Source organism: Homo sapiens, chromosome 17, assembly GCF_000001405.40.
Source record: "Homo sapiens chromosome 17, GRCh38.p14 Primary Assembly".
In the NCBI taxonomy this organism is placed as follows: domain Eukaryota; kingdom Metazoa; phylum Chordata; class Mammalia; order Primates; family Hominidae; genus Homo; species Homo sapiens.
In genome coordinates, this window is record NC_000017.11 from 64265188 (window position 1) to 64708405 (window position 443218).

General features: G+C 43.6%; 6 protein-coding genes, 2 non-coding genes and 2 pseudogenes across 50 annotated transcripts, besides 24 other annotated features; 3 read left to right on the forward strand and 7 right to left on the reverse strand.

Moving 5' to 3' along the window:
- Window positions 24502-24796: a silencer, noted in NCBI's record as "tiled region #13166; HepG2 Repressive non-DNase unmatched - State 23:Low, and K562 Repressive DNase matched - State 9:DNaseU". NCBI's record gives its function as "represses a minimal TATA promoter and a strong SV40 promoter by Sharpr-MPRA in HepG2 and K562 cells {active_cell/tissue: HepG2 | K562}" and the evidence as "EXISTENCE:reporter gene assay evidence [ECO:0000049][PMID:27701403]".
- RPL31P57 (ribosomal protein L31 pseudogene 57) lies at window positions 43158-43529 on the reverse strand (annotated as a pseudogene).
- PECAM1 (platelet and endothelial cell adhesion molecule 1) lies at window positions 54228-125673 on the reverse strand. 8 transcript variants are annotated; one of them, NM_000442.5, is made up of 16 exons: window positions 125415-125673; window positions 125302-125328; window positions 112637-112930; window positions 109864-110169; window positions 104563-104838; window positions 97962-98210; window positions 94953-95228; window positions 90924-91211; window positions 89746-89853; window positions 88304-88331; window positions 87203-87276; window positions 85193-85246; window positions 83073-83135; window positions 76447-76503; window positions 64513-64535; window positions 54228-58658 (listed from the first exon to the last, which is right to left on the reverse strand). In NM_000442.5, the coding sequence occupies exons 1-16, from the start codon at window positions 125476-125478 to the stop codon at window positions 58629-58631; spliced, it is 2217 nt and encodes a 738-aa protein (NP_000433.4). In that variant the 5' UTR covers window positions 125479-125673; the 3' UTR covers window positions 54228-58628. The 8 variants fall into 8 exon arrangements, with proteins under 8 accessions (NP_000433.4, XP_016880228.1, XP_005276939.1 ...); XM_017024739.2 differs by lacking the exon at window positions 85193-85246; XM_005276882.2 differs by lacking the exon at window positions 83073-83135.
- Window positions 55850-56061: a silencer, noted in NCBI's record as "fragment chr17:62398397-62398608 (GRCh37/hg19 assembly coordinates)". NCBI's record gives its function as "represses an EF-1alpha promoter that drives an FKBP-Casp9 reporter gene in an ReSE screen in K562 erythroleukemia cells {active_cell/tissue: K562}" and the evidence as "EXISTENCE:reporter gene assay evidence [ECO:0000049][PMID:32094911]".
- Window positions 61221-61300: an enhancer, noted in NCBI's record as "active region_12589". NCBI's record gives its function as "activates an Ori minimal core promoter by ATAC-STARR-seq in GM12878 lymphoblastoid cells {active_cell/tissue: GM12878}" and the evidence as "EXISTENCE:reporter gene assay evidence [ECO:0000049][PMID:35858748]".
- Window positions 139481-139590: an enhancer, noted in NCBI's record as "active region_12590". NCBI's record gives its function as "activates an Ori minimal core promoter by ATAC-STARR-seq in GM12878 lymphoblastoid cells {active_cell/tissue: GM12878}" and the evidence as "EXISTENCE:reporter gene assay evidence [ECO:0000049][PMID:35858748]".
- Window positions 139701-139780: an enhancer, noted in NCBI's record as "active region_12591". NCBI's record gives its function as "activates an Ori minimal core promoter by ATAC-STARR-seq in GM12878 lymphoblastoid cells {active_cell/tissue: GM12878}" and the evidence as "EXISTENCE:reporter gene assay evidence [ECO:0000049][PMID:35858748]".
- Window positions 183791-183840: a silencer, noted in NCBI's record as "silent region_8842". NCBI's record gives its function as "represses an Ori minimal core promoter by ATAC-STARR-seq in GM12878 lymphoblastoid cells {active_cell/tissue: GM12878}" and the evidence as "EXISTENCE:reporter gene assay evidence [ECO:0000049][PMID:35858748]".
- On the forward strand, window positions 183928-232169 carry MILR1 (mast cell immunoglobulin like receptor 1). 13 transcript variants are annotated; one of them, XR_002957990.2, is made up of 11 exons: window positions 183928-184036; window positions 184127-184168; window positions 187410-187679; window positions 192213-192497; window positions 195635-195745; window positions 200265-200354; window positions 201255-201311; window positions 201407-201475; window positions 202378-202458; window positions 227098-227160; window positions 231134-232169. XR_002957990.2 is itself a non-coding variant. In XM_024450708.2 (10 exons), exons 1-9 carry the CDS (start codon window positions 183982-183984, stop codon window positions 202428-202430), a joined length of 1032 nt encoding a protein of 343 aa, XP_024306476.2. In that variant the 5' UTR covers window positions 183928-183981; the 3' UTR covers window positions 202431-202458; window positions 231134-232169. The 13 variants fall into 13 exon arrangements, 11 of the variants coding, with proteins under 11 accessions (XP_024306476.2, XP_047291747.1, NP_001356422.1 ...); XR_002957989.2 differs by lacking the exon at window positions 231134-232169 and adding an exon at window positions 229516-229713; XM_024450708.2 differs by lacking the exon at window positions 227098-227160.
- Window positions 192159-192218: an enhancer, noted in NCBI's record as "active region_12592". NCBI's record gives its function as "activates an Ori minimal core promoter by ATAC-STARR-seq in GM12878 lymphoblastoid cells {active_cell/tissue: GM12878}" and the evidence as "EXISTENCE:reporter gene assay evidence [ECO:0000049][PMID:35858748]".
- Window positions 208003-208503: an enhancer, noted in NCBI's record as "H3K4me1 hESC enhancer chr17:62469307-62469807 (GRCh37/hg19 assembly coordinates)". NCBI's record gives its function as "activates a minimal SCP1, AML or CMV promoter by ChIP-STARR-seq in primed H9 embryonic stem cells {active_cell/tissue: H9 hESC(primed)}" and the evidence as "EXISTENCE:reporter gene assay evidence [ECO:0000049][PMID:30033119]".
- POLG2 (DNA polymerase gamma 2, accessory subunit) lies at window positions 212598-231867 on the reverse strand. Of its 6 annotated transcripts, none has more exons than NM_007215.4 (8): window positions 231220-231867; window positions 227708-227834; window positions 227480-227585; window positions 225609-225782; window positions 220541-220681; window positions 217732-217812; window positions 215102-215202; window positions 212598-212801 (listed from the first exon to the last, which is right to left on the reverse strand). In NM_007215.4, the coding sequence occupies exons 1-8, from the start codon at window positions 231779-231781 to the stop codon at window positions 212636-212638; spliced, it is 1458 nt and encodes a 485-aa protein (NP_009146.2). In that variant the 5' UTR covers window positions 231782-231867; the 3' UTR covers window positions 212598-212635. The 6 variants fall into 6 exon arrangements, 5 of the variants coding, with proteins under 5 accessions (NP_009146.2, XP_047291178.1, XP_047291179.1 ...); XR_007065259.1 differs by lacking the exon at window positions 212598-212801 and adding an exon at window positions 216059-216259 and having other exon boundaries at window positions 215099-215202; XM_047435222.1 differs by lacking the exon at window positions 215102-215202 and having other exon boundaries at window positions 212598-212772.
- Window positions 224795-224969: a silencer, noted in NCBI's record as "fragment chr17:62486099-62486273 (GRCh37/hg19 assembly coordinates)". NCBI's record gives its function as "represses an EF-1alpha promoter that drives an FKBP-Casp9 reporter gene in an ReSE screen in HepG2 liver carcinoma cells {active_cell/tissue: HepG2}" and the evidence as "EXISTENCE:reporter gene assay evidence [ECO:0000049][PMID:32094911]".
- ATP5MFP4 (ATP synthase membrane subunit f pseudogene 4) lies at window positions 226331-226739 on the forward strand (annotated as a pseudogene).
- Window positions 231044-231903: an enhancer, noted in NCBI's record as "H3K27ac-H3K4me1 hESC enhancer chr17:62492349-62493208 (GRCh37/hg19 assembly coordinates)". NCBI's record gives its function as "activates a minimal SCP1, AML or CMV promoter by ChIP-STARR-seq in naive H9 embryonic stem cells {active_cell/tissue: H9 hESC(naive)}" and the evidence as "EXISTENCE:reporter gene assay evidence [ECO:0000049][PMID:30033119]".
- Window positions 231555-231624: an enhancer, noted in NCBI's record as "active region_12593". NCBI's record gives its function as "activates an Ori minimal core promoter by ATAC-STARR-seq in GM12878 lymphoblastoid cells {active_cell/tissue: GM12878}" and the evidence as "EXISTENCE:reporter gene assay evidence [ECO:0000049][PMID:35858748]".
- Window positions 232005-232144: an enhancer, noted in NCBI's record as "active region_12594". NCBI's record gives its function as "activates an Ori minimal core promoter by ATAC-STARR-seq in GM12878 lymphoblastoid cells {active_cell/tissue: GM12878}" and the evidence as "EXISTENCE:reporter gene assay evidence [ECO:0000049][PMID:35858748]".
- On the reverse strand, window positions 233067-241679 carry DDX5 (DEAD-box helicase 5). Of its 5 annotated transcripts, none has more exons than NM_001320595.2 (14): window positions 241568-241679; window positions 240889-241075; window positions 239490-239655; window positions 239035-239131; window positions 238796-238929; window positions 238616-238681; window positions 238243-238384; window positions 238001-238161; window positions 237739-237911; window positions 237252-237362; window positions 236975-237036; window positions 236823-236882; window positions 235362-235586; window positions 233067-235139 (listed from the first exon to the last, which is right to left on the reverse strand). In NM_001320595.2, exons 2-14 carry the CDS (start codon window positions 240930-240932, stop codon window positions 234736-234738), a joined length of 1845 nt encoding a protein of 614 aa, NP_001307524.1. In that variant the 5' UTR covers window positions 240933-241075; window positions 241568-241679; the 3' UTR covers window positions 233067-234735. The 5 variants fall into 5 exon arrangements, with proteins under 5 accessions (NP_001307524.1, NP_001307525.1, XP_047291469.1 ...); NM_001320596.3 differs by lacking the exon at window positions 241568-241679 and adding an exon at window positions 241327-241451; XM_047435513.1 differs by lacking the exon at window positions 235362-235586.
- On the reverse strand, window positions 235587-235652 carry MIR3064 (microRNA 3064). Its single transcript, NR_039891.2, has one exon. It is a non-coding gene; the product is annotated as a microRNA 3064 (primary transcript).
- On the reverse strand, window positions 236027-236126 carry MIR5047 (microRNA 5047). Its single transcript, NR_039969.1, has one exon. It is a non-coding gene; the product is annotated as a microRNA 5047 (primary transcript).
- Window positions 240193-240262: a silencer, noted in NCBI's record as "silent region_8843". NCBI's record gives its function as "represses an Ori minimal core promoter by ATAC-STARR-seq in GM12878 lymphoblastoid cells {active_cell/tissue: GM12878}" and the evidence as "EXISTENCE:reporter gene assay evidence [ECO:0000049][PMID:35858748]".
- Window positions 240353-240562: an enhancer, noted in NCBI's record as "active region_12595". NCBI's record gives its function as "activates an Ori minimal core promoter by ATAC-STARR-seq in GM12878 lymphoblastoid cells {active_cell/tissue: GM12878}" and the evidence as "EXISTENCE:reporter gene assay evidence [ECO:0000049][PMID:35858748]".
- Window positions 240623-240752: an enhancer, noted in NCBI's record as "active region_12596". NCBI's record gives its function as "activates an Ori minimal core promoter by ATAC-STARR-seq in GM12878 lymphoblastoid cells {active_cell/tissue: GM12878}" and the evidence as "EXISTENCE:reporter gene assay evidence [ECO:0000049][PMID:35858748]".
- Window positions 241453-241692: an enhancer, noted in NCBI's record as "active region_12597". NCBI's record gives its function as "activates an Ori minimal core promoter by ATAC-STARR-seq in GM12878 lymphoblastoid cells {active_cell/tissue: GM12878}" and the evidence as "EXISTENCE:reporter gene assay evidence [ECO:0000049][PMID:35858748]".
- Window positions 241575-272759, forward strand: CEP95 (centrosomal protein 95). Of its 12 annotated transcripts, none has more exons than NR_133644.2 (20): window positions 241790-241929; window positions 243405-243533; window positions 244986-245093; window positions 249042-249171; window positions 251536-251641; window positions 254134-254249; window positions 256215-256340; window positions 257515-257708; window positions 260583-260695; window positions 260884-261013; window positions 261924-262077; window positions 264101-264240; window positions 265739-265835; window positions 266703-266835; window positions 267652-267821; window positions 267930-268004; window positions 269398-269550; window positions 271415-271561; window positions 271854-271925; window positions 272416-272759. NR_133644.2 is itself a non-coding variant. In NM_138363.3 (20 exons), exons 1-20 carry the CDS (start codon window positions 241911-241913, stop codon window positions 272590-272592), a joined length of 2466 nt encoding a protein of 821 aa, NP_612372.1. In that variant the 5' UTR covers window positions 241790-241910; the 3' UTR covers window positions 272593-272759. The 12 variants fall into 12 exon arrangements, 10 of the variants coding, with proteins under 10 accessions (XP_047292969.1, XP_047292968.1, XP_047292971.1 ...); NM_138363.3 differs by having other exon boundaries at window positions 249061-249171; window positions 265739-265831; XM_047437013.1 differs by having other exon boundaries at window positions 241575-243533; window positions 249061-249171; window positions 265739-265831.
- Window positions 241893-241982: an enhancer, noted in NCBI's record as "active region_12598". NCBI's record gives its function as "activates an Ori minimal core promoter by ATAC-STARR-seq in GM12878 lymphoblastoid cells {active_cell/tissue: GM12878}" and the evidence as "EXISTENCE:reporter gene assay evidence [ECO:0000049][PMID:35858748]".
- Window positions 241964-242580: an enhancer, noted in NCBI's record as "NANOG-H3K27ac-H3K4me1 hESC enhancer chr17:62503269-62503885 (GRCh37/hg19 assembly coordinates)". NCBI's record gives its function as "activates a minimal SCP1, AML or CMV promoter by ChIP-STARR-seq in primed H9 embryonic stem cells {active_cell/tissue: H9 hESC(primed)}" and the evidence as "EXISTENCE:reporter gene assay evidence [ECO:0000049][PMID:30033119]".
- Window positions 242293-242402: an enhancer, noted in NCBI's record as "active region_12599". NCBI's record gives its function as "activates an Ori minimal core promoter by ATAC-STARR-seq in GM12878 lymphoblastoid cells {active_cell/tissue: GM12878}" and the evidence as "EXISTENCE:reporter gene assay evidence [ECO:0000049][PMID:35858748]".
- A 4335-nt stretch (window positions 272760-277094) lies between the features above and the next one.
- Window positions 277095-397120, reverse strand: SMURF2 (SMAD specific E3 ubiquitin protein ligase 2). 4 transcript variants are annotated; one of them, NM_022739.4, is made up of 19 exons: window positions 396642-397120; window positions 341415-341453; window positions 333195-333303; window positions 328253-328386; window positions 325897-325962; window positions 320899-320983; window positions 318274-318357; window positions 315602-315804; window positions 313305-313389; window positions 306611-306769; window positions 297584-297779; window positions 296313-296416; window positions 292421-292535; window positions 290633-290811; window positions 289669-289806; window positions 286397-286517; window positions 282413-282614; window positions 281076-281151; window positions 277095-280760 (listed from the first exon to the last, which is right to left on the reverse strand). In NM_022739.4, the coding sequence occupies exons 1-19, from the start codon at window positions 396691-396693 to the stop codon at window positions 280661-280663; spliced, it is 2247 nt and encodes a 748-aa protein (NP_073576.1). In that variant the 5' UTR covers window positions 396694-397120; the 3' UTR covers window positions 277095-280660. The 4 variants fall into 4 exon arrangements, 3 of the variants coding, with proteins under 3 accessions (NP_073576.1, XP_047292502.1, XP_005257642.1); XM_047436546.1 differs by lacking the exon at window positions 396642-397120 and adding an exon at window positions 348682-351903; XM_005257585.4 differs by lacking the exon at window positions 341415-341453.
- Window positions 337373-337422: a silencer, noted in NCBI's record as "silent region_8844". NCBI's record gives its function as "represses an Ori minimal core promoter by ATAC-STARR-seq in GM12878 lymphoblastoid cells {active_cell/tissue: GM12878}" and the evidence as "EXISTENCE:reporter gene assay evidence [ECO:0000049][PMID:35858748]".
- Window positions 396614-396813: a silencer, noted in NCBI's record as "silent region_8845". NCBI's record gives its function as "represses an Ori minimal core promoter by ATAC-STARR-seq in GM12878 lymphoblastoid cells {active_cell/tissue: GM12878}" and the evidence as "EXISTENCE:reporter gene assay evidence [ECO:0000049][PMID:35858748]".
- Window positions 396864-397263: a silencer, noted in NCBI's record as "silent region_8846". NCBI's record gives its function as "represses an Ori minimal core promoter by ATAC-STARR-seq in GM12878 lymphoblastoid cells {active_cell/tissue: GM12878}" and the evidence as "EXISTENCE:reporter gene assay evidence [ECO:0000049][PMID:35858748]".
- Window positions 397414-397972: an enhancer, noted in NCBI's record as "H3K27ac hESC enhancer chr17:62658719-62659277 (GRCh37/hg19 assembly coordinates)". NCBI's record gives its function as "activates a minimal SCP1, AML or CMV promoter by ChIP-STARR-seq in naive H9 embryonic stem cells {active_cell/tissue: H9 hESC(naive)}" and the evidence as "EXISTENCE:reporter gene assay evidence [ECO:0000049][PMID:30033119]".
- Window positions 441197-442396: an enhancer, noted in NCBI's record as "P300/CBP strongly-dependent group 1 enhancer chr17:62702502-62703701 (GRCh37/hg19 assembly coordinates)". NCBI's record gives its function as "activates an origin of replication core promoter dependent on BRD2, BRD4, P300/CBP, MED14 and CDK7 cofactors, with strong dependence on P300/CBP, by STARR-seq in HCT116 cells {active_cell/tissue: HCT116}" and the evidence as "EXISTENCE:reporter gene assay evidence [ECO:0000049][PMID:35650434]".

Here is a 443218-nt window from a genome sequence, read left to right on the forward strand (position 1 = left end):
TGCTGTGATTTCTGATGGATGTTGTGTTGCCAGGGACAACTCTGCACAAGGATTGATCAGCCTCATGAGAATGCAGTCTCTGGGCTGCAGGCATTACTGCCTGGGATCACCACTTGCTTCTGTTGCCCTTCCCAAAGGAAAAAGAATTCATGTCCCAACAGAAGAGGTTTCCAGTTGTGGTTTTCTGGAAATGTGCAACAAAGGCAGTTACCAATGGAGACACAGCCTGAAGCTCTCCTTGGCCACATCTTCAGCCCCCTGCCTCAGGGAGAGAGAGAGAGAAAGGGTAGGGGCCCTGGAGCTGCCCCTTGCAAAGGTCCTTGGAAGCTGGCAATGTGCCTCTCAGAGTGCCCACCAACCTCCTTTCCCTACCAAGCTCCACGTAAGCATTAAATTAATTAATACACTACCAACCAGATCTCAAACTAGAAGCCAGTAAGATCCAGCATGAACACTTAGAAGGATCCCTTCTTTTTGAAATCTGAGGAATTTGGATGCATTGAAAAATAAATGAACATATCATAACACAATAATGTTTCCTACCTTTTTTTTTTTTTTTTTTTTTGAGATGGAGTCAGCCTCTGTCATGTTGCCCAGGCGGGAGTGCAGTGGCGTGACCTTGGCTCACTGCAACCCCCGCTCAGGAGGAGAGCCCAAGAGTTTGAGACCATGTTGTCCAGGCTGGTCTCAAACTCCTGGTTTCAAGCAATTCTCCTGCCTCAGCCTCCCTGAGTAGCTGGGACTACAGGCACACGCCACCACACCTGGCTAATTTTTTTTATTTTTATTTTTAGTAGATACAAGGTTTCACCATGTTGGCCAGGCTGGTCTTGAACTCTTGAGCTCAGGTGATCTGCCCACCTCAGCCTCGGCCTCCCAAAGTCCTGGGATTACAGGTGTGAGCCACTGCGCCTGGCCTGTTTCCTACCTATTAAGAGGTTACTATGTGCCAGGTACTATGCCAAGTCCCTGGAACATAGCAGTTCACTGAAACCTTACAGTAACTCTTTAGGGTAGATATGACCATTATTTTCTCCTTTTTATGGATGCAGAAACTGAAGTTCACAGATTAGTGATGTGTCCAGGATAGCAGGGCTAGTTGAAGGAAGAGCCAGCATTCATGACCGTAACCACCAGGCTTTTTTGAGATGGGGTCTTGCCATGTTGCCAGGGCTGGTCTCAAACTCCTGGGTGCAAGCGATCCTCTTGCCTCAACCTCTCCCAAACTGCTGAGATTACAGGCGTGAGCCACTGTGCCTGGCTCAAATCATGCTTAAAAGAGTGATTTTAGAGCTTGGCATCTGTGACTCATTGTAGTACCTCTGAAAAAGGTTAGGGATTGTGAGGCTAAATTCAGATATCAAGCAAGATTCCTTACTTTGTCCCCCAGATAGCTACTCTATATGTATAGCATGTACCAAGTGATCTAAATTTTTTCACCTAGAGTAGGATCTTAAGTCACAGAAATGCAAGCCCAAGCTAATACTCTCCCCTCTTTCTCTACCCCCAACCCCTCAACCCTCATGCCAGGCTCTCTTGAAACCCAGGTTTCAACTATCAGGTTAAGCCCACATAGGTTCTGATATACTTGAAAGATTCCCAATTATTGCATTTCAAGATAATCCCTATTTTCTCACCAATTTCTAAACAAACCAAAAAATGCTCTAAGATTTTATTTTTTGTTTTGAAACAGGGTCTTTCTCCGTCACCCAGGCTAGAGTGCACTGGCACACTCATGGCTCACTGCAGCCTTGACCTCCTGGGTTCCAGTGATCCTCCCACCTCAGCCTCCTGAGTAGCTGGGACTACAGGCATGCGCCACCATGCCTGGCTAATTTCTTTCTACTTTTTGTAGAGATGAGGTCTTGCTGTGTTGTCCCAGGCTGGTCATGAACCCTTGGGCTCAAATGATCCTCCTGCCTCGGTATCCCAAAGTGCTGGGATTAGGCATGAGCCAGTATGCCCAGCCTAAGATTTTTAATTCTGTTTTTGACATTGCATTCTTGGAGACAGAAATGGTTAAGAAGTACAGAAAACCAAAAAGTTGATCCACTTGTATATCTAACAAAGATTAGGGATCATCATGCCACAAGCCACACCATTAATGAGCAATCACTGTGCACTCAGTACCAGGTGGCGGGCTGAGTACTGGGGATAGAGATGAAGGCACTTGTAGATGCTAGATCTAGTAGAGAAACTGACACGTTGATAGACCATTATAGGCTTCCTTAGAGGGAAGCCCAGGAGCCGTGGGGACACAGAATAGGCACTTAGAACCCTTGGGGAACCCAATAATGTTTTTAGGGGTGGCCAGATGAAGTTCATTATGAAGAGAAGCCAGAAAGTTTACAAAAACCCAAGTAAGAGTCACCAAACCCAAGGGAGAAGAGATTGAAAGAGAGAGCAGTCAACAGCAACAGATGCCACAGAATGGTCAAATTAGAAGAGGCCTGAAAGTATGCTCTGGGATTTCGAAATTAGAAGATTAGGGTCATTGACACATGCAGCATAGATGTGGCTGGAAATGTAGAGGCTCCCTAGAGCTGGGCTGAGGAGAAGAGCTAAGAAAAAAGAAGAATCGGCCAGGTGCAGTGGCTCACGCCTGTAACCCCAACACTTTGGGAGGCCGAGGTGGGTGGATCACTTGAGGTCAGGAGTTAGAGACCAGCCTGGCCGACATGGTAAAACCCTGTCTCTACTAAAAATACAAAAATTAGCCAGACGTGGTGGTGCATGCCTGTAATCCCAGCTACTCGGGAGGCTGAAGCAGGAGAATCGCTTGAACCCGGGAGATGGAGATTGCAGTGAGCTGAGATCATACCACTGCACTCCAGCCTGGGCAACAGAGTGAGACTCCATCTCAAAAAAAAAAAGAAGAAGAAGAAGAAGAAGAATGAAGAGACTGTGCAGTGGAGGACTGATGGGATAGGGTCCAAGGAGTCCCAAGGGGACAAGAGAGTAGCCCTGGGCCAGGGTAGGAAGCAAAGTCATCTCTCGAGAGTGGGTGGGGAGGGGATGATGAAGGGCTTTGAGGGGAACCATGAGGGTTTGGAAAGCCACCAAGAGGAATGAAAGTGGGAACTGCCCGATGGAGAGGGAGGATTCTGGGAGACCCATGCGTTTGTGGTGGCACCAGGTCTGTGGAGTTGGATGGATGGCTCTCTGGGGCTTGGCCACAGAAGCCAGGTATGGAGAATCCAGGGTTAGGGATGGACAGACAGGAGAAACACTAAACAGTTGGGGACACTGACAACAGGGTGGTTGAAGTGATAGGTCATGGGTTCCATGCGGGATAGGAAATCCAAGGGAGAGGGGATAGACGGGAGGAAATATGTGGTGGCAGGAAAGGTGAGAGGAAGCCGACTTCGTTCATTGGTGAACCATTCCGAGTGATGACAAGGTCAGGTGCAGCCACAGAACTGGAGTTTCTAAAGATGCTCAACTCCTGGGTTTTCTCTTCCCCTGGATCCTTTATGGGAAATAATCAGTCTGAGGACTGGGCAAGCCTCCAACACTTTCTTTTCACTCTGCACCAGCACTGGGACGGCTCTCCAAGATGGGGGGCAGGGGGAGAGCCTCATTCGTGACTGGTTTTCCTTCTAAAATGAAAACCTGTTTATAATCAGGACTCCCACCACCTTCGAGATACAAGCATTTGTGGGAAGGGCTCCTTGAGGGACATCATCAGGGGCTTTAGAGATGCCTCAAGTGGTGGATGCACTCACGAGAATAATTCCCTGCCATAATGGGGCAGCAGACAGTGGTGATGCCCATTATTTACTTTGCCAATTAGCATGTGAGGCCTGAGGTTATTAAATATAAATGGCTCAAGCTCTGTCATTCCAAGGCCCGCTGGGGAATGGTGGCTTCTAACTGATGTGGAGCAGCACCAGGGTGGAATTTCTAAGGAGAAAGACTGACATTCTCCTCCCTTTCTGCCCTGATTCTGCACCTTGCCTCTCAGGGCCTTCCCAACACTCTGCACAGAGAAGGAATATGCCTTTCAGCAGATACTGCCTTGCTCTCTTGATGACCTTGACATTGCCTGCCATCTTTGTTGCCTTCCAACCACAAGGTCCCCTGCTCGTGACTACCATCCTCCTGCCTCCACTCCAGCACGGGAAATCCAATCTTGAGCTTGCCTGGAATCACCCCCGAACACGATTCTAACTCCAGGGACAGAAGGTCAACAGCACAGCCAATGGATGACAGCCCCAGCCCTGCAGCTGGGGCACCTCTCAGCCCCACCAGAACACACCATCCCTTAAATAGCAGAAGTGGAAGGGCTCAACTGGCCATTTAACGACATATACATCCACCCAAACACAGGGGAAGGTTGGGTGTTTCTTGGTTCGTAACCTTGAAAAGGTCATTTATACACCCAGATATAGAGTACCTAGGAATAAGCGGGAGATGCTGGCTCCCTCCCAGGTTGTTCAACAGAATTGTGAGTGGAAATGTTGGAATTGCTAGCTTTCATCATTTCCATATGGTTACTTAGCACCCATTTTCTGATTTAGAAGCAAAGATATTTGGGTGAGAGTTTAGGCAAGGAAAATGTTTGGATCTGTGAGAGTTGCCCAGAAAACAGAGCTTGAGACAAAAGCTTGTGTGTGAATACACTACTGGGGGGTGTGAGCCCAGGGAGCATAATTGAGGCTCCGGGAACTGACGCAGGGAGGGAGGCAGAAGCACTTGAGTGCGTGTCACTGGGGTGGCCACATTCCTGGCTGCTTGATTTGGAGGGAACTGTCTGAGGACTGTAAGAAGTGTCTCAGGACCCGCCCCTGGGGTAAAGGGGAGGGCACTTACCCACTGGCCCCTTCCCCATAGGTAAAAGGCTCTGCACACCTGCCTGAGCCGAGCTTCCAGAATGCACTGGCTTGGCACTGAATGGGTTCCAGTGCTTTCTAAGCTGCAGTGTCAGAAGAGATGCCCTGGGCTGGGTTTGAGAGATGGCAGCTGCAGGCCTGAGGCAAGATACTGTCAGTTTACACCTGCCAGAGCTGCTGGGAACATTCACAGTTCTCACTGCCACAGCAGTGGCTGGAAGGATCTCAGAGGGTGTTTAAGAGGTGTGTGGTACAGACTATTTTCAAAAAGAGGGATAAATTTGGAGCCAAAAAAGATATCTTAAGTTAGGATGGAGGGATATAAGATATCAAATGTCTTTTAATGTTACAGTATTCTTTTAGGGAGGCAGCATTAGGCTAGTGGCTTTGAGGTCTTTTCAACCTGGGCTCAGATTTCGACCTGGGTTCAGGGTCCACTTCTATTGTTTCTGAGTTGTGTGACCTTGGAGAAGCTATTGAACTCCCCTGAGCCCCTCATCTAGAAATTGCCGATGTCCACATCCTACAGTTTTGTAAAGATTGTGTATGTAAATTGCTTAGTATAGCATCTTTACATAATAGTTGCCCAATTAATGGAAGCTGATGTTTTTTACTATAGAGAAAATTACTGATCATGGAATGTAAGGCATGCAGGAAGACAATGGGGTGATGTGCTAAAGCCTCAAAAATCAAAAATAGAAGTGAAAGAAGATATCATATGGTTGCAGGAAACCAAAAAGATTTCTAAATGTTCCGAACAACCAAGCAGCTTCTGTCTACAATGACTACGTATCCTGGCATTTCCAAGACAGCATCCATTTGAAATATTCTCTCTGGTTGTCCCAGTACATAAATTCATATTTGAGAGGCAGTCACCTCGATCTTGAACCAGAAAACAGCATCATAGGTCTACCCCACCCAGGAGGGAAAACATCGGCTCCTAGTTTCCTTTGCTCCACCCACTCCTGGAGTGTCAAAAACATAACCCTTCTTTTCTGAGATTCTTCCTCCAACACCTCGCCTGAAGGGGCAGTTTTGTTTTCAGAAGTGAGTTAACTAACAGTCACAGGCCTTTCAGAAGAACCGGAAACTTGCAGTGCAATGGATACCCCACAGCAGAGGAGGAACCAAAATCCACAGGTGGAGAACCCCCCACCTTTAACCTCTGCCCCATCCCCGCACCCTCTCCTGCTGAGCCTGTGGGATCCACCGCAGCAAGAAATGGTTTGGGTTTTTCTGTTATGAACATGATAGAAGCTCATTTAGAATATTTTTAAAACAAAGAAACATAGAAACATAGAAGAAGGAAGAAAAGACTCATTTTCTTTTATTTTTTTTGAGACAGAGTCTGGTTCTGTCACCCAGGCTGGAGTGCAGTGGCGCGATCTTGGCTCACTGCAACTTCTGCCTCCCAGGCTCAAGCAACTCTCCCGCCTCAGCCTCCCGAGTAGCTGGGATCACACAGACACGCATCACCACGCAAGATTATAGACACATCCCTTCTCTGCTGCTAGTTTTCTGTGTGGTCCTCTAGACTGGGAGCTCTGTGAACAGTGAGCCCCTTCTGACTGGTCCTCTGTTACATCCTGACAGTTGAGCTCTGATAGGTTAAAGATGGCCACTTAGTCGTGACTGTTCCCTCATCCACAGCTATAGCTTATTTCTCCATCCCTTGGAATCTTGGGCTGGCCTTGTGAGGTAGCCAACTTCCAGAATGACCCCCATGATTCTCACTTCCTGGTCATTCATGCTTTTTCATAATCTCTCCTTCCACCATGAGTCAGGGGTCACAATAGATACAGTATGGTGGAAATGGCAATGTATGACTTCTCAGGCTAGCTTATGAAGGGCATTTGGGTTGCTGCCTTGGTCTCCTGGATTACTTGCTTGGGGAATAGTACCCATCAGGTTGTGAAGATACTCAGGCAGCCTGTGGAGAGGCTGATGTGCAGAAAAACTGAGACTACCCACCAACAACAAGCACCAATTTGTCAATTATATGAGTAAGCCACCTTGGAAATGGATCCTCCAGCCCCAGTCAAGCCTTCAGATGAGTGCAACCTTGGCCAACATTTTCACTGCAATCTCACGGACACTCCCAACCTGAACTGCCCAGAAAAACTGCTCCATAATTCCTCACCCACAGAAACTGTGAGAGATAAATGTTTATCATCATTTTAAACCACTACATTTTGGGATTATTATGCAACTATGAATAAAACACCCCATGACTGGCTTTGTCCAATAGAATGCAGCAGCTGTGATATTCTGGAACTTCTAAACTCAGGCCTTAGGAGAACTGAAGCTTTCACTTCTTGACTTTAGGAATCCAGGCACCATGCTGTAAGAAGCCCAGGCCACATGGAGAAACCACAGAAGAGAACTGAGGCACTCCAGGTGAAAGCCCCACTGAACCTCATAGCCAACAGTCAGCATTGATTGCCATATCTGTGCATGGACCATCTTGGAGGTTCCAGCCGTGTCATGTCCTAGACACCTGCAGCCTTAGCTATCACCACAGAGAGCAAAACACACAGTTGAGCTCAGTCAACCCACAGAAATGTGACATAATAAAATGGCAGTTGTTTTCAGCCCCAGTTTTGGGGTGATGTTTTGTACTGCAATATTTAACCATAAGCTGGCTCAGCTTCTGGCATCTAATTGACTCTTGAAAAATACCTGGTGGGCCAAGCACAGTGGCTCACACCTGTAATCCTAGCACTTTGGGAGGCCAAGGTGGGCAGATTGCCTGAGCTCAGGAGTTCGAGACCAGCCTGGGCAGCATGGTGAAACCCCATCTCCACTAAAATATAAAAAATTAGCCAGGTGTGGTGGCATGTGCCTGTAATCCCAGCTACTTGGCAGGCTGAGGCAGGAGAATTGCTTGAATCCGGGAGGGGGAGGGTGCAGTGAGCCGAGATTGTGCCACTGTACACTCCAGCCCGGGCGACAGTGAGACTCCGTCTCCAAAAAAAGAAAAGAAGAGAAAAATATCTGGTGAACACATGGGTGTCCCTTGTTGAGTCTCAGCTTCCTCTTCTGTAACATCGCAGAGGTTAGGCTATTCCATGCCTCACGTTCTACTAGTCTCCACCTCTCTGTGGTGGTGTGTCTCCTAGCCCAGCTGCCTGCTGCAGGGTCACACTTTATTCTTGCAGGAACTCCAGCATCTGTGGCGTCTCTGTCCTCCACCGCATGCTAGTTCCTCCTCCCTTCTTTCTGAGGCACTCACACACCCCAGGTACCCGCTTCCTCCTGAAGCTCTCCTGGCGTTTTGATCATGGGGCTGTGAGGTTTGGCAGGAGGAGAGCAGTACAGGCCCTCTGCCTTTTGGGTTACACCTCCTCAGTTCAGCCAGAGGATGCTAGAAATGTTCCCAAAAGGGCCCTGTGACACACAGGTGACAAGAGGAACAAACGCAGACTGTCTGCCATCTACCCTTCCTCAAGGCCAAGTCCTGGAGTTGTCTTTTTGCTAGAACATGACTGGCCTCTTTCACAGTGTCCAGAGCCCAGGCTACATTTCTTAGAACAGAGATGAGAACCCTGCTTCTGAGAACAAATGCTCAGCCTCGGGCTTATTAGGTTCCCTTATTTGCCACAGAAACACCAGGATCGGCCGGGCCCGGTGGCTCACACCTGTAATCCCAGCATTTTGGGAGGCCAAGGTGGGTGGATCACCTGAGGTGAGGAGTTTGAGACAAGCCTGGGCAACATGGCAAAACCCCGTCTCTACTAAAAATACAAAAATTAGCCGGGCGTGGTGCCGGGCACCTGTAATCCCAGTTACTTGGGAGGCTGAGGCAGGAGAATTACTTGAACCCAGGAGGTGGAGGTTGCAGTGAGCCAAGATCGTGCCACTGCACTCCAGCCTAGGTGAAAGAGTGAGACTCTGTCTCAAAAAAAAAAAAAAAGAAACATCATGATCACTTTTACTAGTGGTGCCTACGGCCATCTGGGGGCAGGGAGTAGATCTCTGTCATTCCCATTAAAACAATAAATAAGTAAAAAGGAAACTGAGGGTCCAGGAGCGGTGGCTCACGACTGTAATCCCAGCACTTTGGGAGGCCGAGGCAGACATATCACGAGGTCTGGAGTTCAAGACCAGCCTGACCAACATGGTGAAACCCATCTCTACTAAAAATACAAAAATTAGCCGGCTGTGGTGGTGCGTGCCTCCAATCCCAGCTACTCCGGAGACTGAAAAAGAAGAATCACTTGAAACTGGGAAGCAGCGGTTGCAGTGAGTTGAGATCATGCCACTGTGTACTCCAGCTTGGGCAACAGAACGAGACTCCATCTCAAAAAAAAAAAAAAAAGAAAGAAAGAAAGGGAAACTGAGGCCTGAAGAAGCCAAGTCTCTGGCCTAAGGTCACAAAACAAACCCAGCTTACTGGCAGAATTGGAATTGCCTTCTTTCTATATCCAATCGCCCACTCCACCCTCCTACACCCACCTGGCCTCCCATGTCACTCAGCCATCACGGTGTGACCCACTTAAATCATTATTCAGAAGACCAGTTGGCCCTTCCTGACTGTAAGTCACCCCCAAAGCATCACTGTCACCATTATAATTAGTAAGGCCTCATTAAACTAAGAAGGTACCTGTCCCAGACTTTAGGAAGCCACCTGGTTTCCGGAGGCTGGGAGGGACTATGACATAATTCATCTATCCAGCAGAAAATACTGATTGAATGCCTGCTGGGTTCTGGGGTGCCCTAAAAGGTGCTAGTGAACAAAACCCAGGCCCTGCTCACGAGGAGCTTGCAGTCTAGTGGGAAATTCGGAAGCCCTGCCTCTGCCTGTGTGCACATTATGATGGTGAATGTCACATACCCTGGCCCAGCCCAAGGGATGTTTTCATATATTGCAGAGCAGAGGAGAAAACAGCAACCTTCCCCTTACACTCCAGACTTGCCCAACTGCCTGCTGGGTCTCGCCTGTTGGATGCTAATAATCATCTCAAATCATCCCACATCAAAATACATCAAACAGAACTAGCTCTTAGGCTCTGCCCACCCTCTCTTCATCAATGGCACCCACCTACCCACTCGTTCAAGTCAAGAACAATGAGTTGTCTCAGTTGCATCCTTGTCCTCAATTTCATCCTCTCCTGGTCACATCCAATCCATGAGCAAGTGCTGGGTTGGGCATGTCCAAACTCTGCCCCAAATCCAACCCCACAGCCATCATCCTTTCTCACCTCATGCCTCTGCTGTTACTCAACGATTCCACTTCAAAACGATCATCACAAATCTCAAATGGGCACTGGGCCCTGGCTGGCAAGCCTATATTACCTGGGTGAGTTCACTCTCCCACTCTCAGACCTCTGTGACCACTCTTTCCACAGAAGGCCTAACCTCTCTAGCTTCCTGAGACTTTACTATTGCAACCATTTCCCCCTTTCTCCTGCATAATCAATTTCTTCTTGTCTACCAGATTATTCCAATTAACGTACAAACATGTTCTCCTATCTCCCTTCTGAAAAATTCCCTTCCTCTTGCCCATCACCCCTCTCACTGCTACTCCATTCCCAGCTGTCCTTTACAGCAAAATTTTTCCAAAGAATTCTCTTCCTCTCCTATCATCCTCTTTCACCTGCTCCAAAGTGGCTTCTGATAAGTGGCTTCTGCCTCTACTGCTCCTCTAAAACTGCTCTTGTCACACCACTGATGATCTCCACTCTGCCAAATCCAGAGGTCACATGTGGGTCTCTGTCTTACTTGGCCCTTATACAGTTCTTTTCAAAACATCCATTAAGACCGGGCACAGTGGCTCACCTCTATAATCCCAGCACTTTGGGAAGCCCAGGCAGGTGGATCACCTGAGGTCAGGAGTTCGAGACCAGCCTGGCCAACATGGTGAAACCTTGTCTCTGCTAAAAATACAAAAATTAGCCGGGCGTGGTGGCGCATACCTGCAATCCCAGCTAATGGAGATGCTGAGGCAGGAGAATCACTTGAACCCCAGAGGTGGAGGTTGCAGTGAGCCGAGATCACGCCACTGCACTCCAACCTGGGCAAGAGTGAAACTCCATCTAAACAAACAAAACAAAACAAAACAAAACAAAAATAGAGATCAAAACATCCGTTGGCCACCTCTTAATCTATCCAAGCCTGATTCACTTAGAATGAGCTCTTCTGTTCTCGCCAGGCCATGGTAGGATGGAGAGATGTCAAGTCTCAGCACTCAAGTCACACATTTGTGGTGGTCCAGCAGATCGGACTTAAGAAAGGACGTCAATCCATCCACTGGTGCTGGAAAATGCGAGGGTGGAATGTTGGCCAGGGCAGGCCGTGAGATGTCCACTAGGATCACCAGACAATGTCCCTGTGAACTTGTTCCCTTTATCTTTTACACAGGGCTGGAAATAGAAAATGTAAAACATTGATACAGTCCAGGCACAGTGGCTCATGCCTGTAATCCCAGCACTTTGGGAGGCCAAGGCAAGAGGATTACTTGAGCCCAGGAGTTTGAGACCAGCCTGGGCAACATAGTAAGACCTCATTTCTACAAAATAAAAAAATAAAATTAGCCAGGCATGGTGGCATGTGCCTGTAATTCTAGCTACTTGGGAGGCTAAAGCAGGGGGATCATTTGACCCTGAAAGTCAAGGTTGCAATGTGCCATGATTGTGCCACTGCACTCCAGCTTGGGTGACAAACAGAGTAAGATCCTGTCAATCAATCAATCTAAATAAAAATAAATAAATAAATAAAACGTTGATACAGGGAGTGACAGGATCACTGGTGTTTCTTTTTCGCTTCTCAATTTCCATGATTGCTGTTCAAATGGTGTTTAGGGGCTGCGTGCGGCGGCTCATGCCTCTAATCCCAGCACTTTGGGAGGCTGAGATGGGCAGATCACTTGAGCTCAGGAGTTCGAGACCAACCTGGGCAACATGGTGAGACCCCCGTCTCTACCAAAAACACAAAAAAATTAGCTGGGGATGGTGGCACATGCCTGTAGTCCCAGCTACTTGGGAGGCTGAGGTAGGAGGATCACCTGAGCCCAGGAGACCGAGGTTGTAGTGAGTCAAGATCGTGCCACTGCATTCCAGCCTGGGTGAAAGCGCGAGATTCCGGAAATTCCGTCTCAAAACAAACAAACAAACAAACAAACAAAAAATGGTGTTTAGGCAACAGAGAAAAGTTGAGTGCCAAAATTTACAATGCCTGATAAGAAGATTTGGTCCTCATCTGCACGGATCCCGCCTATGGGCGGTGAGCAGGAAAGAATCCCCACCACAGGCAGCAATTAATAGAGACCTGCTCACGGCAGCTCTGAAGGATGTGACGGCTGGAGCCTAGCTGGCATCACTCAGGATTCCTGTGCAGCTGGGATTGTGTCTCAGTGACCTTTTCAAGAACTTGGCTATAGAATCCATTTATCTGCTATATACTCTGTTTAACCTTTATGCTGACAAAGAATGCCCCAGGGAACAACTTGAAACCTTGCCTTTCTTTTCTCTCTTTCTGGAGATTAATCCATATTCAATCCCAATCTTTTTTTTTTATCAATACCAATCTCCTTCTCAGACCTCTTCACCTTTACTGGACTCAGAAGCTTCAGTTCTCCTTCCTCTAAAGATGAAATCAAGCCTTGTCGCCCTGACAACACATTTCCTTTGGCCCAGGGTTGTAAATCAAGAATGGCCTAGGTCCCTCCGGTCCTCTCCTGAGGTCCCTTGTGTATCTCCCTTGTGACACATCAAAAGAGCCATACACATACTTATTAGCATCTCTGCTCTTGAATTGTGGACTCCAGGAATGCAGAAATTGGACCTTGTCCCCTCCCTCCTTTCCTAAGACCAGACCCTTTAGAGACCCTCCAGAAACACTTGTTGAAAGAGTGAAATCCACTAGGGGCCCGTGAAGGGCCCTCTCTGGGCCTGTTGAACTCAAGGAAACCTTTCTCAGTTCTTCTCTGTCCTTCTCTCAGCTTTTCTAGACACAACATACTCTATCCAGCTAGCGTTTGGAAAGGTCCTGTCTGACTCCAGCCTCATCTGCCAGAAAGAGAGAGAGAAAAAAGTTACTGCATGCTGAGTTGAGATATTTTTAGGCTAACAGCTGCTGGGATGAACCAGAGAGTTTCTGTTCTTTTTTTTTTTTTTTTTTTTTTTGAGAACAGAATCTGGCTTTGTCTCCCAGGCTGGATTGCAGTGGTGCCATCCCAGCTCACTGCAGCCTCCACCTCCTGGGCTCAAGCGATCCTCCCACCTTAGCCTCCTGAGTTGCTAGGACTACAGGCCCACACCACCACACCCAGTTAATTTTTATATTTTTTGTAGAGATAGGGTCTTGCTATGTTGCCCAGGCTGGTCTCAAACTTCTGGGCTCAAGCGACCCTCCCACCTCAGCCCCCGAAGTGCTGGGATTACATGTGTGAGCCACCTGCCTGGCCCTGAGTTTCTGTTCTTGTTCCGCAAGGTGTGACAGACATCACTTCGTCCTAGGCTGCAGAAGCTTCAAACTGACAAGTCCCATCTAGGGAACAGAGCAGTACCATGAGGAAATTCCTGTTTCTGTGGCTGAGTCTGCACAAAAAAGAGTGAATGGGGTATGCTAAATTTTGCTTTCTCTTAAGGACTTCTGAAGACTGAAAAACCAAGATCTATTAAGAGGGGTGTGGTTTTGAGTCTAGCCCACTGGGAACCAGCATGAGTCCTGTGTGACAGGCCCAAGCCTGGCTGCTGATTCTGGCAGAGTTGGCCAGGTAAGGCATGAGAGTCCTGGGAAAATAATGTGGGAGGGTGGACAGGAAGTGCCTGCCCAGACAGAGTAGGGAGAAGGATGTGAGTAAAACCAAGGATGTGTAAGCACGTGCGTGTGTGTGTGTGTGTGTGTGTGTCTGTGTGTTTACAAACTGACAAGAGGTGTAACTCTCTTTCCTTTTGATGCTGTGACCTCTCCCAAGGGACTTTCTCCAATAACGGTTGGTGAGTTTCCTTACTATAAAGGGGAACACTAGACATTTCCAGAAATTTAACAAAGCCTGCATCAAACTACAGTTGGGAAGTGTGTATGTAAAATTGTCACAAGATTATTGACTATGGCTGGGTGTGGTGGCTCATGCTTGTAATCCCAGCACTTTGGGAGGCCAAGATAGGTGGACTGCTTTGAGCTCAGGAGTTCAAGACCAGCCTGGGCAACATGGTGAAACCCGTCTCTGCAAAAAAAAGTAAAAAAAAAAAAAAAAAAAAAAAAAAAAAAAAAGCTGGGCTTGGTAGCGCACCTATAGTCCCAGCTACTTGGGAGACTAAGGTGAGAAGATCATTTGAACCCAGGGAGGTGGAGGCTGCAGTGAGCCAAGATTGTGTCACTGTACTCTAGCCTGGGTGACAGAGCAAGACTCCATTAAAAAAAAAATCAGAAGTTTAAAAGAATAAGGACCAGACCTTTAAAATTCTGTCCAACTTTATAATCTTATTTAAAAATAAATACAAGTTTTTGGCCGGGTGCAGTGGCTCTCGCCTGTAAGGCATGACTTTGGGAGGCCGAGGTGGGTGGATCACATGAGGTCAGGAGTTCGAGGCCAGCCTGGCCAACATGGTGAAACCCCATCTCTACTGAAAATACAAAAATTAGCCGGGCGTGGTGGCACATGCCTGTAATCCCAGCTTCTTGGGAGGCTGAGGTAGGAGAATCACTTGAACCTGGGAGGCAAAGGTTTCAGTGACCCGAGATTGTACCATTGCACTCCAGCCTGGGCAACAAGAATGAAACACTGTCTCAAAATAATTAATTAATTAATTAATTAAAATAAAATAAATAAACACAAGTTTTTGAAAAACAAAATAGATTGATGTGTTTTGGTTTTAGGGAGACCTTAACTTTTGTTTGATGGGAGAGGAGGTTGAACAAAACTGTTCTAGAAAGCTACTCCTTTATTCTGCGTGTCTCACTAATTAGGCAGAAGAGGAATCACGGGGCTAGCTTGTCCTGTAGACTATCAGATCTTTTGTTTCATAGCTATATTTTAAGCTTTTTTTTTTTCTTTCGGTAGTTTCCTCATCTGGATATTTGAAGCTTTTTAATCATAGAAAATTTCAAACACGGGAAGTTGAGACAGGAGAATCGCTTGAACCCGGGAGGTGGAGGTTGAAGTAACCTGAGATCACTTCACTGCACTCTAGCTTGGGCGACAGAGCAAGACTCTGTCTCAAACAAAAAAAAAAAGACTGGGTGCTCATGCCTGTAATTCCAGCACTTTGGGAGGCCGAGGCGGGCGGATCACCTGAGGTCAGGAGTTCGAGACCAGCCTGGCTAACATGGTGAAACCCCGTCTCTACTAAAAATACAAAAATTAGCTGGGCATGGTGGTATACATCTGTAATCCCAGCTACTCAGGAGGCTGACGCACGAGAATTGCTTGAACCCGGGAAGTGGAAGTTGCAGTGAGCAAAGATCCTGTCACTGCATTCCAGCCTGGGAGACAGAACGAGACTCCATCTCAAAAAAAAAAAAGAAAAAAGAAAAAAGAAAATCTCAGATAGACACAAAAGCAGAGATGATAGCGGCGGAATCAATGCCTGTGATTCCCGTAACCCAATGAGCAACACATGCCTAATCTTTTTTCATCAGCTCCCTAGTCCTGTCTCAATTGCATTTTCAAACAAATTCCAAATATATTATTTCATTTGTAAGTACTTCATTGTGTATCTTTAAAAATATACGACCGCAACAGCATTAGCATGCCTAGAAAAAGTAACAATAATTCTTAATATCATAAAATAGCCAGCCAGAGTTAAGTTTTCCTGATTTTTTTTCTTCATATTTGGCACTGAATATTTATCAAGAGTCTTCAAAATGTTTAGGCTATCAAGTCCACTTCTATAAATATTTCCTGAATGCAGAATAAACTTTCTACATAGAGATATTTTCTGCAGTGCTATTGATAATGAAATGTGGCCAAATTAAATGGGCACACTAGGTAAATTAAGTCGTGGTCATACTCAATGAAATAGCATTGTGGTTAGAGAAAGGCAGGATGTTAGACAGACTCACTCCTCCATTTATTTACTATTAAGTGACCTGCCTTCTTGAAGCATCATTTTACTCACAGATAAAATATGGGTGATAATAATACCCACCTCATGGGTTAGGCCCTCCCATTGTGAGGGCTACACAAAAATGCACCTAACACAGCAAAGTGTTTGCATGGTTCCAAGTGAACCCTCAATATATGGTCACTGTAAAATGTGCAGTAATAAATGTTCATGAAGAACTTGTAGTAACATAAAAAATTATAAAGTCAAGTTTAAAAATGATAAAACAGGCCAGGCCTGATGGCTCACACCTATAATCCTAGCACTTTGGGAGGCTGAGGCTGGAGGATCGCTTGAGCCCAAGAGTTGGAGACCAGCCTGGGCAACATAGAGAGACCCCTACAAAAAAATAAAAACAGGCTGCGTGGGGTGGCTCACACCTGTAATCCCAGCACTTTGGGAGGCCGAGATAGGTGGATCACTTGAGGTCAGGAGTTCGAGACCAGCTTGGCCAACATGGCGAAACCCTGTCTATACTAAAAATGCAAAAATTAACTGGGCATGGTGGCATGCAGCTGTAGTCCCAGCTACTTGGGAGGCTGAGGTATGAGAATCCCTTGAACCTGAGAGGCAGAGGTTGCAGTGAGCCAAGATCGCATCACTGCATTCCAGCTTGGGTGACAGAGCGAGACCATCTCAAAACAAACAAACAAAAAATTAAAAACAAAAAAATTACCTGGGCATGGTGGCACACACCGGTAGTCCCAGCTGCTTGGGAAGCTGAGATGGGAGGATCACTTGAGCACAGGAGGTCGAGGCTGCAGTGAGCTGTGATCATGCCACTGCACTCCAATAAAACAAATACACATATCCTATAACTACAGCCACATAAAGACAGTGTCTAAAGTTAATATGTCAAAATAACAGATTATCATTGCGTAGTGATTCTCTATCGTCCCCCACCCCTGCCCTTATTCTGCTTCTGTAAAAACAATGCAAACTCAATACAGAAAATTTGGAAAGTGCAGAATGGGGGGAAAAAATCCAAGGTTTGATTAATTAATAAAGGGGCAATGTTGAGATTTTCCTCTTAAGTCCACAAGGCTTACCACGCCCCCGTCCATTGGCTACCAAGCCCGTTAGCGCTACCTCGTGGTCAAACTAAGCAACTACTCTTAGACAAAAAAAAAAAAATTTCAAGGAAGAATTAAACAAGCAATGGTATAGCTCCATAAGTAGCAAAAATGTTACGCTGGGACTTTTATCTTGGGGCTTCTATGGGCCCAGTGGGTATCCCAGGGGCCTCATGGAATTGACCTCAGGTGAACAAAAATATGGCTCAAGTATTTTATATGACTGACTAGTCCGCGATACATTCTCCATGAATCTAGCCCACCCTTAGGGCTATCCTGTGTTCAGCCTGAGCCTTTCCGGAAATTTGTCTCCACTGTGTCCAATGTACAGAGAGGAGCAAGCCCACCCACTAGTGCAGAGAAAAGCTGGCCCCTGCCCGCTGGAAGCCCACCTGAGAGAGGGTGGTCCGAGAGGAACCCATACCTGCGTCCTCCACCCACATCGAATCCCCCCGGGGCCAACTGTTCTGGAAGGCCCCTAAACCAGCTGCGGGGCCACTTGGCTCTGAAGTGTTTGGGGCGCTTTGACATAATTTTGTTGTGTCTGCCCAGAAATCCTGACGCAGGCGGTCGGGGGTGGGGGGCCCTGGGGATCTGTAATTGACAAAGGCTCAGTGGGTTTGGGGACCTGGCACTCCCTAGATGACCTTTCCGGAATTGCCAGTCTCTGTCCTCTTCCGGAGGAATCTGGAAAACTTCCTCCAGAGTGTGGCATTGTTTCAAGAGTGACACATGTCATCGAAGCAGGGCTCTGGAGGCAGATGGCGGATTTCCTCCTGGCTCTGCCCCCAAACCTGCTGAGCCACAGCTTCTTCATCTGTGAAAAGAACATGATAATCTTCATACCCAGCTCTCAAGCTTGTTGTGAAGACTATTTAGTGTAATAATTTAATTACACTTATATTTACATTTAATCATAATTATTTAATATAGGTAAAGCCCCAAGCCCTTATTATTATTTTTGAGACAGAGTCTCACTCTGTTGCCCAGGCTGGAGTGCAGTGGTGTGATCTCTGCTCACAGCAACCTCTGCCTCCTGGTTTCAAGCGATTCTCCTGCCTCAGCCTCCCAGGTAGCTGGGACTACAGGCACACGTGCCACCACACCCAGCTGGTTTTTGTATTTTTAGTAGAGATGGGGTTTCACCATGTTAGCCAGGCTGGTCTCGAACTCCTGACCTCAAGTGATCTGTTCGCCTCGGCATCCCAAAGTGCCGGGATTACAGGCGTGAGCCACCGTGCCCAGCCCCCCTTATTATTATTACATACATATGGGTGCCTTTAAATAATGTTTAAAAGGAACAACCCTACTGTGGTTTGAATGTGTGTGTCTCTTCGAAATGTGTGTTGAAATTTCGTTCCCAATGCATGAGGTGGGGCTTTTAGGAGATGACTAGGTCAGAGGGCCTTGCCCTCATGAATGGGATTAGGGTTCTTATAAAAGGGCTGAAGGGAGCCTATTTGTCCTTTTCATCCCTTTCTCCCTTTCCACCATGTGAGGAGACAGCATTTGTCTCTTCTGGAGGACGCAGCAACAAGGCACCATCTTGAAAGCAGAGATGGAGCCCTCACCAGATACTGGATCTGCCAATCCCTTGATCTTGGACTTTCCAGCCTCCAGAACTGTGAGAAATAAATTTCTACTATTTATAAATCACCCAGACTAAGGTATTTTGTTATAGCAGCAGGAACAGACTAAGACAAACGCTTAAAGGAATCTTGAAGAAGAATCTCCGGGTGTAGTTAAAATATACGGTTTGAACCATTCCCCTAAGTAAATTCAGGTGGAATCCCCATGTCATGGATGATGTGTGTCATTTATAGAAGTGATCTCTCTAGGGAAGGATGAGTAGTGGGTGCCTGAGGGGGATTTAGGGACAGCCAAGGCTGGTTGTAATGACTAGGGCAGTGTCTCAATTTGTATGACCAGTACGTGATGACATAGAATAGGGTTTTCCAAAGTGGGCACCGCTGTGGTACTCAGATGCTTCTAGTAGTCCAGAGACCAAAGCTGGTGTATTAGGCCATTCTTGCATTGCTATAAAGAAATACCTGAGACTGAGTAATTTACAAAAGAGGTTTAATTGGGTCATGGTTTTGCAGGCTGTGCAACCATGGTGCCAGCACCTGCTTGGCTTCTGGGGAGGCCTCAGGGTGCTTTTATTCCTGGCTGAAGATGAAGCGGGAGCAGACATGTCACGTGGCCAGAGCAGGAGCAAGAGAGAGAGTGGTGGTTGTGAGGGGTGCCACATACTTAAACAACCAGATCTCCTGAGAACTCATTTACTATCACGAGGACAGCACCAAGCCATGAGGGATCCGCTCCCATGACCCAGACATCTCCCACCAGGCCTCGCCTCCAACACCAGGGTTTACAGTTCAACATGAGATTTGGCCAGGATATATATTAAAATTATATCCGTTGGTCATTAGGTCTACTGGCCACACCATTCCTGCTGATCCTGTCTGTGGTGGGTCAGCTGACTTGAGCCTTCAGTGGTCTGGCCATTCTGTTTCTTGCTGAAACCAATTAAATGCAGGCGAATTTGCCAGACTACAGCCCTGTGAGGGTGGGAACTTTGTCTTTTTCACCACTATATGCCCAGCCCCTAGAATTGTGCCTGGAAAACAGCGTGTGCTCAAAAATGTATGTTGAATGAGTGAATAAATGAATGACTGAATGAAATTGGCCTCCTGAATTATTCACCCAACTCCCGACAGCTTGATTAATGAAGTAAGCTGATAAAGAAGTTTCCAGAGGCTGAGGGCAGTGGCTCATGCCAGTAATCCCAGCACTTTGGGAGGCCGAGGCGGGAGAATCACCTGCGATCAGGAGTTCAACCACCCTGGCCAACATCGTGAAACCCCGTCTCTACTAAAAATACAAAAAGTTAGCCAGGCGTGGTGGTGCGTGTTTATAGTTCCAGCTACTTGGGAGGCTGAAGCAGGAGAATCGCTTGGACTCGTGAGGCGGAGGTTGCAGTGAGCCGAGATTGTGCCATTGCACTCAAGCCTGGGCAACAAGAGCGAAACTCCATCTCAAAACAAACAAACAGAAGTTCCTGGAAAGGTAAGGCCTGAACTAAAGCCCCACCTGGAAAGATGCTTTATTGACTGGCTGATGAATAAGAAAGACCCCTCCCAACCCTGCCCCTTGCTGCATGGAGCAAATTGTCAGGGGCCAGACACCTAGGCTTCATGGTGCTGTGCCAGGAGGTCGTAGAGGGCCAAGCTGCCCCTGCCTAACTCCTCTATCTCTGCTCCCTGATTATCAATACTCCTCTGGCACATCCAACAGGGCTCCTAGGTTGTTAAGTGGACTCAAGGCCCGGGCAGGCTTAGGCTGCAGATTGGCTTCTGTCTGAAGTTCCATCAAAGAGAGAAGAGCAACATCTCAGAAACATGATGAAAGGCTCCTGGGAAGCAGGGTCTGATTTTCAAAAGGTCATCTACAGCCCACATCAAGAGTACCTGCTGTTCTCAAAGGACAGGGCTCTAAACAGAGACTGCAGCTATTTCCTTCTCTGACATTCAACACAGTGACTAGAACCAGGCAAAGGCACCCAGAGGACCATGGCAGCCCATCCTGGAGTTGAGAGGGCTGGATGATGGGGCCCTGAGGGAGAGACAGCACTGTCTTGGGCTGTTATAGTCAGGATCTGCCACATGTCCTAACAGGGCTGGAGGAAGGGTCCTGATATGGTTTGGCTGTGTCCCCACTCAAATCTCATCTTGAATTGTAGCTCCCACAATTCCCATGTGTTGGGAGTGACCCAGTGGGAGGTAATTGAATCATGGGGGCAGGTCTTTCCCATGCTATTCATGTGATAGTGAATAAGTCTCATGAGATCTGATGGTTTTATAAAGGGCAGTCTCCCTGCACAAACTCTCTTCCCTTGTCTGCTGCCACGTGAGACGTGCCTTTCACTTTCTGCCATGATTGTGAGGCCTCCCCAGCCACGTGGAACTGTGAGTCCATTAAATCTCTTTCTTTTGTAAATCGCCTAGTCTTGGGTGTGTCAGGTATGTCTTTTATTTTTATTTATTTATTTTGAGACAGAGTCTCACTCTGTTGCCCGGGCTGGAGTGCAGTGGTGCTATTTTGCCTCACTGCCGCCCCTGCCTCCCTGGTTCAAGCGATTCTCCTGCCTTGGCGTCCCAAGTAGCTGGGATTACAGGCGCTTGCCACCACGCCTGGCTAATTTTTGCATTTTTAGTAGAGACAGGGTTTCGCCATGTTGGCCAGGCTGGTCTCAAACTCCTGACCTCAGGTGATCTGCCTGCCTCAACCTCCCAAGATGCTGGCATAACAGGCGTGAGCCACTGTGACCGGCCTGGGGTATGTGTTTCTCAGCAGTGTGAAAGTGGATTAATACAAGTGCCCTGCCTGTCTTGAGAGACAGTAGAAAGACACTGTCCTGGGAGTCCAAGGCAGGGCCTGTCCCCATAGGGAGCACAGGGTGAGCAGGACAGAACCAATCTTCAGGGGGAACTTTCCAGAGCCGTGGATTGTTGGACTGACCGCTCCCTTGACTGAAGGAAGGTTCGAAGAAGGCCCTCCAGCCCGAGGTGTGTCCTGAATCAGGCCCTGGGGATCATAGCAAGAACCAGCAGGCCCTTTCATCAGAGCCCCACTCTCTGGGCATGTCACAGCTGTGCCTAGGAGGGCTCGCTCTCTCTCCTCCAGTGGGAACACAGCAGGGCCAGTAGGGCCTCCGAACTGGGCCCATCTTCCTCAAGCTGAGTTCGTCAATTTCCCCAGGCCCAGACTGTCCCCCTGAGCCTTTGCCCAGGAGCTGCTTTGCCCACAAAGCCTTCTCACCCTGCCTTCTTGTTGCAGATTAAAGGGCACCTCCACTGTAATTAGATCCTTTTTCAAACAAAAGAACTATACGTAATGTCCTTGAAATAACTGGGGAAATTTGAATATGAACTGGGCATTGGATTATCAAAGAAATATGATGACCTACGTTTGGTGTGATAAAGGTATCCCTATGTAGGAAATTATCTTTGTGTGTTCTTTTTTTTTGAGACGAAGTCTCGCTCTTATCCCCCAGGCTGGAGTGCAATGGCATGATCTTGGCTCACTGCAACCTCCGCCTCCTGGGTTCAAGCGATTCTCCTGCCTCAGCCTCCCAAGTAGCTGGGATTATAGGCATGTGCCACCACGTCTGGCTAATTTTTGTATTTTTAGTGGAGACGGGGTTTCACCATGTTGGCCAGGCTTGCCTCAAACTCCTGACCTCAGGCGATCCACCCGCCTCGGCCTCCCAAAGCGCTGGGATTACAGGCGTGAGCCACCGTGCCCAGCTATCTTTGTTTTTAAAAGGAGGCCGGGCGTGGTGGCTCATGCCTATAATCCCAGCACTTTGGGAGGCCAAGGCGGGCGGATCAAAAAATCAGGGGATTGAGACCATCCTGGCCAACATGGTGAAACCCTGTCTCTACTAAAAATGTAAAAATTAATCGGGCGTGGTGGTGCACTCCTGTAATCCTAGCTTCTTGGGAGGCTGAGGCCAGAGAATCCCTTGAACTCGGGAGGCGGAGGTTGCAGTGAGCCAAGATTGCGCCACTGCATTCCAGCGAGCCAAGATTGCGCCACTGCACTCCAGCCTGGTGACAGAGTGAGACTCTGTCTCAAAAAAAAAAAAAAAAAAAGGAACACTGAGGTATTTGGGGGTGAACCTCTGCAATGTCTGAAGTTTACCTTAAAATCCTTCAGAAGGAAGTTAGAAATAAATCTAGCAAGATGCTAATAACTGTTAAGCCTGGGTGGTGAGCATGTAAGGCTTTCTGTATGTTTGGAAATTTATATAATATAATGTAGGAAGAACCTCCGAGAGGCCTTCCCTGATTCCCTAGAACTGGGTTGGGTGTCCCTCTCATGGGTGACCGTAGTTCCTGTCCTGGCCCGACATCAGTCACCGGGACACTTAGAATTCTGAATTCAACTGCCTGCCTTTTAAAATTAGGTTAAGACCCTTGGGGGTACCCCCAGAGAGTCTGACAGAGAGTAGATGCTAATACAGGAATGCTGGAAAGAAGGAAGGAGGAAGAGGGAGGAGGGAGGGAGGCTGCAGCCCCCAGCTCCCGTCTCAGAACCAGGCACACAGCAAGTCCTCAACTCTTGTTTATTAGGCTGAATTTTCTTTTCTATTTTTTTTGAAACGGAGTCTTGCTCTGTCACCCAGGCTGGAGTGCAGTGGTGCAATCTTGGCTCCCTGCAACTTCCACCTCCAGGGTTCAAGTAATTCTTGTGCCTCAGCCTCCTGTGTAGCTGGGAATACAGGCATCCACCACCACGCCTGGCTAATTTTTATATGTTCTTTTTTTAGTAGAGACAAGGTTTTGCCATGTTGGCCAGGCTGGTCTTGAACTCCTGACCTCAAGTGATCTGCCCGCCTCAGCCTCCCAAAGTGTTGGGATTACAGGCATGAGCCAGCGTGCCTGGTCTAGGCTGAATTTTCTAGGAGGAAGCCGGCTCTCCTGTCTTCCTTTTCCTTGAGGGTTCTATCAGTGTCATAGTCAGAAGACAGGCTGGGTTTTGTGGCCGCCTTCCTTTTCTGTGTCCCAAGCCCACCCTCAGCCAAAGTGCTGTTGGAAATTGAGGCTGAATATTTATGCCCACCACACAGAAATGTGTACATGAATTTTTTTGTTTGTTTGTTTGTTTGTTTTGAGATGGAGTCTTGCTCTATTGCCCAGGCTGGAGTGCAGTGGCGCGATCTTGGCTCGCTGCAACCTCTGCCTCCCGGGTTCAAGTGATTCTTCTGCCTCAGCCTCCCGAATAGCTGGGACTACAGGCGTGCGCCACCACGACTGGCTAATTCATGAATGTTTTTAGCAGCAGTATTCATGATAGCAAAAAAGGTCAAACAACCCAAATGTCCACCAACTGATGAATGGATAAAATGTGGTGTATCCATACAACGAAATATTATCTGGCAATAAAAGGGAACAAAGTTCTGATGGATGCCACAACAGGGATGAACCTCAAAAACATTACGCTAAGTGGAAGAAGCCAGTCACGAAGGGTCACATATTATGATCACATTTATATGGAAGGTCCAGTGTAGGCAAATCCACAGAGGCAGAAGACTGATATGTAGTTTCCTAGGACTATGAGAGTTAGAGGAAGACAGAGTCTCGCTCTGTCACCCAGGCTGGAGTGCAGTGGCGTGATCATGGCTCGCTGTAGCCTTGACCTCCTGGGCTCAAGCAATCCTCACACATTAGCCTCTCGAATAGCTGGGACTGCAGGTGCAAGCTGCTACGCCTGGCTAATTTTTGTATTTTTTATTTTAGTAGAGATGGGTTCTTGCCATGTTGCCCCGGCTGGTCTTGAACTCCTGGGCTCAAGTGATCCTCCCACCTCTGCCCCCAAAGTGCTAGGATTATAGGTGTGAGCTACTGCACCCAGCCAGTAGGAGTTTTTTGGGGGGGATGACAAAAATGTTCTAAAATTGATTGTAGTGTTGGTTGCAGGACTCTGAATATACCAAAAACCTCTGAATCGTCACTTTAAAAGCATGAATTTTATGGTATGTGAATTATATCTCAATCAAGCTGTTATTAAAATATATATATATATATGGCCATTATCCAGCCTGTGCTGCAGGGTGATAAGGCAGAACGAGATGGACGTGGGGTTGGCTGTCTTCCCAATTTAAAATAGAACAATAAAAGATGAGCTGGGGATGTGGGGCGAGTATGTAACAGGGCCTATAAATAAGACCTTGGCTTGTAGCTGTCAGATGCAAGGTGCTGATGAGGGCTGCTTATCTGTGACCTTGCAAGGAGCAAAGTTTGATCTCAATCTATTCACTAAACAGCCAAGTGTGATGCTGTGGAGATGGGGAAGACGAAAACTCCTCCTGTGGTGCCAGAAAGATATAATTAAAAATATAAATCACACTTTCCAGGCTTGGAAGACATTTATCATGTAGCTTTCCAGAGGCATTGCACAGACAAGGCAGTTTGAATAATTCCATGAATTACCTTGGAAAAGAGAAGGAGGGGGCACCTCCAGAGTGGTGGGCATGGTGGAGAGGGGGAAGGAAGGAAGGAAAGAGGACAGATCAGTAGCAACGAGGGGGAAGTGGGTATTGTTGTGGATTCCCAGCCTGGTGGTCCAGGCCAGGACATGTGTGGTGAGCACACACAGCATTAGACATTTTCTTAATCAGTTGTCATAAGAATACGAGCTCCAGGAGGGCAGAGATTTTTGTTTGTTTTGTTCATTGCTGCATCCCCATGGCTGGTGTGCCACAATTTTTTGTGTGTACATGTTGAGTAAATGAATATTTTAAAATTAGAGTTGACTTCCACCTCTGGTGAAGATGGAATAACAGGGACCAGTCTGAAACAAGTAAAAAACTGGACAAAAGATTTCAGTGAACCAAAAAAGGAAAAACAAAAAAAAAAGCTGGACAAAATATAAAACAATGGTTTTCAAGACATTGGATGTCACGCAATGGATCTCAAGGACAACAATCCTTGAGAGAAGAGAAATAGACTGGGTGTGGTGGCTCACGCCTATAATCCCAGCACTTTGGGAGGTCTAGGTGGGAGGATCACTTGAGGCCAAGTGTTCAATATCAGCTTGGCCAACATGGGGAAACCCCGTCTCTACTAAAAATACAAAAATTAGCCAAGCGTGGTGGTGCATGCCTATAATCCTAGCTACTTGGGAGGCTGAGGCAGGAGAATCACTTGAACTCGGGAGGCGGAGGTTGCAGTGAGCCAAGACTGCGCCACTGCACTCCAAGCTGGGCAACAGAGCAAGACTCCATCTCAAAAACAAACAAACAAACAAACAAACAAACAAAGAATATCCTATGGCTAAGGGAGAAGACCCACAGCTGGAATTCAGACTTTGTGGGGCAAAGTGAAATTACGGCCCACTGGATAATGAAGTTCACTGGGTTGTCCCAGGCCACAGCTGGTCCACAGTTGCTGGACAAACAGAAACTCCCGTCTGGGGTGCAAGCAGGTAGAGGTTGGTGGGCACAGAACTATGGCTAAGATTGGCAAGCAAGAAATCTCCCCATCAGGGTACAGATGGACTAAAGCTGGAAAGTGAACCACCATGGGGCCTGTGGGACTCACTGAGAATCTGCCCACGGGGACTGCTGAAACTTGATGGGAAGCTGTCAGTGAGGATAATTCTAAAATTTGGTGAGGGTGAGTACCACTGGATGTCCCTCATGCTCCCCTGGCAACCATGAAATAAGAGCAAGAAATCCGTAGAAGTGCACGAAAACAAGAAAAGAGAAGCAAGCACCTTTTTACCTACAGTGCATCTCCAGCGCCCTCTACTGACAAAGTTTAGTATTGTGCTCATAGCAAAGGAGAAATTCTTACAGGGTCCAGCTCAGTTATCACCGGCAGGCAAGGAAGGGTAGATTTGAAGCTGAGAGAGAATAGATTGATAGCTGGTACAGACACAGTCTGACATTCAATAAAAAATGATCAGGCATGCAAAGAAGACAAAATATGACTCATAATGGGGAGAAAAATCAATCGATAGAAATAACCTTTAAAAGTACACAGATGAGGCTGTGTACAGTGGTCCATGCCTGTAATCCCGACACTTTGGGAGGCTGAGATGGGAGGATGGCTTGAGGCCAGGAGTTTGAGACCAGCCTGGGCAACGACGAGACATCGTCTCTACTAAAAATTTAAAAATTAGCTGGGCATTGTGGTATGCACCTGTAGTTCCAGCTACTTGGGAAGCTGAGGTGAGAGGATCGCTTCAGCTAAGGAGTTCGAGGTTGCAGGGAGCTATGCTGGTGCCACTGTACTCCAGCCTGGGTGATGGAGTGAGACCCTGTCTCTTACAAAAACAAAACACAGATGATAGAATTAGTAGACAAAAACAAAACAGTTATCATAGCAGCTATTACATATCCTATATTCAAGAAGGTAGAGGAAGGATTGAGCATGTTTCATCTAGATATGGAAAATATTTTTTAAAAGATCCAAACTGAACTTCTAAAAATGAAAAATATAATGCCTGTGGAGGGAAAATACACTGGATGGGCTAATTCCAGATTAGATATCACAGAAGAAAATGCCAGTAAACTTGAAGACATAACCTTTAAAATATTCAAAATGAAACAAGAAGGGAAAAAGACGGAAAAAAATGAACTTGGAAATAGTCCCTGGTGGGAGAGGGGGGGGAATAAGCCAAGCATTCTCTTTCTGTTCCCATATTTCTGTAGTGTAGAGATAGGCAAACTTTTACTTAAAGGAAGAGATAGTGGGTATTTTAGGCTTGTGGGCCATATGGTTTCTTTCTTTTTTTTTGAGATGGAGTCTCACTCTTTTCCCCGGGCTGGAGCGCAGTGGCACAATCTTGGCTCACTGCAACCTCCGCTTCCCAGGTACAAGCAATTCTCCTGCCTCAGCCTCTCAAGTAGCTGAGACTACAGGTGCTCACCACCACAGGGTTTCACCATGTTTTCCAGGGTGGTCTCGAACTCCCAGCCTCAAGTGATCTGCCTGCTTTGGCCTCCCAAAGTGCTGGGATTACAGGCGTGAGCCACCGCGCCCGGCCAGGGCCATATGGTTTATATTGCAACTTCTCAACCCAGCCTATTTAACTCTGCTCAAAAGCAATCATAGACAATATATAAGCAAATGGGCATGACTGTCTTCCAGTAAAACTTTATTTATAAAAACAGGCAGCCAACCCATGGTCTATAGTTTGCCAGTTTCTCCCCGAGAGCATCCAGTGGGTACCCTAAGTGCTCATTCAGCACCCCCAAAACCCAGAGGGGCTACCTAAGCCTGGTAGATGAGAGCTCACCCCAGGCCCCAGATCTGTCTTCCTCTTCTTCTCTCCATTTAACTGGCATTCTCCATCCAGATTTCATTCCCCCAGGGCCTTGAAGGTTAGTTAGTAATAAGTGAATCTATTTAGCACTTGCAGTATGCTAAAATATGGTTCCCCCGAAAGATATTCACATTCTAATCCCTGGAAACTGGAATGGCTTTTGTTTTTTTTGAGACAGGGTTTCACTCTGTCATTCAGGTTGGAGTGCAGTGGTACGATTTCAGCTCACTTCAGCCTCCACTTCCCAGGCCCATGTGGTCCTCTCACCTCAGTCTCCCAAGTAGCTGGGACTACAGGTATGCACCATCACCCCTGGCTAACTTTTCGTATTTTTGTAGAGGCGGGGGTTTGCCATGTTGCCTAGGCTGGTCTCGAACTTCTGCGCTCAAGTGATCTACCTGCTTTGGCCTCCCAAAGTGCTGGGATTACAGGCATGAGCTACCGTACTCGCTGACTGTTACTTTATATGGAAAAAGGAGCTGGGTGCAGTGGCTCACATCTGCAATCCCAGTACTTTGGGAGGCTGAGGCAGGTGGATTGCTTAAGGCCAGGAGTTTGATACCAGCCTGGGCAACATAGTGAGACCCTGTTTCCACAGAAATAAAAGATTAGCCAGGCCAACATGGCAAGTCCCTGTCAAGAAAGAAAAGAAAGAATAAAGAAAAAGAGAATGTGAGAGAAAGAGAGAAGAGAAAGAGGAAGAAGAAGAACGAGGAGGAGGAAAGGAAGGAAGGAAGGAGGAAGGGAGGGAGGGAGGGAGGAAGGAAGGAAGGAAGGAAGGAAGGAAGGAGGAAGGAAGGAAGGAAGGAAGGAATCTTTGCAGATGTGATTAAGAATCTTGCATTGGGCACTTTGGGAGGCCGAGGCGGGTGGATCACCTGAGGTCAGGAGTTTGAGACCAGCCTGACCAATATGAAACCCCATCTCTACTAAAAATACAAAAAATTAGCTGAGTGTGGTGGCACGTGCCTGTAATCCCAGCTACTCAGGAGGCTGAGACAGGAGAATCGCTTGAACCTGGGAGGTGGAGGTTCCAGTGAGCTGAGATCGTGTCATTGCACTCCAGCCTGGGCAACAAGAGCGAAACTCCGTCTCAAAAAAAAAAAGAATCTTGCATTGGGGAGATTATGCTAGATTATCCAGGTAGGCTTGCAATGCAATCACAGGTGTTCTTATAAGAGAGAAGCAGAGAGAGGTTTGACACACAGAAGGGGCTATCTGAAGACAGAACAGAGAATGGTTTGAAGATGCTGACCTTGATGCTTGGAGTGAAGGTGCCAGCAGCCACCAGAAGTTGGAAGAGGTAAGGAATCCACTCTCCACTAGAGCCTCTGGAGGGGCACGTCCCTGACTACACCTTGACTTCAGCGCATTGATGCTGATTTTGGACTGCTGGTCTCTAGAACTGAGAGAAAAAAATGTGTATTTCTTTAAGCCATGTATTCTGTGCTAATTTGTTGCAGTAGCGCTAGGAAGCTAATACAGTCGTTGAGTAATTATCTGCAATCATCAATAAAGTCAAATTACCTTCCCCCATCCTGCTTTCAGAGCTAGTTTTTTTTTTTTTTTTTTTTTTTTTTTTTTTTTTTTTAGACAGGGTCTCACTCTGTCCCCAGGCTGGTGTACAGTGGCGCAATCTTGGCTCACTGCAACCTCCAATTCCCAGGTTCAAGCGATTCTTGTGCCTCAGCCTCCCAAGTAGTTGGGACTATGGGTGCATGCCACCATGCCTGGCTAATTTTTTTGTATTTTTTGGTAGAGATGAGGTTTCACCATGTTTGCCAGGCTGATCTTGAACTCCTGACCTCAAGTGATCCACCCACCTCAGCCTCCCAAAGTATAGAGATTACAGACGTGAGCCACTGCACCTGGTCAGAGCTGGGTTAAAGAGGCTTTCTGTACCTCTGCCTTAACACAAAGCAGGCTTCACGGGAATGGGCGGGCAGCCCAGCCAAGGAATCAATGTGTTGATGTGGGAATCAGGAGATGTGGGTTCAAGTCCCGTTCTGCCTTCCTCACTGGGTGATCCTAGGCCTTTGGTTTCCCCAGCTGTGAAACTCCCACATGGGGTAGAAGAGAAGGCTTCCCTCCTGCTGCAAATGCTGTTAAGCTTAAAGGGAATGCTGCGCAAACATGGTCTATCATTACCTTTGGGGATGTGGGGCCCTTAGATTCTACCTGCTGACAGCCTCCCGGCTCTGAGTTTTTGGAGTAACAATAATGATAACAGGAGCGGCTAACCTTTACTGCGTGCCAGGTGCTGTGTTAAGCAGTTGACTTGTGTCCTTCTCCAGAGAAAGCATGGAAATAGGCTAGTGGAGTTGGCACTTAGAATCAGCAAGACCTGAGCTGGAGTCTCAGATCTGCCACAATTAGCTGTATGACCTTGGACAAGTGAGTCAACCTCTCAGAGCATCATAAGCCTCACTTACAAAATGGTGCTGCCTTTGCCTATCTTCCAGGGATGTTGTGAGGATCAGGTTTACCTTGAGCAAAATGCCTGGCACAGTTCTCTTGCTACCATTTGTTATTTGTGACCATTTGTTCTTTGTGACTAGGATTCCTGAACACACGTGTTCACAAAGTGGGTGTGCTGTTGTCTCTCAGTAGAAAACCATCTAAGTGCTACCACATCCATTCAAAAGGTAACAGTATGGGCCCGGTGTGGTGGCTCACGCCTGTAATCCCAGCACCATGAGAGGCTGAGATGGGTGGATCACTTGAGGTTAGGAGTTCAAGACCAGCCTGGCCAACATGGTGAAACCTTGTCTCTACTAAAAATACAAAAATTAGGCCAGGTGCGGAAGCTCACGCCTGTAATCCCAGCAGTTTGGGAGGCTGAGGCGGGAGAATCACTTGAGGTCAGGAGTTTGAGACCAGCCTGGCCAACATGCTGAAACCCCGTCTCTACTAAAAATATAAAGATTAGCCAGGCACGATGGCGGGTGCCTGTAATCCCAGCTACTCGGGAGACTGAGGCACGAGAATCACTTGAACCCAGGAGGTGGAGTTTGCAGTGAGCCGAGATTGCACCACTGCATTCCAGCCTGGGCAACAGAGTGAGACTCTGTCTCAAAAAAAAAAAAAAAAAAAAAAAAAAAAAAGGGCACCGCTACTATCCCAACCCCTGCCCCACTGCTGAGGAACTATAGAATATTTCTTCTAAGACAGCACCTAGACTCCTGCATCCATGGTAATTTTCATGCTGAGTGCTGAGCGACTAATTTTCCCACCTAAAATTGATTCTTCCTTCTTTTGTTATTATAGTCTGGAGAAAGGACATAATAAAAACTCTTTGAGTCTGACAAAGAAAACAACACGAAATGCGATTTAACATTGGAAGTAATCGTTGTGTCGACAATTCTAAAGAAAATAAACAGATCAAGGAGTAGCTTTTAGAGCTAGTCTTAAGTCATGCCAGAAATATCTGAGTTAGAGAGAGAAGGTTACATGCAACAATTTGTTTCTGTCCCTGAAATGCTGCTCAGCCTGGACTTTCTGTGCTGGTTAAAAGCCCTTCCAACTCCCTGACCCACTGGCCCTAGCCCCACAGGTGTCCTCAATATTGATCTCACTCTTGACTCCATCCAGCCACCCAGACCTGTGGATTTCATGCCTCTCACAGCTGTGGGATATTCCCCTCGGCCTCCCTCCTGGGGTGGTTTCATAGCCGGTTCTCTAGTCTCGCTGTGTCCAGGCCCGACTGGGCAGAGCAACCCCCCAAGACAGCTCCCATGAGCTCTTTCTGATCACGATGATGAAAAGATTGTAATGGTGACTGCCAGTTATGTACCCAGAACCTACTGAGTGTCTACCATATTGCTTAGGTTCTTTCATTTAATTTCCAAAAGCCTACAGGGTAGCTTCTGTGGGTCCCACTTTAATGATGAGGCAACTTGCCCAAGGTTGGTCAAGGTGACTGAGCTGGTAAACAGTGAAATGCATTTGAACTCAGGACCATGGGACTCCGAAGTTTGTGTTCTTTTCACTTTACTGGTTTCCTTCACTGGCTTCCCATTGCCCAACAGCTGAGTTTCTGAAACTGTGCCCTGGGGACATCACCGTATAAGATGTTAACAATACATTTTCTTTTGCTTTTTTTTGGAGACAGGGTCTCTGTCACCCAGGCTGGAGTCCAGTGTCATGTCACGATCACAGCTCACTGCAGCCTCAACCTCCTGGACTCAAACAATCCTCCCACCTCAGCCTCCCGAGTCACTGTGACTACAGGAGTGCACCACCACACCCGACTAATTTATTTTTATTTTTTGTAGAGATGGAATTTTGCTTGTTGCCCAGGCTGGTCTCAAACTCTCGGGCTAAAGTGATCCTCCTGCCTGAGTCTCTCAAAGTGCTGGGATTACAGGCATTAGCCACTGTACCTGGCCATAAATTTTCCTTAAACAACAAAGTGTGTGGTGGTGGGCATGGGAGGCCTGTGGTTAAATCCATTTGGGACTAGCTCCCTGTGTTGCCCCCTCTTGGAGAATTCCTGGCATATTAGTATAGTAAAGGCTTTGATGCGTCTGCAATTAAAGAACAAAACCCTTTAACCCAGAGTTTTCCAAGGGCACTTTGCCATGGAAGCCTTTTGCACAGAGCATCTGTCAGTCTGAAGGACTGGTGTTCCTCGGCACACAGTCTAGGAACCGCTGGGCTTCTGGCTCAAGTTGCAGGCCCTTGGCCCAGTTGGTTCACAGGCCCCTGTGCAGCTTCTCTGGTTTCACCTCCTCTTGTGCCCTGGGTCAAACTTCTGTTCTGGCCATAGCTCACTGCTCACAATTCCTCCAGCCAGAGAGGGTGTTCATGCCTCCATGAGGGTCTTCCTCTGCCTGGCATTCTGTTTCCGCCCTCCCTCCTCTATGTGCTTTCAGGAATGTACTAGCTGGAATGTCCCCTGCTCAGAAGCATTTTCCCAAGCCTTTTTTTTTGAGATGGAATCTCGCTCTGTCACCCAGGCTTGAGTGCAGTGGCGTAATCTCGGCTTACTGCAACCTCCGCCTCCCAGATTGAAGTGATTCTCATTCTTCAGCCTCCCAAGTAGCTGGGACTACAGGCTCACTCCACCACACCTGGCTAATTTTGTTTTTTTTGTAATTATAGTAGTGATGGGGTTTCACCATGTTGGCCAGGCTGGTCTTGAACTCCTGGCCTCAAGTGATCCTCCTGCCTTGGCCTCCCAAAGTGCTGGTATTACAGATGTGAGCCACCGTGCCCGGCCTGCATTTTCCCAAGCCTTCTAACCAGAGCTAATCACCTACCCCATGATTGCACCATCCATGTACCTAGCACTTACTTTTAGTACAGCTTGTCTCTCTGTGTATATTGAATAATATTTATTTATTTATTTATTTGTTTTTTTTGTTTTTTTTTTTTTGTTTTTGAGATAGAGTCTTGCTCTGTCGCCCAGGCTGGAGTGCAGTGGCACCATCTCGGCTCACTGCAAGCTCCGCCTCCCAGGTTCACGCCATTCTCCTGCCTCAGCCTCCTGAGTAGCTGGGACTACAGGCGCCCGCCACCACGCCCAGCTAATTTTTTCTATTTTTAGTAGAGACAGGGTTTCACCGTGTTAGCTAGGATGGTCTCAATCTCCTGACCTCGTGATCCACCTGCCTTGGCCTCCCAAAGTGTTGGGATTACAGGCGTGAGCCACCGCACCCGGCTTGAATAATATTTATTTTTATGTGGCCGTCTTCTATTGCAGACCACGAACTTCTTTTTTTTTTTTTTTTTTTTTTTTTTTTTTTTGAGACAGAGTCTCTGTTGCCCAGGGTGGAGTGCAATGGCACGATGTCAGCTCTCAGCTCACTGCAACCTCCAACACCGGGGTTCAAGCAATTCTCCCTGCCTCAGCCTCCCAAGTAGCTGGGATTACAGGCGCACGCCACCATGCCCAGCTAATTTCTTGTATTTTTAATAGAGATGGGGTTTCGCCATGTTGGCCAGGCTGGTCTCGAACTCCTCACCTCAGGTGATCTGCCCACCTCGGCCTCCCAAAGTACTGGGATTACAGGCATGAGCCACCACGCCCGGCTGACCGTGAACTTCTTAAAGGGTAGACTGTCTTCTTTATTTCAGAATCTTCAACACCAAGCACAGGGGCCTGATATGCAACAGATATTTGCCAGCTCAACTTCCTATTGTATTTTAGAGTATTTTCTTAATATATATATGTATATATTTGTCTATAATTCATGACAGGTGCATTGGCTTGTGCCTATAATCCCAGCACTTCGGGAGTCTGAGGCCAGACCATCGCTTGAGGCCAGGAATTTGAGATTAGCCTGGGTAACATAGTGAGACCTCGTCTCTACATTAAAAAAAAATTAAATTAGCCAGGTGTGGTGGTGCATGTCTATAGTCCCAGCTACTCAGGAGGCTGAGACAGGAGGATCACTTGAGCCCAAGAGTTTGAGGCTGCAGTGAGCTATGAGCTCCCAGGCTGGAGTGCTATGCCATTGCACTCCAGCCTGGGTGACAGAGGGAGACCCTGTCTCTAAAAAAGAAAAAATAGAAGTAATTCATGCCCATTGTGGGATGTTAAAAAAATAAGAAGAAAAATCCATAATTCTGGAGGGATCAGGCAAATGATTTTCCACCTGGTGTTAACATAAGAACTGGCCAGGCGCCATGTTACATGCCTGTAATCACAGCACTTTGGGAGGCCGAGCCAGGAGGATCACTTGAAGCCAGGAGTTCAAGACCAGCCTGGGCAACATGGCAAAACCCAGTCTGTACTAAAAAATACAAAAAGTAGCTGGGTGTGGTGGTGCATGCCTGTAATCCCAGCTACTCAGGAGGCTGAGGCATGAGAATCGCTTGAACCCAGGAGGCAGAGGTTGCAGTCAGCTAAGATCATGCCCCTGCACTCCAGCCTGGGTGACAGAATGAGACCTTGTCTCAAAAAAAAAAAAAAAAAGAAAAAGAAAAAAAGAATTACCTGGGTGAGCTTGTTAAAAATAGAAATGCTCACACTGTGCCTGGGCCACCCAGCTGCTGTCTCAGTGTGTGTGTGTGTGTGTGTGTGTGTGTGTGTGTGTGTGTGTGTGTATACATGTGTGCATACGTGTGTCTAATGAAATTCCAGCTGATTCTAAAACTCATCCATCCCTGTACCTAGCACTTACTTTTAGTACAACATCATCCATCATTAAGCGTCTGGTGATTCAAATATTTTTGTACTACAAACAAAGTTGTGATAAATATCTTTGTACGTAACTGTTTGTCTCTGGGTCTATTTATTGCCTTAGAATAGATTCCTAGAAGTGGAGTTACTGAGCCAAAGGGCAGGCAGGTTTTCAAGGCTCCCGGGACAAATCATCAATTACTCTGCAGAAAGACTGCGCCACTTCCCTCTCCCACCGGAGCCTCCGAGGGTGCTTGTCTCATCAAACCCCCACAATTATGGCCACTTTTGACAAGAAAGAATACGGGAATAGTTGCTATTAAATGTGAAAGAAAAATTGCCTAGCTGGGTGGTTTTTAAAGAGAGGCATTTAGCAAGCTTTTGAAGACTAATTACTGTTTAATCATCCTAGGAACACACAGGCTCATTATTTTCTTTTTGCAGAGACTGAGAATTGCAATGCATGGTTGGTAATTTTGCCAATGCTGTAAACACCCATCACTTCATTTTCCTAGAAAAGCTTTGCTCTCTCTATGTGTGAAGGATGAAGCCTGTGTGTTTCGTTCTCCCCAGACACTCAGCTAACGGGCAGGTCCTCTCAGCTGACAGCATCTCACCCGAGATACTAACACCTACAGTGTGGGCAGGGGACTGGCCGCCCACCGCACAGAATGTTGCCCGAAGCTCAATGTTCTTAGCTGTCATATTTCATGTTTTCACCCTTTCCTCCTCCATCCATCTCTGGCAAGCAAGGGCACCCTGGCAGAGTTTCTTGAAGTTTGCCTGGACAGTTCATTCCTGCCTTAGAATGGAAAAGGCCGCCGGGCGCAGTGGCTCACGCCTGTAATCCCAGCACTTTGGGAGGCTGAAGCGGGCGGATCACGAGGTCAGGAGATCGAGACCATCCTGGCTAACATGGTGAAATCCCGTCTCGACTAAAAATACAAAAAATTAGCCGGGCGTGGTGGCGGGCGCCTGTAGTCCCAGCTACTCGGGAGGCTGAGGCAGGAGAATGGCGTGAACCCGGGAGGCAGAGCTTGCAGTGAGCTGAGATCGTGCCACTGCGCTCCAGCCTGGGTGACAGAGCAAGACTCCGTCTAAAAAAAAAAAAAAAAAAAAGGAATGGAAAAGGCCATTATTACCTCCCCTGTGCTCCAGGATCTACAGTGTAGCTGGGAAAGAGAAGTTTCCAGGAGGGAAGACTGCCATGACCAAGTCCAAAGGAGGACAATGTTCATTCAAATGTTCAATATGCTCATCTTCTGACCCACAGCTACCGTTCTGGAAATCGATCCTAGAGAATACTTAGACATGTGCATAATGCTATTTGCAAGGACTTTCCCTACTGTTAGAAAACAAACAAACAAACAAAAACCTATTAACAGGCAACTGGTTAAATAAATGAGGGTCCTTCCATACTGTGGGATACCAGGCAGTTAAAAATAATGAGGCGAAACACCCAAAACGATAAGACAGACCTGTATAGACAATAAATAAATATCTGCTGTTAAATGAGAATAGCAGGCAGAGGAAAAATATCCCTGTACAAAACAATCCTGTTTATGTAAAAGGAAATAATTTATTCAATCAATATTCACTGAGGACCTACCACATGCCAGATACTGTGGATAAAAAGGCATGCCACACAGAGCCCCTGTCCTCATGTAACACACATAGCCAGGGTGGATAAATAAATAGAAAAAAGACTGAGGCTGGGCACAGAGGCTCATGCCTGTAATCCCACGACTTTGGGAGGCCGAGGCGGGTGGATCACCTGAGGTCAAGAGTTCGAGACCAGCCTGGCCAACATGGCGAAACCCCCGTCACTACTAAAAATACAAAAAATTAGCCGGGCGTAGTGGCGGGCGCCTGTAGTCCCAGCTACTTGGGAGGCTGAGGCAGGAGAATGGCGTGAACCCGGGAGGCGGAGCTTGCAGTGAGCCGAGATCCCGCCACTGCACTCCAGCCTGGGCAACAGAGCGAGACTCCGTCTCAAAAAAAAAAAAAAAAAAAAAAAAAAAAATTAGCCGGGCGTGGTGGTGGGCGCCTGTAAATCCAGCTACTCAGGAGGCTGAGGCAGGAGAACAGCTTGAACCCGAGAGGTGGAGACTGCAGTGAGCTGAGACCATGCCGTTGCACTCCAGCCTGGGCAACAATAGTGAAACTCCATCTAAAAAAAAAAAAAGAAAGGAAACACACACACACACCACACACCACACACACACACACACACACACACACACACACACACGGAAACTCACCATTCAACATTCCTTTGATTCCTGAAGAGCTTTGGTATTAAAGAGTTTCCCATGAAAGGTCTGGACAGTCTTAGAGAGGCCATGCTTAGTAGTGATTCTTGGCCCTGGCTAAACATTAGAATCACCTGGGCAGCTTTAAAAACCTCCCAGTGTCCAAATTCACCCCAGACCAATTAAATGAGAATGTTTGAGGATGGGACCCAGGCATCAGCTTTTTAAAGATCTCCAGGTGATTCTAATATGCAGCTAACATTTGTAAACCTCTGCTCTAAGTTGTTGGATAGCAGGGGAAGTGGGCTAGTTGTAAAACCTCTGTCAACCAGCTGTGTGATCATGGGCAAGTTGCTTGACCTCTCTGAACTTTATTTTCCCTGCTCTAAAATGGGATCATACCTTCTTCACATGATAGAATGAGGCTTATTGAGAACATTATCAGAAAGAGCTCAGTCAATTGTAAAGCATGATATAAATATAAGATAATATTTTATTCTCTGACTTGGTTATCAGCTCAGAAGTAATAGGTGGAGCTGGGGGTCAGGCAGAGCAATGTTGAGTTAATGGTTAACAGAGAGAAAATAAAAGAAGCTGATTGGCTGGAATAGGAATGGCAGAGAGAAGATCAAAGGGCCCCCTAAACCATTTGCACTAAGGCAGGATCTACCCCTGTAGGATTCCAGGGTGATGCTAATGCCTGAGATTACATCTTCATCTTATTCCTAAAGCTCTGTTATTTTCTGTCTTTTTTTTTTGAGACAGAGTCTTGCTCTGTCACCCAGGCTGGAGTGCAGTGGTGCAATCTTAGCTTGTTGCAATCTCCACCTCCTGGGTTCAAGCTATTCTTGTGCCTCAGCCTTCTGAGTTGCTGGAATTACAGGCGTGCACCACCATACTCAACTAATTTTTGTAATTTTAGTAGAGACAGGGTTTCACCATGTTGGCCAGGCTGGTCTTGAACTCCTGGCCTCAAGCGATCCACCTGCCTCGGCCTCCCAAAGTGCTGAGCCACTAAGCCGGGCCAAGCTCTGTTATTTTCTCACTGGGTACTGCCAGTTATGAAGAGCCAGAGATGGCAACTGTCTGGGTGAGAGGTCTGACCAGATGGGAAGGAGCTGAAGAGATTCTTCAGGCTCTGCTGGGAAGCTTTCAGCCAGACAGGGTCCCTTCCCTGGAGTCACCCTCACCAGCAACTTAAAGAATGGGAAATTCTCCTGGGCTTGAACACATGGGCCCGTCAGGCCAGGCTGCTGGCCCTGGAGACTTTGTGAGGGGCTAAGCCTGCCCTGGTGAGGAGGCCAAGGGGGCTGTGAGCCTGGGCTTTCCCTGCCCTTCCTTAACAAAGACCATCGCCCTCCCACCCTCTGAGTAAGGAGGTCAACACACAATTGTGCAGCAGCAAGCAGAGTGGAAATGCTTCTGTGGGACTCAGTCTACCTCCAGCTGAGTGCCCTCAACTCTTCTACTCAGACTTTCCCTTTCAACCCACCAACCCTTCATCCTTCCATAGTGTGCTCAGTAATGGATGTTGAGTGGCTGAGAAAGTCCTAACTTGCAATGAGCTCCATTCACTGATAGATCTTGACATTTCATGATGACAGTTTTTTTTTTTTTTGAGACAGGGTCTCACTCTGTTACCCAGGTTGGAGTGCAGTGACACGATCTTGGCTCACTGCAAACTCCATCTCCCAGGCTCAAGTGATCCTCCCATCTCAGCCTCCCAAGTAGCTGGGACCACAGGCACCTACCACCATGCCCAGCTAATTTTTGTATTTTTCGTAGAGACAAAATTTTGCCATGTTGCCCAGGCTGGTCTCAAACTCCTGAGCTCAAGCAATCCACCCACCTCGGCCTCCCAAAGTGCTGGGATTACAGGTGTAAGCCACCTTTTTTTTTTTTTTCTTAAAAAAAAAATCTTTTGCTGGGCACGGTGGCTCACGCCTGTAATCCCAGCACTTTGGGAGGCTGAGGCGGGTGAATCACCTGAAGTCGGGAGTTCGAGACCAGCCTGGTCAACATGGTGAAACCTCGTCTCTACTAAAAATACAAAAATTAGCCAGGCTTGGTGGCTCAAGCCTGTAATCCTAGCTACTCGGGAGGCTGAGGCAGGGGAACCATTTGAACCCAGGAGGCGGAGGTTGCAGTGAGCCGAAATCGTGCCACTGCACTCCAGCCTGTGTGACAGTGCGAGACTCCTTCTCAAAAAAAAAAAAAAAGAAAAAAAATTACCTTTTATTTGAGACAGGGTCTTGAACTCCTGGGCTCAGTGATTGTCCTGCCTCAGCCTCCCAAGCATCTGGGATTATAGGCAAATGCCAGCACACCCGGCCCTTTCTGTTTTTAAACAGGTGTCTGATTTCCCACCTCCATTCCTTCCACAGCCCAGAGAGGTAGGACATCAACTCTTCAGTTTTCTATCTACTCACAGGTTTGATCTTTAACCTCTCAAGAACAATAAGCCAGAGAAACAGAGATAAGCGTTGAGTTGGGATTCAAGTTTACTTCAGCTGTTTCTGCCTGATCCACACATCCTAGGGCTCCTTCTTAAGTAGTTCCTTGCAACTTAAAGTGTATCCAAAAGTGATACTCCCTTCTTTTTTTTTGAGACTGAGTCTTGCTCTGTCGCCCAGGCTGGAGTGCAGTGGTGTGATCTCGGCTCACTGCAACCTCCGCCTCCTGGGTTCAAGCGATTCTCATGCCTCAGCCTCTTGAGTAGCTGGGATTACAGGTGCCCACCACCATACTCTGCTAATTTTTGTATTTTTAGTAGAGATGGGGTTTCACCATGTTGGCCAGGCTGGTCTCCAACTCCTGACCTTAGGTAATCCGCCTGCCTCAGCCTCCCAAAGTGTTGGGATCACAGGTGTGAGCCACTGTGCCCGCCTCCTTTTTTTAATTTTGAAAATTTCAAGCTTTCAGAAAAGTTACAAGAAATAGTACAATGAACACTTGTATATCCTTCACCTAGATTCATTTGTTGCTAGCATTTTGCCCATTTGCTTTATCTCTCCTCCTCTGTGTTTGTACACACACACATACACACACACACGCAAACATTTTTTAAAAATTATTTTAATTTTTGGCTGGGTGTGGTGGCTCATGGCTATAATTCCAACACTTTGGGAGCCCAAGGTAGGCAGATCACTTGAGGCCAGGAGTTCGAGACCAGCCTGGGCAGCCTGGGCGAAACCCTGTCTCTATAAAAAATACAAAAAGTAGCCAGGCATGGTGGTATGTGCCTGTGGACCCGCTACTCAGGAGGCTGAGGTGGGAGTATCACTTGAGCCAGGGAGGTTGAAATTGCAGTGAGCCAAGATCTCACCACTGTGCTCCAGCCTGGGCAACAGAGTGAGATCCTGTCTCAAAAAAATTATTCTGGCCAGCCACGATGGCTCACGCCTATAATCCCAGCACTTTGGGAGGCCGAGGCAGGTGGATCACTTGAGGTCAGGAGTTCAAGACCAGCCTGACCAACACGGTGAAACCCCGTCTCTACTAAAAATACAAATTTAGCCAGGCATGGTGGTGCGCGCCTGTAATCCCAGCTACTCGGGAGGCTGAGGCAGGAGAATTGCTTGAACCCAGGAGGCGGACGTTGCAGTGAGCCGAGAACACACCACTGCACTCCAGCCTGGGCAACAGAGTGAGACTTCCTCTCAAAAAAAAAAATTATTTCAATGTTTGCTAAATATTTTGAAAGTTAGTTGCAGGCATCATATTTCTAATATTACTTCACCATGTATCCCCTAAGAATGAGGACATTCTATATAATTACAGTATATTACCATGCTTGAGAAATTTAACATTAGGCTAAGCACAGTGGCTCATGCCTGTAATCCCAGCACTATGGGAGGCTGAGGCAGGTGGATCACTTGAACCCAGGAGTTTGAGACCAGCCTGGGCAATATGGCGAAATTTTGTCTGTACAAAACTTACAAAAAATTAGCCAGACATGGTGACGCACACCTGTGGTCCCAGCTACTCGGAGGCTGAGGTGGAAAGATTGCTTGAGCCCAGGAGGTTGAGGCTGCGGTGAGCCACCATCATGCCACTGCACTCCAGCCTGGATGACAGAGCAAGACACTGTTTCAAAAAAAAAGAAAGAAAGAAATTTAACATTAATACTATATTGTGATATATATTCCATATTCAATTTTCCCAATTGGCCCAATTATGTACTTGACTAGCTTTTTTTTTTTTTTTTTTTTTGAGATGGAGTCTCGCTCTGTTGCCCAGGCTAGAGTGCAGTGGCACGATCTTGGCTCACTGCAATCTCTGCCTCCTGGGTTCAAGCAATTCTCCTGCCTTAGTCTCCCGAGTAGCTGGGATTACAGGCGCCTGTCACCATGCCTGGCTAATTTTTGTATTTTTAATAGAGACAGGGTTTCACCATGTTGGTCAGACTGGTCTCAAACTCCTGACCTCAGGTGATCCACCCACCTTGGCCTCCCAAAGTGCTGGGATTACAGACATGAGCCACCGTGCCTGCCCTTGAATAGCTTTTTGAACAGATTGCATTTAGCGGTTCAGACCCTTTGGTCTCTTTTAATCTAGAGCAGTTTTTCAGACCATTTTGATCTTTTCTGACATGGATATTTTTGAAAAGTCCAAGCCAATTGTGTTAAAACTATAATTACTTTATGCTATTTGAATTCTACACGTGATCTTGGTCCTAGAGTGTAAATTTTATCTGTGCTGCCACCAGGTGGCGCACTTGGTAGGTCCTGGTCCTCAAAAACCCTTGTGAAAGGGCAACTTAAGGCAAGAAAACTCGTTTTGTCTCAATCAACTAAGGCTGTTATTTGGTAAAGCATATGATGTTGGCAGTGCCCATATATTTATAAAGGCACGTGGTGTCTTTTCCATAATCTGGGGATCTTGCTAATTAGGATTATAGTTTCGTAGACCTGTAATGGGTCCCAAGATTCTTTCTTTTTTTTTTTTTTTGAGACAGGGTCTCACTCTGCCAGCCAGGCTGGAGTGCTGTGGCGTGATCACGGCTGACTGCAGCCTCAAACTCCTGCGCTCAAGCGATCCTCCCACCTCAGCCTCCCAAAGTGCTGGTATTACAGGCATGAGCCGTTGTCCTGGCCAAGGTTCTGCATTTCTAACAATGGCCAAGTGATTGTGATGCTGCTGATTTGAAGAGCACGCTTTGAGTAGCAGGGGTTTAGAACAAGCCTATGAAGAACTATAATCTATTTACAATTAGTGGCTTCTGTTCTTGAGACAAAATCTCACTCTGTTGCCCAGGCTGGAGTGCAGTGGAGCCATCACGGCTCACTGCAGCCTTGACCCCTGAGGCTCAGGTGATCCCCCTGCTTCAGCCTCCTGAGTAGCTGGGATCACAAGCATGCACCACTCCACCTGGCTAATTTAAAACATTTTTTTGGAGACAGGATCTCTGTATGTTCCCCAGGCTGGTCTCGAACTCCTGGGCTCAAGGGATCCTCCCATCTTGCCCTCCCAAAGCGCCTTGACCTCCCAAAGTGCTGGGATTACAGGCATGAGCCATCATGCCTGGCCACTATTATATATATATATATATATATATATATATATATATATATATATATATATATATATATTTAAACAATTTTGGCCCCCACAGTGGCTCATGCCTCTAATCCCAGCGCTTTAGGAGGTCAAGGCGGACAGATCACTTGAGGTCAGGAGTTTGAGGCCAGCCTGGCCAACGTGCTGAAACCCCATCTGTACTAAAGATACCAAAATTAGCTGGGCATGGTGGTGCATGCCTGCAGTCCCAGCTACAAGGGAGGCTGAGGTAGGAGAATTGCTTGAACCCGGGAGGTGGGGGTTGCAGTGAGCCAAAATCACGCCACTGTGGTCCAGCCTGGGTGACAGAGCAAGATTCTATCCCACCCCCCCAAAAAACAAACAAACAAACAAACAAAAAACAATTTTATAACTTTATTTGGTATATTTGATGATTAGCAGTTAGTTCACATTCACACCGACTGTAGATTTTTTTAAAGTGGTAACAGGTACGTAGGCAACCGAAGTATAGAGCTTGTTTGGTAAATCTTTATCTTCATTACATTTTCTGGACAACCGAACATGGATACAGTATGAGACGTTGCTTATTCCTTTGGCCCAGACAGCTTTGTTGAGCCTGGTATCAAAGTGTGCATCTGGAGTTCCCATCTCCTTCAGGGCAAGTTTCCGGAGCTCTTTGAGTGCCTGAGGGGAACGCTTCTTGAAGCCCACTCCATGAATGCACTTATGAATGTTGATGGGGTATTCTCGGGTCACCATCTCGTTGATGGCGGAATGACCCTTCTTCTTCTCATCACCCTTCTTTGCAGGAGCCATTCTGCCGGGCCCAAGTTGGAAAGGAAATTGGCCACTATTCTTACATCATAATCAGTAGTAAAGCTAGTCTCATCTTCCACTACTTCCCCTCTTCCTCCCTCTACTCCAGCCCCTTGGCCTTGCTTCTTTCCCAGAGGGCCTCGACCCTAGCTTTCCCTTCTGCCTCGCATGCCATTCCCCCAGATATCCTTCTGCTTGACTAATTTCCTTGTCTCCTGCAAGTTCTTAGCTCAAACCTTTCTTTTTTGTTTGTGTTTTGTTTTTGAAACAGGGTCTTGCTCTGTCACCCAGGCTGGCATACAATGGCGTGATCATGGCTCACTATAGCCTCAACCTCCTGGGCTCAATTGATCCTCCCAAGTCTCCATAGTAGCTGGGACTACAGGCATGCATCACCATGCCCAGCTAATTTTTGTATTTTTTGTGGAGACGGGGTTTTGCCATGTTGCCCAGGCTGGTTTCAAACTCCTGAGCTGAAGTGATCCACCCACCTTGGCCTGTCAAAGTGAAAATTCACTTTCTTGATGAGGCTCACCCAGACATCCTTATTAAACACTGCTGCCTCCCCCACCCCCTCACACCCTCCCTTAACTTGCTTGATTCTTTGTTTCCTCCAGCCTTCTCCACCTTCTCACATATCATATAATCTACCTCCTGCGTTTATTGTTCATTTCTGTCTCCCCCTGCTAGAATCTAACTTCCATGAGGGAAGGGATCTTTGTCTGTCTATTGTCTTCACTGATATTTTCTGAGCACTTAGAACAGTGTCTGCACATAGTAGGTGCATATGAAATATTTGCTGAATGAATGAAGCTTAAAAGGACCTTCAAGATAACAGAGTCCAATCCCCTCATTTCATTGATGAAGAAAGGAGCCCTAGGTCTCTGGGCAAGACGAAGATTTGCCCAGGGTCACATAGACTGTGGGAATATTCTTCTTATTCTTCTAAATGAATACAATCTAAAAGCCGGACTGGTTTCTATCAGTTAATTTTCTAAGCTCTAATTTTATTTTATTTTTTAATTTGTGTTAGGTATTTTCCCCAAAGGATCTGAAGCAGTGGACAAGATGAGAGGTAATATAGAATGGAACAGTTAGGAGTCCAAATGGAAGAGATATCATCTAAAGGAAGAGGGAGTCAGCCTAACAGGCACTAGATCATAGTTAATTACTCTAATGGGGGCAGAATTTGGCTCTGAGTCCTCTGGCAGCTGAGGTTAAACGGGAAGCACGTGGGACTCCATAACGTTCCTTGTCTGAGCTAAGGAAGACTGAGTGCTCCGCAGGGACTCACATCCAGGAGGAACCTGGTCCTGGAGAACCCTGTGTAATATCCCTTTGGCCTCACATTGGACAATGTTTACCAAAAAAACCCAAAGTCATGGTTGAAGAACATTGTTGTTTTATCTGCAAAGACTAAGGGTATAATATTAAATCACATTATAGGCTGGGCATGGTGGCTCATGCCTGTAATCTCAGCACTTTGGGAGGCCAAGGCAGGTGGATCACTTGAGGCCAGGAATTCGAGACCAGCCTGGCCAACATGGTGAAACCCTGTCTCTGCTAAAATTACAAAAATTAGCCAGGCCTGGTGGCATGAGTCTGTGATCCCAGCTACCTGGGAGGCTGAGGCATGAGAATCGCTTGAACCCAGGAGGTGGACGTTGCAATGAGCCAAGATCACACCACTGAACTCTAGCCTGGGTGACAGAACGAGACCCTGTCTCAAAACAAACAAACAAACAAACAGAAAAACACATTATAGTTCTTATGGTTCAGGTGAATTATATTGTGATGATCCAACTGAAAATGAAGATGAAAACTAAAGAATCTAGAATAAACATGTCTAGGAATATCTTCTGTAATTATCCACCAACGTCTCAAATCTTTGACAAACATTAAACCACAGGCAACTCATGGTTTGGATTTGTTGAATACATCAACAAATGTTTATTGAGTTTCTACTATAAACCTTCTCCTCTTTCCTTTGCTGACTCTCTGCCTGGAACTCCCCAGGCCCAGCTATCTCTAAGGCAGAGGGGAAGAGCACAGAGACCAGAGGGGAAGCCAGCTCTGTTTCTTCAAGTTACATAAAGTCTTTTTTGTGTTTCTGAGATAGAGTCTCGCTCTGTCACCCAGGCTGGAGTGCAGTGGCGTCTCTCGGCTCACTGCAACCTCCGCCTCCCGGGTTCAAGCGATTCTCCCCCCTCAGCCTCCTGAGTAGCTGGGATTTCAGGCATGCACCACCACGCCCGGCTAATTTTTGTATTTTTAGTAGAGATGGGGTTTTGCCATGTTGGCCAAGCTGGTCTCAAACTCCTGACCTCAAGTGATCTGCCCGCCTCAGCCTCCCAAAGTGCTGGGATTACAGGCGTGAGCCACCGTGCCCGGCCAAGTTGCATAAAGTCTTTGCCAGAGTTTATCATTAAACTCTGACTGCACATCCAGCAAATTCACCTTTTCTGGCCACTAGGAAGTTGTCCTCCACTGCAGAGCAGGGACAATTACTGACTTCTGCTGAAGCCTTTTCAAAAACCTAGTTCTTTTACAGAGCCTCAGAACATCCTATGAATATTAACTAATATATTTTAATAAATGTCAATACAATTTTTCTTTTAGACCCCTTGTCTTTTATTATTATTATTATTTCAATTTAAAGATTTTCTAGGGCATGTTTTTCTGTCTGGTACACTTGTTACAAGTAGAGGTCACCGTGGTCATCTTCAACTGTCACTCCCCACCAACCCCTCCACCCCACCTCACCTTGCCAAGTTCTGCCTCTGTCTGTCACATATGTGGCACACACATGAAATATTTTTCTCCACCTGGCATTGGTTCTGCCACTTTGACAACCCTTGGCTGTGAGAGGGCCCAGGGGCTTGACTCTGCAACATATCAAGTGGCCTCAGCTACCAACTGAGAAACTTCCCCCTTGACAGGCATGACTAGAAAACCTGATTTCTCTGGGCAAAGCCTCGCACGCCCCAGGGACCATGTCTGTCTGGTTCTGTGATGTATCCCCTGTATTTAGCCTAGGATCTAGACCCTTCATAGGCACTTAAGAATTTCTTGCAAACAGGCCAGGTGCAGTGGCTCATGTCTGTGATCTCAGCACTTTGGGAGGCTGAAGCAGGCGGATCACTTGAGGTCAGGAGTTCGAGACCAGCCTGGCCAACATGGTGAAATCCTGTCTCTACTAAAAATACAAAAATTAGCTGGGCATGGTGGTGCATACCTGTAATCCCAGGCTGGGTTCTGCCCCAGTCAAATCCCAGGCTTTTGCCTGAATGGCCTGGATTAGTCTGTTTCAACCACATGGATCAGTTGGTTCCATCTTGAAAAAAGAGACTGGACTGGGGCTGCCATGATCCTGCTGTGTGCAAAGCACTGTGGGAAGGGCTGCCATCTTTGAGGCCTGGGTAGGCTTATGGTAGGCTTTGCAGAAGAACTTTTAGTCTGTATCAGTTCTTTGGGGTATCTGCTTGCCTGGCATCTTCCACACAGCCATGGAATTGCAGAGCTTAGCATAAACCAGACGCTTGCTGTTTGTTGAATAAACTCTGATAAGCAAAGGCGGCGTGTTCAACTATGTGGAGTCATGCTGTCTTAATTTTCACTTTTTGATTCAGCTATCACAGCCCATATGCCAACATCTCCACAAAACAGAGAGAAGCACCTGTGTTAGTCTTGGCACAAGATCGCTGTGAGGGCAGGATGGGGGCATCCTTGTTCTCCAGTGCACTGTGCACATGCGTGTGTGCATGTGTCTGACTGCATGGACATGTGTGTTTATGCACATGTCTACCTGTGTATACTCGGGGACTAAGGTCCTCACAGTCACATAACCTTAAGATGGTGATGTGAGGCCAGGTGCGGTGGTTCACGCCTATAATCCCAGCACTTTGGGAGGCCGAGGCGGGTGGATCACGAGGTCAGGAGTTCAAGACCAGCCTGGCTAACATGGTAAAACCCCATCTCTACTAAAAATACAAAAATTAGCTGGGTGTGGTGGTGGGCGCCTATAATCCCAGCTACTCAGGAGGCTGAGGCAGGAGAATCACTTGAACCCGGGGGGTGGAGGTTGCAGTGAGCCAAGATTGTGCCACTGCACTCCAGCCTGGGTGACAGAGTGAGACTCCATCTTAAAAAACAAACAAACAAACAAACAAAAACTATTGCAAAGACCCTCGCAAAAGGACAAAAGTGTCCTTTTAGCACTGTAAATTGGTAAAGAATACGCCCTCATGCCCTTGAGGATCTTTTGCAATGACTACAGGGTCTTCTAGATGTTGGATCCGCTTCCTGAGTAGACCTGTAACACTAGAAAGGGAAGCCTCCTACAAACATCTCACAATCTAGCAACTTTCCCCTTGACAGGCATGACCGGAAAACCTGACTTCTCTGAGCAAAGCCTTGCAAGCTCCAGGGACCATGTCTGTCTGGTTCTCTGATGTATCCCCTGTACATAGCACAGGATCTAGACCCTTAATAGGCACTTAAGAATTTCTTGCAAACAGGCCGGGCGTGGTGGCTCATGTCCGTAATCCCAGCACTCTGAGAGGCCGAAGCAGGCGGATCACAAGGTCAGGAGTTTGAGACCAGCCTGGCCAACATGGTGAAACCCTGTCTCTACTAAAAATACAAAAATTAGCTGGGTATGGTGGTGCATGCCTGTAATCCCAGCTATTCGGGAGCCTGAGGCAGGAGAATCGCTTGAACCTGAGAGGCAGAGGTTGCAGTGAGCTGAGATTGCACTGCTGCACTCCAGCCTGGGCGACAGAGCGAGACTCTGTCAAAAAAAAAAAAAAAATTCTTGCAAATATACTCAATAAGATGAGGCTACTGAGTGGCTGGTTAGGCTCACTCACCAGCTATGCTATCCATTCCTGCTTGCCAGCCTCAAAGAATATGATTAAAAGTTTTATATAGAGGGCATGACTTATCAACTCCAAACTTGGTTTTGCGACAAACATCACATTATGTCACTGTCATTAAATGAAAGAGAATCTGCCTCTGAGCTCCCATTCTGCCAGACTATTGGGAAAGTTAATGTTTGCCTCAATTGGAAAATCCCTCCTTCCCTCTAGGGTGGCACAAGAATCTGGAAGGCTCCTGTGGTTCCTAGAAAACAGAGGAAGGGGAAGGGACTCTGGTTATGGTCACTGTTCAAGCTCCTTGAAGTCCAGGCTTCCAAGGTCCACAGAAGGCAGGTGGTCCACTGGCTCCCGGCCACATGAGGTGCATGGGATCTCTGCCAAGGCTGTAAGACCCAGGGCCTGGGGTCCAGCCTATCTGGGTACCCAGGGCCTGTAGTCTAGCCTTCCTGGGTGCCCCAGGCATCAGCCATTTCCCTGACAGACTCTCCATCACCTGGAGGCAGAGAGTGGATCCCTGCAGCTTTCTCTTTCTAGTTTTGGGGACACTTTATTATCTGCTGCTCCACCTCTGCCCATTCCTGCTCTACAACCTCTCCTGGGGTGAGAAGCACACACAAACTGGGATTTCTAGAGGTCTGTGTGGCAGCAGGGACAGGAAGGATCCCAGGGAGATTAACAGCAAATTAATTCTGCAAATGGCCCTGCCACAGGGGCCCAATGGAAGGACAGCCTGCCTCAAATCTAAATCATTGTGGTCATTCTCTAAATAATCAAAACCTCAAGTGTTTAATCTGCAAATGCCAAGGGTCTATTGAAATGACTGTAGTCAAGAGCTTCCTGATGAAAAGAACTTTTTATTTTTTTATTTTTATTTTTATTTTTTATTTTTTTGAGACGGAGTCTCGCTCTGTTGCCCAGGCTGGAGTGCAGTGGTGCGATCTGGGCTCACTGCAACCTCTTCCTCCTGGGTTGAAGCAATTCTCCTGCCTCAGCCTCCAGAGTAGCTGGGATTACAGGTGCACACCACCATGCCTGGCTAATTTTTGTATTTTTAGTAGAGACAGGGTTTTACCATGTTGGTCAGGCTGGTCTCAAACTCCTGACCTTGTGATCTGCCTGCCTTGGCCTCTCAAAGTGCTAGAATTACAGGCATGAGCCACCGTGCCCAGTCTGTTTTTTATTTTTATTTTTTTGAGACAGAGTCTCACTCTGTTGCCCAGGCTGGAATGCAGTGGTGCCATCTTAACTCACTGCAACCTTCACCTCCTGGGTTCAACCGATTCTCCTGCCTCAGCCCCCCCAAGTAGCTGAGATTACAGGCGTGCGCAACCACACCCCAGCTAATTTTTTTTATTTATTTTATTTTTTATTTTTAGTAAAGACAGGGTTTCACTATGTTGGTCAGGCTGGTCTCGAACTCCTGACTTCAAATGATCTGCCCGCCTTAGCCTCCCAAAGTGCTGGATTATAGGCGTGAGGCGCCGTGCCCAGCCGAAAAGAACTTTTAAAATTTGCTATCTTTTTCATCTTAAACTAACCCTGCCAGAGACACCATCTGCAAACTGAGCTCGTCTTGGCCCAGGGATACACACTTTTAATCAACGGCTGGCGGTGTGATGGGCTTCTAGAGACGGTGTTAGGTTCCGCTTTAGGGTCTGTCGTTGAAAGGCACTGAAATCCACTCTTTTTCCTTTCCTAGAATCCAGTCCCAGACTCTGTAGAAGTCTTGGGAGGAGACTGGGAGATTTCCTCATGCTGCAAATTCTGGCCCAAACAATCCAGTCCCTGAGGAGGGTGTGTTGGTGTACCAGAAACTGATGGAACAGCACCCGGCACCATGCCAGACCCTCCTGTGCCAAGAGGTTCCAGGAAAATGAGCATATCCTAGGATTGGGAGGAAGTAAGGCAGCAACTGGGGACTTTTTCCTAATGAGTCCAATAAATCCTTGGAAAAATAATCCACCGAGGGTCAAATATACATAGAAAACAACTTTGAAGGCTTTTGGAGGCTTTTTTCCCTAAAAAGAGAGAAAAGTAAAAAATATTCCAGGCATTGGCTTTCAAAAACAAACAAACAAACAAAGAACAAAACAAAACAAAAAAACCAAAAAACAAACAAAACCAAGAACAACCCTGGGAATATAAAATTCTTCAAGATATGCAAGAAACATATAAACTTCAGGCCAGGTGCTTTGACATGCGCTTGTAGTCCCAGCTACTCAAGACGATTGTTTGAGCCCAGGAGTTTGAGGCTGTAGTGTGCTATGATCACACATATGAACAGCTACTGCACTCCAGCCTGGGCAACAAAGTAAGACTTCGTCTCTAAAATAAATACAACTAAATTTTAAAAGAGAAGTTTATAAACTTTAGTTATGTATTCTGGCCAATTAATGGGAGGGAGACAAAGAGAAAAACTGAACTAGAGGAGAAAAAGGAAGGGAAAGGAGGAAGCAGAGAAAGAATGAGAGAGGAGAGTGAGGGAGAACTCTGAAGAAGGCCAGAGAAAGAAAACAACAGGCCGGGCGCGGTGGCTCACACCTGTAGTCCCAGCACTTTGTGAGGCTGAGGCGAGAGGATCACCTGAGGTCAGGAGTTCGAGACCAGCCTGGCCAATATGGTGAAACCCCATCTCTACTAAAAACACAAAAATTAGCTGCGCGTGGTGGCACACGCCTGTAATCCCAGCTACTCGGGAGGCTGAGGCACGAGAATCACTTGAACCTGGGAGGCAGAGGTTGCAGTGAGCCGAGATTGCGCCACTGCCCTCCAGCCTGGGAGACAGAGCAAGACTCTGTCTCAAAAAAAATTTTAAAAAAGGCCGGGCATGGTGGCTCATGCCTGTAATCCCAGCACGTTGGGAGGCCGAGGCAGTAGGATTGCTTGAGCTCAGGAGCTTGATACCAGCCTGGGTAACATAGTGAGACCTCATTTCCATATAATAAATAAATAAAATAGAAAAGAAAACAATAATATTTCAGAGATGCCGAGACACAAAGCACAAGAGAACAGAGCACAGTGAGAGAACACTGGCCTGAGAAGGCTCAAAAGATGATGCTGAGAAGATGATGTTATCTGAAGGAAAATCACCATCTTTCTGCCTTCCGATTTACATGAGCATCTTAGAAACCTGGGAAGTCAGAGCTACAAGGACCTGAGCTCGTCTAGTCCAGTCTTTTCTGTACTGGGTTGAATAGTGTCACCCCAAAATCATATCTGCTTGGAACTTCAGAATGTGAGTTTATTTGGAGACAGGGTCTTTGTAGATAATGTTAGTGAAGATGGGGTTGTATTGGATTCGGGTGGGCGCTAAATCCGATAACTAGTGTCCTTTTTTTTTTTGGAGACAGAGTCTCGCTCTATCCCCGAGGCTGGAGTGCAGTGGTGCAATCTTGGCTCACTGCAACCTCCGCCTCCCGGATTCACGCCATTCTCCTGCCTCAGCCTCCTGAGTAGCTGGGATTACAGGTGTGTGCCACCAGGCCTGGCTAATTTTTTGTATTTTTAGTAGAGATGGGATTTCACCATGTTGGCCAGACTGGTCTTGAACTCCTGACCGCAGGTGATCCACTCGCCTCAGCCTCCCAAAGTGCTAGGATTACAGGCATGAGCCACCACACCCAGCTCTAGTGTCCTTCTCAGAAGGCCATGTGAAGGCACAGACACGCATGTGAAAGAATGCCCTGTGATGACAGAGGCAGTGACTGGAGCAGTGCAGCTGCAACCCAGAAAATCTCAAGAATTGCCAGGAACCATCAGAGGCCAGGAGAGGCAGAGAAGGGGTCTTTCCTAGAGCCTTTGGAGGAGCATGGCATTGCTGACACCTTGATTTTGGACTTCAGGTGTCCAGAACTGTGCAAGAATAGATTTCTGCTGTTTTTAGCCAGCTGGTTTGTGGTAATTTATTATGGCATCCCTGGGAAATGATGAATACATTTTCCTTTGCAGGAGAGGAGCCCTAGGATGTGTGACACATCCAAGGTCATGTAATCGACTGGTGGCCAATCCCCTATTCCAATTTAGCTTTTATTTTTCTTTAAGAATTGTATTTGCGGCCAGGCGTGGTGGCTCATGCCTGTAATCCCAGCACTTTGGGAGGCCAGGGTGGGTGGATCACTTGAGGTTAGGAGTTTGACCAGCCTGACCAATATGGTGAAACCCCATCTCCACTAAAAAAATACAAAATTAGCCGGGTGTGGTGGCACATGCCTGTAATCCTAGCTACTTGGGAGGCTGAGGCAGGAGAATTGCTTGAACCTGGGAGGCGGAGGTTGCAGTGAGCCAAGATGGTGCCACTGCACTCCAACCTGGGCAACAAGAGCGAGACTCAAAAACTAAACAAGCAAAAAAGTTAAAAAAAGTTAATTTGCTTTCCAGCATTGTCATCCTTTCTGAATGTGGAAATAAGGTTTCTTTTCTATTGCCAAAGTTCATTCTGAAGAAAGAATTCTTTTCCTATTGAATTATGAAATATATATGAAGGGACAATTTGGGCTTTAGAAATACTTTGGACTCTGAAGTTTTTCAATAGATTTACTGCTGGTTCTTTGATATTCCAAAATATTCTCTTTTTTGTCTTTTTTTTTTTCTTTTTTGTGGAGAATGGGGTCTTGCTATATTGCCCAGGCAGGACTTAAACTCCTGGGCTCAAGCAATCCTTCTGCCTCTGCCTCCCTAAGTGCTGGGATTACAGGCATGAGTCACTGCACCTGGTCTGGTATTCCAAAACATTCTAATAGCTTATTACTTTTGAGAGATGAGGGCTACCCCCTTCAAATGTTGAAATCACCATTTGTTTCCTTATTCTGAGCAATTTTCTGAAGGTAAGCCGAGTCTTGCTGGGGATATTGAATGTAAAACTGTCTTTAAAGTAGATCCTTTGGTAAGAAATGTATTGATCACTATTTTGGGGTTTTAACTGACATCAAATAATATGAAGCATATGTGAGTTTTTAATTATTTAGAAGTTCCTAACCCTTTTTTGGACCCTATCTCCCTTCAAGAAACTGATAAAAGGCCAGGCGTAGTGGCTCACACCTATAATACCAGAATTTGGGAGGCTGAGGCAGGAGTTCTATCACTTGAGCCCAGGAGTTTGTGACCAGCCTGGGCAACATAGTAACACCCTCATCTCTACAAAAAAATTAAAAATTAGCTGGGTGTGGTCGTGGGCACCTGTGGTCCCAGCTTTGGGAAGCTGAGACAGGAGGATTGCTTGAGCCCGGGAGGTCAAGGCTGCAGTGAGCCATGTTCACACCAGTGCACTCCAGCCTGCGTGACAGAGCAAGACTCTTTATCTCAAAACAAACAAAGACATGGATAAAAGCTATGGATTCTCTCCCATAGAAAACTGCACACCCTCATAACCTTTTGCACCTACTCTTTTTTTTTTTTGAGACAGAGTTTCGCTCTTGTTGCCCAGGCTGGAGTGCAATGGCTCGATCTTGGCTCACCACAACCTCTGCCTCCCAGGTTCAAGCAATTCTCCTGCCTCAGCCTCCCGAGTAGCTGAGATTACAGGCATGCACCACTACGCCCGGCTGATTTTGTATTTTTAGTAGAGATGGGGTTTCCCCATATTGAGGCTGGTCTCGAACTCCTGACCTCAGCTGATCCACCCACCTCAGCCTCTCAAAGTGCTGGGGTTACAGGCGTGAGCCACCGCGCCCGGCTGCACCTACTCTTAGAGAATTCTCAGGCCCCACGCCTTACCCCAACTTCTGTTACCAGTGGTGAATCCAATGGGTCTGCAGCAAACTTGATGCTTGCCTTCTCAAAGACAGAACTCAGCTGAGGGGCAGAGGTGGTTTTAAGTGGTTTTAAGGCACAGGGAGAGACCAAGGCAAGTTTTAGAGCAGGAGTGAGAGTTTATTAAAAAGTTTTAGAGCAGGAACAAAAGGAAGTACACTACACTTGGGTCAGGCAGGCAACTTGAGAGATCTAAGTGCCCTGCCTGACCCTTAACTTGGGGTTTTATGTATTTGGCATAGTTCTGGGATTTACGTCTCATCTCCCCTGATTCTTCCCTTGCAGCAGGCTGTCCGCGTATGTGGTGACCTGCCAGCACTTGGAAGGGGTCGCATGCACAGTGTGATTACTGAAGTTGCGCGCATGCTCACTTGAGGCATTTTTCCCCTTACCAGTCGTGCGTTCCCAGAGGAAGGTAGGTCATATACTGGTTAAATTCCGCCATTTTGCCTCTTGGTGCGCATGCTCCAGGCTGCTTGCCCAGCTCCTGAGATCTTATCGGGAAGCGGCTGATCACCAGATCAGGGTGTTTTGTATCTATTGAGAGACTGTCCTTGCTTGGAGCTGGCTGCAACCAATTATTATTTTACAGAGACAGTTTAACAACCACCTGACCATCACCTGATGGTAGCCTGACATTCCTGTGGGGGCCCTCACCTGTCCTGCTCATGTTTGCCTAGCTCCCTACTCTAACATTTCCACTCTGTGGACCCCAGGTTGAGATCTTCTGCAGGGAAGACTGTCCTCAAATAGCCTGCTGGGGAGACATCTCCTTCCCGTTTACCTTTCCATTTGCCCTTGCGGTGTTAGGCAAAGGCTGAAGCTGGCCTCTGTGGCAGAGGGTTTCTTCCCAACACGCCAATGACGCTGGTGGAGAGTCTTAAAAACAGCTGTGCTGGGGAGAGTTCTTGGTGTGTACCTTTCAGAGACCTCCTCCTTAAGACTCTCAAAGACTGAGTCAGGCCAGTGGGAGCCTGGCAGCAATTCTTAGGGGACAGTGACAGCTTTTTGAGGAGGACTAATTGGCTTCTAGGGCTGGAGGCCACTTGGGTCTGACAGACTGCCCTGCTGCCATCCCTCCAGGGCACCCCCCACTCCCTTGCCTCAGGGCCTTCCTGCACTTCTTCCTTTTGTCCTCAATGTTCTTCACCCCACCTTTTCCACTGGTACCCTCTGCCTATGGTCAAGGCTTTGGTGAGACCCACTTTCCTCTTAGACCTTCCTGGATCCCCCAAAGTCTGTGTTGGAAGCCCCTCCCATGTGCCCTTGTTTGAGCTTTTAATTTTCCACCATGACGCTTGTCACACTGCTTTGTAATTGGCTCTCTGTTAGTCTGCATCTCTACTGGGTTGTACCTTCCAGGAGGACAGCTGCCATGTGACTCTTGTAATCTTCCCACCGCCAACACCCAGCACAGCGTCAGGAACACAGAGCATGATGAGCACAAGCTTGTTGAGCAAACAGACAAATAACTGGATGCTTCTGTGCAGAGTTTCTCAACCTGGCCATTATTGGCATTTGGGACTTGATCATGCTTGGTCGTGGGAGACGGTTCTGTGCCTGTAGGATGTTTAGGAGCATGCTTGGTTTCTACCCACCAGATGCCGGGAGCACACCCACCCAGCTGTGACAACCAAAAATGTCTCCAGACACCATTCCAAAACCAGCGGGAGACAAAATCGCCCGACAGTCGTTGCTTTAGTGAGTGAATGTTGACCTAAGCGTCACTTCGCCTGTCTTGAGTCTAGGTCGGGGAGTGGGTTCAGTTAGCCAATCAGAGAACGCTGATGGGGCGACCAGTATATGCTCATGAAATGGGTGGCTGACCTCTTGGGGTCAGAAGAGGGAAAAGTTTTACTGTGTGTTGGCTAAGGACCATTTTAAGTCCTTCAGTGACCGATTACCACATGAGAACACAAGAGGGCGCTCTAACTAATGAGTTCCGCGGCCGAGAAAACTCCTGGAGTGGGTGCTCCTGGGATGCTTCAGGTTTAGACACCGGGGTTACGGCAGCTGCCGAGGAAGGCTAAAGCCAGCGTCCTGGATTCAGACAGACCTTTTAGCCATTAAATCCACTAAGAAAGATCCCTGCGCATGAAGTTTCCTCCTCGGAAATATAGGCAGAAGGGAAAGTAATTTTAAACTCATGTGTGCTCCACAGGCCGGGGGCGGTGGCTCATGCCTGCAATCCCAGCACTTTGCGAGGCCAAGGAGGGAGGATCACTTGAGCCCAGAAGTTCGAGACCAGCCTGGGCACCATGGTGAAACCTCATCTCTGCAAAAAAAAAATTAAAAATTAGCCAGCTATGGCGGCTCACGCCTCTGGTCCCAGCTACCCAGGAAGCTGAGATGGGAGGATCGCTTGAGCCCAGGGGTTCGAGGCTGCGGTGAGCCATTGTTGTGCCACTGCACTCCAGCCTGGGCAACAGAGCAAGCCCCTGTCTCAACAAAACAAAACAAAACAAAAAATTCAGTCGTGCTGCATAAGTAAGGCACCAGGAGTAGGAATAGGGTCTTTGCAGCTCCCGTGGCAATTGCCCTTCTCTGGTGGTGGCAAGGGACTAAGGAACTCCCTGGACACAGGGGATCTGGCTGTCCCCAGATCATCAACAGAGACATGAAGGTCGTTAGAGGTCGTCTGATCCTTTGACCTCAATCTGAGCCCACCACTCAGAAAACCTGGAAATTGTATGACATTTTCGTGATACAACTCGGTGTGTGTGTGTTGGGGAAAGGAACCAACAGCTTTCATCATATTGTCAAAAGAGTCTAGGCTGGGCATGGTGGCTCACGCCTGCAATCCCAACCCAAAGGCCTGTGGAGCACACATGAGGACAAGGCGGGCAGATCACCAAAGGTCAGGCATTCGAGATCAGCCTGGCCAACGTGGTGAAACCCCATCTCTACTAAAAATACAAAAATTAGCCAGGCGTGGTGACATGTGCCTGTAATCCCAGCTACTCGGGAGGCTGAGACAGGAGAACTGCTTGAACCCAGGAGGCGGAGGTTGCAGTGAGCAGAGGTTGCGCCGCTGCAGTCCAGCCCGGGCAACAAGAGCGAATCTCCGTCTCAAAACAACAAAACAAAAACATAGACCTGCTCGGTTCTCTCTGTGACTTCAGAGGCCCAAGGAGTCCTCAGCACTATAGATGCATGTGGCCCCTCAGAAGACAACATTTCACAGATCTGCAAAGAGCAAAGGTCAAATTTATTTAATACAACATCCACGAGGGTCCCTGCAGCTGTGTCACTGAGGCAAACAGGAAAAGTGATTTTGGCTAGGCGTGGTTCTCATCTGTGAAATTCCACAGCGCAATGACAGCAGCCTCTCTCCCACCCACTCAAGACACTGTCAGGAATGTCTTAAGACCTCAGGAGACCACTTCTTTAGCAAGCAATTTTGTTTTTTGTTTTTTTTGAGATGGATTCTCACTCTGTCACTCAGGCTGGAGTGCAGTGGCGCGATCTCCGCTCACTACAACCTCCGTTTCCTGGGTTCAAGCGATAATCTCACCTCAGCCTCTTGAGTAGCTGATACTACAGGCATGCGCCACCACGCCCGGCTAATTCTTGTATTTTTAGTAGAGACAGGGTTTCATCAGGCTGGTCTCAAACTCCTGACCTCAGGTGATCCGCCCACCTCAGCCTCCTGAAGTGCTGGGATTACAGGCGTGAGCCACCTTGCCTGCCCTGGCAAGGAATACATTTTTAAAAATTAGTAAGAAACATACACATTTCAAGTTTTCAATTAAGAATAATATTTGCTGATGGCACCATCTTCCTGTCTTTCAGCCTTCAGCATGGTAGAGGAAAAGAGAAAGAGTGTAGACAAAAACAGTTGAAGAACATCTGTGCTTGTTCCACCTTCATTTTCTGTTTTGTGCGTTGCCTGAATGAACGGTGTCTTCAGGTTGGTATTTCACAGGCGGTGCTCCCAAGTAGTCTGGTTTTCCCATTTGTGGAGGGCGAGGTCATAGAGGGGACAGGGGGAGGCTGTCTGGTCAGCACTGTGTATTTCCAAAGAACAAGGACTAGCCAAAACTACAAGCCTTTGAAGGACCAAAGGAAAAGAGAAAAAACCAGCCTCTAACCAGGCCATGCGCTAGAAATGATTGAGTATAAAAAAGAAAATTGGTTTCTGTGTATGAGGGTGCATGGAAAAGGTCTTTATCTCTGCACAAAACAAAATATTCAAGTTTCAGAATATCCCAATGGCCTTGCCCTGGATCTCCTCTTGTGCTCTTCCAATTTCCAAGGATGTTCCAACTTGGTGGAAGGAGGGTATGTGGGAAATTCAACAGCCCCTCTGTATCTCTTTCTACCCAACATTAACTTAGCAGGATGGATTTAAGAACCGGCAGCTTAGCCTGAGGAATTGCTGTGTTCTGTGGGAGCAGGGCAGGTTCATAAATAAGTGCACAGAGGTCTTGAAATACAGGGATTATCTGTTCTTCTCGGAACATGGATGTCCTTCCAGGGATGTGCATCTGGCCTTGCTGTCTAAGTTCCATCAAGGGAGCCTTCCGTTCTCTGTAGCGACAAGAAACAAGGCAAGTTATGATCACACCTCTCAAGATTGAAGATTGCCCTGGTGGAGAGAAATGCAAAATGACAGCACTTCTCAAAGAAAATGCAAAGCAGGGCTGTCACACACTGGTCCCCCACCCTGCAGGGTTCTCTCTGTGACTTCAGAGGCCCAAGGAGTCCTCAGCACTACAGATACACGTGGCCCCTCAGAAGACAACATTTCACAGATCTGCAAAGAATAAAGGTCAAATTTACTTAATACAACACCCACCAGGGTTCCTGCAGCTGTGTCACTGAGGCAAACAGGGAAAGTAATTTTGGTTAGGTGTGGTTCTCACCTCTGAAATTCCACAGCACAATGACTGCAGCCTCTCTCCCACCCACTCAAGACATTGTCAGGAACGTCTTAAGACCTCAGGAGACCACTTCTTTAGCAAGCAATTTTTTTTAGATGGATTCTCACTCTGTCACTCAGGCTGGAGTGCAGTGGCGCGGTCTCTGCTCACTACACCCTCCCTCTCCTGGCTCCTGCCCGTATGTATTTCTCCTTCTCTCCATGCCTGCTCTGTAGGGACCATAGCCTCTGTCCCTGCATACATGTTGGACATCAATCACATCAGTCCACCAAGTAACTTCATCAAGCACCCATGTACGCCCAGCACAGCGTCCCAAGGGTGCCCCACTTACCCACAGAAGAAGAAAGGCAACTTTGTAAGAGATCTGACTTCTAGCTCCAGTTCTGTCTCTAGCTAACGTGAGATGTACCCGTTTGAGGCCTGTTTTTTAATTTTGAAAATGAAGGACTGAACTTAGATGGTCCAACTGAAATGTTTTAAAATGATATGATTCTACCTTAAAAAGAGAATGAAATTCTGATATATTTTCAACACAGGAAAACCTTGAAAACGTTATGCTAAATGAAATAAGGCAGACATGAAAGGACAAATATATGATTCCACTTATGTGATGTACCTCAAATAGTCAAATTCATAGAGACAGAAAGTAGACAGTGGTTGCTAGGGGTTGCTGGAGGGGCAATGGGGAGTTAGTGTTTAATGGGTACAGTGTTTCAGTGGCTGCTCTGCCTATGGAGTAGCCATTCTTTTGTTTCTTTACTTCTCTAATAAACTTGCTTTCACTTAAAAAGAAAAAGCTCTGGAGATGGATAGTGGTGGTGGTTGCACAGCAATGTGAACGGACCTAATGCAACTGAATTATACACTTTAAAATGGTTAAGTATACACTGGAAAATGGTGAATTTGCCGGGCGGGCGCAGTGGCTCACGCCTGTAATCCCAACACTTTGGGAGGCCGAGGCGGGTGGATCATGAGGTCAGGAGTTCAAGACCAGCCTGGCCAACATAGTGAAACCTTGTCTCTACTGAAAAATACAAAAATTAGCCGGGCGTGGTGGCGTGTGCCTGTAGTCCCAGCCACTCGGGAGGCTGAGGCAGGAGAATGGCGTGAACCCGGGAGGCGGAGCTTGCAGTGAGCCAAGATTGCGCCACTGCACTCCAACCTGGGCGACAGAGCAAGACTCCGTCTCAAAAAAAAAGAAAATGGTAAATTTAATATTATGTATATTTTATGACAATTAAAAAAAAGGATTCCTGGCTGGGCATGGTAGCTCATCCCTGTAATCCCAGCACTTTGGGAGGCCAAGGTGGGTGGATCCCCTGAGTTTAGGAGTTCCAGAACAGCCTGGGCAACATGGCGAAGCCCCATCTCTATCAAAAATGCAAAGAATTAGGCATACATGGTGGTGTGCACCTGTAGTCCCAGCTACTCAGGAGGCTGAGGTGGGAGGATCACTTGAGTCTGGGAGATGGAGGTTGCAGTGAGCTGAAATAGCACCCCTGCACTCCAGCCTGGGTGATAGAGTGAGACTTCATCTCAAAAAACACACAAACAAACAAAAAAAGCAAAAAAACACCCACAAAAGGATTCCTGGATTCCTTCTGCCATCCTGTAGTGCTCTTTAACAGCTTCAAATGGTATTTGTGTCACCTATCCACCTATCAGTGCCTGGACCCTTATCTGACCCACACTGTTCTCTATGCTGGGGATGCAAGAAGCTGTCCCCAAGAATTTTATATTGTATCAATTATTGATAAACAACACCACTATGAAGTAGAAGGTATAAGAGGTCTCAACAAACTGCAGAAGGGGTTCAGAGGCACTGAGAGGGCTCTGGGCTGGGCAGTGGGGGATTCACAGAAGCAACTCTGGAGTCAGCCTAAAGATTGGATTTTGACAAATGGAAGGAGCCCTTGGAGGGAAAAAGAGCAGGGCCTGCTGGGAGATACCAGAGTAGAGGGGGGCCCTGGGCAACAGTGGGCCCTGAAGAGCAGGCAGCACCTAAGTCCACTATTCTGGACCCTCCATGTGCACAGGACACTCTGCTGCAGGTGGAACTCAGCAAGGCAGAAGCTGGAGATGGAGGATGACCCAGGGTCTTGGGACCTCCACAGCCAGCCTGGCTGGCTTCCTGAGGGTGAGCTGGGATAGTGTCTCCATTTTGTTTCAGCCCTGCTGGGTCCAAGGACCCTTGGGGAACAGGATGCAGGGCCGAGGTGCCCCAACTAGAAAGCCAAGGCTCTGGCCCCTCCTCTGCCAGGAGAGCCCCATGCAAGTGGGCCAAGCAAGCCGTGCTGGCCCCAGAGGCTGGAGGCCTGCCAGCGCCGGCAGCCACCCTGCCCTATTTCCTCTGCTCTGCCTGGATGGGGGAGACATGACTCTGGTGTCCAGCCTTTCTGTGGGCCCCAGACCAAGTCCCTCCCCAGACACCTCCGCTCTCTCTCTGTGGGGGCAGCCAATGCCTGGGGCACCATTGCAGAACCAAAGCCACAGACAGGAAGGGCTGGGCCACAATCAACAGGGCCTTAGGGATTTTGAAGTAAAGGTTAACACGCTCACATCCAAGGTCTGGGCTTGCTGTGCTTAAATCAGAAGCCAGCCATCAGCCACCCAAGTGCAGTTGTGAAATCGCCCTGCCTTGTACCCGGAATATGGTGTGGTCTCCCTCAAAGGTCATTTTGATTTCAACACACCCTGGGATCTCTAGTTCCTGCTTCTACAAAGTGCTCCTGTGGGCACTTGCAATAGACCAGGTCTATGCCAGGTGCTCATTCAACCCTTGCAACAACCAAGTGAGGGAGTTTATGATTCCCAGTTTACAGATTAGGAAGTAGAGGTCTTGAGAGGCCAAGAAATTTGCCCATGGTGACATGGCTAAGAAGTGGGAAGTCAAGTGTTAATGTGGGTCTCTGATTCCTAAGTCAAAGCCTGGCCTTGGTTGAATCCTATGCCTTGGGTAAGCAACTGCTACATTCTCCATATGTGGCAGGGTCATTTCATGGCCAAATCAAGTTAAGTCCCCCATCCACACCTACTATTGCCCAAGTGATGAAAAGAGCTTGAGATCAACCAGCTTTTATATGGTGGTTTGCAGCTTGCAGCTTTTATATGGTGGTTGCAGTTGCTCATTTCATCCTTAAAATCCTAATAGGTTGCTCTTATCATCATTGTCATCACCATCTCCACTTTATAGATAAGGAAGCTTGAGCTTGAGGAAGACAGGCTCACCCAAAAGACAGCTGGAAAGCTGGAGCTCCCCTCCCATCCCCTGATCCTAGCACCTGGACAGTTTCCACTGTAGCCCAGCTGCCTCCTGGCCTCCAGGAAGGGGGGAGGCGAGCTATAGCTGCCAATTGCCTTTCTTTCTGTAAGAAGGCAGGGTCCTTTCCAAGATCCCAAGACTCTCACAAGTCCAGATTCACCCCTTTCATTTAAGTACAGGGTGTTCTCTTCCATGCTATCTGTCTGCGTCGGCCACACACACAATTTATAAACAAGGTAAAAATGGCAGAGGAAAAATGAAGTCAGAATGTGCCATTGAAGCAAGTCAAACAATACCAAATTAGTCTTTGGCTACGTGGCTATCTCATTGTTAAGATATTTCCTCCAATGTTTTCAGAGGCAACGGCCATTAAACAACTGGGAATGATCGCCAGGTTTGATTTCAGGAAGGAAATCTCCTCCCATTTCCCCACTGGGCAATTCAATTAATTTTCTCCTGACCCACACCAGCTGATTATTAGGGAAGCTATACCTGCTTCTTTTATAAACAAAACCCATTTGCTTAAAGGTTCAAAATTCCTTTCCCAACGGCTGGAAACCCTGTGCTCCCATCAAATGACTCTATTCTTTTTTCTGGGGGGACAGGACCAGTCATGGGTGAGCTCTCAGAACCATCCTGGGAGCAGACTTTGAGGCCCAAGGGCCAGCTTCTGGGTAAAGTTCTGTCTGGCCTGGAGCTCCAAGCCTTTGTCCAGAGACACCCTTTGGATCCAAGACAAAGTAAATAAGTTGGTCCTACAGGGTGTTTTGGGTGGACCCAGCCATGTTTATCGCTTCAGGAGAACACATCTGTGTCCCGCACTGCCCAGGGAGCAAAGACCTCATTTTCCACTCTCTCAAAGCCATTATTGCTGGGACAGCAACTTCACATCTTGGAGGGAGTCTCTGTCGTGACAGAGGACTGGCCGCAGAGTATAGAGGCCTGGGCTCTGTTCCTCACTCTATTAGCCATCCAGGTGACCCCAGACACGCTATTCTACCAGTGCAGGCCTCAGTTTCCTCATCTGTAAATTGGGCTCCTTGTCCCAGTGACACGATAGTCTCTGATTTCAGGAGTCTGAGTGGGTTTTGGCTAGGAAAAAAAACAACCATTCATTTCATTCCTCTTTTCCTTAAATTCATAGCTTTCTTCCATAAAAAGAATGTCAGTGGCTTCCTGTCTGTCAAAGGCATAATGAGCTCTGTTTTACAAGAGTCCAGACATGGGCAAAACAAAGGAAGCCAGGGGCCCACTGGAAGAGCTACCAGAAATCTTGCTGAAAGTTCTTCCCAGACCTAAAAGAAGTTTATGCGGCAAATGCCTCATTTCTTCAGATATTAGCTGCCCAGTTAACTCCTGCATTGCTGGGTAGCTCACAAAAAGGTTGGGATTGGAAGACACGTCTTTGCAAAAGTTGAACGTGGGCCTCTGTGTCTTTCATAAACCCTCCCATCTGCCAAATAGCAGATTCCTAACTCCATTTCCTACAGAATGAAGCTTCTTAACAAGGCATGTAAATCCTTTGGATTTAAGCCCTGACTTATCTTTCTCCCGTCACTTGTCACTGTCACACTCTTCTTTTCCCATCCCACACTGCTTGAAACTGGTCATCCCTCACCCTTGTGCTCCTGCTGATCTTTCTCCCTCAATGCTGCCATCACTCCATTCATTCTTCATGGCCCATTCCAAATGATTCCTTGGGGAAGAGGCCACTAGCTAGGTCTCTGTTCTGTGTTCCCATAGGCTCTGGCATAGCTCACTTTGCTTTATGATAAGTGATCACATGTCTGATTCCCTCATCAGAAGGTGAACTGAGGTCAAGAAGCTTGGGTGTCTCCTGCAGCTGATGGCCTGGTGTGTAGGGGGTAATTAGAATCGGCTAAATTGCAATGAGCTGTCAGCTGCTCCACTCCTCCAAGCATACACCCTAGATCTGCCTCACTTCCAGAGCCTAGACTTTGGCGTTAAACGAAATGTGTGCTTTGCTTGTTTGGCGCTAAGCACCCCAGAGTCCCAATCCCTTCACGTGTGGGCTGAGATGTAATGATGGAAATTGCAGGAGAGAATATTCGAAATCAGAACTGGCCAAGGCTAGTCAGAGAAGCCCAGGGCTTCTGGTCTGAAACAGACTAGGGAGCGGGGAAGAATTCATGTGAATGCAGGACGTGGGTGAGTCTGGAAATATTTCACTGTTCAGTGGAGTACTTTTAAATATAATGTATATGAAATGTGTACTTACAGAGTATCTGCTTTCCACGGCATCTACAAAACAAAGGATGACATGGCAGTGAGCAACGCAAATAACCCAGTTCAACTGCCCCAACAACATCACAGGGTCAGGAGCAGGTCGAGAAAAGAGGGAGGAGGCGAGAGCCAGGAGACATCAGCCGGCAGGTGCCCTTAGAGGTTTATGGCTCCTTTGTGCAAGACAGCTTCCCCGGGACCCTCTAGCTCCACATGACATGCGCATAAAGTCCCTGGCACTTCATTTAAAATTTTCTTTATTTTTTATTTTTTGAGACAGAGTCTCGCTTTGTCACTCAGGCTGGAGTGTGGTGGCGCCATCTTGGCTCACCGTAACCTCTACCTCCAGGGAATTCTCCTGCCTCAGCTGGCACTATCTCGGCTCACTGCACCCTCCGCCTCCCAGATTCAAGGAATTCTCCTGCCTCAGCCTCCCAAGTTGCTGGGACTACAGGCGCACACCACCATGCCTGGCTAATTTTTTTTGTATTTTTTGTAGAAATGGAGTTTTGCCATGTTGGCCAGGGTGGTCTCGAACTCCTGGCCTCAGGTGATCTGCCAACCCTGGCCTCCCAAAGTGCTGGGATTACAAGTGTGAGTCACCACATCTGGCCTCATTTAACATTTTAAACAGTTTTTTAGAAATGTAGTATCACGGCTGGGTGTGGTGGCTCATGCCTGTAATCCCAACAGTTGGAGAGGCTGAGGCAGGCGGATCACCTGAGGCCAGGAGACCAGCCTGGCCAACATGGTGAAATCCCATCTCTACTAAAAATACAAAATTAGCCAGGCGTGGTGGTGGGCACCTGTAGTCCCAGTTACTCGGGAGGCTGAGGCGGGAGAATCGCTTGAACCTAGGAGGCAGAGGTTGCAGTGAGCTGAGATCGCACCACTGCACTCCAGCCTGGGCGACACAGCAAGACTCCATCTCAAAAAAAAAAAAAAATTAGTAGCACATATTTTTTTAAGAAAAAAATGAAAACTATGGAAAGTAGGAAGTAGCAGATAAAAATGATATCTGGCCTCATTCTCCAAACCCTGTTGATACTTTTTTTTTTCCTAGTCATTTTCCACTACGATTTGGCTTTTTTGGGGGTGGGGAGCAGTTATAATTATACAGTATATGCCATTTTATAACTTAACTTTTTCATATAACATGGCTTTATAAACTTTTTCTGAAAACTTCTTAAGCATAATTGTCCAATTAGCTACTAAATAATTGTTAAATGGATGTACAACTATTGACTTCACCAATTCCTTACTTTAAAAATGTAGGTGCTTTCCAAGTTTTTGCTCTTTTCAATAACACCACCGGTATCCTCTTTGGGAATAAAGCTATTTCTAGATTTCATACTATTTTGTCAATCCCTTCCAGGAGCAGGCTCAACAGAGGAGGAGGCAGAAGCATTGCCAACGCTCTTAGCAGATCTGGGCAACTGTTTCCCCTTCCCCTCAGGAGTCTCCTCTCAACTGTGTGGGAGCCCACACCACCTTCTTTTTTTTTTTTTTTGAGACGGGGTCTAGCTCTGTCACCCAGGCTGGAGTGCAGTGGCTCACTGCAACCTCCATTTCCTGGGTTCAAGCAATTCTCCTGCCTCAGCCTCCCAGGTAGCTGGGATTACAGATGCCCACCACAATAGCCGGGTAATTTTTGTATTTTTAGTAGAGATGGGGTTTCGCCATGTTGGCCAGGCTGGTCTCAAACTCCTGACCTCAGGTGATCCACTCATCTCAGTCTCCCAAAGTGCTGGGATTACAGGCATGAGCCACTGTGCCCAGTCTCACACCACCTTCTTGGCAGGCGCCATGCTGTGTTTGCCTGGCCCTGCCAGTCTGCAGTTGCGCAAATGGTCCCAACCGGATGTCAGCAAGAGGACAGTGAGGCTGAGAAAAGCCAATGAGAGCAGGAAGCTCTGCATAGGTGGTGGGTGATCCCTGCCTGCATTCATTAGAGATGGTGTTTCCTATGAGAGGCAAGTGACGGGTATGGCTTGCCCTTCTGGAAAGGACCAGGACCCCACCCAATGGTCAGTGGCCCACATGCTGGGGCAGATCCCCAAACAGCTGACTGTGGACCCTGACTTGAAGACAGAGAAGTCATGGGGACCTCACCTGCTGCCTGGGGGAGACCCCAAGAGGAGATGTGGGCATTGGGGATGGTTGCTGTTCTCGAAGGTGGTGGAGGGAATGGTGGGAGGGCCATAAGTCCTCAGTCTTATCGAGAAAAGTACGCCAAGGGGCCTCAGTATAGACCCAGCCCCAAGCTCACATACAGTTCCTCCTGGACCTCGGGCAGGCTCAGGGCCTGTCTGTCACAGCGGGGGTCACAATCCTTCTGTTTCTCTAATTTAGAAATATCCTGTTTCCCCAAGTCCACCTCACCCTAACACCCTGTCTTATCACAAGTCCACTGCCCCTCCCCCATAGAGGGAACAGAGCCAGAAGTTCCTCAGGGGCCCTTTTTCTGTCCTGGCTGGGCCAGAGGCTGGTGTCAACAGCCAAATGATGAATCAGCCCAACGCTAATGTTGAGCCATTGTGTCAACTTCCATGCATTGAGTGAGGTTGAGGACAGCACCCCCAATGCAAATCTGACCTGCAAGGACCCAAAGGACCCCGTGATTCCTGGACCCTCCTAGTCCCCTAAGGGCTCTGGAACCTCTTTCCCAACAGCGAAAGAACCTCAAGTAGGCATTTTCTAAAGCAATCTGAAGACAAAATGTGAAAAACTCAAATACGGATGGAACACTTACTCCATGCACACTTGCAGTTCTTGTTTTTTTGGTAACAGAGCAATCATCACCAAAGTTGAATTGGAGGTAGCATCCATTTTTTCATGGGGATACTTTTTCACCATCTTGCACGCTGAAGTAGGAAATGCCTCCCCAGGGGCAGGGTTGGCAGTGCCCTCTGGCCTCACTGGCTCTGGGCCTCACAGGATGGGTGGGGACTGATCCTCAAGTGCTCTTCTCTTCCTCCCATAGGAGACTTGGCACAGAGGCCTCCTTTTCTTTGGTTCTTTCTCAGCCATTTCCTGTCACGGCTACTCTCGGCCCAGCTAGTCTTGGTATACTGGGTGGCAGGGGATGCGGTGAGGACCAGGGTTTCTGCCTCCCTAAGAAACACCCTGGAAGTCTGAATTCCAGGCAAATAGAAAGTAGAAGGTGGACTGGGCGCAGTGGCTCACGCCTGTCATCCCAGAACTTTGGGAGACCAAGGCCGGTGGATCACTTGTGGCCAGGAGTTCGAGACCAGCCTGGCCAACATGGTGAAACTCCGTCTCTACTAAAAATACAAAAATTAGCTGGGCGTGGTGGTGCATGCCTCCAATCCCAGCTACTTGGAAGCCTGAGGCATGAGAATCACTTGGACCCAGGAGGCGATTGTTGCAGTGAACCAAGATCGTGCTATTGCACTCCAGCCTGAGTGACAGAGCAAGACTTAGTCTCAAAAAACAAAAAATAGCAACAAAAAAGTAGAAGATGGACCATTGAGTGAGTAGATTCCGTGATGGGGAGGTGGGCCTCTGGCTCAACAGGTAGGGCTGGTGCCCAGAGCAAGACTCAGCACCCATCCAGAGCCACAGTAATCAGGTGGGATGTGCCTTAAGTCACCTCCCAAGACAGAGGGCAGGCAAAAGCTGGTACTGGAGAGGAAAACCAGCTCTCCTGTTGGAGGAGTTGCAGGAGGTGAATTCCTCTGGCCAGGGTTTCTCCATGGTGGCCCTGTTGAAATTTTGGGCTGGGTGGTGTTTTGTGGTGGGGAGGGGGCTGTCCTGTGCATTGTCGCATGTTTAGCGGTATCCCTGGCCTCTCTCCACGAGACGCAGTAGCATTCTCTTCTCTGTTCACCACGCTATGACAACCAAAAGTGTAGTACTTAGTGCCACTGAGCTGGATACTTAGAGTTAAAATGGTAAATTTTATGTGATATGTGTTTTACCACAATTTTAAGAATAAAATTGTAAAAAGTAAAAAAAAAAGTGGGCTGGGCATTGTAATCCCAGCACTTTGGGAGGCTGAGGCGGGCGGATTGCTTGAGCTCTGGAGTTCAAGACCAGCCTGGCCAATGTGACGAAACCCCATCTCTACTAAAATATAAAAATATTTTGCTGGGTGCGGTGGTGCATGCCTGTAGTCCCAGCTGAGTCAGAGGGGCCTGCCTGGGGAGGTGGAGGTTGCAGTGAGCCAAGATTGCGCCACTGCACTCCAGCCTGGGTGACAGAGAGAGACCCTGTCTCAAAAAAAAAAAAAAAAAAAAAAGGTGGAAAAAAAGCATAGTGTGGAATTCTACCATACATCTCTAGGCCACAGAGAGTCAATAGGGAAACTGAGACACACAGGATCCCTGCCAGTGCTGTGTCCATCCCCTAACGTGGGGAGGCAGCTGAGTGGAAGGCGCCTCATGATACAACAATTAAAAAAAAAAAAAAAAAGCTGTGCTTAGAGCCAAAAGCCAAGACTGGAAAGACCAGGCAGCTCCCCCACTGTCTGCAAGCTTTCCCATCAAACTCAAGTCCCCCGGGCCAGCGCCCAGCTCTCTCTCCTCGGCCCTGGGGCTGCTCCTTGGAGGCAGGCCTGCCCCATGCCCTATTGCTTATCTAGGGGAGGGCTTATTTTGTATTACTCAGGGGGTGAAAGGGGGTTTAAGGGCCAGAACTGTGCCCTTTAAGCCATTTCCCAAAATAGGCAGCCCTGAAATGCTGCATGCTAGAAGATGACGGGGAACATGAAGGGGAAAGGTCAGCAAAGACTCCGCTCTGCACCCAGCTGGCTCACTGATCTCACAGACCTACCCCACACTGGGCCCCAATTTTTTTTTTTGAGATGGAGTCTCACTCTGTCGCCCAGGCTGGAGTGCACTGGTGCGATCTTGGCTCACTGCAAGCTCTGCCTCCCGGGTTCACACCATTCTCCTGCCTCAGCCTCCCATGTAGCTGGACTACAGGCGCCCGCCACCACGTCCAGCTAATTTTTTGTATTTTTAGTAGAGATGGGGTTTCACCGTGTTAGCCAGGATGGTCTCGATCTCCTGACCTCATGATCCGCCCGCCTTAGCCTCCCAAATTGCTGGGATTACAGGCGTGAGCCACTGCGCACGGCCCTGGGCCCCCTGTTTTATTGGGGGTCACTCAATACCACCTTCCCTCTAATAAGCACAGTGTTTCTGGGTTTTACCTGCCCACCAATGCTGAAAGATCCCTCCAGGATTTCTGGAGGGTGAGAAAGACCCTACTCCTTCCAACAAGAAGCAGAGCCTTAGCGTGGCACAATCAGAAAGGAACATGCTGCATCAAGAGTGGTTCTCAAAGCCCGGGCCCCAGCGTGACGGCAGCAGCTGCGTGTGGACACCTGTTAGAAATGCACGTTTTCGGCACCGCTCCAGACCTAGTGAATGGGAAATTCACAGGGAGTGGGGTGCGCCAAACTATTGATGTTTTAATAAAGCCCGAGGACCACTGACCTGCCTCCAGCCCATACCTCATCTCACAGAGAAGGTGACCAAGGTCTTGAGAGGCTCTATGACTTGCCCAGGGTCACCCAGGCCACAGTAGAATATTACTCTTCATGTTTAAAGTAGATAGGATCTACTTAGGAGGCTGAGAGGGGAGGATGCTTGAGGCCGGGGGACAGAGGTTGCAGTGAGCCAAGATCATGCCACTGCACTCCAGCCTGAGTGACAGAGCCAGACCCTGTCTGAAAAAAAAAAAAGTAGACAAAAGTTCTCCAATTATGCCGATAACATGAAGCCTAAACTAAGAAAGATGGAAAACAGAAAAGAATGCAGTCAATTGGTTTGGCAACAAACAATGGACAGCAATTGGTAACAAACCAATTAAGAGAAAAAAAGAGAGGGAACAGGAAGGCTTTGAAGAGCATGGCTTCAGCCAGGCCCCCTGGGTTCAGTCCTTGCTCTGCCACTGGCTGTGGAACAAGGACAAATTAGTTAACCTCTGGGCCCGTTTCCCCATCTGCAGAGCAAGAATAATAATAGAACCCCCATCAACTGTTAGATGATCTTGGGGATTAAGGTAGGGCTCCAAGTGTCTCACACAGAGGGAGTGCTCAATACATATTAGCTTTAACTGTGACAGAGGAGGAAGGGACCCGCCCAACCGCAAGATAATTAGAGTATAGGGAGAAAACAATCAACATGGAACAAAAGAAATCTGCAGTCTACAGAGGTGGAATAATATCCAGAGGAAAGAGCTGCTGAAGAATTTGGCAATGATGAAGAATCTGGGGATGGTTATGATGATGAATAAGAAATGATGATCTGGCCGGGCGTGGTGTCTCACACCTGTTATCCCAGCACTTTGGGAGGCCAAGGCAGGTGGATCACCTGAGGTCTGGAGTTCGAGATCAGCCTGACCAATATGGTGAAACACCGTCTCTACTAAAAATACAAAAAAAATTACCCGGGCGTGGTGGCAGTAGCTGTGGTCCCAGCTACTCAGGAGGCTGAGGCAGAAGAATCACTTGAACCCGGGAGCTGGAGGTTGCAGTGAGCTGCGATCGCGCCACTGCACTCCAGCCTGGGTGACAGAGCGAAGACCCTGTCTCAAAAAAAAAAAAAAAGAAAGAAAGAAAGAAAGAAATGATGATCCTTAACAGCTCTGGGCTCTGGGGAAGACTTGAACAAAGAGAGGCTGAGGATGAGTGTGAGAGAAGCCTAAGCGGGTGGGTTACTGCTGGCTGAAGGATCTGGCTCTTTGGAGAATCATCTAACTCCCCCCAGGCAGAGAGGAGGGAATCTCTCTGATTTTATGTAGGGAGTGAAGGAAAAGAGATTACTTGGAAGATGTTTTCTATTAAGGAAGTCCCAGAGAATTTAGGAGAGAAATTCCTCAAATGGGATGCCTGCTCTTTAGCAACCAGTAAGAGGAAAAGAAAGAAAAGCTGAGCATTCAGGTGGCGCACGCCTGAATCCCAGCACTTTGGGAGGCCAAGGCGGGCAGATCACTTGAGCCCAGGAATTGGGCAATAGCCTGGGCAACATGGCGAATTAGCTGGGCATGGTGGTGCGTGCCTGTAATCCCAGCTTCTCCAGAGGCTGAGGCGGGAGGATCGCTTGAGCCCAGGAGGTGGAGGCTGCTGTTCACTGTGATCGTGCCACTGCACTCCAGCCTGGGTGACACAGTGAGACTCTGTCTTACAAAAAAGAAAGAAAAGAAAAGAAAGAAGGAAGGAAGGAGAGAGAGAGAGAGAGAAAGATAGAAAGAAGGAGGAAAGAGAAAAGGAAAGAAAGGAAAAAGGAAAGAAAGGAAGAAAAAGAAAAAGAGAGAGCGAGAGAGAAAGAAAGAGAGAGAGAGAAAGAGAGAAAGAAAAGAAATCAGCCATGTCCTGCAGGCTCCTCTCCTCAAGGAAGCACTGACAAACAGGAAACCCCTTGGCTTCCAGGACCAGAGGCTTCCAGGTGGGTTGGAGGCACAGCTGCAGGCAGCTGCAGGCCCCGAGGGCTACAGCCTGTGCAAGAACCAGGGCTCTCTCTACCTTCACCCCTGGGCAGGTTAGAGACCTGGCAGGTTCCCTAATGGTCTGCCAGTTTAGAGACAAGGTTGTAGAGCGACAGAGCCCTGATTGACTCCAGGTGGCCCAGGTGGTGCTGTGGGAGGGTCCTGGTCTCGGAGTCAGGGGACTGCTCTAGTAGTACCCTGGGCAAGACACTGAACTCTATAGGGCTCAAGTTCCTCCTGTGTTTTTAAACTGAAATTGATTAAGTGCTCACTCTGTGGCAGGGATAATACAGTGACTGTGGGGATAACCAGCACCATCTCCCATGATTCTATCTCATTTAACCCCATTTGCATTTAACAGTTGAAGAAACTGAGTCTCTGAGGGGTAAGACATCTTGGTCACAGTAACTCAGCTGATTGGGGGCTGCCTCAGAACGGGGACTGGGATGTCTCCCAGGAAAGCCTGTGCTCTACACCGCCTCAAATCCTACAAGAGTGGGTTCTACGATGCCTATAGTTTCTGCCTGAGGGGTCAGGTTCCAACAGCCCGGACTGAGTAATCTAGAACCAACCTGGAGACCCCGAGAGAACCCACTTGAACAGCCAGCTGCCCTAAAGCAGATGAAGGAAATCAGAATATGCCACCACAAAATATGCCCCTTTGGCATAAGGATTGTTTTGAGCTGGTTCAGATGTAGAAGGAAGTCTTCCCAGAGCTTGTTTATCTGACTAAAAGCAGAAACTACTTCTTCCTTTTTTTTTTTTTTTGAGGCAGATTAACAAGAGAAAAACAAAGAGGGTCTCTGTTTTTCTCTTGTTAATCTGTCTTGTGTAATTTGCAGGGCCCCAGTCAGAAAACCTAAGAGAGTAAAGGAAGAAAATTAAGTTTTTTGGAACCCACAGTCTCATTCTGTCACCCAGGCTGGAGGGCAGTGGCACAATCACAGTTCACTGCAGCCTCCACCTCCCAGGCTCAAGCGATCCTCCTGTCTCAGTCTCCTGAGCAGCTGGGACTACAGGCATGCACCACTATGCCCAGCTAATTTTTGTTTTTATATTGGTTTTTTAAATTTTTTAAAATTTTTTTTTTTTTTTTTTTTTTTAGAGATGGGGCCTCACTGTGTTGCCCAAGCTGGTCTCAAATTCCTGGGCTCAAGCGATTCTCTCACCTCAGCCTTCCAAAGTGCTGAGATTACAGGCATGAACCACCATGCCCAGCCCTAAAAGCAGAAACTCCTAAGAAAACACACCTGCTGTAAATGCCCCCATAAAATATTTGTGGCCACTTGATTGACTTTCTCAGTTTGCCACTCTGGGAAGCCAAAAACCATCTTTCCTTTGTCTTGTCATTTGTCTACAAATTTATTGCTCTTTGTTAAGAAGCTTTATATATTTATATTTATTTTTATTTTTTTGAGATGGAGTTTCATTCTTGTTGCCCAGGCTGGAGTGCAATAGCGTGATCTCGGCTCACTGCAACCTCTGCCTCCCGGGTTCAAGCAATTCTCCTGCCTCAACCTCCCGAGGAGCTGGGGTTACAGGTACATGCCACCATGCCTAGATAATTTTTTGTATTTTTAGTAGAGACGGGGTTTCACCATATTGGCCAGGCTGGTCTCCAACTCCTGACCTCAGGTGATCCACCCGCCTCGGCCTCCCAAAGTGCTGGGATTACAGGCGTGAGCCACTGCGATCAGCCTAAGATGCTTTATAGACCCCAAGTGCTAACCACCCCTTTGAGTTACTCATCATTGATGTTTCTCCTGTGTGATTTGCGTTATGTATGTTAATAAACTCTGTTTTCCTCTTGTTAATCTGCTTGTCCAATTCGCAGGGCCCCAGTCAGAGCACTTAGGAGAGTAAAGGAAAAAAAGTTAAGTTTTTCCCTAGAATCCACACTAAGGTGCCCCTCACCACCTATAAAAGGGCCTCCAACCAGTAGCCTCAGATGATCACAGACTTCGCTGGAGGCCTCGAGGCAGAGGTGGTAAGGAGCTGGCCTCCTGCAGCGAGGATCCCTGCAGCTTCCACCTTCTACCACCCGACTTTCCCAAACCGAAGACAGTACACCTCAGTGATCAAGAGCGTGGAGTCCACTCCGGGGAGGAACGATTCTCAGGGGCTGGCTTGCTGCGTGATCTTGGGCAAGCGTCTTAACCTCTCTATGCCTTAGTATCCTCAACTGTAAAATGGGATTTGTGGTGAATCCCATGGACAAATCCCATTGAAAGACACGATGTACTTAGACCACTTAGCACATACAATAAGTGCTCAAATAGGAGATTTTGCTTAACGAAAGCAACTGAAAGTGAACTCTTCAGCAGTGTCCAAGAAAGCGAACACTCTCAGGGACCACCAAGAAAGTAGAAGGGGCATTTTTGTACAACTGCACAATGGGAGCAACCTTGAACCCTACCTCACTTATAACTTTCCCTTACACTAGACAAATAGAGAACGGCTGTTTATTGTCAGATTTGCATTTTGTTAGCTCTGAATATATGGAGATTGTGAAATGAGGTATTTGAGCTAAAAATTCCCCAGAGAATTGGTTTTTCAAAAATTATTCAGGGTCAAGTTCCACAAGGGTTGAGTTTCTATTCTTCTTGTAGATATACCAACTTTTAAAAGTGAATTAAGAAGTGATCGCTATTTCAGATAAAAAGCAGGGTCCTCAGAGAATTGGATGGTTCTTCTAAAACAGTGCTTTTTGCCTGGCACAGTGGCTCACGCTTGTAATCCCAGCACTTTGGGAGGCCGAAGGGGGTGGATTGCTTGAGCTCAGGAATTCAAGACCAGTCTGGGCAACATGGTAAAACCTCATCTCTACCAAAAATACAAAAACTTAGCTGGGCATGGTGGTGTGTGTCTGTGGTTCTAGCTACTTGGGAGGATTGCTTAAGCCTTAGGGGCCGGGGGGTGTTGCACGGAGTTGCAGTCAGCTGAGATGGCACTGCTGTACTCCAGTCTGGGTGACAGAGTGAGACTCTGTTTCAAACAAAAAAACAAAACAAAACACAAACAGTGCTTCTCAAATATTGGCAGCATCAGAAACATCTGAAGCTGGCTAAGTTCAGATTCCAGAGACTAGTTTTGTGGGTCTGGGCTGGGCCCGAGATTGCTGCTGCTGGTTTGCCGACTGTACTCGGAGGAGTCATCCTTTTATATTTATTTATTTATTTTGAATAAATAAATAAAGCACTTACTGAGTGCTTAATGAGCCACCACGCCTAGCCTGAGTAGCCACCCTTTGCAGAAATGTCCTGGACCATTTTAATGATTCCCTTTCCAAGAACCCACTTAAATAGAGGTCTGCTGTACAAAGCGAGATACTCACACAGTCACTATTTCCCCCACAATGTTTACGTCTTTCGGATTGCTGACTTACCTTCAGAATTTAAAAGTTGTCATTGTGTATTTCATTTCACCAGAATTGAATACAGTTATTATACCCCCCCACCGAAAAAAAGGACTTGTTGAGCTCCCCCAGTTCCAGGTCTGCTTAAGCTCTGTGCTCAGCTCTGGGGGAAGCCCTTTCATGAGTAAGCAGTGGGTCGTCACGGGAAGCGAAGTGGGGCCAGCCGAACCAAAGGAAATAGAGCAGATCCGCAAACCCACACCCACTCCCAAAGTCAGTCTACTGTCAGAAAAGCTGAAGCTGCTGGGCGCGGTGGCTCACACTTGTAATCCCAGCACTTTGGGAGGCCGAGGCGCGCGGATTACCTGAGGTTGGGAGTTTGCGACCAGCTTGACCAACAGGGAGAAACCCCGTCTCTACTAAAAATACAAAATTAGCTGGGTGTGGTGGCACATGCCTGTAATTCCAGCTACTCAGGAGGCTGAGGCAGGAGAATCGCTTGAACCGGGAGGCGGAGGTTGCAGTGAGCCGAGATCGCTCCATTGCACCCCAGCCTGGGCATCAAGAGCGAAACTCTGTCTCAAAAAAAAAAAAAAAAAATTAGCTGAGTGTGGTGGCGGGCGCCTGTAATCCCATCTACTTGGGAGGCTGAGGCAGGAGAATCACTTAAATCCGGGAAGTGGAGGTTGCAGTGAGTCGAGATTGCACCACTGCACTCCAGCCTGAGTGACAGAGCGAGACTCCATATCCAAAAAAAAAAAAGAGAAAAAAGAAAACAAGAAGAAAGGCTGAAGCTACTGGGGGTCTCCAAAGCAAAACACTCGACGTCCAAGACCTTGGGGAACCCCAGCCACCAGGGCCTGTGTGGGGAGCAGGTAAGGGTCACCGGCTGGGGTCAGTAAGCATTCAAGAAGCGCTCGTTGACTACATGAATAGTAAATGTGACCCGAGGTGACTTTTTAAGGGTGGTGGGAGAGAGGAAGCCCACAGCGCTGGTGTAAGAGGTGGCACCCCTTTTTTGGCCTTCTTTGCTTCTTCTTTTCTCTGCCCACTCCCAAGGCCCCATCAGTGATTCTAGGGGGCATCCCCCAGGCTGGGGCACTGGAGACCCTCACTCACCAGGGACAGCTTTCCGGACTTCACTGTACACTGTCTCTGTGTCCTTCTTTCCTAGATCTGGAAAAAGGACCAGGCATAAGTTAGTAGCTGCCTCTGGGAACGAGGTCAGTCCACTGCAGTCATAGGAAAAGGTCTGAGGCTCTGCAGGCAAGGCTGTACCCCACCACTGCACCCCACCAGAACCAGGTCCAGAAGCACCCAGAGACCTTGTCATTTCTGATGTTAGAAGATCCTGGCTGGGCAAGGTGGCTCATACCTGTAATCCCAGCACTTTGGGAGGGTGAGGGGGGCAGATCACTTGAGGTCAGGAGGTTGAGACCATTCTGGCCAACATGGCGAAACCCCGTCTCTACTAAAAATTCAAAAAATTAGCCGGGCATGGTGGTGCGTGCCTGTGATCCCAGTTACTCGAGAGCTAAGGGACGAGAATCGCTTGAACCCAGGATGCAGAGGTTGCAGTGAGCCAAGATTGCGCCACTGCACTCCAGCCTGGGCAACACAGTGACACACCACCTCAAAAAAAAAAAAAAGAAGAAGAAGAAGGTCTTGGTCTAACGAGCGTCACTCCCAGTCTGGGAATAGGAGGTCAGCAGGCCATTGTGGAGCAGGGCCACATGCACCAGAGGAACCCTGGACCTGAGGGGCCACGGATGGAGAGGCCCCCAGCAAGGGCCTGCAGCCTCCAGCTTGCTGGCCCCACTCCTCTTCCCCTGCCACCGTGACCCTTGTCCAGACATTCTGCCAGGTCCCTCAACGCAGGGTTGGGCTATGGCCTCCCAATCACCTGAGAGCCCAGACCCCGGGATCCAGAACGAGATCCTGAGGTCTGGGTTAGAGCCTGGGGGTTGTCAGTGACCCTAGGAATAGCTGGGACTGAGAACTCTTACAGGGATAGACAGCTGGGCTGGCTGTTTTCACTGCTGGCTCCTGGGCCTCACTGCAGCTTCTGGTTGGATTGGTCTGGGGGGGTCCCTGGTGCTGGTTTTTTAGGATCTCCTCAGGGGCCCTAATATGCAGACAGGGCTGAGATCCTCTGGGCTAGACCCTCTCAATATGGCAGCATGATGACTGACCCAGGGTGTGGCGTATACCTGGAGGAGACTCAAGGGCGCCCTTCCTGCCATCTGTTTACCTTACACTGGGGTATGGGCACAGGATGTGTATACAAAAATACACACACAGCATATACACACGCACACTCATGCACACAATGTGTATACATGCTATGTATACCCTCATACAGTGTGTAGGATGTGTCTACACACATTGTATACACACTGTATGTACAAACATGCAATCTGGGTGTGCACACACTCATGCACACAGGGTGTGCACACACATACATACCCACCAACCCTGAGGAAACAGGATGGAACCTGGCCACTTCCCAGCTCCTGTCACCTGCACAAAGGCCCAGGAAGCCTCACTGTAGAAAAGAGCCTGATGTCGTGTGGGCCACTGTTCTCCTTTTACAGATGGGGAAAGGAAGCCCCAGATAGGGTAAGGGGCTTCCTGTGCCATGGTCAGTGCATTTCCCTCCTCGGAGTGAATGGCTGGGGTGTGACCCTGGACTCTACCTGCACTGAGATGCCCTTGTCTCACCATGCTCCAGGGACACCCCACTCTCACTTCCTGGCCCCACACACACTCCTCCACAGCCAGCACTGCCCTTTCTCCTTGCCCCATTTCCCCACGACCCTGGTGGAGCTTCACGCATGTACCAACACACCCACACTCACTCTCCCTCTGTGCCCTGGGAAGTTACAGGGCCCCCTGAGCTCCACAGCATGTTGGTGACATTTGTCCACAACACACCGATGTGACTTGTTCCCAAGTCCGTCTCCCTGGCAGACCCCGACCTCCTATGGGGTGACAGCTGGGGTCTTGGACATGTCCCATTCCTAGGCTTGCTCAGCTGCCTGGGGGCACCTGTCCAAGTTTGAAGTGACAGTAATGGTGGTGGCTCCTGTGTCAGGAACCATTTGTGAGGAGAAAGCCTGGGGGTGGGTCAGATCCCTACAGTTGAACTTGGGGCATTTGGGGTGACTAGGGCCTTACACTGACTTCCCCAGGGCACCAAACAGGATTTGGAACTCAGTAGAGTGGCTGAGCTACCAGGGCACCACACTGCTGGGACAGCAGAGATGCCCACACACCCCTCACTCTCTTTCTGTGGCACCAGATGTGGGGGCCTCAAGGAAAGCTGTAGGGATCCCCAACCCTATTGGGGGATCCTCCACATCCCCAAGACACCCTCTGCTTGATGTCAGGCCTGGCCAAATCACTCACTCAGCAGAATCCTAGACACCTAGTGTGAACCCCGCACTGTGGAAGAGGAAAGGTGATCGGGCCTGGTCCCAGCTTTCAGGAGCTCCAGGCTGCGAGGCAGACAGGTGCACAAACAACGCAGACACTGCAACAAATGCTATCAAACACCATATACCAGGCGCATGGTGGGGTGGTCACGGCCAGCTCACCCTCCGACCCAGGCCCACAGTGGGGGCTGGGGCAGGTGAGGAATAAATGGAGGGAGAGGGCTTGGTGTTTGGGCCTGGGGGTTTCTGCTTCTTGGTGGAGCTTCTAGAGTTGCAGCTGCCCCCAAATCTGCCCAGTTAAGTGATGGGTGGGCAGGCAGAGTTGCAGCTCATCACTACCTCTCCTCCCCACCCACTCCACGGCAGCAGCTGCTTGCTAATGAGTAAACCAGGCTGGCAGGCTCTTTGTCTCTGCTGTCAGGGATGTTTCCGGATGGGGCTTTATTTTGGCTTCTGTTTTTCTCTGTGTTAACAGAGAAGGAGATGGCTTCAACGTCATGGGGTTTTCCCAGCAATTAGTCTCAGAGCAAACATGCAGCAAACCAGGATTTACTGAGTTCCTTCCTGCCCCTCCTCCACCCCAAGTGACCACTTGGTCGGCTGCCACTAGGGTCAGAGCTGGATGTGGTTCCCAACCCCTCCTCCATAGGAGGAGGAAGTCTTGAGAGCAGGGAACTGGCTTGGTCAAGACCAGGTCAAATGTACTCACCACTGGCCTTGTACCCACAAAGCCCCTTTTCGTACCTGGTAATACCTGGCTCTCCACCCACAGGAAGGCAGAGAGGGAACACCTGAGGCTCAGGCCTGACTTCCCACACTGCTCCTTAGCTGCCAAGGAGGAGGACGGGTCTAGAAAACTCAAATTGAATTCCCAAAAAGCTCTCCATTGCCCCCAAGTGACCCTCTTTACGGGTCTACCTGGACCTCTGCAGCCCACACAGCTTTTGTGCAAATGGGGAAAGAGGGACCAGTTAGGTGATGGCATCCCTGCAGCTGCACAGCTTGGCAAGGAGGGCACATGCTGACCGCCTCTGCTTCACCCAATCCTGGAGGGTCTCGATACCTCCTTATTTTTAAATTTTTTGTAGAAATAAGTTCTTGCTTTGTTGCCCAGGCTGGTCTTGAATGCCTGGGCTCAAGTGATCCTCTCGCCTCTGCCTCCCAAAGTGCTGGGATTACAATACCTCCTTCTTGTCCCTTCAACCCTTCCCCACCTTTGAGCAAGAAAAAGAAAACCAGGGCCGGGCGCAGTGGCTCATGCTTGTAATCCCAGCACTTTGGGAGGCTGAGGTGGGCAGATCACTGAAGGTTAGGTGATCCCTGAAGGTTAGGAGGGCTTTGCTGCAGTGTGTTCCTGGCTGCCTCTCAGGCTGTCCCTCCACAAGGGAGGGTCTGTATGTGCTTGTGCTGCCTGCGTAGGGCCTTAATCACAATTTGTTATCTCAACGAGTCAATCACTCTACAATGAAATAAAGAGGAAGAGGCCAGGCCTGGTGGTTCACACCTGTAATCCCGGCACTTTGGGTGGTCAAGGCGGGTGGATCACCTGAGGTCAGGAGTTGGAGACCAGCCTGGCCAACATGGTGAAACCCTGTCTCTACTAAAAATACAAAAATTAGCCGGGGATGGTGGTGGGCGCCTGTAACCCCAGCTACTCAGGAGGCTGAGGCAGGAGAATAGCTTGAACCCGGGAAGCAGAGGAAGCAGTGTGCCGAAACTGTGCCATTGCATTCCAGCCTGGGCAACAAGAGCAAGACTGTCATAAAAAAAAAAAAAAAAAAAAAATGAGGAAGAGAGCTTCAGGCCTGCCGCGTTCCCCACCCCTCTCAGGTCCAGTCTAGACTTGGAAGTGAGTTGTGCAGATTGGGCAGTACACAACCCCCGGGGGCCATTCTGTTGGTAGGCTATGGGAATGTGCCCCAGTGGTGCAGCACACAGCCCAGCGGCTCTACGGGGCATCCCTGTAAGGAAAGTTCTGTGCATACAGCTGCTGACACTCAGCCCAGGCTCAAAAAGAGAAGACAAGGAGAAGTCCAAGACTCCTCCCAGATCATGGAGCAAGGGGTGATTTCAGGACCCCATTGCCATGTGGTCTGGCTAGTGGCTGGCACGGCCTGGAAAACTGCACGCATTCAGCCTGCACAGTCAGGAAAACTACCCCAGGCCTGCCTGGCTAGGTGGATGCAGCCTGGGGTTAGCCTCAGAGGAAGGGAGACAGATGGCAATGATCCCAGGGAGCTTCCCAGCTGGGCAGGAAGGTTCTGAGACTGCTTCCTTTGAGCGTGCAGGAGCCACTGTTTCCTTTGAGCATGCAGGAGTGTGCAGTGACCCCCGGGGACTGTGTACTGCCCAATCTGGGTTCGCAAAGGAGGAGGACAGTTAGGAGATGCATTTTTAATTTTTTTTTAGACGGAGTCTTGCTCTGCCACCCAGGCTGGAGAGCAGTGGCTTGATCCTGGCTCACTGCAACCTCTGCCTCCCGGGTTCAAGCGATTCTTCTGCCTCAGCCTCCCCAGTAGATGGATTACAGGCATGCGCCACCACGCCCAGCTAATTTTTGTATTTTTAGTAGAGACAGGGTTTCACCATGTTGGCCAGGCTGGTCTCGAACTCCTGGCCTCAAGTGATCCACCTGCCTTGGCCTCCCAAAGTACTAGGTTTACAAGTGTGAGCCACCGTGCCTGGCCAGGAGATGCATGTTTTTTATGGTGCCCAAAACAAACGAGATTGATGTTCTAGCATTTTCTATGGAGCAGCCCACTCTGCATCCATTTCCCCAGCATAGAACCAGAGACAGGGACTTCCAGGCCAGCCTGCCCTTGAGAGAACCACATACACAAAAACAAAACCCAAGGTGTAAAATCAGTGCCACTGCTCACACGGACAGGGATCTTGTGCTTTCAAAAGCCTTTACCTAAGTGTCCCTCTAAATGGCAAAGCACTCGATATCTTGAAACATGCATTTGATTGACACACATTCAGTCTGCACAAGCAACTTTAGGAACACACTGGGTTTGGCAGGGGGTCTACCTCTGGAAGGGACAAATTGCTCAGTACTTCCTAATTCCCTGGCACTTAGTAAGTGCTCAATAAATCTTACCTATTATTAGTAGTATCATAACTAATAATTATCAAAAATGGCCAGGTGTGGTGGCTTCGCCTGTAATCCCAGCACTTTGGGAGACAAAAGTGGGCAGATTGCTTGAGCCCGGGAATTTGAGACCAGCCAGGGCAACATGGCGAAACCCTGTCTCTATTTTTCTTTAATTAATTTTTAAAATTATTGAGGCCGAGTGTGGTGGCTCACACCTGTAATCCCAGCACTTTGGGAGGCTGAGGGGGGTGGATCTTTTGAAGTCAGAAGTTCGAGTTCACGCTGGCCAACATGGTGAAATCCCATCTCTACTAAAAATACAAAAAAAAAATAAATAAATTAGCCGGCTGTGGCGGTGCATGCCTGTAATCCCAGCTACTCGGGAGGCTGAGGCAGGAGAATCGCTTTAACCCGGAGGCAGAGGTTGCAGTGAGCTGAGATCTCGCAACTGCACTCCAGCCTGGGCACAGAGTGAGACTCCGTCTCAACAAAGAAAAAAAAAATATATATATATATATAAAATAAAAAATATATAAATAATATAAATATAAAAATATTATATATAAAATATATAAAAATAAAAAATAAAAATATATAAAATATTATAAAATATATATTATACACAAAGAAAACATATATATTATATATGTATTTATATTTATATATTATATATATTATATATTTTATATATATATATATATTTTTTGAGATGGAGTCTCACTCTGTCACCCAGGCTGGAATGCAGTGGCGCAATCTCAGCTCACTGCCACCTCTGCCTTCCGGGTTCAAGTGATTCTCCTGCCTCAGCCTCCTGAGTAGCTGGGATTACAGGTGTGCGCCACCAGAGCCGGCTAATTTTTGTATTTTTAGTAGAGATGGGGTTTTATCATGTTGGTCAGGCTGGTCTCGAACTCCTGATCTCAGGTGATCCACCCGCCTTGGCCTCCCAAAGTGCTAGGATTACAGGTGTGAGCCACAGTGCCTGGCCTTTTCTTTTTTTCTTTTAAATTATTGAAATTTTACAGCTCAGAGACAGGGCCAGGGCCAGGGGCCTTTGCTCCTTCCAGTCTTAGCAGGCCGGTAGGTCTGCTAATCACTTCCTTTGGAGCGACTGAGGGTGCACAGACTCTTCTCACTGAACACAGCACCCCCGCCACCACTGGGGTTTAAACCCAAGCCAAAGGCAATGCCTGGGGACTCACTCGAGTGGCACTTACCTTTGTGAGACTCAGCTGAGGACACTTGAACTTCCGTGTACTGCACGTCTGAGTTCAGAGGCTCTGCTCAAAGAAACCACAGCAGCTTGTTGTTTAGGTGGAATCTCTTGTGGGCACCTCAGATCATAGAAGTAGAGACTTTCTTTTCTTTTTTTTTTTTTTTTTTGAGACAGAGTCTCACTCTTTCACCCAGGCTGGAGTGCAGTGGTGTGATCTCAGCTCACTGCAACCTCCACCTCCCGGGTTCAAGTGATTCTCCTGCCTAAGCCTCCTGAGTAGCTGGGATTACAGGTGTGCACCACCATGCCCAGCTAATTTTTGTATTTTTAGTAGAGACGGGGTTAATTTTTGTATTTTTAGTAGAGACAGGGTTTCACCATATTGGCCAGGCTGGTTTTGAACTCCTGACCTCAAGCGATCCGCCCACCTCAGCCTCCCAAAGTGCTGGGATTACAGGCATAAGCCACTGCCCCCGGCTAGATTTTCATTCAGGTTATTAAAGTATTCTGTATTTTGAGGGGGCAGCCAGACACAGGCTTAATTCCATTCGGGATGAGGAAGGGAGTACGAACCCCGCACTGGTCCCAGAGGCAGATACAGGGCCTCGGGGCCCATGGTTTCCTCCCTGACTCCTCTGTTACCAGGATGTGGAGGGACCCTCTGGCCTAGGTCCCTGTTTCTACAGTGGGGGGACTTGGAACAGGTCAGTAGAGACAGAAAACAGCCCAGTATCAGCCCCAGCAGTTCTCCCAATTCAGTCTCACTCAAGATGCTGGAAGCCTTCTCCACAGCCACAGGCAAACAAAGCTACCTCCAAGACTGAGAGGATTTCGGGAAATGGGGAACAGGGGTCACTACCCTAAAAATACTTGGAGAGTGTGAGGCATACACGTGAATGAAATCACTCAGGGTACTAAGGTGAAAGCTAGAAAAGTAGTTTGTCTTCAAGTCAAAAATAACATTACTGTTTTGTTTTTAAAGCCCTAAAGAATAGGGATTCTCATCAGCTACCAAAACAATGATTCTGCAGTCAAAGATACATTTCAGGCTGGGTGTGGTGGCTCATGCCTGTAATCCCAGCACTTCGGGAGGCTGAGGCGGGCAGATCACCTGAGGTCAGGAGTTCGAGATCAGTCTGGCCAACATGGTAAAAATCCACCAATACTAAAAATACAAAAATTAGCTGGGCATGGTGGCACACACCTGTAATCCCAGCTACTTGGGAGGCTGAGGCACGAGAATGGCTTGAACCCGAGAGGCGGAGGCTGCAGTGAGCCAAGATTGTGCCACCGTACTCCAGCTTGGGTGACAGAGTAAGACTCTGTATCAAAAAAAAAAAAAAAAGAGCCAGGCGCAGTGGCTCGCGCCTGTAATTCTAGCATTTTGGGAGGCCAAGGTGGGCAGATAACAAGGTCAGGAGTTTGAGACCAGCCTGGCCAACACAGTGAAACCCTGTCTCTAGTAAAAATACAAAAATTAGCCGGGCGTGGTGGCAGGCGCCTGTAGTCCCAGTTACTTGGGAGGCTGAGGCAGGAGAATTGCTTGAACCCGGGAGGTGGAGGTTGCAGTGAGCCGAGATCGCACCACTGCACTCCAGCCTGGCTGACAGAGCGAGACTCTTGTCTCAAGAAAAAAACAAAAAAAAGAAAGAAAGGAAGAGACCTTAACAGAATCCTTTCTCTTTGTTAGGAGCCTTAGCTCCCATGGCAGCAGCCCAGAGCGAAAGGAATTTTGAAAAATGATTTAGTCCAATCCCTCAGTGCTTCAGGCAGAAGAGAGCAATTTATTGTCCATTGTCTTTAAAAATCACCACCTCAATGCTCAAGAAAAAAGAGGTCCCACTGCCTTACCCAGTAGCTCATTATGAGTCAGGAAGTTGTTTTTTGAGTATAACCCAGTTCTTCCCTACTTTGATTTAGGTGACTTTCCCACTGAGGACACTAGATAGCATCTCTGGTGAAAGCAGCTAGCTACCTTCATTGACACATCGGCTGGGTACAGGGTCATTAAGAGAGGTGGGAAATTATCCACAGTCCTTCAAGTTTTAGTTTTCTTTTCCTATGAGTCTTTTTTTTAATGTAAAAGTTGGTTCTAATAAAAACATGTAATTAGATAATTACCTTTATTATCATTTATTGGTTTCATTGCATGGTTTCTGACATCGTCATTGTGACCTAGTTGAAAAATAACAATTAGGGTGAGTGACAAGGGAAATTCTAGTTTTCTAAAACCTTTTAAAAATTCAGTACCCCTAACAAAGTCAAGCCTGATTTATTCAGTGTAGTGACAACCAGCACTGTCTCTGGGTCCTGGGTCCCCTCGTTGGCCCTCCTGTGGGCTCCATTTGACCTGCTGTGTAGTCTTTTTCTTTTTTTCTTTCTTTCTTTTTTTTTTTTTTTTGAGGCAATGTCTTGCTCTGTCACCCAGGCTGGAGTGCAGTGGTGCGATCCCGGCTCACTGCAGCCTCCTCCTCCCAGATTCCAGCGATTCTCCTAGTCTCGCTTTGTTGCACAGGCTGGTCTCCAACTCCTGGCCTCAAGTGATCCTCCCACCTCAGCCTCCCAAAGAGCTGGGATTATAGGCATGAACTACCATGCCTGGCCTGAATATAGTTTCTTTCTTTCTTTCTTTTTTGAGATGGAGTTTCGCTCTTGTTGCTCAGGCTGGAGTGCAATGTTGAGATCTCAGGTCACTGCAACCTCCACCTCCCAGGTTCAAGGGATTCTCCTGCCTCAGCCTGCTGAGTAGCTGGGATTATAAACATGTACCACCATGCCCAGCTAATTTTTTGTATTTTTAGTAGAAACAGGGTTACACCATGTTGGCCAGGGTGGTTTTGAACTGCTGACCTCAAGTGATCCACCTACCTCGGCCTCCCAAAGTGTTGAGATTACAGGCGTGAGCCACCGCGCCCAGCCTAGAATATAGTTTCTTAAACAATATATTTGCTCGTTTCTATTTACTGACACATTACTTTTATTACTACAAATATTTTATTTTCCTTTTTTAAAGTTTATGATTCAGTACTATATGAATTACTCAATTCTTAAAACATATTTCTCAAGCAAAATATGTCTCTGTAAAAAGTATATCCTAAAAATTTCTTATTTTGTGAGACATTTATAGAATTAGAAAAGAACATGAGCATTCTATGACCAAACCTGCTGATAAAGCAAGAAAAGTGGCTGGGCTCAGGGGCTCACACCTGTAATCCCAGCACTTTGGGAGGCCAAGGCAGAAGGATTTCTTAAGCCCAGGAGTCTGAAACCAGCATTGGTAGAGTGCCATCTCTACAAAAAATAAAAATTAGCTGGGCATGGTGGCACATGCCTGTGATCCCAGCTACTCAGGAGGCTGAGATGGGAGGATCACCTGAGCCTGGGAGGTAGAGGCTGCAGTGAGCTGAGATTGCACCACTGCACTCCAGCCTGGGAAGACCCTGTCTAAAAAAAAAAGAAAGAAAGAAAAGAGGAAGAGTGTTCCAAATTTGGTCTGGGACAGGACTTTTTGTGATGTAATTATAGCCCCCTCTGGGAAGTAAGTAGCATCCCTGCTGAAATGCTTGAGCAATTTTCTTACTAACCTGGGATTAAGAACTCCTAGGACTGGCTACTCATTCAGCTGAGCTGACCCTGAAGCTACTGATGAGCCTTATGAATAGATATTTCTTAGTTGGAACACTTTATTTATGCCTTTACTGAGAGAATATTGAAATTGCATTCCCTTTGTGGCAAATTTGAAGTAAAACTGTCTTGTGCTTGTAATAATTCCATCTGAGAAGATGTTTTACCAATGTTTTCATTCAATACCTGGTCTCTGTCTTGAAAATGGAGAATTATAATATTACGCTGGAGCAATGTTCAAAGTCTTTGAAGGCATTATGATTATTCTCCATATTTCTTCTACGGGGAGTTTGGAAGGTGGCAAAGTTAGAATAAAATATGTTACCTTTCCTTTTACGTTTCCGTATATTACATGGCCCAGTGGCTGATGAGATGAAGTACCCTGTTGAAGCCAGGGTTTCTCTTCCAACTGTAATCCCACCACTTACATATTCTGCTTCTGAGAGGGCTAAGGAAGTATGTAGCAAGTTGGGGGAAATTAGAAATGGCAGGAGAACATGACTTTACCGTAATGACTGTTAGCTTCCATATTGGGATCTGACATTTTCTCGTTGTTGGAGTTCAGAAGTGGTACTGCTGGCCTTAAAATGAAATATAAAAACAGAAAACAATATATAGATATATTTGTTGTTGTTATTGTTCTAACCCCAAACCACCAAAGTAAACAAGGGAAGATCATGAGAAAACCAGGAAGAGTTTTCCAAGGTAAGGAAAACTTTACTCTCTCATTTGGAAAACAAATATTTTTTGGCAGCTCCAAGGATTATGTAAAAAAACTTTTTTTTTTTTTTAGACAGAGTCTCGCTCTGTCACCCAGGCTGGAGTGCAGCAGTGCAATCTCGGATCACTGCAGCCTCCGCCTCCTGGGTTCAAGCGATTCTCGTGCCTCAGCCTCCCGAGTAGCTGGGATTACAGGCATGCACCACCACGCCCGGCTAATTTTTGTGTTTTTAGTAGAGATGGGGTTTCGCTGGCTAGGCTGGTCTTGAACTCCTGACCTCAGGTGATCTGCCTGCCTCAGCCTCCCAAAGTGCTGGGATTACAGGTGCGAGCCACCATGCTTGGCGGTGATAAAACTTTTTCCTATTAAAATAAACATCAGGACCAAAGCACACATGAATACCAGGAGTCCTTCACAGGCTACTACCAAGCCCCTGAAATTCTTATCCCACGCTACTGTTTCTCTCTGGAACAGAGCAATCATTTCTATACTTTTGGATTTGGGATTTCAACAACAGTAAAGGTAGTAAAACCATTTTTTAAAGGCCAACTCTATTTTGTCAAATTTTAAAAAATTTATCTACTACCATTATAATTTCATAAAGAAAGGGAGATTTCACAAATAATCATGTAGGAAGGACATGATCTCAGAATAAAAGCCATTCCTTCCCATGAAAGGACAATTGGCATTCTTCCACGGAGGTACACACACACACACACACACACACACACACACACAACTCACACACACAACTCACACCCAAGGAAGGCCTATATTTTTCTAAGTTTGCCAAGAGCCACTGAAAACTTCCTAATGACCAGAATCTCCCTCCAGACATGTCCACCGTGCTCACAGAGCAGCCGCCCCCTTCTTACAAATACACTCACCTGGACATTTCCACTGGCATCTGCTTGGCTTTAAAACAGAAAACGAAAAACCAAAGTCAGTATACAGTACCCACATCCATACCACTATAATGGCCAAAACGCCAATGGCTTTTGCACTAACCTAATAGATAGAAAACACTTTTCTTTTCTTTTTGTTTTACTCCTAGTAAGCTGTGAAGGAACACTCTTTTCAGCTACGTTTGACTTCCCAGAAGATTGAATACCCAGAAAAAGAGAGAAAAAGAAGCCAAATATATTCACTCTTTTACAAAAGACAGAAAAGAAAGAGGTATTCTCTTGGTCTTATACCAAGATATTTCCCCAGAAACATGATATCTTGACTATTTTAGCCAGAAGTGATTTTTGTTAGTGAAATATGATGGAAAAAGAGACAATGATATGGGAACCAGATTAGCCAGATAAGCAGGCAGCTCTCTTCCTCTCTCTCTCTTTTTTTTTTTTTTTTTGAGACAGAGTCTTGCTCTGTTGCCCAGGCTGGAGTGCAGTGATGTGATCTGGGCTCACTGTAACCTCTGCCTCCCAGGTTCAAGTGATTCTCCTGCCTCAGCCTCCTGAGTAGCTGCAATTACAGGCACCCATCACCACGTCTGGCCAATTTTTTGTATTTTTAGTAGAGATGGGGGTTTCACCATGTTGTCCCGGCTAGTCTTGAACTCCTGACCTCAAGTGATCTGCCTGCCTTGGCCTCCCAAAGTGCTGGAATTACAGGTGTGAGCCACCGTGCCTGACCACTCTCTTTGATTCCAGATAATTACAAAAAGTAAAGGCGAAATCAATCCCTGCGTTTGTAACTCGAAGCTGGCCTAAGATCAACGCCAGGGTGTGCTCTATCTTCCTTGATGGGTGGCAGCTTTCCTGACAAAAACCAGGGCCCCTCCTCACCCCATCTTCCCCTCCCATCCTGGGCAGCAGCACCAGAGGCTCCAAAAGAACCTACCTTATCCCACAAAAAAATTTTTGCAGGATTTACTGATGCTCTGCCCTTTTCCTTGAGTCTTGGACAGCTGACTCTGATTCCTGGTTATCAGCAGGTGGTCCTGGCTGCTCAGCCGGGCTTACTTAGCTAACCCCAAGCATAGGGTAGAAGTCACAGCACAACCACCAGGTTAATTACAAAGCATTCAATGTGTGTGTGCAACATGTGGGTGTTATGCGCATGTTTGTGTGTCTCCAAGACACTTGCACCCCACTCTACACGCATTACAGGACTAGGTGTGGACAAATCTACAGAAATGGCTTCTTCTAACCACACAAAGATGCAATTTCCCCCCAAATTTATCTTTTCTGGTTTGCCCAATGAGGAAAATAATAGCTTTCATTTTTGCCTAGCTGAATCCAGGGGTCAGAAAAGCACCACGCATCCCTGGCTGGTTTCCTGGCAAGGACGACCAGTCAGTATGGAAGGAAAGAACTATGCTCACCCTTGGCTTTCCTCAGAAAATAACATTTGGCCGCAATGATCAAGAGAGCAATGATCACTCCGATGATAACCACTGCAATAAGTCCTTTCTTCCATGGGGCAAGAATGACTGAAAACAAAACAAAACAAAAAATTTTTTTTGTATATAGGCTCTTCCTCTGCCAGGAAGAAATAATATCAGGCTTAAGCAACAAAAGTCAGTCTGATTCTCACAGCTCTTGTAACTGGCAGCTTGCCTTAGCATCCATCTACCTCTGAGGGGTTCTGCACTCAGAGCTGGTGCAGAAATGATTGTTTCTGCTACAAATAGAGGTCAGCTGTGGTCCTCAAGGAGGGAACAAACCAGCTTTGCTGGGGTAGACTCTTTTCTTTTTCTTTCTTTTTTGAAACAGGGTCTCACTCTGTCACCCAGGCTAGAGGCTGATGACAGCTCACTGCAGCCTCAACTTCCTGGGCTTGAGCAATCCTTCCACCTCAGCCTCCCGAGTAGCTGGGACTACAGGAGCACACCACCACACACAGCTATTTTTTGTTGGTTTGATTTTTGAGGCAGAGTCTTGCTCTGTTGCCCAGGCTGGAGTGCAGTGGAGCAAGCTCTGCTCACTGCAACCTCTACCTCCTGGGTTCAAGTGATTCTCATGTCTCAGCCTCCCGAGTAGCTGGGATTACAGGTATGAGCCACTGCGCCCAGCCTATTTTTGTACTTTTTGTAGAGACAGGGTTTCACCATGTTGCCCAGGCTGGTCTCCAACTCCAGGGCTCAAGTGGAGTAGACTCCTTTTTGGCATGTGTTTTCAGCCCTCTTCCTCTCCAGGAAACCGCCCCCACCCACATAAGTGGGTTCCCCAATCATGTCTGTTCTGCGTGACCCAATCCCCTTGGCTACAGGTGGTCTGTGGTTGGATGTTTGACCCAAGATGACTCAATGGTGAGTCTGCCAACAATTTGTAATTGGAACGATGTGACATTCTCCCAATTCCTTATAATAATCGATTTCTCTTTTTTACTTAATTTGAGTGGGTTTCTGTCACTTGCAACCAAGAGCCTGGAGGACATTACTCTCCTAGCCTTCAGTCACATAAGCTAGACTCCCCCCCAACTCCCTCTTACAAGGGGTGTGTTTTCTGGTCTTGCCCTTGGGAGCCCACAGCACAGCTTGCTATGGAGACCCTGACTCACCTCTGACTGTCAGTATTTTGCTTCTGGGGACACTGGAGGCGTGGTTGGCTCTGTTGAAGGCTGTGCAGTAATACTCTCCCTCCTGTTCCTTGCTAGCCTTCTGCTTGGTCCAAAATGCCTGGGTGGCATTTGAGGTCATTTGATAGAAGGGTTTGCCCTCTTTTTCTCTGTAAAACTTATAGGTGATGGGACCAGATCCTTCATTCACAGCACATTGCAGCACAATGTCCTCTCCAGACTCCACCACCTTACTTGACAGGATAGAAATCTGGACCTCATCCACCGGGGCTGAAAAGCAGGAAAAGGATTCACACTGAGCAAAGAAGGGCAGAGGAAGAGGAACATGAGACAGCCACTGCTCAACTTTTTTTTTTTTCCTCTGAGACAGAGTCCCGCTCTTATCACCCAGGCTGGAGTGCAGTGGTATAATCTCAGCTTACTGCAACGTGTGCCTCCTGGGTTCAAGCAAATCTTCCTGCCTCAGCCTCCCGAGTAGCTGGAATGACAGGTGCGCCCACCAGGCCCAGCTAACTTTTTGGATTTTTTTGTTGTTGTTGTTGTTTTAGAGACGGGGTTTTGCCCTGTTGGCCAGGCTGGTCTTGAATTCCTGACCTCAGGTGATTTGCCCACCTCGGCCTTCCAAAATGCTGGGATTACAGGCATAAGCCACCATGCCAGGCCACAGACAATCTTGACCCACTGCCTTCTCTAGCTATCGGCCATTTTTTCTCCTTTTTCCTTTATGCTTTGACTCCCTTATTTCACACTTTCTTGTTACCCCTGAAATCTGACTGCACTCTTTTGTAGTCACAATCTTGTGACACTGCACTCTCTCTCAAGTTTTGAAGAAACTGGGAAGGTCACTTGATTCCCCAACCAACGTCCCTGAGTCCCCTGCTGATTAAATTCAGTGGTGGATGCTCTTCCTCCACGCTCCCAATCTTGGGCTCTCCATACTTCACTGTTGCCCAGGTCTTACTGTGGAACTCAGCTTTTTCTGGGCTTCTGGGCTTCCTCATGACTCTGATTCTCTTCCCTTCTTACCTGGCACCCCTTTCTTATTCACTGGTTATTCTTTGTTTTCCCCGGAAGTATGAACATTTTGCAAAATTCAATCCTCAGTTTTCCATCCCCATTCTCCTCCTGGGTGATTTCACCTACACGCTGAGCTTCTGTCTCTGAGCCACTGACACCTAAACCTATGGCTCCAGTCCAGGTTACTTTCCTGAACTCCAAGTCTCCCTTTTCACCTGGGCATTTCCACCTGGAAGCCCAGCCAGCCTCACTCCCTGCAGGTCCAAGCAGAACTTGGCTACCTCCTGTATCCGCTTTTCCTAGCTCCATCCTCAACTACCAAAATTCGGATCCTAAATTGTCTTCCCAAGTAGACTTTCCTTCTAGTGTGAGAGCAGATGGTCAGCAGATGGTATTGTAACTTATGAGTCACTCTCCTGTGAGTGCAGGCTGTGGTAAGACAATGGAAGAAGCCAAGCTCCGGGCCTGGGACACCAGTGGGCTCAAATCCCAGTCCCACCACCCACCAGCTGTCTGCCCTAAGCCTCAGTTACGTCATGATAAAATAACGACAATGCTGTTACTGGCCTTCTGTGGTTATTGTGAGTTTCCATTGGAGCAATTTACTACAGTACTTCACACAGGGCTGGACACATGGTCAGTAAATGTGAGCTACTGATATCGACCCAGTTTAAACCAACAGCTTCACATGGGCTTCACATTAGCCTCTAACGTACCATGAGGTCTGAAGTCACCATGCCTGCTCCCTGACCCAGCCACCAGGTGGATCGTTCCGAGAACTCATTTGCATCCTGTCCTTCCTTCCATCTTCTGGCTTTTCACTGCATGCAGGACAATTGCCTACTCCTGATACTGGCACCTGACACCTGTCACGCTTAGGCTCAGCCACTTTTTCAGCTCATATCCGGTGATTCTCCATTCCCAAACTCCAGCCTTTGTTTCCAGCCATCTGATTTGGCCACAGTCTTTTTTTTTTTTTTTTTTTTTTTTTGAGATAGAGTCTCACTCTGTCACCCAGGCTGGAGTGCAGTGGCACGATCTTGGCTCACTGCAACCTCTGCCTCCTGGATTCAAGTGATTCTCCCACCTCAGCCACCTGAGTAGCTGGGGCTACAGGCACCCACCACCACGCTGGGCTAATTTTTGTATTTTTAGTAGAGACGGGGTTTTGCCATGTTGGCCAAGCTAGTCTCAAACTCCTGGGCTCAAGTGATCCACCCCATTCGGTCTCCCAAAGTGCTGGGATTATAGGCGTGAGCCACCGCACCTGGCTGCGCACAGTCTTTTGAAGTGCCCCATGGGACCTTTTGGCTCATGTGTTTGCTGGAGATGTTCAGCCATCTTCAGCCTTCTCTGCCCACCCATTCTCAAGCCCTGGCACCTAGCCCAGCTTTTTCACAATGTTTACCCACTTAAGCTAGATGAAGTCTGACATACCCTAAATTACTATCACCATCACTGTAAGGATATAGTTCACGTGACAACCAAACATGACCCCTAACATTTTTTCTATGCTTATTGGTATTATGATTCAGATGTTTCTCCATCATTTAATTAGGAGAGCTTGTGTTTCTTACCACAGCATTGAAACAAAGAATATGTCTTCTTTTTTGTATGCCTCACACCATTAGGTGCTTAGTCTATGTTAATGTTAATTTTTTTTTTTTTTGAGATGGAGTCTTGCTCCGTTGCCCAGGCTGGAGTGTAGCGGAATGATATTGGCTCACTGCAGCCTCTGCCTCCCAGGTTCAAATGATTCTTGTGCCTCAGCCTCCCGAGTAGCTGGCATTAAAGGTGCCCACCACCACACCCAGCTAATTTTTTGTATTTTTATTAGAGACAGGATTTCACCATGTTGGCCAGGCTGGTCTCGAATTCCTGACCTCAGGTGATCCGCCCACCTCAGCTTCCCAAAGCGCTAGGATTACAGGTGTGAGCTACCTCAACCAGCCTATGTTAATGTTAATTGAAAAGGTATGGCTACTATTAGACTATACATGAATAGAAGCAGGAATCCCTCTCTCCTATTCACATCCACCAGCAGCCCATGTAGATAGGCAGTTACTAAACAAGAAGGACAAAGAGGAGGAAGCCTTATTAAACTTTTTACAACAGGATGCAAAATATCTAAGACATGCAAGCAATGGCACTCCTGAGGCCTTCTGAGAGGCATGAGATAGAGGCTTAAGGGAAACTGTCCACCCCCAAGACAATGGTATATTTCTCTTGAGTATGATGAGAATCCCAGGCAAATGTTAGTAACTGCCATGAGACCACAGCCTGTAGCTCTCACTGCTGCAGAATTCACACAAGGCAGGGTTGCCCGGCTAGGAGTCACAACAGCAGAGTCCTGATCTACAATTCTCAGAACAGTGTATCTGAAAAGGAGAAAGTGCTAAGGGAGCCCATATGCACAACTTCAGTGCTTCCTGCAGTCAGGACACTTTCATGCTTATCATATTTTAGCAGTTTGTTGAAAGGTTCTGGAAAGAGATTACATTGTCCTCATCAATAGCCCCCAAATATTTTCCAGCCTCCTTTACTGAACCTTGGCCCTGCTTTGGTGCATATCTAGTATATGGACTTTGCATAAGCACCCACTACTTCTCTCGCTTTTTTTTTTTTTAGATGGAGTTTCGCTCTTGTTGCTCAGGCTGGAGTGCAATGGCGCAACTTGGCTCAGTGCAACCTCTGCTTCCTGGGTTCAAGCAATTCTCCTGCCTCAGCCTCCCGAGTGGCTGGGATTATAGGCGCACGCCACCATGCCCAGCTAATTTTTGTATTTTTAGTAGAGATGGGGTTTCACCATGTTGGCCAGGCTGGTCTTGAACTCCTGGCCTCAATGATTCACCGGCCTTGGCCTCCTAAAGTGCTGGGATTACAGGCATGAGCCACCGCACCTGGCCCCCTACTTCTCTTATTGTTCCCACAGTCCCTGGGCGTGAAAGAATGCCCCAAGCCCACATGATTTCTTCTCACAGCACAGCAACTTACCTATCACCTTCACCCTCAGAACCTCACTTAACATTTTGGCATGGGAATGGCAATTATCTGCAACACACTGGTATTCGACGTCTTCAGTGGGGTTGTCTTTGAATACCGCAGGATCATTTGAGTTCTTGGTACTATTCTCCAAAACTTTACTTGTTTTTAAAAGTTGGTAAGAAATAGGCAAAGTTCCACTGATCGATTCGCAACGGACTTCGATGGTCTGTCCTTTTATGACCTCAAACTGGGCATCATAAGAAATCCTGGGCTGGGAGAGCATTTCTAGAACAGAGGGAGAAACAATCCAAAAGGCACTGAAGGTAAAAGCAAAGCATCCAGCACAAGAGGTTCCTCCTCCAAAGCCTGAGCTTTGCTTTCTATCCCTGCTGTAATTTCAAATGCCTGCCTGCCTTATTTACCTTTATAGGACACCTATGAGACTGACAGGCTGTGTGTGTGTGTGTGTGTGTGTGTGTGTGTGTGTGGTGAGAAGGGAAAGGGAAAGAGAAGTACAATAAGCAAAACAGAGAATGACAGAAATTCAAGGAAAACATTACATCCCCAGAAATACATGTTCATATTTTACCATATCTCACACGCACATGCACACATAATATACTTTTCTTGTGTTGAGCAAAGACACAGAAAACATAGAAAAAGTACAACAAGTAGCCAACAAAATGTGTGTGTGTGTGTGTGTGTGTGTGTGTGTATTTGAGACAGGGTCTCACTCTATTACCCAGGCTGGAGTGCACTGGTGCGATGACAGCTCACTACAACCTCCCAGAATCAAGCAATCCTCCTACCTCAGCCTCCCGAGTAGCTGGGACTATAGGTGCACACCACACCTGGCTAATTCTTTATTTTTTGTAGAGACAGGGTCTCACTATGTGCTCAGGCTGGTCTTGAACTCCTGGACTCAAGTGATCCTCCCACATCAGCTGCCCAAAGTGCTGGGATTATAAGTATGAGCCACCACACCTGGCTGAGCATATATGTGTGTGTGTGTGTGTGTGTGTGTGTGTGTTCTGAGACCGAGTCTTGCTCTGTCACCCAGGCTGGAGTGCAATGGCGCAATCTCAGCTGACCACAACCTCCACCTCCTGGGTCCAAGGGATTCTCCTGCCTCAGCCTCCCGAGTAGCTGGGATTACAGGCATGTGCCACCACACCCGGCTAACTTTTGTATTTTTAGTAGAGAGGGGGTTTCACCATGTTGGCCAGGCTGGCCTCAAACTCCTGACCTCAGGTGATCCACCCACCTTGGCCTGCCAAATTGTTGGGATTACAGGTGTGAGCCACCAGGTCCAGCCAATATATATGTTTTTAAATTATTCTCAGCCAGTCACGGTGGCTCATGCCTGTAATCCCAGCACTTTGGGAGGCCGAGGTGGGCAGATCACCTGAGGTCAGGACTTTAAGACCAGCCTGACCAATGTAGAGAAACCCCGTCTCTACTGAAAATACAAAATTAGCTGGGCAAGGTGGCACATGCCTGTAATCCTAGCTACTCGGGAGGCTGAGGCAGGAGAATCGCTTGAACCCGGGAGGCAGAGGTTGCAGTGAGCCGAGATCATGTCATTGCACTCCAGCCTGGGTAACAAGAGCAAAACTCCATCTCAAAAAAAAAAAAAAAAAAAAAAGATAAAAAAAGTCTTCTTAGTGCTTCAGCCTCTTAACAGATAAGAATTATATTAGGTCATTATTTAGGCATTAGTTTATTTAAACCTTATACAATGAGATTTCCTCCTCCCAAGAACAAAAAATAAAATAAAACGTTATAACACACATTTGTCTCTTGCATTCCTGCCTTTTGAGTTAGGTGGTTAGAGCATTAAAAATAGGCTAAAATCCTGGTTCAGTTGAAGCTATAATAAAATCTTAGCTGGATAAAACACAGCCACAGGTTAAATGAAAGGATCGTGACTGAATAATATAGTGACAGTGACAACTTGACTGGAGTTCTATAATCAACCAGAATCTCGCCACCCAAAGTGTGGTCCAGAGACCAACAGCATCCACATCACCAAAATGCTAGTTAGAGATGCAGAACCTGGCCCCATCTGGGCCTAAAATACTGAATCATAACCTGTATTTTAACCAGGTCTTGCATGCACATTCAGGCCTGAGAAGCCCAGCTCCTGGTGGTCAAATACCTACATTCTGTCCACTGGAAGTCTTACCCTTTTGGGTTAGCCAGGATACAGATTTAAAAAATGGAATTTTGATATTCTTGGCCGGGTGTGGTGGCTCAGGCCTGTAATCCCAGGACTTTGGGAGGCTGAGGCAGGCAGATCACGAGGTCAGGAGATGGAGACCATCCTGGCTAACACGGTGAAACCCCATCTCTACTAAAAATACAAAAAAATATTATCCGGGCGTGGTTGCGGGTGCCTGTAGTCCCAGCTACTTGGGAGGCTGAGGCAGGAGAATGGCGTGAACCCAGGAGGCGGAGCTTGCAGTGAGCCCAGATTGTGCCACTGCACTCCAGCCTGGGTGACAGAGCGAGACTGCATCTCAAAAAAATAAATAAATAAATAAATAAAAGTAATAAAAATAAAAATACAAAAATTAGGCAGACATGGTGGTGGGCACCTGTAATCCCAGCTACTTGGGAGGCTGAGGCAGGAGATCACTTGAACCTAGGAGGCAGAGGTTGCAGTGAGCTATCGTGCCACTGCACTCTAGCCTGGGCGACACGTCTCAAAAAAAAAAAAAAGAAAAGTTTAACATTGACTAAGTAGTGTTTCCTTCCTGAACTTTTGGGTGGGTACTTGCTCCAGGAGGCAGAATCTTGCCAGAATCTTAGCAAGTCAGAGGCCACATCATCATCAGTGAATCAGTGTTCTGAGCAGGAATACCTCCTTGTTTCTTTGGCCTTTGATTTCGCACTTCTCTCCCTCTAGTTCTTACCCTGCCTGAGTCTGCTCAGACCGGAGAGGGCGGCAGCTGCAGATAAATTTCCTTTCTCCCATTCAACCCTGGATGTCCTCTGAGTCAGCAACAATATACTCACCACATACGACTATCTGGACTGTGTTGCTTTTCTTGACCACTTTGTCAATACCTGCAGTGCAGATATACGTCCCACTGTCCGACTTTGAGGCTATCTTGGTGAAATCTTGAGTCTGTGACACAATCGTATCTTCCTTCTGGATGGTGAAGTTGGCTGGAGGTGCTCCTGGGATGGAGCAGGACAGGTTCAGTCTTTCACCTTGGTCCAGATGTGTGAAGGAAGATTCCAGTTCGGGCTTGGAAAATAGTTCTGAAAAACAGTGAGTGGGAATGGAGCGAGATGTGTCTGGCCACCACCCTAAAGACCCTTCCTGGAGAGGCCCTTGGCTCAGGTGCTCTTGGCAGAACCAACTTCCAACTTCCAGCAAAAAGTTTTCCTTTGCTTCTCATGTACCTAACGATCACCCCAGTAAGGAGCTAGGGTTCATTCTTTGCCTAGGATTCCAATGGCAGGTTTTCCTTTCTTGTTAATCCAATTTATTTCAATGACAAGGATTAGAAAAGTTTTGCAACTTGTGGCCAGGTGTGGTGGCTCATGCCTGTAATCCCAGCACTTTGGGAGGCAGAGGTGGGTGGATCACCTGAGGTCAGGAGTTGAGACCAGCCTGGGCAACATGGTGAAACCCCATCTCTACTAAAAATATAAAATTAGCCAGCATGGTGGTGGGCGCCTGTAATCCCAGATACTTGGGAGGCTGAGGCAAGAGAATCCCTTGAACCCAGGAGACAGAGATTGCAGTGAGCCGAGATTGCTCCACTGCACTCCAGCCTGGGCAACAAGAATGAAACTCCTTAAGCTAGCAGAAGGCAAGAAATAACTAAAATCAGAGCAGAACTGAAGGAAATAGAGACACAAAAAACCCTTCAAAAAATTAATGAATCCAGGAGCTGGTTTTTTGAAAGGATCAACAAAATTGATAGACCGCTAGCAAGCCTAATAAAGAAAAAAAGAGAGAAGAATCAAATACACGCAATAAAAAATGATAAAGGGGATATCATCACCGATCCCACAGAAATACAAACTACCATCAGAGAATACTACAAACACCTCTAAGCAAATAAACTAGAAAATCTAGGAGAAATGGATAAATTCCTCAACACACACACTCTCCCAAGACTAAACCAGGAAGAAGTTGAATCTCTGAATAGACCAATAACGGGATCTGAAATTGTGGCAATAATCAATAGCTTACCAACCAAAAAGAGTCCAGGACCAGATGGATTCACAGCCGAATTCTACCAGAGGTACAAGGAGGAACTGGTACCATTCCTTCTGAAACTATTCCAGTCAATAGAAAAAGAGGGAATCCTCCCTCAGGATGATGAGGCCAGCATCATCCTGATACCAAAGCCGGGCAGAGATACAACCAAAAAAGAGAATTTTAGACCAATATCCTTGATGAACATTGATGCAAAAATCCTCAATAAAATACTGGCAAACCAAATCCAGCAGCACATCAAAAAGCTTATCCACCATGATCAAGTGGGCTTCATCCCTGGGATGCAAGGCTGGTTCAATATACACAAATCAATAAATGTAATCCAGCATATAAACAGAACCAAAGACAAAAACCACATGATTATCTCAATAGACGCAGAAAAGGCCTTTGACAAAATTCAACAACCCTTCATGATAAAAACTCTCAATAAATTAGGTATTGATGGGACGTATCTCAAAATAATAAGAGCTATCTATGACAAACCCACAGCCAATATCATACTGAATGGGCAAAAACTGGAAGCATTCCCTTTGAAAACTGGCACAAGACAGGGATGCCTTCTCTCACCACTCCTATTCAACATAGTGTTGGAAGTTCTGGCCAGGGCAATTAGGCAGGAGAAGGAAATAAAGGGTATTCAATTAGGAAAAGAGGAAGTCAAATTGTCCCTGTTTGCAGATGACATGATTGGATATCTAGAAAACCCCATTGTCTCAGCCCAAAATCTCCTTAAGCTGATAAGCAACTTCAGCAAAGTCTCAGGATACAAAATCAATGTACAAAAATCACAAGCATTCTTATACACCAATAACAGACAAACAGAGAGCCAAATCATGAGTGAACTCCCATTCACAATTGCTTCAAAGAGAATAAAACACCTAGGAATCCAACTTACAAGGGACATGAAGGACCTCTTCAAGGAAAACTACAAACCACTGCTCAATGAAATAAAAGAGGATACAAACAAATGGAAGAACATTCCATGGTCATGGGTAGGAAGAATCAATATCGTGAAAATGGCCATACTGCCCAAGGTAATTTATAGATTCAATGCCATCCCCATCAAGCTACCAATGACTTTCTTCACAGAATTGGAAAAAACTACTTTAAAGTTCATATGGAACCAAAAAAGAGCCCGCATCACCAAGTCAATCCTAAGCCAAAAGAACAAAGCTGGAGACATCACGCAACCTGACTTCAAACTATACTACAAGGCTACAGTAACCAAAACAGCATGGTACTGGTACCAAAACAGAGATATAGATCAATGGAACGGAACAGAGCCCTCAGGAATAACGCCGCATATCAACAACTATCTGATCTTTGACAAACCTGAGAAAAACAAGCAATGGGGAAAGGATTCCCTATTTAATAAATGGTGCTGGGAAAACTGGCTAGCCACATGTAGAAAGCTGAAACTGGATCCCTTCCTTACACCTTATACAAAAATTAATTCAAGATGGATTAAAGACTTAAACATTAGACCTAAAACCATAAAAACCCTAGAAGAAAACCTAGGCATTACCATTCAGGACATAGGCATGGGCAAGGACTTCATGTCTAAAACACCAAAAGCAATGGCAACAAAAGCCAAAATTGACAAATGGGCTCTAATTAAACTAAAGAGTTTCTGCACAGCAAAAGAAACTACCATCAGAGTGAACAGGCAACCTACAAAATGGGAGAAAATTTTTGCAACCTACTCATCTGACAAAGGGCTAATATCCAGAATCTACAATGAACTCAAACAAATTTACAAGAAAAAAACAAACAACCCCATCAAAAAGTGGGCGAAGGACATGAACAGACACTTCTCAAAAGAAGACATTTATACAGCCAAAAAACACATGAAAAAATGCTCACCATCACTGGCCATCAGAGAAATGCAAATCAAAACCGCTATGAGATACCATCTCACACCAGTTAGAATGGCGATCATTAAAAAGTCAGGAAACAACAGGTGCTGGAGAGGATGTGGAGAAACAGGAACACTTTTACACTGTTGGTGGGACTGTAAACTAGTTCAACCATTGTGGAAGTCAGTGTGGCGATTCCTCAGGGATCTAGAACTAGAAATACCATTTGACCCAGCCATCCCATTACTGGGTATATACCCAAAGGACTATAAATCATGCTGCTATAAAGACACATGCACACGTATGTTTATTGTGGCACTATTCACAATAGCAAAGACTTGGAACCAATCCAAATGTCCAACAATGATAGACCAGATTAAGAAAATGTGGCACATATACACCATGGAATACTATGCAGCCATAAAAAACGATGAGTTCATGTCCTTTGTAGGGACATGGATGAAATTGGAAATCATCATTCTCAGTAAACTATAGCAAGGACAAAAAACCAAACACCGCATCTTCTCACTCATAGGTGGGAATTGAACAATGAGAACACATGGACACAGGAAGGGGAACATCACACTCTGGGGACTGTAGTGGGGTGGGGGGAGGGGGGAGGGATAGCATTAGGAGATATACCTAATGCTAAATGACGAGTTAATGGGTGCGGTACACCAGCATGGCACATGTATACATATGTAACTAACCTGCACATTGTGCACATGTACCCTAAAACTTAAAGTATAATAATAATAAAAAAAGAGACTGAAACTCCATTTCAAAAAAAAAAAAAAAGCAACAAAAGAAAAGTTTTGCAGCTTGTAATGCAGCAAATAATGATTCATGCATTCACTCATGTATTTGTTCACTCACTCATTTCACCCCACAAGTATTTATTGCAGGTTCTCTCTGTGGCGGGCCCCTTGCTAGGCACTGAGAGATAGCAGTGAATAAGAAACAGTCTCTGACTTCAAAGTGCTTACATTTAGTGGTTGATTCAGATGCATTATTTGTCACAGACCCCATAGGAAAAACACTGAACTGGCAGGGCGTGGTGGCTCACACCTGTAATCCCAGCATTTTGGGAGGCCGAGGTGGACGGATCACAATGTCAGGAGTTCAAGACAAGCCCGGCCAACATGGCGAAACCCCGTCTCTACTAAAAATACAAAAATTATCTAGGTGTGGTGGTGCATGCCTATAATCCCAGCTACTCGGGAGGCTGAGGCAGGAGAATCGCTTGAACCCGGGAGGCGGAGGTTGCAGTGAGCTGAGATAGTGCCACTTCACTGCAGCCTGGGCAACAAGAGCAAAACTCCATCTCAAAAAAAAAAAAAAAAAGAAAAGAAAAAAGACACTGAACCTAGCCTTGGGAATCATGGAAAGGCCTGTTGGAGAAAGTTATCCAGGGAAAGTATCTGAGACAGAATGTCTCAGTCCATCTGGGCTTCTACCACAAAATGCTGTAGACTGGTCTAGTTATGTCTATGAATTCTTCATAGGTAAAACCGGGTCTTAGGTAGCTCTTTATCCCCAGTAAGTTGCCCAGCATACAGAAAATGCTCAATATGTGTTGAACTGGTACTTTTCTTTAATGAGATAATATAAATTGTATCAGTAAAAAAATACCATGAGCCATCAAAATATAAGTCATGATCAATACTTAACTAAATTGCTAGCACACACTATAGACCAGCAGGACCCAATGTATATGCCAATATACCAGTTGGGTAGTTGGTAGCCTACCTATGGTGCTGGAGACTGTTGCTGACACTGCACACTCAATGCTTGACACATAGGAGGCTTTTAGTAAATAACTGAACAAATGAATGAATGAACGTTATGAATGCAGACACATGAGAACCCCTTCACCGTGCAACCAAGAAGTGCTGACTGTCTCTGTCCCCTGAAACATTGTCATCTAACACTCATTCCTTCATCCAACAAATATGTATTGAATTCCTCCTGTGTGCCGGGCACTGTTCTAGGTGTTAAGGATATAGCACTGAACAAAATAATGTTCCTGTTCTCAGCGGCTTGCATTCTAGTGGCTGCATACACATAATAAACAAGAAAGGTAGAGTATATTTTTGGTGCTAAGTACTTTAGAGGGAAATAAAGCCAGGTAAGGAGGGTTAGGAGTCTGAGGGAACTTTCAAGTTCATGGATTTGAAAGCCAAACAGGCCTGAGGGTGACTCTTGTTCTACCCCCTTGGTAACCCTGTAATCCTTCGTTGAGTTACTAACCTCACAGTCTCAGTTTCCACATCCATAAAGTGGACATTCTTATGCCTATCTCCTTGAATTGTTATGAGCATGAAATGAAAATATATATAAACCTGGGCCAGCCCAGTGGCTCATGCCTATAATCCCAGCACTTTAGGAGGCCGAGGCAGGCAGATCACTTGAGGTTAGGAGTTTGAGACCAGCCTGGACAGCATGGTGAAACCCCATCTCTACTAAAAATACAAAAAGTTAGCAGGGCATGGTGGCGCATGCACCTGTAATCCCAGCTACTCGGGAGGCTGAGGCAGGAGAATTACTTGAACCTGGGAGGCAGAGGTTGTAGTGGGCCGAGATCGTGCCACTGCACTCCAGCCTGGGCAACAGAGTGAGACTTTGTCTCAAAAAAGAAAAAAAAAAAAAGAAAAGAAAATGTATATAAACCCATCATGCAATGTTCAACAAAGGGTAATTGTCATTTCTTTTTTTTTTTTTTTTTTTTTTTGAGACAGAGTCTCACTCTGTGGCCCAGGCTGGAGTGCAGTGGCGCAATCTCAGCTCACCGCAGCCTCTGCCTCCCGGGTTCAAGAGATTCTTGTGCCTCAGCCTCCCGAGTAGGTGAGATTACAGGCATGCTGCCATGCCCAGCTAATTTTCGTATTTTTAGTAGAGATGGGGTTTTATCATATTGGCCAGGCTGGTCTCGAACTCCCGGCCTCAAGTGATCTGCCCACCTTGGCCTCCCAAGTCCTGGGATTACAGACGTGAGCCACCATGCCCAGCCATGTTATCATTATTTTTGAGTTTACTAATGCTTTCTCATTTGTGGCCCTGTCATAGGACCCACGTCTGGGATCTAGCATAGTGCTTGTCACAGGGGATGGAGAAATATAACAGAGTAATGAAAACATTAACCAGTGTTCAGAGTCTTACTCTGTACAAATCTCTCAGCTCATGCTTACAGTATAGTTATCTCATTAATCATTATAGCAGTCCTAAAAGGTCATTATCACCATCTCACAGCGCTGCGGCACGTTCAATAACTCACCCAAGGTCACAGAAGCAGTGAGCGGCAGGGTTGAGCTTTGGTGCCGGAGCCTGTACCCTCAACACGCACAGTAGACTGTTAACTCGCTCTGCAGTGGTTTCTTCCCACGAGCACCAAAGCCCCATCTGAGCACATTCATTCAGATAAGCAGGGGCAGGAAATGTATCAGCTCTCTTTGGCCATGCTGGATTGCAGCATGGTGGCCTCTTGAGCCCGCCATATGCCAACACCCTCCCGCAGCAGCAGCCCTACCTGTTATGTTGACCACGATGCTGCTGACCTTGGATATGCGGCTGGACTCCACTTTGCACGTGTAGTTGCCACTGTGCTCCACCATGGCCATGACTGAGTACACAGCCTTGTTGCCATGTCTGTTGTGGGCCACAATCGCCTTGTCCTTCTGAATTATGATTTCTGGAAACTCCTGGGCCAGGTGAGTCACTTGAATGGTGCACTTAATGTGGAGCTGAGCTCCTTCCATGATCATTCCGGTGGGGCTGATGTGGAACTTGGGTGTAGAGAAGGATTCTGCAAGAGAGGAAGACAACCTGGTTGGACTCAGGTGCAAACCTGGGCAAGAGGAGCCTCTTCTGCTCTTTTTGCTGCTTCCCCTTTTCAAACTTCTATTGTTCCTAACTAACTTTAAAAATTCAACCTTTCTTCTCTAGAACTTTTGCCTTGGCTGCTCTCATACTCCCTCCCTTCTCGCTCACTCTTGCATCTTCAGGCTTCTTCACTGCAATTCTCTGGGTTTCTGAAGCTTCCCAAAGGCCAAACACCTTCTCTAGATCTCGCCTTCAGAGGACTTCAGAAATAACCACAGTATTTAGAAATGATCTTCCTCCTGCCCACTACGAGTTTTCTAGGCTATTCTCAGCACTTCATGGAAGCTTGGCATTTCAGCATGAAGATACTATAGCTTTCAAAAGTTCAGCTCTGTGAAACGTGCTGCTTCATGGAAATGAATATTTAAATAATCGCATGCCTCCAAAAAAGTGGCTTCTAGTCTTTTCTATTTCATTTTTTAAAATGCTGGCCATCACTCACTAAACTGATTTCATGACTCATGCAGTTTGAAAAACAATTTTGCCTGAGTGTGGGGCCTTACACCTGTAATCCTAACACTTAGGAAGCCCAGGAGTTCTAGAACAGCCTCTGGGCAACATAGTGAGACCCTATCTCTATTTAAAAAGAAAAATAGTTTTAATCAAGTATAGATCACATACCAACCAGGGCATAGGATCTTCAGGGAAGTAGGGATAGGTCCTAGGCTTTCGTTTCCACTTACAACAAAAAAACAAGCCCAGGGCATAAACTGGAATATATACACAGATTCCAACTGTGTAAAATATAGATTAGGGATATCTTTAAAATGCTAATAGTGAACTTAGAGTACTCTAATGCTTTAATATTCATTAGTGATTTTTAACATTATAAAGTCAATTCATAATTAGAAGTTATCATAAAATAATAGCCTGCCTTCTCAAATAAAAGTAAAAAAGGGGAAGGCATCCTTTACATGCTTTAGGACTCTCAAATTTTAGGTCTTCTGGGGAACCTTAATAATAGCTGAAGGGTGTTTTTCTTTCACCCAAATCACCTCCAGATGCACCAGATATTTAAATGCAGAGGGAAAAAAATGAAACCATAGCACAGGAATAGAAAACATGGGTGTGTTTTTTTCCTTTAATAATCTTGACATGCAGAAGACCTTTAAGTATGAATCACAAAACTGAGGCGCCATAAAGAAACAGAACAGGTAAATTTGACTAAATGAAGATTAAAAACTTCAGCATGGAAAACTTATCATAAAACTCAAAGAAAAATGACAAACTAGAGAAAATATTTGCATAATATCACTGACAAATAGCTAATCAATTTATTAAAGGCTCAGCTAGGGGCGGTGGCTCACGCCTGCAACTCCAGCACTTTGGGAGGCTGAGGCAGGAGAACTGCCTGAGCTAAGGAGTTTAAGACCAGCCTGGGAAACAATGGTGAGACCCTCCATCTCAAAAAACATATTATAAAATATTTTTTAAAATAAAATAAAGGGGTCAGGCACGGTGCTCCACACCTGTAATCCCAGCACTTTGAGAGGCCAAGGTGGGTGGATCACGAGGTCAGGAGTTTAAGACCAGCCTGGCCAAGATGGTGAAACCCCGTCTCTACTAAAAATACAAAAATTAGCTGGGCGTGGTGGCAGCCCCCTGTAATGCCAGCTACTCAGGAGGCTGAGGCAGGAGAATCACTTGAACCTGGTGGGCGGAGGTTGCAGTGAGCCGAGATTGCGCCACTGCACTCCAGCCTGGGCGACAGAGTGAGACTCCATCTCAAAAATAAATAAATAAATAAAATAAAGGGCTTGAACAAATCCAACCAGGAACAATAAAAATGACTTTAGTCAAATTTAACTATCTTGTTTCTTTGTGGCACTGGAGTTTTGTGATTCACAATGAAAATGACAAGGCATATATGAATAGGTGGTTTACGGGAAAAAAATGTAATAGATGAATAAACAAACTCAACCTCACTAAAAACTAAAGAAATACAAATCACCACAACAATGATATATATCACTATACCTCAACTAGATTGTCAAAAATAATAAAACATTGAAATACTCTGTTAGGACCAGGCACAGTGGCTCATGCCTGCAATCCTAGCACTTTGGGAGGCCGAGATGGGAGGATCACTTGAGGCCAGGAGTTCGAGAACAGCCTGGTCAACATAGCAAGACCCTAATCTCTATTTAAAAAAGAAAGAAAGAAAGAAAAAGTTTGTTGGTAAGGATGTGGGAAAACAAACACTAGCATCACTACTGATGAAAATGTTCAACCATCTTGAAGAGCACTTTGGCAATATCTAGCACTTTGGCAACATCGAGCCAGGCACAGTCAGCCAAACCTTTTATAAATTAAAGGAATTAGCTGTTTGTTAAAGGTACTATGCAAATATTTTCTCCAGTTTGTCATTTGTCTTTTTATTTTACGATAAGTTTTTCATACTGAAGTTTTTGTTGTTGTTTTGAGATGGAGTCTCACTCAGTCACCCAGGCTGGAATGCAGTGACACGGTGGCTCACTGCAACCTCCACCTTCCAGGTTCAAGTGATCCTCCTGCCTCAGCCTCCAGAGTAGCTGGGACTACAGGTGCCCACCACCACGCTTGGCTAATTTTTGTATTTTTAGTAGAGATGAGGTTTCACCATGCTGGCCAGGCTGGTCTCAAACTCCTGATTTCAGGTGATCCGCCTGCCTCAGCCTCCCAAAGTGCTGGGATTACAGATGTGAGCCACCATGCCTGGCCTCATGCTGAAGTTTTTAACTGAAAATGCACAGGCCAGGTGTGGCGGCTCATGCCTGTAATCCCAGCACTTTGGGAGGCTGAGGCAGGTGGATCACCTGAGATCGGGAGTCAAGACCAGCCTGACCAACATGGAGAAACCCCATCTCAACTAAAAATACAAAATTAGCCAGGCGTGGTGGCACATGCCTAATCCCAACTACTCGGGAGGCTGAGGCAGGAGAATCGCTTGAACCCGGGAGGCGGAGGTTGCGGTGAGCTGAGATTGCGCCACTGTACTCGAGCCTGGGCAACAAGAGTGAAACTCTGTCTCAAATAAATAAATAAATAAATAAATAAATAAATAAAAAAAAAAGAAAATGCACAAAACATCTGATTCAACAATTTGACTACTAAGAATTAACCACATAAATAATAATAGTAAAATAGTTGCCAAAGTACACAAGTTACAAGTACAAATATCTATACTGCAGGATTGTTGTAATAGCAAACACTGAGAAAAATACCTAAATATCCATCAGCAGAAGATGAGGTAAATCACTCAAGCCCAGGAGTTTGAGGGTTGCAGAGATGGCCCATCCCTACAGTCAAGTTCTGAGTTCTAAAATGAGATAGATCTATATTTCTTCATATGGACAAAAGTCCATAAGATTTTGTCTGGTTTTTAAAAAGCTGTAAAATAGTGTGATAGGTCCCCATCTTTTGTAAAAACAAAAGATGTTTTTTCTGTGTGTGTGTGTGTGTGTGTGTGTGTGGCTGGGTGTGTATATGATATATAAATATATGTAGAAAAAGTCTAGAGGATCATGTGTGGTTTTCTCTAAGTAGAGGCATTATAAATGATTGTCACTTTATATACATACTTTATATCCTGCTCTTTTGTCTGAAAATTCTACCCAGAGCACACATGATTTTATAATCAGATAATAGAACATACAGACACACATACACACAATGGGCAGGATAAAGTGGGATGCCAAAAGAAGGGGACCATTTATGACAAAATGTAAGTTTCCTATTTTGGAAATATTTGCAAATATCTACATGGGTGTGCCTTCCCCTGACTTCTCCCGGCTTGGCAAATGAGACCGGGTCCTGGGAGTGGCTGACTACCTGTCCTAGAGCCCTGTATGTCCTGGACACTCCCCAGCTTCCCTCTGCTGTTGCCTCCTTCTCTCCTGGGAGCATTTCCCAGGCCACCTCATTTGTTTGCTGTTTGTCCAACGCAAATCTACGTTGAACAACAGGAGGCCAAGGCTGAGGACCTGGCCCCTCTTTCCTCCCGATCCCCTCCAAACCCAACTTCCTGGTGTCTGACCCTCGATGGCTTAAAGCAGTGGCTTCCAAACTACAGATCACATAATGCATCAGTGTAGTGTGTCATGGCCAGTGTTTAAAGACTGAAATAGGCTGGGCACGGTGGCTCACGCCTGTAATCCTAGCACTTTAGGAGGCCGAGGTGAGTAGATCATCTGAGGTTAGGAGTTTGAGACCAGCCTGGCCAACATGGTAAAACCCTGTCTATACTAAAAATACAAATTTAGCCAGGCATGGTGGCATGCCCCTGTAATCCCAGCTACCCAGGAGGCTGAGGCAGGAGAATCGCTTGAACCTGGGAGGCGGAGGTTGCAGTGAGCTGAAATCATGCCACTGCACTCCAGCTCAGGCAACAGAGCAAGACCCTGTCTCAAAAACACACACAAGGTTGGGGTGGTGGCTCACGCCTGTAATCCCAGCACTATGGGAGGCCAAGGCGGGTGGATCGCCTGACATCAGGAGTTTGAGACCAGCCTGGCCAACATGACGAAACCCCATCTCTACTAAAGATACAAAAATTAGTCAGGTGTGGTGCTGCATGCCTGTAATCCCAGCTACTCCAGAGGCTGAGGCATAAGAATTGCTTGAACCCGGGAGGCAGAGGCTGCACTGAGCCAAGATTGCACCACTGCACTCCAGCTTGGGCGACAGAGCGAGACTCTGTCTCAAAAAAAAAACCCCAAAAACCAAGCCAAACAAACAAAAAGCATCATATATATTAAGAGTAAAGTGTTGTTGGTGAAACTCTTGTCTGAAAAATTGTATGCAATTTAACTGTATAACAGTCAAAAAAGCTTGAAAAATACTGGCTTAAAATGATTAAGAACAGGTCTTAAGTCCTGAGAACAGCAGCCCCTTCCCAGTTCTGGGTTCTTTCTCCCCATACCAAACCAGAAACCACAAAGAACGATGAGGAAGGGAGCAGGATGCTGACCCGTCACGGTGACCAGTTCACTCTTGGTAGATTCTGAGGTCTGCATATGGATCCCAGAAATGATCCTAGCTTGACATCGGAAGGATAAAACGCGGTCCTGTTCCTCAACGGGGAATTCCAGTATCACAAAATTCTGGTCTCGAGAATTCTTCTCTCTTTTCAGCTTGACCATTTTTTCATTTAGTTCAAGTTTTTCAATTGTGAAGTGTATTGGGGCCTTTTCCTCTGGGACAGAACAGTTGACCCTCACGATCCCACCTTGGATGGCCTCTTTCTTGTCCAGTGTCACCCTGGGACTGGGCACTCCTACGGGGAAAGAGAAAGTCTGTCAGTATCAGCCTGATTGAAGAGAAAGTCTGTCAGTATCAGCCTGATTGAGAGACACAAGCCTCCCTCCGCTGAGTGACTGTAGTTGACCCATGAGAGGGCTCTTTTTTGTTCTCTGAACACCCAGTGCGACCTACCAGGTAATAAATGAACAGGTATGTGCCCAGCACAGTACTAGGCACTTTGAAATATATAAAATCTGGAGGCTGAGGTGGGTGGATCTCTTGAGCCCAGGAGTTGGAGACCAGCCTGGGCAACACGGTGAAATGCTATCTCTACAAAAAAAAAAATTAAAAATTAGCCAGGGGTAGTTAGTGGTGTGCACTGGTAGTCCCAGCTACTTGGGAGGCCGAGGTGGGAGAATCACCTGAGCCGAGGAGGTTGAGGCGGCAGTGAGCAGTGATCCCACCACTGCACTCCAGCCTGGGCAACAGAGACCCTGTCTCAAAAAAGAGAAGAAAAGAAAGGAAAAAATATAAAATATGCTCAATGGGAGCTAAGCTATGAGGAAACAAAGGCATAAGAATGATACAGTGGACTTTGGGGACTCAGGGGAAAGAGTGGGAGGGAGCGAGGGATAAAAGACTACACACTGGGTACAGTGTACACTGCTCGGGTGATGGGTCCACCAAAATCACCACTAAGGCCACGCGAGGTGGCTCACATCTGTAATCTCAACACTTTGGGAGGCTGAGGCAGGTGGATCACCTGAGGTCAGGAGTTTGAGACCAGCCTGGCCAACATGGCGAAACCCCATCTCTATTAAAAATACAAAAAATTAGCCGGGCATGGTGGCAGGCACCTGTAATCCCAGCTACTTGGGAGGCTGAGGCAGGAGAATTGCTTGAACCCCGAAGGCAGAGGTTGCAGTGAGCTGAGATCGTGCCACTGCCCTCCAGCCTGGGCAACAGAGTGAGACTCTGTCTAAAAATAAATAAATAAATAAATAAATAAATAAATAAATTTAAAAAATAAAATATGGTCAAGATGTACTTGGTGTTTTCAATGGTTTATAATCCTATTGGGAAGAGGACACAATCAGATTCCCAACAGATGATGCTTAGAGGGGAAAGGTAGCCAGTATTTGTCAGTGTCACTGTGATTGTTGTTACCCTTTATTGAATGCAGCCACAGGCTAGGACTGACTTTAATTTATTCCATGAACATTGACTGAATGCCTACTATGAGCCACATTCATTGTTCAAGATATAAGAATAAACCAAACACCATCTCTGTCTTTACAATTTCACTATCCAGAAGAGCAGACAGATGTGTAAGAATGGATGGCAATACTGAGTGAAATAGAATATTTGTGGACCGGGCATGGTGGCTCACACCTGTAATCCTGACACTCTGGGAGGCCAAGGTGGGTAAATCACTTGAAGTTAGGAGTTCGAGACCAGGCTGGCCAACATGGTAAAACCCCATCCTTACTAAAAATACAAAAAATTAGCCAGGCACAGTGGCGCGTGCCTGTAATCCCAGTTGCTTGGGAGGCTGAGACAGGAGAATCGCTTGAACCCAGGAGACAGAGGTTGCAGTGAGCCAAGGTCGCGCCATTGCTCTTTAGCCTGGGTGACAGAGGAAGACTCTGTCTCAAAATAAATAAATACATTTCTATTTATTAGGAACTCACTAGGTGCTGGAAATTTTGCTAAGCACTCTACCCACATGACACTTTTAACCCTCTCAATAATTGCCTGAAATGGGTATCGTTGTTATCTTCCTTTTACTGGTGAGGATTTTGAAGTTTAGAGCTGTTAAGGGACTTGCCCAGATTGAAACCCAGGCAGAGTGACTGCAGAACGAGGTGTCTTAACACACCGCTGTGGCCTTTATACACACAAATACCATTGAATGTAGAGAGAGCATCAGAGCTGTACTGACTGGCACCCTGGGGTAGACCCATTTTGTTTTGGAAAGAGAAGACATCATTGAGTTGAGTCTTGAAGAAGAAATTTTAATTTATGAGACGAGATGAAGAAGCATTTTGGGAGGCCAAGGCAGGTGGATCACTTGAGGTCAGGAGTTCGAGACCAGCCTGACCAACACAGTGAAACCCCATCTCTACTAAAAATACAAAATTAGCCAGGTGTGGTGGCACACACCTGTAATCCCAATTACTTGGGAGGCTGAGGCAGGAGAATCGCTTGAACCTGGGAGGCAGAGGTTGCAGTGAGCCGAGATCACACCACTGCACTCCAGACTGGGTGACAGAGTGAGACTCCATCAAAGAAAGAAAGGAAGGAAGGAAGGAAGGAAGGGCCTGGCCTATTGGGAATATGTCTAGTGCTTACGTATTCAGGTAAGGAAAATGCCAGGCAGATGAATGAGAGGGTGATGGGTGGAGAGTTAAGTCCAGTGTCACTATTCATTCACAGCTGTTATTCACGCCACTGTGTGCTATGCTCCATCTGCTTGCCTGTGCTCAGTTCCAAGGACTCACCTTCCACCAACACCTGGTACTCTGCAGTGGTTTTCTCTTTGTTGTTCACAATCACAGTACATTTATATGTCCCTGAGTCATAGATCCGGACTTCAGGAATAAAATAACTCTCTGTGCTCTTCATGGAGGAGATGTTGTAAAACAGCACGTCATCCTTATAGAACAGCATCTGGTGCTGAGGCTTGACGTGAGAGGTGGTGCTGACATCCGCGAAGCACTGCAGGGTCAGGTTCTTCCCATTTTGCACCGTCCAGTCCGGCAGGCTCTTCATGTCAACACTGTTGATTGTGAAAGCTAAATGCAAAGGGAAGGAAGGCAGACATACCTGTTATCTCAGAAACAACATCATCCCGGTGACCTTCACCACATCAGATGTGGTCTTATCCCATCCTATGCAGTATTGAGTCCAGGGGTTCTACGTGCCTACAGGGCCAGGCTGATAGTAACTGTGCACAGTGGCTCAAGCAGGAGGCAGTTGGTACTAAGCTGCAACTTTTCCCACCAAGGCAAAGGAACAGAGTGTGATAAAGATGTAGAGCTAGGTATGGTGGCTCACGCCTATAATCCCAGCACTTTGGGAGACCAAGGTGGGTGGATCACCTGAGGTCAGCAGTTAGAGACTGGCCTGGCCAACATGGTGAAACCCCCTCTCTACTAAAAATACAAAAATTAGCCAGGTTTGGTGGTGCAGGCCTGTAATCCCAGCTACTTGAGAGGCTGAGGCACAAGAATCACTTGAACCTGGGAGGCGGGGGTTGCAGTGAGGTGAGATCTCACCACTGCACTCCAGCCTGGGCGACAGAGTGAGACTGTCTCAAAAGACAAAAAAAAAAAAAGATATAGGCATTCTGTGAGCTGCCACATCTTGGCCCCTGGAGGGAGTACAGGATTCAAGCAGTCAAGTGTTCAAGTCCTGGCTCATCATTTACTGTGTGACCCTGGGCAGCTAGACTCTCTGAGCTCAGTTTCCTTACCTGTAGGATGGAGTAATCATATCTCATTAGGTCTTTGCAGGAAATGTACAGGAGAACAGCCAGAACGTCTCCTGTACAGTGCCCGATATACATTAAGTGCTTAATAAATGACTGCTACCTCCATTCCGAAACCAGATGGTCGTGCCCAGGCCCTCCTTCTCCACCCAGGCCTTACCGAATTAGCACAGTCCCAGCTGGCATTTTCTATCTGATGGGCTCTGAGGTTTCACCAGATGGTGAGGACTTGAAACCAGTTTTTAGCCTGCTACTTGCGTTTTCAGCCTCACCTGCTACCAAGAAGCAAAGACTACAGATTCCCCTCTGCCAACGGCAGGAATCTCTGGTCAAGCCTCAAAACAGCCACAATGCTCAATCAGCTATCCAATCTCTGCTAGGAACTAGGCTGTGGGTCAACTGGCCAATTGTGTCATTTCTGGCAAGTCCCCAGAACAGAATTGGCTTATATCCAGTAACCATAGGCTGTCAATAGAATTCAGCTAACTACAGATCACATATTGAGGCTCATTCACAGTAGCAGGCTGACGGAAGGGTGGATTGCTTAAAATTGGGTGCTCTCTAGCTATTGCTGTGTTTTTGTCAGTTGGTTGGTTGTGGGCAACTGCCCTGAAAATTTTCCAGGCTAGAAGATCCTGAACCATGCCCATGGGTCAGGACTTGTATCCAAACTTCAGAGCAGACCAGGGTGAACTGCTTTTTGGAGATCCTCTTGGCAATGCCTGTAGGTGCTTCTGCAGCCCACTTGTGGTCTTAGTTTTACCCCTTGACATATCTCAAAGCACTCACTAGCTTCCCTGTGGTTGTCTTTTCCAAGCACATGAATCTGGGTTTAATCAGCACCATAAAATATTCACTCTCCAAATTCCTGTCAGAAAACAACTTCAAACATCTCATGTTCTATACATGGCTAAAAAAAATATGGATGAAGCTAGGTGCAGTGGCTCACACCTGTAATCCCAGAATTTTGGGAGGCCGAGGCAGGAGGATCGCTTGAGCCCAGAAGTTCGAGACCAGCCTGGGCAACATGGCAAAACCCTGACTCTACAAAAATACAAAAGAATCAGCTGGGCATGATGGCATGTGTCTGTAGTCCCAGCTACTCAGGAGGCTGAGGTGGGAGGATCACCTGAGCCTGGGAGGTCGAGGCTGAAGTGAGCCATGATCATGCCAGTGCACTCCAGCCTAGGTGACAGAGTGAGATCCTGTCTCAAAAAAAAAAAAAAGAAAGAAAAGAGGCCAGGCGCAGTGGCTCACGGCTGTAATCCCAGCACTTTGAGAGGCCAAGGTGGGTGAATCACCTGAGGTCAGGAGTTTAAGACCAGCCTGACCAACATGGTGAAACCCTGTCTCTACTAAAAATACAAAATTAGCCGGGTGTGGTACATGCCTGTAATCCCAGCTACTTAGTAGGCTGAGGCAGGAGAATCGCTTGAGCCCGGGATGCAGAGGTTGCAGTGAGCTGAGATCGCGCCATTGCACTCCAGCCTGGGCAACAAGAGCGAAACTCCATCTAAAAAAAATTAAATAAGTATAAAAAAGAGAAAAAGTAATTGATCTGTAGGGGATTTGGAAAAAAATGTACTGAAAGTCCATGACCATAAAACCAGGTGTTTTTCCCAAATCCCTACACGTCCCCCCAGAAATTTCTACCATGCCCATTCTCAAGGAAGCTACCTATCCAGCATTTGGACCTGGGATTGAAAGTGACTATGTCTGGTATGCTTTCTTAGCCCCCCATCTATCTCCATGAAGTATGAATAATGCAATCATGGAATTTTTTAAAATTTTTGAGTGAATGGAGCAGTCCAATGTTTAAAACTCTCAAAGACAGATGACATGATATGTAAAAACCTCAAAGAGTCTGCAGACAAATTATTAGAAATAAATGTGAGTTTAGAAAGGTGGCTGGATAAGGCCAGGAATGGCAGCTCACACCTGTAATCCCAGCACTGTGGGAGGCCAGGAGTTCGAGATCAGCCTGGCTAACATGGTGAAACCCCGTCTCTACCAAAAATACAAAAATTAGCCAGGCATTGTGGCATGCACCTGTAATCCCAGCTACTTGGGAGGCTGAGGCAGGGGAATCACTTGAACCTGGGAGGCACAGGTTGCAGTAAGTTGAGATCACAACACTGCACTGGGCGACAGAATAAGACTCTGTCTGCAAAAACACAAACAAACAAACGAAAAAGAAAGGTGGCTGGATATAAGATTAATATTTTACAAGTCAGCATAGTGGTCATCTCTGGAGGGAGGGGCTATGGGGTAGGGAGAAGCACAGATGCAAGCTATTAAATGGTCTTTTGGGATGTTGGTCTGGGATGTTGATGAGATATTGTCCCTAATTTCACAAAGTGTTCCAACAGCACCAGGAAACACTGTGTTTATGCTGAACAACTGATTCATTTCTATCTTGTGGATTCTGAGAATGTTCTAATGGACCTTGTTCCTCTTTTTGCTTTGATTGTTAACACACAGCAAAAATTTCACCTCTGCTTCTAGCAATCTTTGGGATGCGTTTGTGCTAAATGGGCCATAGCTTTATTTCCCTGCCTTTATTTTTCTCTCATCCTGATTTCCTCATTAATTGTATCTCATTGAACAATACATAATTTTTATAAGTGGTCCCAAGTCATTTTTTTGGAATAAGAAAAAAGTTAGTTAGCTAGCTGGCCAGAGATACTGGCAGAACCTGTCCTTTCCCTCTCTTTTAACAAAGTTAGGCCTTTGTTGGGTAATTTAAAATTTAATCTTCAATTTTAAAACGAGTACTACAATTTGCGCCTGCTGCTATATTCTGAGCAATTAATTTAACAACAACAACGACAACAAAAATGGTGTCTGACCAGTCCATGAGATGAAACAAGGTGACGGTTTAAATTCAAGTCATTTCCCACAGCATTACTCTTTGGAACTCCCTTTTTTGTCTTTATATGCAACTTACAAGCTCCTGATTTAAGAAGCCTGCTGGATGAGCTCTCGACACACAACTTTCTTTGGACCAGCCGGGCACGGTGGTTTATGCCTGTAATCCCAGCACTTTGGGAGGCCGAGGCGGGTGGATCACTTGAGGTCAGGAGTTCAAGACCAGCCTGGCCAACATGGTGAAACCTCATCTCTACTAAAAATACAAAATTAGCCGGGTGTGGTGGTGGGCGCCTGTAATCCCAGCTACTTGGGAGACTGAGGCAGGAGAACTGCTTGAACCTGGGAGGCAGAGGTTGCAGTGAGCCAAGGTCATGCCATTGCACTCCAGCCTGGGAAATAAGAGCAAAACTCCATCTCAAAAAAACCTTTTTTTCCTTTGGACCATATTAATTTCTCTGCACTCCTCAATTAATATAGTTCCCTCCCAACCACTCTCTTCCCTCTCAGAGACAGTTAGGTCTCCTTCCATTACCTCTTCAGTACTTCCTCCTTCATTTTAAGCTATGCTGTGTATTCCAGTGACTCAACCAGGAGATACTAAAGAGCAGAAATCAAGTGCACGGAGCCAGACCTGGGCCAAATCTCATCTCTGCTACTAACAAAGCTGTGTGACCTTTGGCAAGTCCCTAAATTTCTCTGAGCCTCAGTTTGCTTATCCATACAATAGGCACAAGGAATGTAAGTATAAATGAGAACCTGAGTTTAATTACTTAAAGTAGAGTTCCTGGCACCTATAAAGTGCTTGAGAAATGTTAGCTAGATTCTTCCAGTTACAGAAATAAAGTCGACTCTTTTTTTATTTTTTAATTTTAATTTTTTAGAGATGGGGTCTTACTATGTTGTCCAGGCTATTCTTAAACGCCTGGCCTCAAGCAATCATCCCGCCTCAGCCTCCCCAAGTGCTGGGATTACAGGCATGAGCTGAAAATCAACTATTCAGAGCTTTAAAGCTGTGTCTCCACTACATGTTTCTAGGGATTTTTTTTTTTTTCAAATAAAAACCATATTTAAGGCTGGGCGTGGTGGCTCATGCCTGTAATCCCAGAACTTTGGGAGGCTGAGCTGGGCAGATCACTTGAGGTCAGGAGTTCGAGACCAGCCTCCTGGCTAACATGGTGAAACCCCATCTCTATTAAAGATACAAAAACTAGCCAGGCGTGGTGGCAGTTGCCTGTAATCCCATCTACTCGGGAGGCTGAGGCAGAAGAATCACTTGAACCTGGGAGGTGGATATTGCAGTGAGCCGAGATTGCACCACTGCACTCCAGCCTGGGCAACAAAGATAGACTCCATCTCAAAAAAAATAAACAAAATAAAAAGCATATTAAACATTTTCAGGTTAATTTAAAGCGACTTCTCCAGCCTCCCAGTTTTGCTCACTCCACTGCGTGCTCTCCACACGAGTCATTCATCTGCTCTCCTGTTTACTGAACGAGCTGCCCATCCCTGGCTGGTTATGCCCTAGACCAGCAGACAGTGCTGGGTACAGAAGGGAGTCAGACATACCAGATTCAAACCCGTGATCCCACAGTGCTTAGCTGGGTGATCTCGGGAGTTATTTAACCTCTCTGGGCCACCACGTCTCTGCCTACGAAGTAGGAACATGAATACCTGCCTTCTCTGGTATCTTTAACCTAAACAGTGACTGCGCCAAAGTGGCTGAGGGCACAGAAGGGGCCGTGTATATATTGCCCAGTGCCTGGCCTCTGGTTGACATTCTCTGCCTTCTTCCTTAGCACCATTCATAGCAAACATTTAAGGGGGTTTTTCTGTGCCAAGCACTGTCCCCCATACTGGGGGTTCAGAGAACAGTGAGGCTGGCAGTGTCTGCCCTTGGAGAGCTCATTCTGCACTCCACAACTCTTCCTACTCTGGGCCTTCCAGCCTCAGCACAACCCTTGCGTGAGCCTCCCACTAACCAGTCCTAGTTCATTTGATTTTTATAAAAGCCCTCCCTTTTTAAAAAACAATTTTAAAGCAAATTTGGCTAATGCACCAAGCAGTGGTTTTTCCAGTAGGGATGGTACCCACTAGCATGGGGCCCGTCCACCATCTTGTTTTTCTAAGCAACTCTAACACACATTATCTGCTCAAATAAACAAACTCGGCAGGGTGTGGCGGCTCACACCTGTAATCCCAGCTCTTTGGGAGGCCTAGGTCGGTGGATCACCTGAGGTCAAGAGTTCGAGACCCGCTGGCCAACATGGTGAAACCTAGCCTTTACTAAAAATACAAAAATTAGCCGGGCATGGTAGCGGGCACTTGTCATCCCAGCTACTCAGGAGGCTGAGGCAGGAGAATCACTTGAATCCAGGAGGTAGAGGTTGCAGTGAGCCAAGATCACATCATTGCACTCCAGCCTGAGCAATAGAGCAAAAACTCCATCTCAGAAAATAAATAAATTAACAATAAACGAACTCAATGGATGCACTGGCAGGAACACCACATTCCCATGGCTAGCTCGAACAGACAAGGGAGAAGAGAGGGCAGGATGGAAAAAAGAAAAGCATTTTATAAACTCTGTTGAGATATGAGTCTCAGCTCTTCATCTTAACACAAATATCATCGACAAAACAACAAAAACAGTGACCTAGTTTTTACCGCCACAACCACCACCACCTCCCTTGCTATAGAAGCCCTTCAAGATGCCCCCCCCAATGGTCCTTGCCCTCTGCTCATCACACTTACACGTGGTCACCTCCCACGTTAACATTAACCAACAAAATACTCCATCAGGTAATAAAAGACAATGCAGCTTTTATCCTGATCACTCTCTCTCCTGTCTGGGATCCCTCATTCTGGGGAATGCCAGCAGTCATAGCATAAGCAGCCCTGTGGAAGGTACCCAGGATGAGGAACTAAGGCCTCCAGCCCATAGCCACAGGAGTGAGCTTGGAAGCAGATTCCCCAGACTCAGTCAAGCCTTCAGATAACCGCAACCCTGACCAACAATTTATCTGCAATCTAATGAGACCCGGTGCCAGCACCACCCAACTCAGCCACTCCTGCATTCCTGACCCTCAGAAACTTCAGGATAATAAATCTGTGTTATCTTAAGCCAGTAAGTTTTAGGTAAATTGTTATGCAGCAATAGGTAACAAATATACCACGCAACCAAACTTCAAAAGTCTCTGCCTGATTCTTGTTTTGATAATATGGAAAACATTATCATCTTTCTAAATAAACCAGCCAAGCACAGCCAAACTGAATTACTGCCTGTAGGTCTCACTATTTACACAGAGTGACTGTTCACAACCTGGGGGACACAGCCCCTGGGAGGTGCATGGGTGGGTGTTAGGAGGCTCATCAACTACCTCCAATTGTGTGCAAATGTGTGCTTTTTCTGGAGAGAAGGCCCACAGATTTCCTTACTGAACCCAAAAAGTTTCAGGACTATTGTGATGAAGGGTGGGGCTGTGGGACAGCCTAAAGAGGTCAGATCTTTTCAACCCGGGGAGATGAAGGTTGACGGAGAAGGATCTAAATTTGGAAAGTCACCACGGAACAGCCAGTGACCACAGTGCCAAACCCCAACATGCTAAAAACAGTGGGACCTTGACCTCAAGGCCACTCATCAGTGGATGGTGGTGCTCCCTGGAAACATGCGGCACCATCAGTCAGCCAGCCCCCTGGCCCTCAACCTGGAAATGACTCAGAGAGAAAGTGGAGGGTGCAGGAGAAGGAGGGGCTGCCCACCCTCGTCAGGAAAATTACTGGGAGCCACGAAGCATAGAGTCCCTGATGAACTTCTGTGCTCATCAGAGAGCATGCTGAGCCATCTTCCTACCCGAATCTCAAGCATCTCCAAGTTCAGTTCAAGTTCCCATCCAATGAGACATGTGTCGAGAACCTGTGCCAGGTGCTGGGCTGACAGAGTAAGTAAGAAATCATCCTTGCTGTCCCAAACAGCAAAGGTTGCTGGGGCCCACATAGCTGGACTCCAGTGATATCAGTAAGCACCAAGAGGAAGGGCTGCCCAGGAGAGGTCAAGGAGTCTGAAGGAAGTGACCACTGAACTGAGCCTGCCAGGCCAAGGACAGGCAGTGGGGTACTCCAGGTAAGAGAACAGCGTGTCCCAGGACACGAGGGTGTGAGAAATCCGTGCCTTCTGGGCATGGCCCATTACAGAAACCAGAGTGTGGGGCTAGAGAGGCCAGGTGGCTGGGTCTGTCGTGCCAGAATGGAGGGCTGGCCTGCTGTGCTGACAAGCTGGGCCCTGTCCTGAGGGTGTCAGGAGGGGTGTGACAGCACCCAAGGCCAGTAAACAGCTTGGAAGTGGTTCAGGTGAAAGCTGATGAGGCCTGAGCTAGGCGGGTGCAGTGGGGATGAGGGAAGGATAGGCTGGGGATCTCCTGAGTGGACTCAACAGGACTTGTTTCTGGGGTGTTGAAAATGTTCTAGAATGAATCCCAGCACTTCGGGAGGCCAAGACAGGTGGATCACTTAAGGTCAGGAGTTTGAGAATAGCCTGGCCAACATGGCAAAACCTTGTCTCTACTAAAAATACAAAAATTAGCCGGGCATGGTGGTTCGTGCCTGTAATTGCAGCTACTCAGGAGGGTGAGGCAGGAGAATTGCTTGAATCTGGGAGGTGAAGGTTGCAGTGAGCTGAGATCCAACCACTGCACTCCAGCCTGGGCAACAAGAGTGAGACTCTGTCAAAAAAAAAAAAAAAAGAAAAAGAAAGAATATGTTCTAGAATTAGACAATGGTGATGGTTGCACAACACCGTGAATGTACTAAATGTCATTAATAATAAATGTTATATTATTTGTATTTTACCACAATTTAAAAAAAGACTTTGTTTGATTGGATATGGGGTTGAAAGAATGGAAGATAAACTTCCTGGATTAGATTCCCAGGAGGATGTGTGTGCCACCAAACTAAAATAGAAAATGCCACACGCAGCTGGGTGTGGTGGCTCATATCTGTTATCCCAGCACTTTCGGAGGCCGAGGCAGGAGGATGGCTTCAGCCCAGGAGTTTGAGACCAGCCTGGGCAACAAAATGAGACCCCAGTCTCTACAAAAACAAACAAACAAACAGAAAAAGATAAGGAAGGAAGACAAAGTGATGGTGGTGCAGCTGCGTGTGAGGGGCCAGTAGGAGGACTGGGAGGAGACATCAAAGGTCAGCCTGTGTTAACTGGAGGCTCAGGGCAGAGGCCAGGGCTGGACTGTGAAGGTGGGAGGAGTGTGAACTTAGGGGAGGAGGGGGGAATGTGGAGGTGTTGAGAGGGGAGCTGGTCTCCAGGGAGGATAAGACCAGGAGCCCGCAGAGACCAGGACAGGGTTCAGACTCCAGGAGAAGACAAAGTAAGTCCAAAGTCAGCCATGGGGGAGAAGGAAGAGGGTTTGTTAGAGAGTGAGGAGACAAAGCAGGGAAGAGGATGGAAAAGGTCAAGGAGCGAGGCTTTGGGGCACGATCAAAAGTCAAAGGCAGGAAAGGGGTACAGGGAGCCGAGGGCTGGAAGTGTCCGTTGCATTTGGCATCAGGTGGTCCTTGGTGACCCCTCAGCAAGAGGAGACCCAACAGCCGGAGAAGTGGGGCCTGAGGCCAGGCTGCTGGGAGGCGAGGCGTGTCTGAGAGGTGAGGTGGGTAGGCACAGATTATAAACTAACTTTCAGAGAGGTTCGACTGAGAAAGGAAACTAGAAAGGCCAGATAGGGGGACACCAGATAAACGGTGGGGGTGGGTGTCTGCTTGTGATTTTTCTTTTTCCTAAAAAAAGAGTTCCCATTCACTGAGAGAACAGAGCCAGAAGCAGAAATAGAGATTCTAGAAGTGGTGGTAGGGGAGAGGGACTTGAATGCACGTAGGCGTGGGGTCCTGGGGGTGAGGAAGGGTCTCAGCCTAAGTGCCTGGCTGGCCCCCATCAGCTGAGGAGCAGGGTGCATGTGTCCTCCGAGGCCGGGAGGGAAACCGAGAGGATGGGTGGAGAGGCTGATAAGCCTGCAGCCAGGCCCAGGCGGGAAGTTGAGGGAGTTCCCTCCAGATGACTGTTTTCTAGGTGAAGATGGAGCAGCCGTCACCTCCTGAGGTGAGGCAGCTGCAGTGAGGTGCGGGCTGGAGGGGAACAAAGAGGCCTGAGATGGAAGGAAGGGAAAGGGCCGAGGCTGTCCCAGGACCCCAGCCGCAGAGCGGGAGACTCAGAGCAAGCCTGCAGGCCACGCACTGCAAATGCTGGCCTAGGGGGCCTAAGGAATGGAGACCTGGTTCCAGCCGCCGCCCTGCCCACCCCCAGTGTTGACCCTGCTTGCTTGGTGCCTTGTGGCCTCTGGGTCTGTTTCCTTGAGTGTAAAACAAGGCAGAGGCCTGAGGAGGCAGTGGGAGAGTCGCTCCCTGTGCCATGTGCTGCAGTTCCAACGTCTTCCCTGAAGGTACAAAGAACATTCATTCTCTAGGAACCCAAAGGAGGGAGCAATTGACTTCCATGTGGTGTGGAGGGGGAGAGGGGAGAGCACCACGGTTTTGGGAAACAGGATGTTGTGGGTAAGAAAAAGAGGGACCCCAAAGCGTGAGTGTCTGCAGGGCAGGGTCTGGCCCAAAGGGTGTGGTCTGGGAGGGTACGAGGGCTGGAGTGGACAAAGGGAGAGTGGGTAGGGCAGGAGTCACAGTCGTAAAGGGGGGCTAGGACCGTGTAGTAAACACCATTGTCATTTATCAATCACCTCGAGGCGGGGGCCAATTAATCACCTCCTTTTATCCAGTCTCAACCTCACACCCACTTCATGCCCACGAAGTTCTCTTATCATCCCCATGTTACAGATTGGGAAAACAAATCAAAGAGCTTAAGTAAAACTGGTCTAAAAGACTTGAGTCAGGCCTATGGCTCCAGACAAATGGTGCAGCTTCAGAGAGTGGAAGTTCCAGTCCCAGTGCCCAGCCAACTGCCTCTCTCGTGGACAAATCGGTTCTTTCTTTCTTTCTTTCTTTTTTTCTGAGACAAAGTCCTGCTCCGTTGCCCAGGCTGGAGTGCAGTGGCGCAATCCTGGCTCACCGAACCTCTGCCTCCTGGGTTCAAGCAATTCTCATGCCCCTGCCTCCCGAGTAGCTGGGATTACAGGCATGTGCCACCATGTCCAGCTAATTTTTTGTATTTTTAGTAGAGACGGGGTTTCACTGTTTTGGCCAGGCTGGTTTTGAACTCCTGGCTTCAAGTGATTCGACCACCTTGGCCTCCCAAAGTGCTGGGATTACAGGTGTGAGCCAACGCGGCTGGTAAAATCGGTTATTTCTGAGGCTTGGTGACACCATCAGTCCAGCAGGATAATTATGAAGATTATGGATATCCTGCCTCCGTGGGTTGCCATGGGGATCAAATGCCCAAGGAAGCACCTACAGTTGAGCAGAGAAGCCTGGCAGAGGGGCTTTGCCAGTGGCCAACTAGCCCTCCCCAGCCTGGGGCCACTGCTCCGAGGCTTGACTCACCAGCTAGCCTTGCCCATGGACTTCACCTCCAAAGAGCTGTGCAATTTGCCTGCAACCCAGTCACCTCCATTCTTTGCTGATTGCAGTGACTTCTGACAAGGAAATAGTGTTCTGTGGGCTCTCCCTCTATTCACAGCCCCGGGACACTACTGAGCCCCCTCATTCATGTGGTCCCAGAAGAAGCAGAACAAAACCCTCTCATCTCAAGACAAAGGTTCAAAATTAGCTGTAAAGTGGAAGATAAACCAGGCTTCAAAGATAGGCAGCACCCCACTTCCCTTTGTACAAGCACAAAATATTACAGATATACTTGTAGCCTCACAGGTGAATGGAAAATGAGCTCCAGTGTGTGATTTTTATCATTTAGGAGTAAAAAAAGTAGCAACAATTTAAACTAGGATCTGTCTTCATATGTCTAACAAATCAATTATATCTCATTTGCAAATAAAAACAGTTGGGGATAGGTTACAATATTCAAATAAGCCATTATGGTAAAACAACAAAAAACTAATTATGGAATTGCTCATTAAAATAAAAAAATCACCTCCCCATCCCAAAAAACAGCAATGCACTGAAATCTAGAAAATGTGAGGCCGGGCGCGGTGGCTCACACCTGTAATCCCAGCACTTTGGGAGGTGGAGGCCAGCGGATCACCTGAGGTCAGGAGTTTGAGACCAGCCTGGCCAACATGGTGAAACCCTGTCTCTACTAAAAATACAAAAATTAGCCGGGCCTGGTGGCATGCGCCTCTAATTCCAGCTACTTAGGAGGCTGAGACAGGAGAATCCCTTGAACCCAGGAGGCGGAGTTTGCAGAGAGCCGGGATTGCACCACTGCACTCCAGCCTGGGTAACAGAGACTCTGTCTCAAAAAAAAAAGGAAAAAAAAAAGAAAATGTGTGCTACTTATAATTGTGTTTTTTGCCATCTTTTAAAAAAGTAATGGCAAAAACCACAATTACTTTGCAACAACCTAATATATTTTTAGACTAGTCAAGAGTAGTCGTGAGAACAGAGAAAAGAACATGGAGTTTGATCTGTAACTGACTAAACAATTCATCAAGATAACCCACTACTTTCAGACCAGCCAAGGAAACGTGTGCTACTTCTAAAACACACTGACCAGAACTTGGCTTAGATCTAAGCCTTTCTAAAAATGCCCACATGGGATAAACTTTAGTTCTCAATTGGATTCTTTTCCTTAATTGTTAGAAGTATCAAACCCCAGCAATTTAATGTGCGTTTTAGGCATCACAGAAGAGAAAGGAGGAAGCCAGGTAGAAACATCTGTTACAGTGGAAACATCAGACTTACAGTTTTCTTGACCCTCAAGGCTTGAACCTGCAAGAAACATAAGAAACATGTTGATTCCAGAAGCTTCGATGCTCATGGAGTTAAAGTGATGTGGAAACAGAGTAAACACTCACAGAGCAGAAGGGTCAGCAGGACTCCAAGCCACATCGTGGCCCCTTGGGCCCACCTCGGCTGCATCCTGAGAGTGAAGACTGCAGGCACAGTTAGTTCTGCCTTCGGGCCATGACTCGCTCAGCAGAAGGCACTGCCCACAAGTCACCGTTGAGAAACCCGCCCTGTGAAAAGCAGAAATTGCTCTGGTCACTTCTCCCGGCGCCTGCAGAGAGACCGGCTGTGGCGCTGGTCAGGTAATGGCAGCCATGGCTGGAAACCGGGAACAATGGGGCCTGGGCTGGCCTGATATCTCCTCAGGAAATGACCGGCCTTCCTGAGGGGCCACCGAACGCGGCCGCTTTGTTTAGTTTCTTTAGGGAAAAAACAAGGCACAAGTGACATTTGCCTTGGCGTTCTTGACCCTCCCTCTGTCTCGCCTGGGTTTGGGGGCCCTTCTCATGGCACTGTGAGGGGATTCCTCCCTGCCTCCAGCCTCCACCCACCACCCAAAGGGCTGCTCTCCCAGGACATCCAGAAAGATCTCTCTGCTTTTCCAGTCCTCCCCTTCCCCCATCAAAGAGGGCTTTTGCCACACAGCATAAGTCTGGGCCCCCTGCCTTTCTTGGGCTGACTTTTCCCCAAAATTGCAGGTTTGTCAAAGAGACCTGCTGCTGGGGCAGGCTGAGCTTGGAATGCAGCGGAACTGAGGCGAGAGAATAGCAGAGGAAGTAGGGGGCAAAGAGCACCCTTGGGCGTAGGCTAGCTTAAGCAATAGCAAAAGCAAAAGATGTAAGATAGAAGAAGAACATACAAAATAAGGGAGTAAGCAGTAAGAATAGAATTAACGGCTGGGCGTGGTGGCTCACGCCTGTAATCCCAGCACTTTGGGAGGCCAAGGCGGGCGGATCATGAGGTTAGGGGTTTGAGACCAGCCTGACCAACATGGTGAAACTCCACCTCTACTAAAAAAAAAAATACAAAAATTAGCCAGGCATGGTGGAGAACCCCTGTAATCCCAGCTACTCAGGAGGCTGAGGCAGGAGAATTGCTTGAACCCAGGAGGCAGAGGTTGCAGTGAGCTGAGATCACACCATTGTACTCCAGCCTGGGCAACAGAGTGAGACTCCATCTCAAAAAAAAAAAAAAAAAGAATAGAATTAACTTCTTCCATGGCGATAAGGAGTGACATGTTAACCAAATATCGTACCCTTTAGAAGATGGCTTCAAATCTAAAAATACACTATTCCTACTCCTTTAAGCCTCAAAATACGTTATTCCTACTCCTTTTAAAAGATACCTTGTAGCTTTAAGATTGACCTTTGGGGCCGGGAGTCGTGGCTCATGCCGGTAATCCCAGCACTTTGAGAGGCTGAGGTAGGAGGATTGCCTGAGGTCAGGAGTTTCAGACCAGCCTGGCCAACATGGTGAAACCCTGTCTCCAATAAAAATACAAAAATTAGCCAGGCACGGTGGCACACGCCTATAATCCCAGCTACCCAAGAGGCTGAGGCAGTAGAATCGCTTGAACCCGGGAGGCGGAGGTTGCAGTGAGCCGAGATCGAACCACTGCACTCCAGCCTGGGGTGACAGAGCAAGACTTTGTCTCAAAAAAAAAAAAAAGATTGGCCTTTAGACTTTTCATTGGGTAATAGATATTTTGATGGTAGAAAATACTAGAATCTGGCAGAGCGCGATGGCTCATGCCTGTAATCCCAGCACTTTGGGAGGCCAAGGCGGGAGGATGACTTGAGGTCAGGAGTTGAAGACCAACCTGGCCAACAGGGAGAAACCCGTCTCTACTAAAAATACAAAAATTAGCCTTAGCCGGGCATGAAGGCCGGCACCTGTAATCCCAGCTACTTAGGAGGCTGAGGCAGAAGAACTCAGAAGGCGGAGGTTGCAGTGAGCCGAGATGGCACCACTGCACTCTAGCCTAGGCGACAGAAGTGAAACTCCATCTCAAAAAAAAAAAAAAGAGAAAGAAACTACTAGAATCTGATCCTTTGCATCAGTTTCTAAAAATCTAACTTGTTACAGTCATAGAGTCAAACGTTATGGGATGCTTTGGAAAAGAAGCAAACCATGTGGATATTAATAACACATCAAAATCTCTCAGACTGTCTTAATATTTTATGGTGTTTCTTTATAGTCTGTAATTTAAAACATCAATCAAATATTGCCACAAAAAGTAATATAATAGATAAGGGAGTAAGCAGTAAGTTGGGACATGGTAAGAGAAGTAAGTTGGAAGGACTTCCAGTAGCTATTTGGTCGCAAAAAATAAAAGTAAAGATGGGCAATTTGGTCAGAAGAGGTAAAGTGGGGGTAAACAAGGTTGAACAACTATCTTACAAGAAATAAAGTAGGGTGAAGGCACTATAAGAGAAAGGCAAGTGACATTAAGCAAGTGAGGAAAAACATGTAAAAGGCCGTGAAATGTAACAAACCGGCACTGATAACCACTCACAGGTCAGCCCACTCACCCCTCTCCGAGAGTGTCGCTGTGCTTAATCATTTGCTGCTTCGCTATTTGTACGTGTGTCATGTCCAATTCTTTGTTCATGGCACCAACAGCCTGGAGCTGCGCGGCACCATCTGGTAACAGAACTAGGAAGCTCTCCTCAGCTTTTGGTGTGGGTGACATACGCAGCCCTATGAGAGGCCCCTCCCCAGCATGCACCCCTAAACAAATGCGTACTCTACTGGGCCACTATGCAGGAGCTTCCTAAGATATACATCATTTCTGCTGGGCGTGGTGGCTCATGCCTGTAATCCTAGCACTTTGGGAGGCCGAGGCGGGCGGATCACCTGAGGTCAGGAGTTCGAGACCAGCCTGACCAACATGGAGAAACTCCGTCCTTACTAAAAATACAAAAATTAATCGGGTGTGGTGGCGCATGCCTGTAATCCCAGGTACTCAGGAGACTGAGGTAGGAGAATCGCTTGAACCTGGGAGGTGGAGGTTGCAGTGAGCTGAGATCACGCCATTGCACTCCAACCTGGGGGACAAGAGTGAAACACTGTCTCAAAAAAAAAAAAGATATACATCATTTCCTTTCACTCCTCTGTTTGAGACCAGAAAAAGTCAATTTACAGCCTGCCATAATACAGCCTTTGCTTACCTTTCAAGCCTAGTCTCTCACCACTTCCTTCCTTGCACCTACATTATGGCTGCTAGAATTTCTAGTTCCTAGCACTCTTCATCTGTCTGTGCCTTTGTCGGGGCTGCTCCCCTACTTGGAATGCCTTCCCCACTTCTTTCCAAGCAAATTCCTACCCATCCTTCCTAACTCAGTTCAGGAATCCATTTCTCCAGAATTTTTCCTCGTCTTCCCCAGACTGAGCTGCCCTTCCTCTGCAACCCCCTTACCTCCCTGGTTTTCCCTCTGTCGGATACTTTTTTTTTTTTTGAGACAGAGTCTTGCTCTGTCGCCCAGGCTAGAGTGCGGTGGCGTGATCTTGGCTCACTGCAACCTCCACCTCACGGGTTCAGGCAATTCTCCTACCTCAGCCTCCCAAGTAGCTAGAATTACAGGCATGCGTCACCATGCCCGGATAATTTTTGTATTTTTAGTAGAGACGGGGTTTCACCATGTTAGCCAGGCTGGTCTTGAACTCCTGACCTCAGGTGATCGCCCACCTTGGCCTCCCAAAGTGCTGGGATTACAGGTGTGAGCCACCGGGCCCAGCTGTCGGACCCTTTTATTTTTTTTTGAGATGGAGTCTCGCTCTGTCGCCCAGGCTGCAGTGCAGTGGCGCAATCCTGGCTCACTGCAAGCTCTGCCTCCCGGGTTCACGCCATTCTCCTGCCTCAGCCTCCCAAGTAGCTGGGACTACAGGCGCCCCCCACCACACCCGGCTAATTTTTTGTATTTTTAGTAGAGACGGGTTTCACCGTGTTAGCCAGGATGGTCTCGACCTCCTGACCTTGTGATCCACCCACCTCAGCCTCCCAAAGTGCTGGGATTACAGGCGTGAGCCACCGCGCCCAGCCAGACACTTTTATTATAGGATGTGTCATAATGGCCTGTCCTCCCCCAAATGGACTGCAATCTCCTTGATGACAGGGAGAGTGTCTGGAACCTAGTAGATGATGAAAAAGCATTAGTGCAATGGATGATTGTCTAGATGGATGAAGACAAACTACTGTATTGTCTGAATCAGATGATCACTGCCTTGAGGGTGCCATATTGTTTCTGAAATGCCACCCTCTAGGACTTCCCCATGGTAAAGCTAAGACAGATACAAACTGGCCACAGTCAAAACCAGATTCCTCTACCTCAGGGCAAGAACCAAGAAGTAATGGCTTCCAGCTAGAAAACAATTCCTCTCTCTGACCTATGGTTCAGTGGAAGTTTTGATAAGAGCCTTGAACAGCAATACACACTTTACCCATTTATTTCTAAAGGAATGTTTTCCATTGCGTTATTTGCTGTTGTTTTGTGCTCGCCATTCCCCACTATAAGCTATCTTCTTTGGCAACCTACTGGAAATTACCCTCACCCATCTACCAAATTTTGATGTGGGAACAGAAAAGGAAACACCATGATTAATAAAATAAATTTTGGCTTCAATGGTAATTTTTAGACACTGCAGAGTAAGCACCTTTTGCAGAGCAACAATTCAAATGATAGTGATAAATGCCAAGACCCCAGACCCCGTGCCCTCAAGTTCCAAAGTAAATTTCTAAAATGTGGCAATTGCTTCATAAATGATTCTAATATTTTCAGGATACCATGATAAAATAAAGCTTTATTTCAAAAATAAATGTTTTTTTTAGAAAATTGAAAAATTGTATCCCATAATTCACACTGTGTACCAGAATACATTCCAAATGGACCAGTGATATGAATGTACAAATAAACCCATAAGAGTCCTAGAAGGGGCCAGGCACAGTGGCTCATGCTTGTAATCCCAGCACTTTGGGAGGCCGAGGTGGGCAGATCATCTGAGGTCAGGGGTTCAAGGCCAGCCTGGCCCACATATAGTGAAACCCTGTCTCTACTAAAAAATACAAAAATTAGCTAGGCGTGGTGGCACATGCCTGTAGTCCCAGCTACTTGGGAAGCTGAGGCAGGAGAATCACTTGAACCTGGGAGGCAGAGGTTGCAATGAGCCAAGATCATGCCACTGCACTTCAGCCTGGGCAACAGAGCAAGACTCTGTCTCGCAAAAAAAAAAAAAAAAAAAAGTTCTAGAAGAAAATACAAAAGAAGAAAAGAAGTCCTTACAACCTTGAATGGCAGAGGCTGGTTTAACTAAAACTTAAAATCCAGAAGCCATAAAATTGATTGATAAATTGTACTTTATGAAAAAAAAGTTCTGTTTTGCCAAAAAAAAAAAAAAAAAAATTAGTCAAGAGAAAAACTACTAACTGGAAAAAATGTTTGCAACTCACATCACGGACAAAGAGCTAACTTCCCTAGTGTGTGAAGAACACTCATAAATTAAGAAGAAAAAGTTCGGGAGTCTGTCTAAGCTACTCTGGCTTGGGAGGCTGCCTGATTAAAAGAAAGAAAATAAAAGAGAAGAAGAAAAAGAAAAGACCAACAATCCAATAGAAAAATGGGCAAAGAATATGAACAGATAGTTTCCATAATGTAAGAAAAAGTATCTGAAATTGGAAATAGGCAAAAATGAGTACTGCATGCCTGTCCAGGGTTTACCTCACACTCTAAGGTTATTAACGTTTGTTTGACTTGCTATTTACAGTAGACTAGAATACTTTACAATCAGTAGGGGAGGGTAAACATTAACTTGTAGAAAGTCAGTAAGGATGCAAAGGATTCTTATTATCTGTGGCAGAGGGGTGGGTGGCAGAAACTGAGCAGTTGGGGACTTTTCTTTGTAAAGCTTTCTGTACTTTTGTTATTTAAATCATGTGACTGTATTACCCTTTCACTTTTTTCTTTTTTTTTTGAGATGGAGTCTTGCGCTGTTGCCCAGGCTGTTGTGCAGTGGCACTATCTCAGCTCACTGCAACCTCCACCTCCAGGGTTCAAGTGATTCTCCTGCCTCAGCCTCCTGAGTAGCTGGGACTACAGGCATGTGCCACCATGCCCAGCTAATTTTCGTATTTTTAGTAGAGATGGGGTTTCACCGTGTTGGCCAGACTGGTCTTGAACTCCTGACCTCGGGTGATCCACCCACCCACCTTGGTCTCCCAAACTGCTGGGATTACAGGCGGGAGCCACCGTGCCCGGCAGTATTACCTTTAAAATTTTAATTAAGAAATTGAATTTCTGTTCAGCTTTATGAAGTATTATATAATTGACATAAAATAAGCTGTGTTTAAAGTATACACTCAGAAAAGTGTTGACATGTGTATACTGATGAAACAACCTCCACAATCAAGGAAGCAGACACATCCACCACCCCCAAAAGGTTCCTATGCCCCTCGTCTCCCTTGCCCTCTGCACCCTCCCCACTGCAAAGATTGATCTGCTTTCTGATTAGTTTCCATGTTCTGGAATTTTGTAAAGATTCATACAGTATGTACCTTTTATTATTATTATCATTATCTTTGGTGTGTCTTTTTTCTTTTTCTTTTTTTTTTTTTTTTGAGACAGAGTCTCTCTCTGTTGCCCAGGCTGGAGCACAGTGGCACAATCTCGGCTCACTGCAACCTCCACCTCCCAGGTTCAAGCAATTCTCTGCCTCAGCCTCTGGAGTAGCTGGGATTACAGGCACCTGCCACCACGCCTGGCTAATTTTTTGTATTTTTAGTAGAGACAGGGTTTCACCGTGTTAGCCAGGATGGTCTCGATCTCCTGACCTCGTGATCCGCCCGCCTCGGCCTCCCAAAGTGCTGGGATTACAGGCGTGAGCCACCGCGCCTGGCCTTTTTTTTTTTTTTTTTTTTTTTTGAGACAGGGTCTTGCTCTGTGGCCCAGGCTGGAGTGCAGTGCCGCAATCTTGGCTTGCTGCAACCTCTGCCTCCTGGGTTCAAGCAACTCTCCTGCCTCAGCCTCCCGAGTAGCTGGGATCACAGGTGTGCACCACCATGCCCAGCTAATTTTTGTATTTTTAGTAGAGATGGGATGTCACCATGTTGGCCAGGCTGGTCTCAAACTCCTGACCATAAGCAATCCGCCCACCTCAACCTCCCAAACTGCTGAGATTACAGGCATGAACCACCGCACCCAGCCAACATCTTTTTTTTGAGACAGGGTCTCACTCTGTCTCCTAGGCTGGAGTGCAGTGGCACAATCATGGCTCACGGCAGCCTCAAACTCCTGAGCTCAAGCAATCCTCCCACCTCAGCCTCCCAAGTAGCTGGGACTACAGGTGTGCACCACCACGCACAGCTAATTTTTTACTTTTTGTAGAGACAGGGTCTTGCCCAGGCTGGAATCCAGCTTCTTGTCTCAGAAGATCCTCCAGCCTCAGCCTCCCAAAGTGCTGGGATTATAGGCATGAGCCACTATGCCTGGCCTGGCCTTTTTCAATATAGTAAATTGAATGGGTTTTTATTCGTTTGTGGGCCTCTCCTTTCTCCTCACTTCTTCCCCTTGACCTTGGTGGATTCCTTGATTGGGTTGAGGCAAAGGTTCCCACACGGCTTTGGCTTCTTGGTAACTGATCAAGAGACTGACTCCTACATAACCAAGGGACCCCAGGAGTTCCCACCAGGCTTAACAAACTCACCCAGGACCCTGTTTCTCCCATGGTGTTGTTCGCTTCTTCTCAGCCAAGCAGAATTGAAGGAGGACAGACACACAGTTATTCCTACCTGCAGTGCTCCTGCCTTCAAATACCGGGGAAGTAACGCAGATCCGAAACATAGCGACTCGTTAACTGCACAGAAAAAGCTGTCTGCTGGAATAAACTTCAGGAAGTGGTTTTTCTGAGCAACTGGAGGTGGAGTGGGGGGAGGAAGGCGGAGGCAGGTGGGCAACAGACATGTCGGAGGGCACAGCAGGCCAACCACCTATTTCATGACAATGGTGATTGGAAATGAGATTCACCGGCCGTTCCATTTCCCCCACCTGTAGCCTCAGATCTCATTAGTCTTGGAGAGTTGATGAGCCAGACTCAACAGCCCCCATCCACTGGGTTTGGGACACACCCCAGCCTGGGAGTGAACGTGCACTAATGCGTAAATCAGAAGCCTGGGTTCCCTGTCTGTTCTCTGCAGCTTAATAGCTTAAATGCTCTGAGGCTCATGTTCCTCACCTATATAATGGGAATAATGTGCCCATCTACCCATTGAATAGGCTTGTTAGGAAGATCAAACAAGAGCTAGCCTTTGAAAGCACATTTAACCAGCAGAGCACAGTAAGAACATAGTAACAACAAAAAAATATAAAAAATAGCTGCATACGGTGGTGCATGCCTGTGGTCCCAACTACTCGTGAAGCTGAGGTGGGAGCAACGCTTAAGCCCAGGAGTTTGAGGCTGCAGTGAGCCACGATCACACCACTGTACTCTAACCTGGGCAACAGGGCAAGACCTTGTCTCAAAAAGTAATAATAATTAATTAAAAAGTTTAAAAAAAACAATAGTTATGATTGAACAATAATAACAACAGTTGTTGATCTGGTTTGGCTGGGCCTGCCACATCTGAATCGCTGCTCTGGAGCTCAGCTGACTTAGTGAACCCAAGGGGCAGCGCTCAGTGCCTTTTCTTCCACACCCACCATATGCTGCCCTCACCACCCCAGTCTGGCCCCTCACAAAGTTGGGCAGCTGGGCAAAAGGGAGGCAGGCAGGGACATTGTGGAGGAGTCTGTGCTATTCCATCCCCTGCAGGAGGCCCCCTCCAGTTACAAGGGACATGGTTGTTTTGTTTTTGGGATTTTTTGGGGTTTTTTTTGAGACAGGTTCTTGTTCTGTTGCACATGCTGGAGTGCAGCGGTGTGATCACAGCTCACTGCAACCTCCGCCTCTCAGGTTCAAGCCATCCTCCCACCTCAGCCTCTCGAGTAGCTGGGACTGTAGGCATGCACCACCACATCCGGCTAATTTTGGTAATTTTTGTAGAGATGGGGTCTCGTCACATTGCCCAGGCTGGTCTTGAACTCCTGAGCTCAAGCGATTTGCACGCCTCGGCCTCCCAAAGTGCTGGGATTATAGGCATGAGCCACCGCACCTGGCTGACATGGTTGTATTATGACTCATAACCATAGGCATTTTTGCCTTTGTAGACCTCTTCCTCCACAAAAAAAAAAAAATTACATTTTGAAACTGTACTGGTATAAATAAGAAGATATTCATATTATATATTTAAAAATTTCTTTTACCTAGACAGTGGTTTTATTCTTCTGATGACTGTATCTTCTAAACCTAATGAAGAAGGGCCTGACAACAGATCAGGCACACAACAGCCCAAGGGGTTAAGGGACCTACTGTCTTCCACCCTGAGTGGCCTGGCCGCTGGCCTGGGAAGAGCACCACCATGTCCCAGGCACTGAAGCCAAAACAGGTGTTTGTGCATTCTGTTCTCAAAACCACAAAAGCACAAGCAACAAAATAACAAAAACAGATAAACTAGACTGTATTAAAATTAAAAATGTTTTTATTGCAAAGGATAGCATTAGGAAAGTGAAAGGTAATTCACAGAATGGGAGAAAATATTTGGAAATAATATATCTGATAAGGGTCTAGGATCTTGAATATATAAAGAACTGTTACAACTCAACAACAAAAACACAACCATTTTAAAGAATTGGCAAAGGGGCAGGGCGTGGTGGCTCACGCCTGTAATCCCAGCACTTGGGGAGCCTGAGGCAGGAGGATCACTCAAGGTCAGGAGTTCCAAGACCAGCCTGGCCAATATGGTGAAACCCCATCTCAGCTAAAAATGCAAAAAATTAGCCGGGCGGTGGCACATGCCTATAATCCCAGATACTCAGGAGCTCAGGAGGCTGAGGCAGGAGAATCGCTTGTTCCCAGGAGGCAGAGGTTGCAGTGAGCTGAGATCATGTCACTGCACTCCAGCCTGGGCAATAGAGTGAATGAGACTCCATCTTAAAAAAAAAAAAAAAAAAAAAGGATTTGAGCAGATTATTTCTCCTAAGAAGATAAAAAAAAAAAATGACCCCAAGCACATGAAAAGATGCTCAACATCATTAGTCATTAGGGAATTGCAAATCGAAACTACAATGAGATACCACTTCATACCCACTAGGATAACTATAACCAAAAAGACAGACAACAAATATTGATGAGGATGTAGAGAAACAGGAATGCCCATATGCTACTATGGCATTGTAAAATGATACAGCCACTTTGAAAACAGTTGGTGGTTCCCCAAAATTAAAAATAGAGTTACCATGTGATCCAGCAGCAATTCAACCCTTGGGGATATAGTCAAGAGAGCTGAAAACACGTCCACACAAAAACATGCACACAAATGTTTATAGGGCTGGGCACGGTGGCTCACGCCTGTAATCCTAGCACTTTGGGAGGCCGAGGCGGGTGGATCATGAGGTGAGGAGATCGAGGTCATCCTGGCTAACACGGTGAAATCCTGTCTCTACTAAAAATACAAAAAAATTAGCCAGGCGTGGTGGTGGGCACCTGTAGTCCCAGCTACTCGGGAGGCTGAGGCAGAAGAATGGTGTGAACCCGGGAGGCAGAGCTTGCAGTAAGCCGAGATCGCGCCACTGCACTCCAGCCTGGGGCAACAGAGCAAGACTCCGTCTCAAAAAAAAAAAAAATCACAAATGTTTATAGAAGCAGTATTCACAATAGCCAAAATATAGAAACAACACAAATGTTCATCAACTGATGAATGAGCAAACAAAATGTGTTATAGCCATATAATGGAATATTATTTGGCAATAAAAAGAATAAAGTACTGGGCAGGGCATGGTGGCTCACACCGGTAATCCCAGCACTTTGGGAGCCCGAGGCTGGAGAATCGCTTAAAGCCAGGAGTTTGAGACTAGCCTGGGCAACATAGCCAGACCCTGGCTCTACCAAAAAAAAAAAATTTTTTTTTTCACCTCCCACCAACTTCTCTCAAAAAATTTTTAAAAATTAGCCTGGTGTGGTGGTGTGCCCCGGTAGTCCCAGCTACTCTGGAGGCTGAGATGGGAGGCTTGTTTGAGCTCAGGACTTTGAGGCTACAGTGAGCTAGGATTGCACCGCTGCACTCTGGCCCAGGTCATAGCATGAGACTCTGTCTCTAAACAACAACAACAAAAGGAACGAAATACTGATACATGCTACACTATAGATGAACTTTAAAAACATGCTAAGTGGAAGAAGCTACACATGAAAGGCCACATATTATATAATTCCATTTCTATGCAATGTCCGGAATACGCAAATCCATGGAGATGGAAAGTAGTTTGGTTGGCTAGGGCTGGGGGATTAGGCAAGATAGCTAAAGAATACAGGTTTCTTTTTGGGATAATGAAAATGTTCTAAAATTGATTGGGGTGATGGTTGCACAACTCTGAATATATGAAACACCATTGAATTGCACGCTTTAAATAGGTAAATGGTATGGCATGTGAACTATATCTCAATGAATCTGTTATTTTAAAAATTTTAGAGGGTATGTTTTCATTTCCTGTGGCTACAGTGACAAATACCCACACACTTCCTGGCTTAAAACAACAGAAACTTATTCTTTCCCCATTCTGGATCTAGAATAAGTATGAATGGACCAAAATCAAGCTGCCAGCAGGGCTACACTCCCTGCAGAGGCTCTGCGGGAGGAGAATCTGTTCCTGGCCTCTTACAGGAGCAGATTGGTGGCTGCTGGCATTCCTTGGTCTGTGGGTGCATCACTCCAGTCTTCAAGGCCAGCATCTTCAAATCTCTGCTCAATCTTCACATCACCTCTCTTCTGTGTGTCTAATCTCCCTTATTTATTATTTATTTATTTATTTGAGATGGGGTCTCACCCTGTTTCCAAGGCTGGAGTGCAGTGGTTCAATCACGACTCACTGCAGCCTTGACCACCAGTGATTCTCTCACCTCAGCCTCCTGAGTAGCTGGGACCACAGGCACACACCACCATGCCTAGATAATTTTTTAATTATTTGTAAAGATGAGGTCTCGCTATGTTTCCCAGGTTGGCCTTGAACTTTTGAGCTCAAGGGATTCTCCTGCCTGGGCCTCTCAAAGTGCTGGGATTATAGGCATAAACCAATGTGCCCCGCCTCCCTCTGCCTCTCTGGTAAAGTCACTTGTGATTGCATTTGGAGCCCATCCAGATAATCTCCCCAACTCAAAACTGTTAACTTAATCACATCTGCAAATCCCATTCTCCCACATGTTACAAACTGAATGTTTGCATCCCCGCGACAATTCACATGTTGGAACCAACTCCCCAGTGTGATAGTACTTGCAGGTGGAGCCTTTGGAGGTGGTTATGTCATGAGGGTGGAGGCCTCATGAATGGGACTGGTGCCCTTATGAAAGGGACCATAAGAAAATCCCTAGGCCCGGTGCGGTGGCTCACGCCTGTAATCCCAGCACTTTGGGTGGCCAAGGTGGGCAGATCGACGTGAGGCCACGAGTTTGAGACCAGCCTGGACAACGTAGCAAAATCCTATCTCTACTAAAAATACAAAAATTAGCTGGCATGGTGGCGCGCCTGTAGCCTCAGTTACTTGGGAGGCTGAGGCACGAGAATCACTTGAACCCAGGAGGCAAAGGTTGTGGTCAGCCGAGACCGCGCCACTGCACTCCAGCCCGGGTGACAGGGCAAGACTCCTTCTCAAAACAGAAAAAAAAAAAAAAAAGGCAAGAAAAGAATTCCCTAGTCCTTTCCATCATGTGAGGACACAGCAGAGAGACAGCCATCTATAAATGAGGAAGTAGGCCTCACCAGACACTGGAGCTGCTGGAGCTTTGATGCTGGACTTCCCAAACTCCAGAACTGTGAGAAATACATTTTTGTTGTTTCTTTTTTTTTTTTTTTTTTGAGATGGAGTCTCATTCTTGTTGCCCAGGCTGGAGTGCAATGGCACAATTTCAGCTCATTGAAACCTCCGCCTCCCGGGTTCAAGCGATTCTCCTGCCTCAGCCAGCTGAGTAACTGGGATTACAGGCATGAGCCACCATGCCTGGCTAATTTTGTGTTTTTAGTAGAGATGGGGTTTCTCTGTGTTGGTCAAGCTGATCTTGAACTCCCAACCTCAGGTGATCCACCTGCCTCAGCCTCCCAAAGTGCTGGGATTACAGGCGTGAGCCACCGCGCCCGGCCCATTTTTGTTGTTTCTAAGGCACCCAGTCCAAACAAACTAAGACACCATATAGGGCAACATTCACAGGTTCCAGGGGTCAGGGCCTGATATCCTTGGGGGTCATCAGCAGCCTACCACAGGGGTATCATGACCCATATTACAGATGGGGAGCTGAGGGCCAGGAGGTGAAACATCAACCAAGTTCCCAGCACCACATCTGCCTGCCTGTGTCTGCCTGGCTTGCTACAAGGCTTCTGTGACTGACCTTTTACAGCACCTTTCTGGGCAGAAGGCTCAGACCCAGTCCCTGACCTGACACACATGAGTCATGAGACCAGAGCCAGCTTCATAGATGTGTGACCCGTGCCGTCACAGGGGCCCTGTGCTCAGAAGCTGCCATGCTTGGTTTGATGCCTTGCTGTCGCCACCTTGAAATTCCTGATAATTTTGAATTTTCATTTGCACTAGACCCACAAATTATGTAACTGGTCCTACATGTGACACTGAGCAAGAAAAGGGAGAGTTGAGATGAGGTGGGTAGAAGCTGCCCTGCCCACGGCCTCACCTCAGACCTGAAAAGTACCTGACACCCCGATCCTGCACAGCCTAAATAATTGCATTGTTTTATATGAAAGAAGAACTAGACTTTTTTCCACTTTCGGTGGAAATTATAGGGAGGTATATTTCAGCCAGAACTGTGCAACACAGCAGGTAAGGAAAGTTTTGCAAATGTTTTAAAAGGCCAGATGAGACTGGGCATGGTGGCTCATGTCTGTAATCCCAGCACTTTGGGAGGCCACAGCAGGCGGATCACCTGAGGCCAGGGGTTTGAGACTAGCCTGGGCAACATGGCGAAACCCTGTCTCTATTAAAAAAATACAAAAAGGTCAGGCGCAGTGGCTCATGCCTGTAATCCCAGCACTTTGGGAGGCTGAAGCAGGTGGATCACTTGAGGTCAGGAGTTTGAGACCAACTTGGCCAACATGGTGAAACCCCGTCTATACTAAAAATACAAAAATTAGCCAGGCGTGGTGGCATGCGCCTGTAGTTTCAGCTACTCAGAGGGCTGAGGCAAGAGAATCGAGTAAACCTGGGAGGCGGAAGTTGCAGCGAGCCGAGATTGCACCACCACACTCCAGCCTGGGCCACAGAGCGAGACTCTGTCAAAAAAAGAAAAAAGAAAAAGCCAGCTGAGAGAGAGGGAGGTGATTCCTAAAGCTGCGGAGTCTCCTCTGGGCCCACCTGAGGCAAACCCAGCCTCCACCAAGAGGCAAGTTTTGTGTCAGTTCCCAAGAACTCCAGAAGCCATGTGGGCCACTCCTTCTTCTTTTAGGGGGAGAATGTAGCTGTCAAATATCTCTTCATCTTATTAATAAAGCTAACAAGGAGCCAAGTATTTGTCAAAACCAATGCCAGGGGTCAGAGCAGTGTCCCGCTGATTGCCACAGCTGAAGACAAAGGAAAAGGAAGGAAGACTGTCATCGTCAATGTGGTTGCCATTGCAAAGGTGGCTAGGTGGCCTCTGTCACTGTGGGCTGGGAATCATAGCTCTAGTCTGATGCTAAAAAGGACCATGCAACTGTTCATGGAGCGCACAAATGACTGCCCAGACAACATAAAAAAACAGCATCTGGCCGGGCACGGTGGCTCACACCTGTAATCCCAACACTTTGGGAGGCTGAGGTGGCCGGATCACTTGAGATCAGGAGTTCGAGACCAGCCTGACCAACATGGTGAAACCCCATGTCTACTAAAAATACAAAAATTAGCCGTGCGTGGTGGCACAAGCCTGTAGTCGCAGCTATTCAAGAGGCTGAATCACTTGAACCCAGGAGGCGGAGGTTGCAGTGAGCCAAGATTGCACCACTGCACTCCAGCCTGGGTGACGGAGGGAGACTCCGTCTCAAAAAAAAAAAGGTGTCTGTGTTCCCACTGTGGAAACCTAAGCAGATTGGCTGGACAAACTTTAGAATGACAGGGACCCCAAAAACAGAAAGAAAAGCAAAATGCAGCCTAGTCTATCCCCAGGGGCGGTGGGGTCGTCTGGGGACAACAGAAGGATGAAGGCCCAGGATGAGGCAGAAAGGAGCTGATCTGGGGGTGAGGGAAACAGGGAGAGACTGACTGGTTGACTTTGGGAGGGGTGTCAGGGACGCTGGGGCCACTACCATGACTCTGAGGGAGACACAAGTTTTTCATGGGTTTTTCTCTGTGCAGAGTGGTGTAAGTCTGCTCTCACATCTCCCTTCCAGCAACCTTCAAGCAACCTCTAGTAGAGATTTGAAGTGGGATTTCTTTCTTTTCTTTTTTCTTTTTTTTTTTTTTTTTGAGATAGGGTCTGGATCTGTCACCCAGGTTGGAGTGCAGTGGCACAATCTTGGCTCACTGCAACCTCCACCTCCTGGGTTTAGGCGATTCTCGTGCCTCAGCCTCCCGAGTAGCTGGGATTACAGGCATACACCACCATGCCCAGCTAATTTTTTGTATTTTTAGTAGAGATGGGGTTTTGCCATGTTGGCCAGGCTGGTCTCGAACTCCTGACCTCAAGTGATCCACCCACCTTGGCCTCCCAAAAAAGTGCTGGGATTACAGGCCTGAGCCACTGCCCCCGGCCTTAGAGTGGGGTTTCTGTTCTCATTTGACTGTGTCATGGTTCTGAGACGAATCCTCAGGTGAGAAAGCAACGGGCCTGGCTTCCTTGGGCTCCTCAGCCATGGCCCTCCCAGAGCCCACCATGCCTGGAGGACCCAGCATGGGCCACAGACATGCACCTTCATTCTCACAAGTTCATCCGAGAGGAGGAGGAAGGAAAAGCCAAGGAAACCCAAAAGGCAGGTTAGAGAAAGAAGTCACTCTGTGTCCGCAAAGAGCTCCCCTCCCCTGGCCCTGTGCCCTTCACTCTCTATAGGTCAAGGTTTTGCTGGACTGTTTCCAGTGTTTGAGCCTGAATCCACCACGCCGGGGCTCCCTGATGCACTAATCCGGTGTTCAAAGAAGGGAAGGGCTGTGTGGCCCTGAACCTGTGCCTACACAGCAGAAAGAATTCCAACCTTTCCTTATCAGACATAAAGTGGATCTACAAAGGGTCACATTAGAGAGTTTTCCTTTTTAAATGGCTCTACAAATGTTCTGAGGTAGGCGGCGGAACTCAACTCCAAAGGTAGGGCTTGGACACTGGACCAAATTGAAGACTAGCTAAACAGGGACTGAGAGAAAGCAGCTTTCCATAAGACACGCCCACCAGTGTGCCGTGTCAGTTTACCGTTACCATGACAACACCGGAAGTTACCACCCCTTTCCATGGCAATGACCTGACAACCCAGAAGTTACCACCCTTTTTCTAGAAATTTCTGTATAGTCTGGCCCTTAATTTGCATATAACTAGATGGGCACACATATGATGCAGAACTGCCCTGAGCTGGTGCTCTGGGCACACTGCCTATAGGGTAGCCCTGCTCCACAAGGAGCAGTCTGTCTGCTGCTGCTGTGCACTGCCGCTTCAATAAAAGTTGCTGTCTAACACCACCGGCTCCCCTAGCTTGCCCTTGAATTCTTTCCTGGGCAAAGCCAAGAACCCTGCCAGGCTAAGCCCCAATTCTGGAGTTCACCTGCCCTGCATCAGTTGCACGTAGCACAGTTTCATTAGTTTGGCCTTGAGGGGCCAAGAGCAATCCTGCTTTGCACCACCCACCATGAAAGGGAGCAGGAGCTGGCGGGGTGCGGTGGCTCACGCCTGTAATCCCAGCACTTTGGGAGGACGAGGCGGGAGGATCACCTGAGGTCAGGAGTTCGAGACCAGCTTGGTCCAACATGATGAAACACCATCTCTACTAAAATTACAAAAATTAGCCAGGCATGGTGGCAGGCACCTGTAATCCCAGCTACTAGGGAGGCTGAGGCAGGAGAATCACTTGAACCCAGGAGGCAGAGGTTGCAGTGAGCCAAGATCACACCACTGCACTCCAGCCTGGGTGACAGAGCGAGACTCCATCTCAAAAAAAAAAAAAGAAAAGAAAAGAAAAAAGAAAGGGAGGATGAGCTGCCCTGGGGGAGGTTTGTGGACTTCTGAACTCATGTGAGCCAAGTCTACCAAGCCTCAGCTCACCAGCCTGTAGATTGCTCCTCATAAGGCCACTGCGGGCCTCAATATCATAAAACTCTATAGGGATATGGGTCACGTTAAGTATTGTCCTTTGACCTCATATCAAATGAACAAGCATCAGGAAAAATTGTGAAAGGGTTTGAAATAGGCCTAAAACATTCCTGGGTGTCTTCAACAAAAAGTAGAGGCAATCTAGCACATTCTTCCAGCTTATCTGACTCTTTGAGGTTTCTGTGCCTTTCATTGTCTTTGAGATATCTTATAATTTTCCAGGTTGTCCAGAGAAATGCAAGTTGTGACCAGTGGGGATGATGCAGTTGATAATTCCCCTAATGATATTGAGCAATTTTGCATCTTTTGTTTTGAGGCGGAGTTTCGCTCTTGTCCAGGCTGGAGTGCAATGGCACAATCTCGGCTCACTGCAACCTCCGCCTCCTGGGTTCAAGTGATTCTCATGCCTCAGCCTCCCGAGTAGCTGGGAGTACAGGCATGCACCACCACGCCCAGCTAATTTTGTATGTTTTGGTAGAGACGGGGTTTCTTCATGTTGGTCAGGCTGGTCTCAAACTCCCGACCTCAGGTGATCCACCCGCCTCAGCCTCCCAAAGTGCTGGGATTATAGCCGTGAGCCACCGCACCCAACCAGTTTTACATCTTTTAAGCCAACTCATTTTAGCATCCCTGATGGTAGATATCTGCATATCTAATGATCAATTGGTCAATCAATCTAATCATATATACATATCCTCTTTGATTCTCCTTTGAGTAAGTTATAGCATTTCACTGGTTCACTCATTAATTGATAAGTTAAATAAAATATTTGACACATGTTCATATTATATTTGCATGAGAGTTATGATTTTACTCCTAAAAATTATAAGACTCCGCTATGGAGCTTTTATTTAAATAATAATAACTAATATTTATTGAGTGCTTACATATTTCTCACGTTTCCTTTAATCCTATGAGTCAGTTACTGTTATTACCCTCTTTTTACAAGAGAGAAACAAGACTCTCAGAGAGGTTAGTACTCTTGTCCACGATCCCACAGCTGAAGTGGTGATGCTGGCTGCCTGCCTTCAGCCCTGAGCCCTAATTCCTCACACAGGGCCTCTGGAAGAAAAACATTTCAGGGCCCGGTGCGGTGGCTCACACCTGTAATCCCAGCACTTTGAGAGGCCAAGGCAGGTGGATCGCCTGAGGTCAGGAGTTTGAGACTAGCCTGGCTAACATGATGAAACCCCATCTCTACTAAAAATACAAAAAATTAGCTGAGCATAGTGGTGCACGCCTGTAATCCCAGCTACTCGGGAGGCTGAAGCAGGAGAATTGCTTGAACCCGGGAGGCAGAGGTGAGCCGAGATCACGCCATCGCACACAAGCCTGGGTGACAGAGTGAGACTCTGTCTCAAAAAAAAAAAAAAACACAAAACAGAAAGAAAAACATTTCAGGACTTCTTGAAATACTCCACAATAGAAAAATCTTTGGTCTAGAACAAAGATGGAAGGGATCAAAGTCTGAAACAGTTGAAATACACTGAATGTAACATATGTATTCACCAAGGTTATGCAAGGATGTAATCCTTCACCTTGTTCTATACCACTGTCTCCATGTTTCCTGTTTCTTTAGAGCTTCATTACCTGATTAAACACAATTGAAATAAATAGATACGTAAAAATCAAAAAGGCAGCCAAGTTGGGGTATGAGAATATGCACAGGAAATGGTGCTTCTAGACAGAAATGAGATTCATGTGATTTAGGACCACGTCAGGAGCCTGTGTAAACATTCCTAATACTCAGAATGTGAGAACACATCTGGGCTTGTGGATGAATACCTCCCAAATGTCAAGGACGTGCTTTAATTAGAGCTTTTTAAAAATGGACCAGTTGCAGCCAGCGCTATGGCTGGTGACTGTAATCCCAGCATTTTGGGAAGCTGAGGCGGGAGGATCACTTGAGCCCAGGAGTTCGAGACCCCCCTGGACAACATAGTGAGACACCCCATCTCTACATGAATTTTGTTTTTTAATTAGCCAGGCATGGGGGTACATGCTTGTGGTCCCAGCTACTCGGGAGGCTGAGGTGGGAGGATTGCTTGAGTCGGGAGGTGGAGGCTACTGTGAGCCATGATTGGGCCATGGCACTCCATCCTGAGCAACAGAGCGAGACCCTGTCTCAAAAACAAAACAAACAAATAAACAAAACCCAGAAAACTTGGTTGTGATGGTGTACTGTAGCTTTGCAAAATGTTACCATTAGGGGAAACTGGCACATATCTCTGTATTATTTACTGCAAATGCATGCAAATGTACTATTATCTCAATAAAAATATTTCTATTTAAAAAATAGGGCTGGATGCCATGGCTCACACCTGTAATCCCAGCACTTTTGGAGGCTGAGGCAGGAGGATCACTTGAGGTCAGGAGTTGGAGACCAGCCTTGCCAACATGGTGAAACCCTGTCTCTACTAAAAACACAAAAATTAGCCAGGTGTGGTGGCACGTGCCGTGGGCCCAGCTACTCAGGAGGCTGAGGCAGGAGAATTCGCTTGAACCCGGGAGGTGGAGGTCGCAGTGAGCCGAGATTGCACCACTGCACTCCAGCCTGGGCAATAGACCGAGATTTAGTCTCAAAAAAAACAAAACAAAACAAAACAGAAAACCTTGAATTTTCACATTGCTCTTTAGAATGTGGAAGGAACCTGGAAATTTTCTCTGAGGGTGAGAGGGAGAAAATATGCTCCCAATAAGGGGAAATTCTAAACGGAAAACAAACAGGAACATTTTGCACCTAGAAAAGATCTTGTATATTCAGGGAGGTAAAGGGGATTTCTGCAAATCATTGTGAGATGCATTGACAAGCCTCAGCTCCTAAATGAAATGTTTTTCTCCCAGGTCGTTTGAAGGCCAGTTTCCCCAGAAAGCTACTCTTAGATGAACCTCTCTTAAGAGAGAGATGGGCAAGTAGGAGGTGCTCTTAGCTCCCTCTCTCCCATCCCCCATAGGATGAGGCTACAGAGGAATCCCTTAGGTCAACTTACAGAGAAGGACCCTGAGGCCCTGAGGTTGGCCATGTCTTGTCTGTGTGGCCAGCAAGGGGACTGCTGGGCCTGGCAGTGTCTCAGGACTTCCTGGCCAGGGAGCTTCCTTTGTTGTCTCTGGAATCCCCCCTTGCCCTGTGTCCTTGAGTCTAGGACCTGGCACAGGTACATGTGATGCCATGCCCAGGGTGCTGTAATCCAGGCACTGGCCTCTAAGGAATGGTTACGGAGGGCCAGACCAAGTCCAGCAGAGCCAGCTCTCACCAGGCCTGTGCAGTGGGTGAGCATATGTGATGGGAGGACATATGCAGTGGGTGGGCATATGTAGTGAGTGGGTATACGTAGTGAGTGGGTATATGTAGTGAGTGGGTATATGTAGTGGATGGGCATATGCAGTGAGTGGGTATATGCGGTGGGTGGGCATATGCAGTGGATGGGTATATGCAGTGGATAGGCATGTGTAATGGGCAAGCATATGCAATGGGTGGGCATATGCAGGGGTTGGGTATATGCAGTGGATAGGCACACGCACTAGGTGGGAATGTCATGGGTGGGCATATGTCATGGGTGGGCACATGAAATGGACAGGCATATGTCATGAGTGGGCATATGCAGTGAGTGGGCACATGCAGTGGATGGGCATGTGCAGTGGGTGGGCATATGCAGTGGGTGGGCATGTGCAGTGGGTGGGCATGTGCAGTGGGTGGGCATATGCTGTGGGTGGGCATACGCAGTGGATGGGCATGTGCAGTGGATGGGCATGTGCAGTGGGTGGGCATACGCAGTGGGTGGGCATACACAGTGGGTGGGCATGTGCAGTGGGTGGGCATGTGCAGGGGGTGGGCATACGCAGTGGGTGGGCATACGCAGTGGGTGGGCATATGCAGTGGGTGGGCATATGCAGTGGGTGGGCATATGTGATGGGTAGGCATATGCAGTGAGTGGGCAAATGCAGTGGGTGGGCATATGTCATGGGTGGGCATATGCAGGGCTGGGCACCTGCAGCAAGTGGGTTGTCGCGGGAGACTTTGCCCACACTAAGAGACTCTGAGTTTCAGTTTTCTGCCGCCTAACATGATATACTTGCGACTGCCTGTAAATCCATTTTTAACCCCCAACTAGGGAAGCTGAAGGAAGAGGAACAGCAGGGCCACCAGCTCAGCCCGGTGGCTGCATTGTTCTCCCCTGACATTGTTCTCAGGCCGGCTCTGCTTACCCAGAAGGCCCCCGTAACCCCTGGGGAATCCGATGAGATTGTTTTTCCCAAGACTGGGCTCTTCAGGTGTGAGCTGCAGTTCTTGGGCCACGTAGGTTACTGTGGCATTTCTGCAGCAGGAAAGAGGAAGGAACTTCTGATCTGTGGGGCAACGGCATCAACAATGTGCACCCCCACCAGCCGGCAGCGCGAAGAGGAAAGGAGCTCAGTTTCCATAGTGATAAATCACGAGGAAGGGAGCCTGGAGGGAGCCGGCAGTAAGACTTCTCCCTTCCCCTGGCTCCCTGCAAACGCATTCCCAATGCCAGAGTCAGTTAGCCGCCTGGCGCCTCTCCAGACTGAGCCCCCAGAACCGCAGGTAGAGGAAGACGGAAGGGGCTCTGCCAGATGGAAAACAAATTCCCAGCTCCTCTTCAATGTGTCAGTAAGGCATGGGTGCCCGAGCGGATGCGTCGGGGCCCAGGGCTGTGCCACACCTGGGTGGCCACCACATGCGAAGCTCTCGATGCATGCCACCTACATTATTCCATTCCATTCTCTTCTATTACGCCCTACACACGACTGTGTTCTATTAAATGAGCCCACAGCACAGGTGCTATTAGCCCTTTTATCACAGAAGAACAAACAGGCCTTGTGAGGGAGAGAGATGCACCAGAGACAATTCACCAAGTTAACAATAGCTCCTGAAGGTCTCAAGGCTCTCTTCTGAGATTCTTTCTCTTGCCAAAATCAGACTATTTTCCCCAAAGAAAACATTTGAGTTTTTTTGAAATGTTCTGGGAAGTCGTTTATCCCAAACGTCATCAGCCACTCTTTATGCAGGCCACGGTCTCTTGCCTGTAACCCTTGCATGTGCTGTTCCTTCTGCTTGAAATGCTGTTCCCTGCTTCCTTGGTCAGCTAACTCCTCAGGGTACTTGTCTCATCCCTCCTTCCCAGTAGCTCAGATGCCTTGCTTTCTGGGCTCCCACAGAACTTACACCATATTATGAAGCAACACAGAGTAATAGTAGGAGAAAAGGCTCTTCTAGGCCCAGACTAGCTGTGTGACCTCAGGGGATTTGCTTAACTTCTCTGAGCCTTGATTTCTTCATAGGCAAGATGGAGAGAATGCGAGCATCTGCCTCACAGTGTGTCTGTGAGGATTGGACATTAACATATGTAAAGCTCTTAGAAAATGCTTGCCTGCGGTTAATGCTCTAGAAACATTAGTCACTAAAGAATTAAGTTCTTAAAGCAAGAGCCATTCTTCATGGATATCTCTAGATCTAGAGGCTTAGGCCCAACTGGGTATGGAGCAAATGTCACTCTGGATTCGTGGGAGACTATTTTCCAGCTACACTTTAGGCAACAGGCACGGTGCTAGGCACCTTGATTCATAAGATTTAATTTAGTTAAGTCATTCCAGGACTGGTCTCAGATAGCCCAGGACCAGCATTTTGTCACTGTAGCCTGCAGCATTCTCGAATGGCCCTCTGATCACCTGATATCCCCTCCAGACTTCCTGCCCTGCCCAGGCCTGAAAAGAGTCCCCACACTCAGTGACAGGTGAAGAGGCCCTCAGCCTTGCCACAACAGGGGTTACCCATGTGGTCTGTAAACACCAAGAGATTTAAATAATGGACATACCTGCATCCCAGGGGCCACTCAGACGGCAAAAGACAAACCCCACCTTGGGCAGCCACTCTCCTCCATGGTTCCACTTGAAAAAATGAAATGAAACTCTTCATGCAAATACTCGGGTGCTAAACAGTTATGTAACAGCCAAGTCTCTCCACTTAAAAATACAGTCTTCTCCAAATCTATAGAGACAGGATGCCGACCAGAGGTTGCCTGGGACTTGGAGAGGGATCGGAGGACGACTGCCATTGGGCAAGAGGGAACTTTTGGGGGTGAAGAAAATGTGCTCAACTGGATCGTGGTGATGCTTGTACAACTCTGTCTTCACAAATTGTAGGGTTCCCGAATTTCGTCAATAAAGATACAGGATGCCCATTTAAATTTCAGATAAGCAATAAATACTATTTTTAATATAAGTATGTCTCAGATGGGACATCCTTGCATATTGCATGGGATATACTTACACTAAGAAAGTATTTGCTGGGCTGGGCGCAGTGGCTCACGCCTGTAATCCCAGCACTTCGGGAGGCTGAGGCAGGTGGATCACCTGAGGTTGGGAGTTCGAGACCAGCCTGTCCAACATGGAGAAACCCTGTCTCTACTAAAAATACAAAATTAGCTGGGTATGGTGGCACATGCCTGCAATCCCAGCTACTCGGGAGGCTGAGGCAGGAGAATCGCTTGAACCCGGGAGGCGGAGGTTGCAGTGGGCCAAGATTGCGCCATTGCACTCCAGCCTGGGCAACAAGGGCGAAACTCCATCTCAAAAAAAGAAAAGAAAAGAAAAGAAAACATTTGCTGTTTACCGGCGCGATCTCGGCTCACTGCAGCCTCCGCCTCCCTGGTTCAAGCGATTCTCCTGCCTCCGTCTCCCAAGTAGTTGGAATTACAGGTGCGCGATCTCAGCTCACTGCAGCTTCCGCCTCCCTGGTTCAAGCGATTGTCCTGCCTCAGTCTCCCAAGTAGTTGGAATTACAGGTACGCAACACAAACCCAGCTAATTTTTGTATGTTTAGTAGGGGCGGGGGTTTCACCACTTTGGCCAGGCTGGTCTCGAACTCCTGACCTCAACTGATCTGCCTGCCTAGGCCTCCCAAAGTGCTGGGATTACAGGTGTGAGCCACTGTGCCCAGCCTGGAATTCACATTTAACTGGATATCCTGTATTTTATGTGCAAGCCTAACTAAGAGACCCTGAATTAATTGTACACTTATAATGGGTGAGTTTTATGGTAGGTAAAGCTGTTAAATTTAGCACAATGCCTAGAATAATATTGTTGCTTAAAAAAACACAGCTTTGGCTGGGCAGGGTGGCTCACACCTGTAATCCCAGCACTTTGGGAGGCCAAGGCAGGTGGATCGCCTAAGGTCAGGAGTTCAAGACCAGCCTGGCCAACATGGTAAAACCCCATCTGTACTAAAAATACAAAAAAAATTAGCCGGGCCTGGTGGCAGGTGCCTGTAATCCCAGCTACTAGGGAGGCTGAGGCAGGAGAATTGCTTGAACCCGGGAGGTAGAGGTTGCAGTGAGCTAACATCACACCACTGCACTCCAGCCTGGGTAGCAAGAGCAAAACTCCATCTCAAAGAAAACAAAAACAAACAAACAAAAAAACCCCCAGCTTTACCTTCCATGCACTTCCTCCCCACTGTCACCTCTAGCAAAATACAACTGCAAAAACCATCCCACCTTCCCAGGAACCCATAGAAGCCACCAAGGTAGGAAATACGTTTTTTTTTTTTTGAGATGGAATTTCGCTCTTGTTGCCCAGGCTGGAGTGCAATGGTGCGATCTCCACTCGCTGCAACCTCCGCCTCCCAGGTTCAAGTGATTCTCCTGCCTCAGCCTCCGCGAGTAGCTGGAATTACAGGCATGGGCCACCATGCCCGGCTCATTTTGTATTTTTAGTAGGGACAGTGTTTCTCCATGTTGGACAGGCTGGTCTTGAACTCCCAACCTCAGATGATCCACCCGCCTTGGCCTCCCAAAGTGCTGGGATTACAGGCGTGAGCCACTGCGCCCGGCCAATAGGAAATACATTCTAAACAGTCACGTTAGCTTTGTCTTCCCGGTGCCCACGGCCTGCGGAGGGCAAGACTCAAGGTCAGAAACATCACAGGACAGGCCGGGCGCAGTGGCTCATGCCTATAACCCCAGCCCTTTGGGAGGCTGAGGCAGGCAGATCACTTGACATCAAGAGTTCAAGACCAGCTTGGCCAACATGGTGAAACCCCATCTCTAACTAGAAATACAAAAATTAGCCAGGCATGGTGGCACACGCCTGTAGTCCCTCCCAGGTACTCGGGAGGCTGAGGCAGGAGAATTGCTTGAACCCAGGAGGCAGAGGTTGCAGTGAGCCAAGATCGTACCCTTGCAGTCCAGTCTGGGTGACAGAGCAAGACTCCATCTCAAAACAAACAAACAACAACAACAAAAAGAAAGAAACACCACAGGACAAACCGGAGAGTTGGGAACAGTCCTCTCCTTGTTGGATGCTCCAAATACTAAAATCAACCACCTACCCCGTTTTGCTGCCCAGAAATTAGAGAAATATACAGACTCTCATTGACTGAATGGCCACTAAATGCTCTGTGCAGGCTGGATGAGGGGCTACAAAAATGAGTACCACACTTCCCTGCCCCTAAGGAGGTGAATTACAAACCCACGACACACTCACCTCCAAACACACAATCATTCAAAGCAAAGAGAGAAAGATGTCTCATTTTTCCCTTCTATGGGAGAGAAACTTTTTTGACCTTGTCCAATAAAACTAACATTCACATATATGTGGTGTTTGCTTTTAGAATTGCATTTTGTAATTAGTAAGAGAACATCACCTTTTTAGAATTATCACAGTTCCACTTGTCCATGGTCAACACAAAGCTACTTGCTAGTAGGTCTGGCTCTCAGCTATCCAGATACGAAATTCTGACCAACTACCAAAATCATAATAACGCATTCTTTAAATTCACCTCATCGGAGATGGAGTCTTGGAGACTTAATTACATGTGCTGTTGGTGTAATTAAACTTTTTTCTTTGTGAATACTGTTGTCCCTCGATATCCATGGGGGATTGTACCAGACCCCCACAGATACCAAAATCTCAGGATGCTCAAGTCTTTTCTGTAAAATGGCATAGTATTAGCATATAACCTAGGTACACCCTTCTGTATATTTAAAATAATCTCTAGATTACTTATGGCCAACTCTAGGTGTACTGCCTATGAGTTAGCTCTGCTCCATAAGGAGAAGTAAAAAAAAAAATCATCTATAGATTACTTATAAAACCACATAAGATGCTGCACATCATTTCGTTTGTGGGGGATTCAACATAGTACTCAGCACGTGGAAAATTCAAGTTTCAACTTTTGAAACTGTGGAATTTTTTTCTGAATATTTTCTATCCACGGTTGGTTGAATCCATGAATCTGGAACCCATGGATATGGACAGCTATATCTGCAAAGGGGCTCTTTTTTTTGAATGAGGAAGACTCAATGACATTCCACTCTATTCCTTCCACTTCCATGGTGCCATTCCGGTACTAGAGGATTTCACAAAAACTGCCCCATACAGTGGAGGCTTCAGCCACTGTAAACTTATAAGCCCAAGAATCCCATTACTTAGCTCATCAATGATATGACCACGGCAATCTGGGCATTTCAAGAAGGAAGGAGATGCATTCTCTCTCTCTCTCTCTTTTTTTTTTGAGACAGACAGAGTCTTGCTCTGTCACCCAGGCTGGAGTGCAGTGGTGTGATCTCAGCTCACTGCAACCTCCACCTCCTGGGTTCAAGCAATTTTCTTCCTCAGCCTGCTGAGTAGCTGGGATTACAGGCACCTGCCACCATGCCCAGCTTACTTTTGTATTTTTAGTAGAGATGGGGTTTTACCATGTTGGCCAGGATGGTCTCGAACTCCTGACCTCAAGTGATCCACCCGCCTTGGCCTCCCAAAGTGCTGGGATTACAGGAATTAGTCACTGCGCCCGGCAGGGATGGAGTTTTATCAATTTAGCAAGGTTGTCCCTTATCTACTGGGGACTTTAATTAATCAAATATACATATAAATACAAATAGAAAAATCATTGACTACTTAGTTAATGCTATTTTGGATAAAATATTCCCAATAATGAGATTTATAAAATACAAATAATGAAGGGGCCAGGAGTGTTGGCTCATGCCTATAATCACAACACTTTGGGAGGCAGAGGCAGGAGGATCACATGAGTCCAGGAGTTTGAGACTGGCCTGGGCAGCATAGTGAGACTCCATCACTAAAACAAACAAACAACAAAACAAAACAAAACAAAACAATTAGCTGGGCTTGGTGGTGCATGCCTGTAGTCCCAGCTATTAGGGAGGCTGAGTTGGGAGGATGAGGCCCTGGAGTTCAAGGCTGTAGTGAGCCATGGTTGTGCCACTGCACTCCAGCCTGGGCAACAGAGCGAGACCCTGCCTCAAAACATAAAATAAATAAATACATAATAAAAATAATGGGGGGTTTTTGATGGTGAAAAGGTAGGACTGCCAGCCTGCTCAGAATTATGGAACATTTTAAAGTAGCCAAAAACATTTTTCTCTGTGATAATCAAGGTATCAGGTATGCATTTCTGCAGGACTAAAAGAAACTCTACATACATTTGATGGTATTTTTCATGTAAGGACTAAATTCTTTTAACGAGCACCTCATTTGGTTTACCCTCTATAGGCTTGAAGCAGGAGGGTATTTCTGAAGGGAACTTCAACTTGTTTCTTGTCTGTTTGTTTTGTTTGTTTGTTTGTTTGAGACAGAGTCTTGCTCTGTAGCCCAGGCTGGAGTGCAGTGGTGTGATCTCGGCTCACTGTACTCACTGTAACCTTCATCTCCCAGGCTCAGGTAATCCTCCCACCTCAGCCTCCTGAGTAGATGAGACTACAGGTGTGCGCCACCACACCTGGCTAATTTTTTGTATTTCTTGCAGAGACGAGGTCTCACTATATTGCTCAGGCTAGTCTTGAATTCCTGGGCTCACGCGATCCTTCCTCACTGGCCTCCCAAAGTGCTGGGATTACAGGAGTGAGCCGCTGTGCCTGGCCTCAGCTTTTTTTTCTTTAATTTCAAGTGACTCAAAAGAAAAACAAGCGAAAATAAAAATAAAGTGTTAAGGCATAAACAATTAATGGGCAGTCTTTCCTCCCTAGCGCTTTTGAAATTACAGACACTTGACAATGACGCCATCTAGTGGAAGATTAGCAGGTCAGACGAAAACCCATCTATTTGTAATTTATCAGCCGCAGCTTCTCCTAAACGCTTTTTTTTTTTTTTTTTGAGACAGAGCAACCTCCACCTCGTGGGTTCAAGTGATTCTCGTGCCTCAGCCTCCCAAGTACCTGGGATTACAGGGGTGCACCACCATGCCTAGCTAACTTTTTGTATTTTTAGTAGAGACGGGGTTTTACCATGTTGCCCAAGCTGGTCTCAAACTCCTGGCCTCAAGTCGATCCACCCGCCTCAGCTTCCCAAGGTGCTGGGATTACAGGCGAGAGCCACTGCACCTGGCCACCCCCAACACCTTTAAAATAGCTTTGGACGCTCCCAGTGCTTATTTCACTTTTACATTGTTATTTCTAATACAGACATACTATTGATATTAAAAAGTACATAAAATATGTAATGCAGAAATAGTACATTGAAAATATATAAAGTAGGCCAGGCATGGTGTCTCATGCCTGGAATCCCAGCACTCTGGGAGGCCAAGGAGGGAGGATCGCTTGAGTTCAGGAGACCAGCCTGGGCAACACGGCAAGACCTCGTCTCCACAAATAAAAAAAATTAGCCAGGTGTGATGATGAAGTATGCCTTTAGTCCCAGCTACTGGGGAGGCTGAGGCAGGAGGATCACCTGAGCCATGGAGGTCGAGGCTACAGTGCTCACCGCAAGTTTTTTGCCCCCAAAAAACTTGCGTTTCAGCCCAAACACCATTCCCATTGAGTAGCAAGCAACTTTGAGCAAATATCTCAGCTTCTCCCTCTGTAAATTCCAACAGTAAGGCTCTTCTAGCACTATGTACAAACAAGTATTTTCAGCCTTCCTACAAAGAGACAGACTACCTTTATAGTTACAGTTTCCTTTTTATTTATTTATTTATTTTTGACAGGGTCTTGTTCTGTTGCCCAGGCTGCAGTGCAGTGGTGTGACCACGCCTCACTACAGCCTTGAGCTCCGGGGCTCAAGCACTCCTCCTGCCTCAGCCTCCCCAGTAGCTGGGACCACAGGCATGCCCCACCATATCTGACTAGTTTTTAAATTATTTGTAGAGATGAGGACTTGCCATGTTGACCAGGCTGGGTTTTTTCATGTGTGAAACAGAACACGTCACAGGGTCATTATGAGAATGGAGTCAGCTGGCCCATCTAATGAACTGACCTTTAACCAGGAGGTACTCAGTAAGTGCTAGATTCTTCTCTTTGGAACTTGAAAGACCAGAGGAGAGCCCAGCAAACTCAGAGAAGCAGGAAAGACCATTCATAGGATGTTGTTCCTGGGTGCTGATGCCCCACAATTGGGGCTAGTCCACTCCTGGGATGGCCAGCAAAACTCACTTATTCAGAGCTGTGGACTGACAGAGCAAGAATCAGGAGAAATAGATGGGTTTCGTCTGACCTGCTAACCTTCCACTAGATGGCGTCATTGTCAAGTGTCTGTAATTTCAAAAGCTCTAGGGAGGAAACTGACTGCCCATTAACTGTTTATGCCTTAACACTTTATTTTTATTTTCGCTTGTTTTTCTTTTGAGTCACTTGAAATTAAATTTAAAAAGTTGAGGCCAGGCGCAGTGGCTCACTCCTGTAATCCCAGCACTTTGGGAGGCTAGTGTGGAAGGATCACGTGAGCCCAGGAATTCAAGACCAGCCTGAGCAATACAGTGACACCTTGACTCTACAATAAATACAAAAAATTAGCCAGGTGTGGTGGTGCGCACCTGTAGGCTCATCTACTCAGGAGGCTGAGGTGGGAGGATCACCTCAGCCTGGGAGATGGAGGTTACAGTGAGCCAAGATCACACCACTGCACTCCAGCCTGGGCTACAGAGCAAGACCCTGTCTCAAACAAACAAGCAAACAAGCAAAACAAACAAACAAGAAACAAGTTCACTCAGGTCAGCTGATGTAGTCTTCCCAGAATCCTCAGCACCCCCTTCCCTGAAGGGGGTCTGGAGGTCCACTGGCATCACTTTGGGACCTAGGGAGTGCAGCATTCTCCCAGGCGGCAGCCCAGGCCATTCCGGATACAAGACAGCAAGACAGAGTCACCAGAGCCCTTACTTGTCCCCTGTCCCTACAAGGAAACCCAAAGCCTTCCTTCCTTCCTTGTGCTCAGCCTGTGGTAAACACCCAGATTTTCTGGAATCGTCTTCTCTCCACTAACAAAATCTTGACAAATCATCTCTTAGGATAGGTCACTTCTGCTGGCAGCTAAGGGCCTACCCAGATCCTTATTGGCTTTGGTTTAAAAGGGTAATTTCAGCTGGGCATGGTGGTGTACCCCTGTAATCCCAGCATTTTGGGAGGCTGATGTGGGAGGATCGCTTGAGCTCAGGAGTTCAAGACCAGCCTGGGAAATATAGCAAGACCTCATCTCTACTAAAATTAAAAAAAAAAAAAAAAATCAGCCGGGCATGGTGGCAAGCACCCGTAATCCCAGCTACTCGGGGAGGTGAGGCGGGAGCTTGATCCTTTAACCCTGTGACCATGTCAGGGTACTTTCTCTTGGCTTCTGCCATCTGAAGGGTGGGAATTTTGGAGGTTCATATCATATTTAGCTCTAAAAATTAACTTGAGCAGCTAAAAGCCTTTGCAAGCTCGAAATTGACTGCTTTAGGCTCCTTCTGGGAAGAGTACTAGAAATTGCCCGGCACCCTAGCTAAGTGGCTAAGGCCTTATCTTTTTTTTCACAGTGGTGGCCTCGGTTCAATTCCCGGCTTAGGGAATAAGTGCTTTCTGGTTTGCTGTCTGTGTGACTTTTGCCAGTTATTAATTATCTTCCCTACCATGAACAACTTCTGACTTCCCATCTTGAATTTTCCTTTCTCTGAGCTACATTTGGCGATTCTAGATCTTGTAACAACTGCTTACCACCTCTTTGAAAATACCACACACACCAGGCACAGTGGCTCATGCCTGTAATCCCAGCACTTTAAAAGGAGGCCGAGGCAGGTGGATCCCTAAGGTCAGAAGTTTGAGACCAGCCTGGCCAACATGACGAAAACCCTGTCTCTACTAAAAATACAAAAATTAGCTGGGCATGGTGGCACGTGCCTGTAATCCCAGCTACTGGGGGGCTGACGTAAGAGGATAGCTTGAGCCTGGGAGACAGAGGTTGCAGTGAGCTGAGATCGTGCGTGCCACTGCACTCTTTGAAAATACCACACATGCCGGACACAGTGGCTCACACCTGTAATCCCAGCACTTTAAAAAGAGGCCGAGGCGGGTGGATCCCCTGAGGTCAGAAGTTTGAGACCAGCCTGGCCAACATGAAGAAACCCCATCTCTACTAAAAATACAAAAATTCGCTGGGCGTGGTTGCGCATGCCTGTAATCCCAGCTACTAGGGGGGCTGACGTAAGAGGATAGCTTGAGCCTAGGAGACAGAGGTTGCAGTGAGCTGAGATTGTGCGTGCCACTGCACTCTCGCCTGGGCAACAGACCAAGACTCCATCTCAAAAAAAAACAAAACAAACAAACAAAAAAAAAAAACAAAAAAATGCACATCCATGGTTAAGTCATAATCCTAGTTAAGTCTTATTCGTTTCACCTGGAAGGTTACCTTTGGTCAAGTCCAAAAGCCAGGAATATCAGCTATTTGTCCTGGCTAGAGTGGTAATAAGAGATTTGGTTAAAAGTCAGGCTCTGCTCTGTTTTGCATTGTGTTACCTGATGTTTTTTACATTTAGGGTATGAGAGATTACATTATGAGAGAGCTTTTAGCCTTAATGTGTAATAACTAGGTAGGAAATATACTTCAAGGGATGGCTAATGGCAGTTATAGGGGAGTACTCAGTTCTTTGCATGTTTGGATCAGAGAAGCATGCTCTTGACCACCTAGAAGGTATGGAAACATACCCACCCACCCCCACTGAGAGATAAGACTCCTATAAGGGATAGCCTGATTCCCTTTATTTGGGGATCCAAGCCTGCTTATTAGTCCCTAGAAACTGCATACTTTCCTGGCCCTGTTCCTTAAAAGGCTCCACTCTAAAGCCAGTAATTAACTGAGGTCTTTTTTTTTTTTTTTTTTTTTTTTTTCTGAGACAGAGTCTTGTTCTGTCGCCCAGGCTGGAGTGCAATGGCATGATCTCGGCTCACTGCAAACTCCACCTCCCGGGTTCAAGCTATTCTCCTGCCTCAGCCTCCCGAGTAGCTGGGATTACAGGTGTGCACCACCATGTCTGGCTAATTTTTGTATTTTTACAAAATTAGGGATGGGGTTTTGCCATGTGGGCCAGGCTGGTCTCGAACTCCTGACCTCAGGTGATCTGCCCACCTCAGCCTCCCAAAGTGCTGGGATTACAGGCGTGAGCCACTGCACCTGGCCTTAACTTACGTCTTTAAAGAACTCTCCATGTGTAAGATTTTCCTGGCCGTCTTGAAACTGCCTTTGCAAAACTATGACTGAGACCGTGAAAAAGATCTAACTTAATTGACTCCATTTGCTTCTAACCTCCAATCTGTCCGTGTCCTTTCCTAGGCAGGCTGAACTAACTTTGGGAGAAACTTGGTTTATAGTTTAAAACAAAGATAAGTCGGGTGCAGTGGTGGCTGGGTGAGGTAGCTTACGCCTGTAATCCCAGCACTTTGGGAGGCTGAGGCTGGTGGATCACCTGAGGTTAGGAGTTCGAGACCAGCCTGACCAATATGGTGAAACCCTGTCTCTACTAAAAATACAAAAATTAGCTGGGTGTGGTGGCGGGCACCTGTAGTCCCAGCTACTCGGGAGGCTGACACAGGACAATTGCTTGAACCTGGGAGGTGGAGGTTGCAGTGAGCTGAGATCCCGCCACTGCACTCCAGCCTGGGCAACAGAGCGAAGACTCCATCTCAAAAACAACAAACAAACAAACAAACAAAGACAATAACAGCCCTTTCCCAAAGCAGACCTCCTTCTTGCCTGGGGACTAGATTGCCTTTTTAGGACTAACATTAGCCACAAGATTAGAAATTATGGTTTAAGAGTCATGCAGCTGGAGGCTGCAAGATTCTGACCCTCCCTAAACTGCTCCTAAGATCAGGGCTTGAGGTATTTTGCAGACCCTGCTCCTGATGGATCAGCTGGCACCACCCAGGTCAATAAACTGACTCATCTGATCTTGTGGCCACCACCCAGGAACTCAGTGCAAGAAGACAACTTCTACTCCCTGTGGATTTCATTCCTGACCAATCAGCACTCCTGGCTTCCTGGCTTCCCCCTACCCACCCTTAAAAACTGTGCTCCCTGAATGCTTGGGGAGACTGATTTGAGTAATAATAAAACTCTGGTCTCCCGCAGAGCCGGCCGTGTGTGAATTACCCTTTCTCTATTGCAATTCTCCTGTCTTAATAAATCGGTCTGTCTAGGCAGTGGGCAAGGTGAACCCACTGAGCCGTTACAGTCTTAACTGCAGTTATTCACACCCTTTTCCTTGGTTTGAGTAAAATATAGATTTGTTATTGGAAAGGGGTCTCAATCTAGACCTCAAGAAAGGGTTCTTGGATCTCACACAAGGGGTAATCCAGGGTGAGTCCACAGAGTAAAGAGAAAGCAAGTTTTTATTAGAAAAGTAAAGAAACAAAACAATGGCTACTCCATAGGCAGTGCAGCCCCAAGGGCTGCTGGTTGGCTATTTTTGGAAATTTCTTAATTATATGCTAAACAAGGGATGGATTACTCATGAGCTTTCTGGGAAAGGGGCAAGGAATTCCTGGAACTGAGGATTTCTCTTCCTTATAGACCCTATAGGTTAACTTCCAGACATTGCCATGGCATTTGTAAACTCTCATGGCACTGGTGGGAGTGTCTTTTAGCATGCTAATGCATTATAATGAGCATATAATGAGCAGTGAGGACAGCCAGAGGTAGCTTTCCTCACCATCTTGGTTTTGGTGGGTTTTGGCAGCTTCTTACTACATCCTTTTTTATCAGCTGGGTCTTTGTGACCTGTATCTTGTGCTGATCTTCTGTCCTGTGACTAAGAATGTCTCTCTGGGAGTGCAGCCCAGCAGGTCTCAGCCTCATTTTACCCAGTCCCTATTCAAGAGGGAGTTGCTCTGGTTCGAATGCCTCTGAAACATTTGCTAAATGCTTTAATATCATAAACTGCTTTAACTTTTTCTTTTTTTTTTTTTTTTTGAGACTGGAGTCTCGCTGTGTCACCCAGGCTGGAGTACAGTGGCTCGATCTCGGCTCACTGCAGCCTCCACTTCCTGGGTTCAAGCAATTCTCCTGCCTCAGCCTCCTGAGTAGCTGGAACTACAGGTATGTGCCACTACGCCTGGCTAATTTTTGTATTTTTTTAGTAGACTCAGGGTTTCACCATGTTGGCCAGGACGTTTCTTTAATTTGATAATTGTTCATCTTAACTGCTTTGGAGCCATTAGATTCTAAGTAAGCCCCATTAGATTCTAGATAATGCCTAACCTCCTAGGAATGCAGCCCAGCAGGTCTCAGCCTCACTTTACCCAACTCCTACTCAAGATGGAGTCATTCTTGTTCCAGTGCCTCTGACACACTCCCCCTCCCTTTTACAGGGAGACTTTTCATCCTAAGTGTTGTAGAGCGATGAGGATCCATCATCTGTAATTTCTTTAGGAGAAATAAGGGTGATGACATTCCTGCCTAACTATTAGTTTCTCTAGTATTCAGGGTAGAGAGAAGCTTAATCAGAGAGCATTGGTATGGTCAAGGCCAATCATAACTCTGAGTTCTGACAAAAGGTGATATTTAGAAGATTAACAGGTGTTCAATTTAAGAAATTATCTAAAGTAAACTAAGTAAGGAGGCTTTCCATGAACTAGACAACTGTTGGAACCAAGGTGATATGGAGTCGCTAGCCAATTCCATCTGTCCCAGAATTAGATATTGATCCAGATTTTTTTTTTTTTAATTGAGATGGAGTCTGGCTCTGTCGCCCAGGCTGGAGTGCAGTGGCGGGATCTCGGCTCACTGCAAGCTCCGCCTTCTGGGTTCCGGCCATTCTCCTGCCTCAGCCTCCTGAGTACCTGGGACTACAGGGGCCCGCCACCACGCCCTGGCTAATTTTTCTATTTTTAGTAAAGACGGGGTTTCACTGTGTTAGCCGGGATGGTCTCGATCTCCTGACCTTGTGATCTGCCCGCCTTGGCCTCCCAAAGTGCTGGGATTACAGGTGTGAGCCACCGCGCCCAGCCAATCCAGATTTTTATATTACTCATTCCTCTCTTTTCCTGAGCAGCTGCCAGAAATCACTGGTTGGTTCCCAGGAATAAGCAGGGTCAGTTTAAATTGCAGAAAAAACTAAAAAGATTTTTTGGCTTTTTATTAGTTCAGTCTATGCAGTTAGTTCCTGTTTTGCTCAATGCTTATAGACTCATTTTCCAAGAGAGTCTTGGAAGTTCTTTCCTCTCCTTTTTAATGGCAAACTTTGCAAAGTTATCAGAAACTTGCATTTAAGAGTCCTTGTCAGAGTTCTATAGCTGATTATAAGCCACCTTTTGAAGAGGATCAAAACAAGACAATTGTCTGTAGATGATGTGAAAGGAAAATAAACCTCGGGACTCTGAAATCACTAAGCAAAATGGAAAAGTCACACTGGGAACTGCGTCAGGCAAACCTGCCTCCCATTCTTAATAAGATAGCTACAAAGATTAAAAAAAAAAAAAGCCATATACCTCCCTTACAATTTGCCCACAAGTAAATTCCTTGTGGGTCTCAAGATCTTTACCTTAGAACATTCTGTTGAATTTCACCCTGGCAATGTAAATTGATAGCTTATTTTCACAGGTGCAGGACAAAGAGTAGAACTCAAAGTCATCCCTCTGCTCACCTGAGACAGATGCATATCTGACTGCTTCCTCTGCCCTACTGTTTACATTAGCATATGTAAAAATGCAGATTCACTGAGCCAGACATGGCATAAGTGGCTATTCATCTACTCCCCTGCCTTATGTAAACTGTGTATTCAGTGAAAGGCTGAGCAAAGACTCAGAAAGATGCAACCATTTGTCTCTTATCTACCCAGACATTTAAAAAATTTTTCCTCTTCCCCCAGTATCCATCCTTCCCCTTTTAAATATTGAAGCCCTCAAAATCTTTGGAGAATGGCACAGTTTCCTAGGCGCATGTCCTTAACCTTGGCAAAATAAACTTTCTAAATTGATTGAGACCTGTCTCAGATACTTTTAGTTAACAATGACAAAAAGTCTTAGGGCAGCCACGGTTAAAGACACAATTGACTAGGAGTTTTGGTTATTTCTGTGGCATACAACAATTTTACATAACAGTTATAATTACTGATAGCACACAATAAGTCATGTCAGAATTACATGAGTTTCCCATAATTTTGGAGCATACATCAATAACACATTCATACAAATAAAATCCAAAGAAAGCCAAACACTGTTTTATATTTGACAGCTTTCTGTATGATTTTAATATACCAAATAAGCCAAATATTTCATTTTGAACTTATGGAACTTAACATCTAAAAGGATTAATCAGGTCAGAAAAAGACATAATTTAGAATTTGATTTTGGAAAGTTTGTCAAATATCAAAGATTTAAAGCACTTGATATTATAAAATAAAATCCCAGGACACCACAAGTCATTTATTTAGTCAAATCGATGACTCAAAGATTTTTAAAAGACAAAAACCTTTACTCATTGATAGCGGGAAGACAGCTTTCCAAACAATGTCTTTTTTTTCTCCCTTCTTTTTCCTGTAGCGTATTTAAAAGCGAAGAAAAATCTTTCATTGTCTTTTAATATTATGTGAAAATGTTGTTCAAGAGAGAAAGCTAAATTTTACTTTTGCATTAATGTACTATTAACGTCAAACCCAATTATTAATAAAACCTTATAGACAAATCTATACAATCTTAATGTTTCACCATGAGGTAAGATTCTCATAAACCTTTTACAAGATTTTTTCTTTTTCTTTTTCTTTTTTTAAAGAAGAGAAGTTCCAAGGAAAACTGTTGTGCTTTTATTTCAATGTTCGATTTATTGAAAAAACTGAATAATACCCCCTTTAACTTTAGCCAGTATGTTCACACATATAATTTCTTTTATGAGATTAACCTTTCACAACCATCCACAACTTGCTGAAACCTCAGCTTTATCCTATCTAAATTTTACAGTCCTTTTTTCTTTTTTCTTTTTTCTTTTCTCTTTTTGAGACAGAATTGCTTCGTTGCCCAGGCTGCAGTACAATGGTGTGATCTCGGCTCACTGCAAATTCTGTATCCTGGATTCAAGAGATTCTCGTGCCTCAGCCTCCTGAGTAGCTGGGATTATAGGCCTGCGCCACCATGCTTGGCTAATTTTTGTATTTTTAGTAGAGATATGGTTTTGCCATGTTGCCCAGGCTGGTCTCGAACTCCTGGACTCAAATGATCAAGTAACCTGCCTCAGCCTCTCAAAGTGTTGGGATTTATAGGTGTGAGCCGCTGTGCCCGGCCAAAACAATCCTTTAACCCTCTAAACTAGGCCAAAAAACCCACATTCCCATGCCATCTTGTAATCTTTTGCCAAAAACATTGTACTTTCCTTACACACCTTGTATGCATATGTCCCAGTGTTAACTCTTAGCAACTTTTATTTTTGGTGAAAAACTTCACAAGTACCGAGTGTGGCACCTAGGACAGCAGGCAGTAGTGCAGATAAGGTGTGACTCTTTCTAGCATAGCCAGGGGGCATGGCTACCCTCATATATCCCCAGGCCTTCCCTAGACTCTAATGGTTCCAAAAGCCACAGAAGCAGTTTATGTAGTTTAGTAAACACAGTATCTGACCTTCCTAACTTAGACCAAATGTTTAAATTTTGAAGACATTTTTATTTTACCAATAATCTTTAAAACTATCTTTATCTCCCAAAGATTAAAGTCATGGGAACTAAAAGGCATTAAAATTTCTACTTTCCTGAGAAATATTTAAGTGCTTATTTTTCTTTAAACCAATTAATTAGAGATCTTTTATATAAACATTATATACACAACACATATAAATATGCACACAGATACACAGATAGAAGAGCTTTTTTTTTTTTTTTTTTTTTTTTTTTTTAAAGACAGAGTCTCACTCCGTCACCTAGGCTGGAGTGGAGTGCCATGATCTTGGCTCACTACAGCCTCAACCTCCCAGGTTCAAGCAATTCTCGTGCTTCAGCTTCCCGAGTAGCTGGGACTACAGGCGCCCGCCACCACGTCCAGCTAATTTTTTTATTTTTAGTAGAGATGGGGTTTTGCCACGTTTCCCAGGCTGGTCTCGAACTCCTGTCCTCAAGTGATCCACCCACCTCGGCCCCCCAAAGTGCTGGGATTACAGGCATGAGCCACTTGGCCCAGTTTTTAAGTTTTTTAACTGGATTGCTAGCTTCGGGTTGGAGCCCTTTGAGGAACAGGGCTAGGAAAGCATGCAGCTTCCAAGAAGATGAGTCTCTGATCCAAACATGGAAAGAACTGAGTATTCCCCATAGCTGCCATTAGCCATCCCTAAAAGTATATTTTCCACCAAGTTATTACATACCGAGACCAAAAGCTCTCCCAGGTGAAACCAATGAGCCTTAACTAAAGTTACGACTTAATCATGGGCATAGGAGGTATTTTCAAAGAGGTGGTGAGCAGTTTTTATAAGATCTGGAATCTCCAAAGGTAGCTCTGAGAAAGGAAAATTCAAGACAGGAAATCTGATGGGCCGGCTTGAATAGTGGGCTTATAGGGGTCCCAAGTCCACATTCTATCCTGTGGTACCCCTCTCTTCATGACAGAACAACACAGAAAGACAAATTCATGACACAAGGTACACCAGATTCACTACAGCCTAAGACTAGCCTCACAAATCATTTTTCCTATTAATCAAAACCTTGCAGAGGAGACAGACACTATTTTTTTTAACCATTTATTCAACCAGTTTGCACACAGAGAGAGGCCAGAAGCTTGACTGGTAAGAAATTTTTTATTTTTATTTTTTTTTAGACAGGGTATCTCTCTGCCACCTAGCCTGGAGTGCAGTGGCAAGATCTCTGCTCACTGCAACCTCCACCTCCCAGGTCCAAGTGATCCTCCCATCTCAGCCCTCCGATTAGCTGGGACTGCAGGCATATACCACCACACCCAACTAATTTTTGTGGGTTTTTTTGGTAGAGATAGGGGTTTCACCATGTTGCCCAGGCTGGTCTCGAACTCCCAACCTCAGGTGATCCTCCCACCTCAGCCTCCCAAAGTGCTTGGATTACAGGCATGAGTCACTGCACCTGGTCTCTGACTGGTAAGAAATTCTTACCCTTTTGCCAGCATGCCAAGTTTCTAGGTTCCCTTTCTCTGTATGACTTTGATGGCCCTGCTTGCTGTGTCATAGCTATGGGGGCCAAGCCATGTGACAAAAGAAAATCATCTTTTTCTGTTTCATGGAACCATAAGCAAAAGCCTCTCAATTTTGCAAGATGCTGCCCAAAAGGCTGCATGGAGAAATCGAATTAATGTTTTTTCATTCTGGCTGGAGCAAAATACATGTGACAAAACAGCCACCCCGCTGGGCACCAAATATCAGCCTGGCAAGGCTCAAAATTGCCCCTGTTGGCCCCTGTCATCTTTGATCTACTCAAAGTGGGGTGGAAGGACCTCCAAACCAGGAGTTTCAATATGTGGTCTCTGGGCAAGATGGAAGAGTGGACAGTCACCCTGAGTGACAGAAAAGATAGAAAAGGGAAAGGAAAGGAAGACAGACAGAGGAAACTGGAGGGAGAAAAGCATTGCCTGTAGCAGAGAAAGGGAGATGAGAAGCACCAGGAGGCCATAGAACCATCCACCATCACAGCAACACTGAAACAAAAGTTCAGGCAACTGCTTGTCAGTAACGAAGGGATCTTTTCCAGGAGTCCTGTCAGCTCTCAATTTTCCCCTTTGATGGAGGAAAAAAACCCGCAGTCATCAGCAAAGAACGCAAGGTGGATTAATCCAAAGAGAATAGCTGTTAGCATCCCATAGTGCCAAATCCATTTTTTTTTTTTTTTTTTGAGACAGTCTCACTCTGTCGCCAAGGCTGGAGTGCAGTAGCACTATCTCGGCTCACTGCAACCTCCACCTCCTGGGTTCAAGTGATTCTCCTACCTCAGCTTTCCCAGTAGCTGGGATTACAGGTGCACACCACCACGCCCAGCTAATTTTTGTATTTTTAGTAGAGACGGGGTTTCATGATGTTGGCCAGGCTGGTATCTAACTCCTGACCTCAAGTGATCTACCTGCCTCAGCCTCCCAAAGTACTGGGATTACAGGCGTGAGCCACCGCGCCCGGCCACTAGATCCATTTTTAACTAAGAGGGGCCTTACTGAGGGGGACCTCTAACCCCCTATGTCTTAGGGGGGAATCTAACCCTTCGAAGTTGGGCTTCTAACCCAAATTTTTGCCCCTTAACCGGGATAAAAGCTACCCACTACTTACCCAAAGTCGGCCAATTAGTGCTGCACAGATGATTTTCCTTTGGGCCAAGGGTCTCTCTGGTAATGTCTTTTCGTGGTTTGCCAGGAAGATGTTCCTGGAAAGGGGTCCCAATACAGACCCCAAGAGAGGGTTCTTGGATCTCACACAAGAAAGAATTCTGGGTGTGTCCACAGAGTACAGTGAAGGCAAGCTTATTAGAGAAGTAAAGAAACAGAAGAATGGTTATTCAAGAGGCATAGCAGCCCAGAGTGCTGCGTTGGCTGTTTTTATGGTTATTTCTTGATCGTATGCTAAACAACGGGTGGATTATTCATGAGTTTTCTGGAAAAGGGGAAGAAATTCTTGAAACTGAGGCAGTCTATATAACTTTCAGACGTTGCCATGGTATTGTAAACTGTCACGGCAGTGGTGGGAGTGTCTTTTAGCATGCTAATCCATTATAATTAGCATATAATGAGCAATGAAGAGATTCCAGAGGTCACTTTACTTGCCATCTTGGTTTTGGCAAGTTTTGATTGGTTTCTTTATTGCATCCTATTTTATCACTTGAGTCTTTGTGACCTATATCTTGTGCGGATCTCCTGTTCTGTGACTAAGAATGCCTAACCTGGGAATGCAGTCCGGAAGGTCTCAGCCTCATTTTACCCAGCTCCTATTCAAAAGAATAGTTGCTCTGGTTCCAGCACCTCTGACACATTTGCTAAATGGTTAAATGTCATAAATTGCCTATTTAATGTGATAATTGTTCAACTTACCTGCTTTGGAGCAAAGGGCTGAGGAAGTGGAGTTAGCTATGCCCCCTAGCTATGCTGAGAAGAGTCAGACCTCATCTGCACTTCTCAGCAGGCGTTCTAGGCGCCACACCTGGTACATAAATAGAACCTCTTACTTGCTAGGTTTTTCACCAAGAATAAAAGTAACTAAGAGGTAATATTATAACATATGTAATTGAGAGTACTGGAGAAACAGTTTCACATGCAAGGTATGTAAGGAAAGTAGCATGTGTTTTTGGTAAAGAAGATATGGGAATGTAGGTTTTTTGGCCTAATTTAGAGATTTAAAGGATTGTTTTAAGTTTGATAGGATAAAGCGAAAGTTTTGAGTAAGTTGTGAAAGATTAATCTTATAAAACAAATTCTATGTGTGAATATATTGGCTAAAGTTAAAGGGATATTATTCCATTTTTCCATAAATTGAACATTGAAATAAAACCACAACAGGGTTTTCTTAGGGCATTGATTTGATCCTTCTTTTTTTGACACAGAGTCTCGCTCTGTTGCCCAGGCTGGAATACAGTGGTACAATCTGGGCTCACTACAACCTCCATCGCCCAGGTTCAAGCGATTCTCATGCCTCAGCCTCCCAAGCAGCTGGGATTACAAGTGTGTACCACCATGTCCGGCTAATTTTTGTATTTTTAGTAGAGACGGGGTTTCACCATGTTGGTCAGGCTGGTCTCAAACTCCTGATCTCAAGTGATCCACCCACCTCAGTCTCCCAAAGTGCTGGGATTACAGGCATGAACCATCGTGTCTGGCTGATTTGATTTTAACAGAAAATTGTAAAGGGTTATAAAAGGTTTACGAGAATCTTACCTTATGGTCAAACTAAATGAAATTAAATAAATTTGTCTATAGCTTTTATTAAGAATTGGGTTTGACATTAATAGTACACTAATGCAAAGGTGAAATTTGGCTTTCTCTCTTGAACAAAATTTTCATGTAATATTAAAAGATAATGAAAGATTTTTCCTTGCCTTTTGAATAAACTACAGGAAAAAGAAGGGAAATTAAAAAGACTTTTTTTTTGGAAACCTACCTCTTCCTCTATCAATGAGTAAAGGTGTTTGTCTTTTTAAAATCTTTGAGTTATCATTTTGGCTAAATAAATGACTTATGTTGACCTAGGATTTTATTTTATAATATCAGTATTTTAAATCTTTGATACTTGACAAACTTTCCAAAATCAAATTCTAAATTATGTCTTTTTTTGACCTGATTAATCCTTTTAGTTATTAAGTCCTATAAAATCCAAAATTAACATATTTGGACCAGGTACAGTGGCTCATGCCTATAATCCCAGCACTTTGGGAGGCCAAGGCCAGTGGATTGCTTCAGGCCAGTAGTTTGAGACGAGCCTGGCCAACATGGCAAAACCCCATCTCTACTAAAAATACAAAATAAATAAAATACAAAATACAAAATAAATAAAAATACACAGCCAGTCATGGTGGTGTGTGCTTATAGTCCCAGATACTCAGGAGGCTGAGGCACAAGAATCACTTGAACATGGGAGGTGAAGATTGCAATGAGCTGGGATTATGTACTGCATTCCAGCCTGGGGCACAGAGTGAGACTGCGTCACTGCACTCCAGCCTGGGGGACAGAGTGAGACTGTCTCAAAAAATCAAAACAAAACATATTTGACCTATGTGGTATATTAAAATCATACTGGAAGCATTGTCAAATATGAAATGGTGTTTGGCTTTCTTTGGGATTTATTTGTATAAGTATGTTATTGATACGTAGTGCAAAATTATGGGAAACTCCTATAGTTCTGATATGAGTTAGTGTAAGTTATCAGTAATAATAATTTTTAGGTAAAATTGTTGTATACCACAGAAGTGACCAAATTTCCTTGTCAATTGTGTCTTTGAATATGGCTCCCTTAAGACCTGTTGTCATTCACAGACAATTACTGTCTTGTTTTGATCCTGTTCAAAAGATGTTTTATAATTAGCTATAGGACTCTGACTCTTAAATCCAAGTCTCTGCTAAGTTTTGAAAGTGTGCCATTAAAGTAGAGGGGAGAAATTTCCAAGACTCTCTTGGAAAACTAATGTGTTCATAAATATCAAGCAAAACAGGAATTAATTGCATACACTAAATTAAAAAAAGACCAAAATAATCTTCTTACAACTTTTTGCTTCAAACATTGCTGATCCTTTCTGTTTTGTTTTTCAGAGTCAAGAAAACTCTTCTTTTGAATTATTTACAGCTTTTAACAATTGAGTAAAGTATACTCCTACGAGCAAAATTTGGAGCATATTTCTTTCTCTCTACCTGATTTTTCCAGAATCTGGAAACTATTTGTGAGTATTCATGAGTGTTTTTTGTTTGTTTGTTTGGTGGGTTTTTGTTTGTTTGTTTGTTTGGCCAGGGCCTTTCTCTCTCATCCAGGCTGAAGTTCAGTGGCATGATCACAATCATCACAGGTCACTACAGCCTCAGCCTCACAGGCTCAAGTGATCCACTCACCTCAGCCTCCCAAGTATCTGGGGCTACAATTGTGTGTCACCACGCCCAGCTAATTTTTTTTTTTTTTTTTGTAGAGATGAGGTCTCACTATGTTGGCCAAGGTGGTCTCAAACTCCGGGGCACTAGTGGTCCTCCCACATCAGCCTCCCAAAGTGCTGGGATTGCAGGTGTGAGCCACCACATCTGGCCTAGTATTCTTAACTTATGGCAATATAGCTATTTGCATAAGTGCAATAAGAATCTGTTTTTCTTTTGTATAAGGTTATTTTATCTGGCGTGCTTTCAAATACAAACAGACTGCTTTAAGGAATCAAAGTTGACATTTCAAGCCAATAAAAGCCCCTTAGGAAAACTGCCATCATACCTTGTCTACACAATCCCTGTACAGGGTTTCTGACCTGTGGCAAGTAAAGAATGTCACTTTCTGACAGGCCCAGAAGCCTCAAGTTATCTTGGGACCTCAAGAAGAGAGAAATTTACCAACTCATATAGGTATTTGCAGGCACAGATTAATCAGTGGCTGGGCTCAAGGCCTTAAAAACTCTAATCTAAGAGTCCTTACAGAACAAAGTTACATCAAAGCCAATTTTATTTTTCTATTATGATTATTATTATTATTGAGATGGAGTTTTGCTCTTGTTGCCCAGGCTTGAGTGCAATGGTGTGATATCTGCTCACTGCAACCTCCGCCTCCTGGGTTCAAGTGACTCTCCTGCCTCAGCTTCCTGAGTAGCTGGGATTACAAGCATGCACCACCACGCCCAGCTAATTTTGTATTTTTAGTAGAGACAGGGTTTCTCCATGTTGGTCAGGCTGGTCTTGAACTCCTGACCTAAGGTGATCTGCCTGCCTCAGCCTCCCAAAGTGCTGGGATTACAGGCATGAGCCACCGTGCCTGGCAATCAAAGCCAAATTTAAAAGAAGCCTATATAGCAAATAATTATTCTTGCTGCACATTATGCCGATAATATGCCAAGTATCATAAGATTAAAGCCTGTTTTGCAAACAAATCAGTCCTATCATGATTTGTTTTAATTTAATAAAAATGGAAGATGAGAGAGAGAAAAAATTGTGTATCAAAAACTATGGTATACCTTGATATGGTTTGGCTGTGTCCCCACCCAAATCTCATCTTGAATTCCCACACATTGTGGGAGGGACCTGGTGAGAGGGAATTGAATCATGGGGGCAGGCCTTTCCCATGCTGTTCTCATGATAGTGAATAAGTCTCATGAAAGCTGATAGTTTTATAAGGGGGAGTTTCCCTGCACAAGCTCTCTCTTTGCCTGCTGCCATTCATGTAAGACGTGACTTGCAGCTCCTTGCCTTCCATCATGATTGTGAGGCCTTTCCAGCCATGTGGAACTGTAAGTCCATTAAAACTCTCTTTCTTTTGTAAATTGTCCAGTCTTGGCTATGTCCTTATCAGCAGTGTGAAAACGGACTAATACATATCTGTTATTAGAGTCTGGTCTCATCCATTGTTTTTGAGTTTTTTCTGCTTTTTAAATTTTATTTTTTGGACAGAATCTCACTTTGTCACCCAGGCTGGAGTGCAGCGACATGATCTCGGCTCACTGCAACCTCCACCTCCTGGGTTCAAGTGATTCTCATGCCTTGACCTCCCGAGTAGCTGGGATTACAGACACCCACCACCACACCCAGGTAATTTTTGTATTTTTAGTACAGATGGGGTTTCGCCATGTTGGCTACTCTGGTCTTGAACTCCTGGCCTCAAGTGATCCACCTTCCTCAGCCTCCCAAAGTGTTAGAATTACAGGCGTGAGCCATCACACCTGAACTTTTCTGCTATTTAGACTGACCCTGATTATTTTTGTGAACCAATGAGTGATCTCTGTCTGCTGCTCAGCAGAAACAGGAGGAATGGGCAATGTAAAAATTTGCATCAGGTTTATAATTCTGGGCATGCATTGGGATTGGCTAGCAACTCCATATCAGCTTGGTTCCAACAATTGCCCAGTTCATGGAAAGCCTTCCTATTTAGTTTACTTGGAATTATTTTATCTATTTTGTTTTACTATTATGGAATATATGGCTGTTGTACTCTTTGTGTAGGAATGCAGGATAAACTTACTCAACATTTTCTTTTTTTTTTTTTTTAAGATGGAGTTTTGCTCTTGTTGCTCAGGCTGGAGTGCAATGGTACAATCTTGGCTCACCACAACCTCCGCCTCCCATGTTCAAGCGATTCTCCTGCCTCAGTCTCTCGAGCAGCTGGGATTACAGACATGAGCCACCACACCTGGCTAATTTTGTATTTTCAGTAGAGACAGGGTTTCTCTATGTTGGTCAGGCTGGTCTTGAACTCCTGACCTCAGGTGATCTGCCTGCCTTGGCCTCCCAAAGCACTGGGATTACAGGCATGAGCCACTGTGCCTGGCCAACATTTTCTTAAATTGAATACTTATTAATCTTCCAGATACCACCTTTTTGTCAGAACTCAGAGTTATGAATGGCCCTCACCATACTAATGCTTTCTGACTGAGCTCCTCTCTACCCTGAATAAAAGAGACCCTAATAATTAGGCAGGAATATCACCACCCCTATTCAGCCCAAAGAAGTTACTGATGATGGATCCTCCTCCCTCTACAACACTTAGTCCTCTTGTAAAAGGGAGGAAGAAATGTGTCAGAGGTGTTGGAACAAGAGTGACTCCATCTTGAACAGGGGCTAGGTAAAATAAGGCTGAGACCTGCTGGGCTGCATTCTCAGGAGGTTGTGGATTCTTAGTCACAGGATGGGATAGGAGGTTGGCACAAGATACAGGTCATAAAGAACCCACTGATAAAACAGCATGCAGTAAAGAAACCAGCCCAAACCCATTAAATCCAAGATGGCAACAAAAGTGACCTCTGGCCATCCTCACTGCTCATTATGCTAATATAATGCATTAGCATGCTAAAAGACACTCCTCCCACCAGCACTATGACAGTATACAAATGCCATGGCAACGTCTAGAAGTTACCCTATGTGGTCTAAAATGGGGAGGAAACATTAGTTTGCTGGGGTCTGGATCAGAACCCCTTTCTGGAAACACTGTAGATAACATCACTATTGTAAAACCTACAATTGGTGTTTTGGAGATCTTTCAGACTGACCCCACCTGGACCCATGACTCATGAGTCAGCTGATCCTGTGGCTCCATGCAGAGGTGGACTCAACTGATGAAGACTGTTTTCCACACCCCTATGATTTCATCCTCAACCAATCAGTAACACCCATTCCCAAGCCCCCTGCTCACCAAATTTTCCACAAAACCCTTAACATCATAGCCTTTAGGGACAACTGCTTTCACAGGCTGGCATTGAGTGCCTGCAGTTTTTCCAGGCACATAGTGCAAGTTGTCAGTGGATCTACCGTTCTGGGATCTGGAGGATGGTAGCCCTCTTCTCACAGCTCAACTAGGCAATGCTCCAGTGGGGACTCTGTGTAGGGAGCTCCAACCCCACATTTCCCCTCTGCATTGCCCTAATAGAGGCCCATGAGGGCTCCACCCCTGCAGCAGACTTCTGCCTGGATATCCAAGCATTTCCATACATCCTCTGAAATCTAGGCGGAGCTCAACTGTTGTCTTCTGTGCACGTACAGGCCCAATACCACATGGAAGCTGCCAAGACTTGGGGCTTGCACCCTCTGAAGCAACAGCCTGGACTGTACCTTGGTCCCTATTAGCCATGGCTGGAGCTGGAGCAGCTGGGACGTGTGGCACCATGTCCTGAGGCTGCACAGAGCAGAAGGGCCCTGGGCCTGGCCTGGAAAATCATTTTTCCCTCCTAGGCCTCCAGGCCTGTGATGAGAGGGGCTGCCATGAAGATTTCTGAAATGCCCTGGAGATATTTGCGCCATTGTCTTGGCTATTAACATTCAGCTTCTCTTTACTTATGCAAATTTATGCAGCCCAGGGGCTTGAATTTCTCCCCAGCAAATGGGTTTTTCTTTTCTACCACATGGTCAGGCTGCAAACTTTCCAAACTTTTTTTTTTTTGAGATGGAGTTTCATTCTGTTGCCCAGGCTGGAGTGCAGTGGTGCAATCTCAGCTCACTGCAACCTCCTCTTTCCAGGTTCAAGCAATTCTCCTGCTTCAGCCTCCTGAGTAACTGGGACTACAGGTGCGCACCACTGCGCCCAGCTAATTTTTGTATTTTTTTTTTTTTCAGAGGCAGGGTTTCACCTTGTTGGCCAGGCTGGTCTCGAACTCCTGACCTCGTGATCTGCCCACTTCAGCCTTCCAAAGTGCTGGGATTACAGGCATGAACCTCTGCACCTGGCCCCAACTTTCCAAACTTTTATACTCTGCTTCCCTTTTAAATATAAATTCCAATTTCAGATTATCCCTTTGTAAATGCATGTGACTGTATGCCATTAGGAGTAGCCAGCCCACCTCTTGAACACTTTGCTGCTTAGCAATTTCTTACGCCAGATACCCTAAATCATATTTGTCAAGGTCAAAATTCCACACATCCTTAGGGCAGGAGTAAAATACCACAAGTCTCTTTGCTAAAGCATAGCGAGAGTGACCTTTACTCCAGTTCCCAATAAGTTCCTTATCTCCATCTGAGACCATCTCAGAGTGGATTTCATTGTCCATATCACTATCAACATTTTGGTCAAAACCATTCAACAAGTCTCTAGGAAGTTCCAAACTTTCCCACATCTTCCTGTCTTCTTCTTGGGTTTGTTTTTGTTTTTTGAGACAGAGTCTCACTCTGTTGCCCAGGCGGGAGTGCAGTGGCATGATCTCAGCATACTGCAACCTCTGCCTCCCAAGTTCAAGCAATTTTTATGCCTCAACCTCCTGAGTAGCTGGGATTACAGGCATGCACCTCCATGGCCAGATATTTTTTTAATTTCTAGTAGAGACATGGTTTCACCATGTTGGCCAGGCTGGTCTTGAACTCCTGAGCTCAAGCAGTTCTCACACCTTGGCCTCCCAAAGTGCTGGGATTGCAGGCATGAGCCACCATGTCCAACCATCTTCTTGTCTTCTTCTGAGCCCTCCAAATTTTTCCAACCTCTGCCCATTACCCAGTTCCAAAGTCACTTCCATATTTTCAGGTATCTTTATAGCAGTACCCTACTCCTGGTACCAATTTTCTGTATTAGCCAGATTTAACACTGCTATAAACACCTACTTGAGGCTGGCCATGGTGGCTCATGCCTGTAATCCCAGCACTGTGGGAGGCTGAGGTGGGCGGATCATGAGGTCAGGAGTTCAAGACCAGCCTGGCCAACATAGTGAAACCCCATCTCTACTAAAAACACAAAAATTAGCTGGGCATAGTGGTGGGTGGCTGTAGTTCCAGCTACTCGGGAGGCTGAGGCAGGAGAATCACTTGAACTCAGAAGATGGAGGTTGCAGTGAGCCAAGATTGCACCCCTGCACTCCAGCTTGGGCAACAGAGTGAGACTTCGTCTCAAAAAAAAAAAAAAAAAACAGAAAGGACTACTTGAGACTGGGTAATTTATGAAGAAAGAGGTTTAATTGAGTCACAGTTTTGCATGGCTGGGGAAGCCTCAGGAAACTTATGATTGTGCCAGAAGACAAAGGGGAAGCAAGCACCTTCTTCACAAGGCGGCAGGAGAGAGAGAGGCAGGGGGAACTGCCACACTGCCACACACTTTTAAACCATTGGATCTCATGAGAACTCACTATCACAAGAAAAGCATGGGGGAACCACCCCCATGATCAAATCACCTCCCACCAGATCCCTCCTTCAACACTTGGGGATTACAATTCGAGATGAGATTTAGGCAGGGACACAGAGCGAAATCATATCATTGGGTATATAAAATTTTCAAACAGCATCATCATTTGAGCTAAAACATTTTTTTTTTTTTTTTTTTTTTTGAGACGGAGTCTTGCTCTGTCGCCCAGGCTGGAGTGCAGTGGCGCAATCTTGGCTCACTGCAACCTCCGCCTCCCAGGTTCACGCCGTTCTCCTGCCTCAGCCTCCCGAGTAGCTGGGACTACAGGCGCCTGCCACCATGCCCAGCTAATTTTTTTGTATTTTTAGTAGAGACAGGGTTTCACCATGTTAGCCAGGATGGTCTCGATCTCCTGACCTTATGACCCGCCTACCTCGGCCTCCCAAAGTGCTGGAATTACAGGCATGAGCCACTGCGCCCAGCAAGCTAGAACATTTTTAAATTTTGTAATTGTTATTGTTCATCAGGAGTTGAGGATTTAACACCATGAATAATACTATTAGTATGAAGAGAAATTCCCTTTTTATGGAGAACATACGTTACCCAGTGGCCATCAATTTGAAAGAACTTATTGGAAAAGTTCAAGGCCCATGTTAAGTCATGCCAGGATTCAAAAGACCACACCATCCACTTCTTTTTCTTTTCTTTTTTTTTTTTGAGACAGAGTTTCACTATTGTCGCCCAGGCTGGTGTGCAGTGGCGCAATCTTAGCTCACTGCAACCTCCGCCTCCCGGGTTCAATTGATTCTCCTGCCTCAGCCTCTAAAGTAGGTGGGATTACAGGCATGTGCCACCACGCCCGGCTAATTTTGTATTTTTAGTAGAGACAGGTTTTCTCCATGTGGGTGAGGCTGGTCTCGACTCCCGACCTCAGGTGATCTGCCTGCCTCGGCCTCCCAGTGTGCTGGGATTACAGATGTGAGCCCGGCCATCCATTTCTAAACATCAACAAAACCTTGGAAAATATGAGAATGGTGTGATTAACAATTTGTATGAAAACTTCTATCTCTTGATAAGTATAAGTAGTTTTGTAATATAGGTCAGTTAGAGACAAAGTGGGGGCAGTGGTGAAATCTATTTTTAAATCTTTTATTTATGTCTTGAGTTATATATTTATGTTCTCCTACTGATTGTTGTTGTTTTTTAATAGAGACAGAGTCTTGTTTTGTTGCCCAGGCTGGTCTAAAAATCCTGGCTTCAAGGAGTCCTCCAGCCTCAGCCTGCCAAAGGGGTGAGATTACAGGCATGAGCCACCTTGCCTGGACAGTAAATATTTTTTATAATACTTCTGCATTTCTCATTAGAAGTTTGTGAGGATTAAATGAGATTATCAGTATGAATCTCTTAGCACAGCAAAAAGGAATATAGCAACTTTATTGTGTGTTACTATATTTACCGTCAGTCTTATCAATATGGTAAATTACTGCAGACCTCAACAACATGGATTTGGCATGATTTTGAGAAATGTGTCAGGTCTATGGGGAAAATGTTTTCTTTTTCAATTTAAGACTTCACCTCTGGTTTATTATGCCACTTTTTTTTTTGTAGTTGTTGTTGTTTTGGTTTTGGTTTTTTAAGACAGTGTCTTGCTCTGTTGCCCAGGCTGGAGTGCAGTGGCACAATCACAGCTCACTGCAGCCCTGATTTGTCAGGCTCAAGCAATCCTCCTGCCATGGTCTCCCAAGTAGCTGGGACTACAGGCACGTGCCACCAAGCCCAGTTAATTGTTTCAATTTTTTCAATTTTTTTCAATTTTTTTTTTTTTTTTGTAGAGATGGGGTCTCACTCTACTACCCAGGCTGATCTCACACTCCTAGGCTCAAACGATACTCCTGCCTCCTACTCAGCCTCCCAAAGTGCTTGGATTACAGGCATGAGCCCCCACGCCCAGCTGATTAATATTATTCCACTTTTGACAAATCCGTCTTCCACGGCCTTGCTAAAGCGCTCCTAGCAATGTTTGCTAACAGCTGTAAGCGGTATTTCCCTTGGTTTCCTCTGCTGTCTTTGGATCAGATCTGCGGTCAGCAAGCTTCCTGCTTGCAGCAGAGAATTCTAGACATGTCAGCTGTTCTGAAAGGTCCCCAGTCCTCCCAGGCACGATGGATCTCAGGGGCCCCATCCCTCCCTCTGCCCAGGCTAGCATGGAGGACACGCTGGTGGGGAAAGTGTCTTAACTGTCATGCTTACAAAACCTCCAATTCCCTTTAGCAGAAATTCTAGCACTGAGAGTTATCCCATCAGAGATTAAACTTGTAGGGTTCTTTCCATCCTCGCTTCTTTGCTGAGAGAAATTGCCACTGATGTCACAGTATGAAAAGCACCATGTCATCTCTTTTAGAAGGGAAGTGCCTGAGAAGTAATTTTTACTGTAAGAGGGAATAAAGGCCTTTTGTGAACTGAGGGTTACAGATGATTTGCTACCAGGCAGTGGTGGACAGGTAGGGAGGAAGTGGGATGAGGGCAGCAGGCCCCTGGTGGTGGCAGGGTGTGGCCCCTGGGGTGGCTGACCACCAGGAGGTGGGCCCTGGCGAGCCTGGAGTGAGTCAACGCTGGGGTGGGGAGGATGTCCTAGGAGAATCTGGACATGGGCAGAGAACTGGCTTTCCTACAGAGATGACACCTGTCTTTGGTTTTTTTTGTTTTTTGTTTGTTTTGTTTTGTTTTGAGACAGGGTCTCACTCTGTCACCCAGGCTGGAATGGAATGGCGTGATCTCAGCTCACTGCAACCTCTGCCTCCCAGGTTCAAGTGATTCTCATGCCTCAGCCTCCCAAGTAGCTGGGATTACAGGCATGCACCACGCCCAGCTAATTTTTTATATTATTTGTAGAGGTGGGGTTTCACCATGTTGGCCAGGCTGATCTCAAACTCCTGACCTCAGATGATTCACACACCTCAGCCTCCCAAAGTACTGGGATTACAGGCTTGAGCCACCTCGCCTGGCCTGACGACACCTGTCTACAGGAATGTGCAGGACCTACCTACAGGGTTAACCCTGTGTGGAGACAAGAATCAGTAACCCAGGTGACCCTGCCTGATCATAGGGCTTCCTTTCACTTGGGAAGCCCCTCCCATCATTTCCCACCTCCCACTTCAGACTGATGAGACTGGAATATGTGGCGTTACTTTGTGTACACTTCAGAGAGCCAGGAGAATTCTGGATCCTGTAGAAGTGAACCAACCACAAGCTACTCCACATTGTTAATTTAGGGATTCTGAGACCTCAAGTCAAGAAAGTTCTGATCGTGGGCACTGGGCAGACAGAGACAGTGGAAAAGAATTGGGAGCCCAGGCTATGACTTCAGACAGATGAGGAAGTTTTGTTTGTTTTATTTTTATTTACTTATTCTTTATTTTTATTTTTTGAGACAGGGTCTCGCTCAGCTGCCCAGGCTGGCATGCAGTGGCAAGTCATAGCTCACTGCACCCTTGACCTCCCAGACTCAAGTGATCCTCCTGCTTCAGTTTCCTGAGTAGCTGGGACTACAGGCGCACACCACCACACCCGGCTAATTTTTATTTTTAGCAGAGACAAGGTCTCAGTATGTTCCCCAGGCGAGTCTTAAACTCCTGAGCTCAAATGATTCTCCCGTCTTGGCCTCCCAAAGTGCTGGGATTACAGGTGTGAGCCGCTGTACCCGACCCACACAGGGTTTGAATCCCAGCCATGCTACTTCCTAGCTGATTTTCCCCAAATGTATAATGGGGACAATAACCCTCTAGAGAATTACAGGAGATCATGAGGAAAAAGCATTTCACACAAGGCCTAGTCAATACACAACAGCTGCCACTATGACTATGAACCGAAATTCATGATAAACTGCTTCTAACAATGCATGCTATACCCAACAAAGAATGTATGCAGGGGACGGGGTGCTAAAGACATTCCTGGGGGCAGGGACAAGCGGAAATGAATTATATTCATGCCTATTGGATATTTTCTTTGGATTTTGTATGCTGTTTCGATTTTTATAATTTTTTTTCTTAAGGAAAAAAACACATATTTTTTTCTTAAGGAAATAGACACTGGCCAGGCGTGGTGGCTCACGCCTGTAATCCTAGCACTTTGGGAGGCCGAGGCAGGGGGATCACCTGAGGTCAGGAGTTCGAAACCAGCCTGGCCAACATGGTGAAACCCCATCTCAATTAAAAATAAGAAATAAGCCAGGCATGGTAGTGCATGCCTGTAATCCCAGTTACTTGGGAGGCTGAGGCAGGAAAATCGCTTGAACTGGGGAGGCGGGGAGGCGGAGGTTGCAGTAGGCCGAGATTACACTATTCCACTCCAGCCTGGGCGACAAAAGTGAAACTCTGTCTCAAAAAAAAAAAAATAGACACTGTTGTTGCAAGCCTATGGGTTGCCTGAGGGCAAGTATGGGCTCCAGGTAGGTCTTTTGAGGAAAGGATCTTGTTTTTATCTTTCATGTAAAAGTTACTTTATCTTTCTCAATACCTCAGTGGTTTTGAACCCAAGCCTCTGGGAAATGTCCCAACCTCCTGTCCTCACTCAGTGCACCATACTACCAGGCTTAGAGGAGGCTCTTTCTCCTTATGGAGGACCAAGGAAAGGTGTTGTCAAGGTCTGCCATTATCCCATCTTTCCTCCTTCTCCATAATAGGAATATTAATGCAGAAAGAAATAATTGAAAGAGGAGCGGCCAGGCGCAGTGGCTCATGCCTGTGATCCCAGCACTTTGGGAGGCCAAGGAGGGCGGATCACCTGAGGAGTTCGAGAACAGCCTGGCCAACATGGTGAAACCCCGTCTCTACTAAAAATACAAAAATTAGCCAGGCGTGGTGGCAGGCACCTGTAGTCCCAGCTACTTGGGAGGCTGAGGCAGGAGAATTGCTTGAACCCAGGAGGCAGAGGTTATAGTGAGCCAAGATCATGCCGTTGCACTCTAGCTTGGGGGACAAGAGCAAGATTTCATCTCGAAAAAAAAGAAAGAGGAGCTAGAATAAGAAAATAAAAGCTGGAGAGAATGTGGAGAAATAGGAACGCTTTTACACTGTTGGTGGGAGTGTAAATTAGTTCAACCATTGTGGAAGTCAGTGTGGTGATTCTTCAAGGATCTAGAACTAGAAATATCATTTGACTCAGCAATCCCATTACTGGGTATATACCCAAAGGATTATAAATCATGTTACTGTAAAGACATATGCACACGTATGTTTATTGTGGCACTATTCACAATAGCAAAGACTTGGAACCCACCCAAATGTCCATCAATGATAGACTGGATTAAGAAAATGTGGCACATATACACCATGGAATACTATGCAGCCATAAAGAAGGATGAGTTCATGTCCTTTGCAGGGACATGGATGAAGCTGGAAACCATCATTCTCAGCAAACTATCACAAGGACAGAAAACCAAACACCACATGTTCTCACTCATAGGTGGGAATTGAACAATGAGATCACTTGGATACAGGGAGGGGAACATCACACACTGGGGCATGTCGGGGGGTTGGGGGTTAGGGAAGGGATAGCATTAGGAGAAATACCTAATGTAAATGATGAGTTTATGGGTGCAGCAAACCAACATGGCACATGTATACCTATGTATCAAACCTGCACATTGTGCACATGTACCCTAGAACTTAAAGTATAATAATAAAAAAAATAAAAATAACATTCTACTCTCCAGATATAGCTATTGTTAACATTTTGAGAAAATATCCTTCCAGATAGTTTTTCTCTTTCTTTCTTTCTTCCTTTCCTTTCTTTTCCTTTTTTAATTTAGAGACAAAGTCTCATTATGAGTCTCCCAAAGTGCTGAGAATACAGGCATGAGCCACTGTGCCCGGCCTCCAGATAGTTTTTCTATGTATACAAATTATGCACTTTCTTATTTAGAAAAATGATTTATGTTATTACAACTGTTAATAATACCTTTTCTCTTTTCTTAAGTATATTGTGATTCTCTTACCACATCATGAAATGTTCTTCTACATCACCATTAAAAATTCTTTTTTTTTTTTTTTTGAGACAGTGTCTTTCAAAAGTGCAGTTCTGAATCAAGGCAGCCTTGAAGTCTTGTTATTATGGCAAGCCCTCCAGTGCCAGGAGAACTGAGGTAGGAGTAAACTCAGATCAGCCTTTGAAATAGAATGTGTGAGGCCAGGTGCAGTGGCTCATGCCTGTAGTCTCAGCACTTTGGGAGACTGAGGTGGGTAGATCACTTGAGATCAGGAATTTGAGACCAGCCTGGTCAACATGGCGAAACCTCATCTCTAGTAAAAATTAAAAAAATTAGCTGGGCGTGGTGGCAAGTGCCTGTAATCCCAGCTACTTGGGAACCTGGGAACTGTGGAGGTTGCAGTGGCCCGAGATGGCGCCACTGCAGCTATTACTCCAGTTTGAAAATACTAGAAGTTGCCAATATATATTTTTTCCATTGCCAGACTTGTCTGCAATTTGTACTGGATCTGATAGAGAAACCATTTCCATGGGTCTATATGAAAATGTGGAGCCGGGGGTAGTGGCTCACGCCTGTAATCCCACAACTTCGGGAGGCCGAGGCAGGCAGATCACCTGAGGTCAGGAGTTCGAGACCAGCCTGGCCAATGGGGTGAAATCCCGTCTCTACTAAAAATACACAATTTAGCCAGGTGTGGTGGCACGTACCTGTAATCCCAGTTACTTGGGAGGGTGAGGCAGGAGAATCCCTTGAACCCAGGAGGTGGAGGTTTCAGTGAGCCGAGATAGCGCCACTGCACTCCAGCCTGGGCAACAGAGCGAGACTCCATCTCAAAAAAAAAAAAAAAAAAAGAGAGAGAAAGAAAATGTGGGTGCGGGGAATGATTCTATGGTTGTCTGTTCTTTTCCAGCTGGCCAGCAGTGGTAGCCAAAAAGTGACAGGATGCTGATGAAAAACATTGCAGACGTGAAGAAAAGAAAAAGTTGATGGAATTTTGCACATGTATCTGACAGTTCACCCATCCAAACTTTTATAAAGTGCTGTAAAGTTGTTGTAGTAAGGGTGGGGCATGGTGGTTCATGCTTGTAATCCTAGCACTTTTGGAGGCCACACGCAGGAGAATCGCTTGAGCCCAGGAGTTCAAAACCAGCCTGGGCAATATAGTGAGACTTCATCTCTATAAAAAAGTTAAAAACCTAGTAGTGTATGGTGGTTTGTGCCTGTGGTCCCAGCTACTAGAGAGGCTGAGGTGGAAAGATAGTTTGATTCTGGTAAGTGGAGATTGCAGTGAGCCAAGATGGTGCCACTGTGCTCTAGCTTGGGAGACAGAGCAAGATTCAGTATCAAACCTCCTAGCTAGAGGATGCTAGCTAGGTGACGCTGAGTCAATAAGGAAGGATTTGGTTACATCTTGGGACCTAAGGTACAGAGATGAATGTCCCAGCTCAAGGCTGCCCCAGCCATTCAACTCCTTGCTTCCTCTCTTGGTGGACCTGTCAATTCTTGCAAGTGTCAACCAGCTGTCTTGCCCACCTAGCCCTATAGTCATACCTTTCTATCCTTTTGGTGATCTCCACTCCATCAAGAAGTGGCTCTGCACATTCTATTTCAACTGACTTTTTTTTTTTTTTTTTGAGACAGAGTTTTGCTCTATCACCCAGGCTGGAGTGCAGTGGTGCAATCTTGGCTCACTGCAACCTCCACCTCCCGGGTTCAAACGATTCTTCTGCCTCAGCCCCTCAAGTAGCTGGAATTATAGGCACGCATCACCACACCCAGTTAAGTTTTTTGTATTTTTACTAGTGATGGGATTTCGCTGTGTTGGCCAGGCTGGTGTCAAACTCCTGACCTCGGGTGATCCGCCTGCCTCAGCCTTCCGAAGTGCTAGGATTACAGGCATGAGCCACCGCACCCAGCCTGCACGTTCTATTTCAAAGGCTGATCTAAGGTAACTCCTACTTCAGATCTCCTGGCACTGGAGGGCTTGCCGTAATATCAAGTCCCCAAGGCTCCCTTGATTCAGAAATCACTGAGGCAGCAGCACCTTGTACAGATATTTCTCAGCCTTCACTGTGCGTAAGAATTGCTCAGGGCCCTTGTTTAAAAAAAAAAAAATCAGCGTCCTGGACTTGAAACCCAGTAAGTCTGGAGTGGGGTCTAGGAATCAACGTTTAACAAAAGCAGGCATTTTTGGCCAGGCACAGTAGCTCACACCTGTAATCCCAGCACTTTGGGAGGCTGAGGCGGGAGGATCACTTGAGCTCAGGAGTTTAACACCAGCCTGGGCAACTAGACCCCTGTCTTTACAAATAAAAATAATTAGCCAGTCCTGATGGTGCACACCTGTGGTCCCAGCTACTCAGGAGCCTGAGGTGGGACGAGCACTTGAGCCCAGGAGTTTGAGGCTGCAATGAGCTATGATCACAGCACTCCACTCCAACCTGGGTGACAGAGTGAGGCCAGTCTCAAAAAAAAAAAGCAGGCATTTTTGATACAATATTTGTATGTATCTGCTTAAGACAGTCGGTTTGCTTCCAAAGACTAAATCAAACTTCCACCAAACTCCTTTTGGCATAGACTGAGTCCAGAGCAAGGAGATCAGATGGGTTTACATAGACAATGTAACAGTCAGATTTACCTCTTCTCTTTCCCAGCCAGCATGGGACGATGTGGGGGTGTGGGGGGGTGGGGGGGGCGGGGGAGTGGCAATCTACCAAATATCTCTCTTCTTACAGGAACTCACAGAGGAAGACAGATTGGTCGAACAAACCAGTATTATGCAAACCTCATCCAAACCCTCTGATTTCCTTAACTTGGCTAAGAAAAAGAGGAAGTTCTCCGAGTTACTCACCACTGTGGTTCTACTATGCCTTCTGACCCCGTCTTGGACTTCAACTGGGAGAATGTGGAGCCATTTGAACAGGCTCCTCTTCTGGAGCATATTTTCTTCTGTCACTTGTAAGCCCCCCTTATCATTCTGAGGCTCGAACCTCCAAGCCAACGTGTCATGTGGAAAGTGAGCTTTATCGTGTTCCTTTTCTGTTTCAGGTAGAAAAGCTGTATTGGATTGTGAGGCAATGAAAACAAATGGTAAGTTTCATTTACTTCTTTCTTATTGAAACCATTTTCACTGAAGTGGTGAGACAGTCTGATTGCAACATAAGCGTCCATTCAAAAGTGTTTCTGAGCTTTTATGAACAACCAAAGAACAGTCTTTTCAATTATCTATCATTTAAAATAAAATGATTTTAGGGAGGGGATTGCAGCATTTTTTTCTGAGACTCAGTGAGAAAAATAATGAAATTTGTTTTCACAATGAAAGTTTTCTAACTTTCCTTGTTATTGTTGTTTTATGGTTGTTGTGTTTTAACTAGAAAGCCAACACACAGGCTGGGTGTGGTGCCTCCGGCCTGTAATCGCAGCACTTTGGAAGGCTAATGGGGTAGGATTGCTTGAGCTCAGGAGTTTGAGACCAGCCTGAACAACATAGTGATACCTCGTTTCTTAAAAAAATAAAACAAAATAAAAAAACCCACAGAATTATTGTGAAATAATTCAAGCAACACTAGAAATATACATTGGGAAGTGGTCTAACCTCTGGTTCTACTAGTTACTAGCCAGCAGCCTGAGCTCATGACATACCCAGTTTGACCTTAATTTCTTTCTTTCTTTCTTTCTTTCTTTTTTTTTTTGAGATGGAGTCTCAGTCTGTCGCCCAGGCTGGAGTCAGTGGTGCAATCTCGGCTCACTGCAACCTCTGCCTCCCAGGTTCAAGTGATTCTCCTGCCTCAGCCTCCCGAGTAGCTGGGACTACAGGCGTGTGCCACCAAGCCTGGCTAATGTTTTGTATTTTTTGTAGAGACGGGGTTTCACATCGTTAGCCAGGATGGTCTCGATCTCCTGACCTCGTGATCCGCCCACCTTGGCCTCCCAAAGTGCTGGGATTACAGGCGTGAGACACTGTAATTTATTTCATCTGTGAAGTGGGCTAATAAAAGCACCTACCTGGTAGGCTAGTGTGCAGATCAAATGAGACAATCCCTGCTCCTCGTCACAGTGCCAGGCATATGGTAAACCATCCGTAAGTGATAGCCAAGGTGGTGGTTGTTACTGTATAAAATGTAAAAGTTCTGTTACAATCCTCCTCCAATTCTTCTCCCCTTCCTATCCAGAAGCAGCCGTTATCAACAGTCACTTTATATTCGTTATCTTTTTTTGTTTGTTTGTTTTTGAGACAGAGTTTCACTCTTGTTGCCCAGGCTGGAGTACAGTGGCACAATCTCGGCTCACTGCAACCTCCGCCTCCTGGGTTCAAGGGATCCTCCTGCCTCAGCCTCCCGAGTAGCTGGGATTACAGGCACGTGCCACCATGCCTGGGTAATTTTTGTATTGTTTTTTGGTAGAGACGGGGTGTCATCATGTTGGCCAGGCTGTTCTTGAACTCTTGACCTCGTGATCCTCCTGCCTCTGCCTCCCAAAGTGCTGGGGTTACAGGCATGAGCTACCACACCAGCCTTAGCTCCTCTTTTTCAACAGCTGCATGGTATTTTAAGACTCAGCCATGATTCGTTTAACCATCCTTATTTATTGCCCTGCTTTTTGGGGGCAATATAAACAATGCTACAATAAACATCCTTGTACACAACGTCCTTTGTGGATGCATGAGAGCTTGAAAGCATCTCTGTAGAATGAAATTCTAGAATTGAAATTGCAAGGTCATAGGGCATACACATTTAAATTGTTACAGACCCTGCTAAGTTGCCCTCCCAACAAGGCTGATCGTATCCTATCAGTCACCAACGGTGGGTGAGTTTCCCCACCCACTCCCCAGTGGTGGATATAATCACTTTTACTTTTAAATTTTATTTAGGGTTTTTTTTTTTCTTTCTTTCTTTGAGACAGAGTCTCTGCTCTGTCGCCCAGGCTGGAGTGCAGTGGTGCGATCTTAGCTTTCCGCAGCCTCGACCTTCCAAGCTCAATTGATCCTCCCACCTCAGCCTCCTGAGTAGTGCCATACAGGTACGCACCATCATGCCCAGCTAATTTTTGTATTTTTAGTAGAGACAGGGTTTCACCATTTGCCCAGGCTGGTCTCGAACTCCTGGACTCAAGAGATCTGCCTGCCTCAGCCTCCCAAATTGCTGGGATTACAGGCATGAGCCACCATGCCTGGCCAATCATTTTTAAACTTTGTACCAATCTGATGAGTGAAAAATGATATCTCAGTGTTGTTTTAATTTGCAGTTGCCTCATTACTTGTGAAGTTGAGCATCTTTTTCATGTTTACTGGCCACAAAAGCTCTAGCATTCCTAGATAAAAAAAACTTAGGGATGGCTATTTGGTTGGAAAGGTAGTTTAGGTCTTGTCTTAAAGTTGAGTTTATATGGCGGGGCACAGTGACTCACACCTGTAATCCCGGCACTTTGGGAGGCTGAAGCAGGCAGTCACTTGAGGTCAGGAGTTCAAGACGAGCCTGGACAACATGGTGAAACCCTGTCTCTACCAAAACTACAAAAATTAGCTGGGCATGGTGGTGTGTGCCTATAGTTCAGCTACTCAGGAGGCTGAGGCAGGAGGATCAGTTGAGCCTGGAAGGTGGAGGCTGTGGTGAGTCAAGATGGTGCCACTGCGCTCCAGCCTGGGCAACAGAGTGAGACTCTGTCTCAAAAAAAAAAAAAAGTTGAGCTTATATAAGACTGAGAAAATGTTAATTGTCCAGATCAAAGAGTGGGAGGAGAGTTTACTGCATTTTTAAAAGCATTTTTGAAGAGTCTAAATCTGTCTTCCACCCAAGCCATCCATTGGTCCCAGCTATGTTTTTTTTTTTTTTTGTTCTGTTTTGTTTTTTAAAAATTAGAGACGAGGTCTCACTTGTTGCCCAGGCTGTTCTCGAACTCCTGACCTCAAGTGACCCTCCCACCACAGCCTCCCAAAGTGCTAGGATTATAGGCGTCAACCACCACACCCAACTTCAAGAACTTTTTATTTATTATTATTTTTATTTTTTGAGGTAGTCTCACTCTGTCACCCAGCCTGGAGTGCAGTGGCATGATCTTGGCTCACTGCAACCTCCGCCTCCCTAGTTCAAGCAATTCTCCTGCCTCAGCCTCCTGAGTAGCTGGGATTACAGGTGCCCACCACCATGCCAGCTAATTTTTGTATTTTTAGTAGAGACAGGGTTTTGCCATGTTGCCCAGACTGGTATCAAACTCATGGCCTCAAGTGATCCACCTGCCTCGGCCGCCCAAAGTGCTGGGATTACAGGCGTGAACCACCTTGCCCGGCCAGGATCTTAAGAAGGACTTTTTCTTGTGTCATTTTGTTTTTCAGAATTCCCTTCTCCATGTTTGGACTCAAAGACTAAGGTGGTTATGAAGGGTCAAAATGTATCTATGTTTTGTTCCCATAAGAACAAATCACTGCAGATCACCTATTCATTGTTTCGACGTAAGACACACCTGGGAACCCAGGATGGAAAAGGTGAACCTGCGATTTTTAACCTAAGCATCACAGAAGCCCATGAATCAGGCCCCTACAAATGCAAAGCCCAAGTTACCAGCTGTTCAAAATACAGTCGTGACTTCAGCTTCACGATTGTCGGTAAGTAGAGTGCCTGTTCCTTGGAGCCCCTATAATTTATAGGGTGCTTTCTGGTTCTATGAGGGGCTCTCCATGATCCTTGTGAACACTTAAGAACCTGGAAAGTATGTTACTGCGAGCTTTATTCTTTTTTTATTTTTTATTTATTTTTAGACCTGGTCAACAGGAAGTATCTTTTAATTTTTTAATTTTTGAGATCTCTATTCTTTTTTTTTTTTTTGAAACAGAGTCTCACTCAGTTGCCCAGGCTGGAGTACAGTGGTGAAATCATGGTCCACTGCAAACTCCACCTCCTGGGTTCAAGGCATTCTCCTGCCTCAGCCTCCCAAGTAGCTGGGATTACAGGCACCCATCACCACGCCTGGCTAATTTTTGTATTTTTACTTGAGACGAGGTTTCACCATGTTGGTCAGGCTGGTCTCGAACTCCTGACCTCAGGTGATCCGCCTGCCTCAGCCTCCCAAAATGCTGGGATTACAGATGTAAGCCACCATGCCCAGTGAGTTCTCTATTCTTAATCATTCCGTTTCACCTTCTCTTTCAAAGACTTTCGACCATGTCAGATAATAGTCTTATATCTTTAGGCAAAAGTCTTATATCTCAACAATAATTGTGGAGGTCTTTTCTAGAAACTTTATTCTGTGATTCCCATTGTGTGGGCAAAAATCGCTTTTTTTTTTTTTTTTTTTTTCTGAAGCCTTGGGCCCCTTGGAGAGGGTCTTCAAAGCCTCACGCCTTTCCCACCGCTTCCTTAGTGTCAGGGGCCCCATCCGCTAGCACTCTTCCTGCCTAGCCACATCTCACTACTTCTGTGTTTTTCTGTCCCATTTTCCTACCCCAAGCCTGTTACTGCCTAGCATTAAGGGCCTCATCCGTGAAGGTGACCTTGATAATGGACTCCTGTGGGAGGAGAGAAGGCTTCTAGGTAACACATGTATGTTATACCTGGAGTCTTCAAAGCGTAGGGACCCTGACTTCCTGATAACTCTTGAGTGGTCCTCTATGTCTATGCTATCCAGTACGGTACTGTTTAAACTTATTTGTTTATTTTGTTTTATTTTATTTCTTTTTTTCTTTTTTTGAGATGGAGTCTCGCCCTGTCACCCAGGCTGGAGTGCAGTGGTGCGATCTCAGCTCACTTCAACCTCCGCCTTTCGAGTTCAAGCAATTCTCCCACCTCAGCCTCCCGAGTAGCTAGGATTACAGGCATGCACCACCATGCCCAGCTAATTTTTGTATTTTTAATAGAGATGGGGTTTCACCATGTTGACCAGGCTGGTCTTAACTCCTGACCTCAGGTGATCCACCCACCTCAGCCTCCCAAAGTGCTGGGATTACAGGCGTGTGCCACTGCTCCTGGCCAACGTTTATTTATTTAATAGCCTATGTCACCCAGGCTGGAGTGCAGAGGCTACTCACAGGCAATCAAAGCCCATTGCAGCCTCAAACTCCTGTTCTTAAGAGATCCTCCCACCTCAGCATCCTGAATAGCTTGGATTACAAGCACGTGCCATAATTAAAATCAAGTCAATTAAAATTAGATGAAATAAAAAATTTCCCTCCACAGTCTCAGTTACATTTCAAGGCTTTGATAGCCACACCTGTAGCTGGTGGCTGCCACATTGGACAACACAGATGTAGACCATTCCCATCATCACAGAAAGTTCTACTGGGTGACATTGCTGTAGCTCAGTGATTCTTAGCTTTTTAGGTTATAACTGTCTTAATAATCCAATGATAGCAATGAATATCTTCTCCAGAGAAATGCTCATAAAACTACGTATACAAATTTCTGCATAAGGTTTTAGAGAATGCTACGGACTCCAGGTTAGAACCAATTATCTTGGCCAGGTGCGCTGTCTCACAGGTGTAATCCCAGCACTTTGTGAGGCTGAGGCGGGAGGATCACCTGAGCCCAGGAGTTTGAGACCAGCCTGGGAACTATGTGGAGACTGTGTGTCTACAAAAAGTTAAAAAATATATATATGTAGCTGAGCGTGGTGGCGTGCCTATAGTGCCAACTACTCAGGAGGCTGAGTTGGGAGGATTGCCTCAGCCCAGGAGTTCAAGGCTGCAGTGAGCTGTGATTGCACCACTGCACTGCAGCCTGGGTGACAGAGAGAGACCCTGTCTCAAGAAAAAAAAAATCCCAATGATCTTTGGACATAAACTGAGTATATTCCTTGTGAAAGGAAAAGGAAGAAGGAGGGGGAAAATCCCTGCAAACATGGTACTGGAATACGATGGATATGTGAGGGCAGGAACACAGCTGATGGTATTCTCTAGTGGTCAGACTCCTGCTGCACTCAGCAATAAGCCCATCAGTTCATATGTTTTTTGTGCACGACCTTCCTGCAATTTGTTAGGGTAATTACACAGTCTGGTAATAAAACTATCTTGGTAGATTATAAAACTGTATCATCTTCAGTTAGGCCAGATCAATAGGCACTACGGAGTACCTACTCCATGCAAGCAATTGTACTACTGGGTTTTTAATGAGGCCTAAAACATAGTGTTGTCTCCAACCCAGTAAGGGTTGAAACTATGAGCCATAAACACAAATTCATTAATCACTGATTCACTCATCAAAAAAAAATTTTTTTTTTGAGATGGATCTTGCTCTGTCACTCAGGCTGGAGTGCAGTGGCACCATCTCGGCTCACTGCAAGCTCTGCCTCCCGGGTTCACACAATTCTCCTGCCTCAGCCTCCCGAGTAGGTGGGACTACAGGCGCCTGCCACCACGCCTGGCTAATTTTTTTTTTTTTGTATTTTTAGTAGAGACGGGGTTTCACCATGTTAGCCAGGATGGTCTCAATCTCCTGACCTCGTGATCTGCCCACCTCGGCCTCCCAAAGTGCTCACTCATCAAATGTTTAAAGAGAACACAGGGCCGGCTGCAGTGGCTCACGCCTGTAATCCCAGCACTTTGGGAGGTTGAGTGGGGGCAGATCACTTGAGGTCAGTAGTTCAAGACCAGTCTGGCCAACATGGTGAAACCCTGTCTGTACTAAAAATACAAAAATTAGCTAGGCATGGTGGTGGGCACCTGTAATCCCCAGCTACTTGGGAGGCTGAGGCAGGAGAATTGCTTGAACCTGGGAGGTAGAGGTTGCAATGAGCTGAGATCGTGGCACTGCACTCCAGGTTGGGTGACAGAGTGAGACTCCGTCTCAAAACAGAAAAGAAAGTAAATAAAAAAAAAATTGTTTTTAAGTGTGGACTCTTGAAGTCAGTCCCAACTCGGCCATTTACTAGCTGTGTGACCTTGGGCAAATTTCTCAATCTCTCTGAAGCACAGTTGGTTCATCTGTGGAATGGGCATGATACTATCCACACTACAAGACTGTCGTGAAGGTCAAATGAGATCATGTGACTGGCACGCCTGGCACATGATAGATACTTAACAGCTTTTCTTCCTTTCCTATAATACTGTCTTATTAATGCATTATATATATATATAATAAAATGTATAGCTGGGTTTTTCTGTTAGGTCATAGAATAGGCTATGATCTAACAGAGTGTAGCAGACCCATTTCCTGTTGAGAATTTCTCTTGAATCTAGTTAGCAGGGTTACTTCCTGCTCTTTGGAGGAAGTGAAAGATAATTGTGCAGCTGAGTTCTATAAATAAAAGTACAGTTGGAGAAAACGATATTTTTGGGGCTGGGCATGGTGGCTCACACCTGAAATCCCGGCACTTTGGGAGGCTGAGGTGGGAAAATCACTTGAAGCCAAGAGTTTGAGACCAGCCCGGGCAACATAGTGAGACTCTGTCTCTACAAAACATTTAAAAATTAGCCAGCAGTGTGCACCTGTAGTCCCAGCTACAGAGGCTGAGGCAGGAGGATCACTTGAGCCTGGGAGTTTGAGGTTACAGTGAGCTATAATTGTGCCACTTCACTCCAGCATGGTTGAAAGAGCAAAACCCTGTCTCTGAATAAATAAATACATTGAAAAGAAAATGATATTTTTGGATTAAAAAAACCCACTGTAAATTTACAAGGATTGAGAATAAAAGCACTTCTTGGGCCGGGTGTGGTGGCTCCTGCCTGTAACCACAGCACTTTGGGAATTCAAGGTGGGAGGATCACTTGAGGCCAGGAGTTCAAGACCAACCTGGCCAACATGGTAAGGCCCTATGTCTATAAAAAATAAACATAAAAAAGCACTTCTCAGCTTCATACTTAGAACTGGATCATTGACAAAATTATATTCATTATTAACAATAAATAGATTGTGAATTCTAGGAAGGGCAAGCTTGCACCCCAATTCCTCAAAGCAGAGAGATGCCCTCCACTCTCTGGCTTTCTCAGCACTCAGCTGAGAACCTCGGCTAACAACACACTGCACGGGGTTGGCCACATGCCCATTGGCCTTTCCCAGTGGGCCGTGAGCTTCTTGACTTCTCAGGAAGGGGGTCGTTCATCTTGGTTCCACAGCCTGGAGTGGAGTAAGGGTTCCACTCATATTTGTGGTCTGAGTGAGCACACCCAGTCTGTTTATCCTTTTCATGTTCACTTTCATTCTTCCAGACCCGGTGACTTCCCCAGTGCTGAACATTATGGTCATTCAAACAGAAACAGACCGACATATAACATTACATTGCCTCTCAGTCAATGGCTCGCTGCCCATCAATTACACTTTCTTTGAAAACCATGTTGCCATATCACCAGCTATTTCCAAGTATGACAGGGAGCCTGCTGAATTTAACTTAACCAAGAAGAATCCTGGAGAAGAGGAAGAGTATAGGTGTGAAGCTAAAAACAGATTGCCTAACTATGCAACATACAGTCACCCTGTCACCATGCCCTCAACAGGTAAGAGCAACCTGAGTTCTTTCAGCCAGGTCTGAACTCACTTCCAGAAACTGCAGCTGCTCCTCTGCCCACCCATTTCCCACCATGGCCACCTGACCTTCCAGGTCCTTCTGAAGGTGCATTTGTCAAGGTAGAAGGATAGAAGGAAAACTAGGTCGTGTGCAGTGGCTCACACCTGTAATCCCAGCACTTTGGAAGGTTGTGGCTGGCAGATCACTTGAAGGGTCTCTTTGGTAGAGTCCATGCAAACTCTCATGGGGTTGCTTTCTGCCATAAAGGAACCACAGAAAGGCCTAGAAACTGGAGCAGGAGGGGGACTTGTGGCAAAACTTTCTGCCCTGCCTTTCCAATTTGCATCTGTCTTAGAACTGCCAGGTCTTTTAGTTTTCTTTGTTTTTTCATCATTTGTATGTCTGCCTTTCTTTCTTTTCCTTCCTTCCTTCCTTCCTTCTTGTATGCCTGCCTTTCTTTCCCTTCCTTCCTTCCTTCCCTCCTTCCTTCCTTCCTTCTTTCCTTCCTTCCTTCCTTCTTTCTTTTCTTTTCTTTTTTTCAGAGTGTCACTCTGTTGCCCAGGCTGGAGTGCAGTGGTGTGATCTCAGCTCATTGCAACCTTTGCCTCCCAGGTTCTAGAGATTCTTGTGCCTCAGCCTCCTGAGTAGCTGGGACTACAGGCACCCGCCACCACGCTTGGCTAATTTTTGTATTTTCAGTAGAGACGGGTTTTCACCATGTTGGCCAGACTGGTCTCGAACTCCTGGCCCCAAGCGATCTGCCCACCTCGGCCTCCCAAAATGCTGGGATAACAGCTGTGAGCCACTGTGCCTGGCCATCTTGTACTGATTTCTAATACCATGCCCTCCTGCTTGGCTGTTTATTGCTCCACTGCTAATGATGATGGGTCCAGACTCCTGCACCACCCTTGGCTCAGGGCAAGAGAGGCCTCTGGCCAAGCCCTGTGTTTAGTGGGCTCTGGTCTGGTACCTCCAGGCTATGCACCTTCCCCTAGGCTGAGGGGTTCAGGGAGCCGTGGGGATGCAGCCACCTGAACCCTATACTCCCACTTTTCTGCTCCACACTCTAGGTACCTGGACCAAAATCCCCTGCCCAATCAGATCAGAAGCCATTTCCAGGGCCTGTACCAGTCTCTCCCCCAGCTCATCCTCCCGAGGGTGGCCCACAGTAAGGGTATGAGCATCCCTGAACCTGAGCCAAGGGAGCTGTTTATGGGGGGTGTGGATGGTGTTTGCACATGTGGGCTGGGGCGTCCACGTGCATGCAAGGCCCCTTAGGGTGCAGGTCAGAGCCCAGGTCGGGAGCGGGGCAGCCCGGGACTTCAGTGGGTTCTGTCCATGCTGCCACGTCCTGATGCCAAACTCTGGAAAGTCTGAGAATTCCAGATTCAAACCTGACCTTCCAGGTCCTTCTGAAGGTGCATTTGTCAAGGTAGGAGGATAGAAGGAAAACTAGGTCGTGTGCAGTGGCTCACACCTGTAATTCCAGCATTTTGGAAGGTTGTGGCTGGCAGATCACTTGAGCCCAGGAGTTTGAGACCAGCCTGGGTAACATGGCAAAACCCCTGTCTCTACAGAAAATAAAAAAATTAGCCGGGTGTGGTGGTGCATGCCTGTGGTCTCAGCTACTCAGAGGATGAGGTAGGAGGATTGCTTGAGCCTGAGAGGTCGAGGCTGCAGTGAGCTGTGATCATCGTGCCCTGCATTCCAGCCTGCGTAACAGAGCGAGACCCTGTCTCAAAGAAAAAAGAAAAAGAAAAAGAAAGAAAAGAAAAACTAGGTTAGCAAAGGCACAAGGCACACTTGGACATTGACCACTTCACCCAGCCAGGTCCTCAGAACAGAGCCCACGCCCTGGTATTCAGTGAGTGTGGTCTAACAAGTGAGGCAGCCTGCTGGAGTCAGGCACTTGGCTATGAGTCACAGCCCTTCCATTCACTGGCTGTGTGACCTTAGGAAAGTCATTTCACCTCCCTGAGCCTTACTCACCTCATCTATAAAATGGGAGTGATGCCAATGGGATAAATAAGGCAACACAGGTGAAGTGCCTAACACAGTGTCTGGCCTGCAGCTAAAACTCAACAACTGGCAGTTGTTTGGATGACACGAAACATGCTGCCAGGGCTCAGGGCCTTGCCCAGTAAACACCCAGGCTTTTCTGGTGCTCATGACCCCAGAAATGTTGCTGGTATTCGTCCTGTTAAATTCTGTGCTGCTTTTCTCTTCTTTGGGTGGCCCCTGTGGAAGATGTGCTTGGTCATGACTTTTTAAACTTTATTATTTTTATTTTATTTTATTTTATTTATTTATTTATTTATTTATTTATTTATTTATTTATTTATTTATTTATTTGAGATGGAGTCTCACTCACCCAGTCTGGAGTGCAATGGCACGATCTCGGCTCATTGCAACCTCCGCCTCCTGGGTTCAAGCGATTCTCATGCCTCAGCCTCCCAAGTAGCTGGAAATACAGGCACGCGCCACCAGGCCCAGCTAATTTTTATATTTTGGGTAGAGACAGGGTTTCACCATGTTGGCCAGGCTGGTCTCAAACTCCTGACCTCAGGTGATCTACCTGCCTTGGCCTCCCAGAGTGCTAGGATTACAGGTGTAAGCCACTGAGCTCAACCTATTTTTGTTTATTTATTAACTTATTTATAGAGACAGGGTCTGGTTCTGTCCCTCAGGCTGGAGTGCAGTGGCACAATCATAGCTCACTGCAGTCTCCACCTCCCGGGCTCAAGCGATCACCCTGCCTCAGCCTCCTGAGTAGCTGGGATCATAGGCACATGCCATCACACCTGGCTAATTTTTATTTATTTATTTATTTTGTAGAAACAGGGCCTCACTATGTTGCCCAGGCCGGTCTCAAACTCCTGGCCTCAGGCAATCCTCCCACCTTGATCTCCGAAAGTGCTGGGATTACAGGTGTGAGCCACCACGCCCAGTCAAGAACTTTATTGACTAATAAGTCCCGTGAGTTTTAGATGTCATGACCATTTGGGAACCTGGGTGCATAGTACATTGGTTAACTTGGGAGACATCACCTTTTCTAAAACACTTACTGGCTTAATGTCATTGGAAAAGAAAATGCTATGGTCACCAATGGATGCGGTCTTCTTCCAGGCGGAGACAGCTGTCCTTTCTGTCTGAAGCTACTACTTCCAGGGTTATTACTGTTGCTGGTGGTGATAATCCTAATTCTGGCTTTTTGGGTACTGCCCAAATACAAAACAAGTAAGTTCTTTTAGTCGCTTTACCACCCGTTTTCCCGTGGGCTTGGGATACAGACAGCAGGACAGAGGGTGAGGAGAAAGAGAAAAGGGGATTGGAAATAGAATAGGGAGAAAATGAAAATAGGAGGAAAACATGAGAAAGGGGGGCGGGAATGGAATAGACTTCCTGAACGGTTCATGCAGAGGGTAATTCTTTCTCCAGGGAAAGCCTTTTCTGTTTGAGGGCAAGCAGAGCTGGCTTCACAGACGTACAGCCTGTGCTGTCACACAGGGCCCTGTGCCAAGAAGAACTCCACATTTGGTATTTGTTTATTTATTTATTTATTTATTTTTGAGACAGAGTTTTGCTCTTGTTCCCCAGGCTGGAGTGCAGTGGTACGATCTCGGCTCACTGCAGCTTCCGCCTCCTGGGTTCAAGCAATTCTCCTGCCTCAGCCTCCCAAGAAGCTGGGATTACAGGTTTCCGCCACCATACCCAGCTAATTTTTTGTATTTTTAGTAGAGACAGGGTTTCACCATGTTGGCCAGGCTGGTCCCGAACTCCCAGCCTCAGGTGATCCACCTGCCTCAGTTTCCCAAAGTGCTGGGATTACAGGTGTGAGCCACTGCTCCCGGCTGCATCTTGAAATTCTTCATAATTTTTTGTACGCTCTTTTAAAAATTGTTAATGGTGGTAAAATATACATAACACTAAATGGGCCACTTTAACCTGCTTAAATGCATAGTTCGGTGGCATTAAGCACGTTCCCATTGTCATGCACCCTTCTCCACCATCCATGTCCAGAACTTTTTCATCTTCCCAAACTGAAACTCTGTCCCCATTACACACTAGCTCCCCATCCCCTCTTCCCCCGGGCTCTGCCAACCACCATTCTGCTTTCTATCTCCATTAGTTTGACTCCTCTAGGCACCTCATGGAAGTGGAAGCATTTATCCTTTCATAACTGGCTTATTTCACTTCGATTAATGTCCTCAAGGTTCATCCATGTTGTCATATGTGTCAGAATTTCCTTCCTTGATAAGACTGAAGAATGTCCCATTGTACATAAATACGCCACACTTTGTTTATCCATTTATCCCCCATGGGTACCCGGGTTGCTTCCACCTTTTGTCTATTGTTTAATAATGCTAGGAACGTGGGTGTGAAATTATTAATGTTTTTAAACAAGAGGCCCTTTTCCTCGTATGACTGCTTGTGAAAGATGTACTCGGTCCTGACTTTAAGAACTTGTGTTCCTTTTTTTCTCTCTCTCTCTCTTCTTTTTTTATTCTATATTAAATGGAGACGGGGCCTCACTATGTTGCCCAGGCTGGTCTCGAACACTTGGGCTCAAACAATCCTCCCACCTCGGCCTCCCACAGTGTTGGGATTATAGGCGTGAGCCACTGTGCCGGGCCAAGAACTTGTGTTCTTAATTAAACACAAGTTTAAGGCCTGTGAACAGTGTTCATTTCGCACTGGGCGCTGCAAGTGGTGCGGCTGCTCCTGACTGCAAGTGCCTCAAGCGAGAGCTTTGCCTTGAGTGACTCTAGATCTGCCACATACGTAGGGGAGGTTCAGTGCATGAGGACAAACAAGCGTCATCCCATTAGCACAAAAGACACCTTCAAAAGGTTTACAATTGTTTGGGGCTGGAAGTATTGAAAATATTAGGTTGGTGCATAAGTAATTGCAATTTTTGCCATACTTTTATGGCAAAACCCACAATTACTTTTTTTTTTTTTTTGAAATGGAGTCTCGCTCTGTTGCCCAGGCTGGAGTGCAGTGGTGCAATCTCGGCTCACAGCAGCCTCTGTCTCCCTGGTTCAAGCGATTCTCCTGCCTCAGCCTCCTGAGTAGCTGGGATTACAGGCACCCACCACCATGTATTTTTAGTAAAGACAGGGTTTCACCATGTTGGTCAGGTTGGTCTTGAACTCCTGACCTCAGGTGATCTGCTCGCCTCAGCCTCCCAAAGTGCTGGGATTACAGATGTGAGCCATTACGCCCGGCCCACAGTTACTTTTGCACCAACCTAATATATACATATTTTTTATTTCTACATTTCTATGCTTTCTAGATTTTCAATGTAGAAGTATAATCTATTCTACTATAAGATTTTTTAAAAAACTTTATTAAACACACCAGACTCAAAAAAACAAAAACAGAAACAAAAAAGCATCATTTCTCTCTTCCCCACCTTAAGTGCTACATCCAGCAGAAAACTTGTCAATGTTATTAGAAGCCTCAGTTACAGCTTTTTTAAAAAAATGTTTTTTAGAGACGGGGTCTCACTGTGTTGCCTAGGCTGGTCTTGAACTCCTGGACTCAGGCGATCCTCCCACCTCAGCCTCCCAAAGTGCTGGGATTACAGGCATGAGCCACTGCACTCAGCCCAGTTACTGCTTTTCATTCCTCACGTCTTATGGCCACCACTGGTTAAGCCTTCAAAGTGGTTTTTTCATTTGGTACACGAGTGCAGAAGGATATGAAGATTTACACAAAAGACAGTTTGGGTCTCAGCACTGGCCCCCATCAGCAAGCTGAGGGCTGTTGGACAAGCCCCTCAGGCTGTTGCTTCTGAGCCTCAGTGTTCTGAGTTGTGGAATGGGCCATGGAGATATTGTCAGAACTGGCAAGAGAACCAATTGAGAACCATCTCCAGAGAGTCACAACTCAGAGAAGTCAGGGACTCAGTTGACATAAAACTTGAACACAGAGGTCACAAGTTATACATCTGATGCATCTTTAAGATTTTATTTTATTTCATTTCTTTTTTTTAGAGATGGGGCTTCACTGTGTTGCCCAGGCTGGAGTGCAGTGGTGCCACCATAGCTCACTGTAACCTCCCACCTTAGCCTCCCTAGTAGCTGGGAATACAGGTATGCACCACAACTCCTGGCTAATTTTTTTTTTTTTTTTTTTTTTTTGAGGCAGAGTCTCGCTCTGTTGCCCAGGCTGGAGTGCAGTGGCACAATCTCCGCTCACTGCAACCTCTGCCTCCCAGGTTCAAGCGTTTCTCCTGCCTCAGCATCCTGAGTAGCTGGGATTACAGGCGCCCACCACCACGCTAGGCTAATTTTTGTATTTTTAGTAGAGATGGGGTTTCACTATGTTGGCCAGGCTGGTCTTGAACTTCTGACCTCGTGATCCGCCCACCGCGGCCTCCCAAAGTGCTGGGGCTGGTGAGCCACCGCGCCTGACATTTTTTTTTTTTTTTTTTTTTTTGAGACAGGATCTCACTTCCATCACCCAAGGCTGGAGTGCGGTGGTGCAATCATGGCTCACTGCAGCCTTGACCTCCCAGGCCTCCTCCTGCCTCAGCTACCTGAGTAGTTGGGACCACAGGCGCGCACCACCATGCCTGGCTAATTTTTTTTTTTTTTGTAGGTTTCACCATGTTTCCCAGGCTAGTCTTGAACTCCTGGACTCAAACCATCCTCCTGCCTCAGCCTCCCAAAGTGCTGGGATTACAGTTTTTTGTTTTTTTTTTAATTACAAAATTCTTTTTAGAGACAAGGTCTCACTATGTTCCCCAGGGTGGTCTTGAATTCCTGGCTTCAAGTGATCCTCCCACCTCAGCTTCCCAAAGCACTGGGATTACAGGCGTGAGCCACTGCACCCTGGCCCACATCTCATATGTCTTAAAAACATGTTTCTCCTTCTTATAAAAAGTCCAGGTTCTTGCAAAAGTGGCATTAATATTTTTGATTACTGGCTGGAGCTACAATAGAATTCAGTGAGGCTGGCCGGGCACAGTGGCTCATGCCTGTAGTCCCAGCACTTTGATCACCTGAAGTCTGGAGTTTGAGACCAGCCTGGCTAACATGGTGAAGCCCCGCCTCTACTAAAAATACAAAAAATTAGCCAGGCATTGTGGCACATGCCTGTAATCCCAGCTATTCAGGAGGCTGAGGCAGGAGAATCGCTTGAAACCAGGATGCGGAGGTTGCGGTGAGCGGAGATTGCACCATGGCACTCCAGCCTGGGCAACAGAGCAAGACTCCGTCTCAAAAAAATACAAAAATTAGCTGGGCATGGTGGTGCACAACTGTAATCCCAGCTACTCGGGAGGCTGAGGCAGGAAAATCGCTTGAAACCAGGATGCGGAGGTTGCGGTGAGCCGAGATCACGATAGTGCCACTGCACTCCAGCCCAGGCGACAGAGCGAGACTCCATCTTAAAAAAAAAGAATTCAATAGGCCATTTACACTCTCTTGAAGATATTACAAAGCTTCCACAGACTATTCTCTTCAGCGAAGGAAAGAAAATAAGTCTGGCTAGTTCAGGCATAATCTGATAGGCAAAGCATGTTCCTCTGAAGGCCAGGAAAATAAATCAGAACAGCCCCTGGCTTGGAGGAGCGGTGTCTAGACTCCCTGTTGAGTCTATAGTTTTCCTTTGTTAGACAACAGTTTGGGCCATTGGAGCAAGTCACTCTCTGTTTCAGAACTTTGAGGGAATTCTGCTCCTTGGCCGAGGAGATGAGAAAAATGTGGCTGAATTGGTTTAATTTGATGATTCCTACCTATTTACGTAGGAAAAGCTATGAGAAATAATGTGCCCAGGGACCGTGGAGACACAGCCATGGAAGTTGGAATCTATGCAAATATCCTTGAAAAACAAGCAAGTAAGAGAACTTTGTTGCGTGTTTTGGGTGGTTTCAGGTTTTTGTCTTTTTATTTTGTTAAGGTTGTACAGACATACGGGAGTGGGGGGTGGAGCAAAAGGGATAGAGTTCAATGTCTATTGATGCCCAGTCCCACTTTCTAGGGGTAATAACCAGTTTTTTAAATCCTTCCACAGATATTCTGTGTGTATAATAAACAAATGGTAGTGATTGTAGCATATTGTAGGTATGACTTTCTACACCATGATTTTGTTTTTTTTTCATGTAACAACGTATCTTGGAGATTTTTCACATCTGTTCAGAATGATCCACACTGTGTTTCACAGTCTTTCACGGTCACCTCTCAAAGCAGGCATTGCATATTGCTTTGCAGTAAACAAGACCCAGCGCCTCGGCTGATGTATTAGTCCATTCTCATGCTACTATAAGGACATACCTGAGATGGGGTAGTTTATAAAGGAAAGAGGTTTAATTGACCCACAGTTCCGCAGGGCTTGGGAGGCCTCGGGAGACTTACAATCATGGTGGAAGGGGAAGCAAACACATCCTTCTTCCCAAGGCGGTAGGAGAGAGAAGAATGAGAGCCAAGGGAAGGGGGAAACCCCTTATAAAACCATCAGATCTTGTGAGAACTAACTCACTGTCACTAGAAGAGTATGACAGAAACCACCCCCATGATTTAATTATCTCCACCTGGTCCCTCCCATGAGATGTGGGGATTATGGGGACTACAATTCAAGATGTGATTTGGGTGAGGACACAGTCAAACCCTATCATCAGCTGACAATGGAACAGTCCCAGCCTACATGGCCACATTCCAGACGCATTGCTGAGCAATTTACCGACCTTTTCTAACACAAACGCCACCAACCCCCAATTTATGTCATTCTCATTTTACAGAGGAGGAATCTGTGCCAGAAGTGGGATCCAGGCCGTGTGTTTCCACAGCCCAAGATGGTGAGCATGTTCTGCAGAGTCTATTCCACTGCCCTCATGCGCTTAGAAATTCACATAATTGGCCCAATAATTCCTATTCCTTATCTTTTGCCCAGAGGCCAAACACTCCCAGGAGCTACAGTATGCCACCCCCGTGTTCCAGGAGGTGGCACCAAGAGAGCAAGGTGAGCCACAGGTTGGGATAAGAGGTACTGGTGAAATGAGACAGGTGGTCCCTCTGATGTCATTATATTCAGGGGCTTCAGGAGCCCGTTAATGGGGTGGATGGGAGCAATGCAGGCACACTGCAAGGAACCAATGGCAACCAGCACCCCAGCTCCTAAAAAAATCTCATCAGGAGATGGAGGGTGAGGAAGAGGGAAAGATGTGGTGGGGGAATGTCATAGAAAAAAAACCCAGAGAGGAGGATACAGGATCACTACTCAAACATTTCCTTCCTTCCTTCCTTCCCTCTCTCCCTCCCTCCCTCTCTCTCTTTCTTTCTTTCTCTTTCTGTCTCTCTTTATTTTTTCTTTTTCTTTCTTTCTCTTTCTTTCTTTCTTTCTTTCTTCTTTCTTTCTTTTCTTTCTCTCTCTCTCTCTTTCTTTTTCTCTTTCTTTTCTTTCTTTCCTGCCTTTCTCCTTTTTTTTGAGACTCTCACTCTGTTGCCCAGGCTAGAGTGCAGTGGCACAATCTCAGCTCACTGCACCCTCTACCTCTTGGGCTGAAGCAGTCGTCCCACCTTAGCCTCCTGAGTAGCTGGGACTACAGGTGTGCACCACCATGTCTGACTAATTTTTTTTTTTTTTTTGGATAGAGACAAGTATCTTGCTATATTGCCCAAGCTGGTCTTGAACTCCTGGGCTCAACCAATCTTCCTGCCTCGGCCTCCCAAAGTGTTGGGATTACAGGCATGAGGCATTATGCCCAGCTAACATTTTCAAGAATAAATTATTTAACACAGTCCAGGAAAAAATTAGTTAATACCTGGTTCTGTCAGGCCACCCAGCTACTAGAAATAGGATTTTTAAAAACAGCCTTGCTGGTCACATATCCTAAGTAAATTATTTTCCCTTTTATATTTCAGAAGCCTGTGATTCTTATAAATCTGGATATGTCTATTCTGAACTCAACTTCTGAAATTTACAGAAACAAACTACATCTCAGGGTAAGATGCTTTTTATGAAGCTGATTTCCATGAACAAAAAGCAAACTTGAGGCTGAGGCAGGTGGATTACTTGAGGTCAGGAGTTCGAGACCAGCCTGGCCAACATGGCAAAAACCCCATCTCTACTAAAAATACAAAAATTAGCCAGGTGTGGTGGTGTGTGTGTGTAGTCCCAGCTACTCGGGAGGCTGAGGCAGGAGAATCACTTGAGCCCGGGAGGCAGAGGTTGCAGTGAGCCAAGATCGTGCCACTGCACTACAGCCTGGGCGACAAGAGCAAGACTTCATCTCAAAAAAAAAAAAAAAAAAAAAAAAGATATTGATATTCATTGATGTTCATGATTTAGCTAGCCCTCCAGATTTAGCTAATGCCAAAGGTGTGCCTTGATGTGCTGCCAGGGAGAGAGCCCACAGAGTTGAGTTGTGGGGGAGGGAGAATGTTTTAGTCCCCTAGGGCTGCTGCCACAAATGACCACAAGTTGGTGGCTTAGAGCAACCATTTCTGTAGAGCCATGCTCCCTCCAAAAGTTGTGGGGAGGACCCTCCTTGCCTCTTCCAGCTTCTGGGGCTCCAGACATTGCTTGTGGTTGCCTCCCTTCAACTTCTGCCTCTGTCTTCACGTGGCCTTTTATATTCTCTCTTGTCTCTCTCTTTTTTTTTTTGAGATGGAGTCTCACTCTGTTGCCCAGGCTGGAGTTCAGTAGCGCGATCTTGGCTCACTTCAATCTCCATCTTCCCAGTTCAAGCGATTCTCATGCCTCGACCTCCCGAGTAGCTGGGATTACAGGTGCCCGCTACCACGCCCAGCTAATTTTTGTATTTTTAGTAGAGATGGGGTTTCACTATGGTGGCCAGGCTGGTCTTGAACTCCTGACCTCAGATGATCTGCCTGCCTCGGCCTCCCAAAGTGCTGGAACTACAAGCCTGAGCCACCGTGCCCGGCCCTGAATCGCTTTAGTAAATAAAGGGTCTCCAAGAATAAATTCATCCGAACATGCATCCTTCTCTGAGCCTTCTGACTCTTCAATATTCTGCTCACACCTGTCTGGCATCTCCATGATCTTTTCCACTGGTCAGCACTGTCCAATAGAAATATAATGTCAGCCACATGGGCACTTGTCACTCTTTCTAGTAGACACAATAAAAAAATGAAAAGATGGCCGGGCACGGTGGCTCACGCCTATAATCCCAGCACTTTGGGAGGCCAAGGTGGGTGGATCACTTCAGGTCAGGAGTTCAAGACCAGCTTGGCCAACATGGTGAAACCCCGTCTGTACTAAAAATACAAAAAAATTAGCTGGGCACAGTGGCGGGCACTTGTAATTCCATCTACTTAGGAGGCTGAGGCATGAGAATCGCTTAAATCTGGTAGGCAGAGGTTGCAGTGAGCCAAGATCGCACCACAGCACTCCAGCCTGGGCAACAGAGTGAGACCCTGTGTTAAGAAAAGAAAAGAGAAAAGAAGAAAAGAAAAGAAAAAGGAAAAGGAAGGAAGGAAGGAAAGAGAGAAAAGAAGAGAAACAGGTGAAATGAATTGGAATAATATATTTTATTTAACCCAGCATATCCAAAATCCTATCATTTTAACAAGTACAACTACCCTATTTCCCTCAGAATGTAGCATTGCCTCTGGTTTGCTGTGGATCCTGTATTGGACCACTCAGCTGTAGAGTCCTGTGGGATCCAAGCTTCAAGGAGACCCATCATGCATGTTTAGGGCCAGTTCCAGGTGTCCTTGACATGACACTAAACCTCCATTTCCTTTGTTTTGGAGACGGAGTCTGGCTCTGTCGCCCAGGTTGGAGTGCCATGGTACGACCTTGGCTCACTGCAACCTCCGCCTCCCGGATTAAAGCGATTCTCCTGCCTCAGCCTCTCAAGTAGCTGGCATTATAGGCGTGTGCCACCATGCCCGGCTAATTTTTGTATTTTGTAGTAGAGACAGGGTTTTGCCATGTTGGCCAGGCTGGTCTTCAACTCCTGACCTCAAGTGATCCGCCCACCTCGGACTCCCAAAGTGCTGGGATTACAGGCGTGAGCCACCTCGCCTGGCCCTCCATTTCCTGATCTAGTCTTATATCCACGCTCACCACCTCAGCACGCTCAGACCCACGCTGCTGTGGGCTCCTCTGGCTCCTGGAAGAGTGCGTCCGCAGATGCTGCAGTCTTTGTGTGGCTCAGCAATTGCCACTCACATCAGGAACTGCCTTTACCCTGTCAGGCTCTACTGAGACCCGACCCTGGTTATTAAGCTATAGGGGAGACAAGGATGGATCTTAAAGAAGACAAGCAAAATGTAGTGAAGCAAATAGAATGGTGGTTCCTGGGGGATGGGGGCAGGGGACAACGAGGAGTGACTGGCTAACAGATACAGCGTTTCAGTTTGGAAAGACAAAAAAGTTCTGGAAAAAAGATGGAAGGTGGTGATGGTTGCACAATAATATGAGTTTTGTTGTTGTTGTTTTTTGAGACAGAGTCTCTCTCTGTTGCCCAGGCTGGAGTGCAGGGGCACGATTTCGGCTCACTGCAACCTCTGCCTCCCGGGTTCAAGCGATTCTTGTGCCTCAGCCTCCCAAGTAGCTGGGATTACAGGCACCCACCACCATGCCCAGCTAATTTTTGTATTTTTAGTAAAGATGAGGTTTCACCATGTTGGCCAGGCTGGTCTCAAACTCCTGACCTCAAATGATTGGCCTGCCTTGGCCTCCCAAAGTGCTGGGATTACAGGCATGAGCTATTGCGCCCGGCAATATGAATGAATGTTTTTAATACCATTGAATTACACACCTAAAATTGGTTAAAATGGTAAAAAATTTTATGTTATGTATAACTTACCACAATAATTTAAAAAATATTGTGAAGCGCCTGCCTCATGTGAGGTCTTCTAATAAGAGGGGCTGTTCTCCTTCTCAAGAGCGCTCGCGGGCATTGGGAGTTTCTTATTCTCAAATGTCCACATCCCAAGGCCTACCCCGTCCCTGTCAGTGTCAGAAGTTAGCAGAGCAGAACTGCTAGATGTGCTCACTCCATCTCCTCCATGGTTGGCCCACCCTTTCGATCAGATCCTGGAATTGGCTTTCAGCACAGCCTTCCAGCTGGCTGTGATAAATGAGAGTGGCTTAAACCCTGTCATCAGGGTTTCACAGCTTGCCCTGAACCGTAGCCTCTCATTTTCTCCTTGCAAATCTTCTAAGGCAGCTAAGAGAAGCCAATTAACTTCACAATCCACATAATTAGCATTGCCCCAAACCTTTCAAGTGCTGGAATGCTGGCGTCCACTAGTGCCTCATTTCTTTCTAAACCTCATTCCACATGGCAGGGGAAGGTCTTAGGAATTGTGGAGCTGTGGCGTTCTAAGGGTTCTCACTGCCTACCTATCACCAGCAAGGGAGTCCTTGTTGCCATCCATCCCTAGGGGGTAATTTTGTTCCCTGAGGCTGCTTTCTAGGGACTTCTGGTCGCTTGTTTTATCCTGGACCAGACCTGAAAGCAGAGCCTGAAATAAGGCCTTCTATGCACATCATTTATGTAGGAGGTGGCCCTAGGAAGCAGGCCCAATGCGCCATGGGAAAAACCAGTACCAGGGTGTTTTGCTGAGTTGAGCACTGTGGTGGGCAGCTGGACATGAGCCCACTGGAATCTTCTGAAGAGCCCAAGAGCCTCTTCTCAGTATTGTCCACTTGAGGATTGATAGTGAGAGGCATTTATCCACTGGTGTCCAACGCTCACTGGTTGAGGATCACCCCAGAAAGCGACACCTCCCCCACTTCTAGACTAGCATGTGGGTATTCCAAGCAGGCTTACCTCAGTGTCTCACCCCAGGCACTGCAAACACCCCAGGACAGAAAGTGAACATGTGTATTGTGCAATTGAAGCAAGACACTATCAGTGCAAAGTGAGTAGACCCTCAGATGCTGCTGGGTCAGAGGGAAGGCCCAGGGATATGACACAGGACACAGAGGTGGCAGATACACCACCTCCCAACATTTCCTCTATCACAGCAACTAGAACAATGGCAACAATAGGGGTGGGTGTGGTGGCTCACGCCTATAATCCCAATACCCTGGGAGGCCAAGGCAGAAGGATTGCTTGAGCCCAGGAGTTCAAGACTAGCCTGGGCAACTTGGCGAAACCCTGTCTCTACAAACATATTTGTATGTGATTGAACAAGTAGAACAATGGAACGGAAAGTCCAGATGTAGTTCTAAATATGTACAGGAACTTAGTATAGGATAAATATGGCATCTTAAATCAATGGGGAAAAGATGGATTATTCAACATATTGTAAAAACTTGAGAATCACATTAAAAAAGTTGGACTCCTACCTCATTCTTTACAACAAAATTAATTCTGATAGATGTAGTCACAGAAGAGCTAGAAGAATATGCAGGGGATTTAAAAATAATCTTGAAGTGGGGAGGACTTTTATAGGTATGACTCACAACCCAGAAAACATAAAGGATTGTTAAATTTAATTAGATAAATCATTTAATTAGATGAAACATTTAAAAATTACATTTAGAAATCATAAACTAAATCCAAAGAATAACTAGGGGCCGGGCGCAGTGGCTCACGTCTGTAATCCCATGGGGCAGGTGGATCACCTGAGGTTGGGAGTTTGAGACCAGCCTGTCCAACACGGTGAAACCCCGTCTCTACTAAAAATACAAAAATTAGTTGGTGTGGTGGCACATACCTGTAGTCCCTGCTACTGGGGAGGCTGAGGCATGAGAATTGCTTGAACCTGGGAGGTGGAGGTTGCAGTGAGCCAAGATCGCGCCACTGCATTCCAGCCTGGGCGACAGAGCAAGACTCCATCTCAAAAAAAAAAAAAAAAAAAAAAAAAAAAAAAAGAATAACTAGGGAGAAAACACCATGATGTGTTGCATAATAACATTTCAGTCATTCATGGACCAAATATAAAATGGGGTCCCAAAAAACTATAATACCGTGTTTTTACTGTACCTTTTCTATGTTTAGACACATTTAGATACACAAATACTTACCATTGTGCTACAATTGCCTAGTGTTCAGTAGCATGCTGTACAGGTTTATCCCTAGGAAGAATAGACTATCCCACACACCCTAGGCGTGTAGCAGGCTATGCCATCTAGGTTTGTGTGAGTACACTCTATGCTGTTCAAACAGTGACCTCCACTGTTAGGTGAAGCATGACTGTATTTTGAGCCCAGGTCTCAGATATTGTATGAAGTTTCATAATATTATGAGCTTTTACAAATCATTAAGAGAAAGACCAATAATCCAGTAGAAAACTGGGAAAAGGTGGCATCTGCAGGGTAACACCAGGGCAGCACAGAAATCTTGCTGGGATGAGGAGCTGCAAACATGTGTGGTCGACTTTTTGGCCTTCTGCCTCTTCTACTCTCAGGGATGGGGGATTACAACTAAAGAAGTTGTCTTTTGGCCGGGCGTGGTGGCTCACGCCTGTAATCCCAGCACTTTGGGAGGCCGAGGCGGGTGGATCACAAGGTCAGGAGATCAAGACCATCCTGGCTAACACGATGAAACCCCGTCTCTACTAAAAAATTCAAAAACATTGGCCGGGCGAGGTGGCGGGCACCTGTAGTCCCAGCTACTCGGGAGGCTGAGGCAGAAGAATTGTGTGAACCCGGGAGGCGGAGCTTGCAGTGAGCCCAGATCGCGCCACTGCACTCCAGCCTGGGCGACAGAGGAAGGCTCCGTCTCAAAAAAAAAAAAAAAAGAAGAAGTTATCTTTTCTCAGTGTTGCTTCTCCCTAAGGATTTAAAGGGGAGACCTGGCCAGAGGAATCATCAACAGTGGATTTGTGATGACTGGAGTTCATTTCCTTCTTTCTCAACTGTCCTGGAAGGAAATGGACTAGTGCCTTACCTCTGACTCTTCCGCAGCACACACCCACCACCAGAGACAGTAACTGAGATCTGCAGTAGCACAGAAACTTACAGGTTAGAAAAATTAGACACCTAAGGATTTCATGACTCCAGACCTGTTTCCTTAGCATAATACCACACCAGTAGGAGAAATACAACTTACGAAATTTCTTTGTAAATAAATTCTATAACATTTTGGGTAAAAATTTATCATAAAAAAATTATTAAAAGCAATTGGGTTGGAAGGAAGTTCTGTCAAAATACAATCCAGGTGTGCAGTTCTCTGATAAATTTAGCAGTGGTTACTACTGAGGCAGTCTCAAAAAAAAGTGTAAAAGGACTTTAAGGGGTGATGAAAATTTTCTACATTGCCTTTGTGGAGATGGTTATACATTTGTCAATACTCATCAATTTGTACATTTAAAAGAGGTAAATTTATTGTATGTAAATTGTATCTTAATAAAACTGATTAAAACAGACATACAAACCCCAGACCCTCTGCAGTCCTGAATTTGAGTGGAAAATATTGGTGTGAACTCATAATTTATTTTTCATTTGTTATTATTATTATTATTTTGGAGATGGAGTCTCACCCTGTTGCCCAGGCTGGAGTGCAGTGGCATGATCTTGGCTCACTGCAATCTCTGCCTCCCAGGTCCAAGCAATTCTCCTGCTTCAAACTCCCAAGTAGCTGGGATTACAGGCGCCTGCCACCATGCCCAGTTAATTTTTGTATTTGTAGAAGAAACGGGGTTTCACCGTGTTGGCCAGGCTGATCTTGAACTCTTGACCTCAAATGATCCACCCACCTCAGTCTCCCAAAGTGCTGGGATTACAGGCGTGAGCCACCGTGCCCGGCCTTATTTTTTATTTTTTTTGAGACAGGGTCTTGCTCTGTTGCCCAGGCAGGAGTACAGTGGTGTGATCCAAGCTCCCTGCGGCTTTGACTCCCCGGGCTCAAGCCGTCCACACCCATCAGCTTCCCAAGTAGCTGGGACTATAGGCCTGAGCCACTATGACTGGCTAATTTTCAAAGCTTTTTTTTTTAGAGATGTGGTCTATGTTGCCTAGGCTGGTCTCGAACTCCAGGACTCAAGTGATCCTCCTGTCTCAGCCTCCCAAAGTATTGGGATTACAGGTATGAGCCACCACATCTGGCCAATTTTTTTTTCAGGGAGGAAATACACACTCTCCTATATTTGCTAGCTCTTAATACTGGAAAGGCCTAGAAACAAAGACTGCCTTCTATCAATGAGCATTCCTAGTATCCAAAGTATGGTGTCCACTTTTTTCCAATAAAAAAAACCCCAGAGCTCCTTGGAATATACAATCTCTACAGTAGTTATTAGAAGGAAATTATCAAAGACTAGTAAGGTGTGTCAAAAAGACTTGAGGCTGGCCAGGCACAGTGGCTCACACTTGTAATTCCAACACTTTGGGAGGCTGAGGTGGGCAGATCACCTGAGGTCAGGAGTTCAAGACCAGCCTGGCCAATATGGTGAAACTTTACTAAAAATACAAAAAATTAACCACGTGTGGTAGCAGGCGCCTGTAATCCCAGCTACTCAGGAGGCTGAGGCAGGGAGGCTTTAACCCGGGAGGCAGAGGTTGCAGTAGGCCAAGATCGCACCACTGCACTCCAGACTGTGTGACAGAGCAAGACTGTCTCAAGAAAAAAAAAAAAAAAGACTTGAGGCCAACTTGAGGTTCCCATTGGCCAAAGATGGGACAATTTGAGCATCAAAAGGAATAATTACTTTAAATAATCCAGCATTTATCCTACCTTTCCCATACCTCTAGGTAAGCAAATACTCGGTGAGAAGCTTTTCTTCATAGAAGTACTCTAGCAAACGGCCGGGTGCGGTGGCTCATGCCTGTAATCCCAGCACTTTGGGAGGCCGAGGCGGGCGGATCACCTGAGGTCGGGAGTTCAAGACCAGCCTGACCAACATGGAGAAACCCCATCTCTACTAAAAATACAAAATTAGCAGGGCATGGTGGCGCATGCCTGTAATCCCAGCTACTTGGAAAGGCTGAAGCAGGAGAATCACTTGAACCTCGGAGGCGGAGGTTGCAGTGAGCTGAGTTTGCGCCACTGTACTCCAGCCTGGGCAACAAGAGTGAAACTCCAACTCAAAAAAAAAAAAAAACAACAAAAAAAGTACTCTAGCCAACAAAGAAGGAAGATAGAATATCACCATTTTGCAAGCTTTAATGAACTCACCACTTGAGGTATTAATCAATGGTTGCTGGCCACCCCAAAAAAGAAACAAACAGACACTACTACCACTTCCTTTTTTTTTTTTTTTTTTTTTTTGAGACAGCGTCTCACTGTGTCACCCAGGCTGGAGTACAATGGCGCGATCTTGGCTCACTGCAACCTCTGCCTCCTGGGTTCAAGCGATTCTCCTGCCTCAGCCTCCCAAGTAGCTGGGATTACAGGCGCCCACCACCACGCCCAGCTAATTTTTTGTATTTTTAGTAGTTTCACCATGTTGGCCAGGCTGGTCTCAAACTCCTGACCGCAGGTAATCCACCTGCCTCAGCCTCCCAAAGGGTTGGGATTACAAGCGTCAGCCACTGGCCAACTCAGTGCTATTCTTATTTCATCTCCCACCACTTAAAAAAGTTTGTTTTAAACAGGAGAATTATAAAGCAAGTCTCAATTACCATAAATGTATGTATCTGTCAGACAAGGATTTTTTTAAAAAGAAAAATATAAACATACTACCATTATCACACCCAACAAAATTGTAAATAATTCCTTGATATCATGTAGTGTTATTTTTTTAATGTGATAATAGTGTGGTTATTAACAAAAGATCCTTAAATATTTCCAGATTAAATGGTAGCTGCTATCTGCCTTGAAATAATATTCAAGGAGGCCAGGTGAGGTGGTTCATGCCTGTAATCCCCATATTTTGGGAGGCTGAGACAGGAGGATCACTTGAGCCTAGGAGTTTGAGACCAGCCTGGGCCACATAGTGAGACCCTGTCTCTTAAATTAATAAATAAATGTAAATAAATAAATTACTGATATAATATGGAAGGGTGGTATTAGTGGATGAGGTGGGACTGGCCAAAGGTTGATTGTTGTTGGTGCTAGATGATCACTACATAGAATTAGTACAATTATATGTCTGCTTTTAAAATTCTCCATAATAAAAAAAAGCATAAAATAACCAAAACAAGGCTAGGTGCAGTGGCTCAAAATTGTTATCCCATCATTTTAGGAGGTCAAGGCAGGAGGACTACTTGAGGCTCGGAGTGAAAGATCAGCTTAGCCAACATAGTGAGACCCTGTCTCTACAAAAAAAATTAAAATTAAAATAAAAAAAAAAAGAGAAAAACCTACCAAGTAAAATCAATTAAGTCAGTCAAACTTTTGAAATATTTTACAGGCACTATCAGTTGGAATTTTTGTCAAGTTGGTAACAATGGGATATTTTACACAATCATATCAACACATAAAAGTTAAAAGATTTCTTATAAACATAGATATTAGACAGGAAACAAACTACAATATATGACATCTAACATATATTTTAGTTGCTTTTCAAAAATCCGTAAATACTCTAAGTTTTAAAAGTTTAGTTTTAGGTTAATTTTTGATATCTGACAGTATAGATGTGGCAGATTCCATAAAGACCTTTTCCTTCCTGGTAACAAAGCCCATTTCTGAGAGAGTAAGATACTATTGCAGCCTCAAGGGATAAATTGCGTTTGATCTAAATCAGATCATTTTCATTCCCTTGGATGGTGATTTGCCTAGAAATTATCATGTGATTTAGTTCTGACCAAAGAGATGTAAAGACATCTCCCGACTGGGATGTCTGGAAAAGTTTTTACTTCCCTAATTTAAAAGGGAAGAGTGTTGGCTGACTAGCTCTTGTCTCTTTAACTTTTCTCCTAACTAGAATGATAATTAGGCTGGAAATACAGCAGCCACCTAAGATCCCGAAGCAACAATGATAAACACCAGCGTACTAAACATGGCAGAACAGAAGGGAAGTGCCTGGGTCCCTAACTATAGAAACAGTAATACTAGCTTTGGACAGTCTACCCGCTAGAGTTCTTGTATGTAAGAAAAACAAACCCCAATTTGCTTAATCCAGTATAGTAGATTTTTGTTTCTTGTAGCTGAACATATTCCTGATACAATGAAAGACATAAAAAATATAAACACTGAATGAAAGCAAGCACCACAAATGTCCACTTTATAAGTGCAAAGGGGCTAGAAATAAATCTAAGTGAACATAAGACAACCAAATTAGGAGAGAAGAATATTTATTATACAAATATAAAAATCTATACATTCTTAGCTGATGATATATACTTAATCAAAAAGTCTTTTAATTTGGATATATGCATCATTTCCTTCATTGTGGTGTCTCTGCTTCTCAGATGTATTAATCCATTCTCCAAAGTAGTTTCAGTAACCAAAACTGTGAAGAGAATACTCATTTCATCATACCTAAGAAAAAAGTAGTTAAACAGACACATGAGCACAAATGTAAATAATAAATTCCTCCACGTTGCCAGCTGTAATTCAGTGTTCATGCACTCTCAAGAGTCACAGACTCAGGGCTTAAGGGTGGACCAAAAAAACCCAACATTTTTAAAGTTTCTGAATTGTATTTAAAGTAATATTTTCAGACAGTTTCTAACTTATTGCTAGAGCTGAAAAGTCATAAAAGAAAATAAAATCTGAGAATAAACACTGGTACCTCAACACATCATTTGGGGTGATATCACAGAAGAACCGCATAATAACCTCAGCCTTTTGGTTCTTGGATGCAATCCAAGAACAATTATTTTAGACTGAAGTCTCTTACAATAAACAATATTATAATAAAGATGCAATTTGGTATAACAAATTATACCAAAATCATGTTTCCTTTATTGAGTAGCTAGCTTATAGCTTCTAGTTCAGCAATAACCAAACAGATAGATGCACGGCTGACCTTCTGTATGCTTACCAAGTCACACTATCTCATTACTGTTTATTTCCTTTGTAGGACTCCATCAGAAACTTTTTATTTCTCTGTTTATTTATTGTCTATTTTGTCCTACTAGAATATAAGCTTAACAAGAATAGTATGGCTGGGCGTGGTGACTCATGCCTGTAATCCCAGCACTTTGGGAGGCTGAGATGGGCGGATCATGAGGTCAGGAGTTCGAGACCAGCCTGGCCAACATAGTGAAACCCCATCTCTACCAAAACTACAAAAAATTAGCTGGGCGTGGTGGCAGGCGCATGTAATCCCAGCTACTCGGGAGGCTGAGGCAGGAGAATCGCTTGAACACGGGAGGCAGAGGTTGCACTAAGCCGAGATCACGCCATTGCACCAGCCCGGGCGACAGTGCGAGACTCTGTCTTAAAAAAAAAGAATGATACATTTTTCTGTGTTGTTCACCACTATAGCAAAGTGAATAAAACATAGTACGTGTTTAATAATAATTTCATAAAAATATCCTGGGACAATAAAACCTTTACCATATAAAGAACAACTGCAACTTGACAATGTCCACATGGCTCAAAGGATAAGAATTGAGAACCTGAGAGGACAAGAAAGTTCAAGTGCTGCCCCTTCATTTTACACATAATAAAACCATTAGATGCTCTAATTATAGAAAACTACTTTTCTTTGGACATCATCTGAAAGGTGTTTTTTTTTTTTTTTTTTGAGAAGGAGTCTCGCTCTGTCACCCAGGATGGAGTGCAGTGGCTTGATCTCAGCTCACTGCAACCTCCGCCTCCTGGGTTCAAGCAATTCTCCTGCCTCAGCCTCCCAAGTAGCTAGGACTACAGGCACAAGCCACCATGGCCAGGTAATTTTTTGTATTTTTAGTAGAGACGGGGTTTTGCTATGTTGGCCAGGCTGGTCTTGAACTCCTGACCTCAGGTGATCTGCCCGCCTCAACCTCCCAAAGTGCTGGGATTACAGGTGTGAGCCACTGCGCCCAGCCTGGAAGGTGTATTTTAACAAATGTTCAGAGAACTGAAGATCAAAACACAATGGTTCACAACTTTTCACCCAAAAGATACATATTCAACACAAAAAGCTTAAAAAAAATAACAAGAATGGATTATTTAAAAACAACAATTAATGAAATAGCATGGGGTGAGACTAGACACAGAGAGCTCAATTAGGAGATGATTTCAATAATCCAGGCAAGAGATATTGGTGACTCTAACTTGGGTAGTGGCAGCGAAGACAGAGATGGATGAGATACATTTAGGAAGCAAGCTGACAGCATTTGATGATAGACTGGATGTAGAGAATGAGGAAGAGGGAGGAGTTAAGGATGATAGCCAGTTTCTCTGTCTTGAGCAATTGGGTGAACAGAGGTGCCAATCCCTTAGAAGACTAGAACAGACCATCCCTCCAGAATAGAATTCCCTTCCACTCAGTCTCAGAATGGACCACAATGCCAGCAAAGAAAGGCATTCCACTCATATTCCTTCAGTCTTGATTCAACACATGCTCTCTACATACATACTTTCATCCATAAGTGGATAAGCTGAGGTATACATACTTCATGACATTAAGTCTTGGAACTACATACAGCATGTGCTCAAACATACTTGCTGAATACTGTTCCCTGCTGAGGCAATTAACTAAATGCACATAGTTCTGTAAAAGGGAAACTGAGGAATAATTTAAAATTATATTTTATATATAAATTTAGAAGAGATTTGTTTCTGTAATTCATAAACATAATCAAAAACTCTTGAATAAATACACTCTTTAATGAAAATACAATTCTTACTTCGAATAAAGTTGTTCCAATGAGGACTGCATAGTTTCCAAATAACCAGGCCACACAGAAATCCCATTTTCTAGTAACTCATTAAATAGCCCTTGACAAACCTAGAAAGAAATAGAAAAACTTCAAATATGAAAGAAATAATGGTAGCTAGAGTGATTATTCTATTTTTGTGAAGCCACAAATCACCCTCTTCAATCTCTAAAATGGGTATGTTTCTTTAATTATGTGATGTTAATGTTTATAACTTCCATATCATATACTTTATAAATCGTATACTTCTTCTGAAAATGAAGTAATTAAGCATAGCAAAGCTGAATACTAAATGCCAATCTTCTGAGAAATTTGTATATCAAATAAGAATTTTTATTACCCTTAGTATCATTCAAAACACAAACAAAACCAAAACAGATTCTGTCAGAAAAAAACCAGGAGATCCAAAGGGCTGTATGAACTCAGAGCCCTCATCTGAGAGGTGAGACCTGAGCCCTAGGTTATACCACCAAGTCAGGAAGAGGCAGAAGAGCCAGGAAAGAAAAAGGATGAGAAAAAGGAGAGTGGTATTCCAGAAGCAAACCCCGGAAAATGTTTCAAGAAGAGACTGATCAACCCATTTCACTGGAATGCTGGAGACAAAAGCTTGACTGGAAATACAGAAGTAACGATGAATAAATGACACAGTAAACTTAACTGTTTTCTTTACAAGCAATAGGGAAGCAAAACAAAGCAAAATTTAAAAACCCCTTAACAGTCTAGCACCAACAGTCCAGAGCAGGGTTCCTCACCCTTGCACTGCTGACCCAGGGTGTTTAGCAGCATTCCTGGCCTCCAGGAGAGGCCTGCAGCACCCTCCCACTCTTAGGACAACCACAAATCTCTCCAGACATTACTAAATGGTGACTGAGCTACAGCATCCTAGGAGCTTCCTAGCTTATAAGGGTATTAGGGAGGCTGCCATACCCTGGGAGAAAATGTGGGACATACGCCATTATCTTCTCCTTCTTTGAGCTCACTATCTCCCATCTTCCCAGACCTCTCCACAAAAGCCAGGGTCAGAAAGCTGGGGGACTCTCAAAGTCTTTAAATCTTTTTAGTGTCCGCATTCAGGTCTGGGCTGGGTCTCAATCACCCAGACAGAAATGACGACTGCTGAAGGAGTCTCTGGAACGAAATGAAAGCCATCCCCCATGGCCTTTCTTAAGAGTATTTAATCATTAGAACAAATTAGAAAAATCAAAATAAAATTATAGATCTAGAATATCTGAATATAGTCAGTTACCAAAAGTGTTAAGTTCAAAGGGGAAAGGCTGCGCACGGTGGCTCACGCCTGTAATCCCAGCACGTTGGGAGGCCGAGGTGGGCGGATCACTTGAGGTCAGGAGTTGGAGACCAGCCTGGCCAACATGGTGAAACCCTGTCTCTACTAAAAATACTAAAAAATTAGCCAGGTGTGGCGGTGTGTACCTGTAATCCCATCTACTAGGGAGGCTGAGGCAGGAGAATTGCTTGAACCTGGGAGGCAGAGGTTGCAGTGAGCCGAGATCGTGCCACTGCACTCCAGCCTGGGTAACAGAGCAAGACTCCGTCTCAAAATAAATAAATAAATAAATAAAAAGTTCAAAGGGGAAAGAAATAATTCACATTCACTAACATGTGTACAAATATTTTAATTACTATGTCTACTCACTAAAAAGTGAAACTATGAATGGGCATGAACAGCAAACCCAATGAACTGTATTCAGCTTCTTTAACACACTTCAAAATTATATATAATCACAGTACTTACCCACAGTTCATTATTTAATTAAAGCTTTTTTTTTTTTTTTTTTTTTTTCTGAAGCAGGGTCTTGCTCTGTCACCCAGGCTGGAGTGCAGTGCTGCGATCTCGGCTCACTGCAACCTCCACCTCCCAGGTTCAAGTGATTCTTGTGCCTTAGCCTCCTGAATAGCTGGAATTACAGGCACATACCATTATGCTCGGCTAATTTTTGTATTTTCAGTAGAGACCAGGTTTTGCCATATTGGCCAGGCAAATTAAAAACTTTTTTTTTTTTTTTTGAGACGGAGTCTCTGTCGCCCAGGCTGGAGTGCAGTGGTGCTATCTCAGCTCACTGCAACCTCTGCCTCCTAGGTTCAAGTGATTCTCCTGCCTTAGCCTCCTGAGTATCTGGGACTACAGGTGCGTGCCACCACGCCCAGCTAATTTTTGTATTTTTAGTAGATGGGGTTTCACCATATTGGCCAGGATGGTCTCGATCTCTTGACCTCGTGATCCACCCGCTTTGGCCTCCCAAAGTGCTGGGATTACAGGCGTGAGCCACCACGCCCGACCTAAAACATTTTAAAAAGCAAATGAATCAAAATAAAATTTTAAATGGCAAGCTATCAAGTTTACTTAGAGTAAGGGTTAGGTTGAGCATCCCTAATCAGAAAATCCGAAATCCAAAATGCTCCAAAACCTGAAACCTTGAGTTCAAAGGAAATGCTCATCAGAACATTTAAGATTTTGGATTTTTGGATTAGAGATGCAAATATACCAAAAAAATCCGAGATCCAAAATGGTCCTGGTCCAAAGCGTTTTTGGATAATACTCAATCTGTAATTAAAATGACATTTAAACTCATTTAACTCACCTGTCTTAGTTCCAATGTGGGGCCTCTTCCTACATCCAAAGCAACCTTAATAGGGGCTAAACAAGGGTGAAGTTTAAGTACCTAAGGCAATTAAATGGGGGAGGGAGAAGACAGGAAAGGGGAAAAAGCATAGTTTGTTTAAATATAACACAAGTTTAAATATAACACAAGTATTAACAAACAGTTTCTTAACAGTTATAATTTTCTGTGTGAAAACAGAAGTTAGCTGAGGTCATAAAAACACCATGTAGTAACATATTCAGCTGCCCCCCAGATTTCTCCACTTAGATGTTTGGCAGAAAGAAATTAATTTGGCCAGGCATGGTGGTACATGCCTATAATTCCAGCACTTTGGGAGGCTGAGGCAGGTGGATTCCTTGAGCTCAGGAGTTTGAGACCAGCCTGGGCAACACGGTGAAAACTTCTCTCTACCAAAAAAATACAAAAAAATTAGCTAGGTATGGCGCATACCTGTAGTCCCAGCTACTCAGGCGGCTGAGGTGGGAAGAATGCTTGACCCGGGAGGTCAAGGCTGCAGTGAGCCAAGATCGTGCCACTGCACTCTAGTCTGGGCGACAGAGTGAGATCCTGTCTCAAAAAAAAAAAAAAACAAATTAACTTGAGACCCTCCCATTTTCTGACAACTCCCTCAGTCAAAATGCTTCTTTCAGCATCACTTTGGACCCTACCAGCCTGGGCCACGTGGCTTACCATTTCAACTTTCTCTCTCTTGTCAAAACCTACTGTTCTTCTCTTTTTATATATATTTTTTTGAATGAAAAAAATTTTTAAATGAAATTTGCTTTTTTTTTTTTTTTAAAGGGTCTGGCTCTGTTGCCCAGGCTAGAATGCTCCACTCACTGCCTCACTGCAACCCCCACCTCTGGGCTCAAGCCATCCTCCCACTTCAGCCTCCTAAGTAGCAGGGACTACAGGTGCACGCCACCACGCCCAGCTAGTTTTAGTATTTTTTTGTAGAGATGAAGTTTTGCCATGTTGCCCAGACAGACTGGTCTCGAACTCCTGACCTGAATGATCCACCCACCTTGGCTTCCCAAAGTGCTGGGATTATAGGCGTGAGCCATTCAGCCCAGCCTTCTCTTCTCATTCATTAGTCCATCCAACAAACATTTTAATGCCTCTGATACCAGGAACAGTTCCAGGTGCTAGGGGTAAAAATCTCCGTCTCTCGTGGCAGGGAGAAACAGACAATAAAAATAAGTAAATAATATATGTGAAGGTGGTAGGTGCTAAAAAAGGAAGAAGATGGAACATGCTGGCAAGAGGCAGGCTGGGGGAGGTTTTCAGCAACTTTAAGGTGGTCAGAAAAGGTTCTCTCCCTATGGTGACACTTGAGCAAACACTCGAAAGAAGGTGGGGGGACGAGACATGGATGATGAAGAAAGAGCACTCTAGGCAATGGGGAATACAAATGACAGGGCTCTGAGCTGGCAGCATCTCCAGCATGTTCTAGAAATAGCAAGGTCAGTGCTGCTGGAGCAGACTGAGTGAGGTGGAGAACAGCAGATCAAAAAGAGGGCTTCGGTTTTTCCTGAGTGAGATGAGAAGCTTTCCTGGAGTGTTCTGAGCAAAGGAGCAACACAACATGCACCTTTTAACAGGGCCACTCTATCAGGGGAGGAGGAGTGGCGGTGGCTTATAGCAGGGTGGTAGCAGTAGACAGGCTAGGAAGTGGTCAGACTCAGGATACGTTTTGAAGTTAGAGTCAAACAGGATTTGCTGATGGTTTGGAAGTGGAGTGTAAGAAAAAGAAAGGATTCCTTTTTTTGTTAGCTACAAACCATTTATAAACCCCATTCCCCAGAATAATTCTATAATCAGACTTCTCTATGGTTATAGCAGGCTAAATGAACACTGTATAATAAATCACTTAACTAAGAAGAGTGGTTTCCTACAAACTCATGGTTCCCAATCCCAGCTGAACACTCAACATTATTTGTTAAAACTTTTGATTTGGGGCAGCTTCCTTTTATGTTCAAAGGGTATATGACTATTCCCCACTCGTGCCATTTAAACCCCCACTCTTCCACATTTAAACTAATAGTGCCTCCTAACTCCCTGAGAAAATAGAGGGCATCAGTAAAATGTCCTTCAAAGACCAAAAAGCCCAGTAGCCTTTTTATATCTCACTATCCTTTTTCTTCTTCCCTGCTGTTTCAAATATCTCCTTTTCAAGATACATTCTTCTACTTGGGCTCTTGATCCCATCCTGACCCCTCCGGTTTCCTTCATCTTGCCCCATTAATCATTTCTTTTCTCTCCTATAACTTCAACTTCTCCTCTCGATTTTCTTTGACCCATAAACATGCTCCAAGTGCATGTTCATGCACTAAAATCAGCCTTTCCAGGCCCACATCTAGCTCCTCTGATCCAGGAACCAGCCATGTGGCACAAGACCAGAAGCCAGACACCTGGGGCAGAGAGGTCAATAGCACAGGTCTCCCTGATCCGGGTCTTTCTTCCTCCTATGTACCAATGCTTCAGCTTCTGATACAAATGGAAGCCCACAGTGGAAAGGTTCAGGGGCTAGGAGTCATAGAGATAGCTGTCTGTTCACAATTAAACAGAAATGCCTTTGGGATTACTTATTAGGGATGCCTTGTTCTATTCTGTGAGAACCTGATTCTTATTCCTGTGGCCAGATTCTAAAAAAACTGAAAAATACTTAGACTACATGCACTAAATTTATTATTTAGAGTTTATGTTAGAAACCGAGCACACTAACATTAAGAACAAACAAACCCATATTTTTAGTTTCCCAAGTCTATCTCTGAAATATCAACAGCACCTTTCTATGAAGATTTTTCTTTCTTGTAAAGGAGTTCTCTGTCAGCTGGAAAGAATCATAGAGGTAGGCCAGCATGCCTCGGTCTAGGTCCCCATTTACAGAGAGAACACAAGGAACCACATTTTTTCGTCCATCTCGGCCCTTCACAGAAAAACAGAAGAAAAATAATCATTTCACAGAACTTTTTTTGTTTGTTTGTTTTTGAGACGGAGTCTCACTCTGTCACCTGGCCAGGCTGGAGTGCAGTGGCATGATCTCAGCTCCCTGCAACCTCTGCCTCCCAGGTTCAAGTGATTCTCCTGCCTCAGCCTCCTGAGTACATATTTTAGACTTACACAATCAGAATACAAAAGTAAAGTTTCATTTTACAAAGCACCCACTCTGTACCAGGCCTGTGGTAGGCACTGGGCCCACGAAGACGATAAAGATGCATTCTCTGCTCTCACTGAGCTCAGTGTTTCATCAGCGAGGCCCAAATGTGAATTTTAAAACTATGGTGCTTGGTTGGGCTCTATCCCAGAGATTCTGAACGAACTCAACTGGAGAGGGACTTAGGCATCAATTTTTTCAATAGCCCTACAGACTATTTCTTTAATGCTTCCGAGCTCAGAGTTAGTATTCAGAAAGGTAACACTTTTTTTTTTTTTAATACAGACAGAGTCTCGCTCTGTCACCCAGGCTGGAGTGCAATGGCATGATCTCACCTCATTGCCAACCTCTGCCACCCGGGTTCAAGTGATTCTCTTGCCTCAGTCTCCTGAGTAGCTAGGACTACAGGCACACACCACCATGTCTGGCTAATTTTTTTCTATTTTTAGTAGGGACGGGGTTTCACCATGTTGGCCAGGTTGTTCTCAAACTCCTCACCTCAGGTGATCAGCCCACCTCAGCCTCCCAAAGTGCTGGGATTACAGGCGTGAGCCACTGCGCCCTACCTCGAAAGGTAACACTTTTAAGTAAAAATTGTTTGCTGATTATTCAAAAGAGGCCTTAGGGAAAAAAATGGTGTGCTTTAGGGAAAGGGGTTTGGAGTATAATTTTCTGAAACGTAAAGTTATTTTCATAAAAAAGAAATCTTTCAAAAACTTACTTTTTGCATTAAAGCCATAATTATGAAAACAAACTACACATAGTACATGATATGAATTAAGTATTGATAAACAGACTTACTTCTTCTCTAAACTGAAGAGGAATCATTTCAAACTTCTTAAAAATTTCAATCCTAGAAATTTCTTAAGTTTTGGATAAAAACAGTTCCACTTTCATCTTTCTTTTTTTGTAAATCATTGTTCACCTGGATATTCATGTAATTTTTAAAAATACTTAAATAACCACCTTTAGCTAGAGTCACAGAACAAAAAAAAAAGAGAGAAAACCCCACAAATTTAAATCCTCAGCTTCTGTTAATTATTCATGATCAACCACAGTCTTCATTAATACATATATGTACTGACATTTTAAACCTATTTGAATTGCATATGATACTTTAAAGATTCACAAGAATTTGCCCTCAAAGGCAGTAAACTTTCTGATACCTGGGACTCTATTCTACCAGTTGTATTTCACACAGTTATCGTCGAACTGATAGTTAATAAGATAAACTGGGCTGGGAGCAGTGGCTCATGCCTGTAATCCCAGCACATCGGGAGGCCATGGTGGACGAATCACTTGAGTTCAGGAGTTCGAGACCAGCCTGGCCAACATGGTAAAACCCCACCTCTACTAAAAAGACAAAAATTAGCTGGGCATGGTGGTGCATGCTTGTAATCCCAGCTACTCAGCAGGCTGAGGCATGAGAATCACTTGAACCCAGGAGGTGGAGGCTGCAGTGAGCAGACATTGTGCCACTATACTCCAGCCTGGGTGACAGAGTGAGACACCATCTCAAAAAAAAAAAAAAAAAAAAAAAGACAAACTCAAGTACTGAAAGATTCTGTGGTGCGCTTTGAATCAAACAAAATCTAAATCTGAATCTTTATGAAGAATGCTTTAGGCTGGGCACAGTGACTCACTCCTGTAATCCTAGCACTTTGGGAGGCCAGGGCAGGAGGATCACTTGAGCCCAGGAGTTTGAGACTAGCCTGGGCAACATGGCAAGATCCCATCCCTATTTAAAACAAACAAAAAAGATTGTTTATTGTTTTCTAATTTTTTGAAAATTGGATATCCAACAATGTCAGGATATCTGGTGGCAACTCTTCCAACAATATCTGATTTCTCACACTATCCAGAATAAATTCTTTTCTATCCTAACTGTTCTTCAGCCTTTATTGGTCTGCTTCACTGTTCTCTAAAAAATATATTTGGACATTAACCATAAAATCAACTAAAAACAGATACAAAATGGCCTAAGAGGCTGGGTGCAGTGGTTTACGCCTATAATCCCAGCACTTTGGGAGGCTAAGGCAGGAGGATTGCTTGAGCCCAGGAGTTCAAGACCAGCCTGAGCAACACAGCGAGACCCCATCTCTATTAAATAATTTTAAAAAAAGAAAGAAATGGCCTCAGAAACATTTCAAGAAAGCATACTAAATGACAGAAATTCTACTTAATATTTTATAACATGTTCAACTAATGATAAATAATTTTGTGAACTCTGGAAACAGAAAAGGAACAATGTCATGGAAGAGAAAAATTTCTGCAATAGGAAAACTCTTCATTAGTGAAAATGATACCAATAAAAGAACAAAATAATCTGGGCATGGTAGTTCACACCTGTAATCTTAGCACTCAGAAAGGCAGAGGCAGGAGAACAGCTTGAGCCCAGGAATTCAAGACCAGACTGGGCAACATAGCGAGACCCCATTCTTCATACAAAAGAAAAAAAAGAACAAAATAAGACACTAATAGCCACAATACAAAAATCATCTTTAAATCCCTAGTCACAAGGTTGAGCTGTTCGTTAACTATGATAATAACCAATAAGTTTCATTTGAGAGCTGAGTACCCCAAAATGAAGTGTGATGGTGGTGGAGTTAAAGGAAAATGTTCACCAGTTAATAAGCCTTCTAGTTTTTCATTAGTTATTCATATTTAAAAATTCCAGCCTGGTCAATATGGTGAAACCCTGTCTCTACTAAAAATACAAAAATTAACCGGGCGTGGTGGCGCACACCTATAGTCCTAGCTACTCAGGAGGCTGAGGCAGAAGAACTGCTTGAACCTGGGAATCGCGACACTGCACTCCAGCCTGGGCAACAGAGTGAGATGCTGTCTCAAAAAATAAAAAAATAAAAATTAATCTACTTTCTACTCATTATATATAAACTCCTATGTTTTTGCTATATATTTTTTCTTTTTCTTTTTTTTTTTTTTTGAGACATGGTCTCATCCTGTTGCACAGGCTGGAGTGCAGCAGCACAGTCTTGGCTCACTGATGATCCTGGAACAATATATTGCTACAAAAGGTAAGGAAGTGCTCGTCAAGACAATGATGGAAATATGTCAAAAGGACACTGGCCAAGTCTAGGACAATTTGACCATCAAAATAAATAATGACAGTAACACACTGTAACCCCCTGAGAAAGTAATCTGTGAAATACCAATTTAAAAAAAAAATGGAGGAGAAGGAAAAGCTCTACAGTATATTGCTGACCAGTAAATCTAGAAGGAATGATGGAATTTGTTTTTTTTTAAAAAAAAAAAAAAGGGAAGGGGAAAAAAACACCATTGGCAAACCTCATCGTAGTAACTGATTTGAGCAAGAATCATCAAGGGATGCTGCAACCAGTAAGGCAAAATTTGGTGACATGGCCAAACATGGTGACTCATTCTTATAATCCAAGCATTTTGGGAGGCTGAGGCAGGGGGATTGTTTCATCCCAGGAGTTCGAGACCAGCCCGGGCAACAAAGCTAGACCCCGTCTCTACAAATATTAAACCATCAGTCGGGCATGGTGATACATGCTTGTAGTCCTAGCTACTTGGGAGGCTGAGGCAGGATTGCTTGAGCTCAAGAGTTTGAGGTTGCAGTGAGCTATCACCATACCACTGTGTTTCAGCCTGAGTGATAGAGTGAGATCCTGTCTCAAATAAAGAAAAAAAAAAATCACCATTTGGCAAACCTCACATTAGTAACTGATCTGGGCAAGAATCATCAATGGATGCTGCAACCAGTAAGGCAAAATTTGGTGACAAAGAAATTGTCTGCATCATCTTAAAGTATCTGCCCACAACACTTATTAATTACTAGTTAATTTTTTTGTTTTTTTTTTTTGAGACAGAGTCTCGTTCTGTCGCCAGGCTGCAGTGCAGTGGCACGATCTTGGCTCATCGCAACCTCCACCTCCCGGGTTCAAGCGATTCTCCTGCCTCAGCCTCCCAAGTAGCTGAGACTATAAGGGCAAGCCACCACATCCAGCTAATTTTTGTATTTTTAGTAGAGATGGGGTTTCACCACATTGGCCAGGATGGTCTCAATCTCTTGACCTCATGATCCTCCCACTTCGGCCTCACAAAGTGCTGGGATTACAGGCGTGAGCCACTGCGCCTGGCCGTTAATTAATAAATACAAACTATTTATTAGCTTTACACTGGAGAAATCTAGTAGAAACCATCTTAACTAAATGATAAAAGTTAACATCACCAGTAACACTCCTCATATGACACACTGAGAAGAGAGCTTCTCAGTACTACCACTTCTGTAGTACTCCCGACAAAAATACATAAATCACGTGGAAACAGCAGACAGATCCCAGCCAAGGCATATTCTACAGATTAACTAGACTGTACTCTTCAAAAATGTCAAGGTCACGCAAGACAAGAGGAATTGTTCATTTGAAGGAGTGTAAAGGCATATGACAACTACATGAAAGACAAGATCTTGGACCTATAAATGCCATTATTGAGATAATCAGTTCAATTTGTAGGGCTCTGTGGCAATAGTGGATTACTGTTAATTTCCTGATTTTGATGACTGGATTGTAGTTATGTAGGTGAGTGTCTCTGCATCTGAAAAATACACAATGAAGTGTTAAGACACCACGTTTGCACCTTATTCTCAAATGGTTCGGAAATGATTATAGAGAATCTGGGTAAAAAATACATAGGAGCTCCAGGTAAAACATACATGTAATTTAGACACATTGCCAGGATACATGTGTAAAAGTTCGTGATCTCCTAGGTTCCACAGGGTTTCTATTAACTCCTTTCCCCAGGGAAAATTGTAGTAAAGTTTGTTTCCTTTCCGGCCTTCTTCATCCTGACAGTCACTGCTGCTGAAGTTAGATGGACTCATGGCAAACTGGAAAAGAAAATTTAAGTTTGTCTTAACATATTTAAATAAACACTAATTTAACTCCCATAATTATCTGTAAGAATTTAAATTGTCCGATACTTTTTATTCAGCAAATGTGCGAAACTAGTCAAGTCCCGAATACAAATTTTAAAGTTTATTCTAATTTACATTTTTTTTTGAGATGTGTCTCATTCTGTTGCCCAGGTTAGAGTGCAGTGGCTAGTCACAGGTACAATCATAGCTCACTGCTGCCTCCTACTGCTGGCCTCAAGCAATCCTCCTGCCTCAGGATTCAGAGTAGCTGGGACCACAGGTTGCTGAAATTTAATTTTTAAAAAGTGAAAATACTGGCCAGGCACAGTGGCTCACGCCTGTTATGCCAGCTCTTTGGGAGGCTGAGGCAGGGGGATCACTTGAGCTTAGGACTTCGAGACCAGCCTGGGTAACAGAGCAAGACTTCATCTCTACAAATAATAAAAGAAGTTGCAGTGAGCTGTGATTGTGCAACGGCAGTCCAGCCCGGGCAAAAGAGTGAGACTATGTCTCTAAAAAAACCAAGATGGAGTCAGTTGTACCAGTGAAGGACAAGAAACTTCTGGAGGTCAAACTAGGGGAGCTGCCAAGCTGGATCTTGATGTGGGACTTCAGCCCTAGTGGCCTTGATGGAGCGTTTCAAAGAGGTTACTACTGGTACTACAACAAGTACATCAACGTGAAGAAGGGGAGCATCTCGGGGTTTACCATGGTGCTGGCAGGGTACATGCTCTTCATCTACTGCCTTTCCTACAAGGAGCTCAAGCACGAGCGGCTATGCAAGTACCACTGAAGAAGACATGCTCTGCACTCCCCCAGCAACCTTCTTGGCTGCAACCCCTCCATAAGCAACACAATCTCGATTGTTGCTGAATCCTTTCATATCCTAATGGGAATTAACCTCCAAATAAAAGATGACTGGTACTTGTGAAAAAAAAAAAACAAAAAAAAAACCAAAAACAGACAACAAAAATAAAATAAAATAAAAAGTGAAAATACTGAGTATATTGCTTAACATATTGTTTTTTAGTAGGAAAGAACTACAGAGAAAAAACTGTTGATGTTATCCAGACTTTTATGGCCAATGAAGAGGGGAAGTTAACCATGACTAAAGTGGGATAAAGAAGAAAGTATCACATAGTCCTCATTCTTACCCTTCTGCGAAGTTCTTGATGACTCGTGATTATTTCATACAGTTTAAATGGGTATTTGGGGATGTTTGAGTCGGGAAATGGTAACATAACACATGGCAAGACAAAAATGCTTACTTCAACTCTTTTTTTTTCAGTGAGTACTAAAACTTGATCATCAATTACAGAGCCATTTTGACTAATATGGAAAGTTCATGGAGGTAGGTAGCAAAAGCTGAAGCTGTGACAATGGTCAAGGGTCAAACTCTACATCAGCCAGGAATGCTAGGTGAGGGCTTTGAATTTTACCTTACACAGAAAGGCTAATTAACAAACACATCTGAGCCCAACAAATGTTTTTACCAAAGTAACTTTGTAATCTAGAACAATGAAAATTGTTACAAAGAGTTTTTGTATTTGTATAATATATTAATAGCTACATACATCAAATATAATTTCTTGTATGTCAGAAGAATTACCACTGACACATTAAGACAATTTATGTATTAACTATTAAATTAAAGGTAATTATTGCAGTACCTTTCTCCACCACTGGAGTCGATGACGTAACCAGAAATCAAGCCACTGGTTTGAAGTTCTCGGAGGAGTAAACCATACTAACGAAGCTTCAGTCTTCTCACCAATACTTTAGATATAAAACGTATCAGGAAGTTAGCTTATCTGAAAATTATATAATTTATCCCAAGTGGAAATGACTGGTTTTTGACTATTTAAATACAAGGCCAAGTTATTTGCCACTTTTTATACCTTTTAACACCATTTCGTATCTGCTTAGTGTCAAAAACAGGATGAAAACACACTCCAATCTGAGCAAGGCCATAAGGTAGCCTCTTGTTTACCAGATCCAGGCAATTAACATAGTGTTCCAAGGCACCTGTCAAAAGATAAATCAATCATTGTATACATCTAGTCCACAAACCCAAATCATTTTTGTCAATAGACACATTAATAGTAGTAATAACGTTAACACAGCATAAAGACAGATGTTGGCTAAGCTTGGTGGCTCACGCCTATAATCCCAGCACTTTGGGAGGTCGAGGTGGGCAGATTGCTTGAGCTCAGGAGTTCTGAGACCAGACTGGGCAACACAGCAAAACCCCATCTCTAAAAATATACAAAAATAAGCCAGGCATGGTGGTGTGTGCCTTGTAGTCCCAGCTACTTGGAAAGCTGGGAGGTGGATCACTTTAGTCTGGGAGGCCAAGGTTGCAGTGAGCTGGGATGGTGCCACTGTGCTCCAGCCTGGGCAACAGAGTGAAACCCTGTCTTAAAAAAAAACAAAAAAAGACAGATCACCACTTAATTCTAGGTAGTTTCACCCTGAGTTTTTAGTTTGAAGATTTTCTTTTTTTTTTGAGATGGAGTCTCGCTCTGTCGCCCAGGCTGGAGTGCAGTGGCAGGGTCTCGGCTCATTGCAACCTCCGCCTCCCGGGTTCATGCCATTCTCCTGCCTCAGCCTCCCGAGTAGCTGGGACTACAGGCGCCCGCCACCACGCCCGGCTAATTTTTTCTGTATTTTTAGTAGAGACGGGGTTTCACCGTGTTAGCCAGGTTGGTCTCGATCTCCTGACCTCATGATCTGCCTGCCTTGGCCTCCCAAAGTGCTGGGATTACAGGCGTGAGCCACCGCGCCCGACAAAGATTTTCAAATCTATAAGAAAGTTGAAAAAATAATAAACATCCATATACAATGAACACTTGTATACCCTTTACCTAGATTCATCAATTATCAACATTTTGCCACATTTTTTTCTTGTTCACTCCCAAATACTGCCGCATACATCTTCTAAAAATAAAAATATTTCCTATATACCATTATAACACCATAAAAAGTTAACCATAATACCACAATATAATCTAACATATGGTGATATTTTAGTTGTTCCAATTTTCACCCCAAATATCTTTTACTGTTCTCTTTCCAGTTAAGATTCATGTACTGCATTCTGAGTAGGTTTCTTTCATCCATTTGAATCTAGAACATTTCCCTTGCCTCCTTTCCCCCTTAATTTTGCTATTAATGACACTGACTTTTGATGTGAGTCCAGGTTAGTCATAGATTGTCTCACATTTGGGATTTGTCTGATTGTTTCCTTATGATTTAATTTCGGCTAATCATTTTTAGCAAAATACTACATAGTAGATGTGTGTATCTTATTGCATCATAACATGAGGAACATGTTATCAAATTATTCCACTACTGAAGACACCAAATTTGATTACTTGGTTAAGGTAGTAAATATCCACTCCCCAATAATATCCTGCTCCCCAACAGTATTTCACCCAGTATTTTAGAATCCATTGATGACTGTTGCTTGAATCAATGATATCGGGGTTTGCAATATCATGAAATGGTGAATTTTCTAATGTATCTTTCCTTCTACATTTATTCCATAGCTTCTGTAAAAACATAAGCTTTCTCTACCTCTTCCCCCCGCCCCCGACCTCTAGGGTCAATTATTTGTTTTTGATTAATACTATTGACTCTTAGATTTTAGTCAATGTGTTATGATCCATTACCATTAATATGTATCTTAATGTTCAATTTGTCCTAGATGTGGCCAGTGACAACCCTCCTCAAGCCAGCATCTGTGACCTTTTTATATGACCCATTAGTCTTCAAGCAATTCTTTGCTTTTTAGCACCATAAAGTGTTTCAAACTCACCTTGTACTTTCCCTAACCCCAGACCCGGAATCAGCCATTTCTCCCAGTACTGGTTCATCTTAGAAACCAAGATCTGGAGGCCGGGCGCAGTGGCTCACGCCTGTAATCCCAGCACTTTGGGAGGCCGAGGCGGGCGGATCACAAGGTCAGGAGATAGAGACCATCCTGGCTAACAAGGTGAAACCCCGTCTCTACTAAAAATACAAAAAATTAGCCAGGCGTGGTGGCAAGTGCCTGTAGTCTAGTCCCAGCTACTCGGGAGGCTGAGGCAGGAGAATGGCGTGAACCTGGGAGATGGAGCTTGCAGTGAGCCGAGATTGTGCCACTGCACTCCAGCCTGGGCGGCAGAGCGAGACTCTGTCTCAAAAAAAAAAAAAAAAGGAACCAGGATCTGGGCACTAGGTGTGCTCATTGCTACTGAGGGTCATTGCTTCTAGGAACTTTAAACGAAGAAAGTTAGGAAATATATTTTTAAAAATCATGAGGCTGGGCACTGTGGCTCACACCTGTAATCCCAGCACTTTGGGGGGCCAAGATGGGCGGATTGCTTAAGCTCAGGAGTTCAAGACCAGCCTGGACAACATGGCAAAACCTCATCTCTACAAAAAACACAAAAATTAGCTGGGTGTGGTGGCATGTGCCTGTAGTCCAGCTACTTGGGAGGCTGAGGTGGGAGGTTCACTTGAGCCCGAGGTCGAGGCTGCAGTGAGCCATGATCACACCACTGCACTCGAGTCTGGGTGACAGAGTGAGACCCATATTCAATTTTAATTTACCAATTCATATTTAATTTACCAATCCATATTTAACATTAGTTTATACGTACCTTCTTTTACATATTATCTCTTCTTTTACAATGAATATCTTGGTTCCTAATAACAACTAACCCAACTATTTGAATTTTTTTTTTTTAAGACGGAGTTTTGCTCTTGTCACCCAAGCTGGAGTGCAGTGGCGTGATCTCGGCTCACTGCAACCTCTGCCTCCTGGGTTCAAGCGATTCTCCTGCCTCAGCCTCCCAAGTAGCTGGGATTACAGGCGCTCGCCGTCACGGCCGGCTAATTTTTGTCTTTTTAGTAGAGACGGGGTTTCACCATGTTGGCCAGGCTAGTCTCGAACTCCTGACCTCAGGTGATCCACCCGCCTCTGCCTTGCAAAATGCTGGGATTACAGGCGTGAGCCACTGCGCCTGGCCTTGATTTATCCTATGATATACATGAAATAGTTTCAGAATTATAATTTCAACATTTTTACTTAGAATAAATCTAAGAAAAGTTCAAAATGTCTGTGTAGTTCCTTATGCACTTAGACTACATTGCACTAAATGACAGCACTGTGTTCAGAAGTTGCCCCGTGAAATTGAGAGCGTTCCCAGGTCCTTCGGACAGATTGTTTAAGGAACAGCAATGATTCCATGGACCAGTTTTCTCCAGGGTAGAGCACTGTTAATATATCCGACTACTTCAAAAAGATGAGAACTAACTAACTTCCTTGCATGGGAATACAGGGCCAGTTGCAATCCCCAAGATCCAGCAAGACTGCCTCGCCTTTCCACCCGACACCTGTTTTGAAGCATGAAATCGTGAAGCATACCGTGAAGAAGGTTCTCCCGTAGTTTCCCAGAAGTTTTTAATACGTTCTCAAGAAATGCTACTAGCTGTTCCTTACTCAGCTCTTTGTCTTGCAAGATTTCGCGTAGAGTTTCTGCAGAAACTAACCTGAAGGCACTGTCCCCGGGTAGCAAAGGGCCTGGTTTGTGGTGGAGGGCGTCCACCGGGAATACCTGCTCCCTGAACACCACCACCGAGGTCCACCATTCTGCGGCCAGGTTCTTCCGCAACTCTACGCCCAAGGGTCCGAAGCCGGGGTGGCACCCACTCAGAAGAGAATCCCGGCTAAGCTGCTGCTTGCTTCCACTTAGGAAATGCCTTCTCTGACAGATCTCTAACAGCGCCTCGCTTCCCTCTCCAGACCCGGGGGCTTCTGGGTGCTCGCCGTTCCCCTCGAGCTCCGCGTGCGACTTCACATGCCCTCCTTTGGGGCTACTCCTTTCCGTCAACAGCTCCGGCTGCCCCGCATCTACTCGACCCCCAAACCCAGACAACAGGCACCTGCAGACCTTATGGCAGGCCCTGACGGCTACACGAGAGCGCATCTCTCTCCGAAGTTAAAGAGCACACTCTCCCATCACTCAACGGATCCCAACAAGCCACCACTACCGTTAACAGAATCCGGAGAGGCCACGGCGCAGGCGCAACGGAGGTGAGCGTGCTTGCGGGCGGCAGGCCCCACCCCGGAAGCGCATGTCTGCGTTCCGGCCGCAGCCGTCCCCCGCCCACCATGGCGGACGCCGGCTCGGATGGTTCTCTGCTAGCTTGCCGTTCGCGTCGCGCCCCTCCCTTCAGATTGACTTTTTTCTTTCCTCGTAAGCACCAGTAAAGGTTATTCCCACCTATTTATAACCGTGGTGTAGCCACTTGAGTCACTTCCTTCTGCCACTGTTTTGCAGTCCAGAAAATTAAAATACTTCAGTATTATCCAAATCACCTTCTATATACACCTCAATCAAGCACTTGGACTAAATTTGGCATTTGGTTTCCCTTTAAACAGTTTTAGTCCTTTACGGTGATTTGTAAGCCCAGGCCTTCTTAACTAGGCAAATGCTGCCGCCAGGTGGCCTAGGCCTAACCCCAGAGCCGTTGTCTTGACGCTTAAGCTTCCGGGGAGGGGGGCGATAGGCTTCGTGACTAGGGTAGTGGTATGGTCACTTTAAATATTGCAGTGGCTTCCAAAGGGCAGTCCCCAGCCAGCAGCATCTGCCTCACCTGGGAATGCACTAGAAATAAACCAAGGGGCCCTGACATGTCTTAAACCCTCCTGGTGTCAGAGAAAACCACGTACGTGCAATTTCTTCCAGGGGCCCCTTCTATGGGTTCATCAAAACAATGAGACTTGTGACTGTTATTATTAAGAGACTCATGATTAAATTGCAGGTTTCTGATTTTGCAGTTTCTATTTAAATAGGTCGAGACCTTAAGACCTACCCAGAAAGTGGAAAAGTGGTATACCCAGACTGAGGAAGTTTGATTCCAAAGTCCATGATTTCTTATACCAGCCTCAGTTACGAAAACCTTTAAAGAGGTTCAGGGAAAAAGGAACAATCTACATTTCACTGTGAGACTACCAAACTACTACCTGATTAAGAGGGGTAACAGCTTAGCAATTGAGTTAATGTAATTCAGGAGTAAAGTTTTATCATTAGTAAAGTGCTGTACCAGGTTCAGGAAATAGTTCTTCTTTACAAGTGTATACAAGGGTTTAAAAAAAGGCCAGCTAGATAGTAATTAACTGCAAAGCTGGGTACTACTGCCAGGTGTTTTCCACATTCAGGAACTCACACCAGGTAAAAGGCCTATACGCAAATAAATAAAAAGAGAGAATGGGGAGAAAAATCACATTTATTAGTTAAGACGACCACAGGCTGGACACAACACACATGCTAAAAAGTGGACTGTCTTTTAAAACTTCCAAGGTAAATAGGTAAATGTTTTCCACAGCCCAACAATCATTTCAGTGTTTACAAATTAAAAGGCCCACGGTTAAGACATTAAACAGTAAAATATGTAATAAATGCTCCAACCTACCCTCTCCCCCGAAAGCTGCTTCTAAGTTTAAAACCATGAATTTGACTAACCATGCCATTGAAAACCATCCAGGTTACTACAGGCTGAATTAGTTTTCAATGTCTAAGTCCTAGAAATATCACTCCCTATCCCAGCCCTAGCAAATTCTAACTTTACATTTGACATAAGGCATTAACATCAATTAAAGCCTCAGTTTAATAATCAGAATTTAAATGAAGTCTCCTGAAGACCTCTCTTCTGGCAAAAAAAAACACGTATCAGACTCTGGGAAAACATTCAGACCCACTTCTAGCTATTACTGAAATAAATGATTAGAAAGTTACGTTGGTGAGCCGAAGTTAAACCTAAAGCTATCCCCTGGATCTTTCTAGCAATAAACCCATGTTGAACCTACCATGAAAACTTTCATTCACTGTGCTTTTGGTTACGTTGCCTCCTGATTAGTCATTAATTTTAATGAGGTTTTTTCCTTGTGTTGAGTATGAATAGACCTTACAGTTTGAGGATCTCTAGAATTCCCTGAATTATTGGAAAGACATTCATGACTCCCAGTGTGACTAGTTAAGAGCCCCAGGGAGCCTGTGAAGACTAGAATCTACAAGTAACCTGCACTAAGAACGAAATTCAGTAAAGGAGACTCAAGCTTAGCTCCTGGCCATCTTAAAGGGCTAATGTATGTCTTTCACAGGTTTGTTCAACATTTCAGTAATTCACAGTATAGCCAAGAGCATGAGTATAAGTCTCTTGAAAAAGCCAGTTATTTGGAGCTTTTTAAATTATAAACTTTGAAAAAGTCACCCACGTTCTCACACTATATAGATGACTTTGTATCTATTTTACTATTTTCTCATTTAACCATACTAGCAAATAAGGAAAAAGGCTATTAAATGACTCCCCTGATGCTGGAAGCTGACAAAGCTTTTATGCAATTTAGCCTGTAACTAAAAATTCACCTGTATCAATTCATTCTGACTCCTGCAATATGAATAGCTCATTATAAAGAAGGGCCTTCTGATTCCCCCTGCCTCCCAAATTAAATAAAAAGGAACAGTCATTTGTTTTCATGGAAAAAAAAAACCAAACAAAAACAAAAAAAAAACCAGACCATCTTAAGCAAAGTTTTACATGACATTATATAAAATAAAGTACAATTTCCACTTAATTCAGTCTTCAAATATTTTTTATTGGAAGGCCATGCATTGCCTTCATTTATTGTATTTCAAATCACTGTACATTTACTTTTGTGAAAACACTGCCTGCATTTTCTAGTACAAAAAAAACCTAAAAATTGTTTCAGGAATGTAGAGAAATATCCAACTTAAATAGCGAAAAAGTGCACCATAATTACTGCTGCACTGCAGTCATTTCTGCAATTCCCATGTTTCTTAAATAACTATCTTGTCAGATAACACACAATATAAAGAGCAATTATGAAAAACAGACATTTACATATACTTCTAAAGTCTTATTGGGAATATCCTGTTGGCATTGGATAACCAATCATAGGTGCAGCTGCAGTAGCAGGATATGCATATGCCTGTTGGTTCATACCATTGTGCATATTTGGAACATTACTTCCGTATTGCTGAGTGCTATCATAACCATTCTGGTAAGTCCCTGTTGGATTACCAGTCCTAAAACTGGTCTGTATACCAGCAGACACAAAATTACTTCCAAAGCTCCCATTGGTGTAATTTGCAGCACTGTAAACACCATTCTGAGTTTTTGCCCCAAAATCTCTTTTAAGCAGGCTAGAGTAACCTCTGTCATAATTTTCCCTGTCTCTAAAGGTATTAAATCCACCCCTTTTGCCCGCAGAGTATCTGTCCCGACGGTCATCCTTCATGCCTCCTCTACCCCTGGAACGACCTGTCAAGAAAACAATTGCAAATTGATCAATTATGTCTATGACACAAATCATTGTGGACAGAAAGAAACAGATCTATTCATGGTAGGCGTGAAATGTTTTTACAATTTTTCAGCTTAAGTTTTCACATTCAAGGTTTTACTCACCCTCCAATACCATTTAAATGGATTTGTAGACAACGATGTGACTCGTAACTACCAACATTTCCTATCAGTCATCCTTACCTGAACCTCTGTCTTCGACCAACTGAAGCAACTTGGGATTAATTGCTTGATTAGCTTCACGAAGCACAGAGATAAGGTCGCTCACTTGCTTTATGTTATTAGGTGTAAAGAAAGTGTATGCTGTGCCTGTTTTGGTACTGCGAGCAGTTCTTCCAATTCGATGAATATAATCCTCTGAGGAGTTAGGGTAGTCATAATTGATGACAAATTTCACATCTTCCACATCTGTAAGGTGTTGCAGTGTGGCAAAATAGCAATGTACGGAGTTTTGCACACCACAACAGCCAGACCAAAAATAAAAAGTTAGACAATTGTATTCCCAAGAAGGTACGGGCTGCAAAAAATACAGTTAAAATGGTTATCCATTTCCTGTAGGAATACCATTGAGGTTGAAAAAAGAAAAAAAAGCACATGTCATCTGTATAATTCATCACCCACCCAGTGACAGACCCTGTCAAAAGGAATGTGTGTTCCCTAAGCACATTCCCAAATCAGCAAGTTCCCTTACAGATCATCAAGTGACATCTGAATGCTTCTGCGCAGTAGGGCCACTTAAAGTTTCACAGCAACCTCTTCATGTGCTCATTTTGAGGACCTTGAAACAAAAAAATGTACAAGGTCCTTTGCATTACACATTCATCAGAAGTTCAAAATTCTGGCCACACTGCTTGTCTTGCCAAGACCTTACAACCGCAGCTGCAAGAAAACATACCTGTCCCCCAAAAGTTGTTTTTATGCACTGTGTCTCGTCTAGGCAAGCGCTTCCAAGAAGCCAGGATTCACTTGAGAATGTGTCTCTCTCTGGCAGGTCTCGACATGACGACTACTGTGTAGGTGAGGGAGGAACTTTCAAAGCACTTTCTTTTCCCACTTACTATGTGTGAGAAGTTGCTCCTGCTCTAGATCTCATGTGCCAGTACTCACCAATTTGTAAAAGGCTTAGTACCTTTTAAAGCTGCTCTCTCCATTTCAAACTTGAACAAAAATTTCATTGAACATTGAAGTTTGGAACTACTTCTTCGACATTTCAGCAAACTCACTGAAACTCAAAGACCCACAGATCACAGTGAACAGTTTGAAACAAGGCTGTACCATGGCAGTCATGCAAAGCATGGGACAGAAGAAATACCACGGCAGTGAACTGTGAGGATAACTTCCATTTTTTCCCTCGGAGAGAACAGTTTACGGGGCAGAGGTGATATGTTCTGCCTTTTGAAGATTACTGGCACACGTTCAGCTTTTTCACCTCTCTAATCGACTGGAAGCAGCCAGCCGATCACTAGTCCTCCATCCCCCTCGAGTCCTCCGATTGTCATGCCTAGGCCTTGCCACAAAGACAGCACCTTTATGTGAAAAAAAACTTAGAAAAAATGCAGGTTAAAGAAAGCAATAAACTTTCTTTAAAAAAGTTAAATGGAGATCTTCTGGGAAACCAAGCCATGAATGCGAGTTTGTACTAACCTAGCCCTCTGGAGGCCACATCTGTAGCAATCAGAATAGGAGCTTTTCCATGTTTGAATTCTACAAAGGAAGGCATATACATGATCAATTATCTGAGCAGAATTCTAGCTAGGTTAAGTAAGGGGGAAAAATACTTCATTTGAAATATTTACCATTTAGAACCCAGTCACGCTCTTGTTGACTCTTGTCACCATGGATACCCATGGCAGGCCACCTAAGTTAAAAGACAAGTTGTGTTATTAAACTCACATTGAAAACCTCAGACTCCAGTGCTTGACCACTTTTGGTCACAGATCTCTTTAATTTCGCCAGAAATGAAAAAGTTAAATTCACTATCAGATATGAAAAAAATCCACTGCTCGTGATCCAAGTTTGCCCTTTCCTAAGCTGTTTTAATCAATCTGCTTCAATGGAGGAGCTCACACATACCCATCTCTCCTCATTTTTCTGGTAAGCTCATCACATCTTCTTTTGGTTTCCACAAAAACAATGGTTTTATTCTCCTTCTCACTCATGATCTCTTCCATTAGACGAATAAGTCTAATAATAGGAGAGAGAAAGGAAAAATCCTGAGTTTTAAAAGACCATTGCTAGGGCCACACATTTATGGTCAGCAAAACATTAAGTTCAATTTACATGGCTGGAAGTCAAAGAGGAAACGCCTGCTAATCCACTTATCGAGCAGTTCGACCCTTGGTCCTTAAGTCAACCAGGGGACACATGAATTCCTTCTATAGGAAAGCTATAAATGGTGACAGCCATTATTTGAAGGATTCAAGAAATTTTCAGGATTAGTAGGCTAACTAAATGAAATCACACCAACTGAAATAACCTAAAACAACTCACCAAACAATGATCCCTCAATTTTACAGCAAAGTTGTTAGGAAGCAAATATAACAGAGTTAATAAAACTTACTTTTCATCCTTTTCTACGTCATGACACACATCCACAATCTGAAGAATGTTGTGGTTTGCACTCAGTTCAAGTGCACCAATGTTTATATGAATATAGTCTTTCAGGAAATCTTCAGCAAGCTGTCTTACTTCTTTTGGCCAAGTCGCACTCCACATTAGAGTTTGCCTATCAGGCTAATGGATTTTGGGGGGAAAAATTAGTATCAGACTCTTAAGAGTGAAAACACAATTCAGTTTGATCACATATTTCAAAGGACACTTACTCTTATTTGATCCACAATCTTCCTTATTTGGGGTTCAAAGCCCATATCAAGCATTCTATCTGCTTCATCAAGGACAAGGTAGGTTGTTCTTCTCAGATTGGTTTTTCCACACTCTAAAAAGTCAATCAGTCTTCCAGGTGTTGCAATACAGATTTCCACACCTTTAATTAAATACGTAAGTGTAACTACAATACCTAGGATATTTAGCACCAATGACAAATAAAACCCTTTTCATTACATACCTCTCTCCAAATCACGTATTTGTGGTCCCTTAGGAGCACCACCGTAGATACAAGTAGACTTCAAGCGACATGCTCTACAATATTCAGCAGCTACTTGCTGCACCTGTTGGGCCAGTTCCCGAGTTGGTGCCAGCACCAAACACTAAGGAAAGAGAAACAGCTTTCAGCACAAACCTGGATACTAGTTTTAAACTGCTAACTTATTATACTAGCAGATCCTTTCTTCATGTGTTGTCCAATACCCAAAACAGCTCCAGCTGAATAGGGTGAGCTAACCTCTATATAAAACCACCACAAATGATTACATCTTTAGCTATGTAGTCTAAAATCTACACATTATGCTTCTAATAAAAAGTTAAAAATATATACTTACAATAGGCCCATCGCCTCTCTCTAGGAATGGCTGATGATTGATGTGGACAATGGCAGGAAGCAAATACTATTTAGGGTGAAAGTGGGGACAAACAGAAATCACATTAAAATACTCGTTTTTAAATTACCATTACATTTTCTTGCATATATCAGATCAACTCAAGAGTTCTCCCAAACTTACAGACAATGTTTTCCCAGATCCAGTCTGTGCCACTCCAACCATATCCAATCCACTTAGAGCAACTGGCCATCCCTGAGCTTGAATAGCAGTGGGTTCAGTGAAATTCTGTCTTGCAATAACATCCATGACATTTGCTATAATTAGTAACAGATATTTAGTAAAAATTAGTGATGCCAAGAAAAAGAGGGGGTAGGTGGAAACAAAAACACGGGTAGGTAGAACTGAAAAGTAGCACTTACCAGGGAAATTGGCTTCATAAAAATTTAGAACTGGCTTCGGGCAGTTGTGACCTCTAACTGTAATTTCCTTGCTTCTTCTGTATGTTTCCACCTCTTGCTGCAAAACAAATTATAACAGTCTTAAAATTCATGACAACCACCCCTAGCTAAATACGTAATTGATAAGCCCCTAACTTCATAATTTAGTAACTAGTTTAAAGTAGCCTTCATTTTAATCTGGACCCACCTATGAACACCCTATTATGAAAAAAAAAATTTATTGTTATACTCAACCTAATTTAAGTAAAAATCCCAAAGCCACCTATATCCAAAAGTGAGTCACACCTTTCCCAATTATGAAGTCAGAACATGTAACTCTACCAAAATTGAGTTATTTGCAAAACACCTGTCAGAATTTCATTTACTAGAATCCACGATCGAGTTACAGCCTGATGAAGCCACATGAATTTACTCACTGCTGTGCGCCTAGCCAAATCAGGGTGCTCTTGATAAAAATTCTTCTCAAATTTAGGCAGCTCATCAAGATTCCACTTCTTTTTAACTAATTTCTCCCCAGGGTTTCCAAACTTCTTTCCAGATAAGGGCCCTGCCCTACTTCCTCCAAATCGAGGTGCACCAAACCTGGAATGAAAAAAAACGTTATTCACATTTTCAAATGGCTATACCCAGGTTTCTGTATAGATTTGTCATCCATTGGCACAAGCTAAAAACCACTGAAAACAGACTTCGAGAGGTAAACCTAGCACTGTCCTTCGTGAAAATCTCTCTCTCTCTCAACAGCCACAGTTAACATTTCCCGTAGTCCCAAGTACACATTACTTAGGTCATGTAAACAGCCTGGGATTTATCATGTCGGAAGCCGGGGATTTATCATGTCGGAAACTTGTCACCCACATGCCAGAATTTGGGATTCTGGCACACACCACTTCTTGTGGTTACTGTAATCTTCCCCACCAGCCTAGCAATTCACTATCAGCAATAACAAGGCTACATGAACCGAAGAGCATCACGACGATGTTACTCATATGGCCGTTTTGGAACCAAACAGCTTTAGTGGTAAGAACCTAAACAGTACAGTCAGCGATAACAGAACAAGGGTTTTCTCAGAAACACTTCTGCTAGCAAACCCAGCTGGGGGAACGCCGCGGTAGAGCTCCGGATCAACGAATCAAAATTATATAACGCAGGAAAAAAGAAAAGGAGGAGCCGGCGACTACCGGGGGAGGAGTCCCGGCCCGGGCGGAGTCGGCCGGGCGGCGTTCCCGCTGGGGCGGCGCTTCCCCCTTTGTCTCGCATTTCTCTCTGCGCCACATTTTCTCGACGCTGCCATTTTGAGCTCCTCCGCCGGGCGGGGTAACAAAGGCGCCGCCGCCATGTCCGAGGCCGGCATTTTGTACTCGCGACTCAGCCACATGGCTGATGCCGGCCGCCCTCCTACCCCAACAGCACCAGGGCTTTGGAAGTGGTCCCCTCGCTCCCACAGAATGCCCGGCCACCCCAAAAACACCTCCCGAAACGCCGCACCTAACAGATGTTCCTTCGTCTGCCTCGAAGCGTCCCGCTTTCATCCGCACAATACGCTCCCTCTCAACTCCCTCAACAGCTACCAAATGGCAGCCGCCCCGACAGCTCCCCAATCCCCACACAAAAAGCAAGCTTGAAGACACTACACCGTCAAATCTCTTCCAATCACTGTGACGTGAATATCAAAATGGCGCAAGCCTTCGGGAAAGGAAGTCCCAAGATAGCCCGGAAAGGCCAAGTCCAAGCCGCAAAGCCCCCGCCGGCCGCCACCCTGACCCGCCCTCCCATCCCCCCACCCGCCAGGCCTGACAGCTCGGCTCCCAAACTCACCCTCGGTCCCGGCCGCGGTCTCGGTCACTCGAATAACCCGACATGGCGTCAATGGTTGCGGTTGGCGGGGAACGAAGTATATAGAAAAGCGTGCGACAAGTCGCTGGAAATGGCCTCGATGACGGCGAAGCCTTGCGGGGGCGGCAGCGGAGGAAGGACACCGATGACACCAGCCGAAGCTGCACTACTAGAGACCGGTAGAAATGAATGAGGTGCCGGCCGCTTTCCGGCAGCCGCTTTTATAGTCTGGACCGCCTCCTACGCCGCAGGGAACGCTGGGAGCCGCTCTATGACCTAATCGCCCCGCCCCTCGCGCATAGGCCGCAACGCCCGCTGGCGTTCCAGGATCGCCGCGCTTTCACCCCTCCCCGCGCCACTCTCTCAGGTCAGGGCCCACCCACCATTGGAATGCCTCATTCTGCACTCTCTTGACCTCACCTTCTTCTGGTCTTTCCACACCTCAAGCAAGCCACCCCGCCCTTTCCCAAGCCCAGCCCCGCCCACCCTCGCCACTCGGAGATGTTTACGTCTCCAAAGAGCCCTCACGTCTGTAACCAAAAGAGGGGGAAGGCGGGGCCTGGCGTTGTCACGTGGCTGTACCACCCCGGACCACCGAGAGAGCGGTCCGCACTACTTTCCCGTTGACGTCGGCGGAGGGATACAAAACGAAATAGCTCACCGGAAGTGCGCTGCTCGCACCCCGGGACCCGCCCGGGCTGCCGGCTGATGTGGACCGTCCGACCCGCGTGTCTGATAATCCTTTGACGGGTTTTGGTCGGCGGAGAATGGTCTCTAAACTTCCCAAACCGCCCCCGTTTCACGTCCTGTGAAAGGAAGTGCTCCTCTGATGACCAATCAGCGGCGAGAAGCTCTTTTAACGTCCGTCCTTCTTTCACGCCTCCTTCCCCGCGCTTTGGTTCGTGCGTCCGCGCCCCAGTGTCGGGTCTGCGTGGATCGGTCCTTCCAGGACACCGTCGCCTTCCCGGCCGCGTCGGAGTCCGGCGGCGACCTGCCTCTGAAACATGGCAGGCTCGGATGCTGGTGAGTGTCTCCCTGGGGTCCCAGTATGTGTGGACTGAAACCGTCCACCTCCAGGGAGGCCTCGGGCTAGCCCGGACTGGGTCTGGGCTGTCGGCGGGGCTCGTGACCTTCAGACGCCGCGTCGCGCTGGCGGGTTCCCTGGATAGGGTCTCTCAGCTTCACCACCTCTTCGCTTCGAGGCCGTGGAACAGCAGTATGCTGTGGGAGAGAGAGAGGCACTGGGGCGAGGCCGGTAGGACACTTGGGTCCTGGCTGTAAAAAGAGCGGTCAGAAGGGTCGTCCCCGGACTTGTCTTTCTGTGGGGCGTCTAGCCGCTGTCCGTGTGCCCTCCGCCCTTGCACTATGGGCCCTGAGGTCGTACCTGCTTTTGTATTGGTCTTTAAAGGAACAGCATTCTTAAGATTTATTATGCCCCTGCAGAATAGTAGAATATGCCCCTGTAGAATAGTTGTGCTTTTTTCTCTTCAGTGCCCTCTAGAGTCATGGGCTTTGTCTAGCACCGCTTTTGAAGAGCGAATTAATTTGGTTGTCTAGGACGCTTTCATCCTTTTCACAAGGACTGCGTACAAACCAGTTGTCATGGTTTGGCCAGCTGTGAGAAATGGGCGTGGGGAGGGGGATTATGTGCATGGAAAATACACTCTCATTCGTTTCCAGAACGTTACGTGTCCAGAACATAGTGGAGATGTTTGTTTCTAATACCGATTGAAAGTGCTTTCCTACCAATTCCCAGGCATTTCAAGGAACAAGTATTTTAAGCTAAGTTACTTTTGGTACAGAAACCGTTAAACTTTGCAAATCCCAGCAATATCTAGGGGAGAGGAGAATGTGGTACGCAGGAAACGTCAACAGTATTGATAATTCTGAGCTTCATGTACTTCCCATATTTTCTTTCATATAGATCGATATAATAAAAAAGAAAAACTAACAAATGCATTACCGTTGATGTTGTTATTATACCAGTTCTTAACAGCCTAAGTTTAATCACCACTTTTTCCGGCACCAGAGAAACCCTGACTTGCACAAGATAATTGGGTAAACACAAGACCAATACTATTGCAAGTGCGAAGCAGCCTCCATTAATGAGTTTCTGGTAACCTCGGATTATCATTAAACTGTTGTTTATGACATAATATTCCTGTTTACTTGTAAATATGTTTTAACTAAAAACACCCATGTAAGGCTTATATAAGTAACTTAAGATTTTAGGCTGCAACAGTATCAATTGAATTTGCAGTATAGTTTTGACTATGTAGAAATTACAGCACTCTGGAAATCATCCCAAGAAATTAAATACATCTTTTTAAAAACCATGCCTAAAGGGTCTTTGAAATTCTCTAACAATCAAATTCCTTATCTTCTGCAAAGTTCAGTGTCTGTTTTTGTTGGGGGGGAGGTTGTTGGATTTTTTAAATGTCTGTGTGATTTTTTTCTGGTGGTTTTTAAGACTGATCTTTCCCCCTTTTTCCCAACAGAGTGGGTAACCATTGCCAATAACCTTCTTTTTAAGTGTCATATACATCTGAGAATACATGAACTTCAAGACTGTGATGCTAATGTTTTTATTGCTCTTTATCAGTCTATTTTGGGAGAAAAGGTACCAGGTAAGAATACTAAAAGCAGGAGTAATTTTGCCTATATCTTAGGCCAAAAGTTTTTAGTCCTTTAGTTAGATTCTTTGATATTTATAAAATTTCATTTTCTCTTTGCTTGTTTCTTTTTTTAATATTGCATATTAAATTCTATATTAATATACAATATTAAAATAAATATTGTATATTAAATTGTATTTAATATCACATATTGTATAATTATAATATTGTATTCCTTAAGGAATACCCTGTGGAACCCACTCATAATAACGGCCTTGAGCAGATCAGTTTGAGGGCTCCTGATAATCACGGCTTAACCTAATCATGGCTACTGCCTTGTGAAAGTTGCATCTTTTCTGTAAATGTACCTTCAAAGGTTGTAAAATTGAGTGGAGCTTGGGAATTTATTGGATTCTGTTACTTAACCAGTGCTAGGGATAAGAATTGATGCTTGTAGATGATGAACCTCATTTACCAAGACAGTTAATAAGCGCATATGTCCTTTCATCTTGCTCACCATCTCACTATGTTCAAGACCAGGGTGGTACCAACTCAGCTTAAGTGATCCTCCCGTCTACCTCCCAAAGTGATAGGATTACAGGCATGAGCCACCACGTCCAGCCTGTGCTGACCTTTTAAATCTTTATACCAATAATTCTAGTTGGCTATTCAAAAGGACATATAAGGGCCAGGCGCGGTGGCTCACACCTCTAATCCCATTACCTTGGGAGGCTCATCACTTGAGGCAGGTGGATCACCTGAGGCCAGGAGTTCAATACCAGCCTGGCCAATATGGCAAAATGCCATCTCTGCTAAAAATACAAAAATTAGCCAGGCATAGTGGTGCACGCCTATAAACCCAGCTACTTGGGAGGCTGAGGCAAGAGAATTGCTTGAGCCGGGAAAGTGGAGGTTGTAGTGAGCCAAGATCACGCCACTGCATTCCAGCCTGGGCGATAGAGCGAGACCCTGTCTCAATAAATAATAAATAAACATACATATGTGTATATATAAGAACGCTCCTTGAATGCCTGCTGTGTTTTTTTTTTCTTCGTAGAAAGTAGCCCATAGTTATGGGTTAAAGTATCATGTCTTGGCTCCCTTATTAGACTATTAGCTGTCTTTGAATTTAGGGACCACTTTATCTTCCTTAACATGGTGCTTCTTGTAAAGCATATTCATGTATATCTATATATCTATATATATATATATGGTGTAATAAATATTCAACCGTATTCAACCAGTCTAATATTGATAAATCGGTTCAATCAATAAATACTCAACCAGTAAAGATTCTGCTGTGTAGAGTTCAGGGTTTATTAACTTTATCTGTACTTTACAGCATGTTCTGTTTGGGCAGAGCCTTTATAGCAGTTGAGCATATTCAGTAGCCTAGTCAGAGACAATGAGATGAAAACTTGGCCTCTCATGGATACAAAATTATGTGATTTTTTCCCCCCCCAGACCTCATAGTTATTCCTAGGAGTCAAGAAGATGATGCACACAATGTACAAGCAGTAATTGATTCACTGGCCTTGGACTACTTGCAGGTCAGCTTGTCTCACATAACAGGTTGGTATATGTATAACTATCACATAATTATGCATTTTAGTAAAAATAATTGTTAGAACTGTAGACATTGTTTACTTAACCAAATGAGTGAGCTTATGGAGTAGACCAAATTGTAAGATTGAGCTAAGACAATCAACTGATAGAGGTCAGGTCCATACATGAGAACTTTTCCAGGAGAGCTGAACATTGATTTTGCAATTGATCTGGGTCTGAAACGTAAATATCCTAGCTGGTAATTTGAGGTGTGTTTTTTGTTTTTATGTTATGTTGTTTTATTTATTTTTATTTTTTGATTCAGAGTCTCTGTTGCCCAGGCTGGAGTGCAGTGGTGCAATCACAGCTCACTGCAGCCTCAACCTCCCAAGCTCAGGTGATCCTCTCACCTCAGCCTCCCGGGTAGCCGGGGCTACAGGTGTGCACCACCATGCCTGGCTAATTTTTTCTATTTTTTGTAAAGACAAGAGTTTCGCCATTTGCCCAGGCTGGTCTGGAACTCCTGGGCTCAGCTGATCCACCTGGCTCCACTCGTGAAATTGCTGGGATTACAGGCCTGGACCACTGTGCCTGGCCTTCGGGGAACCTGCCCCGATAGTCACGTAGGTTCTTTTCTATTTTATCTAAGCATCGGCAGGTTTGAGAAATAAAGGGACAGAGTACAAAAGAGAGAAATTTTAAAGCTGGGCGTCTGGGGGAGACATCACATGTCTGTAGGTTCCGTGATGCCCCACAAGCTGCAAAAACCAGCAAGTTTTTATTAGGGATTTTCAAAAGGGGAGGGAGTATACGAATAGGTTGTGGGTCACAGACATCAAGTACTTCACAAGGTAATAGAATATCACAAGGCAAATGGAGGCAGGGCGAGATCACAGGACCACCTGACTGGGGTGAAATTAAAATTGCTAATGAAGTTTTGGGCACCATTGTCATTGATAACATCTTATCAGGAGACAGGGTTTTGAGAGCAACCTGTCTGACCAAAATTTATTAGGCGGGAATTTCTTCTTCCTAATAAGCCTGGGAGCGATATGGGAGACTGAGGTCTATTTCAGCCCTACAGTCTACAGACCATAAAAGATGGCCACGCCCGGGGGACCGTCTGTAGACCTGCCCCCAGGCGTGTATTCTCTTTCCCAGGGATGTTCCTTGCTGAGAAAAAGAATTCAGCGATATTTCTCCCATTTGCTTTTGAAAGAAAAGAAATATGGCTCTGTTCCGCCCGGCTCACCAACGGACAGAGTTTAAGGTTATCTGTCTTATTCCCTGAACAATTGCTGTTATCCTGTTCTTTTTTTCAAGGTGCCCAGATTTCATATTGTTCAAACACACATGCTCTACAATTTTGTGCAGTTAACGCAATTATCACGTGGTCCTGAGGCTACATACATCCTCCTCGGTTTACAAGATGACAGGATTAAGAGATTAAAGTGAAGACAGGCCTAGGAAATCACAAGGGTATTGATTGGGGAAGTGATAAGTGTCCATGAAATCTTTACAATTCATGTTCAGAGATTGCAGTAAAGACAGGCATAAGAAGTTATAAAAGTATTAATTTGGGGAACTAATAAATGTCCATGAAATCTTCACAATCCACGTTCTTCTGCCATGGCTTCAGCCGGTCCCTCTGTTTGGGGTCCCTGACTTCTCGCAACACCTGGCCGTATTGTTTTATTTTAAAGCATACTAATGCTACTTGTTTGTGATAGCTAAAAATTAGAAACACCTAAATGTCCATTAGTAGGGATTGGTTAGATAAATCATGATAGCTGCATACAGTGGACTGCTCTGTGGCTGTAAAAGATGACTGAATATGCTCTTTGTGCACAATGTTCCGTGTTGGGAACAATCTCTAGCATATGTGATGCGAGAAAAATGTAGTACAATTATAATGGTAATGTGCAGAGTAGTATGCTAGTGTTTGTAAAAACAAAGGTGTGCAGAAGTATTTGCAGTTGTTTGCAATCGGAAGAACTCTCTAGAAGCATATACAAGAAACTCGTAATACTGATTGCTTCCAACAAAGGGAACCTCAGGGTTGCAGGACAAAGGGACAAGAACTTTCAGTGTATACTTTTTGCACTTGCTGAATTTTGAACCATGTTATCTATTCAGAAGTTTTTTTCTGTAATTAAATCTCCAAAATAAAGTATACTATACTGTATTCTAAAACTAAGCATACCAAATATATTTATAAATCACTGTATTATGTGTATTTCATTTATGTTTAGAAATGAATGATTATTCCAGTAAGTTATTTCAAGCTTATGAATAGAGGGAATATTGACAATGTGAAACTATAATCACAAAAAGAGGATTTATACTGTTGATTTATTCTTTGATAGTTGTAAAAGGAGATAAATGTTAATCAGGATAAGTCCTGATTTACATCTCTTAATTTGATACTGACAAGAACAAATTTTTGCGAAGAGAATAAAATACTCTTCTGTCTTAAGTTTTTTAATGCAGTTCTAGGTGAGTGAATGGGTAAATCAGTTCGGAGATAATTTGAGGGCTACTCCCATAGTTTCCCTCTTTTTTTTGCAATTTGTAATTGCTTTATCACCCAAGTAGGACAAGTTCTGGTATTTGTGCTTGTTAAACATACTATAGCAGGGTTATAAACATACATGTTTGTAAAACTCTTTAATGCAGAGCTGTCTTTGACAGATTACACCCACCCTATGAAAAATTGTAAAACAGTTTCTCCTGCAGCATGAAGCACTGCATTCTGGCTGGCAGTCTTAGTTGCTAGGTTGTCAGTATACTCCCCATCCTAGAAACTGAAAAGTTTTGAGGATGCTCTTGGGATATACTTAGGTATTTTTAAGCCGGAAAAACACGTCCAAAACCAAGATTTCTGGTTCATTGTTTTAAACGAAAAAACTCAAACGTTGTCGTTACTAGTAGTAGTATAAAACGTCAAATTTCTGGTTTAGGTTTGTTTTGCATCATGGCTGAGGTTACGAATGGCTAGATTCTCCCAAATGTCAAATTTCTACACTGCTTTTCCCATATTGGTGTGAACTCATGAGAATGCCAGGCATGATCTCCCAAAGGACAATCAGAGTGTCACAAGGGTTAAGTACTATCTATACCTGAGGTTGATTTGGAGTCCATTTCAGGTGACATTAAATATGTCAAGTTTCCATGCTTTTTGCCAACCCATTTCTATTCAACATTTCAACCTAATCATTTATATTAAAAATCTGTTACGGAGTAGGTACTGTGCTAGGGACTGTGCTATGATCTATGAGTGTAAGTTATGAATATGAAGTGGATATGGTAAGAGATGTAGCTGGAGACGCTGAAGATGGAGTGAGATTTAAAAAGGTTTTATATGCAGGGCTTATATTTCAGAAAGGGAGCCAGGGAAAGGATTTTAATCAGAAAAATGGTATGATCTATACAAAATGAGGAGTTAACAAATATGGGGGGTTATGGTGGAGAATTCAGGAATTTCTGATGAAAGTATCCCAACAAGTTTATTGTTTTTTTTTGTTGTTTTGATGTTACTCTGCTGCTATAATCTTCTGAACAAACCACCATTTAGAATAGGATACCACAATCTGAAAGTGTTCTCTCCTGCCACTTTTTCCCACCAATCTGGTAAAGTTCTGTTTAGCTGCAATATATTTTGGTATAAATCTTACTAGACATGTTTTCTTAAGTCCAATTATTTTGCTTCTCCAAAAAAGGAAGGAATATGCCAGTGAATTATTAGACGCCATATTTAAAGCTTCCCCCTTTTTTTCTTCAAATATAATCAGGCAGCAGGAAATTGTTGTTCTTAATATTTATAATTGTTTCACCTGTATTCTTTTTTTTATTTAATCTCCAAGGAGCTGTAAGTTGGTATGTATCGCCTGTATTCTTAAATAGCATTTTCACAATGTTATATCCAAGTTTCAAGATTATGAAGCTTTCAGATTTCATGGTTAAATTTTTTAATAGCTCTATATTCTGTCTCCAGGAGAAAATATAGTGAAAGGAGATAAAGAATCTATTAAGAATCTCCTGGAAATATTTGATGGTTTGTTGGAGTATCTTACAGAACGCATCAGTGAAACATCTCATGAGAAAAGTAAGTTTAAGAATGGAAATTTGGTTTGGTTTACCTTTTATGATGTGTCCCTTTTGCCTTTTATCTTTTTGTGTATTTTTCTTCATAGGAAGCAGATTCACTAATACAGTATACCTGATAACCGTAGTTGTAAATTTCAAATTCTTATTGTTCCAGCTGGTTGGAAACTGTCTTAGACTGTCATCATGTTCTTTATCAACTTGGATGTTGCTCATAAATTACTTCAAAACTAATTTATACTAGAAAGATAAATTTCTGGCTAAATTATTTATTGTCCTATGATTGCATAAAATTTCTTTCTCCAAAATTTCGTGTGTCAGAACTGCTATTTATGGTAAATATTTGGATGTTACTGAGGCATCAACAGGAAGAATTGGTGCATTTGTGTCTTTAGCCTGCACTTACATTTGTGACAGCCTAAATATTTCAGATATTTGTCATTGCAAAAAGTGAAAGAACTTAACTGTCTTAATAATTTGAGATTAAGTAAATAATGCTGTTGGTCACGAATGGAATAATATATTACCTGTTCTTATGTTGAAAAGTTATCAAAAATAAACTTTCAGCAGCAACCACAATTTACATAAATTCGAATACAAATTAAGACAAAAAATTGGGGTAGGCTCATCCTCCATTCTCACTTTGTTTATAGTGAGACCTGTGATAGTCACATTTGAAATTAATCTTAAAGTCTTTAGTTAGAGATAGTTTCCTACCTTTAATCATTGTTACTAAACTGTTTAAAAACTGGGAGGGAAAATTGAAAAGTCTGCCACACTGGACATTTCTTTGTTTCAAAAATTGAGTGTTTTATAGGCGTCTGGGTACTCTGGGAGGATTCCAAGCTGCTTGTCATGTTGATACTCTCAAACCTGTACTTGAGTCAGGGAGACAGCCATAACTACATACAATAAAAGCATAAAGGGGGAATTAGAACTAGGGGAGAGTATTGACAGGTGGGACTCACCTAATTCAAGGCTACCAGTAGGTATTTGTATGCTGTGTACCTTTCTAGTCTTTTTAGTAACAGGGTTAAGAGGTAGAAAACAACCTCTAAGTAAAGAGATTGAGATTAATTTGAAATGTAAAGAGAGCAGCAGTTTTTTACAGTTTAGTGCTTGCTCGCAGGAAGGGGAGGGATGGTAGTGCCTGGCTAATGATATGGCAGTGGGGATGAAGAGAGGAGGAGGCAACTGAGAGATACTTTTATGTGAGTCTGGTGGTGGTGAAAGACTGAAGGATATTCCCAGGGGAGATCGGCAGTATGTGGTGAGCTACTGGGGAAGTTGCTCAGATAGGCTTCCCTATATGACAGTACCTTAGCTGGACAGCATTTTCTTACAGTCTGCTTCTCATCTTTGCAGGTCTAATATATACTTACCTGGCAATATTTCCTAGAGCTGATCAGGTTCTTCAAAATGCCAGTTAACAGTAATGGGAAACAAATCTTTATTATCACTAATCATATCAGCTGTGCAGGGCAGCTTCAACCTGGGACCTGAGCTAGCATTATCATTTACCACTGAAGAAGGAGGGGTTCGAAGGAAGACCATGGGTTCAGTGCTGGGTTCTTCCTCTCACTATATGATGGCAGCTCTCTAAGCCTGTTTTCTCATCTGAAATTCTTTCATGGTTGTTGTGAAAGTTAAGTAAGTAGATGTGTGTAAACAGTTGGGCACACAGCCTAGCTCAGAGTAAATGCATAATAAATGTTAATTGATGTTATTGAAATGTTGCTTGGTGAATATGGAAGTAGAAAAAAATGAAGGTGGGTGTTTGAATGGTGAATCTCTAGACATGGGCATGAGAATATCCAAAGGGGTAAATCTGAATCATGGGAGGTTTCACCTACATGTATTTTGAAATTATTTCCCTAGTGAGTTATAGCTACTGGTGAAAGTATGTATTCTTCAAGTATGGTGGGGTGGAAAAAGACTGATGGTCTTAAGAAAAATTTCATCCAAGCCCTGATACAGCCTGACTCAGCCTAAGGCATGATTATCTTGGAGCTTGCATTATGTTGACACAATCACGTTTTCTGTCACCTTGATATACCTCAGACATCCTTTACAGATGGAGAGGTATAAAAATATTGAATGGACCTGCCACTGACTTAAAAAATAAAACATTGCTCATACAACTGTAGACCCTGTTTTTAAAGCAATATTCTTGTTTCTTTGTTACTCGAATAATACATGCTCATTACAGGTGATTTGGTTCTTTCTGATTGCACTTTCACTAGAACCCTGTTTACCATGGCAAGTTAGGGGTGCCTCACTGTCCTTACCTTTCCCTGCCTCTTACATAGAAAAAGTAGTATTCACTTAGGGGTTTTTTGGTATTGTTTTTATCTGTTCTGAACAGGTGAAACTGAACAGTATTTTAAAGAATCTGATCGAGGAGAACGTTTGGAAGAGCCAGAAAGTACTAAAGAATCTAAATCATCATGGAAAAGAGTTTCTTTTGGGAGGTAGCACTTAGTGTCTCTGAATTTGATGAAAACAAGTTACGCTTTTTGGACTAAGAATTAAAATCACACGTAATATACCAAGATGGCACCAAAAAAAGCTAATGTGAAACTTCTACTAACTTCTCATATTTTAAACTTTCCTGAGGGAGTTTTAAGAACCTTGAGTTACATATAATACCTAAATCTCAGTATCAACTATCTACTCATTTTTATATTTTTCTTTTTTTTTCTTTTTTGAGACGGAGTCTCATTCTGTTGCCCAGGCTGGAGTGTGGTGGCATGATCTCGACTCACTGCAAACTCTGCTTCCCAGGTTCAAGGGATTCTCCTGCCTCAGCCTCCTGAGTAGCTGGGATTACAGGCACGCGCCACCATGCCCGGCTAATTTTTATATTTTTAGTAGAGATGGGGTTTCACCATGTTGGTCAGGCTGGCCTCGAACTCCTGATCTCAGGTGATCCACCTGCCTTGTCCTCCCAAAGTGCTGGGATTACAGGCATGAGCCACCGCGCCTGGTCCCTGTTTTTCTCTTAATCATCAAAGTACGTCATCATCTTTGCAAAAAACTTGCAAAATAGAAAAAGCAGGAAAAAAAATCTATTCCGAACTAAATAACTGCTGTTAACATTTTGTTAAATTTTTTAGTCCTTTTTACTATTTTTTTCTTTTTTGGATTTAGTCATATGTCTATATAATTTCGTTGCCTGCCCCTCACCCCTGCTTTTTTAATAAAGAGACAGGGTCTTGCTCTGACACTCATGGTGGAGTACAGTGGCGTGATCAGAGTTCACTGTAGCCTTGAACTCCTGAGCTTAAGCCCAAGTAGCTGGGACCACAGGTGTGCGCCACCACACCTGGCTAATTTTTTTTTTTTTTTTTTTTTTTAACAGAGATGGCATCTTGCTATATTGACCAGGCTGGTCTTGAATTCCTGGCCTCAAGCGATCCTCCTGCTGCAGCCTCCCAGAGTGCTGGGATTATAGGCATGACCCACCTCACCAGGCTCGTTTCCTGCATTTTTAAACTTAACATTAAGTGTTCTCAAGTTGTTTAATTTTTTTTTTGAGACACAGTCTTGCTGTGTCACACAGGCTGGAGTGTGCAGTGGCACAATCTCAGCTTACTGCAACCTCTGCCTCCCGGTTTCGAGTGATTCTTGTGCCTCAGCCTCCTGAGTAGCTGGGACTACAGGTGCACGCCGCCACGGCTGGCTAATTTTTGTATCTTTAGTAAAGGTGAGTTTTCACCGTGTTGGCAAGGCTGGTCTTGAACTCCTGACCTCAAGTGATCCGCCTGCCTCAGCCTCCCAAAGTGGTGGGATTACAGGCGTGAGCCCCTGCGCCCAGCCTCAAGTTGTTAAATTCTTTATAATAATTTGTAATCACTGTATAACATCATTCATGTGGATGCTTCATAAATTACTAAGCCATTCCTCTAAAGTAGAGAGTTTTTTTAAATATTATCAAAAACGTGATACTTAATGTTTATTCTTTTTTTCCTCATATCTTGAGGCTAGATTCAGAGTAAGACAGTGTAAATGTTTTAAGGCTAATAATAAAAGTTGCCAGACTGTTTTCCAAAAAGGCCATGACTGTACATTTACCAACAGTATAGCAATGCTGGGTTACAGGACCTTCATGAGCCAGTATCATTGATCATTTTCACAGTTTTTAAACTTGTGCTTCTTTCATAGACAAAAATGTATTGTCATGACAGGTTTGATTGCACTTCTTGCTAACTAGAGGTTGAGCATAATGCTATGTCTTCATGGTTCGAAGAGCACAGGCAATGCCTTCTTTTTTAGGTATAGTACATTGTAAAAAATGTGTCTCAGAGGAGACCATCATAAGATGAAATTTTTTTTTTTTTGAGACAGAGTTTTGCTCTTGTTGCCCAGGCTGGAGTGCAGTGGTGCAATCTCGGCTCACTGCAACCTCTGCCTCCCAGGTTCAAGCAGTTCTCCCGCCTCAGCCTCCAAAGTAGCTGGGATTACAGGCGCCTGCCACCACGTCCAGCTAATTTTTTGTATTTTTAGTAGAGATGGGGTTTCACTATGTTGGCCAGGCTGGTCGCAAACCCTGACCTCAGGCAATCCACCTATGTCTGCCTCCCAAAGTGCTAGGATTACAGGTGTGAGCTACCATGCCCGGCCTGATGAACTTCTTTCCATAAGAATTTTAAAGTAACAAAATAAGCGCAAAAGTGAAACAATTGAAGGATATTTAATGCAAAGTTAGCATCCCACCCCCTTCACTCCCACACCCTAGAGTCACCAGTATTTGCTGTTCTCCTATACATTTAATCGTTGACACTTTATATACAGCTATTTCTACCATTCATATATCAGTGAAAACAAAACATAAGCAGCAAGACATGCTAAGCAGCAAAAGGGAGAGTCTTTTCCTTTTTCTGCACCCAGCAGCTCTCCAGGTCCTCAGGGGAAGGGCCCTCTGGTCAGGCTGGGCCCTGAGTGAAGGAGGGAACTTTTCCAGGTGCTCCTTGTCTTCTGAGATGTTGGGCCCCTCTTGGGATGGAGATGAAGCAGAATCCACTGGTGAAATCATTAGACTTGGAGACACAGCACACACCTTTTCTCTAAGAAGTAATGGTGAGTAGTTAAACCTGAAGTATCAGTTATTATTCAACATACAACTATAAAAATGTAAATGGTATGTAGGAGTGTTTAAAATTGAGAAGAATAGAGTGCTAACTGGACATGGGATTTGAAATTCCAGAATATCCCACTACCCATTAAATATGAACACTTATCTGAAGTCGCAGGCATATGGGCAGATAAGTCCAAGGCAAATAAGTGTATGCAAGGTTATTAGGTAATTTGCGGTTCCTTATAACCTGGGAAGAGAATTATGGATGCAGCTTATAGTCTGGTCACGCTTTCAGGGTATTCTTTAATTGTAGTTTCCTGAACTGGTGGTTGACTCACTTTTTTCATTGTTTGAACCAATAAGTTCGTATATGCAGTAGCAATTTTTCTTCTAGGCTTCAGGCCAGATTTCCAACAGCCTATTGCTTGCACATAGTAGACCCGGATATCTTTCAAGCCCCAATTTTGAGCCTCCAACCTTGCCCTCCTCCAATCATCCTACTCCATCCTGTCCACCGTGGCTTCATAAATTACTAAACCAGTATATGGACCACAAGTCTTGGAATGTTCTCCCTTACTTTTGGTTCCTGGCAAACTCACCCTCCAGTAGACCAAAAAGCTATGCTTGCCATTGGGATAGGCACAGAAACGGAAGGACCAGAGTCAAGTGTGGATACTACAAAAATGTTTCTTGAAGTAGGAGAATCAGATGGATTGATTGGGAATGGAAGGGATGGTGATTGCAGAAACGGGTTCTGTGATGTCAAGTGCTATGTAAAAAAGATGTTACTGTAAAATGAATTACTTATTTTAACATTATAAGTAGAGAGGGGAATTGTGTTTAAGAGTAATGCAATTAAGGCAAAGGAAAAAAGATTCAGAGAGATGCCTGGCCAAGGTGTTTGGGTTTGATGTGATAAAAGGGCTTATGGCAGCTTCCTTTCATATTGAGATTTAAAGTGTCAGATAACTGTCATATACATTCACAGGCATCTAATTTAAGCTTCAATATATGGACCATAGTCTTTTTTTTTTTTTTTTTTTGACACTAGGTCTTGCTCTGTCACCCAGGGTGGAGTGCGGTGGCGCAATCTCGGCTCACTGCAACCTCTGCCTCAGCCTCTCAAGCGGCTGGGATTACAAGTATGTGCCACATGCCCAGCTGATTTTTGTATTTTTAGTAGAGATGGGGTTTCGCCATATTGGCTAAGCTGGTCTTGAACTAATAACCTCAAGTGATCTGCCTGCCTTGGCCTCCCAAAGTACTGAGATTACAGGTATGAGCCACTGCGCTTGGCCTGGACCATGAGTCCATGTTTCTGGTACTAGCTAAGACCCTAACTCTGGTGTCTATTCATACCAAGACATGTCCATAAAACAGCCAGCATTTCCGTAACTCTGGCATCTATTTTTCTAAAGCTAAATAATGAAACATTGTATGAAACTTTGCTTTTAAATTGTATAAATGATTCTGGATTACAAAATGGCATCTTACTTTCTGATAGCAATTAAAAATAATTGATATTATGGCCCGTCACAGTGGCTCACGCCTGTAATCCCAGTACTTTGGGAGGCTGAGGTGGGCGGATCACCTGAGGTAGGAGTTCGAGACCAGCCTGGCCAACATAGTGAAACCCTGTCACAATACAAAAAATTAGCCAGGCATGGTGGCGGGTGCCTGTAGTCCCAGCTACTCTGGAGGCTGAGGCAGGAGAATTGCTTGAACCTGGAAGGTGGAGGTTGCAGTGCAGCGAGATCACGCCATTGCACTGCAGCCTGGCGACAAGAGGGAAATGCTGTCTGAAAAAGAAAAATAATAATTGGTATTTTGAGCAGTTGGACCAACATTATTTCGTTCAACATTATTTAATATTTGTTTCCTGAGTACAAAACTCTTGGCTTTTAGTATAATGTTCAGCAAACTATTTTGATAGTTAAAAATTTTACCTTTAATATTTTCTTTCCTAGGTGCTCAATGTCCTAATGAAATGCTGTCTAAAAAAGCCTTAGCCTCACCAAGTTCTAAATCACATGAAGATATGTTGTACCCTCCTAGTGTTTTGTCCAAGAGTAGGACATCCTTTGTTGAAGACAGTGAGTTGTAATGGATGTTAGTTCTTTACTGCTGATGATCATTCTTGGGGCAATTGTTGTTGCCATTAGCCTTTTTACTTTTATTGCTGTATATGAGATCCTTTTTGGTCTTACATGATCTTACTTGTAAATGTTTGCTATTAATTATGGTATCTGAATTCTGCTTAACATGGTCTTTGGTTGCATATTTTTGCATCCACTATTTTATTATCTAAATTCTCACCACTTACCTTTTTTTTTTAATGGGACAGAGTCTCTGACACATTAGTACATCTATTGGTGGTCTTCATATTATTGGTAAATAACAAAGTATAGTAACTGGAAAAACATTCTTTTTTTATTGTTTCGAGACAGAGTCTAGCTCTGTTGCCCAGGCTGGAGTGCAGTGGCATGATCTCGGCTCACTGCAACCTCCGCCTCCTGGGTTCAAGCGATTCTCCTGCCTCAGCCTCCCAAGTAGCTGGGATTATAGGCGCTTGCTACCACGCCCAGCTAACTTATTTTTAGTAGAGATGGGGTTTCACCATGTTGGCCAGGCTGGTCTCGAACTCATGACCTCGTGATCCGCCTGCCTCAGCCTCCCAAATTGCTGAGATTACAAGCGTGAGCTCCCGCACCCGGCCTGGAAAAATCATTCTTGTTTCTTATTATCATCTCTGGAATTTTCATATGGTAGTAATACATAAAAATATTACTGCCTAACTGGTTTTGTAACGTGGACGAACCATAATTCACATAACATAACATTCTTCAAGCCATTTAAGTTGCTTCCAGTTTTTAAAGTAACTTTCAGGGAACAGTTTTATGATAATAACATTAAAATTACATCCGGGGCCAGTCATGGTAGTTCACACTTGTAATCCCAGCACTTTGGGAGGCCGAGGCAGGAGGATCACTTGAGCCCAGGAGTTGGAGACCAGCCTGGGCAACATAGCGAGACCTCATCTCTACTTTTTTTAAAAATTAAAAAAAAAAAATTACATCCTAATTTAATTAGATCCCTGTGTGCTGAGGCTATATCCCTGGTTTAATTATTTTTTTATGTGCTTTGTCTTAAGTTTAAAAAATATTTCTAATGTATGTGAACATGTTTATATAGGTATGTATGTATGTATATAAAATGGTTTATTTCTTAGAATTGCATCGTAATATCCACTTTAATTTGTCTTACTAGCGGAAACCCTTTCTGTGAGTGGGATTCCAAATGCTAGGAAGCTAGGGGAGCCTATCCGAGCAGCTATTCCTTTACATCCACCCTACCACCCTTCAGAGCCTCGAGCACCCTGCCCCATAGGAAAAGAATACTTGCATTCAAGTCACTGCTCCCCAGCCGTAAATTCTACTGGAGAGCATACGGAATTTTCTGGGGTAAGTGGAAAAGCTTACTTTCAGTTGGCTAGAAGTACACTTGTATGTATGTCTGTGTGTGTGTTGGTAATTGATTAGAAGGCCGTGTGTGTGTATGTGTATTGGTGAAGTCTTTATTCTTTGTCAAGGAAGCCCCTATATTTAAAGAAGTCTGCTAGAATTGTCAAGCATATTGCACTAGTCAAAGCATCGTACTCCTTAAAATTTGCCTCTGTATACACCTGCACATTCTTGTTCTAGGAAGATAGGAGAAAAACGAATGCATATAAAGGGAAATAATAAGAGCCAACACATAGTGAATGTTTATGTTGTGCCAGGCGCAGTTCTGGATACTTTAGGGGTATTGAATAATTTACTGCCCATAACAACTCTGGAGTAGCTACTATATTTATTTATTGTTGGGAAGCTGATGTAGAGAGGGCAAGGTTACACAGCAATTACAGAGTCAGGATTTGAACTTGGACATTCTGGCTTCAGAGTCCATATTGTGTCCGTAATTTAATAATTTCAAATTTAGAAAACACAGAGTGGAAAAGAAAATAACCATCCATGCATATTCCCATTATCCACCATGAACCACTGTTAACATATTGATCTATTTGGTTCAATTGCAGTGAGCCAAGATCACGCCACTGCGCTCCAGCCTGGGTGACAGAGTAAGACTTCATCTCAAAAAAAAAAAAGAAAAAACCTTTTTTATATAGTCATCCTGTCCTTATCTTTCTAAAAAGAACAGGACTGGGTTCGGTGGCTCACACCCATAATCCCAGCACTTTGGGAGGCTCATGTGAGTGCCAGAGTTTGAGACCACCCTGGGAAACATAGTGAGACCTTGTCTCTGCTAAAAATAGAAAATTAGCCTGGAGTGGTGGTGCATGCCTGTGATCTTAGCTACTTAGTAGGCTGAGGCAGGAGGATCACTTGAGCCCAGGAGCTTCAGTGAGCTGTGACCACACCACTGCATTCCAGCCTGGGCAGCAGAGCAAGACCCTGTCTCAAAAAGAAAAAAATAAAATAAGAAAAACAACAGGCAGGTATGTACACAGGGTAGATATATAAACAGTGATACATTTTCATTATTTAAACATTCAAGCAATGCATTAAAAGTACAGAGATGAAATAAGCATTATTAACAATAGGTGACCACATTCTCAACATTCTGTGCATCTAAACAGGAGAGGGATTAGATAAAAAGAGGTGTTAAAATGGAGTCATAAGATAATGTTTACTTTTGGGGGAATCATAGTGGGGGTTTTAGAGATATTTCTGAGTTGGTAATACTCTGTTTCTTGACCTGGGTGGCAGTTAAAGGGGAGTGTTTATTTTCAAATAATTCATTGAGCTAGAAATACTTTATTTTAAAAGTTTTATTAAAATATGATTATATTTTAGTTGCTATTTAGTAAAAGGTTGTTTGTTTTATTTTTTTTTGAGACAGAGTGTCGCTGTGTCGCCCAGGCTGGAGTGTAGTGGTGCAGTCTGCACCCACTGCAACCTCCACCTCCCAGGCAAGTGATTCTCCTGCCTCAGCCTCCCAAGTAGCTGGGACTACAGGCACACGTGCCACCACACCTGGCTGATTTTTTTTAAAAATATTTTTAGTAGAGACGGGGTTTTGCCATGTTGGCCAGGCTGGTCTCAAACTCCTGGCCTCACCTGCCTGCCTCTGCTTCCCAGATTGCTGAGATTATAGGCATGAATCACCATACCCAGCCTACTAAAGGGTATTTAATTTTACTTTAATAGAAAAAGATAATGAAGTGAAATTAAAGATATCATTAAACATTAAATAAATGGCCGGGTGCGGTGGCTCACACCTGTAATCCCAGCACTTTGAGAGGCTGAGGTGGGTGGATCACGAGGTCAGGAGTTCAAGACCAGCCTGGCCAAGATGGTGAAACCCTGTCTCTACTGAAAATACAAAAATTAGCCAGGCGCGGTGGCAGGTGCCTGTAATCCCAGCTACTCTGGAGGCTGAGTCAGGAGAATTGCTTGAACCCAGGAGGTGGAGGTTGCAGTGACCCAAGACTGCACCACTGCACTCCAGCCTGGGTGACAGTAAGACCCCATCTCAAAAAACAAAAAAACAAACAAACATTAAATGTTTCTTCATCACAAGAAGTATTTTCTAAAAGATTATCTCTAAGACCAAGAAATAAATTTAGCCGGACACGGTAGCTCATGCCTGTAATCCCAGCACTTTGAGAGGCTGAGGCGGGTGGATCACTCGAGGTCAGGAGTTCGAGACCAGCCTGGCCAACATGCGAAACACCGTCTTTACTAAAAATACACAAAAAAATTAGCCAGGTGTTGTGGCATATACCTGTAATCCCAGCTACTAGGGAGGCTGAGGCAGGAGAATCGCTTGAACCTGGGAGGCGGATCAAGCCATTGCACTCCAGCCTAGGCAACAGAGGAAAACTGTCTCAAAAAAAAAAGGAAATTTAAAATGTTAAGGGTTTATATTCATATTTTGAGAGGTGTTGTCTTTGTTTTAACTGTTTCAATTTTGGACAGCCTTTATTGACATTGATACAAAAGATAGCCACTTGAATACTTTGTACTAGTGATAATTTTTTTGTTGCTCAGGTATAGTGGTAATCCCTGAAATTTCATATTTAGAGAACACCTGGCCTGTGTTTTTATTTGAATGGCATCCTGAGCCACATTTGTTCTCTGAGCACAAGTTTCTAGACATTGCTCCAGTCCTTTGGTGCACTGGGTGTCAATAGGGTCTTTTGACAAATGCACTTCAAAACACGGAGATTGAAGGCACGTAGCTTTGTGCCACAGTTCCTCCCTTCCTCACTCCCAGAAAGTTCATGTTTCTTATTTGTAGCTTTTTCAAATCAACTTTTTTTCTGTTTTTAATAGGATCTAGATGATGGACTTTTCTTAATTTCCAAGTTGCCTAAAGGCAGCAAATGGGAAGTATATCCAGCTCAGGTCCAAGGGCCTAGGACAAGGAAGCCTCCCAAAGGAAAAAGGTAACATTACTGCAGACTTCAGTGTTTACAGTCTGTTTACAAAGGAATTTGAAAATGCAGGGGCATGATCTCCAAATTTAGCTGTGAAGACCAGAATGAAGTATTTGTTAAAGTACGTATTACAGTTATTTTAAACTAAATAATAGACACCTAGCTATTTTACTGTCAAATGGTCACTTTTATTACAGAAATGAAAACAGAGCTACAGCCTCATCCTGCAATTCACCTTTCCCCCAGAGGCCAAGAAAGAGATTAACAGAACAAGAATTACATGATGTATCAGAAAAACTCTCTCAGCGGCTTTCTGAACTAGATTGGGCAAGTCTTGTTTTTTCATCTATATTGAGATTCCCATGGGTTAAGTGAGCATTTAAGTAATCTCTCAATTGAAAGTGAGGTATTAGAAAATTAGTTGTGTCTTATTAATAGTTACTGTGAAAATGTTCCGTAAGTCAAGCAGGTAGAACAGGAAGTGATCTCTCAGCGTTTCATGATCTAACTAAATTTGGTGCAGATTTATCCAAATTTTATTGAATTCTGATGAAAACTAAATCATTTAACATAAACGATTATGTTAAGCCATTTTTCTTTAGATATGTCTTTATAGTTCCCCTTTGCCGCTAAAGACAGATCTGGTATAAAATTGGATGGATCACTGATTCTCACAAAATACAATATTACAGTTTTAAGGTATCATTGAATGAATGTTTTAAATCCCTACGTGACTTTTTCTAAAGTTTATTGAAACTTAGTGATCCATAGCACTGATATACACCTTTTTAAAACTAAACATGTATGCCAGGTGTGGTGGCTCACAACTGTAATTCCAACACTTTGAGAGGCTGAGGCAGGTGGATCACTTAAGCCCAGGAGTTTGAGACCAGCCTGGGCAACATGGCAAAACCCCATCTCTACAAAAAATAAAAGATTAGCCAGGCTTGGTGGCATATGCCTGTAATCCCAGCTACTCAAGTGGTTGAGATGGGAGGATCACTGGAACCCAGTAGGCAGAGGTTACAGTGAGCCCAGCTAGCACCACTGCACTCCAGCCTGGGTGACAGAGTGAGATCCTGTCTCAAAATAAAAGTAAATAATTAAACATGCATAAGCGTCTGAAAACTTGTTATTAGTGACTGTCAAAGGAAGCTTTTTTAAAGGTCTGCCTACTCCTACGAATTTACATTCTGCTGAAATCAGTGAAAGATGTTGAAAAGAATTTTCTCAATAGATGTTAAAAAGTGCTCTGGGTGATCGGATTAAAGAAAAGACTGACCATAAAGAAGAAAATACTGGAAATGAGGAGGTAGAGGATGGAACTGAGGAGACACTGTCTCAGCACAGTGATGGCATCGTGGAGTATGGGCCAAAGAAGTCAAGGCCAGGTACTTACCCCAGAGAGACTGAGAAGGGGGACATCCATGTGAACTACTTAGGCAGTTCCATCTGTTCTTAATAACTTATATTCTAATTTTAAATAGTTGAGAAATATATAAAAGGATCAAAAGTAATATCAAACACCTGGATCTTCCCCATCTAGAAGTAGCAAGTGTTAACAATTATATTTGCTTTAGCCCCTTTGTGTTTAAGAAATAAAACAGTAGAAACCCCCTCTGCTCTCCCCACAGATCTCTTTTCCCCACCCTCAGTGCAACCACTGTCTTAAAGTTGGCATCTTTTCTTCTGATCCTTGTTTTTATACTTTAAGAGCTCATGCATTACTTGTCTAAACATAGTATTGTTTTATGTTGTTTAAAAATTTACATACTGTATATATTATTCTGCAACTTGCGTTTTTTTCTGACATTGTCTTAGAAATCTATTTATGTTGATCCTTACAGATCCAGCTCATTCATTTTAACTGCAGTGTAACTGAGTTCTTACAGTGTGTCACTTTTGTGTGGGTATATGTATAGCAGTATCCATTTCCCCTACTGCTGGACATGACTGAGTTCTTGCAGTGTGCCACTTAATGTGTGTGTGTGTGTGTGTATATATATATATATATATATACACACACACACACACGCGTGTAGCACTATCTATTTCCCCTATTGCTGGACATGTTGTTTCCAGTTTTCATTACTATAAAAATTCTGCAATGAACAGCCTAGAATATGTGTAAGAGTTTCTGTGATATCTCCATCTAGTAGGATTGCTGGATCATAAGGCCTACATTTCTTCACCACTGCCAACTTGCCCACCAAAGTGATTGCACTGCTTTATACTCGTATCAGCAGTTTCTGGTTTGCCGTGTCTTTGCAGATACTTCTACTGTTTGATATGCCATTGTTCAAATCCAATTATCCTGTCTTCCACCAACTAAAATCCTGCATATTTTACATTTAGTTTTATCTACTTTGGTCATCCATTGTTTCTTCAGAAATAGTCTTTTTCTGATCCAACTTCCTTAACTTTTTCAGTTGTTTTTTACTCCTTCAAGAATGCTCTTTCCTTCTCTTGATTATTTCCTCTCTCTTCCCTTTAAAAGGACTCAGCTAATTTCTAGGCACCCTCATCCAGGAACCTCTTCCTTTCCCTTTTTATGTACATACACATGGTATCCTATTGTGAAAACAGGTTATAAATTAAAATATTATTTCAAGTGCGTCTTCAGTTTCTAGAGAAAAATACATCATGAGCAGCTATCATTTAAAATAGATTATGCAAGTCAGTTTTTAAAAATACATCTTAGAATTTGAAATGTGAAAGACTTGAATTAAAAGCATGTGAAAAAAATAATAAGCTCGGAAAATTTATTTATAAAGGTACCAAACTAGCTTCCTTGGTCTTAAGGCTATGTTGAAGTGCTTTTCCCACTGGAGTCACCCTCTTCACAACTAGCAGATCCCCAGACACACCTATAGACAATGGGATAAAAAGGTTTGTAGAAGGAAATGGTTTATTAGATCTCTTTGGCAGTGTGCAATTAGGAGGGCTAGATTGCTAAGTAGGGAAAAATTGAGACCACTTAGACAATGCTTAACACATTAACTTTGCCTATAAGCATATATAATAAGATAGATATGTATGCTTACATCCCACCTTCTCAGGACCCAGATAGGTAAAAGGATAGCAGATGCGTGGCTCAGATAATTTACCTTTTCTCTCTTTGCATCTCCCCCTATCACCAAGAGCACTCTCCATAGTCCTTTGTGCATAGGAGGCATTCCACATGTTGAATATCCAAAGTTGAATGTAGAAGCTAAGTATTTGAGACAGTACACATTTGTATGCATTTGTCTGTTTACTTGGTGTTACCATACCAATTCAAGTTAGTTACAGGAGAGAGTCCCTTTAGCACATTCACTCATCAGTCTCTTTGGATTTAGTGAAAACCAACTTTGGTTTCCAGCATAACATTCTGGCTATCAGGAACTAATGTTATATGTCTTTTCTCTGTTGCAGGACTTTCCATGCGTAGAAAGCCACCCTACAGATCCCATTCGCTCTCTCCATCTCCAGTTAACAAACACAAACAGTTCCACTTGGAGAGAAAAAGGCAGCGCAAGCCAAGAGAAACAGATGTCCGCCAATTCCAAGCACAGGTTCTTCCCCATCTCTTGACTACCATTAAGCAGCAGCCAGTACCATTTCCCCTCAGCCAGATGCTACCATGAACATGCTGTTGATTTAGGCTTAAAATACATTTAATATTCTTGAGCGGAGTGGATGATAGAGAGCTATGTGACATAGCTTATGTCTTTGTTAGCATAAAATTATACTCATGAAACTCTTAAAAAAAATAACCTGGCTGGACATAGCTTGGTGTTCCAGTAGATTAAGAAAGAGGAGATCAGTGTGAGTTGTTATTTTCAGAGTGAGCTTCAGAGATGAAGGGAATTTGAGGTGGATTAAACGTGAAAGGCCACTTGAGTTACAGAGAAGATGAGATCAAGTACCCAAGACAGGAATGAGAGGAGGTGGTTGGGATTCAACAACAGGGAGATTGGTATGATTACCTAGGAAGACTTTCCACTGTGGAATGTGGATTTTGAAATGTAGCATGGATTTAGAACACTTATTTGCAGTAGTAGGTTTTATAATGCGGTAGGATTTATAATGGTGAAAAACTAAAACCAATTCAGACATCTTACACTCATTTGTAACTCAGCATGTAACTTCCACTCAGGAGAGTATCAAAATGATTGCAAAAACTTGAGAACAGAAAAAACGCATGATGTAAAATTTCATTTTATGTCCCAATTATATATGTTAAAGTAATGTAGAGATTTGTGAGGCAGGTGCAGTGGCCCTGCACTTTGGGAGGGTGAGACAGGTGGATCACCTGAGGTCGGGAGTTCGAGACCAGCCTGGCCAACATGTTGAAACCCCATCTCTACTAAAAATACAAAAATTAGCCAGGCATGGCAGTGCACACCTGTAGTCCCAGCTACTCAGGAGGCTGAGGCAGGAGAATCACTTGAACTCGGGAAGTGGAGGTTGCAGTGAGCTGAGTTTGTGCCACTGCCTCCAGCCTGGGCGAGAGTGCGACTGTCTCAAAAAACAAAACAAGAAAACCATACATTTGTGATATAGAGTCTGAAAGGAATTTTTTTAAAAAGTGAATGAGCTTGATATTTTAGGGGTGGCAGGTATCCTAGGTGAATTTTTTTCCTCTTTTGTATTTTTTTTTTTTTTTTCTCAAGGTGGAGATTCACTCTTGCCGCCCAGGCTGGAGTGCAATGGCATAATCTTGGCTTACCTCAACCTCCGTTTCCCGGGTTCAAGCGATTCTCCTGCCTCAGCCTCCCGAATAGCTGGGATTACAGGCATGTGCCACCACGCCCAGCTAATTTTGTATTTTTAGTAGAGATGGGGTTTCTCCATGTTGGTCAGGCTGGTCTTGAACTCCTGACCTCAGGTGATCCACCTGTCTCATCCTCACCGCACGCGGCTAAGAGCTTGGATGCTCGGTTGAGGCACCATTGGAATTGAAACTCAGGATCTCCTGTTTACTAGACAGGTGCTTTAACCAGCTAAGCCATGGTGCTGCCCGTTGTGTATGTTTTTAATAACTGTAATATATGACCTTTTCCCCTTTAGGCGTTTACTGAAGCATTTGAAAGGGAACTAAGAAGACATAAAGTTCAAGAGAATATTGGACCTCTAAGAATACATGAGAAGGAGGAGGAAACAGTGGGTAAAAGTCTCCACTGTAATAAATGCCATTTGATCAGATGAGTGGGAAGTACAAAGATGATCTTTTTAAAAGAAGAAGGGGCCAACAGGGCCTTAATCATGAGCTCTTTAGGAAAAGGCAGGATTTCATGTCATGATACAGGACTTGCTTATTAATAAGGCATTCAGGTTGCTAAAATATGACGAGACATGGTTCCAAAGAAAAGTAGTGTTTTTCCGCTACTTAAAACTTCCCATCAGTTTTTAAGGGTTTATTTGACTTAGCAGTTCACCAGGGGCTTAAAAACTACTCTAGGCTGACAAAATTAAAGAAGAGTAAGAGAAGACAGAACATCCTAGTTGGCTATAGACCTGGTTGTAAGAAACCCAAAACAGAAGTTTTCATTGCCTTTCAAAAGAATGGTTACAGAAACTAAGTGAAATCATGGGGAAAATGCTTATGCTAAAATATTCATGAACAAAACAGGATATAAAGTACAGTATGGTTACAACTAAGCATACTGCATAGTTGCCTGAGAATTTTTTAAATCTACATGGAAAAAGAGAAGTACATTGAAACATTAATGGTTAAAAAAAAGATTAATAGTGGTTGTATTTAGGGTGTGGGACTATGGTGACTGAAACTTGAAAAAGATTCAGTGCTTTTTCAAATTCCAAGGGATGCCAGAGGCCAAAAGGTGCATTTAACTTAGAGTAAATGAATATTAACCAGATTTTACAAATTTGAAGTAAGGTGGTTTGGCTTACTGTTAGCTAAAAAACTAAAAAACTACCGTTAGCTGTTTTTGTCAGTATGTAATATTTAAGATGATGTATGAAAGAACTGTTAGACCTTTTATTTTTATTCTGTTTTATATCTGCTTCTAAGGAAAAAATATACAGAGGAGAAGCTGTTCGTAAAGGAACTCCAGAATGTAGTCAGCCCTGGAAGATTTACTCTAGAAAAACCACAACGCAGAGTCTAAGAGGTGGCCTCCCAAAGCCAAATAAAGCAGTTCCAAGTAAGAACCACAGAATTGTACTTTATGGAAAACTGGCAACCTTTGAAAGCATGTGCAACATTCCAAGGACACAGCACTGAAAGCTAACATCCACCAGTTAGCCGAAGAAAGTTTTTTTTTTTTCCCAATCACTGCCATGTGGCTGGTTTTCCGTAGAGGGCTAAAACTCTTCAATAAGGAAGTACTTCAGGGAGGCCTATATATTGGCACCCAAGGAATGCCAGGACTGCCACCTGCTGCTCCAGCGTTAGCCTCACTCGTGTGCTTACTCACTTTGACTGCCTTTTTGTCTATTTCTGGGAGGTTGGTAGAATGAAAGGGATGCTCCAAGGCAAGCAGATGGCCTGTCCACCTCCTATATATTGACAGTGCCAATGAGTGTAGAGTCTTGTTACAAGAAACAAAGTCATGAGAAATGCCAGGCTTCCTGTTACACCCAAAGACTGCTGGCCCTCCTACTCTATCCTTTAGACCAGAAACTTTTTCTTCTAAGCACTTGCCTACCGGGAAGGTTGAGGAGTCTTGTTTTACCGTACGTAGAGAATCTACCCACAGGCACTGAAGCGGCTGAGCAATTAGGATGGACTTCCCAGGACCAGCATGGCATCAATCCAGAACTATTGAGCTTATTTTTATCCTTACCAGTAGTTGGCTTACTCCAATCAGAGGAGTAATGCAAATTATTATAAGTACATTTAGAATTGTTCTTTTCAGGATCAAAACCACATCACTTACATAAGCTTTGATCTACCAGGGATGTTGGATGACAGTTCTTGTCCACGTCTCAGATTAAGAACATCTTATTTTACCTTGCAGTGAAAGTAAGTGAACACAGTCTCCTGCCCCTTATGCTGGAGCAGTTTCCGTTTCTTTATGTTTCTGGCCCAACACTAAGCAAAATGTGGAAACAGCAAATTGCACAGGTTGAACAGCTTAAGAAAGAAGCATGTAGAGAAAATCGATCAAAGAAGAAACTCCAAGATGAAGTAAGTTACTGTCAGTCTTAAGCATAGGAATTTAAATGAGAAGAGCTTATCCTTAAGAATTTAGTGAACAGCATTATTAACCTACTTAACTTCATGTCCCCCTTCAAGATAGAAGAAGCCCTAAGAAGGCATGACCTCCTTACTACCCTTGTCAAGAAAGAATATGAACATAACAAGAGACTGGTATGTCAAGAGCAAGTTGGGTATTATAATTCTGAATTTGTTATATTCATTCCCTTTATCTGTGCTAGCTGGGCAACAGTTGCACAGACCCTTAACCTCTTAACACCTGCATGTGGAAGTGTTGCCTAGGTCTTTAACCAAAATTGATAGCCCATGCCTGTAATCCCAGCACTTTGGGAGGCTGAGGTGAGAGGATCACTTGAGACCAGCCTCAGCAACATAGTGGGACCCTGTCATTAAAAATATATATATGGGTGTGGAAAAAATGAGCCTGGCATGGTGGCATTTGCCTGTGGTCCCAGCTACTTGGGAGGCTGAAGTGGGAGGATCACTTGAACGTGGGAGGGCGAGGCTGCAGTGAGCTATGATCTTGCCACTGCACTCCAGCCTGGGTGCCAGAGTGAGACCCTGTCTCAACAACAACAAAACACACAAACCCAAAATGGGCAGGAGGAAGAGCTAGGTACTTTATATACACAGTTTCAGTTAGTCTTCATAGTAATGTATTAGAGATGTTTTCTATGAAATGAAAACCCTGAAGCTTTGAGATACTAAGTAACTTGCCCTGGGTCTCACTGATAAGCAAGGGACACAGCTGAGATTTTAATCCAGTTCTGTCTGTGGACTCCATGGACCCATCTAGGTGCCAAGCAGCTGAACTTAGTGCTGTTTGCCCTCTCCCATCCTTCTCAGGTCCCAAGTAGAGAGCTCCAGGATTTATCAGCCTCCGTTATAATTTTGACTAGGAATTGTGCTTAGAGAATTACGAAGGGAGAGGATGGAGGTCAGAAACAATCTGCCAAAGGGAGAGATTTAAAAATCTTTGCCTGAGTGTGGAGTAGAGATAAGCCATGAGAACTGTAATACTGAACAGTTCCAGGAAGACATCTCAGGAACTGCAGATGGTACTTTCCTGTGGAGGGAAAAAACACTAGTATCTGAAACACCTACATAAGAGGCTTTATGTACATGACCCCATTTTATTTTCACTCCTTTGTCAGATACTGTCTAATTTCCTTAGTTTTTGCCTAAATGCTCCTGGCAGCTCAGGCTCTGCTTGAAAGTCTGGGTGTGCCATTTTCCTACTCCTTGTGAGGTGGCATCTGGGCCAGCCTTGTTAGCAGCTTCCTGGTGGCATGGGGAGTGAGCCCTCAGTTCCACAGGAGTGCCCAGGATCACTGCTGCCCTCTGCTGCAGTGGGGTGTTATTGGAGCTGCTCTTCAGATTGAGGTGATAAAGCTGCCAAAGGCTGAAGGGCTTCTGGGGCCACTGGCCCCCCACACGTGACATACTGCCTGAAGACATCGTGATGGGGAGTGAGGCAGATGAGAACGCTGGAATCTGCATTCCTCTTGTCCTTACCCTTCTCTTCCCTCCCCTTTCCCTTTCTTAGCAAGACTTCAAGGACTGCATTCGTAGGCAAAGGTTGACCCAATCAAAGATAAAAGAAAATCGACAGCAAATCGTTCGTGCTCGAAAATATTATGATGATTATAGAGTTCAGTTGTGTGCAAAAATGATGAGAATGAGGACCCGGGAAGAAATGGTAAGTCTGACTTTTCTGTCCAGCCCTGTTAAGAAGGTGAACTTTGTTATCTTTCAGGACCACCTTCTTTGTTCGTGACTCTTGTCCAAATTTGAATCCAAAATCTAAACTGAAGTCCTATAGTGCTGGCCCTGAGTTCTGCTTGGCCACACTTCATTTTCTTACTCCATTGTGCATTCCCGTCCATTCTCAGTCTCCGTGTCCCTCATCTTAATGTGAAGTCTTACTTCCTCCCTGCCTCCTACACATAACAGGTACTTCTCCAGTAAAACTACTTTAGAGGTTTGGGAACATGTGAGAGACAAATTTAGTGTGATAACATGACCTTGCATTCCACATAAAATCAGGACTAGTGTCCAGCTGTGCTGTGAGGGGTTTTCCACAAGGATGACATTTGCTATGTCATCCTAATCAGGCTGTGAAATGATTAACCTTTTGAGATCCCAAGCTAGCAATAAATTTCATCTGTAAAATATTTTAGTAATTATAGTTTACTAAAGACTTGGACATATTTCTAGAGGAAGGCTTTGAGGAGAGCGTAAGTAACTTGTCTGTAGCTCATGAATGCGTCGCCGTCAGAACCAGTTTTTCTATCCAGAATTTACACTGATGAAGGGAGGACAAGTGCGCATATCCAAGCCCTTTGAGCAGTGTGTTTTCCGGTGGCCTCCCCAAATGATCACTCCCCCTCCTCAGTGATGTACATGTGTAGGTGTGGCATGTTTCTGCTCTTGGCGTTCTTACCCTATGTACATGGCTGCTTGACACTGCTTTTCTGAAGGTTGTAAAGAACCTCTGTGATACATGAAAAGATAATGAACACCTTCGTCATTAGGGAAATACGACTCAGAACCACAGTTAGAGGACGAGTGTTGGCAAGGATGTGGAGAACTTGGGGCTGTAAAATGGTGCAGCTGCTTTGGAAAACAATCTAGCAGTTCCTCAGAAGGTTACCAAAAGGTCATATAGAGTTACCCTATGACCCAGCAATTTCACTCCTAGCTATATAATCACACAAAAAACACAAATGTTCATAGCATTACTTATAATAGCCTAAAAGGGGAAACAACCCAAAGTGTCCATCAGTTAATGAATGGATAAAGAGTGTGCATTCATTCATACAGTAGGATGTTACTTGGCAATAAAAAGGAATGAAGTATTCATACATACTGCAGTATAGATGAACCTTGAAAACATGCGGAGTGAAAGAAACCAAATACGAAAGGCCACGAATTACATGATTCCATTTTTAGGAAGTGTCCAGAATATGCAAATCCATGGAGACAGAAAGTACAGACTGGTGACTGCTAAGGATGGGACAGGGGGAATGAGCACTAGTCAGTATACGGTTTCTTTTTGGGGTGGTAAAAATGTTCTGTAGTGGTGATGGTTGCACAACTGAGTATAATAAAACATACTGAATTATTTATTTTAAAAGGGTAAGGCTGGACTCAGTGGCTCACGCCTGTAATCCCAGCACTTTGGGAAGCTGAGGTGCAAGGATTGCTTGGGACCAGCCTGGGCAACATAGTGAGACGTCATCTCTCCAAAAAATTAAAAATTTAGCCAGGCGTGGTGGCACATGCCTATAGTCCCAGCTATTTGGGTAGCCAAGGTGGGAGAATTGCTTGAGCCTGGGAGGTCAAGGCTGCAGTGAGTTGTGACTGCCCCACTACACTCCAGCCTGGGTGACAGAGCAATAACCTGTCTCAGAAAAAGGAGGTACATTTTATGGTATGTCAAAACATCTGAATAAAACTAGTATTTAAAAAAAAAAAACCTTGGGAAATACAATCAGTATATACCTCTAGTTGGCCAAAATGATATTCCTCAATGACTATTTTTACGATTAAATAACTGACAGATATTTAAGAAACTGTTTGAAGAAGGTTTAAACATTCAAAAGCAAAGATTACGAGACCTAAGAAACTATGCCAAAGAAAAGCGAGATGAACAAAGGAGACGCCACCAGGATGAACTGGACTCCATGGAGAACTACTATAAGGACCAGGTGGGCTCCTGGCACTTGCTTACGCTGTTGTGCTTAGTCCTGACCACTTGCCCTTGTGGCAAAACTTGCTTAGTCTGTTGACAATAAACCTTGTGTTAACTGAAGTTTGCACTCTACAGATTAGAGGACCCCATTTCAAGATTGAAATTTAAGATCAAATAATACCTGACCATAGTACAGTATATTTCCCTATTTCCATTAAAATGATTTTAAGCCTGTGAACATTAAGAAATGTTACATTTGGACTACAAACATTAAATATAATATTTGTTTTTTTTCTTCCTATAAACAGTTTTCATTGCTGGCAGAAGCCATATCACAGGAACATCAAGAACTTAAAGCCAGAGAGAAATCTCAGGCCCAGGTAATAATTAAGATAGAAGCCAAGTCATGCACTGCATGGCAATGTTTCTTTCAGCAAGGGACCTCGTACATTGGTGGTTGGAGCAATAGGCTGTATCATATAGCCCCGGTGTGCAGTGGACTGTACTCTCTAGGTTTGTGTAAGTACACTGACATTTTGCACAACAACAAAATCATTTAATGATGCATTTCTTGGAACATATCTCCATCATTAAGTGACACATGACTAATTTACATTTTTAGGAAGTAGAAAACCAAATGTATTATACCTGTAAAGGGAATGGAGAGAAGACTAATAAGGCAATCCATCTATGACCCAAGACATTTTTATCCTATGATTTTAACTTTAGTTAGGTCTCTGTAAGAGCTGCTGTTGCTAGATTATTGAAAATTTTGGAGGAGTTTGATTAGCTGGAAGATGGAGAGGGAACAATAGATGAGGGCCTGGATAAATGCTGTGAACAGCGGGATGACATGCCTTCTTTTTTCAGACATTACATAAGGTGAAGAGGGAGCTGAGATCTAAGATGGAGAAGGAAATTCAGCAGCTGCAGGACATGATAACACAGAATGATGATGATGTTTTCTTCCGGGAACTGGAAGCTGAGCGCTTCAGATCTCGGCTTCAGCTGGCTTCCTTTCAGTACAGTAAAAGTCCCTCCCTATGAGGCCAGACTTGATAATAGTAGGTGAAGGTTCTGGAGGCCTTTACCAGGACAGAGCTAGAATCGAGCCAGTAAACAGTCTAAGCCAGAAAAATAATTTTCAAATGCTTTACCTGTATTTTCATTCCAGTACTTTTTATGATTTTTTAAATAAAAATTGTTTTCTAAAAGCTTATTGCTTTTGAATTTATGACCTGACACCTGAAAAGGGGAAAATAATCATTAGTCGTATTTGTGCTAAAGCAAGTAACAAGCCTTGTGTGAGCAGCCAGCTCCTGAAGTTTGTTGCTTTAAGTCAACAAAAATAATTAATTAAGAATTAGCACTTGAGGACAAAAAAATACTATATTATTTCTGATTCATGAGAGAAGAAAGGTGGGTGGTTATCAGAGGTGGGCCTCGGAGAACCTTGACAATACCATGTATGTGTAGACTTCATAACATGGCTGGACGATGAGAGACTATGCATTACGGCAGTTGGGTGCAGAGGCTCATGCCTATAATCCCAGCACTTTGGGAGGCTGAGGCGGGTGGATCACTTGAGGTCAGGAGTTCGAAACCAGCTTGGCCAAACCTGGTTTCCCTGGTTTAGTACAGAGATGGTGAAACCCTGTCTGTACTAAAAATACAAAAATTAGCTAGGCATGGTGGCACTCAGCTGAGGCATGAGAATCGCTTGAACTTGGGAGGTGGAGGTTGCAGTGAGCTGAGATTGCACCACTGCACTCCAGCCTGGGCAACAAAAGTGAGACTCTTTCTCAAAAAAATAATAAAAAATGCATTATGGTTTCTGTTGGTTGGCAGAAGATAGATAGATAGATAGATAGCAGTGAGAAGAGATAGATAGATAAAGGGTGGAAAGCCAGGCTGTCATTCAAAGACGCATTAGTGACTTGAGGTGGGAAGGAGGCATGATGATGGGTTTCAAGTGGGCAAGAGTGCACCAGCCTCATATCTGGTATGGAGGAATACGAGGAAAAAAAACCCACTTGGGGGCGGCGTCATCAATGAAAAGGGAAGGCTACACTTCTTTTAAGCTAGAGGAAGCTTCAGAGCAGTTGAGGATATGGGGACTTGGAAGCCAGGGAGTGGCAGAGAGAGGCTTCCATTAGAGCATAGAGAGTGCTGTGCGGATGAGTGTATGTATGATGAGAGGCCAGGAGGCCTGAAGCAGTGAAAACTGACCTAGAGAGAAGACATCTGGATCAACTGCTGTGGTTCCAAGTGCTGAGCTCTTGGAATGGAAACTGGCAGAAGGGTGGGCCACCAGGCAGGCGGGAGCTTCCAGCGGGGAAAGGCTTGATGGACTGGGTGTGTCTGGAGCACAGTAAATGACATACAGACCCCTGTGATGTGTTGTGACAATTCAGCAAGCACAGGTGAATGGAAAGGACAGGAAATGCACAAGATGAGGCTAGATACGCAAGAGCTGGAACATAAGTTCTAAAAAATGTTAAGCAGAAGATAAAGTAGATCTAGATAGCCATAAAATACTGAGTAAAAAAGTTTTAGACTACAAAATACGCAGTTTTATAGAAAAAAACATGGTATGAGTGGGTATTATACATATGATGCAATATAAATATGATACAGAAAAGATCCGGAAGCATGGCAGATGTGACTCTTGAGTGGTAGATTATATAATACCATTAGATCTGTTAACACAAGCCTAACGATGCTTTTATTATGATTTTTTTTTAAATGTAAAATATTTTAGGAAGACTGAAGTTGCTAGTTCTGGTGATTGGTGGGAACTGGTGCTCTTTACCAAGCTAAAAAGTAACCAGGAATAAACAACAAGAGAAAGAATTTATGAGAGAATTGGTCAGGGAAGGAATAGGATTGCTCAGCAAAGGTCAGAAAATAGGAGACAACATATTTTTGAAAAATCAAAAGCAAATAAAGATCACTTCACCAGACTAGCTTAGCAAGCAGAGGACAGTGCGATTCAAGTGCTGTGGATTGTGTGCATCAAGCCAGTCAGCGTGGAGCAGCCCAGGAAAGATTCATCACAGTCATGCATTTGGAAAGTCCTGTGGGGGGTGTTACAGAGTGAGGTGCTTGGTATTAGAACTAAATGCCTCATCTATCATAAGGGACTAACCAGACAATATTTAAAATTAATGAAAAGCCCTGCCTGGCCAACATTAGTGAAACCCCATCTCTACTAAAAATATAAAAATTAGCCGGGCATGGTGGCGCATACCCTGTAATCCCAGCTACTTGGGAGGCTGAGGCATGAGAATCGCTTGAACCTGGGAGGTGGAGGTTGCAGTGAGCTGAGATTGTACCACTGCACTCTAGCCTGGGCAATGGAGCAAGACTCCTACCAAAAAAAAAAGCATTAAGAATACTTAAGTGGGGAGGAGAAACATCTTAGGTTCCCTTGCCAATCCCACAGACTGCACCACAGCGTGGTGGTGCTCACCTGTAGTCCCAGCCACTTGGGAGGCTGGCATAGGATCAACGTGAGCCCAGGAGTTTCAGGCTACAGTGCACCATGACTGCGCCTGTGAAATAGCTACTGCACTCCAGCCTGGACAACACAGTGAGACCACAAACACACATTCAAGTCTGGGATTCAGGGCCTTGCTGAGGTGGGTATTTACTCATGTGCTCCCATCATGACTGACTTTGCTGTACATAAATTGAGCTTTGAGCACTTAAGTTTGAACTTGGCCCACAGTGAGACACAGACTAGAAGCATGACTTTGGAAGTTCACTTTCTAACCACCATGCAAAGCTATATGGCTATCAGCTAGTACAGAGCCTGGCATGTAGCAGGAGCATAGTAAATATTTGTTGAATGAGCAGCAGACAAGTCACATTTAGGGCAGATACCTTTTAAGTAAAATTTAAAATCTGGTCTGTCTAGTTTGCTACGAATGTTAACATAGGAATGTAAAGTAACACTTCTCCTGCGTGATTACCTCCTTTATCCTGTTACTAGGCTCTTGTTCTGTTGCATATATCTTATTGTGTGTATATATATATATATATATATATATATATAGTAAGCATTTGGTATATGAAGTACAAATCAATGCAGTGGGTAACATGGTTAACCTTCATTACAATGAAGGGACAAACTTCAGGTTAAACTTCTGATCATTAGTCAAATCAAACTTGGATAATTTGTAGACTATTATAATACTAAAAAACAAAAAATTGTTTTTGAGACAAGGAAGGTCTCAGTCTGTTGCCCAGGTTGGAGTACAGTGGCTCAATCATGGCTCACTGCAGCCTCGGCCTCCCAGGGCTCAAACAATCCCCCCATCTCAGCCCCACCTCCAGTAGCTGGGACTATCAGCCACGTGCCACTGCGCCCAGCTAGTTTTCATATTGTTTGTAGAGATGGGGTTTCGCCATGTTGCCTAGGCTGGTCTCAAGCTAGGCTCAAGAGATTCACCTGCTTTGGCTTCCCAAAGTGCTGGGATTACAAGCGCAAGCCACAGCACCTGGCCTAATTTTTTTTTTTTCTTTTCCTGAGACAGAGTCTTGCTCTGTTGTCCAGGTCGGAATGCAGTGGCGTGATTTTGGCTCACTGCAACCTCTGCCTCCTGGGTTCAACTGATTCTCCTGCCTCAGCCTCCCAAGTAGCTGGGATTACAGGCGTCCACTACCACACCTGGCTAATTTTTGTATTTTTAGTAAAGAGACGGGGTTTCACCATGTTGGCCAGGCTAGTCTTGAACTCCTGACCTCGTGATCCGCCCATCTCAGCCTCCCAGAGTGCTGGGATTACAGGCGCGAGCCACTGCACCCGGCCAAAAATCTTTAATGTACTAAAACTTTATAAATTTTAGATAAAACCAGTAAACACAGCAATGAGGGACAAAGCAAAACAAAAATATTCAAAAGAATATTAAAGCATATAAACAAAAGCATGCTCACCCTTTGAACTTTAATACACTGCTACTACTTACACATTTCCCAGGTGTTCCCTTCTGTTGTACCCTATGCTGTGTAGACTTACACAGACCATATTCATTCCTTTTCTATCCATAGAGTTAGCTGGACTTTAGTCCACTATCATTAATACAGTAGTGAATTATAAACCTTAAAATCCACAGCTTCTAGAAAAAATACAATTGATTTCTCCTTTTCATTTTGAGAATTTTACTGCTCGACATACCAAGGTAGGGCTGGCAAATATGAGCCCCTGTCATAGGCCTGCCCTACAGAGCGGAGATGTATTATAGCAAAGATGGTTGCAGACTGGTGACAGGACCAAGATGCTCTTCCCCACTAGCCCCTGACCCCCCTCAGAAATCCACCTATGCGGTACCCCCAACAGGTACTACCAACTGAGCAGTCACCACGGCCGGAGAAAACGGGCACCTTCCCTGCTCTGCGAGGAGACAGAAAGCTGAGCTCTGCAACATGACAGAGGCATCAACTCAGGATGGCATGTGTTCTTGAACTTTTCATTTTGTGACTCATGTTGTCACCCTCCATAGAGCCAACCATAAATGTTTTCAAAACGATTCATTACAAACTCAATATTCTTTAAAAACGTTGATGCTGTGACAGTGCAAACAGCATTGATTTTATTGCTCGACTTCGGCATGGGCACATACATAGTTAATTTTTAAAAACCATTTATACAGATGTTACTGATAAAGCTCATGTAACAAATGAATGAAAATACAAAGAATATCAAAGCTAAAACACTCTGTAATAAATACAAATACAATGAAAATGATAAAACTTTGTTTTTAAAGTCAGTCTGAGAGAAGAATATTACATAAAGTGAACTAATTACATCTAGAAATAAAACAACTCAGCATTTGGAACAATCATCCTAACATGTTAAATACCACAAATGGCACCCGTTGACTGTACGCTTAGAAAACAAGCAGAAGGAGCCACTCTCCCAAACTAAGGATGGTTGGAACAGCCTCTAACTCCCAACAATCCAATCAGTCCAATGCACTGGAAATTCAAAGCCCAGATTTAGTGTTGTAAAGTAAAGCGAATTACATTGTATTTGAAAGAAGAGAATCTTGTGCTCCGGACTGTAAATACATGAAAGAAAAAAAGGCTTGGTAAAAAACCCATTCGGGGCAACAAACTATGTGCAAAACAAAATGTACACTATACACTATACACTATGCACTATTTAAAAACTACACCAAGATACAAGGCCCTCTGAGGCAAGACTTACCTCTCTGTACTGCCTATGAGCTCTACAAAGGAATCTCTGTTCATAACTAAGCATTCATGATGGAAAGGCAAGAGTATGAAAACAGATATCACATATCTGAAATAACAATACAGCTAGAGGGAAGACAAGAAAAAACCAGTTAAGAGGGACATGGAAATAAATATTCACATTAAACATGAGGTGCAAGTCCATGGTTCAATAATACATTGGGGGTTTTTGCTTAGCACCTATTTGGAAGTAATCGGGTAATGTAACTTTGAAATGGAAATCTAAATCATGTTTTTATATATGTTGGTGATAACATAGACTGTTATGGAGAGTAATTTCTTTTTTTTTTTTTTTTGGGCGGGGACGGAGTCTCACTCTTGTCGCCCAGGCTGGAGTGCAGTGGTGCGATCTCGGCTCACTGCAATCTCTGCCTCCCAGATTCAAGCAATTCTCCTGCCTCAGCCTCCCAAGTAGTTGGATTACAGGAGTGCGCCACCATGCCCGGCTAAATTTTGTATTTTTAGTAGAGACAGGGTTTCACCACGTTGGCCAGGCTGGTCTCGAACTCCTGACCTCAGGTGATCCGCCCACCTCGGCCTCCCAAAGTGCTGGGATTACAGGTGTGAGCCACCATGCCCAGCCAATTTCTTTCTTTTAAAGCTCTATTAAGTCATTAGTATAAAGTTAAAAAGGCACTCAAAAAGCAATGGTATTTGCCTGCTTTATATTGTATATTAAAATAAGTGATAGTAGCATTTCATTATTACTGTATCCCTGTCAGTTATGATTTCTGTATTCATTATGTACTTTTTTACTGAAAGATTTTAAAAGTAGGCACAATTATAAACTGCACTAGTGCTTTAATATAAAAGAGAGATGGGTCTGCAACCAGTAAAGTACTATCATGACAGCTGAACATTACTGATTATCAAATAGCATAGAAACCACTTCCATACATTTCAAGATGCTCTTCAGTACTCAGAATGCAATGTAAAAAAAACAAATTGTTTGAGAGGAAAAAGGTAGGCATAAGCATATTACCACTGCACAGTTACAACTATGACTAGCTTGCTTGTGGCAGTTGAATTTGGCCAAATGAAATACATTAAAATACTTAAAAACTACACAAGTAGTTCTCAACTTTTTTAAAGCAGCAAAATCTCCACTTTTTTTATCCCATCCATTCCTCCCCGCCCCACTGCACCCCATGAAAGCTTACTTGAAATTCCAATATACATAAGAAAAATGGGCTGTTCTGGGTAAAGGGGGTGGGGATATGGAGCCTAAGGCCCCTGCTCAAATACCAACTAGGCCTTCCCCCTCGCTCCCTCTCATTGCCCCTCTTCTCTTAAACCATTACTCCTGAGGCACCCCTGAGGAACCCTTTGGCTCCAAGAACACAGACTGAAACCCACTCCATCACATGAAACAGAACACAGAGGACCTATTTACTTGATAACTTTAAATTTTGCAGCTTAATTATCATGAAAATTTGCTTATTTCACATCAATGTAAAAAAAAACTGATAGTACATATTTTTGATGGTTGAATTTAAAAATCCAACTGTGATTTCAGATTTTTTCAATCCCTCACCCCAGAGTTTTCGTTGCTTCTGGATCATTCAACATGCACGCACCTTGAAAGCTAAATCTGGACGTTTCAAAATCAGATGCAGATCTTCAACACCAAGGGAAGCGGGATTCCCTTACTTCCAAAATGAACTCTTCAAAGTAATTTACGCCATAGAGTTAGAATCACTGTTCATACTACCGCCCCTCAACCCCACTTCATTCTGTTAGGTAAAAGCAGGATTTTCTAAGCTTATTAATAATCTTTAGAGCAAAATTCTTCCTTTTTCATAACTGTAGCTGATTAAAATTATGAGCAGTTAACGCTTTAGGATGGTTTTGTTAATGGAAACTTACACTGTAGTTAAAATACAATATAAATTAGGTGCACTTGTCAGAGACTTTGGTTTATAGGAATAGTCCATATATTAAAGATAAGCTGACCCAGCAAAATAACGAAAATCCCATCCCATCCACATGCTCTGAGAAGCTATAAAAATGCAGTATTTTAAGATTAAAAGTAAATCCAAAATACCTAATCATATTGACTCAAGATAAAAACATTAGGTTTTTTTTTTTTTAAAAGAGTCTCTTAAAAACAGGGAGCCCCTGAACACATCTTATTGTCACAAATAAATGACTAAGTTTAGACTAAATGGTTGCATTAGGAATTTGACAACCAAAATTATATCGCTGTATTCCAGGAAATCCGTTCTTGAAAAATGTAAAAAAGACCCACTTAGACTAGGTTGAAACATATAATGCAAAATATAATGCTCTGCTATAGAAAAACACAAACATGTAAATGGCTTAATTTCTTAAAGATGATTCTTTTAGCCAATTGTTTACAAAGGTAGAATAATTCAAAATAATTTTATTTTTTTTTACAAAGAGCAAGTACAGGAGCTGTTCAAGATCATGTATTCAATCAAAATGAAATGTGACTTGTACCGACTGCTGAAGTTGTCTTGATGTTTGAGAGACTTGAAATCTGTGAAGAAATTTGAATAGATTACCTTTTATAAAAATAGTAGTAGTCTTTAAGTGTAGAATACTGCCTAACTCTGGAAATGTAGGAAAAGTCAGCATTCTTTAGGTTCAAGATATTAAGTTTAAATAGCAGCTGAATGTGGCCTCATGGCAAAGCATAAAGACCTTTTTTTTCCTTGAAAAGGAATTTCAAAATTGTCCTTTCCCCTCACAGTGTCCTAAAATGTAAAAAAAAAAAAAAAAAGGGGGGGGGGGGGAGTGTTTTCCTGTATTTCAGCATATTCTTTGAAACTCTGCTGAAAGGAGGCTGTCAGTCAGGGTTGTATAAATAGAGTCCTGGGTAAATCCTTGAAGCTTGTCATTCCACAGCAAATCCACATGTTTCTTCAATGGCTGTTAGCAGCTTTTCATATAGCTTTTCATAGCTTTCATAGGGTGGAATGTCTATTCGATTGAAGCTGTGAATAAGCAAATCAAATTTTATACAGTTCATTCAAAATAAGTAAACTGGCCTAGCAAGTGTATACCAGTATAGCCACATCACTCTGTGTCACACAGAAAACTAAAAGGTATTTCTCTAAAACAGAGATGACCACTTTTGGGTTTTCCTACCAATTTCCGAATAATCTTAACTTTTAAATCACTTAAGTTGCTTATCATTCCCTTTAAAGGCCCATTTAACACTAGTAAGTACAATAAATAAAAAGTCAAATCTGTTTGGAACTAACACTTATGTACATGGAATGGGGAATACAGCTACAAAAATACCTTACCAAGTGTGGGCTTTCGGCAGGTTGTTAGTGCAGGCATCAATCTGGTGTATGGTAAAGAGTCTCGGGCCTGCAGCACCTGCAAATGAAGGAAATGTGGATGAAATCACTGCAGGTGCGTGCATTAGTCTCCAAAATCTTAAGAATAAAACTGGTAAGTTAACCACAGGATCTGGGGATAGGGGAATGCTAATGAATCCACACATACTACCAAAGGGCAGCAGGAAAAGCATCTGGGTTTTAAGAGCCAGAATTAACCTTGGATAAGGCTTAGATTCCGTAATAGGTTCACATTTCCATTTGAGAAAAAACTCAAGATTGAAATCCCTTTCTCAATTTCTATCTTTTATAGAAAGTCAATATCCCAAAAGCATGAGAAGAAAAGTAATCAGGCAAATCCAAGGTAAAATACATAGGCACACATTCAAAAAGATGACGACCTGATGCAAATTTAGATTTCATGACTCAAACTGGGCTGACAGCAAAAGAGCCGTCTATAGAATCCATTTCAGTTCGCACAGGCACCCCATATAAATACATGTAGCAGAAATACAACTTCACTTTATGCATCTGGGAAGTGTGAGGATGAGGAGCTCTCCTTACAGAGAAGGGCAGCACAGCTGAAAGCACGCTCTCCCCCCAGGGATTTCAGCGCATGCGCTGTGGGCAGCACTGTCGAATTATGTACCAGTGTCGCTTTGTGTGTCCTTATTCATCACCAGCAGCTTTGAAAATGAAGTGCTTAAGAGGTAAAGGAAGCAACTGCCACCCAGTGAAGCACCACAATCATTAGCAATATTACCAGCTCCTCCCAAAATTAACCAGCTTATTCCACAGAAAACCATTCTTAAAAAAGGAATATGGTTGTAAACAAATGGTCTGATGCCATGCAGTAATTAAAATGCTCTGACCGAACAGATGGTTTCCATGACCCATGCTGCTTCTGTCTAATAAGAGAAAGAACGAAAAGTAGAGGGGAGAGGCATCCCAGGCAGGTAAACGTTTCACCAGGTCAAGATGTGAACATGGAAGTGAACGACTTCCCTACAGGAATGTGCAACAGAATTAAAAGTAAGGTGACCAGAAAACAAAGGCAGAGCATCACCACGTACGGTCTCTAGCATGCGGCACTCACTACAATCAGAGAAGCCCGCAGAAAAGGCTCTTGGGAAGGGAACAAAAGAAAGGAGGGAGAAGAAGGTATCACAATGTGAGAGTCACAGATAAGAAGTGAAAAAGAGAATCTCTAAGCACATGGTTTACAAAATATCTCCACAGACCCCACGCTGACAGCCCCGCCCCCACCCGCTGCCCAGCTTGCCTGCACCTCAGGCTGTTACCTTGCAATGCTTTGAAGCCCTGCAGAGGCACTCGAGAGGATCCTGTCACAAACTGAAGCAATCTTGCTCGTCGCTCTTCATCAAAAAACTCCACAGCTTTCCAGAACCATTTGACAATGTTGCTGTCTGGTGTACAGTGTTTTAACCGGGTGTTTACCTTCCAGTCATTAACATCTATCTTTCCAAGTCCACAAATAATGAGCTGTGAAAATAGTACACAGTAATGAACCTGTGGAAACCACAGCCAGACCAAAAATTCCTCAAAAGAGAACTTTAGGTTTGTACTGCTGGCTGTCATTTGGTGGTTCCTAATTAAAGATGCACATCAGAATCATCTGAAAAGCTTTTCAAATTGACATTCCAGGTCCTAGGCTCAGAGATGTTAATTCTGTGCACCTGGGGTGACAGTTGGGATCTATATTTTAAAAAGCTCCAGAGATATCTACTCACTGCAAACTCCCTCTCCAGGGTCTGAGAACCACAGCTGTGATAGACTTGACCAGGTAAACAATTGAGAATGTTTCATAAGTTCATAATAAAATTATAAAGCTTTAAAAAAAATGGACAGAAATTGAGACCCAAAGAGTAAATACAGATATGTGCCTTCTTTGGACCTGCATCATCTACTAGTTTCAATACCTATTAGCTTTGTTGATTGAGGGCAATTCAATCAATTCCTCTGCTGTAATATGGTAGTAACATCCATTTCACTACATCCTGGGGAAGCAACCGATAATGCACAGAAACTTCAGAAATGGGTGTTGAATAAGTGAGTCATACAATTTGCTTAATAATTTTTTTTTTTTAAGACAGAATTTTGCTCTGTCTCCTAGGCTGGAGTGCAGTGGCATGATCTAGGCTCACTGCAACCTCTGCCTCCCGGGTTCAAGTGATTCTCCTGCCTTAGCCTCCCAAGTAGCTGGGATTACAGGCATGCACCACAATGCCCAGCTAATTTTTGTATTTTTAGTAGAGATGAGATTCCGCCATGTTGGCCAGGCTGGTCTCCAACTCCTGGCCTCAAGTGATCCGCCTGCCTCAGCCTCCCAAAGTGCTAGGATTATAGGTGTGAGCCACTACACCTGGCCTACATTTGCTTAATAATATTAAATTGATATTAAAGCACAAAATACATGAGCACATTGATACAGACCTCTGCTAAACACATCCTGATGGAGGGTCACACAGATGAACTATATCCAAATCATTTTATACTATCATTAATATGTCTCCCTAGGGTTCAAGACTAACTCACCATACTAATCTAACATGTTTGTTTATAGCAGTGAATTCCATGTATACTATAAAACATAACTTGCAAATCCTGTATTTTATAGAATTACACCCAGGATTAATATATACAATGCTAAAATAAATGTTATACATATTGTCTTTAAAAATTGGTAGGGTGTGGTAGCTCACGCCTGTAATCCTAGCACTTTGGGAGGACGAGGCATGCAGATCACTTGAGGTCAGGAGTTCAAGACCAGCCTGGCCAACATGGCGAAACCCTGTATCTACTAAAAATACAAAAAGGTAGCCGGGCGTGGTGGCGGGCACCTGTAATCCCAGGTAAGGCATGAGAATCGCTTGAACCCAGGAAGTAGAGGTTGTAGGGAGCTGAGATCCCATCAGCCTGGGGGACAAGTGAGACTGTGTCTCCAAAAAAAAAAAAAAAAAAAAAAAAAGCCAAAATAATGTTAGCCAGGCGTGGTGGTGCACACCTGTAGTACCAGTTACTGGGGAGACTGAGGTAGGAGGATCACTTCAGCATAAGAGTTAACAGTGAGCTAGGATCATGGTACTGCACTCCAGCCTAGGCAACAGAGTGAGACTCTATCTCAAAAAATAAAAATAAAAAGTTTAATGATTCAGGCCTGGTGCAGTGGCTCACGCCTGTAATCCTAACAATTTGGGAAGCAGAGGCAGGTGGATTGCCTGAGCTAAAAAGTTCAAGACCGGCCTGGGCAACATGGTGAAACCCCATCTCTACTAAAAATACAAAAATTAGCCAGGCATGGTGGTGCACACCTGAAGTCCCAGTTACTCAGGAGGCTGAGGCACGAGAATCGCTTGAAAACCTGGGAGGCAGAGGTTGCGGTAAGTGGAGATTGTGCCACTGTACTCCAGCCTGGGTGACAGAGTGAGATTCTGTCTCCACAAATAAAAAAAAGAAAAAAGAGAAGAAAAACAAAGTTTCATGACCCATTAGCAGTAGAAACTATATTAAAAATCCTAACCCTACCAAATAAAGTCTCCAGTAAGGCTTCTATGGGGTTCTGAAATAAAATCTCCAACAAAGCTTCTACAGGGTTCACTGAATTAACACCACACTGAACAGGGAGGAGGTTATCCGAAAAGGATTATGGGTGTATTTAATGACATAAAAGACACCTCCTAAATTCTTTTCTTCAGAGGAATGGCAGTTAGAAGGCCAAATCCTCGTTTATTGTATAAAGAGATGAAAATGCATTATATTTCAACCTTATCGGCATTCCTGCTATGTTCTCCTTCTAACTACTTCCTTCTGGCTATTTCACTATGAACAATTCAATCACAAAAGGAATGGGGAGAGTATTAAGTAAAACCAACCTTTTTAGATTTGTTTGCTAACAGGTCTATTAACAGATTTATTTAGAAAGGACATTGAAGGCATTGAATAAAATCATGTTTCAAATTATTAGTAGACTTCAAATATTTGTGTTATCCCTAACTACTAAATAAATTTGGGACCTTTAATAGAATTAAACCTCGTGTTTTTTAGTTGTTCAGTAGGAAATTCAGATGCATTTGTTTAAGGTCTTAATTACAAAACCTGGGGTGTTTAAGGGCCAGCTTTAAAAGGAAACAAAAAACTATTCACTGTTTAGTATGGCCGTTAATCTAAAGACATTTAGAGGCCAGGTGCGGTGGCTCACACCTGTAATCCCAGCACTGTGGAAGGCCGAGGTGGGTGGATTATTTGAGGTCAGGAGTCCCAGGCCAGCCTGGCCAACATGGTGAAACCCCGTTTCTACTAAAAATACAAAAATTAGCTGGACGTGGTGGCAGGTGCCTGTAGTCCCAGCTACTTGGGAGGCTGAGGCAGGAGAATCACTTGAATCCAGGAGGTGGAGGTTGCAGTGCCACTGCCCTCCAGCCTGGGCAACTCTGTCTCCAAAAAAAAAAAAAAAAAAAAGAGAGAGACATTTAGATTCAATTTATCCTAGGTGTTTTAGTTATTTTCTCGATGATCTTGTCTATCAAATGCTTTCTTGCAAGCTTAGTGTAAAACTAATTCAGAGTAGGCTCTTACCCAAATAAATTTCAAAATGGTAGATTAATGAGGTTTTACTTAACTAAATCAGTAACCACTAAGTTAGGGAATAGACATATATTGGAAGAATGTACATATAAGTCACGAAATCTGTTTAAAACAAGAAAGTACAGGATAGAAAAATAAATTAAAAATTTTCACAATATAAGAGAGACTGCTCACAGCTGGGCATGGTGGCTCAAGCCTATAATCCTAGCACTTTGGGAGGCCAAGGCAGGCGGATCACTTGAGCTCAGGAGTTTGAGACCACCCTGGGAAACATGGCAAAACCCTGTCTCTACCAAAAAAAACAAAAAAATTAGCCAGGGGTGCTGGTGCATGCTTGTAGTCTCAGCTACTTGAGGGGCTGAAGGATCATTTGAGCCCAGGAGGTCAAGGCTGCAGTGAGCCATGATTGCACCACTGCACCCCAGCCTGGGTGACAGAGTGAGACCCTGTCTCAGAAAAAAAAAAAGAGAGAGAGAGACAGATTGTTCACTCACAGAAATTCCAAAGCATGAAAGGCCTTCAAAAGCATGAAAGACTTTTCCTGTGAATAAGAATTCTCAAGCATAGAACCATGAAACTTAGAAAGCACCAGAAATATGCTTTCCTCTAAAACTAAGTAACAAAATAATTCCCAATCCTTCCTTGTTACACTAGTGATGTTATAATACTAATGCACTAACCTCTAACTCCTTCTCATCAAATGTCTTCAGCAGATGTTGTGGAATTACTTCATTAAATCCTTTCTGCAGAGCCAAGAATTGAGCCTCAATGCCTCGTAAAAATCTCCAGTTCACATAGAGCCTGTAAACATTCGGCAGGATTTCGTATAATCACATGTATTTTCAGATCTGGTAATTATTATTATAAATCTCTACTTTAGCAACACCGCATCTTACAAGCATCTAACATTAACGGTTTAGCCTCAAGTCTAACAATAAATCTCAGACTAATGGGGATAAATGAACCCTGAGGTGTGACACAGTTCAATGTTGATGAAAAGTGGTAAACTACTAACAAAAGCAGCATCAGCAGAGCAACCCTTCAAATCAGAGAAGCTCCCAGGAAACAGGACGTCTACTAGAGCTGAGTCTTGATGAAATTTCTTTCTAAACTTACAGCATACATGCCAATAACTAGAATAAAGAGCTCTTTCACTCAAAAATGACTTATTTTTCTGATTTTACTTGCAAATGTAATTTGAATGTGTTGGGTGTTTTGTTTCTATTTGAGGGAGGCCTACGGGAGAAGAGGAGGTAGAGAATCCTCATACCAAAAATGAGAAGAATAAATAGTAAAAGCCAATAGCAAGCACTTTTTGATTAAATAATCATTGTTCTCTAGAGGATATAAAAATTCTGGAAGATGTAATTTTACCAATAAAAAAATGCACTAAACTACATCTATTGTGTGAATGTACGATTTATAAGTGAATTGTTTTTATTTATCTACCCAAGAAAACTTCTCCATCTCATGCATCACAGAACTTACTCATCTGTCAAATTTGTTAACATTTCCAAATTTGGAGAAATGGTTCTCTACTTTAAGAAATAAGTTACTTAACATTATATCCTTTGGAGGACCGTATTTTTGTTTGTTGGGTTAAGGGGACAGCAAAACTGTGTAACTGTAAAAGTTTTTCTTTGAATTTTTAATCTAATAACTGTAGTTGGCAAGGGATTATTACGTGCTGTAAACACGACTGAACCCTGAAGAGTGGGATCCAGGGACTGAGTAGGACACACGAGGTCTTGAAAAGGAGACACTGCTAAGACTTAGGAAATTCTCATTTGTTCTTTTTTTATTATTTTTAATTTATATTAGGTGGAGTCTCGTTCTGTCACCCAGGCTGGAATACAGTGGTGCGATCTCAGCTCACTGCAACCTCCACCTCCCAGGTTCAAGCGGTTCTCCTGCCTCGGGCTCCAAAGTAGCTGGGATTACAGGTGCCTGCCAACACGCTTAGCTAATTTTTGTATTTTTAGTAGAGACAAGGTTTCACAATGTTGGCTAGGCTGGTCTTGAGCTCCTGACCTCAGGTGATCCACCCACCTTGGCCTCCCAAAATGCTGGGAATACAGGCATGAGCCACTGCACCCAGCCTGTTCTTTCATTTTTTTTAAGTAGAAACGTAATACATACTTTTTACGTATATAACAAAAAAATCAAACATTAACTATGGAGACAGTAAAATATGAAAGTCCATTCTTTTACCCTCTTTCTCCTTCCTATTTCCAGTCGCATCATCTCCACTCCCTCATCCTAGGCAAAAACTTTATTTGGTTGCAGCCTCCTGAACATCTTCAGTATAATCATAAAAAAACAGCCAGGCACGGTGGCTTACACCTGTAATCCCAGCACTTTGGGAGGCTGAGGCAAGCAGATCACGAGGTCAGGAGTTTGAGACCAGCCTGGCCAATATGGTGAAACCCCATCTCTGCTAATAATAAAAAAAAGTTGCCAGGTGTGGTTGTGCGTACCTGTACTCCCAGCTACTCGGGAGGCTGAGGCAGGAGAATCACTTGAACCTGGGAGGCAGAGGTGCAGTGAGCCAAGATCTTGCCACTGCACTCCAGCCTGAGCAACAGAGCGAGACTCCACCTCAAAAAAACCCAAAAAAACAAAACAAAAAACAAAAAAAAAACCATGGATTTTGTTCCTACATAATTCTTCTAAGACTTACTTTTAAAATTTGACAGCTTATGCACTTTTAAATATCCACATAATATTCTGCTGAATGTATAATATAATCATTCTTCTCTAAAACCATTTTAGTAGTGTAACTTTTTTTCACAAGTAGCATTTAATTGACCGTCTTTCCCCGTATTCGTTCAGTTACATGTGTGTTTCTGCAGAAGAGCCCTAAACACAGAGCTGCTAGTTGAAGGGCACATGCTGCTGGTATCAAACTGCTTTCCAGAAAAGCTATGCCAGTGTTCACTCCAATCAAGTGGACCTCATATTTAAACTAGGAAACATTTTAGTAAGATTTGGGAACATAATCTATACACAGAAAGTATATCATGCAAGTTTCTGTGTACATAAAGTTCAAGTTCAAACTCCCAAAACTGATTACCATAGTTCTATATTTAGAGGACTTTTTATTTCTCATAAGCCAAATTAGCCCAATACATAAAAATTCCTCAATTTTTACTTTATGAAATCTGAAAAACATTTATTTACATTTATCCCTAAACTCACAATGTGCTCATTTATAAACAGGCTAAGTGTTAGTAAGATAAAGCACAAAAGCCCTTCTGAATTGCCACCTGTGATAGCTACACCACATGTGGCCCCAGTGCCCACATCTCCTGGTATTCACACATTTGTACAGCTCCTCCTCCATGATGAAACTGGGCTGGCTGTCTCAGTTTAACCAGAAGTAGACAGCAGAAGTCATGTTGGCCAGGACCAGGCTTAGGCCTTAAAAAGATCTAGCAGCTTCTGCTTTTGAGCTTTAGAAAGCTGGCCACCCCATAAGAAGTCTGGCTATCTTGTTGGGAGAGAGAGTGGCTATGGGGGGAGGGAGTGGCTATGGGGAGAGGGAGTGGTCATGGAGAGAGGGAATGGCCTTTGATATCACATAGGGAGAACCAAGGAACTCAGCCAACAATGAGAACAAGGCCCCAGACAGTGACCCCAGTCAACAGCCATGCCAGCTAGCCCTCAGCCATTTGAGTTATCCTAGTTATGAGTGAAGAGGCCATCTTGGTGTTGCAGGCCTAGCTGACATCTTGTGGAACACCAGTGTTGTCATCCATGTTGTTCTTTTGCCCAATTTCCTGACCCATGGAATTGTGAGAAATAATAAAATGTCTGTTCTAAATAAGCCACTAAATTCTCCTGAAGCGGATTTTGTAACACTAAGTAGTACTATCTAAATATTTAAGTTTGTTCATACTAACATTCTAGAACATTTTAAAAAATTCAGCCTTGAGAACACAGGAGTGTTTACCTGACATATTCTTTTTTATTTTCTTCATTAACAGGGATACTTTTGCCATTTGGTTTAAGTTCATGCTGAATAATTTCACCATATGCATTATGTTCAACACAGAAGGTATGGTCCAAAACACCTGTAATATCATTCTCACTGGATAGGAAAGAGGAAAAGATATGTAACTGGGAAACCTAAAATACAGACCCTATAGATGTATTAATTGGTGAGATAAAACTAAGATCATTTTATAATATAACAAATGTGAGGTCAGATTCTGCTTCCATACCACCTAGTTCTTTCTGGACAGAAAAGTCAAAGAGCTTTAACCTTCATAAACACAGAAAACATTTAACTTCCTGAGTAATGAGAAAGAGCCTTGGTCAAAGCTGGGCCTTGCTAGAACCACCAATATAGGACAATTTCAGTTACATTTGGCATTCTGAAGAGCCCTACTCGGTACTGTACTCCAAGGGGCCAAGTGCCTGTGTATCCCTAGTGAGAAAGCTACTGTATACTTTATAAAAAATAAACATTGCCAGTGTATCTTCACAAAATAATGACCTCTTGCAAAACAGAATCAGTTCTTAGCTTAAATTCAACAATTAGTTCTTATTCTAAAAGTACGGTTCCAACAATCGCCACTTCATTAAAAGCAACAGCAGCCAAGAATTTGCTATTCTAACACACGCAGGTTTGGAACAGAATTTGTATCACATTGAGGAAACAATTATATAAAGTACTTTTAAAAATAGAAATATACTAGTTGTTTTTTCCTTTTTAAAGTAGTAACACTTGCTAAGTTTAAGGAATTTGAAATGTATAAAGAAGCTACAGGAAAGGGGGAAATCATATGCGATCCTATCACTCAAATAACCACTCAATATTTTCTGTGTAATTTTTTTAAGTACATCAGTTTTGAAACATATTTTTTTTTAAAGCTCAGAGTTTATAATGAAGAGATAGAAGACTCAATACATACAGTATCCACACTAAACTGTTGTGAAGATCCGGATCTACTAACTCCATGTCATCCAAGGTAATTGACTTCCCAAGCAATTGCTTATAAAAAGGCAATGTGAAACCACCATCAATATAATGTCCATGAAACACAGCCATTCCCATTATTCGTCCAACAAAGTGGAAATAGGATAAATGTTCCTGAAATTGAAAACAGTATATATACTCGTTAGGCACTACCCAGGAAAATTTTAATAAAAATGAAATATTTCAGCAACATTAATCTTTTTGAGAATAAGCATAAAATTTTTACTCTTCAATAGAGTCAGGAGGGAGTATTTCTCTAGGGCATGCTCCAGAGTCTCTAGATCACCAGAGAACAGCATATTACACAGGGTAATATGCCCTTCTCGCAGGGGCCAGTCATTTTGTAAATTTTATCTTTTAGAAATTAAGTCCAAACTATGGTCCCGGAGCTTCATTCAACTACTTGCAGATCCTTTTCTCTTCCTTCTCTCACCTCCTGCTGAGCCCTTTGTCATGAAAAAAAATCTTTCAATCCTAAACCTCCCTACTTCCTTGACCTAACCAGAAATTAAACATCAAAACACCATAGATTTAAGAGCACAGACTTGGTGTCAGACTTGAATTAGAATCACGATTCTGCCAGTCAATGGCATATGGACAAATTAACCCCCGTAAGACTAACTGTCCACATCTGGAAATATGAGGATAATAACAGTATCTAAAAAGCATCTCTATGAGGAGTAAAATGAGGTGATGTTTGAAACCCATGGAACTGGACCTGGCATGTTATAAGCAGTCAATGAGTCTGGGCTATTGTTACTACAGGGGCAGTAGTGGGCCCTCCAAAAAGAACCTTCACCTCAAAATCCTCCCTAAATAACTTCTTGAAACAAATCTAACATTTCTACCCTTTTATATATATTTGGTCTTTCGTCACAGATTGTTTTGTTAGATGTTTGTATTTTTAAATTCTTTTACCTCTCTATTTACTAAGTAATCTTTTAAGCTCGTCTTTAAACCTTTTATCTTGTTTTTGTTTCTTTTTTAAAAGTAACACACGCGCACGCACACAAACATATATATTTACCAAAGTTGCATTATACTATTTGATAACCTTCGTTTCACTTAACACATCATAAACACCATCTTTCCATATCATTAACTATTATCCCACATTATCATTTTAGTGGCTGTATAGTATGCCCTTATATGGAAAGACAATATAAAAACAATACATTAGTAATAACTGCTAACTTCTGTTGAGTGCTTAGTAATGTAGTTGATAGAGTTGTAGAGTGAATAACATACAGCACTGTGCTAAGTGCTTAATGTGCAGGGTCCCATTTCATTCTCATAACCCCTCTTTGAGGTACAAATGTATTTATTAGCAATGACAAAACTGAAGCTTAAGTCCATGAACTTGCCCTGAAAGGTCACAAAGCTAGTAAGTGATGAGACCACGACACGTCTTTCTAATTCCAGAACCTATGCCTTTAATCATTTGCATTATTCTGCTTCATGTCATAATTTAATCAGTCCCCGCTCCTGAAGACAACTATGTTGTTTTCAGTTGAGTGCTACTATAAACAATAAACATCCCTGTTTCCAAATTGGTGCATATATCCATAATCATCTGCTTGGGAAAATTTTATAGAAGGGGAATTGCTGAGTCAAAGGGCACAACTAAGACAAGGACAAATAATTTCTATATAATAAACTACATTAACATGTAAACATGAAAAGCATTATTGGTCACAATTCACATCATAACTTCAAATCATACCGGATTAACTGCAGAATCAGGATTGATCTGCAATGTATAAATATCATCTCTTGAATACTGGAAGAGGCCATAGTATGGATTCAACATTTCATGTGACAAGAGATACAACCATTCCCTAGAAAACAAGATATGACCAAGGAATTTTTTTGTTAATGTATACATTTTTATTAAGATATGTCATTAACTAATCATTTTAGCAAATAATTATTTAAATTAATAAAAGGCAAAAAAGCACTAACTACAGTTATATAAGATCACATTGGAAAAATCTACCGTACCCAAATAGCATATAAAAACTCTATTATATTGAAGTAACATCTCACGCAAAATTTAGGCAATTTTATTATATTTTAGCATCAAAGAGTATAAAAGTATTATCCAACAGTTCAGCTACTCACGAGATGATACGGTCCAGTGGTCTGTTACTTTTAATTGCCAAATAAATTTGTAATCCATAATAAACATAAAACAAAAGGAAGAATATGGTTTTATTTCAAAATGTCCATGTGAGGCTGGGGACGGTGGCTCACACCTGTAATCCCAGCACTTTGGGGGGCCAAGACAGGTGGTTCGCTTGTGCTCAGGAGTTTGTGACCAGCCTGGGCAACAAGGCGAAATCCCATCTCTACAAAAAATACAAAAATTAGCCAGGTTGATGGCAAGTGCCTATAGTCCCAGCTACTTGGGAGGCAGAGGTGGGAGGATTGCTTGAGCCCTGGAGGTTGAGGCTGCAGTGAGCTGAGATTGCACCACTGCACCCCAGGCTGGGTGACAGAGACCCTGTCTCAAAGAAAAAAAAAAAAAGTCCACGTCATCTCTATTATCCTGGTCTACTCCTATCACGACCAGTTTATACAGACATATAATATAGTATTGATTTACTCTTCATTTTGGACAAGGCTATATTTTGTTGTAGTATTAAGGACATTTCATTATTCATTTCATTATCATTCACTGTATAAACCCTGAAACATACCATGATAAAAATATAAGTGGGCAAGGATTGCAAGGCATTTGGTGTAGGTATGGACTCAAGGGCAAACGTGCATTCTTTGGGTATGTTCCATACCACTTCTTGACTTCAATGTAAATCAATGTTTTTAAAACCTGGAATAAAAAGTACTTCCACCTTGAATTTATTAAAACCTTCAAATTTTTCAAAGTATAAAAGATAATTTGTTACTCACTTTGGAAATTCACTAGTCTAGGACTTAAGAGATGTAGTTCTAGTCTTAATTCTTGTCATTCCTTGGCTAGGGAAGGTTATTTAAATGATATATTTTGATATTATGGATTAAACAGATTGAATAATATTTTTGAGCAAATGCAGAATAGTATTAAAACTAGTTAAAGGAAACTGTTTCAAAATTCTATGTGATGGAGTCTAAATTAAATTACTACCATTATGTAACATTTGAAAAACTACTCTAGAGATTAAAAAAAGAAGTAACGTCTCCACATAAGCAGCCTTCCCAACATAACACTCATCTGATGTGTCTTGTGTTTTTGGTGTGTGTATGTGTTTTTTAAAAAGAAAATCCAAATTTTTGTTTTGTTTTACCAAGTATTTAGAACACAAATAAGAGCAGAACTCAACTACTTTGAGATTCTACTATGGAATAAAGTTCAGAAAAAGCAGATCACTGTCACATTCCATTTATTCTGCTCAAACCCTGACAGTAGTAAGGTTAAAAAACAAAAAACTGGGCTGGGTTCGGTGGCTCATGACTGTAATCCCAGCACTTTGGGAGGCTAAGGCGGGCAGATCACAAGGTCAGGAGATTGAGACCAGCATGGCCAACATGGTGAAACCCCGTCTCTATTAAAAATACAAAAATTAGCTAGGCGTGGTTGTATGCGCCTGTAGTCCAGCTACCCGGGAGACTGAGGCTGGAGAATCGCTTGAACCCAGGAGGCAGAGGTTGCAGGGAGCCGAGATTGCGCCACTGCACTCCAGCCTGGCGACAGAGTGAGATTCCATCTCAAAAACAACAACAACAAAAAAAACTGACTACGAGCCAGGCATGGTGGCTCGCGCCTGTAATTCCAGCACTTAGGGAGGCGGAGGCTGGAGGATCACTTGAGGCCAGGAGTTTGAGACCAGCCTGGGCAACACAAGATCCTGTTTCTACCAAAAAAAAAAAAATTTTTTTTTTTTTGAGACGGAGTCACACTCTGTCACCAGGCTGGAGTGCAGTAGCACGATCTCGGCTCAGTGCAACCTTTGCCTCCTGGGTTCAAGTGATTCCCCTGCCTCAGCCTCCCGAATAGCTGGGACTACAGGTGTGCGCCACCATACCCAGCTAATCTTTTTTTTTTAGTTTTTAGTAGAGACGGGGTTTCATCATGTTGGCCAGGATGGTCTCAATCTCTTGACCTCGTGATCTGCCCACCTCAGTCTCCCAAAGTGCTGGGATTACAGGTGTGAGCCACTGCACCTGGCCAAATTTTTTTTTTTTTAATTAGGCATGGAAGCATGTGCCTATAGTCCTAGCTCTTTAGGAGGCTGAGGCAGGAGGATCACTTGTACCTAGGAGTTCGAAGCTGCAGTGAGCCATGATCACACCACTGCACTCCATGGAGCCTGGGTGACAGAGTGAGACCCCGTCTCTAAAAAACTAAATAAATAAAATAAACTACTTATTTGATCTATACATATAATTATAGTACTTAGATGCCACCAGTAGTTGATGATGAAGTGTTCCCAATAAACATTCACTCTAGTTATGAGTAAGTAATACAAATTCCACAGAAACTGTCAAGTCCTAAGTATGATGTACAAGGGATTATTTTTAAAAATCCACACTAAAGAAACTATCCATCCGTAGGTTTAAAAGGTGACAGAATGAAAATAAGGCTACAAATACACACATGTAATGCTAAATAACAATTAATGGGAATTATTGAAAACATAATTTTGGTTGGATTTAAGATTAGGGAAAGCAGAATTACCACAATGATCCTTGGAACATTTCAATACAGAGCTACAGTGTTTCTCCATTTATATAAAACGAATTTTCACACATAGAAAAGAATTCTTGTAGTAAATATAATATCAGAAATAAATCACTGGCTGGGTGTGGTGGCTCACACCTGTAATCCCAGCACTTCGGAAGGCTGGGGCAGGCAGATTGTTTGAGCTCAGAAGTTCGAGAATAGCCTGGGCAACATGGCAAAACCCCATCTCTACAAAAAAAAAAAAACAAAAACTAGCCGGGTGTGGTGGCTTGTACCTGTAGTCCCAGCTACTCAGGAGGCTGAGGTGGGAGGCTCTCTTGAGCCCAGGATGGGGAGGTTGCAGTGAGCTGAGATCACGCCACTACACTCCAGCCTGGGTGACAGAGGGAGACCCTGTCTCCAAAAAAAAAAAAAAAAAAAAAAAGAAAGAAAATTAATTTGACTTGACCTGTGAGTTACAAATGTAGCAGAAGCATTCTACCTTCTGTACTGAAACATTCTGAGGACCATCATGATATGTACATGTGTATACACACATGCATGCATACACATTCATTTAACAAGGAAAAAAGGCATAACAAATGGAAGCAAAGAGAACCAGTATTCAGTTCAGGTTATATATCATTTAAATCTCAAAACTGTTCCTGACAATGTAAAGCAGAGGCAATAATGTACTTAAAGAGAGAGATGGAGAAAACACAGGGCCTGCAGTCTCATGGGACTCAGATGGTCTACTGGGGAGTTCCAGAATACTTGTCCGGTAGCAGTGCCACCCTAACCTCATTATGAATATATCTATTAGGATATCCTCAGTGATACAAACATTAGGGAATAACAAAAAATAAATGTCGATGAGAAAGTTACACCACAGGAAGTAGCTTAAATTTGTAAGTACAAAGATCCATATGTCATAAGCTGGCAAGCAAGTCCATACCTGGCAACGCCTCCATAGTCAAGGCCTTCTTCTCCACGAAATTTTATCATTAATCGCTTCCAGAGATCTTTTGGTCTCATTTTCATGACCTGTCGATATGATTCCTGAAAAAAATAATTTTTAATACCCTATTACTATTAGGTCCTTTTAGCCTATTACTTAATCTCTCCCTGCCAATCCATCCAAAAAACTCAAGTCTAAATAAGGTGAAATTTGGCCAGGTGCAGTAGCTCACACCTGTAATCCCAACACTTTGGGAGGCTGAGGCAGGAGGATCACCTGAGGCCAGGAATTCTAGACCAGCCTGGGCAACATAGTGAAACTCTGTCTATACAAAAAGTTTTTTCTTAAATAGCTGGGCATGGTGGCATGCACCTGTAGTCCTAGCTACTTGGAAGGCTAAGGTGGGAGGACTGCTTGAGCCCAGGAGTTCAAGGCTACAGTGAGCTATGATCATGCCACTGCACTCCAGCCTGGGTGACAGAGCAAGACCTTGTCTCTTTTTAAAAAAGAGGCCAGGTGCAGTGGCTCATGCCTGTAATCCCAGCACTTTGGGAGGCTGAGGCGGGCATATCACGAGGTCAAGAGATCGAGACCATCCTGGCCAACATGGTGAAACCCCATCTCTACTAAAAATACAAAAATTAGCTGAGCGTGGTAGCGTGTGCCTGTAGTCCCAGGTACTCAAGAGGCTGAGGCAGGAGAATCGCTTGAACCCAGGAGGCAGAGGTTGCAGTGAGCTGAGATTGCGTCACTGCACTCCAGCCTGGCGACAGACTCCGTCTCAAAAAAAAAAAAAAAAAAAAAAAAAAAAGAGAGAGAGAGAAAAATTAGCACTCTCGGTATTCTTGGAAAAGAGCATAAAACAAATTTAACTTCTAATTTTTTTTTTTTTTTGAGACGGAGTTTCGTTCTTATTGCCCAGGCTGGAGTACAATGGTACAATCTCGGCTCACCGCAACCTCCGCCTCCTGGGTTCAAGTGATTCTCCTGCCTCAGCCTCCCGAGTAGCTGGGATTACAGGCATGTGCCACCATGCCCAGCTAATTTTGTATTTTTAGTAGAGATGGGGTTTCTCCATGTTAGTCAGCCTGGCCTCGAGCTGCGACCTCAGGTGATCCGCCCACCTCAGCCTCCCAAAGTGCTGGGATTACAGGCGTGAGCCACCGCACCCGGCCAATTTCTCTCTAATTTAAAATAAGGTTTGTATTAGCAAGCAATGGGTTTCTGGAAAAAAAAATAGTAAAACAAAATAAGGCTCGTAAATTTACCTCAAAAATCTCTTCCCTGGAAACCTCAATGCGGCAATGACCTGCCTGAGGCTGTTGTTGGGAAAGTTCTTGCCGCAAAATTTTTAGTTTCTGAACCAGGTCTCGCTTGTACCTTGGGACTGTCAGGCATTCTGTGTCATCAGGACATAACGATACCACTTGCTGTTGCTGTTGGTCTTTCAATTGGTTCTGCCGACTAGAAGTAAACATAGATGTTATTATTAAAGTATATCAAATTTTAAAAATTGCAATTATAGATTTAAAATAGCATCATATTATAAAGCAAGTCTAGCTCTATCATTTTCCAAGCCTTAGTAGAACATATACTTGGCTTGACATTTTTTGGCAGCAATAAACCAGCTACAAAGTTTATTTCTCATAGTCCACATAAACTGACAGAATTGGATAATGGAATTTTATCCATAAAGCTTTATACAGCTTCTGAGGACAAATTTTTCCAATATAGCTTCCATTTTCCCCTACAGAGTTTACCATCACCCACTTTAAAATTCAGGCATGTGCCAAACACTGCTTGTTATCTAGACTCTTTCTTTCTGGAAGAGCCAAACAGGAGTCTGAAAGGCAGCTTGGCAGGGATCCCTTCTTTTTATACACCAGGCCAAATATTATACCTAAAACATATGACCATACAAAGAAAATACACCTTTGTTTAAAATGCCAAGTCAATATTAACTACTCTTACAAATACTATAATAAAGATGTTTTAACATACACACAAAATCAAAACAGATTACCGTGTACATAAATGCATTCCATAAACAACTGTATAATCTTATTTTTTAAATGAACTTGGGTATATTTCATATCAGATACAAAAAGTAACTCAAAATGGACTGCAAACATCAATGTAAAATCCAAAGCCATAAAACTTCTAAGCACAGGAGAAAATTTGTTATGACATACATCAGGCAATGAATGATTTCTTAGATATAACACCAAAAGCACAATCCATGAAAGAACAAATGGATAAACAGAACATCCATTTTTAAATTTTTTTTAAAGAGGCAGGGTCTTGCTATATTGCCCAGGCTGGCCCTGAACTCCTGGTTCAAGTGATCCTCCTGCCTCAGCCTCCTGGTAGCTAGAACTACAGGCACCCAATACCACCCTCAGCTTAAAGAAAATTGCTGCTCTTCAAAAGACACTGTTTAGGAAAACTAAAAGACAAGTCAAGTCATAGACTAGGAAAATTCCTTTGGAAAGCATATATCAGATATGTAAATATCTAAAGAAGCTCAAAACTCAACAAAAAACTGAGCTGCTCGATTTGGGAGGGCTGGGGGCATGGCAAAAGATTCTGCCAAAGAAGCCATTCTACTCCTAGGTTATTTATTTAACCAAGAGAAATGAGGGCATATACATACAAAGACTTGCACATAAATGTTCATAATAGTTTTATCTGTCATAGCGAAAGACTGGAAACAACCCAAATGCCCATCAGTAGATAAATGAATAAACTGTGGTATACCCATACAATGGAATACCACCAACAATACAAAGAAATGAACTATGTAACAATGATGAATCTCATTATGTGAGTAAAAGAAATCATACTGCATGATTCCATTTATCTAGAAAATGCAAACTAATATACTGACAGAAAGCAGGTCAGCAGTTGGCTGGAGATGGGGTGTTATGGGTTGAGCTGTGTGTCCCCCAAAAGATATGCTGAAGGCTCAACATCTGGTCAACCTGTGGATTTGACCTTATTTGGAAATAAGGTCTTTGCAGATAAAATTAAGGTGAGGTAAGATCATACTGGATTAGGATGGCCTTAAATCCAAAAACTGATGTCTTTATAAGAAGAGGGAAATTAGGATACATACATACAGGAAAGAAGACTATGGGAGGACAGAAGACAAAGACTGGAGCAATTTGTCTACAAGCCAAGGAACACCAAGGTTTCCAGAAACCACTGGGAAGTTAGGAAAGAGGCATGGAACAGATTCTCTCTCAAAGCCTCTGGAAGGAACTCATTATCACTTACTATAGAGTCAGCCCCTTACCCTGTAGTTCTGCCTCCAGAATTGTGAGAGAATGAATTTCTGTTGTTTTAAGCCATCCAGTTCGTGGTATTTTGTTACAGCAGCCCTGGGAAACTAACACAGGGTGGAAGTCCCACAGGGAGGGACAGAAGAAATCACAAAAGGGCAAGAGAAAACTTTTGGGGGTGGTGAATATGTTCACTATCTTCACTGTGGTGATGGTTTCATGGTGTATATCAAAACTTAAACTGTACACTTTAAATATTCAGTTTATTGTATGTCAATATATTTCAATAAGGCTGATTTTAAAAAATCCAGCAGATATCAGGCCTCTTCACAAAGCCTCCTGTGAAAGACCAAGCCATGCAAATGGAAAGGTGGCTTAGAGCTGAAGGACAAAAACGGACACAGGAGAAAATCCTTCTGGGATGTGGGCAGCTAGCCTGGAACTATTGTTCCTGATGCACTCAGGGAAAAAAAAAATCTAACTACCCAATAAAGCAGCCTGTCTCTTCAGGTGTGCTAGGGTGCAAGGGGCAGTTCTGTAAGGGCTGATGTGAGAGTGCAGGCCAGGAAACAGTGGGGGTGCTGGTCTATCCTTTAGGGCCTCTGCCAATGTCTAAAGGCTTTATCAAACAAGCAAATGATTTTCTTGAAATCAAGTAGATCTGATAAGCAGGGAAAAGACTCAAATTGTAATCCCCTTGCCCATAAGTCATCTTTTTCTTTAAAAAGAAAAGCTTCCTTTAAGGGTATAAGGCAGAATATCTTCATGCAATGCCAGTCAAAGGAAGGGAAATAAGTAATTAGTGTTACTGGAATCAAAACATGAAGGGAAAAAAAAAAACCTCCATAGTCAGACTGGGTGGATTCAAATCCCAGCTCTAGCACCTTTTATGCACCTCTGGACAAGTTCTGTAACTGCTTGAGGCCCCATTTTTCTCACTGATGAGAAAGAGGTAGCCCAGGATTGCAATGAAGATGACATGGGCACTCAGAGCATGGTAAGTGCAAAATAAATATCAGTTACTATAGCTACTATTAAGATAGTTACTGAGTTACAAAAACATGCTTTTCAAGCAAAGGAAATAAAAAAAAAAACTGACTAAAATGCTTTCTTAGAAGAATATGCTTCCTTGGCAAAGTTATTTATTAAACCCCAATGGCAATGTTTTGCAATATAATTTATATTCTAATGACATTTTTGCCAAAAAAATTTCCAAGAGAGAAAAACAATAAAAACCATAATAGATGTACCAAATAAGGTAATACTATATTTGACGGCTCATAGACATAGATTCAAAACTCCGTTAACACTTGTCTAAAGAAAAACCCCCCAATTTAAAAATCTTTAAAAAATAGAAATCAAACATTAATAGAAAAGATACTTCTATCCGACATATCCTGATATGTAAAGATTAATAAATTAACTGTTATAATTTAAAATTAGTGCCTTATGAATCTTTTTAAAACTACAATTTTAAGATTAAAATTGTTTCTTATGTATCTCAATAAATTGTTTCACATATAAATTATATACTACATTACATAGCTGAATAAAAACTAATTTATCACTTTAAAGTTAATTTATGACAGAAACTTTAATGCTGCAAATAATTTTTATATATTTTATGTAATGTAACACGAATATAAACCCCAGGGAGGATCTATCAGGTTAGGGACTTTACCGAACTAGTAGCTGGAGTTGTGAAATCCTGTCCTTAAGAAGAAAAAAACAAAACAAAACAAAACAAAAACGGATGTAGAAATGCTTAAGCTTTCTGGTTTTTTTTTTTTTTTTTTTTTTTTTTTTTTGAGACAGTCTCGCTGTGTTGCCCAGGCTGGAGTGCAGTGGCGCAATCTCCGCTCACTGCAACCTCCGCCTCCCAGGGTCAAGCTATTCTCCTGCCTCAGCCTCCCGAGTAGCTGGGACTACAGGTGCCTGCCACCATGCCCGGCTAATTTTTGTATTTTTAGTAGAGACGGGGTTTCACCATATTGGCCAGGCTGGTCTCAAACTCCTGACCTTGTGATCCACCCACCTCGGCCTCCCAAAGCGCTGGGATTACAGGCGTGAGCCATCGTGCCCCGCTGACAGAGAGTTTTTTTTTTTTTTTAGATAGAGACTCTGTCGCCCAGGCTGGAGTACAGTGGCGCGATCTCAGCTCACTACACCCTCTACCTCCCAGGTTCAAGGAATTCTCATGCCTCAGCCTCCCGAGTAGCTGGGATTACAGGCATGCACCACCACGCCTACTTTTTTTGTAGAGACAGGTTTGTCATGTTGGCCAGGCTGATCTCCAACTCCTGGCCTCAAGTGATCTACCCGCCTCGGCCTCCCAAAGTGCTGGGATTACCAGTGTGAGCCACCATGCCCAGCCTTAAGCTTTTTCATAGCACAGTAACTTGAAATCAAAGATATTGAAGAGAGGAACAAATTAATACTAAAATACAAAAATGTTCAAATGAAAACTTTCTATTAGGAATATGTATAAAACTTCCAGATAATGCAAATGCTGGCCATATTAATGGAAACTAATCAACAAAATTGGAAAACTAACAATTATAAGAAAACTAGTCAAATGTTCTTCAAGTTACTTCCTGTCATTTACTCCAACAAACAGAAAAGACAACAGACATTTCTAATCATCCCACCTGTAGTTATTCCTTCAGAACATTATTTTTCATTCAGTTATTTAATACAACTAACTATTCAGCAAAAAGATGGAAGATCTGTAACTGTTCTACTGAAATATTCTACTGGCAACATCAAGGCAAACATCTATTACCTAAAGCAGAGATGTCCAATCTTTTGGCTTCCCTGGGCCACACTGGAAAAAGAACTGTCTCAGGCCACACATAAAATACACTAACAATAGCTAATGAGCTGTTAAAAAAATCTCATAATGTTTTGCTTTGTTTTTGAAACAAAGTCTGGCTCTATCACCCAGGCTGGAATGTAGTGGTGTGATCTTGGCTCACTGCAACCTCCACCTCCCAGGTTCAAGCAATTCTCCTGCCTCAGCCTCCTGGGTCCCAACTAGCTGGGATTACAGGCACCCGCCACCACACCTGGCTTTTTTTTTTTTTTTTTTTGAGACGGAGTTTCGCTCTATTGCCAGGCTGGAGTGCAGTGGCGCTGTCTCGGCTCACTGCAAAGTCAGCCTCCCTGGTTCAAGCAATTCTCCTGCCTCAGCCTCCCGAGTAGCTGGGACTACAGGCGTGCACCACCACACCCAGCTAATTTTTTTGTATTTTTAGTAGAGATGGGGTTTCACCGTATTAGCCAGGATGGTCTCGATCTCCTGATCTTGTGATCCACCCGCCTTGGCCTCCCAAAGTGGTGGGATTACAGGTGTGGGCCACCGCGCCTGGCCTAATTTTTGTATTTTTAGTAGAGACGGGGTTTCACCATGTTGGCCAGGCTGGTCTCGAACTCCTGACCTCAGGCAATCCGCCCGCCTCAGCCTCCCAAAGTGCTGGGATTATAGGCGTTGAGCCACTATGCCTTGCCCACATAATGGTTTTTAAGAAGGTTTACCAGCTTGTTTTGGGCCACACTGAAAGCCGTCCTGGGCCCAGCCTAAGGGCCGTGAGTTGGACAAGCTTGACCTAAAGGGATGATCCTGGAGGCAGGAGGTAAATAAAGCACAACCACCTCTTGGAGGCTTCCTGGGCCTCTCAGAGAGCCATACTGGCTCTTGATTACCATTGTACATTTGTCAAGTACTTTGGGTATGTTACATACTAAAGCAGCAAAAATAAATGGGATACACGTCTTCTTAAGTAATTCAAAGTCTAGTAGGGGAAGCAGAAAGGTAACAAACAATTAAGATACAAAAGTAAAACAAAAGCCCTCTGTAGAGTGCTCCAACATCTTTTATTCCTTATCATCTCCCCAAATTCCAATTTGCTGCCCCTATATGCCCTTTAAAAAAACCCAGGCCGGGCACAACGGCTCACACCTGTAATCCCAGCACTTTGGGAGGCTGAGGCAGGAGGATCACTTGAGGCCAAGAGTTGGAGACCAGCCTGGCTAACACGGTGAAACTTCGTCTCTACTAAAAATACAAAAATTAGCTGGGCGTGGTGGTGCGCGCCTGTAGTCCCAGCTACTCAGGAGGCTGAGGCAGGAGAATCGCTTGAACCCAAGAGGCAGAGGTTGCAGTGAGCTGAGATAGCACCACTGCACTCCAGCCTGGGCAACAAAGCAAGACTCCATCTCAAAAAAAATTCCAGAACTAGGCGTGGTGGCTCACACCTGTAATCCCAGCACTTTGGGAGGCCGAGGCGGGCAGATCACCTGAGGTGTCAAGAGCTCGAGACCAGTCTGGGCAACGCGGTGAAACCCCATCTCTACTAAAAATACAAAAATTAGCTCGGCGTGGTGGCAAGCACCTATAATCCCAGCTAACTTGGAAGGCTGAGGCAGGAGAATTGCTTGAACCCGGGATGTGGAGGTTGCAGTGAGCTGAGATCACGCCATTGTACTCCAGCCTGGGTGACAACAGGGAAACTCCATCTAAAAAAAAAAAAATCCATACACAAAAGTAAAGTCCACATGGATTAAAGACTTTACAGTAAAAGACAAAACTATAAATGTATTAAAAACATTTACTTGTAGTGTGAATTTTAGAAGATAAAGATTACATTAGAAAAATAGGCAAAAAAGATATAAATTAACAAAAAAAGTTGATGCAGCTGGTCAATAGGCCAAAAAAAAGCTGTTCAAGCTCAATAGACAATGGCAAAAAATTGTGAACAGGACCTTCACAAAAACAGGAAATCCAAATAGTCAATAAACCTATAAAAAGGTGCTCAACCTCATCAGTAATTAGGAAAATTCAAGTTAAAGTTACAATGGGAAACCATTAAACATCATCAGAACAGCAAAAATTTTGAAGTCCAACAACAGCAAGTACTGGCAAGCTTCTGCAGCAACAGGAACTCATATATTGCCGGTAAAAGACTAAACTGGCATAGCCACTTTAGAAAAGTTACCTTTATACATTAAAGTTGAAGATAGAAATATTCTACGACATAGCAATTCCACAACCAGGCAAGCGCCCTAGAGCAGTGTTACTCAAAGGGTAGACTGCAGATGACACTTATTTTGCTATCTAGGCTATAAAGACCCTAATGCACAGAAACAGTCCATACTTCTCTGTTTCTTCAGATACTTTTACATTAGGGCTTTCAAATACTTGCGACCTTCATTTGTAAGCAAGGTTTTAGAATCTTCTATCTACAATAAAGTAAGATCTGCTGACATAATGAGACTGCCAGGATAATTATACATATTTCGAAGAAGGAACCAAAGATACACATTTTCAATGTTTTCTCCTATTATCCTAAAAAACTGGTAGCCAGTTCTCATTTAAATTTTTTGCTTTATTAACCTAACTCCAAAAATTAATGAAACAAGGACATTTTCAGAAGTCATTTTAAAGTATATTATTATTTTTGTTGTGTTTTTAACATTTTAACATACATAAGAACTTTACAACAAATGAATAAGACAGAGCAGGTAATGTCACCATTCATTTAGAGAAGCTAAAATGAATTATTCAGGGGTCAGAGTGAACCTTGCTCTCCAAGTTCTTAGCCTAAAATCCTTGTTGCTATACCACTCTCAGTGTTTTTGCCAGAAGTGTTGAAAAAGACACTTTGCTACTTAGCTTAGTAATGAAGTTTTCCTGTTCTCTCTTTTCCTCCTCCTGCCCCCATTCTTCAGAAGGCAATGCTAATAAGTAACAGAGTTAGAAGAAATGAGGCAGCTAGAGAGAAAAGAAAAGCAAAGGATGCAAATAATATACACACAATACTCAGTATAGTGCCTCACAGGCAGCTGAAGCCAGAGCATCCTGGTTTCACTCCAGACTTCACCACTGGCAACGTATGGAAAGTCATGTAACCTCTATACCTCAGTTTCCTCATCTGTAAAAATGGCAGTAGCTAACTCACAGAGTTTTTCTGAGGATGAAATTACGAACTTGGGGTGTTTTTGTTTGTTTGCTTTTTAAAGACAAGAGTCTCACTCTGTTGCCCAAGCTAGAATGAGTGGCGCGATCACAGCTCACTGCAGCCACGACCTCCTGAGCTCAAGAGATCCTCCCACCTCGGTGTCCTGAGTAGCTGGGACCACAGGTGCGCACCACCATGACCAGCTAATTTTAAAAAAATTTTTTGAAGAGAATAGGACTCACATGTTGGCCAGGTTGGTCTTGAACTCCTAGGCTCAAGTGATTCTCCAACCTCAGCCTCCCAAAGTGCTGGGATTACAGCATGAGCCACATGCCTGGCCTTACCAACATATGTAAAGTATAAAGAACAATGCTTGTCACACAGTAAGTGCTACTAAGGTGTTAGCCATTAATATAAATTATTAATAATTTTGTATTACAATGGCAACACAAAATTAGCCTGTTCAACCCCTACTTCTCCTGTCAAGATATTGCCTCTGTAAAAGGCCATCTTGAGCACCTCTAATAACCCTTTTCCTAACATTCCAAGACAGGTTCCTACCTAAAAGCATAGTAGGTTTAAAATACTCATATCAGAGTAAACCTTGTCACACTCTTACATAAATTTTGCTCAATAAAAGTAAATTATAACTGATGAAAGTAGATGTTCTTTCATTTTTTAAGAGACAGGGTCTCCATCTGTCACCCAGGCTGGAGTTGGGGTGGTGTGATCATAGTCCACTGCAGCCTCAAACTCCTGGGCTCAGGCGATTCTCCTGCCTCAGTTTCCCAAGTAGCTAGGACTGCAGGCATACACCACCACACCCAGCTAATTTTTTAATTTAAACAACTTTTTTTTTGTAGAGATGAGGTCTCACTATATTGACCAGGCTAGTCTCAAACCCCTGGCCTCAAGTGATCCTGCTGCCACGGCCTCCCAAAGCACTGGGATTAAAGGCGTGAGCCACTGTATCGAGACTCACATTTATTATTAAAAGCATCTATGCGTTTCATCATGTTTAACTCCCATTTTAACATGTATTGTTTCAAAAACTTACTTTAAAACTAAATGCAAGTTAGCAGACAGCCGAGGATCTGTAAATTGTGTTGTTCTGTTGTTATGGTCAACGAAATAAACTCTGCCTGTTGCCGTATTACGGATCTCCCATCCAGGAGGCAATGGACCAAGCTCTTCACAATTGATGTTGCTAAGATCCCTGCAAAAACAAATATAAAATAAAAAATACCTCATTGCTCGCCCTGCTGAACCAAGCAAGTGTAAATGACACAGAACAATTCCACAAAGTGTGAGAAAATGTATTGTTTCAGAAACTTGAGATGTTCAGCTGGAATCTTTAATTCCCAATGGTTTAACAAACTTTCATCTTCAAAGCCCAATCCATAAATGGCTCAGAAAAACTTATCACATAGCCTACATTTTTTAGTAATTTCCTAGGCTTTAATGTAATACAGATTTAAATTAATATAAAATCAATCCCAATATTTGCCAACATAAACTGTATTTCAACACGTGTTTGACAGGAAGTAATTTTACAAGTGTCAGTGACATAAAGAATTAAATGCTTTCTAAAATGTCCCTTCATTTCTTTACTATACCATAAAATTTGCATAAAATGTCCATTCCATAATTTTAAGCTCGCCAACAAAGCAAAACTGGAAATGTTACTGAAATTATGATCCTGAAAATAATCACAGCATATTTTTAAAGAATAAACTGCAATTCTAAAATCTGTAAAGTTAGTCAATGAAGAACCTGTTTAAGATACATTACCAAGAGTGCTCTAAGGGTTACCACTGCAATAAGAAAAGCTAAGATTTTTAATGGACCAAAGACTATTGCTATTATATTATACATTCTTAAAATACTAGTATATATAGAGAAGGATTAATAGGGCCTTAAAGAATGAGTTAAGGAGCTTCCAGGTTGGTGAACACACTGAGGTACTGGACGGTGGCCTGCCCAGAGAGGGCATGGTAGCTCCTTGCCCTCCCCCCATACTGTGTCCTAAGCATTGCTTCCATTTGGCTGTTCCAGAGTTGTAGCCTCTGTAATAAACTGGCAATAGAACTGCAAATTCTTATCCTCTACACTGTTAGAAAAAAATATTTCAGTGAAGCTTCCAAAGTGTGGAAATTGCTGTTGTCATCCACCAGAAGAGAAAAGTCACTGCCCTTGGTGACATAATTGAGACTGCGTGTAACAATGTATGATATGATCAGGTCATTTCCTGCCTTAAATGAATACTTTAGGTTACCAGAGCCATGTGTAAATACCAAAGAAACGACATACTCTGAAAGTGACCAAGCAAACTCAAGCATCTAGATAGTAAAACTGTTTTTGTGGTCCTCTTTTTATTAAAAAAAAGAGGAGGAGGAGGAGGAGGAGGAGGAGGAGGAGGAGGGGGAGGAGGAGGAGGGGGAGGAGGAGGAGGAGGAGGGGGAGGAGGAGGGGAGGAGGAGGGGAGGAGGAGGAGGGGAGGAGGAGGAGGAGGGGAGGAGGAGGAGGAGGAGGAGGGGGAGGAGGAGGAGGAGAAGATAAAAGCAGCATGTTTATGTAAATTTAAATTGTAACAGATAATTATAAGTAATCACAAATTTCATCAAAACCACATTTTAAAAGTTATACTAGAAAAATGTTTTTCCTGAGATGACTTCTCCTTAGTCACAGTGAAACCAATGATGGGCACACAGGGACCTATATTTGCCAAAGCAATCATTCTGACTTCTGCTATAGGTGTTCCAAGAGACTCCTGCTACAGAACAGCTAAAGTGTAGGAAAAAACACCATTTGAAACACTGCTAGTCTCAAAAGAGGCAAGGGAAAGTTCCAAGAATTCTCCTCAAATTTTAAAAAAAAGGGAGTTCGGGGGACTGAGTAAAGATGGTACCTGAGTGGCAGGTAGGCAGAAGGGCAGGCCAGCAGCAAGACTGGGATAGGAAACCTGAAGCTTCCTCCCCAAGCTGAGAACTCAGGGAGTTCAGCCTCCCAAATTCAGCCTCCCAAAGTGCTGGGATTATAGGCATGAGCCACTGCACCGGCCCCAAATAGATTTTTAATGGTTTAGAAATGAAAAACAGGAGCTGGAGGACATTATCCTTAGCAAACTAAAGCAGGAACAGAAAACCAAATATTGCATGTTCTCACTTATAAGTAGGAGCTAAATGATGGGAACACATGGACACATGGAGAGGAACAACAGGTACTATGGCCTATCAGAGGGTGGAAGGTGGAAGAAGGGAGAGGATCAGCAAAAATAACGAATGGGTACTAGGCTTAGTATCTGGGTGACAGAATCATCTGTACAACAAACCCTCATGACACAAGTTTACCTATAACAAACCTGCACATGTACCCCTGAACCTAAAAGTTAAAAAAAAAATTAAAATAAAAAATGAACAATTCTACTGATAAAATGTAGAATTTCATTTCATGTCATTTTATTTAGAATTTTATAAATCTACAGTCATACACGGGAGAGTGCTAAAGCACTGATTAAAAGAGCAAAACACTAGAAATAATCTTTATGTCTCACTGGGAGCTGGTTAAAGAAAAATGGAATGTTATACAGTCATACAAAGTAACACAGATCTGTATTTCAAGACTACAGTCACTCAGTATGCAATATAACAAATAACAAGGCATTAACCATTGTTTTAAAGAGAAATGCAAAACATGATGAAATGAGATTTCTTGGATAAATCTAGGTATCCTGGATATCTTTAAATAAAGTTTGTTTTAAAGAGTCTGACTTTGCAATTTTATAAATATCTTCGAATAGTGATATTGTAATAGAAACTAAATATTTATAGTATACTTTCATAAAAGATCTTCCATACAAAAGGCATATTTGCTAAAGGATCCTCCAAAACAAAAGATGTAAGTTTTTAAGGTAATTTGGGGGATACAGAATAAGAAAAATAATCCCAAGTGTTATTTCATAAAATCATCATTCAAAATACATGTCAATACTCAACATGAGATATTCTTAAAGCTTCGCAGAAATCCTTTACTCACTAATAAAAAACTGACATGTTTCCTCTGGAATAAGAGCCTGTTACCAACAGTGGTGCTGAAATCTGTCTCAATTTCAATTTCTGTTGCCAGCTTACATACTATTCTTTCAACATGTAACTCAAGGTCAACTTTCTCACTATTGTAAATCATTTAGTTAAAAAAAATGATCATTGTTATTCTATACATTTCCTACAAGTAATTTCTAATTAATTTAAAGAAAAGCTTATTATTGACCTTCAACTAGATAAACAGAATCCAAAAAGCTTTTTACAATTTATATAATAAAACTGATTTTGAAAAGTTAGGCCCTTGGATTTTTTTTTTCTTTTTTTAGTAAGCTTAAAAAAAAAAAAGTAAAATTTCCTCCCCACTACTTTTTATCTATTTATTTTTTTAGAGATGGGGTCTTGCTCTGTTGCCGAGGCTGGAGTGCCACGGTGCGATCTCGGCTCACCACAACCTCCACCTCCCAGGTTCAAGCAATTCTTCTTCTTCAGCCTCCTGAGTAGCTGGGATTACAGGCACATGCCACCATGCCTGGCTAATTTTGTATTTTTAGTAGAGACGGGTTTTCACCATGTTGGCCAGGCTGGTCTCAAATTCCTGACTTCAAGTGATCCTCCTGCCTCAGCCTCCCAAAGTGCTGGGATTACAGGTGTGAGCCACCGAGCCCGGCCCCCACTACTTTTTAAAAACTAACAGCTTATATTGTCAAGACATGGAAATGGCAACCTTGATAAAGTAATGAGTAATAGCACATTCCCTTGGTTGCCACCCTCAAAGAATTCTGAGCTCTATAACACAAAGTAAGACATTTTCATAATCACAGTTTTATTTATAAATAGAGAGTATCAAAGCAACCCAAGACTAGCTAGTCACATCTGTTTTTTATTCAAATACACAATAGAGTCCTGAGCATAAGCTTTAGGCAGGAAAAAAAAACAACCTTCTGTGGGTTGTTCTGGGGGTTTGTTTTGGAGGAGGGGCGCTGCTGTGCTTAACATAAAATATCCACATCCTACAAATCCTTTGTATGTGCAACATACAAAGTTGATTTAGAATTTAATTTAGAATTCAAGCTTTTTTCCAGTTGTAACTGGACTACTTGGTACTTTGCATCTGTTCATTAAAAAATAACTCAAAATAGGGCCAAGCATGGTGGCTCATGCCTGTAATCCCAGCACTTTGGGAGGCCGAGGTGCACAGATTGCTTGAGCTCAGGAGTTTGAGACTAGCTTGGGCAACATGGCGTAACCCCATCTCTACTAAAAATACAAAAATTAGCGGGGTATTGTGGCGCATGCCTGTAGTCCCAGCTATTCAGGAGGCTGAGGTGGGAGGATGACTTGAACCCAGGAGGCAGAGGTTGTAGTGAGCCAGGACTGCACTGCTGCTCTCCAGCCTGGACAGCAGAGCTAGATCCTGTCTCAAAAAAAAGAGAGGGAGGGAGGCAGGGAGAAAACAATGTTCCAAAAATTATGGTAAATCACTAAATTTATTTGTGTGTCATTTCATCTTTTTGAAGTTAAAAGTAATTGACATTTTGGTTAGGAAATGCAATATCTGCAGCTGAAATACACAAGTTTGGATATTTAAATTAAATTAGGGCCAGGCACAGTGGCTCACGCATGTAATCCCAGCACTTTGGTAGGTCGAGGTGAGCAAATCACCTGAGGTCAGGTGCTCAAGACAAGCCTGGACAACATGGCAAAATCCCGTCTCTACTAAAAATACAAAAATTAGCTGGGTATGGTGGCAGGTGCCTGTAATCCTAGCTACTCAGGAGGCTGAGGCAGGAGAATCACTTGAACCCGGGAGGCGGAGGTTGCAGTGAGCTGACATTGCACCACTGCACTCCCGCCTGGACAACAGAATGAGACTCCATCTCAAAAACATTAATTAATTAATTAAATTACGTTGTTTTCTAAAAATGGAATTTTATTAAGGAACACATAACAGAACATTGAATGCATTTATGAGGTTAAATTTTTCAAAGATTTTTTTTTAAGCTGAACCATAATTAAGAATATCAACCTACTACCCGTTTTTAAAGGGTATGTGTTCCGTTATTCCCCAGGTCAATTTTCTTTTTCTATCCTTTTTTTTTTTTTTTTTTTTTTTTTTGAGACGGGTCTCGTTCTGTCACCCAGGCTACAGTGCAGTGGTGTGATCTCAGCTCACTGCAACTTCCGCCTCCCACTTTAGCCTCGCGAGCAGCTGGGACTACACGAATTTTCTTTCTCTTTTTTTGAAATGGGGTCTTGCCCCAGCCATCCCATTACTGGGTATATACCCAAACGATTATAAATCATGCTGCTATAAAGACACATGCACACGTATGTTTATTACGGCACTATTCACAATAGCAAAGACTTGGAATCCACCCAAATGTCCATCAATGATAGACTGGATTAAGGGCACATATACACCATGGAATACTATGCAGCCATAAAAAAGGATGAGTTCATGTCCTTTGTAGGGACATGGATGAAGCTGGAAACCATCATTCTCAGCCAACTATCGCAAGGCCAAAAAAACAAACACTGCATGTTCTCACTCATAGGTGGGAATTGAACAATGAGAACACTTGGACACAAGAAGGGGAACATCACACACCAGGGCCTGTTGTGGGGTGGGGGGAAGGGGGAGGGATAGCATTAGGATATATACCTAATGTAAATGACAAGTTAATGGGTGCAGCACACCAACATGGCACATGTATACATATGTAACAAACCTGCACGTTGTGAACATATACCCTAGAACTTAAAGTATAATAAAATAAATAAATAAATAAATAAATAAAACACTAAAAAAAAAAAAAGAGAGAGAGAGAGAGAAATGGGGTCTTGCTCTGTCATCCAGGCTGGAGTGCTGTAGCACGACCAAGGCTCACTGCAGCTTCAACCTCCATGGCTCAAGCAATCCTCTTGCCTCAGCCTCCCAAGCAACTGGGACCACAACAGATGTGCTCTACCACATACAGCTGATTTTTAATCTTTGGTAGAGACCAGGTCTATGTGGCTCAGACTGGTTTCAAACTCCTGGGGCTCAAGTGATCCTCATGCCTCAGCCTCCCAAAGTGTTGGGAATACAGGTAAGAGCCACCTGCTTGGTGCCCTAGGACAAATTTCAAACTCCTAAAAGATCCATGTTTTCATTCCACTTTTTTTTTTTTTTTTTTTTTTGAGACAGAGTCTCGCTCTGTGGCCAGGCTGGAGTGCAGTGGCGTGATCTCAGCTCACTGCAAACCTCCACCTCCCTGGGTTCAAGCGATTCCCTGCCTCAGCCACCCGAGTAGCTGGGATTACAGGCACGCGCCACCACGCCCAGCTCATTTTTGTATTTTTAGTAGAGATGGGGTTTCACCATGTTGGCCAGGATGGTTTCGATCTCTTGACCTCATGATCTGCCCACCTTGGCCTCCCAAAGTGCTGGGATTACAGGCATGAGCTACCATGCCCTGCCTATTCCACTTTTTTTTAAGGGGAAGCAGGGGAGGGTGGCTAGGAACTGGTGAGGGAGGGGAGAACTGAGGTGGGATTGCAGAGCAGTAGGCAGGACTTTCTACTAAACGTTAAAACTGAAGTAACTATCAGAAGAGTCAAACTTTTACATAAACTATTTTTAAAAGGTAAAAATTTCTTAAAAATCAAAGAAATCCTAGGTGAAATGGCTCTTTGATGGTCTAAAGAGTGCTTAAAATACGTTCTTACCTGGGCACTCTTGGATCATGCCATGTGCTCACACCAGTCTGTGTATGTAAGAAATACACCTGGCCTTGTTGCGTTGTCCTCTGTTCTGTAAAATTAATAAACACTGATAACAAAAACATTCAGAGTGTCCAGATCAAAGACAGTTATATACACTAAGATGATATACTAATAGGGAAAAATCTCCAAATTACCAATCTATTTTATTTATTATCAAAAAAGGGCTTTACAAATCATTTGTTCTGTCTCTTGGAAACAATTTTACAAATGATGAGGGCCACAGGCCAGCTATCCATAAACAAACTAAACTTATAACGTGGCTTAAATACTAAATATGTTGCAATGGAAAACAAATCAAGATTGTCACAATACTAATAACTAAAAAATTTTAAATGATGTATAAAAGGCTCTGAGAAAGAGGCTGGCCAACATTGGGAAGATTTGAGGAGGAACTTCCAGAAATTTTCAAAGAGTCTGGAGGTTGATAATGCTTATTATGCCTAATTTTATACCAAAACTTATGTTTTCTCTTTGCTAGACAAAGGTATATTCTCAAGATTACATTTGAGCTCAAAGAGAAGCAAAACAGATGAGATACTGGGGAGACATTCTATGTCATAAACAGATAGAGATGGAAAAATAGCCAAATTAGAAAGAAGAGGACTAAAGAGCAAGCACGCACACTGGGGAGAAAAAAGTCAAGGACAAAATGAACTCAAAATCCTTGGGAAGACAGAGGAAAGGCCAGGGTGAAGAGAACAATCTCTAAAAGGGTTTCTTTATGGTGGGTTTTGTTTTGTCTTTTTTTTTTAGAACAACAGAACCACTTTTCTTTAGACAAAATCCAGTGAGAAACTTCAATACATAAAAAACTATTACTAATATTTATTAGTATAAATCTAATTTGTTTATAAACGTATAATGTCAATAAATTTAAACTTTAAACTTTCACAGATTATAAACAAAATCATATTACTATAGAGGACAGCTGTAATAACTTCAGCCTTGGTATCCACTTTATTTTTATGTTTTGGTTGTACAGTTTTTAAAATTCAAATCACAGAAATATTGTAGAAGTATAACCACTCCCACTCTAAAGAGCTTGCCTTATAATCTCAAAGAGAAATGGCAGGAGAGTATTTCTTCTCAGGTCTGAACACTGATAATGACAGTTAAAATTTACTATGCCAGACACTGTGCCAGCATTTCACATGAAATTAGATATCACTGATTTCTTGCAACAAACCTAGATGGTTGGTGCTGTTATTTTCCTCTATAGAGGATAAAATTGAGGCTCAAAGAGGTTAAATAATGTGCTCGGTGTTACATGGCAAAGCCAGGATACGAACCTAGGTCCTAAGTCTGTCTGTCACTCAAGCCTATAATTTAATGATTGTGCTAAAAGTTAACCTTTGAGTCATAGCACAGTTAATGGACAAGTTTTTTCAAATTAAAGAGCTAAAATACATTTAAAACTAAAATAAGAATCATGCATTTGCAGAAGAGTTTTAAAATATATTCTTGAGTAAAATAAAACTTAGATGTGGCAATTCCCAGTGTTGGTCATTAGATGTCAACATCAATCCAAAGTGGTTTATCTATAGTCTGTTAAGAGGGCAAAGATGTAAGTAACCTTGGTGAGCTTTTGGCAAGAAGAGGAAGTCAAGTTCAGACTATATACAAGGATTCACAAGATGGTATTAAATTAGAAACTTCCGTATTCTATTAGGAGAAGACTCATGTTATCTTCCACATGAAACTTTATAATCTAGGATTTTATATAAGATTGTAATCATTTTATACAAACATAGAAGTGACTCAGTCATTTACAACAATCCAATCAGATAATCCAAAATTACAGACAATACAAATATATGATCAGAAATATGCCTTTAAAATTATTTCTAAATATATATGTCTAAAAAATTATGTCATAGGTTGAACTTCAGATTACCGTTATCAGTAACAATACCATCTTACCTTTCTATACAGTGCCTATTTACAAAACAGTCTCACTTCATTTCGTATGCTTCTCACACTACCTTTGTTATAAACTAGTCATCTCACTTCATTATAGAAGAGCACAAACGCTGAGGCTGAATGATGAGCACAAGGTCAAACTGTTGGTTAGGTAGTCATCTACCACTTCAAAGACTTTTCAAAGTTGGGAGGTTTTATATTTATTTTCATGCAGAATCCCTAAGCTCAGATTAATAACTTTTTCAAAATATATTTTCTGACTTCCTCAGCAAACTGAAATCAGTAAACCACATTTTATTTTTCCTTTGTAGTTGTCATACCATAGCCTTCTGGTAGGTCTGGAGGAGTATGTAAATGTGTTCTGCTCATGTAATTTCTATGTCGTTGTGACCTGACTCTCCTCTCTGCCAGCCTGGGATCTGAAGACTGTCCACATGTTGCACCATTTGTTCCACTAATTGGAGTGTTCTCATCAACAAAGCAGCTAAGAGGTCTGCCAGGGCTAGAATATTCGGATGCCGGTCTATTGAAAATTAACAAGGAAAAGATGTTATCAATTTAGATATCAAAAGTAGAGTTCTCTAGACAATATATATATACTGCAGTAACAACCACTTATCATGTCTGAAAACAGAATGACTAATACAAGTATAATGACTTCAAGAACTCTGAGTAAAAGCAAACCTGAAGTCTCTAAGCACCAAAGAAATGCAAATGATAAGCATGTCATCAACTATGTATTTAAATGACTTTAATGACATTTGATATAAAATCCATACGTATCTGTGGATGTGAGACTGGCTTACAAAACACTGCTTGATCTAGCTATAGCCTCTCCCTCAGACCTGACTTCCCACCATTCTCCCTCCCACTCTGCTTCAGCCACACTCATATTCTTCCTGTTCCTTGAACTTGCCAAGGTCATTCCACCTGAGAGCAGTTGCTCTTCCTTCCATCTGGCATATTCTTTTCTCCTACTCTCCCTAGGCCTGGCTCTTTTTTGTCATTCAAATCAGTTTATTATTGCCTCCTAAGAGGTCCCTCAGACCTCCCAATCTAAAAAAGTCACCCAGTCATTTGACAATACATCACAAAAGGAAAGAAGACAGTTTGTCTCTTTAAGGGGCTTCCAGTCTACTATTGCAGATCTTTCAAAATAAAAAAATAATCAAGAGTTCATTCTTAAATTAACATGGCAGGGTATGGTGGCTCACACCTGTAATCCCAGCACTTTGGGAGACCGAAGCGAGCGGATCACTTGAGGTCAGGAGTTTGAGACCAGCCTGGCCAACACAGCGAAACCCCATCTCTACTAAAAATACAAAAATTAGCCGGGTGTGGGGGCGGGCGCCTGTAGTCCCAGCTACTCGGGAGGCTGAGGTACGAGAATTGCTTGAATCCAGGAGGCAGAGGTTGCAGTGGGCAGAGGTTGCAGTGAGCCGAGATCGTACCACTGCACTCTAGCCTAGGCAATAGAGCGGGACTCCATCTCCAAAAAAAAAAAAAAATTAACATTTAAAACAACAATCATCCTTTTATACATGTAGAAATTCAAGCTAATTTTACTGGTTAAATGAGTCAGAAGGAAATTGGTGTTCAAGTGAAACCTTGAACACTGACACAAGTACATATTCATTTGTGCTCAGATATAATAAAAATGGGTACTTCAATAAATTCCTTGGCAGTTTAATACTAGAAATGCAACTTGGCAACATGAGCTAAGCTTTTACCTGAGAATTATAATGTAAAAGAGAAAACCTTGTGATCCAATGAGTTAAGCAATTAGTTCTGTATAAATAAAAGTAGGTGCAGCTAATGAAAAGAATTTGGTATTTTATGCCTAGTGCCAGTCCTGCTCAAGAAGGGGAAAACAGGCAAAACAAAACACTGCACAAGATGGCAAATTTTGTTCTCACTTAAAAGGGTGAGGAGAAGGGGATTCAGCCACATAGACTATTTGTTTTCAGTTACTTCAAAAGCACCTCTTTGCAGTTCCCAAAATTTATCTTGCATCCCAATGTCTTTATACAGTAAGCTCCATGAAGTGACCATACCTGACATTCTTCAAGATTTAGTTCAGAGATTCCTCTGCTTATCAATTTAATTCATTCGATTTTTATTTTATTTTATTTTATTTGTTTTATTTTTGAGACTGAGTCTCGCTCTATCGCCCAGGCCGGAGTGCAGTGGCGCAATCTCGGCTCACTGCAACCTCCACCTCCTGGGTTCAAGCCATTCTCCTGCCTCAGCCTCCTGAGTAGCTGGGATTACAGGCACCCACCACCACGTCCAGCTAATTTTTGTATTTTTAGTAGAGATGGGGTTTCTCCATGTTGGTCAGGCTGGTCTTGAACTCCTGACCTCAAGTGATCCGCCCACCTTGGCCTTCCAAAGTGTTGGGCTTACAGTGGTGAGCCACCATGCTTGGCCAATATTTTTTTTTTTTTGGGGACAGAGTCTCATTCTATCACCCAGGTTAGAGTGCACGGGCACGATCTTGGCTCACTGCAACCTCCACCACCTATGTTCAAGCAATCCTCCCACCTCCACGTCCCAAGTAGCTGGGACCACAAGCATAAGTCACATGCCCAGCTAATTTTTTTGGTAGAGACAGGGTTTCATCATGTTGCCCAGGCTGGTCTCAAACTCCTGAACTCAAGTGATCCACATGCCTTGGCCTCCCAAAGTGCAGGGATTACAGGCAGCCTCGAAAAGTGCAGGGATTACAGGCATGAGCCACCACGCCCTGCCTCATTCAATAAATATTTATTGAGTACCACTGCAGGCCCTGGAGCTACAATGACAGCATGACCTGTCAAACAAACTGTTGAAGATCACTTTTAAAAAATAACAATGGCACCTGTTATAAGATCTACTGATCTACGACAGCAAAAACCAAGAAAAAAAATCTAGTAAAGCTGACAGATAAATAGAAAAGGACTTCAGGAGGGTGGCTGGCATAGATCATGAGAAAATATTTGTATGTTCTTACCGTGTTGGGCGCTCCCATTGCGTAGTTCTTGTTATATGGTTTAGATACTGGATTCTTCCAGAGGCGGTTCTCCTTTCTTCCCAGCTTAAATAAAAATATTGAGTGATAAGGCATTAATAGGAAACTTGGACACAGTGCAACAAGCAAGCCAGTAAGACATCTGCTGTTACAAATCGGGAATGCCAACCCGAAGTATCAATTCACAGAATATATAATTTTTTCAACTTATTTTAGAACTCTGTAATATATTTTATGGGATTCTGAAGCTTCTAAAGTATTTATGCTGAGGTGTAACAAATATTTTCCATCAGCCAAACTCTGAGAATTTTTAATAATGTCAACAATACACAATTAAATTCATACTAATTACTCCAGAATATGGAAAATGGCTATACTAAGAATATATTTAACCATAAAATCACGAGGTCTCTTGACTTCGTGATCCACCCGCCTCGGCCTCCCAAAGTGCTGGGATTACAGGTGTGAGCCACCGCATCCGGCCAAAAGCTTTTCAAAGCATTTAGCCTACCCAAACTAATTTTTTAAAAATGAAGACTATTGGCTGGCACGGTGTCTCACGTCTGTAATTCCAGCATTTTGGGAGGCTAGCATTTTGGGAGGCCAAGGTAGGCAGATCACCTGAGGTTAGGAGTTCAAGACCAGGCTGGCCAACATGGTGAAACCCTGTCTCTATTAAAAATACAAAAATTAGCCGGGCGTGGTAGCATGCGCCTGTAATCCCAGCTACTCGGGAGGTTGAGGCAGGAGAATTGCTTGAACCGGGGAGGCGGAGGTTGCAGTGAACCAAGATCATGCCACTGCACTCCAGCCAGGGTGACAAGAGCGAAACTCCTTCTCAAAAAAAAAAAAAAAATCGAAACAGCTACTTTCTTTTTTTTTCTTTTTTTTTTTTTTTTGAGACAGAGTCTTGCTCCTTCGCCAGGCTGGAGTGCAGTGGCGCGATCTCAGCTCACTGCAACCTACGCCTCCCGGGTTCAAGCGATTCTTCTGCCTCAGCCTCCTGAGTAGCTGGGACTACAGGTGCACACCACCACGCCTGGCTACTTTTTGTATTTTTAGAAGAGACGTGGTTTCACCATGTTGGCCAGGATGCTCTTGATCTCTTGACCATGTAGTCCTCCCGCCTCAGCCTCCCAAAGTGCTGGGATTACAGGCGTAAGCCACCATGCCTGGCCAAGACTGCTACTTTCTATCAACTCTTTACCATAATTAATTTAATGAAAAAGAGCCAAATGACTACAGAAATGTGATAATGTTAATATTTCTACAAAGATACTGGCAGAGGTTGAAGGGCTCTAAAAGACAGAAAATAAAGAGATGCTAGGGTATTTTCCCTCCTGTGATTACAATTATAGTACAATAATGTAGGGCAAGTTTAGAACAATAAGCCTTATTACTGCTGGCACTCTCTCAATATTGATTAGTTATTTCATCCTAAATTTCCTTTTCAAAAATACCATAATCTACCTCATATCTATAAAAGAGCTAACAGACATATCTAGAAGCTAAAGTGACCTACGAACAGTTAATTATAGTGATTTTTAACAGTTTAAAAAATGAGTAAATACCATAACCTGGGTATAAAATTTTGTATAAAAAATAATTGGAGTTAAAATTTAACCATTTATATACTTCAATGGATGCAATTTATTACATGTAAGTTATATCTCATCGAAGTTAGTTAAAAATACTTTGAATGTTAAAAATAAAATCAGAAAAGAGTTAGAACTAGTATCAAAGAGACCAGTCATAAAAATCATGACTTTAGAATCAAGACAGGTTTGTGTGTTTTGGCTCTGCCATTTATTATGTGGCCTTAGGCAAATAACTTCTCTCTTAGTTTTTGAGGGTAACAATAATAGTAGCAATAGAAATAATAGTAGCTAATTATTTACTAAGCGCTTATTTTATGCAAGACACTGTGCTAAAGTGCCTTACCTGAATTATTTCATTTGATCCTCTCAACAGTTTATGAGTATGCTATTATCACTCATACTCTTTTGTAAATAAATATAAACCAAAGCATATGGAAGTTAAATAAATTAAGGTCATAAAGCCAATACACAGAATAGTAAGGATTAGAACTCAGGTGGTCTGATTTCAGAAGCATGGCTATATACTGCCTTCCAAGATGCTATGAGAATTAAATGATATGTACATAAAGTGCTTATAACAGTATCTGCCATATACATGCTCAATGAAATCTTACTATGTTATTTTAATTACTATTACACAAATTATCCATCCCATCCCTCTTAAATATAGCAATGTTTCTAATTTAGCACTTGCATGGCCTGTTTTGAATAATTTAATCAAGCAACATTTTTTTAACTAGATAATATTTACAAGAGAGTTATATTTGTCAAGAAATTTCATTTGTCTCCTAGTCAAAACTCTTAATAACCAAATTTAACACATCTAATTTGTGGCTTATTTTATAAATTTGTCGAGACAAGATCTTCCATTAATTTTACAATTAGAAGGAAAATCTACATTCAATATACGATAAACACCATTTAATATACAATAAACACCCACTTATTTCTATTCTTTTAAGGATATTATCTATATATTTCTCTAATGATTTCAGTGATGTTAGCTTACCCGTCTGGTAAATCGTTATCAAATAAACGACTGCAGTCCACAACTTGTCCTCCTGTGCCTATTCGGTCTCTGGACTGAAGACTTACTATTAAATGACAGAAATATTACTAAGATTCATACAACTAGAAAGAACTATTATAATCTAAAATTTCTATCTTCAGAAGACATCTGACTTAGCTTATTTTAATACTTTAGAATGAACTCTTTGGTTTCTACTAAAATTTATAATTTCTTTTCCCATAGATTTTTCCCTTTAGGAGTAATATTAGAATTCTAAGGTTTTCTACACTTTATTACGTTCATGGAAGAAGCCTAATTCCTTTTTCACCATAGTAATGGTGCATAGCAGAGTCACTACTGTACTTAATTAAGAAGAGGCATAGCTGGGCGCGGTGGCTCATGCCTGTAATCCCAGCACTTTGGGAGGCCGAGGCGGGCAGATCACAAGGTCAGGAGATCGAGACCATCCTGGCTAACACAGGGTGAAATCCCGTCTCTACTAAAAATACAAAAAAATTAGCCAGGCGTGGTGGTGGGCACCTGTAGTCCCAGCTTCTCGGGAGGCTGAGGCAGGAGAATCGCTTGAACCTGGGAGGCGGAGCTTGCAGTGAGCTGAGATCGCGCCACTGCACTCCAGCCTGGGCGATACAGCGAGACTCCGTCTCAAAAAAAAAAAAAAAAAAAAAAAAAGGAAGAGGCATAACATATTAAGGGTGTATTCATGTACAAAGAAGTTTGAAAAGTCCATATTAATTTGACTTTAATACTTGATCATCTGACCATCTAAAAAATACACTGGGCTGGGCGCAGTGGCTTCTGCCTGTAATCCCAGCACTTTGGGAGGCCGAGGCAGGCAGATCATGAGGTCAGGAGATCGAGACTAGCCTGGCAAACATGGTGAAACCCCGTCTCTACAAAATACAAAAAATTAGCCGGGTGAGGAACTATGGGCGTGGTGCGTGCACCTGCAGTCCCAGCTACTGGGGAGGCTGAGGCAGGGGAATCACTTGAACCTGGGAGGCAGAGGTTGCAGTGAGCCGTGATTGCACCACTGCACTCTAGCCTGGCAACAGAGTGAGACTCCGTCTCAAAAAAATAAATAAATAATAAATAAATAAAAATACACTGTATTCTAGCAAGAGGGCCATCCTGGTATTCCAGCAAAAGAGCAATTCTTGGATTGATGGAGTTTTAACAGGACACCATTATCCAGTGTAGTATAAAACCACCACAAAGAACGAAGAAGGAAGAGATGTGAATTCTAGAGCAGGCTCTAGTAACTAGTTTAGCACTGTAACCTTGAACAAAACACTTAATATACTTAAGGTGTAGATAATCCCTGTCTGAATAATGAAAAAGTTACGTTAAATTATATCTCTGAAGTCCTTCTTTGCCACTCCAGTATTGTTTAATTCTAGTTCTGGTAACTCTCCCAAAAGACAGAAGGAGGTGTAGTCAAACTTGGCTATAAATCCAACTTCTTAAATAATAGGTCAGCACAACAAGTATTACATCTAAGGACCCTTCATTCAAAGAAGGGTCTCAAAATTCTGAAATCTTCCAGCTCTGTAAACATTTTGAAAGATCAGTTCAACACAGAGCTCCTTGATATTAAGTCCCATTTAGAGGAGAGAACACTATGAACACCTACTTGGCAAATGTAAACAAAACATTATATGAAAACTGTACTAGACAACTGTATCAATCAGTTTTTAAATAGATAAAACAAGTGAAATGCGTACCAAAATACAATCATAGTAGAAACAATGTATTTTCTCATTAGCATTGTTTAGAATAATAGTAAGATTCAAAGCTAAAGAATTTCATGGGCTTCAATTTACATCTCCAGAATGCTATGTTAATAGCACAGCTATTAACTGGTTAAATGAATTACATACCCACCATGGGCTATCACACATTAAAAATGCTACAGATTTTGCAAGCCTTAATGCAAAGTAGGAAAAAAAAAAACAAGTAACAATGCTATAGAAATGTGTTTATGGTCCAAAAAAAAAAAAAAAAAAGATGTTTATGATAAATTTAAACCAGTTTTTAAAAATTCAGTATAATCTCCTCTAAAAAAAATCACAAAAAAGGTATACATTCAAGTAATAACAATAACGATACATTAGACTTCCCACGCTCAAACAATCCTCCCACCTCAGCCTCCCAATGTAGCTGGGGCATAACAGTTTTAAACAAGGAAAAAAGTTTGTACTCCTTGAATCAATTATCTAAATTTGGGAGATTCTTTTCTAAAAAAGAATACAGCAAAGTGTACAAAAATATTTGCAAGTTTCAATGTTATAATAGCAAAAAAATTTTTTAATTATTAAGTTATGATATATCTATATACTTCATCCTTTAAAAATAATTAATTACAAAGATTATAAATACTAAAAATGATTATGGTTAAGTGAAAGAAAGCAAAGTAAAAAGTTAATGTTCACTGGAATTAAAGACATATACATTTTATATACATATTTATGTATATAAAAATACTAGAGGGGAATACAGTTTTTTTTGTTTGTTTTTTGTTTTTTTGTTTTTTTGAGATGGAGTCTCACTCTGTTGCCCAGGCTGGAGTGCAGTGGTGAGATCTTGGCTCACCACAGCCTCCACCTCCTAGGTTAAAGCGATTCTCCTGCCTTAGCCTCCTGAGTAGCTGGGACTACAGGCACACACCACCATGCCACACCAGCTAATTTTTGTATTTTTTAGTAAAGACAGGGTTTCACCATGCTGGCCAGGCTGGTTTCGAACTCCTGACCTCGTGATCCACCCACCTTGGCCTCCCAAAGTGCTGGGATTACAGACGTGAGCCACTGTGCCCGGCCCGGGAATACAGTTTTTAAAGTTAGTCTTCTAGTGTCCTTTTCTCCATTTTCCAAAAAGTATATATACCTACTTACAATTATTTGTTAGAGGGCTCATTCTGAACGAACTGGAACTCATTCTGTTTTTGAATGACAAAACTAAAGAATCATAATGTTTGAGTCCAGCCTGCCTCTCTCTTTATTAATGGTCCTATTATGAACACCAGATTCACATAAGAGCTTTAAATAAATACATATATACAGGCATACACATATTTAAGAGTAAAACATTTGTTTTCTATGTGGTGTACTCCAGTAGGTATACTTCTAATGTCTAACAAAGTTTGCTATTTATATAAATGCAAATTCATACCTAGTAAAACTATTGTTACTACTAGACAGTAGTTGGCAAGCATTATGTAACATAACAAATCAAATACAGAAGGAACACTTACATGTGAAAGTGTTGTATGACTGAATTTATTTTTGAGTTTTTTTTTTTTTTTGCTCCCTTCTCAATCTAAGAATGACAGGAATTATCAGTAATGATGTAGTGTAGATCAGGAATCCCCAACCCCCAGGCCATGGATGGGTGGGGTATTGGTCCAGGGTCTGTTAGGAACCCGGCCGCACAACAGGAGTGAGTGGCAGGTGAGTGAGCATTACCACCCGAGCTCTGCCTCCTATCAGATCAGTGGCGACATTAGATTCTCATAGGAGCACGAACCCTATTGTGAACCGCACACACAAGGCCAGCTCCTTATGAGACTCTCATGCCTGATGATCTGTCACTGTCTCCCATCACCCACAGATGGGACCATCTAGTTGCAGGAAAACAAGCTCAGGGTTCCCACTGATTCTACATGATGGTGAGTTGTAGAATTAGTTCATTATGTATTACAATGTAATAATAATAAAGTGCACAATAAATGTAATGCACTTGAATCATCCTGAAACCACCTCCACCCCCAGCCTGGTCTATGGAAAAACTGTATTCCATGAAACCGGTTCCTGGTACCAAAAATGGTGGGGTGCGCTGGTATAGATACTTCCCTGGGATAACCACAATAGGGCTTTGCTATGTGGCTACTCTGATGGTTCTCTAACTATGAACCCAATTCACTGCCTTGTAAAATAAAGTACCTTCAGTAACTAAAACCTCTCTGATGGGTTCATAACAAAATAATCTCACTAAGTTCTGTTCTATCATGAAGTGTGACATTCCTATTGAATTTTTCTTTTCTTTTTTTTTTTTTTTGAGACAGGGTCTTGCTCTTGTCACCCAGCTGGAGTGCAATGGTGTGATCATGGCTCACTGCAACCTTCGCCTCCTGGGTTCAAGCGATTCTCCTGCCTCAGCCTCCCGAGTAGCTGGGATTACAGGCACCTGCCACCATGCCCAGCTCATTTTTTGTATTTTTAGTAGAGATGGGGTTTCACCATGTTGGCCAGGCTGGTCTCGAACTCCTGACTTCAGGTGATCCACCCGCCTCAGCCTCCCAAAGTGCTGGGATTACAGGTGTTAGCCACTGTGCCTGGCCACATTTTTCTTCTTTAATTTAAGAAGCCTCTAAGATGAACAGTGTCCTTCCATACTAGGCATCTTGATCAAATCTCTATCAATTCTTAAGAAAGGTCTCAGCAAATTTTATATCAAGCCCTTCCCTCCAGGTCAATTCAAGACACCCTAAATACCATATAAGGCTACTAAGTGCCTCATGAGTAAGGTAACAATTTCTCCCTTTTTCCAGTGTTACACTACCATTGCTCATTCTGTTTTTTCTCAATTAGCATAGATTTTAAAGCTGTAAAGCATTAAACATTAAAACAAGTTCAATAGAATGTTCTCTTCTTACTAAAAAAACTAGTTTGAGAATTATTTTCAGTAAACTTTAATAACATTTATAAAGTCTGAACTTAGTGCTCTACTATATTAGGATACTTTGAAAGAATTATATCCTGAAGGATCAACAGTTCTTCACAAAACTTTTTTTTTTTTTTACATTAAAGTTTTTTAAATTAAGTTAACCTGGATCCTGGATTCACTGTAACATTTTACCTGGCTCATTTAATTCAGGCCAACACAATGAAGCTACAGTTATTATACTTTGATTTAAAAGGTATTTTACACTTTAGGTCAGTTTGAAACCAAAATTCATGTAACTTTAAATTCCACACTTACCTACTATCTGTCCTCTAACTGTATCATTGTCATTTGGCCCGAGTTTGCATAAATCCAACCTCTGATCTATTTGAAGTCAACAAAGAAAGCAACGAAAAAATTAGCTGGTATCAGAGATTCTAACATCTATAGAGTGACAATAAATTTCCACAATCCATTAGAAATCAAACCTATCATTTAAAGAGTTCAGATTTCAAAAACCAAACACTGGTGTATTACATTGCCAACATGCAGTCACTTTCTCTCCAAAACTTTTAGACCACTTTAGTCTGAGTCTTAATAATTGTTGGTCTTAAGGAATTTATCCCTAAGCCTTGGTTTTCTCACATATGACAATATGTGAATCCTCATATTTTTTTGAGGATTAAATCAGATAATTATGCCAAACTCTCAGCATAGTGCCTGGCACATAAGTGGTCAACAAATGTTAGTTGTCATTATCATTTTTTAACTAACCATTTCAAATGACATGGACCCAAAAAAGTATTCATAAGAAGCCAAGAATAAACTGTAAAATCTGGGTTTGCATCAGTTCTGTCACTCATTCATTTAGGAGCAAATCATTTCTTCTCTCAGATGCCTCATCTGTAAAAGAGATATAACACTGACCTGGCCCTGAAAGTTACAGTAAGGAACAATGTCACCTAAAGTACGCTGGTTTTACTTTGATTACAGCACTTATAGCTGAATGCTTTTACAACTGTATGCCATCTGTCTACTTATCTGTGAATTGATAAATGGAGGAGACCATATCTTAGTCTTTGTATTTTCCACTCCAATCTGGTAGAACATTACATCAGGTAGGTGCTCAATAAATATTTGATAAATTCAATATTACTGCACATCAAAAAAGTCAAATAAATTAATACAATGAAGCAGTCACAAGAAACAGAAAAATCCATGCCCCTAAACTACAGTCCCTACTTATCCAACCAAAAATACAGACATTTTTCCCTTTGCAAAATAAATGGGTGCTACTAAGCTGGCTATACAGTGGATTCTGCAGAGCAACTAACTCCTCCTCTCCTATTCAGTCCTTCCAATGCGGCATGCTCCCTTTGCCAGCAGGCCTTTGCCCTTCCTTCTCAGAGGACAGGATTCATGCCTTTTTCTCCTTTATACAGCCAGGGTTTAGAACAGTAGCACATTAAGTCTTCAATAACTGTAAACTTATTGAACTAGGGATAATGTCAGACATTTGACCTATAAGTTTTCAGTTTGCTGAGTAATAAAACAGTTTACTTTTATATGCAATTCATTTTTTCCAATCCCAGTGTCTTTTCTCTACTGTTGGTTACCCTGTCAGCCCAGAAATACAAGAATTTCTTAGATGCCTTTAAATATCTTGGACTAAGAACTTCTAGCTCAATTTTCTGCCCTTTTCTTTTTCACAAGGTCAATATATACCTATGCTGTGGTATCATACTACATTAAAAGAGACAATCTCTTGATATATTTAATAGTCAATGCTAAATTTACTCTTTTTTGTTTATTAATTTCCTTAGATCTTATGTGAGTTTGTTTAGCATATGCATCTGGGCTAAAATCCCATGACGATGACTAACGGTATTTTTTACATTATATAAAAAAGAATTCTATAGAAACAAACACACAAAAAAAACCTGTTGAAAAAGGAATTCCCATTTATGTTCCAATGGAAAGACCCATCCAAAAGACTCACCTGGTTATGCTAAGTCAACTTATAAATCCATTATGAAAACCACTTCTAATGTCCTGATCTTGGTCTAATCTTCTAAATCCTCAGGCTGATGATAAACTCAGCTACAGTTAAGTAGTTAATACAGCTGTTGTACACTCAAAATAACGTTTAATCTTTAACTTTTAATTTTGTCACAGCAGTTTTATGTATTATACCATTCTTACCCCTTCGTAATTGCCCTTTAACTGCCAGCTTAAATACTCCAATCACCTAAATAAAAGCATTTCATCCACAAATCCACCAAAACCAGAAAAGGATACTAAGAAATTTTAAAAGGCATATACATCCTGATACCTTTATTTTTGCCATTCTGGATATCAATCATTTCTTAATACTTTTAAATTAGCTGGAAATGAAGCATCAGCCCTGATTTGGCTGTAAGTTTCACATATTTAAAATGTTTCTTTTTTTTTTAAGTCTACAAAATAAATTTAGATCAGGAATTTTTACCAATGTTTCAGACATGCACAAGAAGTTGTGTTTGAAGCCCTACCAACATACTCAAATATATATATTATTTTTAAATATATATTTGAGGATACATATATAGTGCATGTATATATGTATATGCACAAATACATATACACACACACACATATATGTTTTTTAATTGGAAAAGCACTCGTATCTACTCACAACCAGTGTCTTTGAGGCGGTTGATGGCATTGGAAAGAAGACGAACACAACCGAGAAATCCAGCACCTTGTTTCTTATGGATCTTCTTGTGATTCCATACACTGATCGTAACTGAATCAGACTTTCCAATATACCTAAAAAACAAAACGGCTGCATGAGTAACTTGGTAGTTACAGGCAGTTGGCGTAAAATTTTTCTTTTGTTCTTTTTATATTCTAAAGTTACTAATATGCTTCAGAATCTGGCTAGATTATGCAAAATATGTCTTGAGTTAATCCACAGGATTGAATTTAAATTTTTAAAAATCTTGAAAATTTTAGTATATTTTTATCACATCTGCCACTCTCAAGCTGGGCTATAATTCTAGTCAGTAAAAAGGCTATTTTAGTAGCTAATGTCTAATAACACTAAGGGAGTTTATTAAATAACTTCTTTGCAAGAAAAAGAATCTTAAAAACTTTTATCACAGTCACATTTTAAATACATGTCGATGACATGACCTACTTTTCAAGGGATAGTGTCAAGGCTGACAGACCAAAAATCTGACCTACCTGTTATATTTTAAAATGCTGTAGAACAAAAGCTGTTTGTAACGCTTTTCCCCTGCTTCTTTCCTGTATGCAGGCCTTGAGCGAGCAGGACTCTTGCAGATTTCACTTCACTGCCTGCAGACAAGCAGAGCAGGGAAAAGCGTTACTGTACTTGTCTGTGCATATGCCTGTAAGTATGTAAAAGCTCTACCACAGCCAATTGTTAACATGGCATCAACCCATGCAAAAAGATAATAAAATAACATGTCAGTAGAATCCTAGCTCTATTTCAATGACAATAAGAGGTCAAATTTTTGGTCCAGCAACCTTGATCTTAAAGTATCATTCAATAAATTACAATATCAGAAAAATTCACCTAGTATACAGAAAAGCCTAAACCATTTAAGTAAGGACTAAAGCTTTTAAATAAGTGACATGGAAGGTACACTTGAGCCCCGGGATCCAGCTGTGCCTAAAAAATGCCCACCCCAGGCTTTTAATTATGCAAATCAGTACATTCCCTTTTAAAAAATTAAGCCAATTTGAATTTGGTCTCTGTTGCTTGCAAATGAAAAAATCTGAATTAAAATATTGTTCAGTATGCATGTACCAATTTTCGAATACACCTACCAGTTCTATCTTGGCATGTATCTACTGGCATGTAATTCCAGAGCCAGAATCAAGTATTAAGTAGCTGAATTACCCAAGCTGAACATTTTTTAAAAAGTTACATTAGGCCGGGCGCGGTGGCTCACGCCTGTAATTCTAGCACTTTAGGAGGCCGAGGCAGGCAGATCACCAGAGGACAGGAGTTCGAGACCAGCCTGACCAACATGGAGAAACCCTGTCTCTACTAAAAATACAAAAAAACTTAGCCAGGCACGGTGGCATGCACCTGCAATCCCAGCTACTTGGGAGGCTGAGGCAGGAGAATCACTTGAACCCGGGAGGCGGAGGTTGTGGTGAGCCTAGATTGCGTCACTGCACTCCAGCCTGGGCAACAAGAGCAAAACTCCGTCTCAAAAAAAGAAAAAAAAAAGTTACGTTAAACCAGTTGTCCAACTAGTAAGCCTGGTTTACAGGTATGCTGAAATACATATATTGATTACCTCAGTCCTCAGGGCAACGCACCACTGGCTTAAGCAACTTCATCTGTGTAGTCCAATGTGCCATATTTTTTATGTGTACCATGATATGAAAAGGTTGGGAAGCTCTACATTAAATCATAATAAGAAATTGCTAATTATAGACCTTCTGGAAGATAGCCTAACTCTGAATTACTAAAAATTATGAAATATATTGTATTACTTAAGCGTACATGTCACAAACATTCTGTCCAAATATTCCTGGGCCAGAAATGAATCCAAAATATTACCTTTTCTTATACATAGAGAAGTACATGCTCTCACTTTAATGAAACCTCATGTAATATAACATACATGGCAACAAAAACAGTAAATTCCTTTTGCAATTGAAAGTTAAATAGAGGGCTCTATTAGCTTCTATTAAAACTTTGACTTACTAACAAATACATGATTTATAAACAAGTTTCAGGATGTTTTGTTGAAAGGGAGAGAGGGACACCTCTATAGGTGAATACAATGTTACCATATAGACCAAAATATGTACTCAGGATTTTGGGCTAAAATTTAATTATTAGATTTTGTTTGTATACTTAGCCAATTAAAGGCAAGGGTTTTGTAAAATGACTTTGGAAACAATCATAAGAGATGCTTCTGACAGCCAATTAATATTAATTGTAAGATAAAACCTAATAAGTACAAGAAAGATGTTCAACATCATTAGTCATGATGCACCTCAAAACCATGACCAGATACAACTTCATACCCACTAGGGTGGCCACAATTTTTTTTAAAAGAAAATAACAGTGACAGAGGAATAAAGAAACTTCCAGTGGAAAACAACAGTCATGAAAGATCAAAATCAGGATGCCATCAGCAATACTCTAAACCTACAATTTCCAAAATGGTACCCACCAACCACGAGACCCTTGAGGACTTCAAGTGTGGCTAGTCCAAATTGAGGCAAGCTGCAAAATAAACCACTGATTTTTTTTTTTCTTAACATAAAATGAGAAAACCGCTGATTTTTTAGAGACATAGTAAATATGTATATATACATATATGTGTAAGTAGCTCAATATTTTTATACTGACATGTTGAAAGTATTTTTGATATACTGAATTAAATAAAATATATTATTATGCTTCATTTTAAGAAACAGGGTCTCGTTATGTTGTAGCTGGATTACAGGTGCAAGCCACTATGCCCAGTTTATTATGCTTAATGTCATCTGTTTCTTTTTACTTATCTTAACGTGGATGCTAGGAAATTTAAAATTATAGATGAGCTCCCATCTGTGCCTTACATTATATTTCTACTCAACAGTATGGATCTAAACCTAGAAGATAATGGAGCAATGTATTCAACATTTGGAGGTAAAGTGATATTTCACCTAGAAGCCTATATTCAAACCATATCAAAAGATAAGAAGTCAAAGTATATCTTCTGATAAGATCTCAACTTTCTTCCCATCTTTGTATTATTTCTCAAAATGACAATGGAAGATAAAGTTCACCGAAACAGGAGAGTAAACAAAAAAAAAAAAAAAAAAAAAAAAGGAAGTCACTAAACCTAGAAGAGACAAAGGAAATTGCCAACATAACAATAAAGGCAAGTCCCAGGACAACTGCGCAGTGGGTCTTAGAGAACCATCACACAAGACTAAAGAAAGAGAACACAGACTCCCAGGAGGGTTATCTCCAAGAAGAAAAAAAGCCAATGGAATACTGACAGAACTGAATATATGGAGAAAAGATCTTTAGTTCTATAGGAGAGTCTGAGGATTATGACATATAACTTCTCATTTCTATCTAGGAGATAAATAGATAACTAAACAAATGGGAAAAGTAGCTACTAACTTCAGAAAAAACAAAAGTTGTCAAGAAAGAAAATGTAATTCTTGTACCCCTGTGACCCAACTATGGATATTTACATAATCATAATAATGTAAACATGGAACAATGGTTTAACCAAAAAGGTTCATATAATTATATTGGAAGACTAAAGAAAGGAAGAGGCTTGTGTCATGAGAATGGGGATGCTGAATACCAATTTTAAAAGCTGAACCACTGGGCTGGGCATCACAGCCCACGCTTGTAATCCAAATACTTTGGGAGGCCAAGGAGGGAGAATCTTGAGCCCAGGAATTCAAGACCAGACTGGGCAATATAGCAAGACCCCATCTCTACAAAAAATTACCTTAAAAAAAAAATTAGCTGGGCATGGTGGCATGCACCTGTAGTTCCAGCTACTGAGGAGGGTGAGGTGGGAGGATCAGTTGAGTCCAGGAGTTAGAGGCTACACTGAGCTATGATTATGCCACTGCACTCTGGCCTGAGCAATAGAGTGAGACTGTTTCTAATTTTAAAAGAATTTTTAATAATAAAAAATAAAGCCGAATCATCTTCTAGGTAGGAAATTCAAAAATACCTAAAACTAGGCTGGGCGCAGTGGCTCATGTCTGTAATCCCGGCACTTTGGGAGACCGAGGCAGGCGGATCACTTGAGGTCAGGAGTTCGAGACCAGCCTGGCCAACATGGTGAAATCCCATCTCTACTAAAAATACAAAAATTAGCTGAATGTGGTGGTGGGCACCTGTAGTCCCAGCTACTCGGGAGGCTGAGACAGGAGAAATGCTTGAACTCAGGAGACAGAGATTGCAGTGAGCCGAGATGGTGCCACTGCACTCCAACCTGGGTGACAGAGCAAGACTGTCTCAAAAAAAAAAAAAAATTACCTAAAACTAAAAAAAGAAAACTGTGATGCTATAAAATAAAATACATATCTAGAAACAGATGAAAATACCAGAATAAACAGCCAAAGTTATTAAAGCAGTTGCCTTGAGGATGGGAATCAGGAATGAGAATGGAGCAGGGAACTTGCTGTTTTCCAGTAAAAGCTTTATTGTATCATTTGCCTTTTTAAAAAGGTGCATATACTCCAATGGTTTAAAATAAAATTTAAAAGAAAGAAACCATCCATATAAAGGCAAAAAGAAGCCTATTCAGTGCAACCCAAATCCTTATTTCTGGTTTTATAATTGGTCTAAAGTGGTGAATTAATACCTTTATTTAATTGAAAAAAGAGGTGGGGGATTGCTCTACTGTGAGCCAGTTTCATTTTCTTCTTCATAGAATTTTAGAGATACCTCATCTTTCAAAACCTGTCTATAAGCCAAAGCACATTCCCACTGGGCTTTTCTTTACCCCTTTTGTGATGACCAAATTATACCACAGATGAAACCCAGATCATTTCCCATGATTATTTTCAAAGACTATATCAAATAATTTAATGATATGTTCCATTTCAAACTAATTGTTGAAACCTACAGGTCATAATGCTGATTCCACTTTGGATCAAGCGTATTCTTCACAGTATCTGTAGAATGGCATTGCCCAGATCCATCAACCACCACCTTAGCAAATGGATCAGGAAGTCCTGTGAAAAAAGATTTTCTAAAATTAATAATTTGACATTTAAGATAGAAGATTAATTATACAAGCATTCCATTTGCTACAAAAGATTATTCCATTCTTTTAAAAAAGTTTAACATTTAGCTATAAATGAATAGTCCATTTTTTAAAAAAAAAGACTAAAGTTACTTCTACATTAAATACCAAAACTATATTTTTTCTCGTTTCTGTCTCAAAATAGTCCCAGTTTAAACTACCAAAATCTAGAGGTTACCTCATAATGTGGAAGTTTTTAATAGGTTGTTACCAGCCCTCTGACCCGAGGAATGGGGTCATGAATGGTTACATGAATTCTTGTAACCATTCATGGCTTTTTCTTTCCAAATGTCTCCCTCAGTAGCTCATTTAAAGAAAAAGCTTATTAAAGGTTTTTATACAGGAACACAGGCTACAGAGAAATCAAATTAGCAAATGAGTTTTGCTGAATAACTACCAGGAAAAATCAGACTGAAACAAAAGATGTAACACTCTGCCTTAAAAGAGCTTACTATCTAATTGGAAAAATAAAAATACTATACATGAAAAACAAAACCAAAAATACCTGAGAATAAACAAGTGCTTAGTGATACTGATTGTAACGCAAACACTTATATCACTATGTTAGGTACTATTCTAAATACATTTATCCTTAATCCTTACAATAACCCTACGAGGTAAACACTGTTATTATCCCTATTTTACTGATGAGGAAACCAAGGCACAAGGGGGTCAATTAACTAGCCCAAGGTCACAGAGTAGTAAATGGCAGGGCCAGAATCTAAAGTGTAGATTCTAAACCCATGTCTGGCTCTCGACTTCATGCTCTTAACCACTATGCTGTATTTTACCTCTTATTTACTACGTGGTCCAACAGTGAGTACAAGTAAGAGCTCAGAAAAACAGGAGAAAAGGTTTGAATCTGAACAGTAAAGAAAGGGCTTTGAGGGAGGAGGGAACTCATCTGGGCTTTAAGGCAGGCGTCTCCAACCTCTGCACCATGGGCCGGTACAGGTTCGTGGCCTGTTACAACCGGACCACAAAGCAGGAAGTGAGCGGTGGGAGAGTAAGCATTACAGCCTGAGCTCCGCCTTCTGTCAGATCAGCGGCAGCATTAGATGCTCATAGGAGCTGGAACCCTATGGTGAACTGCGCTTGCAAGGGATCTAGGTTGTGCGCTCCTTATGAGAATCTAAAGTCTGATGATCTGAGATGGAACAGTTTCATCCCAACACATCCCCTGCTCCCCATGTCCTTGGAAAAACTGTCTTGCATGAAACCGGTCCCTGTGCCGAAGGTTGGGGGCTGCTGCTTTAAAGGGCATACAGGAGAAGGAGGACTTTCCTAGCAAAAGGAAGAGCACCAAGGAGGGTATGACAATACAATATTTAAAAGACTTTGAAGAGTCTAACCAAAGAGCTTGTGCTAAGGTGTAAAAGTAAATACTATTGGAAATATGACTGACCCAGTAAGAGAGGCTTAAAAGTCGGGCAACAGGGCTTGGACTGATTGAGGTAGATAACAGGGAGCCATTTCAGGTTCTTGAGCATGGCTGTAACTACAGTCATATTTTTCTATCAGTGGTATTCAGGGCCCACTAGGAGAAAGAAAGACTAGAGGCAGACCATATATGAAGCTGTTGTAATTATCCAACAGTAGGATGAAAAGACCCTGAATGAGGGAAGTCATGTGGAAAGGGAAAGGAAATGACAAGAGAGCTATTCTGAAAGATCTAATACAAATTAATAAGAAACTTGTATCAAAGATGACAATACAGTTTTCAGCCCAAAGCAATAATGAAAATGATTCTTTTGACAAAAATTTAAAAGGTGGAACTAAAAATGTTAGAGAGACAAAAATGTCACTTCATGTGTTAGACATTGGGATAGAGTAGATTTCCTGTGGACAGCTGAAAATACTAGAACAAAACAGCGTTAAGTGTTGGTGACTGGAGAAATTTTGCATGTTGGTATCAATGCTAATTTTTTTAAGATACTAATTTGCCAAGTTTCAAGGACAGACAAATCACCTATCAGTTCCCCAATTCTATGATTCTGTGATCTATCGCTTCCAAATAATAAAGGAGGACCAAAATTTAGGCGTTAAGTTTCAAAGAAACTTGGTAAGTTAGGGTATTAAATCTATTTGACTATATTGTTCTTGAAGCTGAGTGCTATGCATAGTATTTCAGTAACACCTAACCATTTATAAATGTGTTCAATGGAAGAATGTTTTTACCTCCACCCTCAATAAATGAAGATTTCCTCCTGGGAAGAATTCACTCTATCTTGTTATTTTCACTCTACTATTTAAATAAATAAACATATAAATGTGTATTTATGAGCAAAAACAAAAAAATCACATTTCTAAACTTTCCCTTTGGGTGTTATTAAACTAGTTGAAGAATTAAGTCTCTCTGGTTTCTTGCTTTTTTAAAAAAATAAAATGAAAAAGAATTAAGGACTGGCCAGACACAGTAGCTCACACCTGTAATTTCAGCACTTTGGGAGGCTGAGGCGAAAGGATCACTTGAGCCCAGGAGTTTGAAACCAGCCTGGGCAACATAGTAAGACCACCCCCCATCCCCCACAAAATAATTTAAAAGTTAGCCAAGCATGGTGGCATACGTCTGTAGTCTCAGCTACTCAGGAGGCTAAAATGGGAGGATTGCTTGAGCCTGGGAGGCCGAGGCTGCAGTGAGCCATGATCATGCCACTGCACTCCAACCTGGTTGACAGAGCAAGACCCTATCTCAGTGGAAAAAAAGATTAAGGATTAAGAAAAACAACAGCTGACAAAGGACTAATATCCAGAATCTATAAAGTACTCAAACAAATCAGCAAGAAAAAATCAAACAATCCCATCAAAAAGTGGGTTAAGGACATCAATAGACAATTCTCAAAAAAAGATATATCAACAAGATAGGCCAATAAGCATAATGAAAAATGCTCAGCATCACTAAGTATCAGGGAAATGCAAATCAGAACTATAATGCGATGCCACCTCACTCCTGCAAGAATGGCCATAATCAAAAAATTTAAAAATAACAGATGTTGGCATGGATGCAGTGAAAAGGGAACACTTTTACACGGCTGGTAGTAATGTAAACTAGTACAACCACTACGGAAAACAGTGTGGAGATTCCTTAAAGAACTAAAAGTAGATCTACTGTTTGATCTAGCAATCCCACTACTAGGTATTAACCCAGAGGGAAAGAAGTCATTATACGAAAAAGATACTTGCACACGCAGGTTTGTAGCAGCACAACTCACAATTGCAAAAATACTGAAGCAGCCCAAACACCTATCAATCAACGAGTGGGTAAAGAAATGTGGTGTGTGTGTGTGTGTATATGTGTGTGTGTATATATATGTTTATATTATATAATTATATATGTATATATTTATATATAATTATATGTGTGTGTATATATATATATACACACCTACATATACACACACACACACCACATATACATACATACACCATGGAATACTACTCAGCCATTAAAAAGAAATAATCACAGCAACCTGGATAAAATTGGAGACTATTATTCTAAGTGAAGTAACTCAAGAATGGAAAACCTAACATCGTATGTTCTCAGTCACATGTGGGAGCTAAGCTATGAGGATGCAAAGGCGTAAGAATGATATACTGGACTATGGGGACTGGGGGAAAGGGTGGGGGTAACAGGGGATAAAAGACTATACACTGGGTACAGTGTACACTGCTTGGGTGATGGGTCCACCAGAATCTCAGAAATCACCACTAAAGTACTTATTCATGTAATCAAACACCATCTGTTCCCCCAAAACTTATTGAAATAAAAAAATAAAATAATAAAAGAAAAACAATTTTTTCCATACAAAATGTGGCTTCCAGATCCTTAATTAAGTAGGAAAGTCACAGCCTTTTATGTTCCCTTTCTGTTAAATAACACAGTAAACAAAAACACCAGTTCAATACCTTAATAAAAAAATACATAGGTTTCAACTTAACCTGATTATATTATTCTCCAAAAATTTAACTTGAGAGCCAAGTTACTCCCATGTGGTCAAAAACTATCAGGTTTTCTGAAGTTAGTGAGACATCTAGTGGTAAACACAAAGTGGCTAGAGAACTTTCTGCATTTTAAAAAATTTCTCAGCCAGGCACAGTGGCTCACGCCTGTAATCCCAGCACTTTGGGAGGCCGAAGTGGGTGGATCACGAGGTCACGAGTTCAAGACCATCCTGGCTAACACGGTGCAACCACATCTCTACTAAAAATACAAAAAATTAGCCGGGTGTGGTGGCACATGCCTGTAGTCCCAGCTACTCAGGAGGCAGAAGCAGAATTGCTTGAACCTGGGAGGCGGAGGTTGCAGTGAGTCGAGATCGCGCCACTGCACTCCAGCCCGGGTGTCAGAGACAGACTTTGTCTCAAGGGAAAAAAAAAATTTTTTTTTGTCTCAATTCTCCCCCATCATTTCTGAGACATGTAAAATAGCTAAAGCTCAAAAACCTCCTTACTACACAAATGCACTTGAAAAGCTGCAAATAATAATAAAATAACATTTTCAACTCAAAAGTGTGCTACCTTCCAAAGAAAACAGCTTCATTTTCAATTGGGCCAAGAAAAAAAAAAAACATACACAACATTTAGCCAACCCATCTTGGTTTTAAATGACTTCAATTTGGCCCCCTATAAAACACCTTATTACCTTACACAGAAATCTTTTTTAAAATGTTGCAGAAGAACAAATCTAAATGAAAACATTCCTTTTCATATAAAAAATACACATAAAACAGATAATGAAGGCAGGGCACAGTGGCTCATGCCTGTAATCCTAGCACTTTGAGAGGCCGAGGCAGGCGGATCACATGAGGTCAGGAGTTCGAGACCAGCCTGGCCAACATGGTGAAACCCCGTCTCTACTAAAAATACAAAAATTAGCTGGGTGTGGTGGCACATGCCTGTAATCCCAGCTACTCGGGAGGCTGAGGCAGGAGAATTGCTTGAACACGGGAGGCAGAGGTTGCAGTGAGCCGAGATCACGCCACTGCACTCTAGCCGGGGGACAGAGCAAGACTCCGTCGGGGGAAAAAAAAAAAAAAAAACATAATGAATAAATGGGTAAATATGTGATAAAGTTAATGGTAGAATCTAGATGGTGGGTCTTTACTATAAAATTATTTTATCTGTTGCTTTATGTTTGAAATTTTTCCTGCTAAAATTCTGGGGGAAAGGGGAAGTGACTTATTTTTAAAAGCCAATAAGCTTGAAAACAGTTCAAAAACATGAGTTAAAAAAACTTTTCTCAACAAGGATAGCGCCCAATAAACAGTATTACCTCACATACAAATTACTCTTCAAAAGACAACACATGGCAGTGTATTTTTTCCTGCGATGAAAAATATATATCTATTTCATCACCCTATAGTCGTACTTTGTATTAAAATTTGCTTTTCTCATTCAATACAATTTTAACTGAATCGCAAGCAAAAACTTAACTATATTTTACTATTAATAACTGCACTGATCAATAAACACACATTCATTTATATTTAATTGAAGAATTTAGGAATTACTGTCTCTGAAATTAATGTGGGCAACCCTTAACAGGTCAAAAATCTGTATAAGTATACATGTAAATCTACCACAGAATGGACCTGCGACCTTGGCCAGTGTGAACCTGGGAGGTAACTTCCATTCCTGGCTAACTCCCCTCTGAAGCCCTAAGGATTACCATTCCTGTTTCTCTTTCCAGGCCATCAAGAGTCTCCCATTCTAAGTTTTAAAGATAATCACACTGTTTCCCCTAATCTTATCCCTAAAGCAAGTTCACACTCTTAGAATTTTTATCAATTTTTACTGCCTACACCCATGAAAAAGGGAAAAGATTTCCTTCTTTCTTTCACTTACAATTTAAGGACAAAGATCATATAAGGGTTAACAATCAGCTCTCAAAGGTTTATAAAACATTAATATATGATTCCTCTAGATATCCTAGGAAAAATGAGGTAAGAATATCTGGATATTTTATTAGAGAAGCTGTGTCTTGGGACTCGAGAGGAAGGAAATTTGAAAAGGAAAGCTGGGAGACAAAACTGAAGATTTTATCTTCAAAACCAGAGCAGATGTCTTGGAGAGTGCAGAAGCAGCTGTAAGAGTGCTCCTCTCAGCCGGGCGCGATGGTTCATGTCTATAATCCCAGCACTGTGGGAGGCCAAGGCAGGAGGATCACGAGGTCAGGCATTCGAGACCAGCCTGACCAACATGGTGAAACTCCGTCTCTACTAAAAATACAAAAATTAGGCAGGCGTGTTGGCGTGCACCTGTAATCCCAGCTACTCAGGAGGCTGAGGCAGGAGAATCGCTTGAACCCGAGAGGTGGAGTTTGCAGTGAGCCGAGATCACACCACTGCACTCCAGCCTGGGCAACAGAGTGAGACTCCGTCTAAAAAAAAAAAAAGGAAAAGTGCTCCCCTTACTTCCCTCCCTTTTCTCCTTGTCCAACCCTATTTGCCACTTTGCAAGCCCACTAGTATAAATCCTACCTTAGATCAACCTTATCAAAGGTTAAAAAAAAAAAAGTACACCTCAGTTAGTAGCAACAGGGATGAGGTAGGAAGTGAGCAGCAGCCTGAGACAGATAACAGTGATTGGAGGCAACAGGGAGAGATGGGAAGTTCTGTGGCCATTGGGACCTTCCACTGTGACAAGCTTCTGGCGAGAAGGCACATGGTACATAAATTTAAACTGCTTATAATTTGCGTCCTATGTTCCAAATTATCCTATTTGCTTTCTCATATAAGCAGAAAGATAACCATAAACATTTATAACTATATAGTTTTATAAGATGTTATTTTATAAACTTTAATTCAGGTTCTGCTCTACAAAAACTCAAAATAATAAAATTTCAAGTGGAATGAATTAAGTATAATTTTAAATTATATTGGCCGGGCACAGTGGCTCACACCTGTAATCCCAGCACTTTGGGAGGCTGAGGTAGGAGGATCACTTGAGACCAGGAGTTTGAGACCAGCCTGGGCAACATAGCAAGATCCTGCCTCTACAAAGAATAGTAAATAAATAAATAAATAAATTAGCTGGACGTGGTGAAGTGTGTCTGCAGTCCACCCACTCAGGAGGGTGAGATAGGAGGATCCCTTGAGCCCAGGAGTTTGAGGCTGCAGTGAGCTATGACTGTGCCACTCTACTATAGCCTGGGTGACAGGGCAAGATCCTGTCTCTAAAAAGAATATATATATATATATATATATATATATATATCTTATTTCTTTTAATCAAGCCCCTGAAAATCATCTACTATCACATGAAATCAAACAGCACACATAGCCCGTGACTTGAATTTAAAAATTTAATGAATCATCTCTATTCTAATTTCAAATGTTTTACATAAAAAATTTTGTTGGCTGAAGTTTTTTTTTTTCACTAAAAATTATATCATTTTTAACCAATAACTTAAAGCTACAACAGAATAAAGATTGTAATATACATGCTGGGTACTTCCCAATCCCCTCTCATAAAACTTAGTACTAAATAAAGCCAGAAAAAAAAATTACAACAGATTGGTAAATATAAGGCATATATGGGAACCAAACATCTGCTTTGGAATCTGAGAGGTAAGAGCATCTAGGATCAAATGTGGCAGAGATTTCTTTCCCACACTCTGGAAATTCCAAGCAGGCTCAATGACTTTTCTACCTTCCAATGAATCTTGAATGAGTAAAGTTTCCCATGAAATTTTCAAAAGGAAGAAAGTGTTCACAAAATAATCTCTTAAACCTTTTCTAGAACTCTAGTAGTATGCACACCTTCAATATACATTACACACATCTGCATTTACACACCTGCATACACACTCATTCTCATAAATACGTGGGAGAGGTGAATAAAAGGAAAGGGCTAAGCCTAAAAAGCACAAAACCTTCTAAAAAAAAAATGTGATGCCAAATGGCTCTGAACCGAAGCATTCATAATAAAATAACACTGACAATACTTCTGAATAGAGAAACCCCTAAACCAGAGAATTCTGAAAACGCTGTTCCCAAAGATCTACATACAATACACAAGATTTAAAGTTAATTTACTTACGGAAAAAATCCTTTTTCACCAGGTTTTTTGCACAGAGTACTGTAAAAAAAAAAAACAAAAAATACATGGGAAAAATTAAAATGTTAAGAGTGTACTGTTACATTTTAAAACACGGAAAACAGCAGTGAATAGTTAAACCCTAACTATAGCAAGGTATGAAACATGACCACAAACTTTCGAACTAGCAAATAAAAGACAGTTGAACCAGTGGTTGCAACTTTCAATGATCACCAGTAATAGCTGAGGGCAAGAAAGTTTATAAATCTGATATTCTAATAATAAGGTAGAAATTCAATTCCTATCTTCCATCAAGATCTACTCTCTGAGAAACTCAGTGGCAATAGGAAAAATAGTTCAAAGGAGATATGTAAAGTCAGGTTGTTATATCTATTTTAAGGATGAAATAATTTTATACTGAAGAGGATCACAAATAAAGATAAAGCTTTCCTGATATAGATGAGTTTTTTTTCTTTTTTTTTTTTTTTAAATAACATTCTGTTCTCCATCTAAATGCCACAGAAACTTCATGGGAGAAATCAAATTACCTTCTCCTAAATCATCAGTTAAATGACAAGATATGTCTACTATATCTTTTAAGAATTTAAAGTTAATATATTAAAACTAGATATCCCAAATCCACATTTTCCAAGTTAATATGCATTAAATTACTTACACGGATGGATGCTCAACCTTGTGAACACACTAAAAAATATTGAATTGCCCACTTTAAAGAGGATAAATTTTGGCCGGGCGCAGTGGCTCACACCCGTAATCCCAGCACTTTGGGAGGCCGAGGCGGGCGGATCACAATGTCAGGAGTTCGAGACCAGCCTGGCCAATATGGTGACACCCCGTCTCTACTAAAAATACAAAAATTAGCTGGGCGTGGTGGCGTGCGCCTGTAGTCCCAGCTACTCAGTAGACTGAGGCAGAAGAATCGCTTGAACCCGGGAGAGGGAGGTTGCAGTGAGCCAAGATTGCGCCACTGCACTCCAGCCTGGGCTACAGAGCAAGACTGTCTCAAAAAAAAAAAAAAAGGATTTTATAGTATATGAGTTACATATCAATTTTAAAATTACTGCTTACAGGCTGGGCACAGTGGCTCATGTCTGTAATCCCAGTACTTTGGGAGGCCAAGGTGGCTGGATCGCTTGAGGTCAGGAGTTTGAGACCAGCCTGGCTAACATGATGAAACTGTGTCTCTAGTAAAAATACAAAAATTAGCTGGGTGTAGTGGCGCACACCTGTAATCCCAGCTACTCAGGAGGCTGAGGTGCGAGAATCACTTGAACCTGGGAGGTGGAGGCTGCAATGAGCCAAGATTGCACCACTGTACTAGTGAGCCAAGATTGCAACCACTGAACTCCAGCCTGGGCGACAGAGCAAGACTCTGTCATAAATAAATAAATAAATAAATAAATAAATAAATAAATAAATAAATAAATCTGCTTATAGAGTCATAAACTTAAAACTTCTTTAACTCAAACTTGATACAAGAGAAAGAAAAACATCAATTTTCATATATGTAAATTTTAGTTCATAAAATACCTATGAATGTAATGTTTGGTATTTCTATCCACTTCTACTAACAGTTTAAATGAATTACAGTTATTGGAAGTTTAGTGTATAAAAGCTCATTTGACATAAACTTGGGAATGAATCTAAATAAATATAACTAATCACTCTAAGGGTTCACATAAAAAAACCTTTTGAAAACAGATGTCATCACTAAATAAATAAAATTATTAAGTAAGCACAAGATACTGGTATACTAGGCAGAGTCCCTTAGGCCATGTCTTAGAGTTTTGTTTTTAAAAACATAAAAACTCAATCAATCATGAAAACTAGGGCCATAACTAAGAATAAGAAATCACAAACTAGATTTAGAGAACTCCTCCCCAAACTTTTGTCATAATATAAATTGAACAGAATACTCAGGATCAATACACATGTAACACACACAAAAATCTAAATTACAATCTTCAGTTTTAATGAGGTAATGATGATTTTTTTAAACAAACCACTATCCTATGATTCATGAAGTGAAATGATTTCACATCCGACTTCAGAGAAAGAGAAAACATGAGATCTCCTCCAACTCACTGCCACCAAACCTACATATTCATTCTTTTTCCCTTCCTTCCACTGACAATGTCTACTGTCCTCTCTAAGACTATCCTCTATCTCATATCTAAACCACCATGTTCTCGGGGATCTTCACAGCTGTTATACATATCCTCTATCTTGTCCCCTTTTCTAATCACCTTGTCAACATTTAAACATACTCAAGTCTTACCCAAGCCTCCCTTCAGCCAGCCATCATCTACCTCTTCCCTCTCATAATGAAACTTCTTCAAAGAAAATAAATGTGCAAAAATCACAAGCATTCCTATACACCAATAACAGACAAACAGAGCCAATTGCTATAAAGACAATAAAATACCTAGGAATACAACTTACAAGGGATGTGAAGGACCTCTTCAAAGAGAACTACAAACCACTGCTCAACGAAATAAGAGAGGACACAAATAAATGGAAAAACATTCCATGTTCATGGATAGGAAGAATCAATATTGTGAAAATGGCCATACTGCCCAAAGTAATTTATAGATTCAATGCTATCCCCATCAAGCTACCATTGACTCTCTTCACAGAATTGAAAAAAACTACTTTAAATTTCATATGGAACCAAAAAAGAGCCCACATAGCCAAGACAATCCTAAGCAAAAAGAACAAAGCTGGAGGCATCACACTACCTGACTTCAAACTATACTACAAGGTTACAGTAACAAAAACAGCACGGTACTGGTACCAAAACAAATATATAGACCAATGTAACAGAACAGAGGCCTCAGAAATAACACCACACATCTACAACCATCTGATCTTTGACAAACCTGACAAAAACAAGCAATGGGGGAAAGGATTCCCTATGTAATAAATGGTGTTGGGAAAACTGACTAGCCATATGCAGAAAACTGAAACTGGACTCCTTCCTTACACCTTATACAAAAATTAACTCGAGATACATTAAAGACTTAAACGTAAGACTTAAAACCATAAAAACCCTAGAAGAAAACCTAGGCAATACCATTCAGGACACAGGCACGCACAAAGACTTCATGACTAAAACACCAAACGCAATGGCAACAAAAGCCAAAATAGACAAATGGGATCTAACTAAAGAGCTTCTGCACACAAAAGAAACTCATCAGAGTGAACAGGCACCCTACAGAATGGGAGAAAAAATTTGCAATCTATCCATCTGACAAAGGGCTAATATTCCAAATCTACAAAGAATTTAAATTTACAAAAAAAAAAACCCCATCAAAAAGTGGGCAAAGGATTATGAACAGACACTTCTCAAAAGAAGACATTTATGCAGCCAACAAACATATGAAAAAAAGCTCATCATCACTGGTCATTAGAGAAATGCAAATCAAAACCACAATGAGATACCATCTCACACCAGTTAGAATGGCAATCATTAAAAAGTCAGAAAACAACAGATGCTGGAGAGGATGTGGAGAAATAGGAATGCTTTTACACTGTTGGTGGGCATGTAAATTAGTTCAACCATTGTGAAAGACAGTGTGGCAATTCCTCAAGGATCTAGAACCAGAAATACCATTTGACCCAGCAATTCCATTACTGGGTATATACCCAAAGGATTATAAATCATTCTACTATAAAGACATATGCACATGTATGTTTATTGTGGCACTATCCACAATAGCAAAGACTTGGAACCAACCCAAATGCCCATCAATGATAGACTGGATAAAGAAAATGTGGCACATATACACCATGGAATACTATGCAGCCATAAAAAAGGATGAGTTCATGTCCTTTGCAGGGACATGGATGAGGCCGGAAAGCATCATTCTCAGCAAACTAACACAAGAACAGAAAACCAAACACCACATGTTCTCACTTATAAGTGGGAGTTGAACAATGAGAACACATGGACACATGGAGGGGAACATCACACACTGGGGCCTGTTGGCGGGTTGGGGGTTAGGGAGGGATAGCATTAGGAGAAATACCTAATGTAGATGATGGGTTGATGGGTGCAACAAACCACCATGGTACATGTATACCTATGTAACAAAACTGCACGTTCTGCACATGTACCCCAGAACTTAAAGTATAATTTTAAAACATTTTTAAAAAGAACTGCCTACACTTTTTGACTCTACTTCTTTACCTCCCACTAATGCCCTGATCCACTGCAATCTGGCTTCCTCCCTCACCATTGCCTCTGAACTGCTGCTACAAAGCCCTGGAGACCTAATTACCAAGTCCATACAATGGACATTTTTCATTCTTTATGGCACTTGACCCCCTCATGGGCATTTGCCACTGCTGACTACTCCCTCTTCTAGAAACCCTCTCTTCCAGTTCTGTTTAACACCACATTCACCTGGTTCTACACGGCATAAAACTCATTCTAAGTTCTCTTTGCCAGATCTTGCTGTGCTATAAAACTTGAAGTTCTTCAGGGTTTTGCCCTAGGTTCTCTTATTTCACTCTGTAACCTGAGGATCACAGTGTCCATTTTTGTAAATCTTGCAATTATACGTAAACTGTTACATATATGTTTATTTTCTGGGGAGAGAATCCACATTTTTCCTGGGAGAGAGTTCATAGCTTAATAGATTGACAGAACTCTTCCTCTCTCTCAAAAAATAAAATCCGAAGAGCCACTTTTCCATATATTCTCTCTGGTCTTTACCATTTACTCTATGGTTATGATGATACCTAAATTCATAAAACCCGATCCTTAGTTTTCTCCTGAACTCCAGGTCCACAAACCAAATATGCGTTCCCCCCAAAAATCACGTCTTCCCCGCAAACCTGCTCCTCCCTCCAGTTGACTTTCTTTTCAATAAATAGCCTTCCTTTCCACTCCACTACCCAAGTCAGAAATCTCCATAGCAACCTTCACTGTATTCCCTCCTGACATCCTGACAATTACAATTCTCAGCAATTCTACCTCGGAAATATCCTTCATCTGTCTACTTCTCTCTATTACCGATGCCAACACCTTAGTCCACCATCTACTGTCTAGGTAATTACAACATTCCCCTGCCTCAAAGCCTCACTTCTTTCCAGTTCTCCACGCTGGACCTGAAGTGAGCTAAAAATCTAATTAAGTCTTTCCATCCATTTCCCCTTCTAAGATCCTTAAAACATTCCAAAGGTCTTCTGGCCCAAACTTATATTGGCTTCAATGCCCTTCAAGCCCTGGCTCCTGCTCACCTCTCTGACCTCATTTTTCATCACCACAGCTCCCTTCCAGGCCCTCAAGTCTAAGATCCAGCCACACTAACCTTCACTTTCTCAAATGTATCTCTCTCACCCACAGCCTTCACGTGCCATTCTCTCTGCCTGAAACATTCTTCCTAGGCTTCTTCACCTACTCATCTCCTGGTCTCAAAAGGGAAGGATGCCTTTTAGAACATGTTTCTCTCAAGCTTTCCCCGCTTGTATTTTCACAGAAGCTCATACTTTTATAAACACTTATCACATTTTACTGTTCTCGTTTAAGTTTGGAATGTTGCTTATAATTGCGGAGGTGGTAAACTCCATACAGCACGAATCATGCCTGCCTCATCTCTTCCTGCACCAAGCACACATTACGCCTGGCACTTGATAGGTACTCAATAAATATCTGTTGAATGAATGAAATAGACCCTAAAATAATCTAAATAACTTTTTATACTATATAACAATGGCCAATCCTCACATAATCATAATTTTGATTTAAGAAATCTTATTTTAGGCCAGGTACTGTGGCTCATGTCTGTAATTCCAGCACTTTGGGAGGCCAAGGCGGGCAGATCACTTGAGGCCAGGAGTTTGAGACCTGGGCAACATGGCAAAACCCCATCTCTACTAAAAATACAAAAAAAAAAAAAAATTAGCCAGGTGTGGTGGCACACACATGTAGTCTCAGCTACTCAGGAGGCTGAGGCATGAGAATCACTTGAGCCTGGAAGGCAGAGGTTGCAGTTAGCTGAGATCACACCACTGCACTCCAGCCTGAGCAACAGAGTGAGACACTGTCCCCCTCCCTCCACCCCTCAAAAAAATCTTATTTTTATCATTTCTCTTTACTTAAAACATACTTATCCGGTCGTGTTTAACCAATTCTTAAAAAAAAATCACAGAATGTTTAACATTCAGTTTCAAAGAACAATTGAAAAATCAAAAGAACAAAGAACTTTAAAATCAAGTTCAAAGCTTATGAGGAGAAATTACATTTTAGTAATCAAGAGATTAAGGAAAATAACATTAGTGTTCTAGAAGAAACAAGATTAACTTAAAACAAAGAAATAATATCAAGATTGGTCAGACCGCTATGCTTCATGCTGGATCTAAGCAGTTCCAGCCAGCTTTACTAAATTACTTTCTGCCCTGGAAGCAAAAACTCTGATTTGTAACTTTTAAAAGGAAGATTGTCAAAACATGACCTGAGAACTGGTAATGTTATTTATCTGTAAAAATAAATTGTTTTCACATCCTGGAGCCTTTACTGCACTGTTCTTTTTTCTTGGGAATGTACCTTGGGGACTAGAACCACAGCCCATTGCTCTTTTCATTCTCTGTTCTAATCACAGAAGATTGGTAAATGCTCAAAGAATCCATGAATTTCAATATGACAAACTCCTGATTATGTCACCACAGCAAATTCTCAACTAAGGAGGTATGTATCAGAATCCCCTGGAGAATGTATATACAATATTATAATTTTATATTAGGAGAAAATTAATCTATCATCTTTTGTAATAGAAACTATGGAAAGTAGAACTAAGATTAGGAATCATGGGACTAGGGAGGGGTGGCAGTGTGGGAGAAGTTTCATTTCTGCTTTCTAAATGTTTCTTAAAGAAAATAGGTAAAAATGTTGAGAAATGCTGGGCAGTAAGGGAGTAACAGGAGAGAAATCTTGTTAGGTGGGCGAGGCCAGAACAAAGGCTATGGGGTACAGACTTTTTCCTAGACCGCAGTCCCCAACCTTTTTGGCACCAGGGATTGGCTTCATGGAAGACAAGTTTTCCACGGACCAGTGTGTGTGTGTGTGTGTGTGTGTGTGTGTGTGTGTGTGTGTGTGTGTGTGTGTGTGTGTGTGTGTGTGTGGAGGGGGGGCAGAGGGGAGCAGGCAAGGGGGTTTTGGGAATGATTCAATCTCATTACATTTATTGTGCACTTATTTCTATTATTATTACATTGTAATATATAATAGAATAATTATACAACTCACCATAATGTAGAATCAGTGGGAGCCCTGAGCTTGTTTTCCTGCAACTAGACAGTCCCATCTGGGAGTGAAGAAAGACAGTGACAGATCATCAGGCATTAGATTCTTATAAGGAGGGGCAACCTAGATCCCTCGCATGCGCAGTTCACAGTAGGGTTAACACTCCTATGAGAATCTATTGCCGCTGCTGATCTGAGAGGAGGCTGAGCTCAGGTGGTAATACACGATGGGAAGTGGTTGTAAATACAGATGATGCTTCACTGGCTCATCTCCTGCTGTGCAGCCCATGGCCCAGGGTTGAGGACCCCTGGCCTAGACAGCAATCAGTATTTCAATATCTTTAATGTTTAGTAAGCTTATATATATGGAATTGAAATTATATATACAGAAAGGCACAAAAATCTGAAGTATCTGAATTAATTCAATTAATTTTCACCAATTTTTGTGTTAAAGCAAAACATTATACTGGACTACAGATATTTAGTAGGCACAAGTCAATTTTTATTAGTGCTAACTACAAATGTAGCATTACACCACCACAGTACCATGCTGCAGAATCCACCAGGGACAATGTCTCAAACAGCCCATATATTTGTACTAGATTAAGTCTGCTTATACTACTTCATCATGTTACTACCCTTCTCAAATTCCTTCAAAGCATTTCATTCTTAAGTCTACACTCCCAGAACCTAGCTTGTTCTAGCTATTGTACTCACTCCTTTTTCAGACAGATGGTTTGAAATGATTAGCAGAGATGATCAAAATGAACTGACATCAGCCATATTGGATAAAGCCTCTGCATTTCACACAGATGCAGGTGTGATCATCTTGAGATACTTAGGGAGAAAGGAATACTCCTACATCATTCACTCTCTCATTCAACATTTCCTGAACACTCACTTTGTGCCAAGTGCTATGACAGTTTCTGCAGATACAAAGAAAAATAAGACATAGTCCTTTGCTCTCAGAGCTCACAGGTCAGGTATAATTCAAATACCATGTCATAAATGCCTTTTATTGTTGTTTTCTCAAGATACGGTTTTAAACTTTATGGAAATCTTATACTTCATTTGAGGCAGCGATTAGAGAAAACCATTTGCAGAAGTACAGATGGCAGTAAATACTACCATTTTCATTTAGGTCAATAATTTATTTTTCTGGTAGGAAAGGAGTTATCTATATGCAACAAACCAGGTAATAGTATCAGAGTAAATCGCAGCTGTAGAAAGAGAATGCTATGCTTGTTCTTACTGAGTTGTTTTCATAATGAATGGCTATCTACGCTTAATGTGAATAAAGCTCCCAACTACTTAGTATATCCTTGCCAAAAATTCCCCTTCCTCCTCCAGATTGGAGTTGCATTCCAATTACACTGCTGATTGGAATGAGACTGCTTGAGAGAAAAAAAAAATACTCAGACATCCCATCTTCCTTCACCCCACAAAAAGATTTTATAATACTGTCCCTGCAACTCAAAAGTAGCATAAATGCTTTTGAACACAGATTTCTCTGCATGTGCTTTAAACTTATGTTATCATTGTAAAATAAAACCGAAATTCAGGATAACATTCCTATACAAATTCCAGCAGGTGGCCCAGTGCTTCAGAAGTATCAACTGATGTACACCATTCCTGACCAGTGGCACATGACAGCAATTTACATCTTTCTGCTCTGAGAAACAGCCTCTATCTCAACCCCTAAACATGAAATGAAAATGAAATTTAAATGCTACAGAAAACTTCTACACAATTTTTTATGTGTTTTAGTTATTGTTGCTTGAAACAAGAGTATTACACAGATTCACATTCAAGGTGTTATTACAAAATGTTAAAATAAGCAAATATATCACATATAATTCTATATGCATAAAAATGATCAGTTAAGTAAATGATAGCAAACAGCAAGTTGAAATATTACACAGCCATTAAAGATTATGTAAATGTATTTATTTATTGATGGATAAGAAAATAATTTCCTTTTTTTTTTGACAGTCTCGCTCTGTTGCCCAGGCTGGAGTGCAATGGCGCGATCTCAGCTCACTGCAATCTCTGCCTCCCAGGTTCAAGTGATTCTCATGCCTCAGCCTCTCGAGTAGCTGGGATTACAGGCATGCGCCACCACACTCGGCTAATTGCTGTATTTTTAGTAGAGACAGGGTTTCCCCATGTTGGCCAGGCTGGTCTCAAATTCCTGACCTCAAGTGATCCACCTGCCTCGACCTCCCAAAGTGCTGGGATTACAGGCGTCAGCCACCACACCCGGCTTAGAAAATATTTTCTTAATATGCTATTAAAAGTCCTTTTACATGTAGTACATTTAATAAAATATATTTTTAGTAAAGAATATAAACATATTGGATAACATTTATCAAATATTTACTATGTGCAAGTGTACACCAACCACCCTGTGAAATAAGTAGTAGTACTACCGTCATTTTAGAGATGAGGAAACTGAGATTCAGGCATAGAGACTTACCAGTGATTTTGCTTTTAAGAGCTAGAGTTGGCTGGGCACGGTGGCTCTGCCTGCAATCCCAGCACTTTGGGAGGCTGAGGTGGGCGGATCATGAGGTCAGGAGTTTGAGACCAGCCTGGCCAACATAGTGAAACCCTGTCTCTTCTAAAAATACAAAAAATCAGCCATGTGTGGTGGCAGGTGCCTGTATACAGTCTCTGCTACTCAGGAGGCTAAGGCAGAAAAATCCACTTGAACCCAGGAGGCGGAGGTTACAGTGAGCTGAGATCGCGCCACTGTACTCCAGCCCAGACGACAGTGCGAGACTCTGTCTCAAAAAAAAAAAAAAAAGAACTAGAGCTGAGATTCCAACTCAAGTAGATTAATTCTAGAACCCAAACTCAACTACCATATAGAGTGAAACATACTCTCTCAGGCTAGTACTTCCTTTTAAAGAATCTTACTCTAGGCTGGCACAGTGGCTCATGCCTGTAATCCCAACAGTTTGAGACGTCTAGGCGGGCTGATGGTTTGAGCCTAGGAGTTCGAGACCAGTCTGGGCAACAGGGCAAAACCCCATCTCTACAAAAATATACAAAAAAAGAAAAAAAAATAGCCCGGCATGGTGGTGTGTGCCTGTAGTCCCAGCTACTCAGGAGGCTAAGGTGGAAGAATCACCTGAGCCTGCAGTAAGCCATGTTCACACCACTGCACTCTAGCCTGGGCAACAGAATGAGACCTTGTCTAAAAAAAAAAAAAAAAAAAAAAAAAAAAAATCTTAGTCCAGTTAAAGCAATTATTGGTGACACAGGTTCACAAAACGGTTAATTGAAAACTAGGTTACAGAAGGGTGCTCTGCAAAAGATTCAGAATTCTCCTCTTTCAACAGATATAGTAATTTACCTCAACAATCATATTAGCCCTGCTTTTAAGTAAATATCTTGTCATTTAATGAAGGAATTTTAGGCAATTCATTTCATTCATGCTGCAAAACAAACTAGGCCCTTAAGTTTAACTTAATATATTCAGTACCTGGCAAGTAGTTAATCTAATTAGTATGTTTGATGATGTATTAAAAGATACAGGTTCTGAGGTAATTATCCTAAGAACAGTATCAGCATTTAAACATTTCAACAAGGCAAAATTGGTTCTCAGAAAATTTATTATATTTTTATTTTTTTGAGATGATCTCACTCTGTCACTTAGGCTGGAATGGAGTGGCGCAAACACGACTCACTGCAGACTCCAGTTAAATTTTCTGGGCTCAAGAGATCCTCCCATCTCAACCTCTGAGTACCTGGGACTACAGGCGCACACCACCATGCCTTGCTAATGTCTAAAATTTTTTTGCAGAGATGGGGTCTTGCCATGTTGCCCAGGCTCAAGCAATCCTCCTACCTCAGTCTCCCAGACTGTTAGAATTACAGGCATGAGCCACTGCGCCCAGCCTCAGTTAACAAATTTAAAATGACCTTTCTAGTCCACTCATATCAAACAACTTTTAAGTAACTACTTAAAAATTTTTTTTCAACAAAGATGAAGATTTTGGTAAAGTTCTCACAAACATGCGTACTTTTTACATTAATAAAACAAGATGAGACTATACAAATAAGCTTTCTAAACACTGAGTGCAAGTTTATCAATAATAGATCTACTTTGACATAATAAATGCAGATTTTAAAGAAATCTAGTCAGAATTATAGATTTTATTCTAGTCACAATTATAATTTTTTTTACTTATCGTGATCAGAGGTAATTTTAAAGTAAAGCTTATCTTAACAAGCATAATAATCAACTTCTGGTGTAAGTTCACATGTTAAAAATAAAAAAGGGCTGGGTGCGGTGGCTTACGCCTATAATCCTAGCACTTTGGAAGGCTGAGGTGAGAGAATCACTTGAGCCCAAGAGTTAGAGACCAGCCTGGGCAATATAGTGAGACTCCGCCTCTAAAATAAATAAATAAATAAAGTAAAAGCTCAGCTAAAGCCAAGCAGCACATTCAGTATGAGATAAATGTAAAACACTTGGTCTAGGTATCTGGTACATAGCAGGCACTCTACGAAAGCTATTATTTTGAGAAACCATCTGAAAGGATTTGTTATATATCTTAAACCAGTATTTCTGTGAATTCTTTATTCCTATATGAGGATGAAAATACACAAAAGTACCGTTCTCCATTCAAAAATTCACCATGACTTAAAGACCTATGCTGTGTGCAGACCAAACATTATCCTGTCTGCTGCTGCTGGAGACTCAACCACCACCTTCTCTACTGGACTCCTTCATTCAAACAGACCCACTCATAACTGATGGCTGTTCAAGAGATGAATATTGTATATTTAAATTAAACCACACAATTTACTTTCTTCATAAGGATGCCGAGAGAAGGAAACCTTATTGTAAAGTTCAAGTATATACTTGCAATGAAGCCTAAACATTATTTTATATGTAGAAAAAGACTTGCATCACTTTTTGGCCACTCCCAAGTTTCCTTCCTTTACCTTCTTTTTCTAGAGACACTTATAGAGGCAGTGTAATATAGTGTGTTAAGCTATAAGCACTATAAAAGAGTTAAATAATTAGGGTCAGAATGCATGGGTTTGAACCTGGTGCTATCCCTTATGAACTTGTGACCCTAAAAACTACTTAACTTCTCTTTGCTTCAGATAGCTCATCTGTAAACATGAGGACAGAAGGATACTAAGAGCCACCTCATGGTGTTGTTTTAAAGATTAAACAAATTGAAACACAGAGAACATGAGACCAGTACCTGGTACACAGCAAGTGCTCAATAAACACTGGCTATTATTATTACTCAACTCTAAAATTTCTCATAAAATTAACCTACGAGGTTGCAAACACATTAAAAAAGAACATGGCCGGGCACGGTGGCTCATGCCTGTAATACTAACACTTTGGGAGGCCGAGGCGGGCAGATCATGAGATCAGGAGATCGAGACCAGCCTGGCTAACATGGTGAAACCCCGTCTCTACTAAAAATACAAAAAATTTGCCAGGCATGGTGGCATGTGCCTGTAGTCCCAGCTACTCTGGAGGCTGAGGCAGGAGAATCGCCTGAACCCGGGAGGCAGAGCCTCCCGTGAGCCGAGATCATACCACTGCACTCCCGCCTGGGTGACACGGCGAGACTCTTGTCTCAAAAAAAAAAAAAAAAAAAAAAAAAGAAGAAGAATATAATTTGGCAAGACGTTTGCCTTAGCCAAAACAAATACCATAGATTAGGTGGCTTAAACAGCAAACATTTGTTTTTCACAAATCAATGGAGGCTGAGAAGTCCAAGATCAAGGTGCCAGCAGAGTCAATGTCTGGTGAGGGCCGTCTTCCTGGTTTGCATACTCCCACCTTCTCCCTGTATGCTTGCATGGCCCCCATAATCTCTCCCATGTCTCCTGTTATAGGGGCACTAATCCTATTCATGAAGGCTCCACCCTCATGACCTCATTACCTCCCAAATGCATCACCTTCAAATACCATCACATTGGGGATTAGGCTTCAACATAGGAATATTGGGGGACACATTCCATTCATAGCAAAGCTTATGTACCTAGCAAGCTTTCAGTAAATGCTGTTAATTGAGTCCCAATCTGTTTCTCTAGCCTCACTCTCTTCCCAAGCTCCGAACTCATACACCCATTTAGATTCCTCACCAGCACTTCAAATTATATTTTTTCAAAATGGAATTCATCAGCTTCCCTAGTGAACCTGCTCTTCTTTTTGACCTCCGTAGTGCTGTGAACTGCACCACGTTTCCAGTCATCCAGAAAGCAATGTCTTTATCTCTCTTCCTCTCCCTGACCACCTCACATACCTAAAGCAGTTGCCAGATTATAGCCGGTTATCACATACCTCTGCTTATCTCCATTTCCAGTGTTCACATTTAAATAATACATCTAGAGTATTTTACAATGTGCCAAAAAACTTCTACATAGATTGTTTTCTTTAACCCCTAAAGCTTGTGAGTTATCTAATATCCACAGAAAAACTGTAAGTGAATGTTTTGGCTCACCCCTAACTGCCACCTAGGAAAAGAGTTTAGGCATTGTGAATTCAGGCTCCATCCTATTTTTCTATAAATCCTTCACTCAAGCAGTGTCAATGATTCCTGTTTTCTCTCTCATTAACCCCTAGACTGACAAGCTCATCCTCTTCCCTCAAATAAGCCCAGGACTTTTCTGCCTTTGCCTTTATTCATAATGTTCTTCCCACCTTAAATGTTATTATCCCAACCACTGGCCCTCAAAATCTTATCCATTCATCAAACTTCTGTGAAGCCTTTTCTGACTCTCCTTTTTCAGTCTGATTTTGATCTCTTCCTTCCCGTGAACCTCCAACACTTGGATTCTACTTGTTTTATTATAGTGCTTTCTCATTTTGCTTGTTAAAGTTATTCATGTGATGTCTTACCTCTGTCTCATTAAGCTATAAACCTCTTCTACAGTTTATTATATAATATCTTAAACATAATATGCAAATACTTGTTGAATCAAATAAAATCCTCAGAAAACCACTGACGAGTTATAAGGATGTGCAAACTAAAAGGTAAAGGATACATGCAGCTCACTCCTTGTTTCCCCTAACCTAGTAACTCTTTATGTTCAAATCAGGATGGCTTCCTTAACTATTCATAAGTACTCTGCGTACCCATTCCTTAGGGCCCAACTACTTATCTAATAACAGATCTCACTGAGCCTTCTCTCTCATTCACAATAGAAAAGTATATTGTCCCATAATGTTCTAAAATTTTATTTGCCTTGTTTCTGTAACATTGTAAACAAAGGTAAACTTCCACATCTTCTGCATTCTTCCAGACTCTGAAAAACTGTAGTCACTCAAATACCTGATGATCTACTAAGAAAACAAAGTGCAAAGGTATTTAGCTTTCCAAATACGCTCCATTTGAAAACACAGGCCACAAGCACAAATAGGAAAGAAGACTGCAACTATAAAAAGCACTGTAGGCTGGGCGTGCTGGCTCACGCCTGTAATCCCAGCACTTTGGGAGGCTGAGGTGGGTGGATCACCTGAGGTCAGGAGTTTGAGACCAGCCTGGCCGACATGGCAAAATCCCGTCTCTACTAAAAATACAAAAATTAGCCAGGCGTCGTGGCGTGTGCCTGTAGTCCCAGCTACTCAGGAGGCTGAGGCAGGAGAATCGCTTGAATCCAGGGGGCAGAGGTTGCTGTGAGCCGAGATCATGCCACTGCACTCTAGCCTGGGTGACAGAGCGAGACTCTGTCTCAAAAAATAATAATAGGCCAGGCACGGTGGTTCATGCCTGTAATCCCAGCATTTTGGGAGGCCGAGGTGGGTGGATCACAATGTCAGGAGTTCAAGACCAGCCTGGCCAACATGGTGAAACCCCATCTCTACTAAAAATACAAAAATTAGCTGGGCATGGTGGCACGTGCCTGTAATTCCAGCTACTCAGGAGGCTGAGGCAGGAGAATTGCTTGAACCGGGACCCGGGAGGCGGAGGTAGCAGTGAGCAAGACCACGCCACTACACTCAGCCTGGGTTACAGAGTAAGACTCTCTCTCAAAATAAATAAATAAATAAATAAATAAATAATAATAATAATAATAATAAAAAGCACTGTAGTGAGCCATCATCGCAATAATAATAATAATAATAATAATAATAATAATAAAAAAAAGCACTGTAGTGAGCCATCATCGCACCACTGCACTCCAGCCTGGGTGGCAGAGTGAGACCTTGTCCCCAAAATAAGTGATAAATAAAATAAAAATAATAAATTTAAAAAAATAAAAATAAAAAGCAGTATAATTTATAAGAAAATACTTCTATACAACTATATATTTTTGAAATAATTCCTGGGTTAATAGGGAATTCATAAATGTAATAAACTTTTTATTTTAGAATAGTTTCAGATTTACAGAAAAGTTACAAAGTTAGTACAGTGTTCCCACATATCCACACTCACTTATCCTATCATGAACATCTAACATTAATATGGGACATTTGTCACAATTAATGAACCAATACATTATTATACATTAATATTATACATTAATTAAAATTGGTGTTTTATTCAGATTTCCTTACTTTTTACATACTGTAGAACACCGTAATACATTTAGTCATGTCTCCTAATGCTCCTTGTGGCTGTAATAGTTTCTCTGGCTTTCCTATTGTTTCTCAGACTTGTTATTTATGGCCTTGATGGTTTTGAGGAAAATATTGGTAAGGTATTTTGTGGAATGCTCCTCAACTGGGATTTGTCTAACTTCTCATGATTAGACGGGGTTTATGAGTTGTTGGGAGGAAGACCACAAAGGTAAAGGTACCATTCTCATAACATCATATCAAGGGTACATACTATCAACATGATTTATCACTGTTGATATTAACCTTGACCTAGCTAAAGTAGTGTTTGTCAAGTTTTTCCACTGTAAAGTTCCTCTTTTTCCCCCTTTCTATACTGTACTCTTTGGAAGGATGTCACTATACAAAACCCACACATAAGGACTAGAGAGTTATACTATACCTCCTTAAGAGTGGGATATCTACATAAATTGTTTGGAATTATTCTGCATGGGAGATTTGTCTATCCCCTATCTAATCATTTATATCAGTATGGACTCACAAACATTTGTTTTGTACTTTGGGTTATAATCCAATACTACTTTATTTTATTGCTCAAATTTTTCCAGCTTTGGCCATTGGGAGCTCTTTCCATTGGTTCGTGTGTTCCTTTGACATACTTCCATCATTGAGGGGAAAGGAAGAGCTCTTTCTTACTGATGGAAAATGCTCTAGGCTCATTTAAGTTCCCTACCCTGGCCTCAGAATTAGTCATTTCTCCAAGCAACCCTAGGAATTACCAAATTTAAACATCCATAAAGACCCAAAATTTTCAAATATAAACAGTTGAGCCAATGAACCCTTCAGCTCCTAAGGTCTACCTTCACTAGATCATTAAGTTCCATGATATCAAGAACTTAACTTTGATCTCCACTGTATACCCAGAGTCTAGAAAAAAGTGCACAGTAGGCATTCAATAACTACTATAAACACCGAACCTCTGAGACTCCAGAAGGTGGCTCCAGATTGAGTCATAACATAACTCATCATTCCAATGGAATCTGCCTAGATTTCTCATGTTTAGACTCCTGTTCTAACACCACTATGTCTAATTCACTGCATTGTTTTACAGTAAACAAAAAGCTTCCTTTTTCCACTGCTCCTCCCTTTTATTCCATCGCAAGCCAGAAGTTTTGTTAAGTATTCCCCAGTAAAATTTCCAGTGCAAAGGAATATACATCACATTTCCTAGATTCTTTCTATAATGGCGTATTGCCATTTACATCATCCTTTTCCGAGTTCCATTGAAATTACCATTTTTAACTTGCTATGTAGAGTTTAAATGAAAGGCATAATGCCAAATCCTTATCAACATTAGCAGCAGAAGAAAAATTACTGACAAAAATCTACTGATACCAAGTTGGACATAATGCCCTCAAAACACCTAGTTAGTATGTATGTAAAAGCATCTAAACCCTACCAATATTCCTTGACAAATCTATACGTAGACAGGAAAAAGCTTAAGTTAAACGTAAGTTGTCTTGTCTATACATATTTGATAATGTGAAGACATGGTTCCCTCCATAGCTTATCCATATATATGCAAAATAAGCTAAAATTATAATGGGGTGGTTCTACTAAACAACTTTATGATATAATTACAATATTCACTAATTTGTGATGGCTTGTTTTTCAGAGAAAGTTACCGCATGCAAAAATAAAGCTACAACAAATGACACACTACTGACTAAAAAGCAAGTCTGATAATCCTACAATAGAGTCCTCCTTCAACCTTAATACGATATCAAAATGCTATAAATTATACTGCCTTAGGTCAGGCACAGTGGCCAATGCCTGTAATCCCACCACTTTGGGAGGCTGAGGCGGGAGGACTGCTTGAGCCCAGGAGTTCAAGACCAGCCTGGGCAACATGGTGAAACCTCATCTCTATAAAAAAAAATTTTTTTTTGAGATGGAGTCTTGCTCTGTCATCCAAACTGGAGTGGACTGGTGTAATCTCGGCTCACTGCAGCCTCCGCCTCCCAGGTTCCAGCCATTCTCCTGCCTCAGCCTCCCAAGTAGCTGGGATTACAGGCGCACGCCACCATGCCAGGCCTCTACAAAAAAAAAAAAAAAAAATTAAAAAAATTAAAAACTAGCAAGGTTTGGTGGCAAATGCCTGTAGACCCAGCTACTCAAGAGGCTGAGGCTGGAGGACTGCTTGAGCCCAGGAGTTCAAGACCAGCCTGGGCAACATGGTGAGACCTCATCTCTACAAAAAACTTTTTAAAATTAGCAAGGTGTGGTGGCAAATGCCTGTAGTCCCAGCCACTCAGGAGGCTGAGGCAGGAGGATCGTTTGAACACAGGAGGTTGAGGCTGCATTGAGCTGTGTGTTCATGCCACTGCACTCCAGCCTGGGCAACAGAGCAAGACAGGGGAGGGGAGGGAAGGAGAGGGGAGGGGGAAAGAAAATAGTATTGCCTCAATAAAATATCATTTATAGAGAGTATGAGCCATAGAGGATAAGTGATCTGTGGCCACATTTGCAGTATGTGATCCTGACCCACTGGCCACTGCTAATTGGATAATAAGCAGCTACCACATCCAGTATGAGCCAGTCAGATCCTCTCTCTTGGGAAACTAGCATTCACAGCCAGTGCCTCTACAGAGAAGGAAGCATAAGCATTTAGAAAGATGGTTCTCCTGACTCTAGGGGGCCACTGGTAATAACAATCTCAGTTTCTGAGGCTTTCCAGTTTCTGGATCCTGTCTCTCCAAAGCCAGGCCACACACCTTCCCCTTTGGGTGCCAAAACTATATCCTCCCAATAATTTCTCTTTTTGCTTAAGTTAGTCTGAATGGGTCGCTTTCCTGTTACTTGCAACCAAAAATGTCTGAAGATAAAGGGAATCTGCAGTGCTTACCAAAGCACTGTCATATGCCAAAAAGCACACTTAAGCAAAAATGCAAATGTGTTAAATCCCCAAATCATTAACATTTTACAAGTTAAAATGTTTTCAAATGTTAGTCCTAATCTTAAATATTAACAAAAATGACATGTGTTCAAAAAATTGCTATGCAGATAAGAACACATGAACATGCTTCTAATATACAATTTTGTATTCAACACAGATCTCTGTTTTATGACACTAGCAAATTAACATAGTGTAGATTATGAGCCCACATATGTAGAACTGGTATTGGTTGGTGTATGTCTACTCTATCACCTTAAAGTCATGGTCCTCATGGTTCTCAAACTTTAGCACGTATCTTATCTCTTCCTAGAGGGCCTGTTAAAATACACCGCTGAGTCCTAACTCCAGAGTTCCTAATTCAGTAGGTCTATATGGGGCCCCATGACTCAATTCCCAGTGATGCCAATGTTGCTGGTCTCAGCACCAGACTTTGAAAACCACGGCCTTAAATAATGGCTCTCTACTTTTAGGGGAATGAGATGGTGATGGTAAAGCGCTCCTTTGAAAATTTAAGAAAAACTATGTACTTAGACAATACACACACTTTAAAGGGTTTACAGAAACTCAAAAGCTCATCCACATACTCTTCCAAATGATTCTACATTAAGAACCTCATTAAAGAACAACATAGGGGCTGGGCCTGGTGGCTTATGCCTATAATCCCAGCACCTTGGGAAGCCGAGGCAGGCGGATCACTTGAGGTCAGGAGTTCGAGACCGAAACCCCATCTCTACTAAAAATACAAAAAAATGAGCAAGACATGGTGGTGTGCACCTGTAATCCCAGCTACTCGGGTGGCTGAGGCATGAGGATCACTTGAACTTGGGAGGCGGAGGTTGTGGTGAGCCGAGATCATGCCACTACACTCCAGGCTGGGTGACAGAGTGAGACACGGTCTCAAAAAAAAAAAAAAAACAAAAAACATAGGATTATACATATTCATGAAGGGTCATACATGTCCATGCAGGGTCATATATAGCCATGTTTTCCAAATATACTTGGAACTTTTACTTGTAAGTTATTTTACACATTCATCTTGAATTTTTTAAGAAGCACAGGCTATTTCATTCAAGTTACTAATTAACATAGAGCAGGAAGATTCTGTTTTAAAAACTTACCTGGGCCAGGCGCAGTGCCTCACACTTGTAATCCCAGCACTTTGGGAGGCTGAGGCAGGCGGATCATTTGAGGTCAGGAGTTCAAGACCAGCTTGGCCAACATGGCAAAATCCCATCTCTACTAAAAATACAAAAATTAGCCAGGCGTGGTGGCAGGCACCTGTAGTCCCAGATACTCAGGAGGCTGAGGCAAGGGAATCGCTTGAACCTAAGAGGCAGAGGTTGCAGTGAGCCGAGATTGTGCCACTGTACTCCAGCCTGCTCGACAGAGCAAGATTCCATCAAAAAAACAAAACAAAACAAAACAAAACTTACCTGAACACAATCTCACTTTGTCATTAAAAAATTGATGAAATTATAACTATAAAATAGACAAAATCTATATCTAGATTTAACAGAAAAACACTTAGGAATAACATTAAACTATCACATGAAGGACATGCACGTATTCCCCTAAAAAAAAAAAACAAACAAAAACCTCTAGATTAAAGCTGATGTACAAATATGATAGGCTCCAGTCTTTAAGCCACCGCAACTGATACTGAGTGAGGACAAGCTGATCCTGCCAAGCCCTGTACAAATTACAGATTCACAAACAAAATAAATGTTGTTTTAAGCCACTAAGTTTTTTTCCTTTTTTTTTTTTTTTTTTTTGAGATGGAGTCTTGCTCCTGTTGCCCAGGCTGGAGTACAATGACACAATCTTGGCTCACTGCAACCTCCACCTCCCGGGTTCAAGTGATTCTCCTGCCTCAGCCTCCCGAGTAGCTGGGATTACAGGCATGTGCCACCACGCCCAGCTAATTTTTGTTATTTTTAGTAGAGATGGGGTTTCGTCTTATTGGCCAGGCTGGTCTCGAACTCCTGACCTCAAGTGATCCGCCCACCTCAGCCTCCCAAAGTGCTGGGATTACAGGCGTTAGCCACTGCATCTGGCCTTAAGCCATTAAGTTTTGAGACACTTTGCTAAACATTGTTAGATAATTAGAACACCTTTAGATGAGTTGAGAAACAGATTAAAACCCAGTCAAGCTGACAGTTTTCTCCATTAGACCACTTTTCAAAGTATATAGCTACTGAACTACACGCAGACCTCTCCCCTAATATCCACATCCTCATATCCAAATGACTACTAAACTCTGACAAACCCTAATCTGGACACCTAGTCTGCTGCGGCCAATGCAGATGTAAGCAGGTGACATAATCCTAACTCAGGTATATCACATACAAAACAGAGGCAGTTAGATGTTATAATTTCATACCACATGTATGCTATAGACCATCTCCAGCCAGTTCCCTGCTTACCATCCAACAAACCCAGATATCACCACCAACCAATCAAGAACACTCAAAAATTTGGCTTTTCTAATATGGAAAAGGACAGTTCATGATCTTTTGGCTTTAAAGGATCTCCATCCCTGACAGCGCGCTTAGACTTTGTGCTGGATTAGGCTTCCTGCTTGGCAATAAAGTTTTTTCACTCAGTACACAATCTTTGGTCTCCAACAGTCTTTGTACTTTAACAGTTTGGAAGTCCCACACAGATCATATGACTGAGCCATCCGATGAAGCCAACAAGCCACCAACACCTGAGAACATAGTAAGCCCTGGTTTCCATCACCTTCTGATGGTGATTCCGCTGACTTTATGAGTTTGTTCTGCTGTCTCGCAAGTTTGTTTGAAGCCTTCTGGTTTCTTGTGGGTAGACATGGAGAGGAAATTTGGTCTCTTCTTTGAGTGATACAAAAAGAGTGGGTCTATTCTGTGTATGTTCCATTGTTAGTCCACCTGTGTCCTAAGAGAATACTCAGAAAACTCAAACGTTTGGACCAGATTCAAAGGCTGGAGGTCCTAGACTACTGGGTCTGCCTCAACTGACTAAGTATTCTATGTATACATTTTCTATCAAATAGTGAAATAAATCTCCTTTTTGGTATTTGTTATGGGGGTCTGTTAAGTAAAAGAGTCAAATCCTGTCAGGACTCCTGAATCTTTTATGTTATTCATTATAGTCCAAATTCATATACATGTCTAATAAGTACTATGGCAAAATTATACCAAGAATAGTTTCTAAATTACCGCGGCCACTTTGGGGAACTTGCAATTTCAACGAGGGCTTACACTCCCACAATGCCTTAGAACCAAAGGAGGTAAAACCCCCAAAGCAATAGTCTACATTCTTAAACTCTAACACTAAGACAACCAATGGCTCAATAACTCAAAATTAACTTCCTTGAAGGATTCTCTAACAAGAGGTAAAGAAAGGGCAGCTCTTTCTCCGTGACTTCCTGCCTTGAAAGCTCAGCCTTTAACTCATCTGCTAGAATCCTAATGTTCTGACTCTTCAGATGAGGACCTCACACTACTCTCACAATTGATCATCACAGGGCTCCCTCACATCTTCCTGCCTTAGATATCACAGTTCTATCTCCTCCCCTGTTACTGAGCACCCATGTAGTATGGGACAGACAACCCCACAATTTCCATTAAGGACTTACCCCCACCCTTCAAAAGAAAGCCAGGCTGTTGTTTTTAAACTCCAGCCCCAGGCAAAATCCCTAAACCCACTAAAAAGACCAAAAGTTTTCTGAGTTTAGAAAACTTTTACATATCTAATACTCCCATGCCCACCAGAACCTCACAAACTTACAGACTACTAGTTTCCCTAAGAAGGTCGAAGATGGTTCCAAAAAACAGGTTGGAACCCTAATGCAGATCAGGTATCACTAATCAGAAGAAAGTTTAAGAAAAGTGTGTGTACACCTATAATCCCAGCACTTTGGTAGGTCAGGGCGGGAGGATCCCTTTAGCCCAGGAGTTTGAGACCAGCTTGAACAACATAGTGAGACCCTGTCTCTATAAAAAAAATTTTTTTAATTAGCCAGGCATGGTGGCGCTTGCCTGTAGTCCCAGCTACCTGGAAGGCTAAGGCAAAAGGATAGCCTGAGCCCAGAAGTTTGAGGCTGCAGTGAGCTGTGATCACACCACTGCACTCCACCCTGGACAACAGAGAGAGACCCTGTCTCTAAGATAAAACAAGTAGAAGGAAAAGTATCTGCTTCACACCATCCCCGAAGTCTTTCTTACCAAAGTAGATTACACCAAAATCCTAAATTGCAAGCAGTCATTTGTAATCAGAAGATTTTAGAAACTTTTAGGCAATATTTTTATAGACCTAGAGGCAGAGCTAAATGGCCTTTTCAGCCTCCTTTAATGGATTAAAACCAGAAATAGATTAGTGGGAAGAATGTCAGTGGATTGGCAAATAAATTATCTACATGAATTACAACAGAATATTGTCCAAGAACTCTAAACAAATTTTTTAAAAACCATATGTCTCTTCAAATTAAACAACTCATTCAAAGTCTAACAATACCTCCTATGACTGGTAGAGGAAAGAACTGTCCTGGGGGGATGTTGAATCCATAAATAATTCAGGTACTAGAAAAGTAATCATCCTTTAAGAACTGAGAAAGGAGGCCGGGCACAGTGGCTCACGCCTGTAATCCCAGGACTTTGGGAGGTCGAGGTGGGCAGATCACAAGGTCAGGAGTTCGAAACGAGCCTGGCCAACACAGTGAAACCCTGTCTCTACTAAAAATACAAAAATTAGCCAGGCATGGTGGTGCACGCCTGTAGTCCCAGCTACTCAGGAGGCTGAGGCAGGAGAATCGCTTGAACCTGGGAGGCGGAGGTTGTGGTGAGCTGAGATCGCACCACTGTACTCCAGCCTGGGCAACAGAGCAAGACTCCGTCTCAGAAAGAAAAAAAAAAAGTTAATACAAATTAAGTGGTTAGCAAAAATCCTAGAAGATATTTATTTATAAGAGGCTTCTGATTTTTAAAAGTCTTCATGCCCTCATCAAGTAAAAAACCACTTCATTTGAGAGATTACCAGCTAACTGGGAATTTCTAAAAATATAAGGTCTTACTCAAATTAAATGCCACAAAAGAAAAAGAACCTGTTACTCTGCAAGTGTGCAGAGAGCTAACTGGCCAAAACACAAGAAATTAGTTCCTGCCATCACACCCAAACTGGCGCAACAGGTTAGGGGTAAGCAGTAAGGCAGAACTATAATATTGTGAAACCTAAAACCTTATATTTAAAGGCTCTACTGGGGACAACTACTGGGGGCAAGGGGACAAATGACAGTCCACCCAGAGTTGAAACAATTTTAGCAGAAAAAGGTTTTATAACTATCCTTAGAAAATTATAAGAATTTTGCCTCTCAGAATTTGCCTCTCATTAGCTGAACTGATAAGGATAAGAACAAGTTCCTATACAAACTTCTTGAAGGCTCCAGCTAAGGGCTGTCCTTTATATCATTGCGGAGAACTTAAAACATATCCTTGAAGGCCCTACTTTTCAACCAGCACTCAATTATCTCTAGGGAGTCCTTGAAAAGCAACTATTAGTCAAATGCAGTGGTAAGGTCAAGTCAGAAAAGTCTGTTTCATCAGTTAGAGCACTAGTATCCTCCCTAAGAGCAGCTTCATAAGAGTAGTGGGCAAAGGCTGGGTTAGTGCATAAATGAAAGGTGAAGGTCATGTGTAGTGGCTCATGCTGTAATCCCAGCACTCTGGGAGGCCAACGCAGGAGGATCACTTGAGTCCAGGAGTGCAAGACCAGCCTGGGCAACATGGCAAGACCCCATCTCTACAAAAAATTTACAAATTAGCCGGGTGTGGTGGCGTGTGCCTGTAGTCCCAGCTACTCAGGTCAAAAAAAGGGAGAGAGGGACGGGGGTGAGGTGGGGTGGAGAGGGAGGGAGGAATGGAGGTGGGGGGGAGAGAGGGGGGGGGGGAGAGAGAGAGAGAGAGAGAGAGAGAGAGAGAGAGAGAGAGAGAGACAGAGAGAGAGAGACAGAGAGATGAAAACAAGGATACACATCACAAGAGCAGACTACTCTTTGTAAAGGTCAGACCTAAAATGAAGAAATGCAGGGGTTGAAGGAAATGGGCTAAGAAAGGACTTTAAAGATGAGAGACACATGTGGATATTTAAATTCTGAAAGAAGATAAAAAGAGTACTTAATAGGACAAAGTTCCAGAGTCCAGAGAGGAGAATTAACTAACCTTCACAGGTGAGGAACACACCTTGACTGGTCATCTTTGAAAACCAGCCCAGCTCCTAAAATCTCCTCTCTCAGAACATAAAATGCACTTAAACACCCCCTCCCAAAAAACAAAACACCATGAAACAAACAAAAAACAGAAATTTGACATGACCCTAATTCCACCTCTGCCCTCATTTTCACACTTTTTATTGGATGTAAGAAATATTTACACAATAATTAATATGCATTGAGCATTTACTACTTCTCAGACATGGTGCTTATGCACGTTATATGGATTAGCTCATTAAACACCAGACAGGATCAGCAACATGGGGTCAGCAAAACTGCACTTTGCTATCATATCTGCCTCTCAACATCTATTAACCACCCACCACCCTAGTATTATTCTAAGACTCTCTTTTTTTGCGGGGGGGGGGGGGGGGGGGTGGACAGAGGCACACTCGCCCACGCTGAGTACAATGTTGCGATCTCGGCTCACTGCCAACCTCTGCCTCCCGGGTTCAAGCAATTCTCCTGCCTCAGCCTCCCAAGTAGCTGGGATTACAATCGCTCACTACCACACCCAGCTAATTTTTGTATTTTTAGTAGAGACGGGGTTTCACTATGTTGACCAGGCTGGTCTCAAACTCCTGACCTCAAATGATCTGCCCACCTCGACCTCCCAAAGTGCTGGGATTACAGGCATAAGCCACCACCTCTTTTTAAAAAGGGGTGGGTGGGAGGAAGCAAAGCTAAATTTTAATCTCCAGAAATTTTGACTTGCCACATCAATCACAAATTTATACATTAGCTCAGATGTCCGGAGCTAGACTGGCCAAAGTGTCGTGCAATCCACACCACATGGTTAATAACTGACCATGCCCCTACACACTCCTAACATCAACCCTCCCAGGAAATGTGTGTCTATTAAACCAAATCCATTTCCAATTGACTTATACTCAGGGCAGCTGTGGGAAAGAGAGATGGGCAGGAAACAAACAAACAAAAACTTCTCTTAATTCAAAACACATAGTCAGCCTATTTGACCTAAAACCTGGTCTTAAGGAAGTTACAAATGCTTCCTATATTCTCTTTTCAGCTGAAGGGGAAAATGAGACAAGTCTTGGGGAAAAAAACTGTTCAAAGGCCTCCAGACTTCTGTCAAGAGACCTAAACAATTTAGGAAGACAGTGTAACACAGAGCTTAGAGACAGGAATAAAACACATCTGGTTTCAAATTCCAGCTTCCCACGCTTAAGAGAAGGGCTGTGAGCCCTTGGACAAATGACTTAACCTCTCTGAGATCAGTGTTTTCTGATGACAATATGATAGTATTTGTACTCGCCTACTTCAGAGTATTATTTTGAGGATTAAGTGAGATGACTTAGGTAAAGAGTTTCTTAAAACTTTGCAAATAGGGATACACAGTATTTATTGTTATAACAGAAGGTAGAGGCTGCATGTGGTGGCTCAAGTCTGTAATCTCAGCACTTTGGGAGGCCAAGGCAGGGAGATAGCTTGAGCCCAGAAGTTCGAGGCCAGCCTGGGCAACCTGAGGAGACCCTGTCTCTATAAAAACACAAAAATTAGCCAGGCGTGGTGGCACGCACCTATAGTCCCAGCTACTTGGGAGGCTGAAGTGGGAGGATGGCTTGAGCCCAGGAGGCCGAGGCTGCAGTGAGCCATGATCATATCACTGTACTCCATCCTGGGTGACAAAGCAAGACCCTGTTTCAAAAACAAAACAAAACAAAAAAACAGATCTCTACCTATAGATTCTTCTATATCCAGGTACTGGGAGTCAATCAGGGTCCCTCAAAATCAAATAGAGGAAAGAACAACTTCAAAGAGAAAGCAGAGTATAAAAACAGAGAAAGAACACTCCCTTTCCACTTAAACCCTCCATACCCACACCGGTATCATTCCATCCCAGGTGAAAATGTTTATTAGCTGGGTAAAAATAAATACATAAATCCCTTTACCATATATTTACAATACAATATAGTAAGAATAACCATTAAATATGTCATATTCACTTTGTTGCAAGTTTAAATTCCAGGATTCAACTAGCATCATTGGTTTGTTTTTCACATAACATGAATTATCTTACAACTTCAGTTGATTAGAGGCATTAGAGAATCAGTAATAATTCTGGTCCCTACAATTCTGAGCCTTCAATAATATGCTGAAAACACCAAACAACTTTCAATTCTAAACTTTAGAGGTAACTTATAAACACAGGCAACTACCAAGAGATTAGCCCCCCACCCCCCAAAAAAATGTTGTGAAGAGTTTTATACTCTCCATACAAAGTTACTGTAAAAACATAAAATTTATATAGGCTGAGTGTGGTGGCTCATGCCTGTCATCCCAACACTTTAGGAGGCCGAGGTGGGCAGATCACCTGAGGTCAGGAGCTTGAGACCAGCATGGCCAACATGGCGAAACTGTCTCTACTAAAATACAAAAATTAGCCAGGTGTGGTGGTGCGCGCCTGTAATCCCAGCTACTTGGGAGGCTGAGGCACAAAAATAGCTTGAACCCAGAAGCTGGAGGTTGCAGTGAGCCGAGATCCCACCACTGCACTCCAGCCTGGGCGACAGTGAGACTGTTTCAAAACAAAAAACAAAAACAAAAAGAGAATAACTGGCTGCTAGCATTCTTGGAGCTAAGTAATACAAGGGGGCTGGGAGTTTCACCATTTAAAGATGTGGCAAATCCCCTCATTTTCAGCTGGGCATTTCTTTACCACCTTCCACAGCACCAGGTATTCCTGGGTCTATAGGCAGTCTGGCTTTCTCCACAAGATAAATCTTTGACTTTTTTGTGAGGTTGGGTAAGAACACTCATCTGCTTGCCTAGGATGAGGCATGTATAGAACTTTCCACTGACTTTAAACCATTTCCTGCTTTCAGCTTCACATCTTGCTTGCACCCTCAGAGATACCTGGCACCTTCAATTCCTGAGTCTTCCTAGAGATAGGTGATATGAACTGGCTAGAATCATGCAAGGAATTGGTATCCGCCTCTGTAGATATTTTATATTCCACTTTCTCAGCTAATTAATCTACTCCAACCACCTTCCATTTCCCTGAAGTTTTTTTATACCACTTATTTACTGTCTCCTGTTCTTTCTGCTCTTGCAGATTTATGCTGTTTTCATTCTCTTACTCACTGTGAATGGGGCTTGGGGACAGAGCAGAAATAAACATATTTGTTCAATTCAAGCTTAAAAAGAAGACACAGTCCTTGAATGATTTTTATCTGATGCTAATACATATCCTGGGTGCATTCAGATTTCATGAAGCCTGGAGTTTACAGAGTTTGGAGGCTCCATTTTAAGAGCACAGAATTGGGTATTGACAGCCAATATTCAATTTAGAATGAGAAAATAAATCATAAATTTTAACAAACTGGCAAAAGCCACAAACATCATAACCTAATAATAATAATAATAATATTTGTTATGACAAGTTTTTTTCCCATTTGTTTCCAGATAAAAGTCACATAAGGCCAGGCATGGTGGCTCACACCTGTAATCTCAGCACTTTGGGAGGCCAGGGTGAGTGGATCGCTTGAGGCCAGAAGTTCATGACCAGCCTGGCCAACATGGTGAAATTCCATCTCTATTAAAAATACAAAAATTAGCTGGGCGTGGTGGTGCACAGCTGTAATCCCAGGTACTTGGGAGGCTGAGGCACGAGAATTGCTTGAACCAGGGAGGTGGAGGTTGCGGTGAGCCGAGATCACACCACTGCACTCTGGCCTGGGCGACAGAGCGAGACTAGGTCTCAAAATAAATAAATAAATAATAAAAGTCACATAACATGAAAATCACCAAGTTAAACTGTATAATTCAATAATTTTTAGCATAGTCACAGTGCTGTACAACCATCACCAATATCTAATTCCAGAACATTTCCATCACCCCAAAACAACCCCCATACTACCTGTTAGCAGTCACTCCCCATCTTCCCTCCCCCATCCCCTAGCAACCTGAAAATCTACCTTCTGTCTATGGATTTGCCAAGTGGAATTAAACAATATGGCTTTTTGTGTCTGGCTTCTTTCAATCAACCTAATTTTTTGAGCTCATCCATACTATAGCATACATCATCAGCACTTTATTCCCTTTTATGGCTGAATAATATTCCATTGTATAGATATGCCATATTTTGTTTATCCATTCAGTTGACAGACATCTGAGTTGTTTCCACCCAACTATTTTGGCTGTTATGAATAATGCTACTATGCACAAGATTTTGTGTGAACATATGTTTTCAGTTCTCTTATGTATGTACCTAGGAATGGAATTGCTGAGTCATGTAGTAACTATGTTTAATTTTTCTGAAAAACTGCCACAAACTGTTTAGCAGAGTGGTTGAACTACTTTACATTCCCACCAACAATGTATGAGGGTTCCAATTTCTCCACATCTTTGCTAACATTTGTTATTTTCCCATTATTATAGCCCTTCTAGTGGTCGTGAAGTAGTATCCCATTGTGGTTTTCATTTTCATTTCCCTAATGATTCATGATATTGGGCATCTTTTCATGTGCTTTTTGGCCACTGATATATCTTCTCTGGAGAACTGTCTATTCAAACCCTTTGCCCTTTTTTTTGAAATGTGGTCTCACTATGCTGCCCAGGCTGTTCTCAGGGGATCCTCCCACCTCAGCCTCTCAAGTAGCTGAGACTATAGGCATGTGCCAACACATCTGGCTAGCTGCCCATTTTTTAACTGGATTGTTTGTCCTTTTATTGTTGAGTTTTAAGAGTTCCTTAAGGCCGGGTGCGGTGGCTCACACCTGTAATCCCAGCACTTTGGGAGGCTGAGGTTGGTGGATCACCTGAGATCAGGAGTTCAAGACCAGCCTGGCCAACATGGCAAAACTCCATCTCTACTAAAAATATAAACATTAGCTGGACGTGGTGGCACACACCTGTAATCCCGGCTACGCGGGAGGCTGAGGCAGGAGAATCGCTTGAACCCAGGAGGTGGAGGTTGAGTGAGACGAGATTGCATGCCACTGCACTCAGCCTGGACATCAGGGCCAGACTCTGCCTCAAAAAAAAAAAAAAAAAAAAAAAAAAATTAGCTGGGCATGGTGGTGTGCACCTGTAGTCCCAGCTACTCAGGAGGCTGAGGCAGAAGAATCACTTGAACCCAGGAGGTGGAGGTTGCAGTGAGCTAAGATCATGCTGCTGCACTCCTGCCTAGGCGACAGAGCAAGACTCCGCCTCAAAAAAAGAAAAAAAAAAAAAGAGTTCTTTATATATTCTGTATACTAGACCCTTATCAGGTATAATTTATAAATATTTTCTCTCATTCTATGAGTTATCTTTTAGCTTTCTTATTAGTGTCCTTTTGGACACAAACGTTTTTAATTTTGATAGAGTCTAGGCTGGGTGCAGTGGCTAATACCTGTAATCCTGTCACTTTGGCAGGCCGAGACAAGAGGATCTCTTGAGCCCAGGAGTTCGAGACCAGTCTGGGCAACAGAGTGAGACCTCATCTTTACAAAAATAAATAAATAAGATTTTTGTTTAAATTGACAGAATCCAATCCAAAGTCTTGTGTTTCTATCTAAGAGATTTTTTTTTTTTTTTGAGACACAGTCTTGCTCTGTCACCCAGGCTGGAGTGCAGTGGCACGGTCTCGGCTCACTACAATCTCCGCCTCCCAGGTTCAAGCGATTCTCTTGCCTCAGCCTCCCAAGTAAGTGAGATTACAGGTGCCTGCCACCATTCCTGGCTAATTTTTGTATTTTTAGTAGAGACGGGGTTTCATCATGTTGGCCAGACTGGTCCCGAACTCCTGGCCTCAAACAACCACTCGTCTCGACCTCCCAAAGTGCCAGGATTACAGGTGTGAGCCACCACACCCAGCCATCCATCTAAGAGTCTTATGGCTTGCATTGTTACATTTAGTCTTTAATCCACTTTGAGTTAATTTTTATATATGGCATGAGGTAGAGGTTCAACTTCATTCTTTTGCATGTGGAAATCCAGTTGGTCCAACACATTATTATTATTATTATTTTCTTGAGACGGAGTCTCATTCTGTTGCCCAGGCTGGAGTGTAATAGTGCGATCTTGGCTCACTGTAACTGCTGCCTCCCAGGTTCAGGCGATTCTCCCACCTCTGCCTCCCCAGTAGCTGAGACTACAGTCGTGTGCCACCATGCCTGGCTAATTTTTGTATTTTTAGTAGAGACAGGGTTTCACCATGTGGACCGTGCTGGTCTCAAACTACTGACTTCAAATGATCCACCCACCTTGGCCTTCCAAAGTGCTGGGATTACAGGTGTGAGCCACAGAACCCGGTCCCAATGCCATTTTTTAAAAAGACTAATCTTTCCCCATTGAATGGTTTTGGCGCCCTAGTCAAAAAAAAAAAAAAAAAAAATCAACTGACCACAAATGTATAATTTTCTTTCTGGACTTTCTATTCTATTCCATTGATCTATATCTCAATCCTTACACCAGTACCACACTTTCCCATGAGTTTTTTTTTTTTCCTTTTTCTTTTTTTTTTTTTTTTTTTTGACAGAGTCTCACTCTGTTGCCCAGGCTGGAGTGCAGTGGCACGATCTTGGCGGCTCACTGCAACCTCCACCTCCTGGGTTCAAGTGATTCTCCTACCTCAGCCTCCCAAGTAGCTAGGATTACAGGCATGTGCCACCAAGCCCGACTAATTTTTGTATTTCTAATAGAGATGGGGTTTCACCATGGTGGCCAGGCTGGTCTTGAACTCCTGACCTCAAGTGATCCACTCACCTCAGTTTCTCAAAGTGCTGGGATTACAGGCATGAGCCACTGCGCCTGACCAATTTTTGTATTTTTATTAGAGACAGTGTTTCGTCATGTTGGGCAGGCTGGTCTCAAACTCCTGACCTCAAGTGATCTGCCTGCCTCAGCCTCCCAAAGTGCTGGGATTACAGGCGTAAGCCACCACGCTCAGCCTGTTGTTATTGATGGCTTAGAAAAGTTTTCTTTTAGCACAGGAACATCATCAATAAATAATGTTATATCAACTTTTAGGACTATGGTCAAACCTGGGAAAATTCTTAACAAGTCTCTTTCATTAAAGCTACAAAATCTTAAAGAATTTTCCCCAGACTGGCTTTTGACATCAAACCTTGTTTTTCCTCTACTAACCACACACTTTGGGTGCCAGATGCCATAGGACACATTCATATTGCTAGACAACCTCTAGCTATGCACGTTTATGTCACAATGCCCCATGAGTTAGCACAACAGACATAGAGTATTCCTAGAAACCATTCCCATACTGGGATGGCTAGTAATACCTTGACTATACACAAAGAGGCTATGAACCATGTAAACATATCCTGCTAAAATCCAACTAAATATCTCTCCAAGTCAATTTCCCCATAGCCAGACCCCAAAAGTGCCCACAGCCATTCCAATGCCACCCAACATAAGGAAGAGTGTAACAAAGGGGAAGTCAGGTAAAAAGACGGCAATTTTAGCTGACTGTGGTTTAGATAACTTACATTTGCAAATTCTTCAAAGATATGTGACCACATACTGGCAATGTTCTGTTTCTTGATCTGGATGCTAGTTATATATGTGTGTTCAGTTTGTGAAAAATCTTAAACTACACACTTATAATATTTATGAATTTTCTCATTCATATATTATATACCAATAAAACTTTTTAAAAATTAACCAAGTGAACACATTGCTAGGGTCCCTCCCAGACCCTCAGATTGGGTCTTGAAAATTAAGCTTCAGGCTGGGCGTGGTGAGTCACACCTGTAATCCCAGCACTTTGGGAGGCTGAGGTGAGTGGATCACTTGAGGTCAGGAGTTCCAGACCGGCCTGACCAACATGGGAAAACCCTGTCTCTACTAAAAATACAAAAATTAGCCAAGCCTGGTGGTGCACATCTGTAATCCCAGCTACTTGGGAGGCTGAGGCAGGAGAATCACTTGAACCCGGGAGGCGGAGGTTGCAGTAAATTGAGATCGCACCACTGCACTCCAGTCTGGGCGACAGAGCGAGACTCTGACTCAAAAAAAAAAGAAAATTAAGGTTCATTAGTTTCAAAGAGATAATAGCAACTGGATATCATAAGATGTGGTGTCTAATACCAGCTATACCATGAATTACCCATGGGACTTGGAGAAGACACATATGCCTCCCTAAGCAATTTTCTCACCTAAAATGGGGAAGTTTAAGTCAGACTATAAACTCTAAGACTTCTTTCCAGTAGTCACTCAAGAAATACTTCCCAAGTACCCGTTACTGTTTGGCATCACATTAGGTAAATGAAACACACACACAATCCCTGCCCTGTGGGTGCTCCCCATCTAATAGGGATTAAAAAACAATGAGCAGCATTAGGTAAAAACTAATCGGAATAAATATGGATTTTAGTTAATAAAAGTGTACCAATATTGGTTCATTAATTATAACAAATATACCATACTAATGTAAGATTAGTTTAGTTAATAGGGAAAACTGGTTATGGAAATACAGGAATTCTATACTATCTTCAGATTTACAGATCTTTAGATTTACAGATTTTTCTTATCTTTAGACTTACAGGTTTTTCTATACATCTAAAAGTATTCTAAAATCAAAAGTTTATTTTTAAAAAGACAGTAAACAGGTAAATAAATGAATATTAAAAGAAATTGTGTTCAGTTCTCAGAAGTTAACAGGATATTATGGAGGTAGCATAATGAGAGTAGAGACTACTTTAGACAGACTACTTAGGAACTCTTTGAGATAATACAACTGACACAGAAAAATAAGAAGAAACAAGAGAAAGAAAATTCCTTCAAAAGAAAGAATATATACAAAGACTCTGAGGTGGAAGAGATTGGCCTTTTCAAGAAATTAAAAGAAAATCCACGTGACTAAAGCATAATGAGCAAAGGAAAGCCCAGTCAACAGGGGCAGATTATATAAGGTCTTGGATAAATAGTGTCTATTTCATTCAAAGTATAATGGAAAGACACTGGAGGGTTAAAGCAAGGAAGTAAAATCATCCAATTTACTTTTTTCTTTTTTAATTCATGAAGCTATACTGTGGAGAATGGATTATAGACGGGTTAAAGAAAAACAATGAGGCCGGGCACAGTGGCTCACACCTATAATCCCAGCACTTTGGGAGGCCAAGGCAGGCAGATCACGAGGTCAGGAGACCAAGACCATCCTGGCCAACATGGTGAAACCCCGTCTGTACTAAAAATACAAAAATTAGCTGGGCATGGTGGCGGGTGCCTGTGATCCCAGCTACTCAGAAGGCTGAGGCAGGAGAATCATCTGAACCAGGGAGTCGGAGATTGCAGTAAGCCGAGATCATGCCACAGCACTCCAGCTTGGCAACAGAGTGAGACTCCATCTCAAAAAAAAAAAAAGAAAAAAGAAAAAAAAGAAAAACAATGCAGACCCTATAGGGAAGCACTAACATCATTTTATTCTTAACCCTGAATTATAATATTTTTTCAATACAAAAATCATTCCAAAAAAAAACATTTCAGAGAATTAAAGAATTAAATTCACATATTCATATAAATTATTTTATTCAGATAGTATCTGCTTTTTTACCAATCTGCTTCTCTATGACCTTTATAATCCTTTATCAAAATAATTTATGGATTTTATACTTTAATAAGCTATCATAACTCTTCTAGAAGCTGCTGAAAATTTTTATGCCATTTGTTAAGTGCTCTGTAATAAAATTCCTGGAAATTCAAAGGTAGAACATAAAATAAATTATAAAAGCTGAAAATTTTTATCTATTAGATTAATATATCAAAGAATAAATAGTCCAACCCCCCAAAAAAAACAAAAAGTAGCAGCACCTGCTGCCACTGCCACCACCTGTGACAATTTTTTAAATGGCTGCAAATTCTTTGAAACTTCTTCTATCAAGATATGGGAGTTCATGTTCCCTCTCCTTGAATCTAGAATAGCCTGTAACTAACTTGTTTTGTAACCAATAGAATGCAGGTAGGACCTCCTAGGCTAAGTCAGAAAAGGAGATGTAACTTTCACTTTGTTCCTTGGACAATTCCTGCTGGTGCCCTGAGTCAGTCATGTTAGCAGTGTAGCTGCCGTAAAGCTGCCATAAACCAGCCCATGTAGACAGACCACATGGAGGCTCTGACATGACCTGAAGTGAGAGATATGCCCAGCCACCCCCCAGCAATTCCAGTTCCAGCCACCATCTGAATAAACACACAATAGACTCTGGGCCAAAATGACCCAATTAAGCCCCTTGCCAAATCCCTGACCCACAGAAACCATGAGATGATAAAACTATTAGTCTCACTCCAGCTGGAATGCAATGGCACAATCTCGGCTCACTGCAACCTCCACCTCCTGGATTCAAGCAATTCTCCTGCCTCAGCCTCCCGAGTAGCTGGAATTACAGGTGCATGCCGCCATGCCTGCCTAATTTTTTGTATTTTAGTAGAAACAGGGTTTCACCATGTTGCACAGGCTGGTCTCAAACTCCTGAGCTCAGGCAATCTGCCCGACTCAGCCTCCCGAAGTGCTGGGATTACAGGCGTGAGCCATCACGCCCGGCCCTAGGGTCATTTTTTATGCAGCAATTCTAATAAGCCCTTTCTAGCAAATATGTGATAATTCATGTGAATAATTGGGAGGAGGAGAAGAATTTGTTTGGCTAGCAATGCAGGTCGATTTTCCAGCTTCCAAGTATCTAAGGGATCTGGAAAAGCTATGTAATATTACTGTAACTCACAGAAAGCAAGGTACATCCTCCCTAAAGTCAGCATAATTGGCCTTATAATCTCTACAGATTCTTTACCTGCATCATGATTCTTCTATAGCAAAAGAGAATGGATAAATATACTTATCAGGCCACTGAGTAGTCAACTGAGAGCCTTGCACTATATAATCCTACTAAATGTAGTAGTTATTTATTATGGCCTAAATTAATCCCTGGCCTCTCCTGAAACAAAAATGAGTGAGCCATTTATTGCAGAAGCATCAAAACTGCCAAACAAAGCAAAAATTAAGTTTACTCTTTTGAACCAAGAATTATCACACATTACCACTAAGAAGGACAGACAGATCTTTTAAATTATGTTTATCAGCCATCCCTTTTTAAAACTTTCATTCATTTAATTAACACATATCTATTAAGCACTGTGTGTAGGCAAATATTAGTATGAATGAGTCTATAGCTATAAAGAAGTTCACAGTGCTATGGAGAAAACATCAACCAACCAATTTTAAGTTGAATTTTATTTATTTATTTATTTATTTTTTGAGACAGGGTCTTCCTCTGTCGCCCCAGTTGCAGTGCAGTGGCACACTCATGGCTCACTGCAGCTTCGACCTCCCAGGCTCAAGAGATCCTCCCACCTCAGCCTCCCTGGTGGCTGGGACTACAGGCATGCACCACCACGCCTGGCTAATTTTTTTGTATGTTTTGTAGAGACGGAGTTTCACCCTGTTATCCAGGCTTAAGTTGAATTTTACCCTTTATTTTTTACTTTGAGATAGGTTCTCGCTCTATCACCTGGGCTGGAGTACAGTGGCGCCATCACGGTTCACTGCAGCCTCAACTTCCTGGGCTCCAGTGACCCTCCCATCTCAGCTTCCCAAGTAGCTGGGATCACAGGCACGTCACCATACCCAGCTAATTTTTGTTTTTTTGGTAGAGTCGGAGTTTTGCCATGTTGTCCAGGCTGGTCTCGAACTCCTGAGTTCAAGCCACCCACCTGCGCTGGCCTCCCAAAGTGCTGAGATTACAGGCATGAGCCACTGCACCCGGCCTAAATTGAATTTTAAATCAATATATTAATACAATGAGAATTATGCTAAAGTAGTACAGGAGAATAAATAAGGGTGTGCTAGATGTTTTGTTTTCTATTTAATCCTCCAGATCTATTCTCCATCCTTTACCCTGTGCCCTAGGAGGCTGCCGTCATGTACTACATAAACTGGGCTCTTTGTTCTCTGGCTTTAAATCGGGTTCAATAAATGAGAAGCAACAACCAGGGTCTCTCTGGACTCCCACAACTACTCTCTCCCTTTGCCCTTGCTGGGCCAAATATGGTGCAACTTCCTATCATTGCTAGTCCCTAGGTGCTGCACTATTCCTTGCTGGATTCCCGTAACCCTTCCCATACCATTGTAAATACCTGCTTCATTACACTCTTTGACCTAATTAAGAGTGTTACTTGTTTCCTATCAGGATACTAATAGAGAGGGACACCTAACTCAGTCTGGGGAAGCCTGGGAAGAATTCTCAGAGGAGATGATGCTTCAGCTACGTTTTTTGTTTGTTTGTTTTTTGAGACTGAGTCTCAATCTGTGGCCCAGGCTGGAGTGCAGTGGTGTGATCTCGGCTCACTGCAGCCTCTGCCTCCTGGGTTCAGGCGATTCTCCTGCCTCAGCCTCCTAAGTAGCTGGATTATAGGTGCGCGCCACCAAGCCTGGCTAATTTTTATATTTTTAGTGGAGATGGGGTTTCACCATATCGCCCAGGCTGGTCTCAAACTCCTGGAGTGCAGTGGCACAATCTTGGCTCACTGCAACCTCTGCCTGCTGGGCTCAAACCATCCTCCCACCTCAGCCTCCCAAGTAGTTGGGACTACAGGTACGCACCACACACCAGGCTAATTTTTGCAGTTTTTGTAGAGACGGAGTTTCACCATGTTGCTCAGGCAATCCACCTGCCTCAGCCTTCAAAGCGCTGGGATTTCAGGCATAAGCCACCGCGCCCAGCCTCAGCTATGTCTTAAAACTGGAGCACCAAGCTTGGTGGCTCATGCCTGTACTCCCAACAATTTAGGAGGTTAAGGCAGGAAGATCTAATTGAGCTCAGGAGTTTGAGACCAGCCTTGGCAACACATCAGAACCTCATCTCTACTAAAAATAGAAAAAAAAAAAAAAAATTAGCCAAGTATGGTGGCACATACCTATAGTCCCAACTACTCAGGAGGCTGAGGCAGGAGGAATGCTTGAGCCTGGGTGGTCCAGGCTGCAGTAAGCCATGATCAAACCACTGCACTCCAGCCTAGGTGACAAGAGCAAGACTCTGTCTCAAAAAAAAAAAGAAAAAAAAAAAAATGCTGAGTAGCCAGGCATGGTGGCTCACGCCTGTAATCACAGCACTTTGGGAGGCTGAGACGGGCGGATCACCTAAGATCAGGAGTTTGAGACCAGCCTGGCCAACATGGCGAAACTCCAACTCTACCAAAAAGACAAAAATTAGCTGGGCATGGTGGCGTGCCTGTGATCCCAGCTACTTGGGAAGCTGTCTCATGGTGAAACCCTGTCTCTACTAAAAATATACATATACACAAAAATTAGCCAGGCATGGTGGCAGGCGCCTGTAATTCCAGCTACTCAAGAGGCTGAGGCAGGAGCCGCTTCAACCCAGAAGGCAGAGGTTGCAGTGAGCCGAGATCACACCACTGCACTTCAGCCTGGATAACAAGAGCAAGACTGTCTCAAAAAAAAAAAACAAAACAAAGTGCTGAGTAGATTCGACAGGAAGACTAGGTGGGGAAGGAGGAAGATGGGTAACAGCATCATCTAAGGCAACAGCACTGTCAAAAACTTGGAGATACAAGAGATTATGAAATTTAAGAAAAGACAAGGAGTTCAGAGTGGTAGAACACAGTGGTATGATGGGAAGGCTAGGGCCAAATGATAAAGAGTTTTGAGATGCTGATATATTTAATAAATCTGTTTTCTATAATAAATAAATTTGAAGAAAAAGAAAATTCAGAGGAAGAAAAGAGAAAGCTATAGTTTAAACGATAATTAAGAGACATACCAACCCAATACAATGTGTAGACCTCTTCCGGATTCTGATTAAACAAACCACTTACTCAAAAAGGGAGAGGGGTATCAGGTACAGTGGTGTACAGCTGTAGTCCCAGCTTCTCTGGAGGTTGAGGCAGGAGGATAGGTTGAGCCCATGAGTTTAAGGCTGCAGTGTGTTATGTTCACACCTGTGAACACTAGTACACATCAGCCTGGGCAACACAGTGAGAACTTGTCCCTAAAAAAATAATTAAGAAAAATAGAAAAGTGGGGAGGAAGACAAGGAAGAGAATAATTGGACATGCATGTCTCCTTTTTGTTTGTTTTTAAATTCAAGACAGGGTATCGCTATGTTGCCAGGCTGGTCTCAAACGCCTAGGCTTAACAACCCTCCTGCCTCAGCCTTATGAGTAGCTGGGATTACAGACATATGCCACCACACCCAGGTGGACATGCATCTCTTAATGAGATGGATGGGGTTTTCTTACTTTCAATTACTTCATGTGTCTATTAATGACTATTACTTATTGCTGGAATGAGGGTACAACATAAATTCTAATCCCATTTTTCATTTTATACATATAAATGCTAAGAAAACCTATTCACATAAATAAGTAGGTAATGAAAGAAGTTTTGTTACAGCAATGCCATTAAATTCTTTGAGTTAGATGCCAAAAAAAATTACCAAGATCTATAATTTTAAAAAACTTTCTGGGAAATGGCATTTGACTTCACTATTTCTTATAATTTTTTTTTTTTTTGAGATGGAGTCCCGCTCTGTTGCCTAGGCTGGAGTGCAGTGGTGCCATCTCAGCTCACTGCAACCTCCATCTCCAGGTTCAAGCAATTCTCATGTCTCAGCCTCCCGAGTAGCTGGGATTATAGGCGCACACCACCATGCCCAACTAATTTTTGTATTTTTGGTAGAGACAGAGTTTCACCACATTGGCCAGGCTGGTATTGAACTCCTGACCTCAAGTGATCTGCCCGCCTCAGCCTCCCAAAGTGCTGGGATTATAGGCATGAGCCACTGGAATTTTTCTTTTTTTTTTTCTTTCTTTTTTTTTTTTTTTAAATTGAGACAAGGTCTGGCTCTATCGCCCAGGCTGGAGTGCAGTGGCACCATCTCGGCTCACTGCAACCTCTGCCTGCTGGGCTCGAGCCATCCTCCCACCTCAGCCTCCCAAGTAGTTGGGACTAGAGGTATGCACCACACACCAGGCTAATTTTTGTAGTTTTTGTAGAGATGGAGTTTCACCATGTTGCCCAGGCTGGTCTCGAATTCATGAGCTCAAGCGATCCATCCCTTCAGCCTCCCAAAGTGCTGGGATTACAGGCATGAGCCACCACTCCTGGCCCTATAAAAATTATTTTTAATGACCAGCTAAAACTTGATCAAGTCCTTCAATTTTGTTGAAAACTACAGAGAGAAATATGCCTGACTTATGAAAAGATGCTACCCAGTCATTGATATCACTGCCTTCTCACCAACATTCTGATTTGTCTCTCTGGTGGTGTGGAAGGCCTCTCACCACAATGTACTATTTGGGATGTCTGGCTAATGTGCCTTTCTTTGTAAAGTGGAAGGTAGAAAATATGAAAGATCAATCGTAGAATCTAGAAAGCCCCCTTAGAAATACCTATGGGCTTTCATTATTTTATTTCACCCTTACTGCATACACCATTAACTCTAGCACTGACTGTGGTTATTTCATCCATCAAGTCTTATCTGTTTGGTTACCTGCAAGTTCCCTGAAAGCAAGATAAAGGTCTTAACCTCTTCTTAAAATCCTAGAGCCTACATCTCAGTGTTAGGTGCATGTAAGACTCCCAGCAAATGTTTACTGAATGAATATGTAAATATGAGCATATTTCATCATTATTCTTAGTCTTCTTCCTTGCTAGAAAAAATACAATTAGGGGTTAACTAAGCTGGAAATCAGAAGAAACTGAAAAAAAAAGAAAAAAAAATCAGAAGAAACTGGGAAAGAGAAAACTAAAATATATGAAGCTTCAAATTTTATCACAATGAACTTTTGGTACATCTATCCTCATTTCTAAAGAACTGGAATAGAGGCCGGGTACGGTGGTTCACACCCGTAATCCCAGCACTCTGGGAGGCTGAAGCGGGCGGACCTGAGGTCAGGAGCTTGAGACCAGCCTGGCCAACATGGTGAAACCCTGTCTCTACTAAAAATACAACAATTAGCCAAGCATGGTGGTGGCAGGCACCTGTAATCCCAGTTACTCCGGAGGCTGATGAAGGCAAATCGCTTGAACCCAGGAGGGGGAGGTTGCGGTGAGCCGAGATCATGCCATTGCACTTCAGCCCGGGTGACAGAGTAAGACTCTGTCTAAAAAAAAAAAAAAAAAGATTTAGGGAACAAATTTCGTCAGATAAAAGGTGCTCATTTCACTTTCACTGGTTCAGATTACCTACAAAGACACCTTGGTAGACACAGTGGCTCATGTCTGTAATTCCAGCTACCAGGGAGGCTGAGGTGAGAGGACTGCTTGAAACCCAGAGTTCAAGACCATCCTGGGCAACAGTGAGACCCAGTCCTTAAAAACTTTTTTTCTTAATTAGCCAGGCACAGTGGTGAGCAACTATTGTCCTAGCTACTCAGGAGGCTGAAGCAGGAAGACTGCTTGAGCCTAGGAGTTCCAGGCTGTAAGTGAGCTACGATCATGCCACTGCACTCCAGCCTGGGCAACACAGTGAGACCCTATCTCTTAAAAAAAAAAAAAAAAAAAAAAAAAAAAAAAAAACAGGATCTCAATAGTAATTAAATGAGACAATAAATGAGAATATCTTAAAACCATAGAACTCTAAAAAAAAATGTTAAATTATCTTCCTAACATTGACAGACTACTTACATGTGACTTTTCTTAGATGATAATCCAGCAACAGATTTTATTCCAGTGAATGTTAGTGATCTTCATTTTGTTAAGCAGCAAAATTTGCAGTGTGGTAAAACAGTTCTATCCATCAAGTCAAATATTAACAAATGAACACTTCAGTCCTATATCTTTATAACTTAATGATGTTGAAATTACTAAGGTATAAATGTTAGTTAATTCAATAATGACATCACAAAGAGAGATCTTATTTGTTTCAACTGAGGTCCCTGAGATCACGAAAGCCTGTTTTCAATTTCATCATTCTTTAATTCACAAATGGCTCACACATGTAACTCCAGCATTCTGGGAGGTCAAGACTGGAGGACTGTTTGAAGCCAGGAGTTTGAGACCAGCCTGGGCAACATAATGAGACTCCATTTCTACAAAAAATTTAAAAATTACACCAGCATGGTGCCACATACCTATAGTCTCAGCTACTCAGGAGGCAGAGGCAGGAGGATTACTTGAGCCCAGGTGGTCAAGGCTATAGTGAGCCATAAGCCTGAGCGACAGAGTGAGACCCTGTTTCAAACAAAAACAAAAACAAAAAACAAAACACACACACACACACAATTTATTGAAGTACTACATATGCAGCACTATGTTAGAGATGGTATTTTGAATCTATCAAATGCCGTTTTACTTTTCCTTATAGTTTTTTTTCCATCCTTCTTTCTCTACAAAATTCCCCAAGTTCAACTGTAAAAAATCTCTATCAACCTTATTTATGGTATTAGATTCATACAATTCTGAATAATCTTACCAACCAATCAGTGTTTTCTTCTTCACTGGAGGAAGAAAGTTACATGTAAAGCCTGATGACACAAAAATCACAAAAATAAAAACAGAATTACTAATGTTTGCAACTCTACTATCTACTCCTACAACATGTAGCATTTAAAGAGTTTACATAAGAAAGCTCACACTAAAGTATGATTTTTCATTACACATTGGAGTCAAATTTTCAGTTTCTAACTCTTCAACACCATTTATTCCAAGCACACTCATTTAGACTTTGGGTTTCAGTTTTACAGGTTTTTACATACCCTGACATCTATCAGTGCAGAAATACCCCCATCTACTGGCAAGAGGTGACGCTACAGGCTACTTTTGAAAGCGCCAGCATGCTACAGAGGAATTTATCAAGTCATAAAGAGTTCATCCAAACAGCTCCCCAATCTACAATCCAACTCCAAAATCCTGAGCCATCTTCTACTTCTTACCAAACATTGGGGGATGGAAGGAACAGAGAAGTATAGTTAATCGGTTAAATGGCTGCCATATTAAGATAAAAATGGTTTATAAAAATATATTTTTAAATATTTAAAATATTGAGGCCGGGTGCAGTGGCTCATGCCTGTAATCCCAGCACTTTGGGAGGCTGCAACGGGCGTATCACTTAAGATAAGGAGTTTGAGAAACAACCTGGCCAACATGGTGAAACCCTGTCTCTACTAAAAATACAAAAAATTAGCCAGGCATGGTGGTGCGTGCCTGTAGTCCCAGCTACTGGGAAGGCTGAGGTGGGAGAACTGCTTAAGCCAGGGAGGCAGAAGTTGCAGTGAGCTGAGATTGCACCACTGCACACCAGCCTGAGTGACAGAGCGAGACACCATCTCAAAAATAAAATATTGAAAATATTTGATTAAAATATTGAAACATAAATACCTAATTATATTTCATTATATGAATACTTCATGATATGCTGATACAAGACATTTATGCCTTTTTTTTCTTGCCTAGCTAGGATTTCAATCCAAAATGCTTACTTTAAAAGACATGTATCATTTAAATAAATATATATTAATCATTATTAATGTCGTACCTGCTCTTATAAAATATAATCGGTTTTCACCAATTTCTTTAAAACAAAATCCGTGGTCAAAAATGACAAAGTACGTTTACAAAAAACTTTACACCTTGAACAGTATCTTTCATGTACATTATTCCATCATATTGCTAAAATAAATAAGACTTGCCTTTTTTTTTTTTTTTTGAGACCATGTCTCACTATGTTGCCCAGGCTGGTCTCGAACTCCTGAGCTCAAGCAATCCTCCAGTCTCAGCCTCCTAGACAGCAGGGATTACAGGCACACACCATCACACGGGTTTTTTGTTTTTTGTTTTTTTTTTTGGTATTTTCACACCTGGTTTTAACGCTGTCATTTTAAGCATGCATTTATAACTAAAGGCACAAGCACAGAGAAAATAAGTGATTTGCTTAGATGCACAAAGCTTATACATGGCATAACTAGGATACGAACTCACATTTTCTGCCTCCAATTCTATACTCTCCACAACATTCTGACTACCTCTCATAAAATGACCAGGCACAGTGGCTCATGCCTGTAATCCCAGCACTTTGGGAGGCCGAGGTGGGCGGATCACTTGAGGTCAGGAGTTCGTGACCAGCCTGACCAACATGGTGAAACCTCATGCCTACTAAAAATACAAAATTAGCTGGGTGTAGTGGCAGGCACCTGTAATCCCAGCTACTGGGGAGGCTGAGGCAGGAGAATTGCTTGAACCTGAGAGGCTGAGGTTGCAGTGAGTGGAGATCGTGCCTGGGCAATACAGTGAGACTGTGTCTCAAAAAAACAAAATTACCAAGTATATCTTACATAGAAAATGAGATCTACATTATGGATTTCTGCTTTGTGACAGTGCCTAGGAATGCACGGTGGTTAAAAAAAAAAAAATCTGCTGGCTGGGCGCGGCGGCTCACGTCTGTAATCCCAGCACTTTGGGAGGCCGAGGTAGGCTGATCACCTGAGGTCAGGAATTCAAGAACAGCCTGGCCAACACAGCAAAACCCTGTCTCTACTAAAAATACATGGTGGCGGGTGCCTGTAATCCCAGCTACTTGGGAGGGTGAAGCAGGAGAATCACTTGAACCCAGGAGGCGGAGGTTGCAGTGAGCTGAGATCGCGCCATTGCACTCCAGCCTGGGCGACATAGCAAGGCTGTCTCAGAAATATATATATTTTTGTGTATATATATATGCTTACATTTTAATAAAATTAAGTTTCTTCCTTTCTTTTGCCTTGGAGAAAAAATATACACATAAAGCTGGGCGCGGTGGCTCACGCCTGTAATCCCACACTTTGGGAGGCTGAGGCGGGTGGATCATTTGATGTCAGGAGTTCAAGACCAGCCTGGCAACATGGTGAAACCCTGTCTCTACTAAAAATATAAAAATTACACGGGCATGGTGGCGCGCGCCTGTAGTCCCAGCTACTCCAGAGGCCAAGGCAGAAGAACTGCTTGAACCCAGGAGGTGGAGGTTGCAGTGAGCCAAGATCGTGCCACTGCATTCCAGCCTGGGCGACAGAGCAAGACCCTACCTCAGAAAAAAAAAAAAAGAGAAGAAAAGAAAAGAAAAAATATACACATAAAATAATGCAAGCAAAAACAGGCCAGGCGCAGCAATGGCTCAGACCTGTAATCCCAGCACTTTGGAAAGCCAAGGCAGGGGATCACTTGAGGCCAGGAGTTCAAGACCAGCCTGGGTAACACAGTGAGGCCCCATGTCTACAAAAAATAAAAAAATTAGCTGGGCACGGTGATGGATGTTTGTAACCCAGCTATTCAGAAGGCTGAGGCGGGAGGATCACTTGAGCCCAGTTCAAGATCGCAGTGAGCTCTGATTGTGCCACTGCACTGCAGCCTGGGTGACAGAGACCCTGTCACAAAAATAATAATACAAGCAAAAACGATAAATACTCATAATCCAACCCACACTTAACACACCAATCACCTCCTTTCTTTTCTATGGTCACATTTTAGATATGTTTATTCTTTATATCCCACCTTTTTCCAAAAACATGACTGATAGCTGGTAAACAGACACTTACGTTAAGTCATGGTTGTTGCAATCCTCTTTCATCACATCAGTAAGAGATGAAAAAGACTAATAATTTTAAAATGTAAGGTTCATAATAGAAATTCTGAAAGGAAAACTACAGGGCCCAATCTAGGCTTTTCCTAATTTCTTATATCTGCATTTATGGCACCACGTAATAAAAATAATATCTGTCACAGATCAAAAATGATAAATACTTATTGGCTGAACAAATTAAACAGCCGCTCCAAAGCACTACAAGATCCTAAATCAAAGACTCAATTTGTTTGAAAGCTGCTTTATTTTAAAGCTATAGTAATCAAGACAGCATAGTGTTAAAACAAATAAACTTAAAGGGTAGAATCATAAAGAAAACACAGGAGAGTCCAGAAATAGAATTCTATGTATACTGTCAACTGATTTGTTTGTTTGTTTGTTTTGAGACAGAATCTCGCTCTGTCGCCCAGGCTGGAGTGCAGTGGCACAATCTCAGCTCACTGCAACCTCCACCTCCTGGGTTCAAGTGATTCTCTTGCCTCAGCCTCCCGAGTAGCTGGGATGACAGGCACCTGCCACACACCTGGCTAATTTTTTATTTTTAGTAGAGACGGGGTTTTGCCATGTTGGCCAGGCTGGTCTAGAACTCCTGACCTCATGTGAGCCTCCTGCCTCGGCCTCCCAAAGAATAGGCATGAGCAACCGCACCTGGCCTGTCAACTGATTTTCTACCAAGGTGCCAAGACAATTCAATGGAGGAAACAAAAGTATTTTCAACAAATAGGGCTACAAAAATAGAATATCCATATGAAAAAAAAATCATGACACTTACTTCTCACAGCATATTAAAAAATTAACTTGAAAATAAGTTTAAATGTATGAGTTAAAATTATAAATAATGCAGAAGAAAACACAGAGAAAATCTTTAGAACTCTGGGTTAGAAAAAGACTTAGGACTCAAAAAACATGAACCACAAAAGAAAAACACTGATAAACAGGTTTCATCAGCATTCAAAACTTCTTCTCTTTGGGACATCTTTTGGGGGGCGGTGGGGGAGCTACAGTCCGGGAGAAAATATTTGCAAAGTATATATCTCATAAAAGGCTTATATCCAGAATACATAAAGAATTCTCAAAACTCAATAAGAAAACAATCCAATTTTAAAACATGAACAAAAGATTTGGATATTCACCAAAGATTATATGGACAATAAATAAGTCCATTAAAATGTGCTTAAAACTGTAGGTTATTAAGGAAGTAAAAATTAAAGTACCATGAAATATCTGTACCTACCAATTAGAATGGCTAAAATCAAAGACAGTATCAAGTGCTGACTAGGATGAGGAACTACTGAAACTCATACAATGCTGGTAGAAATGCAAAATGGTACAACTTTGAAAAAAAAAAAATTTTTTTTTTTGAGACAGAGTCACCCACACTAGAATGCAGTGGTGTGAGCACAGCACCGCAGCCTTAACTTCCCAGGCCCAATCAATCCTCCATCAGCTTCTCAGGTAGCTGATACTACAGGCACAGGCCACACCCGACCAATTTCTGTATTTTTTGTAGAGACGGAGTTTTGCCATGTTGCCCAGGCTGGTCTCAAACTCCTGGGCTCAAGCAATCCGCCCAGCAGATTTTTAAAAAGTTAAAATGCATACTTTCTGTATGATGCAACAATCCCACTCATTTACCCAAGGGCAAGAAAAACATGTTCACAAAGAGCCATGTACTCAAATGTTTATTCGTAATGGCCAAAAACTGGAAACAACAAATGTCTGCAGATATTTATAAATGGATAAACAAATTGGTGTACAATGCAGTATTCCTCAGGAATGAAAAGGAACAAAGTACTGATACCCAGCATGAATGGATCTCAAAAGCATTACGCTAAAAGAAGCCTCACCCAAAAGACTGCAGACAGTATGATTCCATTTACTCAAAATCCTAGAAAAGGCAAAATTATAGTGACCGAAAACAGATCAGTGGTTGACAAGTTCTCGGTATTGAAGAAGACAACTGGCTACAAAGAGGTAAGAGAAAATGTTTTGGGAAGAAACTTTTTGGGAAGAAATGGGAAGAACATTGCATGATTGCAATCATCCACGTGGTAATTCCTCCCTAAAAATGAATCATCGAGGTTTATTTAAAAATTTAAACTTTATGTCTGCTACCAATTTTTGTACAAAACCAAACCAAACTGCCAAACTTCAGATTATCTGTTGACACTTTTTAATATAATATCAAATGTGGTTTTAAAAAAGGTAGCCAATGCCATCAGAAGCTATTCTAAAACAGAGTTGGTCTGAAACTATTCTTGTTCAGAAGACTGCTCGTATTTAAAAAATTTTTAATGAAATAAAATTTCTCACTTTGTTCAACTACTTATATGTTGGAGAGAAATCCGAGAGAAAAGAAAAATTTTAAGTGTTAACATTCAACTGTAACAAGTACCAAACACTGACACCTAGAAAACCAGCCATCAGCTGGGTGCGGTGGCTCATGCCTGTAATCCCAGCACTTTGGGAGGCCGAGGCAAGCGGATCACCTGAGGTCAGGAGTTTGAGACCAGCCTGACCAACATGGAGAAACCCCATCTCTACTAAAAATACAGAATTAGCCGGGCGCGGTGGCACATGCCTATAATCCCAGCTATTCAGGAGGCTGAGGCAGGAGAATCGCTTGAACCCAGGAGGCAGAGGTTGCAGTGAGCCGAGATGGCGCCATCGCACTCCAGCCTGGGCAACAAGAGCAAAACTCAGTATCAAAAAATAATAATAATAAATAAATAAATATAGAGATGAGGTCTCACTATGTTGCCCAGGCTGGTCTCGAACTCCTGGGCTCAAGTGATCCTCCCATCTTGGCCTCCCAAAGTGCTGGGATAACAGGCGTGAGTCACCACACCCAGCCAAAATTCTTCTAATCAAGCAAAATACATATAACTGCATTCCTAAATACAAGCAATAACTAGGATTAGAAAACACAACGTAAATCACACAAATATAAATTATCTGAAATTAAATTCAAACACAGGAAGAAAATTATAAAGCTATCCTGAACAATATGGGCCAAAGCTTAAATAAATGTAAAAAACATATCATGTTCCTGGGTGAGAAAACTAAATAAACTTAGATACTTCTTTTTCCCAAAGTAAAGCAATTCTAATGACAATCCCAATGAAATGTCTTTTTTTTTTTTTTTTTTTTTTTTTTGGAGACACAGTTTCACTCTGTCGCCCAGGCTGGAGTGCAGTGGCATGATCTCGCCTGCAACCTCCACCTCCCAGGTTCAAGCGATTCTTGTGACTCAGCCTCCCCAGTAGCTAGGATTACAAGTATGTGCCACCACACTCAACTAATTTTTGTATTATTAGTAGAGACAGGGTTTCACCATGTTGGCCAGGCTGGTCTCAAACTCCTGACCTTAGATGATCCACCATCCTCAGCCTCCCCAAAGTCCAAGGATTACAACCGTGAGCCACCATGCCCGGCCCCAATGAAACTTCTTATTAAACTTAACAAGTTTAATATTTATGTGGAAGAAAAAAATAAGACTACCAAAACAAATGAAAAGAAATTGGGAGGCCAAGGTGGGCAGATCACTTGAGGTCAGGAGTTCGAGACCAATCTGACCAACATGGTGTAAACCCATCTCCACCCAAAAAAAATACAAAAAAAAATTAGCTGGGAGTGGTGGCATGCACCTGTAATCCCAGCTACTAGGGAGGTTGAGGCAGGAGAATCACTTGAACCCAGGGGTCAGAGGCTCCAGTGAGCCAAGATCACGCCACTGTACTCTAGCCTGAGTGACAGAGTGAGACTCCGTCTCTTTAAAAAACTGGCCTAGTGAGAATACTAAACTAAATTATAAAGCTACAATAAAAAAAACAGTATGGCACTGAACAAGAGCTATATCTGACTCTATAACTAATATAACTGAAAAGATACTACATCACTGTGGAAAGGAAGAATTGGTTAATAAATAATGACAAGATGGCTAAATAGCAATTGCAGGGGAAATAGTTTATTAAACCATTTTTTAAAAACATTAAATATAATGTACTTATTTATCAAACTTCTTGGAGAATAAGTTCTTCCAAGTATAGAATAGGAAAAACAAAACAAAAGTTGGACAGATTTTGACTCCTAAGATAACACATTTCTACATGTCCAAACAATGAACAATATTAAAAGACAAATAATTCATCATGGAAATGTTTGTAGCAAATATGACAACAGGTTAATATATTTGTAAGTCTCAGGTAGATCAATAAGAAAAACACTAAGGCTCTAACATAACTAGGACAAGGCCAAACAAGTCAATGAAAATAAATATCATTAGTAAACAGACAGGAAAATATTCTGCTTCACGAATGTTTAAATGGCACATGCCATGAAATTAGCAAAAAATGTAAAATGCAATTAGCTTATACTTATAACAGAATAGTAAAAAGGGACATCTTTATTTACTGCTGCTCTAAATAGGTCCAACTCTTGTAAGAAGCAGCCTAAAGGAAAAATTACTCATGAAACCTTAAAAATATCCACACACTTGAACTCAGTAACACTATTTTTATGGAAGCATCCTAAAAAAAAAGAATCCTTAAAAAAAAAATCAAAGTTACCTACACCAAGATGTTTACAGCAATTATTTGTAATAAAAAATTTGGAAATAAACATTCAAACAAAAAAATCTGAACGATGGTTGCTGTTGAATCTGCTTAACCAGTTATCCTAAAACCAGTCTTCATGGTTCCCATTCCAGTCCATCCTCCATACTGCTCCCAGATTGTGTCTAAACAGCAAATATATTAAAGCTTAAAATCCTGCAATGGTTCCCCCCACCTTAAAAAAAATGAACATCTTGGCAAACTACAGTAAGGTCCAAACTAGGTTGGTCCCTGTCTAGAGCCTCACCTCTTGCCACTCATACCCAATGCATTAGCCATAAAGAACACATGCAGAACTATTCGGAAGTATTTATAGCTCTCCAGCATTCATTAAATAAAATGCCAAAAAGGTCTTAATCCATACTCACACAAGGATGCTGGCTTCATGGCACTTAAAGCATAGGAACAATAAACGCCTACCAGTGGGTTAGGTCTGGTACTAGAAGAGCTTCTTAGAGTCATAGAGGACAGTTCAACTCAGGTCAGGGAAAGTTCTAGGGATAACAGTAATCTTTGAGTTGAGCCTTAAAAGATGGGCAAGTATTGCTAGGGGCGAGGGCATTCATAATTATACTGAGTCATGAATAAAACATTAAGTTCTACTAAGTATGGTCTATTTGAAAAGAGGAGGACATATTACGTCTTTAAGACTCTCACCAAAAAAGGCTCAAATAGGCCAGGCATGGTGGCTCACACCTGTAATCCCAGCACTTTGGAAGGCTGAGGCAGGAGGATCTCCTGAGCACAGAAGTTCAAGACCAGCCTGGGCAACCTGGAGAAACCCCATCTGTACTGGAAAAAAAAAAAAAAGGTAAAAAAATCAGCCAGTCACAGTGGCATGGACCTGTAGTCCCAGCCAGTTGGGAAGCCAAGGTGGGAAAATCACCTGAGCCGGGAGGTCAAGGCTGCAGTAAGCCGGGATTGCTCACTGCACGCTGTTGCCACTGCACTCCAGTGTGGGCAACAGAATGAGATTCTGCCTCAAAAAAAAAAAAGGCTAAAATAAAAATCTTGTATGCCTAAGCATGACCCTTCATTTATCTTTAAAACTGAGTTATGTTAAATGAGATGTTAGTATGTTGTGATAGTAATAGCTCAACCAACAAGAAAAAAGTAAAAGTGATGACTAAAATACACAGACTTTATTACGAATACCAAACTACAAAAAGGACCTTGGCATGTTCTACTGCCTGCCTGAAGAGGGTCAGACTAGAAGACAGAATTTAAAAGAAAAGGAAGGAGCTCAACTACACTGGCTTCCTCCTCAGAAACCAAGAAAATAAAACAAATTGGGGACATTCAAATCACTAACACCTCTAGTATATAAAGTCATTATGGGCCGGGTGCCGTGGCTCATGCCTGTAATCCCAGCACACTGGAAGGCTAAGGCGGGCGGATCACCTGAGGTCCAGAGTTTGAGACCAGCCTGGCCAACGTGGCAAAACCCGTCTCTACTAAAAATACAAAAAAAACCAGCCAGGCGTGGTGGTGGGCGCCTGTAATCCCACCTACTCGGGAGGCTGAGGCAGGAGAATCACTTGAACCCGGGAGGTGGAGGTTGCAGTGGGCCGAGATCAAGCCCTTCAACTCCAGTCAAGAGTGAAACTCCAACTCAAAAAATAAATAAATAAAGTCATTATGATGTATAGGCATACTTAAAAACCTGTGAAATAGAATTAAGCTACAATTTTTAAAGCCTTGAATCGATAAAATATGTAGTGAAACAAGATTAAGACGCTAGCATATCTAAAGGGAAATTTTTAAAGTTAAACTTCCTTACATTATAGACAAGGTTAACCTCCTTATTGCCAAGGGCTTTGAAATTAATAACATGAGAAGCAGCATACAAAAACATTAAATGTATAAAAAGGTCTGAAACAAATGTTCTGGAGGAGTAATCTTATTCTGCTTCTCCATACCTAAGAATTTAAAATATTAGAAATTACACTAAACTGCTTTTTCCAGCCTTTGGTTTTCAGAAACAATAATGGTATAAAAAATTATCCCAAAGTTTTTACTGTAAAGAATATTTTTCTATCCAAACCATTGAAAGAAAAGCCTGTATCAGATATAAGTATAATGATATAGACATTATACATTTTGTAATCAATGTTATAGAAACAGTAGTTGAAGTTGATAGTGTTACCATACAGCCCATTTCAATGATCATATGTTAATGTGTCATAAAGAACAGAAGTAGCTTGATGGATGAAATCAGATTCTAACCCCCAACTGCCTGAGGAATCTAAAATTTGGGATCAAATTATTAAATTAGCCCCACCTTCTTAGCATTGACAAATACCAAACAGTTCACTGATTGTGGTTTTAAGAATAATATGTGGAAAGGTTTAATATCAATTGTGGGCAGAGATCTCATGGCTTAAATATTTCCTCTTCTTCAGAGAGAGTGTGTATGAGTGTGTGAGTGTGTGTGTGTGAGTGTGTGCATCACCATGTAAGAAATGTTTATACCTTTCAGCAAAGGGGCAATTCCACAATAAAGTTATTATCAAGTAACTAAAGTTTATACAGCATCTTGAAATCAAAGGTACTCTATAAATTTAAAATACTAATATGGTATTAACTTAAAGCAAAGAACAATAATTTTAAAACACCTTATAGCCCAAGTGTATTGTAAACCAAATATAAATTCACTGTGGGATCTGTCTTTTTTTAAGTGATTTTTTTTCCTCTATTAGGCAACCCAGATCTAAATGAACTGTTAAACACTTAGTCTAAAGGTATGCCAAACATTTCTTAAGGTCTTCACAAAGAATCAACTTTTTTTTTTTTTTTTTTTTTAAACAAAATGAGGCCTAGGTTAAATATTTTATTTGGCTTCTCAAGATGGACTGAGAAGTTGGGCACCAGCTCCAGACCAATTCCTGGACGCACATCAAACACAGCCCTGTCATTTATCCAGTCAGTCAAAACAATCTTTTCCATCTAACCCTTTAATGTTTATGTCCTAAAAAGCTGCTAATTGAATCCAGCTCTTGAGATCTATTTGCTAAAATCTATACCATCTAATTTATAAATGATGAACAAAAATGGAAGAAAAAATATGTTAACTTTCCTGGCAAAACAGAAGAGACTCCACTGTAACCAAAGAAGGAAGGACAATGTTTTTAATATTTGTCAAATTTTAAGAGAAAACTATTCAGAGACAAATAGTTGTAAGAAACTCAGAGTACCTCAAACTGTTTTTACTATTAAGAGGACACAGGGTATTTAAAATTCCTCAGAAAAACCTGAAACAAAATCACTATAAATGTAGTTCAATATTCCCCCTTCCCCTAAAATATAAGCATAATCTTTCCTCTTAATAAACTTTAATTATAAATTCTTATAATGTATCATAGGCAGTACGGAAACCACAGATAAACACTTTAAGATCTATTAAGTCATACTAAAAACCTCAACTAACCTTATCTGCAGAAAATCAAAAACCCAATTTTTTCCCTCATTTTCTCTACATAGCCCAGAGGAGGGTAAATGGAAACAGCCTATTTCTGATGCTTTCTGCACACCTGGGATCACATGTTCTTTCCACGATCACTGACTACAGACAGCAACAGCAACAGATAAACTCTAAAGCAACAAAGATCCCCTATAAAGGTTTCCACTGACTCCTCCCAATGTAAGGACACTGAATGAGGGGGGAGGGGGTGGAATACAAGTATCCTCCAATCCAGGTTTTCCATTAAGAATCACTCAGTTAATGATTCCCTGCAATTTTCCCTAGGGAAAGGAAAACTGCCATGAAAGTAATATATTATTTAAATTGCAGCCAACATACATTCAAGCTAAATTCTCAAATACCAAATTCACTGCAAGTTTTCATCCAGCAAGTTCAGCCAGTGGACTGGGATGTGACACACAGGCATTTAACTACAAAATTAGTCCAAATAAATCTCAAAGTCTAGTGTGGGCAAACATAATTACAGTTTATCCGTACACGTGCACGCACACACAAATCCTCTACGGAAAATTATCTTTCTCACCACTCACCCGAATACAAACGTGGACAATTTATCAGGGGTAAATGGTGAAGGTAGGATAACGCCGTGATTCCAATTCCTTTACAAACCAAATAAAAGTTCTCCTAAAACGGGGGTGGCATGTCCATGTAAGAATACCAAAAATGGCACTGTAAGCAAAACGTACCTGTAATGTTAAAGATTTCATGCACCTGGAATCATAAACACTTTGTAAGTGTAGTCTTCTATCTGGCAACCCCTCCGGACATTCTTTTCCATTTCGAAAAAGGAATGGGGAGGGTGGGGAGAGTAACAGAAAGTTTGCTCGAAAGTTTGTATGAGCACATACTTAGCAATGCACCCCCCCCAAAAAAGTGTGTTTTTAAAGCAGGTCTGGCGTTAGAAGTTAGACACAAGTTCTGCGGCCTAAAAGGAACAACCCCAAACATGCCACCCTACAATCAGACACTTCCAAAACACAGTGTACAATGAGCCCAAGCCGTCGGATCAGACAGGCACACCGGAAAAGTCAACCTGTCTCCTCACCTCAGAGACATGAGTTTAAGGTGTGTGGCCCGGGCAGCGGTGGCCGGCGGCGGGGAGTAAAGGTTTTTCATGCGGGCATAACTGGGTGTGTGCAAGGTAACAACCCGGGAACACACACGCACACCCTCCCGTTAAGCGCTCCATCTTTAAGGAGTGTTTACTGCGCGCAGTCAGCAACCGGATTCAATAATCCTCGCCACGGGAGCTCTTCATCCCCTTCACGATCTCACCTGGGCGGTAGCCCAGGGGCTGTTCCCCGAGCCCCGGGAGGCAGCGTCTGGCTCCTTGACCAAGACTTTCCGACCTGAAATCCGCCTGCGATGCGAACCGGTGTATTCTCCCCTCCACAAAACACCACCCCCCGCCCCGAGTCATCCTCGGCTTTTTAAACAATGTCCAAACCAGAGCAAGTGGTTTTCCAATTACTCTCCCTGAACTAGGCCTTCCCATTCCTCCGACCCCCAACTCATCATTGATCGCGACCCTGGCCCTTCCCAAGGCCACAGGCACCCCCCGCCAGCTCGCCCACCCCGCGGCTGCCCAGCCCGGCCCGCCGCCCCCCCTCACCTGTCAGGCGCAGCTTGACGGGCCCGTTCCTCCGGCCTCCGGGGTTAGACATGTCCCCGGCGGCGGGGGCGGCGGGGGCGGCGGGCGGCACGGGGGCGACGGCGAGGCGCGGCGGAGTCACCACAGCGGCCGGGGCTGGGGCCCGAGCAGCCGGCGCCTCGGCCGCCACGGCCGGAGGGTCCCGGATGTGCCGAGAGTCGTCGCCATGAGCCGCGGAGGGAGCGGGACGCCGAGCTCCCCCCTCCTCCCACTTCTCCTTCCTCGGCCCGGGCCGCACAACAAAGCGGCAGCCGCGGCCGCCCGCGCCGCCTCCGCCCGCGCCCCCGCCGCCTCCTCGCGGCCGCCGAGGCCTTTCCCTCCTCTCGTCTCGGCGAGGCCCAGTAGCCGACGGGGCTGGTCGGCTGAAGCGGGCGGTGCTCGGGGGCGCCGGAGCAGAACTCTGGGCTCGGCCGCTTCCTCCTCCACCCGCCCTCTTGTCTGAGGGACCCGGGACCTGGGGCCGCCGCCGCCACTCGTCGGCTCCGGGGGGCGGGGAGGAGACGGGAGGCGGGGCCGGCGGGGCGGGGCGGGGCCGGGGCGGGGCCGGCGGGCGCGCGCAGGGTGCCCTGGCGGGCACCGGCAGTCAGGGAGGGTGTGAGCTGCCGCCGAGGGTCCCACGCGGAACGCTGGGAGGGAGCAGGCAGGGAGCAAAGCGGCGGCGGGCGCGGCAGCTCTGTGGCACCTGGAGGGGTTTACTGTCCGGGCCACTTAAGGGAGAACTTTTGTCCAAGCAGGGCCAACTGCATTTTATTAGACGCCCACTGCGTGCAGGGCGCTCCGAGAGGCTGGGGCGAGGAAGGTTAGAACCGAGTCCGCTGCCTGCCGGGAACTTGGCGTCTTTCGGGCGAGGGAAGAGAAAGCATTCCCACGCCGATGGTTCCAGCAAAACCCCAGGAATGCTCTGCTCCTGGTCTTGTAGTTGACACCTCCATCCGGGACTCACCTGGTGGAGGAGATCAGGTTACCTGCCGACTCCCGCTCTTTTCAGGTGCAGCCAAGGATGGGGAGATGATACGTCTTAAAGGATTAACAAGATAAACCTTGGAGAGTAATGTATGAAGAGTTGTTCATACGCTACTGTATTTCGTTATCTCAGGAGGAGAAAGAGAAAAGTTTTTAAAAAATGTGTACCTTATCCTTTGACATTGTAACTGTACTGCTAGAAATTTATTTTTTATTTTTTTGTTTTTAGACAGGGTCTCCCTCTGTCGCCCAGGCTGGAGTGCAGTGGTGCGAACACGGCTCACTGCAGTCTCAACTTCCGGGGCTCAGGTGATCCTCCCACCTGAGCCTCTGGAGTAGCTGAGACCACAGTGTGCACCACTACGCCCCACTAATTTTTGTATTTTTAGTAGAGACATGTTTAGTAGAGACGTTTAGGTTTTCCCATGTTGCCCAGGCTGGTCACGAACTCCTGACCTCAAGCGATCAGCCCGCCTCGGCCTCCCAAAGTGCTGGGATTACAGACCTGAGCCACCGCACCGGCCCTATTCTTGACAAATAATCGTACAGAAGATGTTCTTTGCTATATTCCATTAATAACAAAAGGGGAATGAGGGAATAGCATAATAGTCCAGGAACCGCATGGTTTTTTATGCAGCCATGTAACTATTTTTATGAAGATCATATAATATGGAAGAATGTATATGTAATGCAAAGTTTAAAAACAGAATAGAAGTTGTATGCATATACATGCGAAAGTATCTAGCACAATGTAAACTACTAAGGACAATAGCGTGGGGGATTTTTTATGTGATTCGTTAGTTTTGCTTTAGGCTATTATAACATTAATGCAATTTTAAATGTTTTGGATTAATATATTTTAATCCTTATTCCATGCCAGTCATTTCTTTTAATACATCAGTGAACTCACTTCTCCAGATAGTTACCTGCGAGAACATTTCATCAGTTTGGATACAGCCCTACAATTAAAAGTAATCCAAAAAAGTATATGAAGTTCTAGACATCACACTAAAAATACCACAGATAGGCCGGGCACAGTGGCTCACGCCTGTAATTCCAACACTTTGGGAGGCCGAGGTGGGCGGATCATTTGAGGTCAGGAGTTTGAGACCAGCCTGGCCAACATGGTGAAACCCCGTCTGTACTAAAAAAAAATACAAAAAAATTAGCCGGGCCTGGTGGCGCATGCCTGTGGTCCCAGCAATTAGGGAGGCTGAGGCAAGAGAATCGCTTGAACACGGGAGGTTGCAGTGAGCCGAGATCACGCCACTGCACTTCAGCCTGGGTGACAGAGCGAGACTCCATATCAAAAATAAATACATAAATAAATAAAAATTAAAATACCAGAGATAGTGCCAGCAATTCATTCAACAAATATTAAGTGGCCATTTTGTGCAAAGCAATGAACAAGGTCCTTTAGAAATGCTTCCTTGTACTACAAATATATAGAAATCAATGTGAACAATAGCTGCTACCACAATTTAAGAGGGCAGACAGTGGCAAAAAACTTAGCAAACTAATGTACACATACACATTTGCCTTATTTTTACAGCACGCTTTGTTCCCAACCACCCAACTAACATAATTTGTAGCCTTGTATTAGGTAATAGAAGTTAGGATTTCAGAACGTCATGGGAGACCTGGGGGAGACTGCTTGTTTTGAAGTTGAAAGCAGTAAATTAAAAAATGTAAGTGACAGCATAGAAAAATGTATATAGGGTTAACGTGCAGAGGTTTGTATTTAGGCTTTCTTGTAAGGTTAAATCCTGTTGTTTAAAACAAATATTCAGATAAGAATAACACTAAAACCATTCAAGGGCTGGGCATGGTGACTCATGCCTGTAATCCTAGCACTTTGGGAGGCCGAGGCAGAGGAGTCACTTGAGCCCAGGAGTTTGAAACCAGCCTGGGCAACATGGCAAAACCCCGTATCTACAAAACATTAGCCAGGAGTGGTGGCCTGCACCTATAGGCCCAGCTACTCAGGAGGCTGAGATAGGATCACCTGAGCCTGTGGAGGTCAAGGTTGCAGTGAGCCGTGATCACACCACTGCATTCCAGTGCCACTGCATTCCATCCTGGGCAGCATACTGAGACTATCACAAAAATAAAAAGAAAATCAATGTACTGGTAATGATTTTTTTAAGCAGGTACATGGATGTTCATTTTATTGTTTTCCTTGCCATCTTAAATATTGACATTGACTGTAAACATTTATTTAAAAGTAACTAAATGTTTAAAATGAAGTAAAATAAATGAAAACATAGAACAGGGGCAGAGCGTGGTGGCTAACACCTGTAATCCCCACACTTCGGGAGACCAAGGTGGGAGGATCACTGGAGCCCAGGAGGTTGAGGCTGCAGTGAGCCATGATTATGCCATTGCACTCCAGCCTGGGCAACAGAGTAAGACCCTACCTCAAAAAACAAATGCACTCAAAAACAGAATACTCATAATAGGAAAGTCATTTTGAAGGCCTCTCTTAAGTGAGTGGCCTCATCTAGTCCAGGCTCAGATTTCAGAGACGATTGGGTTAGAAAGTTTAAAAAAACAAAAAAGTTTATGTGTTTCTCTTCCCTTGGGGATATGTTTATGTCCCCAAAGGGGGATATATATACATTATAATGACAACATGTAGGGAATTACCAAATTAATAGCCGGAACTTGGGAAAGATAAGACGGAAAATTAAGGGATGGGAATCTTAGGTAAAATCAATTATATACATTCAGGTGTAAAAGTCTTTGAGGAAAGGAAAATAGCATTGGACATGAAAACAGAACCATTCTTTTTTTTTTTTTAGACGGAGTCTCACTCTGTTGCCCAGGCTGGAGTGCAGTGGTGCAATCTCGGCTCACTGCAACCTCCACCTCCTGGGTTCAAGTGATTCTCCTGCCGCAGCCTCCTGAGTAGCTGGGATTACAGGCACCCACCACCACACCTGGCTAATTTTTGTATTTTTTTTTTTTTTTTTAGTAGAGACGGGGGTTTCCCCATGCTGGTCAGGCTGGTCTCGAACTCCTGACCTTGTGATCCACCCTCCTCGGCCTCCCAAAGTGCTGGGATTACAGGCGTGAGCCACTGTGCCCAGCAGGACCATTCTTTACATATCAAAATATTACTATGAGATTCATTCAGCCACCATTTTTATTTTATTTTATTTTATTTTATTTTATTTTATTTTTTGAGTTGGAGTCTCACTCTGTCACCCAGGCTGGAGTGCAGTGGTGCGACCTTGGCTCATTGCAACCTCTGCCTTCCAAGTTCACGTGATTCTCCTGCCTCAGCCTCCGGAGTAGCTGGGATTATAGGCACCTGCCACCACCCCCAGCTAATGTTTGTATTTTTAGTAGAGGTGGGGTTTCACCATGTTGGCCAGGCTGGTCTCAAACTCTTGACCTCAGGTGATCCGCCTGCCTAGGTGTCCCAAAGTGCTAGGATAACAGGCGTGAGCCACCGCGCCCGGCCCTATTCTTGAAAAATAAGTAATAGTACAGAAGATGTTCTTTGCTAAATTCCATTAATAACAAAAAAGAAATGAGGGAACAGCATAATGATCCGTAAACTGCATGGTCTTTTGGGGTTTTGTTGTTGTTGTTGTTGTTGTTGTTTGTTTTTTGAGACGGAGTCTCCCTCTGTCGCCAGGCTGGAGTGCAGTGGCGCCATCTCGGCTCACTGCAACCTCCGCCTCCCAGGTTCAAGCAATTCTCCTACCTCAGCCTCCGAGTAGCTGGGACTACAGGCGCGCGCCACAATGCCCAGCTAATTTTTTGTGTTTTTAGTAGAGACAGGGTTTCACCATGTTGGCCAAGATGGTCTCAATCTCTTGATTTCATGATCCGCCCACCTCGGCCTCCCAAAGTGCTAGGATTACAGGCGTGAGCCCCTGCGCCCGGCCAACCGCATGGTTTTTTATGCAGCCATTTAACCGACGATTTTTATGAGGATCATATAATATGGTAGAATTTATATGTAATGCAAAGTTTAAAAACAGAAGAAAAGTTGTAAGCATGTACATGCAAAAGTATCTAGCACAATGTAAACTACTAAGGAAAATAACGTGAGAGTTTTTTATGTGATTTATTAGTTTTGCTTTAGGTTGTTATAACATTAATGCAATTTTACATGTTTTGGATTAATATACTTTAATCCTTATTCCATGCCAGTCACTGCTTTTAATGCATCAGTGAAGTTGCTTCTCAGGATAGTTACCTCCAAGAGCATTTCATCAGTCTGGATACGACCTTACAATTAAAGTGATCCAAAAAATATATGAAGTTCTTGACATCGTACTAAAAATACCAGAGATAGGCCAGGCACAGTGGCTCATGCCTGTAATTCCAGCACTTTTGGGAGGCTGAGGCGGGCGGATCATTTGAGGTCAGGAGTTCGAGACCAGCCTGACCAACATGGTGAAACTACGTCTGTACTAAAAAAAAAAAAAAAAAAATACAAAAAAATTAGCCAGGCGTGGTGGCGCATGCATGTATCCCCAGCTACTTGGGAGGCTGAGGCAGGAGAATCTCTTGAACCTAGGAGGTGGAGGTTGAGTGAGCCGAGATGGTGCCACTGCACTCCAGCCTGGTTGACAGAGTGAGACTCCATATCAAAAATAAATACATAAATAAATAAAAATTAAAACACCAGAGATAGTGCCAGCAATTCATTCAACAAATATTAAGTGGCTATTTTGTGCAAAGCAATGAACAAGGTCCTTTAGAAATGCTTCCTTGTACTACAAATATATATGACGTGAACAATATCAATATCAATGTAATATATCAATGTGAACAATAGCTGCTACCACAATTTAAGAGGCCAGACAGTGGCAAAAAACTTAGCAAACTGATGTACACATTCACATTTACCTTATTTTTATGGCACACGCTTTGTTCCCAACCACCCGACTAACATAATTTGTAGCCTTGTATTAGGTAATAGAAGTTAGGATTTCAGAACGTGATGGGAGACCTGGGGGAGGCTGCTGCTTCTTTTTTTTTTCCTCTCTCTTTTTTTTTTTTTCAGACAGAGTCTTGCTCTGTTGCCCAGGCTGGAGCGCAGTGGCGAAATCTTGGCTCACTGTAAGCTCCACCTTCCGGGTTCAAGCAATTCCCTGCCTCAGCCTCCTGAGTAGCTGGGATTACAGGCGCCCACCACCGTGCCCAAATAATTTTTGTATTTTTAGTAGAGATCAGGTTTCACCATCTCGGCCAGGCTGGTCTTGAACTCCAGACCTTGTGATCCATCCGCCTTGGCCTCCCAAAGTGCTAGGATTACAGGAGTGAGTCACTGCGCCCAGCCAGAGGCTGCTTGTTTGGAAGTTTAAAGCAGTACATTCAAATATGTAAGTGACAGCATAGAAAAATGTATATAGGGTTAACGTGCAGAGGTTTATATTTAGGCTTTCCTGTGAGTTTAAATCCTGTTGTTTAAAACAAATATTCAGATAAGAATAACACTTTAAAACCATTCAAGGGCTGGGCATGGTGACTCATGCCTGTAATCCTAGCACTTTGGGAGGCCGAGGCAGAGGAATCACTTGAGCCCAGGAGTTTGAAACCAGCCTGAGCAACATGGCAAAACCCCCTATCTACAAAAAATTAGCCAGGAGTGGTGGCATGCACCTATAGACCCAGCTACTCGGAAAGCTGAGATAGAAGGATCACCTGAGTCCACAGAGGTCAAGGTTGCAGTGATCCGAGATCATGCCACTGCATTCCAGTGCCACTGCATTCCATCCTAGGCAGCAGACTGAGACTCTGTCTCGAAAACAAAAAAAAAAGAAAGAAGGCCGGGTGCAGTGGCTCACACCTGTAATCCCAGCACTTTATAATGCTAACTGTAATATTTTGGCAGTTTTTTTTTTTATCAAATTGGGGAAATTCTCTCCATATACCTATTTTATCTCAATTTTATTATGAGTTGGTGTTGAATTTTGTCAAATACTTTTTTTCTGAAATTAATTGACATTCTTTTTTTTTCTTTTTAGCCTTTTAGTATGGTAGACTACATTGATTAGTTTTCAAATATCAATGAGCTATGCATCCTTGGAATAAACCCCACTTTGTCATGTTGTGTAATTCTTATATATTGATTAATTATATTTGCTAATATTTTGTTAAGGATTTTGCATCTTTATTTATGATGTGTATTGGTTGGCAGTTTTCTCCTTTTTTGTGTGTGCTTTCTTTGGTTTTGGTGTCAGAGTAAATACTAACTTCTTAGAATGATTGAGCGATGGTGTTCTCTTCTATTTTCTGAAAGAGTTTAGGCAGAATTGGTGTTAATAATATAATAATTTTTTTTTTTTTAGATGGAGTCTTGCTCTGTCGCCCAGGCTAGAGTGCAGTGGCGTGATCTCGGCTCACTGAAACCTCCGCCTCCCAGGTTCAAGCAATTCTCCTGCCTTAGCCTCCCAAGTAGCTGGGATTACAGGCACATGCCAGCATGCCCAGCTAATTTTTATATTTTCAGTAGAGACGGGGTTTAACCATGTTGGCCAGGATGGTCTCCATCTCTTGACCTTGTGATCCGCCCACCTTTGCCTCCCAAAGTTCTGGAATTACAGGCATGAGCCACCGCGCCCAGCAGTGTTAATTATTTTTATTTATTTATTTATCTATTTTTTATTTTTTTGAGATGGAGTCTTGCTCTATCTCCAGGCTGGAGTGCAGTGGCGCGATCTCAGGTCACTGCAACCTCCGCCTCCAAGGTTCAAGTGATTCCCCTGCCTCAGCCTCCCAAGTAGCTGGGATTACAGGCACACGCCACCACGCCCAGCTAATTTTTTGTATTTTAGTAGAGACGGGGTTTCACCATGTTAGCCAAGATGGTTTCGATCTCCTGACATGATCCGCCCACCTCGGCCTCCCAAAGTGCTGGGATTACAGGTGTGAGCCACTGCACCCGGCTGGTGTTAATTATTTTTTAACTGGTAGAATTCTCTAGTAAAATTATCTGGGTCTGGAGACTTCTTGTTTGTGAATTTTTTAATTACAAATTTAATTTTCTTAATAGTCATAGGGCTGTTCTTATCCATTACATATTGGATGAATTGTGGTAGGTTATTTTCATTTTTTTGAGGAATTGGTCCATTTCATCTAAGTTGTTGAATTTATGTAGAATTAGTTTTAGTATTTCCTAATCATCTCTTTAATGTCTGTAGAATATATATCCCCCATTTCTTCTTCTTCTTCTTTTTTTTTTTTTTTTTTTTTTTTTGAGACGATGTCTCACTCTGTCGCCCAGGCTGGAGTACAGTGGCATAATCTCAGCTCACTGCAACCTCTGCCTCCCAGGTTCAAGCGATTCTCCTGCCTCAGCCTCCTGAGTAGCTGGGGATTACTGGTGCCCGCCACCATGCCCGGCTAATTTTCATATTTTTAGTAGAGACAGGGTTTCACTATGTTGGCTAGGCTGGTCTCAAACTCCTAACCTCAAGTGATCTACCCGCCTCAGCCTCCCAAAGTGCTGGGATTACACGCGTAAGCCACCGCACCAGCCCATTTCATTTTATTTTGTAACATTAGCAATTTGTGTCTTTTTTTCTCCCTGTGAGAGGCTTGCCAATTATTTTATCCTTTTAAAAAATCAAATTTTTGTATTGATTTTATGAATTAGGTTCTATGTTCAGTTTATTTGATATATTCACTTGTCTTTACTATATTCTTTTTTCTTTTTGATTTTTTTCTTCTTTTTCTAGGTTCTTGAAGCAGGAGCTTAGATTATTTATTATTTATTATTAGATTATTTATTTCTAATATATACCTTAATTGCTATAAATTTCCCTCTCAGCTCCCCTTCAGCCATGTCCCACAAATTCTGTATTTTTGCTCTTCTTTGAAACTTCCTCCTTGACCACTGGGTTATTTAGAAGTGTGTTGTTTAATTTCCAAGTGTTTTGATATTTTCCTATCTTTCTGTTACTGATTTCTAGTTTGATTCCATTGTGACCAGACAACAGAGTCTGCATGATTTCAAATATTAAGTGGCTATTTTGTGCAAAGCAATGAACAAGGTCCCTTAGAAGTGCTTCCTTGTACTATAAATATATATGTGAGTGAGGGGTACAGCCTCCGTTAGAAGCTCCCAGCTTCCTTCTGGGGCAATGGGACGCACCTCTCTCCTGCCTCCTGGGCACTCACGCGCTCTCTGGCTCGCTCTCTCTCTCTCTCTCTCTCTGTCTCTTTCTCCCTTTGCTCCCTTTCTCTTTCCCCCATGCCCATACGATGTGAACAATATCAATATCAATGTAATATATCAATGTGAACAATAGCTGCTACCACAATTTAAGAGGGCAGACAGTGGCAAAAAACTTAGCAAATGTACACATTCACATTTGCCTTATTTTTATGGCACATGCTTTGTTCCCAACCACCCAACTAACATAATTTGTAGCCTTGTATTAGGTAATAGAAGTTAGGATTTCAGAACGTCATGGGAGACCTGGGGGAGACTGCTTGTTTTGAAGTTGAAAGCAGTACATTCAAATATGTAAGTGACAGCATAGAAAAATGTATATAGGGTTAACGTGCAGAGGTCTGTATTTAGGTTTTCCTGTAAGTTTAAATCCTGTTGTTTAAAACAAATATTCGGATAAGAATAACACTTTAAAACCATTCAAGGGCTGGGCATGGTGACTCATGCCTGTAATCCTAGCACTTTGGGAGGCCGAGGCAGAGGAATCACTTGAGCCCAGGAGTTTGAAACCAGCCTGAGCAACATGGCAAAACCCCATATCTACAAAAAATTAGCCAGGAGTGGTGGCATGCACCTATAGGCCCAACTACTCAGGAGGCTGAAATAGGAGGATCACCTGAGTCCACGGAGGTCAAGGTTGCAGTGAGCCGTGATCACACTACTGCATTCCAGTGCCACTGCATTCCATTCTAGGCAGCAGACTGAGACTCTGCCTCAAAAACAAAAAAAAAAAAAGAAAGAAGGCCGGGTGCAGTGACTCACACCTGTAATCCCAGCACTTTGGGAGGCCGAGGCAGGCAGATCACTTGAGGTCAGGAGTTCAAGACCAGCCTGGCCAACATGGGGAAACCCCATCGCTACTAAAAATACAAAAATTATCCGGGCATGGTGGCAGGTGCCTGTGCCTGTAATCCCAGCTATTCAGGAGGTTGAGGCAGGAGAATCACTTGAACCCAGGATGCGGAGGTTGCAATGAGCCAAGATCATGCCACTGCACTCCAGCCTGGGCCACAGAACAAGACTCCATCTCAAAAAAAAAAAAAAAAAAAAAAACTACTGGTAATGATTTTTTTTTAAAGCAGGTACATGGATGTTCATCTTGTTTTCCTTGCCATGTTAAATATTATTTGACATTGACTGTAGATTTTTTTTTAAGTAACTAAATGTTTAAAATGAAGTAAATTAGGCCAGATGCGGTGGTTCATGCCTGTAATCCCAGCACTTTGGGAGGCCGAGGCTGGCGGATCACCTGAGGTCGGGAGTTTGAGACCAGCCTGACCAATATGGAGAAACCATGTCTCTACTAAACATACAAAATTAGCTGGGCATGGTGGTGCATGCCTGTAATCCCAGCTACTCTCGAGGCTGAGGCAGGAGAATCAATTGAACCCAGGAGGCAGAGATTGCGGTGAACCGAGATCGAGCCATTGCACTCCAACCTGGGCAACAAGAGTGAAACTCTGTCTCAAAAATAAATAAATAAATAAATAAAAATAAAATAAAATAAAATGAAGTAAAATAAAAGAAAAAATAAAACAGAATAGGGGCCAAGCGTGGTGGCTAACACCTGTAATCTCAGCAATTTGGATGGCCAAGGTGGGAGGATCATGGAGCCCAGGAGGTCAAGGCTGCAGTGAGCCATTATTGTGCCACTGCACTGCAGCCTGGGCAACAAAGTGACAAAACACACGCGCGCACACACACACACACACACACACACACACACACACACACACACACAGAATACTACTAATAAGAAAGTAATTTTGCAGGCCTTTCTTAGGTGAATGGCCTCAACTAGTCCAGGCTCAGATTTCAGAGATGATTGGGTTAGACACCTTTAAAAAAAGAAAAGTGTATATGTTTCTCTTCCCTTGGGGACATGGTTATGTCCCCAAAGGGGGATGTATGTACATTATAATGACAACATGTAGGGAACTACCAAATTAATAGCTGGAACTTGGGAAAGATAAAGCAGAAAATTAACAGATGGGAATCTTATATAAAATCAATTACATGCATTCAGGTGTAAAAGTCTTTGAGAAAAGGAAAATAGCATTGGACATGAAAACAGGACCATTCTTTACACATCAAAATATTATTATGAGATTCATTCAATCACCGTTTTGTTTTGTTTTGAGATAGAGTCTCTCTGTGTCACCCAGGCTAAAGTGCAGTGGCTCGATCTTGGCTCACTGCAAACTCCGCATCCCGGGTTCAAGAGATTCTCCTGCCTCAGCCTCCCAAGTAGCTGAGATTACAGGTGCCTGCCACCACCCCCAGCTAATTTTTGTATTTTTTAGTAGAGACAGGGTTTCTCCACGTTGGCCAGACTAGTCTCGAACTCTTGACCTCAGGTGATCTGCCCACCTCGGCCTCCCCAAGTCCTGGGATTACAAGCATGAGCACCAGCATTTATTAATTTATATGTTCGAGGCACTGTACTAGGCCTTGAAGTTACTGATTACTGAGATGGAAAAATTATAATAATTAAAGGACAGTCTTGTGAAAGAGAATTTTTTTAAGAAAGAAGGAAGAAAGGGAGGGAAAGAGGGAGACAGGGAGGGAAAGGAAAAGAAAGGAGGAAGGGAGGGAGACGGACTCATTAACAACCTGGACTAAATTTCATTAATAATGCTTTTTAACCAATGGCTCCCAAACCCAGGTCATCTGTGGTTGAAAAAGCAGGTTCCTAGCCCCATCCCAGACCTACTGCATCCAAATTTTCTGTGGTCAGGCTGAGAAGTATTTATAAAAGCTCCAGAGGGGACTCTGACAAACAACCAAGTTTGGGAACCGCTATCCCAGCGGTTCTCAAACTTCAGCCTGCATCAGAATCACCAGGAGAACTTGTTAAACAGATTGCTGGGTCCCAGCTCCAGAGTTTCTCAGAGGGACAGTCTAGGGTGGGGCTCTAGAATTGCGTATCTAAGGTCCCAGGTGATGCTGCTCATCAGGGAACCACACTTTAAGAACTGCACTCCTGGCCAGGCGTGGTGGCTCATGCCTGTAATCCCAGCACTTTGGGAGGCCGAGGCGGGCGAATCACTTGAGGTCAGGAGTTCAAGACCAGCCTGGCCAACAGGGTGAAACCCTGTCTCTATTTAAAAAAAATACAAAAATTCACCAGGCATGGTGGCGTGCGCCTATAATCCCAGCTACTCCGGAGGCTGAGGCAGGAGAATTGCTTGAACCTGGGAGGCAGAGGTTGCAGTGAGCTGAGATCATACCAGTGCACCTGCAGCCTGGGGGACAAAGCAAGACTCCATCTCAAAAAAAAAAGGAAGATACTAAGATGCTATGCTGCTGACTTTGAAGGTGAAAGAAAGGGACATGAGTCAAAGAATGTAGGTGGCCTCTATACACTGGAAAAGGCAAGAAACAGATTGTACCCTAGAACCTCCAGAAGGAAGGCAGCCCTGCTGACACCTTGATGTTAGCCCAGTGAGGCCCATTTTCAAACTTCTGACCTCCAGAACTGTAAAGGAAATAAATGTGTGTTGTTCTAAGCCAACAACAACAACAACAAAATGAACTGCACTCTTCTAAATTACAGTATTAAGGAAAGCTAAACTTTCAGCATTAAATGCACCCAATTGCTTTATCACAGCAACTGTGCTTTATCACAGCAACAGTTTTAGATATATTTTTGAGAAAAAAAAATGGGAGAGATAACAATTCTTAGGGAATTCACCCTTTACTCTCTTCCTAAAATGGAAATCTACTTCGAAAGTAAATTGTGCATGCACATGCCTTTGATGGGTATAAAAATTGCAGAAAATCTTTTCAAATCATTTTTATTCCCTTATGACTTCTAATTTATTTTCAGGAGAATTGTTCATGTTTTATCAAATCATTGTTTTAGGTATCTGTCTCAAATATAGTGACACCACCTGTTTTATACCAATAAAATTAATCCTTTCCCATAAATGATATTTAATATAACTGTCCAGTGAAATGCTATAACAGCAACTCATTCAATAGCATTTTCTAAGAAAATGTTTTTTGTTTGTGTGAGACAGGGTCTCACGCTGTTGCCCAGGCTGGAGTGCAGTGGCATGATCACGGGTCACTACAGCCTCAACCTTCCAGGCTCAAGCAATCCTACCTCCTCAGTTTCCTGAGTAGCTGAGACTACAGGCATATGGCAACATACTCCGCTGATTTTTTTTTTTTTTTTTTTTTTTGAGACAGGGCCTCACTATGTTGCCAGGCTGGTCTCAAACTCTTGGGCTCAAGCAGTCCTCCTGCCTTGGCCTCCCACAGCGCTGGGATTATAGGCGTGAGCTACTGCACCCAGCCGACCAAAAGTTTTAAACTTTTTCATTAATGTATTTTACTAATCACTTAAAGGTGTATTCTTTATGATAGCATCCGAGACCATAAGTGAAAATCTACACATGGTTATCAGAATATTTCAAAGCTTTTGTTTAAAACATTTTTCTGTTTTCCAGGGCTAATGTCAAAATTTGATGTGACTCTGCAAGAAAATGCTTACCATCTGTGGTTGGTATTTTTCTTCTGCTCCAGCCATTAATATATATTTTTACATACAAAAGTTGTTTCCAGTAATAAAAAATCTGTCTGAGGTAAGGTTATATTAATATTTGTACTCCTGCAAAGCTATTTTTGTAGTGTAAATTTCAAATTTAATACAGCTTATCCACCATAGAAGAGGCTAACATCAAGTGCTCAGCAATTTATACCACTGCTTAAAAGTTAACTTTCTTTCACTTTGAAAATATCACTAATTTGGCCAGGTGCGGTGGCGTATGCCTGTAATCCCAGCATTTTGGGAGGCCGAGGTGAGTAGATTGCTTGAGGCCAGGAGTTTGAGACCAGCCTGGCCAACATGGTGAAACCCCATCTCTACTAAAAATACAAAAATTAGCCAGGTGTGGTGGCAGGCACCTGTAATCCCAGCTACTCTGGAGGCTGAGGCAGGAGAATCGCTTGAACCTGGGAGGCGGAGGCTGCAGTGAGCCAAGACTGTACCACTGCACTCCAGCCTGGATAACAGAGTGAGACTTCATCACACACACACACACACACACACACAAAGAAAGAAATGAAAATGAAAAGACCTTACTGTAGTCTTTTTGTGTGTGTGTGTGTGACAGTCTCGGTGTGTCACCCAGGCTGGAGTGCAGGGGCGAGATCTCGGCTCCCTGCAACTTCCGATTCCCAGGTTCAAGCAATTCTCCTGCTTCAGCCTCCCAAGTAGCTGGGACTACAGGCGCCCACCACCACACCTGGCTAATTTTTTGTGTTTTTAGTAGAGACGGGGTTTCACTATGTTGGCCAGGCTGGTCTTGAACTCCTGACCTCATGATCTGCCCGCCTCGGCCTCCCAAAGTGCTGGGATTACAGGTGTGAGCCACTGTGACTGGCCTGTAGTCTTAAAGTGGCTTTCTCAGCTGCCAACTCTAGGACCTCTCAACTCAGCTCCTCGTGTCTAGTTCAATCTCCCAGTGTCCCCATCTCATGTTTTAAGGAGAGAAAATTTCATTGGCTTTTTGGTCAGCCACACACGTTTGGCTCCGTCAGTGGAGGCCAAGCTCCCTTAGTACAAACACAGCTACCTGGGCTTATACCTGCTGTAAGGCAGTGGTTCTCAAGGTGGGTTCTCTGCACCAGTAGCATTAGAAATGTACATTCATGGGCCCCACCCCAACCTACAGAATCAGCATCTCCAGGGATGGAGCCTGGGACGCTGTATTAGAGCTACAGACGAGGGCAGATTTCCTCAGGAAGAGATGCGTGTAGGGACTACCTTCTTACCACCCTGAGAAGGCAGAAGGCAACTGGCATGGGGGAGCCCAGATCTGCAGAGACACAGGTAGGAAATGTGACCCTAGCTTCTGTGATTGGGTGATTGATTGGATGATTTCATCACCTTGATTTTGGACTTCTACCCTTCACTGCATCTGGCCCAGGTCTTTTCCAGTAGATAAATAAATGGTGAACTGAAGGCCAGGCATGGTGGCTCACGCCTGTAATCCCAGCACTTTGGCAGGTGAGGCAGGAGGACCAGTTGATGCCACAAGTTCGAGACCAATCAGGGCAACATCACAGGACCCTGTCTCAAAAAAAAAAAAAAAAAAAAAAAAAGGAAATGAATTCATAGAAAGAGACTGACAAAGCAGACAAACAGAGAGAAGCTAAGAAACTTCTCAACCCTCGAAAGGGAGACAAAGAGAGTGATTGACAGATTCCCTGCCAGTTCTCCTGGCTCAGGTGTACTTCTCACACTCCATTTCCAAGAGGTCCCCCAGTGAATAACCACCCTGTCCCTTACTTAAGCAAGTTTAAGTGGGCCCCTGTTCCTTGCATTTACTTTGTCTCCACTTGAAACCCCTTTTCCTTTTCAGATCTGTCCTAAGCTCATCCTCAGAGATCCTTGATTGTCTGTCTTGCTCCTGCCCATGTTTTCCCCAGAACTGGACTCTCACCTGGAACCCAGCCCACGGCTTGGATCCCACCACCCAGCTGCCACGCTTCTACAATCTAGAGCGGCGTAATACATATGGCTAGTGCGCACTTGAAACCTGGCTAGTGATGGGCTGCAAGTGTAAAATACACAGTGGATTTCAAAGACTCAGTATGGAGAAAAAAGCAAAATATCTTATTAATATTTTTTATATTGATGACACGTTAAAATAATATTTTGGATATACCTACATTGGGTTAAATAAAATATAATATTGGCCAGGCACAGTGGCTCACACCTGTAATCCCAGCACTTTGGGAGGCCTAGGGTGGATCACCTGAGGTTCGGAGTTCAAGACTAGCCTGGCCAACATGGTGAAATCCTGTCTCTACTAAAAATACAAAAAATTAGCCAGGTGTGGTGGTGGATGCCTGTAGTCCCAGCTACTCGGGAGGCTGAAGCATGAGAATCACTTGGACCTTAGAGGTGGAGGTTGCAGTGAGTCGAGATCTTGCCACTGCACTCCAGCCTGGGTGACAGAGTGCAGAGCAAGACTCTGTCTGAAAAAAAAAAAAAAAAAAAAAAAAAAATATATATATATATATATATATATATAGTATATATACAGTATATATAGTATATATACTGTATATATACTATATATATAGTATATATACTGTACATATACTATATATATAGTATATATAGTGTATATACACTGTATATGTATACACTGTATATATATACACTGTATATGTATACACTATATATACTGTATATATAGTGTATATATATATACTATATGTAGTAATTGAAGCTCATTTCATCTAGAAAATTTGAAATTACAAATATGGCTCTCATTGTATGTCTTTTGGACTGTGGTGACCTAGAGGTAATGACTATTCACGTATGTACCTCCAGAATATTTGACATAAGCTGGATTTGCCACTGGCTAGCTCTGCACTCCGCCCAACATCGGACTTTGCCTACCTCACCCCTCAGGCCTTACCTTACCCACCCAGCTCTCTAATTAATTTCTATGGCGAGGTCAGTTCAACAGCAACTATCTCACCCTGGTGAGAATGAAACAATCTAGTGTTAAGATTTTCTTTCAGCCCCTACCACACCTACCTGGTTTTGCCTTACATTGACCATCGTTCCTGTGCCTAAGTCTTAAAACTAGACAGAGATTGTACAGCAGATTCATGTGTGCAGTAGAGAGGTGGGCTAGATGACCTCTGTTATGGGTTAAATTGTGACCTCCAAAAAGATATGTGGAAGTCCTAATCCCTGGTACCTGTGAATGTGACATTATTTGGAAATGGGCCCTTTGGAGATGTAATCAAGTTGAGATGAGGCTTTAGAGTGAGTCCTAATTCAATATGACTGCATTCTTTTTCGTTGTTTTTTTGACAGAGTCTCACCCCATTGTCCAGGCTGGAGTGCAGTGGTGCAATCTTGGCTCATTGCAACCTCCGCCTCCTGGGTTCAAGCAATTCTCCTGCCACAGCCTCCCAAGTAGCTGGGATTACAGGTGCCCACCACCACACCCAGCTAATTTTTGTATTTTTGGTAGAGACAGGGTTTCACCATGTTGGCCAGGCTGGTCTCAAACTCCTGGCCTCAAGTGATCTGCCTGCCTTGGCCTCCCAAAGTGTTGGGATTACAGGCGTGAGCCACCGTGCCTGGCCCTGTGTCGTTTTAAGAAGAGAAACATTCCATGTGAAGACAGAGACACACAGGAGGAATGCCATGTAATGACAGAGGCAGAGATTGGAGTGAAGCAGCTGCAAACTGAATATTAAGGATTGCCAGCCACCACCAGAAGCCAGGAAGAGGCAACCTAAGATTCTACCCAAAGTCTCAGAGGGAGCGTGGCCCTGCTGACACCTTGATTTTGGACTTCTATCCTTCAGAACTGTATTGTTTTGTGTTTTAAACCACCCAATTTGTGGTACTTTGTCTCAGGAGCCCTGGGAAATGAATACTTCTAAGTCTCTTCCATACTTTATCACATACGATACAGATAACAAAACACATTCTGCAACAGGTTTTCATTTTTTGTTGCATTTATAATGCTGCACTTTTTTAAAAATAGAAAATCATGTAAATCTAGACCATTTTATGCACCCATTTTAAGTATACACACTAGTCTGTTATATTGTGAATTCTGAGATAAAAGAGAATGTAATTTGAAGAGATTGCATATTTTCCAAAGCCAATTTGGTGATTTAAGCATGGAAGTATTACAATTAAATGTTTGAAAAGTTATCTATGCATGTTTTGCTGTAAGACGATAGCATGAAGCAACACATCTTTTCAGGATGAGGTAGCAGCTCCAGCCCCGGGGGAAGGGAGCCGGGGCATCACTCGACTGCAACTACTTTGGACGACTGAGCAACATGAACAGGCTCAAAAAAAAAGTCATATCCAATCATCCTCAAAATACGAACTGTAGTAGCTACAACACAATTCTCTAAGGGCGAGATGGGCGGAGAAGTGGAAATATTTGTACGATGCAGTCTTTATGGGTAATGCAGAGAATATGGGCCAGAATGAGATCAACATGACTCATAAGCCTGTGGGTCAATGTCAAACCATTGCTTAAAATTCCTCAATGGCTGCTCATTGCCCTCAGGACCCAGTCCAGAGAGCTTTGTGTGGCATTTCCAGCATTGCCGGGCCCCTGCCCACCTCCAGCCTTATTTCCTCCTTCTCTGCCCTGCCTGTACCAAAGAACTCAAGACTCTCATCTTTCAGGTTCCTTTTGTCTCATGGAGCTCAGTTTCTCCTCTCACCTTCAGTCAGTAAGTAGGCACCTGCTTTCCCATCTGTCTGGCCTATCCAAACAGGAAAGCATATAATATGAGTATTTTACATCGTGTAATTGACTACTTGATCGATTCATAAATTATATTGTGGTGTGAATGTGTCTGATAATATATTACTTAGAGTTTTGTCATTTTCGTTAATTTTTTTTTTTTTTTTTTTTTTGAGACAGAGTGTCACTGTGTTGCCCAGGATGGAGTGGAGTGGTGCAATCTTGGCTCACTGCAACCTCTGCCTCCTGGGCTCAAGGGATTCTCCTGCCTCAGCCTCCCAAGTAGCTGGGATTACAGGTACCTGCCACCATGCCTGGCTGATTTTTGTGTGTGTTTTTTTTTTTTAGTTGAGTCAGGGTTTCACTATATTGGCCAGGCTGGTCTCAAACTCTTGACCTCAGGTGATCCACCCACCTCAGCCTCCCAAAGTGCTGTGATTACAGGCATGAGCCACCGTGCCTGGCCTCATTCATTTTAATTAATGATATAATTTTAAATGGGAGAACCACCAGAGATCATCTACCATGTTCACCTCCCTCTGGATGAAGAAAATTAGGCTATTTTTTTTTTAACATCTTAAAAGACAGTCAGGGCCGGAGCCGGGCGTGGTGGTGGGCAACCGGAAGTCCCAGCTACTCGGGAGGCTGAGGCACGAGAATGGCATGAACCCGGGAGGCGGAGCTTGCGGTGAGCAGAGATAGTGCCACTGCACTCCAACCTGGGCGACAAAGCAAGACTCTGTCTCATTAAAAAAAAAAAAAAAAAAAAAAAAAAAAAAAAAAAAAGACAGGGCCAGGTGCGGTGGCTCTCGCCTGTAATCCCAGCATTTTGGAAGGCCGAGGCAGGTGGATCACCTGAGGTCAGGAGTTCAAGACCACCCTGGCCAAAATGGGGAAAACCCATCTCTACTAAAAATACAAAAATTAGCCAGGCATGGTGATGTATGCCTGTAATCCCAGCTACTGGGGAGGCTGAGGCAGGAGAATTGCTTAAACCTGAAAGGTGGAGGTTGCAGTGAGCCAAGATCGTGCCACTGCACTTTGGCCTGGGCAACAGAGTAACACTCCATCTCAAGAAAAAAAAAAAAAAGCCGGGCGCGGTGGCTCATGCCTGTAATCCCAGCACTTTGGGAGGCCGAGATGGGCAGATCACGAGATCAGGAGATCGAGACCATCCTGGCTAACACAGTGAAACCCCGTCTCTACTAAAAATACCAAAAAAAAAAAAAAAATTAGCCAGGCATGGTGGCGGGCGCCTGTAGTTCCAGCTACTCGGGAGGCTGAGGCAGGAGAATGGCGTGAACCCGGGAGGTGGAGCTTGCAGTGAGCCGAGATCGTGCCACTGCATTCCAGCCTGGGTGACACAGCGAGACTCCATCTCAAAAAAACAAAAACAAAAACAAAAAAACAGTCAGGGCCGGGCATGGTGGCTCATGCCTGTAATCCCAGCACTTTGGGAAGCTGAGACGTGTGGTCAGGAGTTTGAGACCAGCCTGGCTGAAATGGAGAAACCCCGTCTCTACTAAAAATACAAAAATTAGCTGGGAATGTTGGTGGGTGCCTGTAATCCCAACTACTCTGGAGGCTGAGGCACGAGAATCACTTGCACCTGGGAGGTGAAGGTTGCAGTGAGCAGAGATCGTGCCACTGCACTCCAGCCTGGGTGACAGAGTGAGACTCTGTCTCAAAAAAAAAAAAAAGAAAAGAAAAGACACTCAGAAGCCTCTTAGAGTGTGTATAATTGTGATAATCACAGACTCTGACAACAAAGTCAATTATTGGAATACATCCTCTTCATTAGTAGGGTCTTTAAGGTAGCACCCCCCACCAAATTCCAGATAAAAACTTCAGGCCTCCCCTGAGGTAAGGCTGGACTTCCCCAGGGCTTCTATCATGGGAGGCTCATCCCAATAAGACCAATGGCATGGAGGAAGTAAAGAAAAGACAAAGTGCTCTGTAAGCAACTGGGTACCAAGAGAAACTCTAAAATCCACAGTGGGGAAAGTTGTTCTATCTTTCCAAGGCCTGAGTGAACTAAGGGGCGGTGAGAGGTCAGAAGTATTCCATTAATTAATATCCTTGCACATGTAAGGAAACTTCAGGAGTTGAGTAAGAAGCAAACTTCCCCCTGCTGTTCACTAACGGCCGAATCAATGAATGTCAAGATCATTACAAAGCAATGTCATTTCATATTTTCCAAATGACAGAGGAGAATATTTAATTGCATCCATTATCTGGGAAAGCTGATACTGTTAACTGTGGAGAAATTTATGAAGCAAGAAGGGCCCTTTACCTACAGAGGTGCATAAACACACTCGGACTAGAATTTCTAGATTTCTAAGTAATTGTTTTTGGTATTAGACCCCCCAGTGGCCATTCCTTTATTAAAACTTGTCATTGTGTGTTTAAAATCCTATCCACTGAGTTGGTTTCAACCTTACTGGAAAGGAATTTATAAATAAATATCAAAGCACATGGTAAGGTTACATTCCTAGGAATCTATTCTAAGGAAATCATCAGAGGTCTGCCCAAAGACACTGATATGGTTTGGCTCTGTGTCCTCAACTAAATCTCGTCGCGAATTGTAATCCCCACGTGTGGAGGGAGAGAGGTGATTGGATCATGGGGGCTATTTTCCCCATGCTGTTCTCATGGTAGTGAGTGAATTCGCATGAGATCTGATGGTTTTATAAATGGCAGTTTTTCCTGCACTTACACTCTCTCCCGCCATCTTGTGAAGAAGGTGCCTGCTTCCCCTTCCGCCATAACTGTAACTTTCCTGAGGCCTCCACAGCCATGCAGACCTGTGAGTCAGTTAAACTTCCTTTGTTTATAAATTACCCACTCTCGGATACTATCTTTATAGCAGTGTGAGAACAGACTAATACAGACATATGCAAGGATATTCATCCAATACTGTTTACAAGGACAACAAAGTGAAAGCAATTTAAATGCACAAAAGGAGATTGGTTTTAAAATATATGGTATACTTGTATAAAAAACTGTTTTTTTTTTTTGAGACGGAGTTTCGCTCTTGTTGCCCAGGCTGGAGTGCAATGGCGTGATCTTGGCTCACTGCAGCCTCCGCCCCCGCCCCCCGGGGTTCAAGCGATTCTCCTGCCTCAGCCTCCTGAGTAGCTGGGATTATAGGTGCGTGCCAAAACATCCAGCTAATTTTTGTACATTTAGTAGAGATGGGTTTTCACCATGTTGGCCAAGGTGGTCTCGAACTCCTGACTTCAGGTGATCCACCCACCTCGGCCTCCCAAATGGCTAGGATTACAGGTGTGAGCCACTGTGCCCGGCCTGAAAAACTATTATGTAATCATTGAAAATAATGTTCCCAAAGACATTTTTTCTTCATATATGTGTGTGTGTATATTTTATATATATATATATATATATAGTTTGTTTGTTTTTTAATAGAAACAAGATCTCACTCCATCATCCAGGCTGGACAACACTGGCATGGTCACAGGTCACTGTAACCTCGAACTCCTGGGCTCACAGAATCCTTCTGCCTCAGCCTCCCAAGTAGCTAGGGCTCCCAGCATGTGCCACCAGGCCCAGCTAATTTTATTACTTTTAAAATTTTCTTTCTCACTATGTTGCCCAGGCTGGTCTCAAACTCCTGGCTGCAAGTGATCCTCCCACCTCAACCTCCCAAAGTGCTAGGATTACAGGCATGAGTCACTGCACCCGGCCTTTCAGATATTTTTATATGAAAAAAATAAGAAGAGAATTCCCCTCCCTCTGTCTCTTCCTAGGCTCCCTAGAGAAAAGAACTACCACAAATTTGGCATGTACTCTTTCTGCGCAGGTTTTCATACTTCATTCATTTAGTGACATAAGGGAATGTTAATAATATACATATATAAATTTTTAAAAAGCAGAGAACTAAAATATATGTGAGGAATGATCCCAACCCCAATTTTAAAACAAATATACCCATACATTTATTAATTCAAAATGATGTTTATTAAGAATCTACTAGGAGCACTGGGCCCCACGGTGGGATTTCCAGGCCCTGCCATGGGAGACGCATGGGGACTGACAGGTTCCCAGATCCATATCCTGGCAGATGTCTCTGGCTCAGTGTCCCCCATTGGCTGCCTGCCACCTTCAAGGGAGCTCTGGGAATGGAAGTCCCCTCTCATGTACCACCACCCTCCCCAGGCTGGCCTTTGAGAGGTGACCCCAGGGGAACCACGTTGAGGCTGCTTTCAAATCCTCCAGCGAGAGTTCCACCAAATGGCCTGGGTGGACCAGATGAGATGAGACTGGACCATCCCCGACCGTGCTCTTCTTGCTGGGGGTGGAGGTGGGGTGGGTTGATGGACAGGGTAGACAGGCAGCCCCAGCATTATAAAACTGAGATGCGACTGGGTGCGATGGCTCACGCCTATAATCCCAGTACTTTGGGAGGCTGAGGCGGGCAGATCACGAGGTCAAGAGATCGAGACCAGGCTGGCCAACATGGTGAAACCCTGTGTCTACTAAAAATACAAAAACCAGCTGGGCGTGGTGGCGGGCACCTGTAATCCCACCTACTTGTGAGGCCGAGGCAGGAGAATCGCTTGAACCCAGGAGGCAGAGGTTGCAATGAGCTGAGATTGCACCACTGCGCTCCAACCTGGTGACAGAGCGAGACTCTGTCTCAAATAAAAAACAAAAACAAAAAAAAACTGAGATGCATTCCTAGGGTGCCTGGGTATGGGAGTATCACATAGGATGCCCTTCTTCCAGTCAGCCTGCCTTCAGCTTCCTCAGGCATGATCACAACTTCCCATCAGAGCCTCTTTTTTCCTTTTCCACCACAGAGAAGTGAAACATGAGAGGGAGAAAGAGCTCAATAAATACTGCTTATCCTCATTTGTGTAATCATCAGTGATCTACATACAGATGGGTGACTAGACAGGGATGTGAAAGAAAAAAAAAAAACGAAGAATATACTAGGTGCTGGGCACAGTGGCTCATGCCCATAATCCCAGCACTTTGGGAGACCAAGGTGGGTGGATCACCTGAGGTCAGGAGTTTGAGACCAGCCTGGCCAACATGGCAAAACCCCATCTCTACTAAAAATACAAAAAAATTAGCCAGATGTGGTGGGAGACACCTGTAATCCCAGGCGGGAGGCTGAGGCATGAGAATCACTTGAAACCAGGAGGTGGAGGTTGCAGTGAGCCAAGATTGCACCATTGCACTCCAGCCTGTCTGGTGGATGGAGCAAGACTCCATCTAAAAAAAAAAAGAATATGCTAGTTGCTAAGCGCTGTTCTTAGAGCTTGTAATTTAGTGGAGGAAGACAGATAACCAACAAAGAGACAATACATAAAATACGAAAGGTAAGAAGAGAATTTTCCGCTGTTTTCTAGGATGCATTTTCAGTGCTGAGGTTGTCAATCACAGTGATTCTCCAGCCTTACTGAAAATGTTGAAACAGGTACTGTAGGCAATTAAAAACAAAAAGAATATGTTGAGACAAAAATTATACCCCTTTCGCATTGGACATGGACGAAGAAGGACGGACACTACTGGGTCATTGTACTCAGTGGCAGACACTGTTTGAGAGTGGCGTCAACACAGACCAGGAGGGGCCAAGAGATGAAGAGAGTGAAATCTGATCTTGATTTTCCCATGGGAGGCCCTGTAGGAAGCCATTCATAAAGCCTCCACCTAGTTTGGGTCAGGTTTTCAGTCACTAGCCCATAAGAGTTCCAACTAGGCTGGGCACAGCAGCTCATGCCTATAATCGCGGTACTTTGGGAGGCCGAGACAGGAGAATCGCTTGAGCCCAGGAGTTCGAGACCAGCCTGGGTAACACAGCGAGACCCCGCCTCTACAAGAAATAGAAAAAATTAGGGGGGCATGGTAGCACATGCTTGTAGTCCCAGCTACTTGGGAGGCTGAGGCAAGAGGATCCCTTGAGCATGGGAAGTTGAAGCTGCAGTGAGCCTGATCACACCATTGCACTCCAGCCTGGGTGACAGAGCAAGACCCTGTCTAAAAAGAGAGAGAGAGAGAGAGAGAAGAACTAATTAGTATATCCAGTGAAGCAGAATCTCTGGGTGGAAGCTGCAATCTGCATTGTTAACTAGGTCCCTATGTGAATCTTTTTTTTTTTTTTTTGAGACAGAGTCTTGCTTTGTCACCCAGGCTGGAGTGCAATGGTACAATCTCAGCTCACTGCAAACTCCACCTCCTGGGTTCAAGTGATTCTCCTGCCTCAGCCTCCCAAGTAGCTGGGATTACAGGCACGTACCACCATGCCCTATTAATTTTTGTATTTTTAGTAGAGACTGGGTTTCACCATGTTGACCAGGCTGGTCTCGAACTCCTGACCTCAAGTGATCTGCCCACCTTGGGCTTCCCAAAGTGCTGGATTACAGCCATGAGCCACTGTGCCTGGCCTCCCATGTGAATCTGTATTGAGGAGGTGAAGAATTTGCTCCAGAACGGGGACAACCAAAAAGCAAACTTTTTCTGTAAAGGGCCAGATAATAAATATTTTAGGCTTTGTGTGCCATAGAGGCTCTGTGGCAACTACTCAACTCTGGTACTGTAATGTAGATGCAGCCATAGATGAATGGGTGTGGCTGTGTTCTAATAAAACTTTGTTTACAAAAGCAGGCAGTGGACTAGATTTGGCTCACTGGCATGGTGCCCACCCCTGCTCTAGAACTAGAGCTATAAGCAAACAGAAAACTACCAAACCTGGAAGGGTCACTAAGATTCAGTAAAGTATTTTTCCAAAATCTATAAAATCTGAAACCATTTAATAGTTGAAAGAAAGAAGCCAATAAAATTATAAGAAGCGCTCATATTTCTTGAGGGCTTACTATGTGCCAGAGGCTATGCCAAGGGATGTATCATTTAGAATGCTTTCATCTCATAGAACATCTCATACACCAAGTAGTTGTTTTTGTTTTTGTTTGAGACAGAGTCTTGCTCTGTCACCCAGGCTGGAGCGCAGTGGTACGGTCACAGCTCACTGCAAGCTCCGCCTCCTGGGTTTACGCCATTCTCCTGCCTCAGCCTCCCAAGTAGCTGGGAGTACAGGCACCCGCCACCATGCCTGGCTAATTTTTTGGCATTTTTAGTAAAGATGGGGTTTCACCAGGTTGGCTAGGCTGGTCTCGAACTCCTGACCTGAGGCGATCCACCAGCTTTGGCCTCCCACAGTGCTGGGATTACAGGCATGAGCCACAGCGCCCGGCCCCAAGTAGTTTTAAGATAGGGTTGATTCTGTGGTTGGAGTGGCAGTGCTTTCCTGATTTGTTCAAGGACACAGGTTCTTTCCACCTCATGCCTCCTCCTTCCTTGGGGCTTGAGCTTTGCCCTCAGGTCACTCCCCTCATGACCACAAAATGGTGACTACAGTTACAAGCCACATATCCAGAGCAAATAGTCTTTAGAAGAAACAGATCATCTCTTCCTCTGTCTTTTTAGGATGAAGAGATCATTCCCAGAAGCTCCTCCATACCAGGATGTTTCCTTTCTGTTTTTTATTTTTTTGAGACAGGGTCTCACTCTGTCACCCAGGCTGGAGTGCAGTGGTGTAATAATAGCTCACTGCAGCCTTGATCTCCTGGGCTCAAGAGGTCCTCTTGCCTCAGCCTTCCAAGTAGCTGGAACTACAGGCATGTGCCACCATGCTCAGCCAATTTTTAAAAATTGTTTTTAGAGACAGGGTTTCACTATGTTGACTAGGCTGGTCTTGAACTTTTGGGCTCAAGCGATCCTCCCACCTCGGTTTCCCAAAGTGCTGGGATTACAGGCATGAGGAACCACACCCGTCCTCCTTTCACGTCTTAATGGTCAGAATTTGATCATGGGCTCACTCTCAATTATTAGAAAGGGGAATGGAATTTCCAAGATTAGTTGAGTAATGAGGAATCCTCTCCTGATCTTGGCTATGTAGAGGATATGGGGGATGGAAGGGTGTGCCTGTAGAGGCTGTATGAATATCTGAATAAAACCAGGGCTCTGGTAGGAAGAAAACATGGGGGCCAGAAATGGATATTGAATAAGCAACCAAGCGATATGACCACAACACAAGTACCATGACCAGGTGATATTAGTTTCCGTGTTTTAGAGATGAGAAAATAAGTCAGAGAGGGGAAAGTGACTAGGTCAAGGTCACAAAGCTACTAAATGAAAGAGACTAGATTCAGGCCCAGGTCTGTGACTACAGCGCCCACTCCCTCAGCCACTGCACTCAAGTGCTATGGTGGGAAAGCTGAGTTCAGGAAAGAAGAGAATAGCTGCAAAGCTTGCCTCAAAATCAGGTAAACTTGAGCCACTTGTAAAACCTGTGATGTCGCTGGGCACAGTGGCTTGCACCTGTAGTCCTAGCTACTCAAGAGGCTGAGGAGGGAGGATCACATGAGCCCAGGAATTTGAGGCTGAAGTGAGCTATGATCACACCACTGCACTCCAGCCTGGGCAGCAGGGCCAAACTCCATCTCTAAAAACAAATAGGCCGGGCACAGTGGCTGACACCTGTAATCCCGGCATTTTGCAGGCCAAGGAGCGAGGATGGGTTGAGCTCAGAAGTTAGAGACCAGCCTGAGCAACATAGTGAGACCTCGTCTCTATTAAAACTTAGCCAGGTATAGTGATCTGTACCTGTAGTCCCAGCTACTCAGGAGGCTGAGGCAGGAGGATTGCTTGAGCCAAGGAGGTCAAGTCTGCAGTGAGCTATAATCACCACTGCACTCCAACCTTAGTGACAGAGTGAAACCCTGTCTCAAAAAAATAAAAATAAAAACAAACAAACAAAAACCCTGTGATGTCACCAAGCCTCCCTAGCAGGGTGTACCGTTCAGGTTTGTTGTAGAACAAACAACCCCATAATGGAGCAAGTAAAAGCACAATAATTTCTTTAGCTCACAATTATATGGCTCAGCAATTTGGGCTGGGCTTCTGGTCTCACCTGGACTCACTCATGCATCTTTGGTCAGCTGGGGACTGGCTGGTCTAAGGTCACCCCTGGTGGACTCCTGGGCTGGTTCCACATGGTCTGTCACCCTTCAGCAGGTTAGGCTGTGCTTGTGCATATGGAGGCTGGGCAGGGTGCCAAGAGTGGGAGAGAAATACCTAAGGCGGCCAGACATGGTGGTTCACGCCTGTAATCCCAACACATTGGGAGGCCGAGGAGGGGCAGATCATCTGAGGTCAGGTGTTCGAGACCAGCCTGGCCAACATGGTGAAACCCCATCTCTACTAAAAATACAAAAATTAGCCAGACATGGTGGTGCGGGCCTGTAATCCCAGCTACTCAGAAGGCTGAGGCAGTAGAATCGCTTGAACCTGGGAGGCGGAGGTTGCAGTGAGCTGAGATCACGCCACTGCACTCCAGCCTGGGCGACAGAGCCAGACTCCACCTCAAAAGTAAAAAAAAAAGAAATGCCTAAGTCCTCTTGAGGCCTTGTTTGGATCTAGGAAAAATTACTTTTCAAGTGAGGACTGAACTAAAAAAGAATTTTATTTTCTCATTCTACAGAAAGGCAGATGCAACAGTGGTAAATGCCCCATTCCCATGTTCTCAGTTCAGGGAGGTGTTCAATAGGTTGGTCTGTTTCACAGCCAACATCACCTAGGCTCCTCAGGGACAAGTACTCTTAACCAGAGCTAGAAGATGGGGCTAAAAAACAGGACATGGATTCAGTACAGAGAGGTGGAAAGCAGCACCATGGTCAATGGATTGAGACTGGGATAGGGCCACACAAGGAGAGCATCTGAAAGCCAAATATTTAAACCCTAAGACAAGATTCCACCCAGTCTATTTGTGCCTGCCCCAAAACCAAAAAACACATTCCATATGGCAATCAAGAGACCAAAGCATATGTATACAAACATACACATATATATATGTTTTGTTTTGTTTTGAGACGGAGTCTTACTCTGTCTCCCAGGCTGGAGTGCAGTAGCACAATCTCTCTGCTCAGTGCAACCTCCACCTCCTGGGTTCAAGCGATTCTCATGCCTCAGCCTCCTGAGTAGCTGGGATTACAGGCCCACACCACCACACCCGGCTAATTTTTGTATTTTTAGTAGAGACGGGGTTTCGTCATGTTGCCCAGGCTGGTCTCAAACTCTTGACCTCAGGTGATCTGCCCGCCTCAGCCTCCCAAAGTGCTGAGATCACTGGCGTGAGCCACCACTTCTGGCCAGTGCCATATTTTCTACTATCCTGGTAAAGTAAATATTTGTACCAAACCCCACCAAACTTGAAATGAATGGAATGTTCTTAATTTTCAAGGTGCTATCTTTAAAGGTCTTCTCCAGAATGACCTGTGATATCTTTATAGGGGCCAGGGAGTTTCCCCTCGATATCAGAATTTCTTTACTTACAAGATTATAATCTCATAAGATTATAATCTTACAATTACTTACAAGATTCTATAATTACTTACAAGATGATAATCTTACAAGATTCCATAATTACTTGCAAGATTATAATCTTATAATTACTTACAAGATTCTATAATTACTTACAAGATTATCATCTTGTAAGTAAAGAAATTCTGATATTGAGGGGAAACCCCCTGGCCCCTATAAAGATATCACAGGTCATTCTGGAGAAGATCTTTAAAGATAGCACCTTGAAAATTAAGAACATTCCATTCATTTCAAGTTTGGTGGGGTTTAACACAAATATTTACTTTACCAGGATAGTAGAAAATGTGGCGCTGGCCGGGCACAGTGGTGCACTCCTGTGATCTCTGCACTTTGGGAGGCCGAGGTGGGCAGATCACGAGGTCAGGAGCTCAAGACCAGCCTGGCCAAGATGGTGAAACACTGTCTTTACTAAAAATACAAAAATTAGCCGGGCGTGGTGGTGGGCACCCGTAATTCCAGCTACTCAGGAGGCTGAGGCAGAGACTTGCTTGAACCCAGGAGGTGGAGGTTGCAGTAAGCTGAGATCTTGGTCACTGCATTCCAGCCTGGGCGACAGAGTGAGACTCTGTCTCAAAACAAAAACAAAAACAAAAACAAAAACAAAAACACTGTGGTCTAATCTATATGTCTTTTTTCTGAATTCATTTGAACTCATTCACTGCTATCACTAACAGTTTAAAGGCTGGGCGTGGTGGCTCATGCCTGTAATCCCAGCACTTTGGGAGGCCAAGGCAACATGGTGAAATCCTATCTCTACGAAAAATATAGAAAATTAGCCGAGTGTGGTGGTGCACACCTGTGGTCCCAGCTACTCCAGGAGGTGGAGGTGGGAGATCACTAGAGCTCAGGAAGTGAAGCCTGCAGTGAGCTGAAATCGCGCCACCAGGAGTAAGACCCTATCTCAAAAAATCAAAACAAAATAAAACACAGTTTAAATACTGTATGTAGGCATTTACATTTTGGAGTTAATTTCTTTTCTTTCTTTCTTTTTTTTTTTTTTGATTCAGAGTTTTGCTCGGTCGCCTGGGCTGAAGTATCGCCATTTTGGCTCACTGAAACCTCTGCCTCCCGGGTTCAAGCAATTCTCCTGCCTCAGCCTCCTGAGTAGCTGCAATTACAGGCATGCACCACCATGCCAGGCTAATTTTTGTATTTTTAGTAGATATGGGGTTTTATCATGTTGGCCAGGCTGGTCTCGAACTCCTGACCTCAGGTGATCCACCCGCCTCGGCCTCCCAAAGTGCTGGGATTACAGGCATGAGCCACTGCGCCTGGCCTTTGGAGTTAATTTCTAAGAAAAGGCAGTGGGCACAAGTAAGTTGTAGTTCATCTTATGAACTCATTCAGAAATTTACAGCCTTTTTTAAAAAACAGAGAGTGGGTTCTTGCTCTATTGCCAAGGCTGGGGTGCAATTGCATAATCATAGCTCACTGCAGCCTCGATCTCCTGGGTTCAAGCCATACTCCCTGCCCCAGGCTTCCTAGTATCTAGGATTACAGGCATATGCCACCATGCTAATTTATTTATTTATTTATTTTTAGAGGAGAAGACAGAGGGAATCTAGCTGTTACCCAGGCTGGTCTCTAATTCCTAGCCTCAAACGATCCTCCTTCCTCAACCTCCTGAGTAGCTATTATCGGCATGAGCCATTACCCCTGGCTGAAATTTATAGTCTTTATGTATGAATTCATGAACAGCATGAAGCTTGGCCAATAGCATTTCTGAAAGTGGAACTTGGCTCATGTGAATGCTCATAACAAAAGAGAGATTGCCAAAACAAGCAACTTTCTCTAAATAGAGGCGAAATAATAGTCTTACAGAGTAAATCTTCACAATGTAAAAACATAGAGTCAGTTCACTAAATGTTCTCTAAAACATGCTTCCAACATGCTGTTAAGTGGAAAAAAACTTTTATGATATAGTATTACTGTATAAATTCATCTCTTAACAGAAAAATATATTATATATGCAGATTTCAACTTTTTTTTGGAGACAGAGTCTCACTCTGTCGCCCAAGCTAGAGTACAGTGGTGTGATCTCGGCTCCCTGCAACCTCTGTCTCCTAGGTTCAAGCAATTCTCCTACCTCAGCTTCTCCCAAGTACCTGGGATTATAAGCACCCACCACCATGCCCAGCTAATTTTTGTATTTTTAGTAGAGATGGCGTTTCACCATATTTGTCAGGCTGGTCTCCTGACCTCAGGTGATCCACCTGCCTCGGCCTCCCAAAGTGCTGGGATTACAGGCATGAGCCACTGCACCCAACCAATTTAAACATCTTAAAAGAAACACATCAAAATGTAACTAGAGGTTGTTTCTACATAATGGGACCATGGGGATTTCTATTTCTTCTTTGGCATATTTGCATTTTCTACTTTTTTCTATAATGAACATCTATTGTTAAAACAGGTAAGATACTGAATTTTAGCAAGAAAAAATATGCAAATAGAAAAGAAATAAAATAAATATACCAAATGTCAACAGTGGTTACCAGTAGATGATGGCATCATCTGAGATTTTCAACTTTCTTTTTGTTTGTTTGTTTGTTTGTTTGTTTTTTGAGACAGTGTCTCGCTCTGTTGACCAGGCTGGAGTGCAATGGCACAATCTTGGCTCACTGCAACCTCTGCCTCCTGGGTTCAAGTGATTCTCCTGCCTCAGCCTCCTCTAGCTGGGACTACAGGTGTGCACCACCATGCCAGGCTAAGTTTTGTATTTTTAGTAGAGAAAGGTTTTGCCATGTTGGCCAGGTTGGTCTTGAACTCCTGGCCTCAAGTGATCTGCCTGCCTTGGCCTCCCAAAGTGCTGGAATTACAGGGGTGAGCCACCTTGCCCGGCAAATTTTCACATTTAGCTTTGATGTTTTTTGAATTTTCCACAAAAAGTATATATTAGAATTACATTGGTAATATCACATATTATATCACCCCATATTAGATGAATGGGAAGAGGAAGATAAGTGATTACAGAGTTAGAAGGGTCACTTCAATAAACTAAGACTAAAAACTTCTGCGTTATCATCAACTGCTATAGAGTCTTTCTTTTAAAGATGTCTAATTGTCGGCTGAGTGTGGTGGCTCACGCCTGTAATCCTAGCACTTTGGGAGGCTGAGGTGGGTGGATCACGAGGTCAGGAGTTCAAGACCAGCCTGGCCAAGATGGTGAAATCCCGTCTCTACTAAAAATACAAAAATTAGCCGGGTGTGGTGGCGGGTGTGGTGGCGGGCACCTGTAATCCCAGCTACTCGGGAGGCTGAGACAGGAGAATCGCTTGAACCTGGGAGGTGGATGTTGCAGTGAGCCGAGATCGCACCACTGCACTCCAGTCTGGGCGACAGAGCAAGACTCCATCTCAAAAAACAAAACAAAAACCAACCAAACAAACAAAAAATATGTGTAATTGTCAATAGCAGGATCCCTAAATGAAGCAGATAAAGACGTGATTTGCAAGTAGCAATGACACCTTCATACTGGTCCTAATGGTAGAGGGGTTCCCTAACTCAACACTGCCCCGTTCCTGTGGTCAGAGCACCTCTCTCTGATGTCGTCAGGAACAACCCCAGGCCAAATTCAAGTGAGAAAACTGGAGCTTAACAGTGGTTCCTAGGGTTAGTTGGATCCAAAGAATCAATTGCTAAAGTAGAAGTTGAGGGAGGTGTGAGTCAAGAACAGCCTCTGTGGAAATGACTTCAGGCTTTTAGTTGACAATGGGCTCGGTGTGAGTCATTCTAGGGACATGGGCTCTTGGCCAAAGAATTGCACTGAGGATCAAGGACATGATGGTGACCTGCTGCCAGCAGCCCAGCAGCCTACGCCATAAGCAATACTTTCAGTTCTGGGTGCTTTACTGTAAATGGGACAAGGAGGAGAGGAATTAAAGTGCTTAGGGACTTCGAGTCATGTACCGCAAGCAATGTTTGGAGAAGCTGAGAAAGAAAACTCAGGGGGCGGGGCGCGGTGGCTCACGCCTGTAATCCCAGCACTTTGGGAGGCTTTGGTGGGCAGATTGCTTGAGGCTGGGAGTTTGAGACCACCCTGGCCAACATGGCGAAACCCCATCTCTACTAAAAAATACAAAAATTAGCCAGGATCATGGAGGTGCACGCCTGTAATCCCAGCTACTAGGGAGGCTGAGGCACAAGAATCGCTTGAACCTGGGAGCCAAGATTGCGCCATTGCACTCCCGCCTGGGTGACAGAGCAAGATGCTGTCTCAAAAAAAAAAAAAAGAAAAAGAAAAAAGAAAAAGAAAAGAAAACTCAGGGGACACTAACAGCTAGCTGCCTTAACATACCTGATAAGCTATCAAGTTCAGGTCAATTAAATTTGTTCCATGTGGTTCTACAGGAAGTAGCCAGGACCAGTGTGGTGGGGCTGTAATTGGAATTATACTGAGACAGACCTTGAGATAGGAGAACAGATTTTTGAGTAGTTTGAAATGGCAGAAGATACATTGGTCTTGAACCTGCTCCTCAAAGTGTGGTGCAGAATTGCAGCCTGGCTTCAGAGGAAGCCCATTAGACAAGGACTAGGTCTCAGCCCCCAGCTCAGACCTACTGAATCAGTGCCTGCAGTTTAAAAAGATGCCCAGGGCCAGGCGTAGTGGCTCACACCTGTAATCCCAGCACTTTGGGAGGCTGAGGCAGGCAGATCACTTGAGGTCTGGAGTTTGAGACCAGCCTGGCCAACATGATGAAACCCTATCTCTACTAAAAATACAAAAATTAGCTGGACATGGTGGCAGGTACCTGTAATCCCAGCTACTAGGGAAGCTGGGGCAGGAGAATTGCTTGAACCCGGGAAGGCAGAGGTTGCAGTGTGCTGAGGTCGCATCATTGCACTCCAGCCTGGTCGACAAGAGCAAGACTCTTGTCAAAAAAAAAAAAAAAATTAAATTTAAAAAAGATACTTTAGATCATTTTTTGTGCCTATTCTGCTATGTAGATAAAAAAAATTTTTGAGACATGATCTACTGTGTCATCCAGGCTGGAGTGCAGTGATGCCATCTCGGCTCACTGCAACCTCTGCCTTCCAGGTTCAAGTGATTCTCCTACCTCAGCCTCCCGAGTAGCTGGGATTACAGGGGCCCACGACCACACCTGTCTAGTTTTTGTATTTTTAGTAGAGACAGGGTTTCACCATGTTGGCCAGGCTGGTCTTGAATTCCTGACCTCAAGTGATATACCTGCCTCAGCCTCCCAAAGTGCTGGGATTACAGATGTGAGTCACCACGCCTGGCCTCATGTACAAGTTTTCATACGGAAGAACTCTTCATCTTTTACATTTCTGAAAATATATTAATGTGATGCAACTCTTTGAAAAAGTCACACATAAAATGTCTATTTTTAAAAAAATTTTTAATTTTTATTTTTTTTGAGATGGAGTCTTGCTCTGTCGCTAGGCTGGAGTGCAATGGTGCCATCTTGGCTCACTGCAACCTCCACCTCCTGAGTTCAAGCAATTCTCCTGCCTCAGCCTCCCAAGTAGCTGGGACTACAGGCACGTGCCACCACACCCAGCTAATTTTTCACCATGTTGGCCAGGATGGTCTCCATCTCTTGACCTCGTGTTCCGCCCACCTCAGCCTTCCAAAGTGCTGGGATTACAGGCATGAGCCACCACACCCAGCCTAAAATGTCTATATTTTTAAGTTCCATTATCCCATTTCTCAGAATCTGACTCAAATAAATAACATACACGTAGAAGGTACTAGGTAGGAAGTTTCTAAGCATGATATTATTTAAGCATCACTGTTTTTTCCTTCTTCTCCAGTAAAAGGTACAAAAATAAGGGCCCACCTTCTTAATAACTGAAATATGACTCACGGGACATTTTCCTTTTATCCCAAGAGGCTTCTGCAAAGAGAAAACTGGTCCATCTCCAAAGGGGCCCAACTAGGGGATGGTTGCTGGGTTGGTCTCCCACAGTGTCACAGTTGGGAAGAGACTGTTAGTGACTTGGGCACAGGATGGCACTCCTGCTCATTTCCACACAATGGCAGGTCCCAGGAGTTGCAGCCTCAGTCCCTCCCAGGTGCACCCTGGTGAGTCTCTCCTCCAGGCCCCTATGTCCTTCAGATGACCTCAGTGAGGATCAGCTCAGTCTACCAGAGAGACTCTAATACCATTAAGCCTCATAAGGGCAGATTTTCCCACCCTCTCCCCAACAACTTTTGTGTGGTATGCTCCAAGGATAATGGGTGGTGTAGCCTCACCCTTCCCCAGAACATAGGGTAACCCTTGCCTTGCGTCTACCTAACCACAAAGAACCACTCAAGGGGATCTTCTTGAAGATCAGTACCACCATTGGCAGTCTCTATTTTGAATTTGTAAAACGTTGCATGTTGCTTTCTTATTCCATTTCTGTGCACAGTCAGCTTCTGCAAATTGTTTGGATGCATCATAACTTACTTAAACAATCCCTTAGTAGGTTGTTTCCAGTCTTTTGCTAACCAATCAACAATGCGACAGATATCCTTAATAGGCATCACTGAACATGACAAAATGAATTAAATGCATCTGTAGTATACTTTGAATTTGGGTAGATAACACCAGTTAATTTGGTCTCCATAGAGATTTAGTAACTCACCTAACTCATAGCAGGTGGAGCTGGGATTCAGACTCACGTTCTCTAGGCCAGAGTTCAGCCTCATAACCACCAAGGTAAACTGCCTTTTTGATGTTTTTTGTTTGTTTGTTTTGAGACAGGGTCTCACTCTGTTGCCCAGGCTAGAGTGCAGTGTTGTGATCATACCTCACTGCAGCCTCAAACTCCTGGGCTCAAGCAATCCTCCCACCTCAGCCTCCCAAGTGGTTGGAACTGCAGGCATGCTACCATGCCCCACTAATTTTTTTTTTTTTTTTGTACAGATGAAGGTCTTACTTGTTTCCCAGGCTGGTCTTGAACTCCTGAGCTCAAGTATCCACCCACCTTGGCCTCCCAAAGTGCTGGGATTACAGGTGTGAGCCACTGCACCTGGCCACCTTTTTGAAATTTGCCAGTCTGAGATCTAAAGACTGGTACTTTTCAGTCATTTTAATGTGAATTTCTCTTACTACGAAAGAGTAAACATTGTATCATAGCTTAGTTTGTTTATTTTTCTGTGAATTGTCTATACCTAGTATTTGCCCATTTTTCCATTAAATTATTGGCTTGTTTCCATATCAATTTGTAAGAATTCTTTATATATTAGGGAAACTAGTCCTTTCTGTATTCAGAATTGAAAATACTGTTCCCAGGACGGGTGCGGTGGCTCATGCCTGTAATCCCAGCACTTTGGGAGGCCAAGGCGGGTGGATCACTTGAGGTTAGGAGTTCGAGACCAGCCTGGCCAACATGGTGAAACCCTGTCTCTACTAAAACTAAAAAAATTAGCTGGGCGTGGTGGCATGCACCTGTAATCCTAGCTATTCAGGAGACTGAGGCAGGAGAATCACTTGAACCCGGGAGGTGGGGAGTTGCAGTGAGTCGAGAATGCGCCATTGCACTCCAGCCTAGGCAACAAGAGCGAAACTCCATCTTAAAAAAAAAAAAAAAAGAAATACTGTTCCCAGCTTGTCTTTTGACTTAACTTATAATGGTTACTGCCATGAAGAAAATAGATTTTTATATCCATTTTTTATTTTATGGATTCTGAACTTAGTTTTATAGTTGGACAAAATTTTCATTTATGAAATAATAAAAAAAACTCTCCAATGGATTTTTCAAGTATTTCATAGTTTTTCTTTTTTTTTCACATCTAAATATTGGGTACATTTGGAATTCGTCCCAGTGAAAGATACGTATCCAATATTCCCCCCAGATGGCCACTCAGTTGTCTCCACACTGTTTTTTAAATTACCTATCAGTCCCATTGATTTATACCACCCTTATCATACATTAAATCCCACTGGCAACATTCAATGATAGCTTCTTTTAAAAAATGAACGAAACGTCCTAGGCGTAGGCACCCTATTTCACTCCCTTTCTCCACTACATTTATCAATCCATATCAGGAACACCTTAAATATTTGATAACAGAGCCCAACCATAGAATTTTGGTTGAAGTATATTCTTTTACATCTCCCTGATGGAGTACTATGCAACTTTTAAAACAAATATTATAAAGATTATGTTAAAACATGAGGGAAATACTTCTGATGAAAATGTCAAGTGAAAAAGAAAGAATATAAACTTTATGCAAACCAAGAATATGACCACACTGTGAAAAAATGCACAGAAAAGAATCCCATGAGCAAAATACCAGAAGGATGATAGCAAAGTTATTGGGATATGAGAGGAGAGATTTCCCCGATCTTTTTCCCTCCAAATCTTTTGTAAAGTGATGATATTGGCATAATTTTCAAATTTTCACTTTTTTTCTTTTTTGAGACAGAGTCTTGCTCTGTCACCCAGGCTGGAGTGCAGTGGCACGATCTCAGCTCACTGCAACCTCTGCCTCCCGAGTTCAAGTGATTCTCATGCCTCAGCCTCCCGAGTAGCTGGGACTACAGGTGCATGCCACCACACCTGGCTAATTTTTTGTATTTTTAGTAGAGACAGGTTTTCGCTGCATTAGTCAGGATGGTCTCGATCTCCTGACCCCGTGATTCACCAGCCTCGGCCTCCCAAAGTGCTGGGATTACAGGCGTGAGCCACTGCGCCTGGTCTATTTTCACTTTTTAATAACGGCATTTTGTCCGTGTGTGTTTTTCTCCTTTGCCTCAAGAGAATTCATGGAAATGATGGTAAAGAAATGAAAAGATGGCCTGGTGCAGTGGCTTATGCCTGTAATCCCAGCACTTTGGGAGGCTGAGGTGGGCGGATCACGAGGTCAGGAGTTTGAGACCAGCCTGGCCAATATGGTGAAAACCTGTCTACTAAAAATACACAAATTAGCTGGGCATGGTGGCATGTGCCTGTAGTCCGAGCTACTCAGGAGGCTGAGGCAGGAGAATCGCTTGAACCCGGGAGGCAGAGGTTGCAGTGAGCCAAGATGGCTCCACTGTACTCCAGCCTGGGTGACAGAGTGAGACTCTGTCCCAAAAATAAATAAATAAATAAATAAATAAATAAATAAATAAATAAAAAGATTACAAACTCACAAGTCCAAAAAAGAATAAAAGAGGAAGAGAAGATCTCATGGTTGGAAAATCCCAGCATGTTTGTGGGAGACAGCAAGCTGATGATAGAGTGGTAACAGACACCACAGAGATGTGAAGGAAGCAACCAGAAGGCCTGGGTGGGGCGTGAATAAAGTAAAACATGTCACCTGTGGATGGGACTCCAGACCCCTTCTGGGAGACATCGCTGACTCACGGTGTGTGCCCTTGGGCCAAGACACGGAGAAGTGCTCATGCCTCTTTTCTCCCAACTGAACAAGGGACACTGTGTTTAACATCTCTGGCTTCCACTTCGAGCTGTGGGGAGAGTTAATTGCTGTTTGAGAAAAGGTATATGAGCTGGTGGGATAAAAGACTTGACAGGAGGAGGGTTATTACCAGTCAAGTAACCCTTTTTTCCTCTTTCTTTCTCTCTCTCTCTCTCTCTCCTTCCTTCCTTCCTTCCTCTTCTTCTTTCCTTCCTTCCTTCTTTCTTTCTTTTTTTCTTTCTTTCCTTCTTTCTTTCTCTTTTTCTTTCTTTCTTTCTTTTTCAAGACGGAGTCTCGCTCTGTTGCCTAGACTGGAGTGCAGTGGCAAGATCTCGGCTCCCTGCAACCTCCACCTCCCAGGTTTAAGCAATTCTCCTTCCTTAGCCTCCTGAGTAGCCAGGATTACAGGCGCTCACCATCAAGCCTGGCTAATTTTTTCTATTTTTAGTAGAGATGGGGTTTCACCATGTTGGCCAGGCTCGTCTTGAACTCCTGATCTCAGGTGATCCACCCGCCTCGGCCTCCCAAAGTGCTGGGATTACAGGCATGAGCCACCTCACCCAGCCTAAGTAACCCTTTAAACCCTCTGATCCTCTCATGCTCACAGAGGACCAGCACTCAGGTGTATAGCTAGGCAGCTGCAGGTGCAGCCTGATGCACGCTTTGGCCAAATACTCATCCCTGTGAAAACAGAGTAGGGATGGCCAACTGCAAAGGCATGAATGGGTGTGAGGCTCCCAGTCAAGACACCAGCCCCCATGCTTTCCTGGGCAGCTACTTCCCCTAGAGCTAGTAACATGTCCTCCTTGGTCCTCCCATCCAGTAACCTTGTTCCTCTCCAGATCTGGAGCCCTGTCTTTTTTTTTTTTTTTTATTTTGGAGTCTCACTCTGTCGCCCAGGCTGAAGTGCAGTGGCATGATCTTGGCTCACTGCAAGCTCTGCCTTCCGGGTTCATGCCATTCTCCCGCCTCAGCCTCCTGAGTAACTGGGACTACAGGCGCCTGCCGCCACGCCCGGCTAATTTTGTTTTTGTGTTTTTAGTAGAGACGGGGTTTCACCGTGTTAGCCAGGATGGTCTCAGCTGGTCTCGATCTCCTGACCTCGTGATCCACCCACCTCGGCCTCCCAAAGTGCTGGGATTGCAGGTGTGAGCCACTGCGCCCGGCCAAGGAGCCCTGTCTTAAACTCTCACCTAGTGTCTCTTGTTGCCTTGTCTTGCTCCTAATCATCAAGACAAGTCCAGCTTCCACACCCTGGGAGCCCCAATGACCTAGAGTTTCTGCTCAGATTACAACAGTCTTGCCAAGATACAGGAATGTGGTAAAAATTTAGTTATCTCCAATAAATGGATGGTGTTGGCAGATGCATCTGCTCAGGAGGGACACACACACACACACACACACACACACACACACACACACACACACTCCATGACCTGGTGGGCTTGGATCCAGTCTCTTTTCTATGGCTGAGAAACCAGATGGGGCTAAAAATATTCATTCCTTTAATTGATTGTTTTTAAACCTTTCTTTGAGAGAATGAATTTCTAAGCCCAGGAATGTAGCTTTGAAGACCACAATAATCATTTATTTAAAATCCACTCTAGGCCAGGCGCAGTGGCTCACACCTGTAATCCCAACACTTTGAGAGGCCGAGGCAGGTGGATCACCTGAGATCAGGAGTTCCAGACCAGCCTGGCCAACATGGTGAAACCCCGTCTCTGCTAAAAATACAAAAAATTAGCCGGGCGTGGTGGCTGGGCCCTGTACTCCCAGCTACTCAGGAGGCTGAGGCAGGAGAATCGCTTAAACCCGGGAGGCAGAGGTTGCAGTGAGCCGAGATGATGCCACTACACTCCAGCCTGGGTGACAGAGCGAGACTCTGTCTCAAAAAAAAAAAAGGGAAGAAAATCCACTCTAGGCTGGGCACAGTGGTTCATGCCTATAATCCTAGCACGTTGGGAAGCTGAGGCGGTAGAATTGCCTGAGCTCATGAGTTCAAGACCAGCCTGGGCAACCAGTGAAACCCCATCTCTACCAAAATACAAAAAATTAGCTGGGTGTGGTGGCGCATACCTGTAGTCCCAGCTACTCAGGAGGCTGAGGCACGAGAATTGCTTGAACCCAGGAAGCAGAAGGTTGCAGTGAGCCGAGATTGCGCCACTGCACTCCAGCCTAGGCAACAGAGTGAGACTCTGTCTCCAAAAAAAGGAAAGAAAATCCACTCTATAAGTCAGAACCTGTCGCAGATCATATGAAAATATGAAGAAATATGATCCCCACCTCAGAGCTAGCTAGACTATTTATACTTCTCTTAAAGACCTAAGCATACTTTTCTCCATGAGAGAAGGAACCATCTCTGTATCTCTGTCTTATTTACTGCTTCGTATTTCTTTTCTTTTCTTTCTTCTTCTTTTTTTTTTTTTTCGAGATGGAGTCTCCCTCTGTCGCCCAGGCTGGAGTGCAAGTGGCACAATCTCGGCTCACTGCAGCTTCTGTCTCCTGGGTTCAAGCAATTCTCCTGCCTCAGCCTCCCATGTAGCTGGGACTACAGGTGTGTTCCACCACACTCGCCTAATTTTTGTATTTTTAGTAGAGACGGGGTTTCACCATGTTGGCCAGCTAGTCTCGAACACCTGACCTCAAGTACTCTGCCAGCCTTGGCCTCCCAAAGTGCTGGGATTACAGGCGTGAGTCACTGCGCCTGGCCTGCTGCTTCATATTTCATTTCATTCATTCAGGAAATATTTTATGAACATCTACCATGTGCCAGGCCACTGGGATAAAACAGTGAACAAAAACAAAATATCTATTCTCATGGACTTAGATTCTAGTGAGACAAATAGACAATAAATACACGAACAAATAAACCCATAACATGCAAAGTGATGATAAAGCCTTAGGAAAAATAAAGAAAGGCCCGTCAGCCATGTGAGTATGTAGCAAGAAGGCACCCTCTATGAAGCAGAGAACAAGCCCTTCCCAGATACCAAATCAGCTGATGCCTTGATTTTGGACTTTCCAGCCTCTAGAACTATGCACAATAAATTCTATTGTTTTTAAATTTTCTAGAAAAGAAAAATAAAGGAGGGTAAGGGAACAAGAGTGGCAGAGGACATTATTTCACATAGGTTAGTTGGGGAGACTTCTCTGATAAGGCTAAGTTTAAGCAGAGACTTGAATTAGGCAAGGGAGCAGTCTATGTGGATATCTGGGAGAAGATGGAGCTGTAAATGCAAGATCCTAGAGGAGGAAACAGCCAACAGTGTTCTGTCGGAGAACAGCAATGAGAAAAGGGTCGCAAGAATGGAGTGAACAAATGAGCCACACATGGTGGCACGTGCATGTGACCACAGCCACTTGGGAGGCTGAAGCATGAGAATCACTTGAACCTGGGAGGCAGAGGTTGCAGTTAGCCAAGGTTGTGCCACTGCACTCCAGCCTGAGCAACAGAGCGAGACTCTGCCTTAAAGAAATAAAACTAAATTAAAAAATACAGAATGGAGTGAACAAAGTTGGAATTCAACCAGAAATATGATTAGGGAGAGGGAGTGGTATTATCATGTGGAGCCTTTTAGACAAGGACTTTGTGTAAGCTTTTCATGGAATATAGCACATATAGAGAAAAGGAAACATCGTAAGTGTACAACTCAGTGCATTTTTTTTTTTTTTTGAGACAGGGTTTTACTCTCGTCACCCAGGCTGGAATGCAGTGGTGGGATCTTGGCTCACTGCAACCTCTACCTCTGGGGCTCAAGTGATCCTCCCACCTCAGCTTCCTGAGTACCTGAGACTACAGATGCAAACCACTGCACCTGGCTAATTTTTGTATTTTTTGTAGAGACAGTGTTTTACCTTGTTGCCAGGCTGGTCTCAAACTCCTGGGCTCAAGCGATCCTCCTGCCTTGGCCTCCCAAAGTGCTGGGATTACAGGGGTGAGTCACTGCACCCAGCCTGATTTTTCACCAACCCACCCATTTAAACCATCATCCCAACCAAGCTATGAAACGCTAACAGCAGCTTGCTGGGTGTGGGGGCTCATGCCTGTAATCCCAGCACTTTGGGAGGCCAAGGCAGGAGGATCGCCTGAGGTCAGAAGTTTGAGACCAGCCTGGCCAACGTGGTGAAACCCCGTCTCTAATAAAATTACAAAAATTGGCTGGGCATGGTGGTGCGCACCTGTAATCCCAGCTACTCGGGAGGCTGACGCAGGAGAATCACTTGAACCTGGGAGGCAGAGGTTGAGGTGAGCTGAGATTAAAAAAAAAAAAAAAAAAAAAAAAAAAGAACACTACCAGCAACCCTGGCCGGGCGCAGTGACTCACACTTGCAACCCTTGGACTTTGGGAGGCCGAGGCGGGTGGATCACCTGAGGTCAGGAGTTTGAGACCAGCCTAGCCAAGATGGCGAAACCCCATCTCTACTAAAAATACAAAAATTAGCCAGGCGTGGTGGCGTGCACCTATAATCCCAGCTACTTGGAGGCTGAGGCAGGTGAATCGTTTGAACCCAGGAGACGGAGGTTGCAGTGAGCCGAGATCACGCTACTTCACTCCAGCCTGGGCAAAAGAGCAAAACTCCATCTCAAAACAAAAAACAAAAAACAAAAAACCACTACCAGCAACCCTGAAGCCTCTTTCACGCCTCCTGTCATTACTTGATTTTGGACTTTCAGTCCACACTGGATCAGTTTTGCCTGTTTTGAACTTTGTGCTTATGAATCACACAGTATTACCCTTTGGTGTCAGGCTTCACTCCCTCAGTGTTATGGTTATGAGATTTGTCCATGTTATCGTGCATAGTGATGCTTCATTTTTTTTCATTGCCCTGTAATATTGCACTGTGTAAATATAACACAATTGATTTGTCCATTCTACCATGGATCAATATTTGGGTTGTTTCCAGTTTGGGGGCTATTTCAAACGCTGCGATGACCATTCTCATTTGTGTCATTTGGAACACATGAGTATGCATTCAGGGTGAGATTATTAGGTTTAGGTTTTACTTTTTTTTTTTGGTAGCGGGGGATGGAGTCTCACTCTGTCACCCCGGCTGAAGTGTAGTGGCTCAATCTTGGCTCACTGCAACCTCCACCTTCTGGGTTTAAGCGATTCTCCTGCCTCAGCCTCCTGAGTGGCTGGCATTACAGGCACCCACCACTATGCCCGGCTAATTTTTGTATTTTTAGTAGAGACGGGGTTTTGCCATTTTGGCCAGGCTGGCCTCAAACTCCTGACCTCAAATGATCTACCCACCTCGGCCTCCCAAAGTACTGGGATTACAGGTGTGAGCCACCATGCCTAGCCATCTAGGTTTTACTTTGATAGATGCTACCAAACTATCTTCAGACTTTGCTTTTCAAACTGAATGAAAAGGGAAATAATTTGAAGGTTCAAAGTAGAAAAATCCCATAATCTGACTTACATCTTTAAAGGGTCACATACTATAAATTTTGAAAGATTACATTTTTTAAATATTCACCATATGAAACAAAATCCAACCTGACCAGTCCCAGCACTGAAAGCATGACTCCAGATTTGTACCTCTAGCCAGAACCTCTCCTCTGAACTACAGACCGTTATCTCCAAAGTCTGCTTGACAGCTGCACATGGATGTCCAATGGGCATCTCCACCTTTCCATGGCCAACAGCTTCTGATATTCTGCCCTGAGCCAATTCTTCCTATGGGTTTTCCATCTTTACTAACAGCAACTCTGTTCTTCCATTTATTTAGGCTGGAAACATGGGTATATCTTTTTCTCTATTTTCTCATGCTCCACATCTGGTCTATCAGCAGATCCTGTGAGCTCTATCTTCAGAATATTCTGGAATCACAGCTTACCACTCCCTACCACTACCTGTCCAAACCACCATTCTCTCTCTCCTAGCCTACTGCAGTGCCCTTTTACTTTTTTTCTCTTATTTTATTTATTTATTTTGAGATGTAGTCTCCCAGACTGGAGTGCACTGAAGTGATCTCAACTCACTGCAACCTCCGCTGTCCAGGTTCAAGCAATTCTCCTGCCTCAGCCTCCCCAGTAGCTGGGATTACAGGTGCACACCACCATGCCCGGCTAATTTTTGTATTTTTAGTAGAGACGGGGTTTCACCATGTTGCCCAGCCTGGTCTTGAACTCCTGACCTCAAGTGATCCACTCACCTCAGCCTCCCAAAGTGCTGGGATTACAGGGGTGAGCCACAGCGCCTGGCCTGCAGTGCCCTCCTAAGTGGTTTTGCTGCTCCCACATCCTGCTCTCACCCTGTTCAGGATACTATCGGTGCCGCTTCCCAAAAGATCCTGTTCAAACATAAATCAGAGCCTGTCACTTCTCCATTAAAACCCTCCAGTGGCTTCCTGTATCATGCTGGGTGCAAACCAAAGTCCATACTACCACCCACAAATTGTAGCAAGATACTGCTCCTTTTAGCCACACTGACTTTAACTCCTGTGACGCTCCCGTCCTCACTCCATTCCAGCCATGCTGTTCATCAAACTGGCCTTTCCCCTGTTCATCAAACTGCCCAGGTGAGCTCTTAATCTCAGGAACTTTACACTTTCTCTTCCCACTGCCTAGAATGCCCTTGCCCCAGCTAACTGCCAGCTCACTCCCTTGCCTCTGTCAAGTCTCTACTCGAAATTTCCTTTCTCAGCAAGGACTTTCCCAGCCCCCTGGTTTGACATTTCATACTTCCCCAATGCCTGACATTACATATTGCTTTCCCAGCTTTTTTTCTTTGCTCAGCATTTATCACTATCTCACATGCTATAATTTTTATATCTTTTATCTTGTTTATCAGCTGTCCCTCCCAGCAGAACGTAATTGCTATGAGGACATTGATTTCTATGTTTTGTTTACAACCGTAGCCTGGCATCCAGAACAGGGCTTGGCACATAGTAGGCACTTAATAAATATTTACTGAGTGAATGAATAGATGGCTCCTTGCCCTAGATCTTCTCTTGATTACCTGTGCTTCAGAAGCTGGTGAGAAATCAGCAGAGGTTTCTAAGCACTTCCAATAAGTTGGAGTTGCCAATAGAAACATGTTCCTTCTCTACTCTCCCTCCCTGGCGTGCAGGGACCTGGGAAAAGCAGAGATGCTGATCGATATCTCTGACTGGGAAGGAAGATGGGATTAGGTACTAGAAATAAGAGGAAGGATGTCTCCGCCCGTCTGCTCAGAGGCTGCAATCTGCTTGGCATGCCGCCTGCTCCCAGAAACAGGATGTGTCCAGAGAGGAAGTGACTGCAGACGTGGAGTGGGGGAAAATGCCCCGTGCCTGAGACAGAACACTTGAGGCTAGTCATTCTGGAGCCTTCCAAGGGTCCATTCCTGGGGGATGAGTAAAATCCGCTCCGCAGTCTCACAGTGACTCATTCTGAATGGCGGAGAATCCAAAGCCCTTCCCTAAGTTAGGGCAAAAACAGGTGCTTCCTCCTCTGGGGTTCCCAGCTTGGGTGACTGATGCTGAAGGACAGAGGATGCCCACACACCTTGTTGGAGGCTCTGCAGGAACTGACAAAGAAAATAGCATGGTAGAAAGTCATTTTAACCAATCTTCTCTTCCTTGACTTGAGGTCAGAAGTAGACAAGTCTAGAAGGCCATTGCCCAGGTGTTTCTTAGGAAATCCGCTTCCTGCACCTTCCCCAGTAGCGGGTAAAGAGGCAAGATCGGCCTGACTGAGCCCTGGGGCCTCAAGCTCAGGCAGCCTGGCAGAGGGAGCCCCCTACTTCATTGAGCTGGTCCAGCCCCAAGGCCACAGAGGCTTTTTTTTTTTTTTTTTTTGATATGGAGTCTTGTTCTGTCGCCCAGGCTGGAATGCAGCGACGCAATCTCAGCTCACTGCAACCTCTACCTCCTGGGTTCAAGCAAGTCTCCTGCCTCAGCCTCCCGAGTAGTTGAGACTACAGGTGCCCACCACCATGCCTGGCTAATTTTTGTATTTTTAGTAGAGTCAGTGTTCCACCATGTTGGCCAGGCTGGTCTCAAACTCCTGACCTTAGGTGATCCACTTGCCTCAGCCTCCCAAAGTGCTAGGGTTACAGGTGTGAGCCACCACGCCTGGGTTTTTTTTTTTTTTTTTTTTTTTTTTTTTTTTTTAATTTGAGACAGGGTCTTGCTTTGTCGCCCAGGCTGGAGTGCAGTGGCACCCTTCACCTCCTGGGTTCAAGCGATTCTCCTGCCTCAGCCTTCCGAGTAGTTGGGATTACAGGTGACTGCCACCATGCCCGGCTGATTTTTGTATTTTTAGTAGAGATGGGGTTTCACTATGTTGGCCAGGCTGGTCTCAGACTCCTGACCTCAGGTGATCCATCCACCTCAGCCTCCCAAAGTGCTGGGATTACAGGCGTGAGCCACTGCACCTGGTCTGGCC

Bases quoted from the DNA above. Each gene is read 5' to 3' on its own strand.
- PECAM1 (NM_000442.5), bottom strand. From the start codon at position 125,478: ATGCAGCCGAGGTGGGCCCAAGGGGCCACGATGTGGCTTGGAGTCCTG. The intron at 110,170-112,636 runs GTGAGTCCTTGG...CTTTCCCCGTAG, and splicing joins GTACCAGGTGTTGGTGGAAG to GAGTGCCCAGTCCCAGGGTG. The intron at 98,211-104,562 runs GTAGGGCTGCTG...ACTGTTTTTCAG, and splicing joins CATCGTGGTCAACATAACAG to AACTATTTTCCAAGCCCGAA.
- MILR1 (NM_001438823.1), top strand. From the start codon at position 183,982: ATGTGGAGCCATTTGAACAGGCTCCTCTTCTGGAGCATATTTTCTTCT. The intron at 184,037-184,126 runs GTAAGCCCCCCT...TTTCTGTTTCAG, and splicing joins CATATTTTCTTCTGTCACTT to GTAGAAAAGCTGTATTGGAT. The intron at 184,169-187,409 runs GTAAGTTTCATT...TTTGTTTTTCAG, and splicing joins TGAGGCAATGAAAACAAATG to AATTCCCTTCTCCATGTTTG.
- POLG2 (NM_007215.4), bottom strand. From the start codon at position 231,781: ATGCGCTCTCGTGTAGCCGTCAGGGCCTGCCATAAGGTCTGCAGGTGC. The intron at 227,835-231,219 runs GTATGCTTCACG...ATCTTTTGACAG, and splicing joins ACGGGAGAACCTTCTTCACG to GTGCCTTGGAACACTATGTT. The intron at 212,802-215,101 runs GTAAGAATTGTA...CTTTTTTCTTAG, and splicing joins TTGGAACAACTTTATTCGAA to GTATGATGAAATGAGTATTC.
- DDX5 (NM_001320595.2), bottom strand. From the start codon at position 240,932: ATGTCGGGTTATTCGAGTGACCGAGACCGCGGCCGGGACCGAGG. The intron at 238,930-239,034 runs GTAAGTGCTACT...TACTAATTATAG, and splicing joins TTATGAAGCCAATTTCCCTG to CAAATGTCATGGATGTTATT. The intron at 235,140-235,361 runs GTAAGGATGACT...TTTTCTTGACAG, and splicing joins GGTCGAAGACAGAGGTTCAG to GTCGTTCCAGGGGTAGAGGA.
- CEP95 (XM_047437012.1), top strand. From the start codon at position 243,242: ATGCCTAAAGGGTCTTTGAAATTCTCTAACAATCAAATTCCTTATCTT. The intron at 245,094-249,060 runs GTTGGTATATGT...TTCTGTCTCCAG, and splicing joins CAGCTTGTCTCACATAACAG to GAGAAAATATAGTGAAAGGA. The intron at 260,696-260,883 runs GTAACATTACTG...CTTTTATTACAG, and splicing joins AAGCCTCCCAAAGGAAAAAG to AAATGAAAACAGAGCTACAG.
- SMURF2 (XM_047436546.1), bottom strand. From the start codon at position 348,739: ATGGGACTGTCTAGTTGCAGGAAAACAAGCTCAGGGCTCCCACTGATT. The intron at 320,984-325,896 runs GTAAGTGTGGAA...GTCATTTAATAG, and splicing joins AGTTAGAGGACAGATAGTAG to TAAGTCTTCAGTCCAGAGAC. The intron at 315,805-318,273 runs GTAAGAACATAC...AATTTTCAATAG, and splicing joins CAATGGGAGCGCCCAACACG to ACCGGCATCCGAATATTCTA.